This window comes from Scyliorhinus canicula, chromosome 12, assembly GCF_902713615.1.
Source record: "Scyliorhinus canicula chromosome 12, sScyCan1.1, whole genome shotgun sequence".
Lineage (NCBI taxonomy): Eukaryota > Metazoa > Chordata > Chondrichthyes > Carcharhiniformes > Scyliorhinidae > Scyliorhinus > Scyliorhinus canicula.
In genome coordinates this window covers 16,543,641-17,051,155 of record NC_052157.1, presented here as the reverse complement: position 1 = coordinate 17,051,155, position 507,515 = coordinate 16,543,641, and the positions used below count along the sequence as shown (strand labels likewise).

The 507,515-nt window shown below is 46.0% G+C and overlaps 1 protein-coding gene and 4 long non-coding RNA genes across 7 annotated transcripts; 3 read left to right on the top strand and 2 right to left on the bottom strand.

The window, feature by feature from the left end:
* Window positions 1–17,017: 17,017 nt before the first annotated feature.
* Window positions 17,018–50,349, bottom strand: LOC119974638. 2 transcript variants are annotated; one of them, XM_038813704.1, is made up of 6 exons: window positions 50,124–50,349; window positions 48,855–48,927; window positions 40,340–40,503; window positions 39,731–39,887; window positions 23,381–23,522; window positions 17,018–17,490 (listed from the first exon to the last, which is right to left on the bottom strand). In XM_038813704.1, exons 2-6 carry the CDS (start codon window positions 48,856–48,858, stop codon window positions 17,253–17,255), a joined length of 705 nt encoding a protein of 234 aa, XP_038669632.1. In that variant the 5' UTR covers window positions 48,859–48,927; window positions 50,124–50,349; the 3' UTR covers window positions 17,018–17,252. The 2 variants fall into 2 exon arrangements, with proteins under 2 accessions (XP_038669632.1, XP_038669631.1); XM_038813703.1 differs by having other exon boundaries at window positions 48,868–48,927.
* Window positions 50,350–72,428: 22,079 nt separating this feature from the next.
* LOC119975170 lies at window positions 72,429–184,890 on the top strand. 2 transcript variants are annotated; one of them, XR_005462670.1, is made up of 4 exons: window positions 72,429–72,576; window positions 113,803–113,905; window positions 120,603–120,877; window positions 182,020–184,890. It is a non-coding gene; the product is annotated as an uncharacterized LOC119975170 (long non-coding RNA). The 2 variants fall into 2 exon arrangements; XR_005462669.1 differs by lacking the exon at window positions 72,429–72,576 and adding an exon at window positions 83,484–83,612.
* LOC119975172 lies at window positions 76,054–77,579 on the top strand. Its single transcript, XR_005462672.1, has 2 exons — window positions 76,054–76,203; window positions 77,020–77,579. It is a non-coding gene; the product is annotated as an uncharacterized LOC119975172 (long non-coding RNA).
* On the bottom strand, window positions 173,357–181,447 carry LOC119975171. The gene is made up of 2 exons (XR_005462671.1): window positions 181,200–181,447; window positions 173,357–173,655 (listed from the first exon to the last, which is right to left on the bottom strand). It is a non-coding gene; the product is annotated as an uncharacterized LOC119975171 (long non-coding RNA).
* A 14,654-nt stretch (window positions 184,891–199,544) lies between the features above and the next one.
* LOC119975130 lies at window positions 199,545–442,131 on the top strand. Its single transcript, XR_005462662.1, has 4 exons — window positions 199,545–200,254; window positions 332,272–332,370; window positions 436,126–436,230; window positions 441,866–442,131. It is a non-coding gene; the product is annotated as an uncharacterized LOC119975130 (long non-coding RNA).
* The last annotated feature ends 65,384 nt before the right edge of the window (window positions 442,132–507,515 follow it).

The following is a 507,515-nucleotide window of genomic DNA, read 5'->3' as shown; positions in this document are numbered from 1 at the left end:
CCCCTCTCCTATCTTCTCTAACCACAACCCCTGATCCCCTTATTAATCAATAACCTATCTATCTCCATCTTAAAGACACTTGGCTTCCACAGCCTTCTGTGCCAATGAATTCCAAAGATTCATCACCCTCTGGCTGATGCAATTTCTCCTTATCTCTGTTTTAAAGGATCGTCCCTTCAGTCTGAGGCTGTGCCCTTGGGTTCTAGTCTCTCTTACTTGTGGAAACATCCTCTCCATGTTCACTCTATCTAGGCCTCTCAGTATTCTGTAAGTTTCAGTGAGATCCCTTTTCATCATTCAAAACCCTATCGACTACAGACCCAATGTCCTCAACGCTCCTCATATGACAAGTCCAGGCATCATTCTTGTGAACCTCCTCTGTACCCATTCCAGGACCAGCCCATCATTCCTCAGATATTGGGCCCAAAACTGCCCACAATATTACACATGGGGTCTGACCAGAGCCTTATACAACCTCAACAGTACATCTCTGCTCTTGTATTCTTACATTCTAGCTCTCTCAACATGAAGGCTAACATTGCATTAGCCTTCCTTTTTAAAAATAAATTTAGAGTACCCAATTATTTTTTTTCCAATTAAGTGGCATTTAGCGTGGCCAATCCACCTACGATGCACATCTTTGGGTTGTGGGAGTGAAACCCACACAGACACGGGGAGAATGTGCAAACTCCACATGGACAGTGACCCAGGGACGGGATCGAACCCAGGTCCTCAACGCAGTACTCAGTAGTGCTAACCACTGCGCCTTCTCACTGCCAACTGAACCTTTATGTTAACCTTAAGAGAATTCTGAAAGACTCCTAAGTCCGTCAGTGCTTCTGATTTCCAAAGCCTTTTCCAAGTTAGAAAATAGTCTATACCTCAATTCCTCCTACCAAACTGCACAATCTCACACTTTTCCACATTGTAATCCATTTGGTGACAGTACTGTTCGCTTTTGTTCTACAAGGACAAAAAAATTGTACTTTAGTTCTGTGAATACTTTTAATATCTGCAATCTGAATCATGACATTGCCAATGTGTCTATACAAATTAAAATGAAAGTTAATTTGACCTTGAAAAATTTTTTTTTTAAAAAACAACAAAAAAAACCAAAATTGTTCTTTGAGTTGGCAGGTCATGTTACCGTTGTATAGGACTTTGGTTCGGCCACATTTGGAATACTGTGTGCAGTTCTGGTCGCCACATTGCCAGAAGGATGTGGATGCCTTGGAGAGGGTGCAGAGGAGGTTCACCAGGATGTTGCCTGGTATGGAGGGTGCTAGCTATGAAGAAAGGTTGAGTAGATTAGGATTGTTTTCGTTGGAAAGACGGAGGTTGAGGGGGGACCTGATTGAGGTCTACAAAATTATGAGAGGTATGAACTGGGTGGAGAGCAACAAGCTTTCCCCAAGAGTGGGGGTGTCAATTACAAGGGGTCACGATTTCAAAGTGAGAGGGGGAAAGTTTAAGGGAGATGTACGTGGAAAGTTTTTTACGCAGAGGGTGGTGGGTGCCTGGAATGCTTTACCAGCGGAGGTGGTAGAGGCGGGCACGACAGCATCATTTAAGAAGTATCTAGACAGGTATATGAATGGGCGGGAACAGAGGGAAGTAGACCTTGGAAAATAGGAGACAGGTTTAGATAAAGTTTCTGGATCGGCGCAGGCTGGGAGGGCCGAAGGGCCTGTTCCTGTGCTGTAATTTTCTTTGTTCTTTGTTCTTTGTTATCTGCCACTTCTTTGCCCACGCTCCAGGCCTGTCCAGGTCCTTCTGCTGTCTCTCTGCTTCCTAAACACAACCTGTCCCTCCACATATTTTTATATCCTTTGAAAACTTAGGAGCAATGCCCTCAGTTCCTTCTTCCAGATCATTAATATATATTGTGTATAGCTGTGGTCCCAACACAGACCCCTGTGCAACACCACTAGTCACCATCTGCCATCCTGAAAAGGACCCCTTTATCCCCACTTTCTGCCTTCTGCCAGTTATCCAATCCTGTAACTATGCCAGTACTGTGCCCCTAACACCATGAGTTTCTATCTTATTCAGCAGCTTTCTGTACAGCACCTTGTCAAAGGCCTTCTGTAAATTTGAATAGAACATCTCCACTGACTCTCCTTTGTCTAACTTTCTCGTTACCTCCTCAAAGAACTCTTTTAAAAAATATATATTTATTCAAATTTTCAACGATTTTCAACAAAAACTCCAAACAGAAAAAGGAATAAAGCACAAAACAAGCAAAAATTATACATGGGATTTCCAACAAAATACAATAACCCCCATTTAACAAATAAACACGCCAGTAAGGAAAACACCCCACTCTAATCTAAACAAAAAAGAAAAACCAACCCCCCCCCCCCCCACCCCCCACCCCGCCGGGTTGCTGCTGCTGTTGACCTCCACCTAACGTTCCGCGAGAAAGTCTAGGAACGGTTGCCACCGCCTGGAGAACCCCTGCACAGACCCTCGCAAGGCAAACTTTATCCTTTCCAGCTTGATGAACCCTGCCATATCGTTAATCCAAGCTTGGGGGCTTCGCATCCCTCCACATTAGTAGAATCCTCCGCCGGGCTACCAGGGACGCAAAGGCCAGAACACCGGCCTCTTTCGGCTCCTGCACTCCCGGCTCGTTCGATACCCCGAATAATGCTATCCCCCAGCTCAGCTTGACCCGGGTGCCCACCACTTTGGACATAGACCTCGCAAAGCCCCTCCAGAACCCCTCCAGCGCCGGGCACGTCCAAAACATATGGCCATGATTTGCTGGGCTCCCCGAGCACCTCGCATACCTGTACTCCACCCCAAAAACCTACTCATCCTCGCCCCCGTCATATGCGCCCTAAGAACAACTTTGAACTGTATTAGGCTGAGCCTGGCGCAAGAGGAGGAGGAATTAACCCTACTCAGGGCATCAGCCCACAGATCCTCATCCAGCTCCTCCTCGAGCTCCTCCTCCCACTTACCCTTTAAATCCTCCACCGAGGCCTCCTCCACTTCCTGCAGTTCCTGATAGATCGCCGAGACCTTGCCTTCTCCAACCCATACGCCCTAAATCACCCTGTCCTGAATCCTTCATGCTGGGAGCAACGGAAATTCCCTCAGCTGCTGTCTCACAAACGCCCTCACTTGCATGTACCTAAAAGCATTCCTGGGAGGTAACCCAAATTTCTCCTCCAGCGCCCTTAGGCTTGCAAAAGTCCCATCGATGACTAGGTCCCACATTCTTTCAATCCCTGCCCGATGCTAGCTCAGAAAACCCCCATCAATCCTACCCGGAACAAATCTATGGTTCTCTCATATCGGGGACCAGACCGAGGCCCCCACCTCGCTCTTATGTCGCCTCCACTACCACCAGATCTTCAGAGTCGCCGCCACCACTGGACTCGTGGTGTACCTTGTCGGCGGGAGTGGCAACTGTGCCATCACCAGCACCCCCAGACTCTGACCCACACAAGACGCCACCTCTAGCCTGTTCCATGCTGCCCCCTCTCCCTCCATTACCCACTTACGGATCAGCGCCACATTAGCTGCCCAATAATAGCCACATAGATTCGGCAGCGCCAGCCCCCCTCTGTCCCTGCTACACTCCAAAAACACCCTCTTCACCCTCGGGGTCTTATTTGCCCATACGAATCCCATAATGCTCCTCCTTACCCATTTAACAAAAGCCTTGGGGATTCGGATGGGCAGGCACTGGAACACAAACAGGAACCTCGGGAGGACCATCATCTTGACCGACTGCACCCTACCCGCCAGGGAGAGTGGCAACATATCCCGTCTCTTGAAATCCTCCTCCATTTGTTCCACGAACCGTGCCAAATTGAGCTTATGCAGGGGCCCCCCAGCTCCTAGCTATCTGGATCCCCAGGTATCGAAAGCTCCTCTCCGCCCTCTTCAGCGGTAGCTCGTCTATCCCCCTCCCCTGGTCCCCCGCATGCACCACAAAGAGCTCACTCTTCCCCACATTGAGCTTATAACCTGAAAAGTCCCCAAACTCCCCAAGGATCTGCATAACTTCCACCATCCCCTCCACTGGGTCTGCGACATGTAACAGTAGGTCATCAGCATATAACGACACCTGGTGTTCCTCCCACCAGCAACGGGCCCAGCAGGTCCACATATTTTCTGTAAAATTCAACCGGGAACCTGTCCGGTCCCGGAGCCTTCCCCGCCTGCATGCTCCCAAATCCCTTAACCAGCTCCTCCAGCCCAATCGGCGCCAAACCAGCCACCTGCTCCTCCTCCACCCTCGGGAACCTCAGTTGATCCAAGAATCGCCACATCCCCCCCCCCCCCCCCCCTCCGGGGGCTCAGACCTATACAGATCCCCATAGAAGTCCCAAAATACCTCTTTTATTTTCACCGCACTCCGCACCGTATTCCCCCCTCTATCTCTAATTACACCAATCTCCCTCTTGCCTCCCTCTTACGAAGCTGATGTGCCAGCATCCGGCTCGCCTTCTCCCCATACTCATATACCGCCCCCTGCATTTTCTCCACTGCGCCTCTGCTTTTCTCGTGGTCAATAGATCAAATTCCATTTGGAGGTTTCGTCGCTCCCTAAGCAGCCCCTCCTCGGGGGCCTCTGCATAGCTCCAGTCCACCCTTAATATCTCCCCCACCAATCTCTCCCTCTCCCTCCTCTCTCTCTCTTCTCCCTATGAGCCCTAATGGAAATTAGCTCTCCCCTAACCACCGCCTTCAAAGCCTCCCAGACTACCCCCAGCTGCACCTCCGCATTATCGTTGGCCTCCATGTATCTTTAAATACACCCCCAGATCCGCTCGCACATCTCCTCATCTGCCAACAGTCACACATCGAGGCGCCATAACGGGCGCTGGTCCCTCTCCTCCCCCAACTCCAGCTCCACCCAATGCGGGGCGTGGTCCGAGATGGCTATAGCCGAATATTTCGTTCCCTCCACTTTTGGGATTAGTGCCCTACTCATTATAAAGAAATCTATCCGGGAATAGACTTTATGGATGTGGGAGAGAAAAGAAAATTCTCCGGCCACTGGCCTGGCAAACCTCCACGGATCCACTCCCTCCATCTGGTCCATAAACCCCCTGAGCACCTTGGCCGCAGCCGGCCTCTTACCCATCCTGGACCTGGAACGGTCCAGTGCTGGGTCCAGCACCGTGTTGAAGTCCCCCCCATTATCAAGCTCCCTGCCTCCAGATCCGGGATCCGACTCAACATACGTTTCATAAATCCGGCATCATCCCAATTTGGGGCATAAACGTTCACCAGTACCACCCGTGTCCCCTGCAACCCACCACTCACCATCACGTATCGACCTCCATTATCCACCACAATATTCATCGCCTCAAACGACACCCGCTTCCCCACCAGTATAGCAACCCCTCTATTCTTTGCATCCAGCCCCGAGTGAAAGACCTGCCCTACCCATCCCTTTCTCAGCCTGATCTGATCTGCGACCTTCAAGTGTGTCTCCTGAAGCATGACCACGTCTGCCTTCAATCCCTTTAAGTGCGCGAACACCCGGGCCCTCTTGACCGGCCCATTCAGGCCCCTCACATTCCATGTTATCAGCCGGATTAGGGGGCTACTCGCCCCCCCCTCCCCCTGCTGACTAGCCATCCCCTTTTTTAGGCCAGCCATGTGCCCGCGCCTCCCGCACCCTCCAATCCCCCAGGCGGTGGACCCCTGCCCCCACTCCCTCTTCTACCTCCAGCTCCCCTTTGGCCAATACAGCAGCAACACAGTCACCGCCCCCACCCCCACCCCAGCCAGACCACCGTCCAGCCATTTTGCCCCCCCCCCCCCATTATGCTCCCATAAGTCAGCTGACTCCTGCTGACCCCGGCCACTCCCGCCATTCCAACGACCCCCCAGTTTGGGAATCCCCCCGCCTCCCCCTGCCGATCAATATGCGCTCTCCTCCAGCACTGCCCTTCCCCCCAGACCCCGCCCCTCCCTTCCTTAGCGCGGGAAAAATCCCGCGTTTTCCATCCGAGCCGGCCCCGCCCCCAATGCCGCAGCTCCTTTTTCTGTGACCTCGCCCCAGCTCCCCGACCCCGGGCCTCCAACCCCCCTTTCATCAGCGGGGCCCTGCCCCTACAGTCGCGGCGCCCACACTCTCACACAGCCCCCACATCATATCCACTCACCCCTTCCCATGTCCCCTCTTCCCAACCCAAAACCAGAAGAAGAACACCCCCACAATACAGTAAACCCTCAGTTCGAGTCCAACTTTTCAGTCTGAATAAATGTCCACGCCTCACCTGGTGTCTCAAAATAGTGGTGACGGTCCTGAAACGTAACCCACAATCGCGCTGGCTGCAGCATTCCAAACTTCACCCCCTTCTGATGGAGAACCGCCTTGGCCCGATTAAAACCAGCTCTCTTCTTGGCCACCTCCGCACTCCAGTCCTGGTAGATACGGATCTCCGTATTCTCCCACCTGCTGCTCCGTTCTTTCTTCACCCATCTCAGGATGCACTCCCTGTCCATAAAGTGGTGGAACCTCACCACTACAGCCCTTGGTGGCTCGTTGGTTTTGGGCCTCCTTGCCAGGACTCGATGAGCCCCATCCAGCTCCAGGGGCCTCGGGAAAGCTCCCGCGCCCATCAGCGTTTTGAGCATTGTAACTATATATGTCCCAGCGTCAGACCCCTCCACTCCTTCAGGGAGATTCAGAATCCGAAGATTCTTCCTCCTCGACCTATTTCCAGGTCCTCAAACTTCTCCTACCACTTGTGTAGCGCCTTGTGCACCTCCACTTTCGCCGCCAGGCCCAAAATCTTGTCCTCGTTCTCTGAGTCCTTCTGCCGCACCTCTCGAATTGCCGCCCCTTGGGCCTTCAGGGTCACCACCAGCTTTTCTATCGACGCCTTCATTGGCACCAGCATTTCTGCTCTCAGCTCCGCAAAGCAGTTTTTGAGGAACTCCTGCTGCTCCCGCGACCACTGCGCCCACATTGCTTGATCTCCACCCGCCGCCATCTTGCTTTTCCTCCCCCGCTCTCTTCGCTGCTCCAAAACCGCTTTTTTGATCGCTCCACTCCTGGTCCACTCCATATAGTGCTGGGGGAACATAACTATCACCTTCCCACGCTGGGAACCGTCGTACAAGTGCCACTGGCGCTCCTCAAAAGGGCCCAAAAGTCCGTTCTTGGCGGGAGCTGCCGAACGTGCGACCTAGCTAAGCATGGCCGTAACCGGAAGTCGGGCCTCCTCAAAGAACTCTAATAGATTTGTCAGGCATGACTTCCCCTTGATGAATCCATGCTGACTCCATCCTATTTTACCAATCACTTCTAAGTACTCTGCAATCTCATCCTTAATAATAAACTCAAAACTTTTACCAACAACCGAAGTCAGGTTAACCAGCTTATAATTTCCTGTCTTCTGCCTCCCTCCCTTCTTAAACAGGGGTGTTACATTAGCCACTTTCCAGTCCTCTGGGACTTTTGCTGCCTCCAGTGATTCCTGAAAGATCACCACCAATGCCTCCACAATCTCCTCAGTTATCTTCTTCAGAACCCCAGTGTTTAGACCATCCGGTCCAGGTGATTTTTCCAGATTCAGACCTTTCAGTTTCCCCAGCACCTTCTCCTTAGTGATGGCCACTTCACTCACCTCTGCCCCTTGACTCTCTTGAAGTTCTGGTATACTTCAGAGGGTCATGAATACCGCCCAGTCCATCACACAAACCTGCCTCCCATCCATGGACTCCATCTACACCTCCCGCTGCCGGGGGAAAGCGGGCAGCATAATCAAGGATCCCTCCCACCCGGCTTACTCACTTTTCCAACTTCTTCCATCGGGCAGGAGATACAGAAGTCTGAGAACACGCACAAACAGACTCAGAAACAGCTTCTTCCCCACTGTCACCAGACTCCTAAATGGCCCTCTTATTTATTGACTGACCTCATTAACACTTCACCTTGTATACTTCATCCAATGCCAATGCTTATTGGACAGACTGGAGATAGATGGGTAACTGTAAGAGGGAATGGGAAGAAGCAGTCAGTGCAGGGACCCCCTGCGGTCGTTCCCCTGAGTAACAAGTATACCGTTTTGGATACTTGTGGGGGGGACGACTTACCAGGGGTAAGCCATGGGGTACGGGCCTCTGGCACGGAGTCTGTCCCTGTTGCTCAGAAGGGAAGGGGGGAAAGGAGTAGAACATTAGTAATTGGGGACTCAATAGTCAGGGGCACAGATAGGAGATTTTGTGGGAGCGAGAGAGACTCACGTTTGGTATGTTGCCTCCCAGGTGCAAGGGTACGTGATGTCTCGGATCGTGTTTTCCGGGTCCTTAAGGGGGAGGGGGAGCAGCCCCAAGTCGTAGTCCACATTGGCACTAACGACATAGGTAGGAAAGGGGACAAGGATGTCAGGCAGGCCTTTAGGGAGCTAGGATGGAAGCTCAGAGCGAGAACAAACAGAGTTGTTATCTCTGGGTTGTTGCCCGTGCCACGTGATAGTGAGATGAGGAATAGGGAGAGAGAGCAATTAAACACGTGGCTACAGGGATGGTGCAGGCGGGAGGGATTCAGATTTCTGGATAACTGGGGCTCTTTCTGGGGAAGGTGGGACCTCTATAGACAGGATGGTCTACATCTGAACCTGAGGGGCACCAATATCCTGGGGGGGAATTTGTTAGTGCTCTTTGGGGGGGTTTAAACTAATTCAGCAGGGGCATGGGAACCTGGATTGTAGTTTTGGGGTACGGGAGATTGAGAGTATAGAGGTCAGGAGCACAGATTTGACTTCGCAGGAGGGTGCCAGTGTTCAGGTAGGTGGTTTGAAGTGTGTCTACTTCAATGCCAGGAGTATACGAAATAAGGTTGGGGAACTGGCAGCATGGGTTGGTACCTGGGACTTCGATGTTGTGGCCATTTCAGAGACATGGATAGAGCAGGGACAGGAATGGTTGTTGCAGGTTCCGGGGTTTAGGTGTTTTAGTAAGCTCAGAGAAGGGGGCAAAAGAGGGGGAGGTGTGGCGCTGCTAGTCAAGGACAGTATTACGGTGGCGGAAAGGATGCTAGATGGGGACTCTTCTTCCGAGGTAGTATGGGCTGAGGTTAGAAACAGGAAAGGAGAGGTCACCCTGTTGGGAGTTTTCTATAGGCCACCTAATAGTTCTAGGGATGTAGAGGAAAGGATGGCGAAGATGATTCTGGAAAAGAGCGAAAGTAACAGGGTAGTTGTTATGGGAGACTTTAACTTTCCAAATATTGACTGGAAAAGATATAGTTCGAGTACATTAGATGGGTCATTCTTTGTACAATGTGTGCAGGAGGGTTTCCTGACACAATATGTTGACAGGCCAACAAGAGGCGAGGCCACATTGGATTTGGTTTTGGGTAATGAACCAGGCCAGGTGTTAGATCTGGAGGTAGGTGAGCACTTTGGAAACAGTGACCACAATTCGGTGACCTTTACGTTAGTGATGGAAAGGGATAATTATACCCCGCAGGGCAAGAGTTATAGCTGGGGGAAGGGCAATTATGATGCCATTAGACATGACTTAGGATGTGTTGGTTGGAGAAGTAGGCTGCAAGGGTTGGGCACACTGGATATGTGGAGCTTGTTCAAGGAACAGCTATTGCATGTTCTTGATAAGTACGTACCAGTCAGGCAGGGAGGAAGGGGTCGAGCGAGGGAACCGTGGTTTACCAAAGAAGTGGAATCTCTTGTTAAGAGGAAGAAGGAGGCCTATGTGAAGATGAGGCATGAAGTTTCAGTTGGGGCGCTTGATAGTTACAAGGAAGCGAGGAAGGATCTAAAGAGAGAGCTGAGACGAGCAAGGAGGGGACATGAGAAGTCTTTGGCAGGTAGGATCAAGGAAAACCCAAAAGCTTTCTATAGGTATGTCAGGAATAAAAGAATGACTAGGGTAAGAGTAGGGCCAGTCAAGGACAGTGGTGGGAAGTTGTGTGTGGAGGCTGAGGAGATAAGCGAGATACTAAATGAATACTTTTCGTCAGTATTCACTCAAGAAAAAGATAATATTGTGGAGGAGAATGCTGAGACCCAGGCTATTAGAATAGATGGCATTGAGGTGCGTAGGGAAGAAGTGTTGGCAATTCTGGACAAGGTGAAAATAGATAAGTCCCCGGGGCCGGATGGGATTTATCCTAGGATTCTCTGGGAAGCCAGGGAAGAGATTGCTGAGCCTTTGGCTTTGATTTTTAGGTCATCATTGGCTACAGGAATAGTGCCAGAGGACTGGAGGATAGCAAATGTGGTCCCTTTGTTCAAGAAGGGGAGCAGAGATAACCCCGGTAACTATAGGCCGGTGAGCCTAACGTCTGTGGTGGGTAAAGTCTTGGAGAGGATTATAAAAGATACGATTTATAATCATCTAGATAGGAATAATATGATTAGGGACAGTCAGCATGGTTTTGTGAAGGGTAGGTCATGCCTCACAAACCTTATCGAGTTCTTTGAGAAGGTGACTGAACAGGTAGACGAGGGTAGAGCAGTTGATGTGGTGTATATGGATTTCAGTAAAGCGTTTGATAAGGTTCCCCACGGTCGGCTATTGCAAAAAATACGAAGGCTGGGGATTGAGGGTGATTTAGAGATGTGGATCAGAAATTGGCTAGTTGAAAGAAGACAGAGAGTGGTAGTTGATGGGAAATGTTCAGAATGGAGTTCAGTTACGAGTGGCGTACCACAAGGATCTGTTCTGGGGCCGTTGCTGTTTGTCATTTTTATAAATGACCTAGAGGAGGGCGCAGAAGGATGGGTGAGTAAATTTGCAGACGACACTAAAGTCGGTGGAGTTGTAGACAGTGCGGAAGGATGTTGCAGGTTACAGAGGGACATAGATAAGCTGCAGAGCTGGGCTGAGAGGTGGCAAATGGAGTTTAATGTGGAGAAGTGTGAGGTGATTCACTTTGGAAAGAATAACAGAAATGTGGAATATTTGGCTAATGGTAAAATTCTTGGCAGTGTGGATGAGCAGAGGGATCTCGGTGTCCATGTACATAGATCCCTGAAAGTTGCCACCCAGGTTGATAGGGTTGTGAAGAAGGCCTATGGTGTGTTGGCCTTTATTGGTAGAGGGATTGAGTTCCGGAGCCATGAGGTCATGTTGCAGTTGTACAAAACTCTAGTACGGCCGCATTTGGAGTATTGCGTACAGTTCTGGTCGCCTCATTATAGGAAGGACGTGGAAGCTTTGGAACGGGTGCAGAGGAGATTTACCAGGATGTTGCCTGGTATGGAGGGAAAATCTTATGAGGAAAGGCTGATGGACTTGAGGTTGTTTTCGTTAGAGAGAAGAAGGTTAAGAGGTGACTTAATAGAGGCATACAAAATGATCAGAGGGTTAGATAGGGTGGACAGCGAGAGCCTTCTCCCGCGGATGGAGGTGGCTAGCACGAGGGGACATAGCCTTAAATTGAGGGGTAATAGATATAGGACAGAGGTCAGAGGTGGGTTTTTTACGCAAAGAGTGGTGAGGCCGTGGAATGCCCTACCTGCAACAGTAGTGAACTCGCCAACATTGAGGGCATTTAAAAATTTATTGGATAAGCATATGGATGATAAGGGCATAGTGTAGGTTAGATGGCCTTTAGATTTTTTTCCATGTCGGTGCAACATCGAGGGCCGAAGGGCCTGTACTGCGCTGTATCGTTCTATGTTCTATGTTCTATGTTATGTCATTACATTGTATATGTTGTGTTACCCGATTATGTATTTTCTTGTATTTTCTTGAATTGTGTTTAATTCCCTTTTCTTCCCATGTACTGAATGATCTGTTGAGCTGCTTGCAGAAACATACTTTTCACTGTACCTCGGTACACGTGACAATAAACAAATCCAATCCAATCCACTGGTGTCTTCCACTGTGAAGACTGATGCAAAATACCTATTCGGTTCCCCTGCCATTTCTTTGTTTGCTATTACTACTTCTCCAGCCTCATTTTCCTGTGGTCCAATGTTTATTCTTGCCTCTCCCTTACCTGAAAAAGTCTTTTGCAATCTTCCCTTATATTTCATCTTTTCCCCCCTTATTATTTTTTTAGTTGCCCTCTGCTTGTTGTTTAGGGATTCCCAATCCTCTGACTTCCCATGGATCCTTGCATGCTTTTTCTTTTGCTTTTATGCTGTCCTTGACTTCCCTTGTCAGCCATGGATGCCCTCTCCTCCCCTGAGCATGTTTCCTCCTCCTTGGGATGAATTTCCATTGTGCCTCCTGAATAACGCCCCAAAACCCCTGCAATTGCTGTTCAACTGTCTTCCCTGCTCGGCTTTTATTCCAATCAACTCTGGCCAGCTCCTCCCTCATGTCTTTGTAGTTACCTTTATTCAGTTGTAAAACCATTACATTTGATTCCAGCTTTTCCCTCTCAAATTGCAGGGTAAATTCTATGATATTGTGGTCACAGCCCCCTAAGGGTTCCTTCACCTTAAGTTCCCGAATCAGGTCTGTTTCATTACACCTTACCACATCCAGAATTCCTTGTTCCCTAGTGGGCTCTATCACATGCTGCTTCAAAAATCTATCTCGTAGACATTCCACAAATCCTTTTCTTGGGATCCACTACCAATCTGATTTTCCAAGTCCACGTGCATATTGACGTCCCCCATGATTATTGTAATATTGACTTTCTTATATGCTTTTCTATCTCCTGGTTTATTTTCTGTCCCAAATCCTGTATAATGCTAGGGGGCCTGTACATAACTCCCACCAGGGTCTTTTTTTCCTTTGCGATTCCTCCACTCTAACCACACAGATTTTACGCCTTTCGACCCTATATCGCTCCTTGCTATCAATTTAAGTTCATTTCTTACGAACAATGCAACCCCACCCCCTCTGCCCATCTCCCTGTCCTTTTGATAACCCAGCCCTGGTCCCCTTGCAGCCACAACTCTGTGATTACCACAACATCGTACCCGCTAATTTCATTTGTGATTCCCCCATCACACATTTGTTTACCCATGTGGATGTGTATGTATACCAAGTTGCAGTTAGCGACCCGTAAACTTTGTTCATCCATGATTTAGACTCTCAGGTTAAATAGTTACACTGTTAAACTCTCACCTTTCCCATATCTTTCCACACATAGAAATCCAGCACTGCGTATGTACCACGTCTACCCATGCACAAGGCCACTGCACCCTTTGTGAGATTTTGCGGGAACGGAAATGACGCAAATGACAGGAGTTAGCTTCATCAGAATATTTCATAGAATTTACAGTGCAGAAGGAGGCCATTCGGCCCATCGAGTCTGCACCGGCTCTTGGAAAGAGCACCCTACCCAAGCCCACACCTCCACCCTATCCCCATAACCCCACCTAACACTAAGGGCAATTTGGACCCTAAGGGCAATTTAGCATGGCCGATCCACCTAACCTGCACGCCGTTGGACTGTGGGAGGAAACCGGAGCATCCGGAGGAAACCCATGCACCCACGGGGAGAACGTGCAGACTCCACACAGACAGTGACCCAAGCCGGGATTTGAACCTGGGACCCTGGAGCTGTGAAGCATTTGTGCTAACCACTATGCTACTGTGCTGCCCTGAGGGGATGGTGGTGGAGGTGGGCGGGGGTTGGGGGGGGGGGGGGTGGGGGGGGGGGGGGGTTGCGTGGAGCTGTTTGGCTAACAGTCAAACAGTGAAGCATCATCCAATTGGGTAATCAGTCTATTTATTTCCCAATTGGCACAGGAAGGCAGTATGTCCCAAGAATGGATGTATTGGTTGACTAATGGCAAGAGCGTGGGTGCAAGATATATGATGAAACCTTCATGAATACATTAATTCAGAGCTGGCAACCCTAACCCTCTCTCTTCATTTTGTGGATAGACTGTAGAATCCGATACTATTCTCCTTTGAAAAGAGAACATTAAGAGGATATTTGATAAATTACTTGCTTCAAGCATGTGTGGCAAATGTCTAATATTTGTCCTAAACCAATATGGCAGTTGCCAGTTGTTTGTGCTACCTTCTGGCCACTGTGGGACCTTAGATGTCCAAACTGCATTTCTAGGCCTATATGCCTTTGCAATATCCACAGGCATCTTCAGATATTCATGTATTCTAACTTCCAAGACTTCTTTCCACTCAATACCCTTGAGCACAAAAGGCTGCTTGGTGTTGGTTGCTTAGTCATTCTAAGTGAATCAATATTGAATGACATCTTCCAGGTGCCAGCACAAGAGAAATGTCACATCACTTAAATAGAAAAATGTTGTTTTGATGTTCACTTGGGAGGTTATTACTAGGGATAAAACATCCCAGGCTTCCCTTGTTAGTATCAAGCCCATGTCTGTAAGGCACAGCCATGGTTGGATGTAGAGTAAATCCCTTTCTACACTTTACCACTAAGTCCTTCCAGGCAAGGTACAGGACATATGCGATGTAGAAAAGCTCCCAGTGGTCCGATTTAACAAGTTATTGCAACCTTAGAAGACCAGGCATATAAGTCCAGAATGATACTTTTCAAGGTTTTGTATCAATCATCCTGTGGGCCCCAGGTTAGAAATGTAATGCTGAGTTCGAAGCAATATTGTGTTATGAGTCCAGGCCCACAAGAAACTGGGAAACTGTTGATAAAAGAGACATCATAGATCATAGATTTACAGTGCAGAAGGTACATGTTGAAGCTTTTCACCTTGCACTCATCTGGAACTTCCCAAGAATGCCAATATAAGGGGAAAATAATGTGTACTGGAAGTGACATGTATTAATACACATATCCCTGTTTTTTTGCAGACAGGAAGAACATGTACACACATTGTGCCTGTTTCAGCTAAACAAAATAAGTGACAGCCATTCAGTGACTCATTCTTAAGGGTCAAACGGTCAGGTTGAAGTTTCTTTTTTTTAAAATTTAGAGTACCCAATTATTTTTTCCAATTAAGGGGCAATTTAGTGTGGCCAATCCACCTACCCTGCACATCTTTGGGTTATGGGGGTGAAACCCATGCAGACACGAGGAGAATGTGCAAACTCCACACGGTCAGTGATCCAGGGTCAGGATCCGAACCCGGAAGTTTCTTTCTTTTTAGAAATATTTTTATTAAAGGCATTTTCCATATATAAATAGTGATTCGCCCCCCAACTGATGCCTTAATTCACTTTGAAGAATTCGATAAACGGCTGCCACCTCCGGGTAAACCCCTCCTCTGCTCCCCATAAGGCAAACATAACCTTTTGCAAGTGCATGAGTTCTGCAAGGTTGCTCACCCACACCCCTGCCATTTGCGACTCCGGGTCCCGCCAGCTCGACAGAATCCGTCTCTGAGCTATCAGGGAGGCAAAAGTCAAGACATCAGCTTCTTTCCCCAGCTCTTCCGACACTCCAAATATCGGCACCTCAGGAGTCTACCTCTACACCCAGAATCTTGGACATAACATCTGAGAACCCTTGACGGAACCCCCTCAGCTTTAGTTTACCAGGTAAGTGGAAAAAATGTCCTTTTTCTTTCTTCGATCTGTTTCGCCCATCTTTTCCATAGTTATCTTCAATTGTTCTACACTCTTGGTACCATGTTATGTTCTGTGTTGTGGCCGTGGTAAGGGTGCACACAGAACATCTAGTTCTTTGACTAGTAAGATAGTTTAATAACAGAATAAACACGTGGAAAGATAACTGACAAACTACAATACAAACGTTAACGAGTAATTGAATTCTCCCAGAGCTACTTCTAATGCGACTTACTGTATACCTTACTGCCAACTGCTGAATCTCTGGAGTCACTTGGTGGATCTCTATCACCACCTGCTGGTCGGAGATCGTATAGCTAAATATATACATTGCTATGGATATGCATATCACCACAAAGATCAGCAAATAAAGCTATTCAGTTTAACCTAGATGGTGGGTAATCATCGGGAAACATCATTGAACAGCATCTTGTAAATAAACCCCTGGCACTATTTTGTATGAAATCAACTTGTGCCACCCCTGATTCTTTCGCTTTGTGGCTACAACAAAGAACATAACAAAAGAGAAACTGGCGACAAGATCTGGGCCATAAAAAAAAAACAGGAGAAAAACAACTTTCGACATCGAGCTAGAAGAAGGAATCATCAAAAGAGATCCAGGTCCATGTACCATTGGGAGTGAGGTGGGGGAAAATATTGTTGACTTCCAAGGTAAAATCATAATTGTGGCAAGTAAAAGCAACTCTCAAGTAAATACTTGGACACCATACAGTTTGTAGCGTGGCGTCGGCGAATCATCCGGTTGATCGTGACTACTGCTAGTGCAAGAAAAGGGTTTTCAAAAAGCAAAAAAGGTATTGGTTACAAGGGGCTTACTTCAAACGGAGGATCATAGTTTTCAGTACACTTACCGTTGTAGTGGGTAGAGCTGTGGAGACCACGCACAAGGCTCTGAAATGAACCACGGGAACGTGAACCCGACTCTGCAAACTACTGCTTGGGAATAGATAGCGAGGCACAGAGACAGCTAAACAGCTAGCCTCCTTGTGTGCTGTGAGTTTGTCTACTTTAAACAGAAAATAAATGGCAGTGAAGACAGGTTGCAGGCTGAGTAGCTCAGATCAGGGAGCTGTAATCCAAAAATGGTGGGAAGAAAAGGCGCCATGGATGCGCTTGATGAGGAGGATGAGACATGGAACTCTGAAGAGGAACGGTTCCCGTCGTCCCTTAAAGCCATTCAAACACCAGCAGACCTGCACACTGCGACCTTTCTCAGTTCAATTGGGAGAAAAGCATTCACATTCGCAAGGAGCAAAGAGAGAGGGGTGTTATGTATCAGACTAACACCATTGGCTAGTGTAATGTCACGTATTACACATGATTCACGAGCTTTTGTGGAGATCACCTTTGTACCCTGTTTGAGCAGCACCATGTAAATAAAACCCTTGCACTATGTTATACGAACTCGGCATTTGCCGCATCTGAATCTTTCTCTTTGTGGCTACAACAAAGAGGATCAATCATGTTCAACAAACGTGCTTCCGTTTTCTGATGAGGTAACAGAGAGGGTTGATGAGGGTAATATTGTTGATGCGGCATATGTGGAAAAGGCATTGTGATAAAGTGTTGCAAAAGAGACTTGTCAGAAAAGTTAGAGTTCATTTCAGAAGGTTAACAAAGTGAGCGTTTTAATTATTGTACTTTGGAAGCACATCATCAAATTAAGAAATGTGTTGGAAATACGAAGGACAGGTACAAAACACGGTAGAGATTAGATACAATCCAAAGGGAAGTGAGCTGCCACCTTCAAAAAGTTGCATTTAAATAGAAAAGAAAACACACCGAATGCCAAGTTCTGCTGGGACTGTCGGAAATTAATTCCACTTTTTTCTGGTGGGTGCCACATAGAGCAGTGCCTGACTGCTCTGGCCAGCTCTGTACCATTTCCTTTCCTGTTGCTCCAGGGATTGGCGCAAATGTTTTAATGTTTTCAGAAGCTCCTTATTCTCTCTCAATAGCGATTCTCTCTCCTGTAAGGCCATATTCTGCTCCTTTCTGGCCACATCTCGCTCCCTTTCCGTGAAGACCAACTCATCTTCCAAATCCTGCAGCCTAAAGGTTATTATGTAACAGTTAATCTTGACAAAGAGTATCAAAGATATTTTATTCCTAACCGACACACACACACACAACTCTTCCCATAGCTGCTGTTACACGGTTGGGTACAATTTCACATGTCCAAGTACCCATTCTTCATGTATCAGTTTGGACATTGAGGATTCAGTTTTATTAGTATGCTACTTTCCGAGGAAAAGGACAGGTAATGATCTCCCAGTGTTAAAATCTTCAGGTGGGCAGCACAGTGGTGCAGTGCTTAGCACTGCTGCCTCACGCCGTCAAGGACCTGGCCCCAGGTCACTGTCTGTGTGGAGTTTGCACATTCTCCCCATGTTTGCATAGGTCTCACCTCCACAACTCAAAGTTGTGCAGGGTAGGGGAATAGGACATGCTAAATTGCCCCTTCATTGGAATTTAAAAAAAATCTTATGGCAGCTGCCGCCCAGGACCGATGACAAGTGGCTTGGCACTGAATCCCCTTCAGGGAGTTAGGGTGGGGAGCAGGCCAGAGTCATTGTGACCCGATGTGTCCTTATAGGTCTCGGAGGACTGGGGTAAATAATAAACAATCACGTCGATGTGGAATAGTTCACTTTTTACAATGACTGATGGCGTTCTGATCAGAAAATGTTCTGAAGCACCAGCTTGTTGGGTTTGACTGTGATTCCCTCTTCACTCACTAGCTGTGATTGTTAGCTAAAACACCTGGCAGGAATGGGGCGGGTTCTGGTTGGGTGCCTGTTTTGCCCACCATCCAGTTTTACTCTCTATTGACTTGAAAAAACGGGAGTAGAGATCAGGCTCACATATATAGAATGAAAGAGAAAATGCTGGAAAATCTCAGCATGTCTGGCAGCATTTGTAGGGAGAGAAAAGAGCTAACGTTTCGAGTCCAATGACTCTTTGTCAAAGCTAACAGTCAGAGAAAGTGAGGAATATTTATACTGTGGAGTGAGAATGAAAGATGAGTCATAGCCACAGAGACCCAGGAAAACCGGGTGCTAAAGGCCACAGATACCAAGCAGCGCCGGCCCTAGGGTTGCTGGCGCCCCGGGCAAGCTGAACTTCGGCGCCCTTGGGGGGGGGGGGGGGGGGGGGGGGGGGGGGGGGGGCCGAGGGGGGGGGGCCGAGAGGGGGGGCGGGGCCGAGGGGGGGCGGACCCGGGGGGGGCGGACCCGGGGGGAGCGGACCCGAGGGGAGGGCGGGGGGAGCGGACCCGAGGCGGGGCGGGGGGGGGGGCGGACCCGAGGGGGGGGCGGGGCGGGCGGACCCGAGGGGGGGGGGGGCGGGCGGACCCGAGGCGGGGGGGGTGGAGCGGACCGAGCGGGCGAGCGGGGGAGCGGACCGAGCGGGGGGGGCGGACCGAGGGGACGGACCGGGGGGGGGCCGCCCTGGGGGAGTGCGGCCACATTGGGGGAGTGCGGCCACCGCGCATGCGCTGGTTGGCGCCGGCCCAACTGCGCATGCGCGGGACCCGAGTCTGGCGCCCCCTAGCACATGGCGCCCCGGGCGACAGCCCGAGTTGCCGATGCCTTGAGTCGGCCCTGATACCAAGGAGAAAGAGTGCTAATGGCAGTCCCCAGAGAGGACAAAAGGTGTGAGAGGCCAAAGAGCAGACAAACTTTAGAGGGTGAAATGTGACAGATGGAGATGTGGGGGAAGGGGAAGGGGGAAGCAAAGGGGAGAAGGGGTAAGGAAAGGTGGATAAGATTAGGGGGGGGGGGCGCAGTTAAATATATATTAAGAAAGGCAAGAAAGAAAGAAATGATAAGTGACAGTTGAAATGAAATGGGATGAAAACAAATGGGTCGACGTGGGGTAGAGCTAATCATCTGAAACTGTTGAATTCGATGTTGAGACCGGAAGGCTGTAGCGTGTCTAACCGGAAGATGAGATGTTGTTCATCCAGTTTGCGTTGAGCTTCTGTGGCTATGACTCATCTTTCATTTTCACTCCACAGTATAAATATTCCCCACATTCTCTGACTGTTAGCTTTGACAAAGTAATTGGACTCGAAACGTTAGCTCTTTTCTCTTCCGACAGATGCTGCCAGACCTGCTGAGATTTTCCAGCATTTTCTCTTTAGTTTCAGATTCCAGCATTCGCAGTAATTTGCTTTTATCACATATGTAGAATATTGCTGAAATGAAAGACATGTTGCTGAGTCTTTCTGTCTTTCACTCCTCACGAATCCCAGGTTTCAAACGATAAATCGAAAGATTTATACTGCAAGAGAAAAAGGTGCTGATTGGATGGGAAATAAACTCTGACTGGCTGAGCCATTGCCATAGAAAAAGCAACAGGGACCATAGACACACATTCATATACAGGGACCCATTCTTTGCAAGCCAAAACAATGTAGGCAGGCCTGGCACCTTTTGATTTACCCATGAGTTTAAGGAGCCTACAGCTTCCCATCGCTTTCTCCGTGCCAATGCCTTTCCAATTAAAGGGCCATTTAGTGTGGCCAATCCACCTGCCCTGCACATCTTTGGATTGTGCGGGTGCGACCTTCGTAGACATGGGGAGAATGTGCAAACTCTACACGGACAATGATCCGGGGCCGGGATCGAACCCGGGTCCTCGGCACCAGTGAGGCAGCAGTGCTAACCATTGCGCCACCGTGCCGCCATGGCCAGTCAGAGTTGACTTGCCGGCCAATCAGCACCATCAGCCAATCAACACCCCTTTTTCCTGCAGGATACATTTGTGATCATTTGAAATTTGGCATTCTTGCATTTATTTGTCCTGTGAATGCAAAAGGAAACCTTTTGGGGACGCATTTTTTCTCATCAATATTCCAGTTCTTGGCTACCAAGCGTCAAATAAAATGATTACTTGGGCATAGTGATGGGCAGCCTATCAATGAATACCCATTGGAGCTGAACCTCCTCAAATGATCAGCACTCTCAGAAAGTTGTGAGAAAATTGGGGGAAAATAAATGTCCTTTGACATTGAAATTGTTTAACAATTGGCCAAAAGTCTAAACGTAAATTCTAAGTAATCGTTGAATATGTTTAGAGGGGCAGCATGGTAGCATAATGGTTAGCACAATTACTTCACAGCTCCAGGGTCCCAGGTTCAATTCCTGGCTTGGGTCACTGTCTGTGCGGAGTCTGCACATCCTCCCCGTGTCTGTGTGGGTTTCCTCTGGTTTCCTCCCACAGTCCAAAGATGTGCATGTTAGGTGGATTGGCCATGCTAAATTGCCCTTAGTGTTCAAATTGCCCTTAGTGTTGGGTGGGGTTACGGGGATAGGGTGGAGGTGTGGGCTTGGGTAGGGTGCTCTTTCAAAGAGCTGGTGCAGACTCAATGGGCTGAATGGCCTCCTTCTGCACTGTAAATTCTATGAAATTCTTTCTCTGAAACTATGTTGGAAACCTATTTTTTGAATACATTCTCGCACAGAACACTACTACAGACCTTTGCATGTTAAGCCATTAATGTTTAAATCTACATATTGTGGTTCTGCAAGAGTGAAAGGTAAGCTGTTGGTGATTGGAGATGTTGTGGGGGGCATGATGGAACTGTCGTACCAAGGAAGGGAATCAGCCAAAGATGGATAATGTGGGATGAGGGACATATTCAGGGTTTTGGTTGATTTCCTTTTGGGGAAAGTAAGAAACGTTGTGCAGCTTAAGCAGAATGTTAAATGGGTTGGGCCAGTCTCAGTGATAGATTTGAATGTTGAAGTGTTTGGATTGTTAATTGTATATTAATTACATTTAATTATATGCAGGTGGTGGGCATTAATTGGAAATTCACTTGCATATGTAGAAAAATAATGAAACTGCAGGATTCTCCGTCCCTGGTGCAGCGAGCCCCCTGATTCACTGTCTTGCAGCCGGCCAATGGGGTTTCCTATTGTGGGTAACCACACGCCATCGGGAAACTCCCGGGTTGCCGGCGCAACAATCCCGACAGCGGAGAATCCAGCCCACTGTGTTTGTTGAGGTCAGGAGATGCATGTTTGTAATGTGTGTCTGTGTTAGTAAATGCTTATAAAAGTGTGTAAAGATTGGCTCCAGTTTTATCCTTCACACCTGGCTGTCTGAATTATAACAAGGATACTGTGATAAAATAGATTAGAGATGAGTTAGGATACTGCCAATGATAGGATAGATTAGTAGATGGTTAGGCCAGTGTCAGAGATCAGATAGATTGGCTTTCTATCTGTTTTATACATATTAAATATTGAATCAGATCCTGCAGGTATAAATATTCCAGAATTAGATAACTTTAAAAAAAACAGATGATGCCCGAGTTGCGGAATATTTTCCAACATTTTCTTTCCCAAAACCTTAAGAAACACTGCTGGTGATCAACATCTTTAAATAAAATTGTTTTAAATATTGAAAAAAAACATTGGCCCAGACCTTGCTTTCTCTGAGGGGGTGTGGGGAAGGGGGATCATACCCTGGAGGTATCCTGGAAGATATGCTGGGAAACAATCAGAGGTCTCCAGACAAGGATTGCATGGGAATTTGCCAGGAAGTTTAAACGTCTGATGGGCAAATATCCTGCACCTGGAATCATCCGATTTCCATTGGAGACGTAGGGTGACTCTGAATCTCTTAGCAGAATAGTTACCCAGGAAACGTTAGAAGGATTAAAACTACTTCTAACTAATGGGTGACGATACTACAGACTGACTCCCCCTTTACCCTCCCACCTGATCGCCCTCCACAGCCTAACTACCTTGCCGCCCCCTGACCACACCCCCCAATCCCCCGACCCTCCTCCCATTCCCCCTAACTACCCCCAATCCCTTAAGCTCTGACCAGCCAGTCCCCCTCAAACAACCTGACTCTCACCGGACCATCCAACCCCAACCTCCCCTGACCACCCTACCCCCCCCCCCCCCCCCCCCCCCTTTACCCACTCGCCTTACACACCGAGCTTCTCCCTGGCTTCTCAAAGTGATTTGGACCTTTAAGGTTACTCAGTTTAAGCCAGTTAGTGCCATAAATAGGGGTCGTGGCTTCACTTTTCTTGCCACTGCTGCCCTGCATTGGAAGGACTGCATTGCAGGTATGTTGGAGGCATTTAAGAAATGAAAATCGCTTATTGTCACGAGTAAGCTTCAATGAAGTTACTGTGAAAAGCCCCTAGTCGCCACATTCCGGCGCCTGTTCAGGGAGGCTGTTACGGGAATTGAACCGTGCTGCTGGCCTGCCTTGGTCTGCTTTCAAAGTCAGCGATTTAGCCCTGAGCTAAACAGCCCCCAAGAGGCATCAAGACAAATATATGAATAGGGTGGGAATGGAAGGATACGGACTCTGTAAGTGCATACGGTTTTAGTTTAGGCAGGTACCATGGTTGGCGCAGGCTTGGAGGGCCGAAGGGCCTGTTCCTGTCCTGTATTCTTCTTTGTTCTTTGACTGCAAAGCCGGTGCCCTGTACATTTTTCACCAGGCCTGGGCAGGAGGATCGGATGTGAAATATGCAACCTCCAGCCACGGGTAAGTTAAAAATAAAAACAGTGTGACAATCTGATAGTGATTGCCTCTCCACAGAGATCCCGGGACAATGTCATACCTGAATTTATAAAATTGAGGTGGTGAAAAATAAAAAGTTTACGGTGTTTTCACCATCATCAGAACCATGCTAATCTGTAATGATAACAATATGCCATTATGTTGCCATAGTAAGGGCAGCACGGTGGCGCAGTGGGTAGCACTGCAGCCTCACAGCGCTGAGGTCCCAGGTTCGATCCCGGCTCTGGGTCACTGTCCGTGTGGAGTTTGCACATTCTCCCCGTGTTTGCGTGTGTTTCGCCCCCACAACCCAAAGATGTGCAGGCTAGGTAGATTGGCCACGCTGAATTGCCCCTTAATTGGAAAAATGAATTGGGTACTCTAAATTTATAAAATAAAATGTTACCGTAGTAAATATTCTCTCTTCATGTCTCCTAGTGCTCTTTTGAGGGTAAGTGCCTCCTCCACATAACCCTTCTCCAGTTCTTGTTCAAGTGTTTGCATTTGATTCCATAGTCGGCTTTTCTTCCCACCATTATCCGGCTTTGCTGCAAACACACACAAGTAGCATTTTTGAGATTGCTGCTCAGCCGATTCGGCAGCAGAAATTCATAGTCAGTGATGCCTATGGAAATAGACAAAATATGAGGATAGAATTTGCAAGGAAGTGAGAGAAAATAGATTTCTGCCTCTTGGAATCAAGTGTGAGTGTAATACTGGAACTCTTGTCAGAATGGGTGATGGAGAAATTGCCATTGAGAAAATGTTCAGCCACGTGCTCAGCTCAGTGATCCTTTGCCAAGTCTTGAACACTTCACACACTTTAGTTGTTGGTTTCACTCACTCTGTCGTCTTGCAATAACTTAAGCAGAAAGTCATGAGTTCAAGACCACACTCCAGGGCTGGAGCTTATCAACTAGGCTGACGCCAAGTGCAGCACTGGAGCAGTTCTGCAATGTTAGAAATGCCAGTGTTCGTATGAAATATTATCATTATTTTTCTGGTATTTACGTGGATATTACAAGGGGGTTATTCATACTAATGAAGTCAATGCTCCTTTGCCCTCAAATGCACCATTTTATACAGCCTTCGGTCTTGCTATACATTCACTATCTCAAAGGCACCACACAATGCACTGCCACCTAATCTTATTTCACAACTCACGGGAGGGCACATCGTCACATTGGTTAACACAACCGCCTCACAGCACCAGGGACCCGGGTTCGATTCCGGCCTTGGGTGATTGTCTGTGCGGAGTCTGCACGTTCTCCCCGTGTCTGCGTGGGTTGCCTCTGGGTGCTCCGGTTTCCGCCCACAGTCCAAAGGTGTGCAGGTTAGGTGGTTTGGCCAAGCTAAATTGCCCCTTAGTGTCCAGGGATTTGTAGGTTATGTTAAGGAGTTTTTTTTCATAGAATTTACAGTGCAGAAGGAGGCCATTCGGCCCAGCGAGTCTGCACCGGCTCTTGGAAAGAGCACCCTACCCAAACCCACAACCCCACCCAATCCCCATAACCCAGTAACCCAACCCAACACTAAGGGCAATTTTGGACACTAAGGACAATTTAGCATGGCCAATCCACCTAACCTGCACATCTTTGGACTGTGGGAGGAAACCGGAGCACCCGGAGGAAACCCACGCACACACGGGGAGAACGTGCAGATTCCGCAGACAGTGACCGAAGCCGGGAATCGAACCTGGGACCCTGGAGCTGTGAAGCAATTATGCTAACCACTATGCTACCGTTATTGGGGAAGTGGATTTGGTTGGAGTGCCCTTTCAGAGGGTCAGTACAGGCTCTATGAGCCAAATGGTCTCTTTCTGCACTGTAGGGATTCTACGATTCTATGAACCCAAGATTGTTCACCTTCCAACTCCCTCGCTGTTCTTTTCCTACTGCAACTCCACAATTCTTTTGGACACTGCTGCTGTGTTTCAGACTAGACATGGTTTCATTCACTTGTTACCCACTGCAGGTGTGTCACAGCTTGCAGGTTGTGGCTGCTGGTAGCTAATTCAGGGATTAGTTCATCGTGTTTTGATAATATGTTTGCCATTTAGGATCTCACTCCTCTCCTCCAGATGTACATCCAACTAAAGACATAGGCATTTTCTAAAGGTGGACGCGCAACATGACTGCTGACTGTTAATCTACAGCAGCACCGTGGCACAGTGGTTAGCACTACTGCCTCACTGCTCCAGGGTCCCGGGTTCAATTCCGGCCTCGGGTGACTGCCTGTGTGGAGTTTTCGCTTTATCCCAGTGTCTGCGTGGGTTTCCTCTGGGTGCTCCGGTTTCCTCCCCCAGTCCAAAGATGTGCAGTTAGGTGGGGTCACAGAGATACGGTGGGGAAGTGGGCCTGGGTAGGGTGTTCTTTTGGAGGGTGCAAAGGGGTTAAATTGCCCCTTAGTGTCCAAAAGATTAAGGGGTTACAGGGGTAGGATAGAGGCGTGGGCTTAAATAGGGTGCTCATTCCAAGGGCTGGCGCAGACTCGATGGGCCGAATTACTCCTCTGCACTGTAAATTCCATGATTCAGTCACAGATAACAATGCCTACTGTCATTATGGTAGCAGGTTTTACTGCCTGATTTGATTGTCAGTGGGTAATGCTCTTGATTTTGGGTAGGTGGATTGTAAGTTCCAGTCCCACTCTGGAGGCATCTAGGCTGATCCTCCAATGGCTCCATTGGTAATCCTCTCATGCCCTGAATCATGAGGTTCTGGGTTCAAATCTCAAGCCATGACTTGAGCATGGAAATCAATTCTAATGCTCCATTGAGGCGCTGGGGGAATGACATTTTTTTTAAAGAGTATCCAATTTTTTTTCCCAATTCAGGGGCAATTTAGCATGGCCAATCCACCTTGAGTAACTGCAGCTGCTCTCTGTCTCTGTTGCTGAGTGCTGGCTGTTGCTGACTTGTCTGCAGGAAGGAGAGAGAGAGGGAAGTAAGTGGAGGGAGAGAGGAAGGAAAGAAGAAGGAGAGAGGAAAGAGGGAAGAAACAACAACAACAGGAAGGTGGCAGCAAAAACAAGGTGGGAGTAAAGCCCCTTTGAACTGTTTGTTTGCTGGGCCCTCCTGGGCTGAGGGCCCGGCCCTGCCCAGTTCTCCCAACTGTCAGGCCTTCCTCATTCCATCTAGTGAGCTTGTTCCTGGACGGGGACATTGAGCTGGGCCCCTCCCGGGCTGAAGATCCCATACACCAGCAGGGAGGAGATTGGTTCCATTGGATGGTCGTTCCAGGGTGGAGCACAGACTGTATTTTGCTGAGCCCTACTCGGGCTGAAGACTTCTTTAAACCAGCGTCACCTACCTCCGTGTGGTGACCCAGGGTGGCAGCACGGACTATGTTTTTGTTTTTGCTAGGCCCCCTCCTGGGCTGAAGATCTCCAATCCCCCCCACCCTCCAGCTTCACTCGGAGTCTCAGGAGTCTCTCACCTCGGGCACCATTCCATCTACGGTGCCCCACCCTCATGTGTTGCTGACCTCCTCCAACAGTGCTCCTTGTCCTCTCTTCTCTTCCCTTCCCTGCTTTGTTCCCTCGTATACCTTCCAACGGGGAGAGTACGTCATTCCACCTCATCATTTCCCTGACAACAACCTTCCCACTCTCTATTTCGTCAATTAAATTCCGACACGACAAAGCCCTCATTGGGGTGGGCGTGGCACTTGCCCTGATGGCCACTCCTCCTACACCAGTGGCGGGGCCGACCAGAGCCACAGGTGGTAGCCTCCTCGGCCTCCACTGCTCCCGCAGCACCGCCATCTTTCCGGTTGCTGACCCGAAAGCTGGGCGGAAAGTGCTATGCTCACCCCACCGTCACCATAGAGGCGTGTGTTCGCGCGACGGCCGGGGTCGTCTGCCCCTCGGCCATTGTGATCGCCTCTCAAATGTACAGAAAAGTCGTGTTCTTCCTGAGGGCCGAGAGGGTGGTTCACTTTGCGGTTGAAAAGGGGCTCGCGGTGGGTGGGACCTATGTGGCGGTGGACCCTCTTGAGGCCATTGCCGAGGGGGTCATATTGTCCAATGTCCCGCCTCACCTCCCTACCGAGCTCCTCCTCCCCCACCTCCAACTACTGGGGGAGGTTCGTTCTGAGGCAGCGCCGCTCCCTCTTGGCCTGAAGAACTGCCCTCTCAGGCACATCTACTCCTTCCGGCTCCAGGCTTTCATCCGCTTGGCCTGGGAGGATGTATTAGAGGGGGGATTCGAGGTCTCCCATCTAGGGGAGACCTTCCGCATCTACTGGTCTGCAGATGGTATGCGGTGCCACACCTGCAAGAAGGTGGGGCACGTGCGGAAGAACTGCCCCGCTTCCAAAGCCACCAGTGACACCAAGGTGGCTGCGAGTGGCACCGCCGGCCCCTCCCCCTCCATTGGCATACCCACCCCGACCCTACAGGGGGACACCGTGCTGGCGCAGACTGGCCGGTCGGCTGCTGGAGTGGAGGAGGGAGGGCATCCACCAGACCGCCAGGCCCGAAAGAAGGCAAGGCGGGGATCGGCTGCAAATAACCCCGATCCCATCAGCCTTCAGACCCCTTCGCCCCAGAACTCAGGCCTGGGGGCCGCCGCGTACACTCAAGCTCATCCTGGGCCCATTGACCCTTCAGTGTCGGGCACTGGGCCCCTCGTCATTTTGGCACGGGTCAGCAAGGCGGGGATGGAGGGGGGGGGGGGTTTGCGGGGGTGATACGCGTGCTCCCAGGCCGGTGCAGAAGACGGGAACATCTCGAACCCGGGGGAAAGGTGTTGAGGGAAAGGCGGGGTGTTGCGAGAATGGCGATTTCTTTGGCGCAGGGCACCCCCCACAAGTGGCACCACTCCTTGGAGGGGAGGAGCGAAACATCAGGACCACCCCCGGAAAGGAGCGGGTGGGGCTCCGACCGCTGCCCCTCGACATTACACCGCGCCCCCGGAAGAGATTAGACAAAGTCCATCATCTGTCGACACCTGAGCTGTCGCAGCCCCCCCCCCCCCCCCCCCCCGAGCAGGATGCCTCGGAGCCGGGTGCAAACGAGACCCCGGAGGGTCCGTTTCTCCCGGTGCCATTTTGCACCCCAGAGGCGTTCCTTTTTACAACGCTGGAGGGCTGTGACGGCTCCTTGACCTCAGGGTCATTGGGTGGTGGTGGCGAGGAGTGCCTCCCCTCTCCATCCCAGCCTCCGGCGCCGGCAGTCCCTATCTCCATCCCGGAGCTTATTCCGGAACTGTTCCCGGGTCCATTCGGTGGCCCGGCATCGCAAGGGGGGGGGGGGGGGGGGGGGGGGTATTTGAGCCGCCACCTCCCTGTGGCCTGATACAATTAGCGGAGTCTGCGAGGAACCCGTCTGTCGATGATCCGGGGGGTGGGATCGAGGCAGACCGAGGGCTGGTTGGTGCGACCGTGCCGTCCGCCACACTCAATGTGGCGGAGGACTCGGTCCCAGATGGCGACTGCCCGGAGGAGGACGGTTGCTCGGTGGGGGGCACAGGGATGATTTTGGCTACATCAGCAGCGAGATGGTGGAATCCCTCATGGCCGACCTGAGTCGCCCCTCATCCCCCGAGGGGAACTCCACGATTTTCTGGGTGCAAACCGCGGTTGCCGAAACAGAGTGCAGCGAGCCCTCGACCGGTGGTCGGACTTGGCGCTGCTCATCCGGTCTTCCTGCGCCTACGTTAAAGAGGTGGGAGACGCGGACGCTTCTGAGCAGCGCTGGCAGAAATCTTTCCTCACCGGACTCCTGAGGGAGCAGAGGGGCCTGCGCTCCTCTGCACCTTCCGAGCACTGAAAAGGTGAAGGAGAAGATAGCACTTTACTACTGACATGGAGGTGACCATAGCCAGCCTCAACATTAACGGCAGCAGGGACGCGCTCCGCAGGTTCCAGAACTTTTTGGTCCTCTGGGCGGGAAGTGTATGGCGTGCTTCATGCAAGAAACCCTCACCGCTCTGGGAGACGAAGCCACATAGCTTCTGGAGTGGCGAGGGGGGGTCTACATGAGTCACCTAACCTCACTTTTAGGCGGGGTGGCTATCTTGTTGGCTCCACATTTTCAGCAGGAGATCTTGGGAGGGTCAAGGAGCCAGTGTCAGGCTGGTTGCTGCACTTGACGGTCCACGAGGGGGTCAAGGTACTTCACTTTGTGAATGTCTATGCTCCCCAGGCTGGCCAGCTGTGAGAGTGCCAGGCTGTGTACTCCGCACGTCCTCTACCAGGACCAACTGGGCCAAATGTTCCGGACTCCTGGTCGGTCCGTGGCAGACGGACCCCCTCCCGGAGGAGCTGCGGCCTTTCACCTGGAGCAGGACCAGTTTCCTCAATTTGGGAGTCCATCTTTGACCGGCTGAGGAATCCTGGCCGGCTAACTGGCAGGAGCTGGAGACCAAGATCACCACTCGCCTGGGACGCTGGACAGGACTGCTCCAAGTGCTGTCCTATAGGGGTCGGGTTCTCGTCATAAACCAGCTGATAGCCTTCATGTTGTGGTACCGGCTGGTCACTTTGACCCCTCCCCCTGACTTTGTCACAAATATCCAGAGAATGCTTGTAGAGTTCTTCTGTGACAAGAGACTGCACTGGGTCGCTGCTGAGGTTCTGAATCTTCCGCTTAGGGAGGGCGGCCAGGTGTTGATGCGCCTTCGCACCCAGGTGGCGACCTTCCGCCTTCAGACCCTGCAACTAAAACTTTCCGTTGATCCCCCTCCACGATGGTGTGCCCTGGTGAAGCATTTCTTCCGCCAGGTGCACGGCCTGAATTAGGACGTGCAGCTCCTGTTCATAGATCTGCAGGGTCTTTGTTACCCTCTGCAGGTGCTGCCCGTCTTTTACCAGGACCTGCTCAAAGTCTGGAACGTGATCGCCTCGCACCGCAGCTCCACCCCGTCAGGAGTGGTGGCTGTCGTCAGGGAGCCGCTGCTCAGGAAGCCGCACCTCCACCAATACTATTTTGAGTGGCTGGCGGAGGAGCGAACTGTGGCTGCCGGGGTGACCAGGATCGGGGACATGCTGGGTGGCGGAGGAGTGGGCTCGATGACACCCTATGAGTTAGCACAACCTGCAGCGGTGAACGTCCAGCTCGCAGCCAATGCCATCCGAGACCTCAAAACGGTCGTGCTTGGACCCGATGGCACTCGTGATTTGGAGGACACGCAGGTGTGTGGTGGTATCCCGTCTGGGTGAAACCCTGCCTGGACAGAATTCCACATTGGTCCCAGGCCTCGAAACCTACCTTGGGGGCTGGTGCCCCAAAATACTAGCTGCCTCGCGGAAATACCCTCCGTGTCTTTTCACGCTGCGCGGAAGGCTTTCCTATACGGGCTGCTGCTGCACACCCTTCATCTCCTTAACCTCGCCCGTCGTCCAGACATGCCATGGCGTGCCTTGTTGCCGTCTGGCGGTGGAGGTCCCCACTGGCGGTCCTTCTATGGAAGAGCCCTCCCGCCTCAATCTTGGGGACCTGGGGTGGAGGGTGTTGCATGCACAACAGTGCCATGCAGTCACCTATTGCACCGATTCATGACTCCCAAGAAGCCTGCCATTTTTGCGGCCTTGTGGAGTCCGTGGACCATATCTATGTTACATGTTTTAGGCTGCACTCCTTTTTTAGTTTTCTAACCAATCTTTTGCTGGAGTTTTGTTTGCACTTCAGCCCTATGCTCCTAATCTACGGGCACCTGGTGCGGAGAGGGGCGGGGAAGGCAGAGCACCTCCTTATGAACCTGCTCCTGGGCTTGGCGAAGCGCGCCATTTATAGGTCCAGGCAGCGGGCAACCGAGGGGGTCGTCCGGCAAGACTGTCTGCCCATCTTCCGCGGCTACATTCGTGGTCGGGTGTCCCTGGAAATGGAGCATGCGGTGTCCAAGGGCACCATCGAGGCCTTCCGTGCCCAGTGAGCATCGCAGGGCTTGGGGTACTTTATTGACCCCTTTTACTGCATGTTTTTTTTTGTTATGTTCGGGCAGTGCCCCTAACAGGAGCGGCCTTTTTTTGTTTTGTCCCTCGGTTTGTTTTCCTTTCTTCTGTTTTGTTGGTGGACCTCAAAAGAGTGGCCAATCCACCTAACCTGCACATCTTTTGGGTTGTGGGGGTAAAACCCACGCAGACACGGGGAGAATGTGCAAACTCCACATGGACAGTGACCCAAGGCCGGGATTCGAACTCGGGTCCTCAGCGCCGTAGGCAGCAATGCTAACCACTGCGCCACCGTGCTGCCCTGGCACTGGAGGGATTTGTTATATTTTAACAGTAGTTCTCTCGGGTTTAAAACATTCGCATCTCTGTGTCAGTACACTTCGTTTCCGCATCGGTGATAAATAAGCTGTGAATTTATTTGAGGCCGATGAGGATAAATATAAATAGAGATCACAACATTGACTCAGATGAGCAAAGGTGTTGAGTTCACCCTAAATTCACCCAATCACAGCATCCAGCAATTTCTCAAAAAGATGCCATGATTGGCTGCAGTAGCTTGGCTCAATTGATGGCATTGTTGCTTCTAGTTAGAGGATTGTGGGCTCTGGGCTGCCCGCTACAAGGAAGGGGTGAAGTTTGGGGTGTTGCATTCTGCTCTTCCGTGGGTCACACATCAGAATCGGGAGTTTCATTTCGACATGCCTGAGGAGGCAAGTGAGGTTATGAGAGACCATGGACAGGGCAATGAACTTTGGAGATGCAGAAGTGGGAAATGTGGGTTTACAAGACGGGCGGATTTAATGAATATGGGTGCGGAGTGGGTGAGTTTTTTTACTGGTTTCGGGGATTTGAGGGTGGAAGCAGGTGGTGGGGAAGAGGAGTCAGCAGATGCTTCAAGTGGGGGCCACCCATGCTAGCTGGTAGTCTAGTTAATGGGGGTGATGTGGGGGGGGGTCGACCAGTGGAGGGAGTGGGGAAAGAGCGGAGGGGCTGAGAGGCTGAGTTTGGTGGAGGGCATTCTGAGGGTGGATCGGAGATATTCGCCTGAGGAGGCATTACTAAAGGCAAGGCAGAGGCTCCAGATGGAGCTTGGGCTGGTGTCTGCTGGAAAGGCAGTGGGAAAGCTGCGTAGAGCAGAGGGGCAGTTTATGAGCATGGGGAGAAAGCGAGTAAGAAACTTGTGAATCAGTTGAGGAAGCAGGCGCCGACGAGAGAGATTGGAAGGGCGAGGGGCACAGTGGTATCGGAGTCGGAGGAGCGAATGGAGTTTTTGAGGCCTTCTATCGGAGGCTGTAAGAGTCGGAGCCTCTGTTGGGCGATGAAGGGATGAGGCAGTTTGTGGACGGGTTGGAGTTTCTAAAGATTGAGGAGGCAAAGGTGTAGGGATTGCGTAGGGTCGATGCAGGCGAGGAAGACCCCGGGGGCCGGGTGTATGCCCAGCTAAGTTTTTAAAGTTTGGGTTGGAGCTTGGACCCCTATGTATTGGGACGTATAATGAGCCGATGGTGAGGGGGAGCTGCCCCCCACGCTGCCGCAGGCCTCTATATCGCTCATTTTAAAGAAGGACAAAGACGGGAGCAGTGCAGATCGTACCGCCCCATCTCACTGTTGGCCGCAAAGTTGTTGACGAAGGTGCTGGCATCGCGGATAGAGGATGGTGTGCCGGGGGTAATAAGAGAGTACCTGACGGGATTCGTGAAGGGGCAGCAGCTGTCGGCAAATGTATGGAGGCTGCTTAATGTTATTATGATGTCCTCGGAGGACGAACATAGAACAGAACATTACAGCGCAGTACAGGCCCTTCGGCACTCGATGTTGCACCGACCTGTGAAACCACTCTAAAGCCCATCTACACTATTCCCTTATCGTCCATGTGTCTATCCAATGACCATTTCAATGCCTTTAGTGTTGGCAGAAGTGGAAGTGGTGGTGGCAATGGACAAAGAAAGCATTCAATTGGGCTGAATGGGCATATCTGTTTGAGGTGTTGGGTCGGTTCAGTTTTTGGCAGGGGTTTGTGGATTGGAGGTCGGCTGCAGTCCAAGGCACCTAAGGTGAGTGTTCGGACAAACAAGGTTAGTTCAGATTAATTTGGGTTACACCAGGGGTCGAGGCAGGGCTACCTGCTCTCCCCGCTGCTTTTTGTGCTAGTGATAGAACCATTGGCAATGGTGCTTAGGGATTGGAGGGGGTGGAGGGGAATTGAGCCAGAGGGGGGGTAGAGCACAAAGTTTCTTTGTACTCAGATGACCTACTGTTGCATATTTTAGATCCGGTTGGGAGCTTCGATAGGATCATGGGGATTCTGAGTGGGTTTGGTTGGTTTTCGGGGTACAAGCTGAATATGGGGATAAGCGAGGTGTTCCCAATTATTGTATGGGGGCAGGAGAGGAGGCTGGGGGAATTGCCGTTTCAGGTGGTGGGGGTGAGCTTTCGCTATCTTGGGATCCAGGTGACGCGGAGGTGGACTCAGCTGCACAAACTGAACCTGGCACGGCATGTGGAAGGGATGAAGGGGTGATGAAGATGGGCTTCACGAGGTGGGAGGTGCTGCCGTTGTCTTTGGTAGGACGTGTGCCAAACGGTGAAGATGACGGTGCTGCCAAAGCTTTTGTTTGTATTTCAGGACCTCATGATTTTTGTTCCTATATCGTTTTTTTAGAAAGGTGAATGGGTGGATTTTGATTGTATGGGCGGGGAGGTGAGGAGGGTGGTCAAGGAGAGGGATCGACAGGGGGAAATGGGTGGTGGAGGAGCGGTCCGTTTGGGGCGAATGGAGGCAGCCTCGTGTAGGGGGCATGAGGGCACTGTTGTTGGCGCCCATCCCGGTCTCGCCAGGTCACTACTCCACAAGTCCGGTGGTGGTATCAGCACTGAGGGTTTGCAGCCAGTGTCAACAGCACTTTGGATTGGATGGTATGTCGCTGTGGACACGATGTGCGGCAGTCATAGGTTTGTACTGGCGGGGTTGGATGCAAGATTCTGGGGGTGGCGGTAGGTGGGGATAGAATACTTTGTAGTTTGCAGACCTGGAAGAGCTTGTGGAGACGTACCAGTTACCAAAGGGGAATAGGTTCAGGTATCGGGTTAGGGACTTTGTTAGGAAGGAGATGCCGTTATTTCTGACGCTGCCGGCCCTGGAGCTGCAGGATAAGCTTTAGTCCGAGGGGAGGTGTCATGTGAGTGTACCTTTTTAAGAAATGGGTTTTTATAGAATAACTGTAGTGGGTGTACCTTTAAGAAATAGGTGTTTATTACTACAGTGATGTCAGAGAGTGGGTAGAGCTGGGCTGTCTGTCAGCTTGTTACTTTCGCTTTAGGCTTTTTGCTGCAGGGTGGGTTTGGTTTCATTTTAGTTTTGGAGAAGCTGCAATCACAGCAGGATGTGTGTGAATCTCTGCAAGCTTATGAATGTCCATTTGCTGATTTCAACGTGGTAACTGTTCTCAGTAGTGAAGTTCAGCCTGATGTCTTTCTGTTAAAAGGTGGTTTTAAGTGGTGTTAAGGGGCTGTTTAGCACAGGGCTGAATCGCTGGCTTTGAAAGGAGACCAAGCAGGCCAGCAGCACGGTTTGATTCCCGTAACAGCCTCCTCGAACAGGCGCCGGAATGTGGCGACTAGGGGCTTTTCACAGTGACTTCATTTGAAGCCTACTCGTGACAATAAGCGATTTTCATTTCATTTTCATTTCATTTCATTAAGTCTTATGGATGTTAAAAGGAAAGTAAGAATTACTTAATGTTGTATTCATTGGGGGTTGTATTTGAATTAATGGTTGCTAAGATGTTCACTGTATGTTTTAAAAAGGTTAACTTGAGTTCATAGAATAAACATTGTTTTGCTTTAAAAAATACTTTTCCATTTCTGCTGTACCACACCTGTAGAGTGGGCCGTGTGCTTCCCATACCACAGTCTATACAAGATACACTTTGGGGTTCTCTACACCCTGGCTATTAACAGAGGGCAGAATTGCGGACATGCATGGGGAGCTGATGAAGTGGGAATGTGTTCCCATGGAGGAGGTCAGGCGCAAGTGGGAGGAGGAGTTGGTGGGGGCGCGTTGGGGGTCAGAGTGTGGGGGAAGCTTTGCAAAGGGTGAATATGTCTTCATCGTGTGCTAGGTTAAGTCTTATCCACATTAAGGTGGTGCATTGAGCTCACGTGGCAGTATCCAGGAAGAGTTGGTTCATTTTGGGGGTGGAGGATAGGTGTGGACGGTGTGTGTGTGTGTGTGAGCGGCAAACCATATGAATATGTTTTGGGCGTGTGCGACGTTGAGGGAGTTTTGGAAGGAATTTTTGGACGTAATGTCAAAGATTCTGGGGGTAGAGGTTGCTCCGAGTCCGGAGGTGGCGATATTCTATCAAGAGAGTGTCGGAGGATCCAGAAGTTCAGGTGGGGAGTGAGGTCGACATCTTGGCCTTTGCCTCCCTGATAGCCCAGAGACTGATTTTACTGTGTTGGCATGGGTGTGGGTGAGTGAGTCGGCAGAGTTTCTGCATTTGGGAATAGTTAAGTTTGCCATTCGAGGGGTGGAGGAGGTGTTTGCCTTGAAATGGAAGCTGTTTATCGACTTCTTTAAGGAGTATGGTGTCATTTGGGGGCAGGGGGAGGTGGGAATTGTTGGGGGAGCAGAGATAGATTAGAAAAGGGAGGTGGGTGCCGGGGTGGCAGTGGGGTGGGTGGGAGCTGTGGTTGGAGGGACTGAAGGGAGGGAAGGATTTTGTTACCTATTGCCGCGGTTAGCTTTTGTATTTTTGTTAATATGTATATATTTTAAACGGACAGTGGTGGGAAGTACAAGGACAGTGGTGGGAAGACAAGGACAGTGGTGGGAAGTTGTGTGTGGAGGCTGAGGAGATAAGCGAGATACTAAATGAATACTTTTCGTCAGTATTCACTCAGGAAAAAGATAATATTGTGGAGGAGAATGCTGAGACCCAGGCTATTAGAATAGATGGCATTGAGATGCGTAGGGAAGAAGTGTTGGCAATTCTGGACAAGGTGAAAATAGATAAGTCCCCGGGGCCTGATGGGATTTATCCTAAGATTCTCTGGGAAGCCAGGGAAGAGATTGTTGAGCCTTTGGCTTTGATTTTTAGGTCATCATTGGCTACAGGAATAGTGCCAGAGGACTGGAGGATAGCAAATGTGGTCCCTTTGTTCAAGAAGGGGAGTAGAGATAACCCCGGTAACTATAGGCCGGTGAGCCTGACGTCTGTGGTAGGTAAAGCCTTGGAGAGGATTATAAAAGATACGATTTATAATCATCTAGATAGGAATAATATGATTAGGGATAGTCAGCATGGTTTTGTGAAGGGTAGGTCATGCCTCACAAACCTTATCGAGTTCTTTGAGAAGGTGACTGAACAGGTAGACGAGGGTAGAGCAGTTGATGTGGTGTATATGGATTTCAGTAAAGCATTTGATAAGGTTCCCCACGGTCGGCTATTGCAGAAAATACGGAGGCTGGGGATTGAGGGTGATTTAGAGATGTGGATCAGAAATTGGCTAGTTGAAAGAAGACAGAGAGTGGTGGTTGATGGGAAATGTTCAGAATGGAGTTCAGTTACGAGTGGCGTACCACAAGGATCTGTTCTGGGGCCGTTGCTGTTTGTCATTTTTATAAATGACCTAGAGGAGGGCGCAGAAGGATGGGTGAGTAAATTTGCAGACGACACTAAAGTCGGTGGAGTTGTAGACAGTGCGGAAGGATGTTGCAGGTTACAGAGGGACATAGATAAGCTGCAGAGCTGGGCTGAGAGGTGGCAAATGGAGTTTAATGTGGAGAAGTGTGAGGTGATTCACTTTGGAAAGAATAACAGGAATGCGGAATATTTGGCTAATGGTAAAATTCTTGGTAGTGTGGATGAGCAGAGGGATCTCGGTGTCCATGTACATAGATCCCTGAAAGTTGCCACCCAGGTTGATAGAGTTGTGAAGAAGGCCTATGGTGTGTTGGCCTTTATTGGTAGAAGGATTGAGTTCTGGAGCCATGAGGTCATGTTGCAGTTGTACAAAACTCTAGTACGGCCGCATTTGGAGTATTGCGTACAGTTCTGGTCGCCTCATTATAGGAAGGACGTGGAAGCTTTGGAATGGGTGCAGAGGAGATTTACCAGGATGTTGCCTGGTATGGAGGGAAAATCTTATGAGGAAAGGCTGATGGACTTGAGGTTGTTTTCGTTAGAGAGAAGAAGGTTAAGAGGTGACTTAATAGAGGCATACAAAATGATCAGAGGGTTAGATAGGGTGGACAGCGAGAGCTTTCTCCCGCGGATGGAGGTGGCTAGCACGAGGGGACATAGCCTTAAATTGAGGGGTAATAGATATAGGACAGAGGTCAGAGGTGGGTTTTTTACGCAGAGTGGTGAGGCCGTGGAATGCCCTACCTGCAACAGTAGTGAACTCGCCAACATTGAGGGCATTTAAAAGTTTATTGGATAAGCATATTGATGATAAAGGCATAGTGTAGGTTAGATGGCCTTTAGTTTTTTCCATGTCGGTGCAACATCGAGGGCCGAAGGGCCTGTACTGCGCTGTATCGTTCTATGTTCTATTAAAATGTTTTTAAAAAAATAAGATTGTGGGTTCCATCCACACTGTCGGATTTGAACATAGACTGACATCCTCAAACAGTACTGAGGGTGGGAGAGCTGTATTATCAGAGGTCCTGCTTTATCATCTGTGGTGTTAAATCTAGATGTCATTGGACATGGATCAGGTGGGTGTTAAAGATCCCAGAGCACTATTCAAAATACAGAAGGGCTTTCTCCCAAGATCCTTGCAATTTTCTCCCTCAACCAATACCTAAAAATCAGTTTGTTATTTCATCTAATTGCTATATGTCAGACGTTATACAAAAGTCTGTATGGTGTGTTTGCACAACTACAGTCACTGAAGGTCATTACATGTGAAGTACTTTAAGATGATTCTGTAAGACATGACAGGGTGCTATACAAATGCAAGTCTTTAATATAGTACCTTACCCAGAAACTGATTCCAAGTGTTGACCACAGCGTGTTGATCTTCCTGACTTTAGTACTAAATTTACTTTTCGCAGTTTGTCCTGATATTATGGGTTAATTGGAAGTAAAATCCCAAACGTACAGTTTCTGTACCTTTAACTATCTTAGATGTTTATTTTGGGCCCAGTCTCACTTGGATCAGATGCACTTTTGAATGTGTTTCCTGTTCTGCTGGGACCATGGAATTGTGTGAAAATGGGAATCAGTCAAACATGAGTAATATAGGATCGGGAGATTAAATTGATTTTCAATGAGAGCTGAAAGCTGACGAGAGCGAATTATGGAATCATCCTGGGTGGCACCTAAACCAGGCTTTAGGCTTCTTTCTGATGCTAATTTTAGGACCTCTAAATTGGCTTCCCTGAAAAAAACCTGGCCTCAGGCCGTCATTCTCAGATTTTCCAGGAGTGAATCATAAAATCATAGAATTTACAGTGCACAAGGAGGCCACTCGGCCCATCGAGACTGCACCGACCCTTGGAAAGGGCACTCCACTGAAGCCCACGCTTCCACCCTATCCCTGTAACCACACCTATCTTTTTTGGACGCTGAAGGCAATTTTAGCACGGCCAATCCACCTAAACGCATCTTTGGACTGTGGGAGGAAACCAGAGCACCCGGAGGAAACCCACGCAGACACGGGGAGAATGTGCAGACTCCGTACAGACAGTGACCCAAGCCAGGAATCGAACCTGGAACCCTGGAGCTGTGAAGCAACAGTGCTAACCATTGTGCTGCCGTGCCGTCCCTCGTGGTTCCACTGAGAAGCAAAATAACCTGGTTGTCTGTGAAATTCAGAGCATTTCACCAAGTGTGTCCCTCCCAGCTCCGCAGTACTCCCAATGGCTGTTCCCAGCCTCCTCCCCCATCCTGCTATCCGAACCGACTTCCTGGCGCTCACTTTGCGGAAATGGTTGAGCTGCCAGTGGAGGTCTGGGAGGTTTTGGCAACTCTGCCCTGTTATTGAGATGGGACCCATGTCCAGTTTCAGGAGACCTTGGGGCCTCCTGGTTTGGATCTGTTCAAATTATGCAACACTGATTTTAAGCTTGGAACTAAGCCTGGATGGAATTTATCCTGTCTGTGGAAAGATTTATTTTGTTATCCGTCATATGAGGCCGTCGCTGGCATCTCATGATTTGAGTGGCTCGCTAGACATTTCAGTCAACCTCAATGCTGGAGATCTGGAGTCACATGTAGGCCAGACAAGGTAAAGATGGTAGATTTCCTTCCCTAAAGGGCATTAGTGAACCAGATGGGTTTTTGTGACAATGATTTCATGGCCATAATTAGACTCATTAATATTCCAGATTTTTATTGAATTCTAATTTCACCTCTGCTGTGGTGCCCAGTGCAGTACCCTGGGCCTCTGGATTGCTAGCCCACTGGATTGCTAGCCCACTGGATTGCTAGCCCACTGGATTGCTAGCCCACTGACAATACCACGAATGCACTTCTGGTTAAATGAGTGCAGTAGAGTATGTAATGAAAATGAAAATCGCTTATTGTCACAAGTAGGCTTCAAATGAAGTTACTGTGAAAAGCCCCTAGTTGCCACATTCCGGCGCCTGTTCGGGGAGGCTGTGATGGGAATTGAACCGTGCTGCTGGCCTGCCTTAGTCTGCTTTCAAAGCCAGCGATTTAGCCCTGTGCTAAACAGCTCCAGTAATAAAGCAGATGGCCTGTGGAAAGTGATTCAATAGGGCAGAATCCACAAGACAGCAGATCACACTTGATCTGTGACGGGAAAGTGGTTGATAGACCACAAAAGTGGTTTTTTTTTTCGCTTCCATACAAATTAAGGTAACCACAGTTTACATCAGTTTTCTTTACCTCGCGGTTTTGTTAATGCTGTGTTCCGTAAGGCTTTGGCCAACTGCACGTAGCCTGTCTCATTCAACACATCGGAAAATGGCTCCAAGACCCAACATTCTTCCCCCTCCAACAGTGAGAGCATTTTTGCAACTTTAAATTCTTGGCTGCCTTGCCGCTGCAAGACAAAAATGGACAAAACGGCGTGTAAATTTTTTAAAATTAAAAAAATAAAAATTACAAAACTAAGATTATATTTCAACCAAAGAGAAATTTCAAAATGGATCACTTTATTTATTACTCCTCCTCCAAGTTAACCTTCCATTTAGTTTGGTAAATTTTACCTGATTTCCCCGCCCCAATTTTCTCAAAATTGCTGGCTATTGCCTGGGCGCAGTTCCACAGTTACCCAGTACCTCAACTTCCTCGCCAATCTTCGTCTGAGTCTAGAGTGAGCATTGACAGCGTTCCTAACCATAAGTGGCATCACAGCCAAACCTTATTCAATTCTCTGCTGACAACAGCTCGTCACTTTGTAACATGTACTATTTTGCCCTTGGGGTGCTGAGGTCAATTTTAGCACAATAGTTATGTATTCCCACTTTCCTCTCATATGATTTCCTCCCTTACCTGGATTATTTGGATCTGTGCGTCAGACAGGATCCCTTTTTCCTGAAGAAGTCTGTAGAACACTGGTGACATCTGAAGCTCAGCGACAATCAAGGAAAAATTTGTCCGAATCACATCTTTATGAAAATCTTTGTTGTGTGTATTTTCACGGTTAATTCTGAAATCTGGGATTTAAACATTTTCATTTGAACTTGTAGAGAGATTTATTGCCAACAATCCAACACTTTGATTTCTTATTTAATCACAATCCAGATGCAAGCCAACAAGGGGTCATGATGGGACAAGTAAAGGAACGAAGGACGAGTCATGAGACCATAAGGCCATAAGACATAGGAGCAGAATTAGGCCATTCAGCACACCGTGTCTGCTCCGCCATTCAGCCATGGCTGATATGTTTCTCATCCCCCTTCTCCTGTCTTCTCCCTGTAAACCCTGATCCCATTATTAATCAAGAACCTATCTATTTCTGTCTCAAAGACACTCAAGTGATTTGGCCTCCACAGCCTTCTGCGGCAATAAGTTCCACAGATTCATCACCCTCTGGTTGAAGAAATCCCTCCTCGCCTCCGTTTTAAAGGATCGTCCCTTCAGTCTCAGGCTGTGCCCTTCTACTCTCTCCTATGTGTGGAAACACCCTCTCCACGTCCACTCTATCCAGGCCTCTCAGTATTCTGTAAGCTTCAATGAGATTCCCCCTCATCCTTCTAAATCCATTTTGTACAGGCCCGGAGACCCCATTTTGCTTTGCAGCATCATTCACCCTTCATCCCATTACAGATCTTTCCCCCTTATGCTGCAAGGATAATCCAGGGAACTACAGGCCAGTGAGCCTTACGTCAGTGGTAGGGAAATTACTGGAGAGAATTCTTCGAGACAGGATCTAATCCCATTTGGAAGCAAATGGACATTAGTGAGAGGCAGCATGGTTTTATGAAGGGGAGGTCGTGTCTCACTCACTTGATAGAGTTTTTCGAAGAGGTCACAAAGATGATTGATGCAGGTAGGGCAGTGGATGTTGTCTATATGGTCTTCAGTAAGGCCTTTGACATGGTCCCTCATGGTAGACTGATACAAAAGGTGAAGTCACACGGGATCAGGGTGAGCTGGCAAGGTGGATACAGAACTGGCTAGGTCATGGAAGGCAGAGAGTAGCAATGGAAGGGTGCTTTTCAATTTGGAGGGCTGTGACTAGTGGTGTTCCGCAGGGATCAGTGCTGGGACCTTTGCTGTTCATAGTATATATAAATGATTTGAGGACTTCCGGTTGCGGCTATGACCAGCTAAGTCGCACGTTTGGCTGCTCCTGTGAGGAAGGTGTTTTCGGGCCGATGGGAGGGCCCCTAACGGCGCTGGAACGGCAATTCCCGGTGGGGGAAGGTTCCCAGAGGAGAACCCTGAAAAATTTATGGTCGTTACCCGAAGTGGGGCAGGAAAAAAAGCGGCAGCAGCTCCCCGAAAAAAGCAGGGGAAGAAATCCAAAATGGCGGCCGGCGGCGCACCCGAGGACTGGAGGAAATGGGCGGAGGAGCAGCAGGCCGTTCTCCTGCGCTTCTTCACGGAGCTGAAAGTGGAGCTGCTGGAGTCGATGAACGCGACGACCACCAGGCTGATGGGGGCACAGGCGACCCAAGAGGCGTCAATTCGGGAGCTGCAGCAGGAGATGGCTGTGAGGGAGGAGGAGGCCACGGTCCTCGTGGGAAAGGTGGAGGTGCACGAGGCACTCCACCTGAGATGGCAAAACCGACTGGAGGAGATGGATACCCGCATGAGGCGGAAAAACCTGAGGATCCTGGGCCTGGCAGAAGGGCTGGAGGGGTCGGACCTCCCGGGGTATGTGGCAGAAATGCTGGGCTCACTGATGGGGGCAGGGGCCGTCCCTTCGCCCCTGGAACTGGAGGAGGCCTACAGAGTAATGGCCAGGAAGCCAAGAGCAAACGAACCCCCGAGGGCGGTGCTGGTTCGGTTCCAGCGATTCAGTGACCGGGAGAGGGTGCTGAGGTGGGCCAAGAGAGAGAGGAGCAGCAAATGGGAGAACTCGACGGTGAGGATCTTTCAGGACTGGAGTGCGGAGGTGGCAAAGCGGCGGGCCCGGTTCAACCGGACGAAGGCGGTGCTGCATGCCAAGAGAATCAGATTCGGGATGCTGCAGCCAGCGCGCTTGTGGGTGACCTATAAGGACCAGCACCACTATTTCGAGTCCCCGGAGGAGGCGTGGGCCTTTGTCCAGGAAGAAAAGCTGGACTCAAACTAGAACCAGGGGATACTTGGCGGTCGTTGCCGCTCTGGTACTTTAAGCTGGACACGTGGCTTTCTTTTGGTTGGATTTTTACTTGGCCGTATTTTTGGACCCTTTTCTTTCTCTATACCAGTTTTTTCTCTCTTTTTTCGGTTATTTATAATGTTATGTTGGGAGGGCGGGGTGGGGGGGGAGTGTCGGGGGTATGTGTTTCTTGTGGGGTTTTTGGTTGTTTTGTATTTATCGGTGTGAGATCGGGGACGGGGGTGGAACTGAAGATGGAGGGGCGGGGAGGGGCAGGGCGAAAGCGCGGGCTTTCCTCTGGTTTCCCGCGCACGGGGCAGAGGAGGGAGGGGGGTGGGAGTAAGGGACGTGGTCAGCAATGGCTCCCTTTCCCGCGCTGGAGCGGGGGCAAGGAGGGGTGGTAAGGGGGGGGACGTCCCCCATGCCGGGAGGAGTCGGAGTGTGGCAGGGGCAGCCGGGTCAGCGTAAACCAGCTGACTTACGGAAGTACTATGGAGGGTGCATCGCGGCTAGGAAGGGTCCTAGCCTGGGGGGGGAGGGGGGGGGGGGGGGGGAGGGGGAGGGGGGAGGGGGGGGGCTACCGGGTTGCTGCTGAAAAGGCCAGGGAGGAGAAGTTGAGGACTGGAGGGGTGGGGGGGGGGGGGGGGGGGGGGGCGCCATCGCCATGGGGAGCGGGTCAGAAAGGGAGGGCTGACTCGGGGCGAGCAGGTGACAGGATATGGCTAGTCGGCAGGGGAAAGGGGCGGGCTGCCCTTCGACCTGGCTGATCACTTGGAATGTGAGGGGGCTGAATGGGCCGGTCAAGAGAACGAGAGTAATCTCGCATTTGAAGGGACTGAAGGCGGATGTAGCAATGCTACAAGAGACCCATTTGAAGGTGGCGGACCAGGTCCGCCTGAGAAGGGGGTGGGTGGGACAGGTGTTCCACTCAGGACTGGACGTAAAGAACCGGGGGGTGGCGATCCTGGTAGGGAAGAGGGTGTCGTTCGTGGCGGCGGAGGTGGTGGCGGATAAAGAGGGTAGATATGTCATGGTGAAGGGTAGGCTGCAGGGGGAGAAAGTGGTGATGGTTAACGTGTATGCCCCGAATTGGGACGACGCTGGCTTCATGAGGCGCCTACTGGGCCTCATTCCGGACCTGGAGGCAGGGGGCCTGATCATGGGGGGGGACTTCAACACAGTGCTGGACCCCGTGCTGGACAGATCGAGTTCAAGGACGAGTAGGAGGCCGGCAGCGGCAGAAGTGTTAAAGGGGTTTATGGAGCAGATGGGAGGGGTGGACCCCTGGAGGTTTGGGAGGCCGAGGGCGAGGGAGTATTCCTTTTTCTCCCATGTCCACAGAGTCTATTCTAGAATTGACTTTTTTGTATTGAGCAGGGGACTGATCCCGAAAGTACGGGAAGTGGAGTACTCGGCCATAGCGGTCTCAGACCACGCGCCACACTGGGTAGATTTGGAAATGGGGGAGGTGCGAGACCAGCGTCCGCTGTGGCGCCTGGATGTGGGGTTGCTGGCGGATGAGGAGGTGTGTAAGAGGGTCCGGAAGAGCATTGAAAGATATCTGGACATTAATGACACGGGGGAGGTGCAGGTGGGGATGGTATGGGAGGCCCTGAAGGCGGTGATCCGGGGGGAGCTGATCTCCATACGGGCACATAGGGAAAGGAGGGAGAGACAGGAGAGGGAGAGGCTGGTGGGGGAGCTTCTGGACGTGGATAGGAAATATGCGGAGGCACCAGAGGAGGGGCTGTTGGGGGAACGGCGCAGTTTGCAGGCTAAGTTTGACCTGTTGACCACCAGAAAGGCGGAGACACAGTGGAGAAGGGCGCAGGGCGCGATTTATGAGTATGGGGAGAAGGCGAGTAGGATGTTGGCGCATCAGCTCCGCAAGCGGGATGCGGCTAGAGAAATTGGGGGAGTGAGGGAGAGGGGTGGGAACGTAGTGCAGAAGGGGCCAGAAGTAAATGGGGTTTTCAGAGACTTCTATAAGGAGCTGTATCGGTCAGAGCCGCCGACGAGGGGAGGGGGGATGGAGGGCTTCTTGAACAAACTGAGGTTCCCCAAGGTCCAAGAGGAGCAGGTAGAGGGGCTGGGGGCGCAGATAGGGTTAGAGGAGCTAGTCAAGGGGATTGGGCATATGCAGTCGGGGAAGGCGCCGGGGCCAGACGGGTTCCCGGTGGAATTTTACAAAAAATATGCGGATTTGGTGGGCCCTGTGCTGGTGCGAGCCTTCAACGAGGCATGGGAGGGGGGGGCTCTGCCCCCGACAATGTCGCAGGCACTGATCTCTCTGATCTTGAAGCGGGACAAGGACCCCGTGCAGTGTGGGTCATATAGGCCTATCTCGCTCCTGAATGTGGACGCCAAGCTGCTGGCAAAGATCCTGGCTACCAGGATAGAGGATTGTGTGCCAGGGGTGATACACGAGGACCAGACGGGTTTTGTGACGGCAGCTTAATACGAACGTGCGGAGACTGCTAAACGTCATCATGATGCCGGCAGTGGAGGGGGAGGCGGAGATAGTGGTGGCATTGGACGCGGAGAAAGCATTTGATAGGGTGGAGTGGAAGTACCTGTGGGAGACGCTGGAACGGTTTGGATTTGGGGAGCGATTTATTAAATGGGTGAAGCTGCTCTATTCGGCCCCGACGGCAAGTGTAGTGACGAATGGTAGGAGATCGGAGTATTTTGGGCTCCACCGGGGGACCAGACAGGGGTGCCCCTTGTCCCCCCTGCTCTTCGTACTGGCAATTGAACCGTTGGCGATGGCACTGAGGGGCTCAGGGGGGTGGAGAGGGCTGACAAGGGGCGGGGAGGAGCACCGGGTATCGCTATACGCGGACGACCTGCTGCTATACGTGGCAAACCCAGAAGGGGGAATGCCGGAGGTGATGGAACTGCTAGCAGAATTCGGGGACTTTTCGGGGTACAAGCTAAACTTGGGAAAGAGTGAGGTATTTGTGATACACCCAGGGGACCAGGAAGAGGGAATCGGGAGACTCCCGTTGAAGAGAGCAGGAAAGAGTTTTAGATATTTAGGGGTGCAGGTGGCAAGGAACTGGGGGACTCTCCACAAGTTGAACTTCTCCAGGCTGGTGGAACAGATGGAGGAGGAATTTAAAAGGTGGGACATGGTGCCGCTGTCGCTGGCGGGCAGAGTGCAGTCCGTTAAAATGACGGTCCTCCCGAGTTTTTTGTTTTTATTTCAGTGCTTGCCCATCTTCCTCCCTAGGGCCTTCTTCAAAAAGGTGATGAGCAGCATCATGAGCTACGTGTGGGCGCACGGCACCCCAAGGGTGAGGAGGGTCTTCTTGGAGCGGAGTAGGGAGAGTGGAGGGCTGGCATTACCCAACCTTTCGGGGTATTACTGGGCGGCTAATGTATCGATGGTGCGCAAGTGGATGATGGAAGGGGAGGGGGCAGCTTGGAAACGAATGGAGAGGGCGTCCTGTGGCAACATAAGCCTGGGGGCCCTAGTAACGGCGCCATGGCCGCTCCCTCCCACGAGGTACACCACGAGCCCGGTGGTGGCGGCCACCCTCAAGATCTGGGGGCAGTGGAGGCGACACGGGGGAAGTGGGAGGTCTGATGGAGGCACCGTTGAGAGGGAACCATAGATTCATCCCGGGGAACATGGACGGGGGATTCCAGAGCTGGCACAGGGTGGGCATCAGGCAGCTGAAGGATCTGTTTGTAGATGGGAGGTTTGCGAGCCTTAGAGAGCTGGAGGAGAAATTCGGGCTCCCCCCGGGAAACTTGTTTAGACATTTGCAGGTGAAGGCATTTGCTAGACGCCAGGTGGAAGGGTTTCCCTTGCTCCCCAGTAGGGGGGCGAGCGATAGGGTGCTCTCGGGGGTCTGGGTCGGAGGGGGGAGGATATCGGACATATACAAGGTAATGCAGGAGGCGGAGGAGGCATCAGTAGAGGAGCTGAAAGCCAAGTGGGAGGGGGAGTTGGGAGAGCAGATAGAGGATGGGACATGGGCTGATGCCCTGGAGAGGGTTAATTCTTCCTCCTCGTGTGCGAGGCTTAGCCTCATTCAATTTAAGGTGCTACATAGAGCCCATATGACGGGGACAAGGATGAGTCGGTTCTTTGGGGGTGAGGACAGATGTGTCAGGTGTTCGGGAAGTCCAGCGAACCATGTCCATATGTTTTGGGCATGTCCGGCACTGGAGGAGTTCTGGAAGGGGGTGGCAAGGACGGTGTCGAGGGTGGTGGGATCCAGGGTCAAACCAGGATGGGGACTAGCGATCTTTGGGGTTGGGGTGGAGCCGGGGGTACAGGAGGCGAGAGAGGCCTGAGTACTGGCCTTTGCGTCCCTAGTTGCGCGAAGAAGGATACTGATACAGTGGAAGGACGCGAGGCCTCCAAGCGTGGAAACTTGGATTAATGACATGGCAAGCTTTATTCAGTTGGAAAGGGTCTAATTCGCCCTGAGAGGGTCGGTACAAGGGTTCTTCAGGCGGTGGCAGCCTTTCCTCGACTTTTTGGCTCAAAGATAGGGTACAGAGGTCGCAGCAGCAGCAACCCGGGGGGGGGGGGGGGGGGGGGGGGAGGGGGGGGGGGGTGGCAACAACGGGTGTGGTGGGTTATTTACGGTTGTAATGCGGGCAAATTTGTTCGCAGTTCATGTTTGATGTTGATTGTTGCTTTGTTTGTTTTTGGGGAGGGGGAGGGGGGGAGGGACAACGCGCGCGCGAGTTCGGGCGGGGGGGGATATTTGTTAAGAGGGAATATTTTGTAATATTCTATAGTTAGTTGGGGTAAATATTTTCATGTAAAAAAATTTTTCAATAAAAACTATTTAAAAAAAAAAAAAATGATTTGAGGAAAATGTAACTGGTCTGATTAGTAAGTTTGCAGACGACACAAAGGTTGGTAGAATTGCGGATAGTGATGAGGACTGTCAGAGGATACAGCAGGATTTAGATCGTTTGGAGACTTGGGCGGAGAGATGGCAGATGGAGTTCAATCCGGACAAATATGAGGTAATGCATTTTGGAAGGTCTTATGCAGGTAGGGAATATACAGTGAATGGTAGAACCCTCAAGAGTATTGAAAGTCAGAGAGATCTAGGTGTACAGGTCCACAGGTCACTGAAAGGGGCAACACAGGTGGAGAAGGTAGTTAAGAAGGCATACGGCATGCTTGCCTTCATTGGCCGGGGCATTGAGTATAAGAATTGGCAAGTCATGTTGCAGTTGTATAGAACCTTAGTTAGGCAACACTTGGAGTATAGTGTTCAATTCTGGTCGCCACACTACAAGAAGGATGTGGAGGCTTTAGCGAGGGTGCAGAAGAGATTTACCAGGATGTTGCCTGGTATGGAGGGCATTAGCTATGAGGAGCGGTTGAATAAACTCAGTTTGTTCTCACTGGAACGACGGAGGTTGAGGGGCGACCTGATAGAGGTCTACAAAATTATGAGGGGCACAGACAGAGTTGATAGTCAGAGGCTTTTCCCCAGGGTAGAGGGGTCAATTACTCGGGGGCATAGGCTTAAGGTGCGAGGAGCAAGGTTTAGAGGAGATGTACGAGGCAAGTTTTTTACACAGAGGGTAGTGGGTGCCTGGAACTCGCTGCCGGAGGAGGTGGTGGAAGCAGGGACGATAGTGACATTTAAGGGGCATCTTGACAAATACATGAATAGGATGGGAATAGAGGGATATGGACCCAGGAAGTGCAGAAGATTTTAGTTTAGACGGGCAGCATGGTCGGCACGGGCTTGGAGGGCCGAAGGGCCTGTTCCTGTGCTGTACTTTTCTTTGTTCATTGGACTTTCTCTGTCCCCTATTCCCTGGCTATACAATTGATTAACAGACTTTTATCTCTGACATCTTCCCATTTGGTTGAACGTTTATCAGACAGGCACGTTAACGCTGCTTCTCTCTCCACAGATACATGCTGACCTGCTGAGTGTTTTCTCGCATTTTCTGTTCTAATTTCAGATACCCAGCAATAATTTCCCTTTTTGTTTCAGGAGAGAAGAGCTGAAGAAAGAAACGGCCATGGAAGGGATTAACAGATGAATATTGAGCCATAGCTAACTGGCCGCTATACCCTGAGATGTCTTCATCCAGGTGACCACCAGACAAGTATCACCATGAAGGTGAGAAAGACCTTTAGAGGTTCTGTGGCCATATGTCAGAGTGGAACTTGAATTCAGTTTTCTCACCAAGGCTAACATTGACATCCTCCACCTGTCACAATGAAAGGTCACCTTAACCGCATATACACATGTAAAGAATTACCCATGTTATTGACCTCTGCAAACAGAACTACTGGGAATTGACTTCTTCATCTTAATTGCTGGATTGATCATTCCTGTGAAAAGAAAGTGAGAAAAGTCATTATGCCACAGTTCCTTCCAATGAAATAACAGATCGCTGCCTATATACCAGTAGTTTTCCCAGCGGGCGGGTTGGTTTTGTTAATACGTGACTATGTCAACTATGTCTATGGAGGTCCTAGATTTGCATTCCTGGTCTGTGCTGAGTTGGATAATTTCAGCCAGGGTGGTTGTAGGAGGCCTTGCCACACCTGGCTTCAGAACATCTGATGAGTGAGGGAAATATTTGCTGGGGATCCTGTTCTGGATCACTATCCATGGACCACTCCTCACCTCAACCGGTGGTGGGTGAGTGGAAATTGGGTGAATCAGGCTTTCATTATAATCCCCCTTCTCGGTGACACTTGCTGCCCAGGCTCGGAGACGCTGTGAAGGTACATACTTGGCTGAGATGCCGGAGAGTGACAAGCCCCTCTAGAACCATCGTCCAGCTAAAGTCCAAGCCTGTGGAAAAGGAGGAGGAGAACGCAAGTGGAAAATAAAATCATGATTTTGTTTTTTGTCAAACAGCTGAAGTTATTCCGAAGTTTGTTATGTTGCCGTTTTCAGGCGAGGTCCAAGAGATTGACCCACACTCTGAACCACCCCTCCAAACAATACTGAGTGCCTGCTCCCTGCCTGTTTGTGTGGAGGGAAGGATGAGCAAGTTGGTGTCGTTGTGAGAGAGACCCAATACTGTGTTGCTGTCATAGAAACAAAGCCACAGAAATATGATACACTGGGGTCACGGAGCCTTGTGTGGGGTGGAAATCATAGAGTCATAGAGATTTACAGCACAAAAAGGCCCTTCATCCCATCATGTCTGTGCCAGCCATCAATCACCTATCTATTCTAATCCCATACTCTGGTATTTAGCCAATAGCCTTGTAGGCTCTGGCATTTCAAGTGCTCATCTAACTGCTTCTTAAATGTTGTGACGCTTCCCCGGATGATTATTCTTAATCATCTCTAGATTGTTGCAGTGACATTTTAGTGATGTTCTGCCTTAGTTATCCCCCTCCCCCTCCATTTTCAGGTTTCTCCAAAGATATTACTCTTCCCTGGGGTATGGTTCCATAGGCACCTCCGACAAGTGGCCATTCTTCACGTGTAAGCATGGGCAAGCTATTCGACTTGCTGTTGGTACATCATATGTGATCCTAGTCCTGCCCTCGCCTCACTCGCTACTCAAGTGGATTTTACGACAGGGGCTGGAACCAACTCCTTGACTGTTTTCCTTCTTGGTTCAGGGACCTTGAGGCCAATTATAGATCACCTGCTGCCTCCTCAGGTGAGATTGGTATAATCTAGGGATTAAGCTTGGGATCGTTCTCCCCCGAGCTATAAGCACACTGCTGGGTGCCTTTACTACTGAGAAAGGAAGTCGGGAGCAGGATAGAATGGAGACTGGGTTTTGTTTCAGATTCATATTCAGTCCATGTAAACGGATTTCAATTGAATAGCACTGGAACCTCAATGGTAGCACAGCAGTGACAGTGCTGTTGCATTAAGCGGATGGAGACAGACTAAGTCTCAGGTCTGTCTATCAGTTGAATTTGCTTGGCATCAATGTGACATTCTGTGCCTACTCAAAGCTATATACTTTAAACTTTTTTTAAGGAAAAAAAATTATTTCGCAGCCTTGCTCTTAGTCTCCCAGCAACGGTAGGCGCCAGTACTGAAAATTATGTCACCGTGCTGGCACGCTTGCTGCATTGTAACCATGGTACCCAGTGTGCCCACTGGTGGCATCGTAGTCCCATACCACACATGGAATCAATTCATTCAGCTGGCCTGCCAGTCATAAAATGCAAACAAGGGAGTCTCCTACTCAACCAAATCAATTCAATTAGGCATTAATGAACTGAAAGAGCCATATGTGCTGTGGATTTCGTCAAGCCAGGGTCTGTGTGCTCAGAAAATGTGAAACAAAATACAAAAGTGTACAATAATGGGTTGAAGGGGGCCATAAATTCCTGCCTTTGAGTTTAGTGTTACTGTTAAACAACGTGTTCATTTAATATTTTTATTGCAAACTTTTGAGTTTCGTTGCTGTCACTGTGTGATTTCCTCCCCCATCACAGCAGCAGCTTCAGGACAGAACAATGAGGGGTCCTGGTGACTGTGTGAAACTGGGCCTCTATTGTGGGTTTTACAGTACTTGTCGGCCAATCAACGGCATTCTATGCATCCACTCAACCTCATTTGCATGAACTCATTCTCTGCTGAACAGACCCATTTGGCATTGTTTCAACTTCGACTCAAAGTCCCATGAAGGTGCCAGATGGGATCTTTATTTCCAGACTTTCTTTCTCACGAGAATTTATAGGAACATCACAGTAAGTTTTGCATATTGCAAATCTGGGCGATGCAGCATTAAGCAAGCCCAATAGAAATCAATAGCAGCCAGTGTGGGCACCTCATTTATACACAGTGCAAAACCTCGACATTTGTTTTGCAATTACTCCTTTGCCAGGAAATGACAATTCTCTGCCGGGATGCAGTTGTACCGGTCTTGGCTGCCCTCTAAATAACTGAGCCATAGTGTTATTTTTCATGCATGATCCTGGAGGATCGTGTGGTGTCAGGAAGTTGTTCAACGGTCCCGAGCTTCACCATTGAGCTTGACTGTCTGCTTGCAGCGTACACAGGGTGACTGAATAGTGATGAGACACTGGAGCCCTGGTTGATTCACCCCACCCACCTCCCCCAACCTTGCCCGATCCCAGTTCCCCTTATAATAATAATAATCTTTATTGTCACAAGTACATTAACACTGCAATGAAGTTACTGTGAAAAGCCCCTAGTCGCCATATTATGGCACCTGTTCGGGTACACGGAGGGAGAATTCAGAACGTCCAAATGACCTAACAGCACGTATTTCGGGACTTGTGGGAGGAAACCGGAGCGCCCGGAGGAAACCCACGCAGACACGGGGAGAATGTGCAGACTCCGCACAGACAGTGACCCAAGAATCGAACCTGGAACCCTGGCGCTGTGAAGCAACAAGAGCTACCCACTGTGCTATTGTGCTGCCTTTTGGGCCAGCTATTGAAGAAAACTTGCATTTATCCAACACCTTTCATGACCTTGGGACATCCTGAGCCGCTTTACAGCTGATTAAGTCATCTTGAACGCTGTTCCAATGCAGAAAGCACATTTTTCATACAGTAAAATGTCATTACAATAGTAAGATGATGACCGAGTAACTTGTTTCAATAATGTTGGTTCTGAGATAAATCACGCCCAGGACACCAGGGAGAATTCCCTTGCTCTTCTTTGCCATGGGACCTTTCACTGTACAGTGGGGACTGGGGACCTCGATTTAATATCTTGTGGAAGCAGCTGAGCCATGGCAGACACTTGGTAAACTCCCTGCCACCACCTTGTTTATAGTAGAATGAAAGCACAGGCAAGTGATTAAAAACGGGTTAGGATGGATCAGCTAGTCACAGCTTGAACATGCTTCCTCCTGCAACAAAATTTATTTTTCAGTGTTCCGAAAATTAGATGCATTACTCACTCTGGTCTGTGAAAATCCCACGAGCCTGTGTTTAAGGTGTGTTCCGAGCCACGGAATAGGCTGTGTTTACATTGCTGGTTGCTAGGTGACTGCACACAGCCTTGCTAAATTCATCAGGCTAGGTAAGAATCTTGCCCAGGCAGAATAAATTTGCCAACGTTCCTCGCCTTGGTTTGCTGACTTGCAACGCACAGCTTACATGGATACAGACTGATTTCAAACACTTTGTTCGATTCAAGTGTGATGTCAGCTAAGATGTATTTAGAGAAGAGGTGAGAAAATGTCCAGAAAATTGTCTCACACAGAGTAGATGTAGATGAGGAAGGCCATTCAACTGATCCTAGCTCATCAATCAAGAGTCTACAGCCCCCCCCCCTCCATCACAACATCCAATTTTTCTCCCAATGATTCCAAGCTTTTAGTGCACATTACCACATAAAAATGTCCACCCCACTTACCGATCACTTTTGTGTAAAAGAACTTCCTGACATGAACCTTACGTTAGGCTGCCTATTTCTGTGACCTCCTCTGGTTGGACACCTCTCTGAGATCTCTGTGCTCCTCCAAGCTTATGGATGCCTCTTGTGCATCTTTGATTTTCATCTCCTCATTATTGGATGCTGTGCCTTCAGCTGTTTGAGCTCTCAACTACTGAATTTATCCCTGAACTTCTTCTCCTCCTTTAAATTGCTCTTTATCGATTCAACCAGACTTGGTTGAGTGGGGCAAAACTGTGATGAAAATCTGCAGGATCTCTGAGAACAAATATCCTTGCCAAACATCCAGCTTTCAATCCACAATCATACTTCAAATTAGCTGTAATAATGGTCTAGGAAAACTATTAAACATTAGTATATGGTATCTTGTCAAAGTTTATGCTGTTAAAAGGAAACCCCAACTGGTTTAATTAGGGTTTTACATACTAGACCTTGCTTTAACTTTGGGCAAGTGGTGATCATAGACCTCTCGAGTTGAGGCCTGGGCCGTTTTAATGTTTGACTGTTTTCTGAACCTGGACAGGTCAGCAGGTTGAGCATAGAAAGAAGCAACAACTGGGGGACCCATAGAAATATTCGAGATAGACAATGGAGGCTCACAGGCAATCGTGAGAAGCCTTTAGCAGGGGAATCCTTCATGTGGTCCACAGACGTACTGCTGCTCCTCCTAATTCCCAGAGGTGCTGTTGAAAGATCAAGTATTTTTATCTTTGGCTGTCTTTTGGGCTTCAGGATCCTTTGTGCCGAGTTTCTCTGGCGAGGCTGGTACTGGGTGCCAAACACACAACTGCCATTTTAATTAGAATTGGTGTCTGTTTGAGGTAAGGTTGCCAACTCGAGTTGGATGTATTCCTGCTAGTTTCATCATGTGACCTCCTGCTTCCAAATGCCTCACCCAGGCAAACAACCTTTATTCCCCAAATCCAAAATTTTCGGAACTCATAAAGTGCTTTATAAAAATGAAAAAATAAACACTCTTTTCAGGCGGCTGTGTTTTTTCTCCTGGGTTGATCGTAGCAATGCCTGAGTGATTAATCTTAAATTGCTAACGTCTTTGAGATAATCTTGGAGGGCTGGTAATTACAGATTGACATCACCAGACCTCAAACTTTGAATGTCAATGACACTCTCTCTTGGCTGGGGCAAAGGCTTCACATATGACATGTTGAAGTGCTGCTAAAATGGCACTGGGCTTATGTGTAGCATGGATCTGATGGGTGCTGTGCTGGAGTAACGTTAACCCTTTCATGTCAGACATGGGGTGGAGTGGTAGGGGGTGTTGGTGTAAAAAACTGGGCGTTATATCTTCCTCTCTGAGGGTGGAATGGTGGTACAGTGGTTAGCACTGCTGCCTCACGGCGCCAAGGACCCGGGTTTGATCCCAGCCCCAGGTCACTGTCCATGTGGAGTTTGCACATTTTCTCCCCGTGTCTGCGTAGGACTCACCCCCACATCCCAAAAAGATGTGCATGGTAGGTGAATTGGCCACACTAAATTGCCCCTTAATTGGGAAAGAAAGAATTGGGTACTCTAAATTTTAAAAAATATATATTTTCCTCTCTGAGACCAAGGTTGAAGCCAGGTCAAAATGATTGGGCTGAAGGTTGCGTCTGTTGAATGTTGGAACCCCAAAGAATGTAAAATTGAGGATTTGTTCACTAATCTACTGATCTAACGCACAGGGAGCCATAAGCATAGCCTGTGAAGAAGGGAAGTGATGATGTAAGGGACATTCCCTGTAAGTTCTATGCATTCTATGGCAGTTAAGGGAAGTAACTTACAAATGTCGGAGAGGGAACTTAAATCAGTGGCTAATCCGTGCTATACCTGGTCTGGAAATGCTTTATGTTGGCATTGCATTTCCAAAACGGAGAGATTTTCATTCTCAAGCATTCATGGTTCCAACCTTGCATACAAAATTAATAAAGGATAAAATTCAAGGACAAATTAACTGTTTCAGTACTGAACTATTTCAAAATGATGTTTGTGTTTCTTGCCTTTTAGGTGAATTTCTGTATATTTTGGATGATGAAAATGCCATTAGGAAAATACACAATAAAAGAGCTCCTTGTCACATTTGAGACTCCCTTACTATCACGCCTGAAGCTCCCTGTCGAACACAGTGATTTCCTATCTATATTGGTATTCTTGCCCCTGTCACTGTTCACGTTTAATGCAGGGACGAAAGTAATTTTTTTGCTCTTATATTTAACAAAAATGTATAAATGTTGCATTCGATGCAACGTCAGACATTAATGAGTTAAAGAGCTGGTGTTCTGGCTCCACTCACACCATTAAAAAATACCCAATGTGCAAGACACTGTCAAAGATGAAAAGAGCAGGAGAGGAAACAAGGAAAGTGAAGATGCAATGATTAGATGACGCCAATATTAGATCTAAAAGTTTGCATGTTGTAAAAAGAAATTTGTCATTTGATCTCTTTTGGGAAGAGATGAGTTAGTGCAGGAGAACGGTTTTGATTTCGACACAGTAAAGATACAGGGCAGAAAATGCTGTATTTGAAGGTTATGGAAAAATAGGAAAGTTTTTGGGGGGATAATGGGCCACTATATCCATCCATAATATAAAAATGGCATGTCTAGTGTGCATTTGCTGTCAGTCACACTTCTCTGCCTCTCTTCAAGTGTCGCATTCAAATTTCTGAGATATTCTTTGAGTGTCACAATGTGATGAAGTGTTCACGGAACACAAAATATCAGAACCATTATATTTGGGGATCTCTTAATTTATCTTTCATTTAACTTACTAATTTTTGCTTCACAACAATTGAGCTTGGCACTTTTAGGGGACTCAAAGTGATCATTTGCAAGGGATATTGTCTTGTGGTACCAGACAGACCGAGAGAGAGATGAGAAAAGTGAAAAGAGAGAGCGAATTTGGAGGTGATTATTGAGGGAGATTGTAGAGAAATTAAACACAGCTCACCTGAGAATGGGTCTTTAAATATTCTTCAGGAAAAATTGCAAGTGAGCGAGAGGTTGGAAGCAAAAGGTGAGAGAGATATCAATTCATATGTGTTTTAATGCATTGCAGCAATCTTAAGGAGGAGCTGAGCAATTGTAGTAACACATGAGAATGACATGAAATGTCACAATAGAGATGATGTACATGTATCACTTTGTTGAGTATTAAATACAGAGTGTGCCGTAGAACCAAAGGAAATACAAGTTCCTTCAAGAAAGATATATCGTAGAGTTTTTTTTAAAAGTGCAGTCATTGTGTAAAACCTTTTAAATGAACAGGAACCTTTTGAAACTGGTCTGAAACATCTATACAGTGAGCAAAGTCTCAATGGGGTTGCACATCTTTTCCACCTTTAATAAATCTGCACAGGCCATCCTCTAGGCAGCAGGCAGCCTCACGCTCCTGATAACAAAGGCCCTTTTTGCTGGTCTATCTCCACTGTAATTCAAAGCCATCAAATCCAAAACCATCTGAAAAGAGGCATCGGGACACTGCAGATTCTCTCTCGTTCTCTCTGCTCTGTGTGATTGCCTTGAAATTCTGGGGCTCAAGCTCCTCAGTGGACGTGATTCTGACGGCCACATAATCACCACACATGGGATGAGAGGACTGAGGACAGAAGCACGTTCACCCTCAGGGCTGGTGCAACCACTCGACAAGCTAGGTGGTCGCCTAGAGCGGCAAAGTTGTTGGGGCCAAAACGGATGGGGGAGCAAAATAACCAAACTATTCATGAAACTACATAAGTAAACAAAACAGGCTTCAGCAGTGGGAATGAAAGATCTAAATCTCTTGATATCCATCCACATATACTGAAATACGTATAGATTTCCATGTATTTACTTTGCAGGCTTTCTCAAAATTTCATACGATATCCCTCATCTTGATATGGGGCAGTTTTACAAATTGGTCCCTCTACATGATTATTGCAAAATGGCGAACTAGTAAATAATATCAAAGAATGTAATTGAATGCAGTTCACTCTATGATAATGAGTATTGGTTGTGTAAATTACACATAAATCATCTAGTAACTATTGCAGGAACACACAGTGTTACATCATATTACACATTAGAATGAGCATTTCTTCGAATATATATCCTGTGAAAAGCGTAGAACAATGAGAAAGTACAATCAGTAATATAATCTGTAAAATAAATCTGTAATTATAAATGCAGAGTTTTTATTCAGACTAATGGACAAGATTCATTTTTCGAAAGACAGTTGTGGAGAATGTGGGTTGGAGCACAAAGCTGAAGGTTTGTCTAAGGTGCCTGACATTCGCACAGTGGCCTGGTTCATCTATCAACCTCATTAGAGTAAATCAGGTGCCCTGGCGCAACTCACCTGTTGGGCCATTCCAAATTTTGGGACCTTACTCGAACGGGCGCCGGAATGTGGCGACTAGGGGCTTTTGATTGCAGTGTTAATGTAAGCTTACTTGTGACAATAAAGATGATTAAATTATAAATTTTGTCTCATGCCAGCCGGGATTGGGATCGGCATATTCGGTAGTCCCGCATGGGACTTAAGTGCTGTATACCTTATGTGCGGCCTTTACTTTTGTTTTCCCAACAATCCTTTGTTTGTGTAACCTTCTCGGGACTGCTGAAGATTTTATATCCAACAATACGTGCAGAGGGTGGGCAAGCTCAGGAGTGGGGCAATGTTGAGTCAGTAGCAGCCCACAGTTGCTTTTGTGGAGTCAGGACAGGCACTGTCCTCAAATTTGATTTTTTTTTGGGGGGCCTTTTCCTAATGGTCACCAGCAATTCCTTTAAGGGCCTTTGGTTAGGCGGTGCATATCCTGGAATAGCCAGTCGCAACTTGAGTATTGCAAACAAATTGAGAAGATCAAGTCCAAAATGAGCACGAGCCTCATTTCTATGTTTTTCTAAGTGAGACCTGCACTTATTTCAGGCAAGGCTGACTAAAATCAGGCCCCGACCAATTTTACAGTAGCCGCAGCTCCTAGTCTCTGAACTGGTCGTTGTCGTGCTTGTTTACGATCATAAACTGCACACAATGATAGCAACAGCAGCTAAGGTAAGTATAGCAGCTGACTGTTCTTTTCTCCTCCTCAAAGGCACTGATATTACTTTCCTATGTCCCTGATATGCTGTGCTCCTTAATGAGCTAAAAATGATCAGCCCTTCCAGCACACTGCTGCCATAGAGAGCACTGTGTTCAGCATCTAACCGTGCTCGGCCTAGCCTGGAAGTTCCTGATGTTAATTTTGGGCATCAAAAGTAGAAAAGCGTTGAATTCCTATGTTCTTTCAAATTGATGAGCAGGAAAAGCTCACTCCCCCACACACAATTATTTTAATAGTGCACTCAGAACTCTCAAAGAACAGTCCATGTAATGGGTCTGGAAGCAAATGCGTTCCATTTACTAGGATATATGGCTGGATGTATGCAGATGAGAGGAGTGGAGAGGAAATGTCTATACTGAACATATTTTCCAATCTCTATTCATTCAGCAAGAATGTTCCTCCATTTGGGTCTCGACTGGCTTTGATGGTAAGAGGACAATGGGTTTGTAGGATACAGGGGACAGGATGTGGGATGTAGAATTTTGGATGTTTTAAGCCAGCAAAAAAGAGGTTCAGTTAGAGGGAACTCTGACTGATCCCCATCTTAAATCTGCAGTTTGCCACGCACAGAGGCAGTTCTCAATGGGCTTTGCTTAGAGTCATCATCATACACATAGAAGCTGATATTTCTGCCTGCAGAAGATGACCCCGAGGGCCACTATGCAGGGGGGAAAGAGGGACAAGCCAAGATTGGATCCCTGAGATATTCCAGAGGCAGAGAATCCGTCGCTGGAATACACTGGCATGTTGGGACAGAGAGAAGTGAAACTCTACAAGGACATTTCCGCATGAGATAACCCACAGAGCAGAGGAAACAGAGGATGGTGGCATTGTGAACCACGCTGAATGCCATGAAAAGAAAGAGAAACTGGGGGGGGGGGGGGGGGGGGGGGATGCTGCGGATGTAGGTACAAAAATGTGGGGGAGTTTGATCAGTGTGTTGAACCTACTGTAGATAAGGTGGAAGCTAGATAATGATTCAAACCAGAAAGATCAACATGAATGGGAGGGTCAGAGAATTTGTTGGTCATTTTTTCCCATTGCTGATTGAAGTGATTCTCAGTGTGGACATTGAAAGCAGTAAGTTATTACACATCACTTCCCTGAATTACTTTGGAACGCTAACTGAGAGACTCTTGAAATGTCACATATATGATGACGCTCTGTTGGAGCATGTTTCAGTCATGAGAAATCTTGTTACTTGCCCTGTGCCTTTAGAACTGTGCTTCTGATGGAACAGTCACAAATTCAGTGTGACCAGCTGAAGGACACACCATGGGAAGACTAAAATCTTCATCTATGGCCTGTGTAGAATCCACAGACATTAGCACGGGGTGACCTGATGTGAATGCTGGTGTCAGGGTGACAGTGGAGTTGTGCTGCCTTGTTTCACAGAGAGCTGCTTCTTGAGCTGCGTGCTAGTATAATCATCTTTATTATTGTCACATGTAGTCTTACATTAACACTGCAATGAAGTTACTGTGAAAAGCCTCGAGAAGGTGACTGGAATTGTAGCAACCCAAAAAAAACACACATACACACCTGGAGTGGAGGTGAGAAACTGAAGGAAAAAAGCTATTGCTTTGAGTTTGAGATTTTTGTTAGCAAAGTTCATGAAAATCAAAGGAAAATTCCTCAATCTGCTGGGAATTGATTTGATTTGATTTGATTTATTGTCACAAATCAAATCAATTCCCAGCAGATTTAGCAATTTCCCTTTGATTTTAGAAAAAAGTTAATGAAAATCAAAGGAAAATTGCTAAATCTGCTGGGAATTTTGAAACAAGATGTTTTACAATATTGATGGGCATAGAACACTCAAAACGCTGTTCATAGAGACACTTTGCTGTAAATAAGCCCCTCTCTCCAACGATTAGAGGTGTTCCCAATAACACCAATTCTCACTAGCAATCAAATAATTACAAATATATATTTCAGTTCAACGGGACGTCGTCGGATTAGAGAAATGAGAGGCGCAGTTCCTTATTTGACTGGAGGCGACTCTCCTTTTGTTGGGTGAAATTCCCCTTTTGTTCACTGGTCTGTCGGCACCGTGATAGCAGCAAAGCCACAGCATGCAAGCTCTCTGTCTGCTCCTGCCTTTCGGTCAGCTTCGGTCTCCAGCTCCCGTCCCTCTCAAGTGCAGCTCCACAGCGCGCCCGGCAGGTGGCGGAGACGAGCTGCGGCTCACCAACCTCCTCACCCCCCTCCCCACCTGTCCCCTGCCCCAGCTCAGTCACCCAGAGCGCGGGCCAGTCACAGCGGCAGCGGGAGGCAACGGGAGACACAAGCGGCCCACTGTAAGTTTCAAAGTTCAGAAAACACTTTTGTATTTTTGCAAGTTGTGCATTGCATGCGCACGGATAGATTTGCACCCACATCTGTAAACTCATCTAGATTTATGCTTCCAACTCGTGTGGATTGGGTGCATAATGGGAATTCCATATATATAGATTTTTTTTAATGGTGTTGCTAAATAAAGTTATGCTACAGACCATTTAAATGAAAAAAAAATGCAACGTCAGTAAAAGTTTTACACCAAGTCCTGAAGTTTGCGATTGTCTATCATGACTTTCAAAATCAGGTTTCTCACCTTTATTGGCGAGTGTGTGGGGTGGCGGTGGGACATTTCGTACTAAAATTGAATTTTGAACCACCCAGTGTACAGTGTGGGAGACTCAGCCTCTCCATCTGGCCGCAGTCAGAGGTGGTGGCGGCGCTGAGGGATTGCCCTGGATCTCAGTCCCTGCTCACACCTTTGGACAATAATAACCCGGCCGATGGGCAGGTTCACCGGGGTGGGCACCCGTGGCCCGCTGCAAAGTGCCACGCGGCCACTTCACAAGTGGAACCAGCCCATCCAAGAGAGATCAATCCAGGGTGGACAGATCGAGCCAGGGTAACACATGTCCAAGGCAGGAGCAGGAGCAGGTTCACGGCCCAGTTTGGTTGACTGGGAATACATTAGGAATTATTTCGAAGTTAAAAACATCTGGAACGAATACGAGGCAAATCAGATGGTCCAACCTCCCTCTTCGCTTAAGCAGTGTTGGTGTGTGTGGTGGTGGTGGTATTGGGGGTTAATTTAATAGAATCCGCGATTGTTCAATTTATTGTTATCTGTCTGGTTTATTAATATAGTTTCAATTCTGTGTCTGCTGTTCTAATCTATTAGCGAGTCTTTGATTGTATTAGTGAATGCCTGTGTGGGAGAGATAGAGTGGAGCCGGAAGGTGGGTGGAGGTGTATTTGTGTGAACTTTTTCAATTATTCCAATTGTTTCAGAAAACTATTTATTTTTAAAAATATATACTTGTTTTTTTTGAACGGGGGGGGGGGGGGTTCAATTATATTGTTGCGAATGTAAGGCAGATGCCACAGTGTGATCAGTAAATATGGTCAGTGGTCAGGCGCTGGGCTAAGGCAATGGGACCGACATATTTGTTAACTGGCCATCGCCGCTTTCTGAGTAACTCCAATTTGGTGGCTCGAGAGGGAAATGGGCACATAGCTGTTACCCTCACCGGAATCATCTTCAAGAACCTCCAGCCGCCTCTGAAAGTCCCTGACTAGCCTCACATACTGACTGGTGTCTGGCTAAGCGAGGTGCAGGTGGGGCGCGCTCCAGCTTTGAGTTTATTGGCAAGGTGGCTCGGGTTTGGGAAGGTGCAAGGAAGGATTTATTGGTTTCGGCCAGTTTTGCGTTCAACGTCAATCGGAAAGCTGCCCAAAGGACCCCTGGAAGTGCCAACGTTGCCCTTGGGTGACACACCCTCCAACCAAGAGCCGAGCGCTGTCTCTCTCTGCACCTTCATCAGATCAGGGGATTGAGTGAATTCAGTGTACATCACAGAATCACAAAATCGTTAGGGTTCATTCGGCCAATCGCGTCTCCATCCAGCATCACGGCTTAAGCGCCATCCCTCTGTCTCCCCCCCCTACCCCTGGACATTGCTCAACTCAAATAACCATCCAACGCCTTCTTGGATGCCTCAATGCAACCTGCCTCCTCCACACCTTCCAGACCGCGCATTCCAGACCCCAACCACTCCTTGAGTGAAAACGTTTTCTCTAACCTCCCATGGCGGCGGATGATATGTGTTGATGGTGTCGGAAAGAACAGGATCCTAAATATCGATTTAATAAAATACAGATTAGGCACAATCAAGAATGGTGAATGGAAAAGGACTGATTCCTAGATTAATGAGTTTGACTTCATTCTCTATTCATCCAGATTATCCTTCTCTCTCTCTCTCTCTCTCTCTTCCCCCCCCCCCCCCCCCCCCCCTTCTCTCTCTCTCACACACATTCTTTCACACTATCGCTGCACAGGTATTATGTTTAAATCAAAGATCATGCATTTGCTCGACAGAATGTGGGCGTTTAAATGTTGACAGAACCTGGCGCAGTGGCGAAATTCCTCCCACAATCCGCCAAGATCATTTAATTCCTTTGGAAGGACGGAGTGAGGTTCTGAGAGGAGATTTGTAGAGTGTCGATCAGAAACAAATAGATGTGTATTTTTTTTTTAAATAGGAGATTGGTTCTGATAGCTTATCCCCCGGCCCACCAGCACCACGCCCCCAGCCCTCAACCCCCCCCCCCCCCCCACCACACACACACACACAGCCCTCACCCCCACTCTCTGATGACATTTCCAGTAGTGTCACATTTTTACAATAATTTCAAAATGCTTCATTACACAAGGCGGGATTTAGAAAGGAAAACGAATCAGATTTCTAATTTAATACCCACAGGTAAATGTACACACACGAGGTAGCCACGAGTTGATGAGGTGATGCATTTGCTGCCGGAGGCAGTGACAAACTTGATGTGATTTCCTTACATCTCCCCCCCGCCCCCACCACCATGTATTATTTTACCAGCAAGGCACTCAATGCCAACCAGTCAAGGGTCCAGTACTTTCTCAGTAAACTGAGGGGGTCAGGATACGCTGAAGGGTCGCGTTGAATTTCATTTGTAATCGTTTAGAAGATTGAAAATGCGTTTTTGTTTGCATTAGATACGAAACCAGATGCAGTCCCACTATCCCCCAATGTTAATGTTCTGAGCTGTCTGGATGGCTCTGTAAACAAATAAATATCCACTTGGGGTGGTTTTCTTTGTCGCTGCGGATTTGGAGGTGGTCTGGGTTGAACTCTGTCTGGATTAATCCTGGAGATATGTGTGGCAGGGAGTGAAAATGAGAATTGTGCATCATAGCCATGGGGAATATGACCGGGAATATCGCAGGAGTTGGGGAACCTGCCTGGGAATACGGCAGGCTTCAGAAATTTGACTGGGCACATGGCAGGGTTAGGGAATTTGATTGGGAATATCGCAGGGGTTGGGGATCGTGTCTGGGATCATCGTATGGGTGAGGGACTGGACTGGGGAGGGGGGGGGGCAGGATTGGGCAATGTGACTGGGAAAATGGCAGCATTGGAGGATTTTCCCGGCAATGTCGCAGGTTTGGGGAATTTGACTGGGAATATCACAAGGTCGGGGGACTTGTCTGGCAATACGACAGGCTTCAGGAATTTGAAATATGGCAGGATTGGGGGATTGGGCTGGGAATGCCGCAGCGTCGGGCAACTTGTCTGGGAATATGGCAGGGCTGAGGCAAGAAAAGCAGGTTGGGAATTTTGTCTGGGAAATGGCAGGATTGGGGAATTTGCCTGGGTATATATCGCAGGGTTGGGGCACTTGACTGGGAATATCGCAGGGATGTACTGCCGAGACCAGAGGTTCTATATAATAAATTGAATTGGGGAGGGGGTGGGGGAGATATTTTCTCCGGAGGACATTTGAAATTTTCTAAGTAAAGCAGGTTACATTTTGAAATTACTTCCTACAATGACGACCAACCTCGTCTTACCCCATCGTTTGAGCAAAGAATATGGACACGGGGCAAATTGATATTTTGGAAGAGTATTTGAGTTCTGCACGTGGGCTCATATGTATTCCGCCAGCACCTTTACACTACCTGGAAGTAATGGCATTGTTAGAAACAAGAGATAAGCTGCAGGTTTCTGTAAATTCGACCAGAACTAAATGCACCTGCTTTCAAATCCAGTGTAACCCTGGTCAATATCAGATGCCAGTTCAGTCTCACAACACTGGTCTTTCCACTGTCGAGCTTTTCTGCAACGTGTTCTGATTTCGAGCACGTTGAGAATTCGAAAGGATTGTCAAATAGAACGAAATGCGGGGGAAGAAACTGATTAACTTCATCCAATTCCTCGTCCGGAGTAAATGAGATGTCTCGCTTGCTCTTCCAGAATGCACATTGCTGTTAAAACTTTAAACATATATACATTAAAAAAACCCATTTAATTTCAGGGTCTTCAATTGAAACTTCCCCCCGAGTGTGTTTTTGTGTTCGAAATTAAAATCAATAATTGAAAGCGCTAGATTGTGCACCGCACAGCCCATTCCCCAAAAGCAAATACTACCTAAAGTAACTCGATACAGCCTCCAATTATCGTTCGATTAATTACCTGAAATGGACATTTTCCGCGTGGAAATCTCCCTGGGTGTGTTCCCGCGAGAGGCAAGAAGCTCGATATCAGTCGAATCGTTTATTTTTTCCGAAGTATTGAATCAATTGATCAACACAAATATTATACTCTGAAAAATCAGTTATCACCATGGACTTGACCTGAAACCAGTCTGTTCTGGAGCCAATGTCTAAGTTATTTTTAGAACCTAAACAGAGGCAGAGGGAAAATATTAACTGACAAATAATATTAACTGGCGTATAATATTAAATATGTTTTTTTAAAAGCCCAATGCAACATTTGTACGCAGTAATTATTTAATAATTACATTCTCTGAGATTCGTTTAGATGCAAAACAACATCTGCAGGCTCTCTTCGACTCATTTAACTCTTTAAATGAATCAATTTCACGTGTAGCCCATCTCGAAAATGTTTATTGATGCAGTATCGCATTGACGTGGATTTATCATTACACTTGGTATTCATTCCGAAATAAACTGGTATTTGACTAGATATTCCTTTGCTGAAATTAGCGATTGCCAGAGTGTCAAATATCAGTAAATCGTTGCAAACATTTCAACAAGGTATCAATAATTCTCTGCAATTTAAGAGGAACCTTTTCGACCCTTTCATTCGAACTTGCAAAAGAGAGAGTCCAGTCCGACTGTTCTAAATATCTCTTTAATTGACCTGAAGGCATTTCTCATCTCGAGTGAAGCAATAAATTCATAAATATTATAACGGATCAAAATCAGAGAAGGACCCAAATCTCTTGCCGTTATGTTGCGAGTAATTCGAGTATTTATTTACGTGTAGACCTAGCTAGTCCAGCGTAATTCCATTCGCTTTATACATAGAGAGGATCTTGGTCTTCTATTTCCAGTTAATCAGTGCAACTAGCCTCGCCTTTATAATTCATTCATTGCTGTTAGAACTAGTATCTGTGCTTTTTCTCGAGACGAATCTTAAAATACAAAGATGTCTAAATCAATAAAGACAAAAAACACCAATAAATACACGACTCAAAGACCTGTCGTTATATATGTATTTACATAAAATCCAAGCGTGCAGTTTCATATATATTTGTGCTGGGAATCCAATCTGTTCTCTATCTTTGGCTGTGGATAGTATACAGTCGGTACCGCGAGGTATGTGTGTAAAAGTGAGGTATTATTGAATTCTGTCGCTGTTAGATTCTCATTAAAACACAGTAAAAAAAAAAGTCCCTCCAAATTTCAAAGCGCCACTATTCATTAACAGATCAATGAATTAACATGGCGAATCTACTTTCAATCACAAATCAGATGGCTGCTTCGTGTATCTAAACACACACTTAGGCATTAGATCCTTATAACACATGCACATAACACACACAAAGAGCACAGGTTAACTGCTGGTACTCTCTGGGCTATAGATCTTAAGCATTCTAAATGTGTTTATAAAGCTCTAATCTTCTATCTGAGCAGAAACCTCTGTATTATTGATCATTAAAAAAAAATCAAATTGATGCAGGAATCGTTAGCTTTATTCCCAGTATCTCCTGTGAGAACCCACACACTTATGTCTCAAGCTACCCGAAGCTTTAAGCAGATTGTTACATACACGTCCAAAAATACTTTCATCTGCCCTTTATCACTTGTTCCGTCAGAGTATGAATCACCACCTGTAAACCAACATCAGTCACATTACATAACAGCTCCTGCGAGGCTGAACTCTTAAGAGTTCATTTTTAATTTAGCTTTTGGATCTGTACAATATGTTTGCCCGGTTATATGTGAGGTCACAGGCATTGGCCTAGGCGGCAAAACCATCCAGTGATCTGTGGGTTTTGTTTTGACATTGTTCCTGAAACCAAATCCATCAAGTATTTTTAAATATATATATATTTTAAAGAGCGATAATAACGACAATCCTTTTATTCCGGGGAACAGATGGAGTCGGATCGTGTATATCGTGTTGTGCGGAAAGATTTAAATTGGACAATTCGGCGAGAAATCAAGTTAAAATGCAAAGGCAGATCCACATAGGGCTAACTGTTTTAAATTGGTTTTAAACACCTTGATATATCCACTGCATGGTTTACATCATCCCTAGCCCCACGGCGTATCATCCTCAACTAATCCCTCAAACTCGCCAAGGCTCCAACTTCATACTTTAAGGAAAATGCATAGTTTTCGGTTCAAATAGGCCAACAGGACATTTTAGCAACAGATAACTAACTATGGGTCTTTATTTTGCATCTGATTATTGGCGTTCAACCATCTTGGATTCGCGGATATTTTCCAATTATTTCAGTGGGAGGCATACCATTGCAAAGAGACACTAATGCAATTATTCATTTTGATCAATTTTATGTGTCGCGTGTCGTTAATACAGTGCCAGGTAGCGTATAGGTTCGAAATATTCCTCAATTTGGTGCAACTCTTGTTTTTTTTTCAACAGTATTTGGGGGGGGGGGGGGGGGGGGGGTTGGTCTCAAGAACCGAATTGAATCGATGGGTTGTTGTGATTTTTCTCTCCACGAGGGGCCGCTCGTCTCCATCATATTTGAGCCTTCGACCCCCCTCGAAACGCACCACAGTTCCTGTTAACTCTGATCCAGAAATAAGCAAATGCTGTCTCCATTTTATATTAATGCTCCCCCCCCCCCCCCCCCCCCCCACCTCTCCATCTCATTTTAACTGCTTTTTAAACACGCAGTAAATTAAACAAAACCCGTCCACGGCAATGATTCGTAAACCTCAGCGCATTGTTTTTTTTGTTAGTTTGGGTCAATAATAGTCAAGATTGTAAACAATCTCCAGAATCGACTGTGTTGCATTAGTCGAACGTTGTAAAACAGATTTGTTTTTAAATCGTCACCACCCTGTCCTCTGCTAAAAGTTTGCCGCGTATGTTGAAATATGTATAACGGCAGCTGGGGAGAAAGCTTACATTCTAACAAAGACGCGTTTTATGAAAAGGGAGAGATTTATAATATTTTTATCAACTCGATCACTCCACTCGACCATCTGCTCGTGTGTTTCATTGGATATCCCAGTTGGGTTTTGGTGAATCGGTGCAAGTTTTATTGACCCTGTTGCTGGCTACTGGTTAAGCAATAACACAACGCTGTTAGGCATAAAACAATTAGGTTCATGCCATGTAAAAATTAGAAATATTTCTCCAAGCTAATGTGGTGATAAATGTTTCCTCCACGAGAGCCTTTGTTTATTTGCCATGAAATAATCTGTTCACCTGGTGACAAGGGCCTGAATATTCCATCTCCTGCTAAGTGTGTTTTGCAGCCATTGTTTTTGAACGAAACTCACACATGTGGGCAATACGTGTCTACCCACTTTAGCCATTTTTGGTGCAAGTGTTTTCGCCTCCCCATTGGTGAAATAGAAATCGATGCATCTTTTGGCAATTTATTTGAACAATTTGGCTTTATTCCCACAAATCTTCCAAAGAAAATCATTGTAAAAAAAAAAAAATCACGTTTTTATTCACTAGCAAAAAGTGCAACACTTCTTCCGAACAAGTAAAACGTCGAAACCATTTACAAATTTGCAACGCCAACAACAAAAAAAGACCACATGCATAAGACTAAAATGCCAAAGTGGGAATCGAGGGGACTGCATCCTGTGCTGAACCAACGATAGGAACGGGGTGGGGGAATAAAGCACTCCATCATTTTAACATAACAAGTTTGTAATTAAGAGTCACAACAATGGTCATAAAGACTGTTTATAGGACCTTAAATAACACAATGTAAACAAAACGAGTGGATCCCCATTCATCTTTAAGCATTCCCCACTAGTTGAGGCACAAAACAGGGGCCGGGGGTCAAGGACCTTATTATAACAACTTAACCGCTGTCCCTTCCACAGCGAATTGGGGTCGCCCTACGGCAGGAGGACTCTGAGGAAGTGGTTTATCGCTGCGTTTGCGGAAGGGGGTCGAGAGCGGGAGATGTTCTGTGCAGAATAAAACAAAACAAAAACAAAAAATGCTGTCAAATTGTAACTGAAGAAAAAGGAAGAAAGACGGTTTATGTGTAAACGTCTTACAGCAAAATAAAATCTCAGCAAACAGTTGGAATTTCTTCAGTGTGTGTAAATCTCAAATGCTGCCAGTTTCTGAAACACCATTTCGCAGTCGCTGTTTAAGCCATAGGATAATTGGCAAACAGTTCCCGCAAATATATTTTAAATGTAAATATTTTTCCCTCGGCCCTTATTGAATCTTGGATGTGAGCTCGGTGTACGTGGAGTTTTATAATAAGATATAAATTCCATATTAAACCCAAGCCAAAGAGACGGATTTTAACCTGGCCGGTATGTTTTAACGGGATTAAACGATGTATACAAACGAACTAAATAAGTCAGGTAAACACATGTGAACTTGAAACAAAAATCCGAGCCATCTATAACTATATTGATAAATCAGTGATGAAAATATCATTCAGATTTCCCGCTGCCTCTTTATGAAAGCACCACAGAACAGGAATTGTCTTTCAACATAAACAAAGTTTTATTAACTCAAGTCCCTTGTTGGAAATCCAACGACTTCAGATAAACATTGTTTAAAATAAAATTAAGGGCCAGACGCAGAATGGGATAAAATGAAACTAAATTAACCTATGGATTACAAACAAAGCCCTGTAATTCTCCATTACAAATCGATGGCAACACGTGCCACAATTCTTAAATATTTTGAATAACAAGTATCGAGGATTCCTCACACCAGATATGTCCTCAGTCGCTACACTCTGCTCGTTAACGTGATTTCGGTCTTGTTGGGTGCACGGTGAGTATAAACCTTTGGACGCTCTCATAACTTGCAATCTGAAACTCCCACAATAAGGCAAACACTAAATTGCTGCACACTTTGGGGCGAAGGGGGAGCGAGCCGATTGAGAATCCCAATATTCGAAACGGAAAGATTAGCAGCGAGGACAACTTGACGGCAGGACGCTGCAATCCGCTCACACGCAACACATGTTGGGGCTCTAACTGTTCAGCCGTTTACATCCGAATGTTCCACCGTGTTACATGTTCAGTAACACCGGGCAGTGCTTTTGTCTGGACTAACCTGCTGGAAGTATTATATTAATTTACCTTTTCCGCTCCCTGAGGTTAGAATATAAAAAAATGCAGAGTTTCTGGGGTTTTTTGTACTTTTGTTGTGAAGAACTCCTTAAGTGTTACGAAGGTCCTTAGGTTTGGAACTTGTTTGGTTGTCGGTTACCAACCTGAGTCCCTAACACCACCCCCCCCCCCCCCCACACACACACCCACACACACCCGTACAACCCCCTTCCCCAACCCCCCCCACACACACCCACACACACCCGTACAACCCCCTTCCCCAACCCCCCCCCACACACACACGTACAACCCCCCCACACACACCCCCAATACACCCACACACCCGCACAGCCACCTCCCCACACCCCACACACACACCCGTACACCAGCCCCACACACATACCCCATCCATACACCCCCACACACCCCACACACCTGTACACCAGCCTCACACACATACCCCCACACAAATATCCGTAACCCCCCCCCCCACACACACACCCACACACCTATACAACCCCCCAACACACACCCGCATACACAGCCCACACACAGCCGTACACTCTACCACACACATACCTGTACATACAACCCCCCCACACCCGTACACACAACCCTTTACACACCCCACACATCCCTATGCACGTCCCCTTACAGACCCCACACCCCCCATACAACGCCCCCCCCCCCACAACCGTACACACATCCGTGCACACACACCATACACACACACCCGTACACACACGCCGATACATAACCCTACACACACTCCCATACACACCCACACACCCCTACACACACTCCCATATACACTCACACATACCCGTACACACACCCCTATACACACCCACACACCCCTACACACACTCCCATATACACTCACACATACCCGTACACACACCCCTATACACATCCACACACCCCTACACACACTCCCATACACACACACATTCTCATACACACACGTACACACACCCCGATACATACCACTACACACACTCCCACACACACCCACACATACCCGTACACCCCCCATACACTCCCACACACATACACAATTCCCCCCACACCCACCCACACACAAAACCGTACACAGACCCTTATACACACCCACATACCCGAACACACACTCCCATACACCCCCACACACCACCCCCACACACACACCCGTACACCCCCCCCCATACACACCCCTCCATATACACACATACACACACACACTCCCATACACACACACACTCTGCCATACACACAAACATACACACACACACTCCCATACACACACACACTCCCATACACACTCCCACACACACACACACTGGGCCTGTGCAAAATGTTAAACGTGAAGTTGCCTTTCTGACACACAACCTTTCGATCTGGAAGAGATTTGACGAGGCTGTGACGAAGCAGAGCAAACAGACAGGCAGAAGAAGACTGGAGTCGGTCGCCGGGTCGGTCTATGAATGTGTGCATTGGTCCGGCATCTCGCTGGCTTGTCTAATGTACACAATATATTATCCCCCATCGCCAACAAGCAATGCTCGGGACATTCGCGCGCAGGTAACGTTCCGCCGCTGCAAAGCAATTGGAGGTTAAATTGAAATCGGGTTATCTAAACTCGGGGAGTGTGTGTGTGTGGGGTGGGGGAGGGAGGGGGGGGCGGTGGAGTTTACTTTTCGGGGCAATACAGATGTGAAGAAATAATTTCGACTGCATTTTGATTTGGGTGGGTATTTTATTTGCCTTTATTTAGGGCAGAGATGTGCAGTCCAGACGGAGCAACGCGACATGGGGCTTGCTCTCGCGGTCAGGAATTAACACGAGGTCTATTTGCAAAGTGGTGTTGATATTTCGACTTCTGTAGAAATCTAAAAGTGAGAAAATGCTGTGTTTTTTTTCTCAATGAGAACCCTTTGGTCCAGAACGCTTGGCAGCGTAGGTACGTTTTCACGTTAGCCCAGCGTCCCATTCGAAGTGATGGGTTTCCCGGTAAACGTTTAAACCACGAAAATGCAAATGGTACTGAATTATGTAAGATACTAAATATAGATGCATAAGTTGTTGTTGCAATCGGTGCACGGGATCCTTGGGGATAATTGCGCAGAATTAAGGGGGGTGGTGGACTTTGCAGGTGACGTATGGGCGACGTGAATAGGCTTTGCCCCAGTGATAGATTCAGAAATGCCTCAGAGATCTCCTGTTCTTGCTCATCGCTCCTCATTCTCTCGCTAGCCCTGTTTCCGAACAAGATACCGTGGAGAGACCTACAGAGACGGAGAGGGGGGTGGGGGGGGGGGGGGGGGGGGAGAGAGGGAAGGGAGAGAGAGTGAAGAGAGAGAGGGAAGAGGGAGAGAGAGAGCGATGGAAAGAGAGCCAGGGGGAGGGAGGGAAGAGAGGGGGAGATAGGGAAGAGAGGGAGGGAGAAGGAGAGGGAGGGAAGGGAGAGAGTGAGGGAAGAGAGAGGGGGGAGAGAGAGGGAAGAAAGAGAGAGTGAGGGAAGAGAGAGATAGGGCGGGAAGAGAGAGAGAGAAAGAGAGAGAGGGAGGGAAGAGAGAGATAGCGCGGGAAGAGAGAGGGAGGGAAGACAGAGATGAGGAAAGAGAGCGAAAGGGAGGGAGGGAAGAGAGAGAGAGGGGAGAGAGAGGGAAGAAAGAGTGAGAGAGAGGGAGGGAAGAAAGCGAGGGTGAGGGAAGAAGAGACGGGGAGGGAGGGGGAGAGAGAGGGGGAGGGAAGGGGGAGAGAGAGAGGTAAGAGATAGGGAAGAGGGAAGAGAGAGAGGGAGAAGGAGTGACGGGAGGTAGGAAGGAGGGGGTGGGGAATGGGGGAGGAGGGTGTTGGTGGGGTGAGGGTTGGTGTTAAAGGCTCCCTCAGAACTAGCCGCCACCTGGAGGAGGAAGCTGCGAGCGGTGCTCACAACTCACACACACACAATCCCGCCGCTGGCTTGGAATTTAGGAGGTGACAGCCCAAAAGGTAAGAGCCCGGTCTCTCTCCCTCAGAACCCAAGGCGCGAATAGGGCACAACACCAAGCAAAAAATATTCTGTTAACTGGGGAGGGGGTTCAGAAAGATGACAGATCTTGAGTGCGAAGATTTTGATTCAGAAGAAGCTTTTAATTTTCCCTCTAATTCCTGAAATTCTTGAAAACAGTACACCTGGTGTTTGGGAATCCAATGTAATGGCGCGAATGTTCCAATATTGTGGAATTGTATCAATATATCTGCCCTCAAACACGACACGACATACACCCCCAGACTCACAGAGACACCCCCAGACACGCACAGATACCACCCCCCCCCCCCCCCCCCCCCCCCCCCCCCCCCCCCACACACACACACATATACCCCCGACACACAGACATCCCAGACACACTGAAACACAAATACACCCCCCCAGGCACACACACAGTCACTCCATCCACACACACAAAAACACACACAGCCAACCCCCAGACACACACAGACACACATCACCCCCCAGACACACATAATCTCCCCAAGTCACACACAGACAACCCCCCACCACACACATACACCCCCTAGACACACATACACCCCCCCCCACCAAACATACACAGCAATACATAGACACCCCCAGGCACACACAGACGTACATAGACACCCTAGTCACACACATACACCCCTCCCAGACACACACAGACAACCCCAGACACACATAAACACCCTCAGACACACACAGACACACGCATGCCCCCCATTCACACACATACATCCCCAGACACCTCCAGTCACACACAGGCATCCCCCCCCCCCCCCACACAGGCACATACAGACACCCCCCCCCCCCCCCAACACACACCCAGACCAGATCATCTTGGCCGGCTGGCGCATAAATCATTTTGTTCGGCGGACTGTGTAGGGCGCGTTGATGTCGAGTTTATTGAAAAGCTGCTAAAAATGAAAGTCTTTGGTTCGGATAGCTGACAATGGGGTGTCCCGATGTGACAGGAACAAAGAATTTGGATGTTGTTGAGTTTCAGGACACGTTCGCCCGCTTCGGTGGCGAAGGGAATGGGAAATTTAAAAAAAAACCCTGCAATTGAACCCCCCTGTCTCCTCCCCCAGTCTGCTCTGTGAGAAAATGTTGGGGGCTAGATGGCTTGGCGTGGCTATGTGAGGCGCAGTGAAGCACATGTAATTCAATAGGAAACGCGGGATTGGTGACAAGGGAACTCACAAGTTGGACACTGAAATTAATTAGTGAAAATCAACTGAGAAAACGTATTGTCTTAGGAATTGTTTGGAACTAAAATATATTTAGAAAAAAAGGGTAAGATCATTTGGTCGGACTGAGGTCTGGAGATTCTTTTAATGTTGTATTAAAAAGGTAAATAATGTATTGAATCATTAGCAGCTAACATCGTAATGCATTGCATGCGTTAGTTTCTTGCTGACTGTATATTCATGATAAAGTAGATTTTTATTTGCATAGTTTACCGGCATGTTAAGAAGAAGTGAATTTGCAAATGTTTTGAAAAGGAGATGTTGATTTAAATCAGCGATGGTGCCCGCGAGGAAAGATTGGGAGTGTGTGTGTGTGAGAGAGAGAGAGGGGGGTTGGGGGGACTGAAGAGGATGTAAAATGAGCAGGGACGGCGGGGTGGTGGATGATAATGAACTTGGGCTGTCTGCTATCAGATTGATAGCTTCTCCCGCTGCCAAGTTCACGCGGCGGTTCTCTTCCCCGTTCATTGTGCCGGGTTGTGAACCCTGGGATGCAGTAACCTTCCGCCCTGACAACACACCACAGGACCTGGGCGAACAGAGCGTCTTGTCTTCCCATTCAGAGTAAGCGGAACTGAGTCTCAAAACCCAGCCCCCTCCTTATTAGATCATAAAGTACAATTAAATACTTTTTTGTTTAAAGTTTACGCGACACCTTAATCATTTCACCTGCCGGTTGTATGTGGGTGGATAAAGGATCCAGACATTGACAATAGCTGAGCAAGTTATGGTCAGTATACACTAAACAGCTCTAACGCCGGGTGATTGGTTTTGGATTTAGCCAAATGGTTTCTATCTGATCTCCAGCATTCTTGCTTTAGAAATAAATTGTGCATAGTTGTACATTTTCTGCGTTGCCAAATTAATTGTGAAGTGAAGGGGGGGGGGGGGGGGGGTGATGGGGTTTGAGAAACAAGCGGGAGCGTCAGTCAGTGTTCAGTATTGCCATGTATAAAAATCGAATGCAGATGCCCTGTGCCCGCGTTATCCTCTCTGCCCGGGCGGGGGCTGGGGGTGGTGCCAGGGTCTAACAGCAGTGTGTGTGTGTGTTGAAACTCAATTGAGGATGGGCTCCGGGGGCAAATGAGCTGCGAGGGAGGCGGGAGTTGATTGAATGGCGGTTTTTGTTGGAGTTGTTCATTAATGAGAAGGATTTGGAGGGAGGGGGGGGGGGTGGTGGTGGTGGGGGTGGGGGGGAGGGTATCAAGGCTGGTGTGTTGGGATGCCAACCTCCCCCCCCCCCCCCCCATGGCTGCAGTCTGGAGGTTAATGCTGCGGCTGACGTCAGCGCGGGCTGCGCAGGACGCTTGAGGTTGGAGATTGGAGGAGATGTGGAGCCTTCAGGCGCAGAGGAAAGGGGCAGATCACACAACAGCGGCGGGGTAGGTATTGCTGAAGAGCGGCGAGAAAGCTCTCCCCCCTCCCCCAATCGCCCTCACCCACCCCCCTCGACACCGACTCCCTCCCAGACCATTGCCATTTGACCCCCCCCCCCTCCCCTTCCATGCCCTTAAATAACATTTTCCACCTATTTATCATTTAGCTGGTGCGTTGGCAATGCTGATCCCCGCTCCCTCGCCGTTGAACCGCTTGCTCCCATTTCCACCCTGTTCTGCCTGTGCAAATCTGGATGGAACCCCCCCCCCCCCCCCCACACTCAAAGTTTTATTTTGAGAAGGGGAGGTGGGGGAAACCTAAGCCATTAAAACGGGGGAAGGGGCAATGCAGAAAATTATCTGTTTAAAGTTTGTGCTGTGATTTGACATGTGGGTAATGATAGGCCGAGGAAGCGGCGTTAAACTTGGGTTTGGGTTACCTTCCAATGTGTTTAGTATTATTCTCGGTAACTAGGCTGGTCATCAAAGTGATCCACGTTTTTTTTTTCAATGTTTCAATCCTCCCCCCCCCCCCCCCCAACACACACACACACACTCAAAAAGAGCTCTCGCTCTCTGACCCTCGAATGGTGGAGCGGGGGAGGGGGTGGGGTTGGCATTGGGGGCGGGAGGGGTGGTGGTGGGGGGTACAGGGGGAGGTGGGGGAGTGCTGGTTAAGGAAAAGGCCCGGCTCACCGGAGGCTTTCTATTCTTCTCGCCGCCGACTCCGCACTTCACTGTCAAGTCTGTGCTCCAGAAAGGACGACAATCACCTCCCCCACTCCAACCTCTCCCCCCCCCCCCCCCCCCCCCCCCCCCCCACCACCTCTCTCTCACACCCACGCACTCCCCTTAAAAATCGCCGTAATTCTCGAGAATGGGAGACGCCTAAAACAGAAAGACAGACTGCATTTCCCCCAACTTGGCCAACTCGCCTCTTCGGACCTGGGGAGATTCTTAATCCATGTAAAAAAAAAAGGTCAGTTTATTCCTGGTTTGCAATTGCCTGGAATCTAAGAAACAAAGTGTGAGTGTGTGTGTGTGAGAGGGCCGGGAGGAGAATGAGAGTGGCTGGTCGGAAGCAATTAGATTTGGAATATTGTATAATGTTTTCATTTGATAATGGCTACGACATCACTTGGCTTGCTGTTAATGTCAATTGTCTCGGTGTTCATTTCAGTTCATCTCATGTTAATATCACTTGAATTGTCCGGAGTGACTTGACCCCTCGGTCGCAGTCGCGATTTGTAATTTCTTACATCAGTTCCTTTTTTTTCTCTTTCCACGTTGCAACTGTTTCTAGAAAACATGCCAATCCCAAGAGCCCGCAAGGAATCTTTTGCAGATATATATTTTTTGACACAGAACAGCACACACACCCAAACAGCAACTGGAAGTTAATTACAGCAGCTAGCACGCATTCGGAGCTGCATCCCGCTTACATTGAAGGCCCTCAAATCAGACGGATGAGGAGTTCAGTGGCCCTGTTAATAAGATGTGTTAATAACGAGAGAAAAAATGTCACTTATTGCCACCGTCTTTATTGACACGACCGTTTGTGTGCTATTTTCTGATATGCCTTTTTTGGTTTGGTTGTTGCCAGATCCTTGGCAAGCGTACATTGCATTAATTAAACTAAGAAATACGGTGGGAATTTAAATAGCGGGGGTTACTCAAGGTTTTACTAAAAATAACTTGCAATAATTATCAAAGTGCGTCAGACGTAATTCACGTCCAATGGGGACCGCGCCTGCTTCCCAAAGTGATTAATTTTTTCTCTCTCCGATGTGAACAGGAGACTGATTATCCGACGCTTGATGTGTTGTAAAACGGAATCACTGGCTCAGGCTCGATTATATAACACGTGTGTTTGAAAATAGCAGGGCTCCATGCAAACATTTTTTTTTTCTCTCTGGGATCGAATCCTGATGGTTTGCAAGTCTGGCTTTAAATGGACGAGTACCGAGGTGTGAGGGATTATTGTTTCAAACGCCCGTGTTAAATTGTGGGAGAAGCCCCATTGAGTGTAAGTGCGGCTCGCTGCCCCAGCCGTCCCCCACCGCACTGACTATCACAGGGAATTTGAAAGGTGCACGCAATCACTTGGGGAACACCCCTTGTGTCTTGTACACCGGATCAGAGCACGCCTAATGTTCCAATTCAGACATAACGGTAAAGAAATGTACAGTTCAACTTAAGATTCAACATGGAATCCATGCTGGAGCCTACTGGAAGTTGACTTCACTATTGAGAACTGGACCATTGCAGCACCCCGGTCAGCACCATTGGTTCAGACTGTGTATGTCAGTTTCCTCGCGCTGCGATTAAGAGTTTGGGTCACTTTGACACCCAAAACGTGCTCAAGACGTTTGTAAATAATTAAAGTCACATATTGCTTTTATTTTAAAGAGAAAGGATTAAGTGGTCGGACCCACCCTGCGCTGCTGCTGTAGGTAGTTGCTATCAATCCTAAGAAGATGTCAATCGTCATGACATTTAACCCCGTAGAACACTAATCCCTTTAACACCTGACGCTGTGAAATGTGACACTAGTATTTTTCATCAAATGCTTCCTTTTTTTTGTTGAGAAAACAACATTTTTCTTTTAAACGTCGATGGCATGACAACCCTTGGATTTGTTAAGACTGTTTCAGCAGTGTGTTGTAGTTCTGTTTGAATGCTTTGTGTAACATTTCACAGTTGCAAATTATTCCAATCACTGAAAAGCAATCTTAATACTATCACCAAGTATAAACTCGTACATATATATACACACAGACACACACTTACATACACCCTCATATAGACACATCAACACAGCTTTACAATACACGTTCTCTGTCTCTTTCTGTGTTCTTATATCTATACACTATCTAATTCATACATAACAAAGACATAGATACCGACGCATGCATTCTGACAGACACGCTTACATTAACCTATGGATATATGTGAAACGTATGCCCAATTACACATATGTATCTCCACACAGAACAATGTAGCCACAAAACAAACAACCACTTCGAGTGGCACAATGTCGCAACCTAAATATTGATCAAAATGGTCCCAAAATGGATCAAGCAACATTTTCCTATTTTTCCATTTATAAGGAAATATATTACAAAAACGATACTTCATGCGATAACTGTTTCAACCCAAAAGCCCCAACATCTAGTTGTATTGTATGCGGCTCAATTAAATAAAAAGAAAACTAAATTCTTAATTTAAAAGAATGACTTGCATTTCAATAGCGCCGTCCACGACCTCAGGACGTCGGGGGGGGGGGGGGGGGGGGGTTACGATCAATTAAGTACTTTTGAAGTGTAGTTAGTCACTTTTGTAATGAAAGTAATATTAATTTAACGCAATATCAGTTCATTTGGGAGGGAGGGACCTTTTGGATAGAAAGTGAGGAGAACAGAGTCTTGTTTTGCTTAACCAATTGGCCAATGACGACTACATTTCTGTTAGACCTTACTCTGCAATTGGCAGAACAGATCTGAGTTACCTAATGTTACGGTTTTCAGATTTTATGTGATTTGACTTTCGCCGAAAGCATTTCATCCAATATAATTAATGGTTGCCTGTTGGGGATAAGCTATATAGATGGACATTACAAAACCGCAAAATGCCAGTATGTTTGTCTCTTAGTTTATTTGCTCAGTCCATTTATTTTAGACAGGGACGCAATAATATCCCTTTTCCAACTTTATCTTTATTTTTCCTAGACAGCTGGAAGTGATCTCCAGCCACCATGTCTGTTTTGACCAAAATCCACCTTCCACTTGCATCATGACACACATTCTGCTGACTTTTTTTTCTCTTGCAATTCAAAAAATAATTCCCAGTTGATCTTTAATAATGAATAAGTGTGTTGAATCACAAAATCGCAATAAACCACCAGAGACACCGCGAAGCCGCTGTGAGAAGTATGATAATGATCCCGAGAATTCTAATAACTCCCTGCTCCTGATAAAATATTGCACTGAATGGGTTTCGAGATACCTAGCCAATTACACCTAGTTATTTCAAGCAGCCATTTTGTATCTAATTGATTACAACCAAGTGCATTCAACGCCACAACGTGGCTCTCAAAGATTATAAAAACGCCAACTAATCAAATAGTTTTTAATCTAATAGCCAATTCTCAGTTGAAAACTGCTGAAAATCACACCGGAATATTCTAATGGGAGCGAAAGCGATTGAATTGCAATCTTGCAAGTTGAAAAGGGCAAGTTATTAATTTTAAGATTCAGGTTTGAAGTTGGGTATGGGACTGGCCATTGCTTCTCTTTTTGGAAGTGTCTTATAACCCGCAAGTGTCAACCTGGCGAATATTAATTTTGATAGCACGCGGCAGAGTCTGATTTTAAAACCCCAAAAGGAGGATAGTGTTTCGCTTTATAATTGAATGGGAAATTTAAATAACCTAACGCTGATCTTGTTCCATGCGGTGTCAGGCCTCGGCACTTTGGGTATGTTGGAATGTATAATTTGTTACAAGTGACATTGGCTACAGTTATGGATGGACCGGCCTTACTTTAAGGATCACCATGTGTTGATGTTGGCGAGGTTTTTAAAAAAAATCATGGCGTTGCCCCGCAACTCACTTTCCCCCAACTAAGTGAGTTCCAACAGTTTGGCGATTTATAAATTTATTTTCGAGGGGAATGACCGAAAAAATATTGATCAATCTGATGGGACAAATTACCCAATTGTTACATGGTCAAGGATTTCGGGGTAACATTGATAGGACCCACGGCCCCGTTGAGCAGGTTAACTACAGGACCAGTTAAATAATACTTGACGATCTCCCATATTGAAAATAGAAAATCGCCTTTGTTAGATTGTAGGAATTTTTTTTGGGGGAGACTATTATAACAGCCATTTGTTTTAATTTAAAAAAAGATCCATGTGTACTTTTGTAGCTAAATCAATTGGATTGAGAGTGCTCCATGGGAAGCATGCCTGGAATATTCTTCTTAACACTAAAATGTTCCCTTGTCACAAGTCGGCAGTATCAGAAAGTTACAGACAACTTGGATCGAATCATTTCCAACTGCCTGTATTGTAGCACAAAAAGGCATTGATTTGTTGAACCACACGTCCCAAAAATCAGGACTCGAATCATCCGAGGCACTCTATTCCGGATTTTGGCATCGATGGTCCAAATCCACGTAAACGAGTGTGAACCGTGGGCTCAATCCTTAAAATATATATTCTTAAATAAATCCTTAATAAATGCTGATCTCTTTGTTAGATTTTCCCCCCGCAGGTATAAAATGATAAAGTTAAATACGAAGAGTATATTTCATTATCAAAATGATAATCGAAATTCATTTCTCCAAAATAAATCAATGAAGTATTTTAGACCTGGCCATTTCCCCCGAGCTCTTTTTTGTTCCGCCTTGTGTGAAGCATGTTTTTTTTTCATGTAATGACAATTTTTTAAAACTTAAAATTGAAGCACAAGTCTCGTTTTTGTAATAATGGTGTAAAAAGAAACGGTGCATTGAAGGGAGCTCGGCAAAAGGTTTCAGGAAAAGACGAGAATTTAAAATAGCAAAGCTTTGGACCAAATTGATTTGAGGAATCAGAGGAAATGTTTAAAGAGGGTCAAACTTGGGGTCCGGAGGGCGAGTAGAAACACCTCTCGCATTTGCCATTTCTCTCTTTTCAACAAAAGGAGGTTGTTAAACTCTGAAAATACATAAAAATGCAACATTTCCGTGACATAGTTTAAAATGAGGAGATGCATCAAAGATTTAAGTCTTGGGGGTGTGATGGAGATACGTTTGCAGCCTTCTATAACACTGGTTTCATCATGGCTGCTGCCAGTATCTTTCTGTTATGGTACCAACAGAGAAGTAAAATACCCGCCACATTCCCAACCCGCAAACTAAACCGAGGCGTTGTTTGAGGTTAAGCCAGATACTCAAGTGAGTTGTCAGAGAGAGCAAGTGATTTCTGCGTCGCCCCACGCATTAAAAGATAAATAACATCTTGGCTTTGAGTTCTCTGACTTAATATAAATATATGTTTCTATACATTTCTCGCGAAAACGCCATTTGAAAGCACATTGAGAGGTGCCTTTCTCTGTATATGTACCTCCAAAAGTTAACGCCTAGAATCTAGTTGATTCCGAAATAGCTGGCGACGCCCCACAATTCTGCACAAACGCTAAAGAGCGTCAGAATCCTCCATTCACTTTAAAAATATTGATTCAGATCTTAAACTATCCGGATGCGCTCTTTCGGTTCAACCTAGCTAATTTAGGGTTATGACGCAGGTTGCCTGCTTCTTTTCTCTGCCCAGCTCCCAGTTATATTTAGAAGACTTGGCGTTGGCCAGTCGTCAGGACCTGAAATAAAATTAAATTGTACCTCCCTGTCGCCTAATCGCCAGTCCCGGGCTAACCCCAGCTATCAGCTACCCTGAGACCGATTCTTAATGAGCGGGTGAGTGTGTATTCTCTGTAAATCCAGTGAAGTACATTTATTACATTATTCTCTGAATCCATGATCATTTAAACAGCGGCAGGTCCTCCCTTTAAATGTCACATCAAGTTCAAGAACAGTTCGTTTCTGTTCGTCACGCCGAGTTATTGAATTCTAACATGGGTTATTTTGTTCTAACAGTAGTTCCACATCCCTGCGCGCGCGCCCTTCCTTTGCAAAAGAACCACAGAAGATTTATTGGTGCAGTTAATATTTTGCTTCGTGTTTCTGTTTATCTTTTCTTGTTTGGGAAACCGGAGAGACTAGTTTCCAAGCGCAGCAAACTGCACAATGTAAATCAGAAGGAGAATCTGTTTCCCCCACAGTGATGTGCAGCACTGTTGTTTAGAACATGCAGTCCAGAAGGTGTTCAGCTTTTGAATGTCCCCATTTTGCTCTGATTCCCAGTGAATTTTTGTTTTCTCGGTCTGTAACCAGACCTGCCTTATTTTGTGGAAGAAACATATGCTAATTGCCCAGGGTGGAAATGAAAACCCCGGCCACACGGCTCTCGGGGAGTGTAGTTTTCGCGCGCGATTTGTATTTTTGGAGCAAGCTCTTGTGTGGCTAGGCTCTGGGGATTGTTCACGCAGGCCGGGGTTGGTAATTTAATTGCGGGCCGTGTATAATGAGCCTGTTCATTTGTCAGGAAGGTCCATTTGCAAATCCCATTCTGCAACCTTGCACTGCCACAGGGGGCAGTGGCGAAAATGAATGAAATAAAAGGTCAAGATTGGCGAGGAACGCGTTGCAGAATCAGCGACTCAATTTTGTAATCGTAGCCAACAACGTTTATTTTGTAAAAGTTTTAAAATGGCGTGCACTGGGTGGTGTCCCACTTCCCTGTGCAATCTTAAACATGAAATGTTCAACCCTTAAAGGCAAGGAACCGTAATCAGGGGTGAGATTGAGGCTAATTTATAATGAATTAGCCAATACACACTGATTCTGATGCCAGTGAGGTTTCTTAATTTTTATTTTAAACATCTCTGCCTCCTGATACAGGGGAAATCATTTAAAGCTTAAAGTAAATGGAAGTTTGAATTAAACTTGAAATCTCCCACCACTGGTCCCTGCTTCCTGATTGGTTAAAGCATTCACTCTTAATATTTGAATTGTGGAATTTCTTACGTGCTGCTTGCTCGTCTGCAGGGGACGATTTATAGGGTGACACCCCCCCCCTCCCTTGGAGTTCCAAAGGTTCAGCTACTGAATTATTCTAGATGCTGTTTGAATGGGATGCAATTACTCAAGCCAAAAAAAAAGGCGGCAAATCTTTGTGATTTGAATAAAGCTGGCGGGAGACTGGGATTGGTTCGCGTTGTTGTACCGTCACCACTGCAGGACCCAATTAGCATGTGAATAGCAGTGGATCTTGTGTGTGTGTGACTGAGAGAGGGAGCGGGAGAGAGAGAGGGGGAGAGAGCGCACTCTCTCAGGCGGTGGGAGACTCAGATTAAATCAGGGGTCGAATGCAAACATGTTCAGCATCCCTACCTCCCGACCCATCCCCGAGCCTGCCCATGTACAAAGCCTAGGGAGAATCGAGCTCGCGAGGGGCCGCCAGATGCTTGTTGCTGACATTCTCTCTACCTTCTTTGATGACAGATAGAAAATCGTCTTGACCTCCCCCCCCCCCCCCCTCCCTCTCTTCCACCGGCTGAGATGTGGAGCGGAGGTTGGCTGCTGTCTTTGGTTATCTAGCTGTATGAGTATTGCTGATCTATCATAAAGCTAGATAACCGAAAGTAGGAGCCACTTCCATAGCTTCGGGCAGCGAGCGGTGCCGAAAATGCAAAGAAAGAGTCCAAGAAAACTCGCAGGCACAGTTATTGTAACAGACCGACTCTCGAGACAATACCAAGGATGGAGCAAGGGGCCGCGATGCAACGTGAGTATAATTTCCCTCTCCATCAGCAACTCGTGATTTTGAAAAGTCTGTCGATTGCAGAGACACATGGCTGGTTTTTGTAACCCTCATTGTGATGCTATTTGAGGACCGAGCACATTATGCACGTTAAACAGCAATTGAATACCCCCCCCCCCCCCCCTCCTTCCTTGCAATTTAACACATCAATAGAGCAACATTCGTCCGAAAATGCGTTGGGTAGATTTCAGGGTTCACAATAATTGTTTGGCGGGAGGACCTCTGGAAACACAGGTTTTAACCAGATTAAACATTCCTTCATTACATTACACTCAGAATCCCACCGTCGCGGAATGTGCAGCCAGATTAGCATTCCAGACCTTTTTTTTTTGATTGGGTTTGAGCTCGGCCCCGTTAAGAGGTCAAGTTCTCGATAATTTTGGTCACTTTTTGAGGCGGTGGTGACAGCTGTTTGTTGCTGACCTCTGGGTATCCAGGAACGGTGAAGTGGAGCAGAATTAACGCCAACTTTTCTTTATTTCCATGTGGAAGGAGGCGGGAGGAGGGGGCGGGGGGCCTGTCAGGGACCCTCAGTCCCATCTCCATCACAGACAGACCACATTGGGAACTGTCCAGTCAAATCTGCCACTGACATGGTGCTGAATTCTAATGAGATTGCGACCAGCACTCCTGGCTCTCTGTCTGTCTCACGTTCACCCTATTTTTTTGCTTTCCAGCCCCCAAAATAGCCATCAAATATCTGAACTAATCCCGTGGAGACTATAATCGCCCCGCTCCCTCACAGTCAGCGTCCGAATTCAGCACTTCCCAAACACTCACTCGTGTATGGCTAGAGCGAATGACATAGACATAGAACATAGGCTCTTTGGAATTTGACGTCTATTTACCATTAAATAAAGCCTCCTTCTTAGAGCACAAAATATTCTTCTGACTTTTTGCAGTAATGTATTTTAAAAATTAAAAAAAACGATAGAATAAAAACAATACAGTAAACCAGTAAAACACACTTTTGAATGTGGATTTTAATGTGTAATAGAAATATATTTATATTCTATAATTCACAGTGTTTGTATATTTATATCTAAAACATGCCATGGGTTTTACATCTACCAGACACCTTCAGTGACATTTGAACTAGTTATTGCCAAGGTGACAGGGCCTTGGGAAAACTCATCTCTCGCGCAGGTTGAAACCGGTAAATTATCAGATTGCACAAGAATCTGTTTTAATGTTTTCAGAGTTGATATGTATCCCATTGACCCGGCCTGTCGGCCACACCGTGAAGCACCTCACTCAACTTGACCCAAATTTTGATCTTGAATCTTGCTAAGATCTTGAATTTCGCTTCGAGTTCAAGAGGTCTTGCTGCTCCCCCGTCACTTCAGCCTTATTCTATTGCCCCAAATGTTCTTCAATGATCGGAGACTACTGGCTGATTACAAGGGGTCCACTTGAGGGAGGCATTGGAATATTTTCAACTTCAGGCCAATTATTATTTGTGTACGGAAACTGAGGCTGGAATAAACAGACCAATCTGTGGATTCACTAACAAATACTAAGGGCTGGTAAGTGGTCGCATTTGCATTGAAGACCCGTGAATAAGCCAAGGACGAATTTGCCACTGTGCGGTTAGGGAGCTTGTTTAAGACACTCTGCTGGACGGGAATGGGGGACCACAACGCATGTTTGAGTAGAAGCGAATCCCAACCAGCACTCCACTTTTAAGTCGTCTAACGGAAAGACAGATCCAAACTATTGGAAACTAAAATTATTGACCCTCCCACCCATTTATCCCAATGCTGGAAAAGTGGCACAGCAGCGATTTGATGAGCAATAAAGTAAACACAAATGCTACCTTGTGAATCAATAAGTTAGTTGTGACGGTCGTCTTGTCTCACATGTACCCATAGGCACTGCCCTGAAGCGCTTCCCTGAAGTTCAATATTCATTGTTTGACACTGAATTTGATCATTTATTTCCGACTCGTGTATGTTTGGCGGAATCAGGATTTGCGTTTAGAAATTGCTGTTGATAGAGAAACGTTTCACATCTAGCCAGGGATTCTGTTTTAACTGATAATTTGTTGCTGTTATTTTCACCTTGTTTATTCGATAGGTTGCACATTGATATATTAAAATAACCATAACGTGGGGTTTCCCCTGATGGCCCTGCTGATAACCTTTCCTGTGACTGAGCCACAGAGGAATAAGGTTTGACCCTTGGTCAAATGTTGTAACGGTAACTTGTAATTTAGACCTGTAGTAAATCTGGAGTAGAAATACCTTCTGGAGTTAACATTGTTCAATTTCCACTAGTGGGTTTGGGTCGGTGCCTAAGCTCAGGCAGAGTGACTGATACCAATTGCTCTCCCTCTTCGATTACATTTGAACCTGCCTAGAATTTGAGTGTAGTTATGGAGCTGGATTGAATAGTCTCAGTTGTCCAATGAGCTGGATTAAGGCAGGGGTGAATGCAGACTCTTAAACGTGCTTATTCACTAAGAATCATCCTGGTCTGGACTGGATGTCTTTAAAGAAAGGAGGAGGAAAATTAACTTTCAGGAAAATTTTACAAGGATCACGGTCTCAAAATAAGGGATCTGCCATTTGAGGAGCTAGTTCTTCATTCAGCGGGCTGAGGAGCTTTGGAATAATTTACTCGGGAGGATTTGCTAATGCTCATCCATTGAGTATATTCAAGATAGATGGATAGATTTTTAGTTATTAAGGGATATGGGGATAGTGTGGGAAGATGGAAATTAGGCCAGATGATTAGGAATGATCATATTGAATGCTGACGTTAGGTCAAATGACTGTGTGGCCTACTAGTGCATTTGCTTCTGCTCTACGTGTACAGCTGGGTCTAACTAGCTTTTAAAAATATAATGTACACAGCAGATTAATTAGCTTCTGAAAGAGAAAAACAACATTGATATTAAGATGAAGCTGTGAGGAGACCCACCCAAATGGTCACGCCCCTTTCTCTTTCAGCTGCTCACAGATGAGTTGTATATTTCCAGTAATCATTGTGTTCTTTGTACTTGAATCTTTTTTGACAATTGCTGGGCTTGCAAAAATTTTTTAAGGTATATTTGTGATGTCTCTGTAATGATAAAGTTTTCAAATCCTAGGAAGATTTATTTCACAGTGCATAGCATATTTTCTGTTGAATTGTGACCTATATGATTTTTAAAAATCATAATATTTGAACAAAAGTGGATTTGATGACCAATTGGGGTGGTGGGAGACAGTGGTTTAATGGATTTGTCACTGGATTAGTCATCCAACGACCCAAGGTAATAATCTGGGGTTTGAATCCCAACATGCTAGGTGGTGGAATTTAAAGCAATAATGGGTGGCACGGTGATGCAGTGGTTAGCACAGCTGCCTCACAGCGCCAGGGACCCAGGTTCAATTCGGGCCTCGAGTGACTGTGTGGAGTTTGCATGTTCTCCCCGTGTCTGTGTGCGTTTCCTCTGGGTGCTCCAGTTTCCTCCCACAGTCCAAAGATGTGCGGGTTAGGTGGATTGGCCATGTTAGATTGCCTCTCAGTGTCCAAAGGATTAGGTGTGGTTATGGGGATAGGGTGGGGGCTTGGGCCTAGATAGGTTGCACTTTCCAAGGGTCAGTGCAGATTCGATAGGCCTCCTTCTACACTGTATGATTCTATTATTGTGAAAGCAAAGGGTCTTGAACTTGAGTATGGTGCCTTGAAAGTAGAACTGAAAGAAAATATATTTGTTAAATTAAATTAAATTAAATTAAATGTTGCCCTGAGCATGTGTTCCAGTAGGCCTGTTGTGTAGAAGTGTCTTTCACTGCATGGAGGGTTTTACTTTTTAGTTTTACTTTCTCATATTTGGTGTTTGATTTGTTTAATTTTCCTATGATAATCAATTCCAACCTCATGTCATTTTTCATAATGGAATTTGTTTTGTTTACCAAAAATCCATTCAAGGGTTCAGCTGGTTAATCCTCAAATGGTTTTGCACAGAACACACTACAAGTAGTCAGGTTAAAACATTTGTGATTAAAAACAGAAATTGCTGGAAAAGCCTCAGCAGGTCTGTCAGCATGTGTGGTGAGAGAAACAGAGTTAACATTCCAGCTTGCTAACCTTTCATCAGAGTGCAGTGATGTCTTTTGTCATGGCTGTAAATTCTAAAATGCTTGTTAAAATCTATTGATTCCTTGAACGTCCAAATCTCTTCCCTTTGACCATCAGACTTTTCCTTCTGTCCTCTTATGTTTTACTTCTATGAGTCTATGTTGCCCAGTTGTACCGTAGCCTTTTTTTGGATGCCTAGTGAATGTAAGCATGCACTGAGTGGAGCAACATGGCCAAACATGCTCCGTCCACCTTCAGTGTCCACACTCATGTATTTTCAGAAGGGGACCAGTGTCAAGAACTGTTAAGTGCAGGAATCCTACCTGAATTTTCTTCACCTTTTTTGCCCTCTTCGCACTGGGACTGGAACTAATTATAATGCCCCAGTTTCTTCCCAGCTGAGATCAGCTACTTCAGCACAAGCCAGGTTGGAATCTAGCATTCCTGTTCTGTGTGACTCAGTAACAACTGCAAGGGCACTTTTACCAATTGAAAATCCCACATTTTAATCCAAATTCCTACCATTTCTTAACTGACACATTAACACACACACACATACCTGGGTAGCTGTGAATGGGATTTTATGGTGTAATTCTATGGTTTGAATATTTCATCCCCATGCAGCCCGGTCCCTAGGGAAGTATCATGTTTAGATTACTGCGTCATCTTCACTTCGAAGGCACTATCTTTTTTCTTGCAAAATATATTGTTCCACATTGAGGTTCAGGTAAACTGAATTGATTATTTGATCAGAACCTCCAGAGTAGTATAAATCCCATGTATAAACTTAATTAATTGCAGTAAAAAATGTTTTAAGAAATGTAACATTCATAAAATGTTAAGTCTGAGCTGCGACTAAATCGCAACTCAGACTTAAAGCTTGATCAGAAATGGAAGGCGAGGAGCAACTTTACATGGGATGTCAGCGAAACAGAGAAAACCAGTAAAACATCCACTCTTTAAAGCTTTCCCATGAATCACCTTGCCTTATGATACAGAAACTATTATTTGGATAAGGGGATCAGGGGTTTCCGGGGAGGAGGCAGGAGAATGGGTATGAGAAAGATGTCAGCCATGGTCGAATGTCAGAGAAGACTCAATGGACCAAATGGCCTAATTCTGCTCCTATATCTTATGATCCTATGGGACGGATGAGCATGTCCTGTGAGTGAAGAATTTGAGCACTCTAAATCCAGCTGGGAAAATGTGAATTCAAGTACCAGACCTCAGAATGTCCTGGATTCACTTTCAGATTAATATTCCATCTGATATGTAGTTGTATAATGTATATGAGGACGGGATAGGGCAACTATGGAAATATTGGGTGGCATGGCGGTGCAATGGTTAGCATTGCTGCCTCACCACGCCGAGGGCCTGGGTCCGATCCTGGTCCCGGGTCACTGTGCGTGTGGAGTTTGCACATTCTCCCCATGTCTGTCTGAGTGTCATCCCCACAACCCAAAGATGTGCAAGGCAGTGGATTGGCTACGCCAAATTGCCCCTTAATTGGAATTTTCTTTTAACCTTGGAAATATTTGGAGCTCCAATTTAAAAAAATCTTTCTTGGGATGTGGGCATCGCTGGCAAAGCCAGCATTTGTTGCCCATTCTTAATTGTTCTGGAACTGAGTGGCTTGCTAGACCATTTCAGAAGTGAGCTAAGAGTCAACCGCATTGTTGAGGATCTGGAGGCACATGTAGGGGCCAGGTAAGGTTGACAGATTTCCTTCCCTAAAGAACTTTGAATCAGAAGTTTGTTTGTATAAATCCCACTTTAGGCTGTGAGCATATAATCTAGGCTGATACACTCACCCTGAACTGAGAGGTGCTCTCTCGAGTGCTGGAAATGAATCAACACTCTCCCTGTGATTAATCATTCTGTGCAATCTAGGAAGAAGAGTGGGGGGTTTCTAAGTGTTATTACCAACATGCAACTCTCAATCTAAATCACTAAAAAAAAGTTTGCGAAACGGTTACTGAGTTCCCCTATATACTAATTTCCCTCCGACAAGAAATGTATTGTATCTGAATTGCTTTGAGATGATTCTAACAGAGGAGACAAGATGCCATATAATTAGTGCTCTTCTTCCATGGGTTGGAGAGGTTGTCCATTACAGATGAGAGCCGGGCGACGTTGTGGCACTGTGGTTCACACTGCTGTTTCACAGCACCAAGGACCCAAGTTTGATTCCGCCCTGGGTCCCTGTCTGTGTGGAGTTTGCACATTCTCCCCGTGTCTGTGTGGGTCTCACCCCCACGACCCAAAGATGTGCAGGTGAATTGGCCACGATAATTGTCCCTTAATTGGAAAAAAATAATTGGGTACTTTAAATTAAAAAAAAAAATCAAATGAGATCTATAAATACCAGATACCATGGAGGCAACATTAACCAAAGTTGCCACGTTGGAAATCCAAGCGATCAGGTGGAATACTAAATTTACACCCTTTCCAATAATATTTGTTGGTTTTAATCGAGAGTATATTCAGGGTGGGCGGTGAGGTGTAAAAAGATTGCCCAAATCCTATCAGATTTACAACAGGTGGGATAGGTTAAATATGGCACTATTGGACAGGGTATAAAATAATCATTCCACTTGATCCCCTGAGTCTCCCACCTGGAAAATCAAATAAAATTTTCACCCCCCCCCTCCATGAATGGGGAACTGTGTATCCATTGTGTCATGTGAAATCAAGCATGGTGAATTTCAATAACTGCCTTCCTAACAAAACAATGAGCCATCGCTAGACAGCTTTTGATTGATGGATATATTTTTTAACTTTCAAAACCATTGGACTCACGTTGAAATGTGAACTTTGTACAGCAAACTATCAGAGTTTGTTTTTAATTTTGGTACATATTCATTCCAACAGCTAATGTCTTCCTTTCCCGGTGTGAGACTATCTGTGACAGTTAATGATCAAAAGATCAGCATAAATACATACAATTTTTCCCAACATAGCTGGCACTCATGTTGAAAATGGCAGAAATGTTTGAAATTCCTTGTTGAGAATGGAATTGGAAGTTGGAAGGGCCACTTGTTAGATCACCATCAGCAGGTCTGGGCTGCTTTTGAGTGAGAAAGAGTCTTGAAAGGTATCTTCACACCTATATGGGTCTCAGTTATTTTCAGTAGCATGTTTGATGGTTCATCACTTTGGATGGGTTGTGTTTCAGGTTTGCCTGAGGTGAGTTGAGTTTCAATGTGTCAATTGCCAGCTTTGCAATTGTTTCTGAGTTAGAAAATTGTCGGTTCATGCTCTATCACAGGATTTGAACTGACAATCTATGATGATACTCAGTGCAGTATTGAGAATGCGGTGCACTGTTTGTTGGTGGTTCTATTCTTTGTCTGACTTGTTCAACTAAGGCCTAATATACATGCTCAAATTGATGTAAAATAAACCCAGTTCACTATTTAAAGAAGATTGGCGCATTCTTGGCAACTGGTGTCCTCGTCCAACAGTTGTCCATCAACCCACACCGCTAAAGTTGAATGAATTGGTAATTTTCCTTATTGCTGTTTGGGCACATTTGCTTGTGCACATTTTGGGTGCAGAAGCTACTGACATAGCGATAGTGACTGCACCTCAAATGTAATGGACTAGTTAGGAAGTGATTTGAGATGTTCAGACATAAAAAGTGCCCTTGCGAATTGTTTCTCCTCTTCATCTTAAGATTCCGCTCATCTCTAATCGTGTTCTTTCTTTCCCTGGGGCTAATTTTAACCTACCCTGTTTGGTTGGTAGTTGATGGAATCAGATTGATTTCAGTGGTGTCTTATATCAGACAGTATGCAGAATGACCGGCCAACTAATTGTGCCAGTTTCTGGCCAGATGTGTTAGGTTAAAATCACCCCTTCTGCCTCACTGTCTCTGGTTTTATCTGTCTTCCACCCGTTCTCTCTCATCCCCCCTCTCTCTCTTTGCATCTGTAGTTAGTCACTGCCCATTTCTCTCCCTCTGTCTCTTTTATTTCTCTCACACTATTTTATCACAGTGGTCGTTGGCAAGTGGCTTGAAAGGGAAGGAAATGTAGTGAGAGCTGAAGGGAAGCAGGAGAGATCTTAGACATATAGAAGATTCTTTTGAATTCAGTTGTAATTGTTTCCCGGCAGCCTCTTTACAGTCTGAAAAGCATTTCTCAAGGTATCAGCGTGTCTTGAAGTCTTATTTTCTTTCACGGAGGCAAAACAACCGAAATAGTTTTAAAATGCTCCCATGTTCAGCTGCTTTCTCCTTCCCCAAACTCAATAAAAGAAAACCCTGTTGAAGACCCATCTTTTTTCCTTTTGTCAATTGCTTAGATATGTCCTAGAACGATGAGAGCTCAGAACGAGGTCATTTGGCCCTTCACTGTCATGTCGATTCTCTGCAAGAGTGACTCAGCTAATCCCACACTCTGGCAGTCCTGCAAATCTTCTGTCATCAAATAAGTATCCAATTCCCCTTTGCAAGCCACAAGGCCAGCATGGTAGCACAGTGGGTAGCACTGTTGCAACACAGCTCCAGGGTCCCAGGTTCGGTTCCGGAGTCTGCACGTTCTCCCTGGGTCTGTGTGGGTTTCCTCCGGGTGCTCTGGGTTCCTCCCACAAATCCTGAAGGACGTGCTGTTAGGTAATTTGGACATTGTGAATTCTCCCTCAGTGTACCCGAACAGGTGGCGACTAGGGGCTTTCCACACTAACTTAATTGCAGTGTTTTTAAAAATAAATTTAGAGTACCCAATTAATTCTTTTCCAATTAAGGGGCAATTTAGCTTGGCCAATCCACCTACTCTGCATATCTTAGGGTTGTGTGGCTGAAATCCACGCACTCGGGGAGAATGTGCAAACTCCACACGGACAGTGACCCAGAGCCAGAATCGAACCTGGGACCTCAGCGCCGTGAGGCAGCAGTGCTAACCCACTGCGCCATTGTGCTGCCCGACTTCATTGCAGTGTTAATGTAAGCCTACTTGTGACAATAAAGATTATTATTATAATTGAATCTGCTTCCACCATACTCTCAGCTGGTGCATTCCAGATTCTAGCCACACACGACATAAAGATTTTCTACTTGCTGCCTTTAGTTCTTCTGTGATTCACCTTAAATCAATGTCCACTGGCTTTTGCCCCTTCTGCCAATGGGAACAGTTTCTCCCTTTCTATTACGTCTAAATATCCCATCACCCTCATCAAATCTCCTCAAAACAAAAGCTGCACCAGAACCTATTTCCTTATATACTCTATGCTCCTGTTTATAAAGCCCAGGGTTCTGTATGCTTTATTAATCACTTTTTCAACCTGTCCTGACACCTTCAACAATTTATTTTTATATTTTAAAAATGAATTTAGAGTATCCAATTCTTTGGGCGCGTTTCTCCGCCCCCCACGCCTGGTGGGAGAATAGCGGGAGGGCCTCCCGACATTTTTCACGCCCTCCCGCTATTCTTTCCCCCCCCCGCACGACCCACGTCACGAATCGCCGCTTGCCGTTTTTTACGGCGAGCGACGATTCTCCGCGGCCGATGGGCCGAGTGGCTGGGCCTTTACGCCCGTTTTTTCACGGCAGCAAACACACCTGCTTGCTGCCGTCATAAAAACGGGCACTGGATGCCCGTTTGGGGCATCCAGAGGCCCGTTTGGGGCGGGAGCACCACCATTGTGCTCGGGAGGGGACAGGCCCGCGATCGGTGCCCACCAGTCGTCGGGCCTGCGTCCAAAAGGGACGCACTATTTCCCCTCTGCCGCCCGACAAGATCAAGCCGCCACATCTTGTCAGGCGGCGGTACCGCCTGAAATGCGGAACCGCGCATGCTTGTGTTCCGTCAATGGCATGATGACGGCACCCGCGCATGCGCAGGTTGGAGCCGGCCGCGCATCATCTTGGCGCGCGGCCTTAACGACAGTCGTTAAGGCCGCGACGCCGTGATTCCCGGGGTCCCGCTCCTAGCCCCGATTGGGGGGGGGGGGGGGGGGGGAATCGAGTCCTGGGAACGGGCGTGAAGGCTGCCGTGAAACACGGCCGGTTTCACGGCAACCTTTCCGACTCTCCGCATTTGCGGAGAATCTCGCCCTTTGTTTTTCAAACTAAGGGGCAATTTAGCGTGGCCAATTCACCTACTAAGTACATAGTTTTGGGTTGTGGGGGTGAGACCCGCGCAGACATGGGGAGAATGTGCCAACTCCACATGGACAGTGACCCAGGGCTGGGATTGAACCCGGTTCCTTGGTGCCGTGAGGCAGCAGTGCTAGCCACTGCACCACCATGCTGCCCTACAACAATTTAGACCCGAATGCCCCCAGGACCCTCTTTCCTGCACTCCTTTTAGAATTGTATGCTTTATTTTATATAGAAAAATATTTTTACTCAAAATTAATTTTGTTTCTTCTTTTAGCTGAAGCCTTTATTGATACCTCCACCAAATGGTCATTCTGCATGTCTGACCATAGATGGTCACTCACTGGATACTGTGCAACGTGGAAGGTATTGCAACTGAGCCTGAATGTGTGCTCATCCGCTTGTCGCATGTGTTTATTACCCAACAGAAATCAAAGGATGGTGATCACAAGTTTTTTTTCCCATCGCTTGTTCAGGGCTCCTGAAATACTTTGGCAAATTGGACCACACATTCACCTCCCTCTAACCCAGGCTTTTTTTCCACAACGAAGAAAAAGATTTTGTTCTGTGAGTCATTCCTCGTAAGTTAGACCCCGGAATCCTGAAATCATCCTCGTGACTCTCCTCTCGACCCTCTCCGAAACATCAATACCCATTACAGGCTAAATGAACAGAAATAGACACAGCACTCCAAATGCAGCCTCGCTGCTGATTTGTTCCAGCATAGTGTATAATCACTGACTGTATGAATGGACCTTTTTCTGTAGTTTCTTTCTATTTTTGGGATGGGAGGAACATGAATCACACAGAAGCAAAACATTGTTTCAGTGCAGAGGGAGGGAACTCGGCCCATTGTGCATGCATTGGCTCTCCGGATTAGCAATTCCCACCATGCAGTCTTCTGCCTTCTCCCTGCAACCCTGCACACTCTTCCTTTTCAGTCTAATTCCCTTTTAAAAAAAATTTAGATTAATTTTTTCCAATTAAGGGGCAATTTAGCGTGGCCAATCCACCTAGCCTGCACATCTTTTTGGGTTGTGGGGGTGAAACCCACACAAATAGGGGGAAAATGTGCAAACTCCACACAGACAGTGACCCAGAGCTGGGTCCTCAGCGCCGTAGGTTGCAGTGCTAACCACTATGCCACGTGTCGCCCTTCCCTTGGGTTCTTGATCCTTTCACAAGACTAAACAGTCTCTCCTCGACCCTGCACGAGACCTCTCATGATTTTAAACGCATCTATTGAATTTTCACCGAGGAAAACAGTCTCAACTTCGTCAATCTATCTTCATGACTGAAGTTCCTCATGCCTGGAACCATTCTCATTAATCTTTTCTGCACTCTCTCCATTGCTTACACCTCCTCCTATAGTGCAGTACCCAGAACTGAACACAATACTCCAGCTGAGGCCAAACTGGTGTTGTATACCAGTTCAACATAACTTCCTTGATCCTGTACTCTATGCCCCTGTAATATCCTGACAGACAGGCAATAATCAAGTTGATTAAAGATTAACTGTTTATTAAAGCAATAACTATATACAGAGAGTGAAATAAGAGACTGCCATGCACTACCACAGCTCCTATTAATAAAGCCTCAGATACTAAATGCTTCATTAACTGCTATATATATATACTTTTATATATTTGACAACATTATCTTAAATTTAACAGGATGACCCTGGAGAACAGTGGAATCTAGTTTTAGATTTCTCTACCCTTGCTGTCTCTGACACTCTTTAAGTCTTCAAACGAAGCACTTCTGGAAGAGTCTGGGTATTTCTATCTGCAGTGACTGATAATTGTCTCTGTGAATCAACGTCACCCCAAAATGTTGGCTGACAATCTTTTCAACAGGTGCAAACTTTACAAAGAAAAGGGAGGGAGAATTTATATTTAAACATTTGTCTTTTTCTTTTGTTCCATGTTGGGAACAGTAGGGTGAAGGACATTAAAACAATGATGTTCCTTTGCTTCAGGTATTTCTCCTTCCTCACCTGAAGCTGCCAATTTATCACTGGGGTTTTTGCACAAATCCCAGACACTCTCCAACATAAAATATAAATGGATTCATCTGTGGGGCCACCTAGCAAATGTTGGCAGGCTATTTTAATTGAAAGGACAACAGTTCCAAGTCCACTCCTGTGCACACCTGAGATCAGCATGCACATGGGGCAGCAGGGTAGCATGGTGGTTAGCATAAATGCTTCACAGCTCCAGGGTCCCAGGTTCGATTCCCGGCTGGGTCACTGTCTGTGTGGAGTCTGCACGACCTTCCCCTGTGTGCGTGGGTTTCCTCCGGGTGCTCCGGTTTCCTCCCACAGTCCAAAGATGTGCGGGTTAGGTGGATTGGCCATGCTAAATTGCCCGTAGTGTCCTAGAAAAAAGTAAGGTTAAGGGGGAGTTGTTGGGTTACGGGTATAGGGTGGATACGTGGGTTTGAGTAGGGTGATCATGGCTCGGCACAACATTGAGGGCCGAAGGGCCTGTTCTGTGCTGTACTGTTAAAAAAAAAAAAAATGCGTGTGTACGCGCACGCAAGCACATACTGACCGAGACTTCCATTTATGTATTGTTTTATCAATCTCTCTCGACTTCCTCAGGCATTTTATGTGCAGTCAATTACATTGAAGTGAGGCAACTACTTCTAGTTTATGTGGATAAGTGTAACAGTCAACTTGTGTGTAGCAAAGTCACATCAGAAGCAATTAAGGTCAATGACCAGTTATTACGATTTTGTATTTTCTGGTGGTGGTGCTTGAGGTAGGAATGTTGACCAAGACTTCAGGAGAATTCCCAATTCTTCTTCCGATTGTACTGTGAGATCTCTTGCCGCTCCTTGAACCACTGAAGCAGGCAGGCAGGGTCTCAGTTTAATATCTTACCTGAAGGGCGATGCCTGAATATTCAGCGTTCCTTAATTGAACGCTATAGTATCAGTGTAGTTTATGTGCTCTGGTCTTAAAGTGTGGCTTAACGCATAACCTCCTGATGAAAAGATTCAAGTGATGCCAACGGAACCAGGCTGACTGTTGAATATAAGTGGGAATCAATGCACAGCACAACGGAATCCTGGCTGATTATTTCTTTAATATCTACTTCGCTAGCCCAGAGACATTGAGGCCAATTTTAGGAAATAAGCACTAGTATTTCTGAATTCATCGTTGTGAGAGAGCAGGGATAAAATTGGAACATTCATTTGCATATGATGTTTGTGTATTTACTGATTAAATCACAAGGTGAGATAAAATAAGCTACTTTCGTGCAAAATCATGCCGTAAGTGGCATAAATAGGATAATTCTCTGGAGTAGGGTGACTTCATAAATCAGGCTAGTTTTGAGGTGTACAGTAATCCATTTCAGTCTGAGCTATTTGATTAGAATGTATGCAGATCCTCTGACTACCTATTGCAAGTCATGATAAATGATCTTTTATTTGGAGTATTTATCATTTTAAAAATAAAGATAATTTTTAATGGATTTGAGTGATTTGAAGTTTATTTGTTAATGCAGTGAAATATCATTGGTTCTGATGTAGTGTACCCTGCTGCCCAATATTCCTGTGCTCTTCAGTATGTGAGTGAGACTGTCATTGAATCCTATGATGAACATTTTTTAAGCTTGGAAAGTCTTTGAATGCCAAGGTTAGATATTGGGGAAGTGGGTATTTGAATGGCATTACATTTTGGGATTTAACAGATGAACTGCATAGCGTTTCCCAATCCTGTACTTTCAGATGTTAATTACAACACATTGGGGTTGTAGGGTGGTGTACAGTATTTGCAAGTTAGGAGGATAAAAAGGGTAAAGTTCAAAGGACCAGAAAGAGGTAAAAAAAAAAGCTGCCATGACCAAAGGATTCGTATGCAGGAGGAGGCCATTCGGGCCATTGAGTGCAACGACCCTCTGAAAGAGCACTCTACGTAGGCCCAACCTCCACCCTATCCCCGTAACCTGCACATCTTTGGACACTAAGGAGTAATTCAACATGGCCAGTCCATCTAACCTGCACATCTTTGGACTATGGGAGGAAACCAGAGCACCCGGAGGAAACCCATGCAAACACAGGGAGAAAGTACAAACTCCTCACAGTCACCCAAGGCCAGAATTGAACCCGGATCCCTGCACTGTGAGGCAGCAGTGATAACCATTGTGCCACGGTGTCATCTGTTAGAGTCCCATCTTAGAGACCCATCTGATAACTGATTTAAAAACAACTTAAGGTGGGAGGACCACAAGCACTCTACATCTCCAATGCAGACCTAATGCTAATGGAACACTGTATACATTGTAAATATATTATAAATACATTTGACAACATTTTATTTATTGTCCTGAAATTGGAGAAAAGTCTGTATTACTTCCTTCACGATAGCGTCAGCCACAAATAATTTGGTAATGTTTTCAGATGTCGTTTACATCCTGTGTGAGGAAGAGTTTGCTAAATACACTTTCTTTCCTGAGGACGGTGTCCCTTTAAGATGTCGCACCACATTATTAATAATAATAATAATAATAATAATCGCTTATTGTCACAAGTAGGCTTCAGTGAAGTTACTGTGAAAAGCCCCTAGTCGCCACATTCCGGCGCCTGTTCGGGGAGGCGGGTACGGAAATTGAACCTGCGCTGCTGCCTTGTTCTGCATTACAAGCCAGCGGTTTAGCCCACTGAGCTAAACCACCCCCACAATTATCTCTGAAGATTAACTACAAATGTAGCAAGACCAGCGATTGGCTGCTCACCATCACCTCATTATTCCGTTACTCCCAAAAGAGAATGAGGTGATGTCGAAACCAGCCAATGGCATAACATAATGGTGGGAACTATCTGCGGTGATGAAATTTCATTGTAGACTTGGTGGCGATTGAGATCTGTCAGATGGGAGGCTTGCACTGTTCCCATTGTTCCATGTTCTTCCTGTCCTGAAAACACAATCCTGCGGGAGCTGGGCAAAAAGCAGCAGATGCCAACAACGCGAGTGAGCACTTTAACAAGGTGTAACACCTATCATTGAACACTTTCCACTGCAAAGCATAAAATTAAACATCACAGTCTGCTTCACGGGCAGTGATATATTTTCAGTGACTTCTGCTGGAAAGTTTACACGGGCGAAGACATTGCCAAGCCAAGTTCTTTTCCCACCTTCTCATTTTCCGCACCACCACCATTCCCCCCCACCCCCACCCCCCTCCCCACCCCCCTCATCACCTTGCCCCACCAATAAGCACTGTGCTCACAGTTGAAGAATGGCTGCTTGCTACTGAACAGCCACGGAACTGTGCTGTGGCATGAGTCACTGCCTTCAGGGCAGGAGGGGAGAATCCTTGGGAAAAAAAATTTAAGGGATTTTCTTTGGGGAAAATGTTTATTTTCTGCGAATCAGAAAATGGCTTGAAATTGAGTGACCCCCCACCGCGCAAACGTTATGGATTCTCATTTTGTTTTTCCCTCAAAGCTGGCCTGTAATCCCTGTCAGGCCCAGAGCGCAATATTAGAATGTTTTTTCCCCCACATTCCTTAACACTTCAACCTGCTACCTTCACAATAACCAGTTTCTTTCTCCACTATGCTATACTGTGAGGAGATTTTACTAATCAATAAGGGGGGAGGCTGTGAAAATCTGGCTTCTTTGTGCTGGTTTAATTCAATTGAAATCTCTAGGCCTCTGCACTGAATAGTGGTATTGTGTCCATTTCTCCCAGCTCTGACTGACAAGTACTGCTTAAAACTCAAGAGTCTCTGTCCATTTATTAAGTATGTAACTGAATTTTGCGTTAATTATATTTTCCCAGCAGACAGGCTAGCGCTCGATCTCGACTAAGAAGCATGTTTATGTGTCTATGCAAATAATACATGTTTCAAACACCTCCGCTGAATCAATGGGTGCACATTCTAGTTAAAAGTCTTGCATTTAAATCAAATGAACAAAAAAATCAAATGAGAACTGATGTTTCTTTAAACAAATTGCAGACTTAGTCATTCTGTCCGTACTTCCCAGTTAAAAAGCTTTTCTGCCATTTATCGTTTCTAAAGAGCTGGATTTGGGATTCTCATTTTTAAAATTTAAATCATTCATATTTTTGCTTTTGTAGTTTTACTAATTCTTTCCCTTGCTTCTTCACACTTCAGTTTCCTACTGGAATAGCCCCAAATTTGGTGAAATACAGATGGGGCTGTTGGGTGTAGCACTTGGTACACGTTACCGAAATGGATGGCAACTAAAATTATGCGCAGGGGGTTTTGAATAGTTATCAGTTTCCCCACCGCAACCACATCTTGCCCAGTATAGGAATGTTCTGGAGGTCTCACACACATTCTTATTTACCGAACAATGAAATTGTGTCAACTACCATTCAATACGATTCTTGCAAAAAGTCCAGTAGTTCTTTATTTTGTGTTTTGCGCTGCTGGCTGTGCGAATTTAGCAGGTTGATTCACTCGGGCGTGTCTTTATTTGATCTTCTTGATGGGGAGATTTCTCACCTTCTCGAGGAAAGAGATGTTAGGTATATGAAATTGATTATTTTCCTACTTTCAACATTAAGGAAATAAGGATAACATGGATTATTAAAGACTAAAGCTTCTCCTGTACTCACTCCTTGCTCAGCTACAGTGTTGATTAGTTACAAAATGAAGGTCCTTCAAGATTTTGTACCAAGAACGCCCAGATCAGCTGAACTACAGAAATCTGCCTTTTGTGTGACACTCCTCATGGCAGAGATTCTAGAGTGCTTTATACAGGGCAGTGAACATGAAGCTAAAGCAGGGCAGTGGGCAAAAGGGAAGAGAGGAGCTTGGATGGGTGAAAATGTTATTGAATGGAGGAGGTATTTAGACGACCTTTGAAGACTAAGATGGACATGACAAGGTGGATATACTGAGGGAAGGAAATTGTGGTGTGAAAAGCACATGGGCTGAAGAGCAGCTGAGGATTTCTTGGGAATAGCTGGGAACGGGAAGTGAGCTGGCAACCAAGATGGGGAGTTATGATCTGATTGAAAGGTGGAGCAGACCCGATGTGCCAAATGGCCTACGTCTGCTTCTATGTCTTATGACTTAATGGTCTTGAGGGAGGGTGGGCTCAGGGCCATGTGTCAGCAATGTATTGCAGTGATAGGGGAGGGAAGGCCAACAGAGGTGTTTAACAATGAGTATTTCGGGCGGCACGGTGGCACAGTGGTTAGCATTGCTGCCTACAGCGCTGAGGACCTGGGTTCGAATCCTGGCCCTGGGTCACTGTCTGTGTGGAGTTTGCACGTTCTCCCCGTGTTTGAGTGGGTTTCACCCCCACAACCCAAAGATGTGTAGGTTAGGTGGATTGGCCGCACTAAATTGCCCCTTAATTGGAAAAAATATAATTGGGTACTCTAAATTCTTTTTTAAAATGAGTATTTCTGGGGCACAGGGAGCCATTGAAGCTTGGCAACAACTGAGTGAGAAAGTAAGCCCAGTATTTTGAATTATTTTAAGTCTGTAGAAGGCGGAAAGGGGGCAGGTTGCAAGGAGAACATTAGAGAAGTGCAGGCTTGAGATAATAAAGGCAAAGGTGCACAATTTCATCTGGAAATTGAATGGTAAAGTTGGAGATGAGCTACGCTTTCGATAAGAGAGAACGCATTCTTGATCACAGATGGATTTCGCAAAGAAGGTGTGCCTGACCTTGAGTGGGGCACAAAGGTTCCAGAACTCTGGGCTCAGGTAGAATTTACCACCAGGAAGATAAATTGAGTTGAGGAAGGAGATACTTCACTGTTTGTGGAAGCAGAAAGACAATTATTTGGGGTTTGTTGACATTTAGCTGGAGGATACTTTGGCTCATCCAGGTCTTAAAAGAAATATATTCTATTGGTAACTAATGTCCTAATGCACTTCAAAGCTATTGAATTGTATTTGAAATGTACTTGCCTTTGTTCAGGAGGCATATGTTGTAACCAACTTCGACACAGACAACAAATGAGATAATTGGATTGTTAATCTGTTTTGCTGGTATTGGGTAGGGAGGGAATATTAACCAAGACATTCGGAAACCTCCTGCTCATCCTCTAATTAGTGTAGTGGGATAATCTACCCAAACATGCAGGTGAGACTCCAGTTTAACGTCTTAGAAAATGCAGCACCTAATGAACATTGCCTGAGAGCACGTGTTCAAGTTCTGAAGCAGGTCTTGAACCCACAACTTTCTGACTCAGAGGTGAGAGTGATAGCAAGAAGTAAACACCAGCTAAATTGGAGAGTGTGGTAACTGCCCAAGAGCTAAAGAAGGAGGTGGAAAGATAGAGTTAAGTGTCATCAATAGATTTTTGCAGGTTTCCTGCTGCTATCACCAGTGAATAATATGTAAATTGCGTGGAATCCTAATTGAGGGTGACTTTCATCCACTCCAGTTTGATGGGTTGTGTGATGGCTGATAAGTCTAATGTGCGATCTGTTAACCCTGTCACATGCAGCCAAAGGAGTGCTTGAAAGACCAGGTAGATGGGTTATTTGGAGGTTTGTGTGCTCCCGCACACGCCTTGACTTCACCTCTGCACATTCCGATGAGGTCTCTTGATCTCTTCGGTACTTTCTAAAAAGAGCCTTATCCACTGTCACTGCTAAGGGTCTTCCATGAGTCATTGGAGATGTTTGACAGGATTCCTGTAAAATGTTTGTCCTCTCCTCCTGGACGTCTCCTGATATGACTGAGTTCCGAGCATAGTTGCTTCAGGAATCTGGTGCCAGGCGTACAAAAAACATGTTTCCCACAGCCCCCAACAGACCTGGTTTGGGTGATTTGTGCCTCGATGATGGACAAGTTGGCTCGCGAAAAGGCTCTGCTGCTGGACTGCGTTTCTTGCCAGCAGATTTTGAGAATCTTGCAACGGTACAAATGGTGGTACTTTCCAATGTTTTAGGGTGCCAGCTCCAAAACAAATAGGAACATGGGGATCACTGCTTGCTGGTGAACCATGAAATTAGTCTTGGGATTGAGTTCTTGACCCTCAAATACTCTTTTCCTCAGTTGGCTGAAGGCTGATACTGGAGGCGATGCTGAATTTTGTCATCTATGTCTGCCTTGGGCGAGAAGAGTCACTTTCTGACCCTGAAGTACACCGGGGGTGACTCTTATTAGCATTGAAAGAGAAGTCATAGGAGATGTGTATCCCAGATTGTGACAGGTAGTAATGGAAGCAGCAATAGGGAGGGGTACAGAGGAAGATGGTCTGGCTCACGGTGTTAAAGCCAGCAGAGGGATTGAGGGCGATGAAGATAGACAATGAGCCCTGGTCACAATCATACATGATGTTGTCGGTGACTTTGGCAAGCTTGGTGTTGGTGCTATGGGTGGGATGGAACCTGATTGGAGGGGGTTGAAGTGCTGTGTGAGGAGTGGAATCTGATTGGAGGGGGTTGAACAAAAAATAATGGAAGAAATGGGAACATACTTGAGAGATATTTTAGCATCAATCATCACTGCAGCAAAGCGTAGAACCATAAAGTAACTGTTTGAATAAAAAAAAATCTTCAAACTCTTCCTTTTGTTGCTTCCCTTGAGACCATGCACTCTTGTCCTCAATTTACTGATCAAATGAAACAATTAATGTTTACCAGGTCTGTTCCCTTTATCATTTTGAACACCTGTCAATTTTCCCTTCATCCCCTAAATTCAAGAGAACAGCTCTTGTTGCTGTAACCTTTTTTAGGGTCTGGTTAAGCACAGGGCTAAATCGCTGGCTTTGAAAGCAGACTAAGGCAGGCCAGTAACATGGTTCAATTCCCGTACCAGCCTCCCCGAACAGGTGTCAGAATGTGGCGACTAGGGGCTTTTCACAGTAACTTCATATGAAGCCTACTTGTGGCAATAAGTGATTTCTTCTTCTTATAACTCAGTTCTTCATCCTTAGTGTTATCATGCAAGGTAATGGGTGCAATTCAGCTTTTGTTGCTGGAGAGGTGAGTGCTGCATGTAACTGGCAAGTCACCGTGGGTTAAACACGCTGGAAATCAAGGATGTTCACCTGCACCTTGAGTGTCATTGGAATATGTGGGTTCCAGGATTTGGTTCCAATGAGATAGGGCTGCGTTGGGGAGTCTGCACAGCTGTGGTTCCTGGATGGAGAATGTCAATGATACATGGAACAAGGCACACATTGGTAGATAGATCATTTCTATGACAAAGTTCTGGACATGATAACACATTCTCAGGCTTATCCTCAGTTTCTGTTGAGGAACCTGCGAGGGGTAACACCGTGTGTTTGGTTTTGTTTTGTGAAGATTAGCTGATATAGCTTTGTCTTGGCACCAATATGGAACGGTGACATTGGCTAGTGTGATATGTGGAATTTTATGTAGTCGATTTTCAAATCTTTGTTACTATTGACTATTTAATAAACAAACTGTTATCAAGTGGCTACTCGTGGGTACACGTGCCATGTCACAGCTGATGGTTATTTCTATCATATTTCAATCAAACCAGAACGGTTTTTCTGACCTCTAGAAGTGCCAGCACCATGGAGGCAGCAGCCAACAATCAAACACTCCAGAGCTGGGCTTCAGCACTGGGGATAGCCTCGTGACTAAAGGGTAAGCGTGTGGACCAGGGGAGGGCAACTGAGCACGCTCCACCGAATGTTCCCAGATCTGGAGTCTGGGGTCAGGGGGGTCCTGCTGTGGCCGGGGTGAGTCTGCAGAGCAAGGTTTGCCAGCACAACTGGCTCACAGGATTGCACCCTGGGAGAAGGTGGGATATATAAGGTTAGAGGAGGCTTGGGGTGTTTGAGGCGTGGAAGCCCTAACTGATTGTCAGTTTCTCTCCTCCAATTCCTTACAGATACCAAAATGGATGGTGGTGTCGGTCCTGCAGAGGCTGCCCTTGTGGTGCTGATGGCAGCCCAGGCGGCTAGATGCCAGAGAAGGAGGCAGTGTCGACACAGGCAGGAGGCAGCACCCCATGTGCAGGGGGCACCACACCCTGAAGACCTGGCCACCATCAGGCTGAGGAGAAACTCAGAGAGGGGGGTATGGCCCAAGGTGTACATGCGTCGTTGGTCTTTTGAGGAGTGATGGACAGGATGTGCCACAGGAGACTCCGTCTCCACAAAGAGATGGTGCGGCATCTGTGCCATGTCCTCACAGTCTTTGTGCCCTGTGGAGGACACCCGCTCCCTGTGGCTGTGAAGCTCACCGCAATGCTGAACATCTATGTCACCACACTGCTGCCTCACAATGCCGAGGACCCGGGTTCGATCCAGGCCCGTGTTACTGTCTATGTAAAGCTTGCACACTCTTGCCGTGTCTGCGTGGGTCTCACCCTACACACTACTAAAAGAAGTTCAGGGTAGATGGATTGGCCACACTAAACTGTCCCTTAATTAGAAAAATAAAAAAAAATTAAATGTAACTTTATGCCACCAGTTCATTCCAGTGTTCGAGCGCGAACTTGTGCAGCATTTCACAAGCTATAGCCACGATGTCGTGCCCGTGGATGAAGCCCACTGATATCCCTGGGCTGCAGGATTCCCTGCCATCAGCGGGGATGGCCCAGGTCACGGGGCAATTGAAGGCATGCACGGTGCCTTGTGCGCATTGGGGCATGAGGGAGTGCCCTTCATTAACGGGAAGGGTTTTCACTCCCTGAAAGTTCAACTCATTTTTAAAAAATAATTTTTATTTTTCCATATTAAGGGGCAATTTAGCATGGCCAATCCACCTACCCTGCACATCTTTTAAGTTGTGGGGATGAAACCCACGCAAACACGGGGAGAATGTGCAACCTCCACAGTGACCAGAGTCAGGATCGAACCTGGGACCTCGGCACCATGAGGCAGCCGCACTAACCACTGTGCCACTATGCTGCCCCTGAATGTTCAACTCATGTGCAACCACCACCTCTTGATCATGCACAGGTGTGCATGCTACCCAGGGAGTGTGCATGCCAGCTACAACCTGGGATACTCAGGGATCCCTGGCATCTTTGAGGACTGCCCCAGGATGATGGGTTTACTCTTGGGGAATAAGTGGTACCCACTGATGTCCTGGTCTTGGTGCCATGCATTGTTGGCATCATCTCCCGCATCCGTAGCCTTTGGGACTCCTCCATTTGCCACGCACTTGCTGGAATGTTGCTGATATCCCCTCCTGAATGTCACGGCTGTGTCCTAGATTCTGCACCAGCTCCCAGATATCCTGAGGCTCAGCATCTGGCTGGGACCCAGCAGAGTCCTGGGATCCAGCAGACCTCCAACTGTTGACTCCCTTGGATGTTCCTACCTCCACCTGATGTGCAGCATGATTGTGCCCTGGAAGCCTGTCCACTAATGTTGCCCACCGAGGTGTGTGCCTCTGCGCAGGTGGAGTTGAGGGTGATAGCTGTGATATCTCAATGGTGGTCTCCTCGAAGATCTCCTCTAGTGGATCTCTTGGGTGACAGGAGGTGAATGACTCTGGATGGCCCGGCCCTATCAGATGGAGATCCTGCGAGATGATCATTTTCTGTGACATGAACTACTCATTGAGGCAGGTCCTCTGGATGAAGGGGCAGTGGATTCTTACCTCTGTGAAGCAGGCCAACCACGCTGTCAGTGACTGCTCTCTCCTTGGTCACCCCCGCGACCTCCAGCGCCCATTCCTCATCAGGGGTGAGGCCTCGAATCTCCGGGAGTCTACCCCCCATCTTGACCCTTTCCTATTTATAATGGACTACCTTCTCCTGTGGGGACAAAGAGAGGGCATTCTAGGGCATGTACTTGATGGGTCGGGGGCCTACCACAGGTGGCATGTGTGGTCACTGCAACTGGACATAAAACAGTTGTATGTGTGTGTGGCAGAGGGTGCTGAGGAACAAGCATGGAGATCGGATGTGGGGAGGGTGCAAGGTGTCAGCCAATCATCTGTGTGTGTGTGGGGGTGGGGGGGGGAGGGGGTTGGGAATTTGAGAAGTGGCAGGCAGAACCGATGCCAGGAGATAAATGTTAACTGACCCTTGTGGCTCAATGGAGGCCGTTGGTCTTCTTCAGACATTGGACGGAGGTCCTTCTGGTCATGCTGCCCGCACTGACAGCTGCTGCCACTGACTCCCAGGCAGCATTGCTGACCCAGCTGCTGTTCCTCTGACCCCCTCGGGGGAACAGAATGCCCCCCCCCCCCCCCCCCATTCACAGTGTTGCGAAGTCTGTCCAAGCCGGCATCTCCAAAGCGAGGAACAGGTCTCCGTGCTGCCATGCTTGTATGTTGACTGGGAGTGAGTGATGAGGGAGTGTTTAAAAGCAGCTCCCCTTTGTTAGCAGTGAGGCACTGCGGCACGAATCTGGCGAATCAGACGGTGAGAAAATAAAAAACAAAATGAAAATCGCTTACTGTCACAAGTAGGCTTCAAATGAAGTTACTGGGAAAAGCCCCTAGTTGCCACATTCCAGCGCCTGTTCGGGGAGGCTGGTATGGGAATTGAACCGTGCTGCTGGCCTGCCTTGGTCTGCTTTAAAAGCCAGCGATTTAGCCCAGTGTGCTAAATCAGCCCCAAACCAGACCATGCTAAACCAGACAGCCAATGACGGCGACTTACTCGTGGGGGCTCATTTTCGGCACTAAATGCCGTTAAATATGGGCCGCGATCTCGCCAAAATGGCTGTTGAGAATCGGGCCCAAAATAACACTTAGAAATTATTTTGTTAAAATGTGCCCCATGTTGCACCGTCACTGGGGCTAATATATCCTTCCTATGTCAGGAACCCGAAACTGCGTATTTCAGATAACTAAAGTAAAAGCTATTCAAAGAAAAGGTAAAGAGCCTGCTTACTGCTGTGCAGATACTTGATTCAGAAGGAAAACTGCAAATAAAAGATTAAACTAAAGTTTTATGCATTTGTAAACGTTTATTATTTGAAGACTCCAAACATGGAGAATGGGAGGGGGGGGGGGGGGCTGCTACCCTCATTTTGCATGCAGCTGTTTATCATTTTGACATGAAGGATGGATGGGTTTATTTATTGTCACGTGTACCAAGGTGCAGTGAAAAGTATTTTTCTACGAACAGCTCAACAGGTCATTAAGTACATGAAAAGAAAATCTGTTGACAATCTGGAGACAATCTGTTGATGGGATTAGATGAAAGGTGAGAGGAACATGAAACCTCACATGTACCTTTGGGTTGCAAGGTCTGCTTTTGTACTGCAAATACTTTGTAATACCTAGTTATATATTTATCTATCCACATTTTTTTAAATTTAAAGTACCCAATGTGGTGATATGAGTGGGAGCACTGCCATTGGTGCAGAGCATTGGTTTCCCATTGGCTCTGGCTGGTCATGTGCCTCTCATCTAATTGGCTGGGACTAGTCATGTGACTGCTCATCAATTGGCCGAGAGGCAAGTAGACCCCGTCTCCGAGGCGGGGTATAAGTACCCAGGTTTCCTGGCGGTCGGCCTTTCTCTGTAGTCGACCACCGGGCTAACAACTAGCTAATTAAAGCCACAGTTTGGATCTTCATCGTGGTGGTTCATTATTGATGGTTCATCACCCATTTTATTTTTTTTCCAATTAAGGGGCAATTTAGCGTGGCCAAACCACCTACCCTGCACATCTTTGGGTTGTGGGGGTGAAACCCACGCAGACACAGACTGAATGTACAAACTCCACATGGACAGTGACCTCGGGCCAGGATCGAACCCGGATCCTCAGCGCCGTGAGGCAGAAGTGCTAACCACTGCACTCCCATGCCGCCCATCTATCCACATCTTTGTTCCCCTGGGTACCTCTTAAATGATCTTGTAACAATTTGTTCACTGGTGAGGTGAAAGCCTCTGCCACTTCACATACTAGTCATTCTCCCCCTTGTAAGAGTATACAGTCTGACTCAGTGAGAAATGCCTTGGCAGAGCTGCTATTTATACATAAATAAATGTATATTTGCAATTTATGTCACACTTTATTTTGCAAATGAAACTGCCTTAAAAGAAAAAGAAAGTCAAACATTTAATGTTGGGTGCTACTGTAGCTTGAAAGTCAAAAGCACTTTCCAGTCAGCAAAGTGCCCTCACAGTAAATGGAAACTCTGAATCCAGGCTGTGTTTACTTAACAATAATTAAATCTTAAAAGGGTCTCAGCTGCACCTTACAAGCAGAGTAACACATTGGAGGTTAATTCCTTCAGGACAGCTCCTCCTTGGCTTCTCCAGCTTGACCCAAACTCTGTTTCGGTAAGTAAACTTTTCCCATTGCAGCCCATTTGATGTTACAGACATGCAGTGGAAGCAGCTTTGAGGAAACTTCTGCTGCCCATTTTGTCTTACATGCTAGAGGATTCCTGTCTTAACGAAGCAGCTCATGATCTGACTTATGGGCAACACCACGGGAGATCTGCTAGTAAAGTACTAAAATTAATACGTGAGTTTGTTTAAACCAGTTGGATTGGGCTCCATATTCTTATCAGCTGTAGAATTTTCAGCATTGTAGGATGTTCTGGAGCAGGAACAGATTTTGTGTTAACTGCATACTGAAACTATTATCAGTACCAGCCTGTATGGGGCAAAGTATATTAGTTTTGTAGAAATTATTCACCTACTAACACACTCACACGGTCTCAGATTTAACCTCAATTTTGTCATGAGTTAACCGATTTCAGCTGGTAAAATTAAATGCTGTGCTACAATTAGTTTAGGTGAGGGAACAGAAAATTAGCTATGGAGTGATCCCTGATGAAAGGTGCTTGGATTTTTTTGTGGTAAATGAGGACAACAGCACTGGTAAGTATGAAGTGCCTTTGATGTAATAAAACATCACGGGCTTTTCACAGGAGTGTTATAAATAAAATTTGCCATTGAACCACATAAGAGATACTGGGACAAATGACCAAATGCTTGGTGAAAGAGAGCTAGGATTCAAGGAACATTGAAACAGCAAAAAGTGAAGAATTGGAGAAGTTTAGGTTACGGCCTTGACAGCTGAAGGCACAGCCACCAATGGTGAAACAGTTAGAATTGGGGATGTTCAAGTGGTCAGAATTAGGTAAGCAGAGGTATCTTGGAGGATTGTGTGGCTGGAACAGAACACAGCCATAAAGAAGGGTAGGCCATGGAGCGATTTGAAAGCAAAGATGACATTTTAAGGGCAGCACGTTGGCGCAGTGGTTAGCACTGGGACTACGGCGCTGAGGACCCGGGTTCGAATCCCGGCTCTGGGTCACTGTCCGTATTGAGTTTGCACATTCTCCCCGTATCTGCGTGGGTTTCACCCCCACAACTCAAAGATGTGCAGGTTAGGTGGAATGGCCACTCTATATTGCCCCATAATTGGACAAAAAAAATAATTAGGTATTCTAAATTTATTTTAATAAAATGCCCTCACCGTCAGGAAACCCATGGTGCGCCATCGGCGAGACCAGAAGATCCCGCCAACGTGAAAGACCGGAAGGATATGGCAAATGGGGGGAGTTTTCCGCCTTTCATATCAGTGGGATCAGCCGGTTCTGCCAAAGGCCTCCCCCAATGGTGGGTTCCTCGACGGCAACACAAATGATTGACTCCCGGTCCTGCTGCCGTGTTCTGCCTCCACTGCCAGAAAGAACGTGGCAGAGGGGCAGGAAAATCCTGACCTATGGCTTATCCAGAGAAGCAGTCTGACATTTTAGAGATGGCAGAGATGCACAAAGAGGTAGTGGTTGAGTAAAACTGGAAGTCCTCAACGTATATGTGGGAACTGACAGTGCTCTTGAATGATTCAGAGGACAGGATTGAGTTTAGCTCTATCAGCATCATCACCTCCCCATTTTCCAATAGCCTGCCAACACTTTACCCACGCCTGTCTGCTAACCATCAGCTTCAAGGATAGACCCTATAGAATGGCCCACATAAAACAAATTGTGATGTGAATCAGAAGTGTTCACATGAATGTTGTAATCTAATAGCAACTATAACTTGTATTTACATAGAAACGTCAGCAGAGAGCGAACATACCAACGTGCTTCACAGAAGCCTAGTCAGACAATGGACAGCTAAACCAAAGAAGGAGAAATTAATTAATATTTTAAACAAAGCATGGCTAATTCTTCTCCAAAAGTGACATCGACATCACTTTCCCACATCTATGTGTCCATGAGATGATGGAAGTGATGGCTTGTAAAATTAAATTTAAGGGCGGTACAGTGGCGTAGTGGTTCGCACTGCTGCGCCACGACGCCGAGGACCCGGGTTTGATCCCAGCCCTGGGTCACTGTCTGTGTGGAGTTTGCACAATCTCCTTTTTTTATAAATTCAGAATACCCAATTATTTTTTTTCCAATTAAGGAGCAATTTAGCGTGGCAATCCCCCTCGCCTGCACGTTGTTTTGGGTTGTGGGGGTGAGACCCAAGCAGACGCGGGGAGAATGTGCAAACTCCACACGGACAGTGACCCAGGGCCGGGATCGAAAGTGGGTCTTCGGCGTGGTGAGGCAGCAGAGCTAACCACTGCGCTAAATTGCGCCGTAATTGGAAAAAGAAATTTAAAATAACATTTAACTGGAGAGGGGCAAAGTCTATTAGCAGTCTTCCTGCTGGGGGAGGGTAATCAAGACCCTCCGACATTCCCACGCTTTGTATAGTTATCCTGCCCAGGAGAAGCAACTGGGAAAATTCCAAGTTACTTTCTCTTCTCCAGCCCTCTCCAGACAGGGCAGCCAGAAAAGTGGAATTTAGGCCAGAAGCAGATCATGTGTGATCCTACTGAATGGCAGAGCAGGCTGGAAGGGCCAAATGTTCCTACCTCAGACTGGCATTCTTCTCCATTTGCCCAGTTAATTAAACCTACTACTCTTCTTTTCCATCCTCAATATCACCGTATATGTCTACTCTTCCTGGTGACACTCATTTTCCCTTGTCCCCAGTTCATGCCTACACACTTCTCCCCTCTTTCATTTCCCATTTTCCCTCTATCATTCCCCATTTCCAGCCTTTCTTATGATTCATTTTCCCTACAACCCTCTCCCCTTGGTCCTGCTCCTATCTGAGTCCTGCTACTAATGGGAAGGATTCTAATCCCTGTATATCATTTGCAGATGGGGGAGACAGTATAGTGGTGTTCCCATATAGGATCCCTATAGTGCGGAAGGAGGCCGATCAGCCCATCGAGCCTGCACATAGGCCCACTCCCCCTCACTGTCCTTTAACCCCACCTAACATGCACATCTTTGGACTGTGGGAGGAAACTGGAGCACTTGGAGGAAACCCCCGCAGACACGGGGAGAATGTGCAGACTCAACACAGTCAGTTACCCAAGGCCGGTATTGAACCCAAGCCATTGCGGCTGTGAGGCAGCAGTGCTAACCACTGCCGCTGTGCTGTAATGTCGCTGGACTCGTAATCCAGAGACTCTGGGCACAAATTCAAATCCCAGAATTGGTGGAATTTGAAATCAATTAACAAAGTCATGAAGTCATCATTGCTTGTTGTTAATGACCAATCTGGTTCACCAATGCCTTTTAGTGAAGGATCTACCATCCCTACCTGGTGTAGTTTACCGGTGCCTCCAGATCCCCAGCAATATGGTTGATTCCTAATTGTCCACTGAAATAGCCTCACAAATGATTCATTTCGAGAGGAATTAGGGATGGGCAACAAAGTGACACCCACGTCCATATCAAATGAAAAAAAGGGCATGAATTTTGCTTCTGCAACAACTCCCATCTATCTGCCCAACCAGAATTACTTCCAGTAATTCCACAGAAGCTTATAGCCAAGTTCCGCACACAGGAGTGTGGCCTCAACTGGGACCTGGGATTCATGTCGCATTACATTCATCCCCCACCATCTGGCCTGGGCTTGCAAAATCCTACCAACTGTCCTGGCTAGAGACAATTCACACCTCTTTAACCTGGGGTTACCCCTATCTTTGGATCTGTAAAGATTTAATTACCTGCAAATGCTCGCATTCTAAGTATTGTCTGGCATCTTTGAATTTGTCTATATATATGTTTCTGGAACATACCTATTCATTCACCTGAGGAAGGAGCAGTGCTCCGATAGCTAGTGTTTGAAACAAACATGTTGGACTTCAACCTGGTGTTGTAAGACTTCTTACTGTGCTCACCCCAGTCCAATGCCAGCATCTCCACATCAGAATTACTTCCGTCAGCTTTAGGAATACTGTTGATCCATTAGAAACTGGATTTGGGGAGCTTGGAGGAGGGAGGTAGCCCACACTGACTGGACCCATCATCACTGATTGTCAATGGTAAAATGTTGATAGTTGGCATGTGTGTCATTGCCTGTGCTAGCATGTGAAGAATAGCCTATTGGATGAATACTGGAGGGTGGTTGGTACCCGTGAAATTTTACTCCATTAAGGATCAGCATCTTCAGTCAGTAGGGGGTGGGCAGGTGTGCAGAAAGGAGGTAAAGAAAATGTAGAATAATTTTGTACAAATAGAAAATAGATGCATTGTCCTGATTAAACTATAATTTATATTGTAAGATGTTGGTAATTATCCATGTGGCATGAAGACTCCAAATGAACCCAGTATATCATGACATAAAAGATCTTGTGTTATGCTGTAATGTGATCCACTATGTGAAAATAAAAAGGTTCCAATTTGGCAACATAAAAAATCTATATCCCAAACTCTGTTAAAAGCTTCAGAGCTTAAAATATCAGGCTCCATGGTGTGTGAGGTAGACCCATGCCTCTTTTCCAACTCCTACAGTGTCCAATGGCATTGAATACCTGGTGTTGATTGATCAAAGAAACAAACCTTAAAAGGAGCTTTCTAGAGCAGCGTATGTGTGTTCAATTCTGTGCCTACGGGCACCTCCACTCCCTAATTTCCCGGTTCCTTCATCTCCATATCTCTTCTTGTAATCATCCTTGGAAGGCAATGGAACAAGCAATCAGCTGATCTCTGTCCATTTTAACAACCTTGAGATTGGGCAGTTAGAGCATTGGGTCCTTGAGTCTACCATCCCGATGTCTAATTTTGTATCACAAATGCGAAACTCACCAGTTGGTTTGCCATTTTCTTTTGTATTTCTCTGATTTAGGCTTCTTCTGCCTTTCTGAAGGGCACTGGCAAGGACTGGCTGGAGTGGCAGAGGTTGTCCCTCGATCATTAACAACTGAGGACATCACTCATCATTACACCGGGTAAGAAACTCAGACGTTGCTTTAATAAATGGCCAACAGTGCCAGAGAGACTGAACAAATCTCTCCCCCTCCCCCTCCACCACCATGAATTGAGTTTCAATGCATTCTGCAGCTGTTGTCTAGACTAGTATCTGAGCTCAACCTTGAGTTTCTCTATATCTAATAGTAATAATAAACTATTATTGTCACAAGTATGAAGTTACTGTGAAAAGCCCCTAGACTAGTTACTAGTAAAATTAGTAACAGCTCGGAAATGAACAAGTTAATTATTTTTTTTATAGGGTTAGAGGATGCTTTGTTTATTTTTCACCCACGTCAATTTTCTCCCTTTCTCTCCTGAAACCGTGTTCGAGTATAGTTTCCATGGGAACCACCCACCCTCCGATGCCTCACCCTGTGTACCCATGTTCAGTAGCTATTCAAAAATGAGGCATTCCGGTTAAATTTGACCTTGTCCACACCTGACACACAGTGGCCAGGAAGATAAAACCCCTCCACCCCACAGGAGCTAAGGCTGATTTGTTGCATCCCTGCTCTACCCTGCAATCACCTAACTCAGCACGGACAGGCGATAGATCATTTTGGTCCAGACGGCTCAGAACCAATTGCTGCCCAGACCCATTGAGCCAACAAATTACGCTTCCTGATTCTGAGCTTATCACAGGCCCATTCTCTCATGTATATGTACTGGCAGTTTGCAACAGTTTTGATAGGGGGTGGACTTTTCCCATTTTGAGACAAAGTGCAGTGGTGGACAGCTCTGGCGGTGCCTACCTCCCGACCAGAATGGCAGGATCCTGCACCAGATTCAGCGTTTGGAATCTTATTAATTATGCACAAGCACTTTCCCCTCCAAGTCTCCGGGTGGGCCAACAGCTGATTGGTCCACCTGCCGTCAGCTGGTGGGCTCAAATGTCCCACCGTCATCGTTAAACATCAGTCCAGTGCTCTGTCCAGCCCACCTGTCTTAGTCAGACCATGCAGGATGTCAGCAGCCCAGAGGGAAAATGTGAGCAGCCTGATAAAGAAGTCTGCTCCTTGATTCAACCACCCCTCCCTCTGAGCCCATCACCACACTTGGACTTCTACCCAATGAATCTGGAGTCTCTATGCATCCCCTTCCAGTAAACAATGTGATATCCCATTGACCCCCTTGTTTGTGAACTTTTCACACAGTCTTTTTGTGGTCCAGTTTCTGTCCCCTCAGCTTTTCCTCTGCCTTACAATGTTTGTCACCCCCATCCACCACATTGCCTCTCTGCATGCAGCCGCGAGCATTTGCGCCCCCCCCCCCTTTTTTTACACCACTCCTTCCACATTCACCCCAACCGAAGTTAGGATCAGTCTTGTCCAGATAGACACTGTGTGGTACCAGGAGGGAAGGAGACCCCTATCCTCCCCAACCCCAGGTGCTGTACAGATCTAACCGTGACACAGGAGGGTCCATGGGTCCAGCAACATGGTGCTGGCTATGAAGACATTCTAAACATGGAGATGGAGGCAGGAACTGGTTTGCCCTGGTGTCAGAGGGTGGCTGGTTCCCATAGAAACCGGCAGAGTGTTGTACAGCGCAACAAGAGCAGCGCAGTGCCATGGCAGAAAGCTGTTGCACTCTCCCGTAGTCTCTGGCAAGCTGAGGACCACCTTGTGTATGGCACTCGTTTAGAAATCAGGTTTGACCAGGATATAAGATTGAAAAGACTGACATGATGCCAGCTGTCAGCTGTTTTAAAGAGCATTCATGAGATTGTGATGAGCCAGCGGGAAGAGTGACCCACCAGTAAGAGAATTGCAACGCGACTTTACACCAGCAGGTATCCGACTTTTTGGTTGCTGCTCAATTTGCTGATCCTGCCCGCCACCAAACCTCATGGGCGGGATGGCGGAAATCCACCCAGGCTCCTGTCAACTAGTCTTGGCCACAGTTGGAGAGAGACAAAGGATGTGCAGAGGGCAGGAAAGTGGAAAGTCATTATAATCTGTTCCCCTAAAATGTTCTAACACCCTGTTGTAGTATGAGTTAACAGCCAGGAATTCATATTTGTAATATTAACATTCAATAGGGCGGCATGGTGGCACAGTGGTTAGCACTGCTGCCTCACACCGTCAGGAACCCAGATCCGATTCTGGCCTGGGGTGACTGTCTGTGCGGAGTCTACACATTCTCCCCGTGTCTCGTGGGTTTCCTCCGGTTTCTTCCCACAGTCCAAAGACGTGCAGGTTAGGTGGATTGGCCATGATAAATTGCCCTTAGTGACTACAAAGGTTAAGAGGGGTTATTGGGTTATGGAGGTAGGGTGGAAGTGACGGCTTAAGTGGGTCGGTGCAGACTTGATGGGCTGAATGGCCTCCTTCTGCATTGTATGTTCTATGTCTATATTAAAAGCTTAATATGTCTGGTATACTCCTCTGCCTGCAGTTCTAATGCAGCATTAACCTGTTCGAGATGGTCTCATGTCCCTGTTAAACAAATGGACAGATGGGTGTTGTACAACTGTGGTTAATGTTTCTGTACTAGTTTTGTATATATGAATTTCAAGTTGAAACATCACGGTGAATATCCCTGGGATATTCTGTGTGGGTCAGGTGACAGCTTTCACCTTCCTCCGTTCACAAATGGCACCAGTGAAAGTAGTTTTTGATATGAATAAAATAAAGAACACTGGTAGGAGGAAGGTGTAAATAACTCTTATTCATGGAAACGTGAAAATGGCTCGACACCAAGTACTATGGGCGGGATTTAGCAGGCTCATTGACCATGTGTGGAAATCCAGTCATGGCCACAAAATATCGGGAAAGGCCAAAATATCAGGAAAGGCATTTAAGAGTCAACCACATGTAGGCCAGACCAAGTAAGGGCGGCAGATTTCCCTCCCTGAAGGACATTAGTGAGCCAGAAGGGTTTTTATGACGATCAATAATGGTTTCATAGTCATCATTAGACATTTAAGTCTAAATTTTTATTGAATTCAATTTTTGGTGGGATTCGAACCTCGGTACCCAGAACATTACCCCGGGTCTCTGAATTGCTAGTCCAGTGACCAATACTATTACGCCACTGCCTCCCCTAACATCCCAAGGTGTTTCCTAGCAGGAAAGGTTCAGGGGGAGGGTTGGAAGGGGAATGAGTCGGAGTTGGTGAGAATGGACAAGTTGCAGTAGGTGATGAGTTCAGGGGAGGAAACAAAGGTGAAGTGCAATTAAAGTGGTAGATCTTCTGGAGGTTTTTGAAGTGGCTGAGAGAAGCAATAAGGTGGGCATGTTTAAGCGGAGAGTACGGCTAAGATGGCTGAAAGCTTTGCCATCTGTGATAGAATGTGGGAGGTGGAATATGACCACTGGAGCAACACTAGAATGACTGGAATATTGGAGTGCAACTTGGGGTGTGATGTCCTCTCTCCCACCTCCAAGAACGAAATCCCTGTCAGCATCAACAACCAAGAATGATTACTTCAGTAATGTATCACAGGGCTCCTTGCTGGTTCATTCAGAGGATGCGGGCATCGTTGGCTTGGCCAGCATTTATTGCACATTCCTAATTGCCCTTGAGAAGGTGGTGATGAGCTACCTTCTTGAACCCCTGTAGTCTGTGTGGTGTAGGTACACCCACAGTGCCGTTACAGAAGGAGTTCCGGGAATTTGACCCAGTGACACTGAAGGAATGGGGATATAATTCCGAGCATGGTGTGAACCTTAGAACATAGAAAAATACAGCACAGAACAGGCCCTTCGGCCCACGATGTTGTGCCGAACCTTTGTCCTAGATTAATCATAGATTATCATAGAATTTACAGTGCAGAAGGAGGCCATTCGGGCCATCGAGTCTGCACCGGCTCTTGGAAAGAGCACCCTTCCCAAGGTCAACACCTTCACCCTATCCCCATAACCCACTAACCCCACCCAACACTAAGGGCAATTTTGGACACTAAGGGCAATTTATCATGGCCAATCCACCTAACCTGCACATCTTTGGACTGTGGGAGGAAACCGGAGCACCTGGAGGAAACCCACGCACACACAGGGAGGATGTGCAGACTCCGCACAGACAGTGACCCAAGCCGGAATCGAACCTGGGACCCTGGAGCTGTGAAGCAATTGTGCTATCCACAATGCTACCGTGCTGCCCTTAAGAACAAATTAATCTACACTCCATCATACTACCGTAATCCATGTAGCTATCCAATAGCCGCTTGAAGGTCCCTAATGTTTCCGACTCAACTACTTCCATAGGCAGTGCATTCCATACCCCCACTACTCTCTGGGTAAAGAACCTACCTCTGACATCCCCCCTATATCTTCCACCATTCACCTTAAATTTATGTCCCCTTGTAATGGTTTGTTCCACCCTGGGAAAAAGTCTCTGACTGTCTACTCTATCTATTCCCTTGATAATCTTATAAACCTCTATCAAGTCGCCCCTCATCCTTCTCTGTTCTAATGAGAAAAGGCCTAGCACCCTCAACCTTTCCTCGTAAGACCTACTCTCCATTCCAGGCAACATCCTGGTAAATCTCCTTTGCACCTTTTCCAAAGGTTCCACATCCTTCCTAAAATGAGGCGACCAGAACTACACACAGTACTCCAAATGTGGCCTCACCAAGGTTTTGTACAGCTGCATTATCACCTCACGGCTCTTAAATTCAATCCCTCTGCTAATGAACGCTAGCACACCATAGGCCTTCTTCACAGCTCTATCCACTTGAGTGGCAACTTTCAAAGATCTATGAACATAGACCCCAAGATCTCTCTGCTCCTCTACATTGCCAGGAACCCTACCATTAACCCTGTATTCCGCATTCATATTTGTCCTTCCAAAATGGACAACCTCACACTTTTCAGGGTTAAACTCCATTTGCCACTTCTCAGCCCAGCTCTGCATCCTATCTATGTCTCTTTGCAGCTGACAACAGCCCTCCTCACTATCCAAAACTCCACCAATCTTCGTATCGTCTGCAAATTTACTGACCCACCCTTCAACTCCCTCATCCAAGTCATTAATTAAAATCACAAACAGCAGAGGACCCAGAACTGATTCCTGCGGTACGCCACTGGTAACTGGGCTCCAGGCTGAATACTTGCCATCTACCACCACTCTCTGACTTCTATTGGTTAGCCAGTTTGCTATCCAACTGGCCAAGTTTCCCACTATCACATGCCTCCTTACTTTCTGCATAAGTCTACCATGGGGAACCTTATCAAATGCCTTACTAAAATCCATGTACACTACATCCACTGCTTTACCTTCATCCACATGCTTGGTCACCTCCTCAAACAATTCAATAAGACTCGTAAGGCAAGACCTACCCCTCACAAATCCGTGCTGACTATCCCTAATCAAGCAGTGTCTTTCCAGATGCTCAGAAATCCTATCCCTCAGTACCCTTTCCATTACTTTGCCTACCACCGAAGTAAGACTAACTGGCCTGTAATTCCCAGTGTTATCCCTATTCCCTTTTTTGAACAGGGGCACGACATTCGCCACTCTCCAATCCTCTGGTACCACCCATGTTGACAGTGAGGACGAAAAGATAATTGCCAACGGCTCTGCAATTTCATCTCTTGCTTCCCATAGAATCCTTGGATATATCCCGTCATGCCCGGGGGGCTTGTCTATCCTCAAGTTTTTCAAAATGCCCAACACATCTTCCTTCCTAACAAGTATCTCCTCGATCTTACCAGTCTGTTTCACACTGTCCTCTCCAACAATATGGCCCCTCTCATTTGTAAATACTGAAGAAAAATACTTGTTCAAGACCTCTCCTATCTCTTCAGACTCAATATACAATCTCCCGCTACTGTCCTTGATCGGACCTACCCTCGCTCTAGTCATTCTCATATGGACCTTGGAGGGGAACCTCCAGGCGTAGGTGTTCCCATGAGTCTGGTACCCTTGTCTTTCTGTAGTAGAGGTTGCAGGTTTGGAAGGTGCTGTTGAAGGTGCCTTGATGACGTGCTGCAGTGCATTTTGCAGATGTTACACACTGTGCCATCCACTGGCGATGAAGGGACTGAATGATTAAAGCGGTGGATGGAGTACTAATCCATCTGGCTGCATGGTCCTGGATGGTGTCGAGCTTCTTGAGTGTTGTTGGAGTTGCACCACTCTAGGCAGGTGGACAGAATTCTATCACATGCCTAGTAGCGTGAAACAGCAACAGAAAAAGCCAGCCACATGACCTAAGGAGAGGAGGGAATTGGTGGGAACAAATAAAAACACATTTTGAAACAGGATATGATTATTCCAGGCACCTCACATTTGAAAGCAATGAGTTATCATATCACTGGCTACTCGTGCATCGCAGTTAGTGATAAATACATCTGCATCGTGTCCAGGGGCTCAATTTTGAAACATGTTTCTGATTCTTTTATCCAAAAGATTTGAATTATCCACACTTTTATTTTCCTTCTGCAAGCTAAATTTTCAGGTCCAGATTCTAGAATTTTCCAACCAAGAATTGTTATTAATTAGGAAGCAAAATTTATCACAGGGCCTTTGCAAACAGTGTGTGGAAAGATTGCAGAATGGCGAGGAGAACCTGACCCCAATTTTTTTCTGGCTCTCCTCCCTTCCCTGTTCCTGAGAATCTCACCTCCCAGTGAGGCCGTGTATCAATGAGACACAGAACAGTAGTTCAGCAGAGCTAGGGCAAGACATGAATGCTGAGAGACTAACAGAATCATTGCTCCTATTTTCCAGCACATCCTTCGATATGAAAAAAAAAACAGCATTGAAATCCTCTATGAAGACTGCGATCTCTTTTTTTCCCCCCTGGTGAGACTGTGAATTTCTGAATTCGTGAAGCTGCCGCTGTGAGCCACGCACAACATCGTGCCAGAAGGCAAAGGAATGCCAGCCTGAGTGGTCAGCCAGGTGCCATTTTGTGCAGAGAGAGCTCTTTGCTCTGCAGCCATCTTGAGGGGGAATCTTGCAGCTTCTAAAATGGACGTAACGCAACTCAGTCTGGGCATAAGGTAGGCAATACAATTGTCAAATCCACGTTCACGCTCTCCACTAACACCTACCCCCCCCCCCCCCCCCCCCCCCGACTTCCTCATTACACTAATTACCTAAGCAAGCGGCGATAAATGAAGCTCGGGTGACCGAATCCTGTCGCTCGTATTCTTTCAAGCAGAAAATGTGCCCTCAATTTTAATTGAATTAACATTATTTCTGACTTCTTTGATCATTCCTTCCATCCTTTTTATAGACGGGCGTTAGTAACGTGCCCCGTGTATTTTCAACATTTACAGTGAATAAACCCGTTTGAGGATTTTCCCAAATAATCACCGCTGTGTACATAGTATTTCAAAAGACAGTTCTGACTCTCGTTCATCCCTGGCTTAGATTGATACAATAAGGTGATTTATAAAAACAACATCAAATGAAATGACACATTTGGTGCTGTTTTAAGGTAAAGCAGAATGTTATTAAGTGGATCTTTGAATAAAATCAAAGATTAACTTAACTGGAAATGCAAAAAGAAAATTAAAGTGCAACGACTGGGTTTATAGGAACATGTACAGTAATAATTTGACTGCTTTTCCTGGCTCTATCTGTACCTAGATATTTTCACATTATGCTGTGCTTATTTTTATGCTGATTCTCTCCCCACATCCACTCAGTGCTGCCCTTTTGGACTTCAGCCACTTGCTGCAGCCTTGCTCAAGTGGCACCTCTTCATGTGTGAGCCCAGCAAGTGAATGTTAGCGGGGCAATCAGCCATGTGAGTCATCACATCAGACCATGATAATGTCCTTCCACAATTTTCAGCATAGAGCCATGGGAAAGAGTTCAGGATTGGGAATGCTGACTGACTTTAGTTCCCGGTATCCCTCCCGCAACATCTATTTAATGCATCACGCCCCTCCTTTCAAGAACATTTCCTTTTTGACATTGCTGGAGGTTAATACTTCAAATGAATAATTATTCTACTTCCTGCATTTAACCAGGATAAAATTAATGGTTTGCTGTCAATGTTAACCCTTTAAATACTGAATCTTTGATACAGGGAGTAACATATTATATAGGGAAGTGAACCCACGACTGCTGCGACCGGTGCCTTAAAGGGCCACAAGATTCCTAGCAACCTGTCATAGCAACAGCATGTGCTGTTTGTATCATGGCATTTTGTCTCATGGGGAGCCCATCTCCAGAGTATGCACTCTTAAAATATTTTTTGAAAATATACTGCACTTAATATCCTGAGGTTTCTCCACCACTTTCATGACGGTTGAAGCACGAACAAGGTTCTATCCAGATGTGGTGCACACTTTCACAATCGGTGTCTTTGTGCACAAATGTGTACCGGCTTTTCACTGCCCTCTGCCCAACCTAGTTTTTCCCCTGCATTTTTCATTCCCTTCCCCTTCTGAAGGTGTTGACTGCTGTTGGGAGCACAGGCCCACGCCCATCATCCAGCCTGCAGTACCACTCAAGTGTCAGTTCTTCATTTTTGAGCAGCATTAGCAGGCGTCTGCACCACAGGAACAACACAGCTGGACCTATGCTCACCCTCATTCCACACATATTTACTTTACCTACAAAAGACACTGATTAATAATCAAAGCCAGAAGGCCATGCAGACTGCTGCTTTTTAATTTGTATTATGCCTCCGAACGTGGGCTTTGCATGATGTGAGTGTTGGGTGCATGGGGAAATGATCGGACACCATAGTGATGAAGCACCAGTCAAGCAGCCTGCTGATGCTACACTGTCCCTGAAGAATGACCACATTGAGGATGTACTGGGGTTTTGCTGGAAAGTATGCAGATATACCCAAGGAAGGAGTGCCTGAAATTTGAGAAAAACAACGTGATATTTTAATCAACATTTCTCTTTGGTAGCTGAGAGTTGGAAATGGAAATAAAAATCAGATTATTAAGCCCACATGTTGGATAGAAGAAGCAGTGAAGAAATCATAATGTCTAGCCGGTGTGGGCCCAGCAAGCTGTCTGTATAGAGGACAGGTGAAGGAGTAATGAGAAAAGACCCTTAGCAAAACACAAATGAATACTTTGATTTTACTGTTCTATTCTCATTTTAAATAAAATTTTATCAATGAAAAATAGAATCAGAATATATAAAAAATAACAGAGGGCAAGATCTTCGAATTTTAAAAAAAGGTACAGGAATTTGGTGCTATTAAGGGAATAAAATATATACTGTAAAACTATTTTTGAAGGAAAAATGAATATGGTGTAGAAATCACCTGATAATATTTTCCACATTTATTTATAAAGAAAAGGGTGCGGATTTTGTTATGCACATGTTGTGGATGGTTTTTGTAATATTTACTGTGCAGAAAAAAGACAATTTTTCCCCAGAAGGGCCAACCCTTTGTGGTTGATCTACAGGAGCAGAAAGAATGTTCTGAACAGGAAAGGCCATTCACGTGTTGCTATACAATTCAGCAATAATGTAATGCAGCCTGCTTAAGCTGTTGTCTGTGCAGGCCTCAGGCCTACCATGCATGAACAGCCTGGCTTCTCTGGATTTCTACATGCCCACAAAATAACACTAGCCTGTTTCAAATCGCAACCCTTTTGTGAATATTTCCAGCTTTAAAAAATGCCTGTTAAATCCAGATGGATACAACAACCCTACTTTCACATTAAAGACTCACCATCCATAATTTTAAAGTTCTGAGGCCTAAGTCTTTCTTGGTTTATTGCAAAAATGTGTTACACTGCCTTATCTTTCCTCTTGCTGGTAGTTGGAGAAAAACACAAGGGTGAATGAGCAGAGATTGTTGCAGATACTGTACCTATTCACAAAAGGGAGCAATTTGATGCACTGATATTAAGGCCATGTAGCTCCTTAGGTTTTTCCAACATCTTTTATACAGATTGAACATTGATTTTTGCACTAACCTGTAATTTCATTTATGTAACGATTCTGAACTAAGTTGTGCTGTTCAGGTATTGAACTGGCGGACTTTGGTTCCCAGGAGCAAGAACCTACCGTATAACCTTTAGAAACTGCTAACACTAATCGTCAGACCATCTATTCGAGAATTTGGAAGAGTAATTTTCTAATACCTTCAGGTTGATGTATTACCAAATACATTTTTGGGCAGCACGGTGGGGCAGTTGTTAGCACGGCTGCCTCAGTGCGCTGAGGACCTGGGTTCAATCCCGGCCCTGGGTCACTGTCTATGTGGAGTTTGCACATTCTCCCCATGTCTGTGTGGGTCTCACGCCCACAACCCAAAAGATGTGCCGACTAGGTGGGCCGTGCTAAATCACCCCTTAATTGGAAGAAAAGAATTGAGTACATTAAATTTATATTCAAAACTATATATATATATATTTCGTAACTACAGTTATTACACACCAAATGGTAGTAAGAAGTTGAGGCTGTATGGCAGCTATCTGAGTTTTGTTTCTGTCGGTATTGCTGAACGTGATAGTTGATATGTGAACAGACCCTTAACTGTATTATTCAGAGGGCGACAAGGTGGTGCAGTAGTTAGCACTGCTGCCTCATGGCGTCCAGGACCCAGGTTCGATCATGGCCACGGGTCACTGTCCGTCTGGAGTTTTCCCCCCCAAGTCTGTGTGGGTCTCACCCCCACAACCCAAAGATGTGCAGGGTAGGTGAATTGCCGCACGAAATTGCTCCTCAATTGGAAAAATTAAACAAAACAAAAAAACTGTGTGATTCTGCAAAATCTCAGTACCATCAATCTGTGAAAGGCTGTTGTGGTGTTGTTCAGTGTCTTGCATCTTAAAATATCCCCAGCATATGAACAAAACTTTAGGTTCTATCACCGTTATATATTTTAAAACCTTACCTTTTTATTCATTGAACCGTGGTCACCTTATCTTTCAGTTTAAAATGTAAGCTGTTTGCTCATCTTCCATAAAGGACATGTGAATAAGATGTTTTCAAATTCCATCATGGATATTTTTACTATTCTGACTTGAACTAAATCATGTCCTCATTTGATGGGTGAAATGGGCAGCTTTATTGAGCTGCACGTCCTCCCACAGATCCTTGGGTCCCATCCCCTGCTTCTCAATTAATACTTAAAATTTCATTTTGAAGATGAATAAAATTTCTGTAGATAAATGAGAATGATTAATTTTGTAAATTTGTTTATCCAGATATTTTAGTCAGTTATTTTTTTTGCCAGGGGAATAGGGTGAGGGAGGGAATGGGAGCACAGGGTGGGGGGGGGGGGAATTAATTTAAGCCGCAAAAGCTAAATTAAACAAAGAGAATAATTTCTTATGGCTAGCAACCCGGACTGTGAGGATTCCCAGCGCAAACTGGGATGGCGTGGCGATGATCCGTGTTTCAAGATTGTAAACATCGGCCCCGATCACACGGAGATTATCAGAGAGAGAGAGAGAGAAATATAAGCGGTGAAACAACTGCCTCTAATGAACAAAATCCTGACAAGCTGCCGTACATTAACATAATTACATGGAGTGAGAGCTTACAGCCGCTTGCGAGCAGATTGTGAACAAACAATTAAAACAACAGTAGCCCCTTTGTCACCCTCATCATCCGTACTTGCCGAACATATTTTTTTAGCGTTGTGCCATTCCGAATTTTGTCACGTTTATTTTCAAATTTGAAATTTAAAAATAATATAAAATGCGTTTTTTTAAAAACAAAAGAGCAGATAAAATTCCTTATGTTTTTCACACATTGGCAGCCAGTTCCACAATGGTGTTGGTCAGATGCAACAGAAGTATATTAAAAAATATTGTGGCTTTAAAGGAAAACTGCTTGGAGTCAAAATAAATATTTTAAAATATTCTCTAATGGATACTCCACACTAGATTAAAAAGCAGCAGAATATTTGAAATGTGGCTTGCTTTTGCACCAAAGTGGATATTTTCGCTAAATTCAAAAATCTTTCGGGAAGAAACGTTTTGCTGTTTTAAAAACTGTTCCTGTCAGCATAAATCCAGAGAGCTGTGTATTCCTGGCATGCAGCTGTTAAATGAAAGGTCTTGAAATAAAGGTGTGCATCTTTGTTCATTTTTGCTTCCTCATGAAACATTCTCTGTCTCGGCATTGAGCTTTGCATCCTGTTGGTCTGAATGCAAGGGCAGTGAGACATACAGTACATGCACACCTTCCCACTTGGTTTTCTGTAATCATTAAGAATAATTATTCTTAATTGCACGCTCTTAGTGTTAGTTTTTACAGCAGCTGATGCTCCTGCTAACTCTGTGCTTTCATTGTCTGTTATAACGATTATGCAAATGCTAGTAGTTTTTACCTCAGCAAAATTTGATTTTTTAAAAACATTTAAAAAAAAATTTAGATTACCCAATTATTTTTTCCAATTAAGGGGAAATTTAGTGTGGCCAATCCACTTACTCTGCACATTTTTGGGTTGTGGGGGCGAAACCCACGCAGACACGGGGAGAATGTGCAAACTCCACACGGACAGTGACCTAGAGCCGGGATCGAACATGGGGCCTCTGCGCCGTGAGGCAGTTGTGCTAACCACTAGGCCACCGTGCTGCCCGCAAAATTAGATTTTTGACATGTTAGAGCAGAAAATGTGTTATTAACTGAAACTCCTTCATTATTTTTCACCTCCTCACATGAAAAAAACTGAAGTCATTTTTTAACATAAATTTAGTGTACCCAATTCTTTTCTTCCAATTAAGGGGCAATTTAGCCTGGCCAACTCATCCACCCTGTGCATCTTTGGGTTGTGGGGGTGAGACCCATGCAGACATGGGGAGAATGTGCAAACTGCACACGGATAGTGACCTGGGGCCGTGATCGAATCCGTGCCCTCTGCGCCGTGAGGCAGCAGTGCTAACCACCGCACCACCGTGCTGCACCAAAGCTGAAGCTTTTCATTGCAAAAATTGGTTACTTGCCTCCCAGGTTCTGCACTTATAGATGCCTTGTCAAGACAGTGAGGGCTGGAACAGAGTTATTTCACACCACGAAAATATGTAGGAGCTTTACTTTTGAGATTTTACTTGTAGTCAAATGATCCTATGTGTGTGTGTGTAATCATGTGCACATAGTGTCCACATCCAAGCAGACAGGTGGATGGACATGTTCCTTCAAGGCCCCTGTTAAGTTGCTCTTCCAACTTCAATGCCATGTGAGAGCGAAGTGCAGTTTCGACCCTTATGACTCTACACCCATCCCACCACCACAAGAAAATGCTTGGCTATTGCACGCTACTTTTCCGCAAGATGTCAAGGCTGACATAAATTCCACCAATTGGTGAATCCACCATTGATGAAGATGTCCACATCTTTCTTCTAGTGGCCTTGATTGTGCATTCTGCAATTAATAGTTCATTAAGGTGCACCCCTTTTGAGCACTTCAGTTTAAACGGGCAAGAATATTTCAGATGGTGAGCTTACTTTGAGAAATGGCAAGTGACTGTGCCCAGTTCATCCCTTTCCTTTGTAACATGTCTGGCTTTGCTTGCTTTGTGACAGAATGATGAGGACATGTGAATATGGCAGAGGAAATAGAGAATTCTGAAGACGTAATCAAAACACGTCTTCAGATTTATTTTTAAAACATCTGTTGTGGAATCTTTTGAGCCAAATTTTCAAAACAAATGTCATTGGCTCGTACCTTTTAAAAATAGGTTAATGAGGTAATGGTTGTACCTGTGATTACAGAAATAATGTGTGTCGGGAGGGAGGGGGCTGGTGGAGTGTGCGGTGATCTAATCCGGTTTTGTGGCATCTGTTTATTTATATTGTATAATATTTTAGTTTTCACTGCCATCTCAAAGATTATTTCTAAAGAGGGAATGAATGCCAGGGTTGAGATCGTATTTGTCAGTGCTGCTATGAGCTTGGAGTTAATCTTGATTGAAGCAGTTTTCACTGCACAATGTTCTGGGCATCTCTGTAAAATGTAAAACTGGGATTAAACTGCAATCAAAATATACAATCAGACGATGTGACTTCTTTATTCAAATGTCTTTGCAGATTGGGCTTTCACAAAATTATATCTGCAATTTTCATTCAAAGGAAAACTTAGGCAATATACACTTACATATAAAAATAATGCAAAGAAAAATAATAACTTTATAATACGGTACAAAAACGGAATGCACATCACATGTTGCTGGTTTTATGTGCAGTTACAGAATAAGCTAGTCGATAGTTGGGATTCAGGAAGCTTTCAAATACTAAAAAATTTATGAATGATACCTGGCTGAGAATTCTTCATTTAAGTCTTGCACTTACATCAAGAGTATTGTATTATAGACAACAAATGAGCTGCCATGTGGTAATTTGGAATTCTATGCATGATTTGAATCGCGTGTGGGTTGGGCCTGCACTTAGCCCTGTTCAAACCACAATTAAATGTGTTGCCCTGAGGTAACAGTCATTTTTACCCCAGAATCTACATTCACATTTTTAAAAAAAACACCTTCAACAGAAGAATCAAAACTAAGGCAGAATCCAATGGAAAAGTGATTTTTTAAAAAATGAACAGCTTCGCTCACCTGCAAATATGGAATAATTTCCCCCTGGTAATTAATTCACAATCACTGATTTGATTAGTCACCGCATAGTAACTAATTCATAGCGTCAATGATTTGACATCAAGAATATTTCCATGGTAAATATCGCCCATATTTTATTCACATCATTTACTGAATGCGAACAATGTTAGATACAGCCCCATTATTGTTACTTTAAAATATCTGTGCTTTGTTAGCAACACAAAAAATATCAAGGTCCAATAAGCACATTTTCTTTCAGAACTACTAAATGTAATTTAGAATAATACGAATCCTCTTCTGTGTATTTTTTCTATTATATACTGGAGGCCACTTTTTGAGATAGTTCATAAAAATCTATTCAAAATCTCTCCTTAATTTGATTGACTATTTTGTTTTAAATTAAACAGATCTATTTTCAGTGGAGTGGGTACGGGGGGGGGGGGGGGGGGGAGTGGGTAGAATCAGAAATGGGGGATGGAATATTACAGTCGCTTAATCACTTTATTATTTAAATATCCTGAAATATTCATGATTTCTATTTATCCCTTGCTAAATGATTTACAGCAGCGTGCATTTTTACACAGGGTAAGATGGGAGTGAGTCTCAGTTGGGCACCTGGTCCTGAATACAGTGCTGTGCCATGGCTTACTGTTTGCAACCCTGTAGGAGTCATTTAGCAAAAATCAAGATGGCTAACAAGGCCGTCACTGAGCACTGATCTGCATAGTTAACTCCTTCACTGCTGGACTGGATTTCCTTTACAGCTGGTTGCATAGCAACCGATTAGTGCTCACCCAGTCGGGACTGCAGCTGCATTTATGCACTTGGATTAATAATGTGCCAAGATAGTGGTGCTTTAGATTTTACCCTTAAGAGTGAGAGTGTTTTCTGGCCTTTTTTACGTTGCTAAGGTTTTATTTTCTGCTCAGCAGCTATTGTTTCCATACCTCCAATTTCCCCCCTGCTCTGCTGAAGGTGTTGACTCTTGCCATATTCACAGATGGCAGCTACCCTCATCTCTTCCTCAGCAGTCAGTGCCAACATGTTATTCTGTCATGAAGGACATCACAGCCCTATCTAATTTTGTTCTCACCCGAGATCTTTATTAGTGTCATAAGTAGGCTTACATTACATGAAGTTACTGTGGAAAAAGGCCCTCGTTGCCACACTCCGGAGCTTGTTCGGGTACACTGAGGGGGAATTCAGAATGTCCAATTCACCTATCCACTTTCTACCAGGAGTTTCAAAATACAAGTATAGGCTGTGTTTCAGAAGCATGTATCCTCTCTCTTAGCCTAGAGGCTCAAAAGTACTGCATCTCTGGGTTGTCTTCTTTAATACTTTGTTCAAAACGTTGATACGAGTAAAAAAAAGACTTTCCTAAAACAATCATTACTGTAAAAAGCAAATCACACAGGATGTTAGAAAGTTAAAAAAAATGAATTATCCGTAACTTTACATAGCGTTCTCCTCTGAGGGTGGAACTAGTTTTCCAATAATTGTTTTACACGCTTGAGAAGGCCAACTGAACTGGGCTGCAGTACAAAACTTAGTTTATTGGATAAGTTTGCAATAGAGTATTTTTACAGTCACTGTTTGGAGCTGATGGGCCAGCCTTCCCCACTCCCCTGTCATTTTCCTGAAGGTGCTGAGATTTGGATTCTACAGATGGCCTCGCACCGCATCCAATGACCATTTCTTTTGTTAGTGCCGTGAGAATGTTTAGCTGTAGAAGGCTGCCAGAAACATTCATAGACATTTTCCTGGAGGAAACACTGATGGAGGTGGAACCCGAGACCGTTCTTGTCCTTATGCCTCAGTACCAAATTCGGCTGTGCATTTACTCACTGAGCCACGGGGAGGAAATTACATATCATGAGACCTAGATGGCTGTAGGCATGGCCAACATTGTTGGGGTAAGTCAGGAGGGGGTGGGGGTTGCATAAGGGACAATAGGCTCATGGGGGTTGGGGTGGTGAAGGTGAGGTATTGGACTGGAGAGGCAAGGAATTTAGCAACAAGGATGAGAATTTTGAATAGGCAATGCTGGGGTAGAAGGGGCACCTGAAGTTCAGGAAGGACACCGGTGATTGGTGAAGCAGGATGGGAGATGGACAGCAGCATTATGGATAAACAGAAGGCCATGGAGCATGCAGGATGGCAGGCTGGGCAGAACAGCATTGGAGTAGTGTAGTCTGGAGGTAACCATTTTAATCGTGAATGGGCTGAGGTAGGAACTGAGCTGGGTGATAATGAGTTGGGAGGTAAGGGGTCTTTGTAGTGGCGAGAGTACACAGTTGGAAATTGAGCTCAGGGCTGATTAGGGTGCCATGGCGGCCAGGATTCACACATGAAGAGCATCCACTTCTGCAAAGTGTTTGTGGGTACCAGTTACCTGTGGAATCCTCTCCCACTGAGAGGCAGTGCCTTTTGGGAGGAGGAGAGAAAACTCAGGTAGAGCAATCGCAGTGAAAGTAAGCAAATTGAGGGGCACGGCGGCGTAATGGTTAACACTGCTGCCTACAGCGCTGAGGACCCGGGTTCGATCCCGGCCCCGGGTCACTGTCCATGTGGAGTTTGCACATTCTCCCCATGTCCACGTGTGTCTCACCCCCACAACCCAAAGATGTGCAGGGTGGTGGATTGGCCCCGCTAAATTGCCCCTTAATTGGAAAAAAAATAATTGGCTACTCTGATATTCAAAAAACAAAATTAAAAGAAAAGAAAGTAAGCAAACTAAGCAAATCAGGTATATTAGCAGAAATGAAGTAATTGAGACAGTGGCAGCCTTCCTCAGACTTTAAAGATCTGTTTGCCAAATTTTTTTTAAAAACTACTGCTTACAGGAATGTATACGTGCAAAATTGATATCTGATTCTGAATGAAATGATGCTTGATAATAGGGGATCTGAGTCTTAGACTTGGTTTGGGACATGCCACTGTAAACGAAAGGTGATGGTTATAGTGTTACACAGATTGGCACTTAATTTGGCAGGAGGCAAAAACTCTGGAGGGGATTTTCCCGCCATTCACGCCAGTGGGATCTTCTGGTCCTGCAGATGGCTTATTCCTGCTGCAGGTTTCCCGTGGCTTTGATGGGAAATCCCACTGATAGCTGCGGGACTAGAACAGAAGATTCCATAAGACCATAAGACATAGGAGCAGAATTAGACCACTCGACCCATCGGGTCTGCACCACCATTCAATCATGGCTGATATTTTTCTGATCCTCATTCTTCTGCCATCGCGGCTCACGCCCGGCTTCCTGGGCGATTCCGATCAGAAGCGAAAGCCCCTTGGTACTTGCCTCTCCACCTCACCGCGTAAGTGAAAAAAGGATAATGGCCGGCTGCCTCCCGCAGCTGAGAAACATGCCACCAAGGTGCGCAGAAAGACCCCCTCTGTTCCCCAATGCCAGGGTAAACTGTTGGAGGTTTGTTCTCCCAACGTTAAAGGCAGATTAAAGGTGGGTCAAGTTTCCTGATGAACAATGTCAAGGAACAAATTTGCATGCCGTAGCATCTCATGCATGTTCATTAATAGGCCACCTCGCTGGAAACAAGCTTCCCCCTCCTAATTAAATTCCATGCCAGTGAGAATTTAGAAAGTTCAGTGTTATGACTTTACATAAGTGCGCCTGGCAAGCTTCACTACTTCTACAAGTTTGAGGTCCATAGATGTTGCTTTCTCCATTCTTGGAGACATTGCATAGCTTCACTGGACAAGGGAGGCAGGTGAAAGCTGGGGAGGAGGATGATAGGATGGAAGAGAGGAGTGAAGACTGGAAAGGGTAGGCAGGCTTACAGTGGAAGGGTGGGTAGAGGGCCCGGGGAAGGGTGAGGGCAATGTCAGGTGAAGGGGGAGTGGGATTGGGGGTGAAAATGCCTGGAGAAAAGGGATGAAAATGTCCAGTGAAATGGGAGGGTGAGAGTATTCAGGGAAGGTGGGCAGTGAGAGTCTGTCGGAAATGTGAGACTGTTCAAGGGAGGGTGGGGAAGAATATCGGAGGACAGGCATGGTTCTACCAAGGTCGGGGCCCTGGGAGAAAATTTGGGGGACTGGTGATAGGAGGGAACAGTCAGAGCCAGAGGGGGGAGTGGGATGTGGGAGAGTGGCAGGTCCAGGGTAGGTGAAGGTCTCAGTGGGTGAGTGATGGAGGGGGACAAAGCAGATGGATCATATAATGGGAGGGGGCAAAGTCAGGGTGGTCATGGGGACAATAATGGGTCAACTTTGAGGGGAGGAAAGCATGTGAAGGTGGATCATGATAGGGTCTAGGGTAACGGGAGGGGAGGGGTTGGTGGACGTTCAAAGGATGACGGAGGGAAAAGGAATGATGATATTGTGTGGGTCAAGTGCGATGTGGGGGGGAAGTTGGCGGGTGATGGGGGAGGGGAGAAGGTGATGGAGCGAGTTTGAAAGGTAACCTGCAGCATTTTTCCAAACTGACTTTGGCCCCACAGTTAGTTAATCTGCGTGATCCCTCGAGATGGGAGGAGGGTTTTTTCAGGTGGGAGGAGTTCAAAGTCAGCAGACGTAGGCAACTAAAGAGACACCCTAATAATTATGAGGCAACTGGGTGTCAAAGATGCTGACTTGTGTCCTCCTCTCTGTGGTGAAGTGAGGTGAGGCATCGCCATCCATCCTGTGCCATTCACCATCGGCTGCTGTCAGAGGCAGGGATGAAGGGAGTTAGGAAGGTGGAACACCTCCAAAGGGCGTGGCTAATGGAAAACAGCCAATCCGAGACTCCATCCTCCTGGGTGAATGGTCATGGCTGACAAGGAATCATGCGGTTACTTTTCTATGCTGCTAAGACAATGGTCTCTCTATAGACTTTTGAGAGTGGTGGAGACAAGTGGAATAGTGTCAGTGTGAGGCTTCTTGCAATTGGCTCTTGTTATCCTGGTCAAAGAGCAATGTCGTCATACTTAATCTTGTATGAACGGGAGGAACACCCACCTCTGGTTTGCTGGATGCCCTTTACCTGGAAGGGGAGGGGTGGGGATACCATAGCTCGGTGGATACCAGGTGAACGGCTTAGCACTTGCCTGTCTTTGAGATGGTGGGAAAAAAATGTTTTAATTTAAAGTTGCCAATTTTTTTTTTTCCCAATTAAGGGACAATTAGGCTTGGCCAGGGCGTCACAGTGGTTAGCACTGCTGCCTCATGCCGCTGAGGTCCCAGGTTCGATCCCGGCCCCGGGTCACTGTCCACGTGATGTTTGAACATTCTCCCCGTGTCTGCATGGGTTTTACCCCCACAACCCGAAGATGTGCAGGTTAGGTGAAGTGGCCACGCTAAATTGCCCCTTAATTGGAAAAGAATTATTGGGTACTCCAAGTTTAAAAACCTGATGCGGTTTTAAGTGAGTTTTGCAACTGATCCGAAGTCAAAACAGTAAGTATAAAACCTTCTGGGGCCAATATTTTATGACTGTGTTTTTTAATTATAAATTTAGAGTATCCAATTCTTTTTTTCTAATTAAGGGGCAATTTAGTGTGGCCAATCCACCTACCCTGCACATCTTTAGGTTGTGGGGGTGAGACCCACGCAGACACAGGGAGAATGTGCAAACTCCACACGGACAGTGACCAGGGACCGGGATCGAACCCAGGTCCTCAGCGCCTTGAGGCAGCAATGCTAACCACTGCGCCACCATGCTGCCTTGAGATGGTAGCAAATTTGTAAAGGACATGCTGACTTCATACCTTCAATCTGCCTTGCTTTGTTTTTCTTTATTCGTTCATGTGGGCATCGCTGGTCAGGATGTGGTAAGAACAAATTGATGTGGCAATTGGGTGGCACAGTGGCTCCGTGGCCAGCACTGCTGCCTCAGAGCACCAGGGACCCGGGTGGCCGTCTGTGTGGAGTTTGCACTTTCTTCCCGTGTCTGCATGGGTTTCCTCCGGGTGCTCCGATTTCCTCCCAGTCAAATTAGATGGATTGACCATGCTAAATTGCTCTGTCGTGTTCAAATGTTTAGGTGGTGTTACTGGGTTGTGGGGATAGGGTGGAGGTGTGGGCCCAGGGAGGGTGCACTTTCCAAGGGTTGGTGCTGACTCAATGGGTCGAATGGCCTCCTTCTACACTGTAGGGAGTGTATGACTGTGTGGAGTTTGCACTTTCTCCCCATGTCTGCGTGGGTTTTATCTGGTTGCTCTGGTTTCCTTCCACAGTCCAATGATGTCCACGTTAGGTTGCTTGGCCATGATAAATTGACCCTTAGTGCAAAATTATGTGCTGGTTAGGTGGGGTTACAGGGTTAAGGAGGGAGTGTGGGCCTGGATAGAGTGCTCTTTCAGAGGGTTGGTGCAGACTCGAAGGGCTGCATGGCCTCCTTCTGCACTGTTGGAATTCTATTTCTGACCATTTTTTGTCATAAGATCAGATGGTTTGTCAGAACCTTCTTGTGGTTTTCACGGATTTCTTTCAAAAAGTGAGAAACTCATCACCGAGGCATCCAGCAATCCAATGTATCCTTTTCACATTAAAGCCCAACTGTTCTCTTCCCAATTTGACAAACAACAGGTGTAATGAGAGCCAGGTCTTAAATCTAAGGGAATTGTCCATTTAGCCGATAGGGTCCCATAAATTTGATACAATCTGTCACCTGGGGCCACGCAAGCGAAGTGTCCATTCATGGACCCGTATGCAGCCTCAAATGTGTATGTTTCAAACATTCAAAAAATTATTTGAAAACAGAATTCTTCTGAAGATTACCATTTCAAACTTACATTTGGATGAAGCAAGGAAGAACATGTCATGCGGGGGCAGAGAAGGGAAGAGAAAGCCCACAATGACTGTGACTCTGAAATACACAGGTGCTGCAATAAGCATATCAGATTGCATCTGGTTAAGAGAAAAAGCAGGTTAACGTTGAAAGTAGAGCAGACAAAGGACATGGGATGGTCCTTTTGTAGCTGGTACAAGACCGAGGGGTAGAACAGATAAAGGATCAGATTGCAGTTATTCAGCTACAAGGGGCAGTCATTCGCCAGTTAACCAGTGCTGGACAATTAAATTACAAGCCTGTTTACAAAAATATCTTATTGTTCCTCCTCCGTGTGAACACTTGTCTGTGTGCAGGTTTCTGTGTAATTAGAGTGTGCTAAATTCAATGCTCGTTAATGAAAGAAAAGCCTCATGACTATCTCTTTTTGACCATTTGGCTCCCAGATGTAACTGGGCAGTAAAACAGCATAACACCTTTTAATAGACAGTGGCTTTCCAGTCTCTAAAGCCAGTTTGAATAAATGTTGATCTTTCCCCGGGCAATAAACAGAATAGGAACAAAAAACACAAACAACATTTCAAGAGGGAGGCCATGCAGCTGTAGCAATTGTGTTAGTAAACAGTTTTTATTGTGCCCAGATCATTATCCCACCCCTTCCCCTTCCTCTCCATCTGACAATGGCTGCATTGTGCTGGGACCCTCATTCGTAGTCTGGAGAGGCAGCTTTGGCATTGTCAAGAGTAGCTGGGAAACGGCTGTGGCCACGGCAGAGGTCGAATACAAACAGATGCCCATCACTGACAAAGGCCCCGAGTGTTGGCACAGACAAGGGCTTCCTTGTTCCTTGGTGAAGCTATCTTGGGGTCTGTCTGTGTGCATGCGCCTGTGTTAATTACTTCTGCGATGCAAGCGTGTGTGTGTGTGTGTGTGTGTCATGTGTATGTCAGACTGATTGAGTCTTTGGCACAGTGTCTGAATGTGTGTTGCTATCTGTATGTGTCTCTCCCTGTGCCTGTCTCCCCTCTGTGTGTACGTCTCTCTCTTTCTATCTCTCCTGTCTGCCTCTTTGTGTGTGTGTATGTGTCCTCTGACTATCTGTCTGTTCTTCTCTCTCAGTCTCTCCCTCCTTCTCTGACTCCAGCAAATATATATAAGAATGTGTTTGAGCATTAATCAATCCAGCTCCAGGTATCATAGAACTTTGTGCTTTTTAAACTTTTTTAATGGAACATCCAGCACAAGGCATTCCATGGTATTGTGTTTCATCATATCATGATTTATGTTGATATTTAAATATAAAAACATCATTAACAAAAGAAATAGTGGCTGCTTCTTTCTACACCTCTTTGACATGGTAAAAATGAGAATTCTATAAACCTTCTTTGTGAAATGTGGGAGTATCATTTGCAAAATAGTCCCATGTCTCAAATGGGTCAGACAGTCACAAAACGAAATGGTTGCTTTCAGTCTAATTTCTTCGGGTCAATCTGTTGCAAATTGTTTTAGGTAAGATTAACAAGCGAGATCTGTTTTATGTATTACAACATACTGGTCAAGGACAGGTTGCCTCCTTTTGAGCAAGCAAATAAGATGAATGTAGAAAGAGCGATTGTGCAAGTAGGAGGGATAGAATCCCCATTTATTCCCCCAGTAATAAATTTAAAGTCCTTTCTGAATTTATGGCTCGTTTGATTCCAAATGCACCCAGGGAACAAAGCAAATTAATTTATTGCAACGACAGCTCAGAGTTTAAAAAAAAACTCTCTCACGTCCCATATGTCAGTTTAAAACTAATTCTACAGCAAATGTATTCCAGTCAGGCCTCATAACCTTGAATGTGCACTAATCTGCTGCCCTTCTGTACCTGAAATGGGATTCAAATGGGTATGCAACTGGCAAAGAGGCAACTCACGTCTCTGGCCTGAGATTGGCAAGATGGTGAGATTTTACTTGCCCTCTTAAAAGGGACAATTCTATTTGTTTCAATTTATCTGCAGTTTAAAAAAAAAATAAGCGTCCTTAAAATAGAGGCCGTTTTCTCTTCAGCCACATGAGTAAATTAACTGCCCATTGGGGTACTGAGCAAGACAAATTAGTAGGACCCAAGGTTCTGCTCTTGATTCTGTGTTCTGTTAGCTGATCTGTCAGGACAGCAGTACGATTGCAACACAGCCTCTACATCTCTGGGCTAGGGAGGTAAAACAAGCACCTGTACTGTTGATAATATCCCACACAGTCATTCAGGGACATTACATAGATTAGCATCTATAAAGGTGATGGGATAAGATGTATATTCAGGAGAGAAGAAAGTAACAACACTGAAAAACTACTGAAAAATAGAGTAGGACAGAATGGTACAAATACTAAGGATGGCGTAGAGATTATTAAGAGCGGGAGAGTCAGAGAGTAAGAGGTTGAATGAGGTTGAGAAAGGATGAAACCAGGGCAGCACAGTGGCGCAGTGGGTTAGCCATGTTGCCTCATGGCGCCGAGGTCCCAGGTTCGATCCCGGCTCTGGGTCACTGTCCGTGTGGAGTTTGCAAATTCTCCCTGTGTTTGCGTGGGTTTCGCCCCACAATCCGAAAGATGTGCAAGCTAGGTGGATTGGCCACGCTAATTTGTCCCTTAATTGGAAAAAATTAATTGGGTACTCTAAATTTAAAAAAAAGAGAAAGGATGAAAACAATGATCTGTTCAGGCAAAGCATAAATGAGAGAAGCACCATGTAAGATTAGCGAGGAATGACTGAAAGGGAAGTGAGCAAGAGAGTAAGCGAGCTTTGATTGACATCAGTGCAGCAGAGGCCATCGCCATATTTAAACAGTCAGGCTGTGATTATCAAAAGGTTGTACAAGTAATAGGACAAGCTTGATTTATTCTTGCTGCCGCAACTCAGTGATATGATGGGATGAATTCCATGGGGCTCCTGTTGTAGAATCTTCATTTCCAATGTGATGGAGACTGAACTTGAGCTTCCTGCAGCAGGAGCTGTGCTGGCCACAGGGAGAAATCAACTGCAGGGCCTTGCTCCGACAGACAGACAGTGCTGGCATCAGACTGACAGGGCATATGTCATACAGAGGGAGACATGATAAACTAGGAGCCAGTCTGCACAGACAGGCTGTAGAATCTATTACTGAGACACATGGATTTTCTGTTTTCGCTTTTAATCTAATGATTTTAGTTTCAGTATTATTATTGTGTTTTTAACACACGTCATTTAAACATTACATACATTGAACCAAATATATTCACTAAATATTTTTGTGTCTGGTCTAAAACTTCTACTGCGCATCCATTCTGTCCTCCAGCTCTTCTTCCTGTCCTAATCAAAGATAGCAAGGAAAGTAGATAATGACATTTAAAGGTAAAAGAATCCCTGGTTTTATATCTAGAGACAAGAAGGTAGATTAAACAATTACAATGTCTTAATTGCAGTTCAGTGTTGGATATGGTTTTGGACATTATAGGCTCTAAGATGCTACTTAGAATGTAACTATTTGACCAACATTTTAGTCACCAATTTTAACATCTCCCTTTTTGGACCGCTCCCAATTTTTGCGTGATTGCTCTCCGTGATGTCCCATGGCATGTTTGAAGATGTTAAAGGTGCTAAATAAACGCAAGTTGTTGGAGAATATCCATCATACAATAACTTGCATGCTTTCCTTAGAGCAGAGAAGGCTCGGTGGAGATTTAATAAAGGGGCTCCAGACCATGAGCTGTTTTGTTCAAGTAAATATGAACAGGTTTCCCGTGGCAGAGAGGTCAATAACCATAAGACAAAAATCAAGGTAATTGACAAAAGAACTAAACGAAAAATGAGGGGAAAATCTTTTGAAGCAACGAGTCGGAATAGACGACCTGAGTGACGGAATGCACTACTTGAGTGTGTGTTGGAAACAGACTCAATTATCATTTTCAAAAGAAAATTGGATAAAATATTTGAAGGGAAGATCTTTTCAGAGCTTTGGAGAAAGAGCAGAGGAGTGGAACTAATCAGAGATCTTTAAAAGAGTTACATGGGTACAATGGTTTGAATGGCCTCCTTCTGTCTTGTATCATTCTATGATTCTACATATTAATTTTCCTAATATGTGAATAGTCACAGAGCCAAGCAATAGCCTTGTCAGTGTCAAGATAGAGTTATTTAAGCCCATCTTCAAACCAAATGTTGGGCTCTATTATATAGCACAATGGTTAGCACTGTAACTTCACAGCGCCAGGGTCCCAGGTTTGATTCCCGGCTTGGGTCTGTCGGTGCGGAGTCTGCAAATTCTCCCCATGTCTGTGTGGGTTTCCTCCGGGCACTCCGGTTTCCTCCCACAATTCCCGAAAGACGTACTTGTTAGGTGAATTGGACATTCTGAATTCTCCCACAGTGTACCCGAACAGGCGCCAGAGCGTGGTGACGAGGGGATTTTCACAGTAACTTCATTATGGTGTTAATGTAAGCCTACTTGTGACACTAATAAAGATTATTATTGTTACATAGAATTTACAGCTCAGAAATAGGTCCCTTGCCCAACTAGTCTGTGCTGCAGTTCATGTACTGTACAAGCCTCCTCTCCTCCCTTGCAATTTATTTTGTTTTACTCTACAAACATAACTTACAATTACTTTTCTCTCGTTCACTTATTTAGCTTTCCCCAAATGCATCTACGCTACTCACCTCAATCACTCTACATGGTAGCAAGTTCCACATTCCTACTACCCTCTGAATAACAAATTTTCTCCTGACTTCCTTACTGGATTTTTGGTGGCAATTTTATTATAATGGCCCCTATTTTGGCCTTCCCACAAGTGGAGACACATTCCCCATGTCTACCCTACTGAGCCGCTTCATAATTTCAAGTTATGAAGAGAAAGTTTAGAAATTAGGATTTATTTCATTGGGACAGAGAAAGACAAGGTGTCAAGTGATAGAGGGTTTATGGTAAGGTAAACAGTTGTTTCCACTGGTCAGTGAAACTTGAAGACGAAGGTACAAATTTAAGATCATCACAGCAAATGGATTAAAAGGAAACTTTATAAGTAACTTCTTTCCATGGAACATGGACTTCTCTACCTCAAACTGTTGCTGAAAGTGACTCAATAAACTCTTTTAGAAATGTACAACTACTTGACAATGAGAAATGTTAAATCAAATAGGGAATGAGGAGGGGAATGGGAATAGCAGAGGTTGCTTGTACAGAATGAAGGCCTGGATGAGGTTTTAGGATGCTCTTCGTACTGTTGGTACCTAGAGGTTTAATCACCATTCTCACTAACCTTTTTGGGATGCTCTTTAATTCCTCTTCTTTCTTGCCCAGTTGAGTTGCAGTTTGGATTTTCTTATGCCATATGTGTGTTTGCAAACAAAATGGAAATAAAATTTATCAAATGCTTTTTTTCCTCCTGAATGCACCATTCCCCTAAATGCACCATTCCCATGAATAAACAGAGGGTAATGGATAATTTATGAGATATGGAAATCATATCAAACTGCACTGCTAAGTTGCAAGAGGGTTAAGTATACAGACTAAGGGGAACAGTTTGGTTGCTGCTTTATTTTAGCACTTTGGTACCGGCAATTATATTTCAAATTGAAAGAAATGTTTCATTTCAATTTTTCCACGCCCTCACACTGGGTGGGATGGCAACTGATTGTCTGTAATAGTTTCTAGTGATGTGACCTGTGCTGCTTTGAGACCAGTACTGCCCATGCTTCATTTTGATTTGATGCAAGTACCTCTGGAGGTATCAGATTCAAAAAACGTTATCCAATGATCCATGATTGGGAGAGGTAAGAGGCATGTTCAATGTCCAGTTAATCATTTCAATGCTGGTTTAGCATACATTGCTTAAGTTGTGAGCTGTACACTAACTTTTTGTCTCTTGGACCTGAGTTTACAACCTGAGGTGGCAGAACACCTGCCTCCCTTCCACCTGCTAAAGGCCAGTGTAAAATGAGCATAGGTGAAATTCAACCTTGGTCATAGTAAACGTGGGCTCACACTAAAAGGCTCCACTGCCCATAAAGAGTTGGCGGGAAATAAATCAGCGACAATTCAAGGATTTGGAGAAGAACGCATAATACTAGGAGAACCATGTTGCTTCATCCCCTCCCCACCTCACTTTCCAACCCCTTCCCTGCAGAAACAAGTCAGCAGTTTCCCTCAGAAACATAAGGATGGTTGGTATACAAAGTAGAAAATTTGCCACATTGTAGCATGTGTTCTTTAGATATAAAAAAATGTCTGCTCCCCTGTAAAATCCAGCCCATAGTTCTTTTGATGTTGAGGTTCAGACACATAAATGGGACATTGTAGAGGGAGATACCTTCTGCACCTAACCCATGTTGTACCTGACCGGGCGGACCATGATGGGACAATGCAGAGGGAGCTTTACCCCGAATCTAACCCACACTGCCTCTGACCTGGGAGTGCTTGATGCTGTCATTGATAATTGAACTGAACTAAAGAAAAAAAAAGCTTTATTGTCTAAAGTAGACTTACATTAACACTACAATGAAGTTACTGTGAAAAGCCCCTAGTCGTCACATTCCAGTGCCTGTTCGGGTACACTGAGTGTCCAAATTTCCTAATAGCACCTCTTTCGGGACTTGTGGGAGGAAACTGGGGCACCCGGGGGAAACCCATGCAGGCACGGGGAGAATGTGCAGACTCCGCACAGGCGGTGACCCAAGCAGGAAATGAACCTGGGACCCTGGCGCTCTGAAGCCATAGTGCTAACCACTGTGCTACCATGCTGCTCATAAGTCTCATTTGTAGACTGGGTCTGTGAAAATGCGACTAAGTGAGTTCTAAAGATGATTGTGGAAGATAGGAATGTTTAGAAAAACTGAATCCAGTATCCACATTTAAACACTCAAAATGGGAGCACATATGCAAGCTGTGATTAGTTGAATAGATAGTTCAAATTTAATTCCAGAACTGAACAAAACAAGCTGTAGAGGAGGGCCCTTGAAGGTAGATATTTTTGGTACTTTGAAGGAAAAGCTGGAAGGACACTTGCGAAGAAAAGATAGTGACAGTGTGAGAAATAGAGTGGAGTAAGTCATTTTCTGGAGTTTGAAAGCAGCTCTATAGAATGTTAGTGCTTTTGTATTCACATACATTCCTTTATAGAATTCTGTACTCAACCAATAGATAATTAAACTCTGGACAATGGAGTTTTCACTGTTAAAGCTATCTCATTCAGTCGTCACATTTATTTCCCAGAACAGCCACTCTAGAAACAAGCAAACGAACACTTGAGTCCTTAAATGGTCACTTTGCAGCAAAAATTACTATGTAATGATCAGGAGCAAGAAGCTAGGATGTTTTATTTCCTCTTGCTCCAAAGCCCAGGGTACTGAAGCCATTTGGAGGGACTCAATTGCTGACCTTGCAGCATTATATTTAATTTTGTAATGATGATGTTGCCTTGAGTCTTTCTCCTCAGTCTGGACAGGGTGATGCCTTCAAACAAATGACCTACAGGGCATCAGTCCTCTGTTCCCTCTTTCTATATCTTTCTGTTTTATCCTTCCCCCTTTTTCTGTCTATATCTCTATTCTATTCTTCTGTCTCTCTAAGCATGCTTCTTTCACTGGGCACAGTTCTTCCTTTGATAATTCTCCCTTTTCTGAGTGGACGCATGCCTTTCTCTGAGCACTCATATCTTTGTGGATGCACTCCTCTCTCTGGGTTGAACATGCCCAAGTTCATGGGTCATTGTCCTTATTCTGACAGGGTATACTCATTGTGTTCCCCTAGCCTATCCTTATAGACCATTTTAATTTTGAACAACGTAATGTGCAAAGAACTTCAAACCAACTGGCAAGCATCTTTTAATAAATCTATTCAAATTCACACTTCCCAAAAGAAAAACGATCAAGTTTCAACTTATGGACAGCTCAAATGCTTACAATTTAGACAAGATTAGTAAATGTCTAAGTCATTAATAGAATTTACAGTGCATAAGGAGGCCACTCAGCCCATCGAGTCTGCACCGGCTCCTGGAAAGAGCACCCCACCCAAGGTCAACACCTCCACCCTATCCCCATAACTCAGTAACCCAACCCAACACTAAGGGCAATTTTGGACACTGAGGGCAATTTATCATGGGCAATCCACCTAACCTGCACATCTTTGGACTGTGGGAGGAAACCGGAGCACCCGGAGGAAACCCACGCACACACGGGGAGGATGTGCAGACTCCGCACAGACAGCGACCCATGGCCATGAAGCACGTGAAACAGAGGTTAAACTAAAAAAAATCCAATTAATATTGATCTAGCCATCCCATTTGTGTTAAGTTGAACTGGTTGCAGGTGGCTGGCTCGATGGACAAGTTCTGACAGTACAGATCGAAGATCATGACTGACGTTGTTGTGTCTTGGATAGATGCTTAGACTTCGCCTAGCTATTGCTGCTTTAATAGTGGTCGGGATAGAGGGGCTCCTTCCTAAATGACTATAATGTAGAGCCCCATATGTTGGACTTACACATATGGTGCAGGTGTATCTTCAAGGGATTGAAGAAAAAGTAAGTTACGTAAATTGACTTCAGTCTTTCTTGAGCTGTGGGTTGCATTAATAGGAAGGGTTTGGCATTAGTTAATGATGTGCCCAGGAAAATCTTCAATAACATCAGCAAAGTCTTGGGGAAAAATTGGAAGGTGAACAACTGGGGCACAAATACTGGACATCCTACTGTGTTTACATTATTACCCTCTCATTTATCTAAGTTCATGGTGCTATTCAGGCAAGAGGTGGGTCACATGAATTTGAACAGACTTCTTTGACGATTTATAGTTCCATCGTTAACAGGAATGTATTCTTTACCAAAATAAGACAACCCTTTAGACTAAATGAGCAATTCCATAGGTCGAAAGTGATAGGTGGTCTGGTAAGCCTATCATTTACAATAAGATATTTATGGCTGGTTTGAATGCCCATTCTATTTTTGGGCCTCAAAATTGTGGAATTTCTCACCTCCCTTGTTCTTCACTCTCTTCAACAGTCAACAGACTTTAAAACCTTAAGCGTGGTATTATGTAACCCTCACTTCCTGGTTTGTCCCTTCTTCTCTCCCGCCCTTTGCAGTCTTACTGGCTTCGTGCACTGTGGGACTTGTCCCTTCACCTGGGCTTTTCAATGTTAAAGCAAGCAATCTAGGTTTCCTTTGACGATGAAGCCTTTCTAAGTATTCACAAGAATCTTATTTTAAATGTCGTAGGAAGCTTCCACTTTGACCACGTGTTTGTTGCTTTGATGGGAAATTTGGTCATCGTTGATGCCCCCTCTGTCTCATTACAGGGGTAATAAACGGCTGCCAATAGTTCTGTAACTTGACCAACATTCAGCACTACACATGAAGTCTGCCAATCTCTTTTATGATAATATGAAGCACTTTTGCTTTGTATTCTATCCCTCTACTACTGCAAATTGGCAACTCATTTACTTTTTCACTGCAAACATGTGGCCGATAATTTAATAGGTTTACCTGCCACAACCCAGAGGTCTCTTTCAAAGAGAAAACATTTCGACCTTTGGTTAAAAACTTGATTTTGAAAATCCAAAATTACTTATTGAATAATCAGCTGAATGGCCACTGCCCTCCAGATTAGAATTGCTATTAAAAGGCTGGGTTGGAGTAAGGTTTTTTGTCCCAAAAATATTCTTTATTCATAAAATTTGTAAAAGTGCATTCCAAAACATTTTAAATTGGACATTGCAGATAGTGCAGTAAAATTCAACGGTTCTCCATCCATCATGTTGCACTCTGAGGTGCCTCAATACAACGGTAATACACATGCTGCGGGATTCTCCGTCGGCGGAATCCTCCGCTTTGCTGGCAGCGCACCCATGCCTGCGGGTTTCCCTGTGGGGGTGGTCACAATGGAAAACCCCATTGGCTGGCTGCAGGAACTGAGAATTATTAATAATAATAATAATAATAATAATCGTTTATTGTCACAAGTAGGCTTCAATGAAGCTACTGTGAAAAGCCCCTAGTCACCACATTCCGGCGCCTGTTTGGGGGGGGGGGGTGTGTGCCGGTACGGGAATTTGAACCCGTGCTGCTGCCATTGTTCTGCATTACAAGCCAGCTGTTTAGCCCACTGTGCAAAACCAGCCCCAGATTAGTGAATTTCAATGCTGGCTGGCCGTGTCGCACCAGAAAACGGGGCTCGCAGGCCGGAGAATCCTGGCCATTATGTTTACTACATACGTTTCATGTTAAGCATACAGCCTGAGGAGTTCTACACCGTTTCCAACATAAGATTTTTTTTTGCAAAAAATGTACTTTATTTTTAAAATATAAGAATGAACATTACAAACATTTCAAAATGGCCAGTACAGAGTGTAATACTATTCAGGTTATCTGCATGCGTACATGTATCACTCTTGAGGTGCTCCAATACAGTCTAAGAAACATTACGGACATTTCAAAATGTTCATGAAAGGTAAAGTCGCCATAATCCCAGATGACCATAGGCTGCTTTCCTCTTTGAAGGGGAGAGCTGACTGGTGGTAATTTAACCTGAGGATCACCTGAGGTTGGGCCTTCATGAATAACCTCAGCCGGTACAGGAATTGAACCCACATTGCTGGCCTTATTCTGCATTAACAAACCAGCTGTCTAGCCCACTGAACTAAACCAGCTTAAAATGTTCATTACAATGGTGCAGAGGCATGTAAGGCATAGATCAAGTTGCTCTCTGAAGTGGCTCAATACAATTGTGTCAGGTGTAATATGTAAAGTTGCCGACATAAGATAATGGTGGAAAACGTGTATCACACAACCTTGTCTGTGAGAAACATCATTAAAATAACCAGACCAGCCAGGAAACCAGTCACTGTACAGTGAAAGTCTACAAATATGTAAAAGATTTTTTGTTTAGAATAAGACAGAGGTTTAGATCCAGAAATGGAGAATGAGTTACCCCCCCCCCCCCCCCCCCCCCCCTCCAAAGGAATCCTAGAGGAGAGGATATTCTGACTGTGTGGCCTTGGCTGGTGCAGTGTCACAGTGAAGTAGTGGAAATTCAACTGGGGCTATCATACTGAACTTGGGCCCAGCAAAGTGAGAGGTCAAGCCTGTGAAGGGGATTGCTTAAAGTAGATTTCCTTGGGCTCACTCATGTGACTCCCCTCAGCTGCATATCTAACTCCTAATCTTCAGATAAGCATGATTATCCCAGGAATGGCTGTTGTAAAGGCTTTGTAATGGCTACAAGGAACCTATGAGGCCGTACTTTGTGATGGTGTGGTGCCGATTTTTTTTTCAATCTCGGGGATGAGTTTCTGGGCCTTTTTCCCCCTGCGGCAAGATTTTTCCTTTTATCCTGGATTGTTTTGTGTGTGTGTGTGATGGTTTGTGTTCTTATTCTGCACAAGAGGGGTAGGGGGTGGGGGTGAGGGGGTGGAATAAAACCCTTCCTGTAACAAGCATGTATTTCAGTGTAAGGGAAGGATTCCTTCAATTGATCTGATCGATTTTGATTTTTCAGAAGAATAAAACATCTCCTTTGTGCAGTCCAAGGGGACCGTGAGATGTGAAATTCCGTTAAATAAAAATCATTTTCTCCAAAGATGCAACGCTGGAAAAAATCTCAAGTGCACGGGGCTACGGTAAAAGAATGGATCTCAGTAATTGCTGTGAAAGTACAATAAACAAAGGGATTTGATGATGATTAAATCAGAGAGCAGTGGGGCCAGGCACAGATTAAGGACTGTAGGTTAGAGAAGCCTGTGTAGCATTGTGTTCTAGACATGGAGTATAAATTAGAGAATGGGACAAAAGTGTTCAGAAGGTCAGCAGATCATTCCTCACTAAAAGAGACTGGCTTCAAATTGATGTTGCTCCAGAATAGACCCCTTTTCAAACTCAAGGGCGCAACGTGCAGATCAGAGGAGGTTTGAAGCGTGTGTGGCTTCTTCAGTGTTAACCCCAAGCGGTTTTCCTCAATCGGTTTTCAAGTCGTCAGCCCACTGCAATTATACGAAGGAGCGCATCCCGGGGTAAACGCCACCCAATCCCCGCGAGGGTGCTGCAAAGACAGCGGTGTATGGCAGGGCCACTGTGACCTGTCAGAAAGTACTCTTGGCACCGAGGTGGTGGGGGAATCACAGGGCCTGCCTGGGATCACACGGCGGGATGCACGCTTGCGGACGCTTAATGCACTCATCCCAAGGCTCTCTCTCTCTCTCTCTCTCTCTCCCTGCTAAACAGTAGCTGAAAATGGGCCAAGGCCGCATTAACACAGTGAATGCAGAGAAGGACTTTGGAGGAAGGTGCTCAAATCCCACAGGGTAACATCTCGGCCTAACACTTCAAAATATGCATCCATTAAGTTTGAAGCGAGAGTAGATTCACAGGCGCCACTTCACAGAGAAGCAGGGCTTTCCAAACATGTTAATGTCTACTGTGTATGTGCTGTGTACGTTCCTTGGCCGCAGAAAAATGCTTTATATTGTACTCCGCCCATTGGCCCATGTGACAATCAATCGATCAATCAATCAAATGCACAGCAGGTCAAACAGAGACAGAGCAGGGCAACCCAGCAAGTCAGGTGGGAGCAACCTCTAATGTGGGGGTCCCACAAGGTAGCACAGTGGTTAGCACTGCTGCTTCACAGCGCCAGGGTCCCATGTTCGATTCCCGGCTTGGGTCACTGTCTGTGCGGAGTCTACACGTTCTCCCTGTGTCTACGTGGGTTTCCTCCGGATGCTCTGGTTTCCTCCCACCAGTCATGAAGATGTGCTGTTAAATGAATTGGACATTCTGAATTATCCCTCTATGTACCCGAACAGGCGCCGGAGTGTGGCGACTAGGTAATTTTTGCAATAACTTCATTGCATTGTTAATGTAAGCCTACATGTGGCAATTGTAAAGATTATTATTACCTGAAATGTCAATCCATCTTTCAGCACTTGTGGAAGAAGCAGTTAGTGGTTCCCGTGTGGACATTTCTTCCCTCGGGCAGACATGTCAATTCGGAGCATGAGGAACTGGAATCGGCCATTCAGCCCCTCAAGCCTGTCCCACTATTCCAGCAAGCATCCGAGGAGAAGGATTGAGAATTAGAGTGCAGTGAATGAAGGAGATTGGTAAAAGAAGCAACAGTGACACAAAGGGGAGAAAAAAAACTTTTGATGCAGTGAGTGGTTAGGGTCCAGAGTGCATTGCCAGAGAATATGGTGGGGGCAGATTGCTTTCAAACTGAAGAGAAACAGAAATGCAGGGAAAACGTGGAGGACTAGGTGAGTGGCAGGGAGCAGGCACAGACATGATGGGCCAAAAGGCCTCCAGCCCTGTAAACATTGCGTGATTCTATAAAATAAGAAGAACACATCAGAAAGTCAGCTATGGAAGTCAATGACCTCTATGGCTGTCCACTCATTAACCAACACCTGGAATCCGAGTTCATACTCCTGTTGTCCAAAACCCGCATGTAAAATTTACCCCAAAATTTCAAAAGTCTTTTGCACGCAAACCATGCATTTAAGTAGTGCAGTTGCTTACATGAACCATAAAAGGAGTATAAAGTCATTTAAAAAAAATAAATACATGGGTAAATTATTTTTAAATGTTGAGGGTAAGTTATTCATAGCTTTAGTTCAGAAAACAGGGATTTTATTTTAGTTGAAGAAACAATGGACTTACTGTGAGAAGAAATGTTTGCCTGTTGTGACTGGGAGAGTGTCGCTTATGCCAGCCTTGGCCCTCATTTGAATGATCCTTGATTATATATGCAGAGTGTGTGAGCACTGTCTGGCTTCATATAATAACCAGCAAAGTTTGTGTGTAATTAGAGGCCAGAGTTAGGCTACACCCCTTCTGCAGAGGCTTTCTGTGCTTCAGACAGGGCCTGGCTCAGAGACACTGCACTGTGCTGTTGCCAGGAGCAATATGCCTGGGCCTGTGCTATGCTGTGAAAAGGCAGGGCCTGTCAAACTGTCTGACTTCAGCCATAGCTGCGTCCCCCACAGCTGGGCTCACGAATGCCTCAGCCCTTGTTCAGAGCCTGGGAATGGCGAAGCCTGGTGAGGTTCAAGGGCAGGCTTGACAATCATTAGTGAGATGGGGCCCCGCCGTTCCCACTCTCTCTCCCTTTTCTCTATTGACACATTCATGGATGTCTTCAGAGCAGCCCACACTGATCCCTCTGAATTGATACCTCATCACACCTCATGCACGCATGCATAAGCATGGTGAGACAACAGAATACACTGAACAATGTCTCCCTGTGGCCTATTCAGTGGAGAGGCCCTGTTCAGCTCTAAGTGTCCCCTCTGGTCACTTCAGAAACTTCTCACTCACTCTGTGTGACTGAGTATGAGGAGGATAGTGCACTGATACTTCCATACATATTAAACACAATACAGCATGTTCCCCTTGTCCTTTTGCCATTTTTGCAGAAGGTGTTGATGTGAGCAAGACACTTAAATGGTTCAATAGTTGTACATTTTTATTAATCAAATATGGCCTGCTTAATTGCATCAATCAGCTTAGTATATTAAATTAGGAGTGAACAGGAGCTAATGCAAAGTGACGTCTCAGGTAGCAAAAAAAGTCACTGCCATTAAAACATGGACAGCCTGGATATTTCTAAAGCATAAACCCAACAGCAAAGGTGAAAGTTAAACAAACTCTAAATGTTGAAAATTTGAAATAAAATCAGGAAGTGTCAGAAATATACAGCTGGTGTGTTGAAGAGAAAAGATGGGTACATGTTTCCAGGATATTTTTACTTAAGGCTCTTTCTTTCTCATTCAGAAAGTAACTCTGTTTTGAGGAGTGCATATTTTTCACAACCCCCACACACACATACATATACTCAACATAGAAAGAACGGGGGAATAAAGCAATTTATATATAATAGTGCAAGCAATGGATGCTTGACGTTATGGGTTACAGTCACGTCTGAAACCATATTGGGTTTTTGAGTTGTTATTGCGCCTGTGCTAACTCGAAAAATGGAATATAGATGTCTATGTCATTTTTGTTTATAAGTTTAGAGTGCCCTGTTCATTTTTCCAATTAAGGAGAACTTTAGCGTGGCCAATCCACCTACTCTGCATCTAATCCAGCTACTCTGGGGGCAAAACCCACGCAAACACGGGGCGAATGTGCAAACTCCAAACGGTCAGTGACCCAGAGCCGGGATCGAACCTGGGAACTCGGTGCTGAGAGGAAGCAGTGCTAACCACTGCGCCATTGTGCTGCTGTGCCTATGTCATTTTTCACAACAGTACCTGATCATTAATGTTTGTTTCAGATAATACCTCTAACTGTCTGAGTGCAGAACAATGATTTTGTAACGGTATTCTGAATCCCAAGTTTAAATCTGAGCTCCTGTCGTGGTTTTCTAATCTTTTTTTGGAGTTTAGAAGGATGAGGGGGGATCTTATTGAAACTTACAAGATACTGCGAGGCCTGGATAGAGTGGATGTGGGAGAGGATGGTTCCACTTGTAGGAAAAACTAGAACCAGAGGACACAATCTCACACTAAAGGGATGATCCTTTAAAACAGAGATGAGGAGTAATCGCTTCAGCCAGAGGGCCGTGAACATGTGGAACTCTTTGCCGCAGGAGGCTGTGGAGGCCAAATCACTGAGTGTCTTTAAGACAGAGATAGATAGGTTCTTGATTAATAAGGGGATCAGGGGTTATGGGGAGAAGGCAGGAGATTGGGGATGAGAAAAATATCAGCCATGATTGAATGGCGGAGCAGACCCGATGGGTCGAGTGGCCTATTTCTGCTCCTATGTCTTATGGTCTTATGCAATCAGTTTTTGTTTGTTAAATTTTCCAATCTCGTCTCCATTGTCCATTGGTTTCAAATATCATTGTTTCTCATACAACGTGATTGCTCACACCAATTGTAACGAATTTTAAAAATATATGCCACCTCAGCTTTTTATTATTGAAAGCTTCAAGTGAGAAGCCAAAATTTACAGTGTAGCACGCCAGTTGGGCGGAAAAGGGTAGGCAAGAAGCTGACAGAAATCAGAAAGTAGTATCAGACAACACAACGCTTGGGTTTTTAAAAAGTGGTAGATTGTAGGAGGAAAGGAAGACTGCAGGAGTGAGACGCTCTGCAGTATTGAGGTAGAGGTCTTGGGAAATAATTAGTTAGAGTAGGACACTCTTCGATAACTTGTTTTTGATGGCGTCGAGCCGGTTTTAGCATTATGTCAGCAGCTAATAATAAGTAAGTTACTTACCTGCTTAGATCCTGACCATTTCCAAAATTAACCTTTACGTTTTGCAGGTTAGAACTGTAGAATCGCCACAGTGCAGAAGGAGTCAACTCGGCCCACCTTCCAAAAGAGCACCCTACCCAGGTCCACCGTATCCCTGTAACCTCACCTAACCTGCAACCTGCACATCTTTGGACTGTGGGAGGACACCAGATTACACAGAGGAAAACCCACACAGACACAGGGGAGAAAGTGCAAACTCCACACCAACAGTCACCCAAGGCTGGAATTGAACTAAGGTCCCTGGTGCTGTGAGGTAGCAGTGCTAACCACTGTGCCACCATGCTGGTTGGTTGAGGCGGCTTCCCAAAGCAGGCAGGAGTAGCTTCATGTGCAAATTGTAATCTCACTATTTGAATAAAACCCTGATGCAGTTTTAAGTGAATTTTGATCTGAAGTCAACAAAGTAAGTATAAAACCTTCTGAGTCCAACACTTTATGACTATGTTTTAGATATTTTGAAGAACAGATGGCAAACTCCAAAAAGAAATGACCAGTATTGTACAGATGAATATTACGGGTTGGTTACATGATTCAAGAGATAGAATTTATGGAGATTAAAATATTTAAAACCAATTACTTCACTCTCCAATCGAGAGCTGGACCAGCTTTTGGTTCAGAGATTGCCTTGAACAAAACATAGGTACTGCTTAGAAGTATCAAGACCAGAGTGATCTCCAGAAATAGTTTCAATCACTTAGAGAGGGGGGAGCAGAATGGGAGAGGAATTTTCCAGATATAAAACTGAAAATGCTGGAAACTCATTCTGTCTCGCAGCACCTGTGGAGAGTGAATGTTTTCGGTCAATGACTTTTCATCAGGAACTCTCCAGATTGGCCTGCATTTTATTTGTTTTCCTCAGGAGATCACAAGATATTGGGTGAGGCGGGGAGGGTATATATTGAGCTATACAACATGTTATTATTGTGTGAGACAAACTGGGTTGGATCAGGGACTTGCCATTGCTGGATGTTCTTACCACTTGTAAATGGTGATCATTAATAGAATAAGAAAACTCTTCATTGATATCTTGATTTTTTATTTTTTTAAATAATTTTTATTCAAATTTTCAATAACAAAATACAAAAAGAAAAGAGGAAACAACCCCCCCCCCCCCCCCCCCCCCCCCCCCCCCAACCATATATACAAAACAAAAGAAATATATACAAAACAAAAGGCTGCTGGCCTTTTTCTACCGCTCTGCCAGGAAATCTAGGAATGGTTGCCACCTCCTGAAAAACCCCTGCACCGATCCCCTTAGGGCAAATTTCACCCTCTCCAATTTAATGAACCCCGCCATATCATTGATCCAGGCCTCCACGCCCGGGGGCCGCGCATCCTTCCACTGAAGAAGAATCCTCCGCCGGGCTACCAGGGACGCAAAGGCCAGATTACCGGCCTCTTCCGCCTCCTGCACTCCCGGCTCCTCTGCAACCCCAAATATTGCGAGCCCCCAGCCCGGTTTGACCCTGGACCCTACCACCCTCGACACCGTCCTTGCTACGCCCTTCCAAAATTCCTCCAGCGCTGGGCATGCCCAGAACATATGGACATGGTTTGCTGGGCTCCCTGAGCACCTAACACCCCTGTCCTAACTCCCAAAAAACCAGCTCATCCTTGTCCTGGTCATGTGAGCCCTATGCAGCACCTTAAATTGTATGAGGCTGAGCCTCGCGCAAGAAGAGGAGGAGTTCACCCTCCCCAGGGCGTCTGCCCACGTCCCCTCCTCGATCTCCTCCCCCAGCTCCTCCTCCCATTTACCCTTCAGCTCCTCCACCGAGGCCTCGTCCTCCTATTGATATCTTTATTAAAGGCACTCAGAGGCATATGCCATAAATGGAAACATTTGAGGTTAAATGTTTACAATGAAACATTTTTGGAACTGGAGTAGGCTGCTTGGGTCTACTTCACCAGTCAATTAGATCATGGCTGATCAGCACCTCAGCTTCATTTGTTCCATCTGCCTTGATATCCTTACTTAACAAAACCTTATTGATGTTATCACCTATTGGTGGAAAACATTCCAAATTTCGAGTCACCCCTGTATGAAAAAGTGTTTCCTGACTTCACTCCTGATTAGCTTAGATCTGATGTTATCACCTTTTGTTCTGGATTTGGCCCACCAGAGGAAAGTATTTCTTTGTATACAACCCAATTTTCTGGAGAAGGCTTGATAGACCAACTAGTCTTTTCTTGTTCATCACTTTTGTACGCTCTGTGAAACATTTTAAATATGTCAAACACCTCAGACTTAACACCCCTCAGCAAGCCAGAGAATTGGGGTAGAGAATTGGGGTTAAGGCCATTCAGATTGGGGAAATGTGAGAAATGCTGTTCCTCAAGGATTGATGATGGGTGCAGTGATGCACAGTTTACATTGATGATTTCTGCTTTGGTGTGGAACAAAAATGTCAAAATTTGTGAAAGACGCCAAATTTAGATGTGTCGTTAATACAAGGAATAATGCGACAGCATATAGGAAGACATTAATAAGCTTGAAGAATATATATGCAATTGGCAAAATAATTTCAATATAAATAAATATGAAGTGGTGCATTTTAACAGAAAGACTAAGGAAGCTATGTACTGATGGTTGATAAGAGTCGGAATGAGGTAGAAAAGCAAAGGGTACAGATACTGATGTAAGTTAGTGAAGCCAGAAAAAAGCGTAAACCAAGCACTGGGATTAATTTGTAGATGGATATGACTGAAAAACAAATAAGTTATGTTAAACTTATATCAAAGCTAATTAGGTCATGCTTGGAGGAGTATTGTGCACAGTTCAGGTCTCCATATTCTAAAAAAGATATTGAGACATGGGCCCAGATCTTTGCTCCTGGGTCAGGTGTGTCCGGGTGGGAAAATTGCTGGCTCTGCAAACTTGACTTTTTTAAATGATAGCCCGCAGTTCTGATTTTATTTGGGGGATGGGCAGGCTGGATAAAAAGTCAGGCAAACCAACCACAGAATACAATGGACACTGCCGGGTGCAAAGCAGGAATGGACGGAAGGCCTACCTCTGTGCTCCGGCGTTTTGTTGAATTAAATATTCAAAAATTAAAACAAAAAATATTCCTCTGACCCTCTCCCTGCCTCATCCCCCATACACTCCACATCTATGTCAACCAATGCCAACCCATAACCTTCAATCAACCTAATGCCTCTCATACCCCATGTCCCCACATACACACACACACATTTAGCCACCATGCCAACTTAGAGACAACTCATGTCAACCCAAGCCCCCACCCACCACATGTCCTTGCCTCCTCCATGCCAACTCGCCTAGTATTGTTTGACAGTTCTTTGACAGCTTTGACAACTCCAATGAGTTTATCTACTTTTTACATACAATCAGGTTTACTTTTAACAATCTCAAAGGGTCCCTTACCTCTCCCAAAGGTGTCCATGGACCATATTCAAAGGGGTACCTTACCTCTCCCCAGGGGTGTCCCCAGCTATCCAAAGGAATCCACTAAGTTCAGAGCAGCTTTTACATGGTCTAAGCTTCACACTCCAGATGTCACTTGGCTGGCCTACCAAAATCTCACTTCGCTGGAGTCAGCTGGTGATATATAAACAGCCCTGTGCTGCTGTAAGTCGTATAGGCGCAGACCCCGGGCCGACCCCTGTCCTGTGCCCACAAACATAAAGGAAGTGCCGTGTGCGGAGATGTGAAGCGGACGGGACTTCAAATTTCCAGGCTCATCCGCCATTTTTGCCTTGATGGAGAGACTCTCCATTGTGGTGAAAAGCTGGGCCATGGAGAAGGTGCAAGAGAGATATGAGTACTGTGAGGATAGATTTATTAGGAAAGCTGGGGCTTTTCTCTGTGCAAAGGGAGTGGTAACTGGGTACAGGTCTTTAAGATAATTAAAATGTTTGATAGGGTGGATGCAATATAAATGTTTCCACTTGAGAGATGTTATACATATCAATTAGTCTTGATACGTCCACTGGGCACTTCAGGAGAAGCCTTTTCACCTGAAGAGTGGGGCGAATGTGGAAAGCCGGGACACAGGGAACAGTTGAAGTCAATAGATATATTAATGAGAAGTTATCTAAATCTGACAGAGAGACATTTTGGGTCAGATAGATGAAGGAGAATGGGAGGAAGCTTGTGTCCAGTAGGGTCTGTTTCGGTGCTGTGCACTCAAAATAACTTAATGGATGTTTATGCATCCTGTCCTCGCCATCTAATCCTCCGAGTCCCGGATTGATTCATGGTAAATTAAGCGATTGCAGCCCGTTCTGGACACAGTTGGCTGCAATGAATACACCGGCCATGGAGCGAACAAACTAAAAATGGTTAACCTTCAATTCTGAGATGTTTTGACATGATTAATGTTGTCATGTCGTGGATTTGCAGACAAGCGAGAAAGGTTCAGCAAAAAGTGGACGGTGCCTCGCAATAATTTGCACCCCAACTGAGGCTGCCGTTGGTGTTTGAATGCATGAAATTGAGCTGAAATTGATGAGAGTTCATTGGAAAAGAGATGCGAGAGAAACCTTGCTAAGCTTAGATTTTGTTTTCTAGGCAACCAAATTATTTCAAAACAATTGTTCTATGAAGGGGAGAAAGAATCTGGAATAAATCATCCGTGGTGTTTGGGATTCACCCTCTTCATTAATTATTTCTAATTGAAAAAAAAATCTTTCTCTTCCCTCACAAAAAAATGTTAGAGCACATTGCTCTGACTTCTTCTTGTTCAAGTTGCAGATAAATTTTACTGTGCAAAATTAAATACCTGCCTAATATACTTCAAGTATGTTGGCAGTGCTAGTTGACAAAGGTTAAATAATGGTTACAAATAACTTTCCAATAATTTATCCACCCACATCCAGCCAAGAATATTATACATTCAGCGCCTTTGTAAAAATACAAAGTTCCAGTCTCTCAATATGGTACAATGCTTTTATGCTGGGTTATTTCACAGTTATTGTGCAGACTGAAGTTTGGTAAATGAACTAGATGTATTTGTGCTAACAGTTTATGGGAAATGGGGAGGGTGGGGGAGGGGTGGTGGAGAGTTGGCCATTATTTCTCATTCAAGTTTCTCTCCTGGAAATCAGGGCTAGAATAAAAGATGTATATTTGCATAAACAACATGGGTCATATTGAGGAGGAAACAATATTAGCAACTGAAAAATTCAATGCAGTGTTGCAGCGAGGGACCAGAAGCAAATAGAATTGAAAGTCAAAGGTTTTCTTGTACCCTGGGGTGAGGAAATTGTCCAGAAACTCACTCCATTTGATTTTTGTCCCTCCTTCCATCTCTGCCGCAATTGTCTGGTTGAAGGTTTGGTGAGAATAAGGGCTGAAGCAGAGGAATGGAAAGTAACAAAAACTCTTTGAATTATCTGAAGAGATGGAAGGGAACAGTACATTTACAAAAACACATCATTAGGGTAGATATGATTTACTGTTTCCAAGCTTTTATTTTTTGGATAGCTTTTGTACATTGATAGTAATAGTTCCCTCTGCCCGAATCTCCCAAAAGACATTAAAGAAAAGCATTTGGTAAGGTTATTTTAAAAGTCCATGATGGTGTTCATTTTGAAAAAGGGGCCTGTACAGGCTATCACCCCAGGGAAATTAGCATGTGTAAGTTATCACTCATTTCCTTTTTCATCAACACAGTTCAGCTCTTCCTCTTGAACATCAAGGTGATTGTTCCGATAGCTTCTTCCACAAATAGCTCATGTTTACAGTTTAAATAATCCTGACCTCATTACAGCCTTAGTTCAAAACATGGACAGGGATCTGAACTCAAGAGGTGAGGTGAGAGTCACTTCCTTGACAGCAAGGCAGCATTTGGCCTTGTGTGGCTTCAAGGAGCTCGAGCAAAACTAGAGTCAGTGAGAATCGGGAGAAATTCTCCACTGATTGGAGTAATACCTAGCACAAAGGGAGATGGTTGTTATTGTTGGAGGTTAATCATCTCAGTTCCAGGCCGTCAACTACAGGAGTTCCTCAGGGTAGTGCCGTAGACCCAATCTTTTTCAACTGCTTCATCAATGGCCTTCCCTCTAACATAAGGTCAGAAGTGGGAATGTTCGCTGATGATAGTTCCTACAATGTTCAGCACCATTTTCAACTTCTCAGATATTGAAGCAGTGTGTGCCCATACGCAGCAAGACCTGGACAACATTCGGGCTTGGTGCAGTAAGCGGTAAGTAACATTTGTAAGTACCAGGCAATGACCACCTCCAACAAGAGAGAATCCAACCATCTCCCCTTGTCATTTAATGGCATTACTGTCACTGAATCCCCCACTATCACCATCTTGGGGGTTACCATTTACCAGAAACAAAACTGGACAAGGCGCATAAATACTGTGGGCACACAACACAAGGTCAGAGGCTGGGAATTCTGCAGGGAGTAACTCCCTCTTTACTCTACAAAGCTTGTCCACTGTCGACAACGTACAATTTAAGAGTGTGATGGACTGTAGTTGAGAATTTCACAACACAACTTTGGCCAGGTTGTTCAGGTAATGAGGATTGGAGATTTTGAATGGGTCCAAATTGTGGCCTAGTGGCCACATGGTGCTTGTAAGCCCCAGCAATTCAATCGTCAAAATCCAGATAATTGAATTATATTTGTGCTCAACTCTCAAATTCCTTGGTTCCTTCTGCTTGAAACCTTGTGAGACTGGAGGTTTGCTGAGGGCTGCTCTTGGGACTGTTGCCTCATTGCTGGATAAATCCTCAATCAGACACCGAGATATCCTAGTATCGACAAGCTGACATATTTGCAAATGAATGGGAACGTGGATTTATATTGTATATAAGGCTCCTGAGGCCCATATGCCATATACAACCCACAAAGGCAAAATCCCTGGCCATCCCTCAAGTAAATAATCATTTGCCTGATATCTGAGACAAGAACTTTGCTTGTTAAGTGCCATGAATTATGATTTTTCGCTGATCATTTGTACTCATTGGGGTGAAGGGATGTCAATACTGAGGAATTAAACATTTTTTCCCAGATATCCAGTGCCTAAACAGGAATCAAATGCAGCCCTTGGGCAGAGCAGAGAAAAGTTCTATTCACTTTCCCCAGGAATGTGGCTAACCTTGTGCTCAGAAAAGCATGTTTGTGGGCATCAGATAAGGGCAGGACAGGACATACAGCTTTATCTGCAATTCCCTATCAGTTAAACGATCTGCCGACACACAGGTTGGAGTCACATAGAATGAATAGCCACTTGGGGAACATAACATAGTGATGCTGGTACCTGTGCTTCCTGTGCACCAGGACAGTTAATGTCTTCAGGAAGGATGGGGAGAACATTGGGGGTGGATGGAGAATGTAAACGCAGGAGTTCCCATTTACTTCAATGACAAAGCCTCTAAACTGTAATGAGAAAAAAAAAATCACTGCTCAGGTAGTCAGTGCTTGATGCAACAGTTCCATATCATTTCCAACCTGGTAGGACGGGTGACTGGACACCTCGGGGAGAGGGATTGCTGTTCACCAGTATCCCACATTTATCAATTATAGGGACTTGAGGTTGCTAGTGGCTAATAGTGTGAATGCCTTTGTGATGAATGTGTTATGCCAATAATCCACCATTGTATTTGTATCTGTGCTGTTGCCCTTGTATTTGTATCTGTGCTATGCTGTTGCCCTTGTGGGTTTATCCAATGGGCCATTGTATGGCATTATCCATAGGGGAACATGTTGGGGCATGTATGGGCTCCGCCCATGGCTCCTCCCCTTGAAGGGAGGTATAAAGAGCAGTCGACCTGTAGGTGGTTCTCAGTATTGAATCAGTCGCAGGCAGGCACTGCTAAGTTGATTAAAACCACGGTTTACTTCTACTCTTGCCTCGAGTGAATTGATGGTCGCATCAATTTAATCAACTTAGAACAGTACCTGCCTGCGACTGATCCAATACTGAAAACCGCCAGATCTAGGTGCCGTCAGACCTAGGTGTACAGGTGCACAGGTCACAGAAAGGGGCAACACAGGTGGAGAAGGTAGTCAAGAAGGCATACGGCATGCTTGCAGTCATTGGCTGGGGCATTGAGTATAAAAATTGGCAAGTCATGTTGCAGCTGTATAGAACCTTAGTTAGGTCGCACTTGGAATATAGTGTTCAATTCTGATCGCCACACTACCAGAAAGCTGTGGAGGCTTTAGAGAGGGTGCAGAAAAGATTTACCAGGATGTTGCCTGGTATGGAGGGCAATAGCTATGAGGAGAGGTTGACTAAACTCGGTTTGTTCTCACTGGAACAACGGAGGTTGAGGGGTGACCTGATAGAGGTCTACAAAATTATGAGGGGCATAGACAGGGTGGATAGTTAGAGACTTTTTCCCAGGGTAGAGGGGTCAATTACTGGGCTGCATAGGTTTAAGGTGCGAGGGGCAAGGTTTGGAGGAGATGTACGAGGCAAGTTTTTTACACAGAGGGTAGTGGGTGCCTGGAACTCGCTGCCGGAGGAGGTGGTGGAAGCAGGGACGATAGGGACCTTTAAGGGGCATCTTGACAAATACATGAATAGGATGGGAATAGAGGAATACGGACCCCGGAAGTGTAGAAGATTTTAGTTTAGACGGGCAGCATGGTCGGCACAGGCATGGAGGGCCGAAGGGCCTGTTCCTGTGCTGTACATTTCTTTGTTTTTTGTTCTTTGTTCTTTTTCCCTGTTGTACTAGGCTTTTTTAGTTGCTGGCAAATTTGGCAAATGTATTTATGTCCCTCTGTGATATTTACTTTCCGGTGGGAGTAGGACCATCAGATACAGTGTTAAGGAGGCTGTAAGAAGCTGTAAGAAGCTGGAGAGCTTGGATAATTGTACACAAATCTGTGAAGTTGGCAGGACAGGATAACAACCAGCTATTACAGCATATGGAACCTGAACTTTATAAATAGAGGCGTAGATAACCAAAGCCAGGAAGTAGCGCTCGGCCCACATAAAGCACTAGTGCAGTGCCAGCTGGAGGTATGTGTGCCATTCACGGCACCACAGTTTAGGAAGGAGGGTTAAGAAGCAAATGATTTTACGAAAATGGTTCCAGGAATGACAGACTACATAGAACATAGAACATTACAGTGCAGTACGGGCCCTTCGGCCCTCGATGTTGCGCCGACCTGTGAAACCATCTGAAGCCTATCTGACCTACACTATTCCATTTTCATCCATATGTCTATCCAGTGACCACTTAAATGCCCTTAAAGTTGGCGAGTCTACTACTGTTGCAGGCAGGGCGTTCCACACCCCTACTACTCTCTGAGTAAAGAAACTGCCTCTGACATCTGTCCTATATCTACCACCCCTCAATTTAAAGCTATGTCCCCTCGTGTTGGTCATCACCATCCGAGGAAAAAGACTCTCACTGTCCACCCTATCTAACCCTCTGACTATCTTATATGTCTCTATTAAGTCACCTCTCAGCCTTCTCCTCTCTAACGAAAACAACCTCAAGTCCCTGAGCCTTTCCTCGTAAGACCTTCCCTCCATACCAGGCAACATCCTAGTAAATCTCCTCTGAACCCTTTTCAAAGCTTCCACATCCTTCCTATAATGTGGTGACCAGAACTGCACGCAGTACTCCAGGAGCGGCCGCACCAGAGTTATGTACAGCTGCAGCATGACCTCGTGGCTCTGAAACTCAATCCCCCTACTGATAAAGGCTAGCACACCATATGCCTTCTTAACAGCCCTATTAACCTGGGTGGCAACTTTCAGGGATTTATGCACCTGGATGCCGAGATCTCTCTGTTCATCTACACTACCAAGATACTTGCCATTAGCCCAGCACTCTGCATTCCTGTTACTCCTTCCAAAGTGAACCACCTCACACTTTTCCGCATTAAACTCCATCTGCCACCTCTCAGCCCAGCTCTGCAGCTTAGCTATGTCCCTTTGTATCCTATAACATCCTTCAGCACTATCCACAACTCCACCGACCTTCGTGTCATCTGCAAATTTACTAACCCATCCTTCTACACCCTCTTCCAGGTCATTTATAAAAATGACAAACAGCAGTGGCCCCAAAACAGATCCTTGCAGTACACCACTAGTAACTGAACTCCAGGATGAACATTTGCCATCAACCACCACCCTCTGTCTTCTTTCAGCTAGCCAATTACTGATCTAAACCGCTAAATCACCTTCAATCCCATACTTCCTTATTTTCTGCAATAGCCTACCGTGGGGAACCTTATCAAATGCCTTACTGAAATCCATACACCACATCAACCGCTTTACCCTCATCCACCTGTTTGGTCACCTTCTCAAAAAACTCAATAAGCTTTGTGAGGCATGACCTACCCTTCACAAAACGTGTTGACTATCGCTAATCAACTTGTTCTTTTCAAGATGATTATAAACCCTATCTCTTATAACCTTTTCCAACATTTTACCCACAACCGAAGTAAGGCTCACAGGTCTATAATTACCAGGGCTGTCTCTACTCTCCTTCTTGAACAAGGGGACAACATTTGCTATCCTCCAGTCTTCCGGCACTATTCCTGTCGACAAAGACGACATAAAGATCAAGGACAAAGGCTCTGCAATCTCCACCCTGGCTTCCCAGAGAATCCTAGGATAAATCCCATCTGGCCCAGGGGACTTATCTATTTTTACACTTTCCAAAATTGCTAACACCTCCTCCTTGTGAACCTCAATTCCATCTAGCCTGGTCGACTGAACGTGAGTATTCTCCTCGACAACATTGTCTTTCTCCAGTGTAAACACTGACGAAAAATATCCATTTAACGCTTCCCTATCTCCTCTGATTCCACACACAACTTTCCACTACTATCCTTGATTGGCCCGAGTCATTCTTTTGTTCCTGATATACCTATAGAAAGCCTTAGGGTTTTCCTTGATCCTATCCGCCAAAGACTTTTCGTGTCCTCTCCTTGCTCTTCTTAACTCTCCCTTTAGGTCCTTCCTGGCTAACTTGTAACTCTCAAGTGCCCTAACTGAGCCTTCATGTCTCATCCTAACATAAGCCTTCTTCTTCCTCTTGACAAGTGCTTCAACTTCCTTAGTAAACCACGGTTCCCTTGCTCGACAATTTCCTCCCTGCCTGACAGGTACATACTTATCAAGGACATGCAGTAGCTGTTCCTTGAAAAAGCTCCACATTTCGATTGTACCCATCCCCTGCAGTTTCCTTCCCCATCCTATACATCCTAAATCTTGCTGAATAGCATCATAATTGCCTTTCCCCCAGCTATAATTCTTGCCTTGCGGTATATACCTATCCCTGCCCGTTGCTAAAGTAAACATAACCGATTTGTGATCACTATCACCAAAGTTCTCACCTACATCTAAATCTAACACCTGGCCGAGTTCATTACCCAGTACCAAATCCAATGTGGCATCGCCCCTTGTTGGCCTGTCTAGAAAACCCTCCTGCACACACTGCACAAAAACGGACCCATCTATAGTACTCGAACTATAGTATTTCCAGTCAATATTTGGAAAGTTAAAGTCCCCCATAACAACTACCCTGTTACTCTCGCTCCTGTTGAGAATCAACTTTGCAATCCTTTCCTCTACATCTCTGGAACTATTCGGAAATCTATAGACAACTCCCAATAGGGTGACCTCTCCTCTCCTGTTCCTAACCTCGGCCCATACTACCTCAGTAGACGAGTCCTCAAACGTCCTTTCTACCGCCGTAATACTTTCCTTGATTAACAATGCCACATCCCCCCTCTTTTACCATCTTCTCTGTTCTTACAGAAACATCTAAATCCTGGAACCTGCAACAACCATTCCTGTCCCTGCTCTACCCATGTCTCCGAAATCGCCACAATATCAAGATCCTAGGAACCAACCCATGCTGCAAGCTCACCCACCTTATTCCGGATGCTCCTGGCGTTGAAGTAGACACACTTCAAACCAGCGTCTTGCTTGCCGGTGCCCTCTTTCGAACTTTTAACCCTATCCCTGACCTCACTACTCTCAACATCCTGTACACTGGGACTACAATTTAGGTTCCCATCCCCCTGCTGAATTAGTTTAAACCCCCCCAAAGAGCACTAGCAAATCTCCCCCCCCCCCCCAGGATATTGGTACCCCTCTGGTTCAGGTGAAGACCATCCTGTTTGTAGAGGTCCCACCTACTACAGTTGCATGTACAAATCTCTTAGAGCAGAGAAGGGAAACAGGAGGCTTAAACAAGATGTTTAGAATCATGAATAATTTACATATCGCACTTAAAGAGAAACTGTTACCAGCGGATCGAGGGTCAATAACCAAAAGTCACAGATTTAAAGGTGATTGGCAAAAGAACCAGTGGTGACAAAAGGAGGACTTTTTTTTTAAACACAGAGTACAGAGTAAGATCCACTGAGCCACTGTGCTGCCCTGAGGACGTTATTTTTGGTGGAAGAGTGCTAAACCAAGATAATTTGTAATGCACTGCTTGATAGGATGGTAGATTCAACAGTGGCCTTCAAAAGGGAATTAAATAAATATTTGAAAGAGTAAGATTGCACAGGGCACAGAGCGAGTGGGGCTAACTAGATTGTTCTTTGATAGAGCCAGCACAGATTTAATGGACGAAATGGCTCCTTTTGTGATGCACTATGCTACGATTCTTAATAACAGCTTGGATTTTCACAGCACGTTTAACACTGTAAAACTTCCCGAGGTGTTTAAAAAGAATTCTATCAAACACCCGACCACAAAAGAATTATTAGGTTAGCAGGCCAAATGCTTGGTGATAGAGTGCCTTTTAAATAGCAGCTTGAAGAAGCAGGAGAGAGGCGGAGGAGATGCACGGATCTTGAATTCCAAAGTTTAGAGACCAGGAAGTGGAAAAGAGATTAGGCCATTGGTTGTGAAACAAGGATATTAGTGTCCTTTTAGTTGATTTGAGCTTCATGACTTGCAGCATTTGTTGCAGATAGCTCTGAGGAGTCATACGGATTTGAAGCGTTTCTCCCTCCACAGAAGCTGCCCGCCCTGCTGAGCTTATTCAGCATTTTCTATTTTCATATAGTCTTGGTTACTGTGTGGATTCAAATCTATCACATTTTTTTTATGGTTGAAAGTAACTGTGGATGGGTCTCATGAATCTTTTGCTGTCTGTGATATTTTCATAGAATCGTAAAATTTACAGTGCAGAAGGAGTCCATTTGGCCCATCGAGTCTGCACCGGCCCTTGGAAAGAGCATAACCCAGTAACCCACCATAACCCTTTGGACAGTAAGGGATGATTTAGCATGGCCAATCCAACTAACCTGCACATCTTTGGACTGTGGGAGGAAACCGGAGCACCCGGAGGAAACCCACGCAGACACGGGGAGGAAGTGTAAACTCCACACAGACAGTCACCTGAGGTCGGAATTGAACCTGGGACCCTGGAGCTGTAAGGCAGCAGTGCTAACCACTCTGCCATCGTGCATTTCAAGCAGACCAGAGCACTGATCTATCAGCTTTGTTGGGTTCAGACCCTTTTTGGGAAACGTTTTCCTCAAACAATTGTTTATTTTTTGGAACAAACCTCTGGATTTATGAATCATTGGGTAGATTTTAAACAAATACATGGAATAGATGTGTACAATTGGAATGTGGGCATGATCCAGGTGGAGGGGTGGTCCTTTTAACTGGGTACACCACTCAAGCTCATTAGCTCTAGGCCAGCACAATATGAGACAGCAGAAAGATAGCTCTGGCGGAGTACGATTATGCAGATGGCGGGGAGGAGGCAGGGGTGGGACAACAGTGACCGGCCTTATTCTTGTGGGTTCCACAGGAGCACCTTTGGTGTTGGATCTCTGGCTGCTAGTTAAATACTTGTATTCAAATGAAATAGTTCCACCCTTTAAATTAAGTTAGAACAAAAGTAATGATAATAGTAGAACATAGAAAAAGATCTGGACTTGGGGTACACTATCAAAATTTGCCCACGATACAAAAATGCGAAATGCAATACGATGAACAAGACTGTAGATAATTTTGGGGAGCTGATTAGTAGATTTGAAAATATATAGTATATGAAACTTAATGGAGCTAGATATGAAATGATGCATTTTTGGAGGACATATTAGAAGACAAATACACTAATTGGTAAAACTCTAAAAGAACCAGAAATACATAGGGATTCAGATACACTGCACTGTGCAAGTTGAGGTTGAGGATGCATGTTCATAAAGTATTTGGGGTCTGATATTTTATAAAAGGGTCACATGGACATACAAGAATAGGTATTAAGAGCAGGAGTAGACCATTCTGTCCCTTGACTTCCTCTGCCATTTAATAAGATCATGGTTGATCTGATTGTGGCCTTAATTCCACATTCCTCCTACCCCTGATAACCTTTGACTCTCCTGTTAGTCAAGAATCTATCTAGCTCTGCCTTAAAAATATTCAATGTCTTTGCCTGCACCAATCTCTGGGGAAGAGATTTCCAAAGACTCACATCCCTCTGCGAAAAAATAATTCTTATTTCTGTCCGAAATGGGAGAGTACTTATTTTAAAACTGTGTCTCTGAGTTCTCGTCTCTCCCACAGTAGGAAACATCCCTTTAGTCTCCACCCTGTCGAGACCCCTCAGGATCTTGTATGTTTCAATAAGGTCACCTCCCATTCTTCTAAACTCCGATATATACACGCCCAGCCTGCCCAACCTCTCCTTGTAAAATAACAGCACCCTATAAATGACCCATTTATGCCTACTCGCTTTTTCCTATTAACTTTCCAAGCCTCTATACTAAGATGTTACCTCTTATACCATTAGCTTTTACTTTGCACGGTAGCTTTTGATGTGAGACCAAATGCCACCATAGAGTACACAAACAAAGAGGTCATGTCAAACTTACATCAATCAATGGTTAAATTGCAATTTGAATATTATGCCCAGCATGGGCACCTTACCGTAGGAAGCATGTCAAGCAATGGGTAGTATGCAGGAGAGACTCACTAAGATGACATCAGGCTGGGTAGACTGTAGTTATAGAGTCATAGACGTTTACAGCATGAAAGCGTGTCCTTTGCCCCAACTAGTTTTAGACCCGCTACCTTTGGGAAGAGATGTTGACTGTCTACCTTTTCTATGCCCCTCATTATTTTATAGATCTCTAGAAGATCACCCCTGGGCCTCCTACGCTCCAGGGAAAAAACATCCCAGTCTATCCAGCCTCTCCTTATAACTCAAACCATCAAGCTCCGGCAGTATCCTGGTAAATCTTTTCTGTACTCTTTAAAAAAAATAAATTTAGAGTACCCAATTCATTTTTTCCAATTGAGGGGCAATTTAGCGTGGCCAATCCACCTAGCCTGCACGTCTTTGGGTTGTGAGGGTGAAACCCATGCAAACACTGGGAGAATGTGCAAACTACACACGGGCAGTGACCCAGAGCCAGAATCGAACCTGGGAACTCGGTGCCGTGAGGCAGCAGGGCTAACCCACTGCGCCACCAGGCTGCCCTCTTCTTTTCTGTACTCTTTCTAGTTTAATAATATCCTTTCTATAATAGGGTGACCAGAACTGTACACAGTATCCCAAATGTGGCCTTGTAACCTTACTAATGTCTTATACGACTTTAGCAAGGCATCCCAACCCCTGTATTCAACGTTCTGACCAATGAAACCAAGCATGCCAAATGCCTTCATCATCACTCTGTCCACCTGTGATTTCACTTTCAAGGAGCATTGAACCTGTACCCCCAGATCTCTTTTTTCTATAACTCTCCCCAACGCCCTACCATTAACTGAATAGGTCCTGCCCCGATTAGATCTACCAAAATGCATCACCTCACATTTATCTGAATTAAACTCCATCTGCCATTCAAAAGCCCACTGGCCCAATTGATCAAGATAAGCTATGAGGAGAAACTAGAGAACGTGGAACTTTTTCAGTAGAATAAAAAAGCGTAAGGAAGATGTTTAATAGTCTGTTTAATTTTGGGGAAAACTATTTCCATTGGTTAATGAGTTGGTAATGAGATATCTTATCAGTCCTTCATGGCATTCATGAAGGGCTAGAAGCATTTATCCTACATACATTGCATGTCCTAACAGAAATAATGATGAAACAGGGTCTATCATAGCTCATAAAAGGAGGCGGGTAAATATTTAAAAAAATATAATTGTTAAAATTCATCGGCAAAGTTAAGTTAGTCGAAAGCTCGCCTTGAGATTTGGTGCTGGCAGGATAGGCTAAATTGCCCTCCCCTTGTGGTGAAAACTCTAAGATTGTAATGGTCACCCAGGGGGATGGTAAAGAGAATGCCACTGTGCTTAGAAATATATATACAAACACACAGAAGTTTGAAAAATACATTTAACACTGCAGCATACTGCTTGGATTGGATACAATTATTCAAACGTCTTGTACTCCTCTCTGATAGTTTATGTCATTGAAATATGTCAGGCATGTTCCAGTCTTGAAACACACTCCCAGCCTTTCACTGTGCAGAGGTATTGAAACACACCCTACACATTTCAAACACATTGAAAAGAAATCCAGTTGTTGATGGATTCCAACTGCGCACCATGCAGGGACAGTGCAAACTGCAGTGCATGGAGGTATAATTTTACTGTTGAATTTTCTCAGATAGCCAACAGGGATTACTCGCAACAAGGAAAAATAAAACTCAGTGAATGCGTGTTGGTATTAATGATACTGATAATGTTGATAAAAAGCAGAAGGCTAAGGTTTCATGAAAGGGACATAGAGTACACAAACAAACAGTATCACAAAGGATTGTGGTGTTGTTATTGCTGTTTGAATGAGATGGATTTTTGAACTCCATCGAGTTCAATGGACAATGGATTTTTAGTAAGGGATGTACGCTCCAACAAATAGTACACACCTGAGATGCATTCAATTTTTAACCATACCTTAATTTCTCTACAGTTCACCTTGCTACTTTACTAAAAGTACTGATCATATTCAGATACAGTTACATAGGCCCAAGCTACCTTCAACATCTCTTTCCGAGTGTTTGAAGACTATTCCACAATTCAGACACTACAGCTATCCAGTCCTTATTTGAAATCTACAACGAGCAGGTCCATTGTTGTAGCAATCGGGAATGGATCTTGTCCTACTACAGGGGCACTGAGATCAGCTGAGCCACTCCAAATGCCACCCAGATTGAAGTAGAATCATAGAATCGTAGAATTTACAGTGCAGAAGGAGGCCATTCAGCCCATCGAGTCTGCACTGGGCCTATTTAAGCTTCACACCTCCACCTTATCGCCGTAACCCAATAACCCCACCTTACCTTTTTGGACACTAAGGGCAATTTAGAATATCCAATCCACCTAACTTGCACATCTTTGGACTGTGGAAAGAAATCGGAGCACCCAGAGGAAACCTAGGCACACACGGGGAGAACATGCAGACTCCACACAGTGACCCAAGAGGGGAATCGAACCTGGGGCCCTGGAGCTGTGAAGTAACTGTGCTAACCACTATGCTATTGTGCTACCCACTCAGTCCATTCAGTCCAGGACTCATCACCTCTGACCCCAAATTTCCTTCTCTTACATGTCCTTTCCTGTCTCTGAGTGGTGGGGCAAACACTTTTACCCTGATTGTCATAACTCCATGCTTTGAGTAGCTGTTAGCAGTCTTTCTTCATGATTCCTTCAGGACAAACCATGCCATCTTCACTCTATGAGAGGACCACCGCTCAGTACCTAACATATGCAAAGCAAAACTATGTCCGTTCACTGCATGATACTGCTTGTTGGCATTCCAAAATTCAATGTATTGGCCTTAACATTTGTAACTGAGCAAGGTGATGATCTGTATATCTGGAAATGTTCCGTGGAATATAAAATGAAGTAAAGTGCCCATTTACACACAAGCAGTAACATCAATTTGTTTGAATTCTGTGAAGGTTCAGAGGGAAGGATGGCTCCAAACAGCATACCATTATTTACAGTGATAGTTGCTTGCAGCTTGTGAATTGCTGCTCATTGCATTCTGGGTTTAAAGTTGGCTGTCAATCTGAGGATTTGTACCAGGCTGGTGTGAATAGATTATTCTAAATCTGTCATTCTGAGCTCTAAAAGGAATGAATGCAGCTGATAACCCAACAGTGCCTACTGTGTGCCTGAACTGATTCAAGACTGAGACTGGTGAAAATGCTGTGAAAGCACATTCAATGTGGATCACTAGGATTATCCTGATCAAAACTGTACTTTCTTGCCAGCAGCACTAGTTTCATTGTATTGTGTCCAACTTTAGTTTCTGGCCCCTCATGGTAACATTTTAAACATACCTTCCCACAGACTCAGACTCCAATTCTTTTTTTAACTTGAAGATGTATTCAGAACATTGAATTTTCCTAACCTCAGCTTTTAGATGCTCCACGAACACTTCAAATTGTCTTGTACCTTTTCCAGTTGGCAACGGGGAACAGCCTGCATCGCTTGACAATGGTGTCTTCCCCAGGACGCCTTTGGCTATTTACTGAATTAATCATGTCATCTACAGCGCTTAAACCTGTAGTTGGCAGGAGTTGTGGCTGGTGCAATGTTACTATTGCAAACATACCTTGCTTGTCCATAACAAGCACAACATTCTCTGCACATTTTGGCATGTTGTAACTTTTTAAAAGTCTCATGTTATTGCACTTGTGGTCAGTATACACAATCAATATTACTTTTGGCATTCCCTAGCCTTCCTTGCTTCACTTTAAGTAACTATTAAAATTGAAACAAAAAGAAAGTGACTATGGCTGTGATGACATTTTCTTTTCCATTTGGGAAAACACAGTGTGACTTGATAACACATTTCCTCCTACTGTTTTTCCTCTAACAGATTTTTTTACATTTAGAGTACCAATTTTTTTTCCCAATTAAGGGGCAATCCACCTAACCGCCACATCTTTGGGTTGTGCGGTGAAACCCAAGCAGACACGGGGAGAATGTGCAAACATGCAGTGACCCGTGGCCGGGAGCTAGCCCGGGTCCTCAGTGCAGTAGGCAGCAGTGCTAACCACTGCGCCACTGTGCCGCCCTCCTCTAACAGAGTTGTTGTGGGATGCACACTGCTCTTTGCTGAATGCTTATTACTATTGACCTTTCACTTTTGACTGTTTCTATGCCCACCATGTTTACTTTATTACCAATTATACCTCAAACTACAGAAACAGACTGAAGCCAGACTTGTGTGACTGTCAATTCAGGCTAAAATTTAAACTTTTCATGCCTCTGGTTGGGGCTGCAGTGATCTATGTTGAATGTACTGCAATGTTGAATTCATTTCAGAATTCAGTCATTTTGTTTGTTTAATCCCAAAACAGCACAGCAGTTGTGAACTGTTTTTGCGTTTATAATATTCACTATAAGTGTTGCTTTTGAAAAGTGATGCTGCACCTCTCACCGCACAATGTCACCTTGAATCCCTGGGACATAATCATCAAAGAGTCCTGTAGGTAATGTGAGAACATGAAAAATGTACGAATTATAAACATATTAAACCACATACTCACTTAATTTATGCCTTGTAACACCCTAATGTCCTGATCCTTACTAGAATGGTATTACGTGGGCTGATTCACAACCCTGAGGGACTTTGAAATATAAGAACTCTTAGGAGCAATGAAAATCCATTAGGAGCAACATATCTGTATTTTTTTATAGATCTCAACACCTATTAACGTTGAAAGAAAGACTTGCATTCATATAGAACCTTTCACAACTTCAGAATATCACATGTGTGACACTTAGCAACACACCTCAAACTCATTCTATTTCCAAATATATTTAATTATCTCTAGACTCTTTGTATTCTGTCTGCCCAAATAGCCTTCCTTGATTTCTTTTTATTTAGAGCACCCAATTCATTTTTTCCAATTAAGGGGCCGATCCACCTACCCTGCGCATCTTTGGGTTGTGGGGGTGAAACCCACGGAAACATGGGGAGAATGTGGAAACTCCATATGGACAGTGACCCAGAGCTGGGATCGAACCTGGGACCTCGGCGCCGTGAGGCTGAAGTGTTAACCACTGCATCACTGTGCTGCCATCGCCTTCCTTGATAACCTATTTTCCAACTGTATTATATTTCAGTCAAAGAAAAGTACCAAGTAACCTTCGTCGATAAATCTAATTTCTTTATCTTTATCGCTTTCCCTTTAACATCTTACCTACATAACTATCGGGGCAGCTTTAATGCATCAATTTACAAAGTATCTAAAAATAAGCTGGGAATAAGAATATTGAAAGAAACAATTAAAGCTGAGAATGATAAGGCAAAAAATGAAGATACTATGTCAGCGAAAAAGAATGATGAATTGAAAAAGTTGAATCCTTTTGGAGCGATTATGCGAACATGATGCTCAAATTGGATTTGCCAAACCCCATTTATTTATGTTAATTTGTTGGATTTTCGACCAATTATATTGATCAAGGTTGTACCGGATTCCCCTTTTCCATCCCATTGTTCTCCTTCCATAATCAACTCTTTAAAACTGATTATTTAGTCATTCAGGAACTCCTCCTTGATTTACTCTTCAACTCTTTAAAATGCTGGTTTTGATAGCGAAGTGAATGAAATAGAACGAAGCATAGATATTTTAAATACTAGCTTTCTAAGCAGTGTACTGGTTAGGGGAGACTGAACAGCTGTTTAATTTGTCACTCAGTATTACAGTTCACAACAGGGAATGCCTATACTGATCAATGGATTATAGAACGTATTTAGGCTATTGGACAACTCAATCTCCAGAACTAACTTAGACAATGGTGAACACATATAATAATCAAGAAAATATACACAGGGATGTGTATGTGTTCTGTTTAATAATCAAATGTGCTGAGTTTGTTTTTTTTCTGGAGTGAGATGTGTCTCAGCCTGTGATCTGCTCTTGAGTTCAAACCCATACACTCAGTTCTGTACCTCCAAGGGAGTCACTTTTCATTCATGTTACGATGTTTGGTTTGCAGCCAGCATCCTTTGATTCAGAATCACAGCTGACCTGCTATTTCATGATGCTCAGAGTATTATATGATCCCATGCAACACTGGGTGGGCCAGTATGGTCAAATGGGAGTAAAGGCATCAAATGCAACTCAGCATATGACTGATGAAACATAATGAGAAATCTGGGTAAAGGGCATGTATTATAGTGCAGAACAACACTGCAATTAACTACACTACGAGATTTGTCTTTACATTGTAACACTGGAGGAACTGGATCTAGGTCTATCTGCTGACTTTCATTGCAGAGGAAATAGCTGGGATTTATTTGTGCACTATTAAGATTTTCTCATTTATTTCTGAGTCCTACAATCCCTACAGAATTGCACCTGCTCATGGTCAATTTCCAGCAGCACCATGGCATTATTTAAATAATGTACATGACAAAATATTATGTTCAACCTGCACTACCAAAACAGATTAACTTGTCTTTTATTTCCTCTTCTGCTTGTGGGCTATTGGTGTGGACAGATTGCTCGCTACACCTGGCTGCATAACAACTGTGATTACGCTTCAAGAGTACTTCTTTGGTTGGAAAGCAGTTAGGGATATTTTGAAGAAATGAAAGATGCCATATAAAAGAAAGTTGTCTTTTCTCTGTGTATCTTGTGTCTCATTACTTTCCCTCATTTGTCTGCTATGTTTCTTCTCTCTCCCACCTCTACCTCCGCCCGCTATTGAAGACAACAGTTTTGTGGACTTGTGAACAAAGCTGGAAAGAAAGTTCCACAAGCATGGTTCACGTGCACCTGGGTCAATGTTATCGTCTGTGGAGGATGAAGAAAGCTCTATAAACAAATATTCTGGATCTTGTGCAGATATTGTTAAGGATTGGGGAAGGACTGTCATCCACGATAGGATGGATTGCGATGGGCTCTGGAAGGAAATGAAATGTGTGGATAGAGTCCAGAGTCAAGTACATTATACCTGGTTCAGTGAAAGAATAGCATGATTGACTCAATGGCACTTTCTCACGTATTTTCCCATTTTTATTTACTGCGCTATGGAGTAAAGGGATGAAAATGCACAGAAGTAGAAAGGTTAGTACGCACGTACAAATGACTAAACAACATTGCAGGAAATAATATTTTAATAAATTTATTCAGAATTTGGGCACATCTGAATTTGATCGTGATACCTATTCAGTGGCCTAGCCATCACTTTGGGTGATAGCACAAAGCTAAGTTTAGATGAGAGGCCATTTGTCCCATCTAGCTCATCCTTCCGTATAAATCCACAATCATTCGTCACACCATCGCTTGCGATTTTCTGCACCATTGTCTTAACTGGGTTAATTCATGTATTGATCACTCTGTATGGAAAAATGTTTTGTAACATGGTCCCTTAAGTTGCATCTATTCCATTGTGACGTTTTCTGCAGCTGTAAATTAAAAGAGTGCTTTTGATTATTTGTTTTACTTTGCTCGGTCTATGCACTTTGTGAGTTTCCCTCTCTGCTTTTACTTAACTCGATAAACAAAAATGAAGGATTAAGGTCTACATTGAAGAGACAAGAAATGTAGTGATTAGGTGTTGACAAAATTTGATCCTAATACTTACAGTGGATATGTGAAATGGAAGAAGACAAGAGTTTTTAATTCATTTGTGTGATGTGGGACTCACTGGCAAGGCTAGCATATATTGTCCAATACTAAATTCCCCTTGAGAAGTTGATGGTGAGCTGCCTTCTTCAATCACTGTTGTTCACATGCTGTGTTGGTTCAGTGAGAATGCTGTTAGTCAGGAGTTCCAGGATTTTTATCCAGTGACGGTGAAGGAATGGCAATATAGTCCTGGTGAGGCGGGATGGTGTATAATTCTGGTTTGGGAAGATGCTGCCAAAGGACCTTTGGCCTCCACTTTACTGTCACAATTAAGAGCCAGCCACATTGCTGTGGGTCTGGATTTACATGTAATCCAGACTAGGTAAGGATGGCAGATTTCCTTCCCTGAAGGGCAAATGTGAACCTGTTGGGGTTTCAATGGCAATCTTGTAGGTTCACAATCATCGTTACTGAGATTGAGATTTTAAAATCTGAGATATATTAATGAGTTGAATTTAAATTCACCCAGCTGCCCTTGTGTGATGTGAACTCATGGCTCTGGGGCATTACTCCCAGGTCTGTGGATTGGTAGCCCAAAGTTGAGAAAGAATGAGTTACAGGAGTACATTGTGCGCTGATGTTCAATTTCAACATAGTGTGGAGAAGACAAATACGTATGGTGGTATTCTGTAGACTTGAAGTAGGCAAAATCCATGAGGAACAGACATTTTCAGAGATGTCTTCAAATCGAAGTTCAACACAAGGGGCTTCAGAATGCATTAAAAGTCTGCCTGGAGGGAAGGGCAGCATGGTGGCACAGTGGGTTAGCCCTGTTGCCTCACGGCGCCGAGGTCCCAGGTTCGATTCCAGCTCTGGGTCACTTTCCGTGTGGAGTTTGCACATTCTTCCCGTGTTTGCGTGGGTTTCGCCCCCACAACCCAAAGATGTGCAGGCTAGGTGGATTGGCCACGCTAAATGGCCCCTTAATTGGAAAAATGAATTGGGTACTCTAAATTTATTTTTTAAAAGTCTGCCCGGAGGGCAGCATGGGTTAGCATTGCTGTCTCACAGCACCGAGTTCCCAGGTTCGATCCCAGGTCTGGGTCACTGTCCGTGTGGAGTTTGCATATTCTCCCCGCGTTTGCGCTGTGGAACTCCCAGGGTAGCTCCAGGCTTTCACAGGTCGTCAGATATCCGCCTATTGGTGCTCAAGTTAGAGCTGCAGACTTTGATCCTTTGTAACTTCTAAAAAATTGAGTTCCGCTCACAAGCTCCGGTGTCAAGTCTGAACCAAATTTGAATGCATATATTCTTTATCTATCAACTCTGATTAAATCAAAGTGTTCGGTTTAAAAACTTTAAAATTGTGTAAAAAAGCATCAAATGGTTCCACTCGATATTCTGAAACTATAGCCACCGAAGTACGGAAATATCTTGATGCAGATTCAAACTCAATATTGATACAAAAATAAGTTTTAGCTTTGTCACCAAGCACAAAATGTAGGGGTAATGCCGGGTAAATGGAGCAAGGTTGAATTGGTGAAGAACGTGCAAAATCTAAGCCAATTTAGCATATTTGTCCCAGCCACCCTTGCGGGCATCCTGCTTTTGCTCCTGTAAGAGTGAGCAATGTCTGGGGAGTTGATTTGTTCCTGTTTGAGGAGGTTAGCTACGGTTGGAGCAGATGGTGGGGGGATTTGCAATGTTCAGGGCGGCGAGAGGTGTTTTGCAGATTAAGGGCGTGTTTCTCACAGGAGTTGGGCGCCTTTGTTCTACAGTGAAGTTTTCCTCAATTTACTTCAATGCGATCGAGGTAATAGGCTGGGGAACAAATCTCTTTCTGTACCTGATGGACGGGCCTTGAACGCAGTTTGGACATTGATGATTCAAATCCTGCACTGCGAGCTTTGCATTTCAAAAGGAAAGGACAGTTTTGAGGCTGGAATTTCCTCTTTTAAATCTTACTTCTGCTTGTTATTGATTTTATTGGACCAAAATGGAGAAGATTGAAGAGCGTTTGATAACGTTTGAGCTTTCAATTAAACCAGGTTATAAATAGTGGCTGTCAGCTGCTGTTTGTGCGGTCCATTAGAATGTGTCTTGACATTTGTCTTTGTGGGAGAGCCTTTCACAGTTGCCGTGCGATTGTTAGACCAGCATTTGCGTCTGGCAACATCAGGAACAAATCAGACTTTCAATCTGTCTTTTGAGAGAAAGTGTGATATTTCCGCTCTGCGTTCTTGTACGAAACATCACAGTACAAATTCTCTGCAATAATGGTTTTTACCTCCACAGCAATGATTGCCCCAAGAGATAATTCCATAGTGAATTACCTCTTTGAGATGTTTCCACAACAGAATCCTATCTGCTCTTATCCCACTCCACCCCCCCCCCCCCCCCCCCCCCCCCCCTAGTCCTTGTTTTGTGTTTAAATTGTGTGTGTATAGAGTGTGCTGGAAAGGCCTATCTTAATACTGTTGCAGGATTTTTGGACAAGTCCTACAATCAGAAGACCCAGGTTGGAACCAGCAACTTGAGGTTTATGTAAATTAACATGAGACGGTGTTACACTTTATGTCATCTGCCCCTCTCCCCCACCCTTCCCCGCCATTCTTACTATGCACCTCTGTGAGGCACAAATATAGAAAGCTTGAACTCTTCGGATAAAATGTATTTTAGTGGATATTTGCTTCAGATTGTATCGAATTAGCAGCACTGATTTACATTGGAGATCTGATATCAAAACACAAATTGCTGGTTTCGAGTCCAATATGACTCAAGCTATTGAAACTGCTTGAGAGGGTGCCATGCTACTTACAATTTACAAATCGAACTCGGATTTTGTGAATTGAAAGACACAACCCATCCTTTTAAAAACAATCTTTCCTGGGAGGTGGATGGCATTGCCAAGCTGACATTTGATGCCAGTTCCTTGTTGTCGTTAAGAAGGAACTTTCCTTTTTTGATGATTTGTGTGAAGACGTTGTTCCCACAATGCTGTTTTCCCAATATTGTGACCCAGTGACGATGTGACTAGTCCACTTGCCTGGATGAGTACAACTTCAATACTCAAGAAGCTCAACATCATCCAGGACAAAGCAGCTGCTTGATTGCTACCCCAGCCACCATCTTAAACATTCACTCCCTCCATCACCGGCAGAAGTGTGTACCATCTACAAGATGCACTGCATCAACTCAATCATAGAATTTACAGTACAGAAGGAGGCCAGTCGGCCCATCGAGTCTGCACCAGCCCTTATGAAGAGTACCCCACTGAAGCCCACGTATCTACCATATCCCCATAACCCAGTAAACCTCATCTTAACATTTTTTGGACACTAAGGGCAATTTAGCATGGCAAATCCACCTAACCCGCACATCTTTGGACTGTGCGAAGAAACCTGAGCACCCGGAGGAAACCCATGCAGACACGGGGAGAACATGCAGACTCCGCACAGACAGTGACCCAAGCCAGGAATCGAACCTGGGACCCTGGAGCTGTGAAGCAACTGTGCTAACCACTATGCTACCGTGTTGCCCAAACTCACCAAGGTTCCTTCCATAACACCTTCCAAACCCATGACCTCTGCCATCCAGAAGGACAAGGGCTTCAGGCACGTGGGAACATGACCACCTGCAAGTTCCTCTCTCCGTCACTCACGATCCTAACTCGGACATATATTGCCGTTCCTTCACTCTTGCTGGGTCAAAATCCTGGAATTCCCGCCCTAACAGCACAGTGGGAGTACCTACACCACATGGACTTCAGCAGTTCAAGAAGGCAGCTCAGTACAACCTACCCAAGGGCAACTGATGGTGGACTGTTAATGCTGGTCTAGCCAGCGACGTCCACATTCCATAAATGATTGTTTTAAAATCATAACGTTGTGTCCATGCACCTGTTGCCTTTGTCTCTCCGTTGGTGAAGGTTGAGAGTTTGGAAGTTGCTGTCAGTGGTGAAGCTACAGTACAGGGAGCCTACCAGGCTCCGTGGCTGTGAATGAAAACACAATCCAAAGATGTGCAGGTTGGGTGGATTGGCTATGCTACATTGCCCTTAGTGTCCAAAAATGTTAGGTGGGGTTCCGGGGATGGGGTGGAGGTGTGGTCTTGGATAGAGTGCTCTTTCCAAGGGCTGATGCAGACTCGATGGGCTGAGTGGCCTCCTTCTGCACTGTAAATTCTATGATTCTATGAAAAACGAGTACCAAACACTCACATTGACTTATGAATATTTCTCTACAGTCTCTTGGTGATGACACAATACTATCACTGATGTCATAATAGAGTCGTTATGACATTATAAAAATGCATCAGCTCCTTCAATATATTTCCATATAATTAAAACGAACATATAAATTAATGTAGTAGTAATTTTCGAATATATTTGAGTATGGAATCAGAATATGTAATAAAAAATAATGGTAAATAGAGGAAGACAGAGCAACAGTGGGCGATACAGTTTACTCAGTATATGAGATGCCTTTGCTTCACCGTGTAAAGTGCGAATCGCCAAATATTAGCTTTCTGTAACCGAGTTTCAGTGACGGTTATTACATCCGGCGAGACCTTAATTGCATCATATGAGCTAGCCTTATTCTGAAAGAAAAAGAGAATGGAAAAGCTCTGGTCCTGGCTTGCTGAATCTTGAAAATCCTTTTACATTAGGAGAGAGTATGCAATTCTGAGATCTGTCCTCAAAGTCAAACATTGCTCTTCTAACTGGAATATCGGGATAGGTGGATGATATATGGAAAATAAACAAGACATACACTGAACAGCGTCTCAAATGTCATGTTCACTGAAAGAAAAGCCAACCATTGGACGTCAGTTCCTGGCTAGGGCAGTGCGTTGCACCAATAGGATGGTAGGTCAGGGAGGAGTATCACTTGTGTTAAGCACAAGTGTGGACATTGTACATGTCACGACACTGGTTGGTCACATTAGGATTGATGGCTTTCGGAAAAGTCAATTTATTGTCGTTGAAAATCTTAACATGATTTTAAGGTTATGAGGAATTCCGCTTCAGAACAGGTCCTCAACAACAGAAATTGTACTTTGTACTCATGATGTGGAGATGACGGCGTTGGACTGGGGTGGGCACAGTAAGAAGTCTTACAACACCAGGTTAAACGATTGACTCACCTGAGGAAGGAGCTACGCTCCGAAAGCTAGTGATCCCAAAAAAACATGTTGGACTTTAACCTGGTGTTGTAAGACTTCTTACTTTGTACTTATTGTAGCTAACGATTTGAAGGCTTTCCGGGGAGGGGCGGGGGCAGGGGCAACATACATGCAATCAGACACGGCGGGGGGCGGGGGAGTGTCAAACAGTTAGGTTTTGAGAAATATGGCAAGAGGGTGAAGTTTAAGAGGAGATTTCTAGAGAGCGGAATGAGCTCCATAGCGTAATGTGTCCAGAGGCTTCAATGGGAAATTTAAACTTGCACCAGGAAACGGAAAGGGGAGGCTATTGGGATAGTCATAGCATGCGTTCATGGCGCAAATCGGAAGCCCCAAATGCGCTAATTTGCAAAATTAAATCATAATAACACGTATCCCCCCACTTGAAATCTGAGTGTCCTTCAGTGTGTGTCCTCTGTGTGCATTGTTGCAAAGTATTCACACAATGAAAAGGTTCATTGATAAGATTGTGGTGAATGATGCAGCAGGTTACATGCTGGACTAGGGGATAAAGACCTCATTAAAGCACAAGGCTAGATCTTTAATTAGCTCACAACTCCCTATGCAAGCATAAATCCTAGTGGACAGTTACCATTTATTGGCTGTAGTCAGTCAATCTGTTCAATGAAAATCAAACTTCATTTGCATCAACGGGAGAACTCTCTTTCCGACCGATTGTTTGCCTCATTCGCAGTACATTTAAAAAAAACTAAGCCAGTGGTGTGTGTAAAATGTCCAAGTCAACTCGTGTAGAGAGTTGAAAGAAATCTACAAATTCCTGCTCCTCTTACCCCGAATGTATGCAGCGCAGGGGCACTCAACTGGTGAACATTTTCATATCGTTGCAAGGAAGAGCGGCCCATGTGAAGTGATATTGGCAGGAGGATAATGTAGCACTCAGCAGGTAACCAGATCAGACAGATCCATATACTTGTTGTTTTGTATTGATGAAATTGATCTGAAGTTAATCGGAAACTAGAACAAAGTTTGAAGACACAAATTAAAGTAGATTACGAGTGCGCCTTTCCAGCTCTATTCTTACGGATGTTTCCACTCTCAAAATGAAACACTTTAATTGTTCTAACCCTTTATATGAATATGTTGAACAGGTTAAAGCCAAACACTGATCTCCGGGCTGCTCACTTAGTGTTCACTGCGTTTAATCCGACCATTTAAACCACAGTGGGGATCATTTGATTTCCTGGGAAGATCCTCTGTAAAATCCAACCACAAAATTGCTAACCAGCTGATTGATTGGGGAGGAATTCGAAGTCTTGGCTTCAAGTGAGATTTAAGAAAGAGGGAAGGTTCACACCTGGGGAAGTGGACCAAATCAGTTTGCCCAGCACCTATCCAATCTGCTACACTGAAGATTGAAACTTGCATTCAAATTGAACGGAACCCTGGACCATCAGAATGATTTGCGCTATGATTGTCACAGTTCAATGGGCCATGTTCGTGTGATCGTGGCAGCGAAAGATGCTACTCTGGAAAGCGTGTACAATTTACAAGATACAGAGATTCAGAAAGAGAGTGAGAGATCGTTTGGAATTTGAGTATCTCCCTGTGGGGGGTTTGTGTCTGTCACATCCCATTTCAATAGTTCGTTTGTAGTATTTATTGATGCCGGGTTTAGCTTGTTTTGCTAATTGTGCTCCTTGCTGGAAAGCAACTGACTCCGTTTAACCTGCAGCGCGGAATGCACTTTATGTGGCAAAGTGGCGTTTCTGAAGACTGGCTTTATAGCATTATTTATGAAAGGTTCAGAATTTATCATCTGGATTTTATTTTGTGTGAAATATGTGGCATATTATCGGAATTAATAAATTTAAATTAAATTGGAAGAGCTTGCAAAAATGGATTCCGATTCATGAAATACTGGAAAACTAGGCACTGTGAGTGCGAGGAGGCGGGGTTAAAGAGATTTATAATCTATACCGGCATTTCGCTGCAAGAATGAACACATCTCACCACATTCTCATGTATTTCGTTGGTTTAGCATATTTGTCAATTTTTATCTCTCAAGATGCAACGGTTTCCGTCTCAAGTCTGGCAAAAAAATTTAAATTCCATCTACAGCTCTTCCTAAATAAGCGTCCCTTTCTTAATGATAGTCCAGCTAGGAGACATGATATTTTCCCTCGCGACCCTCTCAAACCCTTCAGAATAAAACAAAAACGGAGTTTAATCACCTTACCTCAGTAAAATCAGCCCTCGTTCCAATATCTCAAATCTCTCCTCACACCAACACTGACACTCACACCTCCTCCCTGACACCATCCTGTTGAAACAATACTAGATGTTTACTATCTCTGGCTTACTCACACTTCCAACTTCTTCCATCGGGCTTGAGATACAGAAGTCTGAGAACATGCACGAACAGACTCAAAAACAGCTTCTTTCCCGCTGTTACCAGACTCCTAAATGACCCTCTTATGGACTGGCCTCATTAACACTACACCCTGTATGCTTCATCCGATGCCGGTGCTTATGTAGTTACATTGTATACCTTGTGTTTCCCTATTATGTATTTTCTTTTCTTCCCTTTTCTTCCCATGTACTTAATGATCTGTTGAGCTGCTCGCAGAAAAATACTTTTCACTGTACTTCGGTACACGTGACAATAAACAAATCCAATCCAATCCATGTCATTTCTGCATTTGGCACCAGGTACTCGACGCAAAAAAAACCAAGCGCAAAAACAATGGATAGAATGTATTCTTATACTGTACGTCCCTATTTATAAAATCGTAGACTAATTGTGCTGGTATTTTTGTGACTGTCCAATAAGGTTACCTCAAAAATAGAGCGGACATAATGCCCTGTGTCTGTTCTGTAAAATGCCATAAAATGATCTTTGAAATTATAATATTGTCGTGAAGTTGCCCTAACCTTTTGTGTATAGATTCTAAACATAGTATGTTGTGCCCGTGACGTTAACCCACATTTCACTTGGCCACTTTTACAGAGAAAACCAAACTACCCAAGTTCATAAGCTATCACATTTTATTTTACAGGTTTCCCGAAGAGCTATCCTTACCAAAGGTGAATTGGGTCATGGTGCCATACTACACAGGAAACAGAATGAGGTGGAACACGTAATGATTACAAGTACATTGCAAGAAGGTTAAAGACCTAGAGGAAGTTGGGATGTACTGCTGGTCTTTGCATCTTGGACGACTGCCCATAGGCGAGGGTATTCCTTCCAGATTTATAGCACTGATATTTGTTCAAAATGTTCATAGTGGACATCTGGTGGACATCTGACTAATGAACAAACGCTTCACGATGGGAAAGAGCCTTGCCTTTCGGCCCGTGTGTATTTTACTGTAACCGAATCTACAAGCTGCCCCCCCCCCCCCCCAACTGCATAGATCTCTGTTATTCCTCTCCCCGATTAGCATCAGGACCACTGAGGTCCATTTCGTAGACACTCAGTCAAAGATTTGTGTGCATGGCAGAGCTTGCTATAGAAGCGGCTGGGTCAATAAGTACATCACAACTCAATATCACGCAGGCAAAAGGAGGCGTCATCACGACAGAAACGGAAAGTAAGAGGCAAATATTCGCAAGAGCTCAGCGAGGTCACGTTGCCTTATGTGGAGGAGGCGGCTTGGTTTGTTTTCGAACCCACGTATGTTTATGTGGTGGGAACACAATTCAGCAGTCTGCTAAAATTCCTATATGAATTTGAATCGTTATCAATTTTTACATGTTTTTGCAAACGTTTTACAATTTATTGGACAGAGAAGAAAACGAGTCACTCACCGGCTGTAAATCTATCTGTGGACATTTTGGAAATTGTGTTTTGCAGGCTCTGCGTTTATATATTTTTTGTACACTTTCTGTATTCTGCAGTGCTGCTCCTTGCTGATTTGCACGCAACTAGTCCAATGGCTCTCCCTTCATGTGTAATGATTTCGTGTTGGGGACAATTGGCTATTCCAGTGTAAAGTGCCTTTGGCGTTGCATCGGATATGTAAAGTGTTAATTCCCCCTTCCAACAGTTGTCCATCCCCCCCCCCCCCCCCATTCTACACCAACCTATTTGCAATTTCTTAACTGGAAAATCTGCTCCTCACCTGCACAATGGGGCAGCTTTTAAAAACTATTTAAAAACAAAACCGACCTTGATAAATTTCAGACCTTGATCATAAAGTTTGATGAAAATGTGTGTATCACAACGGTATGTTAAATCAGTGCCAATACAACACTTGCGAGTGACCCAATTTGAAATAACTTTTAAAAGAAATATGCAGCATTTTCGAGTTATGCGAATGAACAGCAAAGTGTAGATTTGGTGACAAACTTAAAAATAAATCAAAGTTTTCTCCAAAACATACCTAGTATTTTCTTACACCGAATCAATCCAGCTTAATTTTGGAACCTTTATGAAGGTTTGCGTTCACTCAATTGCTGAAACTCAATTGCGGTAAACTCGCCCTGGGGGCGTGGTTGGATTTGTCGGTGGGACCAGATCAAGCACAATATTTTTAAAACTGACGGAAAAGATGGACAGAAATTCGAGTTGCGTTTAAAATTCCAGTATTTCCCCCTGCCATTTTACACTGATAATAATACACTGCTAACCGAGTGGAAAGCCCAAGTTCAAGTGTGAACAGGCTGTGATTCACTTGGGGTCAATGCGCAGTGGGCAAGAGGAGGAACACAGGTGGTTTCCTCCCCACCCCGTCCTCAAGGTTAGAGTGCAGAGGTCATGGCTTCCGCGAATCTCAAAGAGTGTGAGCACATATATCAAAAAAGAGAAAATATTTACATGTATGCAGAACATAATCTGCACACTTATTGATCGAATGTCTCCACTGAGTATGAGATGCAACTTGTTCAGCGCCACTCCTGATGCTCTGACTGAACTTAACTGTGAAGGAATGAATCAAACCTGGCATCCCTCTGCATCTGTATGCCTGGCAAACATTGGGAAAAAACTAATGTTGAGGTTTCCAACGGAACAGATTTAAATTGAAATTATACACAGATTTTCCATTCCCATTCCTCTTCCAAAAAAAAGTTAATTCTGTGCCTATTAAAAATCTTCAACAGAACTATAGAAGAAACAGACCGTCATTCTATTCTCTAGAAATCGAATATCAATAACAAAGTATAGGCCACCAGGTGAATACTGAAAATGACAGTGTAACATGTACACCAATCATAGGATTATAGAATTTACAGTGCAGAAGGAGCATTCGGTCCATCGAGTCTGCACCGGTCCTTAGAAGGAGCACCCCACCCAAGCCCATACCTTCACCCAACCCCGTAACCCCACCCAACCATTTTTGGACATTAAGGGCAACAGATTATCTTTTTTTAAACCCGGAAATAGATTAATTGTTCCTCGGTTTATGGTTTCATGTTACACCTTCTCATCCATAATCTAAATGAATGGAAGCGCAATGTCAGAGGAGCTAATGGCCTACTCCTCCTATGTCGCTATGTTACCTCTTGAATGGCGTAATTAACAGTACAGTGTATGAACCAATATCTGGAAACAACTATGTCGAAATATCCTGAAGGTTCTCCAGTGACGCAGGATATTATACTATCAGCATCTTTTGTGACTGCTTTCTACCTGAGATACATCAAGGACATTTGGCGCTTTGGTTTGGGACAGTTCGAAATTTCAAACCAATTCAGGGGCCGGGGATCTGTAAATCCCATTATTACAATCTGATGCTGTTAAACCCAATTGTTTGGATTAAACGCTCCATTGGGAGTAAACCCGAGTACAGGTGGGTGTACCCATCTGTGGACCACACCTTCCACGAATTTCTCCATTGGTCAGATGGAGGAACTTTGCTGATTTAAAAAATAAAATCCTTTTGAGATTTTCTACAATAAGTCTCCAATAAATTCTCATTTCTGATTAACTTACTGGTTTCACCTCGCTGTAATTTCTGGACACTGTTTAATGAATGTTTACTTCAGAAATAAACACTCTCGTCAGATATCGGCTTGCATGAGGGGAATGCACGAGGTTGACCTTCCATCAGCCACATTGGCTGTTAAGAAACCCGCTTGCAATTAGTGTCGAATAGTTAATTGACTGGTCAATATCGGTCAGCGAAAGGGCGGAGCGGCTCACTGGGAAATTCGCATCTTCCACAATTGTGTAGAAAATACAACCGGAAATATGAACGTTTAATATTCTGTTGAGTCAAGGAAGGGTTTCAACTGTCTTAACTTCTCACATATTCCTTTAGATTTTTTATGGTTTTGTTCAATTCGATTATTTCAATATCAAAACAAATTGCAGTTATAAATATATAATTCATGCTCTTCCACACAACTGCTCCCAGCTTGGCCGAAGACTGATTGAACATCAAAACGAGTCACTGCTCACTCCTATCATTATTTCATTAATATATTGTAATAACAATGGTCAATTACAGTTGTTTAGTTGGGGTGGGGGGGGGGGGGGGGGTGGGGGGGGGGGGTGGGGGTATGGCTGTTGAGGGGTGGGGGGGGGGGGGGTTGATATTCGCTTACAATTGGCCACTGCACTGGCGGTGATCCATCAGACGATGTCCAGTTACAACCATTTATACAACCTCGCTAGAACATGTGTGATGATTGCACCTTATAGCCAGGTACTCAAACCAATGTTCATGGGACATACATTTCCATTCAGGGTGTCTTGCCTTTACCTTTATTAAATTTCCCAAGCTCATATAGATATTGAAGAAATTATCTAGAAAATTGAGTTATTTTATTTGGTTTGTGACGATTCCTTCGTTCATGTTAAAACAATATGATGAGCTTTGGGATTTGATACTTTGTCCTATAAACGAATAGATTACTGCAGCGCCACATATGCTTCTCAAAGACAGGAGACGCTTTATTGGAGAGGCTCAGCCATTTCGGATTAGGGATGTTGCTGGTCGATTGCTCAGCAAAGTGATATGTTTGGGTGGGGTGGTGTGGGGGAGGGGGGACGGTTCATTTAGTCCAGTGGGACACTCAGCAAGGTGGATTAACTTATTTTGTCTTTAATAATTTTCCTGATCAGGAAGCTCGTCCATTCACCCTATCCACTGTCATTGGTCCCGGACTAGTATACTGTGCACAAAACGCAGCAACTCATGTACACATGAAGAACTTGTCATATGAGGAGCACTTGAAGGTGGTGGGTGGTGAATCTTTGGAACTCTTTGCCGCAGAAGGCCGTGGAGGCCAAATCATTGAGTGTCTTTAAGACAGAGATAGATAGATTCTTGACTAATAAGGGGATCAGGGGTTATGGAGAGATGGGCAGGTGAATGGGGATGTGAAACAGATCAGCCATGATCGAATGGCGGAACAGACTCGATGAGCTGAATGGTCTAATTCTGCTCCTATGTCTAATGGTTTCAGAACACAGAACAACTCATGGACACCCAAGGCCAGGCTACCCCGTACAACATAGAACTGTCCTCCAATGCCGAGCCCACCCTGTGCAACCCCCCGCCCAACAGAATATGTCTGACCATATTTCCAGTTCTCTCCAGCTTTGACAAAGAATCACCCTGACTTGAAACATTAGCTCCCTTCTCTCTCTAAAGATGCTGTCAGACCTGCTGAGATTGTTCCGTATTTTCTGTTTATGTGCCATATACCAGAATCCACAGTAATTTGCTTTTTATCTTCCTGTGCAATTTAGAACTGTCCTTCGACAGCTAGCCCACCATGTTCAATATGGAACTCTCCTTGGACAGTTAGCCATCTTGTGCAATATAGAACTGTCCTCAGACACCTAGCTCACCCTACAACATAGAACTGTACTTGGGACAGCTAGCCCACCCTGTACAACATAGAACAGTCCTTGGACAACTAGCCCACCGTGTACAACATGGAACAGTCCTTGGACAACTAGCCCACCCTGTACAACATAGAACTGTCCTCAGGCACTTAGCTCACCCTGTACAACATCGAACTGTCCTCAGACACCTAGCCCACCCTGTACAACATAGAACAGTCCTTGGACAACTAGCCCACCCTGTACAACATAGAACAGTCCTTGGACAACTAGCCCACCCTGTACAACATAGAACAGTCCTTGGACAACTAGCCCACCCTGTACAACATAGAACTGTCCTCAGGCACTTAGCTCACCCTGTACAACATCGAACTGTCCTCAGACACCTAGACCACCCTGTACAACATAGAACAGTCCTTGGACAACTATCCCACCCTGTACAACATCGAACTGTCCTCAGACACCTAGCCCACCCTGTACAACATAGAACAGTCCTTGGACAACTAGCCCACCCTGTACAACATAGAACTGTCCTCAGGCACTTAGCTCACCCTGTACAACATCGAACTATCCTCAGGCACCGAGCCAACCCTGTACAATACAGAACTGCCCCTGGAGAACTAGTACACCCTGTACAACATAGAACAGTCCTTGCACAACTAGCCCACCCTGTACATCATAGAACAGTCCTCAGGCACTTAGCCCACCCTGTACAACATAGAACTGTCCTTGAACCTTAGCCCATCCTGCACAGCTTTGAACTGTACTTGGACACAGAATCCACCTGTCCAACATAGCTCAGTTGGCTGGACAGTTGGTTCATGATGCAGAGTGAGACCAAAAACGTGGGTTAAATTCCCGTACGAGGTTATGCCTGAAGGCCTGCCTTCTCAACCATGCCTCTCGCCTGAAGTATGTTGATCCTCAGTTAAATCATCACATTCAGCTCTCCCCCTCAAAATGGAAAGCAGCCTATTGTCATTTGGGACTATGGCGACATTACTTGCTTTACAAAATAGAATTGTCCTTGAACACCTAACACTGTCTGTACAACATAAAAATGTTCTTGGCCACTGAACCCACCTTGTCCCACATAGAACTGTCCTTGGACACGTAACCAACCTGTACAACATAGAACTGTCCTTAAACACCAAGCCCCACCTTGTACAACATAGAACTGTCCTTGGACACCGAGCCTACGTATACAACATGCAACTGTCCATGAGCACCAAACCCACCTGTACAACATGCAACTGTCCTTGGACACCTAACCCACCTGTACAACATGCAACTGTCCTTGGACACCTAACCCACCTGTACAACATGCAACTGTCCTTGGACACCTAACCCACCTGCACAACATAGAACTGTCCTTGGACACCTAACGCATCCTGTACATCATAGAACTGTCGTTGGACACCTAACCCACCTGTACAACATGCAACTGTCCTTGGACACCTAACCCACCTGTACAACATGCAACTGTCCTTGGACACCTAACCCATCCTGTACAACATGCAACTGTCCTTGGACACCTAACCCACCTGCACAACATAGAACTGTCCTTGGACACATAACCCACCTGTACAACATAGAACTGTCCTTGGACACCTAACCCATCCTGTACAACATAGAACTGTCCTTGGACACCTAACCCACCTGTACAACATAGAACTGTCCTTGGACACCTAACCCACCTGTACAACATAGAACTGTCCTTGGACACCTAACCTACCTGTACAACATGCAACTGTCCTTGGACACCTAACCCATCCTGTACAACATGCAACTGTCCTTGGACACCTAACCCACCTGTACAACATGCAACTGTCCTTGGACACCTAACCCACCTGTACAACATAGAACTGTCCTTGGACACCCAACCCATCCTGTACAACATAAAACTGTCCTTGGACACCTAACCCACCTGTACAACATGCAACTGTCCTTGGACACCTAACCGACCTGTACAATATAGGACTGTCCTTGGACACCTAACCCACCTGTACAACATGGAACTGTCCTTGGACACCGACCCCACCTGTACAACATAGAACTGTCCGTGGACACCGGCCCACCTGTACAACGTAGACTGCCCTTGGACACATAGCCCACCCTGCACAATGTAGAACTTCCCTTGGACAACTAGCCCACCCTGTACGAGGAGGAACTGTCCTTGGACACCTTTTTGTTCAGCATGAAAACAGGCCATTTGGTCCAACTTGTCCATGCCACCCAGTTTTTACCACTAAGCTAGTCCCAATTGCCCGCATTTGGCCCATAACCCTCTATACCCACCTTTCCCATATAACTGTCTAAATGCTTTTTAAAACACCAAAATTGTACCCGCCTCTACTACTGCCTCTGGCAACTCATTCCAGACACTCACCACTTTCTGTTTGAAACAATTGCCGCTCGGGACCATTTTGTATCTCTCCCCTCTTACCTGAAACCAATGCCCTCTAGTTTTAGACTCCCCTCCTTTGGGAAAATATGTTGACTACCTTATCTATGTCCTTCATTATTTTATAGACCTCTATAAGTTCACCCCTAAGCCTCCTGCGCTCCAGGGGAAAATATCCCAGTCTATCCAGTCTCTCCTTATAACTCAAACCATGAAGTCCCAGTAGCATCTAAGTGAACCATCTCTGCACTCTTTGTAGTTTAATAGGGTGACCAGAACTCTATACAGTATTCCAAGTGTGACCTTGTTAATGTCTTGTACAACTTCAACAAGATGTTCCAACTCCTGTATTCAATATGCTGACCAATGAAACCAAGCATGCTGAATGCCTTCTTCACCACCCAGTCCATCTGTGACTCCACTTTCAAGGAGCTATGAACCTGTACTCCTAGATCTCCTTGTTCTCTAACTCTTCCCAACTCTCTAGCATTAAATGAGTAGGTCCTGCCCCAATTCGATCTACCAAACTGTATCATCTCACATTTATTTAAATTAAACTCCATTTGCCATTTATCAGCTCACTGGCCCAATTGATCAAGCTCTCGTTGCAATCCTAGATAATCTTCTTCACTGGATAAGAGCAAATTACTGTGGATGCTGGAATCTGAAATGAAAGAGAAAATACTGGAAAATCTCAGCAGGTCTGGCAGCATCTGTAGGGAGAGAAAAGAGCGAATGTTTCGAGTCCGATGACTCTTTGTCAGCTTCGACAAAGAGTCATTGGACTCGAAACGTTAGCTCTTTTCTATCCCTACAGATGCTGCCAGACCTGTTGACATTTTCCAGTATGTTCTCTTTCGTTTAACCTTCTTCACTGTCCACTATGCCACCAATCTTGGTGTCATCTGCAAACTTACTAACCATGCCTCCTAAATTCTCATCCAAATTATTAATACAAATAACAAATAACAATGGACCCAGCACTGATCCCTGAGGCACACCGCTGGTCACAGGCCTCCAGTTTGAAAAATAACCCTCTACAACCAGCCTTTGTCTTCTGTCAACAAGCCAATTTTGTATCCAATTGGCCACCTCACCCTGGAACCCATGAGATTTAACCTTATGCAACAGCCTACCTTGTCAAAGGCCTTGCTAAAGTCTATGTAGACAACGTCGACTGCACTGCCCTCATCTATCTTCTAGGTTACCCCTTCAAAAAGCTCAATCAAAGCCGTGAGGCATATTCCACTCACAAAACCATGCTGACTGTCCCCAATCTGCCCTTGTCTCTCTAAATGTAGATCCTGTCTCTCAGAATAACTTCTAACAACTTACCCACCACAGATGTTAGGCTCATCGGTCTGTAGTTCCCAGGATTTTACCTGTGGCCCTTCTGAAGCAAAGGCGCAACATTTGCTACCCTCCAATCTTCAGGCACTTCACCTGTGGCTGTTGACAATTCAAATATCTCAGCCAGAGGACCCACAATTTCCTCCCTCGCCTCCCACAATGTCATGGGTATATTTCATCAGGTCCTGGGGATTTATCTACATTGATGCATTTTAAAACTTCCAGCATCTCCTTCTCTGCAATATGTACACTCCTTGAGACATCACTATTTATTTCCCCAAGTTCCCTAACATCCATACCTTTCTCAGCTGTAAATACCGATGAGAAATATTCATTTAGGATCTCACCCATCTCTTGTGGATCTGCACATAGATGACCTTGTAGATCCTTAAGAGGCCCTACTCTCTCCGTCGTTACTCTTTTGCCCTTTATGTATTTGTAGAAGCTCTTTGGATTCTCCTTTGCCTTATCTGCCAAAGCATTCTCACGTCCCCTTTCTGCCCTCCTGATTTCTCTCTTATCTCTACTCCGACCCCTCTATAAAGGATTCACTTGATCCCAGCTGCCGATGCATGTCATATGCCTTCTTCTTTTTGACCAGGACTTCAATATCCCGAGTAATTCTGCGTTCCCTACTTCTACCAGCCTTGCCCTTCATTCAAAAAGGAATGTGCTTACCTTGAACCCTGGTTAATACATTTTTTGAAAGCCTCCCACTTACCAGCCACCCCTTTGCCTGCCAACAGACTCCCCCAATCAACTTTTGAAAGTTACTGTCTAATACTATCAAAATTGGATTTGCCCCAATTTAGAATTTTAACTTTTGGGCCAGGCTTATCATTCTCCATAGCTATCTTAAATGGAATTATGGTCACTGGTCCCAAAGTGATACCTCTGTCACCTGCCCTTCCTTATTTCCAAGAGGAGGTCAGGTTTTGACCCCTCTCTAATCGGGCCATCCACATACTGAATGAGAAATTCCTCCTGATACACTCAACAGATTTCTCACGATTCAAGCTCCTAATGCTGTGGCTGCCCCAGTCAATGTTGGGAAAGTTTTTAAAAATAAATTTAGAGTATCCAATTATTTTATTTCCAATTAAGGGGCAATTTAGCATGGCCATCCCACCAAACCTGGACATCTTTCGGTTGTGGGGGTGAGGACCAAGCAGACACGAGGAGGGTGTACAAACTCCACATGGCCAGGGCTGGGATTCGAACCTGGGTCCTCAGCGCCGTAGGCACCAGTGCTAATCACTTTGCCATGTGCCACCTAATGTTGGGAAAGTTGAAGTCCCCAACTATTAGCACCCTATTTTTCTTGCAGCCACTGTAATCTCCTTACGTATTTGACACTCAATTTCCCACTCTCTTCTTGGGGACTGCAGTACAATCATATCAAAGTGATCTCTCCCTTCTTATTTTTCAGTTCCACCTATATAGATTCAGTGGGCGAACCCTCGGATATATCCCTTCTCAGTACTGCCGTGATATTCTCCCTAAACAAATGCAACTCCCCGTCCTGCCCTAACTCCTGTTCTATCTTTCCTACAGCATCTGTACCCTGGACCATTGAGCTGCCAGTCCTGCCCCTCCCTTAGCCATGTTTCAGTAATAGCTTTAATATCCCAGTCTCATGTATCCATCCATGCCCTGAGTTCATCTGCCTTGCCCATCAGGCCTCTTGCATTGAAATAAATGCAGTATAATTTAGAATTCCTTTGACATCTGCCCTGCTTTTTCAGTCCATCTACCCGGTCATGTTTTGTACACTCTCCCTGTGTTTTATTTCTCTTAGCCTTACTGGATCCATTCACTGAGTTATCCACCGTCTCTGTCCCTCTGTACAGTGGCCCTTTTTGATTTTTGACTTTGGTTTCTCTAACTCATCTTTCCCTTGCTGCCTTTTGTTTCTGTCCCCCTTTACTTCCCTCCGACTTTCTGCATTGGTTCCCATCCCCCTGCCGCACGCTGTACACCCTGTACAACATAGAACTCTCCTTGGACACCAATCCCACCTCTACAAAATAGAACTGCCCTTGGACACCTAACCCACGCTGTACAACCATGGAACTGTCCTTGGAAACCTAGCCCACCGTGTACAACATAGAAATGTCCTTGGACACTTAACCCACTTGGTACAACATTGGAACTGTCATTGGAAACCTAGCCCATCCTGTACAACGTAGAACTGTCCTTGGGCACCGAGCCCACCTGTACAACATAGAGCTATCCGTGGATGCCTAACCCACCCTGTACAAGATAGAACTGCCCTTGGTTACAGAACCCATCTGTACAACATAGAACTGTACTAGCCTGGGCAATATGGAAATGTCCTTGGACACCTAACCCAACGGTACAACGTAGAACTGTGCTTGGGCACCTAACTAGCCTCTGCAACATGGAATGGTCCTTGGAAACCTAATCTACCTATACAACATAGAACTGTCCTTGGACACCTAGCCCACCCTGTACAACATAGAACTGTCCTCAGGCACTTAGCTCACCCTGTACAACATCGAACTGTCCTCAGACACCTAGCCCACCCTGTACAACATAGAACAGTCCTTGGACAACTGTCCCACCCTGTGCAACATAGAACTGTCCTTGGACGCCTAGCACACCCTGCACAACATAGAACTGTCCTTGGATGACTAGCACACTCTGTACAACATAGATAGAACAATCCTTGGACACAGAACCCAGACTGTAGACCATAGACTGTCCTTGAACACCTAACCAGCATGTACAATATAGAAATATTCTAGGACACCTAACCCATTCTGTACAACATGGAACTGTCCTTGGACACAGAACCCATCATGTACAACATAGAACTGTCCTTGAACACCAACCAGCATGTATAATATAGAACTGTTCTAGGACACCGAACCCATCTCTACAACACGGAACTGTCCTTCGCCTAACCCACCCTGTACTACATGGAACTGATCTTGGACATCTAGTCCACCCTGTACAACCAACATAGGACACAAATCCACCTATACAACATGGAACTGTCATACACCTACCTCAGCCTGTACAACATAGAACTGTTCTATGGCATCTAACCCATCTTAACAACATGGAACTCCCCTTGGGCACCGAGGCCACTCTGTACAACAAAGAACTGCCCTTGGACACCTAACCTATCCTGTACAACATGGAATTGTCTGTGGATACCTAGCCCACCTTGTACAATATAGGACTGTCCTTGGTCACAGAACCCACCATGTACAACATGGAACTGTTCGTGGACACAGAACCCACCATGTACAACACAGAACTGTCCTTGGACAGCTAACCCACCCCCTACAATGTGGAACTGTCCTTGGGCACTGAACCCATCTGTACAACATGGAACTCGCCTCGGACAGCTAGCACACCCTATAAAATAGAGAGCTGTTCTCGGACACCGAACCCACCTGTACAACTTGGAACTGTCCTTGGACAGCTAGCCTACCCTGTACATGATAGAACTGTCCTTGAACGCCTAGCCCACTCTATGCAACACAGAATTGTCCTTGGACACAGAACCCACCATGTACAAGATCTGACTGCCCTTGAACACCTTGCCCATCCTGTGAAACCTATAACTGTCCTTGAACACCTTGCCCATCCTGTACAACATAAAGCTGTCCTTGGATACCGAACCCACCCTGTTCAACATCTGATGTCCTTGGACACCTAGCCCGCCATGTACATAATATAACTGTTCTTGGGCACCTAATCCATCCTGTATAACATATGACTGTTCTTGAACATCTTGCCCAACCTATACAGCATAGAACTGTCCTTGGACAGCAAGCCCATCCTATAAAACATAGAACTGTCCTTGATCATCTAACCCACTGCGTAAAACATATGACTGTTTTGGGACACCAAGCCCACCCTGTACAACATATGACTGTCCTTAGATACCGAACCCACTCTGTACAACACAGAACAGTCTCTGGGTACCTAACACACCCTGCACAACATAGAACTCTACTTGGACACCTATGTCATTGTGTACTGCACCAAATAGATTAATTTGTCCATAAAGTTCAGTGCAATTTATGTGGGTGCGTTCACAGCAGAGGCTGCAAACAGTTGCTACCTTTAAGCATTAATGGACAATGAAGATAAATATTATCTTATTTTTGTCTAATTCAGATCACGTTTAACTATTGACTTTATTATTAAATAGTCTAACACTATTACTTTCACACATGTAGTTTCAACCATTTCATTTTTTTGTTTATTTCGTTGATAATTGCATTGGCATTTGATGCTTCCCAATACATTAATGTCCCATGTTCAGCCAGCTCCGAAGGATTCCAATATCTCACAGCCCCGAGTCTGAACACTACACTTGAGTGTTCATAACTTTGGTTGACGTTATTTTTTCGTCAAGGAGATATTGGAGCAAAAGAAAGAAGTAGGACATTGAAGAAGAATTAAAGTAGGAAAGTTGAAACAAACAAGAGTCGTTGCAATAATTATATTTCTGAAGCTTCAAGTATTTGACTGATAATGGATACGAAGCTCGAGTCTTCCTGTAAGAAGTCAGAATGACACCTTGACGTTTTTATAATGTTCTCCAATACCCAATTAAAAGCGAGGTCAAATTTTTGGCTCCGAATTGCTTAGTGATATCCGCTATGTAATCAAATATTTGCCAGTACGTATCTTTTTCTGGCGGCAATTGCTTGCATACCTCAATGGATTATACAGCCCCAAGAACTGAACAGCCCGATAAAGGGTTAATTTAGTCACATCGAATGGTTCTGAGGAGCGGTTTGAATCACACGATGTGAACACTGGTATCTCACTTAGAACAAAATCTGGAATGATTGGGGTGAAAAGTTCGCCATAACAAGCTCCAGGGCAGGGAACTCGAATCTTACAATATCTGACAGCAAACTGTAACTTCATTTGACCCGAACAATTTATTGCTGACTCAGATTTGGAGTAACTTCCTCAAACTAAATATCCTGGGCAACGCAAGCGTGTGACTTCATAAACTTTTGGCCACACAAATGAATCTTTCTCGCTGACAACGCAATGCCTTCAAGGGAAGCAGCAGGAAAAGATAAATGTGAAGAAAGTATTAATTTGCAATACAAATGGTCTCTCGCGAGAATCTAGCTGTAGAATTAAACCATCAGAAAATTGAATTATTGGCTAAAATATATCTGCAATTGGAGGCGGGTTGTAGGTGGTCTCCGACCCTCTTATACAAGTTATTGTTTGATAAAAATGTTGCGCCCGTCTTACCGAGACTTCAGTCGCCGTCTCCGATTCATTTCCTATTTTTGTTCCATTCATGTCGCCATGAAACGTTGCAAATTGTTCGCATCTAAATATCTGAGTTAGATGAAAGTTTCATTTTATAATAAGACCTCTAATCAGTTGTTGCAATTTGCAGTGATACTGCAACTTTATTACCACTCACACACCCTTTCTGAACACCAAACCAATGACAATATTTCGTGTCTAACTTTTAAATTACCTTGATAGTCTTTTGAGCCGCCAGTAACTGCATACAAATAATCACAATATTGCACACAAAGCGCATGTAACAATACAGTTCAAAACTATATGCAGTGTTTTGACTATATAAATGTGGGCGGCATGGTGGCACAGTGGTTAGCACTGCTGCAAGTTACAAATCACAGTGCCGGGGGCCCAGGTTCACATTAGCTTTGGGTGACTGTGTGGAGTCTGCACGTTCTCCCAGTGTCTGTGTGGGTTTCCTCCCGGTGCTCCGGTTTCCTCCCACAGTCCAAAGATGTGCTGTTAGATGGATTGGCCATGCTGAATTGTCCCTTAGTGTCCAAAAGTTAAGGTTACGAGGGGTCTGGGCGCTCTTTCAGAGAGTCGGTGCAGATTAGAGGGGCTGAATGACCTCCATTCTTTTGTACATAATTATCATATAAATATCCGTACATGGATAATTACACAGAAATAAACCAAAGTCCCACATATTTGTCATATATAATTACATATCTTTAGCTACATAATTATTTTTTAATAGGTCACTATGTATTTCTGGAGTGTAAAGTATCGACATATGCCTGACTTCTCACCAAATATCATGAGTACCTGGGTAGATATTTACAAATCACAGCCTACCAGTCTGTGGTCCGAGGTTTGTTGTAACGTAATGTCCCAAACCACTCATTTGATTCGAGGTCAAGTGAACGCATTTCCCTCCTAGAGCTAAAACCTCCCAGATCTGATCGACTTCCACGGGGACGAGGGATGGATCACCAAGAGTAGCAAATGAGATGTATCTACATTCAATATTCCGTTGTTGTGCTAACCCGAGGAAGGCGGACAAGGCACGTGCGAGACAGATCATGTTTATAAAACTAGTCCGAAATATTTGGAGGTGTGAGGGACACGTGTGGCCAGCTGTTTAAACACAAGAAGCACTAGAGCTTCACAGCAACTCGTGGCACGCCAATAAACAGCGAGGACAAACGCGTCAAAGCAGGTGAGTGTTAAGTGGAAACTGTACCAATGGGACCACTCCCACTTCACAATAACAGCCATTTCCATCGACCCAATACTGACGGCAGTGACTCAGGAATCCCTTCTCCCCTCGCATTCCTCTTCCTTAAAGATTTATTTTATTGCATAACCTACCCCTGAGGAAGATTTGGTTCATACTAAAATACGAATTAGGAACAGGAGTAGGCCACTCGGCCCCTCGAGCTCCGCCATTCCATAAAATCAGGGCTGATCTCATTGTAATTCGACCCCACATTCCAATCTTAAAAGGTTTCGATCACGGTCGCCCCTTACTCGTCTGAGCTCTAATGGATACAATCCTAACCTCCCCAACCTTTCCTCGTAAGAAATTCCGCCAGTTTCTGGATCTGACCTAATACCTCCTTGCATTGCTCATGTCAAATTGGGTCTGTCAACACTCCTGGGAAATGTATTGGGATAGCGGCGCTATGGAAAATAGAAATATAGGAATAGGAGGAGGTCATTCATTTCATCGAGTTTGTTGTTGCGTTCAGTGAGATGTTGGCTGGTCTGTGCCTTAACTTGCTCCACCTGCCTTGGCAACTTGCTGTTGCTGGTGTTGTATGGCGGTCTGGGACGGTAAAGAAGATATGGCCCCCTTTCAGAGGGGGGAGAGGAGATCGCCGGCTATGGTTTGGACGGGAAAGTTTAGGACTTCCAGGAAGTTTTCATTTCCAGAGGATGGCCAGCAACTGGAAGTAGCTGTCAGGGTCGGAGATTAAAGACATGGACACCTTTAGCAAACAAGTGGATGCCATGAAGGCAGGGCTGTGTCATTCAGGAACAGCAGCAACATATGGGCTGAAGGGAGGTCTGCATTCAAACCCTCGTGATCAAACTTCAGAACAATATTTTGGTCGCCCGCTCCAGTTTGTTGGCTTTACCGGGTCTGTGCTGTATAATCAAATTGAGATTAACTGTAACCCGTTTATTTATTCACTGAACTCACTCCCACCACATTGATCGATTCTGGATGTATTTCAGAACGGGTCAATTTAAATATCCGTCAGACACACACGTATTGTGGGGGGGAAATGGAAATGGCTTATTTTCCGTCTGAATTTCCTTTGAATCCATTTTGTGCTGGCTGACCAGGACGTGGAGACTGGAAAGTTTTTTTTTCCTTTCTCAAGTAACGCACGGAGCTTTTGAGAAACAACACGAAAAAGAAACGCAGACCACAAAGACCTTTTTATTTAAATTTGTTTTGAATTTAGCGGATTTGCATGAAAACTGCATGAAATGACCTCATCGCAGCTGCTATTAGCTGTTTAATTAAGTTACGAATGACAGGAGGAGACGGAGGACGTGCTTGGAATCTTATTAGCGCTTCTTTCACACACTCAGACACAGGCGCTCTCTCTCTCACTCACACACACACACACACTCATACAGAAACAGTGTGTGCGAGCCAGTGAGACTATCAGCACTAACCAGTTTACACACACAGACCAGTGAGAGAGAGAGCCTGGAGACGCTCAATCTGCCAACTCAAAACAAATTTCACCCCTTTAAGACTGAAATTCACACACTTGGCAAATAGCCCGCCCTTTTCCTTGAAATTGTCCACTTTTAAGTGAAACTTTTTTTTTAACGTGGAAAAGTTCACCAAAGATTCTCAAACCTCTCCTTTTGTATCAAAACACCTCCTCCCAATGTTTGACCGTGCCTGTAAAACAAAAACACTAATCTAAAAAGAAAAAAAAATACACCATGTTTGGAGGAATAAAGGTGGCTGCCCTCGTGGTCATTACCACTTGTGTGCCTACCACGCCTATTGAGCCTCGGCAGGCAACTGTTTGAATAGAGGTTATTTGGGGTCAATTAGCGAGGTTAAGATTGTAGTCTGCTTTCAATATTTTATTTAAAAAATAAAGCCGTGCTTGCTAGGGATCTACTTGGCTGTCTAACTCGAACATCTGAAATGTAACAAGTATAATATTAACAGGGAGGGGGGGGGGGGGGGGAGATTTTGAGTGCACACTCATTGAACCTTACAGTACAGAAGGAAGTCACCCAAAGATATGAAGGTTATGTGCATTGGCCATGCTAAATTGCCCAGAAAGGTTAGATGGGATTACTGGGTATGGGGATAGGGTGGAAGTGTGGGTTTAAGTGTGGCGCTCTTTCCAAGGGCCAGTGCAGATTCGATGGGCCGAATTGCCTCCTTCTGTACTGTAAATGCTATGAAATCCGGCTCTTGTGCCCGTGTCGGCTCTTTAAGAGAGCTTATTTGTTTCTCACTATTCTGCTCAGTAATGTTAAACTCCAATATATTGCTGATACCGTATGTATTTAATTACCGGGACGCTTCCTGCAGCAAGTCTAATAAAGGCTACACCGTTTTATCAACTTCAGCCAAATTATCCCGAGATTATCACAATTGCATCCAATTTGTGTATTTCAGGCAGTGCTTGCGACCTAGTTACATAACCACAAATTAAATTAGCAGCCTACAATGGTTAATACAGCCCACGTTTTCTTTTGCAATTAATCCGGGATCGGAAGAAATATGATTACATGCACTAATATTTCAACCTGAACACGCTTCTGAACAGCAGGTACCCTGTTGTAGCAAGTCTGCTGCCTTAACAAGGTGTCTGGGAATTTGAAAGCAAATTGAAACTTTTCCAATTGCCATTTGCTCTCTGCACATAGACCATGGGCTCAAATGTGTAAACTATGCAGAAGTGAAGATCCATGTGCATTTGTCACCAGAACTATATAGCTGTTGGATGAATGCACGCTTTAGGTGGAATGGTGGTGAGTTTGAGACAGAATGGACAGCCAAGTTCAAGTGCAAGTTCGTGGGCTTTATTGAGAGCTCTGCTCCTTCCAGTGTCGGGCCTTTTGTCTGGCCCAACAATTGCTCTTTATTCCTACCCTGTACTTGGCACTGCTTGGGCGCCTGTGCATCAAACTTAAAGCGCACTGTTGTGGTTTTGGGACTCAAATTATGCTCTAGTCCAAATTTCTGCCATAATCATATACGTACTCCCATTTCAGTCTGATTGGCATCGATACATGAGTAAACGACTCAACACATGGTAGCAATACGTGTCAGGATACGCTTTTTAAAAAAAGAGTGGGGGGGGGGGCGGTGATTTGGTAACTTTTCAGTATCAGCGGAGACGAAAGATCGCTAAACTTCAACAACTTAGGCACGTTGGCATTCGGAAGAAAGCGAATTCTAAAAAAGGAACTGCATTTTGACCCCGAAGACAAGGTAAGGAATGTCTGTCTATGTATTTGTTAAAGCTGCTGGCTTTTGGGACGGGGTGAGTGTGTGTGTGTGTGGGGGGGGGGGGGGGGGGGGGGGGGGGTTGTTGGGGCCAGAGACGGTGTGGACATCGAGAAGTCGAATTCGAACTGGCTATGTTGTGGAATGTTGGTGCTTACTGGTATTTGAGAGGGAGGGGAAGGCATGTCCAATCTTTGAATAAATCAGAGGTCATTGGCGGTTGCTATCTGGGTAGTGACACCGTTTGACCCGACACAAACTAGAGCTAGGACTATTAAGTGATCCCACAATGAGGTTGCCTCTGACACAATGCCTGAGCTGAATTGCTAACCTTCCGCAGCAATGTCACCTCAGCCAGCCGTCCCTCACTTCCAACACGGATTTGTTAAGCGGTGTCATTGCTGAATCGAATAATCCGTTTAATCGATTATATTAACCTTACAGGGTTTTTTTTTTTAAACGGACCAAAGGCAAAGTTCGCCAGACGAGTTCATACATAAATCACAATGGACAGTGCCGGGGAGGAGGTGACATTTAAGCTTGCTTAGAGCTGTCTGAATGCATTTCCTTGACCCGCCACTCAAAAAGAATTTATATAAAAAAGTTACTTTTTCGCTATTTATTTTGCAGATTAATAATCTTGTAGGTTCGATTGAAACCCCAAACTGGGCAAGCCAAATCTTATACTTTCTGATGGAGCAATTAAATAGAAAATGATTATAAGTAACTTGGAAGATGCATCATCGAAAGCATCTCACGTTCAGTTTGGTAGGGCATGCACTAATTGTACATATGTATTTTGTAATAAACTAAATTACATTAAGATCCTGCACAAAATAGGCAATCTCCAACTGTCATGCTGTCTTATATTAACATTGAAAGTTATGAGAGACTTTACACAGCACATTATTGATCAACTGGTTATTCAATAATAAATTTCCCCCGAACAGATCCACCATATAATTTAGGCTTTGACTCGGTCAACAGATCAATTAGCTGTGTTGCACTGGAATCATCTGGGCAGAGATTAAACACCGTCTCGGCGTCCAGGACAGCTCGTGTGTTTTTTTTAAGGGTCACGGTTACTGAATGGTGTTATCCTGCCAACAGCTTTACGTGTCAGGGATATTAGATCACTCAGTTGTATCGGAAATGGATTGAAAGCCTTGGGGTTTATTTGGTGTTCATTGGGTGGCGTACCCTGCAGTAAAAAAAAGCTCTAAAAGGTCAGCCTGTGACACACACTGACCAGCACCAAGTGGCTCACGGGCCAATTCTAACTTTGCGAATTTGCAGTTTCCTGGAAAGTAAAGGGAGGCAGGGAGGGGGCACATTTCTGTGTATTTAGTTTGTGCGGCATACAGGTAATTACAAATGAAAGCGTTTTTATTCCTTCGTGACATTGGAGTCTGAAACGAATCGCTAAATGACGACAGGCAAATTGTTGACCTGTGTTCCGAATGGTGAAACAAGAAATAAGACAAAGCATTCCCGCCGAGTGTTTGATCGTTTCTTTCCACAAACAATTCGGAGGGATGCTGCAACCCGGTTAGTTGTGTCGGGAACAGGGGATGTGTGCTGTAAATGGACTGGAAGGAGGGGTGGGGGTAGACACCATCCTAATTCTCGAATCAGGAGCTTGTGATCAATCCCCCCACTCCACTGTTATAAAATGAGGGCTCGATTTGTGTTAAAAATGAAACCCATGTACTTTAAGGAGAAACTGGGAGAGTGACGGCGGTTCCTGCGGGATATCGTTTCCCCCCATCGACCGGGCAGTGTATGGAGCGGATTGGTTGAGTCGGGTCTGTGAATACGGCGCCTGGCTTGTTCGCTGTTTGATGTCAGAGGCATGAGGAATGCGACGCGGAGCTGCAATTGGGATGTCGCCCCCCCCCCCCCCCCCCCCCCCCCCCCCCCCCCCCCCCCCACACACACACACCCGGAGGGGCAGACGGAAAGGGGGTTGGCTATTTCACAGCCAGCCATTTTGTATTACGGTGCAGTTTTAAGTCTCCAGCTCCCAATTCACCCCAAGAAGATTTCCTAAACGCAACCTGAAAGTTGTGAATGTGCCAAACCCGCGCACAAACCGCTTGCGCAATGCAATCAGCGGATGTGTGAATGAATGAATGTGATGTTTGTCAACGCGGTTTGAGCACCAGCCGTTTCCTCGCTAGAATACTTCTGTCTACATATCAAATAATGTATTTAAATAAATAATCAACCCTGTGTCTCTCAGCTAGACTAGGCATTAACACACCGCCCAATCTCCAAGCGCGACCAAAGATTCGGAAATTCGATTTTGACTGACGCCCAGGTCAATTTCCCTTTGACCCCCCCTTTGGGTCCAATTCTTGGAGATTCACCTTTATTGTAATATTTACGTGATCGGAATATTAAACGCCCACCTCAGGAACATGGCGCTGAGGAATCGGAGTTGCCAGCGACTGATACCATTTGCAATAGCGTAAATAAACAGGGATGCCAAGGGAAGAAAGCGAATAAACCCTTCCGGTTCTTTGTGTAACATTATTCAGAAAATCGCGCGATGGATCCTAAACTGTGTCATTGCCCTTGCATCAGGGCGATCCGGTTATTGCGGATTATTTATTGAGACCATATGCATCATTCTGTGTATGATATATATACTTTTAAACTTCAGGATCACGACGAGTTTCATATCGGGGGAAATTAAGAGAATGCATCCCATCAAGGCAAACTAGACATCTAATTTGCCTCCAAATTTCCCAAAACTCAACTAAATGAAGAGGCAGGATATTTCTGAAAGTGGTAGGGGCCACGCATTGAGCTTTCCGTCACGTAGCCCGGTTTGGGAGAAAACAGAGTGGCAGAGAAAGGGTTCTGAATGTTGAAGCAATGTGGCCACTTGATGGACTTGCGATTTCTGAGGGGTTCCGAACAATAAGTAATTGCCAACGGGCCTTCGTCTTTATGACCGAGTAGGATAACATTTGTACTGCCTCTCAGTTCCAATTGTCATCGCTTTGAGCCGCTTTGCCACGACCTGACATGTGATCATGAGGACAGGATAATACATTTAAACAAAAAAACAGAATGGCTTGCAAATCCGTCAATTTCAGGATTTAGACTTAAAGGTTTGTTTTCTGTAGGATTGTACATTACTTCTTTATTTTAATAACGGGGCGTAGTATTTTTAAAAAATAGACTGGCAAAATGGGAATACAGAAGGACCAGGACTGGGTGGCGTTTAGCAGAGAGTAGTAAGATCACGTGATCCCAACAGGACTGGTTACGAATTGTTAATGTCTTTCGGTTCAGGTCACTGTGACAGGAGTAGGAACTTATTAATTGGTATGTAATAATAAGAATTTGGAATGCAAACCCCATCAACCCGAATCTAATGGAACTGACCATCAGGGTTAAAGGTACACCATAGGGAAGAATATCTGCCCAGGCCCGCATTGTAAAATCAAGAAATTGCTTGGGCAAAGGTGTAACCTGTTATTCTCACTGGCCTTTCGTCTTAGTTTGACCCTAAGTTCCACTCTATGTTTAAGAAGTGCAGAGCATTCCTTGCAGCCACGTTAGTCCCAACCTGTTCAACCATCGGTAACCCATTTACATTAAAATGGTGGCAAACTTGACCAGTGTATCCACCTCTCCCAGATTGGATATTATTTTTGTAAAACTCTAGCATTCTGCTAGAAGGAATTAATCAGGTAAACAAAGGAGTGTGTGTGTGTGTGGACTGGAGGGTGGGGGGAGATTGGGTCCCATGCCTACCTTTCTGTCCCCTCCTAATGGTTCTCGTTGCCCTCAGCAATACCGTCGCCCCAAATCGTTAGGCGATTGGGAAATATGTGGGGAGGTGAAAAATAGAATGTTTTCAATTTTCTCATATTGGATATTTGGCTCCTCCCTTCTAAGGTCTAAAAACTCTGGCCTCGCTGAACCTAGCGGTTTACTTATTCTTTTCAAACTTGCTGTCCTGACCTTCATATTTCCTCTGGAAATCTCAACAATAGGAACAAATGATATTAACATTGAAAAGCCCTTCACACAATGAACTGATTTTCTTGAGAGTTCGGATTTTGTTTAGGACTATAGGATGACATATGTTCATAAATTTAGAAAGCGTGGCGACATTACATTCTCTTGTTCAAACAATCAGACCATAAATCTACAACAGTTTTAGGTCTGGCTTGGGTTCGAGCGTATGGAAGTTGCAAAGGCTCAAATTTCCACACAATTGATTTTCCTGACGGTTTATAGGAATCCGCGTTTTTCATCTGACGTGATCGTGACGGATAATGGGGTATTATCAAATTGGAAACAAAAATACCGATTAATGAGGTATACAGAAATGCTAAAAATCACAATTTTTAAAGAAAGTTCTGACAATGAACTTTTGAAAGATTTTCAATGGGTTGAGGTTTCGGGCGAGCTGTGTTAAAGGGTTGTGTTAAAGCATTGATCTGCCTTCACTCTTCCAGACGTTGAGCAAGGCCACTGGTTAATGCAGCAGCTATTTCTTATTATTTTACTGTTCTGTTTTACAGCAAGTCCTGACTGAATACTTCCCCCTCCCCTTTTCAATACTAGAAACTGCCACCATGATGACAAATGTATACCATGTTAAGAAGTCTTCCCGATAGACCTGGAAAGGGCAGCACCGCTTCAACCCTATTCAACAACGGGGTATCCAACACCCTCCTTCCCCTCCAACACCCCCTCCCCTACCCACATGCCACCCCCGCTGCTTCAATACATAACACAGCACAACATGCTGTGCGAAATCGAATTAAATCACTTCGTGTTCCAAATGTATATACTTTTTAAATTTTCCTTTCAATACCTATCTGCCGTATGGGTAACCTGATTGAACTCTTACCCTATCACTGCAAATTTACCTAAAAAGAAACGAGATTGTCGGGGAGGGGACTTCTTCCTTGTTTCTGTGCTTCGGTAGAGGTTCGAAAAGGCACGGTGTACGTGCGTGCTAAGTATGGGCGCTCCATTAACAGGCAGTGCTGCGTGTTCGGCAGCAGTCATTGTGCCTGAGCTAATGCACCTGCTAGTCTGATTACATTTGAGCACTGTGTACAGTAACTCAATAGCCTTCCCCACAATGCTGTCTTTAGATCAGCACAATCCTCCTTTTTCTAGGCACTTAGACCCACGTTCTTCAAAGCAAATTGCCCTTTCTATAACCCATTTACAACCAATTGCACACACATCTGTTTCCCCCCCTTGAAAAAAAATCCCTTTATGAAGCCCGATCTGTAAACCTACCACCTTCTCCTCTCTCATTTAACTCGTTGTCCAATTTGCAATGAACAAATATTAGAACGATCCAAGTCAGTTTCACAAAGGAAAGTTATTGATTTTCAGTGTCCATGTGTTTATAAGGCTGTTAGTTATTACTGTGATGTCAACAACGTAACCAGTCATTGATGGCTGCATGTAAAATATCAAAACGTCATTATGAAGGTTATATTTATCACATAGAGAAGTTTCTTTTCATTTCCCACATTGTCAGTGGGTTTACCGCCTCAATGTTTCCTCTAAAATTAACACGGTTAGTTACATCGTCTCAGGATGCAGTGATTTTGAAAACATCTTATGCATTTTGAGTCTACCGTCTCCTCGTGTCGGGCCCAAATTAACATCTTGCCTCAGCCTGTGACAGAATAATTCATTGTTGGCGACATTTCTCCACTTGGGGAAGGAAGATTATCTTCAAGGAAGATTATTAACACGTGAGCTTTCCAATGTCTATGATTTGTGAATGAGATTTTCCAGGGTCATCATTCGATAAAGATGTGGATTATTAGCACGACCTAGAACAACAAAGTGTTCCGGAATCACTGACTTTTCAGTTTTGATTTCTATTTATTGTTCGCTAAATCCGGATCCTGTAATATCTAGGCCTTTGCTCCCGGCGTTGACAGATTCGCACCATCTGCAATGCTATCCCACACAAAGTTATTCCAGGAATAATGCGAGACAATGACAGACCGGATTGACAATGTGCGATTAAAATAAGCTGCATTTGGACAGTTTCTACATCTAAATGGATGACTCAAACGCATAAACCTATGGTTAGACTAGTAAAATAGAAGATTAGACCCAGCGTAAAAGATGTATTAGAGATAACTAAAATACTGAGACATTCAGATTACATTACAATCCCACTTTCAGAGATGCGTGCATCAGTTTGAGTGTTCATCAATTTAGGGCTTGATTTTTTTTCGCCTTTAACGATAAACAAACGGCCAAATTATCCCATTAACTGTGGTGAGTTGTTTGAACCGACTTAATTTATTTTGCTAAATGCAGATTATATATTGGAAATTCTAATAATGGGTGAATTTTCTTAATATAATTAGCTTCAATTATCATACAACTCCGTTTCTTCAAATGAACTGCTCCGTTTTGAAAGAGGCAAGTTATCCTGTAAAAGGATGCCACTGCAAACCTGCGAAAAATACCACATTTGTAATCCAAGTTCAGGTGTTCCAAATTTCAACAGACGTCATATTAACGCCTAACTGGAAAAAGTGCAGGCTTGGAATATGCACAGCATACGGATTTGCATAAATATTGGAGGAAGAGGTTAGATTTGGATAACTGTGTACAACCCGGTGAATTAATTTTGCGAATAATAACATTTCCGAGGCTGGCAATATCCTGGCAGCGAGGGTGCCCCACTTGCACAACAGCCAAGCGACTAGGTATCCAATTTAAATGATCTCCGGGTTCTCGTGTAAAGGTGCCCCACTTGCACAACAGCTAAGCGACCAGGTATCCAATTTAAATGGTCTCCGGGTTCTCGTGTAACTGAGTTTGGGCGATCATGTGTGTGTCAACTGGATTCCTCCACAGCTGAGAAACCAGCACACATAGAACAGGTCTAACAAAAGGCGAGGAGATATGTTTGACATGTTGACAGGGTGAGGTGAAGTCAGGTGAGTGGAGGCTCGCTCGGAGCATAAAGACTGCTGTTGGTCTATTGGACTAATTCACCCAATCCTCGGGTGTAAATACCATGAACATCCAATTAGACGAATCAATGCGATTCGCAGTGAGTTGACACCAAACATGAAATTCCAAAGCCAATTGGTTGAGGGAAGAAAGGAGTTCCACTGTTGGAGGCCGTTGGAAATAGGTAATAAAAAACACGGTCTGATAATGAAGAAAAATTAACCAAGGAGCCAGAAATGTGAGCAAGGGAAAGACTGAAAAGAGAAGATAAAGTTTAAACCAGTGATTAAGAATGCAACATGAGGGAATCGGAAAAGTAAAATGGTTCGTGAACCATGTTCAAGCAGTAGGATGTTTGTGAAACCCAGTCGTGTTCAGGCGAGGTGGCAGGGAGAGACTATCTTGGCAGATCTGATAAGAGCTACCACTTTTGAACACCAGCATTTTAAAGCACTTTTAACATTTTAGTTGAACACTTGACATGATTGCCAATTCTCACTAACAGTTGAACCTTGTACAGTAGTTTGAGGTAACAAATTGCTTCGTATGGGCGATGAGCTCTGGAGAGATCACACAGAGAGGGGCTTTTCACAGTGACTTCATTGCATGTTAATGTAAGACTACTTGTGACAATAAAGATCATTATTATACAAAATGCATGAGCCTTGGGCAATGTTAGACATTATTATAAAAATGTGGAACATGCACTCAGACCTGATTATTGATTTTGGGGTCAATTGACTGATTCTGAAATGAACTGGATCAATATATGTCGGTGATGGAGACTGAGGATTATATGGACATTGTCGATACTGCTTGATTCTTCTTTTCATGAAGGAGAGAAAGAAAAATCTATACGGATTGGGTTTGATAGACCAAATTGCTCCTTTTCGCCCTGAAGTTCATGTTTTAAAAACTTTCAATTTACTGAATTGCCAGAGAACCTTTTAAAATCGTACTGCAGATATGTTGGAGCTGGTGTAAGGCTGAATCAAAGAATGTGCCTCCATCAGATGGTTTAAGAGAATTCTATTTGGATAACTTCATACAGTTTGCAGCAATGTAAAGCTCAAACTTTTACCCATATAATTCAGACTGTATATTGTAATTGTCCTACAATATTAAGTTATCTATCAGATAATTATCAGGACTCTTCATTTTCAAATGCATAGAATTTAATGAAAAGGATCTGCCTTTTTTAATTTGGGTCCAATTATTAGTCACAAATGCAAATGATTCTCCATATTTCCCACGTCCAAAGATATTTATCTAATGAAAATACAGAAATAGGGAGTAGAAATGTAATTGCTAACTTTGACTATATTTTAGGGCAGCACGGTGGCCTAGTGGTTAGCACAGCTGCCTCACGGCGCCGAGGTCCCAGGTTCGTTCCCGGCTCTGGGCCACTGTCCGTGTGGAGTTTGCACATTCTCCCAGTGTCTGCGTGGGTTTCGCCCCCACAACCCAAAAATGTACAGAGTAGGTGGATTGGCCACGCCAATTTGCCCCTTAATTGGAAAAATAATTAGTTAATCTAAATTTTTTTTTTAAATTATTTAAAAACTTTGACTATATTTTTACAAACCAAAATCTTCAATGTTATCCCAAGAATTCAAGCTCATCCTGACATTAGCACTTTCATTTTCATACACTGGTCTACCTTTATTGTTACATCCAGACTGGCCTACTCTACTGCTTTCCTAACCAGGTTAAAGTCCAACAGGTTTATTTTGAATCACTAGCTTTCGGAGCATAGCTCCTTCATCAGACAAGTGAAGAGGTAGTTTACACAAACCTACCTTCACTCACCTGATGAAGGAGCTATGCTCTGAAAGCTAATGATTCCAATAAACCTGTTGGACTTTAACCTGGTGTTGGAAGACTTCTTACTGTGCCCACCCCATTCCAATGCCAGCACCTCCACATCATGGCTTTCCTAACTGACCTCCTATGAAATCTTGCACTCACCCAAAGTTCTGCAGCTTGTATTCTAACTTGCAATAAGTTCTGTTCACTCATCACCACAGTGCTCACAGACCTAATATTGGCTTATGACCAAGCAATCCCTTTAATTTAAATTAATACCCTAATTTTCCAATTCCTGCATGGACTTGTTCCTTCCATGTCTGTTATTTACTCCAGCTGTGTAACCATCTTAGAACTCCAATTTTGACCAGCATGATTTCATGTATTCAGTTGTCTAAACCCTAAGCTCTGGAATTCTCTCCCTAAACATCTCTGCATCTCAATTTCTCTCATTTAGCTTTAAGATGCTACATTAGCGTACCACTATGACCATGCTTTTGGGTACCTCTTTATATGGCGCAATGCTAAATGTTATCCGATAATGCTCGCATGAAGAACTTTGGGATGTTTTATTTTGTTAAAGGTGTTACTTAAGTGAAAGCTATCGATCATTGTCTCGTGATCATAGGCAGATTACTTCCCATCTGCCCTTCCTCTTCCTAGGGATTTATGGCATAAACTAATCCAGAAAAGATCAGAAATCAATCTTGTACTTACGCCATTCTTTATTTTACTTCTGCCCTGCAACAACACTGAAATGGCTCTCACCAAAATATCAAATTATATTCTCCTTGACTGTGATGATGGTAGCAGGTTGACTATAAATCTTGGCCCAGAAATGCATGTTGCATTAATTATGTCATTGTCCCGTGTGAAGCAGATGTGGTCTACAAATAGTACCCAGGTCATATTATGAATCACATTCCATCATAAACTAACACAAGAATCAATATAGAATCATATAATCATAGAATCATGTGCAGATTGCACACCATTCAATGTAATTTTACATGTAGCAATTGACTTTGAAAATCAATATTCATCACAGCATATAATCTGCATGGAACTGTTGACACTGCTTGGCATTGTATGTCTGATCAGACGTGTAATATCTGAGTAGAAGGTGCGCCTTGTTTTTTTTATTGGTGCAAAGAAACATTTGATAAAATATCTTTCTGCAATTTCCTCTTCAAGGTGCTAAGTTATGGAATGTAATTGCGTGGATATTGGCATACCTGTGATATCTCGTGTGTTCGTTCATCAGATGAGCCAGGCATCTGTGTGTTGGTGGGAGGTTACTTGTGGGGAGGGGGGGGGGGGGGGGGGGGACGGGGACATAATAGCCAATTCTGTCCTCAGCTGAAGTCCCCACGCACAAGTACTTTCCAGCAAGAATCCTTATTAGCCCAGATATGAGGTCAATTGGACCCTAAGTGCTGCTGGGGTAGACAACAACCGACTCAGAACAAAATGTGGACCAAATCTTATATCTGTGGTTGGTATAGTTCAGTCTTACACTGTGTGCTTCCTTAATCTACTGCATCATCAGAAGAATTGATCTGTGCCCCCTACTAAGCAGTATTCTCATAGTTACAATATCATCATTTCACAGAATTGCTCACCCGCCAATATACAATAGAAAAACTAATGAAACTGCATCAAACGTGAATGAATGAGTGCAATGAACATAGAACATACAGTGCAGAAGGAGGTTATTTGGCCCATCTAGTCTGCACTGAACCACGTAAGCCCTCACTTCCACTCTATCCCTGTAACCCAATAACACCTCATATCCTTTTTTGGTCACTAAGGGCAATTTATCATGGCCAATCCACCTAACCTGCACGTCTTTGGACTATGGGAGGAAACCGGAGCACCCAGAGAAAACCCACACAGATACGGGGAGAATGTGCAGACTCCGCACAGACAGTGACCCAGTGGGGAAATCAAACCTGGGACCATGGCGCTGTGATGCCACAGTGCTATCCACTTGTGCTACTGTGCTGCCCACAAAGACCTGCAATATCTTTCTTCGTAATAAGAAACTTAGATGAAAATAATAGTTCAGGCTGAAGAGTGTAAATGTAGAAGAGGAGGCAAGACAAATCAAGAAAAACACTTCTATTTATATAATGCTCTTATATCGCAAAGCTCTTTTTTTTTAAGAACAGTACAGCACAGAACAGGCCCATCGGCCCTCGATGTTGTGCTGAGCAATGATCACCCTACTCAAGCCCACGTATCCACCCTATACCAGTAACCCAACAACCTCTTGAATGGGATTGAAGAGCAGTTACTCTTATAGCGGGAAATAAAAGGCCAATGCACACAGCAAGTAGTCACGTGCAGACAGCAGCTCACTGAATTAACAGTTAACCTTTTTCTGCTGTTGGTTGAGGGATGAATTGACAGGACACCCAAAGTGCTCTCTGCTCCTCAAATATTTCTATGGGATACTGGAGAGCCAGCAGAATAAATAGATGGGGCCGTGGCTTAACATCGCATCTGAAGAACTGCATCTCTGATAATGGAACCTCCCTTCATACTTTCCCGGAAGATTGGTGAATAATAGGTGCTTTGGCGGTGGAGACATTTAAACTCCAGCCTTCTAAATGGAAAGCACTAACTGAATAACAGCAAGGCCAGGGTTTAAAAGCTTGAAGATTCCAAGAATTTAGGGAAAGTGTGTGAAAGGGCATGGGGGGTTTAAGGTCCAAAGGTGGACTATGTTTGAGTAGGAAATATTGTAATAACCTCAATATCAACCTCAAATATTGTAATAACCTCAATGAAAATAAAAGTTGGAGTATTTTGTGCTTGGAATAAGAGAAAGGCTGGAATAAAAGAAAGATTGGGAATAGCTTAATTAAATATTTTGAATGGTTCACACTGAGAATAATTAACATCTTGGAGCGAGTCACATATTGGAGTGTAATTTAGGGTTCTGATGATTTTTAAAAAAAATTGAAATGTAAGTGTAGAACTTAAGCAGCCTTGATATCAGAGATTTTTTTTTAGCTCATTCTCTTCAATTGCACTTTATACTTTCATTTTTGGAGTTGGAATTGACTTCTGTACCTGAGTGATGTGATGAAAGTCTTCGCTCTCTGATTGGCGCAGTCTAACTATGAAACTGCTCAGAATTTGGACACAAAAAGGCCATTGTGGCAAGCACTGATACAAATCCTCTTCTGATGTTGGACTTTCAGGCAAATCATTAGAGAAGAGCTGTGGAAGCTAAATACTTGTGCTTGATAGTGACGCTGTACCAAATCGTAGCAATGCATCGATTGACACTTGGTCTCTCTCAATGCATCTATTATCTCTGTGCTACCAGACTGCTTCTCCAGTACACTGCCATAAACCGGACACACTTACCTTCAGTGTCTGGGCCCCAAAACATACTCTGCACCTTTATCATTGATTCTAATTCCCTACTTGACTACTGCCCCAGGTTAAAGTAGATTGTGCGCATTCTATTTTACTGCAATTTGACCTTTTGATCCCATAATCTTCCCATCGCAAAACTTCCCTCTCCATAACATTGTTTTCCTCTGTGCCTGCCTCCAGTCTATCTGCTGCTGAAATTCTCATCCAGTCATTTATCAGTTACATACTGTACTGTTTGAATGTTTTCAATGCTGGCCTCCCATCTTCTATAAACCTCTGCTGATCCAAAGATTTGCTGCTGATATCTCGTCCCAGACTAAGTTTCACTCAGCGCCCTTATTTACTAATCTCCATTTGCTTCCATAGAAACCTTACAAAAGTTAAAGTGCAGGAAGAGTCCATTCAGCCCATTGAGTCTGCACCAGCAAAAATAGGTAAAAGAAGAAACGAGCCACTCATTTTAATCCCACTTTCCAGCACCCAGTCCGTAATCTTGCAGGTCCAGCACTCCAAGTACCTTTACAACAAGTTGACTATTTCAGCCTCAGCCACCAATTTAGGTAGTGAATTCCAGACACCCACCACCTTCTGGGTAAACAAAAATGTTTCTTCATGTGTCCTCTAACCCTTCTACCAATTGCCTTAAATCTATGTTCCCTGTTAACTGACCCCTCAGTTAGGGGAAATAAGCCTTTCCTGTCTAGGCCTCTCATAATTGTGTACACCCGAATTAGGCCTCAGATGTTCGAAGGAAAACAACCCCAGATTATCCAATCTCGCCTCAGATGTGCAATTCTCAAGTCGTGGCAACATTCTTGTAAATCTCCTCTGCACTCTCTCCAGACCAATTATTTAATTTTTAATTTTTATTTTTTCTATAAATTTAGAGTACCCAATTCATTTTTTCCAAGTAAGGGGCAATTTAGCGTGGCCAATCCACCCAGCCTGCACATTTATGGATTGTGGGGGCGAAGCCCATGCAAACACGGGGCAGCAGGGTAGCATGGTGGTTAGCATAAATGCTTCACAGCTCCAGGGTCCCAGGTTCGATTCCCGGCTGGGTCACTGTCTGTGTGGAGTCTGCACGTCCTCCCCCTGTGTGCGTGGGTTTCCTCCGGGTGCTCCGGTTTCCTCCCACAGTCCAAAGATGTGCGGGTTAGGTGGATTGGCCATGCTAAATTGCCCGTAGTGTCCTAATAAAAGTAAGGTTAAGGGGGGGGTTGTTGGGTTACGGGTATAGGGTGGATACGTGCGTTTGAGTAGGGTGATCATGGCTCGGCACAACATTGAGGGCCGAAGGGCCTGTTCTGTGCTGTACTGTTTTATGTTCTATGTTCTAATGTACAAAACTCCATATGGACAGTGACCCAGAACTGGAATCGAACCTGTGACCTCGGCGCCGTGAAGCGGCAATGCTAACCACTTTGCCACCGCGCTGCCCTCTCCAGACCAATTATGTTCTTCCTGTAATGTAGTGACCAGAACTGTACACAAAACTGAAGTTGTGGCCTAACCAGCATTTTGTACAGTTTCATCATTACATCCCTGCTTTTATTTCCAATACTTCACCCAATTGGAGAAAGTGTTCCACATGCATTCTGGACCACCTTGTTCAGCTGTCCTGCCACCTTTAACAACCTGTGGACATGTACTCCAAGATCCCTCACTTCCTCAACCTTCCTCAATATCTTCCCTTTTATTGAGTATTCCCTTGTTTTCTTTGCCCCCTCCATATATTACCTCACATTTTTCCACATTGAATTCCATTTCACTTTTCTCTGCCCACTCAACATTCATCCATCCCTCCATTCGGTAGAAATGAGAATTCTTGTTTTGCTTATTTTCATGAATGATCTCATGCTTCCCTATTTTTGTAACTTCCTTCAGCTCTGCAAACCCATCTGAAATATTTGTTTCTTTCATCTTGTGCATCCTTCCTACTCTTCAGCCTTTAGCTGCCTCGGGTCTATGCCCTGAATTTCCTCCCTGCCCTCCACCTAGCTACTCTTCCTTAAGTCCTTCCTTGAAACCCACCTCTTACACAAACCATTTTATCGCTGCTCTCAAAATATCATTTGGGTGGATGTTGATTCTTGTCTGATTGCATCTTTGCAAAATGCTTTTGGACATGTTTCTCGCTGAAACCTTCTGTATAAATATGTTTTCTCGACTTGGTATACAATAAAAAGCGTGCAGGGCGAACTACCTGTGGTAGCCTTTACTATTAATGTTATTTCAATTTCAAGCTTAACATGTCTATGTGAAATAGAAGCAGTATCAAGAAACTAAGTGTAGGAGAACATACATTTGAAGGGCACATTGGCCATAGAAGCAGCACATCAAAGGTTCTCCAGACTAGAACCAGATAACAGGCTCAGAATAAGAGGTGGGCCATTTAGGACCGAGATTAGGAGGCATTTGTTCAATCAGGGGGCGGTGTCTATTTGGAATTCGCTCCTACCGAGAACAGTGGAGGTTCAGCCATTGAATCTTGTTTTAACCTGGTGTTGTAAGACTTCTTACCGAATCTGTTTAAAGCAGAGGTCGACAGATTTCTAGATATCAATGCTGTCGCGGGATAGAGACAGATAGAGTGGGAAATGACGATGATGTAGCAGATCAGCCATGTTCTAGTTACATTGTGAAGCAAGCTCCATGAGACGAATGGCTCTGTTTCTATGACCCCCATGTCCCTAACAAAAGCATTATCCGTGTACCATGGAATTTAATTCCCTGATGGGAAATTAAGCATGAATGCTCAATTTCCCCCCCAAAGATCATCAAACCAAACTCCTAAATATTCCCCTTCACTATTAATCCCTGGCTCCTTATCCTGCTCCAGTAGCACAAGCTATATCATCTGTCTAGAATTGGATCATCTCAATTAACTATCCTGGAAATAACATCCAACAGCATTCTTAAGCAGAATTAAACCCCGTTGTTTTATAGAGGCGACGTAGGCAATTGTTCAGATTAATTAAGGTCTCTCTGGACCTTTACATGGCCCAGGTTGGATTTTATAATCTTACTACCTTTCTTGAAAGACTCTCGCAAATAAAAACTTTTCCTCGTCGTTCAAATGGATACGAAGCCCCTTAGAAACATTGAAAAATAACGGTCGGATCAGATTCCAAATGTAAGCGCAGAAGGCGGAGAGTTTCCATCTGTTTGTCAGATAGCATGAAGAAGGTGTTGCCTGGCTGAGAGTTCATGAACCTTGGGAACTGCAGTGTAGATGCAGCTCAGGTGGACTTGGTGTGCTGCGGACTTGTAAACATGCAGAGTAACTTCAGACTCAATCTAAAGGTGAATGGTATTTTAAATGCATATTTTATGCATACAAATCAAACAAGATATTGTGAACAAAGCCTTTCTACAAAAAAACCCGTACACTTATTTCATATAATGCCTCCCCCCCGACCAATATAAAAATACACAATAGGCCGATCGGCATTTGAGAGGTAGAAACATCAGGTTAACGTCTGAAATATAGATCTTTCATCTCCAATCCATTCAGTTCTGAGCAAGGTCCCATCTATAAGACGTGGAGATACCCGTTGTCAATGTACAATCTTGTCTTTCAATGCAGAAGACAGTTATTCTTAATATGTTGATTGTTGGGGTGCTTGTTCCATATTGGACTTGCCCAGTCTTATCCCATTCCCTTCACTCTGTCCCTGTACCCTTTGTTATCTTATTGTCTCGTTCAATATCATTAAGTCCTGGCTACACGTGTTATAACGCATCAATATAGTTCCCGTTTAATGTTGTGAAATCAGAAGACAGCCATAGACCCAGACTGCATGGTCAGTTACCTGTTCAAAATACCATGTTTTTATGTGCATTAATTTCAATTAATTACTTAAGCACATTGAGATAAGAACAGCCACGTTACTGATACCAAAAAGAAAGACTGAAGTCATTCATCTCCCGTTTACTTATCAAAAGACAATCCCGTTTAATGCCATTTCCTATTCCATTGTCTGCAATTGAGCAGTGGCAATCCCTGAACAATGAGCATCATATAATCAGATCAATATGTACCGAAACACAGCTTCATTTTCTAATAGCCTATTTTAAAAAGATAACCAGTGCATCTGATCAATGCAATGTAATTTTCGGACAACCTGTTGCGCCTTAGGGATGGGCAGTGGGACGGCAGGATGGCGCAGTGGAGTTTGCACATTCTCCCCGTGTCTACGTGGGTCTCACGCCCACATCCCAAGGATGTGCAGGGTAGGTGGATTGGCCACACTAAATTGCCCCTTGATTGAAAAAAAGCTATACTTTCCAAAGATGGGCTGTGAAAGTGCAGTCACGATTTAAAAAGGTACCATTTATCTTGTGGATGGAATGGAATGATTTTGCATTGGATCTCAAGTTAAACATCAAGGTAAAAAAAAAGCCCCATAGACCTTTGTAAACAAAGTTAGCAACGTTAGCAATGAACCAGGATGTCTAAAGAGATGGGACAGCTCCTTGCTTCTCCAGATCGATGTTACATTTCTAGAAGTTCCGGAGCTTGGAAGCAAAAGTTTTCTACAAGTTAATTTTGAGCATCGTAATATATACATTGCAAAAACAACAATAAGATGTAAACTATAATTCTAACTGGTCTACTGCATCAAGTTGATACTAACTGTAAAACTGTTGTAGTGATGAACACTTTATTGTTCATATATCCTTACACTGGGCACTTGGGGAATAAAAGAGGCATTAATGATAGTCCCTACCCTCGGAAAAACTGCCAGGTGGAGGTAAAAGAGTTTTTGCAAAATTTCGCAGAAAATAGATTCTATCCCTTTGAACCGCTCTTAATTATACTGATATTGCATTGTTGATAGATCGCGTGAGAATGTTGCCGTGATCATTGGACCATTTTCTGAAAGTCCGCTGTATCGTACACCCACCAGCTAACATGGACGAACTTAATTACGACACGCCAATACCTCAGAATCCGTTCAATTTCACCTTAACAGCGAAATTGGCGATTTCACCAGGGTGGAACTCACCAGATGAGCGAACGGTAATGCAGGGGGGCAGGACGGCAGCGTCACACTTTCGATTTATTTTCAAATAATAAAACAGAAATTGAAAGCAGTGATTTGAGCAGAAATGCCTGCTTCATAAACGAACAAATTGAAACAGGAAGAGACAGGAAGAAATTGAACATTCGATGATAGAGAATTAACAACACTCAAAAAAAAACAATTATAAACTGTTTTGAGTGTTTAACGCAACTCATTCAATAGCTTGTAGCAGAATATTTTTGAACTACCAACCAGCGATGTTCAAGTCAAATATTATAAATATATGATAATATTCTATCATCACAATCAAAGAGGTGCAGGGTAGGTGGATTGGCCACTCTAAATTGCCCTTAATTGGGAAAAAAAGAATTGGGCACTTTAAATTTAAAAAATATATATTAAAGCTATTGACCCTAGATAGAATTGTTAAATTGTACTGATCAAAATAACCGTTGTGTCTGACTTAGCTCTTTTAATTGTGGTACCTACGAATAACAAACTGCATTTTTGAGGTTCCTGTGGGGGTTCTTTCCCGCGATTTGTAATCTAAGGACGTGTTTCTAATCATAATTCCACTTTACTGTATAGACCTTCAGAACTCCTAAATCCGAGTTTTACGGTTAATTATTGTAACCATTACAGTAGTCGTACACGGAAGTGAGTGTATAAAAATTGTGAGCTCAGCCCACTTAATTCCAGAGTTGGGTCAAAAATTAGGATTGGGCCACTCTCGAGGTAAGAACAACCCCACTGGCTAAGCGCGGCTGCAACAAGATGAGCTTGTTACACGTGACTGCAGTTTGTGACATACTTTCCCAGCACAGCCATCACCGCCCTCACCACCCTATAACCTGTCACCTCTTTGACATGTAATTATTCCCGTGTGCTGTCACAATAAAATTTATATCATTGTTAGTGTTAAACTGTAACACTCATTATAATACACGGAATGTTTGGGTAATATCGCCCATTTAAACTAAGTGTAAATTACAGACACCAGTAGCAAGAGATGGCATATTAATACCTGAACAGTGTGTGGAGATTTGACTGAACGGTTAAAAGGGATCATTCACTGAGCGTATAATTTCCCCACAACAACAAAGAAACTCACAAATGATCAAGGACGAAGTTATTTTTAAAAAAAATACAAACCCAAACTGCAAATTATCTTTCTGGAAAAGTTCCAGAATGAACAAATATCAGGGACATGGCAGATATTTTGAACACTCTCTAAATTATAGACCGGATCCTCCCTTTAATACTAACGGCCCTTTGGCTTGTCCTGCCTGCTGCGGATTGTGGCTTTGGATAATTTGCTACAATCTGGATATTGTGACATATTTCCTTTTTACCTTTTAACCGTTTTATTCTTAGCCAATAAATAACATATAGATTGAAGTCACACAGTAGAGGAGAGAAGTTTAACCTTTGTTGAACACCGTCTATGGAAGTGTCCTTAATCAATGTGCAAGTACCATAAATTCAGATTTTATTGGCAGTTTTACTTGAAGTAGATGTTGAAGTAGGGAGTAAGTTATTTTTAAAATTCTCGATTCGGATAACTTTGAGGGGCATTTTTATTTCGCTAAATGACACTCGTGGGGTGCTCTTCGACAGATACGGTTCTGCATGTACACCCCGAAAAATCAGCAGAGTTCCACAACAGCGTAAACAGAAAAGCGCAAGTTAAATGCAGCAGATTAAAAGTCCGTGCCTCATAATTGGTTAAAATGCAATAGACTCAAAGAATTAACATACCGATGTGAATGTATAGCTCGAGTAGGTGCAAAATATCAAGACTACCGATATCATTATGAAACCATTTAAATGAAATTCCAATGAGTTCAATAGTTTTGTCTAACTGTGCAATTGGCATATTGTTGATTAACGTGATTGACACCCAATATATACAAGTTAAGAATGTACCGAAATATGAGAACGTGGACTAAAGGATTTCCAAGTAAATTTTATAAATCAAACATTTAGTCTGCATATTATTATTACTGGATTATATATTTTGCAATAGAAGTGTTTTCGTAGTTTAGTTTTCCAATTCTGATTTTGAATCAAATAAATAACTTCGTGGTGACATGTTTTCTACTTAAACAAGACAAAATGCATCAAGTTATAATATTTAAAACAATCAATGGATCAGGCACCAGAGAAACTCTGCAGAGGCTGCCTGACCTGCTGAGTATTTGCAGCAGTTTCTGCTTTTATTTCAGATTTCTGGAATCCGCGGTATTTTGCTTTTGTTGAAAAAAATTAAGTTTGAACAGAACGTATTTAACAAAGCTTGTGGCAAGGCATGATATTGAGCCCAGTGTCGTGAAAGGTTGGATTTGAAATTCCCCATGTTCTATTATTTCCTCGCTGGATTATCCTTTCTCCTTGTAAATAAATCTGCACAGGGGGAGCCAGCAAAAGTCAGAATCGAGCTGCTGGGTATAACGGAAAACGCATTGGATTTAATAAGTCAAATTGCTTAATTCATGCGGACTCATTCTTTCATTCACCGGATTAGGAATGCTAACAGAACGCTTGAAAATTGAATACTTTTCCATCACCGGCATCTACTGTTATTATAAACCCATATCAGATATAGTGTATGGATCATTTGACGTTTCAAACGATTAAATATTGCCCACAAAACAGAAGATATATAAGGATGAACTAATAGTCAACAGGGTGTCTGCAGAATCGAGATCAGCCCCATACAGAAATACTGATCAATATTTTAATTTCTGTGGAACCCAAACTCTATTGACCTTGGCAGCCCCTCTCATTTTTAAACTTGCTCTAATTTATTTTCCTTTAAGATATTACATTTACACAGAACTATGCAGTTGTCTTTCCGGCATCAAAGCCAGCAACAACTTGCATTTAAATGTCCCCCTGAACGTAATAAATGAAAAGTCACACTTTAAGGATTTTAAAACATCCCTGCAGTATTTCGCTTCAAACCCAAAACTCTTTTAAAACAGCTTCTTCCATTGTTGAAATCTTGCAACTCCAGGAACAATTCCTCCGTTGCATGGTGGTCTTCGCTGCAACATTATCTGCTGTCACCGGGTCTATTTCCAATTGGCGGTTTGACATATTTTACGGGGGAACCCCTCATAGTGTTAATAGTATTTTAAAGTGATTAAACATGAACTGGTTATTCACTTTCTGCATGGCCTTAAGATATCGAATGCATGCATTCGCATACATTATTTGGCAGATGAAATGAAATGAAAATCGCTTATTGTGACAAGTAGGCTTCAAATGAAGTTACTGTGAAAAGCCCCTAGTCGCCACATTCCGGCGCCTGTTCGGGGAGGCTGGTACAGGAATTGAACCGTGCTGCTGGCTTGCCTTGGTCTGCTTTCAAAGCCAGCGATTTAGCCGAGTCCTATCACAAATGTATTCGCTTAGCATGACTTCCCACTGAAATGCGATTAACAATCTTTCAAAATGTGTGAAGGTGGAAGCGATTTAGTTTAGAAATGTCGTTCCTTGAATTTTTAGGATTGGGATATGGACTTTGGCGCAAATACTTGGATCTAAACTCGTTAAAGTCGAAAATCAAAGAAAAACAGTTTCTAATCCGTATTTCTAACTTGCTGCCTGTGGTCGGCTGCAGCGGGCTGCATTGGCGATTTTTGTGTATATGCATGGTCTGTATAGGGATATCATTCATGCAGTGATTGCGATAGTCTGTCTTGGGTTGGCAATGACCATCATTGACACGGTTTTACTGGGCAGATCTGCACATCCCATGCCTTGACTTATTATCCATTTCAATGAGAATAAAATAAACACCAATGATACAGTAGTCGGCACAAACTAAATGGCCATTTCACCCATTACTTTGCAACAGGGTGTGCGGAGAAAGTGCAACAATGCTAATCTGCTGTGAAAACTGTGAGTTTAATAGGATTAAATCCCATTTGCTATAAATCGATATAACATGATATGACTCTTCCTCGTGACGGTGCGGAACTATGACTACACTACCGATTGCATCTGTCAAACCCTCCAATAACCTCCCACGGTCAACATGTTATTATTCTTCAAATATAGATGAACATGTTTCATGGCAAGAAACTAACCAATCATAATTCAGTTAAAATGTCTATAGCAGATTCATCTGCAGAAAGAAAAACTGGGGTATCTGTCCCATTTGGTGAAAGTTCCTTTTAAATGCTATTCATTCATACACAGCTCAATATAAACTCGCAGGATTACGCACATGATAACAGTGTGCCATCCCACCAGCAAAGTAGCAATTTAAAATGTACATTTATTACAATTAAGTTGGCGGGAAAATATGCTTCTTCATTTTTCGCTAACTGGTGGAACATTCTATTACCAGACATTTGTTTCCGGTCCTCCACCAATTATATAATAACTAGTGAAATAAGTTAACAGGGAAACAAAAGGCCATCTGGCCAATTGAGCTTTCCTTTAAGAAGAGAAGATAAAGGAGCTGCCACTTTTTTTTTATATTTACGAAAACTTATTTTCTCCCTACGTAGAAAATAAAACAACTCCTTTTAGGGATAGAATTTAAGATTTTTTTGGAGTAATAATGCGGAAATCGGGATGATTTGTATCATGGCTCCTCCCCTCGGAAGTACAGAATGGTCCATTTTAATGAATAGCAAAATGTCTAAATTAAAATATCCATTCTGACACATAATGGTTGTCCTTGCCCTGTCCCTCACAACTACAGGTGTCCGAAATTGTCCAGGATGCAGTTCTGTTATTTCCGTCAAATCTCTAAACTGGGGTCGATTGACGTAACTGGTACAAACACAGCGGGACAAGGTGACCTGGCCAACGGGTAGCGGGGCAATCAATAACACCGAGAAACATGTGAAGTGCGCTGGGCAGAGTTCAAGTTTCCGCTTGCGAAAACCGTCCTGAGACAGGAGCATTCGGTGAGAGGAGTAACCGATTTAGGGAAATGGGTACAGTCAAAGTCTGTAAATATCTGCCACGTTAGAATGTCATTTAGTCAGTATTTCACCCGCATCTAAACATTGGGCGTGATTGATTTTCAATTAATAAGCTAAAGTCAAGTTTCTCCCCTCATTATTCCCTGGCCCACTTTCAAATGGAAAATTTGAAATATTACAAACACTCAAGTCATAAGTTTGGTCCCTAAAAATATTTTTTTAACTTCATCGCAGCCACTTTTCTTTTCTTAAAGTTCACCATTATCTCTGTGATTTCCTGAATTAAAACAGTGACTGTTCTTCCTCAGTCTTCATTGGCTGAAACACTTTGGGACTTTTCTTTACAGCCCCAATATGAAGTTATTCCTAATACTTTCCATCAAGATGATCAGTTTTGTCGCCCATGCGAAGGAATTATGTCAGATCGCATCACAGCAGAGGAGATCAACCTTCACACCCGCCTTGTCTGGATTTATTTTTAATCTGCATCACACTGAGTTACTTGCATCAAGTGCTGACCGCATTATTTGTCCAGGGGTGTAATGAAATATTTAAGCCTATCAGGAATACCTCCACCCCTTGACCCCCAGCAACGATCTGCCCGAGTGCATTGACGTGAGGTGCCACTGGAACGTTACTGATTCCTGGACTCCGGCGGAATATCATGGCATGCCTAGTGGTTGTGAGTGCTTAACAATGCACAGGAAGTGGCTGTACATCTCAAGTGTTTTTAAATAAATAAGTGAATATCTAAGGGAGTCGTCAATTCTCCCCTTCCACCACGGATCACACACACACACACACACACAAGCAGTTTCGACCTCTCCATCTGTTCCTATCTGAATGCTGTGGGTGGAGAACTTCAGATGAATTTGTATTCTTCTCGCACACCACATTCAGGGGGCGGTTGAAGCATTTGACAAGGACCTTTCGTAGCGCGGGACATTGAAGATCTGACAAGTTGGATTAAATCTCCGGGCCCTTGAGTCGGCAACATCAGGACTCGATGGCCACGGAACGTGTGTCCACAGCGTGGCCAAGTAGGTTTCTCACCAACCTGCAAAGCCAATGGGGGTGAAGAGGGGGAGTTTCCCATTTAACAATCCTGCAGTAGGCAGGGGCAAACCACTGCAGTTTTTTTGGTGCCAAACATCATCCAATGCAAGTCCACGGCCCTCAACGCCCCACTTGAGGCAAGGCGCCTGAAGGATGGGTCAATCAATTCCATTTTAGTGCATCACATGGTTTAGGGGCTGGTTTAGCTCACTGGGCTAAATCACTGGCTTTTAAAGCAGACCAAGGAAGGCCAGCAGCACGGTTCGCCGTTCCAGCCTCCCCCGACAGGCGCCGGAATGTGGCGACTAGGGGCTTTTCACAGGAACTTCATTGAAACCTACTCGTGACACTAAGTGATTTTCATTTCATTTCATTTTCACATGCAGCTCACCAGGCCCAGCAACATGGCTGATGTGGAGAAATTTGCAAGATAGTGATTGGATTCTGAATAGAGTTTCCATCTTGTTCCATGTGGCCTACTTGTTGGTGTTGAAGGAGGAGTGGGTTGCTGGTGTGTCCGAGATTCTGATGCTCCCCCTTAACAATACCGCAAAGTACTGATTGGGTGTGGGCATCTTTCTACTTGCGAGCCGGTTCTGACTTGGCCCTGGGAGAGTATTATCCGATGCACACTGACTATTAAGACGGGTTCAGTTAAGACTTGATTGTAGGTGAAAAGTAGAGGCCGGACCCACGTGATTTTATTTGATTAGTTCTGATTCATTTATTCAATGAAGATTTTCCGCTTGTCATCGGCCAGTGAATAGGAATCCTTTGTGTTGCAGACTCGGGCATGGTCCCACGACACCACGCGTAGCGCTGGACGTGTATCTATACCTCAGCGATAGACAGTTCCCCCTGTTCAAAATCTATTAGCACTTAATCCACATGAGATGAGGGGTATGGATTATTTACACAATGGCCATGATTACTAATCAGAGAATAAAATCAACTGGGTTCTGGTCTCCGTTTAAATTCACGTCTGCCTCGACCTTGTTAGTGCTTGGGCATTTTATCACGAGTGACTGAGTCCTTGGGAATGTTTTAATCATTATACAGAACCCCAGCTCGCTCCTTCTCTCTGTACATGAAAAGGAAGTTGTAGTCTCATATCAGGCCTTTACATCCAACAACTAAGGATCTCTAATGATGGATGAGAGGAGTGAATGCCATGAAACAAACCATAGAATGGCTTAAAATAAAGCGAACAGAGGCTTAAGCTATATTAAATTACCCTGATTAGGAATCCTGGGTCTAGTCAAAGGCTGTCGGAGAGGCTGGGAGTCTGAGAGTGCTGCTGTTCAGCACCGGGGAGAGGGTCAGGAGGTGAATGGAGTTCACAGGGCCTCTTCTTTTCTTATGCTAACGCCGAATACATGTACTAATGCTTACTGGCCTGGAAATATAAATGGTTCTGCCTAAAACCCTCCAATAATCCGCGCGGTGTTTGTAAGGGGAGGGAGGGAGGGAGGGGGAATGCTGGTCTGGAGCTAATTGCTGGTCGCTTGCATTTTGCTTCTTGCAATGCCAGACTGGGGCTCCCGTTCTACATTCTGGGAGCCGGGTGGGAGTTATGCAGATCCTCTGTAAACCGCAATTACCACCGATTTTGACTTTTAGAAAGACAATTTCTCCTTGCCTCGTCGCAATTATGAATTTTACAAAACATTTTAAATGCGTTCTCCCCATAATCGTGCCCAGGGGTACGAAATAATTAGGTAGCTTCCCCCACCAGATTTACGCGCCATTGTCCTGGTAACCAGCAGAGACGTCAATATTACAAACTCTTCATTCATAAGGGAAAGAAACCGCCAAACCTTTCTGAAAAGGACGAACTAAATATCAACGAATTAAAGATACACCCTTCACCAGACGGCTGCAAGACCCGACTCCATTTGCAGCCTTTTCAAAGTCCCATTCAACTGCGTTCATTAAAACAGTGGAGCTTAATTCAGCCTCGTCGCTTTGAACCTATCAAAGGGTTTTTTTTTGCTTTGGGCTGAGGTTAAAAGATTGGTGACTGATTAATAGAAAATGTTGCTGTATAGAGCAAATTAGCTGAGATATCATCGGGAGTGCGGGGCACTGTGATTTTAACAAATTAGATTAATGACACAGTACAATGGATTGAAATGGGGTTCGAACGTAGAGACCAAACCTATGTGAACGGTCGGTCTCCCACACCCGGCACAATATTGTTGGATAGATTTTCAAAGGATTTCATTCCGAACTGCTCCCACTGCTGCTGATCCGAGCACAGCGAAATGTATTTCAGATTATTCAGCAAAATAACCTTTGTACAGGCAGTTAGCACACAAACAGCGCAAACTCCCTGAGACAGACTAACTCTCACTCTCTCTCACACACTGGTACACTCACTCCATCACACACTAACTCTCACTACATCACACACACTGGCACACTCACTCCCTCACACAGTAACTCTCACTCCCTCACACACACTGACACACTCACTCTCTTACACACTAACTCTCACTCTCTCACACACTAACTCTCACTCCCTCCCACACACTGGCACACTCACTCCTTCACACACTAACTCTTACTGCCTCCCACACACTGGCACACTCACTCCCTCACACACTAACTCTCACTCTCACACACTAACTCTCACTCTCTCACACACTAACTCTCACTCCCTCCCACACACAGACACACTCACTCCCTCACACACTAACTCTCACTCTCTCACACACTGACACACTCACTCCCTCACACGCTAACTCTCACTCCCTCCCACACATTGGCACACTCACTCCCTCACACACGAACTCTAATTCTCGCTTTCACACTGGCATACTCACTCCTTCACACACTAACTCTCACTCTCTCTCACACACTGGCACACTCACTCCCTCACACACAAACTCTCACTCTCCCTCACACACACTGGCACACTCATCCCCTCACACACTAACTCTCACTCCCTCACACACACTGACACACTCACTCCCTCACACACTAACTCACACTCACTTTCACACACTGGCACACTCACTCCCTCACACACTAACTCTCACTCCCTCCCACACACTGACACACTCACTCCCTCACACACTATCTCTCACTCCCTCACACACACTGACACACTCACTCCCTCACACACTAACTCTCAATCCCTCTCACACACTGGCACACTCACTCCTTCACACACTAACTCTCACTCTCTCACACACACTGGCACACTTACTCCTTCACACACTAACTCTCCCTCCCTCCCACACACTGACACACTCACTCCCTCACACACTAACTCTCCCTCACACCCACACACAGACACTCTCACTCCGTCACACACCAACTCTCACACCCTCCCACACACTGACACACTCACTCCCTCACACACGAACTCTCACTCTCTCTCGCACACTCCCTCCCTCACACATTAACACTCACTCTCTCACACACTGACACACTCACTCCCTCACACACTAACTTTCACTCTCTCTCACACACTGGCACACTCACTCCCTCACACACTAACTTTCACTCTCTCTCACACACTGGCACACTCACTCCCTCACACACTAACTCTCACACACTGATACACTCACTCCCTCACATACTAACTCTCACTCACTGTCACACACTGACACACTCACTCCCTCGCACACTAACTCTCACTCCCTCTCACACACTGGCACACTCACTCCCTCACACACTAACTCTCACTCCCTCACACACTAACTCTCACTCCCTCCCACACTGACACACTCAATCCCTCACACACTAACTCTCACTCCCTCACACACACTGACACACTTACTCCCTCACCCACTAACTCACACTCTCTCTCACACACTGGCACACTCACTCCCTCACACACTAACTCTCACTCCCTCACACACTGGCACACTCACTCCCTCACACACTAACTCTCACTCCCTCACACACTAACTCTCACTCCCTCCCACACTGGCACACTCAATCCCTCACACATTAACTCTCACTTCCTCACACACACTGGCACACTCACTCCCTCACACACTAACTCTCACTCTCTCACACACTAACTCTCACTCCCTCACACACTGGCACACTCAATCCTTCACACACTAACTCTCACTCTCACACACTGACACACTCAGTCCCTCACACACTAACTCTGACTCTCTCACACACTTGCACCCACACTCCCTCACACACTAACTCACTCTCTCTCACACACTGACACACTCACTCCCTCACACACTAACTCTCACTCCCTCACACAGTGGCACACTCCCTCCCACACACACTAACTCTCACTCCCTCCCTCACACTGACACACTCACTCCCTCATACACTAACTCTCACTCCCTCTCACACACTGGCACACTCACTCCCTCACACAATAACTCTCACTCCCTCACACACTAACTCTCACTCCCTCACACACACTGACACACTCACTCCCTCACACACTAACTCTCAATCCCTCTCACACACTGGCACACTCACTCCTTCACACACTAACTCTCACTCTCTCACACACACTGGCACACTTACTCCTTCACACACTAACTCTCCCTCCCTCCCACACACTGACACACTCACTCCCTCACACACTAACTCTCCCTCACACCCACACACAGACACTCTCACTCCGTCACACACCAACTCTCACACCCTCCCACACACTGACACACTCACTCCCTCACACACGAACTCTCACTCTCTCTCGCACACTCCCTCCCTCACACATTAACACTCACTCTCTCACACACTGACACACTCACTCCCTCACACACTAACTTTCACTCTCTCTCACACACTGGCACACTCACTCCCTCACACACTAACTTTCACTCTCTCTCACACACTGGCACACTCACTCCCTCACACACTAACTCTCACACACTGATACACTCACTCCCTCACATACTAACTCTCACTCACTGTCACACACTGACACACTCACTCCCTCGCACACTAACTCTCACTCCCTCTCACACACTGGCACACTCACTCCCTCACACACTAACTCTCACTCCCTCACACACTAACTCTCACTCCCTCCCACACTGACACACTCAATCCCTCACACACTAACTCTCACTCCCTCACACACACTGACACACTTACTCCCTCACCCACTAACTCACACTCTCTCTCACACACTGGCACACTCACTCCCTCACACACTAACTCTCACTCCCTCACACACTGGCACACTCACTCCCTCACACACTAACTCTCACTCCCTCACACACTAACTCTCACTCCCTCCCACACTGGCACACTCAATCCCTCACACATTAACTCTCACTTCCTCACACACACTGGCACACTCACTCCCTCACACACTAACTCTCACTCTCTCACACACTAACTCTCACTCCCTCACACACTGGCACACTCAATCCTTCACACACTAACTCTCACTCTCACACACTGACACACTCAGTCCCTCACACACTAACTCTGACTCTCTCACACACTTGCACCCACACTCCCTCACACACTAACTCACTCTCTCTCACACACTGACACACTCACTCCCTCACACACTAACTCTCACTCCCTCACACAGTGGCACACTCCCTCCCACACACACTAACTCTCACTCCCTCCCTCACACTGACACACTCACTCCCTCATACACTAACTCTCACTCTCTCTCACACTGACACACTCACTCCCTCACACACTAACTCTCACTCCCTCTCACACACTGGCACACTCACTCCCTCACACAATAACTCTCACTCCCTCACACACTAACTCTCACTCCCTCCCACACTGGCACACTCAATCCCTCACACATTAACTCTCACTTCCTCACACACACTGACACACTTACTCCCTCACCCACTAACACACACTCTCTCTCACACACTGGCACACTCACACCCTCACACACTAACTCTCACTCCCTCACACACTGGCACACTCACTCCTTCACACACTAACTCTCACTCTCACACACTGACACACTCACTTCCTCACACACAAACTCTCACGCTCTCACTCACACTTGCACACGTACTCCCTCACACACTAACTCTCACCTCCTCACACAGACTGACACACACTAACTCTCACTCCCTCACACACACTAACTCTCACTCCCTCACACACAGACACACACTAACTCTCACTCCCTCACACACACTGACACACACTAACTCTCACTCCCTCACACACAATGACACACACTAACTCTCACTCCCTTACACACAATGACACACACTAACTCTCACTCCCTCACACTCCCTCACACACACTAACTCTCACTCCCTCACACACAATGACACACACTAACTCTCACTCCCTCACACACAATGACACACACTAACTCTCACTCCCTCACACTCCCTCACACACACTAACTCTCACTCCCTCACACACACTGGCACACACAAACTCTCACTCCCTCACACACTGACACACACAAACTCTCACTCCCTCACACACTAACTCTCACCCCCTCACACACACAGACACACACTAACTCTCACCCCCTCACACACACGGACACACACTAACTCTCACCCCTCACACACACTGACACACACCAACACTCACTCCCTCACACACACTGACACACACTAACTCTCACCCCTCACACACACTGACACACACCAACTCTCACTCCCTGACACACACTGACACACACTAACTCTCACGCCTCACACACACTGACGCACACCAATTCTCACTCCCTCACACACACTTTTGTTCCCTCACACACAAATGGGAGGATTCTTCGTTGGCTGACGGCAAAATCGCGAAATGTGATTGGGCGCAGAATAGGTTCCAACAGCAAAATCGTGATGGCCGCCGATTTGGCACTAAATCGCAAATCTCTGTCACCTCGACAGCGGCGTCAATGCGTACCAGAACGCACGTACAGTAAACACCGTTTGCATATCATTAATGGGCCAGAATTCTCCGGGACCTCCGTGATTCTCCACCTCTGATGGGCTGAGTTCCCCACGGTGCAGTTAACATGTGCTTTTAAAAATTGTGAGAAAGCGACATCATGACTTTTGAGGGAGAGAGGGGAGGGAGGATACAGAGAGGGGCGACTGTGGGCTGCCGGGCCGGACACTGGCCAGGTTGGCTGGGGTAGGGTGGGAGGGCCCTCTCAGGGGCGAGGGGAGGCTGGTGATGGGGGAACAACCCGAGTCGTGAGGGTGACCCCCCATGGGACTGGGGTGGTGTCCAGTCACGGACCGCCATTGCCGTGGCCTGCATGGTAGCCATCCTACCATTCCGGCTGAACAGGGGCATACCTGCTAGATAATGGCACATCTGTCACTGCAGGGTTTTGGGCGAGGACACCCCGCTCCTGGTGCCCGTCAAGGTGACAGTCACCCTGAACCTCTATACCACGGGGTCCTTCCAGGCGGCGACAGGGGACCTGATCGTGATCTCACAGACCTTGGCGCATAGGTGCATATGCACCGTCATGGAGGCTCCATATGCCCAGGGGCCTCAATAAATCTATATCAATGTCGACCAGGTCCAGGATGCCAGGGCAGTGGGGTTCGCTGTCATCGCCGGGGTTCCCTGGGTCCAAGGGGCGATAGACGGGATTCATGTCGCCCTACAGGCACCTGCAGATAACAGACCATTCTGCACTAACTGAAGGAGGTACCACTCAATGAACATCCAGCTGGTCTGTGACCTCTGCACCCGATACCTGGGCAGTGCACATGACTCATTCATCCTGGCACACTTGGTGATTCCTGACATGTTCGAGGGACCCCCCCCCCCCCCCCCCCCCCCCCCCCCCCCCCCCCCCGGCAGCTGATGGGTTGGCTTCTGGTCAACAGGGGCTACCTGCTGTGGCCGTGGCTGATGACACCTATCTGCAGGCCACAGACCGACATGGAGACCCGCTACAACGATGCCCATACAGCGACCAGGAGTGGGATCAAGTGGTGCTTCAGCATCCTGAGTGGAGCCATCCCATGAGGCATCCCTACCTCCTGGCACTGCCAGTCCTGGAGGCCCACTCTAGTCTCAACCAGGTTCTGCATGGTTGGGCTGCACCATATCACGCCATCTGGGACTGCACCACATCACGCTGCGACTGTGCCACCACCCTGTGGGTCTGTGCCACATCAGCCAGTGACTGGGCCACCTCCCTCTGGGTCTGGGCCACCTCCCTCTGGGACTGGGCCACCTCCCTCTGGGTCTGCGCCACCTCCCTCTGGGACTGGGCCACCACCCTGTGGGTGTGTGCCACATCAGCCAGTGACTGGCCCACCTCCCTCTGTGTCTGGGCCACCTCCCTCTGGGACTGGGCCACCTCCCTCTGGGTCTGGGCCACCGCCCTCTGGGACTGGGCCACCCTGCACATTGTCTGCGCCACGCAGCCAGCGCCTGGGCAATGCCGCCGACGTTCCCAGCCATGGCCTGCTGTGACTCGGACATCCTGAGGAGCAGTGCTGCAATTTCCAGGTGACTCTGGCACATGGCTACCTGTGAAAGGGCAGCCCTCTCCATAGCCGAAATCGTCGCCCCCCAATGCCTCCACCGCAGACGCCACCCATGCGGTGTCGGCCTGGGAGACACATGACTGGTACCACACCCTGCCCCTACACAAGGGTGGACTCCTCCACCTGCGCCTGCAGGTGCTGGATGCCCACCGTCAGCCCCTCTTGTAGTCCCTGAGTCTCTGACTGCATCTGCACTGTTGCTGGGACTGGATGAATTGATTTGATTTATTGTCACATGGACCGAAGAACAGTGAAAAGTATTTTTCTGCAGCCAAGGGAACGTACACAGGACGTACATATTAGACAAAAAAGGAATGGTACATCGACAAACAGTGATTGGTTACAGTGCGGAACAAGGGGAAGGGGCCAAACAAAGCAAATACATGAGCAAAAGCAGCATAAGGCGTCGTGAATAGTGTTCTCACAGGGACCAGATCAGTCCGAGGGGGAGTCGTTGAGGAGTCTTGTAGCTGTGGGGAAGGAGCTGTTCCTATGTCTGGATGTGCAGGTCTTCAGACTTCTGTACCTTCTGCCTGATGGAAGGGTCTGGAAGAAGGCAATGCCTGGGTGGGAGGGGTCTCTGATAATGCTGTCTGCCTTCCTGAGGCAGCGGGAGGTGTATTCAGAATCAATGTGGGGGTGGCAAGCTTGTGTGATGCGTTGGGCTGAGTTCACCACACTCTGCAGTTTCTTGCGATCTTGGGCCAAGCAGTTGCCATACCAAGCTGTGATGCACATCTGTAGAAGTTTGTGAGTGTCGATGCAGACATGCTGAATTTCTTTAGCTTCCATAGGAAGTAGAGATGTTGTTGGGCTTTCAGATATTCCGCCTGGCCTTGTTTTCTTCCAGAAGCCCGGGACCACTCTTGACGGCAGCTGGTTTCTGCGGCTGGCCAGCTCTCCGGCCATCCGGCTCCCCGGTTGCTCCAACCTCCACCTGCTGTACCGGATGCAATGTGTGGTGCGCACCTGTTGCATCAATGTGAGTGGACCAGGCCAGACTGTTGGTGACGGTGACCCCCAGGAACTTAAATCTATTGACCATCTCCACTTCGGAGCCATTGGTGCAGACAGGGGTATGTGTCATTCTATGCTTCCTGACGCCAATGATCAGTTCCTTGGTCTTTCTGACATTTAGAGAGTGGTTGTACACAATGCAACCAAGTGATTTATCTCCCTTCTGTAATCTGATTCGTCATTGTTTGAGATACGACCCACCACAGTCGTTTCATCTGCAAACTTCTAGATTGAGTTGGAGTTAAATCTTGCCACACAGTTGTGTGTGTATAGGGAGTACAGTAGAACTGAGCACACATCCTTGCGGGGCCCCGGTGTTGAGGACTATTGTGGAGGAGGTGCTGTTGCCGATCCTGACAGATTGCGGTCTGTTGGTGAGGAAGACAAGGATCCAGCTGCACAGGGAGGGGGTCAAGTCCAAGATTGCAGAGTTTGGTTGTAAGTCTTGTTGGGATAATGGTGTTGAAGGTGGAGCTGTAGTCTATGAACTGCAGTCTCACGTAGGTACCCTTGTTGTTGAGATGTTTGAGTGTTGGTTGTAGAGCCAGGGAGATTGCGTCTGCTGTGGACTGGTTGCTGTGATAGGCAAACTGCAGCGGATCAAGACTGTCTGGGAGGCTGGCGTTGATCCATCTCATGACTAGCTGCTCGAAGCATTTCATGATAACAGACATCAGGGCCACCGGTCGGTAGTCGTTGAGGCAGGCTACCTTGTTCTTCTTTGGTCCTGGTATTATGGTGGTCTTCTTGAAGGAGGTGGGGACCTCGGAGCGGAGGAGTGAGGTGTTGAAGATGTCTGCGAATAGACTCAGCAGCTGGTCTGCGTATGTTCTGAATGCCCGACAGGATCTCCGACAGGGCACGTCTCTTTCCGCGGTGTTATAACCTGCCTGCTTACCATTGGCTGGGGACTAATGACAATCCCACAATCCTGTGGGAGTATGATCTTCCCCAATGAGGAGGGCGGAGAAATCATTAGCAGACTCCCTGCATAAATAGAGCTGGCCAGTTTGGAACCAAAGAGAGAGAGGAGTGGGCAGCAAGGGAAGTTGCTGCTGCTGTTGTATTTAAATGTTATTGTAAATAAATGTTATTTCTTTGTATCCTGAAAACTCGTGCTGGATTCTTCGAGGCCCTCAGAAAACTGGCGACGAGGGTTAAAGTGAATAGCTGTCTACATTGCTGAAGCCACTTCCCTGGATTTTTGTTGGATACAGGTTGGGAGTTGTTTTCTATTACACCATGCCTCTGTATGGTCGTTTGGATGTTTTTGATGCTGCGTTGGAAAGTTGGAACCAGTACGCACAACGGATGCGTTACTATTTCCGGGCAAACAACATCACCGAAAATGAGCGCCATGTGGTCATATTGCTCACCACCTGCGGCCCGCATACGTTTGGGGTGATTAGGAGCCTTACGTACCCAGCTGCGCCAGACACCAAAATGCTTGATGAACTTGTGAACTTAGTGGGGAACATTTTAACCCAACCCCATTCACGATAGTCCAACGTTACCGGTTTAATACCACTGAGAGGAACCCTGATAGGGAATGTCGACGCACTGAGCCGATTGCCGTTATTGACCGGCCCCATGTCGACCCCCACGACCGGTGAGGTGGTTGCAACCCTAAATTTTATGGACACCTTGCCTGTCACAGCATCACAGATCCGTGAGTGGACCCAGACGGAGCCAGTCCTGTCAAAGGTTCGGCACGTAGTCCTGTATGGTGGGCAGCGTAGACAGCTCCCAGGCGAGTTGCGGGCATTTTCCTCCAAGCTCTCCGAATTCAGCGTGGAAGACGGCATCCTTTTGTGGGGGACGCGTGTGATTGTCCCAGAAAAAGGACAGGAGCTGATACTGAGAGACTTGCACAATGGGCATCCAGGTGTGACCAAAATGAAAATGTTGGCTCGGAGTTATGTCTGGTGGCCAGGCCTCGACACCAACATTGAGAAGGTGGCCCAAAACTGCTCCATTTGCCAGGAACATCAGAAGCTTCCACCGGCTGCGCCCCTACATCACTGGGAATGGCCAGGGCGGCCTTGGGCGCGCTTGCATGTGGATTTTGCTGGCACTTTTCAAGGATCCATGTTCCTGCTATTAATCGACGCCCAGTCTAAATGGCTAGAGGTGCATAAGATGGGAGGCACAACGTCCTGCGCAACAATCGAGAAGATGCGTTTGTCTTTCAGTACGCATGGCCCCCCCGAGGTGCTGGTCACGGACAATGGCACTCCGTTCACAAGTGAGGAGTTTGCGAGGTTCATGAAGATGAACGGCATATGCCATATCCGCACTGCCCCTTACCACCCGGCTTCAAATGGCTTGGCGGAGCGCGCAGTGCAGACATTCAAACGAGACCTAAAGACGCAGTCTTCCGGGTCGGTGGACACGAGACTGGCTAGGTTTTTGTTTTCATATAGGACCACCCCCCATGCGGTGATCCCGCAAAACTCCTAATGGGCCGGAGACGTCGCACCCGCCTTAGCATGGTTTTCCCGGACATTGGTGCAAAAGTACGCCGCACACAAGAACGGCAGGGACACGGTTTTTCTCGGCACCGGCCGATTCGGCAGTTTACGCCCGGTGACCCAGTGTTCGTTCGGAATTTTGCTGGTGGTGCCCAGTGGGTCCCTGGCGTAATCTTTCGCCAAACGGGCCTTATCTCTTACCAGGTACAAGCCCAGGGGCGTCTCCAGCGCAAACATGTAGACCATGTTCGGTCCAGAAGACTATCCCTGCCAAATATTCCCCGCCCCAGGAGCTCATTTCTACAGCTGCAGAGAAGACACAATGGAAACTATTCCTCACAATCTTCCTCTGGTGCCTCACTCAAAGCCTGCGCAGGTCGTGACAGAACCGTGTGGAGATAAAGACGCCGAGATGACAGAGGCAGCAGACTCTGACTCCGAGATGGAGACACAAGATACCTCAGAAGGGGAACCCTCGAGCCGACAGGCCGTGGATGTGCAAACGTTACGCTGTTCATCACGCAAGCGCCGGTCTCCATCTCGTTACACGCCGCCCGATCCAGCGCCTCGTGCAAATGGTGTCCGGCCTGCGGCAAAACGAGTCCGACGCCCTCCTTCGCCAGGGTCTTTGGTGGATTCCTTGGACTTTGTGGGGGGAGGGGTGTTATAACCTGCCTGCTTACCATTGGCTGGGGACTAATGACAATCCCACAATCCTGTGGGAGTATGAGCTTCCCCAATGAGGGGGGCGGAGAAATCATTAGCAGACTCGCTGCATAAATAGAGATGGCCAGTTTGGAACCAGAGAGAGAGAAAGGAGTGGGCAGCAAGGGAAGTTGCTGCTGCTGTTGTATATATATGTTATTGTAAATAAATGTTATTTCTTTGTATCCTGAAAACTCGTGCTGGATTCTTTGTGGCCCTCACAAAACACGGATTCACTTTCAAGAAGGCAGCTCTTACCTCTGAGGCTATAATAGTGGGTATGGGTGTGTCCAGGGCTGTTGGGGCAGGTGGCACTAATACATTGGCTGACTGCTCAAAGCGGGCATAGAACTTGTTCAGTTCATTGGGGAGGGATGCTCCAGCCCCAGATATTCCGCCTGGCCTTGCTTTGTTCCAGAAACCCAGGACCCCTCTGGAAGGCAGCTGGTTTCTGGGGCTGGCCAGCTCTGCGCCCTCCGGCTCCTCGGCTGCTTCGACCTCCACCTGCTGTACCGGATGCGATGTGTGGTGCGCACCAGATAGTGTCCCGGGAGCCTCTTCACTAATGTGCCCAACAAAGGTGATAATCTCTGAGACGGTGGAGGATGTAGGAGACAGCTGTGACAGAAAGTCCATGCCCTCCTCGGATCCGAACTCCGGGGTCTCCTGGGTCTCGGGTAAAGGGCTGGTGTTCAGGCTGCTCCCCCAGTCAGTGCTCAGCTGGCTGGGGGCACCTGCTCTGGCACTGGCTCGGGGTGGGGTTCTCCGGATGGACCGACCCCATCTCCGGCAGGTCCTGCAAGACGCAGGACGACGTGTATGATTAGACAGCGGGCCGAGTGGGGGGGGGGGGGGGGGGGTTGGGGTGGGTGCTCGGGGTGAGAAGGGTGGTGGAGGTGTGTGACGTGTGGAGTGAGGGTGATGTGGGTTGAGGGGGGTTGATATGTGTATGGTGAGGGGGAGGGGATGTGGGGTAAGGGGAGTGGGGGTGTGTGGGGTGGTGGGTTGGGGCTGTGTGGGGTGAGGGGGTTGGGATGTGGGGTAAGGGGAGTGGGGGTGTGGAGTGAGGGGATGGGGGTTGTGGGGTTAGAGGGATGGGGATGTATGGGGTGATGGGGTGGGGGTATGTGGGGTGAGTGGGATGGGGTTGTGTGGGGTGGTTGAGGGGGTGAGGAGTGAGTGGGATGGGGTTGTGTGGGGTGGGTGAGGGGGTTGAGGGGGGGTGTGGGGTGGTCATACATGTGTTATGGGGATCTCAAACTAAGCAGGGTCTCACTTCCTCACCCACCACAGAACTCCACCTTGGAGACCTCCCTCTCCTCCAGGCCGCTGACCATGACCAGTGCCCTCTGCTCGGGCATGGTGAGGAGCCGCAGTCCGGGTGTTCCCCTCTGGTCTTCACCGCTCGAGGCGGTTGTCCGCAGCCTTCTCCTGGGAAGGTGAGGGGGTGGGGGGAAACACAAACAGCATAACCGTTAGACGTTTCGACGCATGCAGCCCAGAGATTGGGTAGATGGTGGCCTCAGTGGCCCGGGCACCCTGCCATGGCGGCTGACATGGGCACTAGCATGTGGGACAGAGTGGGGGTTCGGCCATCCCACAGTAGGTGGAAGGAGCTGGGTTGTGGGTCTGTGGGGGGGGGGGGGGGGGGGGGGGGGGGGGATTCGGGGTTAGTGCCGGGGCACGGAGCGGCCAATCACTCTGGCCGCCTTGATGAGGTTGTGGAGTTTCTTCCTGCACTGCATGCCAGTCCGGGCAACGTTGCCTACGGCACTGACTCCCTCTGCCACCTGCGCCCAGGCACGGCAAATGGCGGCGCCTAATGGCCTTCCTCCTGGGCCAGGGTACAGGGTCAGCCTAGGGGCTTTTCACAGTAACTTCACTGAAGTCTACTTGTGACAATAAGCGATTATTATTATTCTCTCCTCCACGGCTTCCATGAGAGTTTCCAGCTCAACGTCCCCGAACCGTGGCGCTGCTCTTCCAGCCATCTTGTTAGCTGGGGCGGTGCGTGTGGTTGGATGGATCATTTAAGTGCGGCTGTGGCGTTTGAGCCTCATGTGCGCCAATCACGGACCCGATGAATCCGGCACCGTTGAACATAGAATTGATTGTGTTCTAAGTGGCGATGGTGCTAGCCCATTTAAAGTGGCTGAATCGCTACTTTTTCTATCGTAAAACGCCACTGTTTCCACGCCGGCTTCGGCATTTTGTCTCAAAATCGGATAATCCAGCCCTTAGACTCAGAAATAAAGAATCCACCAAATAACTTTCATTCCCTCACACACTGGGCGGGATTCCCTGTTGGCTGACGCTGATATCGCGAAACCCGATTGGGCGGAGAATAGGTTCCAACGCCAAAATCGCGGCGGGCGCTGATTTGCCACAAAATGGCAAATCTCTGTCACCTTGACAGCATCATCAATGTGGTCCGGAATGCACATACAGTAAACACCGTTTGCATCTGATTGGCGGACCCAAACAGGTATTCTTCGAGGCCTCTACAATGCTCCGCCTCCGATGGACCGAGTTCCCGACAGCCCGGTTCACTTGTGCTTTTAGAAATCATGAAGAAATTGCCGTGGCTGCTGAGGGAGAGAGAGGGGGTACGGAATGCTTCCAACATCGTCATAGTTTGCTGACAGTTGTGCCACTGGCCAGGGTGCTTCTATCAGGGCCGGGGGATGTGGGGTCAGGTGGACGGGCATGGAGCGCCATTGCTGCAGCCGGCAAGGTAGCCATGCAGGTGCACACAGCCCAATGTGAACACGGGTCGTACACGTGTACTCCCAAGGCCACTCCCCTAGATGCCCTCTGGCCCCAGCCGACCCATCAGCTGTATGGGAGCACTCCAGCACAACCAGCGCCATCTTGTTGGATGTGCTGGTGTGTGTTGGGAGTGAAGATGTGTATATCCCTCGCACATTAACACATTCCCTCACATGCACTGACAACACTAACTCTCAACTCTCACACACACTAACTCTCACCCCCTCACAGACACTGACACACACTAACTCTCATTCCCTCACACACATTAACTGTCACTTCCTAGGGCAGCACGGTGGCACAATGGGTTAGCCCTGCTTCCTCACGGCGCCGAGGTGCCAGGTTCGATCCCGGCTCTGGGTCACTGTCCGTGTGGAGTTTGCACATACTCCCCATGTTTGCATGTATTTTGCCCCCACAACCCAAAGATGTGCAGGTTAGGTGGACTACCACGCTAAATTGCCCCTTAATTGGAAAAATTTATTGGGTACTCTAAATTTTAAAAAAAACTCTCACTCCCTCACACACACTGACGCACACTAACTCTCACTCCCTCACACACACTGACACAAACTAACTCTCACTCCCTCACACACACTAACTCTCACTCCCTCACACACACTGACACACACTAACTTTCACTCCCTCACACACACTGACACACACTAACTCTCACTCCCTCACACACACTGACACAAACTAACTCACTCCCTCCACACACTGACACACACTAACTCTCACTCCCTCACAGACACTGACACACACTAACTCTCACTCCCTCACACACTAACTCTCACCCCCTCACACACACTAACTCTCACTCCCTCACACACACTGACACACACTAACTCTCACTCCCTCACAAGCACTGGCACACTCTAACTCTCACTCCCTCACACACACTAACTCTCACTCCCTCACACACACTGACATACACTAACTCTCACTCCCTCACACACACTAACTCTCACTCCCTCACACCCACTGACACAAACTAACTCTCACTCCCTCACACACACTGACACACACTAACTCTCACTCCCTCACACACACTGACACACACTAACTCTCACTCCCTCACACACACTAACTCTCACTCCCTCACACACTAACTTTCACTCCCTCACACACACTAACTCTCACTCCCTCACACCCACTGACACAAACTAACTCTCACTCCCTCACACACACTGACACACACTAACTCTCACTCCCTCACACACACTGACACACACTAACTCTCACTCCCTCACACACACTGACACACACTAACTCTCACTCCCTCACACACACTAACTCTCACTCCCTCACACACACTGACACACACTAACTCTCTACCTCACAAGCACTTGCACACTCTAACTCTCACTCTCTCACACACTAACTCTCACTCCCTCACACACACTGACACACACTAACTCTCACTCCCTCACACACACTGACAAACACTAACTCTCACTCCCTCACACACACTGACACACACTAACTCTCACTCCCTCACATACACTAACTCTCACCCCCTCACACACACTAACTCTCCCCCTCACACACACTAACTCTCACTCCCTCACACACACTGACACACACTAACTCTCACTCCCTCACACCAATAGAAATTACACCCCCCCCCCCCCCCCCCCCCCCCCACCCCGCCCCCGAATGTATGAGGAATGTTGAATCTATGGGAGACAAGTGCGGCTGAGAGAGTTGAGAATTACTTTACGGTGCTCGATGTTGAAGTGGTGAACTGCAAATGCTTTTTTTTTTGCATTCAAACTTCAGGAATTTGGGGGAAGACAGCATTGTCGCAAGATCAGCAATAAAATTGCATTATTTATGCAATAGTAAAAGCTGGATGCTTATAGCGCCAGTTCTGCAACAGGGTGCCCGCGCCCACAGGTATGAGGGTAGATGACCTGACAGATCGTGGCTGCTATTGACAGCTTTTCCTTGCTGCGATCAGCCTGTCGTCCATGGAGTTATTCGATGTGTGTTTTAAAGGTTCTCTTAACATTTATTTGTGCAGGGTGAAAGGGAGTCTCGGATTATTGATGATGTCCTTTTGTTTTGTAAATATTTCCTTTTGGCCATTGCCCATCATAGGGAAATTACTGTTCTGCATTAAAACAAGTAACTGAACAACTGTTTAGGCTTGAAGCCATTATTGAGCCGAACGCTCCCAACAGAAGGCGAAATAAACCAAATTACACTCGCTTATCAGACCTGTTATTAACAGCTCTTGTGGCAAAATGCTCTTGTTGAAAGGTAGCACAAAAGGGTCTGGAAGCCGCATTTAGTGCCTCCACCAGCAAATGGAGAGCGTTTAACTCATTATCTCCTCCGTGCAGAGGAAACCCACCCCCACACACATACATTTAGCAAACTTCAAAGTGAATCGTTGCTGAGAAGTAAACCTCACTCCCGTCCACTACACGTGTCCTCTCCCTCTGATCTGCTCGATTAAAACCACGTCTTTAAGCCCCTGAGATCTCTCAAACGCCTCGAGTTGTTGTTGTGGAGGCGTCGGCAGAGCTGACTGGTTGGCACCGACATCTATTCCTTCCTCGCAAAACCCCTTGACAAATCCCGGCGATCAGCTCAGAAAACATCCACCCCAATCTTTAATTATTAAATGCAGAATGATCTTATTTTATCCAGTTACTGTCTCTCCCCCCCCCCCCCCCCCCCCCCCTCCAATGTTATTGTCGATGTCTGTTCGCAGACTCGGTGCCGAGCCATGTGTGTGTGGGTTGATTGAATGTGACCTTGGTCGAACCTGAAACTTACCTGAAACTGAAATGGACAGACAGGAGCCCGGGAACATGCAGAGGGCAGGGGGCGGAGCAGGTTAGAGCTCCTCGGCATGAATGGCATCGTCCTGTGCACAGCAAGTTTTACACAAATAGCAAATGAGATAAATCCCCAGTTGACCTCCGCAGGCCGGAGGAAACCCCCTGTTCCTTTCGAATAGCGCGGCGGAATCCTCAAACGTCTACCTGCTCTCAATGTAATGTTTCATCCGGAATATGATATCTTCACGGTGCAATAGTTTCTCAGCACAACACTGGAGTTTCAGACTAGATTATGCTCCCCCCCCCCATCCCCAGACGCCCACAGTTTTGATTCAAAAGTACCAATACTACCTCTTGAGCCAATTACACCGTAAGACATAGGAGCAGAATTAGGCAACTCGGCCCATCGGGTCTGCTCCACCATTCAATCATGGCTGATATCTTTCTCACCCCCATTCTCCTGCCTTCTCCCCATAACCTTGATCCCCTTATTGATCAAAAACCTATCCATCTCTCCCTTAAAGACACTCAGTGATTTGACCTCCTCAGCCTTCTGCGGCAAAGAGTTCCACAGATTCACCATCCCCTGGCTGAAGAAATTCCTTCTCATCTCTGTTTTAAAGGATTGTCCCTTTAGTCTGAGACTGTGTCCTCTGGTTCTAGTTTTTCCTACAAGCGGAAACATTCTTTCCACGACCACTCTATCGCAGTATCCTGTAAATTTCAATAAGATCCCACTCTTCATCCTTCTAAACTCCACAGAGTACAGACACTGATTCCTCAACTATTGAATAAGAAAAAGCTATAGATCAATGCGTCAGCATGGTTTGCTATGCTGTGAAACTCTTGATTTTGTAGCACAAGAACAACATGCATTTATATAGCACCTTTAACTCAGTAAAACTTCAGAATTACAGAATCTTTGAAGTGCAGAAGGAGGCCAATTGGCCCAACATGCTTGCACTGACTCTCTGGAAGAACATTGCACCTAATCCCACTCCCCTGCTTTACCCCCTTAATCTTGCACATTATTCTCAGATAGCAGTTTAATTCTCATTTGAATACCTCGATCAAACCTCAAACAAGCCACAGTGAGAGATAGTAAGACAGGTGACGTAGATTTCAAAAGTATTAAAGGAGAAGGGAGGCAGCATGGTGATGCAGTGTTCAGCACTACTGCCTCAAAGCTCCAGGGACCTGTGTTCGATTCCGTCTTGGGGTCTGTCTGTGTGGAGTTTGCACCTCTCCCCGTGTCTGCATGGGTTTTCACCAGGTGTTCGGGTTTCCTCCCACTGCCCATAGGTATGCAGGTTAGTGGATTGGCCATGATAAATTGCTCCTTCGTTTGCCTGTGTGAGTGCGAGTGTGGCTATGCTTGCTGTGCTGTAATGCCCCTCAAACTATAAACCCTTGGTGACAGACCAACGACCTGATCCAGGAAAAATTAGCCATAGAAACAGACCAAAGTCTGACCTGTGCACCGTCAGGGTACAGAAAGTTTGACAAAGGTAGAAAGAGGTGCGATTTAGGGAGGGAATTCTAGAGGCGAGGCATTTGATGACAAGATCCCCAAAGTGGGAGTGAATAAAAATATTGCGCATGTGCAAGAGGCCAGACATGGAGGAGTGTAGAGAGGGTTGCAGGGCTGGAGGAGGTGACAGAGATGGCAGCGGCCGGGGGGGGGGGGCATGCAGGGTGGTCATGGTGGAATTTGAAAACAATGTTTTAAAATCGGAACATTGCTGCACCAGGAGCCAATGTAGGTGAGTGAGCACAGTGATGTCGGGCTACAGCAACTTGACACAGGCCAAGATATGGGCAGCAGAGATTTGGATGAACTCAAGTCTGTGGAGAGTGCAAGGTGGAAACAGGTGATATGGAAGAGGTGGAAGTAAGTGGTCTTTGTGCTGGAGAGCATATAGGGTTGGAAGTTCACTTCATGGTTGAATGGGATGCCAGGTTTGTGAACAGTCTGGTTCAGCTGGTTTAGCACAAGGCTAAAGAGCTGGCTTTTAAAGCAGACCAAGGCAGGCCAAAAGCAGCCTCCCTGAACAGGTGCCGGAATGCGGCGACTAGGGGCTTTCACAGTAATTTAATTTCAGCTGCAGACAGTGGTCAGGAGGAGAGATAAGAAGAGACAATTTACCATGGTCACAGTTACAGAGGATGTCATTGATTACTTTGATAAGGACCATGTCAGTACTGTGGTCGGGTGGAAGTCCCATTGGAGGGTTTCAAAATATGGAATTGTAGGAAAGGTGAACGTAGATTTTGGAGGTGATAACATAAGAAAGGAAGGTTAGAAATGGAATGATAATTTACAAAGATAGAGAGGAAAAGGGTGATTTTTAAGGAGGGATATAATGGTGGCACTTTTCACAGGAGGGGGAAAGTACTTGAACAGAGAGAATGCTAACAATATCATCTAACATAACATGTTCTCGTACAGAAGACCTTTGCTCTTTGCGAATGCACGTCATCATTTTGTCTTGTGCTAGAATTGTATTCTGTTCAAAAATAAATACAGCCACTTGAGGATTCCTCAGTTTTTTCCAAAGTAATTCAAAACACATTTCAATGAAAAAGCAAACTCTTCATGAGGAATTTCAAGTAACAAACCTAAACTGGAGCAAAACAGTGGTTAGCACAGCGCCAGGGTCCCTGGTTTGATTCCCGCGTGGGTCACTCCTGTACGGAGTCTGCATGTTCTCCCCGTGTCTGCGTGGGCTTCCTTCGGGTGCTCCGGTTTCCCCCCACAAGTCCCAAAAGACGTGCTTGTTAGGTGAATTGGACACTCTGAATTCTCCCTCTGTGTACCCGAACAGGCGCTGGAGTGTGGCGACTAGGGGATTTTAACAGTAACTTCATTGCAGTGTTAATGTAAGCCGACATGTGACAATAATAAAGATGATTTATTATTATTTTAAAATTGTGTTTATTATATGCATTCATACAATTATATGAAATCAGCTCACAAACCATTTCTTCCTACTCTAAAGCATTCTGTCCTAGGATCTGAAGACTATGGAATTTATCATTTTCCTCAATCTCCCTTTCCTTTTGCAATTTAGATGCTTTTAAATCTCAAGCTTGACATCAACAGCCTTATGGCTTCACAATGTTATGTGAGCCAGTCAGAATCAGATGCAATTCTTATTATTGTAATAACTGTTGGTAATAAATGTAAGTATTTAATATATGGTCAGCTAATGGTGTCTTTGTTAGTCGGTGTATATTAATATCTGCCTATGGTTCCCACTCTTGCCGCAGATGCAGATTAAAAATAAATAAATTTAGAGTATCCAATTGTTTTTGTTTCCAATTAAGGGGCCAGTCCACCTAACCTGCACATCCTTTTGGATTGTGGGAGTGAGACCCACGCAAACACGGGGAGAATATGCAAACTCCATACGGACAGTGATCGGGATCGTACACGGGTCCTCACGGGTGCTAACCACTGTGCCACCGTGCCACCTACCTGCAGATACATATTAAGGATACACTCCACATTAGTTATTTTTTGATCTAACCTGAATACTGGCCATGGTGGACTGTTCTGATTATTCATATCATTTTGTGTGAAATCTGTGTTGTAATTTCATGTGGTACAAAATCTTGCTTAAAATAAAATGGCACTAATTGAAAGCTCCAAACGTGTTCTGCACTGGGAAGAGTTATCAGCAGAGGATTCTCTGTAGTTAACAACTGCTTCAGTGTACACAAATCATAATTTGAAACTATGTTTCTTCATTTTGGTAAATTAAAGTCACCTTTGAAGGAGGAAAGGGGAGATGTTATGATTGTTTTACTATGCATACCCCTGGATCACTGGCAAGTTTGCCACATTGGTTATTTAACAGCAGGATAAATGTATTTCTGAAATACTTCACCTTTCCCTATCTCTTCATCTGCTCCAGCCCCATAACCCTCCAAGATATCCGCAATCGTCTAACTCTACACTCTTGAACATCCCTGATTTTAATTGCTCTTTGACCACGCATTACACCAGCTGCCATTTTGTGGCTCAGTGTCAATTTTGCTTCATAACATGTCTGCAGAGCAACTTGGGCTGTTTAATATTAGACCATGCAGCCCCATCAAATTTACTCTTTCCAGGGATCATGTACAATCTGCCTGATCATAGATTTAACCACCACCAATTTTACCTCCAGCGGAAAGCTTCAAAATCCAGCTGCATACTTTGGTGTAACCTTTTTATTCTACATTGAATTATTTTTATTTCCTACAATGACAGTTCCATGGTCTCATCAGCTCAAGACCTGCTGTATTTCTTTTTTCTTAAATTTTTCCAATTAAGGGGCAATTTAGCATGGCCAATCCACCTACCCTGCACATCTTTGGGTTGTGGGGGTGAGGCCCACGTAGACACAGGGAGAATGTGCAAACTCCACATGGACAGTGACCCGGGGCCAGGATCAAACCCTGGTCCTTGGTGCCGTGAGGCAGCAGTGCTAACCACTGCGCCACTGTTTTGCCATGACCTGTTGTATTTCGAACAACACTTGGTTTGTCTGTATCTGAAGAATTGTTATACACCTATCTTGTGGGCAAAATGTCCAAACAATGATATGTAAAATTAAACCATATTCCTTGAATATTATATCATTTATTTGTCAGAAAGCCAGTGTGTTTTCAGTTATACAGATTACATATTTTACAGCATTCTCACAAGAGTGAATTTTGAGACTTGATGAAATCCTTGCTGAATATTGTTTAAGATTATTGTTTCAGCAGTGGTATGCATTGGCCACAAACCATTTGACGTAAATCTTGACAGCAACAAAAAAGATGGTAAAAGGCTGCATCTCAATAGCAATAATATAAACTGAATTTTTAAAACAAACATTGTTCATAATGCTATATTTCCCCAATACTTGTTTTTCTCTGGATTTTAAATGTTGCCCTATACAATATTGTATTAACACATTTATTAAGCTGTTCATGGATAACGACAATGGTTGCAAGCATTTCAATTTATTTAATTTTTAAATTTAAATTTACAGTACCCAATTATTTTTTTCCAATTAAGATGCAATTTAGTGTGGCCAATCCACCTAACCTGCACATCTTTGGGTTGTGGGGGTGAAACCCACGCAGACACAGGGAGAATGTGCAAACTCCACACGGACAGTGGCCCAGGGCTGGATTCGAACCCGGGTCCTCAGCGCCGTAGGCAGCAGTGCTAAGCACTGTGCCATGTGCCACCCCAGCATTTCAATTTAGAATCTCCATAAGTAATCTTGTAAATTTTCCCAAACAGAGAATGACATAAAAATATTAGTTGTAAAGGATGAAGGGGTTCCACAATTCATGGGCGTTATTCATTGTGCACTTTCGAGAATTGGATCACATCGAACATTGGTGGCTGGGAGGATTGGGGGGAGGGGGACTGTATGTGTTAATGGTCACTATGGGTGATTCCTGATTCCTTTTTGTCATTTGTTTATGTTAACATGCTGGCTAATATCTGGGGTTTGGTGGGAGGTTGGGATCGTTGTTATTGATATGGGGATTGACATTACATTCGTTACTGATTACTGTTTATTGTTGGGTGTAAATTTGGGAGAAAATGTGAAAAAGGAGGAGAATAAAAAAAATACTGACTGCATATTACACGGTAAGCTTTCGAAGGAAATACAATTGCTTTCCTTTCCTTTCTTCTGTGTCTGTCATAGTTCAGAGACTTAAACACAAATCTAACACGGTGGTGCAGTGGGTTAGCCTTCTCGCCGCAGGGCGCTGAGGTCTCAGGTTCAATCCTGGCTCTGGCTCACTGTCCATGCGGAGTTTACACATTCTCCCTGTGATGTGGGTTTAGCCCCCACGACCCAAAGATGTGCAAGGTACGTGGATTGAACACTCTAAATTGCCCCTTATTTGGAAAAAGAAATGAATTGGGTACACTAAATTTTTAAAAACCCACAAATCTAAGCTGGCAAAACTGAGGGAGTGCGGCAATGTCAGAGGTGCAGCCTTTTGGCGGAGATGTTAAAATGAGACTTCAACTGCCCTATCAGGTGAAATTCTAAGATCCCATCGCACCATTTTGAAGAAGAGGTGAGCAGTTCTCCCTGGTTCCTGGTCAATACTTACCCCTTAACCAACATAATTAACACAAATTATATGGTCATTATCACATTGCTGTTCTTTGGACTTGCTCTGCAGAAGTTAGTTGCCGGGTTTCCAACATTACAACAATGATAACACTTCAAACGCACTTCATTGGCTGTAAAGCACTTTGGGACGTGTGGAGGTCATGAACGGGATGCTGCTATATAAATGCACACTCTTAATTCTTTCTGGCCCTTCACCCTTCACTGACAATGTTCTTATCTCCTCCACCGAAGATTTTTATTCATTACTGAGGTACCTACCTGAGTAGTGCTGACCTGACTGGATGGTCATTCTACACGTTTGTGCCAAGACGGAATATTGGTAAGCTGCTTGACTGTCAAGTCAATAAGTCTGATTCTGGTCTTTCCCGACATACATAACCTTGTAATCAGGAGCAGGAACAGTATCTTTCCTCTCCTGTCCCCAATTGTAGCACCTCTACCATTCCTGAAGGTGAAATCAGCTAACTCAGTCGGCATTGGAAATTGAAACTGGCCCTTGCCTTGTCTGTTTCACTCACATCCCAGTCAGCTGAGCCACCGGCATCTGCAAGGCAGCTTTAATCTTGAATCCCTCTTTATTTCTGTTTGTGGGTACTCCACAACCTAAGTTGGGTCAATTGTGTCACCAGTTGCAGTATTGGACACAAAATAAGTGATCACTATAGTTTTAGGGAATTGATTTGTCTTAATTTAGGTCTAAGTCCAAACTAATGCCAGTGACATCCCCATTGTTATCTACTGGCTGATGTGCAGCTACAGTTTGCTCCAAGGTTGAAAGGGGCCGAATCAATATTTTTAATATTTCAAAATACAAAGAAAAGTACAGGAACAGGCCCTTCGGTCCTCCAAGCCTGTGTCGATCATGATGCCGTAACTAAAGAAAAAGCCTTTTCCTTACTTGGTCGTTATCCCTCTATTTCCTCCCTATTCAGTATCCATCCAGATGCCTCTTAAATGTTGCTAATGTGCCTACATCTACCACATCCTCTGTGCATTCCTGGCTCCCACTTCTCTGCGTGAAAAACTTACCCTGCACATCTTCCCTCTCACCTTGAACCTGTGCCCCCTTGTAATTGACGCTTCCACCCTTGGAAAAAGCCTCTGACTATCCACTCTGTCTAATGCCGCTCATAATTTTGTAGACCTCTATCATAATCTTTGTTATTGTCACAAGTAGGCTTACATAAACAATGCAATGAAGTTACTGTGAAAATCCCCTAGTTGCCAAACTCCGGCGCCTGTTCGGGTACACAGATGGAGAATTTAGAATGTCTAATTCACCTAACAAACATGTCTTTCGAGACTTGTGGGAGGAAACCGGAGGAAACCCAGGCAGACACGGGGAGAACTCAGACTCTGCACAGACAGTGACCGAAGTTGGAATAAAATCTGGGACCCTGGCGCTGTGAAGCAACAATGCTAACCACTATGCTACTGTGCACCTATCAGGTGTCCCCTCAGCCTCCGTCTTTCCAGTGTAAACAATCCTAGTTTATTCAACCAAAAGAGAAAATGCTGGAAAATCTCAGCAGGTCCGGCAGCATCTGTAAGGAGAGAAAAGAGGTGGGCTGGGGTTTTCCCCTACCCGGCGGAGAGGGGAGTCTCAGCGTAGCGGAGTGGCGCCAACCACTCCGGCATCAGGCCTCCCCAAAGGTGTGGAGAATTCCGAACCTTTAGGGGCTGGGCCCGCGCCGGAGTGGTTGGCGCCACGCCGACTGGCGCCAAAACCGGCGCCCACTACCTTTGGCACCCGCAGGCCAGCATCGGGACTGGCCGAAAGGCCTTCGCCGGATCGCGAATGCACCGGTGCGTCAGCGACCGCTGACGTCACCACTGGCGCATACGCGGTGGGGGGGGGTCTCTTCTGCCTCCACCATGGTGGAGGCCGTGACGGCGGCGGAAGAAAAAGAGTGCCCCCATGGCACTGGCCCACCTGCCGATCGGCGGGTCCCCATCGCGGGCCAGGCCACCGTGGGGGCACTCCCCAGGGTCCGATCACCCCGCGCCCCCCCACCCCAGGATCCCGGGGGCCTGCTCACGCCGCCAATCCCGCCGCCACCAGAGGTGGTTGAAACCACGTCAGCGGGATTGGCCTGTCAGCGTCGGGACTTCGGCCCATCGCGGGCCGGAGAATCGCCGCTGGGGGCACGCCGATTGGCGGGGCACGATTCCCGCACCCGCCGATTCTCGGGTGGCGGAGAATTCCGGCTACGGCGGGGGTGGGATTTACGCCAGCCTCGGGCGATTCTCCGACCCTGCAGGGGGTCGGAGAATTCCGCCCCTGGTGTTTCGAGCCCAGGTGACCCTTTGTCAAATCTTTGTCAATCCTAGTTTATTCAACCACACCTTTTTTTTTGTAAATAATTTTTATTCAAGTTTTCACAAATCATCAACAACAAAAACACAAAGAAATAAGAACAAACCGCCCCCTCTCCCCGTATACACAAATAATAAATTAACAGAAATAATCAACATATAGGCAAATATACACGCCCAATCAAGAAAAACAAACAAACCTCACACAAGCCCCTCACCCACCCCGAACTCCCCCCCCCGGGTTGCTGCTGTTGTTGACCATCACCTAACGCTCTGCCAGGAAGTCTAGAAACGGTTGCCACCATCTGAAGAACCCTTGCACTGATCCCCTTAAGTCAAATTTGACCCTCTCCAATTTAATAAACCCAGCCATATCGTTGTATTCAACCACACCTTAACCTCTCCTCATAGCCAACACCCTCGAGACCAGGCAAGACCCTAGTTAACCTTCTTTGCACTCTGTCCAAAGCTTCCATGTTCCTTCTGATAATGTGGTAACATCCCTCTGTATGTTAATGTTCCCAAGGGTTCTGCCATTTACAGTTTAATTCAAAACTAGATTTGATCCTCCAAAATGCATCACCTCGCATTTGTCCGGATTAAACTCTATCTATCATTTCTGTGCCCAAGTCTCCAATCTACCTATATCCTGTTGTATCCTCTGACAATCCTCGATACTATCAGCAACTTCACCAATCTTCGTGTCATCTGCAAACGTACTGATCATTCCTCCAGATCATTTATATATAGCTCATTCTGAAATTGTAAATTAAACAACAGTGAGACGAGCATGCTGGATGCATGTGGCAATAGTGTGCAAAATTCCTGGCTGAATATAATGATGGAAATTAAGTCCATAATTTAGATCTGAAAGCACAAGATCTCGTGTCACGAGTACACTAGAAATAGGAGCAGCAATGGACTACACAGCCTCTCGAGCCGACTCTGCCATGAATTTTTATTATTTAAAAAAATATATTTCTTTATTCTCCTCCTTTTTCACATTTTCTCCCAAATTTACATCCACCAACAATAAACAATAATCAGTAACAAATTTGTCAATCCCCATATCAATAACAATGATCCCATCCTCCTACCAAACCCAAAACATTCGCCCACATGTTCACATAAATAAATGACAAAAAGGAATCGGGAATCACCCATAGCCACCATTTAAACCCATTGCTCTCCTCCCCCCAACCCTCCCACCCACCTCCCCCAACTAATGTTCAATGTTATCCAGTTCTTGAAAGTGCATAATGAATAATGCCCATGAATTGCAGAACCCTTCTATCCTTCCCCTCAGTTCAAACTTAACCTTCTCAAGAGTCAAGAATTCCAACAGGTCCTCCCGCCACGCCAGGGCATAGGGTGGGGAGGTTGCTCTCCAACCGATCAGGATCCGCCGTCGGGCGATCAACGAGGCGAGGGCAATAACATCTGCCTCCACACCCGTTTCCAACCCTGGGTGGTCCGACACCCCGAATATGGCCTCCCGGGGGCCCAGGTTTAGTTTCACGGGCACCACTTTAGAAATTACCCTAAAAAACTCCTTCCAGCAATCCTCTAGCTTGGACAGGACCAAAACATATCAACGTGATTAGCCCCCCCCCCCCCCCCCCCCTAACATTCACACACATCTTCAACTCTTTCAAAGAATCGGCTCATCCTCGCCCTCGTGAGATGTGCTCTGTATACCACCTTTAGCTGTATCAGCCCCAACCTCGTGCACGAGGTGGAGGCATTCACTCTCTGGAGCACCCCACACCAGAACCCCTCCTCCATATCCTCTCCCAACTCTTCCTCCTACTTTGCTTTGATCCCTCCCAGTGGTGCCCTCTCCTCTTCCAAAATAGCTCCGTAAACCGCTGACACTACCCCCTTCTCCGGTCCCTATATCGTCAGCACCTCCTCCAGCAATGTGGAGGCCGGCTCCTCCGGGAAGTTCTGCATCTCCTTTCTGTCAAAATCTCAAACCTGCATGTATCTAAACTACTCTGCCATGAATTATAACCATAGACGATCTTACGCTTAATTCCATTTTCCCGTCAGCTCCTCTTATTCTTTATTTCACCGAGTCAAAATAATTTGCCTATCCCTGTCTTAAACATGTACGATGATGGAGCTTCAACAACCAGGTTCGATTCCCTGCTGGGTCACTGTCTGTGCGGACTCTGCTCCTTCTTCTTGTGTTTGCGTGGGTTTCCTCCGACTGCTCCGATTTCCTCCCACAGTCCAAAGGCGTGCAGGTTAGGTGGTTTGGCCATGATAAATTGCCCTTAGTGTCCAAAAAAAGGTTAGGAGGGGTTATTGGGTTATGGGGATAGGGTGGAGGTGAGGACTTAAGTGGGTTGGTGCAGACCAAATGGGCCGAATGGCCTCCTTCTGCACTGATGTTCTCTGTTCTAAATGTGGAGACCAAAACTGCACATGGTATTCCAGACATGAGGCTGGATTCTCCACTGGCTGGATGCTCCACTTTGCTGGCAGCTCAGTGGTTTCCCGACTGCATGGGGCTGCCCCACAATGGAAAACCCTATTGACCAGCCGGCATAATGGAGAATTCCGCCGGCATGGTGAACTTGAAACGTGGAGCGGCGGGGCGGAGAATCCAGCCCATGGTCTCATCAAAACCCTGCAAGATGTAGCAAGACATTTTATTTCTTTTACTCCAATCGCCTTGAAATAAATGCCAAACTGCTGTTTGCCTTCCTTTGCTGTACCTGCCTGCTAGCTTTCTGCATTCCTTGTATGATCACACCAAAGTTCCTTTGAACATCAACTCTTACAAGTTCCACACCTTTTAAAAATATTCTACTTTTCTATTTTTACAATCAAAGTGAATAACTTTACACTTCCCTGCATTATACCCAATCTACTATCATGTTGCCCAATCACTTAACCTAGTCTCTGTGTCCTCGTAATGGTTTACCTTTCTACCTAGCTTGATATCATCAGTAAAGTTAGATACATTACTCTCAAGTCATTAATAAAGATTGTAATTGGGGAGGCCCCAGCGCTGATCCTTCCTGCACTCCAGTACTCACTGTCTGTTAACTTGAAAAGCCCGATTCATGCCCACTCTCTGCTTTCTATCCATTAACGAATCATAGCAAAATTTACTGAAATAGGTGGGAAAGCAGGCAGTGAAGAGGATATACAGAGTTTACAGAAGGATATAGATAGGCTAGGAGATTAGGCCAAAATTTGGCAGATGGAGTTCAATGCGGATAAGTGTGAGGTATTCCATTTTGGCCGAAAAAATAGTTAGGCAAATGATTGCCTACAGGCTTAGGGCGGCATGGTAGCACAGTGGTTAGCACGGTTGCTTCACAGCACCAGGATCCCAGGTTCGATTCTGGCTTGGGTCACTGTCTATGCGGCGTCTGCACATTCTCCTGTGTCTGAGTGGGTTTCCTCCGAGTGCTCCGGTTTCCTCCCACAAAGACGTGCTTGTTAGGCGAATTGGACATTCTGAATTCTCCCTCAGTGTACCCGAACAGGCACTGGAATGTGGTGATGAGGCTTTTCACAGTAACCTCGATGCAGTGTTAATGTAAGCCTACTTGTGAGAATAATAATGATTATTAAAAGATTATTATCTGAAGCAAAATAAAAATGCATCTGAGTGTCTTTCTTCATGAATCGCAGAAAGTCTGTATGCAGGTCCAAAATAAGAAAGGCAAATGGCAGGGCAGCACGGTGGCAAAGTGGTTAGCACTGCTGCCTCACGGCACAGAGGACCCCGGTGCGATCCCGCCCCTGGGTCACTGTCCGTGTGGAGTTTGCACATCTCCCCATGTCTGCGTGGGTCTCACCCCCACAACGCAAAAAGATGTGCAGTGTAGGTGCCATGCTAAATTACCCTTAATTGGGAAAACAAATTATTGGATGCTCTAAATTTATTTAAAAATAAAAGAAAGGCAAATGGAATTTTGCATTTATTCCAGAAAGACTGGAGTATTAAAGTAGAGAATTATTGTTGCAATTGTACAGGGTGTTGATGACTCCACATCTGGAGTACTGTGTCCAGTTTTGGTCTCCTTATTTGAGGAAGGATGTGGTGGCATTGGAAGCAGTTCAGAGCAGGTTCACCAGATTGATTCCGGGGATCAAAGGGTTGACGTATGAGGAGAGATTAAACAGTTTGCGCTTATACTCGCTGGAGCTGTGAAGGACGAGAGGGGATCTGATCGAGGTATCTAAAATACTAGAAGGATTGATAAAGTAAATGTGGACCAAATGATCCCCCTTGTGGGGCAATCTAGAACGAGAGGTCACAAATATTGGTTAGAGGCGGTAGGTTTAAAACTGAGATGACCTCTCGCACTACCTCTCGCAGAGGGTGTTAAATTTGTGAAACTCACTGCCCCTAATGCTGTGGAGTCCGAATCATTAAATGGTTTCAAGAGGGAGATAGATATATTTCTGATTTTAAAAAATTAGTTAAAGAGATATGGGCAACAGGTAGGGAGGTGGTTTTGAGACCAGGAAGAGATCAGCCATGATCTGATTGAATGGCGGAGCTGGCTCGAAGGGCTGAATTGCCTACTTCTGCTCCTAATTCCTATGTTCCTAAACCTCGCTCCATGCTAATATATGACCCCCAAACTCCATGAGCCATTACTTTGCCTAATAATCTTTCGTGTGGAACCTTATTGAAAGCGTTTCGGAAATCCATGTTTACGACATCTATTGTTTCCCCCTTTATCTACCCAACTAATTGCCTCCTCAAAAATACATTTGCCAAACAGGGTTTTCCTTGAGTAAAACCATGTTTAAAAAAAAATAAATTTAGAGAACCCAATTAATTTTTTCCAATTAAGGGCCAAATTAGCGTGACCAATCCACCTACCCTGCACATCTTTGGGTTGTGGGGGCTAAACCGACGCAAACACGGGGAGAATGTGCAAACTCCACACCGACAGTGACCCAGAGCTGAGATCGAACCTGGGATCTCGGCGCAGTGAGGCAGCAATGCTAACCACTACGCCAATGCGCTGCCCTGAGTAAAACCATGTTGACTTGTTCCAAACATACTCTGCTTTTCGAAGTGCATTATTAAGATATCCTTCACAACAGATTCCAGCCAATTCCTGACAAATACTTGATAGGTTAACTGGCCTTTAGTTCACTGATTTCACTCTCCCTCCTTTCTTAAAAAGCAATGTAACATTTTCACTTTGAGAATTCCTAAATCAAAGGAATGTGAGAAAATCATAGCTACATCCACTATCTCCGCCGCTACCTATTTTAGAAATCAAGGGTGTAAGACATCAGGCTCTGAGATTTATTGGATGTTACTGCTTTATGTTTTTCCCACACTTTTCTTCTGCTGATATAATTTCCTCACTCTTCCTCACTCCTCAGTTACTGTCTATTTTTAGTATTCGCCTGTGAAGACAGATGCTAAATATTTTTTTAATGCCTCTGCTATTTCCTCATTCCCCATGATAATTTCTCCTGTCTCTTGCTTCTAAGCGACCAATATTTACCCTAGCTACTTCTCTTCCTTTTTATATACTTATAAAACCTCTGAGGTGACCCACTGCAGATTTCTAAAACACTCCCAATCCTTAAACTTGCTAATGTATCTTTGCAACATTGTAAGCCTCTTCTTTCAGTGTAACATTTCCCTTAAATTCTCGTGTGAGCCACAGGTGGGTCTTTCTTGCTGAGTTTTTGTATTTTTGTTGAACGATTTGAATGGTTTTTTTCAAGGTTTCCCACGTTTAATTACCTCCATTCCTTTGAGTCTTTTTACACAATTAACCTTAGCCCAGTTCATCCCTTATACAAATGCAATTGACTTTGTTTAAGATTTTTGTTTGTGATTGGAATATGTCACTTTCATATTTAACATGGAATTGAATGGCATTATGATCACTATTTTCCAGAAATCTTTGACTATGACATTGGTAATTAACTCTGCCTCATTATATAATAGTAGATCCAAGATGGCTTTATCGCTAGTTGGTGCCATATCATATTGCCCCAGGAAAATATTCTACAAACTTATCTTCTAGACCACTCTTGCAATTTGATTGCCCCAGTCTATCTGAAGACTAAGCACCTGAATTATTAAATATCCTTCATTACAAGCTCTAATAATTTCTTGTTGCCCTCTTGTGAGAGGGTCTATAAACTACTCCCACCAGTGTTTTAAGACTCTTGCTACTATTAGGAAAACAAAGATAGTTTGAAGGGACTTATATTTGTCTTGGTAAACATTATAAATAAGTGGGTTTACTTTAATGGTTCTGTGCCTAGAAGGATAAAACCTCTAGTTAGATTCATACTGGACAAAGGTGTTGTATGTGTGGGGATTGGTTTCAGTTTCAACTGTGAATATATTGTGCTTAGACAGGGCTAGAGCATAAAGAATAAATAGGCCAGCCGAGGTATGTGGGTGCTGTTTAGTAACTGGAGACCCTTGAAATGAAAAAATGAAAATCGCTTACTGTCACAAGTAGGCTTCAATGAAGTTACTGTGAAAAGCCCCTAGTCGCCACATTCCAGCGCCTATCCGGGGAGGCTGGTACGGGAATCAAACTGTGCTGCTGGCCTGCTTGGTCTGCTTTAAAAGCCAGGGATTTAGCCCAGTGAGCTAAACCAGCCCCTTGTAAGGATAAAATAAAACTTTTAAGTTTTAGTTTTAGCTGAATTTGTTGGCAGTAGGAGACAGGACACTGGGGAGTGGATACCTCTCAACTCTGCCAGGAGAAGCTGGACAGGACAAGGGAGTTGCAAATATGCAAACTTCCTAAGAAACAAATTACAGTCCAGATAGCTAGGGAATTGGGACAGAGAGAATGTCTAAGATGACTGGAGTTAAGAGAACAGAGATCAAGTTATTTATCAGAAGAATTCAATGATTAATAAATAAAGAGTTCTGAGTTAAAGAGATAATTGCAGTAACCGGATTTAAAGTGGGACAGTAGACTCTAGGGACAATTCAAATGTCTGATGCCATTTTAGAAATATTCTGGGAATTAAGAGTTAAAACAATTGTGAACAGTTTGTACAACAGTCAGGACAAAGGACTTTTGTCCTTTGAGTTGAGAATCCTGGACTGGATTCACTGTTAAAAGTGGAGTGGAAGCTCCATTTAAAAGTTCATTTAAAAACCCTAGGCTGGCTTTCAAATGCAAACCACTAAGAGAAAGCATCATTGTGAGAGAAGATTTTAAAATGTATTTTGGGAGTGGAGTTCAGAAACTCTAATTTGACAATCAACTGAGGGGAAGTCTGAAGAGAAATCTGCAGACACTAATTTTGGTTGAGAGCAGGGTATGTGTATTTGACCACACCTAATCTGTGTGCTAAAAGGGACTTAGAGTTAATGAGACCATTTTAGCTCAAGATGTACTTTACAATCAATCTTAAAATCTGTGTGCATTTCTTAAGATAAGGGGGGAGTAAATGAGTACTGTGTAATAATCCAACTTTTCATGTTTAATACATTTTGTTTTGTTGTTGAAACTTTATAGTGGTCCTATGATTCTGTTCCTCAATGTTTTATTTAAAAAAAAATAAGAGTTATGGGGCTGGATTCTCCACCGTCGGTTAGCTCAGTTTTGCTGGCAGCCCGGGGGTTTCCTGATGGAGTGGGGCTGCTCCACAATGGGAAGCCCCATTGACCAGCCTGGGAAACGGAGCTCCCGCCGGTGTGCTCAACCAGAAATCTGGTGCGGTGGGGCGGAAAATACAGCCCATTGTCTTTTGAGCCAGGGTTCCATTCTGGAATCTCCCGGTCCAATTATAACATCAACTTGGATCATAACACTACTCCTCATTTCAACCCATACTGATTGTACATCATGCTCTTCTGAGACCAGATTCTTTCTCACTAAGGTTTTTATGTCATCATTTACTATCAAGCTGCTCCTCTTTCTTTGCCACTCTACCTGTCTTTCCGGGATATTGTGTACCCTGGAATATTTATTTCCCAACCTGGATCACCTTTTAACTACGTCACTGTAATATCAATTAGATCTAAATCATTTACCCTTATTTGTGTCACTATTCATCTGTCTTATTGCAAATGTTTTGTGCATTCAGATAAATAATCTTTAATTTTATTTGTTTACTTCTGTTCCCTGCAATGACCTTATTTGCTGATGTACAATTTTTGTTAAACTCTCTGTCCCATTCTATTGGTCTTTATCCACATCGCTTTACTTTGCCGATGTTTCGAAAATTCTCCTTGGATTTTTAAATGAAATGAAATGAAAATCGCTTATTGTCACAAGTGGTCTTCAATGAAGTTACTGTGAAAAGCCCCTAGTTGCCACATTCCGGCGCCTGTTCTGGGAGGCTGGTACGGGAATTGAACCGTGCTGCTGGCCTGCCTTGGTCTGCTTTAAAAGCCAGTGATTTAGCCCCGTGGTAAATCTCCCAATGGTTAGCATTGCTGTCTCACAGCGCTGAGGACCCGGGTTCAATCCTGACCCCTGGGTCACTGTCCGTGTGGAGTTTGCAAATTCTCCCCGTGTCTGCGTGGGTCTCACCCCCACAACCCAAAAAGATGTGCAGAGTAGGTGAATTGGCCACGCTAAATTGCCCCTTAATTGGAAAAAATAAAGAATTGGATACTCTATAAACTTATTTTAAAAATGGATTTCTAAATCTCCCTTCACCTAAATCCGCCCTCCTAACCTCTGTTGGATTAAAGTCCTGTCTACAGCCCTAGTTATAGGATTGGCTAGAACATTAGTCCCAGCCCCATTCAAGTAGAGCATATTCCAACAGAATAGCTCACTTTTCCACAAGAAATGATGGCAGTGCCCCACGAATCGGAGCCCCCTTCTCACACCACTTTGAGCCATGCATTTAATTGCTTAATCTGTCTGACCCTACGCCAATTGGCACATGGTTCAGATAACAATTCAATGACAACTATCTTTGGTGTTCTGTGTTTTAATTTGGACCCTAACGCCGCTTAGGTAGAATCTGTGTTTTAATTTGGACCCTAACTCCTCGAAGCCGCTTAGGTAGAACCAGGAATGATGTTCTGCTATGCCACCTGCTTCCATGCGGCGCATCACAGCTGGATTCCAACCCCCCATTCCAGGTTACTCCCCAGCAATGAGGAGATGTCCTTACCCCGGCACCTTGCAGGCAACACAAGTTGTGCAGTGAACAGTACCCATCCCCCAATTATACTGTCTCCTATCGCTACCAATTTCCTCTTTGCTCCCCCAACTTGAATGGCATCTTTCACCATGGTGCCATGCTCAAATGTAACCGTACGATAACTACTCATTAACTTGAACTTGGATCTAAAAGAAATCCAACTCCCCCTGCAAAAATGTTCCAAATTATCACCAATTTAGCAACTGAAGACTATAAGGCTACAATGCAAGCGGTAGACAATAGTTTTCTTTAAGAGCCAGTGATGTGCTCTGTTTCCCCCCTACTGGAAAACATGTTATGAATGGCTGAATGGCAAGCGGTACGGTGGTACAGTGGTTACCACTGCTGCCTCAAGGCGCCGAGGACCCGGGTTTGATCCCAACCTCGAGTCACTGTCCGTGTGGAGTTTGCACATTCTCCCCGTGTCTGCGTGGGTCTCAACCCCACAACCCAAAAGGTGTGCAGGGTAGGTAGATTGGCCACGCTAAATTGCCCCTTAACTAGAAATTTAAAAAAAAATGAATGGCTGAATCTTCAAAGTTTAAGCATTGTTTAAAATGTCTATGCTAGAATTGGGGAAAGTGGGATTCCTGAAACCACAAGATTTCTCAATATACTCAAATACCAGGAAAAACATTCTCTCTTGCACTCTGTAAAACCCTACAGCTAGTAGTAGGTAATTAAGTGAGGCAAACAATGGTCAATGATTCGCTTAAACGTCTGATTCTTGTCCATAGGGAACGCATTGTAAGGTCAAACAGGTCCTGGCAGAAATGGAGACGACTGGGTAACCAATGATAGTCATATTTATTATTCCACTAATTGAAATTCTGTCTTTTCTGATACTCACCAGGAAACTCCAGAGGTTCAGAAGTGAAATCACTAATTATAACAAGCTAGCACAGTGCCCCAAATGGCAAAGCAGCCAAGAAAACCTCTACGCATCACTCTAATTGCATGTTCTAGTGCGCAGTAGGGTGTCATGATCTAAGGTTTTGACTCTATGCCAATCATCTGTCCAAATGAAAAAAAGCTTCTGTACAATCTTCAGTATCCATTCTCTATTGATCTGTTAGCGTTATCATAGATCATTATTTCTTGTGATACAAATTACAGGCTGATTGAATTCACAATCTGCAAGGAAAGGTGATGGTGTTAGACTGATTTTGCCACATTTTTACCAAGCTCAAATTATTTTCCTTCACTGTTTATTGGAAATGGCATTTGTTTTTATTGTCATCCCAAGTATTTTATGCAAGAGAATTTCAGTACCCCGGTTTGGATAGCTCAAAATAGATTTGCCGGAGGAAGTTAGATTCATGGAATTCATAGAATTCCTACAATGCAGAAGGAGGCCATTCAACCCATCGAGTCTGTGCCGAACCCTGAAACCCTACTGAGGCCCAATCCCCGTATTACTACCTAATCTGCACATCTTTGGGCACTAAGGGGAAATTTTAGCATGGTCAATCCACCTAATCTGCACATCTTTGGAATTAAATGAAAAATTGAAAATGAAAATCACTTATTGTCACGCGTAGGCTTCAATAAAGTTACTGTGAAAAGCCCCCAGTCGCCACATTCCGGCGCCTGTTTGGGGAAGCTGGTATGGGAATCGAAACGTGCTGCTAGCCTGCTTGGTCTGCTTTAAAAGCCAGCGATTTAGCTCAGTGAGCTAAACCAGCCCCTATGTGGGAGGAAACTGAAGCATCCGGAGGAAACCTATGCCTACACAGGGAGAAAGTGAAAACTCCACACAGTCACCCAAGGCCAGAATTGAACCCTGGTCCCTGGTGCTGTGAGGCAGCAGTGCGGACCACTGTGCCACCATGCTGCTCTCTTGGGGGTTTAAAGGTTAGAGAATAAGAGCAGTAACCAGTCTGATGTTGCAGTGTGTTGGTAAGTTTGCATTCTACACCTGAGGGGTAAGATAATGATTGTTGGGATGAGAATTTCCTAACTGTGAGCAGGCTATCTGGAGGTGATGGTCACCTTAACACTATGCTGGCACATGTGATTCCCCCCTGCCTATCCTGTCTTACACAGTCGCAGGCTGTTCAATCCACAATAACATCCACCCTTTCCAATGCCTGGATAACTGATCTGTTGAGTGTCACTCTCTCCCGGGAGATTGGTAAATGAGGAGATGATGTTTTGCAGGGTGAACCAAGAATATTTGTTCAGAACTCTTCAGATCTGCAAATTTAGGATGTATTTTGGATCACTTCCAAATGCTATGACTGGATGCCTAATTAATAATAGTCCTTTGATGCTCCTCTTTCACTTTGAGAAAGAATTATTCCAGGAGAGTCTGAGTTTTATGCTACTTTCACTTAACGTGTCTGGTATCTCTTGCAAAATAGGTCATCGGGATCATTTATTACTGGGCCAAGCATTGACGACAGCTTTTGTACTTTTGTCAATGATGTGTCCATGACAACAGATCCCCACTGACCCAGGAGGATATACAAGTATTAACAGGTGAATTATCTTACAACCCAGCCCAGGTGAAGATCCCCAAAGTTATTGATCCCCCCCCAAGTGTCGGTACTCCTGGTCCATGATTGAGGAAATCAGTGCTAAACGGCCCTCACTTGGTGTCTCCAAGGCAAAGCCTTTAGGTCCCGGGCATTGGGTGGATCCGGCATCGACATATTCAAGTGAGACTAACTGCTCGCTTGAAAATGCAAATCTGGATCCCGAACTCAATGGCATCGCAAGTGCACATGTAAATACTTCTTAAATTGGGCGGCACGGTGGCACAGTGGTTAGCACTGCTGCCTCATAGTGCCGAGGTCCCAGGTTCAATCCCGGCCCTGGGTCACTGTCCATATTGAGTTTGCACATTCTCCCCGTGTCTGCGTGGGTTTCGCTCGCACAACCCAAAGATGTGTAGGCTAGGTGGATTGGCCATGCTAAATTGCCCCTTGATTGGAAAAATAAATTGGATACTCTAAATTTATTTAAAGAAAAGTAAATACTTCTTAAATGTAATGAGGATCCCTGCTTCCACAACCCTTTCAGGCAGCGAATTCCAGACTCCCACCACCCTCTGGGTGAAAATGATTTTCCTCACCTCCCTTCTAAACCTCTTGGCCCTCACCTTAAATCTATTTCCCCTGGCCATTGATTCCTCCAAGGGGAAATGTTTCTTCCTGTCTACTCTACCTATGTCTTTCATAATTTTATACATGTCCCCCCTCAGTCTCTTCTGCGCCAAGGAAAACAACCCCAGTCTATCCAATCTCTCATCATAACTAAACCCCTCCAGCCCTGACAACGTCCTCTGCGCTCTTTCCAGTACTATCACATCCCTCCTATAATGTGAAGTCTAGAGCTTCACGGAATATTCTAGCTGTGGCCGAACCAATGTTTTATACAACCCCAGCGTAACCTCCCTGCTCTTGAACTCTATGTCTTGGCTAATAAAGGAAAGTATACCATGTGCCTGCTTAACCACTGTATCTGGACAGCTCGACCATAATCACATTTGATTTCCCAGGAATGTGGGTGGTACAGTGGGAGGAACGAAGTCCAACGGAATGGCTTAGAATTATGTGTTTTAAATTTTTCCACAAAGGTTAACGGATTGTGGGTGTTATAGACTATGGGCTCTCCGTACCCACTTTAGACATATATCTCAATGTTTGAGGGCCGGTAACTACCAGAGTTTCTCCTTCTCTACTCCAGAGGGCTGTTATTGATGCTTGTTGAGCTTTTTAGAGAAGTACCTGATGGGTCTCTCTATTATGGATTCATCCTCCTGCAGGAGAACAGCCCCTGCCCTGATATCACAGTCATCAATGGCTACTTTAATTTTTTTTTAATTCTTTCATCGGATGTGGCCATTACTGATTGGGCCAGCATTTAGTCTGCTCATCCCTAATTACCCTTGGGGGGGGCATTTAAGAATCAACTACATTGCTGTGGATCTGGAGTGTCAGGTAGGATAAACCAGGTAAGGAACGCAATATTCCTTCCATAAAGGACACTAGTGAACCAGATGGGATTTTCCAAAAATCGACATTGGTTTCATTGCCATCATTAGACTTTCAATTCCTGATTTTTATTCAGTTCAAACTTCACCATCTGCCAAAGCGGGAATCAAACCTGGGGCGGAATTCTCCGACCCCCCGCAGGGTCGGAGAATCGCCTGAGGCCAGCGTAAATCCCGCCCCCGCCGTGGCCGGAATTCTCTGCCACCCGTGAATCGGCGGGGGCGGGAATCGCGCCGCGCCGGTCGGCGGGCCCCCCGCGGAGATTCTCCGGCCCGTGATGGGCCGAAGTCCCGCCGCTGACAGGCCGTTCCCACCGACGGGAATCAGAGCACCTCTGGTGCCGGCGGGAGCAGGCGGTACGAGCGGGCCCCGGGGTCCTGGGGGGGGGGTGCGTGGGGCGATCTGACCCCGAGGGGTGCCCCCACGGTGGCCTGGCCCGCGATCGGGGCCCACCGATCGGCGGGCGGACCTGTGCCGAGCGGGCACTCTTTTTCTTCCACTGCTACCACGGCCTCCACCATGGCGGAGGCAGAATAGACCCCCTCCACCACGCATGCGCCCGGGTGACGTCAGCGGCCGCTGACGCTCCGGCACATGCGGGACTCACGGCGGCCGGCGAAGGCCTTTCAGCCAGCCACAGTGCCGGTTGGCGGGGTGCCAAAGGCCGTTTGCGCCGGTCAGCGGAGCGGGAGCCACTCCTGCGTGGGCCTAGCCCCTAAAGGTGCGGAGAATTGCGCACCTTTGTGGAAGCCTGACGCCGGAGTGGTTCTCGCCACTCCGGTACGCCGGGACCCCCCCCCGCCCCGCCGGGTAGGGGAGAATCCCGGCCCTGGTTCCTGAGAGCATTATCCTGGGTCTCTGGAATACTAGTCCAGTAACCATACCACAATGTCAAGGTCTGCACGGCGGCGCAATGGTTAGCACAGAGCTGCCTCATGGCGCTGAGGACCCAGGTTCGATCCTGGCTCTGAGTCACTGTCCATGTGGAGTTTACACATTCCCCCCGTGTTTGCGTGGGTTTTGCCCCCGCAGCCCAAAGATATGGATTGGCCAAGTTAAATTGCCCCTTAATTGGAAAATATGAATTGGGTACTCTCAATTTATTTTAAAAAAGGCAATACCACAATGCCACCTCCTCCCCAAAACGCCTGGTTAATGTTTGGGGCTGAACGCACAGGCTCGCCTATTAAAGTGGTCTTCAGTTTTTGGAAAGCTATCTGACATTTCTCAGTCCGTATTACCGTTACTTTTCCTGTAATAGGTCTACCATGCTAAATTTCAGGATGAGAAGCTTCCCAGTTCTCTTTCCAACTGTGATTTTTCTGACTTGACTGACTTCCACAGTCAGAGGGAGAGAGGGAGAGGTATTCCTGCAAAATGGCTATTTGAAGGATACTGCAAGTATGCTTGCTGGTTTTTACTTCTGTGTCAAATCTCCAATACCTGTTCTCACAGTGCACACAGACAGACCCTGAGGCAGATTTTTATCTGTTTTTAACCCATTCTTTAAAAAAAAATTTAGATGACCCAATTATTTTTTCCAATTAAGGGGCAATTTTAGCGTGGCCAATCCACCTACTCTGCACATTTTTGGTTGTGGGGACGAAACCCACGCAGACAATGTGCAAACTCCACACGGACAGTGACCCAGAGCCGGGATCGAACCTGGGACCTCAGCGCCGTGAGGCAGCTGTGCTAACCACTAGGCCACCGTGCTGCCCTTTTAACTCCTTCTTTGTATATTCCAAGTGAGGAGATGAATCCACAAATATCCATCTGGGCATTAAGCAGGAAATCTCTTGATGTGATGAGCAGTAAGTCCCATTGCCTCTACTGGAGGTGGCAATTAGTTTCTGGCTGCATTTAGAAGTACCTTTTCTGGTAACAGGGTGGGATTCCATTGTCTCTGTGAATCACCCTGCAGCAATTCACCCAGTGGCTTGTGTGTCCACTTATAAAAAAACTCAAGTTTAATTTAAAGTCCAATACTTCCAGGCATAATTTATTGTTGATTCCTTCATTATTATGACAACTCTGATTAATTGGGTTAAGTGCTTGCTGGCTTTCATAGGTCAGTGGTAGGTTGGCTGCTTGTGGAGCAGGTTTGAACTTCCAACTGGAGCACCACTCAGCCCATTATATCTGGCAGCCTAACTGTGTCCTACGAGGGAAACCTGGTTGGAAAACTGGTCTGACCAGTATCATTACTTATCCCAGCTGCTGTACAAAGCTGCTCTGAGTGTTTTCCCAGAGACACAGAGAATCGACCATCGGACATCTGATGATGTTATGTTACTTATTGATTTGCCACTTTGACAACATCCACGTGAATTTGTGAGCAATATTGGAGAAGGTAATGAAGTTAGGAAAACAAAGGTAGGGTTAAGGGATTTATATTTGTATTGATAAACATTAGAAATAAGGTATAGTTTTTGGTGTATTTAATTTAATATTTCTGTGCCTGGCAGGATAAAAGCTATAGATAGATTCATGATGGACAAAGGTGCTTGTATGTGCGGAGTTTGGTTAAATTCCAACTGTCTTTCCATTGTGCTTAGAGAGGGCTAAGAATCGCCCGGGGCCGCCGAAAATCCTGCCCCCGCCGTGGCAGAAATTCTCCACCACCCGGGAATTGGCGGGGGCTGGAATCGCGCCACGTCGAGCGGCGCGCCCCCTGCGGCGATTCTCCGCCCCGCGATGGGCCGAAGTCCCGCCGCTGGGATGCCTCTCCCGCCGCCGAGGTTTGAACCACCTCTGGTGGCGGCGCGATCGGTGGCGTGAGTGGGCCCCCGGGGTCCTGGGGGGGGGCGCGGGCCGATCGGACCCCGGGGGGTGCCCCCACGGTGGCCAGGCCCGCGATCGGGGCCCACCGATCGGTGGGCGGGCCAGTGCCTTGGGGGCACTCTTTCTCTTCTGCCACTGCCACGGCCTCCGCCATGGCGGAGGCAGAAGAGAATCCCCCAGCGCCGCTGGTGCCGGTTTTCGCGCCAGTCGACATGGTGCCAACCGCTACGGCGTGGGCCTAGCCCCCAAAGGTGCGGCGCATTCCGCACCTTTGGGGAGGCCCGCGCCGGAGTGGTTGGCGCCACTCCCCTACGCCGGGACCCCCCGCCCCGCCGGGTAGGGGAGAATGCCGCCCAAGGTGTGAAAAAAATATATAAGAATGTGGCTGTTGCTTAGCAACCAGAGGTCCTTGTAAGGTCAAAAGCTTTTGAGTTTCCATTTACATAATTTGAAAGCATTTGGAGACATGATCTAGGGGAGTGAACATCTCTCGATTCTGTGGTCAACCCGTTAATCTATTTTTATTGGTATTTGCTGAGAAAGACGATTGGCCAGGACATCAGAAGAAACTCTTGCTCACCTTCAAAATGTATGATGGGATACTTTATGTGCCAATGAATGAGCAGACATCTTCCAGATGACAGTTTCACAACGTAACACTTCCTCAGTATTGCACCATGTCAGGCTACATTATGAGCTTAAGTCCTGAATTGGACATTGCACCGACAAGCCTATTGGATCGTGAAGTGAGTTTCACACTTGCACTTAATACTTGAAATGTGAAAGAATGACCAGGCTGCAATATGATAGTTCCCCTGACTGAAACATTTTACATTCTAGAGTCTTCTATGAACAAACATTACTTTTGTGAGGTATAGGGCAGCACGGTGACACAGTGGGTTAGCCCTGCTGCCTCACGGCGCCGAGGTCCCAGGTTCGATCCCGGCTCTGGGACACTGTCCGTGTGGATTTTGCACATTCTCCCAGCGTTTGCGTGGGTTTCGCCCCCACAATCCAAAGATGTGCAGGCTAGGTGGATTGGCCACGCTAAATTGCCCCTTAATTGGAAAAAATGAATTGGGTACTCTAAATTTATAAAAACAACTTTTGTGAGGTATGATTGAGCTTTATGAATCCGTGCCCCCAAATGATAAAGCATTGAAAGCAGGTACAGGCGTCTTGTTTTATAATAGTAAAATAAATCCTAATGTTTGAAATAATTTATAATTCTGATTCATATTCCTTTGAGGATAATATGTGAAGAGTACAAAGATTCCACTTGCCACTTGAAAACTAATCTACAGAAGCTGCTTGTCATGTTCTTTGACGACAAACTTTTCTGTGAAACAATTTTTTTATTTTTTAAAATAAATTTAGAGTACCCAATTATTTTTCCAATTAAGGGGCAAATTAGTGTGGCCAATCTACTTATCCTGCACATCTTTGGGTTGTGGGGGTGAAACCCACGCAGACACGGGGAGAATGTGCAAACTCCGCACGGACAGTGACCCAGGGCCGGGATTTGAACCTGGGTCCTCAGCGCCGTAGGCAGCAATGCTAACCACTGTGCCACAGTGCTCCCGTGTGAAACTATTTTTTAAAGGGTAGCACAGTGGGTTAGCATTGCTGCCTCACGGCACTGAGGACCCAGGTTCAATCCCAGTCCTGGGTCACTGTCTGTGTGGAGTTTTCACATTCTCCCCGTGTTTGCGTGGGTCTCACCCCCACAACCCAAAGACGTGCAGGGTAGGTGGATTGGCCACGCTAAATTCCCCCTTAATTGGGAAAAAATAATTGGGTACTTTAAAATAAAGTATTTTTTTAAGAGAACATATGCCCATAATTCCACGTGAGAACACAACTCGGGAGTTGCAACTGAAATTATGCACTTGAATTAATTCCTGCCCGGGACATCAAAACCACGGAATTCCTTACCTACCTCAATACTCCTTTCCTCATACAGGTTTTGTAAAATCTAAGTTTGGTATCACCGAACCACTGCTGCCCGATTTGGCTCTTTTTCTCTTTTATTTTGTTCAGTCGTGCTGTAGCCCTGTACTGTGGACCCTGGCCCTTCAACTGAGTTTCTTGATAATAAAAATCCAAGTGTTAATGTAATTCAATATGGCTTTATCACAACTATTCTTAAGAGTTTCTCACTCCCTACAATTGTAATATGCTGTCTCCATTTCATGTCCTAATTTTACAATAACATTAAAGCTTTCTCTTTAACATTTAGTGTCAGAACTGCAAAAATTCCACCGTTACTTCTACAGGGGGAACGAGTAAAATGATATTGCAGCAATCAAATTTAATTTACAGAAAAGTCATGGAATTTCATCTGAGGCCCAGTACTTTCTTTGTGTACATTGAACTTGACAGTCTAACTTACATCAGCATGCTTTGAGACAGGAAAGGCATTCAAACTGACTAGTATTGTGTGCTCTACCCGGAATAAAAGTTTGAGGAAATTTTGAGCACAGGCGTGTTGCACAAATAACTAACTATGCCTGAACTTCCTCACACTTCTACATTCCGCTGTTGGTACTTGGGGACAACACATCAGGACTCGTTATAAAACTTCTATCCCCATTCAAAATAATTTTATATTGAATTACTTTGGTTCAAAGTGGGTGCAAATTTAAATTCAAAAGTTGAAACATAGCAGGTAAAAAAAAAAAATTTCTGGTGCATTATTGCATTTAAAAAAATATTTTTATGATCTCTTTTTCTGTTTATTTTAATGCATTCATCGGCCTTGAGCTTACTGAATGGCAGAACAGGCTGGAAGGGTCAGTTGACCAACACCTGCTCGTAATTTATATGTCGACACGTTTTATATCATCAGTATCAGTCAAATTAAAAATTGCAAAGTGGCATGTTCTTGAAGTTGTGGTGCCTAATGCCCATCAATGATCAATGGCTTGAAACTTAAATTTTTGTACTTTAAGAAGGTATGAGTTCAGAACTTGCCCTGGGGACAGATTGCTTACCTCGATTTTCACACATTGTAGCCCGTTTTTATATTCTGCTTTATGTTATTGAGATTGGTAGGACATTTGGGTGCAAATAGACATTAGCTTAATTTAAATTAAGAGATGATGGGATCCTGATCATTTCTGAGATCAGGGACCATAGTAGCATTGATCGAATAGAGTCAATGATTGTTTGTGAGGAGTTGAAGGGTGGAGAATAATGGTCAAATGGCAAACAGTGAAGAAAGGGTGGAATTACTTCCGAAGAGGGAAGCACTGACGTTTACCCTGCCTGGTGAAGTTCTTCATCCACAACATGATATTTAAACAATAAATATGTTTGAAGCATTAAGTATGTATAGGGCTGCGCTGAAGGATTATATGTAACAGCCTCCCCGAACAGGCGCCGGAATGTGGCGACTAGGGGCTTTTCACAGTAACTTCATTGAAGCCTACTCGTGACAATAAGCGATTTTCATTTCATTTTCATTTAATTTAGCTTGGTATGCAACCTCTCAAACATATAGGGCATGGTTCTCTGCCCTCGTGCTAATGAGTACAGGAATAGGAGAATGGGGGGGGGGGGTGCGGCACGCAGCGCAGTGGTTAGCACTGAGACTATGGCTCTGAGGACCCGGGTTCGAATTCCGGCCCTGGATCACTGTCCGTGTGGAGTTTGCACATTGTCCTCGTGCTTGCGTGGGTTTCACCCCCACAACGCAAAGATGTGCAGGTTAGGTGGATTGCTTGGGTTTCCTCCGGGTGCTCCGGTTTCCTCCAAAAAGTCCCCAAAAAGATATACTGTTAGGTGAATTGGACATTCTGAATTCTCCCTCTTGTGTACCCGAACAGACGCCGGAATATGGCGACTGGGGGCTTTTCACAGTAACTGCATTGCAGTGTTAATGTAAGCCTACTTGTGACAATAATGATTATTATTATTACAAGGCTGGATCACCTCTATTTTAATGCCAGGAGTATTAAAGGTAAAACGGATGAGTTAGGGGCGATATTGACACTTCTAATTTGATATAATAGCTATCACAGAGACATGGTTGAGTGAGGGGCAGGATTGGCAGCTCAACACCCTGGGATATAGAATCTTCAGGCAAGACAGAGGAGGGGGCAAAAGAGGAGAATGCATTGCATTATTATTTAAGGAGGCAGTTACTTGAGTAAGAGAGATGATATCTTGGGAGGGAATGTCTAATGAAGTTTTGTGGGTAGAGCTTAGGAATAAAAAAGGGACAGCTACGTTGCTAGGTGTTTATTATAGAACCCCATATAGTCAGCACAAAATTGAGGAGCAAATTTGTGCGTAATTCGTGGAGGGGTGTGAAAATAATAAGAGGGTAATTATATTCTGTAATTTCCACTTTCCCAAAATTAATTGGGATAGCCATCACGTTAAGGGCTTAAATGGAGTAGAGTTCTTAAAATGTATACAGGAGAAATTTTTGGTTCAATATGTAGAGGATCCAACAAGGGATGGTGCAGTGCTGGATCTAATTCTGGGGGATGAAGCCAGACAGGTGGTTGATGTGTTGGTGGGGGGAGCATTTTAGTGATAGCAACCACAATATGGTTCAATGTAAATTTGTTATGGACAAAGAAATAAGTAAGTTTTTGGTTTGGGGGAGAGTAGATTTTAACAAAACATGGCAGGATCTGGCCAAGATAGACTGGAAAGTGTAACTTGTGGGGTAATCTACAGAAGAGCAGTGGGGACATTCAAAAATGAAATGGGGAGGGTACAGGGCCAATATGATCTTTCTAGGTTAATTGGAAGGTGTGACAAACCAGAGGACCATGGATGATCAGAGACATTCAGGATATGATGAGTAGGAAAACAGAGGCTTTTAACAAGTATAAGGGGAGGAAGTCTGGAGAGGCATTAGTGGAGTACAGAAAATGCAGCATGGAGCTTAAGAAACCAATTAGGAGAGCAATGAGGAGATATGAGAAAGCTCTGGCTGGTAAAAGTAGGGAAAATCTGAAGATATTTTATCGGTATATCAATTGGAAAAGGATAAGCAGGGAAAGAGTAGGGCTCATTAAGGACCAAGGGGGAAATCTGTGGGTGGAGCCAGAGGACGTTGGTAGGGTGTTGAACAAATATTTCACACCTGTCTTCACCCAAGAGAATGAGGAGGTAGTTATGGAACTCGGGGCAAAGAGATTGTGAATTTCATGAGCAAATTGTCATAGGGAATGACAAGTTTTGGAGGTATTGACGGACTTCTAAGTGGACAAACTTCCAGGTCTGGACGATTATGTCCTAGGCTGCTGTGGGAGGTGAGGAGTGAGATTGCCGGAGCTCTGACCCAAATTTTTAATTCCTCTCTGGAGAGGAGACAGAGGACTGGAGAACAGCTAATGTGTTCCACCATTTAAGAAAGGTTGTAGAGACAAGCCAGGGAACTACAGACCAGTGAGTTTCACGTCAGTGGTTGGGAAACTATTGGGGAAGATTCTGAAGGAGACAATCTATCTCCAATTGGAGAGGCAAGGTTTGATCAGGGATATTCAGCATGGCTTTGTCGGAGGGAGGTCATGCCTAACAAATTTGACTGAAGTTTTTGAGCATACAATGAAGTGTGTAGATGAGGGCAGTGTAGTTGATGTAGTTCACATGGATTTCAGCAAAGCCTTTGACATGGTCCCACATGGGAGACTTATTAAGAAGGCAAATGCACATTGGATACAGGGCGATTTGATAAGGTGGATTCACAATTGGTTTAGTGGTAGGAGACAGAGGGTGAAAATAGATGGCTGCTTTAGTGTCTGGAAGCCAGTGACCAGTGGCGTACCACAGGGATCCGTGTTGGGCCCCCTATTGTTTGTGATTGATATAAATGACATAGATGACTATGTGGGGGGGGGGGGGGGGAGAGGATCAGTAGGTCTCCGGATGACACAAAGATTGGCCGGGCGGGAACAGTGAGGTTCAGTGTCTTGGGTTACAGGAAGATATAGACGGGATGAAAAAATGAAAATGAAAAAATGAAAATCGCTTATTGTCACGAGTAGGCTTCAATGAAGTTACTGTGAAAAGCCCCTAGTCGCCACATTCCGGCGCCTGTCCGGGGAGGCTGGTACGGGAATCGAACCGTGCTGCTGGCCTGCTTCGTCTGCTTTAAAAGCCAGCGATTTAGCCTTGTGAGCTAAACCAGCCCCTGGATGAAGTGGCAGATAGAATTTATCCCTGAAAATGTGAGGTGATACACCTCGGAAGGAGTAATTTGACAAAGGAGTATACTATGAAAGATCTGGCACTGGGAAGTTCTAAAGAACAAAGGGACCTTGGTGTGTTTGTCCATAGATCACTGAAGGCAGGTTAATAGGGTGGTGGCATATGGGACACTCGCTTTTATCAATCGGGCATAGATTACAAAAGCAGGGCGGTCATGATGGAGCTGTATAAAACTTTGGCGAGGCCACAGCTGGAGTACTGTGTGCTATTCTGGTCACCACATAATAGGAAGGGTGTGATTGCACTGGAGTGGGTGCAGCGAAGCTTCACAAGAATGTTGCCTAGGATGGAACATTTAAGTTATGAAGAGAGGTTGGATAGGCTTGGGTTGTATTCTCTGGAGCAGAGAAGACTGAGGGATGAACTGATTGAGGGGCACAAGATTATGAGGGGGGATGGACAGGCTGGATAGGATCAGCTGTTCCCCATAGTTGAAGGGTCAGTTATAATAATCGCTAATTGCCACAAGTAGACTTCAATGAAGTTACTGTGAAAAGCCCCCAGTCGCCACATTCTGGCGCCTGTTATGAGGAGACACAAGTCCAAAGTGAGGGGTGGGGGATTAAGGGGGGATTTGAGGAAACCCTTTTTTACCCAGAGAGTGGTGATGGCCTGGATTGGTGGTAGAGGCGGGTTGCCTCATTTCCTTTAAAAAGTACCTGGATGAGTACTTGGCACGTCATAACATTCAAGGCTATGGGCCAACTGCTGGCAAATGGGATTAAGTGGGCAGGTCAGGGCCTTTCATGCATTGGTGCAGACTCGATAGGCCGAAGGGCTTCTTCTGCACTGTAGTATTCTGTGATGCTTCAACCGCTCCGGCTGTGCCCCTTAGGAGGGTCGCCCACTTTGTGGTGGCCTGCTGTGTCCTCCAGAACCTGACACCTCAGCGGGGCAGCGAGATGGAGGTTGGTGATGAGGAACATGTGGCCAGCTTCAAGGACGAGGAGTCGGAGAAGGGGGATGAGGATGATGAGGAGGTACTGGACCAGCAGGTGCTGGAGGACGATCAAAGGGAAGAACCAAGGGACCAGCCAGAAGTTGCAGGACAGGTGGTAGTGGTGAGGGTCCGGCAAGCTCGGAGGACCAGGGAGGTCCTCATACTCACCTGCTTCACATAGGGCGTGGTCTGTTCCATCATCGCTACCTTCCCCACTCCCTTCCCCCCATTTCCCACCTTCCCAGGATCTGTGTTACATCAATCCAGGGTACTGGGACAGTGTCGGCACCGTCAGCGGGGTCACTGTCGAAGGCAGGGGGGTGATGATAACCCACAGAGAGCTGAGTGCCAGTGCTTCTCAATCTGTGCCATAGTCTGACACCTGTCTGTTTGCTGAGTGCTCGCTCACACCCATCACCTGCACGCGGTGTGCCCGGGAAGGGGACATGTCTGGAGAGGGGCCAAGGGTTCGGAGGTCGGTCCGCATTGTAGAGAAAAGTGAGAGAGGTATCATACTGGTCATGGTGAAGGGATTTTAATGTTTCACAGGTGTCCAACAATGCTCCACTCTCCCCATAGTGCCGCCACGTTTTCCCCACCACCCCCTCACTCCTGACCTACCACCCTCCCCCAGTGTCCTCTCAGTGATCCTCGACATGCTTTGCCTGCCTTACTCTACCGCCACGTCTAAGTGTGCCCCAGGTTACACATCAGAAGTGAAGGCAGCCAGCTGCTTACCATGTCCCGTGGCCTTTGATGCCCTGCTGGGTGTTCTCTGGCGGCTCAGGGCTGGAGGGCCCTGGTACATTTGTCGGTGACACATGCGCAGCTGTGCCACCCTGTTCCATGTACTGACTGCGAGATGTGGCGTTGTCAGAGGGGTGGAACTCGGGGGAGCTGGCGGCCACCATCCCCACTCCATAGGATGGATCGGGGTTGGCTGAAAGCACTTCCTCCTCCTGGTCGGGCCCAGAGGGCCCTGGGTTCACCTCAGGATGGAGGGGCAGCTAGTTGGAATCCCGGCTGCCACTGCGTCATCTGGCTCTGCCAACCCCAATGGCTGACCTATGACTGCACCATTGTGTCGATACCCTCGACCGTGCTGCTTGGTGATTGGGCCATGCTCTGCAGCGCCTCGGCAATGCCCACTGTGACTGGGACAAGCTCCGCAGTGCCCTGACCATTCCCATCTGAGAGCGGGTCATGTCCTGCTGCGCTGCAGGTGATCCTGGTACTGGATAACATCACCCCCTACAGCAGGATTTAGGTCGTTTGGAGACTTGGGCGGAGAGATGGCAGATAGAGTTTAATCCAGACAAATGTGAGGTAATGCATCTGGCATGCTTGCCTTCAATGGCCGGGGCACTGAGTATAAAAATTGGCAAGTCATATTGCAGCTGTACCGAACCTTAGTTAGGCCACACTTGGAGTATAGAGTTCAATTCTGGTCGCCGCACTACCAGAAGGATGTGGAGGCTTTAGAGAGGGTGCAGAAGAGATTTATCAGGATGTTGCCTGCTATGGAGGGCATTAGCTACCCGCCCTGCTACACTTGAATGCTGTCTCCTGTTTGGATGTATAACTTTGTCAAGACAACCTACTGCAATGGCAGCCTGTCCGATTAATGTGGTGCCATTTTCTTTGAGTGTAAGATGAGGGGCTGGATTCTCCCCCACCCGGCGGAGCGGGGGGTCCCGGTGGGATGGAGAGGCGTGAACCACTCCGGCGTTGGGCCGCCCCAAAGGTACGGATTTCTCCGCACCTTTAGGGGCCAACCCCTCATCTTGAGGGGCTAGGCCCGCGCCGGAGTGCTTCCTGTCCCGCCGGCTGGCGTGGAAGGCTTATGGTGCCACGTCAACCGGGGCCGAAGGGACTTCGCCGGCCGGCAGAAGTCCACGCATGCATGGGAGCGTCAGCGGCTGCTGACGTCATCCACGTGCATGTGCAGGGGAGGGGGTCACTTCCATGTCGGCCATCGCGGAGGCTATGGCTGATGCGGAAGGAAAAGAGTGCCCCCACGGCACAGGCTCGCCTGCGGATCGATGGGCCCTGATCACGGGCCAGGCCACCGTGGGGGCGTCCCCCAGGGCAAGATCGACCCGCGCCTCCCCAGGACTCCGGAGCACGCCCGCGCTGCCAGTCTCGCTGGTAAGGGAGGTGGTTTGATTCACGCTGGCAGGACAGGCATTACAGCAGCGGGACTTCGGCCCATCGCGGGCCGGAGAATCGCCGGGTGGGGCCCGCCGACCGGCGTGGCGTGATTCCCGCCCCTGCCGAATCTCCAGTGCTGGAGAATTCGGCGGCCGGCCGGAACGGGATTCACGCCGCCCCCCCGGCGATTCTCTGACCAGAGGTTTATACCACTTGATCTCTCTCTGAAATAATACAGCTGTTCTCTCTTGGTGACTAAATGATGTCCAGGAAACATTTAAAACTAACTGTAGTCTTACTTCGAATATAAGGCACTGTTTTCCAGATTTGTTGACTCACTGTAATGCGGCATAGTTAAGTGTGAATTGTTGAGACCATTAGGAAAACACTTGATATGAACACTGCAGTTTCACACTGAATAGAGAGCCCTTGGCTTTGTGTTGAAATGATCAATGTGCTGAAACTTTCAGTGAGCTGATATCCCCATACACTATACAGAAATATCCTTTTGAATGTTATCTGTTTATTTTTTTAAATCCATTTTCTCCCCTCTTCAAGGTGTTTTACACTTCATGGGCACCTGTCAGCCACCTCACTAACGAGGCCATTTTCCATTTGAAAGCCAAGAAAGTGCTGGCAGTATATTAAATCATGCAGGGAACCATGGTTGATCCAGATCCTGTGTTTGACTTGTGCTTTCCAATAAAGTTCATGAGAAAGTGAGCAGGATCCTGGGATGGTTCAACACCCCTAATAAATCCTGAGGCTCAGAAGCAAAATAGTAATTGAACTTTCCTTTGCTCCAGCTTGCTGGTGTGACCCATCAACCTTGACAGTAAATGTGCATAAATAGCCCCGCAAAATCTGGACATATCTTAAACATTTCTCATTAGTGTTGACGTAACAGTGGTGTTAAGAACTCACTTTCTGCTTACAAGTCATTGGAGGTGTGACAGTGCATCAGAGTAGTCTAATTCTCAGAGTAGAATCGAGTATCTCATTGCTTTTTCCGTCTCTGTGTGACTATAAACTGACATTTCAGATCTTCGAAGCATTAACAGATAACTGGGAACTCACTTGAATCACAAACATCATGAATTTGTTTTTTTAAATTTAGTGTACCCAATTATGTTTTTTAATTAAGGGGAAATTTAATGTGGTCAATCCACCTATCATGGGCATCTTTGGGTTTTGGGGTGAAACCCATGCAGGCACGGGAAGAATGTGCAAACTCCACACAGCCAGTGACCTGGGGCCGGGATCGAACCCGGGTCCTTGTCGCCGTAAGGAAGCAGTGCTAACCACTGCGCCAACGTGCTGCCCCAAACATCATGAATTGGTAACATAAAAATTGTTTCATTCATCGCGGCTAGGAGGGGTCCTAGCCTGGGGGGGGGTTAGGGAGGGACACCGGGTTGCTGCTGGAAAGACCAGAAACGGGAAGTGGAGGACTGGAGAGGTGGGGGGAGGGGGCCATCGCCATGGGGAGCGGGTCAGAAGGGGAGGGTCGACCCGGGGCGAGCAGGGAACGGGACATGGCTAATCGGCAGGGGAAGGGGGCGGGTCGTTCTGCGACCCGGCTGATCACTTGGAACGTGAGGGGGCTGAATGGGCCGGTCAAGAGATCAAGGGTATTCTCACACCTGAAGGGACTGAAGGCTGATGTAGCAATGTTACAGGAGACCCATTTGAAGGTAGTGGACCAGGTTCGCCTGAGAAGGGGGTGGGTGGGACAGGTGTTCCACTCTGGATTGGACGCAAAGAACCGGGGGGTGGCGATTCTGGTGGGAAAGAGGGTGTCGTTCGTGGCGGAGGAGGTGGTGGCGGATAAGGAGGGTAGGTATGTGATGGTGAAGGGTAAGCTGCAGGGGGAGAAAGTGGTGATGGTCAACGTATATGCCCCGAACTGGGATGACGCGGGTTTTATGAGGCGCCTATTGGGCCTCATTCCGGGACTGGAGGCAGGGGGCTTGATCATGGGGGGGGACTTCAACACAGTGCTGGACCCCGGGCTAGACAGATCGAGCTCAAGGACCAATAGGAGGCCGGCAGCGGCAGAAGTGCTGAGGGGGTACATGGAGCAGATGGGAGGAGTAGACCCATGGAGGTTTGGTAGGCCGAGGGCGAGGGAGTATTCCTTTTTCTCCCACGTCCATAGAGTGTACTCCAGAATCGATTTCTTCGTGTTGAGCAGGGGGCTGATCCCGAGGGTACGGAAAGCTGAGTACTCGGCCATTGCGATCTCTGATCATGCACCACATTGGGTGGATGTGGAAATGGGGGAGGCGCGGGACCAGCGCCCGCTGTGGCGGCTGGATGTGGGGCTGTTAGCGGACGACGAGGTGTGTAAAAGGGTCCGGAAGAGCATTGAGAGCTATCTGGACTTGAATGACACGGGGGAGGTGCAGGTGGGGATGGTTTGGGAGGCCCTGAAGGCAGTGATCAGGGGAGAGCTGATCTCCATAAGGGCACACAGAGAAAGAAAGGAGAGGCAGGAGAGGGAGAGGCTGGTGGGGGAGATATTGGAAGTGGATAGGAGATATGCGGAGGCACCAGAGGAGGGGCTGCTGGGAGAACGGCGCAGCCTGCAGGTCAAGTTCGACCTGCTGACCACCAGGAAGGCAGAGACGCAGTGGAGAAGGGCACAGGGCGCGGTCTATGAGTATGGGGAAAAGGCGAGCAGGATGCTGGCACACCAGCTTCGCAAACGAGATGCGGCTAGGGAGATTGGGGGAGTGAAGGAGAGGGGCGGGAAGGTAGTACAGAAGGGGCAAGAAGTGAACGGGGTCTTCAGGGATTTTTACAAGGAGTTGTATCGGTCTGAGCCGCCGGCGAGGATGGGGGGAATGGAGGACTTCCTAAACAAATTGAGGTTCCCAAGGGTCCAGGAGGGGCTGGTAGAAGGGCTGGGGGCGCCAATAGGGCTAGAGGAGCTAGTCAAGGGAATAGGTCAGATGCAAGCGGGGAAGGCGCCGGGGCCAGATGGGTTCCCGGTGGAATTCTACAAGAAAAATGTGGACTTGGTGGGACCGGTACTGGTACGAGCCTTTAATGAGGCGCGAGAGGGGGGGGGTTCTGCCCCCGACAATGTCGCAGGCTCTGATCTCCCTGATACTGAAGCGGGATAAAGACCCCGTGCAGTGCGGGTCCTACAGGCCTATCTCGCTTCTGAACGTGGATGCCAAGTTGCTGGCAAAGATCCTGGCAGCTAGAATAGAGGATTGTGTGCCAGGGGTAATCCATGAGGACCAGACGGGGTTCGTGAAGGGGCGGCAGCTCAACACGAACGTGCGGAGATTGCTGAATGTAATTATGATGCCGGCAGTGGAGGGGGAGGCTGAGATAGTGGTAGCACTGGACGCGGAGAAGGCATTCGATAGGGTGGAGTGGGAGTACCTGTGGGAGACGTTGGAACGGTTTGGGTTTGGGGAAGGGTTTATTAAGTGGGTGAAGTTGCTCTACTCGGCCCCGACGGCGAGTGTAGTGACAAACGGGAGGAGGTCGGAATATTTCGGGCTCCACCGAGGGACCAGGCAGGGATGTCCCCTATCCCCCCTACTTTTCGCACCGGCGATCGAACCGTTGGCGATGGCACTGAGGGGTTCAGGGGGGTGGAGAGGACTGACTAGGGGAGGGGAGGAACATCGAGTATCGCTGTATGCGGATGATCTACTGCTGTACGTGACAGACCCAGAAGGGGGAATGCCGGAGATAATGGAACTATTAGCAGAGTTTGGGGACTTTTCGGGGTACAAACTAAATTTGAGCAAAAGCGAGGTTTTTGTGATACACCCGGGGGACCAGGGAGAGGGTATTGGGAGACTCCCCTTCAAGCGAGCAGGAAAGAGCTTTAAGTACTTAGGGGTGCAGGTGGCAAGGAACTGGGGGACCCTCCATAAGTTGAACTTTTCCAGGCTGGTGGAACAGATGGAGGAGGAATTTAAGAGGTGGGACATGGTACCGCTGTCGCTGGCGGGGAGGGTGCAGTCAATCAAAATGACGGTCCTCCCAAGGTTCCTGTTTTTATTTCAGTGCTTGCCCATCTTCCTCCCTAGGGCCTTCTTCAAAAAGGTGACGAGTAGCATCATGAGCTACGTGTGGGCGCACGTCACCCCAAGGGTGAGGAGGGTCTTTTTGGAGCGGAGTAGGGACAGTGGAGGGCTGGCACTACCCAATCTCTCGGGGTATTACAGGGCGGCAAATGTGTCAATGGTGCGCAAGTGGATGATGGAAGGGGAGGGGGCAGCTTGGAAACGAATGGAGAGGGCGTCCTGTGGCAACACAAGCCTGGGGGCCCTAGTAACGGCACCAGGGCCGCTCCCCCCCACGAGGTACACCACGAGTCCGGTGGTGGCGGCCACCCTCAAGATATGGGGGCAGTGGAGGCGTCACAGGGGGGAAATGGGAGGTCTGTTGGCGGCGCCAATAAGAGGGAACCATAGATTCATCCCGGGGAACATCGACGGGGGATTTCAGAGCTGGTACAGGGTGGGCATACGGCAGCTGAAGGACCTGTTTATAGAGGGGAGGTTTGCGAGCCTGGGAGGGCTGGAGGAGAAGTTTGAGCTCCCTCCGGGTAATATGTTCAGATATTTACAAGTGAAGGCATTTGCTAGACGGCAGGTGGAGGGGTTCCCCCTGCTCCCCAGTAAGGGGGCGAGTGATAGGGTGCTCTCGGGGGTCTGGGTCGGAGGGGGGAAGATATCAGACATCTACAAGATAATGCAGGAGGCGGAAGAAGCATCAGGGGAGGAGCTGAAAGCCAAGTGGGAAGGGGAGCTGGGAGAGCAGATAGAAGACGGGACGTGGGCGGATGCACTGGAGAAGGTCAATTCTTCCTCCTCGTGTGCGAGGCTGAGCCTCATTCAATTTAAGGTGCTGCATAGAGCTCACATGACGGGGACAAGGATGAGCCGGTTCTTTGGGGGTGAGGACAGGTGTGTCAGATGTCTGGGAAGCCCAGCGAACCATGTGCATATGTTCTGGGCATGTCCGGTGCTGGAAGGGTTCTGGAAGGGGGTGGCGAGGACGGTGTCGAAGGTGGTGGGGTCCAGGGTCAAACCAGGATGGGGGCTTGCGATCTTTGGGGTCGGGGTAGAACCGGGGGTACAGGAGGCTAGGGAGGCCGGAATACTGGCCTTTGCGTCCCTAGTGGCTCGACGAAGGATATTAATTAAATGGAAGGACGCGAGGCCTCCAAGCGTTGAAACTTGGATTAATGATATGGCTAGCTATATTCAGCTAGAAAGGATCAAATTTGCCCTGAGAGGGTCGGTACAGGGATTCTCCAGGCGGTGGCAACCCTTCCTTGACTTCTTAGATAGGAGATAGACGTTCGGGGTCGTGGCAGCAGCAACCCGGGGAGGGAGGGGAGGGAGGGGAGGGAGGGGGGGGGAGGGAGGGAGGGGAGGGAGGGGAGGGAGGGAGGGGAGGGGGGGAGGGAGGGGAGGGAGGGGAGGGAGGGAGGGGAGGGAGGGAGGGGGGGAGGGAGGGAGGGGAGGGGAGGGAGGGAGGGGAGGGGAGGGGAGGGAGGGAGGGGGGGAGGGGAGGGAGGGAGGGAGGGGAGAGGGGAGGGAGGGAGGGGGGGGAGGGGAGGGGAGGGAGGGAGGGGAGGGGAGGGGGGGAGGGGGGGGAAGGGGGGGGAAGGGGGGGGGAGGGGGGGGGGAGGGGGGGGGGGAGGGAGGGGGGGGAGGAGGGGGGGGAGGAGAGGGAGGGAGGGGGGGGGGAGGGGGGGGAGGGGAGGGGGGGAGGGGGGGAGGGGAGGGGGGAGGGGGGGAGAGGGGGGGGGAGGGGGGGGAGGGGGGGGGAGAGGGGGGGGGAGGGGGGGGGAGGGGGGGGGAGGGGGGGGGGGGAGGGGGGGAGGAGGGGGGGGGGAAGGGAGGGAGGGGGGGCAGCAATGGTCGTGGGGGGACATGCATGACTGTAACGCGGGCAAGTCTGCTCGCTGCTCATGTCTGAAACTGTAGGCTGCCTTGTTTGTTAAGTTGTTGCTTGGGGGGGGGAGGACTGGTGCGCGCGTGAGGGCGGGCGAGGGAGGGATATTTGCCTATAGGGATTGTGTTGTATATAATTTAAAAAATAGTAGGGGTAAATGTTTGTATGGAAAAACTCTTTCAATAAAAATTATTTAAAAAAAAAAAAAAATTGTTTCATTCACCTAGGACTCTTATATGAATTAGAATTCACTGTGGTCACCCACACAATTATTGGCTGGTTGAATTAGTCTTGGATTGTTGACAAAGATTTTAATTACAATTACAATAAACCCAAACATTTATGGAGAATTTTATTTGCTGTTGACATGATCAGCAATTTCCCTGATCTAGCGTCAGTACAAATGATTGCCAAAGTATTTACCCGATAAAGAATGCGGGACTCTCCGTCGGCGGGATCCTGCCTTTTAACCAGCAAAAACAGTGTTTTTCAAACTTTTATGCCCGGGACCCATTTTTACCAAAAGAAAATTGCTCATCATATTGAGGCACCAATCTTCTACTGAGACGGACCCTCAGGATCGAGGTGGATAACTTCAATGGATACTGAGATGGTTGAGCAGGCCAACCTGCAGCCTGCAGACTCTGTCACATGCGGGACAAGTGGTGCTTGAAGAGTCAGGTAGATGAGTTGTTCGGAGGGCAGCATGGTAGCACAGTGATTCGCACTGCCGCCTCACAGCGCCGAGGTCCTGGGTTCGATCCCGGTACTGGGACCCTGTCTGTGTGAATTTCTCACCTTCTCCCCACGTGGGCATGGGTCTCACCCCCACAACCCAAAAAGATATGCAGGATAGGTGGATTGACCACGCTAAATTGCCCCTTCATTGGAAAAAAAGAGGAATTGGGTACTCTAAATTTATTTTTCAAAATATGAGTTGTTTGGATGTTTGCGTACTCTCTCTGAGGCATTGGCTTCCTCTGGCGTGCTCCCGATGAAGTTTCTCGATGTGTTTGGTGTCTTCCCAAAAGAACATTCGCTATGTTAGTCGATCCTAAGCCAGAGGCTCCCATGAGTCCACATGGATGTTTGATCTTTCAAGGATGCTTTGAGGACATCATTAAAGCTTTTCCGTTGTCCCCTTTGGCGTCTCCTGCCACGATCATACTCCAAGTAGACCAGTTGCTTTGGGAATCTGGGAGACACAATTAATGCTGTGTTAACTGACCGTTCTTTCAGTTTGAAAGCCAGTTGTAAAAATGAACTTATTTACTTTAGTGTTGTGATTTTTTTTGTCTATGTTGTGTAGAGCACATCTTTTCCAAGTCACTGGCGAAGATGTGTGGAAGAACATTCTCCGACCCCCGCCGGGTCAGAGAATCGCCCGGGACAGGTGTCAATCCCGCCCCCGCTGTGTCCCAAATTTTCCGCCACCCAGGATTCGGTGGGGGCAGGGATCGCACCGCGCCGGTCGGCGGGCCCCCTGCGGCGATTCTCCGGCCCGCGATGGGCCGAAGTCCCGCCGCTGACAAGCCTCTCCCGCTGGCGTGGATTAAACCACCTACCTGACCGGCGGGATTGGCGGTGCGGGCGGGCGCCGGGGTCCTGGGGGCGATCTGACCCCGGGGGTGCCCCCACGGTGGCCTGGACCACGATCGGGGCCCACCGATCGGCGGGCGGGCCTGTGCCGTGGGGGCACTCTTTTTTTCTTCCACCTTTGCCATGGTCTTCACCATGGCGGAGGCGGAAGAGACCCCCTCCCCTGTGCATGTGCCGGTATGATGTTAGCAGCCGTTGACGCTCCGGCACATGCGCGGACTAACGTTGGCCGGCGAAGTTCTTTCGGCCCTGGCTGGTGTGGCGCCAAAGGCCGTTCACTCCAGCCGGCGGGACGGGAACCACTCCGGCGTGGGCCTAGCCCCTCAATGTGAGGGCTTGGCCCCTAAAGGTGCGGAGACGTCCGCACCTTTGGGGTGGCCCGACGCCGGAGTGGTTCACACCACTCCAACACGCCGGGACCCCCCGCCCCGCTGGGTAGGGGAGAATCCCGGCCAAGGTCCTGGTGAAGAGAGATAGGGAAACGAAGATTGGCAATGAATGCCAGTTTGAGTGACAATCTATTATGCTATAGCTCAGGGGAGGAAAACTGAGCAGTTCAGCCAGTTTTAAAATTAAGCACAGGTGTGGGAGTGGCCTACAGGGAAAGGGTTAAAGCAGGTGATGGGACCAGCCTCAGACAAGAAATGTTTAAAATAATTTGTAGTAGTTTGGAGATAAAAATGAAGAAAACCATAAAGAATAACAAGGTCTGGAGACAGAAGAGAAGCAATTAGATTGGGAGGTAGAATGTGAAGCTACTGACAGCAGACTGGAGCTTGTGGAGGAACGAGCTGGGTGCTTCAGAATGACATAAATGGTATGGAATCATAGAATAAAATCATAGAATTCCTACAGTGCAGAAGGAGGCCATTCAGCCCATCGAGTCTGCACGGACCCTCTGAAACAGCATCTCACCCAGGCCCAATCCCCCGCCCTATCCCCGCAACTCTACGCGCACTGCACCTTTTTCAATAATAATAATCTTTATTGTCACAAGGAGGCTTACATTAACAGTGCTATGAAGTGACTGTGAAAAGCCCCAAGTCGCCAAATTCTGGTACCTGTTTGGGTACACAGGGAGAATTCAGAATGTTCAATTCACCTAACAAGCACATTTTTCAGGATTTGTGGGTGGAAACCGGAGCACCTGGAGGAAACCCACGCAGATACGCGAAGAGCGTGCAGACGCCACACAGACAATGACTCAAGCCAGGAATCGAACCTGGGACCCTGGAGCTGTGAAGCAACAGTGCTACCCATTGAGCTACTGTGACACTGAGGGGCAATTTGCCATGGTCAATCCACCTAACCTGCACATCATAGAAGTAGAAGTTACAGTGCAGAAGGAGGCCATTTGGCCCAACAAGTCTGCACCGGCTCTTGGAAAGAGCACCCTACCCAAGGTCAACACCTCCCCCTATCCCAATAACTCAGTAACCCCACCCGACACTAAGGGCAATTTTGGACACTAAAGGCAATTTATCATGGCCAATCCACCTAACCTGCACATCTTTGGACTGTGGGAGGAAACCTGAGAACCCGGAGGAAACCCACGCACACACGGGGAGGATGTGCAGACTCCGCACAGACAGTGACCCAAAGCCGGGATCGAACCTGGGCCTTGGTGCTGTGAGACAGCAGTGACAATACCACCTCTGCAATGCAGTGTGTTAGAAGTTGTGGAAAATTACTTGATACCAATGTAAAGTATTGTGGATATATTTTGCAATCTAAGGGCAATTAGGAGTCAAAGATTTAATGCACGGGCTGTCAAAGAATGTTTTTCTTGTTTTATCTGCATGGTATTGTTCAGGCAGTTGCACTACATTTGGAACTAATTGTAGCAAAGCTCTGTCATAACAAACTTTTAACAAGCCCTGGTCCAATCTAAGCTTTTGGCAGAAAGCTTGAAGCTCAGTAATGCTCTTTTGATTTGTGTACACCTCAGTTGCCACTATCAGCTAAACTAATATGTACAGAGCCAATGCAACAGTCTGCAGTGCTATATCGCAGTGAGTCATTGATAAATACTCGCTAACGGACAATTCACAGCACCAGGGACCCAGGTTCGATTCCCGGCTTGGGTCACTGTCTGCAAGTCTGCATTTTCCGCCCCGTGTCTGCCTAGGTTTCCTCTGGGTGCTCCGGTTTCCTCCCACAAGTCCTGAAAGATGTGCTGCTAGGTGAATTGGAGATTCTGAATTCGCTGTCAATGTATCCGAACAGGCACCGGAGTGTAGCGACTAGGGGCTTTCCACAGTAACTTCATTGCGGTGTTGATGTAAGCCTACCTGTGACACTGATAAAGATTATTATTATAATTATTATATAGTCTGTGAACTAACCAGAGGATTTACAGGACAGTATAACATTGAACCCATTTTTTTTAAAATTTAGAGTGCCCAATTTATTTATTCCAATTAAGGGGCAATTTGGTGTGGCCAATCCACCTACCCTGCACATCTTTGGGTTGTGGGGGTGAAACCCACGCAAACACGGGGAGAATGCGCAAACTCCACATGGACAGTGACCCAAAGCCGAGATCGAACCTGGGCCTTGGTGCTGTGAGGCAGCAGCGCTAACCACTGCGCCACCGTGCTGGTTACATTGAACCCATTTTGTCTTTATTTATGCAAACTTTCTAAACCTGAAAGGACCTCATCAACCCTCGATTTAACAGAACAGTTCACCACAAATTGAGAATCATTGCATTGTCCTTAGATTGCGATGAAAAATTTTGCACTGGGAGAGGGAACATTGCTTTGTAGTTTAACTGACCTGTTGTGGTTCTGTGGGCAGTGTAGAAGAAACTTTATCAAAGTCAATTGCCATGCACTCACAGTGGGTGAAACTACGAAGAGCAGCTAAGAAGAATTGCTCGGTTGATTGCTCGGTTGGCTAGATGGCTAGGCTGAGGTGCAGAGTAACATCAACAGCCCAGGTTCTATTGACGTATTGTTTGAAGTCGTTCTTGGGGCCTGTTTCCTTGCCTTTCCCCATAGTGATTCCATGGGCTTGAACCGTGATGAACAAACCAGACAACAAAGGGGATACAAAGAGACTTGTAAGGAGAGTTAGGTAGAACAGTGTTGAGATTCTGATTCAGAGTCCGAAGGATATATAATAAAGGGATCATATTTGCAAACTCCTATGAATTCAGTTCTCCATATCTGATGCATCACCATGGGGACATTTGCTGTGGACATTATTATGCAATGGTCAGCGATAAAGAAAAAGTTCTTTCACCATTTCAGAACTGTGCAAACTGATTCAACAGCCAATAAAATACTTCTGAATTCTAATTAGTGCTATTATGTAGACAAATACCGAGTCTGTCCTGGTCCACTCACGTCGACGCTATCACCAAGAAAGCACAACAGCGCCTATACTTCCTCAGGAAACTAAGGAAATTCAGCATGTCCACATTAGCCCTTACCAACTTTTACAGATGCACTATAGAAAGCATCCTATCGGGCTGCATCACAGCCTGATATGGCAACTGCTCGGCTCAGGACCGCAAGGAACTACAGAGAGTCGTGAATACCGCCCAGTCCATCACACGAACCTGCCTCCCATCCATGGACTCCATCTACACCTCCCGCTGCCGGGGGAAAGCGGGCAGCATAATCAAGGATCCCTCCCACCCAGCTTACTCACTTTTCCAACTTCTTCCGTTGGGCAGGAGATACAGAAGTCTGAGAACATGCACGAACAGACTCAAAAACAGCTTTTTCCCCAATGTCACCAGACTCCTAAATGACCCTCTTATTGACTGACCTCATTAACACTACACCCTGTATGCTTCAACCGATGCCAATGCTTATGTAGTTACATTGTATATCTTGTGTTGCCCTATTATGTATTCTCATGTATTTTCTTGTATTTTCTTGAATTTTGTTTAATTCCCTTTTTTTCCATGTACTGAATGATCTTTTGAGCTGCTTGCAGAAAAATACTTTTCACTGTACCTCGGTACACGTGACAATAAACAAATCCAATCTAATCCAATCCAAATACAGTGATCTATTTGTACAAAGCTTGGTTCCATCAGAGAGTCTTGGATTCATAACACTCCAATTTTTGGGTGGCATGGTGGTGCAGTGGTTAGCACTGCTGCTTATGGCACTGAGGACCTGGGTTTGATCCTGCCCCAGGTCACTGTTCTGTTTGGAATTTGCATATCTCCCCATGATTGCGTGGGTCTTGCCCACGTACCCTAAATTTTTTTTTAAAAAATTCATGGATTCATAGCGTCTTTGACAGTCCAAAAGGAAGTCATTCAGCCCATCAAGACGGTGCCAATTCTCCACAGAGCAAACTAGTGAGTCCCATTCCACCACTCTACCCCAACAGTACTGCAAGCTTATTCCCTCAGTGCCCATTCAATTTCTTTTTGAAATTAATGATTGTCTCTATTTCCACCACTTTCATTGGCAGTGAGTTCCAGCTCAATGACACTGACAGCGTAAAAATATTCTTCCTCACGTCCATCCTGCATCTCTTGCCCAAAACGTTAAAACTTGTGTCCCCGAGTCCTTGTCTAATCAGCCAATTGGAGCAGCTTTCCTTTGACTACCTTATCTAAACCTATCATAATCTTCCAGAAATCTATGACATAATCGAGCAAATAATCGTTTTTTTGTCATTTTGATCAGGGGAGAAATGTTGCCACTACAGCTGGCCCCGCCCTGCTCTCATTGACTGCACCATAAAACCTTTTCCTGAGGGTGCAAAAGTGGTGTTGGTTTAAAATGTCATCATAAAGGCGACTCCTCCGGGGCAGCATGGTGGCGCAGTGGTTAGCACTGCTGCCTCACAGCACTGAGGTCCCAGGTTTGACCCTGGCCCCGGGTCACTGCCCGTGTGGAGTTTTCACATTCTCCCCGTGAATGTGTGGGTCTCACCCTTACAACCCAAAAAAGGTGTGCCGGGTAAGTAAATTGGCCACGCTAAATTGCCCCTTAATAAAACAATTCATGACAAAAAAATAAAGGCGACTCCTCCAGTTGTGCAGCACTTTTCGACAACGACACTGATGTGTCCCCAAACTGTGGAGTGGGGTTTGAATGCAAAATATTCCTTCTCAGATGAAAGCAGTACCACTGAGTCAAATGTGTCACTGGAATAAAAATTGTTCATGCTTGGAGCTGTGAACTTCTCATCGTAATCTTTTCAGTGAGAACCAAACTGGGTAAAATAACAAAACAACTTGTAAAGAAAGTGAGATTCTTGCCTTCCGTTTACATAGATATATTTTAGTTTGATTAGTTAGCTGAGAAGAGGAGTTAAAGAATAATGGGTAGGGGCAGTGACTACCACTCCACACCAGCATGAATTTATTTACAGGTGAAAAGGGGAAAATGTTATTGAGGTTCATTTGATTTAATCAATTGATTGACTGATTATTTATCCCAGTATCGTCACTGGATTTAATCAATGCACTGTCACCAATGCGGTTCAAGAAAATTGGCACTTCAGCAGATAAGCTCCACACTCCATATGATTTCCCCCACTGCCACCTCTAGCTGATCTTTGCACTCATATCACAAGTGACAGATCTGTACCCACCAATATTATACTCTTGAGTTATTCAGGTCAAAATACTTTCTGCAGACAACAGAAGATTGGCAGGACATTTCATTGCACTGTGGGATGTTTTTCACAGTTGAAATGGAGACAGCATGAATGTTTCACACTTTATCGAAATTCAGTGGCTCTGTGATTGAAAGTCTAGTTTTGATTTTTTTTTTAATGTTCATTTTCTAATAGCTGTTGCAACTGGTATTTTGCTAATCGGAAGAGGCTAGACTAGAAATAGGTTAATCATGGTACATGGCTGCATTTAATGATAAATTCTCGCTTGATATAGGCAGCATGGTGGCATAGTGGTTAGCACTCCTGCTTCACAGCGCCAGGCACTGGGGTTCGATTCTGACCTCAGGTGACTGTCTGTGTGGAGTTTGCACATTCTCCCTGTGTCTGCATGGGTTGCCTTCAGGTGCTCCAGTTTCCTCCCGCAGTCCAAAGATGTTCAGGTCAGATGGATTGGCCGTGCTAAATTGCACCTTAGTGTCCAAAGGTTTTATGGGGTTACAGGGGTAGGGCGGGGGTTTGGGCTTAGGTAGGGTTCTCTTTCAGAGGTCAGTGCAGACTTGAAGGCACAAATGGCCTCCTTCTGCACTGTAGGGATTCTATGACTGTATTCTATGATACTGTGCTGATATCATGAGCCAAATGTCCAAAGCTCTAAATTTAATTTTGGCTTAATTTATGTTATTTTCTAGGTGGGTTAGTTTGAGAAACTCAAAGATTTATAGGTTACAAAATGGTTTGTTTCAATGAAGACACAAGAATTTGTAAAACAAGTAATGTCTGTATAGAGCAGCAAGGGGTCATTCACTGCGAAGACAAAGCCAAATTCTACAGTATCAGGTATATGGAAAGTTAACAAGGTTAACAGTGAACTTAATATGAAAATAAAATAACAGAAAAGTCACAACACTACCAGACATCCAGAGGAATAATGAGATGCAATTTGCCCAAGAACAAGATTATTAGGACTCTAGACACATTGAGGTGCGAATGGCCATATAAAAAATAGCACAGTGGTTAGCACTGTTGCTTCACAGCGCCACGGTCCCAGGTTCGATTCCCAGCTTGTGTCATTGTTTGTGCGATGTCTGCACGTTCTCTCCGTGCCTGCGTGGGTTTCCTCCAGGCGCACCGGTTTCCTCCCACAAGTCCCGAAAGTTGCGTTTGTGAGGTGAATTGGACATTCTGAATTCTCCCCTTGTGTACCCGAACAGGCGCCGGAATGTGGCGACTAGGGGCTTTTCAGAGTAACTTCATTGCAGTGTTAATGTAAGCCTACTTGTGACAATAAAGATTATTGTTATTATTAAAAACCAGAGATGTACAAATCATTACTTCTAAAGACAGAGAGATAGACAGTAGAAACCACAGGGGGAATATCAGCATAACTGCCAGCATTTTCATTGGGGAAGCAGGCTAGACCAACAACCAGATAATCGTGGTTCAACCTATGATCTGAGCTATGGAGGCCTGTTCCAGCGGACATTTAGAATCACAGCAGAGTGCAGATATTCTCCTCTAAAAGTCGCAGTTTTGTGCTTTCGCTGAACAAGGAAGAGACATTTTTCCAGTCGTGATCACCTAAACGGTATTGTGTGGTAACTATTAACTGAATTTGACCTATAGAGTTACTAAAATTGGATGTTGTTTGGGAAAAGTATCTCAGTTAGGTCAGGAAACAAGGATTTAATTTGGGATTAAGAGGTAACTTCAATAGGCGGCGCAGTGGTTAGCACTCCTGCCTCATGGCGTTGAGGACCCGGGCTCGATCCCTGCCCCGGGTCACTGTCCGTGTGGAGTTTGCACATTCTCCCCGTGTTTGCATGGGTCTCATCCCCACAACCCAAAGACATGCAGGGTAGGCGAATTGGGCATGATACATTGCCCCTAAAAAAAAAGAATTGGGTACTCTAAATTTAAAAAAAGAGGTAACTTCAGATAAAACAATGTGTTTATTTTTTCATATACCTAAATGTCTTAGCGTATGTTCGTCTTTTGTCATGTGCTTTTTCTTTTCTTTTACTTCAGTAAATATTCTTTATTAATTGTTTACACAATGATTAAACTAGTTCCTCACTGGATTGTATGCGGTTCCTCACATTATTCCAGAACAAAAATACACCGCCAGGAACCAATGTTTCAAGTTATCCTTTGGGGTTTTGAGATACTCTCTCAGGTAACATCAGCAGGGTTCTTAAGAAAAGGCTTTGAAAATCTCATTGTCTGACTTCCCATGTGAAATGCAGAGCCTGGCTTGAAATAGATTGTGTACTGCCTGGCTGATCAACAGAACGTTGTACCTGATCCATGTTGGATCTTTATTGAACTTCCGTTGGTAAATCCAAACCATTTGCTTCCCAATTTTCTATTTATCACCCAAAACTTTCAGTCCTACTCACTGTGGGCTCCCTTATCAAGGACATGAGCTGAACACTGATCTCGCGCCCAGTGACTATTCTTTATATGTGACTTTAGATGGTGAATGTTGGTGACTTAATTAGGAGTTACAATCAAGCTAATCCATCTCTTTATGTGATGTCCATCCATACTTTTCTGCAAGAGGCTATAATAGTAAACGGAAACCTTGGTTGAGCTTGTTTTCTGCTCTGGCCTGTATCATTTTAACTGCCATCAGCAAACTGTTCCAAATATTTCAGTTCAATACTAAAGTGCATTGGTCAAATACCTACATTAATACTCAATGCCCACACTTTCACACAGAAGAAGCATGGAAACCGGAAATGACTCATGGGGCCCAGCAAGCAACTGTGTCTTCAGGACAGCAGGGGAGAAAAAGAGAAATAAAATAAATCTGGCATCCCTTTTTTTCCCTTTCTAAAATATTTTTAAAGTGCCCAATTTTTTCCTAATTAAGGGGCAATTCAGCTTGGCCAGTCCACCTACCCTGCACATCTTGTGCGGGTGAGACCCACGCAGACACAGGGAGAATGTGCAAACTCCACACGAACAGTGACCCGGGACTGGGATTGAACTCGGGTCTGCGGCGCCATGAGGCAGCAGTGCTAACCATTGCGCCACTGTGCGAATCTGGCATTCTTGAATGGTGCATGACATACACAGAAACCCCATGTTCAGTATCTGGTGTTAGATTTTATCTCTGACACACTGGACGTGATTCTCCAGCCTCGTTGCGCTCTCGCTGGAGTGAAAGGAGGCTGGTGAGTAGTGGGAGAGGCCAAAAACGTGAACCGCGCCAGGCGGCAAACAGTTTGCGATGCAACCGGCCCGCTCCCGTAGACAAAATCATGATGTCGCCGGAGCGTGGCGAGAAACCAATTATCACCACTTAAGCCCTATTTCCATCCAATTAACGAGAGCCACCCCATATCCAATGGCCTCCGTCATTCGACAGCCTCCCCAGCAAGTGGTTACACTGACACCAATTATTACCTGGTGGAAGGGCTTCTGTGGGGAACTGAGGAGGTATTTAGCCATCTTTGCTCATAGGCAAAGAGCCCAGGTATGCATGACTTGCCGCCGCAGTGCTCAGCGGGGGGTTAGGCACCCTCGGCTGGTGGGGGTGGGCACCTGTGGCAGAGGTAGACTGCCATGGGGGGGGGGAGGAAGGGGGGGATGCAGGTTAATCTATGTGCGGGTGCCTGGGGTATAGGGTCTGGGGTCTGTTGAGGAGGACGCACTGCGGCTGCAGTGCACAAATAGGGCTTTCTGGGTGTGGAGGAGTGATCAATGGAGGAATGCAGGGTCCCGGGGTGGGAGCCACCGCTGTTTGTCAGCCTAATACTCTCTCCCAATTCGTAACAGATATTGAGGCCTTCGATGCCCCGCGTCCTCTGGGGGCAGAGGGCCCCGGCCCACTTGTCAGCAGCACATGCGCAGCTGCTCCGCCCTGTCCCATGTGCTGACTGCGAGGCACAGCCTCAGAGGGGTAGAACATGGGGGAGCTGGTGGCCCCATCCCCACCCCATGGGACATGTCCGGGCTGGCACCCAGCGCCCTCTCCTCCCAATCGGTGCCTGTAGGGCCCTGGGGTTCACCTCGGGCTGGGTTGAGCCCCGGCTGGCGAGCATGGTTCCGGCTAATCAGTTGCGAGATTTCATTTGCGGGATGAAGCCCGTGGGGCCTCGTTAAGTGGACCAATTAACATTGAATAGCATTGCTGGCCTCGCTGGGCCGAGCGCCGGTAGCTTGCGCAGTTCCCGCTCGCTACCACATTTAGAAATCTTTCCAGAGAATCTCGCCCACTACCTCTAACATCAACAGTATTTCATCTACCACAATTTTTAAGAATTGCGAATTGATCCTTTCGAAGGAACAGTGGGGAGGAAATTCAGCTTTAAGTGAAATCAATATCAATTAATTCCCTGCCTCTAACTTCAGATTCCACGTTTGATTTGTGAGGATGTTTCAGTTGGGTTAGCTGACAAACAGAATTAGCAGATATGACAAAATGTGCAACAATTCTACCTCTGCCAATGGCAGAATTGAAAATCTATCTTTGTTCAATTTGAGTAGAAGGAATGAACTTTTGATTCATACCAGAAACACTTCCTGAAAAGGGCTTAAAGTACTAATTATATTTTCTGGATCGTACAAGACAGGATCTGCTGAAATCATATTGCGTCAATAATTGTATTTGGCGTGAAGTTACATGCAGCATACACAAGAAAGACTTATAATAAAGCATCTATTCGAACGTCACATGAAAATCTTTTTAATGGGACATTTTCTTTCCTGTTTAACAGTTGGAGTTTAACCAGCATTAGAATGCTGATGAGCCAAGCTAATTTCAGCCCATCTTCTAATACTCTGCCAAGGATTTCAGTCTCTTCATCTGCACTCCCTTATTCCTTGCTGTGTGAGCATCCATTCTAAAAGGCTTGAGTTGAAGGTAATTATAATTTGGCATAATCTTCATGCTGAACAGTCTCCTGTAAATCAAGGTACACGTGAATATACATGGATTAGGGATGACTTGTACAGCAGTCATCTGGGAGTTCAAGGGGCTTTTGATGATGTTAGTCGCTGCATTTTTGCACAGGCTTTATAAAAAATATGGAATTGGAGATATTGGGGCAATGGAGCTTTGGCTCCTGTTTTCATAATGGAACCAATCTGTTGAATATAAGAAAATGTTGTCGTACAATGACAATGTGGCCGAGTCTTTGCACGACTGTAGGTCACATAATGTCTTGTGGATCTCACGGGCCAGGACTGGAGAATCCAAGTTTGAAATGATCTTGAGGCTGAAGGCAGTCTGCTAGCTATGGTTCCATGTCCGAGAGATGTAACTCAAGGAGGCAGTAAGGCATAGACTGCCAAGAGTTTCACCATCGATCTTAGCTAGCAGTGGTTACAAATCTAAGTTCCGATAGGGAGATCAAGGCTGCAGCTTGGAAACTTTTGAAATTAAAACCAGACACCAAAAACCTTGAGTTTTACAATCCAAAACTTTTATTTATGCTCCCATTTCTAATTGTGATTTATGCCACGGAGAGTATTGAAGTTAGCATTTTTGTAACTGAAGAAGCAAATGTCAGAGTACACCTCATGGCCCATTCCCACCCCCAAAAAAACACACCCAAGCCCCTGTTTAGTTTTAGACCTGGCAGAAAATTTTAATCTAATTCAAGCAGGATCACTGGGGCAAACTCAGAAGCCTGCTATTTAGCTCTCCATCTCAAAACGAGTAGGGTCATTTTTGTTAATTTGCATCTCTGCACCTCTAACAGAAGCCAGACAATTACTGTAATCATCTTGTACCGGTGTCTTCTTCCTACATTGATAATTAGCTATCTTGGTTGTCCATCTGCCAGGCAAGGTCAGATTTGTTCCTTGCTTGGATCCCACGCTACCTGTTCGCCTAAATGACAGCAACCCCAGTGTAATTGTTTATTTGACCCTGTAAGGTCAACGGTTTGATGATTTTATGCTCAGAGATTGACTGTTGAGGTTTTAGTGATGCCCTAAATATTCAACATCTCCTGAACATTCCTCATGTCATTGCCAATGACCATTCCTGGAAACGAGCCTGGGCTCTCCATGAACTGGAATGTTTGGTAATGTAGCATTGTCTCAAATTAAACTAAAATAAATTGTTGCCATAATCATTTTTTTATTGCAGAGGTTATGAGAGGTATTCGATTTTGAATTGTAAAAGTAAAAGTAGGATGTGCATTTATATAGTGCCTTTTATGACCACACAGCATTCTAAAGTGTTTACTGGCTAATTAGGCACTTTTGAAGTGCAGTTGTTATTGTAAAGCTGGAAAATCAACCCCTTTTAGCAACAATGTGAAAATAGTCGAATAAATATTCTCAGATCGTGGACCAGGCCATTCATGACAGAACAAGTTCATTACAAGTAGCAGACAGACAGTAAAAATTAAACTTCACGCTAGTAACAGAACGTAACTATTCCTCATCAGATTTAGAAAATAATACATGCGAGCCTTTACTAATTTCCTCAGTAAACACAGATTGCGATAGCTTCCGGTAGCATTAGCCATTCCCTCGTTGGTGTCAGAAGGTCTGGTCAAATGGTTATCGTGCTCCCTAAGATATACCTTAGCAACCTTTGAAGTTTCACCAGCAACATGTAAAATCTACGTTATCTTCCAAGGTGAAATATAGCTGACAATTCTACAGAAATTTGGACACAGAAAATCTATGCAGATCCAAGGACTACCCCCCGGAGATTTAGCAGTGTTCATCTAATAGGAGTTGGAGACAAATCTATTTGTCAGCCAGATGCAAAACCCATTTGACTTAACTGGCTATTCCCTGAACAAAGCAAGCAGGTTAATGAGGTTGCAATTAAAACATTACGGTATTAAGCCTACTTGACTCACCTAGCAGTCAGTCTCTGTTTATCTTTCTGCTTGTTGCACATTCAGGTCAGTTTTTCACAGTAAATAAAATTTGAAAGGGACAAGCTAATGCTCAGGTAGTTGAGATGATTGCAACCATCATCCCCAACAAATGATAGAATGAACCTTGGTATTTCACATGGGAGGTATATGGATTTAACTGCAAATGTTTAAACAGGCCAAAGAAAAAGGATATGTAAAAGCTAAAAATATGAACGCCTTTCTTTTGATATAAAATTCATGAAACAACTCATTGACAACATTGCACATTTTAATAGTCCCAAGGTGTGGTGAGCTGGGTTCCAAGTAAATGTGCGCTATTCGTCTTGGTTACTTTTAACTTTTAATGCTTAACCTACGTCAACCAACGCCGGGCATTTTTCACTCTCACCATTTCTTTAGAATGGGATCTTTTCCTGTAACGCATGGACTGCGCCACAGTAGCACAGTGGTTAGCACTATTGCTTCACAGCGCCAGGATCCCAGGTTCGATTCCCGTCTTAGATCACTGTGTGCGGAGTCTGCACGTTCTCCCCGTGTCTGCGTGGGTTTCCTCCGGCTGCTCCGGTTTCCTCCCACAAGTCACGAAAGACATGCTTGTTAAGTCAATTGGACATTCTGAATTCTCCCTCTGTGTACCCGAAAACGGCGCCGGAGTGTGGCGGCTAGGGGATTTTCACAGTAACTTCATTGCAGTGTTAATGTAAGCCTGCTTGCGATAATAATAAAGATGATGTTATGTCATCTTTCAAAATGTTTGCAGGAAGTTATTTGCTTGCATTGAATTCAGATTGGAAAAAAAAGACCAACATTGGGAGCATGTTTTTTGGATTATTTTCTACCTCCGGATCTGGGATTTGCTCCAATCTAGGCTGGTGGATTAAAAGTTTCCATGCATGTCCTGAATCTTTGTGTCTCAAAAGCTTCTGTCCACAGAATATTTAAAAGCACAAAACTGAGGGCAGGTAGTCTTTGATGTGTGAGCCTATCCGAATAGCAGCGAGACATGTCTGTGTAACCCTTGATGACTTCTTTCCACCCGAAGGCCAATGTCTTAAATTATGAAACCATTTTGCAGCTGACAGTCTCAGTTGAAAGCAAAAATGAAGGGACTGTTCTGAATCCACAAATTCTGCAATGGCATCTGCAGGTTGCTAAGCAACACCTCACAAAGCCATTAATGTTGCTGGCTGCATTGCTCCTTTTGTTGAGTGTTATTGCAAAGCAGGGCTTAGGAAAAGCAGCAAATGAGTCTGGAGTGCCAGCACAGTCCTATTTGTACCTTTTACATCCAATTAGTCAAAATGATATGCAAATATGGAACACTGCTTGTGAAGGAGGAACACAATACTGAAAGATATCTTAAATTTTGGGCTAGGTGCGTTAAAATGTGCTCGTGAGATGGGATCATTTGTGCAGTTATATATGGATCAGTTGTGCATGGACGCACTTGTGTGCCTTGATCAAGTATAAGATCCAATACTATTAAACTTGCATGTGGTGGGAGTTTGTTAATACATGCTAGATGTTTTCACTCTGAGTAATGAAGCCAGTGATTACAATAAATTTCAACTTATATGCCTGAATTTGTTTTGGTTTCTCATACTTTGAGATATCAATTAATTGGTCTCAATTATTGGTTTGAAAATTCTGACTTGAACACGATGCAATATTATGAAAATGCACAATGTTATCATTCATATGTCAACATATGTGGAATAATCCATTCAGCGTGATAGCACTCCTGCCACTGAGTTAGAAACTTAGGGGTTCAAGCCGCACTCCACAGCTTGGGCACATACTGCTGACATGCTGTGTTATTAAAGTTGTCCTATTGTCAGGTCGGCATGTAGTACAGTGGTTAGCACTGGGACTGCGGCGCTGAGGACCCGGGTTTGAATCCCAGCTCTGGTTCACTGTGTGGAGTTTGCACATTCTCTCCATGTCTGCGTGGTTTCACCCCCACAACCCAAAGATCTGCAGGTTAGGTGGATTGGCCATTCTAAATTGCCCCGTAATTGGAGAAAAAATAATTGGGTACTGTAAATTTATATTAAAAAAAGAAGTTGCCATATCGTGCATGGCGCGGTGGTGCAGTGGTTAGCACTGCTGCCACATGGCACCGACGACCTGGGTTCGATCCTGGCCCTGGGTCACTGTCCTTGTAGAGTTTCCACATTCTCCCCGTGTCTCCGTGGGTCTCACCGCCACAACCCAAAGATGTGCAGGGTAGGTGGATTAGCCATGCTAAATTGCCCCTTAATTGGTCAAAAAATAATTGGGTATTCCAAAGTTATTTAAAAGAAGAAGTTGCCATATTGTGCATAAGGTGCATGTGAAGTTCCAGTGGATTCTGTGACACAATTTGTACAGCTAGGAATTCTCTGAATGTCCTGGCTAATATTACCCCCTCAACCCCCTCAAATACGGACGGCACAGTTGCACGGTGGTTAGCACTGCTGCCTCACAGCTCCAGCGACCCAGGTTCAATTCCGGCCTCGGGAGACTGTGTGGAGTTTGCACTTTCTCCCTGTGTCTGCGTGTGTTTCCTCCGGGTGCTCTGGTTTCCTGCCACAGTCCAAAGATGTGCAGACTAGATGGATTGGCCACGCTAAATTGCCTCTTAATTGGAAAAATAAATAATTGGGTACTCGAAATTTATTTTTAAAATAATAAAAAAAGAATCTGCAAACTCCACACGGACAGTGACCCGGGGCCAGGATCGAACCCAGGTCCTTGGTGCTGTGAGGCAGCAGTGCTAACCACTGCACCACCGTACTGCCCTTCAATTCATCAACTTTAATTGGAAGATACATGTGTGAAAATTGGGTGTGGACAACATCAAGATTGATGATGATGATGTCAACGTCCTTCAACAGGCTATCAGTGTGAGATAACAGAGGAAACCAGGTGGAAATATGTCTAAATTCAGTGAGAATCTTTCAAAATAGGTTCAAGGGACAATAAAATATGATAACTCTCCTGTTTGCCCCCTCTACAGACCCTGCTCTAACTGTACCAAAGCAGAAAGCTACCAATCAGTTTGAATTATAGTTAGAGGGGTAGCTGGCATGGGAAGATGTTGGCAGTGGGGATTTAGCAATGGTAACGGTATTAAATGCCAAGGGAAGATGGTTAGATTCTCTCTTGTTGGAGATAGCCATTGCCTGGGCATTTGTGTGGCACATTGGTTAGCACTGATGCCTCACAGCGCCAGGGACCCGGCTCAATTCCAATCTTGGGTGACTATCTGTGAGCAGGTTTCACTTTAAGAATAGAAGAAAAGAATAGAATCCCTACAGTGCTGACGGAGGCCATTCAGTCCATCGTGTCTGCACCGCCCTTGGAAAGAGCACCCTACTTAGGCCCACACCCCCACCCTATCCCCGTAGCCCAGTAAACCCAACCAACCTTTTGGACACAAAGGGGTAATTTAGCAAGGTCAATCCACCTAATCTGCATATTTTTGGACTGTGGGGGTGAACCCACACAGACATGGGGAGAATGTGCAAACTCCACACAGGCAGTGACCCAGGGTCGGGATTGACACCGTATCTCTGTGCCTTCGGCAGCAGTGTTAACCACTACACCACCATGCCACCAGAGTTTGCACATTCCCCCGCGTCTGCATAGGTCTCACTCCCACATCCCAAAGATCTGCAGGGTAGGTGAATTGGCCCTGCTAAATTGCCCCTTAATTGGAAGAAAAAATGAGTTGGATACTTTACGTAAAAAATGTTAAAGTTGATGAATCATGATCCTGGCTTATTAATATGTTTTCCTCTACCTCCGCAATGAAGGACAAATTAACACAGTGCATTGCTAGGTAACCTCTCAAGGGAAACCTCTCCTCCCTTCAGTTGAAGCTGGAATTGAATGCAGGCTTAAGAAGGCCAGGGTCTGAGTTAAGCAGTGCCCAATTGTTTTTCTTAAATATTTTCCTGGGATGTAGGCATTGCAGATGAGGGCAGTACGTCATGCAAGTGTCCCTTTAGGAAATGTTTGTATTATCACATGACTTCAGTGATGTCATTGTGTGGGTGGAGCTGGGCTGTGGCTCTGGCTTTTACTTTCGTGTTGTGCTGGAAGCTGGCTGTGGCTCTGAGTTTTACTTTCGATTTACACTGTTGGAAGCTGGAGTTAGAAAAAAAAGATTTCTCCTTTCTTGCTCCGTATGTTAAAAGGTGTCCAGATCACTTGATAATTTAAAAGTGATAACTGTTTTCTGTAAAGAATTCAAACCTACTGTTTTGTTTAAAAGGTTTTCCTGGTTTTGTTGGATGTTGTTATCAAGTTGAAACAGCAGAAAGGGAAATTATTAAGGGTTATGTATATATATAGAGAGAGAGAGAGAACTGTAGCTGTGTGGGGAATTTATGTTTGTAGTTGATAAAAATGCTTACTATATGTGTTTATAAAATGTTAACTGAATTTGTAGAATAAACTTTTTTTGTTTAAAAGTGCTTAAGGCCTAAAATAACACCTGAAAAGTAGGCCCTTGTGCTCCTTACAACCAAAATTAATAAACAGGTGTAGGTCAGGTAAACGTCATGATATACTTTGGAGTTTTCTAAATCCTGGCCCATAACAAATTGGGTGCTCGTCCGGGATAAAAGTCTATTTTTCGTGATTGGGTTGGCTTAGTGAACTTAAACACAGTGAGGTGTGAACAGATTTGTGTTTGGTTTTCAGGTGTGGTATTCCAGTTTAAGTAGGGAGTGTTAAGTAGTTGTGGACAATGGCTCTTTCAGAATCTCAGAAGTTTTTGCGGGTGGAAAAGGTCACATGCGGTACCTCACAAACAGAGACAAAAAAGAGGCTTTTGGATTTGGCAAGAACATTGCAGTTAACATTACCTGACAACATACGAAAAGAACTGGTAATTGCAGTGGTAGTTGTGCATTTAAAATTGCCTGAGACACAGTCAGAATCATTGGAAATGGCAAGAATTCAATTACAGATCAAGCAGCTTGAACAGTAAAAGGAATTAAAGCAACTTGAATACGAAATGAGGGAAAGGGAAAAATAAAAAGAAAGAGATGAAAGGGAAAAAGAAAGAATAGCTCTAGAGAAGAACAAAAAGAAAGAGAAAGTGAAGTATAGATCAGGGACAGAGAACAAGAGAGAGACTTTGAACTTCAAAAAATGACCATGAAACATGACAGTCAGTTAAAATTGGCGGATGTAAAGAGAAATGTACAGTTAGTGAGCATGAGTGTCGTGGTCAAAGGCTTGGTGGGGATCTATTTAAATATGTCCAAGCATTGCCAAGGTTTGATGATAAGGAGGTAGAAGCCTTTTTGTATTTCATTTGAGAAGGTAGCTAAACAAATGAAATGGCCACAGGACATGTGGGTATTACTGATTCAAACAAAGTTGGTAGGTAGAGCTAGTGAAGCGTTTGCATCACTAGCAGAGGAGGTATCTGGGATATATGAGGAGGTGATAAAATCCATCTTAGCTGCATATGAACTAGTGCCTGAAGCCTACAGACAAAGGTTTAGAAATTTAAGGAAAGAACCTCGTCAAACATACATAGAATTTGAAAGGATCAAACAGAGTAATTTTGATAGGTGAATAAGGGCTTTGAAAATAGACCAAACGTATGAAGCTCTTAAAGAAATGATAATTTTGGAGGAGTTTCAAAATTCAATTCCTGATGTAGTGAGAACTCATGTGGAAGAGCAGAGGGTTAAAACTGCAAGATTAGCAGCAGAAATAGCAGATGATTATGAATTAGTTCATAAATCAAAGTTTGGTTTCCGACATCAGTTTCAGCCTGTGAAAGGTAGACACTGGGGAAAAGAGAAATACTCAAGTGGTAACGTAAAGGGGATCTGATGGGAGATAATAAGGACTGTACCTCAAATTAAAAAAGAAATCCACGAGGGTGGAAGAGAAATGAAAAGTTTCAGATGTTTTTACTGTAATAAACTAGGCCATGTAAAGTCACAGTGTTGGGGGTTGAAGAAAAGCACTGAGAAGGCTGATGTGGTAAAACAGGATATTCCAGTTGGGTTTATTAAAGTGGTAAAGGAAAGCCCAATTAAAGCAAAGAAGGTGAAAAAGATTGTACAGCTTGATCAAGAGGTGATTGATAAGAAGGTGCCAGATCTCTTTAAAGAATTTACTTGTGTGGGTAAAATTTACTCATATGTACAGGAGGAGTAGGTAAAGAAGTCAGAATTTTAAGAGATATGGGAGCTGGTCAATCTTTGATGGTAAGAGATGAGGAGTTATGTAGTTTGGGAAGAATATTGCCAGAAAAGGTGGGGCTATGTGGAATTCAGGGTGAGAAGAGTACCGTTCCATTATATAAGGTAAGGTTGGAAAGTCCAGTGAAGAGTGGTGAAGTGGTAGTAGGAGTAATGGAGAAACTATCCTGCCCAGGAATACAGTTTATCTTGGGTAATGATAAAGCTGGATCACAGGTGGGAGAGATGCCTACTGTGGTTGATAAGCCAGTGGAAAATCAAACAGCTGAAGTGTTGAAGGACAAATATCCTGGGATTTTTTCAGATTGTGTAGTAACAAGGTCGCAAAGTCACAGGTTAATACAAGAGGAGAAATCAAGGAGTGAAGATAAAGTTGAAGTTCAATTAACAGAAACGATGTTTGATCAGATGGTTGGAAAAGAGCAAGTACAGGTGGAGGATGAGGTGGATATTTTTAGTTCAGGAAAATTGGCGGAGTTACAACAAAGATATAGAAATAAAACGGACGTATCAGAAAGCATACACGGAAGAGGAATCTGAGTGTGTATCAGAATGTTATTACCTTAAAAATGATGTTTTGATGAGAAACTGGAGACCTTTTCATGTGCAGGCCGATGAAAAGTGGGCAGAAGTTCATCAAGTGATATTGCTAGTAGGGTATAGAAAGGAGGTGTTGCGAGTAGCATATGAGGTAACAGTAGGAGGTCATTTGGGAGTATGGAAAACTCAAGTTAAAGTACAAAAACATTTTTATCGGCCTGGACTACATAAAGATGTAGTCTATCATGTCACACATGTCAAGTGACAGCTAAACCTCAAGCAGTGATACAACCATGCCCTTAATACCCATTCCAGCATTTGAGGAACCTTTTACAAGAGTCTTAATTGATTGTGTAGGACCGCTTCCTAAAAGGAAAAGTGGGAATCAATATATTTTGACTATAATGGATGTGTCTACTAGGTTTCCAGAGGCCATTCCAGTATGCAATATTACAGCTAAAAGGATTGTGGAGGAGTTACTTAAATTCTTTACTAAATATGGACTACCCACAGAAATACAATCGGATCAGGGATCAAATTTTACATCAAGGTTATTCAAAGAAGTTATGGATAGCTGAGGAGGAAAACAATTTAAATCAACTGTGTACCATTCAGAATCGCAGGGAGTGTTAGAAAGGTGACATCAGACATTAAGGATGTTTACTGTTTATTGTCAAGATTATCCAGAGGATTGGGATAAGGGAATTCCATTTGTACTGTTTGCAATTAGGGATGCACCTAATGAGTCAACCAAATACAATCCTTTTGAATTAATTTTTGGTCATGAGGTAAGAGGACCACTTAAATTGATTAAGGAGAAATTGGTGAGTGAGCAGTATGAAATTACAGTATTGGATTAGGCAGGTTTTAGGGAATGATTAAATAGAGTAGGTGAATTGGCTGGACAACATTTGAAAGTTGCAAAATATGTGATGAAACAGGTAGTGGACAAGAAAGCAGACGTTCATAGTTTTGCCAGTGGAGATACAGGGCAGAATTCTCCGCAACGCCCGACGCCGTCGTGAAACCCTAAGTGTTTCACGACGGCGTCGAAGGCTGCTGCTCGCCCCCTATTCTCCCCCCGCCCAGGGGGCTAGGAGCGGCGTTCCGTAAATCTCGGCCACTGGGCCTTGACGCTGGCGGAAAGGCGGTGCGCCGAGAATGACGCGGTCGGCGGCGCCCAATGACGTCAGCCGCGCATGCGCAGGTTGGCCGGCTCCAACCCCCGCAGGCGCGGTTGCCGTCTTCCCCTCCGCTGCCCTGCAAGACGTGGCGGCTTGATCTTGCGGGGCAGTGGAGGGGAAAGAGTGCATCTTGGAGACGCCGGCCCGACGATTGATGGGCACCGATCGTGAGCCAGTCCCCTCCCGAGCACGGCCGTGGTGCTCGATTCCCTCTCCGCCCCCCACAGGCCCCATACTCACCTTTTGCACCATGTTCACGCTGGCAGCGACCAGGTGTGGTTGCCGCTGGCGTGAACAGGTCGGGAACGGCAGGCCGCTCGGCCCATCCGGGCCGGAGAATCGCGGGTCGCCGTGAAAATTGGCGACCTGCGATTCTCCGAGCTGCGTGTCGCAAAACGCAACATGCCATTTTGGGGGGGGGGGGAGAATCGCGGGGGGTACCAGAGCAGCCGTTCCCGCGATTCTCCCACCTGGCCTGGGCAGCAGAGAATCGCGCCCACAGTTTTAGTATTCTTACCAGCGGTTGTTGAACCTTTAAAAGCAAGGTTGTGTGGACCTTATCAGATTGAAAGGGAATTGTCAGGTGAATTATGTGGTCAGAATGCCAGATAGCAGGAAAACTCATTGAGTGTCTCATATGGGCTGGTTTAGCTCAGGGCTAAAGAGCTGTTTTTTTAAAGCAGACCAAGGCAGGCCAGCAGCACGGTTCAGCCTCCCCGAACATGTGCCGGAATGTGGCGACTCGGGGCTTTTCACAGTAACTTCATTTGAAGCCTACTTGTGACAATAAGCAATTTTCATTTCATTTCATGTGAATATGCTTAAAAGGTACTTTGAAAGGGCAGGAGGGCAACAGGAGGAGGTTTTAGTGATTCTAACTCTAAGCGAAGAACCAAGTCCAAATGGCTCTGAATTTGACATTCCTCAAATTAAATTGGATTGCGAGGATGTTCTTAAAAATTGGGATAAATTGTTGAAATACCTTCCAGAGGAAAAACAAACTGACCTGAAAGAGTTATTAATATCACGTGGCCAAGTTTGTGGAGATACGTTGGGAAGTACTAAAATGCCTATACATGATGTAGATGAGGGAAATACTGTTCCAATTAAACAACATCCATATAGACTTAACCCTTTAAAATTGGCACAGGTTAACAAAGAAATTGAAAGTATGCTTAAAAATGGCATAATTGAAGTGGGTTACAATCAATGGAGCTCAGCCATAGTGATGGTGCCAAAACTGGACGGGACCCAACAATTGTGTGTTGACGATAGAAAGGTTAATGCAGTTACAAGAACAGACTCTTATCCAATCCCACACTTGGAGGATTGCATTGAGAAGAAGGATTGCATTGAGAAGGTGAGACAATCAGCTTTTACTTCCAAACTGGATTTGCTTAAAGGTTACTGGCAGGTACCTTTACGCGAAAGGGCGAAGGCGATTTCCACTTTTCTAGTATATACCAATTCAAAGTTGTGCCATTTGGCATGAAAAACGCCCCTGCCACATTTCAATGGTTAACTAACAAAGTTGTTTCAGGATTACCCTGCGGTATATATCGACGATCTGGTGATTTTTAGTCAAACATGGAAAGAACATTTGAAACATCTGATGGTGTTATTCAATCGACTTCAGGAAGCAGGTTTGGTGGTAAACCTCGCCAAAAGTGAATTTGGAGAAGCCCAAGTTACGTTCCTTGGCCATACAATTGGACAGGGTCGAACGGTCCCACAGGATGTGAAAACAAGTTATTGGGGAGTTTCCAATACCCTCGATGCAAAGGGAAATAATGCGATTTCTTGGCATGAGTGGATTTACCGAAAATTTGTGCCAAATTTTAGCAGCGTGGTTGCTCCACTGATCAACTTGCTGAAGAAACATTGCAAATTTCAGTGGACGGCGGGGCGTCAATAGGTATTTGATGGCCTGAAGGCTGTGCTAACCACTGCTCCAGTGTTGGCCACCCCAAATTACACAAAACCATTCAAAGTGGCAGTCGATGCAAATGATGTGGGCGTAGGTGCTGTGCTCTTGCAAGAAGACGACAAAGGATTAGAGCAGCCTATTGGTTATTTTTCAAAGAAATTGAATAATCACCAGAGGAAGTATTCAACGATTGAGAAGGAGACTTTGAGCTTGGTGCTGGCTTTGCAACATTTCCATATTTATGTTACCAGCAATTCGTCTGAAACAATTATATATACTGATCATAACCCATTGACATTTTTGGAGCGATTCAGGAATAACAATGCCAGACTGTTTTGATGGAGTTTATTGTTTCAGCCATTTCATTAAAAAATAGTACATGTGGCAGGACGAGAAAATGTGATAGCCGATGTTTTGTCACGAATGTGATGAAGAGAAGCAGGCTCCATGGTGGAAGAAGAAGTAAAAGTAAAATACATTACTGTCAATTTTTCTTAAAGGAAGGTGGAAAATGAAACCATCTTTAAAGTTGATGTTATTTTTGAGGGGAGGTGTCATGCGAGTGTCCCTTTAAGAAATGTGTGTATTATCACATGGCTTCAGTGATGTCGTTGTGTTGGTGGAGCTGGGCTGTGGCTCTGGCTTTTACTTTCGTTTTGAGCTGGAAGCTGGCTGTGGCTCTGAGTTTTACTTTTGGTTTACATTGTTGGAAGCTGGATTCAGAAAAAGGAGGCTTCTTCTCTCTCTCTTTCTCCCTCTCTCTCTCTGTATGCTAAAGAATGGCACCAGATCACTTGATAATTTAAAAGTGATAACTATTTTCTGTAAAGAATTCAAAATACTGTTTTGTGAAAAGGGTTTTCCTGGTTTTATTGGATGTTGTTATCAAGTTGAAAGAGCAGAAAGGGAAGTTATTCAGGGTTATATACAGAGAAAGAACTGTAGCTGTGTGGGGAATTTATGTTTGTAGTCGATAAAAAATGCTGATTGTGTGTGTTTATAAAATGTTAACAGAATTCGTAAAATAAACTTTGTTTTGTTTAAAAGTGCTTAAGGCCTCTGTTAAAATAACACCTGAAAAGTAGACCCTTGTGCTCCTCACAACCAAAATTAATAAACAGGTGTAGGTCAGGTAAACTCCATGACACACTTTGGAGTTTTCTAAACCCTGGCCCATAACAAGTATTTGTTGCTCATCCGTACTTGCCCTTGAAACGAGTGGCATTTTCAGAGGGCACTTAAGAGTCAACCAGGTTGCTGTAAGTTCTGGAATTACATATAGGCCAGGGCAACTGAGCATGGCAGGTTTCCCTTCCCTAAATGACATTAGTGAACCAGATGGGGCTTTACATCAATTACTGAGACTAGCTTTCAATTCCTGATTTATTAACTGAATTCCAGCTCCACCAGCTGCCGTGGTGGGATTTGAACCCGTGTCCCCAGAGCATTTGCCTTGGCCTCTGGATTACTCGTCCAGTGATGTCACAGTGCCGCCATTCCCCCCGACGTCCATCATACAATCATGTAGAAAGGTTGTATTTTTTAACTAAATGAGATGTTAGTGGAGCAATGGTTTCATGATTTTTTGAAATGGGAGAGAAATAGGTCAGTAAAGACTAGATAATTAGCAAAATCGGTTTAGCACACAGGGCTAAATCTCTGGCTTTTAAAGCAGACCAAGGCAGGCCAGCAGCACGGTTCAATTCCCGTACCAGCCTCCCCGAACAGGCGCCAGAATGTGGCGACTAGGGGCTTTTCACAGTAACTTCATTGAAGCCTACTCGTGACAATAAGCGATTTTCATTTCATTTTTCATTTCAAAATCATCTTCCCGTTCCGTACATCATGGATTGTTTTTGTGACGGCTTTTTAAGTATCAACCCAATGTTTACAGTGTGAAACTATCCAATGGTCAGTGAGCCACCTAATCAAAGTCGGAGAGGGCAGGATGTTCTAAGTTTGCTGCTTGAGTGCATTTTGTTAGTTAATCTTACTGCCTGGTACCGGCAACATACGCCTCTGGACTAGGAAAAGGAAAAATCTTGCTCAGCAGATTATTCTGTATGTGGCTATCAGTGTAAATATGTTCAGGCTGAGCTATGGTCTCATTTCGGAATAATAGCTGTCTCACGGCGCGGAGGATCCGGGTTTGATCCTGGCCCCAGCTCACTGTCTGTTTAGAATTTGCACATTTTCCCCGTGTCTGCGAGGGTCTCACCCCCACAACCCAAAGATGTGCAGGGTAGGTAGATTGACCCTTAATAGAAAAGAAAGAATTGGATACTCTAAATTAAAATAATAATAGTAATAATTTCAGAATAGTTAGCTGATGTTCAGTACCTTGGCAAGCACCTGATTAGTCTTTTGGGTGGGTTGCTTAGTGCTCATGTCAATGGCCTGCTGAGAGGAGATGTGAAAATTGTGGACGGCACGGTAGCACAGTGATTGGCACTGTTGCTTCACATCACCACGGTCCCAGGTTCCATTCCTGTTTGGGTCACTGTCTGTGCAGAATCTGCACATTCTCCCTGTGTTTGCGGGGGTTCCTTCCGGGTGCTCTGGTTTCCTCTGACACTGCTGTTATGTGAATTGGACATTCTGAATTCTCCCTCAGTGTCACCGAACAGGCGCCGGAATGTGACGACTAGGGGATTTTCACAGTAACTTCACTGCATTGTTAATGTAAACCTACCTGTGACAATAATAAAGATTATTATTTTTATTAGTATTAAATTACTGGGGGGTGGAACGTTGAATCTGCCTGAAATCTGTTGTGCTGTTTTTAATGGTGAAGCATACTGGCCAAGAATGAAGACTATAAGAACGTGAGTTCTGATGACATATCTCAGTGACAGTGCTCGTCCCCTTGATCGACTAGATTGTGAGTTCAAACTCCACTCCGGGGCCTGAGCACATAATGTAGGCTGACACTCCAGTGTGCATTTGACAGCATACTATGTTGTAATGTGAGGTGCCACCCTTTGGCTGAATTGTCAAACTGAGGCCTCTGGTGGATTTGGGAGATCCCATGCATGACACCAATGGAAGAAGAACAGGGAGTTCGACGGGTTTCTTGACCAACTTTCCCCCCTCAATCAACACTGTGTGCAACACATTATTGGTTGTCGAACCTTGTTTGTTTGCCTCTATGGGTCACCATTTTAAAATAGTTCACTACATGGAATACATGGAGATAAGTGAAAACAGTTATCAGTATAGAGTACTAGTCTCACAATGAAGTTCCAGTAGAGTCCTGGCAGGAGTGGTGCGTGCTTGGTAAACCTCTCCAATCTCATATGTGGCTGCATGATGTAAACTGTCAACAGCAATTTTAAAGTTCACAATTTTCATTTCTTCATAATGTGACAACACAAATCACGTTGGTAGAATTGGTCACATTAGCCCTGTGCAAAACAGAGAGCAATTATTTCAACAAAATTCAAAATATCTTACACAACAGAGCAGGGAATCAATTGTTCAAATTTCCCAGTCTGTGCTGAGAAAGCTAATCTTCAGCGTGACCGTGCGAGGGGACCTCCAGCTGTCCTCAGTACTCCTGGGTTAGTTAGGAGGAAAATAAGCCAGGCCTCCTGTTCCTATTTGCTAGCTAGGGATTCTCTCTGGAAAGTGCACGTGTACAGACATGGGAGTGAGCAGCAGATTGAATTGGACTGTGATACCTGCTTGATCAAATATTCTGTTAACACTCACTATTCATACATGAATACCCACTTGAGTGAGATACTGGAGGACAGTTCACACCCATGTAACCACACTACACAGAGACCCCCAAGGAGGGCAGAATACTGGCAAAAAGAAAACTGCAGAAAGAAGCTGCATATTCAGACAGACAGGTGCATGTGTGTTCACTGTCCATCTTCGCATTACTTACAGTGGAGTTGGGATTGCAGTGAGTACACTACAGGGTTTCAATTTTAGATGTGTAATCAAGTCAGACACCCGATAATTATCCAAACAAAACAGTTGAGTCTTAAAGTGCAGAGCCAGGAGAGCTCAACAAAATGACAATTGACTGAAAGCGGTATCCTGGGATTGGACACGTCTTCTTATTAACAGGTCCCAACTTGTCCCTGTGCCCTGGGACTGAGCTGCTTTGTTAGTAGAGATTAGACTGAGCGCTCCTCAGAACTATGTTAAAGGAAGACGCATGTAGTCATATTAAACAGCTGGGGTGGGGGGTGGGGTGAGGGGGGGTAGCAGCTGATGGCAGCCCGAGCAGTTGGGATTGTGTTCTGCTGCGCGCTGTGATATGAAAATAGATTGGGCAGGGTGATCTACAACAAAACAATCATTCAACAACTTGTGAAGAGAAATGACTGTCAGCACTACGAACTGTAATCTTCCTCACTTCCACATATGCCATCTGGTGCCACATTGTGCAACCCAATAACTAGGCATTTCATGTAATTAGCTACTGAAATAGAAGCAAAATACTGCGGACGCTAGAAACCTGAAACAAAAACAGAAAATGCTGGAGAAATACAGCGGGCCTGGCAGCATCTGTTGAGAGAGAATCAGAGTTAACGTTTCGAGACTGTTTTTATTTCATGTTGTGGTCAGTCCTGTGAACTTGAACGGGTTGAACCTTGCATGGCATAACCCGACTATTTGTTTTTTTCTTTCCCCTTAAAGGTGCTGAATCCTTAGTGGGGGCAGAGTTGTACATGTATTTTGTGGTACCTTGCCCAAATGGCCTGTGTTCATATGAGTTTGTTTATTTATTTTTTATAAGTTTAGAGTACCCAATTATTTTTTTTCCAATTAAGAGGCAATTTAGCGTGGCCAATCCACCCATCCTGCACATCTTTGGGTTGTGGGGATGAGACCCATGCAGACACAGGGAGAATGTGCAAACTCCACGCGGACAGTGACCCCGGACTGGGATTGAACCCGGGTCCCCAGCACCATTGGCAGCAGTGCTAACCACTGTGCCACCATGCCACCCTTCTCCATATGAGTTTAGCCAGAAATTGTTAGCAATGTTTGACAAGAGGGACCTCGCGTTTGAATCTACTTCTGTCCTCATTCAATATCCATACATCTCCACATTTGCAATTGGAAACATGAACCTGAACTGCTTTGAACCCTCTTCAATCTAAGGTACTGGGACCAATTGTGGTGATCCTCACAACAAAAGAGGAATTGAACCTAGTATCTGTTGGACTTTAACCTGGTGTTGTAAGACTTCTTACTGTGCTCACTCCAGTCCAATGCCGGCATCTTCACATTTTGTTTTCTAGAAATGGGTTCTACAAAGTACATGACTACACTATCAGCTAACTGGCCATTTGGCCCATCGAGTCTGCACCGATCCTCCAAAAGAACATCCCACATAGGCCCCAGACTCTCCTTCCCTAACACCATAACTCCATGACCCCACCTAATCTTGGGACACTAAGGGCAGTTTAGCATGGCCAATCCACCTAACGTGCACACCTTTGGACTGTGGGAGGAAACGAGCACCCGGACGAATCACACGCAGACAGGGGGAGAACATACAAACTCCACACAGGCAGTCACCCAAGACAGGAATCGTACCCTGGTCCCCTGGCACTGTGAAGCAGCACTGTGCCACCGTGCCACTCTTGTCTGTTCTTGTCCCAAACCGCTTCTCACAACTGCATTCCAAAGTTCCAGACCAGACCAGATAAGGCACTAGTTAGACCTCAGCTGGAATACTGTGTATAATTCTGAGTGACAGACTGTACGAAGGATATGAACAAATTGGAGAGAGTGCAGAAGAGGTTTACAAGAAAGGTTTCAGGAATGAGGAACTTCAGTTATGAGGATATTTTGGAGAGGTTTGGAGTCCGTTCTCCTTGGAGAGAAGAAGGCTACCAGGAGATTAGATAGAGATGCTCAAAATCATGAGGGGGCTGGACAGAGTAGACAGGGAGAAACAGTTCCTCTGGCAAAAGAGTCAAGAACAAGAGAGAACAGATTTAAATGATTTGCAAAAGAAGCAAATGCGAGAAAAGTCTGGAATGCACCACCTGGAAGTGTAGTGAAGGCAGGTTCAATCGAGCCATTCAAGGTGGCATTAGATGATTATTTGAATAGAAACAATGTGCAGGGGTACAGGGGAATGGCGCTAAGTTACGATGCTCATTTGGAGAGCCGGTGCAAACATGATGGGCCAAATGGCCTCTTACTGCGCAGTAACAATTCTGTAAACAAGACACACTGACCACCAGAGACTAGTCCATTTTGAGACCTACCCAAACCAGACTCTTTCCAAAGCATCCACGAGATTGTAATTGGAGTCACGGTGAAATGGTTCCAACTATGTGGCCAGAAAATGGGCCCAATTCCAAATATCATTGTTTTTGTTGGATGAATTGCAAACCCAACACTGAAAAAGCCGGAATTGGGATCATTCCAGCCTTAGTGATTATCCGACTCAATGACGAAAGTCACCATTAAACAGAATCAACTATAAAATATAGCGGTTTAATAGATTAAACATTGACCTCCTTGCAAACCAAAGACCGAAGCAGCAGCTAAGAGGTTGCAGAATTATATGTGCAATAATTATAAATGCATTGTGCACAATATAGAAACAGGGTGACAAATATCTAAATTTTGTAATAAGTATGGATTTAGAAATTAATTCATTGTTTGAAACCAAATGTTCTTCATTCTTTTCCAATAATATTCCATTAGTAACCGGATTTACAATTTTCAAGGATTTTGGTTAACACTGCTGCCTCCCAGTGCCATGGACCCGGGTTTGATTCCCAGCTTGGGTGGCTGTCTATGCGGAGTCTGCATGTTCTCCCCATGTCTGTATGGATTTTCTCCGGGTGTTCCGGTTTCCTCCCACAGTCCAAAGATGTGCGGGTTAGGTGGACTGGCCATTCTAAAATTGCCCCTTAGTGCCAAAAGTTTACATGGGGTTACTGGGTGATGGGGATAGGTTGGGGGCATGGGCCTAGATTGGATGCTCTTTCAGATGGTCCTTGCAGACTCGATGGGCTGAATGGCCTCTTTCAGCACTGTAGGAACTCTATGATTCTATGCTGACACTGCCAAAAAACTTCAACCACTCTAATAACTGCTGTTTGTTTAAAACATTTCTGTTTTCTGTGCCTTTGTACTGAAGGAACATGTTAGCAAATTCTGGCTGTGTCTGTCTTTGAAACATGCCGACAATGTGGTGTAATTTTAGTCAGTCAGATAGCTAAGGTGATTTGAACCAATTTAAATGTTATTTATATTTCCAAAACACACATGTATGGAATAAACAATTTTAATTAGATATTTAATCAACAGTGAGATTATTAAAATTCCGAATTGTGCGGTTGCTAAAATTCCGAGCATTATTTAGTTGTGTAATTTCGGAATAATTTGCGAATAATATTAAAATTATTTGCTCAGAATGACATATATCGCCCTTTGATCATTACTAGATAAATCAACACTTAACATGCTATAAATATATGATGAATATTAATAGGCGCGTTTTCATTGGGTCTATAAATACAATCTGATTGATTTAAAAGAAATCGATGCAAATCGCGCAGATTCACCAAACCGATGGGAGTGAAGATTATTGTTTAAATACTTCTTTTAAAGCGACTTACCCTTCGAGTCAATTCGAAAACTATCCGTTTAAATCATGTTTTATCACACTAATTACACCAACCAGTTTTGAAACATCCGACATTAACTTGTCTCTGATAGACTGAAAATGTAATGTTGACTCAAGGAAAAGAATTCATATTGAACTGTTAATAATTTCGTTGAACAGAGATTTAAATGTTCTAGTTTCCTGCCTTTCCTGTAGTGGGGTGGGGTATTTGAACTGTCCTGTGCACCTGGTTTGAAGTTGTGTTACCATTTTTCAATGGCATTTCGATGTCAAGCTACAATCTCATTTTAAAGTCACATTAACGTTTTGGCAGCGAAGAAATTTATGTTTTAGATATTGAAAGCACCGTTCTGTGAATAAAACATGTTCTCGGTTCCAGCAATAATAATTGTCCGGTAAATTAATCAATTTTTGTTGCAATTTTAAAATGCAGTGACCAGGTGGGAGATATTTTTAGACGGGTTAAAGAGTCAGAAAATCATTTATTTTAAAAAAGCTTTCATCATAAACCAATAGTTTTCAGTAGGAAGGTATTTCCCTTGTCTTTCGAATAAGTAGCAGCCTATTAAACACATCAAATGTATTTCTGGAAGAAATGAGACACTGGTAATGGGACTGGCAATTATGACACATCATTGGGCAGAATTTCATCTAACTGGACAACAACCTCTGGTCTCGAGAAATAACTTGAACCTTCCATCCCTTCCGAATGGGGGAGGGGGGGTTGTTTTATTTGGAAAATAAACATGTTACAGATCGAATTTATCAGCGTAATTGAAGGAAATGTTGCAATTTGTCTCTCTGACAAGTTTTGATCCCATTGTTGGCGTTTTGACCGTTCCAACGCAGCCATAAAAACTTCTCAGATCGAACCCAGCAAAGTAGAGGTTCCACAGCCAAACTCATCCATGCCGGAGATCCGGATTTTGATTTTTTTTTAGGGGTTTAACACCTCCGAATAGTTTGTCTCTTATTTAATCCTGTATATGGTGGTGGGGGGAGGGGCGTATTAATTTTAAAACCCTTTTGGATTAATTTAAAAATCCATTCAAAACCTTGGCCAATTGGGCAGTAAATGCTCGAAGTGCTCCCCCTCCACCCCGCAATTCGTTCGCATTCCAGATCTCCCTCAGTCCCAAATCAGCGCCCCCCAAGAGGAAAGGAAGTTCGCTCGGGGTGGGGCTGTCTCGTCCCACTCAAACTCGCCCCCTGACTTAATGGCACTATTTCGTACAGTCATTTTGGACCAATCTTTAAACATTTAAGAGGTTCTTAACCAATCAATATTTCCTGCCTTTCATCACAAGAGTGGAGACTTGGCGTGGGGAGGTCCACGCGTTGTTTGGCACTGTTTGGACGAGGAAACTGCTTCTCAATTTGATACAGAAACTGGCAATCGGCAGTTACATTTCCATGACCTGTTTTTTTTGCTACAGGCTTTTAAACCTCAATCCTTTCAAGCTGTCATAACAAACGACAACGAGTAAAATCTAACTGTGCTCCATTAATCCCCGTGTTCAAACGTCAATGAGGGCTTTATCTCCATTTGAAACAGTCTCGGCTTTAAGAGGTATTTAACTGCAAGGCAGTGATACATTAACTGCTGACTCTGCCCCCCCCCCCCCCCCCCCAAATCCAGCCACAGCCTGCAGAGTGGGAATCTGAGCGGTTGATCTGATAGTTGGCCTGGCAGAGGGACGTGCTTCTGTAGTGCTGTTAGTGCGTTAAGTAAAATCTCATTTCGTGAAAAATGAGAAGGAATTAACTCATTTCAAAAAAATCCAATCGTTTCATATTTAAATTTTCGATTACATCCGATTTCCAGTCTGTGTGTGTGGATCAGCAGTTACAGTGTAACCGCGGTCACAGTGCGGGTCACTGGGGGTTTAGTTATTTACCCCTTCCCCCTTAACTATTTTGAATCATAGATTATATGGTGTAACACTCAGTATAGAGGTGTGCCCATTCATATCTGGATTTTAGGATTTGCAACCCTGGCCTTAACACGATGTTACCGAAGAGGTCTGTCCCTTTACACGGGCACATTCTTGTCGGGAGGTATTTGCTCTCCACATCAATACCGAACTCGATAAATGAGGGCGCGGCTGGAAGATATTCCCGCACATTTCCAGTGCCATCTATGAACAAGTGATAGATGTGTTTGTATCTGTGTTTGTATCTCCCAGTTCGGGTTGTGTGTGTGTGTGTGTCGCTTCTATTATAGGTTTGAAAGGTATATACAGAGAGAGATAGATGCTAACCTCAGGTATTTTCGAGCTGTGACCAACAACAGCGGTTGCAATTTATTGGGTCAAATTTGGGTAACTAAGCATTATTGCACATAAAACAACTAAAGCAAGTACCCTTCCTCAACTGTCTCTAACTCTCTTGAGCGACATCTCCACTTCATCTCTTGAGTGAGAGGTGGTGGAAATCTGCAGCAGAAAATCTACAGCAGATCAAACCCCGGAAGAGGTGTGTGTGAGTGGAGGTGTGTGTGGAGGGAGGGAGGGGGGGGGGGGGGGGGGGGGGCGATGTTTCGATTGGATCTTCCACTTAACACACCTAAACATTAAACTCTGATCGACCTGCGAAGTACTTCGAGATTGTCCCAAGGAAAAAAAAAATAATGCTGAGGTTCTTTACATTCACCTCTGGTTTTATATAATCGACGATCTTTGACTCGAGCTGTTTAATCCCTCAGGTCCATGTTTAGGACGAAACGGTATTAGTGTTAATGTCGCAATGACAACCAAATACAATGTGATCGCAGTTACTCACTCTTATTGGGCGGATCTTACATCCAAATGTAGCATTTCCTCGCAGCGGAACTCATCTATATTATAGACAGAAAGCTGGTGCTTTCGGTTAGATAACTGGATTGGTACGAACGTTTCGTAGAACATGGTTAACATTTGAACGTAACGAGGTTTTTTTTTAACAAAAGATGCTCCACTTGGCCTGGGCGCGGGGGGGGGGGGGGGGGGGGGGGCGGGGGGTCTGATTTGTGAAGAAATTTCGAGCAGGAATATTTGAATATGGCTGGAGCAGCCCCAAGTTGCTGATTTCTCAATAACGGAAAGGTGCCCGCCTGTCATTAACATTGCAATAATGTTCCAGGGGGAGGGAGGAATGGCTGGGTACAACTTGTTGAACAGTCACGGATTCAGCTCAACATTCAAGGCTGACACTAAATGCAGGACATGAAACAGTTTTCTCAAGTGTGTGAATTAAAGAGAGATTATGTCGTGCACTGTTGAACTGGACCCTGAGAATCTTTCAGGTTGGACACAGTCCCCGGAGTAAGATATTGGCGTGGACCAAACTACCAATGAGCAGGAATCTTGACGAAGATGTTGTGCAGTGACTTACTTTAAGACTGTAGCTTACACTTTTCCACATTGATGTTCAATCTAATTAACAACATAACTGTAACGTATATTAAGGTCTAGTTAAACAGCTCGGTTGCCCTGGGATCTCTAAGCATCCTTGGTTCTTACCCGCTGTCGAATTTCAGTTGCTGGGTGTCCACATTGCCTAAACTTATAGTGTGGCAGCAAGTTTACCTGTTGCTATCTTGAACTTCTTAAAACACTATTGTGAGATTTTGGGTTGGGTGTTTTCACCTCTTCTGTCTTGAAGATGTTCATCACCGAGGCCATAAAGTCCCCAGGTAGGGCAGCATGATGACGCAATGGTTAGCACTGCTGCCTCGCGGTGCCGAGGTCCCAGAGGCCCTGGTTCACTGTCCATGTGGAGTTTGCACATTCTCCCCGTGTTTGCATGGGTTTTGCTCCCATGACCCAAAGATGTGCAGGGTAGGTGGATTGGCCACGCTAAATTGCCCCTCAGTTGGAAAAAATCAATTGGGTACTCCAAATTTAACACAGAAAAAAAGTCCCCAGGTGACTCACCCATCAGGACTCTACCCATGCCACCATTTTATACCTCAGCCCAGACAGAGAGTGAAGGGAGAAAGCTGTCACCTCTCCTCATAGTGGCATCCAACCGAATGCAGGATTTCAGCAGGAATAACTGTTCAGCAATTAGGAAAGAAGTCCTTTTTACTGGCATTTTGTCCTCTTCCCCCATGTTTGTGGCATTGAGGATAATTGTGACAGCTCCCTTTGAGATCAGCTGACTCAGCACAGAACAAAAATGAATTGCCGTGGTCAAGATAAATTCAATAATTTAGCCAACAGGGGAGACAGTGGCGTAGTGAGTGGCATTGTCACCAGTAACTCAGAGGCCTGGGATAATGTTCTGGGACCTGGATTAGAATCCGACTGAGGCAGATGGTGAAATTTGAATTTGAATAGTGCAATGATGACAATTAAACTATCGTTGATTGTTGTGAAAACCCATTGGGTTCACTAATGCCCTTTAGGGAAGGAAATCTACCATTCTTACCAGGTTGACTCTTTATTGAAACAATGGGCAATAAATGCTGGCCTAGCCCACAATCCACAAATGAGTAAAAAAAACAGAACTCTTGAGGTAATATAATTGCTCTGCCCCCCAGTCAGCCGTATCATTATAATATTCTTTACTCATGACCTGAGCTTCTGTATATTTGCAAGGTGATGCTGAATCTATCAGTGATCTCCCGTCCAATTATATGTCTCTCCCACCTGCAGATAATTTATCAAGTGCATCCCACACAACTCGTAGCTGGGTTATCGTTTTGGGACGTGGGATCTCCAGAGTTCAGTGAGCTGTAGAATAATGTAATAAAGTGTTTGTTGTGATTTTATGGCGTATCCTAGCAACAACAATAGTAGTTAGTTATATAAGGGCTTATGATTCGCTGAAAGGAGAAAATGTGACCCCCAAGCACCCGCTTTGCTTGTTTTCTACTTTCTCCCTCCCTTATCTAAAGGACCCCAAGGCCAGTTGTTACAACTACTCAGATCCAAGCTGTTGATCAAGCTGAGATCAGAGAGCAATGTCCAGTAATACAATTTAACATCTTCCTAGTCTGTGTGTTACAGTTGTATGCAGTACAGTTATGAACTAGGCTTCTCCCACACTGTGCGTGGAATTTAATCTGCTCCCCTGAGGCGCATTTGGAGGCAGGGCAGCATTTAATCAGGAGAGAGAGTGCCCTGTGGGACTCGACCTCCTTCCCGCCTCTTCACCGGTTAAGCCAATGAATTCACATTTATACCACCACCACTGATATTCAACCAATGGCAGATGGAGCAGTCATCAGATGGGATGTGGTGGGGGGGGGGGGGGTGTGAGGGAGGAGGCAGGGTGAGTGAGGAAGGGGAAGGGGAGGAGGTGAGGGGGAGGGAGGTGGAGTTGGAGGTGGGGGAGAAGGTGAGGGTGAGGGAGCAGAAGTTGAGGGTGGGGGGAAAGGAGGTGAGGGGGAAGAGAAGGTGGGGGAGGGGGAGGAGGTGAGGGTAAGGGAGGAGGGAGAGGTTAGGTTAGGGGAGGAGGGATGGGAAGGTGTGGAAGAGGGAGGGGAAGAGGAGGAGGGACAGTGAGGGGAGGAGGGAGGGGAAAGTGGAGGAGGGAGGGAGGCAAGTGGGCACTTGCTGATTTTGTTCTCTGTTGGGAACATCCTGCTTCACCCCATCACACTCTGTAAACCTGAGCTCATCCTGTATCAAAACTCTGTACTAACACCAGGTCCTGTTCAGCCATTACCCATTTGTTTGCTGACACATATTGGCTCTTGGTCTGAGAACGCCTTGATTTTAAAATTCTTACCTTTGCTTTCAAATTCCTTGATAGCCTCACCACATTGTCTGTAATCTCCTCCAACCCTCCGAGATCTCTCTGCTTCTTCATTTCGGGCCTCCTGTGAATCCCTGATTTCTTTCATTCCTCCTTTAGGAACATCGACCCAGGCCGTAAACTCTGAATTTCCTTCCCTTAACATTTCCGCCTCTCTACCCCTCCTCCCTTAAAACCTATCTCATTGACTAGCTTTTGCTGACCTGTTTTAATATCTCTTTATATGGCGCATTGTCAAATTTTGCCCAGATTGTGCTTCCACCATGTGACATTGTACATTGCTGGTGGTGCTATATACATGCTGGTTGTTTGTATTGATTACTCAAAAATAGGTCCATGGGTTGATGCTCCGGTAGACTGAATGAGACCTGGTAATCTATTTCAAAAGTGTGATATCTATTTTTGGAACATTTTGTGTATATCAATCTATGGCCATTTATCTTGAGATGTTGCTGTTGAAGAGCAAGGCATTTTTCTATTTTGGGTACATTGTGTCAGCCTAAATCACTCCTGTGGGGTTGTACATACCTTAGAGAGAAACCCTCCACAGGGCTCTTCCTGCTTGTATTGCATAACTTCAAGAGAAACAGGAATTTCACCCCTTCTTTCTTTTCAGCTCTTAAGTCCCAACCAACCTGTTGTGTATTTCAAACACGTTCTTGAATAAAGCTCAAAGATACAAAAGGCTAAAAATGACTGTTGGTGTTGAGTGGAGAAATGCTTCATGTGTTTTGTTTTATAAATTTAGAGTACCCAATTTATTTTTTCCAATTAAGGGGCAATTTAGCATGGCCAATCCACCTACCCTGCACATCTTTGGGTGGGGCGAAACCCACGCAAACACGGGGAGAATGTGCAAACTCCACACAGAGAGTGACCCAGAGCCGGGATTGAACCTGGGACCTTGGCGCCATGAGACAGCAGTGCTAACCACTGCGCCACCGTGCTGCCTCAGATGCTCATGTGTTGATATGAGATTCCCTGTCTGCTATTTTAGTGGAAATAAACAATTTGGTGCTAAGCTTGTTGTTACCAGCCATCCCGAACATTTACTGTTGCTCAATGACCCTGTCAAAAAGGTATATTTTCTTACACTGAAATAAGTTATTACACTTAATACTCCATTAAAAAATGCTGAAGCACATGGAAATATGATTTGAAGCAACAGGCAGAAGAGCTATACAGTATGCTCATGGATGGATCTGGTTCCCTTCATTCTCGAGTTTCAAATTTATTACAGTCCTATTGATTGTCATGTCAGTCATTTCCCAATATTTTCTCTGGTCACAGAATGGTGGCAGCATTTGTGCTGGCTCTCCTCAAAGGAGTAATTTAGCGTGTGCCACTCCCCAGCCTTTTCCCCGTAACCCTGCACATTCTTCCTTTTCAGAAATTCCACTTCCCACTTAAATGCCTCAATTGAACTGACCTCCACCACACACACAGGCAGAGCATTCCAGATCGCCACTTCCCACTGCACGGAAAAAAGATTTTCCCATGTCTCCATTGCTTCTTTTGCTAATTACTTTAAATCTGTGCCTTTCTGTTCTCAATCCTTCCGCCAATGGGGATAGTTTCCCCCTTTCTACTCTGTGCAGATCCCTCATGATTATGTATTTTAACAATTATTTTGCAGGATGTGAAGGTCGCTAGCAAAGCCAACATTTGTTTCACATCCATAATTGTCCTTGAGGAAGTGATGTAGGACTGCTGCATTTGCGTGGTGAGAGGCACACTCATAGTCATATTAAGAAGGATTTTGACCCAGCAACAATGAAGGAATGATGATACCGTTCCAAATTAGGACAGTGTGTGCCTTAGAGGGGAACCTGATGGAGGTCGTATTCCATGCAATTGGTGCTCTTATCGCACTAGGTGGTTGAGGTCGCAGTTGAAGGAGCCTTCGTGAGTGGCTACAATGCATCTTGTAGAAGATGGTACACACTGCAGCCATTGTGCATCGGTGGTGGAGTGAGTGAATGTTTAAGATGGTGGATGAGGTGCTAATCAAGCAGCCAGCTTTGTCCTGGGTGGAGTCTAGCTTCTCCAGTGTTGTTAGAGCTGCACTCACCCCGGCAAGTGGAGAGTATTCCATTATACTGTTGATTAATGCCTTGTAGATGGTGGACGGGCTTTGGGGAGTCAGGAGGCGAGTTACACACCACAGATTTCCCTGCCTCTGCCTGCCCTTGTAGCCACTGTATTTACATGGCCGGTTCAGTTCAGTTTCTGGTCAATGTTAACCCCCCATTGGATGTTGATTGTGGGGGATTCAGCAATGGTAATGCCACTGAATGTCAGAGGGAAATGGTTAAACTCTCTCTTGTTGGAGATGGTCATTGCCTGGTGCAAAGATTTTTCCCCATTTATCATTTGCCTAAGGCTGAATGTTGTCCAGGTCTTGTGGCATAATGGACACAAATGACTACAGTATCTTAGTCATGAATGGTGCTGATCATTGTGCAATCATTAGCGAACACCCCCACTTTTGATGTTATGATGGATGGAAGATCATTGATGAAACTTCAAAAGATAGTTGAGCCATGAACACTCCCCTGAGGAACTCCTGCAATGATTTTCTTGAGTTGAGATCACTGACTTTCAACAACCACAACCATCTTCCTTTTTTGCCAAGTATGACTCCAACCACTGGTGAGTTTTCCTCCTGATTCCTATTGAATCCAGTTTTGCTAGGGCTCATTAATGCCCTGCTCTGTCAAATGTGGCCTTGATATCAAGGGCAATTTCTCTCACCTCACCTCTGGAGTTCAACTCTTTTGTCCATGTTTGAACCACGGCTGAAATGAGGTCAGGAGCTGAATAGCTTTGATGGAATCCAATCTAAGCATCAGTGAACAGAGTATTGCTAAGCATGTGCTGCTTGATTGCACTGATGATGACTCCTTCCATCAATTTACTGATGATGGAGAGTAAACTGATGGGAGGTATTTGGCTGGGTTGAATTTGTCCTGTTTCTTGTGTACAGGACATACCTGGGCAATTTTCCAAAGTGCCGGATAGACACCAGTGTTGTAGCTGTACTGGAACAGCTTGACTAGGGGTACGGCAAGTTCTGGAGTATAAGTCTTCAATGCTATTGCCAGAATATTTTCAGGGCTTACAGCCTTTTTCATTTCCAGTGCCTCCAGCTGGTTCTTGATATCATTTGGTGTGAATCAAATTGGCTGAAGACTGACATCTGTGATGCTGGGGACCACTAGAGGAGACCAAAATTTATCATCCACTCAGAACTTCTGGCCGAAGAGTGCAGCAAATGCCTCAGCCTTATCGTTAATTATGGGAATATTTGTGGAGCCTTCTCTTCCAGTGAGTTGTTTGATTGTCCACCACCATTCATGACTGGATGTGGCAAGACTGCAGAACTTAGATCCGATCCATTGGCTGTGGGATTGCTTAGCCTTGTCTACCACTTGCTGTTTAGGCTGTTTGGCAAGCGTAGTTTCACCAGGTTGACACCTCATTTTGGGTATGCCTGGTGTGGCTCCTGGCATGTCTTCCCTCACTCTATATTGAACTAGGGTTGATCCCTGGTGATGGTATAGTGGAGATTTGCTGAGCCATTATTTAGGTTGACTACAATTCTAATGCTGCTGGTGATCGATGGCCTCATTGTTGCCCAGATTGTTCAAGATTTATTCTATTTAGCAGGTTGTAGTGGATGCCGGGTGGTCTGTTCAGTTTCATTCTTTTTTGTAGGCTTCTTTGTTTTGGTTGGATACAACCAAGTGGATTGCTAGGCCATTAACAGTCAGCCACATTGCTGTGAGTCTAAATTCACCTGTAGGTCAGACCAGACCAGTTAAGGACGACAAGACATTCGTGAATCAGGTGGTTATTGATGACAATAGTTTCATGCTCATCATTAGACTTTTAATTCCAGATTTCTATGGAATTCAAATCCCATAGGTAGTGAGATTTGAACCGGGGTCCCCAGAGCATTACCCTGGGTCTCTGGATTATGAGTCCAGTGACCTCTCAGATATGTCAGGGCTTGGGGTTACAGATTGTGGTTGAATACAATTCTGCTAGTTATGGCCCACAGTGCCTCATGTATCTCCAGTTTTGAGTTGCTAGATCTGATCTTAGCATGGCGGCAGTGCTCATCATGATCTCTACCACCTAGAAGGACAAGGGCAACAATTACATGTGAAAAACTACTTTCAAATTCCCCTCCAAACTACGCACCATCCTGACTTGGAAATATCTCACCATTCCTTCAGTGTTGCTGGGTATCCTCAATGTGAAGATGCACTTCATCTCCACAAGGTCTGTGCGGTGGTCACTCCTACCAATACTGCCATGGACAGATGCAACTGTAACAGGTAGATTGGTGAGCACGAGAATATTCATCCCTCTATGTTGGCTGCTTCAGCACCTGCTGCAAGCCTAGTCTAGCAGCTATGTCTTTCTGGAGCATAAGACCATAGACCATATGGACCTGGCCAACTCGGTCATTTCTGGTACTAACATTGAACCCCTACAGTGCAAAAGGAAGCCATTCGGCCCATCAGGTGTGCACCTACCCTTTGAAAAGACCACCCTACCTAGGTCCAAGCCCCTACCTTATCCCTGTAACCCCACCCAACCTTTGGACATTGGGGCAAGTTAGCACGGCCAATCCACCTAACCTGCACATCTTTGCACTGTGGGAGGAAACTTGGTGATCCACCCACACTACATTGTGAGCCATGGTTTTTTAAAATAAATTTGATTACCCAATTATTTTTTCCAATTAAGGGGCAATTTAGCATGGCCAATCCACCTACTCTGCACATTTTTGGGTTGTGGGGGCGAAACCCACGCAGACACGGGGAGAATGTGCAAACTCCACACAGACAGTGACCCGGAGCCGGGATCGAACCTGGGACCTCAGTGCCGTGAGGCGGTTGTGCTAACATTGTGAGCCATGTTGAGGACTTTTTACAATTGATATTCAGCATAGAGGGGTATTGAATCATCAGCTGAGCGGGGGAGCACGAGATAGGGGGTGGGGGAGCACAGCGTAGGTAGTGTTACATGTAGGCCAGACCATTTGAGGACAGCATATTTCCTTCTCTGAAGCATATTAGTTATCCAAGTGGATGTTTGCAACAGGCAACAATGGCTTTATGATCAAGACTAGCTTTTAATTCCAGATTTGTTAATTAATTGATTGTTAAATTCTACCAACTGCCTTCGTGTATGGATTAATCATCTGGTGACATTAAGACTGTGGGGCAGCACGTTGGTGCAGTTGTTAGTACTTCTGCCTCACGGCACCGAGGTCCCAGGTTGAATCCCAGCTCTGGGTCACTGTCTGTGTGGAGTTTGCACATTCTCCCCATGTTTGCATGGGTCTCTCTCTCACAACCCTAAGATGTGTAGGTTAGGTGGATTGCCCCTTAATTGGAAAAAATGAATTGGGTACGCTAAATTTATTTTTAAAAAGACTGTGCAACTGCCTCCCCTCTACTTCTATAACATTTCCTCTCAACCTTCTCTTCTCCAAGGAAAACAATCCCAACCTCTCCAATTTATCTGCATAAATTAAGTTCCTCAACCTTGGAACCATTTTCATGAATGACTATCTCTAATGTCTTAACAGTATCTCTGAAGTGTGGTGCCCAGTGTTCCATACAAGTTTAATATAACCTCCTTGCTATGGTCCTCGCTGCCCCAAGCAATAAAATGTGGGTTGCTTTATTAACTGTGCTCTCAACCCGGGCAGCACGTTGGCAAAGTGGGTTGGCCCTGCTGTCTCACTGCGCCGAGGTCCCACGTTCGGTCCTGTCTGTGTGGAGTTTGCACATTCTCCCTGTGTTTGTGTGGGTTTCACCCCCACACCCAAAAAAAGATGTGCAGGCCAGGTAAATTGGCCATGCTAAATTGCCCCTTAATTGGAAAAATGAATGTTTTATTAAATTGAAAAAAAAAACCGTGCTCTCAACCAGTACTGGCACCTTCAACGATATATGTACATCTACATCCCCTCTGCTCCTGTATCCCCCTTTAGAATTGTACACTTTATTTTATGTTGTCTCTCTGTGTTCATCCGACCGAAAATTGTAACTTCACACTTCTCTGTATTAAATTTCATTTGCCAATTGTTCTGCCCATTCCCTCAACCTGCCGGGTTTATCTTTGCACTTGTTTTGGAACAAGGTGCAACAATTGCAATTCTCCATTTGGAACCACTCCTGAGTTTTTGGAAGACTGAAAAATAGAGTTCTTCACTCTTGTATGGATTATGTGTGTTCCATCCCTTGTTACTGCACTATGTTAATCTTTTTCATTACGTGAACCTCCCGGCTACTCCAATTCTACTCAATCATTTTATTTCCAAATCTTGGCAATTGAAAGATGAAATAGAGCCAGTTAAGGCATTGACACAAAGAAACATTCAATCTACCCTAACGTGTAGCTTGAAACCATGAACAAAACAAATATTTACAAAGTGCAAGAGCCAAGCCATGAGCTTGGCAAACACCTTTTGAGGAAATCAGCTTTTTGAAATCTGCTCCTTCATAGATTTGTGTTGTGAAAGACAAACTGACTGAGAGTTCAGAGATAATGGTTGCTTCTCTCTCCTCTTTAAAATGCTCCTTAAAACCTATCTCTTTAACCAAGCTTCTGGTGCTACCACCTCCTCACATGTTAAATTATGTTAGCTAGGGCAGCACGGTGGTGCAGTGGTTAGCATTGCTGCCTCACGGTCCCAGGTTCGATCCTGGCTCTGGGTCGCTGTCCGTGTGGAGTTTGCACATTCTCCCCGTGTTTGCATGGGTTTCGGCCCCACAACCCAATGATGTGCAGTGTAGGTGGATTGGCCACGCTAAATTGACCCTTAATTGGAAAAAAATAATTGGGTACTCTAAATTTAAAAAAAAAAGGTGCTATATGAATGTGACTTCTTGTTGTTTTACAGTCTGGCTAGCAGATTTTCAAGCAATTCACATTAAAGTGGCAACCAGTACACACCGGAATTAGACACTGGGGCACAGCAGAGAGTTGCGATTTTGCAGGCTAACCTGGATAATGCAGAGCTCAAAGTTTCAACTTTGATGTCAGTTTATAGTAAAGACCACATTCCAAATATTTACAGAGAGTTTCTGATTTCTGTTCAAGTGTGTTTCCCGCTCAGAGTCAGTGCTAAAAACACCAAGAATATAATTTCAGCAACAGATTGGCAAGTTGTGTGGTCTTTACTTTTTCCTAGGCTCTTTATGTAATTTACCTGACAGGGAGACAAAGAGTATCAAATGACCCAACGTAGTCTCTGTGTCCACTGAACCAAAAATACACATTTGAGTTGGTCCATTGTTCCTACTGGTGAGGGTTTCAGATGGTTCTGGGCGAGATTGTTTGACTTATTCACACATGAGTTTGTATCTAATGGAAGTACTGAAATACCATGGTTAGGGTGAGTTCTATACTCTTTATTTCCTCTTCGATAACTTCTGTACCATTACCATTTCAGAATAAAGCTACCTTTCCCAGTTTGGCATCCAGCTCAAGGGGCCAATGTACCACTCACTCAGCCATACTTAGCAGACAGGTCCCGATGCCGATGATCTCAATCGAGGGATAATTCAAACTATTTTTGATGTCGGGATTTGAGTTATGGGAGATACGTAGCCAGGTTTCTGACTCCTGATTGCTATTTAGTGACTCCTGCTGGAAAGTTTGTGGATGGTGGATGTTGACTGACGAATGTATTGGGCTTGGCTGTGATTCTCTCTTCAGTAGAATTCACTTTGTTGGCTTCTTCATGATGAATGGCTGTTCGGAAGCTCAACCAGGGAGAAAATGGCATCTATAGATCCATAGCTCAGAAAGGCCCATTTACAAATCCCTTCAGTTTCACCCCTCCCTCTGTCTGTTACCTCCCCAGTTTACAATATCTGGGCCTTTTAACTTCCTGAGCATCCCTGACTTTAATTACTCCACCACACAGAGAGATTCTTTTGTTTCCTATGCCTTAATTCCTGAATTCCCTCCCGAAGCCTCTCTTCGACTCTGACATTCTTTCCTCCTTTAAGATACTCCCTTAAGTCCAACTTTTTTTCACATGTTTTATAAACTCTCCCTGTGGATCATTATCGGATGTGATCCATTTTATGTGCAGTTTTGGTTTCCATATCTAAGAAATAGGAAGATTCACCAGGCTGATTCCTGGGCTGGCAGGATTGACGTCTGAGGAGAGATTGGGTTGGACTGGACCTGCATTCACTGGATTTTAAAAGAATGCGAGAGGGTCTTATTGAAGCCTATACAATCCTGTCAGGACTGGACAGAATGGATGCAGAAATGTTGTTTCCTTTGGTTATTGGGGGGGGGGGGTTGGGCTAGAACAAGGGGTCACAGTGCCAGAATATGGGGTAGGCCATTTAAGAATGAGGTGAAGAGAAACTTCACTGAGAAGGAGGTGACCCTGTGGAATTCTCAACCATAGAAGGTTGTGGAGGCCAAGTCACTGGATATATTTAAGAAGGAAGTAGATAGATTTCTACACTCTAAAGGCATCAAGAGGTATGGGGAGAGTGCGGACTATGGACAGCGCCGGCCCTAGGGTTGCTGGCGCCCCGGGCAAGCTGAACTTCGGCGCCCTTGGGGGGGGGGGGGGCAGGGGGGCAGACCCCCGGGGGGGGGGGGGGGGGCAGGGGGGCGGACCCGCGGGGGGGGGGGCGGGGGGCGGACCCGAGGGGGGGGGCGGACCGGGGGTGGGGGGGACCCGGGGGGGGGGCGGGGGGAGCGGACCGAGCGGGGGGGGCGGACCGGGGGGGGCGCCCTGGGGGAGGGCGGCCACCGCGCATGCGCTGGTTGGCACCGGCCCAACTGCGCATGCGCGGGACCCGAGTCTCTGGCGCCCCCTAGCACATGGCGCCCCGGGCGACTGCCCGAGTTGCCGGTGCCTTGAGCCGGCCCTGACTATGGAGTTGAGATAGAGGATCAGCCTTGATCATATTGAACCAGCAGGCTCAAAGGGCCAAATGACCTACTCCGGCTCCTATTTTCTATGTTCTTATGGCCAGAGTTTTCCAGCCCTTAAGCCAGTGGGATCTGCCAATGTGAACGGAGATTTCAATGGTTTGTCCACGGCAGGAAAAGCTGCGATGGCGGACTGGGTCTGGAAGATTCTAGCCTACGATTCCAAATTTTGTTTGACTATGCTTATGTGAAGCATATTATTGCGCAAAGGTGTTATTGTAAATAGAAGCTGTTGTACTGAAGTTATGTACAGGTGGTACGCAATAGAATTTCAAAGTATTTAAATATATTTTGTGGAAAATCAAAATGGAGGGTTCTTCTGTACAATGAACTGATCATTAAGCGGGACAATATAGGCACTACATATTTTGGTTGTTTGTACGAATGTGCTTCACACTAAGCCCATAAGAAGCTGTTGCTATGCAGAAACCTGTGTGAACAATTGGATGCAGTGACATAAATTTGAATTTCTGAAGACAAAGGTTGCAGAAGAAGCTTCTAGAGCTTCAGAGAAGGAGGGGGAAAGGCAGGCAGAAGCAATTAATGTCAAAGTTTTGAGATCTTGGGAAAAAGAATCAGTTGAAGTTGGAGAATTGAGAGATTGAGAGGAATTAATGGCTGTCAATGCCTTCTCAGAAGAGATGTGGATGAGGTTAGCAGAGTGGGTAGCCACACAGCTCCAGGGACCGGGGTTCAATTCGGGCCTCGGGTGACTGTGTGGAGTTTGCTCTTTCTCCCCGTGTCTGTGTGGGTTTCCATCCACAGTCCAAAGATGTGCAGGTTAGGTGGAAAGGCCATGCTAAATTGCCTCCTAGTGTGCAAAAGGTTGGGTGGGTTTACTGGGTTACAGGGATAGGATGTGGGGTTAAGTGGGGTGCCCTTTCCAAGGGCCAGTGCAGACTCGATGGGCTGAATGGCCTCCTTCTGCACTGTAAATTCTATGATTCTAAGTGACGGTGGACTGCGAGAAGCAGCAAGATTCCATTAAAGAGGTGGCCAAGAGCGCACATGGATAAAGGGAAGGCGGAACAGACTATTCTATTCTAGCTATAAAGAAGTGCTTGACCAGTTAATTATGACCATGTTGTAGCCTCTGTCTCCTAGCAATGGAGAGGTCATCCAGTGGCAATCAGCCATAAAAATGTTGCCCCAGTGATTGAAAAGCAATTAGCCAGTAATAAACGCAATGGTTATTTATGGAGCATTAAACACGGACAGTGACCCAGGGCTGGGATTTGAACCCGGGTCCTCAGTGCCGGAGGCAGCAATGCTAACCACTGTGCCACATGGAGCATTAAACAAGTACGCTTCCTGGCTTATTTCACTTCGTGGAAACAAAATTGAAATTGAAGTGGGAAAAGGAGCTTTGGGACTCGACCCATGGGAATCAGGCTTGAAAACTGGTTGAATCAGTGAGTCTTCAATTTTTTGCTCAGTTTGCTGAACCCTCGCTGCACAGCTGATCAAGTACATCTCGCACAAAGATGGGGTCAGCTTGGTTATGATTTATAACCCAATGATGCATCAGTCAGAAGAATTTTGGAGCCAGGGCTAGTGGGTAGACAGGTCAGCTGGAACTCATTTAGATTTATGTTTCGATTAAGTTTAAAAAAAATCAGGTTTGTCCATTGGTGTCACATTGGAAGGCACACTAGCACAGTGGTTAGCACTGTTGCTTCACAGCACCAGGATCCCAGGATCGATTCCCGGCTTGGGTCGATGTCGGTGCGGAGTCTGCACGTTCTCCCCATGTCTGTGTGGGTTTCCTCCGGAGAATCTGCTGGAGGGGGCGGCGTGAATCCTGCCCTGCTGCTCCAATGCCGGCTGACGAATTCTCCCACGCCGGTTTTTTGGTGGGGGCAGGGATCACATCGCGACGGTCGGGGGGCGTTGGCAGTGCCCCCCGGCGATCCTCCGGGCCCCGATGGCTAGTCCTGTCGGCGTGAAATACACAAGGTCCATACCAGCGGGGCCTGGCTCTGAGGGCGGCCTGCGGAGTCCTTGGGGGTGGGGAGGGGGGGCACGGGGGGATCCGGACACAGGTGGGGGGCCCCACGGTGGCCTGGCCCGCAATCGGGGCCCCCCAATCTGTGGGCGGGCCTCTGCCGTGGGGGCACTCTTTCCCTCTGTGCCGGCCTCTGTAAAGCTCCGCCATGGCCGGTGCGGAGAAGAAACCCCCTGCGCATGCGCAGGGATCACGCCAGCAGTTCTGCCCATGCGCCACAACATGCTGTCGCTCCCACGCATGCGGAGGTCCTTCGCCGCCGGTTGGCACAGCGCCAACCACTCCAGCGCCGGCCTAACCCCTGGAAGTGAGGAGGATTCCGCAACCTCCGGGCGGCCCGACGCCGGAGTGGTTCATGCCAATCTTTGGCGGTGGTACGGCCCACCCGCCGGTTGAGGGAGAATCCCGGCCGTGCTGTTAAGTGAATTGGGCATTCTGAATTCTCCCCCTGTGTACCTGAACAGGCGCCGGAGTGTGGCGACTGGGTGATTTTCACAGTAACTTCATTGCAATGTTAATGTGCACCTACTTGTGACAATAATTAAGATTATTAAGTTTATATGGTGGTTAAAGGGGAGGAGTAGCACTGCTGGGCATTTTTATTTTGCAAGTCTCAGTTCTTGGAATGGAATTTTCCCCCCTACCATTTCCTTCCACGTTGAGTTTAATTACACCCGTCCAGGTCAAGAACATCACATGTTTGAATAGAAGTTCCCTTTGCTCGGTCTCACCAAGCATTCCCTAGACAGGTCTAGTGGGAGGTAAATGTACAAAAGCAATTGGTATTGTGCCTTCCGTGCAGTGAAACAGGCGGGGAACGGGCAAGGCTATGGAGAGTTTGGAACATAAAGATGGGAAATAAAACGTTGCTTCTTTACAGGCCTATCGAGTTCCCCAAGTTTAAATGCAGTGCATCAGAAATATGTCCAGCATGTGGCACAGTGGTTAGCATTGCTGCCTCCGGCGCTGAGGACCCGGGTTCAAATCCCAGCCCTGGGTCACTGTCCGTGTGGAGTTTGCATATTCTCCCCGTGTCTGCGTGGGTTTCACCCCCACAACCCAAGGATGTGCAGGTTAGGTGGATTGGTCACGCTAAATTGCCCTTAATTGGAAAAAAAAAGTAATCGGGTACTCTAAATTTATAAAAATAAATAAATAAAAAGAAATGTGTCTGAATTTAGAACTCAGAGTGCAACTCGCAGTGTAAATAGTGACAATAGCAGTCTGCAATTATGTCTTTTATGCTGCAGCCCACACCACACTAGGTATTCACACGACACTGACCAGACCAATCTCATGTAGAATTCAAACATATAAATGACTTCTATCAGACCACTTTATTGGACCTGAACCAAGGTCCCAAAGGCAAGAGTGTCGTCCAACGCATTGCCTCATCCAATCTCTGCAGTTCAAATTAATTTCAGGAGGGTGACATCAGCCTACCCCGTGGTGCACAGCTGTGCTCTGGAACTCTGCAGAGAATACTGGCTCATAAACACGATTTTTCTTCATCAGTAGAGATCAATTGGAGAGTTACAGGGTGTAAACTGGGCTCTGTAGGGTCCTCAGGATTCATAGCACAAAGAAAAATCATCCTCTGTGCTGCTGGGGACAATGCAACACAGTTAGGTCCCACTGCAACACCGGTGGTCTATCTGAGCACGTAAAATGAATCACGTTTCTGAATAAACTATTAGTCTTTTAGGATCAGTAGGCAACTTAACCTGTCTTGCTGCTGTTGGATCATGGGAATTCGTTTAGAAGAAGTATCGAGTGGCACGGGCAGCACGGTGGGGCAATGGATAGCACTGCTGCCTCACGGCGCCGAGGTCCCAGGTTCGATCCCGGCTCTGGGTCACTGTGTGGAGTTTGCACATTCTCCCCGTGTTTGCGTGGGTTTCGCCCCCACAACCCAAAGATTGCTCCTTAATTGGAAAAATGAATTGGGTACTCTAAATTTATTTTAAAAACGGTGGCATAACCATATCAGTCACTCAGTTGTTTGTCATTATATAGGACTTTATGATAATGATGGTCATTTAACTTAGCCATTTATTCAGCCATTCACACTCTACATGTCTTTTTGATCATTTTCCTGTCTCTTTGTTGATGTGTATCTCTCTCTTTCTGTCTGTGTGTCTCTCTTGCTGTCTTTGCCTATTTTGTGCCTATTTCGATCTGTCTTGTTTTACCTGTTCCTGTGACCCAGCGCCATTTCCCTATGCATGCCACTATGTGTATCTCTCTTTCCATGCCTGTGCTTTTTTCTTTTTGTGTTTCCCTCTGTCTCTTTTATTTCCTCTTGCCTACACGTGCCATTATCTATATTAATGGGCGGCAAGGTAGGACTGTTGCTACATAGTGCCATCGTCCCAGGTTCGATCCCCAGCTTGGGTCACGATCTGTGCGGACTCTGCACTTTCTCCCCATGTCTGCGTGAGTTTCCTCCGGGTGCTCCGGTTTCCACCCACAAGTCCCGAATTGTTAGGTGAATTGGACATTCTGAAGTCTCCCTCAGTGTACCCAGAGTGTGGCTACAAGGGGATTTTCGCAGTAACTTCTTTGCAGTGTTAATGTAAGCCTACGTGTGACAATAATAAAGATTATTATTAATTATTAGGGGTTATACATTATACCCTAATCAAACAACATTTTTAATCTGGTCACAAATATGAGTGTCAAAGTAATTCAATGTTGGAAGTTCATGCTTTCTTGAATTTTCCTTCCAGATGGATTTACGCTAAGCAATGAGGTTGCAACTACGACTAGAATCACTGTGGTGAAATAGGTCAAGATTGTGCACCTTCACCTGTGGAACACGAGGCAGGGTAAGTTGATATACTTATTCTTTCTTTGCTGATGCTGATGTGGCTGCTATTCTGAGTTTCAGTTTGCTGTATTTATTTAATGGGAACCAATATAAAAACATGAGAAATAGGAGCGGGGATACACCATACGCCCATCCAGCCTGTTCCGACATTCAATATGTTCATCATTGATCTTCTACCTGAACTTTGCTTTCCCCACTATTCCCCATAATCCTCGAGAGACTTCTATCTCAGACTTAAATGTATTCAATGATGTAGCATCCCCAGTTCTCTCGGGTGGACAATTCCAAAGACTCACAACCATTCGAATCAAGGAATTTTTCTTTTCTCAGTCTTTTATGATCAACCCATTATCCAAAGACTGTGCCCAATGTTGTAGATTCTCCAGCCAGGGGTATAGTGTCTAGTTTATCAAGACCCTTCAGAACCTTATGGGTTTCAATGAGATCATCTCCTCTTCTTCTAGGCTAAATTTACTCAGCCTCTCATCATCGGACAACTCTCTCTTTTCAGGAACCAATTTAGTGAACTCTAGCTGGGCCACCTCCAGTGCAAATGTATCCCTCCTTAAATATCGAGACCAAATCTGCACACAACACGTCAGTGTAATCTCACCAAACCCCTGTACAACTAGAGCAGGACTTCCTAATACGTCTACTCTAATACCCTTGCAATAAAGGCCAATGTGCTATGTGTTTTTCTAATTACTTGCTGTACCTGCCTGCTAACGTTTGGTGTTCCTTGTACACCCTGTGGAAATTTTTCAGCTTGTAATTACTCTCCCCCAGAACTGCTTTTTTACCAACTCAGTATTGTGTCTCCCAGCTCTTTAACTTGTTCTATGCTCTCATCAACTCTATTTTTCGCTTCTTAAATTGCAGTAAGTTTTTCTGTGTAACAAATGATTGAAAATCAAAACATCTCAGAATGTTACCTCCGAATATATATATATATATATATATATATATAAAAACTTAAACATGGAACCTGAATATCACCTCTGCGTCCGAGACCAATCATTCCCTTGCCTCTAATCCCACTTCATCTGAAAATTACACCTTGGAGGCGATTTTAACCTCTGGGTGGTGTTTGCACATTGTCCCCGTGTCTGCATGGGTTTCACCCCCACACCCAAAGATGTGCAGGTTAGGTGGATTGGCCACGCTCAATTGGCCCTTAATTGAAAAAAGAAATTGGGTACTCTAAATTTACAAACAAAAACCTAACAGGCGCAGCAGGAAACTGTTCTGAAAGAAAGATCAGGCTGGGTGCAACATCGGATGGCCAATTCACCCCCATCGGTTTCTACTGGGTGGGTGGAGTTAAGTTAACTCCTTTGTTTTGACTGCCCAGATTCAATGCGTTGGGATATTGACTGGTTAGATACAGTGAAATGAAAGTTCACCATCGTCCCTTTTTGAGAAAGAGAGCTGACTGGTGATGATTTAACCTAAGGGTCACCACACCTCAGGGGCAAGGTTGAGAAGGCGGGGTCTTCATGGATAACCTCAGCCAATACAGGAATTGAACCTGTGCTGTTGACATCACTGCACGTCGCAAACCAACCATCCAGTCAACGGAGCTAACTGACCCCCTAGTACTATATCCTAGCTACATTGCTTCTGTTTATTATATAGTCATACACTGCTACTGTTTGTCAAACCTGTGTGTAGTATTACAAAGCACATTGCTGTCACCCTGTATGTGTATGTATTTAGACACATATATGTAATATACAATGTGCTACTGAGTATGACATTTCCAGAGACTGAGCATTCGAGACTGAAGGGGGACAAATATAAAAATAATTGCAATAAGTTCACAACAGAGCAGGAGAAACTATTTTATAGATAAGGTTGTAGCAGTGTCCTCATTAAAAGGTTAGACCATGTCAACATTTAATGTTTGAAATAAGTAGACAGGGGAACAAAGCAGACTCAGATGGATTGTTTCTGTGGAGGATAAACACCAACATGGACTGGAATAATCTATCCGTCTGATGTAATTTCTAAACAGTCCCATGTATTTTGAAATATGTCTATGGTACAATTTCTGTCACCTTTAAAAACAAATATTTAAAGAAAGAGAAACAGTCATGCTGAGCTGATGTTAGAGTAAGATCTACACCAGCAACAGAAAATACCGCAGGGATGTGCCTTTCTGCAACAGTTAAACCCTGCAATCGTAAAGATAGTTTACACATAGTTCCCCCTTGGAACAATGCATTGTGTGCAACAACCACAGTAGGGGGAACTGCTTGAAGGCATTTTACAGTACAAGATACTCTAAATGAGCATCTAAAGAGCATAGTCATCATAGGGAGCAATCAGCATGGGTTTAAAGCTTACACTTAAAAAACCTGTGGAAGTAACCAAGTGAGTGGATGAGGTTAATTCAATGTGCGTAGTTTGCTTGGATTGTGAGAAGGCTTTTCACAATGTCCCTCATGTGGGAGGTTAGCAAGGAAGATTAAAGCTCATGGAATAGATGACAAATTGGCTAGGTGGATTGAGACCTGCCTTTGTAATAGAGGCAGAAGTTGGTAATTAATGGAAAAACAATCTCTCACTGGGGGGAAAAAAGTAAACCGCTGAGTTCCACTAGGATTTGTTCTGGAAAATCTTGGTTTATCCATCCAGAAAGACCCCAATCCATCTCATTTAAAAAAAAAAAATTTAGAGTACCCAATTATTTTATCCAATTAAGGGGCAATTTAGTATGGCCAATCCACCTATCCTGCACATCTTTTGGGTTGTGGGGGTGAAACCCACGCAGACACAGGGAGAATGTGCAAACTCCTCACGGATAGTGACCCAGGGCCGGGATTCGAACCCGGGTCCTGAGCGACGTAGGCAGCAATGCTAACCACTGTGCCACCGTGCTGCCCTAAATCCATCTAATTTTACCATCTTTTAAAAAATATATATTTTATTTCAAACATATTCAAAAGTACAAAAACATAAATAATAATAATCTTTATCATTGTCACAAGTAGGCTTACTGCAATGCAGTTATCAGAGAACATTCTCCACATCTCATGGTTTACAGTTGAACAAACATGAACAGTCCCCACCATGTCTCAAAGCCCTCCGCTGATTTCCTCAATTCAAACTTAATCTTTTCCAGCCGGAGGATGTATTACAGGTCCCCCAGCAATGCCGCCACCCCCGGGAGCATTATCGACCGCCATTCCAGCAAAATCCTTCGCCGGGCAACTCTAGAGGCGAAGGCCACAACGTCGACTGTCCTTCCCTCCATCAGCTCCGGCATTTCCGATACCCCAAAAATCACCACCACAGGGTCTCTACCCCTACAATCTTTGCTAGCATCCTGGATATCCCGTCCCAGTATCTCTCCAACTTCTCACGGCCCCAGAACATATGCACGTGGTTTGCTGGTCCTCGACCACACTTCTTGCACTCGTCTGCCACCCCCTGGAAGAACCCACACATCCTCGCCCAAGTCATGTGCACCCTGTGTACCACCTTAAACTCAATTAAACTCATCCTCACACGTAAGGAGGTTGAATTCACCCTGTGCATTGCCTCACTCTGCACTCTCCATCCGATCTCTCCCCCAAACTTCTCCTCCCATTTCTCCTTAATCCTCACCACCTGCGTTCTCCCCTGTTCCCCCAGCCACCCATATATATCCCCAATCCAACCATCCCCTTCCACATCTGGGAGCAGCAACCATTCCAATAACTGGTCCAATAACCGCTCCAATAAGGTATATTTCGGCAGCTTGGGAAACCCTTTCTATCCTTTCTGTGCAAAGTCCCTCACTTTCACATTCCTGAATTTGCTTCCCTTCAGAAGCTCTACCCTACCCCACAACTCTTCCAGACTTGCAAACCTCTCCTCCAGGAATAGGTCCCTCACCCTCACCAGCCCCACCTCTCTCCACCTCCTATACATGCCATCCGTCTCCCCTGGCATAAACCCATGATTCTCACACAGCGGTGTTGGCACCAACATCCCCTCAGTCCTAAAGTGTCTCCTCAGCTGGTTCCACACCCTAATCATGGACTGTACATCTGGGCTCTCGGTGTACCTTCTCGGTTGAAGCACGAGCGCTGCTTTCACTATGGCCCTCAGGACTCCTCCTGCATCCTAACCACTCTAATCCCTCTACTTCCCACCACCGCCTCCCCTTCTCCACACTAGCCGCACAATAACAGAACAGATTTGGTAACACCTATCCCTCTTTCTGCCTCTGCTTCTGTAGCAGGGCCCTCTTCACCCTAGGTACCTTTCCCGCCCATTTAAACTCCAAAATCGCTGATTCCAGTTTCCAGAAAAAGGCCTTCGGAATGAAGATCGGGAGGGTCTGCAATACAAATAGGAACCTTGGCATTTGTGCATCATCGCCTCTTTCACCGGAAATACCTCACTTTTCCCCACATTCAGTTTGTAGACGAGCAAGGCCCCGAGCAAGGCAACCTCTAATAAGACCATAATCCTCTCCATACTCTCCAGCAGGTCTGATACAAACAGCAGCAAGTCATCTGCATACAGCGACACCCGGTGTTCCCTACTCCCCCTTGTAGTCCACTGCCATTCTGCTGACCCCCTAAGGGACATCGCCAAGGGCTATATCGCCAGCGCAAACAACAGCAGCGACAGCAGACACCCTGGCCTTTTTCACCTGTACAGCCCGAAGCTCCGTGAACTCATCCCGTTTGTCCGTACACTTGCCACCGAGGCCACGTATAGCAGATGCACCCACGCCACAAATTTCGGCCCAAACCAAACTTGCCCAGAACCTCGAACAGGTACTGCCACTCCACCTGGTCGAAAGCCTTCTCCGCATCTATAGAGATCGCTATCTCCGGTACCCAACCCCTTCGACGGGGTCAAGATCACATTTCGTTTCTGCCTGATGTTACTGGAAAGTTGCCTGCCCGTAACAAAACCCGTTTGGTCCTCTGCAACCATCCTCCCTGCCGCTAACTTCACCAACACTTTCACATCTGTATCCAACAGTGACATGGGCCTATATGATCCACACTCTAGCGGGTAATTCCCCTTCTTCGGAATTAACGTTACCGTCGCCTGTGTCAGTGTCTCCGGCAGCTCCCCCTTCTCCACTGCCTCGCTAAACGTCGGCAATAAATGGGTGCGAACTCCTTGTGGAACCCCGCTGGGGGCAGCAAGGTGGCGCAGTGGTTAGCCCTGCTGCCTCACGGCACTGAGGATCCAGGTTCGATCCTGGCCCCGATTCACTGTTCGTGTGGAGTTTGCACATTCTCCCCATGTCTGCATAGGTCACACCCCCACAACCCACAAAGATAAGGCAGGTGAATTGGTGACACTAAGTTGCCCCTTTATTTGAGAAAAAGAATTGGATACTCTAAAATTTTAAAAAAGAACTCCGCCGGGTAACTGTCCAGCCCCTTAGCCTTCCCCGACTTCATCCCTCTTATACTTTCCATCACCTCTCTCAACCTTAAGGGCTCCTCTAGTGCCTGTCTCCTCCCCTCATCCAACCATGGGAATTCCAGCCCACCAAAAAGTGTCCCATGTCCCCTTCCTCAGAACCGGATCAATCCTCTACAACTTCTCATAATATTCCCTGAATACCTCATTTGCCTTGTCCGGTTCCGACACTACCTCCCCCTTCCTTGTCCACACTCTCAGGCCTGCCTCTAGCTGATGGGCTAGCATGCTGTTCTCACTCTCCCAATATTCGTACTTCAACCCCCTCGTCCTCCGTAGCTACCCAACAACCTTGCCCATTGTCAGCCTGTCAAACTGCCTTTGTCTACTTTCTCATTGCCAATCCCTCCTTGATGGGGCCCTTCAATATTCCCTGTCCACCTCCACTATCTCATCCAATAACTGTCCATACTCCTCCCTCTTTCTCCTGTCCCTGTGTGCCTTGAACAAGATTCTCTCCTCCCGGACCATCGCCTTCAATGCCTCCCAGAATGTGGCCACCGATACCTCCCCGTTCTGGTTCAACTCCACATAGTCCTTCATAACCGACCGCACTGTATCACAGAACACTTTGTCCACTGACAGTCACGAATCTAACCTCCACCCCAGCCAGTGCTCCTGCCTCAAGCTAAGTCTAACCTCCGGCCAATGTGGTGCATGGTCAGAATTAACGATTCCCACATATTCTGCCCCCACCACCCCGAACCAACGCCTCTTGGCTCACCGCAAATGAATTAATTCTGGAGTATACCTTGTACATGTGTGAGGAGTACTCCCTCTTCCCTGGGTTCCGAAACCTCCACGGGTCCACCATTCCCATTCTTTCCATAAATCCTCCCAGTTCCTTCGTCATCTTCGACCTCCCCATTGACATGGGGCTCGACCAGTCCACCCTCGGCTCCAGTGCCCAATTAAAATCCCCTCCCATCATCAATTGGTGCGTGCCCAAGTCTGGAATCACTTCCAGCAACCCCTTCACAAACCTCACATCATCCCAATTTGTTGCAGAAACATTCACGAGCACCACCGACGCCCCCTCCAACATCCTGCTCATTAACACATATCTCCCGCCTGCATCCCACACATCCTTGGCCCCTACAAACCCCATATTTTTGCTCAACAGGGTGGCCACTCTCCGCGACATTGTATCGAACCCCAAGTGAAAGACCTGAGCCACCCACCCTTTCTCAACCTAACCTTATCCTTCAACCGGAGCTGCATGTCCTGCAGAAAGCAGGGTTGCACAGTGGTTAGCACTGTTACTTACAGCTCCAAGTTCCAGATTCGATTACCGGCTTGGGTCACTGCCTGTGTGGAGTCTGCAAGTTCTCCCCATGTCTGCGTGATTTCTTCTGGGTGCTCTGGTTTCCTCCCACAAATCCTGAAAAGATGTGCTTGTTCGGTGAATTGGACCCCTCCCTCCCCCTCCCCGCCCTCTGGGTCAACCACTGCAGCCACCTCCCCCACCTCACTTCCATTCACCAGCATTACCTGCCTGCGAGGCAGCTCCTGCCCGAAGGCTCTTCCTATCTACCCCTCCCCATCCTCCCCCACCCTTCCCTCCTTGGTCTGTACAAATGGCTCCCTGTGGATATCACCCTTCCTCACCCAAACAAAGGCACATTTCACCAGCTCCGCTCCAATGTCCAGATAGATTCGCAGAACTCCGTTCCCCTCCCATTCACAGCTCTGCTTCTCCCTGGCTTGCTGCAGAATCTTCTCCTTCTCCACAAATGTGTGGAGCCTCAAAATCACCGCCTTAGGGACCTGTGCGCTCTTTCCACCTCTGGGGCCTTGTCCAGCACCCTCTTTGCCACCAGCCCCGCCAGTATCCTCAAGACGTATCTTGCAGCACATGTGCCTTCCACACCCACGGACAAGCCAATGACACGGACGTTCTGCCTTCTAGATCTGTTCTCCTGCTCCTCTACCTTTGCCCTTAATGACTTACAAAGGTCCCTCAGGAGCCCCCCCTCTGCCCCCAGTGCCACCACCCGATCACTGGTTGGACATCACCTTCTCCATCTCCAGATCTGCGATACCTGTGCCTCCAGACAATTCTCGACTCTCTCCATCGAGCCTTTCAACGGTGCTACCCATCCTTTGATGGCCTTTGCTCCATCCTCCTGCATCTCCGTTCTTTGCTGGCAGGAGACCTCTCTTCTTTTTTATAAACATTTTATTGAGGTATTTGTGGTTTTACAACAGTAAAATAAACAATGTACATGAATGTATAAACATAGTGCAAAAGCCGTCCTCCTCCCTTGCTGGTCCCACCTTTATTAACCCCCTACTCTAAGCTAAACTAACCACCCCCCCCCCCCCCCCCCCCCGCCGTTCTGCTGACAATTAATTTTCTGCAAAGAAGTCGACGAACGGTTGCCACCTCCGGATGAATCCTAACAGTGACCCTCTCAAGGCAAACTTGATTTTCTCCAAACAGAGAAAGCTAGCCATGTCCGATAACCAGGTCTCTGACTTTGGGGGCTTTGAGTCCCTCCAAGCTAATAGTATCATCCGGGCTACCAGGGAAGCAAAGGCCAGAACGTCTGCCTCTTTCTCCTCCTGGATTCACGGCTCTTCCGACACCCCGAAAATCGCCACCTCTGGACACGTTGCCACCCTTGTTTTTAACACCGTGGACATGACATCCGCAAACCCCTGCCAAAATCCCCTAAGCTTCGGACATGTCCAGAACATGTGGACATGGTTCGCTGGCCCTCCCGCACACTTTGCACACCTGTCTTCCACCCCGAAGAATCTGCTCATCTGGGCCACTGTCATGTGAGCCCGGTGAACAACCTTAAATTGTATCAGGCTGAGCCTGGCACATGTTATGAACGCATTGATTCTACTTAATGGGTCCACCCATAGACAATCCTCTATCTCTCCTCCCAACTCCTCCTCCCACTTGCGCTTCAGATCCTCAGTCTGTGTCTCCTCTGACCCCATGAGTTCCTTGTAAATGTCAGAGACACTCACTTCTCCCACCCACCCTCTGGAAACTACCCTGTCCTGTATCCCCATTGGTGGTAGGAGCGGGAAGGTTGAAGCCTGCCTACATATGAAGTCCCGGACCTGCAGTTACCTGAATTTGTTTCCCCTCGCCAATCCAAACTTCTCCTCCAGCGCCCTCAAACTCTGAAAGGTCCCCTCTATAAACATATCCCCCATCCTCTCAATCCCTGCTCTCTGCCATCTCCGGAACCCCCCGTCCATCCTTCCCGGGGCAAACCGGTGATCATTACAGATTGGAGACCAAACCGATGCTCCCTCTGCTCCCACATGCCTCCTCCATTGCCCCCAGACTCTCGGGGCCGCCACCACCAAGGGGCTGGTGGAGTACCGTGCTGGCGGGAATGGCAGAGGCGCTGTTATCCATGCCCCCAAACTGGTGCCCTTGCATGAAGCCGCCTGCATATACTCCCATGCCGACCCTTCCCCCACCACCCACTTCCTGATGATGGCTATATTCGCCACCCAGTAATAGTTACTAAAGTTTGGAAGCGCCAGCCCGCCCTCTTCTCAGCTCCGCTCAAACATTACATTCCTTACCCTCGGGGTCTTGCCAGCCCAAACAAAGCCAGTGATCACTTTGTTGACCCGTTTTGAAAAGGACCGCGGAATAAAGATATGGAGACACTGAAATACAAACAGGAATCTCGGGAGGACTGCCACCTTCACCGTCTGCACCCTCCCAGCGAGTAATAACGGGAGAGCGTCCCACCTCTGAAAATCGTCCTTCACTTGATATACAAGTTGGGCCAGATTTAATTTGTGCAGCCGATCCCATTCTCGCGCCACTTGGATGCCTAGATACTTAAAGCTCCTCCTTACTAATCTAAATGGCAGCTCCTCCAATCGCCTCTCCTATCCCCTCGCCTGGATCGCGAACATCTCACTTTTCCCCATATTTAGCTTATACCCCGAAAACCGGCCAATTTCCCCAGAATCCTCATGATTTCTTCCATCCCCTCTATTGGGTCCGATACATACAGAAGCAGTGTGTCTGCTTAAAGCGAGACTCTGTGCTCCACCCCCCCCCCCCCCCCCCCCCCCCCCCCCCCAACCCCCAGACCAGCCCCTTCCAGACCCTTGAAGCTCTCAGTGCAATTGCCAGTGGCTCTATGACTAACGCAAACAACAGTGGGGCGAAGGGGCACCTCTGTCTCATCCCCCGTTGCAGCCTAAAATAGTCCAATGTCTGTACATATGCTACAGAAGCCTGATAAAGCAACCTGACCCAATCAATAAAGAACAGTCCCAGCACCTCCCACAGATATTCCCATTCCACTTGATCAAAGGCCTTATCTGCGTCCATTGCGACCACTACCTCCACCTCCCTACATTCCGGGGGCATCATGATCATGTTTGAAAGCCTTCTTATATTGGTCACCAACAATCCTTGATCCTTGAGGACAAAATTATGGCCAGCAGTTTGACATCCACATTCAACAGGGATATCGGCCTGTAGAACCCACACAGCTCTGGGTTCTTGCCCGCTTCAAGATCAGCGAAATCTTGGCCTGTGACATCGTCGGGGGCAGCACCCCTCTCTCCCTTGCCTCATTGAATGTCCTCATCAATGGTTCCAATATCCCAGAGAACATTTTATAGAACTCCACTGGGTACCTGTCTGGCCCCGGGGCTTTACCCGTCTGCATGGTCTTCAGACCTACCGCTATCTCTTCCATCCCGATCGAGGACCCCAGCCTTTCTACCAGCTCCGGGTCCTCCTTCGGGAAGTCCAGCCCCCTAGGAAATGCCTCATCCCCTCGCCCCGTTTGGTGTTCCGACCCATAAAGCCTACTGTAAACTCCTTAAACGCCTTATTCATCTCTACTGAGTCTCCCACCAGGTTCCCATCTCCATCCTTTACTTTCCCTGTCTCACTGGCTGCCTCCCTCTTTCTAAGCTGCTGTGCAAGCATTCTACTGGCCTTCTCCCCATGCTAATAGATCGCCCCCCTCACCTTTCTCAGCTGCTCTACTGTCTTCTCTGTGGTTAACAAGCCGAACTCCGCCTGTAGACTCCGCCATTCCGTTAAAAGCCCTGCCTCTGGGGTCTCCGCATACCTCGATCTGTCGTATCTCCTTTACCAGTCAGTCCGTCTCTTCTCTGTCTATCTTCTCCCTGTGGGCCCGTATCAAGATCCGTTTCCCTCTAACCACCGCCATCAATGCTTCCCAGACCACTGCTGCCGAAATTTCCCCTCTGTTGTTGACCTCCAGGTAGTTCTGAATACATTTCCTCAGCTGCCCGCACACCTCTTCGTCAGCCAAAAGTCCCACATCTAACCTCCAGTGCAGGCGCTGGTTACTATCTTTACTAACCTGTAGGTCAACCCAGTGCGGAGCATGGTCTGAGATTGTGATCACCGAGTACCCCGTGTCCACCACCCCTGCCAGTAAAGCCCTGCTCAGAATAAAGAAATCGATCCGGGAGTACACTTAATGCACTTGTGAGTAGAAGGAGAACTCCTTCACTCTCGGCTGCCCAAACCTCCATGGGTCCACCCTCCCATCTGCTCCATGAACCCTTTTAGTTCCTTTGCCATTGCTGGCACCCTGCCAGTTTTTGAGCTTGACCGGTCTAAACCAGGGTCAATAACTGTGTTGAAGTACCCTCCCATGACCAACTTATGCGAGTCCAGATCCGGTATCTTCCCCAGCATCCTCTTTATGAACTCCACATCGTCCCAATTTAGCGCATACACAATTACTAATACCACCTGCACCCCCTCCAGTTTCCCACTGACCATCATGTACCAACCTCCCACATCCGAAGCTATTCTTCCCATCTCAAACACCACCCGCTTGTTGATCAGGATCGCGACCCCTCTAGTCTTCGAATCTAGTCCGGAGTGAAAGACCTGACCAACCCAACCTTTCGTCCATCTAATCTGGTCAGCTACTTTAAGGTGCATCTCCTGCAGAATTACCACGTCCGCCTTCAGTCCTCTCAGATGCGCGTACACGCATGCCCTCTTGACCGGCGCATTTAGCCCTCGTACATTCCAGGTGATCAGCCTAGTTGGGGGGCTCCTTCCCCCCCCCCCCCCCCCCTTCGCTGATCAGCTATCCCCTTTCTTGGGCCAGTCTCCAGCCCGTGCTCCGCGCCTCCACCGGCCCGATGCCAGGCAGCCTCCGTCACTGACCTCCTCTCTGTCCCTCAGCAAAAGTCCCTCCCTAATCAGCAGAACATTTCCCCCGCCCCCTCATCTCCCTAGGAACAACACAATATAAATCGACCCCTTTGATAAACCTAACATCTGCTCACCCCCCACTTCACTTCCCGAGTGCTAGCCCGCCCAGCTAGCTTGGTGGCCCCCACCCCTGGTGCCAGAAAACCTCCCACCTATTGTTCCCTCCCCACACTTGCCCCCGCTCATACATACATATTCCAATGACAAACAATCCCAATACAATTGCCCGACAGAAAAAAAAGGGAACAAAACGCTAACAAAGAAAAGATCAAGCAAGAGATCCAACATCTAAACAAACACACCTCCATCCCCCAACAGTGCAAATGTAAACTTTAACTCACTCAGCTCTGCAGCTGGCCCCAAATCAATACAGAAGGCATTACAAATAGCTTCCACAAAACGAAAAACGAGAAACTTTTTAAAACATGAACGTTGCAGCAAAGTTCAAAAGTTCTCAATCCACCACCAGTCCTTTCCTTTTCATGAAGTCCAGCGCTTCCTCAGGCGACTCAAAATAAAGTGTTGCTTCTCGTACGTGACCCAGGGACGGGCCAGATACAGCAGCCCGAACTTCATGTTTTTCTAAAAAAGGGTCAACCTGATCTGGTTGAAGCCCACTCTTCTCCTGGCCTCCTCCGCACTCCGATCCTGATATATTGCAGGATACTGTTGCCACATTTACAGCTCCTTGTTTGCTTGGCCCACTGTAAAATGTATTCCTTATCCAAGTACCTGTGGAATCTCACCACCATTGCCCTCGGGGGGGGGGGGGGGGGGGGGGGGGGGGGTCTCCCATTCGCAGCTTCCATGTGAGTGCTCTGTAAGCCCTGTCCACCTCCAAGGGTCGGGAGAATGCCCCATCCCCCAGCAGCTTCTCAAACATGTCCGCTATGTATGCCCCAGTGTCCGCTCCTTCAGACCCCTCTCGGAGCCCAACCATGTTCAAGTTCTGCTGGTGGGACCTACTCTCTAGGTCCTCCATCTTCTCCAGGAGCTTTTTCTGCTGGTCTCTCAGCATCCCCACCTCCAACTCAACTGCAGTTTGATGTTCCTCCTGGTCAGCCAGCGCCTTCTCTACTTTCTGGATCGCTCGATCTTGGGCGTCCAATCTAAGCTCCGGCCGCTCAATTGACTCTTTAATCGGGTCCAAGCAGTGCCATTTCTGCTTAGCGAAACCCTCCTGGATAACTTGCATTAGCTGCTCCATTAACCACTGGGTCTGGTCCTCCGCCATGCTTCCACCCGCCGCAGCTTCAGCCCAAGCCTTTTCCGTTCATCTGTTTCCGCCTTTGCGAGCACATCTAGTCCTCCTCTCCATGCACCAATGTGGGAATTCAGTACACAATTGCCTCTGTCATCAATTTTTCAATTCAAGTCCGGTAACAAATCGGGGGAAAAGGTCCAAAAGTCTGACCCGAGCGGGAGCCACCAAATGTGCAACTTACTCCTTCATAGCCACCACCGGACGTCCCTCGGCGGAACACCTCTCTGATGAACGCCATCAACTGCTCCATCTCGGGTTTTCCAGCATGCGACAACCCTTCCCCCTCCGCCACCTTTCCAATTGTTACTGCATCAAAGGTCTCTTCCAGTCCCTTGACCAGGTCTTTAACCTTCTTCTGCCGGGTCTGATAACCAGCAGCAATGCCACTCCCGGGAGGGAGGGGGGGGGGGGGGGGGGGGGCGGAGGCGGAGATACTCCTCCACACCTTCAGCTATACTTTCCTGTCAAAGTTCCCCCATTTTTGGGTAAAAAAGCTCAAATCGACGCCTTCGCACTGGAGCTGCCCTGTGTGCGACCACTCACTCCATGGCCACCACTGGAAGTCCTCATTGCAACATCTAATCGGCTCTTAAATTATTCTAAGGTTTTCACTATCATTATTCTAACCAATGCACAGTTTGCTTTCAGGGTGATACGGCCAATCTCACAGGGATACAACAGGTTCCTCAGCTTAAAGGGGCAAGAATAGTACAATTGTATGGAGGTTTTTAAAAAAAAATAATTTATGAAGCTCCCGAAAATAACAAATAATCTGAAGATTAAAGAGATACCACAGCACTGTCTGATTTTTCTTTGCCCTGTTGACAGTCCAAACTTTGTTACAAGAAAAAAGGAGATCATTTGGTCTGTCACATTTGTGTTGACTTCTTGCTAGATCAGTCCAAGCTAATCTCACTGGCTGGAATCACACTCCACTTCCCTTTATCTTCCCCCACATTAAAGTGAATCTACTCTTGAAATGAATGAAAATCGCTTATTGTCACAAGTAGGCTTCAAATGAAGTTACTGTGAAAAGCCCCTAGTCGCCACATTCCAGTGCCCATTCGGGGAGGCTGGTACTCTTCCATTAAACGATGTGGTAGTGACAAAAAGGGTGGGTATAGTCTATTGGATAGCCAAGTGAGATAGATGCTGTAGGGTAGTGTTTTTCAAACTTTTTTTTCCGGAGACCCATTTTTACCAACCGGCCGACCTTCGCGATCCACGCCGGCTGACCTTTGCGACCCATGCCGGACGACCTTTACAGCCCACGCCGGCTGACCTTTGCGATCCATGCCGGCCGACCATCACGGCCCACGCCGGCTGACCTTTGCGGCCCACGCCGGCCGACCTGCGCGACCCACCATTTTCTCTTACCTTGTCTGTTCCTGAAAAAAAGGAGGAAATGTTTTTGGGCCCCTTTTGCCCCAATGGTCCCTTTGGTCGTTTCGGCCCCCCCGAACTTGAAAAAAAAGGCTGCAACCATATTTTAAAAATGCGGCTGCACTGCGCATGCGTGCCCGATCATCGGTGCGCATGAGCATAGTTTTGCGCATGCGCACCGATGATTGGGCACACAAGCGCAGTGCGGCTGAATTTTTTTTATCTGTTCCTGGCCATTTTGAAAACCGCTCGCAGCCGGCATTATTAAAAACTGGCTGCTGTAGGTGTTTCGCGCGGATTTGCGCGACACCCGCCGTGACCCAGCCGCGGGTCGCGCCCCTGAGTTTGACAATGCCTGCTGGAGGGCGAGCCGACCTACTGCCTTCCCAATGTCGCCCAATTCCTTCTGTTCTCCTGTACTTACTTTATCAAATTGTTGAAGCAGTGGTAGTGTGTATTCTCCGAAGACGTGGAGAATGAGATGATGGCTGACACACCTTATTTACAACATTGGTAAAAAGGAAGTAGGAAGTCACTTAACAAAATGGCTGACCCTAATTATCAGTTTCAATTCATCGAATATGAGAAAAAGTAAGACAAGAACAAGCATCTCTGAACACTTTGTAACATTTAAGATTACTTAGTGTTTCAGCTGTTCCTTCAATAATCCTAATAAATATCTACTGCGGCAGATAGTCTGAATCCACTGAACCGTGCTGGTGCTCTCTAGTGTATGGTTTAAGCGCAATTATATGGGCGCTTGTTAGTTTATTAGAGATTGGGTTTCCAACCAACACAAGGCCTTAACAGGGAAGGGGAATCTAAAGAAGTACTTTTCATTCACATTCATCCCCTTTGTTATAAAACATATGTCAGGAGGGGCAGCACAGTGGTGCAGTGGGTTAGCACTGTGACCTCACGGCACTGAGGTCCGAGGTTCGATGCTTGCTCTGGGTCACAGTCCGTGTGGAGTTTGCACATTCTCCCCGTGTTTCTAGAACATAGAACAGTACAGCACAGAACAGGCCCTTCGGCCCTCGATGTTGTGCCGAACAATGATCACCCTACTCAACCCCACGTATCCACCCGTAACCCAACAACCCCCCCCCCCCAACCTTGCTTTTTAAGGACACTACGGGCAATTTAGCATGGCCAATCCACCTAACCTGCACATCTTTGGACTGTGGGAGGAAACCGGAGCACCCGGAGGAAACCCACGCACACACGGGGAGGACGTGCAGACTCCGCACAGACAGTGACCCAGCCGGGAACCGAACCTGGGACCCTGGAGCTGTGAAGCATTTATGCTAACCACCATGCTACCGTGTTTACCTGGGTTTCGTCCCCACAACCCAAAAATGTGCAAGCTAGGTGGATTGGCCATGCTAAATTGCCCCTTAATTGGAAAACAAATGAATTGGGTACTCTAAAATTTAAAAAAATATATGTCAGGAGAAATTTATCCCTGAGTGTGGGAGGTCCAGAATTGCTTCCTCCCCCCCAAATCCCATCAAGCTTCTCCTGGGACTTTGGTGACTGGGATCTTCCTTGTGCCTTTCTGAAGGAAAGAGAAGAAACGTGTTATGTTATGAGAAGGAACAATTACACCAGCATTCAGGATAGGGAGAGTAAAAATCATCCTATTAGCTGTCCACTGCCCCCTTCTGGAAACGGTACCTGTGTGCAGGCAACTGATGACAGAGCTGTATGCAATGCACCCGATCAGCAAATCTTGCCACAGCCAATGCTAATGGAGCTCCATTTAGTGTCATGTCATTGCCTTCAGAAGGCATGGGGGAAATTGGGAAAGTGAACCATGGGATAAGACTCATTGTGTGAAACTGTATTATGGGTCCCTGTTATCATGGAATGGCCCTCACATCCAGCCTTGAGTATCGCTCTCCTGCATCAGGTTTTTACACATGCTGCATCCAAGCCATCGAGAAATTCATATATTTTGTTTGCAATTACTCCTGGCTCAAAAGGCCTCTTCTTAAAAAAAAAGTTATAAACTTGAAAAATGATGGTGTCTGCATAGATTCACCTGTTTCCGATGCAGAGTCTGGTTACCGTGTGTTCATTTGGTCTTGTGCTGTCAATATAAATAAGAGTCATTTTTAACATTTAGTGAATCAATTATATAAAATGCTTCCTGTAAATGGCTCTTAATTAGAGATGAGGATTAATAAATGGGTTTGTTCAAATACAGCTGCATCTCCCTTCCTGAGAGGGCCCTTTCTCATCTTTTTATGTAGGTTAGTGCAACTAGAAAGATAAGAGGTACTTTACTCATGGAGCAATGAGGAGGCTGTTGTGGAAGCTGTAGAGATGGGTAGCATGTCCCTCGTTCCCACAGGCTTCCTGAGACCCATGCTGGGCCAACCACTACAGTCCAGTCATTTGTTAACACTCTAACTCCATTCATTCTGAAGTGGTGGGGGGAAGGGGAGAGTGAGGGGGAGAGTTTAGGGGGTGTTGCAGGCATGCTTAGCTCCACACTCTGGGGATTGATTGTTCTTATCATTCCAAAGGAAGTTCATTTGACTGGCCCCACACTGGTGCAACGTCAACGTGGTCCGTGTCGGACTCAATTTCTGCATTGCTTGGGTGGGAGAAACAAGGATAGGTGTGGAAGAATGAAAGAGAGGATTTGTGTTACTCATTTAATCTAGAAATTTCACCTTATGTCATTAACATTGCTGATAGATTAGAATTAGAACAAATGTCAAATGTTTAGCAACCTGTTACTATTTGAGACTGCAAAAATATAGATCTACAATCATGAGGCCTTTAAAATAAAAGATAGTTGTCCTTTAAACACAAACACAAATTTATCTAATTTCCAGTCTTTTCAGCTCTGGTAGTAACTTGTGGGCCCTACCCTTTCATCTTTGTTTCTCAATATGTGGAATTATGGGCTGATTATAATTGGAAAAGATAACCTGATCCAACCAGCAAAACTGAACTCTGTTTTTTTAGGCAAGCGATTCGCCTTCATCCTTCCCGAATGGGAAGTTTGTCAGCTTCCAAGGTCAACTTAAGCACAGGTTAAATGCATCATAAAACACGCTCTGTAACAGTCCCATCCTGAAATAAAACATTGGTTAGGTGGAAAATAAAGATTCCTCTACAATTGACTCATCTGGGCAGCATGATAGCACAATGGGGGCAGCACGGTAGCATAGTCGTTAGCAGTGTTGCTTCACAGCGCCTGGGTCTCAGCTTTGATTCCTGGCTTGGGTCACTGTCTGTGCGGAGTCTGCACGTTCTCCCTATGTCTTTGTGGGTTTCCTCCAGGTTCACTGGTTTCCTCTCACAAGTCACAAAGATGTGTTATTAGGTGAATTGGACATTTTGAATCCTCCCTTAGTGTATCCAAACAGGCGTAAGAGTGTGGTGACTAGAGATTTTCACAGTATCTTTATTGCAACGTTAATGTAAGCCTACTGGTGACACTAATAAAGATTATTAGGGCAGCACGGTGGCGCAGTGGTTAGCTCTGCTGCCTCACAGCACCGAGGTCTCGGGTTCGATCCCAGCTCTGGGTCACTGTCCGTGTGGTGTTTGCACATTCTCCCCGTGTTTGCATGGGTTTCGCCCCCATAACCCAAAGATGTGCAGGCTAGGTGGATTGGTCACACTAAATTGCCCCTTAATTAGAAAAAATAAATTGGGCACTCAAATTTATAAGAAAATGTTTTTAAAAATAAAAAATATTATTATTACATATGGGTCAGGATGCCATGATAATTTTTGAGAAGGATAAGGTACCAGGTTTTGTGCTTTGGAAGCATAGCTACTTAGACCTGCATTGAGCTATACAGAACCCCTTTCATTTTGCATATCTATTGTCAACAGAAAAAAGGGAGAATGTCATCACATTATACTAAGTAACTACTTCATGTACTTATGTAACTGATGTATAACTATTCAAATGCAATTTCCCAAGGCCGCGAAGATGTATTATATTGTAATTCATGTCTGTCGATTTGCTGTCGATGGTGTTACATTGGTAGTGTGATTGCCAATAGCTGTCACAAATTTAGCGTGAGCCAAAATGAAGAGAACTGAGTCAATTTTGTTTGGGAATAAAATGGATTGATTCATGGCGATGCAATTGAAATGACAATCAACCCAGGCAATTTTTTCACCTTGGCGAAGAGTTTGAATCTTAGGGCCTCAGGTTAGAAATAAGAAAGATGGAGAAGCCAGGGAGCTTTATTTTCACTCGTGTAACAGGGTTGCTAATAAGTTACCACAGAACGATTTCAAACTTGTAAATAGGATTAAGAGATAAATTGTTGTCTTTCTGGATGGATTGTATTGAGAGATGTGGCGGGATGTTGGGTATATGGGATTAATATATGATATGGAGACGGACCAGCGCAAAGTTCTTTTCCTGTTCCTAAAATTCTTGTGTTCTTATTATCAAACTCCATATGGGAGGTTGCAGGAATTGTTATACAGTACAATATTGGTGTGCATAAATTCCAAATATAATGTGTCTTTGAATAAACAGGCACGGAAATGTTTACTGTTTTGAGTGTAACTGACTAATGTACTTGACATTCAACCTTATCATTCGGTTGTCCAGCCTTGCTCCAGTTTAACTAGTTAGCTCATTCTCACTTCTCCATTAGTGCTTAACCAGCGGCAATGGTAAGTGACCGCAGGTTGTCCACAATTATAATTAAGGTGAAGTTGTCCTTTCAGCAGGTTTAAAACATTGTCTAAATGAGCGTAATTACCATAATTATGCAGTAAATTAACTGAAAGAGAGATTTGGTGTAGGACAAAATGTTGAGCACCTCAGAATCCCCACTGTAGGAAGATGAAATGCAATCAGGGGTATTCATGAAAGGCTGCAACCCCCATTATTAATAGATGTGTGTGCTGAACACTCGGTGCGTTCGTCACTCATTTTCTCTTTAAACATCAGTGATGAGAACATTGTTCCCATGTTAAATCCTGCTTTCTGATCAGCCCTGTTTTGTTTCATTCTGCTCAGTAATATCTGCTATTTGACTTAGTATCCAGCATGGGTGCTTTTGGTGCTCTTAGACCATTCTAACTTCATTGGAAAACTATAGGCGAAGGGCAAGGCCCTTGGTTCAAATTTGGGAAAACTAGAAGAGAAGAGGTGTTAAGTCTGGATATAGTGGTTTGGATTCTCCGAATTTGAGGCTATGTCCCCACGTCGGCGTAGGAACAGTGGCGTTTTACCACAGATAAAATGGTATAAAATGGCCACCGATCCTACAGCGGCCACACCGTGTAACATGCGCCGGGTGCTCGCGTACCCGGCCTGTGAAGTAGTTCCCCCCCCCATTGGCCGGCTCACGCACCCCGGACCTCCCCCCAACAGTGCCCCCAGACCCTGATAAAGTCCCCCTTGCCCGCGGATCAGGCCTCCCACGACTGTGGCGGCGCTGGACTGAGTCCGCAGCCGCCACGCCGAGTTCTCGACGGGTGAGACCATGAGAGACCCACGCCGTCGGGAACTCGGCCGGTCGGGGGCAGAACATCGGGGGGGAGGGGGGACAAGCCTCAGGCAACGTCCTGAGGCCGCCAATCCTAGAATACGTCGCTTTGGAGGCTAAAGCAGCGCCGCTCCCGCTTTGGTTGGGAGTTTAAAAGAGCTAGTTAGATAAAGTATTGGCAGAGTCAGCACATGTTCAATATTTAAATGATGCTGCAGTCCTATCCATCACACAAACCAGCCTCCCATCCATTGACTTGCTGTCTACAATTCCCGCTGCCTCAGAAAGGCAGTCAGCATAATTAAGGACCCACGTAACCTGGACATACTCTCTTCCACCTTCTTCCGTCAGGAAAAAGATACAAAGGTTTGAGGTCACATACCAACCGACTCAATCACAGCTTCTTCCCTGCTGCCATCAGACTTTTGAATGGACCTACCTCGTATTAAGTTGATCTTTTCTCTACACCCTAGCTATGCCTGTAACATTACATTCTGCAGTCTCTCCTTCCTTCCCGATGTACGGTATGCATTGTCTGTATAGCATGCAAGAAACAATACTTTTCACTGTGTACTAATACATGTGATAATAATAAATAAAATAAAATCAGTCTTCACTCACCTCTGCAGCTTTTTAAAGCCCACTCTTTTGCCACTCGGAGCTGAATATCTGATAGGCAGAGGTTCAGTTACTTCACTCATATGGAGATTCCCCACCAAGGTTACTTTAAATACTTAAGGCTGAGATTGTAATTGATTTTATCTTGTTTAACTGTAAATGGGTCTCTTCTAAAACCAGCAAATAAACAATAATTGATCATATAAGATTTAATATCTGGGCCAGACAATCAAAACAATTATAATGGCACAAGCTGTTGAAATGGGGAGATTGCTTCATCACCCATTATTAATGAGTGTATCATTCCTAGCATTAATCTAGAGTTTGAGCGCCTTGGTGGTGGCTCCACTTCCATTCTCTCCAGGCAGTGATATTAGGAATCCCGTGATTGCATCTTCGCTCAGAATATGGAACCAATTGAGGCGGCACTTTGGGCTAAGAGGCACGTCAGCACTGACTCCATTATGTAGGAATCATCGGTTTATGCCGGGAAAGATGGATGTGATGTATGGTAGGTGGTACAGGGAAGGGGTAGAATGTTTGAGGGACCTGCTTACTAAAGGAAAGTTTGCAAAACTGGAGAAATTACATGGGAAATTTGAGTGGCCTAGATGGAGCAAATTTAGATACATTCAGGTCCGGAACTTTGCACGCAAAGAAATACCCTTGTTTCCTTATCTGCTGGACTGGATGCTACAAGGGAAGTTTTTGAACAGGCTGACGTGGGGGAGGGGAAGATTGGAGACATTTATGAATGGCTACTGGGAATTGATAAGGCGCCAATGAAAGAAATAAGGAGGAAGCGGCAGGAGGAAATCGAGCTTGGAGAGGGGGTCAGGAGTGAGATCATGCACCAAATTAACTCAACTTCATCCAGGGTTGGGATGAGTCTGATCCAGTTCAAAGTCGTGCACAGAGGGCAGCGCGGTGGCCTAGTGGTTAGCACAGCTGCCTCATGGCGCCGAGGTCCCAGGTTCGATCCCAGCTCTGGGTCACTGTCCGTATGGAGTTTGCACATTCTCCCCATGCCCCACAACCCAAAAATGTGCAGGGTAGGTGGATTGGCCACACTAAATTGCCCCTTAATTGGAAAAACTAATTGGGTAATCTAAATTTAAAAAAAAAAGTCGTGCACAGCACGCACATGACGCGGGCCCGGATGAGTAAGTTTTTCCCAGAGGTAGGAGACGAGTGTGAAATGTGCAGGAGGGGATCGCAAACAATTCACGTATGTTCTGGGAGTGCTGTAAGCTGAGGGGTTTCTGGGCTGCAGTGTTTGACACAATATCAGATATAGTGGGAGTCAAGTTGGCACCCTGCCATTTTTGTGGCAATCTTTGGGGTGCCAGAGCTCCCAGAGCTGATGGAGGGGATTGGGTTGACATGGTGGCCTTTGCCTCGCTGACTGCAAGTTGACAAAATCTATTGAGTGGGAGATCGGTGGTGCCACTGGGGGTTTGGGATGGCAGGAATATCTGGTCGAATTATTAAAATTAGAGAAAATGAAATGTGCACTCAGGAGGTCGGAAGAAGGGTTCTTCGTGAGATGGAAGCTCTTTCTATTCCTGTTTAAAGAACATTTTCGTAGGGAGAGGGGAGGAAAATGTTTTCAAACTGTTTGTAACCTGTTGCAAATTTTCTTTTTAAATTTACAGTACCCAATTATTTTTTTCCAATTAAGAGGCAATTTAGCATGGCCAATCCACCAACCCTGCACATCTTTGGGTTGTGGGGACAAAAACCACGCAAACACAGGGAGAATGTGCAAACAATGACTCAGAGCCGGGATCAAACCTGGGTCCTCAGCGCCATGAGGCAGCAGGGCTAACCCACTGCACCACCGTACTGCCCAACCTTTCGCAAGTTGATTACGGTTTGTGAATGTAACTGTGTTTGAAATAAAATATATATTTTAAAAAATCCATATCCCTTTGTCAGGGTCAATAACACGCTATGTTGCTTACTGGCTCCGACTCTTTTGCTCCTGATGCTGACTGACGCAGCTTTATCTCAAGGTTCTACTGACTGGATCCAGCCTACTTGAAAACAATCATTGTGGCAATGCTTTCCTTTCCTTTATGAAGAACCCAAATCCAGGTGTTCCTGGTGGTCCCTTGAGGCACCTAGTTTTGTCATCAGTCATTGCGGCTATGTTTAATCCATTATCCCTGAGCTAGCTGACCTCAGACCATGTAGCAGTTGGTATGCTACAGTCACTCTGATTTTATTTCCTCTCCTTAATCCAATCAACTTTTCCCATCTCAATCTATTGGCTTTTCCCGGGAGCGCAGACTGTAATGTTACCCATGAGCAAGCAACTCACAGCTGTTGGCAATGCAGACCCATATGTGAAAATAAAGGTCATCAGGGCAAGTTAATGGAGGATTTATTGTGGTTAATTTCCCCTAAAAGTTAAAGTCATACTTACTGAAAGAACAGAAACTTGGAGGGAAAGAGATGATTCTATCAGTAAAATCCCTCAACCCTCCATCTACATCCTTCAAAGTCCCTTCCCCACCGTCGGTTTTTGAGAATGGCAAACTATCACCTTGTAGAAAGATTGAAGGATTCAATTCTCTCCAAGTATTTTAACGCACTACTTGATCTGTTTGTGTCTTTTTTCCCTGTATGATTTTAACATGAGTTTGCCAATGTGCAAAGGGGAATTAAAGGCCTCACTATAAATTTTAAATGAGACTAACCTAGTTATGCATCCACTTTCAATGCTCCTTCACCATTCCCATTCCAAAAAGCTTTAGAAAAAACATAATATAAACCAATTTAAAACTTGATTGCTGTGTCCCAACTGTACCCTAGGAAGCACGGTGGCGCAGTGGGTTAGCGCTGCGGCCTCACAGTGTGGAGATTGCACATTCTCCCCGTGTTTGCGTGGGTTTTGCCCTCACAACCCAAAAATGTGCACGCTAGGTGGATTGGCCATGCTAAATTTCCCCTTCATTGGAAAAAATGAATTGGGTACTCTAAATTTTTTTTTTAAAAAACAACTGTACCCTAAAATATAATATTTTCAGTTTTTAAAACTTGATATTAAGCTTAAAAAAACTTGCATGATATTAAGCTTAAAAAAATGTAACAGGTTTTGCAACACCAGACATTTCATTGAATTTACAGTGCAAAGGTAGGCCATTCGGCCCATCGAATCTGCACCGGCCCTCGGAAAGAGCACCCTACCCAAGCCACACCTTCACCCTATCCCCGTAACACAGTAGCCCCATGCAAACCTTTTGGACACTAAGGGCAATTTAGCATGGTCAATCCACCTAACCTGCACATCTTTGGACTGTGGGAGGAAAGCGGAGCACCAGGAGGAAACCCACGTAGACATGAGGAGAACGTGCAGACTCCACACAGACAGTGACCCAAGCCGGGAATCGAACCTGGGACCTTGGAGCTGTGAAGAAACTGTGCTAACCACTATGCTACCCTGCTGGCCCAGTGCTACCGTGCTGCCCCAGAAAGTGCTTTACAGCCCTGACACTGTTGTAATGTCAGAAACAGCAGCCGATAAGTGCACAACAAGCTCTCACAATGTGATAATGCCCGGGTAATCGGTACTTGTCATGTTGAATGACATAAATATTAACCTAGGTTTAGCTGGTTTAGCTCACTGTGCTAAATTGCTGGCTTTTAAAGCAGACCAAGCAGGTCAGCAGCACGGTTTGATTCCCATACCAGCCTCCCCGGACAGGCGCCGGAATGTGGCGACTAGGGGCTTAATTGTAACTTAATTGAAGCCTACTCGTGACAATAAGTGATTTTCATTTCATTTCATTTCATTTCATTCATTTCTCATCTGAAAGTTGGCACTTCCAAGCATTCCGTCAGTATTGCAAGTGAGTGTCTTTTGTCCCCTGGAGTGGGATTTGAACCCAGAACCTTTGTGACTGAGAGAACACTACCAACTATGACTTGGCTGACAAAATCAATAAGGTCACAAGAAATAGGGTCAGGGATATGCCATGTGACCCTTCAGACCCGTTCCAACATTTGATAAGATCATGGCTGATCTGATTGTGGCATCAGCTTCAAGTACATTACCGTCACCAACACTCCTGGTTACTTCCTCAAAAAAATTTGATTCAATTTGTCACACACGGCCTTCCTTTAACAAATCCATGCTGACAATCCATGATGCTTAACTTCATTGTCGATCAAAAATCTGACTAACGCAGCCTTGGATATATTTCAATGATCCACCGTCCATCGCCTAATGACCCTCAGAGACAAATTTGTTCCTCACCTTGTTTTTTTTATAAATTTAGAGTACCCAATTATTATTTTTTTGCCAATTAAGGGGCAATTTGGCGTGGCCAGTCCACCGAACCTGCACATCTTTGGGTCGTGGGGGTGAAAGCCACGCAGACACGGGGAGAACGTGCAAACTCCACACGGACTGTGACCCAGGGCCGGGATTCGAACCCGGGTCCTCAGCACCGCAGCCCCAGTGCTAACCACTGCGCCTCCATGCTGCCCTATTCCTCACCTTTGTCTTAAATGGGAGACCCCTCATTTTTAAACGCTGCCCTCAAGGTCTATATTCCCCCATGAGAGCAAACATCCCACCAGCATCTACCCTGTCGAGACCCCTCAGAATCTTATATGTTTCAATAAGATTAGCTCTCACTCATCTAATCTCCAATGAAATGACCCAACCTTCTCAACCTTTTCTCATAATACAACCAATCATTATCTCTTTTATTATGTTTGGAGATACTTCATTATCACAAGAGGGGAGGTGGTGGCGTAGTGGTATTGTCACTGGACTAGTTAACTGGAGATCCAGAGTAATGCTCAGAAAGTACTTTACAGCCAATGAAATACTTTTGGAAGTGTAGCCACTGTTGTAATGTCAGAAACAGCAGCCGATAAGTGCACAATTTGTTCAAATTCCACCACTGCAGATGGTGCAACTGGAATTAAATACAAATCTGGGGCGGCATTCTCCCCTACCCGGCGTGACGGAGGGTCCCGGAGTAGGGGAGTGGCGCCAACCACTCAGGGGTCGCGCCTCCCCAAAGGTGGGGAATTCTCCCCACCTTTGGGGGCCAGCCCCGCGCCGGAGCGGTTAGCACCAGAAGACTGGCGCAAAAAACCTGCGCCCCCGGTGCGGGGCTGGCCGAAAGGCTTTTGCCGGTCCGCGCATGCGCCGGCAGTGACGTCAGCGGCAGCTGCCCGCTGACGTCACTGCCGGCGCATGCGCGATGCGGGGTTCTCTTCCGCTTCCGCCATGGCGGAGGCCGTGGCAGCGCGGAAGGAGAAAGAGTGCAGCCAGGGCACTGGCCCGGAGTCTGAGCGGGGGGGGCCCCGATCGCGGGCCAGGCCACCGTGGGGGCACCCCCCGGGGTTCGATCGACCCCCGCCCCCCCCAGGACCCCGGGGCCTGCTCGCGCCGCTGAGCCCGCCGTTCCAGAGGTGGTTTAAACCTCGGCGGCGGGAGAGGCCTCCCAGCAGCGGGACTTTGGCCCACCCGGGCCGGAGAATCGCCGCAGGGGCCTCTCCGATCGGCGGGGCGAGATTCCTGCCGCCGCCACTTCCCGAATGGCGGAGAATCTCTGCCACGGCGGGGGCGGGATTTTAGGCGCCCCCAGACGATTCTCCGACCCTGCGTGGGGTTGGAGAATTTCACCCCTGGAATTAAAAGTCTAATGATCATGGTGCCAAGGTCCCAGGTTCGATCCCAGCTCTGGTCACTGTCCGTGTGGAGTTTGCACATTCTCCCCATGTTTGCGTGGGTTTCGTCCCCACAACCCAAAGATGTGCAGGGTAGGTGGACTGGCCACGCTAAATTGTCCCTTTATTGGAAAAAATGAATTGGGTACTCTACATTTATTAAAAAAAAGTCTAATGATGACCTTGAAACCATTGTTGTAAAAGAACATCTGGTTCACTAATGTCCTTTCGGGAAGGAAATCTGCGTTCCTCACCTGGTCTGGCCTACATGTGACTCCAGACCCATAACAATGTGGTTGACTCTTAACTGCCCCCTCAAGGGCAATTAGGGATGGGCAAGAAATGCTGGCCCAGACTGCGACGCCCACATCCCATGAACGAAAAAAAAAAAACACGAGTTGGGCAGCACGGTGGCGCAGTGGGTTAGCACTGCGGCCTCACTGCGCCGAGGTCCCAGGTTCGATCCTGGCTCTGGGTCACTGTGCGTATGGAGTCTCCACTTTCTCCCTGTGTCTGCGTGGGTTTCCTCCAGGTGCTCCGGTTTACTCCCACAAGTCCCAAAAGACGTGCTGTTAGGTCAATTGGACATTCTGAATTCGCTCTCTGTGTACCTGAACAGGCGCTGGAATGTGGGACTAGGGGATTTTCACAGTAACTTCAGTGTTAATGTAAGCCCACTTGTAAAGATTATTATTATTGTTACTTTCTAGATCCATTTGTTGCTCACTCATTTTGAACCACATAGGTGGGCATCATCAGTGAGTGACAGCACAAAATTACCTGATGGCTCTGTGTGGGGTTGTTCGATCAATAGACAGATGCAAGAGTAAGAGGATTTTTTTTTTGGAGAATTTCAAAGAAACAAAATATTTGTCTTTGTGAATTTCAGCCGAATAAGTTGTTACTGATATCAGGCAACATGTGAAACTTCTGGGATTGAGTCAGACTTACTAGCCAGTGGTATCCAAAGGGAGTTATGGATGTAATTAGAACATAGAACATACAGTGCAGAAAGAGGCCATTCGGTCCATCGAGTCTGCACCGACCCACTTAAGCCCTCACTTCCACCCTATCCCTGTAGCCCAATAAACCTTCCTACCCTTTTTGCTTACTAAGGGAAATTTATCATGGCCAACCCATCTAACCTACATGTCTTTGAACTGTGGGAGGAAACCGGAGCACCCGGAGGAAACCCATGCAGACACAGGGATAACGTGCAAACTCCGCACAGACAGTGACCCGGCGGGGAATCGAACCCGGGACACTGGTGCTGTGAAACCACAGTGCTATCCACTTGTGCTGCCCACAATTATTTGCGATTAATCCCTTTCGCCCACCTACAGACAGTGACCCAAGCGGGAAAGAAAAGAAGATGGTATTAAAATAAATGGTCGATTCGTGCAGATAGAGGTAAATTTATGTTGCAGACTCAAGGGCTTCAATTGACAAGATGCTAAACCAAACTCTGCAGTTAAGAAGAAACTTCTCCACAAAGCGTTGTGGATGTGGAACAAAACCTTCAGAAAAATAGCTGAGGATGAGGCACTAAATATCAAAAGAGAGCTAGATAAATATCAATAAACACCTTTGGTCCACCCGCAAGCAGGAGGACCCAGACCTTCCTGTCGCTGCCATATCAACTCACTCTCCTGCTCCAATGCCCACATGTCCATCCTTGGCCTGCTGCAATGTTCCAATGAAGCCTAACCCAAACTGGAGGAACAGGGCTTCACCTTCCAACTAGGCACGTTATAGCCTTCTGGACTTAACATTGAGTTCGATAACTACAGACGGTAAACTCTCTCCTCCACCTTCACCCCATTTTTATGTCAACTTATTTTTGTTTCTTCCAGTGATCTGTTTTTCCCTCACCATTGTGCCGCCTCCCCCCACCCCACCCTACTTGGACCAGCTGTTCCCTGTTCCTAGTTGTCCTTTGACACATTGCTTACCTTGTTCTGTCATTAACACAGTCTAATCTCTTTATGTGCCACTATCAGAACTCTTCTTAGCCTTGATCATCACAATTTACATTTCCTTTGTCTTTCTGTCCACAACATCTTTGTCAATCTCCACCTGACGCTGGACCTCCATCCAGCCCCACTGCTCTACGCCCACTCCCCCCTCCTCCCCACAACAGTGTAAACCTCATCCTATTTCCGGTTGGCTCCAGCTTTGACAAAGAATCATCCAGATGCGAAACGTTAGCTCCCTTCTCTCTCCACCGATGTTTTCAGATCTGCTGAGATTGTCCAGCATTTTCTGTTTTTGTTTCAGATTCCAGCATCCGCAGTAATTTGCTTTTATATAGATAAATATCTGGTCAGGAGTGTGATTGAAAATTTCAGGGACAGAGTCAAAACTCTGCTGAATCAGGGAAATTATCTGTGAGAAACAGCCAGCCAGGGTTGGAAGTGGGAATATGAGGACAAATTAATATTCTGGAATTTTGCTTGATTGACATGTGACAACAAAAAGAAGCTCTGACTAGGTCATCTCAGGAGATTAAATGGGTTGGGTAGATTCAGTGAGGAATGGGTTGTGCAGTGGAAGGCCTATTTTCTTAAAATCTGTTTATCCCAGCCTTGAATATATTCAATGCCCCAGCCCCCATTGACTAATGAAACTCAGACATGAAACTCCTCCTCGCCTCTGACGTAAATGGGAGATCCCTTATTTTCAAACTGTACCCCCGAGGTTAGATTCCCCCACAAGAGGACACATCCTCCCAGTTTTCTTAGGATTTTGTACTGGCTATTCTAGGTAGACTTTGTTTCCGATATCAGTTTGCTTTTCTATTTTAATAGATGTTGCTGCCAACTCTGATCCACCACCACTTTTTTGAATTCTTTTTCAACTTAAAATACCCAATCACTTTTTTCCCCAATTAAGATCAACTTAGCGTGGCCAATCCACCTACCCTGCAGATCTTTGGGTTCTGGGGGTGAGACCCAAGCAGGCATAGGGAATGGCCCAGGTCTGGGTCTTCGGTGCCATGAGGCAGCAGTGCTAACTGCGTGTCACCCTACTTTCTTGAATTCTAACTGTTGCTAAATATGAGCAGTTGGGCAAAGTAGTTGTCATTCTGAATCAGCTCGGATCCTGGCCAAGAGGATTAAAAAATGGAAAAACCGCAACTTAATTGAACATTTGTAGGTTTATTTAAATATTTGATTATGCAATTTTCATTTGAGTTTATATTGATAGAGGCAATTATTTGTGTAAGGGCTGGATGAAGGCGGAATCCTTGAAGGGCATACATTGAAACCTTAATCAACCAATGTTTCAGAACAAAGTATGGTCAGAAGGTCAGATTGACAATTCAGTCTTTAGATGATCAAACTTGTTCTTAACAGATGATTGTTAATTTGTCTCGTTGAATTTCACCAGATCTCAATGTTTCTCACCGTAAAGATGGTCCGCTTAATTAAATACAATACAATGGCCGGGTGGCCGGCGCGGTGGCACATGGTGAACACTGCTGCCTCACAGCACCAGGGACTCAAGGTCAATTCCGGCCATTGGTGGAGTTGCATTTTCTCTCCCTATCTGCTTGGGTTTCCTCCGGGTGATCCGGTTTCCTCCCACAGTCCAAAGATGTACAAGTTAGGTGGATTAGCCATGATACAAATTGCCTCTTAGTGTCCAGGGATGTGCAGGTTAGGTGGGGTTACAGTGTTACGGGGATGGGGTGCTCTTTCAGAGGGTGGCTGTGGCCTCAATGGGCCGAATGGCACTCTGCACTTTAGGGATTCTATGTTCTACATCTTGTATGCTGATTTGCATAGGATTTTGCCCTTCAGATGGAATTACACCTGATCATTTGCACATTTCATTGCCACTCAGTCTCCTGATCCAACCAGTTCCAATCAAAATCCGCAGCCATCCTGACAGGCAGAGCAGCTAAATACATCCTGCCACCGAGCTTTGACATGACCCTGAAAGAAAATCCGTTCAAAGTGGAAGGATGCCACTTTTTTGTGCACTTTAGTTCAGCTTCTTTTAATCTCTCGGATTCCTTCACTGTGTGCTCGACGAGTATTTTGCTTAATGTTTTGTTTCCTCCAATGTGGTTTCCTGAAGGCATTGAGTAGCATTGGGAATAGTACTCCATCCGAACTGTGTAGTTTATGGAAATATTAGTATTTGTACTGTAGACCGATTGCATGGGATTGCCTCATTTGCAGAGTGACTAACTCCATGGCCCCATTAATTGCACACAAACTGCCAGTCTCAAGGCCACAAGAGATTCATTGAACTGCATTTATATTTGATGGAAAGCATTTTTTTCCTGGGGATTATTCCTCCCGGTAGGAAGAAAACCTGTGGACTTTCTTTCCTTGGTTGCTTAACCCACCTGAAAAAAAAATAATTTTCCCTTGGCTCCCTTGTGTATTTCATCAAAGCAAATCTCAAATGTGTGTCAGGGAGAATAATATTTCTGCTCAGATTTTCATTCTTGAGCAAAGTTAAATAAATAAATTGATGTGTCAATTACGGCGATGCACAAAGCGTTTGCAGAGCCCTCGGAGGTTTGTAGAGTGCTCGAGCCTGTGCTGTTTCCAGCATTTCTCTAGTCTGAAGCCATCTCTTTCACGTTTCAGCGGGAACGTGAAACTGACACTCGTGCACTTGGCAAAGATGGTCATGGAATGTTTTTTTTTTGTTTGTTGTAAATCCGTGACAGATCATCAAATGTTCGGACCCGGCAGATAGATTTTTTTGCTGCTGTTTTTAAACATCAGGACAATCAATGAGATGGGGTTAAAGTTCGGCCCTGTATCAACTGCAAACATGTTTACAACGATTCTGAAAGCAATCAAATCAAGGCCGTATGTGGGAATGATGCCTGGTTTCGAGAGACAAAGGCCTGATATGATTACGTTTTTTGTGTGTGTGTGCCAATTATTGGTCCTTGATTCCGCCCACCTCCACTCTCTGTGCTATTGACGCCAGTAACACAGACGCAAAATGCTCCCAGCTGTATTCGATGGTTGCTTTGGGTTCTCGCTCGACGATGCAACACAATAAACGGGTTCAGGTGAAGCCGCAGTGGTTGCAAGCAATCCATACATTTCGGCGACTATCTTGACCTAGACCCGAGGCATCATTCTCAATTTAGACAAGCGCATTTCCCCTACATTGATCGATCATTTTTTGAACGAGCCATTGAAAGATTTGTTTCTGGGTCGTTTCTCAAGTCATCAGAAGCACGAATTATACTTTCGGGAAATAGCCAGTTTCTTTTTACAAAAAATAATTTTTGAAGATAATTGGTTTAGTTTTTACCCCTCACTCGTTCATAGGTTTTCAGCCAATGCCTAAAACGACCGCAGGAACAGATCTGGCCAAGCTGATGTACAGTAGTGTGGAGGAATAAAACAAAACTCAGAATGAGACATGAGCACAGAATCGACTAAACCTATTACTGCCCAAGCTCAGGAAGGTCAGTCACTTCCCAAGAACCTGCGCTGTGGGGTCAGGAGAGTTCAGAGGGCAAAGTAAAGAACAAGGTAGCGAGGCGTTTGCCCAGAGTTAACATTTCCCAATAAGAGGGAGCAAAACAACTCTGGGGAATAAAATAAAGCTGCAAGGTCCTCCTGCACAGCTACTTCCAAGTTCAGAGTTTCAATTGATCAGTCCTCTGTCAAAAATAACGGTCCCAGCATGACCAATATCTACACTCCTGACAACTGTCTGCCCTTGATATTCAATAGCTTTTTGTTTCAACATTTCTATTTCAAAATATTCCGGTTGACAGCCGATCGGAGTAAAACCTGGGGCGGGATACTCCAGTAGTCGACGCCGAAATCGGGAATGGCGATCAGGCGGAGAATAGCTCCCGACGCTGAAGTCGCGGCAGGTGCCGATTTGATGCCAGGTTGTGATGCTCTGCCCCCTGCAAATTGGCATCACTGCAATGCGCAGTAACTCCGTTCGCATTTAATTTTCAGGCCCACCCGCGATGCTCCACCTGTGATGGACCGGGTTCCCAACGGCACAATCCACATGTGCTCTCAGCCGTCATGAACCTGGCATTGTGGCTGCAGAGAGGGCATACGGACAGTGTCCAGCACCGACATACTTCGCTGACAGTCGTGCCGCTGTCTGGAGGGCTTCGGCCAGGGGGCTGGGTGGAGTAGTGGCGCTGGCCAGGAGGTGGGCTGTGCGGTCAGGGTGGGCAGGGAAGCTGTCCAGTACAACTGGCACCATCCTTCCAGGCGCGATCAGTGTGTGTGTGAGGGGGTGTATAGTGTATGCGCGGCTGCAGCTTGTCAGCCCTGCGCATGTCCATCACAGACCCGGCGAATCACAGACCATTTTTCTTGTGTTCTGCAGGTGTTCCACGTGGCGCTGGCACTAACCCCTCACCGGTAGCGGAATCGGTGCAGATGTGGCACTGATTTGTCAGTTGTAGCACTCCACGGAACCTCCGTTGGCGTTAGCACTTAGCCTCAGAAACGGAGAATCCAGCTCCTGGTGCATGATCACCTAAACTTGTCATATCTTGTATAGTTAACGTATATTTCTTGTATCCTGATCCCTCTATTGCCAGATTCGCTCCCTATCTCTATAACCTCCTGCAAGCCTTTAAGGTATCTACGCTGCTGCTATTCTGGCCTCTTGGGCAAGCCAACTGCTCCACGAATAGTGGCCCTGCCTTTGGCTGTTTTGGCCCTAAGCTGTAGAATCCTATCTTTCGCCCCTCAATTTCTCTTTCCTGCTTTAAAATCTACCTGTTTGGCCAGAGTTTTGGTTGTCTGTCCTGATATCTTCTTATGTGGCTTGGTGTCTTGCTTTTAGTTGAAGCACATATTCGCAAGTTGCTGTTTCAAAATATTGGTGCCATTAATGTATTATTTTAGCATTCTGCTGCAGAACTTGAAAAATGCTGCAAATATAAAGTGTTCTTTAAAAATACAGTTTTAAGAAAAGTAACAATATTGATGACACTACCTGGTCAGAAAAGAATGTTCACGGCCCTGCAGCTGGGGTCAAATGAGTGGTAACCTGATGAACAGTTAAACTGCATTGTGTTAAATAAATATGGAGTCTACTTGGCTTGTCTTGGCTTGGCCCTGGGGTTTGGTTCATTTGTCTTGAGTTGGCATTGGTTTGGTTTGCCTCCTCTTGGGTTGGCCCTGCTTTGGATGTGACTGGCAATACTTTGGTTTGGTACAGTACGACTTGTATTTTGTTGGCTTGCCATGGTCGTACTTTTAATGGCCTTGATGAAAATGGCAAATTTAATACAGAAAAATCACGCACTTTAGGCCAACTTTCAATGTTTTAAATAAATGTTGTTTGAAGCAATAACTCATAAGTGTGAAAACTGTAAAATACCTCAACCTCTCAATCTCTAAAAACAATCTGTAATGCAAATTGCTGGTTTAGCACAAGGCTAAATCACTGGCTTTGAAAGCAGACCAAGGCAGGCCAGCAGCACGGTTCAATTCCCGTACCAGCCTCCCCGAACAGGCACCGGAATGTGGTGACTAGGGGCTTTTCACAGTAACTTCATGTGAAGCCTACCTGTGACAATAAGTGATTTTCATTTCAAATGTTACAGCTTCAAATATTAAGTATTTGTCTTGGACTGATAGTGGCTTGGCTATACTAAGGTTACCCTGGACCTGGTGAGGCCTATTTGACTGTATGGAATTGGATGGTCATGTTATCCATGTGGATATAATGAACTGTGACCCCCCCCCCCCCGATAAACAGTTACATGTCATTGGTTGAAAGACAACATAAAGGATGACCTTACAGAAAACCTTCATGACAAGCTCCCTCACAGAACCATTCCTGATTATGGTCACATACATGTGCTGAGATGCAGCTTACATTAAAATCCATTGTGTGATGTCACTGCTACACATAGGCAAGTTTTTATCCATTCCCTCAAAATACGGAGGCCAAATATCTTCATGTGGAAAGTGCCAGTTCTCCAAATCAGTCCACCTATTAGCAAAACACAAGAATGAAAAGTACACCAATAGCTAAATTGACAATTTAAATGCGGGGGGGAGCAAATAAATTATCTTAAATCCCGTTACTAATTGTAAACAAAATATGCATCAGATATCTGAGCTTGGAGAGGCAAGGCATCATATAAATAGAAGTTGATGTTGTTGGAGGATGAAACAGAACTTTAAAACAAAATAAGATCAATGTTTGAAGATGTTCATTTTCTGTAAGTCTGTGGAGGACATACACAATCCTATAAAACTAATGATTTACGTGCACAATCTTGTAAAACAAGTGAATCAAAGTGTACAAAAAGAAAATACACTAAATTTAACTTGTAAATGTTCCTGAATCTCGATGTCACCAGGTGAAATCATAGAAAATGACAATATGTGCAGAAAGAAGAGAAACTGTGATTGTTGCAAATCCACACGAAAACAGCAAGCAGCAATGTGCAGTGAGCCATTCAGCTTCTAAAAGAGAAAAGATGGTTCCTGTGTCAGGTCAGCACCTTTCACCCTTTGTAAGTTTTGTTGAGGGACCTCTTCTAACATGGGCGGCATGTAGCACAGTGGTTAGCACTGTTGCTTCACAGCGCCAGGGTCCCAGGTTCGATTCCCGGCTTGGTTCACTGTCTGTGCGGAGTCTGCACGTTCTCCCCATGTCTGCGTGGGTTTCCTCTGGGTGCACCAGTTTCCTCTCACAAGTCCCAAAAGACATGCTGTCAGGTAATTTGGGCATTCTGAATTCTCGGTTCATGTACCCGAACAGGCGCTGGAATGTGGCAACTAGGGGCTTTTCACAGTTACTTCATTGCAGTGTTAATGTAAGCCTACTTGTGACAATAAAGATTATTATTATAATACGTAATCTGCCTTTGATTTCTGATTAAAAGTGCACTTGTCAAATTCTAAAAACCACATCATCAATTTTCAAACATAAATTTCAACATTCTTTAAAAATAAAATTAACGGATTTGGATCTATTCCTTCTACTGAGTTAATTTAATATTACTCAGTTTCCTGAGTGACTCAGAGGTTACTGTGTTTGTGGTATATTCTTGTATACATATTCCTTGCATTTCAGTGTATAAATTCACACTTTTAACAGCGCCGAAGTTCGATCCCGGCTCTGAGTCACTGTCCGTGTGGAGTTTGCACATTCTCCCCGTGTTTGCGTGGGTTTCTCCCCCACAACCAAAAGATGTGCAGGCTAAGTGGAATGGCCATGCTAAATTTCCCCTTAATTGGAAAAAATTAATTGGGTGCACTAAATTTATTTTTAAAAATATTTTTAAAAATTCACACTTTGTCATGTTCCACGTGAATCATGATATTTAATATTAACGATAAGGTCATTTCAAAATTTAATCTGTAGCACACCATTTTTCTGTGCTGAATTTGTCTGTTGTCACCCTCCAAACTCTAATCCGTTATTTTAAGCAGTATAAGCAGCTTGTATCAGATATAAGCTTAGGGATGGAAGTGTTCCAATTAATAAACAGCACATCAGAGCGCAGTGTCCAAAGATGCCACAAGAAAGGGAGGAAGAAAAATCCAAAAGCATTTAACAAATAATCTCCACACAATCTAGTAATTTTGCTTTTTCAGCAGGATATTGTTTGTTCAAATACTATTTATTGTATTCACTAGGAATTATCTTTCATCGCACTATAAATCGCACTGGAGAATCTGACTCTGAGATATCCATTCTAAAACAGAAAGAGAAAAATATTGAAATTGTATCAATTATTTATTTGAAAACAGAAATGGACAAGTAAACCTGTGTAACTGAAGCATTTCCTCTAAAAGATAAACTAGCCTTTTATCTTTCAATTGTCGATGAACTGATGGTACTTTTAAAATCCATTTTGGTTCCTAATTTCCAGGATTCAGTTTTTCTTTCTATTAACCTTTTTTAAAAATCAACGCTTTAATTGGAGAATTGTACACGATGGTGTAACCCTTGTGTAGGGGACTAAATAAGCTTTACTAACAGGCCCAGAGAAACTAGCCCTTCTGAATGACCTCGCAGCTTTAAAAATATTGAGACAGGCATCAAACCCAACAATATGCTCTCACAAACTCTACGCCTTGAAAAAATTTTATATTTCACAGAAAATCTTAAATAAAGCCCAAAATGCCTTTTATTTTTGTCCTCAGGCATTTAGAAATTGTGGTCTGAAATATTTTCATTATTTGGTTTTACATGGTGGCATAAATGTTTGACCAATTGTTAGCAGCATCGTCAGTAATATCCCATTTCATTATAGCCTAGGTGGAAAAAGGAAAATGTATCATTGTAAAATAAATGGCATTTCTTTCTTGGTCTGTCTCAACTTTGGCTTTGTTTGACTCCCGATAATACCATGTAAAGGAGCAGAGATGTCTTGGGTAACACGAGTACAGCGAAAAGCATAAAACCCCCTTTTCATCATGCTTTTGTTTAGTGTTATATAGAAATGAAACTGCAGCACCATGAGAATTTTGAGAAAACAATAAGTGTATATATATACATAATTTTTACATACAGTTGGTGGCTGCTAATCTGGTTCTTAACCCCATAATCTCTGATAATCCTGAACAATTTGACGTATTTTGTGTGTTTTACTGTGTTTTCCTGTAACTGCCCTTGTCTGAACACACAGCATATAAAACAAATCTGATTCTGTGGCAGTCAAGGTTCAAAATAAAATAAAATGACCGACTATTACCAATAATATAGGTTTTGTATTGCAAAACCTATCTGAAACATCAAAAACAGCATAACCTGGCCTTCTTTTCCTCATTTCCTCAGTTTACCTCTTTATCTTTCCTTCTCTTTCCTGTCTTACTTTTTCTGTCTTTCTTTTGTTCATTCTCACCATTTCACATATTTTGTCTGTCTCTCCCATTCTTCTTTCCCTTCCTTACTCTCTTGTTCCACTTTATTTCCCCCTCACCTTCATGTCTCCATCTATTCTCCTTTGTTTAGCTCTCTTTATAATTATTCATAAGGCATACAGTGGGCACCGTGAGATATTTTCTTTTTAAAATGTTGCCATCGTTTGAGCAGTGGGCAGTTCAGACTGACAGCAGTAGCAATGTTGAGCATTCTTGTTTCCTCACTGTATTTTCCGTTCTGTTTTGCAATGAGGTTAACCTAGTCTGCTTCTGTCTCAAAACCCTAAATTACATACACATTGCAGTACATTTTCTCTACTTCTACAACTCAGTAATGTTATGTGCCTCACTATCTTTATTCCGTCCCAATTTAAAATCAATATTGGAAGTATATAATCATTTCTTGACTGGTAATGTATTTAGAGTGTAAGTGAGTTGTAAATCAAGCAGTCAAATTGAAAAGAGAAGTTTTGCAAAAATTTGTATTTTAGCAATCCTCCTGTCTGTGATCAGCAGCAAGAAAATGATTGTTTTTAGAGCAAATAATTTTAGAATCGCTAATTATAGAATAATAAAGGTCAAGACTCAATGCATCTTCTCTGATGCAACTCATTTTTTTCTCAATGGCGCAAAACTGCAAAACATCTCCCCCCCCCCCCCCCCCCCCCCTCAGTCTTCCCAATCTATTACAAAACAAATGCTTCACAATCCTAAACTTACATGTTTAATCAGTAATATCTGATTTACAATGCCTTCCCTCCATTTCACCCTTGGTGTTACCTGAACTGTATGGATCCTGCTGTCAATTTTAAAAACAATTATCACCTCATCCAACATCTGTAAGTTACTTCAAGCACTCCCTTAAGTAACCCAGCCCTGGGCAGCACGGTGGCACAGAGGTTAGCACTGCTGCCTCACGGCGCTGAGGTCCCAGGTTCGATCCCGGCTCTGGGACACTGTCTGTGTAGAGTTTGCACATTCTCCCCATGTTGCGTGGGTTTCGCCCCTCACTCCAAAGATGTGCAGGTTAGGTGAATTGGGTACTCTAAATTTTTTTTTTTTTAAAAGTAACCTGACCCTAAGCATAATCAGATGAAAAAAAACAGTTTTCGACTGAAGTACTTAAAAAATTTATTACCTTCAAATTAAAGTTGTTTGTTCCCTCGAAATTATTTGATTTGAGCCTATCAATTTTAATGGGAACATTGGAAATTAAATTTAAAATCTAAATGATGGGCTTTAACTAGAAATGCAGCTGCAGAAAAATAAGACTGCAAACCTTTATAAGAATCAGGTCTTAATATTTTACAACATCAAATAATATTAAAGTGAAATGAGATTGTGCAGTGGTGAAAGTCTGAATCCCAGTTGTATCAGCAACTAAAAGACGTTACAGATGGACAGAACCCATTAATCGGCTTTAAGCTACCAAAACAAAAATGCTCGACAGATTCCACAGAAAATGTGATTCTCTTACAGAACAGTATCAGATGAGTTTTCCAGTAGAATCCCGGTTTACTGTGAACTCATTCCCTGACCCATCTCCTGACTCCTGTTAGGAATTTATAAGTGACTATGTTATGAGGCTATTCTCAAAAATACTGTAGTCATTCACTATGGCAATTTGGCTGCTATCATCAAAACTTCACTCCCTAACCATTTCCCAGGCCCAAGAAAATGGTTTGGTTCTGTGTTTCAGCCATTGTTGCTGAATACTACTGAGTTTTATAGGAGTACCCTTCGTAAGTGATAATGAAATAAGAATTTAAAGTTCGCTTTTTGATGAGCGTTTGATCAAAGTAAAAACATAGTTGATGAAAACGTATTTTCCATGGGACTTTTGAGGATAGGAATTTGCCGCAGCTTTTAATGGAGTGCGATATTTAACAACTGAAATTACTTTGTATCATTAATTTCATTTGCATGCAAACATATAATGGTAATGAAAGGGGTCATCATGAAGAGGAGTCCCTCTTGCTTTCCCTCTCTAACCGATGTCATTCTATGCAACGCTCCCTCTTTTTTTCTTCGTCTCATTCCTTTTCTGTGTTGTCTTTTTCTCTTTAAACTCTCTTCCTCTCTCACTCTGTTGGTGCTTTCTGTCAAAATACATAGACCTTCCCACAGATGGCTGAACATATTTGAATCCTATTCATCATATAAACCACCTCCTCGGTGCGTACAATATTTGTGTTACGGTCTCTCTTGGCCACCAAAATAATTCAAGACTGCTGAACCTCCAATGGCACTGCTGATGATAAATGAGATATTGTGTAAGGTCAGGGTCATTGTACTATCTTGTATATAATATAGGTTTGTGTACTTTAAAGGCTAAAAGATGTAAATACAAAGCATTCTCGAATTTAATGGTGCTGTCAAATAAGGTATTAGACAAAACCCTCAGAGTTTGATTATTTGACAGAATAATTAAAACACAGAGAACATTCTGGAATGGTCTTGTGGAGAAGAATATGAATCTAACAGTATTTTAAGGTTGTTTTGTATCCCCAAGAAAGAAAGTAGAGCACTGAAGGTTGGAAGTGTAAATTATCCTTATTGTAAGGAACTTGACTGTATTTAAACTTAGCTTGGAGCTTTCCGATAGTTTATTTTAATTTATTTGTCTATGTTCTCTGTAGCCTGCTACCACTCATGAGAAAGTGAAAATGAGGCCCAGGGAGTCCCGGCTTGGGAATCAATCCAAATTAAATGACCCTATCGGGTGTGATGGAATAAATTTGCCTATGATTAACATAGAAGCATTATACAAAATATTGTAAGAGTGTGCTATGGGCAAGCTTGTTATCTACAGTTTTATGTGAATAAATATCATACATTTCTGTATGCTTCCTTTCCATTGAGGAATTATAAATTCCTGTGCCCACATTTTGAATCGAAGGTGCCTCTGCAAAAACTTGACATCAAACATATTGTAATTAAATATTACAGCCAGTTATGGCACTGCTGTACCCTCGTTCCAATGTGCCCAACCCCTCAGCCAGTATCGGAGAAGCTGCAATGCTTCCTACTTGACATCCCTGATTCCCAAATTGCTGTCCTTGGTGCTAATTCATTCTAAATAATTTGGAACCAAGCTATTATGTAAAACTAAGGTCAGAACACATGAACTTTAAAATTGTATATGAATTATAACCACACCCTTATTCTGTTATCTTCCACCCTCTAACGAATTCATCTGATATAAGACTTGGCATTGACGTGGACATTGGCCGTTATACACACAAGAAAAGATACTTCCACCTGATGTTTGATCTAAATTAAAATATACGGAATGAACGTAATCCTTTATCAAACATTGTTGGTATTTAAAATGGATCATTGTCTGACCCCGGTTTAGCTGAGCTGACTGGACAGCTGGTCCGTAATGCAGAGCGAGGCCAATAGCACGGGTTCAATTCCCGTACCGGCTGAGGTTATTCATGAAGGCCCGTCTTTTCAACCTTGCCCCTCGCCTGAGGTGTGGTGATCCTCAGGTTAAATTACCACCAGCCAGCTCTCCCCCTCAAATTAGAAAGCAGCCTTTGGTCGCCTGGGACTATGGTAACTTTACTTTACACAGTCTCCTGTTAAACAACACCTCGATTTAAAAATTCTCATCCTGGTTTTCAAATGCTTCCTTGGCCTAGCCTCTCCTATTTCCAAAAGCTCTTTCGGCCGTACCTAAACCTCCCCACACCCGCCTTACGATATCAGCATTCTGCTAATCCCAGCTTTGTGAGCATCCTTGATTTTTATTGTTTCTCCATCAGGGGCATGCCTTCATTAATGGCTGCCTAGGCTCGAAGTTCTGGAATTTCCTTTCTAAATCTTCTGCCACAATAACTCACTTACCTCCTCTAAGGCACTCCATAGAACCTACCTCTTTAAGCTCAGCTACCTTAATATCTGCTTTTATCATTTGACGTTATATTTTGTTTTATAATGTCTTTGGGAAGCACCTTGGGACATTTTATCACCCTAAATGCATGACAAAATGCAAGTTGTTGATGGAGATTTTAATGATTGGCTGAATCACGGTACAGCACGGTAGCACAGTGGTTAGCATTGTTGCTTCACAGCGTCAGGGTGCCAGATTCGATTCCCGGCTTGGGTCAATGTCTGCGCAGAGTCTGTGCGTTCTCCCTGTGTCTGTGTGGCTTACCTCCAGGTACTCTGGTTTCTTCCCACAAGTCCCAAAAGACGAGCTGTTTGGTGAATTGGACTTTCGGAATTCTCCCTCCGTGAACCCGAACAGGCGCCGGAGTGCGGCGACTAGGAGCTTTTCACAGCAACTTCATTGCAGTGTTAATGTAAGCCTACTTGTGACAAAAATAAAGATTATTATAATAACCTTCATCATCTGTACTTACTTGTAATTTTGTCGGAGCCAAAACAGATAATGTTAATATTGACACTGTGAGGATACTGGGAGAGGGGATAATTTCTATGGTGTTTACTGCTGCACTTGAGTTTTATAAAACAGGTATGAAGGAAGCAATATTTTCCAGCTCGCATTAATGGCAATAATTTTGCATGTTGAAATTATACATTTGGATGATGTGTGTCTTTATTGGGAGTTTTACTGTGTCCATCGGAGACTATTGGCAGTTCAATGACTCATTAAAGTGTTCAAACAGAAACCTACTTATATAGGATGATCTTTCTTTTGCTTCTTAGATTTGCATTTTAAAAAAAACTCTCCACCCCCAAGAATTTCCTGCCACATTTGATGTTATGATCTGGTGCATTTTTATGCTTGTCATGGGATGGTAAACGAGTGATTATGAATCGGGGAAAATAACAAATGCTAAAATATCTGAAATAATAATAGAAAGTGTTGGAAATGTACAGCATTCATGTTCAATAGTTCATTGTGCATGTCCAATAGTTTAGCATCCAAATTAAGATGCTGAAATTGGAATTTTAAAAAAAGATTTTGAGGGACTAGCGAAGAAAATTCAGAGGTCATGGAGAGAGAGAGAAAAGAACAGAGATTGTCTGAGAGACGAGAGAAGGATTGTTAATCAAGTATTGGGGATTTTCGGGGCGGCACAATGGTTAACACTGCAGCCTATGGCACTGAGGACCCGGGTTCGAATCCTGGCCCTGGGTCACATTCCGTGTGGAGTTTGCACATTCTCCCCGTGTCTGTGTGGGAGATGTGCAGGGTAGGTGGATTGGCTATGCTAAATTCCCTGTTAATTGGGAAAAAAAAATAATTGGGTACTCTGAATTTTAAAAAAAGTATTGGGGATTTTCAGGCCATCAAGTCTGCCTTGACCCTCTGAACGAATATCCTATCTAGGCTCACTCAATTCCCATCCCCGCAATCCCACCTAATCTACATATCTTTGGACACTTGGGCAATATTAGCATGGCCAATCCATCTAACCTGCACATTTTTGGACAGTGGGACGAAACCAGAGCACCAAGTGAAAACCCACACAGACACGGGGAGAATGTGCAAACTCCACACAGACAGTGACCCGAGGATGCAATTGAACCCGCGGCCCGGTGAGGTAGCAGTGCTAACTACTGTGCCACCCTAGCATTCACAATGAGAAATGTTACAAACTATAGCTCCAAACCCTTAAAGCAGTATCAATAAGTCTACTTTTATCAATTAAACAAATTTATCAATTGACCAAGTGAACAACCTCTTAAACTGAGAGCATACCTTTATATTTTTGAGTAAAAACTGAATAAACAAAGTCACTAATTAACAGACCCTTAAAATCTAAAACTTTAACAGGAATTTACCAAATTAAAATAACGTTCCCAGGTCTGACGATGCATTCCAAATGTCTCTTTTTATGTGCACAAGTAATTGCATCCATCTGTATACATTTAGCCTAAGTTTATACAATGCCCAGGGTGGGGGTGGGTGCAAGCACAAGAAAAATGTTTGGTCCTAAAAGAGAAAAGTAACCTTTCCCAAGTCAGCTTGAGCAATGGGTCTGAACTTCAGTTTCTAAGCAGAAAAATTAGTGAGGTGAAAAACATTGGTAGATGTAGGAAGGTTTGAGTGGCACAGTGGTTAGCACTGCTGCCTCACAGCATTGAGGACCCGGGCTCGATCTGTGTGAAGTTTACGCATTCTTCCTGTGTTTGCATGGGTCTCACCCCTACAACTCAAAAGATGTGCAGGGTAGGTCCCTTAATGGGAAAAAAAAATTGAGTTCTCTAAATTTAAAAAAAAGATTTTTTAAAAAGGATGGGGGTGGGGGAGGGGGGGGGGGCGGTATTAAGAATGGAATCATCAAAGGCAATTGGACTTCCAAAACAACATGAAGGAAATATATAAATTTGATGAATTGGAGAACAGAAGAGGAACTAGATATAAACATTGGGTAATTTGACGTTAAAGTAAAACTCAGACATTAGAAATACAGAGAGCTGTGATATCGGACAAAAGCAGTGCTACACTGTACCCCTCCTTCCCACCCCCATAGCAAAGTGTATTTCTTGTACAATGCAACTATCACCAGTATATTTCACAAACAATGTTAGGTGATGGTGACTGCTTTAGGCCGGCTGTGGTATCCAAATAGGTTTTATAATTGGAAAGAGCCCTGGAAAGTTTTTTCAAGTTCTATAAGCCCATGTTTTAAAATATAAACCATGATAAGAATTTCCTCTGCTCCCTTGGATGTTTCGTTCCCCTCTGTCCTTATGCTGTGTGATATGGCTACAGGTGTCAAAATCAGCTGAAGCCTGATCCCAGGCTCATGGACCCACACTAGGAAGCTTCGATTTCAAGATTTATTTTTTCAGATCGGGAGTGTGAAGAGCTAGGAGCTGAATTTTAAAAAAGAGAACTGAAAAGGGAATAATCTCTGGATTAATATCTGAACCACAAGCTAATTGTGACTTGGGCCAGGGTTTAGAGAATGTACCTTGAACTGTTTTTTTACCTGCTCAATTAATAATTCAGCAAAGAGCGCAATAAGGAACCATCGACAGCTGCTTCCCTCCTCTTTGATCCCCAATTTCTCTCTGACACAGTCTCCATTGTCTTTTCATTTTCTCAGCTTTACTTTCCGGGCCTGCCGATCTTTCACTGTTCGTCCTTCCTGCAATCGCACTGCTTTGAATTCAAAACCTATCACAGCATCTGATGCAAGAACCTTGAAATGGAAGCACTCCTTGGTTTTGAGATTACCCTATTATTTAGATCAGTTAAGACCTGACCCCAGGACTTCCCCCATCTTGGCATTATTTTTCTCAACATGTGCCCTTTGAATCTTGGCGCTTTGTCCGTAAGTTTTATTTAAAAAATACTGATAGATTTTGACTTTACACGATGACACAGTTTCCATTATGTGAGAGCTGCCTTCTGTATTGTCCAGATTCCCCATGAACTCGAAATTAATATTGAGGCACATATATTCAATATATTCTTTGCAATTGTTAGAATTCTGCGCCTGATCTTTATGTGCTGAATACAAATGCTTATTTTTTTTTAAAATCTGATAGTGAATTGCCCACAAATATGTATCAATGTTCTAACTCTGTGATGCAGCTCAGTACAGAGCAAGGAATAGAAAACTCGGGGATTTAATGGGTTTAAACAACCACCTCACACCTCATGGGCAAACGTACTATTAAAAGACAGGGTTCAACTCCATCCCTATTCCTGAATACTTCTTGGGCGAGTGGAATGATCTCTGCGTGCGTATTCTTGATGTTCATTACAGTTTGTGGTGAATAAGCCAATGGGTGGGTGAGTTGTGTTTCTAATCCGGAGGGGAGGGGGTGGAGGATAGAGGGGTAGAGGGGAGGGGGGGGGGGGGGAGATAGGACGGAGGGAGAGGGAGGGAAGGAGAGGAAGGCATGGAGCAGATGAGGTAGGTGGAGGAGAAATGGGGTTGGAGGGTCGAGTGGGGAGGTGTGAAGGTTGAGGAAGATAGGTGGAGGCAAGCAGATGGAGGGGAGGATGAGTAGGAGGGAAGGGTCGGAGGAGGAGGGGTGGGTGGATGGGAAGGGAGGAGGTGTTGATGCGAAGGTGTGAAGGGAAGGTGGAGGGAAAGAGTTGGAGGGGAGAACGTGGGGTGGAAGAGGACGGGAGGCAAGGTTAGCGTGAGTGGAGGGGAGAAGGAGAGGGAGGGGAGAAGGAGAGGGAGGGGAGAAGGAGAGGGAGGGGAGGATGGAGGAGAGAAGGAGGAGGGAGAGATGAAGGAGAGGAGGACAGGGTTGTGGTGAGGTGAGGAGAGCATGGAGGGGAGGATGGAGGGGCAAAGGAGGAGGGGGATGGTGGAGAGCAGGAGGGGGGTGCAGGATGAGGAGGAGGATGGGGAGGAGAGGGTTGGGGAGGAGGGAAGGAGGATGGGGAGGAGGGTTGGGAGGGAGGAGGTGGATGGAGGAGAGAGGGAGAGTGGGATGTGGGAGACAGGGCTAGGGCGGGGGAGGATAATGGGAAGGATGCAGCGCGAGGGAGGAGGATGGGGAGGAGGGGCATGGGGAGGGAGGAGGAGGGGTAGAGTGGGATGGGGAGGGAGGGGCGGAGGAGGATGGGGTAGGGGCGGAGGAGGATGGGGTAGGGGTGGACCGGAGATGGATGAGGAGGTGGAGGAGCAGGGGGGGAACGAGGGGAGTTGGATGGGGATGAGGCTGGGAAGGGGACGAGGAGGTGTGGTGGAGGGAGAGGCAGGGTAGGGGAGGAGAATCATGGGCATATATATAACCAGAGACCTGGGCACGGTAGGTAAATGCCCCTATCTGACGAGTGCCTGCAGACTGGGCCATTGGCGCTGAAACCTACCATCTGCAGGGAGACCCTGTGGAACCTGAGGAACCTTCACTGCCCCTCAGCTGTGAACATATCAATATTAATATCGTGGAGCCCCAGACCGGTTGGTTAACATTAACAGAAGCTGCCCCCGTCCAACCAGTGCTCTAATAATTGGTGATTCACCTCTCAGTAACTTTAGAGACAATCTTCAACTGCAAGAAGTCATCGGTAATTTCTTTTGTTTAAAATCCAACCGATTTATTCCGGCAATTTTTTTTGTAACAGCTCTTAATACTGTAGTCAAGTCTCGGTTAAATTGAACAACGTTGGATATCTGAAGGTGTTACTGAGGGGGTGAAGTTTCCCTACACTGCCATCTACTGTCTTCCTTAACCATCAGCTGGATACAAGTCAGTGTCTACAATGCTGCATCTGTCTCGTTCTCTCGCTGGCCAACCCTGCATCCGGAGCCTGTTTACGGAGCCAGCGAATTTTCTAGAAGAGTCTTTGTGCACCATTCATGTTTGTGTGTGTGTGTGTGTGTGTTGAGGTTCTCCTCTATTTTACAACGCAAGGCAGCTGATTAACTGTGCCAAAATACCCTCATCCATTCTAAACTTTGTATAGCTGCACCCTTGTGTTATTTGTCCACTCTCCCTCAGCTCCTTTTATTCAAGGTTAACATTAAGTTCAAATGGGGTTTGCTGCAGGGGTCTAAAATAATAGCCTCGTTGCAGTTGCACCATTCAAGCTTTCTTAGGCAGAATGTATCTTTTTTTTAAAATGAATTCTTGACAACGCAAACAAAACCTGTGTTTTATTTTCTCCCGAGAGTAGGTTGTATTTTGAAAGTGCTCGCATACAGTTTCATGGTGTCACAGCTAACTGTCTGTTTCTTCCCTTCCTTTGCACAAATACCATTATGTCGGGTGCATGAGGGCTGGAGTCACACAGTGACCCTATTGTGTGGCTGTCTATCACAGGCAGATACAACAGAGAGAGCAGTTCGCCTTTCAAAACTCTTTTTTTTTGTAAATCTTCAGCACTGTGTTGGAATTTCAATGTCTGCAGTTTAATAAAGGCTGGCTTGAACCTCATCAAGGACGGGGAGGTGGGGGTGTGGACAAAGTTTACATAATGCTAACTTCACGCTGCTTGCTCTTTAACCCTCCACACTCCACGTTGGCAAGGCGCACTGCGTCAAGATGCACCCGCAGGCTAGGTTTCTCCCTTATTAAACGGAAAAATCACGAGAACTCCCTATCCTCTTCCCGCTGAAGCTTGTATCTCTCTCTGTCTCTCTGCTGCTCCATTGACAAGTCTTATTTCAACAGGAGGTTTAATTTGGGAATCCCTCTTGCCAGCATTACATTCCCTGAGCTTGCCCAGAATAATACGTCTGTTTTTTTTTTTGTTGGAATCTCCATTACTCATTCTTTTTAAACTTGGGCTGTGAAGGGGCAGCGATGGAACCAAAGTGGAATGATCTAGTTCAACTGAAAGAGTATGGAAAGAAACAACAATCCCTGGAGACAGAGAGCACAGTTGTCCACTTCCTGCCCCTAGAATTCTTCACCCTACTCAAGGCCTTTTGTGCTTTCAAAGTGCACCCCATGGAAGCTCCTAAAATTGGGTTCCTGTTGACAGATTATGGAAGGCAGATTTGACTTACATCTGGGATATCAAAGGCTTTAAGGCCTACCTCCACATTGGTTTCCCCAGATGTGTGCTCGCTAACTCTGTTGCGTTGAGTTGTCAAATGAAGACCACTTCCATCTAAATAACTCACCGCAGCCTGACATAGGCTCCATGAGTTTGAATCACTACCAGAAGATTTCAAGATGGCTGCCATTTCCTTCAGTACAGCAGTGAGAAGTGCTGGGTTCCAATCGAGAATTAAAGTACCTTCTGGCAGCCTAATAATTTTCATCAGGAAAATTGCACTGAAATTATTTTCCTATTTTCCCTCTTCTCCATAAGGTGTTACTTGCAGAAAACACTTGTACATAATGTTCCTGGACATGATGCTGTTATGCAGATTATTAATGGACTATGTCCTACTGAGTATAACGGTTATGCATATATTGTACAATAAAACATTGTTGTTGGGGTATAACATATTTGATATCCATAATAAGTTACTAGATATAACCCCCCTGTATACATAGCGTGTTACTAGATTTATCATTCTTAGTTTGGGGTTCGAATCCCACCATGGCAGGTGGTGAAATCTGAATTGAATAAAATCTGGAATTAAAAGTCCAATGATGCCCATGAAAGCATTGTCGATTGTCATAAAAGCCCATCTGGTTCACTAATGTCCTTTAGTGGAGGAATTCTGCCGTCCTTACCTGGTCTGGCCTATATGACTCCTAATCCACAGCAATGTGGTTAACACTTAAATACCCTGAGTTCAAGAGCAGTTAGGGATGGTCAATAAATGCTCGCCCAGCCAATGATGCCCACGTCCCATAAATGAATTAAAAGGAAAATGTCTGTCATGCTTCAGGTGCCACAACTTGGGCACGTGAGCAATCTCTGTATCACACTTGAGGCAAAAAAGGAAAAGCATGTTGGTTTCTTCCAACTCTTAACTAACCTCAGAATTTGCTGAAGAATAATTTATGTTAACATGGCACATTTGAACCAAGTTAGTGGAAAGGAAGGTGGGGAAAATTGTATCACATAAGTGAGTGTAAATTAGGCATCAAATGGGCATAAGAAGGAATAGAGAAACCAAAAGAAAACAGACAGTAGGGCAAAACTAGGCAAATCTGCACCACAATGTACGCACTTGATTATTAAGAAAGTCTGCTGTAACATTAGGAATTACATGGTTGTGGGAATATCAGAAACATGGCTGATGACGGCATTGAATTCAGCACGTCAATATTTGTTCTTTCAAGGGAGCACTGCCCATCGCTAGTTGATCTGAATGGATTAAGGATGAACATGAATTGTAGAACTGGAGTTACGTGCAGAAGTGGATTTTTACAAGAATCTAATGGCTTCCCTGGTGCTGGACTACAAATTACCAGGCATTTTTAAAATTAATTTAGCGGGGGATCACGTGAAGTGAGCGTGGGAGGGGTTGCGTTTCTGCGAGCTCATCTTTCAATCTTTTTATCCTTGTACACATTTTTTTGTCTTTTCTTGGTTACATAGTTGATGTACCAGGAGTTGTTGAAAAATGTTTCATCACAATTGCGTCAAGGTCAAATACTTCCCCTCGTTGATTCAGGAGGGAGTTGGGGTGGGCCCCTGCTGTCTTTGTTGGCACAGCTTTGTTTGAGAAGTTTCCCACCCTGGTGGTATGGTGTTCACCGGCGGATGGGTGATGGTTGCCAGCAATAACATTAACCCGTCTTGGCTCCATGGTGCAGGACATCAAAACCCAATTTTAACAGTTCTGAGGTATCTTTGTGGAGACAATGGCAGCACTCAAGGAGGTTCTTGTGAGAGAACATTGTCTTTGGTGGAAGCACGGTTGAGTTTCTGTCGTCCAACCTGAGGGATTCGGGTGAGGTGAAGGGGGAACTGGTGAGGAGCCCTGTTGAGCCTAGTGCCTCTGGTGAGATGGTGGGGAAGTGCCCAGCCGAGCTTGAGAACTGGCAGCCATGTCTTGGGAATCTCAATCTGGAGGCCAGGCAACTCAAATTCGATGGAGCACATTTAATCCTGCCCCCGAGGCTTGGAGTTAGGGTCTGTGTGGCCTCATTCCCGTGGTCGGTCGAGAGGGGTTGGGGTTGCCTGAGCCAGCAGGGCTGTTACCCTCCCCCTTGCTGGAGCCTAGGTTGTTGACTGCCTGGGTTTGGTCGAGTTGGCTTGTTGGAAGTGATGAGTCTGGTATTCCAATCATTGGAATTCTTGGCACACGCTGAAGAGTGTTCTCCATTTCAGATCCTGCTTTTTTTAAAATTTAGAGTATCCAATTTTTCCAAATAAGGGGAAATTTAGTGTGGCCAAACCATCTACCCTGTGCATCTTTTTGGTTTGTGGGGGTGAAACCCACATAGACACGGGAAGAATGTACAAACTCTACACAGTGACCCGGGGCTGGGATCAAATCTGAGTCCTTGGCACCGTGAGGCAGCAGTGCTAACCACTGTGCCATCATGCTGCCCCCTTTAGATCCTGCTTTATCCTGAATGTCTACTTTCTTTGTGCATCAGTGGAGTGGTCTTTAACCTGATGACTACGTCGCTCTTCAGTTGTTATCCTGGATTTTACTTCCTGATAATCATATTGTTGTCTGTTAATGTTGTCAGTTTTTCTGCTTGCAGGGAAGTAAATATTTTGAGGATGATGTCCTGCAGCATTAGTTATCCTGAATTAATAAGGTGTTATTGTTTAATTGTTGAATATTGATTTGGTGATTTGTGCACAGTTTATTTATCCTAATATATCCTTGTGGGGCGGGTGAGCAGAGCCAGAATGGGGTGAGGGGTGGAGGGTGTTGGTGGTAAGGTTAAATACATATATACATAGAACATACAGTGCAGAAGGAGGCCATTCGGCTCATCAAGTCTGCACCGACCAACTTAAGCTCTCGCTTCCATCCTATCCCCGGAACCCAATAACCCCTCCTAACCTTTTTGGCCACTATGGGCAATTTATCATGGCCAATCCACCTAAACCGCATGTCTTTGGACTGTGTGAGAAAACAGGAGCACCCGGAGGAAACCCATGCAGACACGGGGAGAACGTGCAGACACCACACAGAAGGTGACCCAGCGGGGAAACAAACCTGGCACCCTGGCGCTGTGAAGCCACAGTGCTATCCACTTGAATGAAATGAAAATCGCTTATTCTCACGAGTAGACTTCAATGAAGTTACTGTGAAAAGCCCCTAGTCGCCACATTCCGGCGCCTGTTCGGGGAGGCTGGTACGGGAATCGAACCGTGCTGCTGGCCTGCTTGGTCTGCTTTCAAAGCCAGCAATTTAGCCCAGTGTGCTAAACAGCCCCTTGTGCTACCATGCTGCATTACATATGCGCAAAACAATTCCTGCTTAAAATTGAAGATTCCTGACTCATGTCTATTACTGAATGTTTATGTTCATACATATTATTTATTACATGGTTATAGATAAATATTAAAACCCCACTGGAGACCATATACGACCTTCATTTTATAGTCCATTACACCACTGCTATGTACTTTCACCTGCACTTCTGCAGTGCTCGAGAACCACTCCTTTTGCTATCAGATTACTAACCCCTGCCCCGCCCTTCTCTTAAAGTTCCAAGAACTTTCGCTGGGGACTGGGTCTACTTCAGTACTTACTTAATTGTACAAAAACCTATTCTACAAAATTGTACCATGTATGCACAACATCTACCCTATCCACCCCACACCTGCAAATCATCATACAGGAAAACATGCACAGCTTACCAACATGGGGGTGTGCGTGCGCATGTGTGTAAGGTATGTTCAGTTACTTATTCTCAATTTGGTAAGCCATAGTTTTGTACGAATACAAGTTTAGTGCATCTTCACCATACTTTCAAGCCTCTATCCTTAAGGCTGATTTCCATATCCTATTTTCTCAGTATTACATAACCAAAAGGCTCTTTTGAATGGATAATATAGTGACTTACTGACAGGTTTTTGGATTTCCCCTTTGGTTTATTTCCCCCATAAATGCAATTTACCATGATCCAGTCCTGAAGACGGGCAAGTACCCAGTTTTAGCACATGGCTTTAGAAATCACTTAACAATCCACCAATGCAAGGCTCTCAAAAATATACAATGCTGACCCGAATGAGATTCAAACATGATAATGGAAATATAAACTCGGGTATTTCTTTCTTAGTAATGCAGATTACAAAATTCTTCAGTTCACGTGTTGATGGGTCTGTCCTCGCTATGTTTGAAGAAAGTCCCCATACTTAGACCTAATTTTTTTTGGCTGCGCCTTTTACTTCTTCAGGCCCAGGCGAACTGTATATTATCCTGTTGAGGACTGGGGTTTGTTGGACTCCCCTTCAGGGGCGAGTCTGTCATTTCTCCTAATTGCCCTTGAACTGAGTGGTATTTCAGGGGGCAGTTATGAGTTAACCATCTTGCTGTGGGTCTCGAGTCATGGAGGCCAGACCAGGTAAGGACAGCAGATTTTCTTCCATAACGGGCACTAACAAACCAGATGTTTTTAGTTTTATGTCACAGGCTTTTAATTCCATATTTTAAGTGAATTCAAATTTTACTCTTTGCCATGGTGGGATTTGAATCCAGGTCCCCGGACCAATAATCTGGGTCTCTGGATTACTGGTCCAGTGACAGTCCCACCATGCTACTGCCAAATTGGTAATGGATTGGTATTAGTATTGTGGATTTGTGTTAATAGGGTACTAATAGCCACAGAATGAGGGGTTCCTCAATAGAAAGTAAATTAAGATGGGGTGTAAAGTGAGCTTCCTATACTTAGGTTAAAATGACACCTTCCTGCAAATTACTTCAACCAATGGTTTATCCTGTACTTTCCTGGATTTCATTTTCGAAACGCAGCAAAGCTTCACAACATCAGACCATGTTACCGCCTTTAACAAACGATTCATTGAATATAACAGCAACATACATGCATGCACTTACTGTGGATATATTAACCAATTTCTCAAAACAGTAAAAGTTACAACTTTTATGCTATATTTTGATAACTGTTTTGTACACAGATGTCATACTATTTGTAGTCCTTCTAAACTAGGTTATATTCCTCTGGAGGCTCCTGTGAACTTCATTTATCTCAAGTCAGATTAGTGAGCAACTCCACCTTATTAAATACCCTATCACAAAATTGCAGAATTCTTTACAGCATCAGAAAGAGTCCATTCCACTCATCGTGTCCACACTGGCTAAAGTACCATTCTCCCGTTGAACCCAAGTAATCCTGCACATTATTTCTTTTCAAAAAAACTTCCTGGAAATGAAAATTCATCAGCTATATTCAAAATAGAATCATAGAATGGCTACAGACAATGGGTACAGGAGGCAATTTGGCAATTGTGTCTTTGCCAGCTCTTTGCTGTTAATCACATGCACAATTGAGAAAATCTTACTGTGTTTGTCTGAATATGGCTTAGCTTTCTGCAACTTCGCAAACTGTGGCACATACTTCTCGTAATTATATTGACTTTGACTGCAGAATTTTTCTGATTCCAAACGATTTACAAACCCTAGGAGGGGCGCGATTCTCTGCTCCCGGGAAAAATCGTGAAGGCCGTCGTGAACTCAGCCGAGTTTCACAACGGCCTCGGAGCCCGCTCCTCTCACCGAATTCACCCCCACCCGGGGGTTAGGAGTGGCGCTCCGTTATTCTCGGCCGCCGGGCCTTGACGCTTGCGTCAAGGCGGCGCGCCGAGAATGACGTGACAGCGGCGCCTATGTGACGTCAGCCGGGCATGCGCAGGTTGGCCGGCTCCAACCTGCGCATGCGCGGCTGACGTCTCGACAGCTGACAGCTCGAACCCACGCATGCGTGGTGGCCGTCTTTCCCCCCCCCCCCTCAGCTGCCCCGCATGACGTGGCGGCTTGATCTTGCGGGGCGTCGGAGGGGAAATAGTGCGTCCGATTGAGACGCCGGCCCGACGATCGGTGGTCACCGATCGCGGGCCTGTCCCCTCCCGAGCACAGTCGTGGTGCTCATTCCCCACCAGGCCCCCTACAAGCCCCAAAACGGGCATCTCACAGCGATTTCACGACGGCAACGACCAGGTGTGGTTGCCGCCGTCGTGAACCGGTCGTGAACAGCAGGCCGCTCGGCCCATCCGGGCCGGAGAATCGCCGGTCGCCGTGAAAAACGGCGAGCGGCGATTCTTCCGAGCGGGGGGGTGGGAGAATCGTGAAGGGCGCCAGGGGGTCATGAAATTAGTCGGGGGGCCCTCCCGCGATTCTCCCACCCGGCGTGGGGAGCGGAGAGGGTTTTCTGTTGGATATTTGCTGGATCCTAAATTGCAAGTGACATGAATGTAGAATGTGTCCATCCTAATATGCGTGAGTGTATTCTAATTACATTAAAAGGAAGAGAATATATAGCTTTCATCATACCCTCATTTTGGCTTTGCTTTTATAATAAAGAACAATGGTGTCTATTTGATAACCAGGCCAGCTTTGGGACCCAGGGTCATTTAAAATCTAAAGGGCCACCATAATCTATTGCAGGTGATTGATTTCACAGGTTAAAGTGGGTTATATGCCTGCCTTGGCTCAGTGGTGGTATTCTCACCTCTGAGTCAAAGTTTATTAACTCAAACCAAGTCCCATTGACCCATCACCGTTGTACTTAATGACTTATATTGTCTCCCACTCTCATAGTGCCTAATTAAAAACTTCTCATCCTTGATTTGAAATTCCTCAGTCTCGTCACTCCTCCCAATACTTGTAATATGGGCGGCACTGTAGCACAGTGGTTAGCACTGTTGCTTCACAGCGCCAGGTAGCCGGGTTCGATTCCCGGCTTGGGTGACTGTCTGTGCAGCGTCAGCATCTTCTCCCTCTGTCTGCGAGGGTTTAGCATAATCCCATTGCGGGAGAAACGCACAATGGCCGCTACCGGCATTTTTATCGCAAATGGCCGCCACTCCCCGGCTTTTAAATGAGAAGAAAAGAGGCTCTCTGCCCTCTTCCGGGCAGAAACGGCAGCAGTGAGTTGGTCACGCGCCCTGCAGTTACGTGCTTTTGGTGCCAATTCATGGAAGAGAACTTCTTCCATTTTCTAGCTGCTAGCAAGCAAAGCAAGAGGACTGTGAATTGTTTTCATACAAGTAAGAGATGGCCAGAGATGCAAATAAGCAGCGTGCCTACTAGCCAGGATCTTGCATGGGAATCTGCTGGAGAGAGCTGCACATTTGTCTCTGAAGTGCTGCACCTTATACAGGAGCATAGATCAGACCCTGACAAAGAAAATTCATATTGCATTGTCTGGCCTGGAAATGTTCGATGGATCAGCAGAGAGGGAGCATGTAACTGCATGTGGCACTGCGAACAAAAGCAAAATTTTGGAGCTGGGTATAATGAGACTGAGGAGGTCGTGTGGTGCAATGGGTAGCACATCTGAGCCAGAAGCTCTGCATTCAAGTCCCACTCCAAGCCGTGATGGCTATGGAAGGTGTGTTCCTAGTGCAGCCAAACAGGCTGATTATCAATCTGCAAATCCTTCCAATACAGTAGGAGTGGGAAAGTCTCCTGTTTAACCATTCTTGATATGGCGCTGTAGCTTTGGCTGCAAGCTAGTTGATCGCTCCTTGTTCCAGGAAAATAATCCGCAACGGAAACAGACATGAGTATGCACGGGAAGAAAATCAAGAGAAAGATACTGATGAATTGCCAAAAATGTGACAATGCTCCATACCTCCATTGTAATAACATTCCTTGGCATGATTTGTTCACCAAACCATACCAGGCAGGAACAAAATCAGATTTAACCAGTTGTTTTGATCCTGGTTCGCTGTCCCACTGCCAAGCTTTATCAATTTTTTTTGCTGCTTTTAATCATGTTGGGAATGAACTCATTGAGCTCCAGAGCAATTTAGATGACAAATTCCAGTCGAATGCAAAAAAATTACCAATTATTTAGGGACAGCTAATGGGTCAGGTTTGGTTGTCCCTTCCTACAACAGGAAGACCCTTTTGTATGCTAAATCAATGATTTTCAGATAATAAAACAGAATCTGGTGGTGGCAGTATCAGATTTAAACCTCCTTCACCTGAAGCTAATTCAATCTGTGATAACCCAGTGAGGACCAAATTTCAGGTTAAAGTCACTTTGCAGTCAATGATCTTTCAGGACAGTGACTAGGAATTTCAGTCATAAAATGCCAGTACAAGCCAGTGGAGATGTTGCTTCAGACCAGGAGCTTTACATATAGATGGATAGCTTGATAAAGAGTTTTGTAATCTTTCAAAAGACTGAGAATTCAAACATCAAGTTAAAGATTGTATGATGTAGAAGGACAGCACGGTGGCACAGTGGTTAGCACTGCTGCCTCAGAATGTCAGAGACCCAGGTTCAATTCCGACCTTGGGTGACTGTGTATGTGGAGTTTGCACATTCTCCCTGTGTCTGAGTGTGTTTCCTCTGGTTTCCTCCCACAGTGCAAAGATGTTCAGGGTAGATAGGGTTATGAGGATAAGGTGGGGGAGTGGGCCTAGGTAGGGTGCTCTTTTGGAGGGTGCAGACTCGATGGGCCAAATACACTGTACAGATTCTATGGAACTGCACAAATTCTGTCAAACTAATAATAATGCTGTATTAAAGAAGAAAACAATGCACAATTTATGTTGGGGAAAAAAATTTCTGTAAACATTTTTCTTGATTCTAGTCATTTTTATTCTCTTCAATTTCAAGTCCCCGCTGCCTGGCGATGAGGGTCATTTTGTTGTCTTCTGAGTCAGTCCCTCAGGATCAAAGATGACTTCCTTTCACTCCAGTCCAGTGGGTTGTGAGATGCCGTTCAGCCCAATGCAGGATCTGCAGGTGATGCTTGAAGGGTCGGGAAGATGAGGTATTTGGAGCCTTGTGCGATCCGTCCGTTGCCTTGATTTCACCTCTGCGTGTTCAGTGCAACATCGCTTGACTTGCTCTGTGACTTCCCGATGAACCTGCCCCATTCTGGTCAGGGTATCCCATCTTTTCGGAGATGCTTTGAGGACATCCCTGAAGCATATTTTACTGTCCTGCCATGACCGAGGTCCGAGAGAGCAACAACTTCGGGGGTCTGGTGTCAGGCAAACAAATGACATGTCCTGACCAGAGGAAGCTAGTTTTGAGTGATTATAGTGTCATGTGTATTTAATTTCTTTCTCTTTTATTTTTTTAAAAGTAGATTTAGAGTATCCAATTATTTTTTCCACTTAAGGGGCAATTTAGCATGGCCAATCCACCTAACCTGCACATCTTTAGATTGTGGGGGCGAAATCCATGTCAACAGAGGGAGAATGTGCAAACTCCACATGGAGAGTGACATGGGCCGGGATGGAACCCGGGTCCTCAGTGCCGTAGGCAGCAGTGCTAACCACTGCGCCACCGTGCCACACATAGAACATAGAACATAGAATAGTACAGCACAGAACAGGCCCTTCGGCCCTCGATGTTGTGCCGAGCAATGATCACCCTACTCAAACCTTACTTTTAGGACACTACGGGCAATTTAGCACGGCCAATCCACCTAACCTGCACATCTTTGGACTGTGGGAGGAAACCGGAGCACCCGGAGGAAACCCACGCACACACGGGGAGGACATGCAGACTCCGCACAGACAGTGACCCAGCCGGGAACCGAACCTGGGACCTGAAATACACATGCCATGTGTATTTCAGTAAGAATTTCTGTTGATAATAAATTGTATGGTATTTGAATATATTATTTTGGAAATTAACAAAAAAGGAAACTCTGAAGATATGCCAGTCAGTTACTTTCTAAGATGGTCAGGCAGTTCAGCAAATGTTGTACAACGTGTGTATTCCAGTTATTTTTCTTTAAATGAATAGGTTTGGTCCAACTCTGAGAGACTCTTCATATCTTTCCTCGAAAATAAATTTCAACTCAAAAAACGTATTTTTAGAATCTTATTTATTTATATTGTTGTTAACTTTGAAGTTGAATTTCTAGTTTTTGGTGATGGAAATGTTTAGTATCTGCTTATCAAGCTGGGCGACACGGTGGCACAGTGGTTAGCACTGTTGCTCCACAGCTCCAGGGACACCAGTTCGATTCCCGGCTTGGGTCACTGTCTGTGCAGAGTCTGCACGTTCTCCCCGTGTCTGCGTGAGTTTCCTCGGGGGCGCTCCGGTTTCCTCCCACAAGTCCCGAAAAATGCGCTGTAAGGTGAATAGGACATTCTGAATTCTCCCACAGTGTACCTGAGCAGGCGCCGGGGTGTGGCAACTAGGGGATTTTCACAGTAACCTCGCAGTATTAATGCAAGCCGACTTGTGACTCTAGTAAAGATTATTATTATTATTATAAAATGTCAATCTGCCAGCTAAAGCTGGTAGACGGAAACAAAATCTCTGCTGACTATTGCTGTAACTTTGTGACAGGCCATGTCTCAAAAGACCATCAACTGGTATGAAACTTAACCCTGAAATCCATTTCTCGCTGATCCTTGTCTGACCATTCTCACTGTTTGAACCTGAAGAGGTGGATTGTTGATCAGAAGAGTGCCTTAGTTGCTGAGTGATATTACACTGTTAATAATAACTTTGCAAATAGTTTTAGATGACAATTAAAGAGATGTAATAGTAACATAATTTTCCTAAGTTTACTTTTTTTTAACTGGAGGGTTGATTTTAACTAAAAGACAAAAAAGTACAGTTGAAGAAATAATAAAGATGCTTGGTATTAATTTGCATTGTCAGAGATGGCAGTCTCCCACCTCGTAAGATTATGACTTGTATCGCGATGGTTAAGCATCGCCTGGTGGGTCTCTGGAGCCCTACCCTGACATGGTAGCTTCTGCAGCATTTACAGAGTATGACGCTATACACATCTGGAATACTGTGGACAGTTTTGGTCCCCTTATCTACGAAAATGCTGGCTTTGGAAGCAGCCCAGAGGAGACCACTAGGTCGATGGTTATTGAAGGACGTTCTTATGAGGAGAGGTTCAGTAGATTGGGCCTGTGCTTAGAACATAGAACAGTACAGCACAGAACAGGCCCTTCGGCCCTCAATGTTGTGCCGAGCCATGATCACCCTACTCAAACCCACGTATCCACCCTATACCCGTAGCCCAACAACCCCCCGCCCCTTAACCTTACTTTTATTAGGACACTACGGGCAATTTAGCATGGCCAATCCACCTAACCCGCACATCTTTGGACTGTGGGAGGAAACCGGAGCACCCGGAGGAAACCCACGTACACACGGGGAGGACGTGCAGACTCCACACAGACAGTGACCCAGCTGGGAATCGAACCTGGGACCCTGGAGCTGTGAAGCATTTATGCTAACCACCATGCTACCCTGCTGCCCCCAAATTGGAGTTTAGAAGAATGAAAGTCGACCTTAATGCGATATGTAGGATTCTCAAGGGCCTTGACAGGACCGATGCTGAGAGGATGTTTCCTTTTGTGCTACAGTCTTGGACCAGAGGGCATAATCTCATAGTAAGGAGTCGCCTATTTAAGACAGAGATGAGGAGGAATTTCTTCTCTCAGAGGGTAGTGAATCCATGGAATTATTTAGCACAGAGAGCTGTAGAGGTTGAGTTGTTAAATATGTTCAAGGGTGAGATAGAAATTTTTAATCAGTAGTGTAATTAAGGTTTATGGGGATAAGGCAGGAAAGTGGAGTTGAGGATTTTCATATCAGAGCAGTCATCATCTCATTAAATGGAGGAGCACGCTTGATGGCCCGAATGGCCTACTTCTGCTCCTACATCTGATGGTCATATATGGTTGACAACAACATAAAGCACTCAGTCTCCTCCTCAAATTTCTTCCATGATCTCAAATGCCTCGAGATATTTTACCAAATAAAAGGTGCTATATAAACGCAAGTTGCTACCTCAAAACTGCAACTCATCACCTCCTGCAAGTTTTCTATTCACCAAGTTCCAGGATTTGAAATCCCAAACTTGGTATCACCAAGACACTTTAATCTCCTTTACCTCACTTACTCCCCAAATCTTACTGACTTGCTGAAGTCCTGCAGTGTGAACATACTCTTCCTGTTGGGTTATTTGTCACAATTATTTTGAGTTGCCGTTTCCATTGCAACTGTCACAACATCCAACTAAACATGTAGCGAATGTGGTGGCACAGCGGTTAGCACTGCTGCCTCACGGCGCCGAGGACCCGGATTCAATCCCAGCCCTGGGTCACTGTCCGTGTGGAGTTTGCACTTTCTCCCCGTGTCTGCATGGGTCTCACCCCCACAACCCAAAGATGTGCAAGTTAGGTGGATTGGCCATGCTAAATTGCCCCTTAATTGGAAAAAAATAATTGGGTATTCTAAATTTATTTAAAAAAATAAACATGTAGTGAATGTGATCATGCGTCAAATATTTAAATCCTGCGGGAAATTGCAATGGAGTGTCTCAACAACGGGAAAATAAAGTGTTTCCATGTGCTCAATCCCTATCCTGTGTCATTGCTGGACAGTGGGGTTTAAGATTAGAAGTTACACTTTCTCTTTGAATTCTGAACAATTAAACCAGTGGCCACGCTATATATAACCTTGATTTGTTAAAAATGGTTTTGCACTTATCACGTTCTTGTGCTGTGCGTATTTCCCCTTGGAGAGGGCACATATTGGCCCTTCAATTCTCCCTACACAGCAGGAATAGACTATGGAAGGGGGAGGGGAGGAAGGGGAAGGATCAAATTGGCACTTGTTTCTTTTTGCCTCAGGCATTATAGTTAAAATTGCTATGAATTTAAAAAAACGAAAAGCAGCTATTTTGTTCTTAAGTGCCTTTAAACAAAATATACATATTCAAACACCTTGCCCTAGCCTAATGCTGACTTTTGGTGCTGTTAAACTCGGTGGCCTTTCCAAGATGCCAACTAAATGGGGAACTTATAAGAAGGCAAACACATAAGAACAGAAAGTACAGACTCTGAAACAAGAGGGGAGAGTTTCAGATGGACAATCTCCAGAGGAAATTTCTGTTCTTTGAAGAATAAAAAAAAATTTCAATTAAGGGACAATTTAGCGTGGCCAATTCACTTATGCTGCAGATCTTTGGGTTGTGGGGGTGAGACCCAAGCAGACATGGGGAGAATGTGTAAACTCCACAGAGTGACCGAGAGCTGGGATCAAACCCGGGCCCTCAGTGCCGTGAGGCGGCAATGCTAGTCACTGCGCCACTTTGCCACCCTGTTCTTTGAAGAATTGAGGAAAGTTATGGAAATAAAGATCACTTTATTTGACGTAACATGCAAACAGTGTATCTGTTGAGATTTAAATATTGAATGTCTTCTAATTAATCACCTCCCCCCCCCTTTTTTTGATGAGGCGGGGCGGGGCAGAAATTTCTAGAGTCACCAGCTGAAAAAGAAGTCAAATGATTTCTTTGGAATGTGGGCCCCTGGAGACAGTTGTGGCTTTTTCCACAGAGAGAAATTCCAATTACTTAAACTCCATTTTGAAGTGAGAATTATTTATCCAGAAAATCAACTAGGTTAAAAACCTGTTTTCTTCTTTCAAACTTGTCTCTAGCTCTCTCAGTTTTGTGACTGAAGTGAGAAAGGAAAATAGTGAGTGCAGAGAAACATTCTGTTTAAACAGTCCCTTTATTTTAAAATATTGAGGGTAATAAAAGGATATGCTGATAGAATCTGAAAACCTCACTGAGAAATTCAATTTGATTCCAGTCACTAACAAAGACTGCAGCAAGTGGTAATTTGTATCCAGACTGTGTGTTGTTTGTTAATTAGATTAAGTCACAAATAGTTCTTGAAAAGATAGATAGCATTCAATTTAACACACCTTTACAATGTTTGTTGTATGCTGTTTTGCCTCACTCTGATCAGGAACTTTAACATTAAAAATGGATTCTGTGCAATACCTAGAGCACAATGGAAATAAACTGGTAGCTTCATGCTTTTCTCACACAAATTTGATGGGGTAAATGATTTTAATATATTTTCTTTTAAATTTAGAGTACCCAATTTTTTCCACCCCCCCCCAATTAATGGGCAATTTAGCATGGCCAATTCACCTACCCTGCACATCTTTTAGGGTTGTGGGGGTGAGGCCCATGCAGACACGGGGAGAGTGTGCAAACGCCACATGGGCAGTGGCCTGGGGCTGGTATCGAACCCGGGTTCTCGGCACTTGGAGGCAGCAGTGCTAGCCACTGCGCCACCGTGCTGCCCCATGATTTTCATGTGTGAAATAAGTTAAATGGAATGACGTACAACGTTCAAGCCATGTCTGAAAATAGACTCGGGCAAAAGACGTTGGAACGTTTCTCAAAAAGGAAGCCAATTATCAGGTGCTAGATAACGACCGAATCCAATAAATGTTACATGATTTGGGTTCTTCATATTCTGACTGAGTGCATCCTCTTTCTTTTCTTAAAAGTTTAGAGTACCCAATTCATTTTTTTCCGATTAAGGGGCAATTTAGCGTGGCCAATCCACCTACCCTGTACATCTTTGGGTTGTGGGGGCGAAACCTACGCAAACACGGGGAGAATGTGCAAACTCCACACAGTGACCCAGAGCGAATGTGGGACCTCAGCGCCGTGAGGCAGCAATACTAACCACTGCACCACCATGCTGCCTTGAATGTGTGCATTCTCAATTGAAACCTAAATGCTGGCAATGCACAGCAGGACAATGGCATCTGGGAGCAAATAGAACAGGCTAACATTTCAGACAAGACACATCAGCTGAACCCAATTTGACCTGAAACATCAAGCTGTCTTTCAGCCATCTCTCAAACGCCTGTGTATTCCTAACATTTTCTCCCGTCTTTTCTGATTTTCAGATTAATGGGGAGAAATAAAGGGTGGGATTCTCTGATCCTGAGGCTAAGTGTTGATGCCGTCGTAAACGCTGTTGCGTTTCTTGACGGCGTCCATATGGCCTCAGGAAAAGCAATTCTGACCCCTACAGGGGGCCAGCAGGGCACTGGAGCGACCGACCCCGCTCCAGCTGCCGATCCCTGGTGACAGATGGACGGCGCGGGTCTGCGCATGCGCAGTGGGTCTGTCGCCAATGTGCGCCGGTCCCGATGTAACATGGCGTAGGGCTACAGCGGCTGGCGCAGAACAAAAGAGGCCCCTGGCCTAAGAGGCTGTCCCGCCAATCGGTAGGCCCCGATTGCGGGCCAGGCCACAGCGGAGGCCCCCGCCCCCCGGGGTCGGACTCCCCTCCCTCCCCACCAGGCCACCCCCAAATGCATCCACGCTGAGGTCCCGCCGGGAAAGAGCAGGTGTGGATGCGCCGGCGGGACTCGGCTTTTTTAGCGTGGCCGCTCGGCCCATCCCGGGCGGAGAATCGCCGGGGGTCCCCGTAGAGCGGCCCCGACTGGCGCTGCGCCGACGCCAATGCCGCCGATTTTCCTCGGCGGACCGGCATCGGTGCGGCGTGGTGCAATTTGCGCCGGTTCCGCCGATTCACCGGCCGGGCCCCGGGGTGAGAGAATCCCGCCCAATATGTTTTGATTGAGGGAAAATTATGTTCAATGCAGAATATCGTTCACCTACATGGAGGTTTAAAAAAAAAGACAGCGGGTACTAGAAACCTGACTTGAAAATGGTAAAGAAAAGGTGGGGTGCTTTGAAATGAGTCTTGTCAGAATGAAATGGAATCAGAAATCGGTTGAATTTTTAACAAAATGTGGAATATTTAACAAATGTTTATACAATAGACTTGCAAAAATAAAGGGCTACAATTTATTGCAAAACATTTCGGCATGTAGCACCGGGGGAAAAAAATCTTCAAAATTAATTTGCAGTTTCCAGCTATTTCATTTTAATGGGTCAGTTTTTACAAAACCTAAAATGCAGTAAATAACCAGTTTAAAATTTCAGCACATTTAATCAGAAAATTAATTTGCAAACCCTGGGAGGAAATAAAATTCCAAGGGCAGCCATCGTTCATGAAGCTGTTTTGAGTGTTTAAATGTCCCTCAGATAACCTGTGGAGCAGATAGATTCTCTGGGTAAAAATCAAAAATACTCAAAGCGCACGTTTGGTCTATCCTTACGTCAAAATAGGAGAGACTGCTTCCTCGCCACGGTGGCCTCTGATCAAAGGACACAGCCCTCAAATGTTGATACCTAGTTAGAGGTACCCCGGCCACCAGGGCAAATTCGAACAGGTTAAGGGCCTAGGGTGGAGGCTCCCTGGACAAGAGGTGAAGGTGAAGATGGGATTCTAACTCTATATGGCCAGTTCTCTGATACACATTAGCGAGATTGGGCCGCACCCAGCAACGCAAACTCAATTCCAGCCCTTCAGGCTGGGAGGATCTTCCATGGGGTGGGGGGATGGAAAATTCCGGCATGATTTTTCCTTAGTGTAATTCCAGGCATACATATGCATTAACAGTTCTCAATTCAAAAGAAAACTCGCATTGAAAACGCTTGAGAAACACATAATTCTCTTTTAATAAAAATCTTTATTAATGTCACCAGTAGGCTTACATTAACATTGCAATGAAGTTACTGTGAAAATCCCACACTCGCCACACTCCAGTGCCTGTTTTGGTACAGGGAGGGAGAATTCAGAATGTCCAATCCACCTAACAGCACTGATGCGCGATCAATAACTACTGAAACGGAGGAGTAGTCCGAATTGAAGGCTTTAATCTACAAGATGTTTCCCCAGCTGCTCGAGTACAGAAAGAACAATGGCTGCTGGGAAACACTGGTTCTTATACCCCGCCTCATTGGAGCTACCTTACGTCTTGACCAATGAAAAGGCAACACTTGGGCCAATGAGCAGCGAGCCTTCTCCACGAATGGTAGCTCACATTCCCAGGTACCGTAGCACCTCTAGTCATACTACCACATTCACCCCTTGTTGAGAAAGGAACCGGGGGGGGGTGCTCGTTGAGAAGCAGGGGGGGAGGGCTGGGGCATCCAGCCATGACTGGTAGTCCAGTGCGGGTGGGACAATTTACTGGTAGTATGACTAGTGATATGGGACTATACCTCTCCAACGGCGGCTGCCCACTGGCCCGTAACTATGTACACAGTTGTGTTATCACACGGCAAATTATTTACAGAGTCAGGGGAAAAAAAAGGTCCATTAAGAGTTCATATTGACTCGATCAGACGATCGGGGGCCTTGGACGTCCTTTGCGACCGACGGAGCTTCGTCGGAGATGTTGGCGATGCGGGCGTCCATGACTCCAGGCGCGATGATCCGGTCCTCGTGGAAGTTTCAACACCCCTAGACGGAGCAGTTGAGAGCCGGGCCATGGGGGGGGGGGGGCGTCTAGTCTTCTAGGCGGCGCGGGTAAGGGGGTTGGCGGGCCAGGGAGGGGAGCACCTGCGGGGAGCAGTTACGGTTGGAGGGGGGTGGGTGGGGCTGGTGCCGGGGGCGATGGCGGGGATCCGGCGGGCGCCAGGTCCCGTAGAGAGACCGTGTCTTGTCGGCCGTCGGGGTACTCCACATACGCATATTGCGGGTTAGCTTGGAGCAGCTGGGCCCTCTCGACTAACGGGTCCGATTTGTGCGCCCGCGTGTGTTTCCGGAGCAGGGTGGGCCCGGGGGCAGCCAGCCTGGTCGGGAGCGGGGTCCCTGAGGAAGACTTCCTGAGGAAGACAAGAAGGCGTTCATGAGGAGTTTGATTTGTAGACATGCAAAGTAGCGACCGGATGGAGTGGAGGGCGTCTGGGAGGACATCTTGCCAGTGGGAGACTGGGAGATTTCTGGACCGTAGGGCCAGTAGGACGGCCTTCCAGACCGTACCGTTCTCCCTCTCGACCTGTCCGTTACCCCGGGGGTTATAACTGGTCGTCCTGCTGGAGGCAATGCCCTTACTGAGCAGGAATTGACACAGTTCGTCACTCATAAAGGAGGACACCCTATCGGTGTGTATGTAGGTGGCGAATCCGAACAGGGAGAAAGTGCTGTGGAGGGCTTTTATGATGGTGGTTGTGGTCATGTCGGGGCAGGGGATGGCGAACGGGAAGCGGGAGTACTCGTCAATCACGTCGAGGAAGTACGTGTTGCGGTTGGTAGAGGGGTGGGGACCTTTGAAATCCATTCTGAGGCATTCAAAGGGATGGGAAGCCTTTATCAGATGTGCTTTTTCGGGGCGGTAGAAGTGCGGCTTGCACTCCGGGCAGATGTGGCAGTTCCTCGTGACTGTCCTGACCTCCTCGATGGAGTAGGGCAGGTTGCGGGTCTTTACAAAATGAAAGAAGCGGGTGACCCCCAGGTGGCAGAGGTCCACGTGGAGGGCTCGGAGGCAGTCCACTTGTGCGTTGGCACAGGTGCCGCGGGACAGGGCATCGGGAGGCTCGTTTAGCTTCTCAGGACGATACAAGATGTCGTAGTCATAGGGGGATAACTCAATCCTCCACCGCAAGATCTTGTCGTTTTTTATCTTGCCCCTCTGTGCATTGTCAAACTTGAAAGCCACCGACCGTTGGTCTGTGAGGAGGGTGAACCTCCTGCCGGCCAGATTATGCCTCCAATGTCGCACAGCTTCTACTATGGCCTCTGCTTCCTTCTCGACCGAGGAGTGGCAGATTTTGGAAGCATGGAGGGTACGGGAGAAGAAGGCCACGGGCCTGCCCGCTTGGTTGAGGGTGGCTGCCATAGCTACGTTGGGCGCGTCGCTCTCGACCTGGAAGTCCAGGGACTCGTCGATGGCGCGCATCGTGGCCTTTGCAATATCCGCTTTGATGCGGCTGAAGGCCTGGCGGGTCTCCGTCGACAGGGGGAAAGTGGCTGTTTGGATGAGAGGACGGGCTTTGTCGGCGTAGTTGGGGACCCTCTGAGCGTAATACGAGAAGAACCCGAGGCAGCGCTTCAGGGCCTTGGAGCAGTGGGGGAGGGGGAGCTCCATCAGGGGGCGCATGCGTTCCGGGTCGGGGCCTATCACTCCATTTCGCACTACGTAGCCGAGGATGGCTAGGCGGTCGGTGCTGAACACGCATTTGTCTTTGTTAAATTCAGGAATTTTGTGGTTTGGAGGGATTTGCGGAGATTGGTGTCGTGGTCCTGCTGATCGTGGCCGCAGATGGTGACATTATCGAGATACGGGAAGGTTGCCCGTAAACCGTATCGGTCAACCATTCGGTCCATCTCTCATTGGAAGACCGAGACCAGTTTGTGACACTGAAGGGAACCCTTAAAAAGTGGTAGAGCCGCCCGTCTGCTTCGAACGCAGTGTACTTGCGATCGCTCGCGCGGGTGGGGAGCTGGTGGTAGGCGGACTTGAGGTCCACCGTGGAGAAGACCATGTACTGTGCGATCCTGTTGACCAAGTCGGATATACGGGGGAGAGGGTACGCGTCCAGCTGCGTAAACCTATTGATGGTCTGACTGTAGTCTATGACCATCCTATTCTTCTCCCCGGTCTTTACCACCAGAACTTGTGCTCGCCAGGGGCTGTTATTAGCCTCGATGACCCTTTCCTTCATAAGCCGTTGGACCTTGGACCTGATGAAGACCCAGTCCTGGGCACTGTATCGTCTGCTCCTGGTGGCGACAGGTTTTCAATCCGGGATGAGGTTTGCAAACAAGGACGGGGGATCGACCTTGAGGGTCGCGAGGCTGCAGACAGTGAAGGGAGGTACAGGGCCGCCGAAATTAAATGTTAGGCTCTGGAGGTTACACTGGAGGTCTAACCCCAGGAGTGCGGCCACGCAGAGGTGGGGCAGGACGTAGAGTCTGTCATTTTTAAACTCCCTCCCCGGACCGTGATGTCCGCTATACAATACCCCGTGATCTCCACTGAATGGGAGCCAGAGGCCAGGGCAATTTTTTGCTTGACGGGATAGACAGGGAGAGCGCAGCGTCTTACCGTGGTAGGGTGTATGAAACTCTCCATGCTCCCGGAGTCCAGCTGGCAGGTTGTTTCGTGCCCATTGAGCAGGACCTTCGTTGTTGCCATAGAGAGGGTGCAGGGTCGAGACTGGTCCAGAGTGACTGAAGCGAGTCGTGGCAGAAGATCGGAGTCATCATCGGGCGGTGCCTAGTCACCCGCGCCGGGGTCCTTGGAGCCGATCCAAGATGGTGGCATCCATCGGTCGGACATGGCGGGAGTGGACAAAATGGCGACGCCCGTCCCCTGCACGTGGCGTCGGAAGCACAAGATGGCGGCGCCCGGAGGCCGCACGTGGTGTTGGGGGATGGGGACAGAGAAGTCCGCGGGCCGCACGGAGCCCTTGGAGAGAGGGAGGGTGTGCCGCGGTCGCTGCCCGGGACCGCAGTGACTGCCTTGGCCTGGCAAACGGACAAAAAGTGGCCCTTCTTCCCGCAGCCCTTGCATGTTGCCGATCAGGCTGGGCAACGCTCTCGGGTGTGTTTCGCCTGGCCGCAAAAATAACGTGGCCCAGCGAGTTTTTCAGGGTGTCTTGCGGCGCAGGCCTAGGGTGATTCCGAGTCCGTGAGGGAGAGGGAGGCTGAATTCTACGTTGCCCAGGGGGCCGCCGCGCGGTCGGGGGCATATGAGCAGGCATTTCTGTTCGCAACATCTAGAGAGTTTGCGAGGGCCCGTGCCTCCGTGATGCTCAAGGTTTCCCTTTCTAATAGTCTCTGGCGGATCTGTGGGGACTGCATGCCCGCAACGAAGGCGTCTCGGATGAGGAGTTCAGTGTGCTCAGTAACAGACACTTGTGGGCAGCCGCAGTTCCTCCCCAGGACAAGGAGCGCACGGTAAAAATTGTCCAACGACTCACCAGGGATCTGCTGCCTCATAGCCAGTAAGTGCCGAGCGTAAACTTGATTTACCGGTCGGATGAAGTGTCCTTTAAGCAGTACCATGGCAGCGTCGTAGTCGGTCGTGTCCTCGATGAGCGTGTAGATGGCGGTGCCGACGCCCAAGTGGAGGATGTTTAGCTTCTGCTCCCTCGTCGGTACGCTTTCCGCCTTACTGAGGTAGCTGTTAAAACAAGCCAGCCAGTGCTTGAATGTGGCTGCTGCATTAGCTGCATGGGGGCTGAGTCGTAGACACTCCAACTTGATGCGGAGCTCCATCCTTTAAAAATTTGTAGATTAAATTGATGCGCAATCAATAACTACTGAAATGGAGGAGTAGTCCGAATTTAAGGCTTTAATCTACAAGATGTTTCCCCAGCAGCTCGTGTACAGAAAGAACGATGGCTGCTGGGAAACACGGGTTCTTATACCCTGCCTCATTGGGCGGAGCTACCTTACGTCTTGACCAATGAAAAGGCAACACTTGGGCCAATGAGCAGCGAGCCTTCTCCACCAATGGTAGCTCACATTCCCAGGTACCGTAGTACCTCTAGTCATACTACCACAAGCACGTCTTTCGGGACTTGTGAGAGGAAACCAGAGTGCCCGGAGGAAACCCACACAGATACGGGGAGAACATGCAGACTCCGCACAGACAATGACCCAAGCAACAGTGCTAACCACTGTGCTACCGTGCCGGCAACACGTTCCCTGCCTGCGGGCCTCCTGGCGCCATGGGGTGGCTTCAATGGGATATCCCATTGACAAGCGGTGGGAGTAGAGAATCCCATCGCCAGCGCAACTGGGGACTGGAAATTCCAAGCTGGCACCTGCCTAAAGCAGACGAATGTTTTGAACGCAGAGCCGACCTCGGAACACTAACTATGACCCTGTTTGAAACATCAGTCTCCACGCCTGTGAATATTCCCAACATTTCCTGCTTTTATTCCAGGATTAACGGCGTTCAAAAGGCATCTTGACAAACACATGGATAGGATGGGTATAGAGGGATACGGCAGAAGGAAGTGCTGAGGATTTTGGCAAAGGTTGGTATTATGACCAGTACAGGCTTGGAGGGCCAAAGGGCCTGTTCCTGTGCTGTATTGTTCTTTGTTTCCATTCATCTTAATTTCCTTTCCCATTTAGCAGGAAATGTTGCCCCAGAACAAGTTTGCAAATTCACCCCCTCGCTTGTTGTCCTTTTGTGCAGTCTTTTCACAATGACTGCATGATCATTAATATTTTACACTGAAAACAATTGTGCCCATGCATTAGCAAACCGAAAAATAAGGTAAATATTGGTGCAGAATATCACTACTTGATATATTTGCAAGATTTGAGGGTTCTAGAATTTTTGCTTCCTGTCTGGTGCCTTTTATTTTGCATATATTCTTCTGGGAAAAGACAGATCTTCACAAAGGCATCAACATCCTGGCTGTTTGATGGAATATTTTAAATTCTTCAGCATCTGCTCTTCACTTTGGGAGCATTGCGCAGCTGTAAGCTTTTTCTTGATTGCATGGTAAGAGAAAAGCGAGAGAGCAGAGGCACGGACTAGAATCTGGGTTAATGGTGTCCTGGGGTGAGACAACAAACGGCACCTGTGATCATTCCTCACTCGTAATTCAGTGACTAAAGTCCTGCAATACATCAGGGGTGGACTTCTTGTTAATTGCATTAATCATTAGCCAACATTTTTTTTTCAAGGCAAGCAGTTTATTTTTGAATTGCAGTGGAAGGGTCAATGAACAAAACATAAGGTAAATCAGGACATAATCATTGCATACCATCAGACATGGGCCCTTTAAGAGCCTAGAGGAAGGGAAGGAAAAGGGGGTTCTTAAATAGCGAGTGCCCCATGAGATGAATCAAGAAGTTGTGTTTGAACTTCATAAATTTGGGGTTTTTAAAGTTAGTATAATTTATCACCAGCAACTGATGTCAGGATTTATCTGTTTGTGGGATTAAACTTTGTGTTTATAAACTCGAAAAATTTCCAGGATTATTTTCCTGACGACAATGACCCTTAAAATGCTTGGTTATCATCCAGGTCGTTTGTTTCTCGTACCCATTCAGACATTGGCACGTAACAGAAAGGAGACTCCGAGAATCATTTTGAAAAGAAGAGTTTTTGAGAGGGGGCGTATTTTTAGAACTTTCTGTTTTTGCATGGCTCCCCTCTGACAGATGATGTTAATAATTTCAACATTTATTACCGTAGAATCATAGGATCCCAACAGTGCAGAATGAGGCCATTCAGCCCATCGAGTATGTATGGACCCTCTGAAAGAGCACCCGACCTAGGCCCACTCCCCCATCCTATCCCCGTAACCCCATAGCCCCAACCTAACCTGTACATCTTTGCAAACTAAGGGATAATTTAGCATGGCCAATCCACCTAACCTGTACATCTTTGCAAACTAAGGGATAATTTAGCATGGCCAATCCAACTGACCTGCACATCTTTGGATTGTGGGAGGAAGCCGGAGCAACCGGAAGAAACCCAAGCAGACACAGGGAGAAGGGGCAAACTCCACACAGTCACCCAAGGCCGGAATTTAACCCTGGTCCCTGGCATTGTGAGGCAGCAGTGCTAACTACGATGCCACCCTTGGACTATTACACAGTCCTGTTACATAGTCCTCGTTTTCTCTGATTGTTTACCGGTTGACCAGTAATGCACCTCAATGCCATTGTATTCTATTGGCTGTTACTCTGCCAGGTAGGCCCATAACATTGAGGAGAACACAGATCCTCAAGGGTTTCATCCCTTTTACAATACTGACAGCTACAGGGAGGTAGGACTAGTCCAGGCTGGATGTGTTGCACATAAAGAGAGCCAAGACTGTGTTCCTTGGGGGGAAATTTTTGCACTCTAATAAAGGTTTTGACTGACTTGGCAGAGGTGTGGAAATCAAGAGGAGTTATCAGAGAGGAATACCAAGGTGCACAGGTTACTGGGATGAACAAATAGCGCTACAGGATGTAACAGTAAGTTATTAGGTGGGGTCAGAGGGAGGGAGAAAACGGGGCAGCATGGTGGCACAGTGGTTAGCAATGCTGCCTCACAGGGCCAGGGACCTAGGTTCTATTCCAGCCTTAGGTGACTGTCTGGGTTGAGTTTGCACTTTCTCACAATATCTGCGTGGATTTCCTCCATGTGGTAAACCACTGTTGCACCTCTATTAGAGGATGTATGGTAGGACCAATACTACATCTGGCTTGTAGTATTGGTTGATTTGATCAAATGTGGAGAAATCTCCCTCGGCCACAAATTTTCCAATTAAGGGCCAATTAGTGTGGCCAATTCACCTACCCTGCCCATCATTTTGTGTTGTGAGGTTGAGATTCACGCAAACATGGGGAGAATGTGCAGTATTTTCCTGATTCCTAATCTGATGAGATCTTTAGCCAAATATCAGGGAGGCTATGAAACTGAAAATTGAGACTTTCAAAAACGGCACCCATGCATTGATTCTAGGGCTTCAATATAAAGAAGAGGCCAGCTATTTTGGACAGAGCTTTAAAAAAAAATTGAGTACCCAATTAATTCTTTCCAATTAAGGGGCAATTTAGTGTGGCCAATCAACCTACCCTGTACATCTTTGAGTTGTGGGGACGAAACCCACGCAAACATGGGTGAGAATGTTCAAACTCCACACGACAGTGAATCAGAGCCGGGATTGAACCTGGGATCGGCGCCGTGAGGCAGCAGTGCTAACCACTGCGCCACCGTGTTGTGTAATTTTGGACAGAGGTGAGGAGAAATTCCTTCCTTCATGTAGCTGTGGATCTTTAGAATCCTCCACTCCAAAGGGTTGTTGCACTCAAGACAGAGATTGAGAAATTTGGGATACTGAGGAAATTATGGGATTTTAGGATAGTGCAGGAAGGTGGTATTATAGTAGAAGTCCAGCCATCATTGTGTTGTATGTGGAGGAGGATTGAAGGGCCAGGTGGCCTACACCTGCTCCTATTTCTTGTATTCTTATGAATTGCCACATTACCAGGCAATTCTAGACCAATTCGTTTTGAAATTGTCGGTAATATAGAGGATGGGAAAAACATCTTTCAAAAAAAAATTATACCCCTCAACCATCAAGGGTTAATCATCATCATGCTAACCGTCGTCACATAAAGCTGGTTTACAAACCCTTCTTGTTTGCAAGCAACATGACAAGATAAATTTCATTTGGAATCTATCCTTATGTTCATGACATCATTATGATGATCAATCACTTTCTCTTCCCACTACCCAAACAAACCTCTGACTTTTTTTGCCACATACATTTTGCATCAAACCATGTCCCTTTAGAGAAGTAATTTCTTAGCTTAGTTGGTGGTCATGTGACACATATTTGGCTTTACAGTGTGGCAAAGAGGTCGAGGGGTGCAGAAATGATGCCAGACAGCCCGCCCTACAGATGAAGGCCCCCCACCTCAAGAGCTGTCGCCCGTGCCCACACGTTAATCACACGGAGCCCTGCTGCACAATAGACCTCATCACGGAAACACTGCCTGTTTGTCAGCCCACCCTTAACCAAAAACTCTCTGATGTGCAGTTGGCTCAATATCTGGGAATGCCTTTGTACAGAGAAAGTATAATCACCCTCTTCATTTTTCATTAACTGTTTCCAACCTGGGACTGAGCAGCAAGCAGCCCTGCGCAGCAGCCATTTGAGAGACAGTAACCATTGTGCTGAGACAACTAAATATTGAGCACTTAAAAATTTTTTTTTTAATAAACTTCGAGTACCCAATAATCTTTTTTCCAATTAAGGTGCAATTTTGTTTGGCCCATCCATCTACCCTAGCGCATCTTTTGAGTTGTGGGCATGAGAAAGTGTAAACTTCAGAAGGACAGTGACCCAGGGCCAATATCAAACCCGGGTCCTAGGGTCCCGTGAGGCAGCACTGCTAACCACTGTGCCACCCAACATATTTTAAATTAACTTATAATGATTGAAGCAACTTAAATAAAATAATTCAGATTGAAGAGCATATTTTGTATCATGAACTTCCACATAAAGCAGTGATTTTTTTTTCCGATTCACCTTATTAAAATCTTTCTCTCATTAATCTTGTTATTAAAATACAAAATCCGATTTCCATATTTGAGGATGCAAAAGGAAAAGACTGCTGTTTGACATGCTCCATTATGCACCCCTCCCTTCCTCTCCTGAGGAGGGTATAAAAGGCACGATGACACAGTGGTTAGCACTGCTGCCTCAAAGCGCCCGGGACCTGGGTTCAATTCCAACCTGTTTCTACGTTCTCCCCAGGCGCGATCCAATGGCCATGCTGTACCCAAAAAGCAACTCGCTGCGGCGTAGCGTGGCCAATGAAAGCCGTGAGACTTTGCTCCCGGGATCTACATGGCTTGCGATGCCGCGCAAGATCTAATGCTATCTTCCGAGATGTTGCAATGTAAATCCCATTGTGGGCAGGATCACCTTTTGGCAAATCTGCTAGTCTCACTCTAATGTGCAGGTTACAGAGGTACCTGAGGCTTTGGGATTCATCCCCTTTGCCTCAGAGATATCGGCGAGCACTCTTCAGCACTGGGCTCCACAAACAGGGACAAGGCAGAACAGTACTCCTGGTGACTCCCAGGAGATTGGAGGCTCCAAGCTGGGTGGTGTTCTGGCGCTGTTGATGCCACCTGGGCATCCTGGCAGTGTCACCTGGGTGCTAGCCTGGCTTGCCAAAATATGGGCATTGCCAGGTTGGCAGGTGCAGAGAAACCAGCCCTTAAGCTTTTCAAAGTTTCCCTTTGACTCTGAAACAGCAGTCTGCCAGACTGGCAGCACGGTAGCATTGTGGATAGCACAACTGCTTCACAGCTCCAGGGTCCCAGGTTCGATTCCCGGCTTGGGTCACTGTCTGTGCGGAGTCTGCATGTCCTCCACGTGTGTGCGTGGGTTTCCTCCGGGTGCCTCCGGTTTCCTCCCACAGTCCAAAGATGTGCAGGTTAGGTGGATTGGCCATGATAAATTGCCCTCAGTGTCCAAAATTGCCCTTAGTGTTGGGTGGGGTTACTGGGTTATGGGGATAGGGTGGCGGTGTTGACCCTGGGTAGGGTGCTCTATCCAAGAGCCGGTGCAGACTCGATGGGCCAAATTACCTCCTTCTGCACTGTAAATTCTATGGAACATTTCAGTCCTTAACTGGAGAAAGAGAGATTCTCCGAGTCGGGTGAGCAGACTACCTGAACTGATCACTGCGGAATGCGCCGTTCCGAGCGGCCCAACCTGCAATATTCCAACAGATTAGAGGAGCTTCAACACAGTGGAGTCCTGTTGTATTGTGCCCAACACTGGATGTTCGTCTAAAGTCATCTTTCCCATGATTACATGACATCTCTGTTAATCAGTGGCCATTTTGATTTTCTTTACCTTCCACGTAAATTTATAAAAATAAATACTTATTATTCAATGTACCCAATTATTTTCTTTCCAATTAAGTGTCAATTTAGCGTGGCCCACTCACCTACCCTGTGCATCTTTGGGCTGCAAAACACTAGTGGCCTGGGGGATCTAGTCCCAAATATTTTCCACACATGATACCGAAACTTCTCTACAGATAAAAAGGTGCAGTATTAACCTGCTGTACACTAAATGTTTCCTCTTAAAAAAGTTTGGGCGGTTGCATAAAGTCTTGTTGTCTCACATTCAACTTTTCCAAATGTGACATCTTGACTTTGATAGACAGTTGCAGTGGTAGCAAACTCTGCAATTAGTTTTGCAATATCAGTGGCAACTGAGAAGCAAATCTGATGCTTATAATTGAATATTAATTGGTCAATTACATATATATGAAACATAATCATCTTATTGATAATACAAAGTTATTATTATAAATCTTGGGCCGTTACTTCCAATAGGGTGGCAATTGAGTCGAATTGCCACTGTACTCGAAAGTTCTTAACTTAAAATCCTGGTGATCCAATCTCGATTCAAGCTGGACCCAAGTCTCAAGTGTGTCATCTGGGTCACCTGCATCCCTGGGGGTGGCGGTGAAGGGTTGTAGAGTAAAAGAGAAGTAAACGCCTTTTTTTATGGCATTAACTGCTGTAAACCAAGTAAGTTTAACGTTTAAGCCAAATTTAAAGGTTTAAACAGTCCCTGTGGAGATGAGGGGGGGGGGGCGTAGGAGGGGGGTGAGGCTAGGGAAGAGACCACTTGGTGGTTGGGGAGGGCCATCCTGTGGGGGGTTGGGGCGGTGGTGGTGTCCCCCGGGTCAGGGTGTTAGGGGAGTCCCATGGGAGTTGGGGGTTTAGGGAGAGTGCTGGAACAGGTAATTGTGGGTCTGTGCAATAGAGATAGAAGTTAGATCTTTTAATTCTGGGTAACTATTGATTTGATTGATTGAGATTTATTGTCACACATACCAAGGGGCAGTGAAAAGTATTGCTCTGCTTACAGTCCAGATAGATCGTTCCATAGATGGAAAGCCAATAAATACAATAAATACACAACATGGATGCACCGGGTGAATCATATGGAGGTTAGTACTACTCAGTGGAGAAGATGCGTGGTGAAATCAGTTCAGTCCATAAGAGGGTCATTCAGGAGACTGATAACAGTGAGGAAGAAGCTGATTTTGAACCTTTTAGTGCGTGTTCTCAGTTTTTTGTATCTCCTGCCTATGGAAGAGGCTGGAAGAGAGACTATGCTGCCCGCTTTCCCAAGGCAGCGGGAAGTGTAGATACAGTCAATGGAAGTGAAGCGGATTTGCATGATGCATTGGACTGTTTTCACGACTCTCTGCAGTTTCTTACGGTCTTGGACCAAGCAGTTGCCATACCAGGTGTAATGCAGCCAAGTAGGATGGTTTCTGTGGTGCATATATTAAAATTGGTAAGAGTTAATGTGAACATGCCAAATTTCTTGAGTTTCTTGAGGAAGTATAGGCGCTGTTGTGCTTTCTTGGTCATAGAGTTGACATGGGTGGACCAGGACAGATTGTTGCTGATGTGCACACTAGGAATTTGAAGCTGTCAACCATCTCCACCTCAGCACTATTGATGCAGTCAGGGGTGTGTACGATACTTTGCTTCCTGAAGTCAATGACCAGCTCCTTAGTTTTGCTGACATTGAGGGAGAGGTTGTTGCCACCAGGTTCTTTATCTCCCTCCTCTTAGTTATTCGAGATCCAATGCACTATGGTCGTGCCATCAGTAAACTTGTGGATTGAGCTGGAGACAAATTTTGTCGCACAGTCGTGGGTGTACAGAGAGTATAGTCGGGGGCTAAGTAAGCAACCTTGCGGGGCCCCGGTATTTAGGACTATCGTGGAGGAGATGTTGTGGTTTATCCGTACTGATTGTGGTTTGCGGGTGAGGAAGTTGAGGATCCAGTTGCGGAGGAAGGAGCCAAGTCCTAGGTTTTGGACTTTTGATATGAGCTTGGCTGGGATTATGACGTTGAAGGCGGAGCTGTAGTCATTGAATAGGAGTCTGATGTTGGAGTCCTTGTTGTCGAAATGCTCCAGGGATGCGTGTAGGGCCAGGGAGATAGCATCGTCTGTGGACTAGTTGTGGCAGCGTGCAAATTGCAGTGGAACACTGTCCGTATCATCCAAAGTTTATTATTTATATCATATTTTCGGATGGTTCCCAGCACAGGGTAATCGCCCAGAGAACATTTGTAATTTATGGCAATTGCCATATAAACCTTGAGCGGGATTCTCCGATCCCCCCCCCCCCCCCCCGGGCCCGGTCGGAGAATCGGCGGGGGGCGGCGTGAATCCCACCCTGCCGCTCCGATGCTGACTGCCGAATTCTCCGACGACGGTTTTCGGGGGGGGGGGATCGCGTCCCACCGGACGGGGGCCGTTGGCAGAGGCCCCCCTGGCAATTCTCCGGGCCCCAATGGGCTGAGCGGCTGCCCGAATCCCGGCCCTTATCTTTGAACTACAAGGGTAGGTGTTCCCCAACGCATCTTTGCGGAAACTCCCCCTTCGCAATACGATCACAGAATCACAGAATAATACAGTGCAGAAGAGCCCCTTCAGCCCATCGAGTCTGCACCGACGCATGAAAAACACCTGACCTGACTACCTAATCTCATTTGCCAGCACTTGACCCATAGCCTTGAATGTTACGTCATGCGCAGCACGGTAGCATAGTGGTTAGCAAAATTGCTTCACAGCTCCAGGGTCCCTGGTTTGGGTCACTGTCTGTGCGGAGTCTGCACGTTCTCCCTGTGTATGCGTGGGATTCCTCCGGGTGCTCTGGTTTCCTCCCACAGTCCGAAGATGTGCAGGTTAGATGGATTGGCCATGCTAAATTGCCCTTAGTGTTCAAAATTTCCCTTAGTGTTGGGTGGGGTTACTGGGTTATGGGGATAGGGTGGAGGTGTGGGCTTGGGTAGGGTGCTCTTTCAAAGAGCCGGTGCAGACTTGATGGGCTGAATGGCCTCCTTCTGCAGTGTAAATTCTATGCTAAGTGCTCATCCAAGTGCTTTTTTAAGGATGCGAGGCAACCCACTTCTACCACCCTCCCAGGCGGTGCATTCCAGACCGTTACCACCTGCTGGATAAAAACATTTTTCCTCAAAAATCCCTTAAACCTCTTGCCCCTCACCTTTAACTTGTGTCACCTGGTAACTAACCCGTCAATTAAGGGAAACAACTGCTCCCTATCCACCGTGTTCTTGCCTCTCATAATCTTGTACACCTCGATCAGGTCGTCCCTCCATCTTCTCTGCTCCAGTAAAAACACCCCAAGCCTATCCAACCTCTTTTCATAATTTAAATGTTCCATCCCAGACAACATCCTGTTGAATCGCCTCTGCACCCCCTCCAGTGCAATTACATCCTTCCTGTAACTTGGGAACCAGAATTGCACACAGTACTCCAGCTGTGGCCTCACCAAAGTTCTATCCAACTCCAACATGACCTCCCTGCTTTTGTAATCTATGCCTCGATTGATAAAAGAGAGTGTCCCATATGCCATTTAATCACTCTATTAGCCTGCTCTTCTGCCTTCAGTGATCTATGGACAAACGCCAATGTCCCCTTGTTCCTCGGAACTTCCCAGTGTCAGGCCATTCATTGAATATTGTTACATTACTCGTTCCAAAGTGTATCACCTCACACTTTTCAGGGTTAAACGCCCTGGAGCTCGGAAATTACAGCCCAATGTCGTAATTATGATGATGTGTCTGAACACGGCAGACACCATGCTCTCTTCTTCAATTTACTCACTTACTCTCTGGCTTTGGAGAATCAAGCAGAACTTCATAAAAAGAAAATATTTGGTGAATCTTGAAAGGGGGATAAAAACAACATGCATGATTGGGGGGAAGGGGGGGCAGTTAAGCGGGGGGTGATAAGGGCCGAGACACAGGAGAACCATCTTGATTTCTCTCTGGGCCCTACGGTACACATGGCAACACTTTAATTCATCTCATTTCCTCCAAGTATAAGAAGAATTTTACCTGCTGCCTCACGGTGCCGAGGTCCCAGGTTCAATCCCGGCTCTGGGTCACTGTCTGTGTGGAGTTTGCACATTGAAATGAAATGAAAGTCGCTTATTGTCACAGGTAGGCTTCAACTGCAGTTACTGTGAAAAGTCCCTAGTCACCACATTCCGGCGCCTGTTCAGGGAGGCTGGGCTCATTCTCCCTGTGTTTGCGTGGATTTCGCCTCCACAGCCCAAAGATGTGCAAGGTAGGTGGATTGGCCACACTAAATTGCCCCTTAATTGGAAAAAATGAATTGGGTACTCTAAATTTTAAAAAACATAAGAATATTTTCCAAGAGAGACCAAGTTCAGCTAGCAGAGAATGGTGGTGGTCGATAGGAATTGGTTGGGCCTCTGTTCACGAAAGAAGTGGAGAGTCCCACTTCTTGTCTTGATGGGGAACGGAGGCATCCATGGTAAAGAGGAGATGATTAGGCCAGCAAATTGGAAATTTTTAAAATGACTGAGGGAATCAGAAGATTCATGGATGTAATTGGAAAGAGACTGGACAGGGAGAAAATGATTGAGTTAAGATAGGAAGAAATCGGTCAATGGATCAGGAACAAGCTGAAACAATGGGTCTACCAGTAAGTACTGTTTATGGATCTTGGGAAAGAGATAGAAGTGAGATGTATGGATTGGGGAACTATGAAGTGGGAAGTCATGGAAGGAAGATCACCAGAGGAGAGGAGATCAATGACTGTCATGGAAACAATGCCTTGATGTTCGATCGTGGGCTCATGGTTCAAGGGAGATAGGAGGAAGTATTGGAGAGTTATTGCTCAGCCTCTGTTGGGTAGAGGTCAAGGTTACCAGAGAAAAATGGCACCCCCGTTGACAGTAAGTTTGACAATGGCAGGGCTTGATCTGAGAGAATGGGGTGCAGCGAGTTCAGAAGGAGGCAGATTCGATTGAGTGGAGAGTAAAGAAACTTTGACAGTCAATGTTATGCTGGCAGTTCTCAATGAAAAGAAAAAAATGTCCTTGACTTGGTTTAATTTCTTGACTGTGCTGATCTCTTCAGCCCCTAGTATGAAAGAGAGTTCTCAAAGCTGGGACACTTTTTTTAAGCAGTTGAATTCAGGTGGGTGCTTGCAATGTATTGTTAGAGGAAGGGAAACTGCTGGATAAGACACAAAATCCTTTGGCAACCATTTTATTAATTGTCATAATATACACCAGTATTATGGTGCAGGCACACACACTGATGGACATACAGTCGGACCAATCAACATGCATAACACCGCAGCCAATCACCAGTTAGAGCACACTCACTATAAAGACAGAGGGCATCAGTTTTCCCGCTCATTCGGGATGCAGCCTTTCAGAAGTACAGAGCTTATAGTTTACAGCACAGATTCTCACCATGTGCTGAGTGATTAGACTGGTTAGGATAGGCACAGGTCTTTAGTTAATCTAACATCGTGTTAACCCACAGTAAGAGTATGTTCAACAGTTTATAGTTTAATAAAATAGTGTTGTACTATTTTAAGTGTTGGTGGCCTGTATGTGTTTCACGGATCCAGAGCACCCAACACATCATTAATGAATTAGCCTTGTTCATTTTTATGTACTTACAGCTGGGAGGCTTTTTAATTATCAGAATTGTTAGTAAATGGTATTAGGGGCAGCACGGTGGATCAGTGGCTAGCATTGCTGCCTCACGGCGCTGAGGTCCCAGGTTCAATCCCAGCCGTGGGTCACTGTCCGTGTGGAGTTTGCACATTCTCCCCGTGTTTGCGAGGGTTTCACCACCACAACCCAAAGATGTGCAGAGTAGGTGGATTGGCCACGCTAAATTGCCCCTTAATTGGAAAAAAGAATCGGGTACTCTAAATTTATTTTAAAATGCTAAATTGTCCCTTAAAAGAAAATTTCAAACCACTTCTATATCCGAATATTCTCTTGGAACCTTTAACGATCTATTCCAGCAACCAAACCTACTGAATTCTTTGCATTTCAAGTTGTGTCCTCAATTAATATTAACTTCTTTCCCAGCACGTTCAGGATAACTGTGGATGGGCAATAAATGCCGCTTTGCCACTGTGCCCTACATCCTGTAATTAAAAAGAATTGATGCAAGGAAGCTTGGCACCACAGCAGCTGTGCTAGGAGAATGTCCACTTGGGGACAGTACAGTGATTATTTAATTCAGCTTGTCAGCACCTCCCCGTTTTGTCAGGGCAAGTGAAGCCAAAGTGGCCCAGGCATCTCAACATGTACGATTACTGTTTATTTAACATTTCTCAAAATGGAGATAACTTCCTTACTGGCTGCTTTGCTGTTTATGATTCACCCTGTGTCGATCTTTTAATTTGTTTTGGTCCATGAAAGTTTTAGAATGCCCAGTCATCTCAGGCAGCATGAAAGCTATACTGGGAGAAAATGGCGTTGTGGTGTGGTATATTTTGAATTAATCTGATTTAGAAATCTGATACATGCCGATATAAAATGAAAATTAGCCAAGAGGAAATGCTACAGCCAAAGTTTTGGGGCAGCCATATTTGATTCTCGGGCTCATATGAATGAGTTCATATTTAATATTTTTAATCTGTTTGGGAAGCACGAGGGCAAACATTGTCAGGAGCTGCAGGCTCCATTTAGACTTACCACACTGATGATTCTGTAAATAGAAGGGTGAGGTTCACTCTTTATGCTTTATTTTGTTTCACTAAGGAATGAGAGGGAACTGTACGCAGACTTTGAAAATGTGGAAGAATGCTAATGAAGTAAGCAAGCCTCTTTAACGATTATGATTGTACACCATCAGAGAATGCAAGCTAAACATTAACAAGTCCTTGAATGGGCTGAAATATTAGAAACTAAAGCAAGTAGATGTGGAGCTGAATCCTGATAAAACAGTTGATGAAATATTGGCTAACTCCTTAAAAGAAACTGGATAGATGTATTTTTTTAAAATAAATTTAGAGTACCCAGTTCTTTTTTTCCAATTAAGGGGCAATTTATCATCGCCAATCCCCTGCACATCTTTGGGTTGCAGACACAGGGAGAATGCACGAACTTCACACGGCAGTGACCTAGGGCCAGGATCGAACCCGGGTCTTTGGCACTGTGAGGCAGCAGTGCTAACCACTGTGCCACCGTGCCGCCCCCTGGATGAATGTATAGTTGGGGCTGTGATTGGGCACGTTACATGTGCTCCCTCCAGCACAAGAGTGGAAAAAAAAGACTTTCTTAATTTTCAAAAAGTCTTTATTAGTATCACAAGTAGGCTTATATTAACACTGCAATGAAGTTACTGTGAAAATCCCCTAGTCGCCACATTCCAGTGCCTGTTTGGGTACACAGACGGACAAGTCAGAATGTCCCATTCACCTAACAAGCACATCTTTTGGCAATGGCAGTAACATTTGAAATAATTGATGTTATGAAGTGCAATGGAAGAACAGACAAGATATCTATAAAAGGCTGGCCATTTAAATATGACCTTAAATGTGTTTCTGCATCGCAAGATAGAGGGTTGTTTGAACTAGTGAACATTCCAGGGATGCAGTGTTGATGCAGTAGGTCTTTCAGCCATACCATACACCCTTCCGCAGAAACCTACAGTTACCCCGATCACAGTAACCAACTGTCCCTTGAATGTTTCCACTGATTCTGTTTCCTACCTGAAAGAACATACCGAGTATTAATCACACGCTGTGCAAAAGAAATTGGCATCTGTCCTGAACTTTTCTTTTACAAGTTTTGTGCCTTGTCCTTCAATTGTAACTTAAACTGTAGTAGCGCCCAGAATTAATCGTTTCCATTCCGAGTAGCATTTTATATATCTGTATAATATCCCCACTCATTTATCTTCTTTCACCGAAGGAATATTGTATCTTTTCATCTGACACTCAGTGCTTTTTTGTCTGAGTGTCAGCTGTGTTTCAGTTGGAAACTCTCTTGACTCGAGCAAAAAGAACAGAAGGGCTCAGGTCCCCCCCCCCTCCAGAGCTTGAGCACAAAAATGAAGGTTGGCACCCCAGTGCAGCATTGACAGAGTGCCACAATGTTAGAGGTGCTGACTTTTGGTTGGATGTGATGTTAAACTGAGGCCATCCTCTCACTCGAGTCGATGTCATTTTTGTTTTCCCAAATAAGGGGCAATTTAGCGTGGCCAATCCACCTACCCTGCACATCTTTTGGAGTATGGGAGTGAGACCCATGCAGACACGGGGAGAATGTGACCCAGGCGGACAGTGACCCAGGGTTGGGATCGAACCCGATCCTTGACGCCGTGAAACAGCAATACTAACCTCTGCACCACCGTGCCACTGAGGCACTCAGGTAGATACGTTATTTCATAGCCAACATTCCTTGTGTCCTGACCAGTATTTACCCTTCAATCAACATTAAAAGAAACAGATGATCTGGCCCTTCAGTAACCACACGTCATGAATACTTCATTAACTGTAAAGCATGGGGCGGCACACTGGTTAGCACTGCTGTCTCACGGCGCCACAGACGCGGGTTCAATGCCCGCCCCAGGTCACTGTCCATGTGGAGTTTGCACATTCTCCCCATGTCTGCCTGGGCCCCACTCCCACAACCCAAAGATAGGCCAAGCTAAATTGCCCCTTATTTGGAAAGATTTTTTAAAAACTAACTGTGAAGCACTTTGGTAAGGCTGGCATTATGTAAATGTAAATCTCTCTTTTTCTGAACAATTTCTCAGGTTTGAATGTTTTCTTTGTTGACCAAATGATAAGTTGCAAAGGAAAACAATAAATCTATAATAGCTTACTGCAGAGGGCTCTTTTCATGAAAAAAAACATTGGGAGAAGGATTTTGTTTGAGGGAGTAGATTTGGCAGTGCATCATTTTCAGAATGGCGTTGGGTGTAAGTGAATTGCTGATGCATCTGCTGTGATTTATCTATTTGGAGATAAATAAGATTTGCCACTCACAACAAACTTTCAGGGTTTGTATTGCTAGGTAATTTTAAAGATTTTTTTAATGAAATGCTTCTATTGTACATAAAAGCTTTTGGAGATAGAAGTTATAGAGCTCATTCAGGGAAAGCTTGCATTGAAATAGTGCTTCATTCCATATTTCAAAACGTTTGACAACTTGTGAATTACTCTGAAATAGCAGCAACTCTTACATGGACAAATGTGGCTGTCCTTTTGAGCACAAATTGTTGGATGTCCAGTTTAGCCACTTATTTTCTGGTTGACTAAAGGGGGAATGGTGATCAGTGTGTTGGAGAATTCCTTTCGATTCGCCTTGGGTTCTTTCACCCGGCCAAGGAGATGGAATCAGTGATTAATATGTTGTCCAAAGGCTGGGTGAACATTAACGGTTGTTAATGAGAGGGAGGAGAGTGGAGAGAAACTACTTTTTTATAAGTATAAATTTAATGCTTAAACATTCAAACCGTTGTCAAACTAGACAATAAGAAGATGGAAATGGAGTCAACAATGAGGTGGATTTTACAGATGATATTTGTAGAAGCTATGCTAAGCTCACAGCACAGAGGGTTAAACTGACTCTCCTGGGCAGCCTATGGTTTGATTACTGTCTCATTAATAACAGCGGGCTGCCGTCTATGATCTTGCCGCTAACGGCAGGGACTGGTATACAGTACCAAAGGAAGGTTTGCTCTCAGCCTCAGAGTTATGACAGCTCTCGCTGCCTTGACGGTGACTTTCACCAGGGGTTGCCATGAGAGAGCTGGGCTGACTTGAAGGGTGCCCCACGGAGTCGTCGAGGCAACAATTTCAGGGATGCTCCTCTCTGCTGTCTCTGTGGGTCAGCCATCCTTCACGGTGACAGTTTTCCCTGCCTTTGTCTCCAGCAATGGGAGCTTGCCAAGCTACACAGCCTAACTGTACTATTTGTTTATATAATGAACAGATGCAGCCTTTTAATTTACTCACTGAGTTCTGAGCGGCCTGGCCCCCCCGGCCTCAGCTGCTGGGCCTAAGAAAGGGGTTATTGTTCCAGTGTGTATTCTCCCACAGGCTGAGAGACCGTGCAGACAAATACCTCCACAGCTTCTTTTCATGGCCTTGTACTAAGTCTCACACAAGCAACTCGCTCTGCACAGCTGATGAGCCGATGAGCAGCCTCATCCCAACTCTCCCCCCCCCCCCCCCCCCCCCCCCCCACCACCTCCCACCGCACCTTCTATTTGGGGATGTCTTCAATTAAAAATGCTTCAAAATTAAAATAAAAATGAAATGAAAGTCCATTATCCCAGTGTTTTCCTTCTTTGTCAATGCCATGATCCCCACAACTAATACATGTCTGAGGAGATAAAAATTGATTGGGACATATGTGGCCTCTGGCTGGAACAGAGAGAGATCTAGCGTGTCTAGGCCATCTTCCCGAAGGCTCCTGACCACCCCCAAAGCCTCAAAACACCTCTACAGAGGGGTCCCAGGACTGAAGAAAATAATCCATATCCCCTGCCTATCTATTAATAATAATAATCTTTATTGTCACAAGTAGGCTTACATTAACAGTGCAGTGAAGTTACTGTGAACAGCCCCTAGTCGCCACACTCCGGTGCCTGTTGGGGTACACTGAGGGAGAACTCAGAATGTCCAAATTACCTAAGCACGTCTTGCGAGACTTGTGGGAGGAAACCGGAGCACCCGGAGGAAACCCACGCAGTCACGGGGAGACCTTGCAGACTCCTCCCAGACAGTGACCCAAGCCGGGAATCGAACCTGGGATCCTGGCACTGTGAAGCAACAGTGCTACCTACTGTGCTACCGTGCCGTCCATCTATCATGCCACCCTACCTAAAGCAAGTTGGATGCAGTGCCCACAACTTGGACCACTGGTTAAAAATAAGAAATGCTGGAAAGATACAACACCTTTACAGTAATAGTAGCACCAGTGAAAAATCTGTGCTCTGTTGGCCAGGTATTAATGATAAAAAATAGTGAAACGACAACTTGTGTACACATTATCACGACTCTCTCCTACTTAGAATCGCCCGGACCCAGGCTGTTGTGGAAAATCAAAAAAAAAAATGGCAATGACAAAAGAAAACAATAACATGTTCCTTTGATATAAAGGATGTTATTTTTGCTGCTTAATACCAAAGGCTCGTATTTAAGATTGCTTTAGCATTTGGGTCGGTTTGTTTTTTGTCTACAAACCATATTTTGCCAATGGTGCGTCTGAGGAATAAGTTCTAACAAGAATTAATTGAGCAATTTCAATTTTTGAAATATAAATTAAGAGTACCCAATTTATTTTTTCTAATTAAGGGGCAATTTAGCGTGGCCAATCCACGTAGCCTGCACATCTTTTTGGGTTATGGGGGTGAGACCCACGCAGACACGGGGAGAATGTGCAAACTCCATACGCACAGTGACCTGGGGCCGGGATCGAACCCGGGACCTTAGCGCCGTGAGGCAGCAGTGCTAAAGACTGCACCACCGTGCCGCCCTTTGAAATTTGCAATTTGAAACATACCAGGCTGACACTCCTGGAGTTGCCTCAGAACCCCATAAATATTTGTATCTGTCTTCTTTCAGTTAAGTACAATTGCAAGGTTCATATTCCAAACGTTGCCAGTCAGCCCCAACCATCATGTGACCCCTTTAGCTAGCTATCCCTGAGCACTTCAGTGAAATCAAGCCCCTGGTTCACAGGTTGTTAGCAACTCACTGCATATTTCTATAAATATCACTGTTCCTTCACTGTCGCTGGGTCAAAATCCTGGAACTCACTTCTTAAACAGCACTGTGGATGGACCTGTACCACATGGACTAGAGTAGTTCAAGGTGAGAGCTCACAACCACCTTCTCAAGGGCAATTGGCAATGGACAAAAAAATGCTGGCATAGCCAGCATCCCATAAATGAATTTTAAAAATACAAACAAACCCAAATTTGTAGTCCTGAAATTACATTGAAACACACTGACGTGCAGTATGTTAATTCGGCTAATGGTTCATTAGGGGCTGGTTTAGCTCACTGGGCTAAATCGCTGGCTTTTAAAGCAGGCCAGCAGCACGGTTCGATTCCCGTACCAGCCTCCCCGGACAGGCGCCGGAATGTGGCGACTAGGGGCTTTTCACAGTAACTTCATTGAAGCCTACTCGTGACAATAAAGCGATTTTCATTTTCATTTTCATTTCCAAATTTAATCCATTGACAAGTTAAACCTTTATTATGTTTGTATAGGTTCAAGATCTATGTCTCCCTGAACTGATTCCAATCATCGGGTGCTTAAAGCTTGTTGCTGATCGATTCAGCAGTGAGGCAGAATAGAACAATTTCAGAATGCCACATCTCTGTTCTATAAATGTTTTGTACTAACATCTGTGCCAATTCCGATGTAGCTTCCTTGGTACTTGCAGTGACCTTTATGCAGCTGCACAATTATGAAAACTGTGAAATTTGATAATTATTTTCGTAACTTCCAGAGACTTGAAGCTTAAAGGTGAAGCCTTGTGAGGTATGGCTGTTATGACAAATGTTAGGTTACTTTGTTAACTATCTGTAACGACTCTAAAAATTGATAAGAAATAAAGAACAGTATGTGAATTTAGTGAATTATAATATACCCGTGATGCATAATCCTGTATTGTTAAGAACATGGGGATACACTGGAATAAGAAGTGGCAGGAGTGAAGTGGATATAATGATGCTTGCTTGCTTTATTTGGAAGGAACATCACAGCATTTTTCCAGAAATTGGCCTCAGCTTTCCTCTCTCCCACAGGAGTAAACATGGCTAGTTACTGAGAAATTAGTGCACAAAATTGCACTTCTGGGTAAGGTGAACACAATTGGAACGGGTAGTCTTTTCTTGTCCTTTCTTTTGTATGTTTGTGGGCATGGTGGTATTGTCACTCATAATCTGAGGTAATGCTCTGGGGACCTGGGATTGAATCGCTCCATGGCAGATGGTGGAATTTGAATTCAATAAAAATCTGGAATTAAAGGTTTAATGATTACCTTGTCGATTGTCGTAAAAACCCATCTGGTTCATCAACGTCCTTTAAGGAAGGAAACCTGCCGTCCTTACCTGGCCTGGCCTACATGTGACTCCAGACACACAGCGAGGTGGTTGACACTTAAATAACCTTTGAACAAGGGCAATTTGGGAGAGGCATTAAACACTGGACCAGTCAATGATGCCAGAATCCCATTAATGAATTTTAAAAGCACAATGGTCATTTTCAGATATTTTGAATAGGCAGTAACTATAATAATAATAATAATCTTTATTGTCACAAATTCGCTTGAATTAACACTGCAATGAAGTTGCTGTGAAAATCCCCTAGTCGCCACATTCCAGCACCTGTTCAGGTACACTGAGGGAGAATACAGAATGCGCAATTCACATAACAAGCACGTCTTTCGGGACTTGTGGAAGGTAACCGGAGCACCCGGAGGAAACCCACGAGACACAGGGAAAACATGCAGACTCTGCACAGGCGACTCAAGCCGGAAATCAAACCTGGAACCCTGGCGCTGTGAAGCAACAATGTTAACCATTGTGCTACTGTGCCGCCCATAAAAGTGATACTCTATTCTCTACTGTAACAGGCTGGAACAGAAAGCAGCCCATATAATTAAATGGTAAAGCAGCCCATCGCAATGTGGTGGTGCCCAACACACTCAGGTCTATGGAGTAGACACTATTTTGTCCCATGTGTGATTGCGCATCATTAGAAATCTAAAAAGTCAAGGCAGGAGATGACAATTCAGCCTTCAAATCTGCTCCACCATTCAGCAAGATTATGGCTGATCTTCAATCTGAACTCCACCTTCCTGTACCATCTTCCTATCTTTTGATTTGTTTATTCTCCAAAGATCTCTGCCTTTGATGCACTCAATAACTGAGCATCCATTGGTGTATAGTATAGTTATATTCAGAAAGAATGTTCCCGATGGTGGGGGAGTCCAGAACTAGGCATCACAATTTGACCCTTTCAGGACTGAGGCGAGGAGAAATTTCTTCACCCAGAGAGTGGTGAATCTGTGGAATTCACTACCACAGAAAGTAGTTGAAGCAAAAGCCTTGCGTAATTTCAACAAGGAATTAGATATAGGTCTTGGGGCTAAAGGGATCAAGGGATATGGGGATAGTGTATTGAACTTGATGGTCAGCCATGATCATGATGAATGACAGAGAAGGGCTGAATGGCCTTCTTCTGCTTCTATTAATCTATGCAACCCCTCCCCTCCAAAAATGTAATCCTCAATTTGCTTCTATTCATTCGCCTATCCAAGTTGACTTTGTTTTTACTAATGATAGGGTAGTACCCAGCCAACATTCACTGGTTCATAGAATCCTAGACTTTACAGTGCAGAAGGAGGCCATTCTGCCCATCGAGTCTGCACGAGTCCTTGGCGAGAGCACCCTACTTATGCCAACCCTATCCCTGTAACCCAACCTAATCTTTTTTGGACACTAAGGGCAATTTAGCCAATCCACCTAACCTGCCACATCTTTGGACTGTGGGAGGAAACCGGAGCACCCGGAGGAAACCCACGCAGACACGGGGAAAACATGCAGACTCCACACAGTGACCCAAGCTGAGAATCGAACCTGGCACCCTGGAGCTGTGAAGCAACAGTGCTAACCACTGTGCTACCGTGCCATGGCTCATCAAGACTTAGCAATCTTTTGTGACAAATCAGCTTATTTATTTCCAATTTTTGAGTGAGCTGCAAACCTTTCATTCCTCACACACTTCCTCCTCTCCGTACCCGCACTCTGTTAAATACAATACTTTGCACCATTTCTTAATGAATCTATCCCAGGACCTTCAGGCTGTGGCGTACCTTGCCTACTTCTGCATTCACTTTCATTTCTATCCTGTTTCGGTCTTCCTGCCCTGCCAGTTTTCCCTTCCATTATTTTACGTAAAATAATTCCAGGAAGACACGCCTAAACATTAAACATAAAAGAAAATCCAAAATGCACTTGACAGCAGTACTGAGAAGCTGAATTCTTGAGTCATGCCCAGAAGGCAAAGTGTTTAAGACCCAAAGGCAATCCAATGTTCAAACACCAGTTTAGTTGTTTTAACAAAATGATTATGAATCTCAGGTAAAAAAAAATAGACTGAGGCCCAGAATGCAAGCAGAATTTAAAGTTGGAGGAAAGAAAATGAGGTAAATCAAGAAGTATTGAATAGGTGACTCCAAGGTTGGATTTTAAAATATCCCCAATTTTAATGAATTTAATCCAAAAATGGATTTCAGTGGCTGATAGGCTGACCACTGAACACCGGGGAGGCAGTGACATTGTCACTCGACTTGTAATTCAAAGACCCAGCCTCATGCTCTGGGGACCTTGTTTGAATCCCACCATGGCAGATGGGAAAATTTAAATTCAATAAAAATATGGAATTAAAAGTTTAAAGGTGACCATGAAACCATGTTAATTGTCATAAAGTCGTCCTTACCTGGTCTGGCCTACACGTAACTCTGGACCCACAGCAATGTGGTTGACATTTAAAAATGCCCTCAAGGATGGCCAATAAATGCTGGTTCAGCCAGCGACGCCCATGTTCCATGAACAAATTTTACAAAAGGAAGAAGCAAGAGGAGGAGTGTGTAGATTGTTGTAATACAGACAAGTTCAGAGCAGGACTGAGTTTCATATCGAGTAAGAAGTCTTACAACACCAGGTTAAAGTCCAACAGGTTTGTTTCAAACACGAGCTTTCGGAGCGCAGCTCCTTCTTCAGGTGACTGGAGAGGTATGATCCAGAAACATTTATATAGACAAAGTCATCTCGCCGGCATCTCCACATCATTTCATATCGAGAACACAGTAGGAAAAAGTTGCAATGGAGCTGAGGACCCGGGTTCGAATCCTGGGCTTGTGTGGAGTTTGCACATTCTCCCCGTGTCTGCATGGGTTTCACCCCCACAACCCAAAGATGTGCAGGTTAGGTGGATTGGCAACGCTAAATTGCCCCTTAATTGAAAAAAATATATAATTGGATACTCTAAATCTATTTAAAAATAAGTTGCAATGGAAAGAGAGATAAAAAGATAAATGCAAACACTTTCCTTCACTCCCAGGATATTAGAAATAGTGATGAGTTGAATCCTGGAAGAAAGAGCATCAGTTTTGGTCTAATGATTTTGCATCTCCTAGTAGATCATAACTGTGTTCTAAATTGTTTGACTTTCAAGTCAGAGGTTTCACTGAGACCAATCAATTGGTTGGATAGCTTAGTTGAGGGAATATAAATATATTTTCTTCCAAACAATTTTTGTGACAAGGTCGATTCTGTGATCCTGAATCACACAAATGAGCAAATTCCAAGTTTGAGTTCTGGTCCACACTGATCCCTTTGGGGGGACAGGGTCAGCAATGCCTGAATTTTAAAATTCTCATCCTTGTTTTCAAAGCTCTTCATGATGTCATTCCTCTATCTCTATAATGTCCTCCAGCCCTGGAGCTGTCTGAGATCTCTGCATTGCCTGGATTCCGGCCTCTTGCGCATCCCTGATTTCCAGCATTCTACCCTTGGTGGGCATGCCTTCAACTCCGGAGGCCCGGAACTGGGGGAATTCTCTCCATAAATACCTCTGCCTCCTCCTTTAAGATGTTCCTTAAAACCCAACTCTTTAACCAAGCTTTTGGTCATTTGTCCTAATGTCTCATATTGTGACTTGATGCCCAATGTTATTTGTGATTGGAAAGACGGAGGCTGAGGGGAGACCTGATAGATGTCTACAAAATTATGGGAGGCATAGACAGGGTGGATAGTAAGAAGCTTTTTCCAAGGGTGGAAGTGTCAACTACAAGGGAGTACAGGTTCAAGGTGAGAGGGGGAAAGTTTAAGGGAGATGCGTGGGGAAGGTTCTCCATGCAGAGTGGAGGGTGCCTGGAACCTGTTGCCCGAAGATGTGGTGGAAGCAGGCACATTAGCAACATTTATGAGGCATCTGGATGGATACATGAATAGGGAGGAAATAGAGGGATGAGGACCGAGTTAGGGCAGAAGGTTTTATTTTAGTTTAGGCGTCATGATCGCCACAGGCTTGGAGGGCCGAAGGCCCTGTTCCTGTGCAGTACTTTTCTTTGTTCTTCTTCGTTCTTTGAATATTTTAATGAAGCACTGCGACAGTTTGCTGTGTAGCAGCACGGTGGCACAGTGGTTAGCAGCTTCCAACTCCATCTACAAGTTTGCTGACGACACAACCGTAGTGGGTCGGATCTCGAACAACAACGAGTCAGGGTACAGGAAGGAGATGGAGAACCTAGTGGACTGGTGACAACAATCTATCCCTCAATGCCAGCAAAACTAAAGAGCTGGTCATTGACTTCAGGAAGCAAAGTATCATACACATCACTGTCTCCATCAACGGGGCCGAGGTGGAGATTGATAACAGCTTCAAATTCCTAGGTGTGCTGATTACCAAAAATCTGTCCTGGTCCACCCTCGTCGACGCAACGACCAAGAAAGCACGACAACGCTTCTACTTCCTCAGGAAACTAAGGAAATGGGGCAGCACAGTGGCACAGTGGTTCGCATTGCTGCATCACGGCGCCGAGGTCCCAGGTGCGATCACAGCTCTGGGTTACTGTCCGTGTGGAGTCTGCACATTCTCCCCGTGTTTGCGTGGATTTCGCCCCCACAACACGAAGATGTGCAGGGTAGGTGGATTGGTCATGCTAAATTGCCCCTTAATTGAAAAGAAATGAATTGGGTACTCTAAATTTATTTTTAAAAAAGTAAACTAAGGAAATTTGGCATGTCCACATTGACTCTTACAACCTTTACAGGTGTGCCATAGAAAGCATCCTATCTGGCTGCATCACAGCCTGGTATGGCAACTGCTCGGCCCAAGACCGCAAGAAACTTCAGAGAGTCGTAAACACCGCCCAGTCCATCACACAAGTCTGCCTCCCATCCATTGACTCCATCTACACCTCACGCTGCCTGGGGAATGTGGGCAGCATAATCAAAGACCCCTCCCACCCGGCTTACTCACTCTTCCAACTTCTTCCATTGGGCAGGAGATACAAAAGTCTGGGAATACGCACAAACAGATTCAAAAACAGCTTTATCCCCGCACTAGACTCCTAAATGACCCTCTTATGGACTGACCTGATTAATACTACACTCCTGTATGCTTCACCCGATGCCGGTGTCTATGTATTTGCATTAAGTTGCCCTATTACGTATTTTCTTTTCATGTACTAAATGATCTGTTTGAGCTGTATATAGAAAAATACTTTTCACTGTACCTTGGTACACGTGACAATAAACAAATCCAATCCAATCCAATCACTCCTCTCAAGCTAGGAAGTAGTGGGGGGTGCTGAATTGGAGCCATGTATGTATTAAATACTCACTCCTGAAAGTAACATCTCCAGCAGCTGGCGGCCATGAGAGTCGAAGGAAATCCACAGGAACGGCCACAAAATGTAGTCTCTCGCAATGATGGTCCCTGATCCCGACACCGTTTTACTGCAAGTACTTGACACGCAACCCCCACATCAATAAATAAACCAGATAATCCCCCCTCCCCTCCCCAAACTCCCACCTCCACTCCACTCCACCACTTGACACATTTCATTTTCATGGATGCTTCTCAAGAACAAGAGTACACATCACATTCTAAAATACACCCAGCGGATCCTGAATACCTAAAACCTATAAAATCTGGAGAGATTGAGAAATAACATTGAAATAGAAAAGAAAACGCCATAGAAATATCAACAGAATTGATCACCAATTTGGTTTAATTGCACAGATTGACGATGAATGAAGACATCGCCTTTAATTTTATTTTATATATACATGAATGTGCAATCTTTCACTCCACCGAACTCCATCTTATTCTTTTCTCTTCCCAACCCTGAGATTGGCACCATGGGCATCAGGGGGAGGCAGTCCGGGGGCAGCATGCTGCACAGATCAAATAATTTGGGGGGACTTGAAGCTCCCACCCTCCAGCTCAGAATTTCCGCTCGTTCACTCATTAGCAATGGCAAAACAGATGCCAGCAGAGCTCCCATTGGCTGTGGCAGGCTTGTGGCATTTAATTGCTCGCCCCTGCTTCCTAAAAGCGGATTGTTATCTGTGGGCCAGGGGTTAGGGTGTTTGGAGATGAGTCACAGAGGGATTGAATAACGTGCAGAAACTAACATCGGGCAAGCAGTTTCCTTCCCTGGGGAGGGGGGTGCGTTGCAGGCTAGGGGGTAAGTTTCATACAGGGAAGGTGTGTGCTCGTTATTCAGGCGCAGGTTGCTCTTCATGAGGCTGTGTTAATTAACTGCAATGATTAGTTCCTCCTTAATGTTTTCCTGGGTGGTTTTAGGAGTGGGGAGGGACATGAGAGAGAGATCGAGAAATTGAACCTTCAGTATAGCATGTCCAATTGCTAACTATTAATGAGTTTTTGTTTCCTACAGTTTCTGCTCAGTGTGACAAAATGTGGAAAGCTGTACCCTGGAGTCAGTTTAACCTTTCGTTATCTATTACCCTCCCTATCTCTGTCTTCCATCTATTACCCTTCCTATCCTTCTCCCATTTATTACCCTCCCTATCCTTCCCCTCATTAATGATCCTGCCTATCCCTGCCCCTCATTTATTACCCTCCCTATACCATCTATTACCCTCCCTCACCCTGCCCCCTATCTATTACCCTCCCTATCCCTGCCCCCTATCTATTACTCTCCCGATCCCTGCCCCCCAATCTATTACTCTCCCTATACCTGCCCCCCCCCATCTATTACTCTCCCTATCCCTGCCCCCCATCTATTACCCTCCCTTTTCCCTGCCCCCATCCAAAAGGTATTGGTTATTACTGGGGTACTGCTCCCGAGGCATCAGCAGTTCTTTGGCACTTTGTTCAACTAGCTGCTTATTGATTCTAGCCTTTGGGATCATTTTAACTTGCAGTAGGAGCCAGTTAGTTGGTTTCGCACCTGCCCTCGGCAGTATGAAGCCAAGCCACTTTTGACCACAGAATATGCCTTATTGGAATCAAGGGTAACAAGCCATCCAGCCTGGTGCCACAACAGGAACAATGAAAAAAAAATGTCTAGGACCTCTATGCTCCTCTTCTGTGACTTGCTTTAAGTCTGACCGAAAAGTGGCTTCCTCACCCAGACCTGGCTTAACTTTAATACCATTTGATCAGACCCCTAAACAGCATATTTAAAGAAGGGCCTGCTTCGAAGAGCAATGTGCAAATCGTACACAATGGGAGCCAGATGGCTCCCTGAAGGATAAATACCTCGGGTCGTTTTAACTGTCTGCTAGCCCATAGAAATGCCCCATCTCCCCATATTAACGTTGAACGGCCTGTTTGATTGTATGAGGGCATTTTATTCTTAATCAATTGCCATTCATACACTTTTATTTCAGCGGGGTAACTGGAGTGATCAGGCCAGCCATAGCTGGTATCCATGGTCATTATAGCAGCAAGCTCTTTCACCTGACCCTGTTCATACAGGACCATTTTAACCACTCTGAATCTGTCACTGTTGTATTTGGTTTGTTCTGAGGGGGCCCGCACTTAGAAACTCCAGTGTCAGCATTACGCTACTAAGAACAGGTTAACTACAAAAAAAGCACCCTCATGCTGTTCCATCAAATATTTACAGGTCAAGGATAACATGAATATAGATATGGAATAAACCCCCCCCCCCCACACACTATTCTATCAAGCACTCATAGAATCATAGAATTTATGGTGCATGTGGTGATATGATTTGCATAGCTGTCTGCCATTGGTGCAGACCACCGACTTACCATTGGCCCTGGTCGGTCATGTGCCTCTCGACTGATTGGTTGAGACCAGTCATGTGACAGCTCTCCGATTGGTCGAGGGGCTGAGTTAACCACGCTTCCAGATCGAGATATAAATAACCAGAACGCCCGGCGGTCGTCCATTTACTGTAGTCGACCGCAGGGCTAACTTCTAGCTTAATAAAGCCTAACTTTTGAACAGCAACTCGTCTCGCGTTCGATTGATGGTTCATCAGTGCAGAAGGAGACCATTCGGCCCATCGAGTCTGCACCAGCTCTTACAAAGAGCAACCTACTCAAGCCCACGTATCTACCCTATTCCCATAACCCAGTAACCCCACTTAACCTTTTTGGACACTAGGAGTCATTTAGCATGGCCAATCCACCTAACCTGCACACCTTTGGACTGTGGGAGGAAACCGGAGCACCCGGAGGAAACCCATGCAGACACGGGGAGAGCATGCAGACTCTGCACAGTGACCCAGTTGGAATCGAACCTGGGACCCTGGAGCTGTGAAGCAACTGTGCTAACTCACAATTTAAGTGCAGATTGGTTAGTTTTAGGATAAAGCTGCTCCATCCAGCATTCCCGGGCCCATAAGCTCTGTTACTTTGCTCCCGATTTTGCTGCTCGGAGGGAGCCAAAGAATGCCCTATGGAGAGTATTTCCCACCAAATCATTCTGTAGCCACTTTAATCGATTTAGAAATATTACTCATGCCAACGAGGAGGTGGATTGAAATGATCCAATCCCATGTAGCCAATTCAGAGAGCTGTTTGCTCCCAGCAATCTGGATGTGAATCCAGGTCCATGTGTTAAGCTACAGATGCTGAAAGATGCCCTCTTACGAACGGGATATGGCGCTCGACTCATCGATCGATAGTTCCAACGCGCCAGAGCAAAAAACCGCACCGACTTCCTCAGAAGACAAACATGGGACACAACTGACAGAGTACACATCGTCGTCCAGCCATCATCTTCGCAGCCTTCAACACGTCATCGATGAAGATGAACATCTTGCCAAGGTCATCCCCACACCCCCACTACTTGCCTTCAAACATCTGAGCAACCTCAAACAATCCATTGTTTGCAGCAAACTACCCAGCCTTCAGAACAGCGACCACGACACCACACAACCCTGCCATGGCAATGTCTGCAAGATGTCCAGATCATCGACATGGATACCACCATTACACGTGAGAACACCAAGCACCAGGTACGCGGTACATACCCGTGCAACTCGGCCAACGTCGTCTACCTTATACGCTGCAGGAAAGGACGTCCCGAAGCGTGGTACATTTGCGAGACCATGCAGACGCTGCGACAACGAATGAACGGACATTGCACAACAATCACAAGGCAGGAATATTCCCTTCCAGTCGGGGAACACATCAGCAGTCAAGGGCATTTAGCCTCTGATCTCTGGGTAAGCGTTCTCCAAGGCAACCTTCAGGACGCGCGACAACACAGAATCACCGAGCAGAAACTTATAGCCAAGTTCCGCACATATGAGTGCGGCCTCAACCGGGACCTGGGATTCATGTTGCATTACATTCATCCGCCACCATCTGGCGTGGGCTTGCGAAATCCTACCAACTGTCCTGGCTTGAGACAATTCACACCTCTTTAACCTGGGGTTACCCCTATCTCTGGATCTGTAAAGACTTAATTCCCTGCAAATGCTCGCATTCTAAGCATTGTCTTGCATCTTTGAATTTGTCTATATATATGTTTCTGTCTGCAGACAGGGGGGGCAGATACCTGATGGTACGGGGCAGACTGGAGGGGAGAAGGGTGGTGCTGGTGAATATATATGCCCCGAACTGGGATGATGTGGACTTTATTAAAAGAGTGCTGGGGAAGATCCCGGACTTGGATTCTCGCAAGCTAATAATGGGAGGGGACTTTAACATGGTCCTTGACCCGACTTTGGATCGGTCGGGTCCCAGAACGGGTAGACTCTCAGCAATGGCAAGGGAGCTGAAAGGGTTTATGGGGCAAATGGGGGCAGTGGACCCCTGGAGAGAGGGACAGCCAACAGGAAGGGGCTACTCGTTTTACTCGCACGTCCATAAAGTATATTCCAGGATAGATTTCTTTGTAATAAGCAGGGACTGTATGGGGGAGGTAAAGAACACGGAATACTCAGCAATTACCATTTCAGACCATGCCCCGCATTGGGTGGACCTGCAGTTCGGGGGAGCGAGTTATCAACGCCCGCAATGGAGGCTAGATGTGGGACTGCTGTCGGAGGAGGGGATCTGCGAGAGGCTTCGGAAATGTATAAAAAATTACCTGCAGGTGAATGACACTGGGGAGGTCTCAGCGGCGACCGTGTGGGAGGCGCTAAAGGCAGTAGTTCGGGGGGAGCTGATTTCAATTGGGGCCCACAAAGCCAAGGCAGACCGGGCAGAGATGGATAGATTGGTCAGGGAAATGGGCCGGATAGATGAAGAGCACGCGGAGTCCCCGGGGGAGGTTTTACTCAGGGAAAGGCGGAGGCTACAGGCGGAACTGGGGGCACTATCCACGAGCAGGGCCGTGGAACAGCTTAGGAAGGCGAGGGGAGTGGTGTACGAGTATGGGGAAAAGGCTAGCAGACTGTTAGCGCAGCAACTCAGGAGGAGGGAGGCGGCCAGGGAAATAGGTAGAGTGAGGGACGAGGGGGGGCGCAAAGTGGAGGATCCGGCAGAATTGAATAGGGTATTCCGGGACTTCTATTGTAAGCTGTATACTTCGGAGCCGCCGGAAGAACCGGAGGGGATGAAAAGGTTTCTGGACGGGTTAACATTCCCAACAGTTGGGGGGGGGCAAGTGGAAGAGCTGGGCGCCCCGATTAGAGTAGAGGAGGTATTGGGGGGCCTAAAGGCCATGCAGTCGGGGAAGTCCCCGGGGCCGGATGGATACCCAGTAGAGTTTTATAGGAAGTTCTCTGAGCTGGTGGGCCCGGTCTTGGCGAGGGTTTTCAATGAGGCAAGGGACAGAGGGACCCTGCCGCCGACAATGTCACAAGCCACCATATCTCTGATATTGAAGCGGGGTAAAGACCCGGAGGTGTGCGGGTCCTACAGGCCAATCTCCCTGATTAATGTAGACGCCAAGCTCCTGGCAAAGGTACTGGCGGGGAGAATGGAGGACTGTGTACCGGAGGTGATTGGGGAGGATCAAACTGGGTTCGTTAAAGGTCGGCAGCTGGCGGCCAATCTGAGGAGATTGCTCAACGTGATAATGATGCCCCCGGCGGGTAGAGATGTGGAGGTAGTGGTGGCAATGGACGCCGAGAAGGCCTTTGACCGGGTAGAGTGGGACTATCTATGGGAGGTGCTCGGACGGTTTGGGTTCGGGGAGGGATTGGTGGATTGGATCAAATTATTATATCAGGCCCCGAGGGCCAGCGTCAGGACTAACAGAGAAGTGTCGGAGTACTTTAGGTTGTACCGAGGGACCAGGCAGGGCTGCCCGCTCTCCCCGCTGCTGTTTGCGCTGGCCATAGAGCCGCTGGCGATGGCGCTGAGAGCCGCAGAGGGTTGGAAGGGGATGGTGAGGGGCGGGGTTGAACACAGGGTTTCTCTTTATGCAGACGACCTGCTCCTGTACGTGTCGGACCCAGTGGCCAGGATGGGAACTATACTGGGAATGCTGAGGGAGTTCGGCCAGTTTTCAGGATACAAATTAAATACGGTCAAGAGTGAAATGTTTGTGGTCCAGGCAAGGGGCCAGGAGAACAGATTGAGAGGGCTACCGTTTAGGCTGGTTGAGGAAAATTTCCGGTATTTGGGAATCCAGGTGGCACGAGACTGGGGCAGGCTGCATAAGTTAAATTTGGCCAGGGTGGTGGAGCAAATGAAGGGAGAGTTTCGGAGATGGGATGCACTCCCGCTGTCGCTGGCAGGGAGGGTGCAGACTGTAAAGATGACAATCCTCCCTCGATTTTTGTTTATTTTTCAGTGCCTCCCGATCTTTATCCCACAGTCCTTCTTCAAAAGAGTTAACGGGCTGATCATGAGCTTTGTCTGGGCGGGAAAGTCTCCGCGGGTAAAGAAGGCGATGTTGGAGAGGAACCGCAGCGAGGGAGGGCTGGCTTTGCCGAGTCTGGTCAATTATTACTGGGCGGCCAACATCGCTATGATAAGGAAGTGGATGGTAGGTACGGGGTCTATTTGGGAGCGGGTGGAGGCGGCTTCGTGCAGGGGCTCCAGTTTGGAAGCCCTGGTCACGGCTCCTCTACCGCTGCCGCCGGCCAAGTACACCACCAGCCCGGTAGTGGTGGCGACCCTGCGGATATGGGGCCAGTGGAGGAGGCATGTGGGGGAGATGGGGGCGTCTGTCTGGGCGCCAATCTGCGACAACCATCGGTTTGCCCCCGGCAGTATGGATGGGGGGTTCCGAGTATGGCGGCGAGCAGGGGCGGGAAGGGTGGGTGATATGTTCCTGGAAGGGAGCTTCGCGAGTTTGAGGAGCTTCGAGGAGAAATTTGGGGTGGTAAGGGGAAATGATTTTAGATACCTACAGTTGCGGGACTTTGTTCGTAGACAGGTCCCATCTTTCCCGCGCCTCCCGCCAATGGGGATCCTAGACAGAATAGTCTCTGGGAGGGATGAAGGGGAGGGTAGAGTCTCGGGTATTTATAAGGTGCTCATGAGGGAGGAAGGGTCCCAGACAGAGGAACTGAAACTTAAATGGGAGGAGGAGCTAGGCGGGGAAATGGAGGATGGGCTGTGGGCAGAGGCCCTGAGTAGGGTAAACTCGACCGCGACATGTGCTAGGCTCGGGCTGATCCAATTTAAGGTCGTTCACCGGGCCCATATGACGGTGGCTCGGATGAGCAAATTTTTCGGGATAGAGGACAAATGCGCTAGGTGCGCGGGAGGACCAGCGAACCATGTTCACATGTTTTGGGCATGCCCTGAGCTGAGGGGGTACTGGGAAGGATTTGCGGGGGTCATGTCCCAGGTGCTAAAAACAAGGGTGGTGATGAGCCCAGGGGTGGCAATTTTTGGGGTTTCGGAAGACCCGGGCGTCCAGGGGGAGAAAGAGGCCGATGTGCTGGCCTTTGCTTCCCTGATAGCCCGGCGACGAATACTATTGGCGTGGAGGGACTCAAAGCCCCCGAAGACGGAGGGGTGGCTTGCGGACATGTCGAGTTTCCTGGGGATGGAAAAAATCAAGTTCGCCTTGAGGGGTTCTGTGCAGGGGTTCACCCGGAGGTGGCAACCATTTATTGACTTCTTTGCGGGAGAGTGAGCGTCAGCAGGGGGGGGGGGGTTAGAGTAGAGTAGGAGGGAAAATATGGCGGGTAGTACCGGTGGGAGGGGAGCGGGCTTGTGCAATATGTTACGGTGGAAGTATTGAAAGAACGTGGATGTTTGCACATTTTTGCCTTTTTTGCTTCCTTTCTGATGATGTCTGTAACTGTTTATAAAGCCAAAAACTACCTCAATAAAATTGTTTATTAAAAAAAAATAAAAAAATAAAAAATATATATGTTTCTGGAACATACCTCTTCATTCACCTAAGGAAGGAGCAGTGCTCCGAAAACTAGTGTTTGAAACAAACCTATTAGACTTCTTACTGTGCTCACCCCAGTCCAACGCCGGCATCTCCACATCAAAGCTTTGAAACCGCAGGTCAGTGGATAGAAAGCAGCACAGTACATCTTTATAAACCCCTTTGGAGCTCAAGGAAAGGGTTAAAAAAAAGAATGCTTGGTTCCACATTAAACCCACCTCTAGTATTCACTTCAAGGTGTTGTTTGATAATTATGGGTTGTTCAATGGGCAAAGCTCAAATTTTAAGGATTAATATCTAACGAGGTGTTGGGCGCAGGAATAATGGAGAGGATCAACTCCACCCACTGAACAGGTTTTTCTCCCCCACCTTATTTATACTGAATGAAACAAGGTTTGTGCATTTTGCTCATTCAACTGCACATGTCTCAACATTCATCATTCACGTGGTTGGGGGGTGCTGATGAGATCATAGGATAGAATCACTACAGTGCACAAGGAGGCCACCTGGCCCATAGAGTTTTCACCAATCCTCTGAAAGAGCACCCAACCCAGGCCCTATCCCCCCACACACCCCCTAATCCCCCCCCCCCCCCCCCCCCCCCACACACCCTATCCCAGTAACCCCACCTAACCTTTGGACACTAATGGGCAATTTAGCATGGCCAATCCACCTAACCGGCACATAGGGTAGCACAGTGGTTAGGGCTGTTGCTTCACAGCGCCAGGGTCCCAGGTTCGATTCCCGGCTTGGGTCACTGTGCGGAGTCTATACGTTCCCCGCGTATCTGTGTGGGTTTCCTCTGGGTGCTCCGGTTTCCACCCACAAGTCCTGAAAGACGTGCTTTGTAGGTGAATTGGACATTCTGAATTCTCTCTCTGTGTACCTGAACAGGCACCGGAATGTGGAGACTAGGGGCTTTTCACAGGATGATGACGTAGGCCTGTCATTGCTCAGTTACAACATTTCAAAAGTACTTTGCAGCTTTGACAAAGTCACCTAGACTCCAAAGGTGAGCTGCCTTCTCTGTCCACGACGCTGTCAGGCCTGCAGAGATTGTCCAGCATTTTATGCTTTTGTTTCGAATGCACTGCATTGGCTGTGCAGCACTTTGCCGCGTCTGGCAAGGGGGGGGGGGGGGGGGGGTCATAAAAGGCGCTCGACAAATGCAACTTCCAACTCTCTGTACAACTGACTTGCTGGGGAGTGGGGGGGGGGGGGGGGGAGGTGACAAAAAACTCCAGAGAGTCCATCCTGAAATGTGGTGCCCAGCGTGTGGATCTTGGGATGAGGGCAGGAGCTGCAAGGAAGGCTGACACTCACTGCCGGGGGCCCCTGGCAGGAAGGTGCCCAAGGCTAACCTGAGGCTCCAGAAGCGGACTGTGCACAGGGTGGAGGGGGTGCGGTCAGAGGGAAGATGGGAGTGGACCAGTCACAAATAAGAGGGAGGGGAACATCTATTTTTCTCTTCACGTTTTTGATGGTCTCTCTTCCAGCAGTGAGCGCAGACCCCTGGGAGGGAGGGATAGAAAAAGTGACAAGAAAACCAAAATAGGGATTTTTTTTTTTAAGTGCACATTTTTTCCCCCTCTGAGATTTCGAGCAGTCGGAGGAAGCATCAGGGAAATCTTAATAATGAGGTGACGTCGGTAGTCAGGACATACCAAGTGCATATGTCAGCACCCAGGCTGTCACAAACAATCACTCCTTTCTAAGCAACCTCTCCAACTCCGCAATTAAAGCACTGTTAATGACATTCACTGCAGCCTCACTAAACGTTTGCGTTGAAGGAAATATAGAAAAGCACAACAAACGGCCCTTGTCAGGGTCTTTTCAATCCCCCCCCCCCCCCCCCCCCACTCCCCACTCCTTCCCTCTTCTCTTCACCCAAGACATTCACATTTCACCCGCTTCCGAGACTGATTTAAATAAACTGCCTTCTAATTAAATAGTGTTTGATACCCCCCACCCCCCACCACCACTACACCCCCGTTACTAATCAAATTCCAAGGTTGTTGAAATGTACTGGAGTGTTTTTACTGTGAGGGACTGGCTGATATTGACTGCATTAAACCTATTGTTTCAAAGCAGCTTTTTAAAGACACAAAAAACCCCCACTTTGCTTTCTCTGCAAATCTCCTTTAGTTCATTTCAGATTCAACCAGCTGATGGGAAGTTTGGTTCTTTCTCTCTCCACCTGTGTTTTCCTCTCTCCCTCCCTCCTGGCCTGCTGCAGGTGATAACAACCCAGGCCAAAGGTTAATTGTCCCCTGCACCCAACTGATGCCTTACTATCCACCCACCCCCCCCCCCTCCCGTCCCACACACCACCACCACCTGTATGTGTCACCCACACTGTTGTTCTCCACACATCAAGTTGGACATTGACTGTTGGCAGCCTCTTCTACCGTGGAAACCATCAATGCTTCTGTCCTCCCCAAAGATCCTGCACCTGTGTTTCCCAAGCCCGATTCAGTGAAAAGATAGAACTAGAAACCTGGCTGATTTTTATTTTTGTTTTGTTTCCTCCACATGGCTCAAGCATATCGCGGAGCATTGCAGTTCTCCAGGCATTGCCTAAGGCAGGGATCAGCTAATACCACCCAGGGCCATGATCAACCGAATACTATTTGCCCCTTTAGATGTATAATTTTAAAAAGTGATTATTAAAAGCTCGGAGATTCCCTGTCAGTTTTTACAACCATCTGATCTCCTGAGGTGAGAAGGACACAGGAGTCCGGAATATTCCATTCTCCATTTTGCTCTCCCCCCCCGCCACCCAATGCCCACATCAGAATCATATCGATCTCACTCTGCAAATATAAATTTGTATCAAACATTACTGTCAGCAACTCACTCCCCACTACTTTCACGCAGTTCAGTGCAATTACAAACTCATATCAGAATTATAATAGAGTTTACTCAGCATTTCCTGTTTATATTTCTAACAGAGTTAGAAAGCAGCATTCAAGGAGCTCACAGGTTTGAACCCCGATCTGCTCTCTGTCAGTCCATTTCATATGGCGAGTGGGGATGATACAGGTGGCCACTGTAATCAGCCAGGACTGTGTGTGTGTGTGTTTCAGAAGCAGCTCACCTGATGTTCTGCTGTGGTTGCGTAACCTGTCGCCACCCCGTGTAAGCTTGCACATGAAGAATGCTTATTTAGAGGAGACACCGGAAGGTGACTGGTATGTATTGCATTCCCACAATGTATTGTGCAGACAATATGGCAGGAGGAATGAAGTTGCATTCATAAAGCACCTGTCAAAGTGAATTCCTTTACACTTTCACTTATTGTTACAATGCTGTGCAGCAGTTGTTACTGTCCAGCACAGATTATGCTGAAAACCTAAAGAGCATGATCAGAAGTATATTCTGTTCATTATTTACAAAACGTAAAGGTTTATTCAAAATGGGTGGTTGTGGACATTTTCCCCAGGTGAAGCAGTAAGGCAGTACCTTACCCATGCAGGATGCCATGAAGGTTGAAAAGAGTAGATGGAAAGCTGCGGTAAATCAGGGTGTCATGATTAGTCGATGATTAACAGATGTTTTAAAAAGTTACCCAAAGAAGGGATGAGAGGGAAGAGAGCAGTTACACTCTTGAAATTCTGGAAGGATGAGAGGAGGAGACGGTGTGATGAGTCTTAACCTTTGACACAAAATGGCCTTGAGGGCGCGAACCCATATTGCTTTCCTGACCATTTGTGCTGTCAGTGTTGTACAGCTGTTATTTTGATCCTATCTTGAACTTTGGTGGTTTTCATTTTGCACAAAGGTGTAAAAGCTGGGCATGAGTATTTCATTCGAACACAATTTACATCACGGCCTCCATTGGAAATGTCTGATACATTTTCTTTTGCAAGAAGGGTATGTTCCTTTAAGACAGCAAGGAGGGTATGTTCCTTTAAGACAGCAAGGAAGGTGTGTTCCTTTAAGACAGACCTTTCCACATAGACAATCAGTAATGGAATCACAAATGTATTATAATCATGCATAGAACTTTGTTAAGTTAGCCAAGGATGCCTGGGCCCCATTGCTGCTTAACGGGATACAGGACGTGGTGTGTTAAATTTTACACCACGGTTAGCTGATTAGTGTAGAATATTCTTCAAATTCAGCCTGAGCAGCACTACAGCTTCTGGTTGTGTTGAACGTAACAAATCGAACGAGTACAATGTGGGGAAGGAGACAGTGTCTGAAATCTCAAACAAAAAGCCCAGTTATTTATGGTATGGACCAGTCACGTAGGCCCAGCCAATGTTGAATGTTTGTGGAGGGAGTTGGGGAGGGGAGGGGGGGGGGGGGGGGAGGGAGAAACGCATGGTTAGGGGTGGGAGAGATGGCGGCAGGATGGGAATAAAGAGCCTCAATAGGCATCCTCGAAATGGCTGCTGCATTCAACGCCTGACAAATTGAAAGTACATTTTTTTTTGTTGCTTTATTGTTTTTTTCCGGTCTGAGGTTTTTACAATAAACGGTAGATATTTCTCATCATTGCTTATTAGCAAAGCAGCTAAAACAAAAGGGAAGCTTCCACATTAAAATTTCTGAACCCCCCCCCCAGCAACCCATAAGCACCCATCAAAACCCAGAGATTAGAAGATGATCACAATCAACTTCAACGACTCGAATCGTGATTTAAAAGAACAAAAGTCTGATTTTGCTCACGTTTCTCAATCTTTCCCTTTTTTGTTCCCTCCTGGAATTAAGCCAACCAACCGCAGCACTGATCAAGCACCGCCACAATGATCCACGTACATTTAGTTACCTAATTTTCCTTTTATTTTTCTCCTTCTATAAATAGATGCCAGTTATTGGTCTGATTATTTACTGAAGAAACACAATTTTGCTTCTCTATGCCTCAGCCCCACAAATCCAAAATTTGCACCAATGAAGTTCAATTGAAGGATACCACGATTCCCTCACTCAGAGGATAAGCATATCATGCTTCTAAGTGACACAAACGTAAAGCTCATACCACAAGTTCCCCACACACCTAACCCCTTTGAACTTGTCCCTGTCAATTAAATACAAACCTGCACATTCTATTTTGCCCATGATTTAAACTTAAGACTCCCAACAGAAAAACATACAATTTTTAAAATCAAGTATTTCCCTGAAACCCTGCCTCGCACCCCCCTCCCCTCCTCCTCTAAACCCCCATGCCCAATTTTCTTTATTCCTCTCCTGAAGGCATAGACCACAGTTCAGATACTATGGGTGCTGGTCACCATTCAGTATCTGTGGGTTTTTTTAAATTTAGAGTATCCAATTAATTTTTTCCAATTAAGGGGCCTGCTTTTGGGTTGTGGGGGCAAAACCCATGCAAACACGGTGAGAATGTGCAAACTCTACACGGACAGTGACCCAGAGCTGGGATCAAACCTAGGACCTCGGTGCAGTGAGGCAGCTGTGCTAGCCACTGCACCATCGTGCTGACCCCATTCAGTATCTGTGTTAGCAGGCCACCTGAGACTGGTCCTGTTCTCACTTGATGGCCTCACAGCCAGACCTCCCTTCAAAGGCCGTTGGGCTACGATCAGGGGCTGATTTAGCACAGGGCTAAAGAGCTGGCTTTTAAAGCAGACCAAGGCAGGCCAGCAGCACAGTTTAATTCCCGTACCAGCCTCCCTGAACAGGCACCTTAATGTGGCAACGAGGGACTTTTCACAGTAACTTCATTTGAAGCCTACTTGTGACAATAAGCAATTTTCGTTTCAGTAACAGAAACCTTGGCTGATTTTTCCTTTCTCTCCTTCTCTAACAGAGACCTAATGGGGGTACACGTGCTGGTGGCCAAGTATAGATCGGCACAGATCAGGAATCACTTCTTTGCACTAACATATCGTACTTATGTGCTATCGACACAACTGGGGGCATGTGTTAGCATAATGTTGTGCCCTGAGTTTCACCACAATGTGAGCTGCGAGGTGCTTCACATTGCCTGCTGCACAGTACAGTTAGTGCTGCTATTTTACACAGAGTGTGCCATCTGCTGAACAAGCAAGGAAAGTGATGATCATATAATTCTACAGGCTTCCTTTTAAAATCAACCAGCAGAACCCTCTCACTATCAAGTTTCAACCCTCGAATCAGTCACAACACCGTTTTACTCACCCTTTATCTTTCAAACTTTTCATAGATTGACCAAAATGTTTTATCCCTCACTGTCCAACATACCTCAACCTCATTTCCATCAATTTTAAACTCCACTTACATGTAGGTAATATCATTACTAGAGGTAGCACATTAGCTAGCTCTATCAAATGCTAATTAACAACTGTGTATTCATATCCTCTACCTGGTGTCGTCCCCTGGTATCAGCCAACCCAATAAAGAGGTTTTTCCTGTCTAAACATTCCAGGTGTGATAATGCTCCAGCTGAAACATTGATTTATCTCTTCCTGTCAGCACCTGCTGACTTCCTTCCAGTATTTTCTGGCTTGATTTCAGCTTTTCAGAGTTCAGGTTTATTTATTCCCACAACGTCACGGCTCCTTTCAGGAATGGCGGAGTATGGGTGATTGAGTGATGTCTCATGGATCAATATAGCGAGTGGTGATTGAGGGAGAACCAATTTTCTATACTGCGCAAAGATGAAGAATTCACATTTACGCAACACCTTTCAAAATGTCAGGAAAGACAATTAAATACTAAAAGGAGTGGGACTGTAGCTTACTTGGCGTTACCCTGTGGTGAACCGTAAGCCAAAATAATCAAATTTATCGAATGACCCCTCAAATTCCCAACAAGATTCATCTTTTAACCACAAATGAGAACCAATGGGAATTACACAGGGCGAATGACACTTTAAATAAAAAGGTAAATTTCACTTTAAATAATAGGTGCAGAACAGATGCATCTTATGCAACTGCAAGGATTTGTTTCACTCTCTGCATGCTTGTGGGCCGGGATTCTCCCCTACCCAGCGGGGCGGGGGATCCCGGCGCGTTGGAGTGGCGTGAACCACTCCGGCGTCTGGCTGCCCCAAAGGTGCGAAGTCTCCGCACCTTTAGGGGTCAAGTCCCTCACATTGAGGGGCTAGGCCAACGCCGGAGTGGTTCCCGCTCCGCTGGCTGGCGTGAACGGCCTTTGGCACCACGCCAGCCGGGCCGAAAGGACTTCGCCGGCCGGCGTAAGTCCGCACATGCTCCGGAGCATCAGTGGCTGCTGGCGTCATTCCGGCGCATGCGCAGGGGAGGGGGTCTCTTCCGCCTCTGCCATGGTGAAGACCATGGCGAAGGCAGAAGAAAAAGAGTGCCCCCACGGCACAGGCCCGCCCGCCGATCGGTGGGCTCCGATTGGCGGGTCAGGCCAATGTTGGGGCACCCCGCGGGGCCAGATTGCCCCGCAGCCCCCCCCTCCAGGCCCATCTGCGCCGCCAATCCCGCCGGTTCGTTAGGTGGTTTAGGCTTGTCAACGGTGGGACTTCGGCCCATTGTGGGCCGGAGAATCGCCGCGGGGAGCCCGCCGACCGGCGTGATTCCCAGCCCGCCGAATCTTGGGTGGCGGAGAATTCGGGACACGGCGGGGGCGGGATTGACACTGGTCCCGGGCGATTCTCCGACACGGCGGGGGGTCAGAGAATCCCGCCCGTGGTATTTTGTACATATACAGTTCCACAACATGCTGTTCTTTATTAACTCAGGGTAGGTTAGGAGTTCTATCCAACAACCGTTTTCACCATCAAGTTTCGCAGTTATCATCAGCAAAACACTTTTATGAACCACTGGATAAAAGCAAATTACTGCGGATGCTGGAATCTGAAACGAAAGGGAAAATGCTGGAAAATCTCAGCAAGTCTGGCAGCATCTGCAGGGAGAAAAAAGAGCTAACGTTTCGTGCCCGATGACAAAGAGTCATCGGATTCGAAACGTTAGCTCTTTTATCTCCCAACAGCTGCTGCCAGACTTGCTGAGATTTCCCAGCATTTTCCCCCTCACTTTTATGAACCCTCTCTCCCTCAGTTCACAACAGCCCTAATGGTGTTGCTTTCAAGAATTATTTTTTCAACCAATTATGCCATATCTTTTCTCTCCCTACAGATGCTGCCAGACCTGCTGAGATTTTGCAGCATTTTCTCTTTGGTTTCAGATTCCAGCATCGGCAGTAATTTGCTTTTATCTTTTATACACTAAAAAGCTAGTCCACGGTTTGGCCGCTTCTCTGCAAATGTCCAGCTCCTGAGCATTTCTGAGATATTCACTAAGCTTTAGACCTTTTTAGCCAGCTTGCAGAGTTTCTAGAAAAGCTCCTGTCTCTTTTTGTTGCCCATCAGAAAAAACTGACCTCTTCCTGAGAGTAATTTGTTTCTTCTCCTCACAAGAGTCTTCCGTGTTGCTCTTTCTATCTCTGTTTGCTTTCTCTTTGGGTCTACATCTGTGCGCTGATCACATTCACCCCCAGCTTGTAGCTCTCCTTTGTGTCTGCATTTCTCCTTTGTGTCTGCCAGCCACACGGTTTCTAGTCAAGGGGTGCCAAGTCACAGATCACATTATACAAGTAAAGTACAATTGATCCCTTTACAGTTCATACAAACTTTTAAAAACACTTTTCAAACTTTCTGAAAAGCAGTTACAGATTTCACAGGTATTTTAAAGAACTTACACATTTTCCTGACTGGACTGCTTCTGGGTCAGAGGTCATCACATTAAGCCCAACTGCATTTATTGACACTCATTTATCCTGATCAAAATGTTGCCATTGTTATAGGATAAATTATGCAATGTCTACTCTTTGAGTTTTTGGAACTGCAGAGAACACATTCAAGGAATGGTAAAGAACAAACTAATCTAACTATTATATTCCTTTTACTTACAGTCACAAGGAAGAAAGACTACTGAACTGAGATAGGATTGAAAGAAGATTGAAGCTAGAGTGTGGGAAAAATCTACTTGGAAAATGGTAGATCAGCCAGAAACCTTCGCTGGTAGCCGAACACCAGTCTTGAACTTATAACCCAATTCTCCCTACTGATTTTCAGTAGAAAGACTGTGGAGCCGTGGCTTTATTTGATTTGATTTGTGACTGAAATTGTCTATGGCATTCAATAAAATTATTTATGACCATTAATATGGTAAGTCAAATGCCGTTCCAGCTTCTTGGACTCTCGCATCATGTAGCTCCTCTTGGCTGCATCCTTGTATTAAAATTAAGCTATCTCCTACTCTTAATACATGCCTACATTCAACACTGTTGCTCCCATTTTATTTGTGCAGAACTGGCAAAACAATAACAAACGTAGAAGGGTGGAGGCCCATCTCGAATTCTAAAATCTTTGAAAGGACCATCTGAGGCCGCTCAAGAAGAAAGGACCCAAAACCTTTCTCTGGGAAGATGGAAGGAGCAGGATTATTTTACCTGCCTCCAAAGGACAACTGGAGGTTGCTGCCTGGACTTACCTGTGGGCCTCAGTACCAGCTGAAATTAGTTAGGCCCCAACAGATAATCTGTGTGCTGCTGGCACCATGCTTAACTAATTCGAGGTCCAAACCAATTTATTTTATTCTTTCATGGGATTATGGGCATTCTGACAGGGCCAACATTGTTATCCATTCCTAATTTCCCTTGAACCGAGAGGCTTGCTCGGCCGTATCAGAGGGCAGTTAACAGTTAACCACATTTCTGTGGATCTGGAGTCACATGTAAGCCAGACCAGGTAAGGATTCCCTAAGAACATAAGAACTAGGAGCAGGAGTAGGCCATCTGGCCCCTCGAGCCTGCTCCGCCATTCAATGAGATCATGGCTGATCTTTTGTGGACTCAGCTCCACTTTCAGGCCCGAACACCATAACCCTTAAACCCTTTATTCTTCAAAAAACTATCTATCTTTACCTTAAAAACATTTAATGAAGGAGCCTCAACTGCTTCACTGGGCAAGGAATTCCATAGATTCACAACCCTGTGGGTGAAGAAGTTCCTCCTGAGCTCTGTCCTAAATCTACTTCCCCTTATTATGAGGCTATGTCCCCTAGTTCTGCTTTCACCCGCCAGTGGAAACAACCTGCCCGCATCTATCCTATCATTCCCTTCATAATTTTAAATGTTTCTATAAGATCCCCCCTCATCCTTCTAAATTCCAACGAGTACAGTCCCAGTCTACTCAACCTCTCCTCATAATCCAACCCCTTCAGATCTGGGATTAACCTAGTGAATCTCCTCTGCACACCCTCCAGTGCCAGTATGTTCTTTCTCAAGTAAGGAGACTAAAACTGAACACAATACTCCAGGTGTAGCCTCACTAACATCTTATACAATTGCAACATAACCTCCCTAGTCTTAAACTCCATCCCTCTAGCAATGAAGGACAAAATTCCATTTGCCTTCTTAATCACCTGTTGCACCTGTAAACCAACTTTCTGTGACTCATGCACTAGCACACCCAGGTCTCTCTGCACAACGGCATGCTTTAATATTTTATTGTTTAAATAATAATCCCGTTTGCTGTTATTCCTACCAAAATGGATAACCTCACATTTGTCAACATTGTATTCCATCTGCCAGACCCTAGCCCATTCACTTAACCTATCCAAATCCCTCTGCAGACTTCCAGTATCCTCTGCACTTTTCGCTTTACCACTCATCTTAGTGTCATCTGCAAACTTGGACACATTACCCTTGGTCCCCAACTCCAAATCATCTATGTAAACAATCTAAATCTCTAAAGGATATTAGTGAACCATATGAGTTTTTAATGACAATTGATGATAGTTTCATGGCTACCATTACAGTTTTCAATTGCAGATTTTATTAATTGAATTTAAATTCCATCAGCTGCCATTGTAGGATTTGAACCCATGTCCCCAGAGCATTACCCTGGGTCTCTGGATTACTGACTAGTCCAGTGATATTACCACTAAGCCCCCATCTCCCCAACCACCTCCTAATGTTTCCCAGGGCTTCAGATTTGTGAAATTTCTTAATTCGCTCAATCTTCCTTCCCTTCTAAAATCTAGAAGCTTTTAAAATCCAAGCTTAGTGTCAATAAATCCCTGTGCCCCAGCCCCCAGAAACCCATCTTTCAACTGTGGTTCACTGGTCTCTGAATTATAACGATCCTGGTTGAGGTCTCACTCCAGGGCTTGAGCGCAAAAATTAAGGCTGACACTTTACTGAAGCTCTGAAGGAACATTGCACTGCCAGAGGTGCAATCATTCGGATGAGATGTTGAACCCAGGCCCCATCGTCCTTCTTTGGTGAATATAAAAGCTCTCATTGCACTGTTTTGAAGAAGAGTAGGGGAGTTATGCCCAGTGTCGTGACCAATATTTAACCCTCAATCAACATCACAAAAACGGATTAGCTGGTCACATTGCTGTTTGTGCAAGTTGGCTTCCATGCTTCCTGCATTACATCAGCAACAACGCTTCAAAAAGTATTTCACTGGCTGTAAAACACTTTGAGACAACCAACGGTCATAATGAATGCTATCTAAATGCATGTCCTTTTATTCTTTCCTTTCTTTCACACTTGATGATGCAATACACTGGGGATCTTGACCTCAGCAATAATAAAGGGACTGCACAAAAAAATATACCAAATTCACATCAGTTCAGTTTATAAAGCTAACTGCTTTTGAATTGTCCATTAAGCACTTTGTTTATCCGAGGGTGCCCTTGTGACTTAAGTTGGAGTTGACCTCTTCCTATTGCCAGTGCTGAAGAGCACCATTGTTCTAGAAGAAAACAGATGTTAGACATTGGTTAGCAAGAGCATTTGAAATGAACTCTCCTGTCATTCCCTGTCTGCTGAATGTTCTTTAGCCTTGGGCATCAGTATCACAACAAATGTATTGCAGGTTTTTTATCCAATTATGTATTGTGTGGACAGTTTGTGCATAGTGCTGATGTCATTAGAGCTAGACCGAGACTGTCCAAATTGATTTCACTTATTAGCTTTCTACATAAGCTAAACTTTCACCACAGGGCCAAAGATGAAAGGGCGCAGTTCAAGTGCACTATGGTATCCATCAAATAGTTTTCATTCCATCTGTCATTTTGATTCACCACAATCCTCATGGGCAGGAATAAAAAAAAAGAGCATGCAGGTAAAAATATAAAAGATAAAAGGGGACTAGGCAGGGTTTTGAATTGTCACGGATCTGACTGGATATGAGATCAAGGAGCATAGGAATCAGAACTGACCATTCAGCCCTTCAAGAATGCTCTGCCATTCTGTTAGTCTTTAATACCAACAGAAAATATTGGAAATACTCAGTAGGCCAGACCTGGGGAGACAGAAACAGAACTAACATTTCAGGTTCATGACCTTTAATCTGGACTGAAAAAAGTTTGATCCATAACAGGTTTTAAGCGAAGCCGAGGAAGGAAAAGCAGGAGGCAGCGAGAACAAGAGAAGATCTGTGATAGGGTGGAAGGCAGGAGATATAATGTCCAAAGGGGTGATAGTGCAAGCCGAAAGGAGATGGCAGCCTTTTGTTTGGGTTCTTCAAATCCCTTAATATCCTTACTTACCAAGTAAGTATTCCCCTCCTTTTTAAAGATCTCAGTTCGCTGTGCATTTATGGCCTGGAGTGGCATATGCCACATTCTCACAACATTTTGTCTGAATAAATCTTTTCTGCATTTGCCTTAATCAGCTTTGCTTCAATTTGAAGATATTAGATCTTCTCCTTATTCTGAATTGCCTCAGCTAAAGTCATTCCCTAGTTATCCTCAATTCCCTTCATTATTTTAAACATCTCCAAAGATCACCTTTTAAAATCCTCAGCCCTAAGAAATGTAATCCAGGTATTCTCAGTCTGTAAGTGTTCTTCAGCGCTTTCACCTCAAGGATTCATTCCTCTTGGGGAATTGCAACAGGGCATGTTTCAAGATTTCTGTATCTTTCCTAAGGTGGGGCATCCAAACACATCTATTATTCCAGGTGAGGTGGGGTGGGGGAGGTGCAATGCTATAGATTCTGAGGCGATCAAATTGTCAGTTTTCCGTCCCTCATCAGTCAGTGATTCAGGAGCTTCTGGGAAAAATAAACCACTGTGAATGAACACATGACAGAAGCGGTACACGTGCAGAGCAATTTTCAGTAAATCGCCTCCTCTTGCCACTTATCCTGTCACACATTTCTTGCTCATTTCTTCTGTAAACTCAGCATCACCAGAATAGGCACTAATCAGGTATCTACTCAAGTGCCCTCAGCTGCAATACTTAAAAAAGGATAACCAACATTGAACATTCCCAGCTAGGCATAGAACTCCAGGGTGCGGGAATCAATTCCCAATCATTATTTCTTTCTATAAATGTCCTTTCTTTTCGACATTAAAAAATAAAAAGATTTACATTGCACAGCGAGAAACCGGGCTGAAGAAACCTTGCTTAAAATTTTTAAATGTGACAGTTTTATGAGGGTTACACATTTTTACTGGCAACCCATTTTTTGCTCTATAAATTTTATTGCTCCTCCCTCTCGTATTGTTCAATTAGACAGATGCGTTTGTGGGCTATCTGTGTGAATAAGTGAGTAAGTGTTGAAACTCAGGCTCCCTAAATCACTCTCACGTTTCTGAATGTTTCAATAAAATCTTGTGGAACTTGGGCCTCAAAACAGTTTTATTAATTCCTCCTTAGATTCGATGTGATGTGTTCCTGTTGTCTCTTCCTGTGTGAGGATGTTTCAGTCTTTTTCACTGGAAGAAAGTCGGGTTCCTTCTATAGCATTTTTGATGACTAAAATGTTCATTTCAGTATATTCACTTTGGAATTGTGATATGGGATAATATAGTAAACCCAGCATCTTGTGCCGACTTGCATTTTTTGGGTGACTTTTGCGAATGCAAAAGAGTGTGTGTACTAAGTTGAGGAATGGGACCAGTAACCACATCCATATCAGCTCCAGCACAATTAGATGTTCCCACTGCACTCTTCCACCAAGAACACCTGGTACAACACAGGTGAGAAGCAGAATTAATCTCCCTCTATTTCTCTCAGTAACATATGTTGGGCGGATGCTCCGCTCCATCGCACCACATTTCTGCCTCACCACGTGGGTGGGATTCTCCGTTACGCCGGCCGATCAATGGGGTTTCCCATTGTGGGGCAGTCCAACGATAGGGTACGGGGACAGTAGCAGCAGCAACCTGGGGGGGGGGGGGGGGGGGGGACGATGACTATGTTTGTTTATTTAATTTTAATTTATTTTTAAGTTCTTTTGTTGTTCATTGGGGTTGGGGGGTGGGGGGATGTGATACATGCGTCAATATGGTCTGGGGGGTGTTACAGTTATTATGGGTTATTTTGTTGCATTTCATTGTTTGTCGTTATGTTTTATATTTTCTGTAAAAAATTCCAATAAAAATTATTTTTAAAAAAAGGAAACCCCCGGGCGCCAGCAGAACAGAGAATCCCGCCGGCGGAGAATCCCGCCCATTAACCCCACTCACAAGAACAACCTCTAGTGTGACATTTATCAATTTCTGACACCAGTCACCCTGTGTCGTTGAGAGATCCTGTCTAAGTATAATATAATAATAATATAATATTGCTTATTGTCACAAGTAGGCTTCAATGAAGTTACTGTGAAAAGTCCCTAGTGCCAAAGTAGTACCAAATTGCAAAGTATTTTTATGCTATGGTTATGGAATTGGATCGATACTATCCAAACCCATTTTATTTATTTATTTATTTATTTATTTATTTATTTATTTATAAATTTAGTGTACCCAATCATTTTTCCAATTAAGGGGCAATTTAGAGTGGCCAATCCACCTAGCTTGCACGTTTTTGGGTTGTGGGGGCGAAACCCACGCAGACACAGGGAGAATGTGCAAACTCCACACGGACAGTGACCCAGAGCCGGGATCGAACCTGGGACCTCAGCGCCGTGAGGCGGTTGTGCTAACCACTAGGCCACCGTGCTGCCCCAAACCCATTTTATTAAGCATGCTTATAGCTCACATAAAGCAGAAATTTCCGTGTTAACAGTTTGGACAACAATTGAACTCAGATCCTGGAACTGAAAAGCAATTCATTTTTTCCCCCAAAGAATCTCATGGGCTTCTCTCTCAATATCAAAGTAATTTTTATTGCAATGTTTCTCCAATTTTAACATTCGAACATTATATTAATTTATTTTTAGCACACAATTTATAAAGCATGGCATCTGTGCAATATTGTGTTGATAGTTAATTTTGTTGAGTAGCTTGGTTTGAGGATGCCAAGAGATAGCTGATGTTTTTGCTGCTATCGTGTCCTGACTTGTGACAAAAGTGATGGATGGCCACACGGTGTGCAGTGGTTAGCACTGCAGCTTTCCCTGCGCCAAGTCCCAGGTTCGATCCCGGCTCTGGGTCACTGACCGTGTGAAGTTTGCACATTCTTCCCGTGTTTGCGTGGGTTTTGCCCCCACAACCCAAAGGTGTGCAGGGTAGGTGGATTGGTCATGCTAAAAAGTGCCCCTTAATTGGAAAAAATGAATTGGGTACTGTAAATTTATAAAAACAAAGCAAGTGCCGGCTGTTTGAATGAGCAAGTAGGGCATTGATAGTTTGCTTTTCTCAGAGGAGATGGTGGGTGTTTGAAATCATGGTGTTGAAAGTCTATTGCAACTCAATGATGATGGAGCCATCAAAAACACCAGGGATGCTTTCATGATGAATTCCAGATCCTTCAAGATTATAGAATCATGGAATCCCTACAGTATAGAAGGAAGACATTTGGCCCATCGAGTCTGCACCAACCCTCTGGAAGAACACCCTATCAAGCCCCACTCTCTGCCCTATCCCTGTAATCCTACCTAAACGTTGGACACTAAGGGGCAATTTAGCATGGCCAGGGCAACACGGTAGCACAGTAGTTAGCACTGTTGCTTCACAGCTCCAGGGTCCACAGTTTGATTCCAAGCTTGGCTAACTGTTTGTGCGGAGTCTGCACATTCTCCCCGTGTCTTCGCGGGTTTCCTCCGTGTGCTCCTGTTTCCTCCCACAAGTCCCGAAAGACGTGCTTGTTCGGTGAATTGGACATTCTGAATTCTCCCTCTGTGTACCTAAACAGGTGCCGAAGTGTGGCGACTAGGGGTTTTTCACAGTAGCTTCATAGCACTGTTACTGTAAGCCTACATGTGACACTAATAAAGATTATTATTATCAATCCACCTAACCTGCACATCTTTGGACTGTGGGAGGAAACCGATGCACCTGGAGGAAATCCATGCAGACACTGGGAGAATGTGCAAACTCCACATAGTCACCCAATGTTGGAATCGAACCTGGGTCCCTGGTGCTGTGAGGCAGCAGAGCTAACCACTGCGCAACCGTGCAGCCCCTAGATATGACCTTAAAAGCTGATAATTAAGGGGGCAGCACGATGGTGCAGCAATTGGCATTGCTGCCCTACGGCGCCGAGGTCCCAGGTTCGATCCCGGCTCTGGGTCACTGTGCATGTGGAGTTTGTACATTCTCCCCGTGTTTGCGTGGGTTTCACCCCCACAACCCAAAGATGTGCAGGTTAGGTGGATTGGCCATGCTAAATTGCCCCTTAATTGGAAATAAAATAATAATTGGGTACTCTAAAAAAAAATTTTTTTAAGTATTTCCTAACTGACTCAATGAAGTGTGCCATAGTGATACAGTCATCCATTGCAAAATAATTTTCTTGTCAACTAAAATGCCTTATCAAAACTCAACTTGAAGATGTGTTCAGTTAGTCTAATGGAGAGCTGGAGCAAACCCTAGTTGAGAATTGGATCCAACTTACATTGATGACATGGACGTTTCTACCCTCTGAGATTAGGATCCCATTTTTGAGGCAGTTCACAAAGTCACGTCTAAAGTGTTCTCCGATTGATTTGGAGGGAAAAGATCTAAACGAGTATTTAACTGTAATTGGGGGCAGATTGAAATGGATAGGGGGCTGAATGCTGTTGCAATGGTTAGTTAGCTAGTGGACAAATAAATAGGGCCTGTTTCCATTAGCTAGGGTTGGTAATCAGAGGGCATAGATCTAAGATAAAAGGCAGGAGCTGAAGAAAGGGGGGGGACAAGAAATCTTTTACTCAGCAAGTTCTGCTGATCCAGAATTGTGCCTGAAAGGATGGTGGAAGCAGATTCAATAATAACTTTCAAAAGGGTTTAAATGCATACTTGAAAGGGAAAAATATAGAAGGCCGTGCGGAAAAAGCGGGTGACTGGGACTAATTGGAAATCTCTTTCAGAGACCTGGCGCAGGCTTGTTGGGTTGAATATGCCCCTTCTGCGCTATCAGATTCAATGATTCTAGCTTGACATTATTTTTTCAGATTCACCCAGATTCTGAAGGACGACTGGTGGAATAGGAAGTGTATTTCTGATGTTGCAGTTGAGGCATAGTGTGGGAAAAGCTACAGAGGAAGCTTTACTCTAGACCTGAACACTGCTGTACAAGGCCTGGGACAATTTAATGCTGACACCAGATGCCTGAAATTGAAGAGTCTTCCATTAATATTCCACTGTTTGAGCATAAAATGCACAAGTTAAAAGAAAAAGACAGACAAGAAAGCTTGTAGGGTCCATACGTCTCTTTGTTTGAGTGGAATCAAGTAATCATGGCCTAAAGAGGTATAGTAGACTGAGCCTATAGCCCTGCCGCACAGACCTGACAACAGGGAACAGTGACCTGGAAACTGGTGCGTCGGCATAAACTGTCCCCCCTGGCAACATGCCAGCTACAATTACACGTAGTCCATTGTAATCCCCGAGTTAAAATGACAGATTGAAAACAAATCCTGTACTATTTTTTCTTCTTTTATTTCCTGGGCTTGACTCTTCAATGCATCAATGAAGATTTCTTTATTTCACCCTGAACAATGGAGTTTCTCACAGTACTATGATGACATCATTCTTCAATTGGAGAGCTGCGGACGCATAATACAGGGGATCGTGGGAACGACGCACTTCCATTTAAAGCTGGGGACACTGGACAGTAAGCCTGAGCCAAAATGATTGTACTTCAAAGTAGTACAATCATAGCGAGTAAAACTGGAGCTGCACAGTTTTGCAAGCAATTTGTCATGTAAAGCTGACGCTTCATTTTCTTGAAAGTGGTCCAGTGCATAATTCCATTTGAATGCTTCATAACACAAGTGCATTCTTCCTCTCCTTTAACCCTTTCTCAGGCACAATCCTACATTCGAACGCTGGAGCCTCCTTGCGTGTTTGCACTGTTGTGGCTGGAATCCATTTTACTTCTATCTGCAGCTCATCACCTGCTTGTGCTAAGAAATGTGAGTGGCGCACTGGGTTAGCCCTGATGCCTCATGGCGCCGAAGTCCCGGGTTCGATTCTGGGTCACTGTCCGTGTGGAGTTTGCACATTCTCCCTGTGTCTGCGTGGGCTTCGCTCCCACAACCCAAAAGATGTACAGGTTATGTGGATTAGCCACACTAAATTGCCCCTTAATTGGGAAAAAATGAATTGGGTACTCTAAATGTTTTTTTTTAGAAAGAAATGTGAGTGGGTACCAAGAGCACTGGCAAGGCACCATGATATATAATAACTGCCCCTAACAATAGGCAAACCCATGTTATCATGGGTTAATGCGACTAAGAGCATTATCTTTCAAAATAATAAATGTAAATAAATTGTACTGGATTTTCTCTGACTTTTCCATAGAATAGGGACATTTTACATTGAGAAATGTGGTCATACTGTGTTAGGGCGGCACTGGACTTTGCAAAGTAAGAAGTTCCGAAATTCAGCTGCCGATCTGGCTTGCGATAGCTGCTCACAACTGGAATTGCAAAATTGGCATCTGAGCCAGGTTAAGGCCGGGTTTAATATCAGCCAGGCTTCCTGCTTCTGATCACTGTCCAATGAATCTTGTTCAAAAGTATGCATCTGGGGAAAGGATAGGGCTGAGCTGTGCTGTAACTGGGGTGAAGTAACCATTGATATTTACTCTCAAGCATCACTCAGGAGAAATGTCACAAGGGTGAACGGTATCACAGAAAGTCATCTAGTGAATGCCTATTTAAATATGGACAGAGGTGAGAGTACAAAGAACAAAGAACAATACAACAGGCCCTTCTGTCCTCCATGCCTGTACCGGTCATGATACTAACCTCGGACAAAATCCTCAGCACATCCTTGTGCCATATCCCTCTATACCCATGTATTTGTCAAGATGCCTTTTGAACGTTGTTAATGTATCTGCTTCCACAACCTCCCCTGGCAACGCGTTGCAGGCACTCACTAGCCTCTATGTAAAAAACCTGCCTCGCACATCTCCTCTAAACTTTGCCCCACGGACCTTAAACCTATACCCCTTGGTGACTGACCTCTCCAGCCTGGGAAAGAGTGCCTGCCCATCTACTCTATCCATGCCCCTCATAATCTTGTAGACCTATATCAGGTCATCCCTCAACCTCCGTGGTTCTAAAGAAAACAGTCTGAGTCTATTCAGCCTCTCCACATAGCTAACACCCTCCAGACCAGGCAATATCCTGGTAAACCTCCTCTGCACCCTTTCCAAGACTCCACATCTTTCTGGGTAGTGTGGCGACCAGAATTATGCGCAATATTCCAAGTGCCTCACAGCCATCTGTGTAATTCACAAATCTCACTGTTCAAGAATGGACCAGTACCTCCCATCAATTTGTAATTGTGTGGGGGACTTCCAGTGACGGCGTGTGGGAGCAAACCTCATGAGAGGTGACTCCCGCCAGAGTCCTTGTTTTCAGATCCCTTTTACCTGTTCCGCTGGGTCGAACTGGGTAATGGCTAGTCGACGGAGCTACGTCGAAAATTTCATCGACAACATTCACTGGAAAGAAACCCCAGGCTGGTAGTCCGGTGAGGGAATCTGAGGGAGAGACGATGGTGGAGGCAGCCCCGCCCATCATAGTAAACATGTTGGCTGTGGTAATGGTGCAGGAACTAGAGAAGCTCAGAAAGCAGATGGACAGACATTTTGGTCAGCAAGGAAAGGAGTTGAAGGAGTCTTTCAAAGACACCATTGAGAAGGCATTGGGCCTGATCCAGGTAAGACATCAAAGGATATCATAGAATATTTTACAGTGCAAAAGGAGACCATTCAGCCCGTCGAGTCTGCACTAGTCCTTGGAAAGAGCACCCCACTCAAGCCCACACCTCCACTCTATCCCCGCAACCCAGCAACCCCGCTCAACCATTTTGGACATGAAGGACAATTTAGCGTGGCCAATCCATCTAACCGGCACATCTTTGGACCGTGGAAGGAAGCCGGAGCACCTGACATGCAGACACGGGGAGAAAGCGCAAACTTCACACAGACAGTGACCCAAGCTGGGAATCGAACCTAGGACCCTGAAGCTGTGAAGCCACTGTGCTGTGCTACCGTGCTGCCCTAATATGAAGGAGAAAGGTGAGATGCTGAGGGCGCGGAGGAGGCCTTGTTGTGGCATGAGGGGCAGATTGCCTCGCTGGAAGCAGAGATACTGCTCGTGGCAGAGAACAACAAGGGCGTGAAAGCAAAACTTGAGGACTTGGAAAACAGGTTGAGGCTATTGAACCTCAGGATGATGGGGTTGCTGGAGGGGGTGGAGACCAACCGACTACTTCCTGGTTGGTGGGGGGGGGGGGGGGGGGGGGGGGAGGGTAGAAGTATTCGCCCCTCCAGAGTTGGATAGGCTCTTTGGGCACTGCAGCAGAAGCCATGGCCAAATGAGCCACCGCAGGCAGTGATTATTCTCTTTCATATCTTTCGGTGTTAGGGATGAGTGCCGGAGTGGGCCAAGAAGAACCACAATATTAACTGGGATGTATACACAGTTCGGATATACCAAGGCATCGGAATTGAGCTGGCAAAGAGGCATGCAGCCTTCAACAAGGCAAAGGCGTTGTTCTACAACAAAGCTGTGCAATTGGGGGTGGTGTATCCGGCGAGATGGCGAGTCATGATGGGCTTGAATACTTGGAGACACCAGAGCAGGCGGAGGCCTTCATTAAAGAGAAATGACTGGGTCTGGTTTGAGGAGGGCCAGCTAGGACATCTTATGCGAAAGACATATTGTGTGTTCAATCTCTGTTTTTCTGGATTTTTGTGGGGGGAGTGGGGTGGGGGGAGTGGGGGGGGGGGGGGGGGGGGGGGGGGGAGGACTTTGGGAGTTGTATAAGCAGTGATTGATATGTCACTAGCCAGGGGAAGAGGAGCATAGTGAAGACGCTGGGCTGTGGAAACTTGGGTAGGGAGGACGGACCAGGGGATCATATTTTTAATTTCTGTTGCCTTTTTGGGCGGGAACCCTGGGTGGGGCTACCTCACCCAGTAAGGAGTAAGCTAGTGAACAGGAGCGGAGTGGGGGAACTTGTTCGGCTAGTTTTGTTGAGGCACAATGAGTCTAGTTTGTTTGTTTAATGGGGTGAAGGGGTTAGCTGAGGTGGCAGGTCTGCAAGCTCCAGAGCCAGTTATGGGAGACATAATGGGTGAGATTCTCCGTTGGCTGGCGCCGAAATCGCGAAACGCAATTGGCGGAGAATAGGTTCCGATGCCAAAACACGGCAGGCACAGATTTGACGCCGAAACGCAATTCTCCGTCACCTTGACAGTGTCGTCAATGCAGTCCATACAGTAAACATTGTTTGCATATCATTAGCGAGCCCGATCCGGTTTTCTCCAGGGATTCCGCGATGCTCCGCCTCCGATGAGCCAAGTTTCCTATGGCGCGGTTGACTTGTGCTTTTAAAATTTGTGAAACTGGTGTCGTGGCTGCTGAGAGGGGGTATGGAAAGTGTCCAACGTCTCCATAGTTTGCTGACAGTTTGCTGGCTGGGGCTTCTGCCAGGGAGAGGAGGAGTAGGGGGCGGGGCAGGAGGTGGGCTGTGGAGTCGGGGTGGACGGACACAGAACACCATTGCCGCAGCCGGCAAGGCAGCCATGCAGCTGCGCACTCCATTGAAGCCCACTGTCAACGTAGGGCCATGGGTCAGATGGGTGTTCCCCCAGACCACCTCCCCTAGGTGCCCTTTGGCCCCAGCCAACCCATCAGCTGTATGGGCGTGTCCCAGTACAAGCAGTGCCATCTTTTTGGCTGGGATGAGTGTGTGTGGGGATTGTAATGTGTATGTGTTGCTGAAGCTTGTCAGCCTCCCCAGTGTCAAACATGGACCCGGCAAATCCCACACTATTTCTCATTGGAATCGATTGTGTTCCACGTGGTGCAGGTTCTAGCCCCTCCACAGTTACTGAATCGATCTAGGCTCGGTGCCAGTCGGTACCGGAGCACCCGGAGGAAACCCACGCATACACGGGGAGGATGTGCAGACTCCACACAGACAGTGACCCAAGCCGGAATCGAACCTGGGACCCTGGAGCTGTGAAGCGATTGTGCTATTGTGCTATCCACAATGCTACCGTGCTGCCACATAAATTTCACCACCTGCAGTGGTGGGATTTGAACCTGGGTCCCCAGTGAATTGCCCTACATCTCTCATTTACTAGTCCAGTGATAATACCACTACGCCACTGCCTCCCCTCTATTAGTTCAGGAGTTCCCTGCAGTTGGCTTTTTTTTATTTTTCATCCAGCCTGATCCAGCCCTGAAAGTGCAGGAAGCACACCCATGGGTGAAGAGAGTCCATACCTTCTCACTCCGCAGTCGTCAGGAGTCTTCAGGCTTTGGGTGGTGGGAGGGGGGAGGGGGGGGGTGAACATATTGCTGCTACAATTCACCACTGTATTGTATTGTATTATTTTGGTGCCCTTGTGGACTCTGCCTATGGCTCCGCCCCCTCGGGGGTGGTATATAGATCTGCAGCCTGTAGGCGGCACTCAGTACAGAGCAGTCGCAGGCAGGCACAGATTTAGCTTATTAAAACCACTGTTCACTTCTACTAATTGTCTCGTGTGAATTGATGGTCGCATCAGGGAGGAGGGGGAGTGGAGGACTGTTACAACCTGCACAAGACCTATGGGGTCAGAGCAATCAATCCCCAAGTGAGTCTCGCCGAGTACAAGCTCCCCGGGCTAAGCCTGTTGACATTCACGATTGAGTTCTATATAAAGTTGGCCAGGCTTGGAAGTGAAAGCGCAGACTCAGCTGGGATCAGATGGATTGACGGCTTGGGTCACTGTCTGTGCGGAGTCTGCACATTCTCCCCGTGTCTGCGTGGATTTCCTCCGGGTGCTCTGGTTTCCTCCCACAAGTCCCAAAGGACGTGCTGTTAGGTGAATTGGAAATTCTGAATTCTCCCTCTGTGTATCCGAACAGGTGCCGGAGTTTGGCGACTAGGGGATTTTCACAGTAACTTCATTGCAGTGTTAATGTAAGCCTACCTGTGACACTAATAAAGATTATTTATTATTATTAAATATAATCGCTTCGCAATAACAATAGTTTTCTTTCAGCAACTCGGTTCGGACTCCTCTGTGGCCTATAGATTCCGCTCATAACCTGTCGTTCATCGGGTAGTTAGTTGGCAGGCAGAGCGTTTGAAGCTGGCCAAAGGTTCATGGTTGGGCCTCATTAACATAATCCTGGTAAGCCGCCAGAGCTGAAGAAACTATGATAGATAATCACTGATTGGAGATGGAATGGGAAATTCACAGCCCCTCTCTGGAGGCGAGCCTGTGGTGGGTCCTTGAAGCGGAAATGTACAGGGGCATGGTGAGGGCTGGGTAGTGAGGAACTGACAGCATGTGACAAGACTTTTGTTTGATCAAATAAAGTCATTGGAAAACAATGTTTATCCATACTTTTGCAGCAGCCTCCTGCGGTTCCTTGAAGGTCTATTTATTCAGACATGCAAAGCTCAATTCTCTGGCCATGGGATCCAAATTTATGTATTTTCCTGAGTCTTCAGTATGTTTTGGATACAAATGTTGGACACCTATTACAAGGCCGATCAAAATGTTCAGGTGGGCCTCAGCTGACAAGTGGGCAGTGGATATTTAAAAGCAACATTTTTGACTGCCCATCTATCCATTCACACTGAAAATAAGACAGTCAGCAGTCAACTCACCCCCGATGCTTCCACATTTGTACAAGATTGAAATGCTGTTATACATAACCTGCGTAATTCATTATGTTAAAAATAAATTCCTCTTCCCAAAATGACAGGGCAGTTTCATCTGATTATATTAGGGGCTGGTTTAGCTCACTGGACTGAATCGCTGGCTTTTAAAGCAGACCAAGCAGGCCAGCAGCACGGTTCGATTCCCGCACCAGCCTCCCCGGATAGGCGCCGGAATGTGGCGACTAGGGGCTTTTCACAGTAACTTCATTGAAGCCTACTTGTGACAATAAGCACTTTTCATTTCATTTCAACATCTTGACAGACCTTTAATTGAACCGAAGCAATAATCTCACTAAAATCCTGGAGTGCGATAATCTGTTTTCTTTGACACGCCAAAGAATGCCACCCACTCCTCAATCTTTCCTATTCCCTGCTCGACAAACATATTTATCCATTCTTTAACTCCTTCCAGTGCCTGTTTTTAGTCTTTCACAGTGCTTTCCTACATGGTTCTGAATGTAACAGCTTTTCAAGACTGAAGAGACTCAAATCTTTCCTTATTCCATGGTTTCTTTCCTTTGCTAGAGCAATATGAATTGAGCATGAGTTTGATGTAAAATCTCAATCTCTGGGGCAATTTATATAAACTGGTCCCCATTAAGGGATATGGGAGAACCTTCTTTCACCAACGGCTGATAATGTGTCCCATAGGAGTAGTTGAGTCAAAAAACGTAGATCAAAGATGGTTAAGCAGATGAGGAAAAAAAAGACTTGCATCTGTATACCACTTTTATGACATCTGGACATCCAAAGTGCCTTATGGTCAATGAAATAATTTTGAAGTCTAGTCTCTGTTGTAATGTAGGAATCGTGGCAACCAATATGAGCACAGCAAGCCCCCACAAGGAGAACTCTGATATTGGTCAGATAGTCTGTTTTCAGTGATGTTGATTGAGAGTTAACTCCCGTGTTCTTCTTTGAAATAGTGTCATGGGATCTTTCACATCTATCGGAAAGGGCGGGCAGAACGTCACGTTAACATCTCAGCCGTCAGGTGATACCTCTGACAATGCAGAAGTCCCTCAGTGCTGCACTGCAGTGTCAGCCTATATTCCTCTGCTCAAGTCCCTGGAGTGAGACTTGAACTCACAACCTCTGACTCTAAAGTTGAGAGGGCAACCAGTTGAGCCACGGCTTACAGGCGAGGGAGGAAGGAATAGGAAGCGATGCTGATTGGGTTAAATGAAATGAAAAATGAAAATCACTTATTGTCACGAGTAGGCTTCAATGAAGTTACTGTGAAAAGCCCATAGTCGCCACATTCCGGCGCCTGTTCGGGGGGGCTGGTACGGGAGGGGTGAGGGAAGGGGGTGGGAGGAGTCCCATGTGGAGCATAAACACTATGCTGGCCGAGAGCAGTTGTATTGATTGGCCTCTTTCTCTACTGTACATGATGTAATTTGGTTGCTATTGGTTCTATTTTGTGACTCACTGAGAGTCTCTGTTGAGGGAAGACAAAGGATTAGGATTTATTTACAACAATTTTTTAGGGCAATTAGCATTTATTCTTATGTTGATTGCCGTAGATGGTGCCACGTCTGCTTTTAGCAGACATCTTTATAAAAAATGACCTTTATTGTACTACACTATATAGATTCAAAATCCCTAAGAATTAGAGTCAAGCAACATGTCCCAGTTAAACCAGATTTCAGTGACCTTAAACATCTTGTTCTTAAGACACAACCTACAGCAGTCAACAGAAAGATTAACAAACATGTTTTTCTAACTCGACCTGAGGGCCAGACACATCTATTGGGTCTGGCATCAAGTACAGAGGTTTGGGAGGGATCCATAGAAAAATGAAGGGTAGATAAGAGTAGCTAACACTCACTCTACCTGGGTGCACATACTTAACTTGTTTAATGTAAAATTTAAAACAGACATGATGCAATGTGAACAATATTCTTGCCTATGTAACCACACTCTGTATAAATGTTACCTGATCCTTTACGTTGGCAGAGACAACGCTGGAGGTCTATCTCTGAAGCTGCGCTCTCCCAACACATTGGTCAATAAACTATCGTTTTGTGTCTGAGAGTCCTCCGATTATTTTGTGAAAAAGAGTAAAACCACAACACCGTCAAGCTGAAGCAATGTTGTGGACCGCAGTTCTGGTACAGCAATGGACATCCACACAGTGTTGAGAAATAAAGGTGCCTGATGGGCTTCACTGGTCATCTGACGTAACTCCAGCAGGAACTATAGGAACGATTTGATAGAGAACAGTTGTACTTCTGTCATTTTTAGCACTTACTGACTTGCCTGGTGAGGGGCTAATCTAGTATACTTACTTCTTTCAAGGCAAATGTTGTAAGGGGAGATAGACTTAGAGGTGGAGGCTCCCAATCCCAGCTGTTCCTGCTCAATAGACTCAAGTCACAAGCCAGAAGGAGGCTGGGAAGCCAAGTGAGCTGGAGCGTCAATACTGGTGAACATGGGCCACACCAGGAAGTTGTCTGTATTCCTGAAGGAATAAGTTCACCTCCTGCGGAATGAGCCTAGGCAACTTCCCATTCCTCTACCCCTTAAATGTAGGTGACATCAACATTTTTAGCCACAGGAAGCAAATGTGCATCAGCTGTGTACCCAGCATGACGTTTGCGTCATTGTTGCAAGTTAGGTGTCCAACCTCTGATTCCATAAACTCTAGAATGGTTAATTCAAGGTAAATCCCGAGACTGTATCCAGAGGAATGTCAGACTCACTGTATGCATCACCAAATTGCTGTTCTAGTGTTGTGAAAACTTGGAATGCCTTTACTTTCATTATAGAATCTCTACTGTGTAGAGGGAGGCCATTTGACACATCGAGTTAGCACTGACCCTCCGTAAGAACACTCTATCTCGGCCCACTCCCCCTCCCTGAGCCTGTAACCCTGCACGTCGATCATGGTCAATCCACCCAACCTGAACATCCTTGGGCTAATCCGCAGCACCAGTTCTGTTCCCTGGTGGAAAGCTGAAAGTTCTTTCTCGTGTGTCTACCTAGCTTCTATCTATGTTGTTTGCCTCAAAGTTGAAAAATGTTCTTGTCTCCATGGATTAAATTATGTATATGTTCCAAAATGAAACATGGATAATGTAGAGGATATTTCAGAAGAACTGCTTCAGCTGTTAAAAGTGGCGGCACGTTGGCACATCAAGGGGAGGTCATGTCTGACAAATCTATTAGAATTCTTTGAGGAGATAACAAGGAAGATAGTCAAAGGAGAACCAGTGGACGTGATCTATTTAGATTTCCAGAAGGCCTTTAACAAGGTGCCATACAGGAGGCTGTGGAATAAGTTAAGAGCCCATGTTGTTACGGGCAAGGTACTGGCATAGATAGCGCATTGACTGACTGGCAGAAAGCAGAGAGTGGGGATAAAGGGAACTATTTCAGCATGGTTGCCGGTAACTAGTCATGTGCCACAGGGGCGGTGTTGGGACCACCACTTTTCACAATATACATTAACCAAACTGGAAGAAGGAACTGAAGGCACTGTTGCTAAGTTTGCAAATGATACAAAGATATGCCAAGGGACAGGTAGTATTGAGGAATCAGAGGGGCTGCAGAAGGACTTGGACAGGCTAGGAGAGTGGGCAAAGGAGTGGCAGATGGAATACAAGTGGAAAGGTGTGAGGTTATGCACTTTGGAAGGAAGAATGGAGGCATAGACTATTTTCTAAATGGGATAGGAAATCAGAAGCACAAAGGGACTTAAGAGTCCTAGTTCAAGATTCTCTTAAGGTTAACATGTAGATTCAGTCGGCAGTTAGCAAGGCAAATGCAATGTTAGCATTCATGTTGAGATGGATAGAATCCAAGAGCAGGGATGTACTTCTGAGGCTGTATACAGCTCTGGTCAGACCCCATTTGGAGTATTGTCAGCAGTTGTATCTAAGGAAGGATGTGCTGGCCTTGGAAAAGGTCCAGAGGAGGTTCACAAGAATGACCCCTGGAATGAAGAGCTTGTCATTTGAGCAGCAGTTGAGGATTCTGGGTCTGTGATCATTGGAGTTCAGAAGGATGAGGGGGGATCTTATTGAAACTTACAGGATACTGCGAGACCTAGATAGATTGGATGTGGAGAGGATGTTTCCACTAGTAGGAGAAACTAGAAACCAAGGATGCAGCCTCAGACTGAAGGGATGATCTTTTAAAACAGAGATGAGGAGGAATTTTTTCAACCAGAGGGTGGTAAATCTGTGGAACTCTTTGCCGCAGAAGGTTGTGGAGGCCAAATCACTGAGTGTCTTTAAGAGAGAGAGGTATGTTCTTGATTAATAAAGGAATCAGGGGTTATGGGGAGAAGGCAGGAGAATGGGGATGAGAAAAATATCAGGCATGATTGAACAGCGGAACAGACCCGATGGGCTGAATGGCCTAATTCTATTTCTATGTCGTATGGTCTTATGGTACAGTGGTTTGCATTGCTGCCTCACAGCACCGGGGACCCTGATTCAATTCTGGCCTTGTGTAACTGACTGTGTAGAGTTTACACATTCTCCCCGTGTCTGCGTGGGTTTCCTATGGCAGGCATTGTGAAACTCGGGGGCGCGACCCGTGGGTGGGTCACGGGCAGGTGTCTGGAGGGTCACAGAGCCGTAGGTCGAGGCGCTCCCGATAGCGCAAATCCACGGGCAACAGCCGCAGCAGCCGACTTTTAACTATGCCGGCTGCAAGCGGCTTTCAAAATGGCTACTGTCTTAATATCCACTCATGTATATAATGAGATGCAGACAGGCAGTGATTAACACATAGGATGACTAGTAAACATACAACACAGTACAGCCAATCACCAGACAGGACACTACCACTATATATATACGTATATATATATACGTATACATACCTCAGTATTTATTTAACTGAAAAAAAAGGGGAGAGATGTCATAATATCCACTCATGTATATAATGAGATGCAGACAGGCAGTGATTGACACATAGGATGACCAGTAAAAATACAACACAGTACAGCCAATCACCAGACAGGACACTACCACTATAAAGTCAGAGGTCACTAGGTTTCCCGCTCTCTCGGGACCCAGCTACTGAGACAGTCAGAGTCCATGAGCTAGCCAGTGCAAACACCATGCGGTAGCTAGTAAGTCTGGTCAGGCTACTACAAGGTCACCAGTCAGATCAGTATAGTGTCAACCCACAGTTGTATGTATAGCAGTTCTATAGTTTTTTTAAAAATTTAGATTACCCAATAATTTTTTCCAATTAAGGGTCAATTTAATGTGGCCAATCCACCTACTCTGCACATTTTTTGGGTTGTGGGGCGAAACCCACGCAGACACGGGGAGAATGTGCAAACTCCACACAGACAGTGACCCAGAGCTGGGATCGAACCTGGGACCTCAGCGCCGTGAGGCAGTTGTGCTAACCACTAGGCCACCGTGCTGCCCAACAGTTCTATAGTTGAATAAAACAGTGTTGGATCTTCTCAAGTGTTAGACGTTTGTTTCTAACTTCCCTGCATCGAGTACAGTCCACATCAAACCAACCTGCCTAACACATCATCGTACCAGAATGTTACTGATCTTGACGAACCTACCTCGAGTGAATCAGCATTGACCAGCAAACAGCCATCCAGCGAAATGGAAAACATCTAGCCTCCTCCGCCACTCCGCATCTCCGCCAACCTCTGCGCCAACTGGAAAATCTTCAAGCAAAAGTACCTCTTGTACATCGAGGCCTCCGACCTCGAGGCAGAATTGGATGCCAGGAAGATCACGCTATTTCTCTCCACTGCGGAAGATCACGCCATCCATATCTACAACTCCCTTACGTTCGCCGACAGCGAAGACAAAACAAAATTCAAAACAGTCCTGCTGACGTTCGACAGCCACTGCGACATTGAGGTGAATGAGAGCTTTGAACGGTACATCTTCCAGCAGAGGCTTCAGGGTAAGGATGAACCTTTTCACTCCTTCTTGACACATCTCCTTATCCTAGCGCAGTCATGTAACTATGACTCAACGGCTGATTCCATGATCCGGGATCAGATTGTTTTCGGGGTCCACTCCGACTCCCTGCGGCAGCAGCTCCTTAAAATAAAACAGTTGATCCTCTCTGTCGCTATTGAGACGTGCGTTGTCCATGAGCATGCCAAGAATTGTTACTCCCACATCAGTGCGGCAGAAACTGCAAAGCTGGCCTCCCACGAGGCGGAAAGGGTGCAGGCCATCGCACAGATGCAGGGCCTGAGCATCGAGGAGAGCGGCCGTTTCGCAGGCTTTTCCTGGATTCCTGCGCATGCGCGCCACGACCGAGTGGATAACGAGACCGACAACCTGACTGCGCAGGTGCGTACGTCAACCGACCGCACTGCGCATGCGCGATGGCGCACGGAATGAGCTGACGTCAGCGTCATGAAGTGTCCGAATGGTGGCTCCGCCCGCTTAAAGCAGCAATGTCCGGCAAAAGGACACCGATTTTTTCAATGTGGCAAGCTTGGCCACTAAGCAGCCCTTTGCAGATCTGCTCCACCGCTCAGCGATCCCAGTTGCAGCGCAGAAGTGTCCGTTCAATACAGCAAGGCATGCCAGATTCTGATCCCGACAGCCCAACGGACCATGATGCTGACTGTTTCAAGTCTCCATATCGGGTGGGCATCATAACCACACATGAGCTGGCCTCCACCACACCAGCGCAACGCCTCTCGATCCTCAGTATGGTTCCAGACGACGAGTGGTCTACTGTCCTCACAGTTAACAAGGCTTGCATCTAATTTAAATTGGTCACCGACGCGTCTGCGAACCTCGTCTCACAATCCGACCTCGACACCATCCAGGCCCGACCAAGCATTCTTCCACCGGCCTGCCAGCTCCTTGACGACAATGGCAATGCCATAGCTGCCAGTGGCTCGTGTCAACTAGGTGTATCCAACAAGGCAACATTACGGTTTGAAATCGTCGGGCCTGACAGAGCGTCCCTGCTCGATGCTCGCGCCTGCAAGCTCCTGAACCTGGTTCAGCGAGTCCACACCATGTCATCGTCATCGGCGACGGCCTCGCCCGATGGAAATTTGCAAGCCGACATAGACGACATTATCACGCAGTACCACAGCGTATTCAATGGAATGGGCACGCTCCCCTACCGATATAAAATCTTGCTCAAGCCGAACGCCACCCCTGTAATTCATGCACCACGCTGGGTGCCGGCGCCCCTCAAGGATTGTCTAAAAAAGCAACTACAGGACCTCCAAGACCAGGGCATCATCTTGAAGGCCACAGAGCTGACAGACTGGGTCAGCTCCATGGTCTGCGTAAAGAAGAAATTAGGGGAGATCCACATTTGCCTTGATCCTAATGATCTAAACTGCAACATCATGCGGGAGCATTACCCGATCCCAAAACGTGAAGAGTTGACCAGTGAGATGGCTCATGCCAGATTCTTCACTAAGCTGGACGCCTCCCGGGGCTTTTGGCAAATACAGCTGGACGCGTCCAGTCGCAAGCTGTGCACGTTCAACACCCCATTCGGGCGCTACTGCTACAACCGCATGCCTTTTGGCATCATCTCTGCCTCCGAAGTATTTCACCGCATCATGGAGCAGATGATGGAGGACATTGAGCGGGTGCGAGTATACGTGGACGGCGTGGTTATCTGGTCCACAACGCCCCAGGAAAACATCGCTCACCTCAAGCAGGTATTCCAGCGAATTCATGAACATGGTCTCCAGCTCAACAGGGCCAAGTGCTCATTTGGTCAATCGCTTATTACGTTTCTAGGTGCCCACATCTCGCAGCAGGGTGAGCGGCCAGACGCCGACAAGGTATTGGCGATCAACGCCATGAAGACCCCGGAGGACAAAAAGGCGGTCCTCCGCTTCCTCGGGATGGTCAACTTTCTCGTGAAATTCATTCGCAATATGGCATCCCACACCACAGCCCTCCGCCATCTCGTCAAGAAGTCAACGGAATTCCAGTGGCTGCCCACACATGAAGCAGAGTGGCGTGAGTTGAAGGCAAAGTTCACCACAGGCCCAGTTCCAGCGTTCTTCGACCCAACCAAGGAAACCAAGATATCAACTGATGCAAACCAGGACGACATTGGGGCGCTGCTCCTCCAGCGAGATGACTCCTCGTCCTGGGCTCCAGTGGCATATGCCTCCAGGGCCATGACGCCCACTGAGCAACGGTATGCTCAGATTGAGGAGGAGTGTCTGGGCCTCCTGACAGGAATAGTCAAGTTTCATGACTATGTTTATGGCCTGCCGAAATTCACGGTGGAAACGGACCACAGGCCTCTAGTCCACATAATCCAGAAGGATTTAAATGACATGACACCTCAGTTACAGCGAATTCTTCTTCAACTCCGCCGCTATGACTTCAAACTTGTCTACACGCCAGGCAAAGAGCTGATCATTGCAGATGCCCTATCCCGGTCCATCACCACACCGTGTGAACAAGCTGACTTCATCTGCCACATAGAAGCGCAAGTGCAATTGTGTGCCACCAACCTCCCAGCCTCTGACGAACGGGTGGTCCAAATTCATGAGGAAACGGCCAAGGATCCTCTGCTGCAGCGTGTAATGCAGCACCTTACCCATGGCTGGCGGAAGGGACAGTGTCCCCAATTCTTTAACGTGAAAGACGAGCTGACGGTTGTGGAGGGAATCCTTCTGAAACTCGACAGGATTGTTATTCCTCAGAGCATGCGGGCTATGATGCTGGGTCAACTCCATGAGGGTCACCTTGGAGGCGTGAAATGCCGACGCAGAGCTCAGGAGGCGGTTTATTGGCCGAGCATTAACCAGGACATTGCCAACATGGTCCTCAACTGCCGCACCTGTCAGAAGTTTCAACCGGCTCAACCCAAGGAAACACTGCAACAGCACGAGATCGTGACCTCTCCGTGGTCCAAAGTAGGTGTAGACCTTTTCCATGCCAAGGGGCGTGACTACGTACTCCTGGTCGACTACTTCTCTAGTTACCCAGAAGTGGTGAGACTGTCCGACCTCACATCGAAAGCGGTCATCAAAGCCTGCAAAGAAACGTTCGCCAGGCACGGGATATCGCTCACGGTAATGAGCGACAACGGTCCATGCTTTTACAGCCAGGAATGGTCTGATTTTGCACAGTCCTACAACTTCCGTCACGTTAACTCCAATCCCCACTACCCGCAATCAAACGGGAAGGCCGAGAAAGGGGTCCATATTGTCAAACGGTTGCTATGCAAAGCTGCAGGCTCAGGCTCTGACTTCAACCTGGCAATGCTGGCATACAGGGCAACCCCACTGTCCACTGGGTTGTCTCCAGCGCAGATTCTCATGAATCAGACTCTGAGGACCACAGTTCAGCCATCCATGTTCCAGACCTTGACCACCTCATGGTTTTACAAAAAATGCAGCAGTCCCGGGCCCAACAGAAGGCCACATATGATGCTCATGCCACGGATCTACCCGAGCTGGCTCCAGCCGCTCATGTTCGTGTCCAGTTGCCTGAGGACGGCTGGTCAGCCACAGCTGTTGTTGTCAAACACGTTGCCCCAAGGTCTTTCCTTGTCCACATGGCTGATGGCTCCCTGCTACGGCGCAACAGACGGGCATTGTGAAGAGTTCCACGCCCACAACCTGACCGCAGTGCTCCGCCGGCCATCATATTTCCTCCAGACGTATCCTGCCACGAGGCCACCGATCTGCCAGTGATCCTGCCAGCCCACGCGACCACCGCGATGGCAGCGATCCCACCTATCCACGTACAGGCGGCTCCTCATCCACCTCTGTGCCGATCGACAAGAATTCGTCGCCCGACCACAAAGACTGAATCTGTAGACTGAACTTTTGTAAATTTTGTGACTGAATTCATCGATTTAACCTTTGTAAATATTGCTTCATTTGCCATGTATCTGCACTATCGACATCGTCCCATGTATATACGTTTGTTCAAGCACCATTTGTATATAGTCCGGCATATATATATATATATATACGTATACATACCTCAGTATTTATTTAACTGAAAAAAAAGGGGCGAGATGTCATAATATCCACTCACGTATATAATGAGATGCAGACAGGCAGTGATTGACACATAGGATGACCAGTAAACATACAACACAGTACAGCCAATCACCAGAAAGGACACTACCACTATAAAGCCAGAGGTCACTAGGTTTCCCGCTCTCTCGGGACCCAGCTACTGAGACAGTCGGAGTCCACGAGCTAGCCAGTGCAAACACCATGCGGTAGCTAGTAAGTCTGGTCAGACTAGTACAAGGTCACCAGTCAGATCAGTATAGTGTCAACCCACAGTTGAATATGTATAGCAGTTCTATCGTTGAATAAAACAGTGTTGGATCTCCTCAAGTGTTAGACGTCTGTTTCTGACTTCCCTGCATCAAGTGCAGTCCACATCGAACCAACCTGCCTACCACATCAGCCACGAACACATAAAAAAAATTTGGCCGCACTGGGCATGCGTGCCCGATCATTGGTGCGCATGCGCAAAATTATGCACATGAGCACTGACGATCGGGCACGCATGCGCAGTGCGGCCAAATTTTTTTTTTCATACGGTCGCAGCCTTCTTTTTACAAGTTCAGGGTCCAAAGGACAAAGGGACCATTGGGGTCAAAGGGAGCCAAAACCATTTCCTCCATTTTTGTCAGCAACAAACAAGGCAAGAGAAAACGGTGGGTCGCGCAGGTCAGCCGGTATAGGTCACGAAGGTTGGCCAGCGTGGGTCGCGAAGTTCGGCCAGTGTGGGTCGCAAAGGTCGGCGGGGTTGTGTTCCAAAGTTTGGCCTGTTGGTAAAAATGGGTCCCCGGAAAAAAAGTTTGAAAAACACTGCCCTATGGGAGTTTTGGTTTCCTCCCACAGTTGAAAGATGTGCAGGTTAGGTATATTGGCCATTCTAAAATTGCCCATTAGTTCCCAAAGATATGCAGGTTGGGTGGGTTTGTGGGGATAGGCTTGGTCGGCAGCTCTTTCAAAGGGTCGGCACAGACTCAATGGGCCAAATGGCCTCCTTCTGCAATGTAGAGATTCTATGATTCTAAAAGATCCCAGGAATTAAGAAAAGCAATACATTTCTGCACTGATTTTCGTGTGAGTCATTACGATTCTGAAAGAAAATCTTGCATTATTGGGTTGGATTATAATATCTACAAATGCACAATTCAAACGGTTGTTCAAATGAAACCAAATAAAGAAACAAGCAGAACAGGTTCTCTGAGAGATTCGAGAAAGTCCCAGTTTCAACTTCGGGTTGTTTCTGAGTTAATTGACCTCTGCTTGTAAAACGGCACAGGGTATTTTGATTGCTGTGAGTGTCCCAGTCCAAAGAAGACAAAATAATTGGGTGAGCAAGGAGAAGCGAGAGACCTGATTTCATTTCAACTTCCTCGAGCTGCACGACACAGCAAATTGCAATGCCAAGGACCGGCTCAGCAGAGGAAGCTTAGGAATCCAGATCTGTACAACTCTGTGTCAGTCTGGGTTGTGAACTTCTAAACTGAGCCATGGAAGCAATTCGCAGCATCTCTTGAACAGGGTTTTCCCAAAGTCGTTGGATGTCTTATCTTTGCCAGCCTGTTTTCACCTCAATCTGTCTCCTGCCTTTTACACCTTATAGTGCTCAGTGCCTCACTTGTGCGGAATAAAATAGAAATATGTTGCATGCCGTGATTAGGGAAGCAATGCTATTAATGAGTGATATGCTTTGGCACCAGCTCCGCTCCTGTGTTATGAAGTTGTACTTTATTCATTGCACTGAGTTTGACTTTAGATTAGTGCATAAAAACAAGGCTCATTTATATTCTGAATGGAGGAATCTCAAATCCTGCATTAAAAGTGAGTGAGAGAATCACAGATGCTCTGAAGCAGGGCTAAAAACAATAGGTAAGAGGCACTATATATAATAAAAATGACCCCAATTATTTTTTGATTGGTTGACCTCTGCCCTCACCGTGATTAGTTGACTCCATGGAAATTAGAACCAACCAATCAGAAAGGCACATAATTAATGACTTTGTATGATTATCCACTGATGATTAGCCTTCCTCCCCCCCCCCCCCCCTAAAATGTACGAGAGGAGGAGATGGCAAAAATAAACAGCGAAAATGAGGAATATTAAAAGATTTGTGGGTTTCGTTACCAGGAAATACAAATAAGTCAAAGAACAAAACAGATGTCACGTAAAGGAAACAGGAGAACAGATAAGGGAAAGTCAGTGCCGGGGTTGTTGGAAGGATAATGAGGCAACCATTCACTGCCTGTTCTTTTCTCAAAAGTTTTTAATAGCTTTCCAACCCACCCCCCAACAGCCCCGCCCCCCCCCAAAAAATAACCCAGGCATCAGAAAAATGAGCAAATTCACAAGTTGTGAAACTTGAAACTTTCATCCCCCCACCCCCACCAGATCGCCACCAAAGACCCCCTAAATAAAGAGACCCCCTCCTAGAGACTGCCTAAATAGGAAACCCTCCCAGAGATCCCAGAAATAAAGAGAACCCCACAGAGACCCACAAATAAGGAGACCCCCCAGTGACCCCCGAAATAAGGAGACCTCCCCAGAGAACCCCTAAATAAGAAGACTTCCCAGAGAACCCCTGATTAAGAGAGACTCTCCCAATGACCCCCTAAGTAAGGAACCCACTAAGACCCCTTAAATAAAGAGACCCTGCACAAAGACCCCCCCCCCCCCCACCCCCACTGAAAAGAGACCCCTGTCAGGAAGCTCTTCCTAGAGGAGAGACTCCTGTCTGGAAACTGGAGAGCGGTCCAGACAGTGGCAGTGAAAAATATCACTGCTTTAAAATTCACCTGGGCAATACACCAGCTTGCTCAAGTTCACGAAGCAACACCTGCCAATTCCTGGAAAGCGAAAACCAGTCAGAACTTTGAGCTGAAAGAGAAAATGCTGGAAAATCTCAGCAAGTCTGGCAGCATCTGTAGGGAGAGAAAACATAGAACATAGAACAGTACAGCACAGAACAGGCCCTTCGGCCCTCAATGTTGTGCCGAGCCATGATCACCCTACTCAAACCTAAGTATCCACCCTATACCCGTAACCCAACAACCTCCCCCCCAACAACCTTACTTTTTAGGACACTACGGGCAATTTAGCATGGCCAATCCACCTAACCCGCACATCTTTGGACTGTGGGAGGAAACCGGAGCACCCGGAGGAAACCCACGCACACAGGGGGAGGACGTGCAGACTCCACACAGACAGTGACCCAGCCGGGAATCGAACCTGGGACCCTGGAGCTGTGAAGCATTTATGCTAACCACCATGCTACCCTGCTGCCCCTTGCTACCCTGCTGCCCACACGGGCACAAGAGCTAACGTTTCGAGGCCAATGACTCTTTGTCAAAGCTAACAGTCAGAGAATGTGGGGAATATTTATACTGTGGAGTGAGAATGAAAGATGGGTCATAGGCATAGAAACCCAGCGAAACCGGGTGCTAATGGCCACAGAAACCAAGACGAAAGAGTGCTAATGGCAGTCCCCAGAGAGGACAGAAGATGTGAAAGGTCTTCCAGAAGTTTGAGCTGCAAGCCATTCATTTCTCTTTGACATTGATTTTACATGGCTGTGATTGACAGTTTCCACACTCCCCCAGCAGTCAGCATGGTCCCATTCACCTTCCTTCATGGTTGAGTAACTCTGAAGTGCTCGCAACGGTTATAAACATTGAGCTTTGATTGACAGCTCCTGGACCACTTCAAACAGAATTAAGTGCTTTTCAATCACCTGATTTTAAAGTGGTCAGCTAGAAATTGACAGTGTTTGATGTGGTCCAGGAGCTGGCCAGAACATTTACGCCTAAGTTCGAGCAATATGTCGGTTGGGTTGCCAACTCTCCAGGATTGGTTTGGAGTTGGCAGGAAATGCAGATCCATATCCAGGATACTGCTGCATGCAGCCCTGAAGGAAAATCATAAGTATGTTGAACAATATTTTTTTTAATCATTTCCTTTGACTTTTTCTCTTTACCGGAAATTAAAATACTGAAAATAGAGGTGGGGTGTGGAAGGCTGTTTAGTTGACAATCAAGTATCACTCAATTAGAGGGCAGCACGGTGGCGCAGTGGTAGCACTGCAGTCTCACGGCGCCGAGGTCCCAGGTTCAATCCCGGCTCTGGGTCACCGTCCGTGTGGAGTTTGCACACTCTCTCCGTGTCTGCGTCGGTTTCGCCCCCACAACCCAAAGATGTGCAAGGTAGGTGGATTGAACACGCTAAATTGCCCCTTAATTGGAAAAAATGAATTGGGTACTCTAAATTTTTTAAAAAGTATCACCCAATTAGATAATGTATCGTTTGGCTTTCCATTTGGCACCACAAGGATGGATATTTTGGACGACTAATAGTTGGAGCGCGGGGGAAATGAAGTGATGAATCCTCCAGGAATACGTTTAATCACAGTTGGTAATCCTAGAAGTAGGCCATCGGCTACACCAGGCTTGAGGTTTCATTTTTCAGACTGAAAGGGAAAATTGAATGAGTTAAGCAACTTTTCAGTTCTGAAGATTAGAGAGAATGAGCCGACTCTCCCATTTTGAGACTAAGTGCCTCGGCAGGGGCGGGAATGTGGAATGTTTCCCATTGTGGTGACTGGCAGGAAAACACGGCAAATCTTCCAGCCCACCCTCACGAATTCTGCACTCTGGTGTTTCACACAGTATTTATTCAGGGGGGGGGGGGGGGGGGGGGGGGGGGGGGGAGAGAGAGCCTGGATGGAGCGCACTCTGCTGTCATGTGCGGGTGCCATATTGAAAAGGCAGCCAACATCACTGACCCACTATTGACTGGACATCCTGAAAATGAAGATTGACCTGCGAGAGCACTCTGGAGGCCAGAAGATGCACCGCCTGAGAACGTGACTATAAAATTCAGCCCCCGTGATAGTCTAGTATTACAACACAGGAACGATGCAAGGGGGGTGGTATATCTCTGGTGTATCTGCAGCTTTGGAGGGAGATAGTAAAAATTATAAAATGTACCAAAAATGGAGAGAAGGCATCAAAGGCAGTTGTGGAGAGAGATATTTTACTCGACCTACCTATTTACTGTGCAAGTCCGCGGCACTGCCCAGCAATTTGGCAGTATTAGAGGTTGAGCAAATGTACCACAGCCTTCCACAGCTGGTTAATGAGGGTCACCATCAAGAGCTCATAATTAACCCTAATCGTTCCCTTTGTGTGGTGCACTCACCTGAGCTGTGAGTCAGCTCGGATTGCAACAGTCAACCTGGAGGGGCGGACTGCTCATATACCTCTGGGGCCACTAATCTTCTATCAGCTGTCGAACCGGTGTACCTTGTTAACAATGCCCACAGTTTCGGCAGCTGTTGAGGGGCCGAGTGATCGAATGACACAGCTCTGTTCAGCCAAGCACATTCGATTGGATCCATTTCATGTCATGCAGACTGTTGCTGAAAAGGGAGTTCACCTGAGAATAATTACCTGGGCTGCTCTGGGCCTTTGCTCTGGAGCCTTTAACTCCTTCAGGACTGTTCAGGTCTACTACCTTTTCACAACAATCTACTTAGCAGAGAGCTACTGACATTTATAGATCACCATGTGGGAAAACAATAGAGATATTACCAGGGCTTTCTTTCTATTTGTTATTTTCTTAACGTATACATTCAAGACCTAAACGACATTTAGCATTATTAGTGCCTGCTGTGACTCCATTTTCCATGCAGATCTCATTTGCTTGGGTGGGGGGTGCTATTTGGCTCAATGGTGTACTCAGAATTGCACCAGCAGCCTGGGTTCAATTCTCAGTCTGGATGAGGTACACATGGGACCTGCCTAGCCTCACCCTGCCCCTGAGAGTGGACGGGAATGACAGACCATCACCAGTGAAACACAGCTCAGGATGGAACATCAGCAGACAATGAGCCAAGGACCTGCATTCAGGCAGAGCACATGGCATCATTCAGCGACTATTCACCTGCCCCCTTCCGCCCAGCACTGGGCAGGATCCAGATCTGCATATTTTAATGAGCTGTACTCACCTGGATGACCTCGCCTTGCTTTACACAAACATGACCAGGCGTACCACATAGGGAGGTCTCCCAGGTCATTGGAGACCCCCGGGTGGTCGTGGGCAGAGCAAGATGGCACCCTGGCACTCCCCCTGACACCCAGGCACCTTGACACTGCCAGCCTGTCACCCTGGCCTGGAATAGGAGGGTAGCTCCCGGGGGCCTCCCCAAGATTGGGGGTGAGGGGGGGTTCACAAAAATGGTGGGGGCCTGAAAGGAGTCTGGGGGAGAGATCGAGGCTGCCTGACAAGACCGTCCCCCGATCTAAAGCTTGCCAGCAAAACTTCTACTAAGTTCAGCCTCGACGGAATCTCCCCAAGGCCAAAACAAAACCCGGCAGAGTGGCGTGAATAGTGGGCTGTTTCTCGGGCAGCAAGAAACCCTATGCGCCGTTCAACAGATCTTAACTTGAGTCAACTGAATCGTGCCCCTTCTTTGATGATGGATGATGATGTTGAATTTGCTCGGGTGGAGCTGCAAGCACAAGGGCAGCACTGGGCCAAGTAGATCCCAGGCTGTAGATTGGTCTATATTAGGGTTGCCAACCCTCCAGGATTTGTTCAGCATCTCCAGGAATTGAAGATCAACCTCCTGGATGTACTGTGTACACCCTGGAGAAAAATCATCGCAGCATTAAGAAAAATGATCATTTTCTTTGAGCATTTTTCTTTACCAGAGGTAGCAAAAAAAGGCAAGAGCTACTTGACACGACATTGTGCATCCAGAAATGAGAAAGTATGGATGAGGGAAGAGAGGAACCAGATTAGTGTAGTGCACATGACACAGTTCCAAGCTCAGTGTGGCAAAGCCTATAAAAACGCACAGCTCGCGGTCCAAGATAGAGAAGCAGCGCTGCTAAGAATGTTGCAAACGCTCAGCTGGTGAGACAGCATCTGTGACTGGAGAAACAGGGTGAATGTTTCAGGTCGATAATCTTTTATCCGTCCAATATATTTATTTCTCACTCCAAGTATCATGGGCGGGATTCTCTGACCCCCGACGGATCGGAGAATCACCGGGGGGGGGGGGTCATCGTAAATCCCTCCCCGCCGCACCGACGTGGCCCGTGATATTCCCCGGCCCCCCAAAACCCCATCGACGTGAATTGCGCCGCCCGCCTCGCAGAATGGCGAGGACCGGCACGACACAATGGGCCCCGGGGACGCCCAAATTCTCCGGGCCGGATGGGCCGAAGTCCCATGGACGTGACCACGGGTCACGCCGGCGTAAATCAAACCACCTATTTAACGGCGTCAACAAGTCTTTCTTGCCATGGACGGAAGGCTGCTCACCGTTACCGGCTGGGCCAGCGGGCACGTGGCAGGCTGATAGACGCCCGATTCACGGACTAGGGGAGTGTGGGAATCGCCGAGTATGGACACAGACAGCACAGTACATCACTAGCCTACCATCCTTACCCCACCCACATGCACACCACCCCTCCATTGCACATCCACCTGCGGCACAACAGGCCAGGCTCACACGGTCGTCGGTGGAAGCGTGTCTATTGCAGGCCATGGAGCATGATGACAACCCGTTCTGCGATGAGCTCTGGGCTTTACATCGTTGGAAAATGTCTGACCCAAGGCCACAGTACCACCATCCACCTGGACCGTCCCTGCATGGGGCCGTGACACTGCAGCGCACGGTCCCGCCATCTGTCCGGGGGGGATGGTGAGGGCAACTGGGAGGGTGGGGGGCGGGCGGGCTTCACACTCATCTGAGGCCGACATTCTATCTCCCCTCACACACACACTGGCGCTCACCTCACACCGCACCCCCGCACGCATTGGACAGAGCACAAAGTTAGCTTCTGTAGGTGTGAAAGTGATTTTAATAACCAACAGTTCATTCACGTGCTCTAGCCCCTATAACTAATCTGTGCCCTGCGCCCGTGCCAACTTACTCAGTGCCTAATTGTCTGGCTTTACGAGCCCTATGACTACGTCTAGGTGGTTCACCAGATGGAACAGCAGAACTGGAGGTGCACTCCTGTGATTCCTGCCCTGTGACTCGGGATCCCTTTGGCGTCCGTTTCCTGGGGCAGCCCGGCCTAGGTGGGTCAGGCTGTGGCTCGGGCGACTGAGATGGTGAACTGCCAGCCAGTCCTGCCCGTTGCCCACCAGATGCACCTGGGACGGAAAAGGGGGGGGGGGGGGGGGGGGAGCCGAGGTGGTGCGGTGTTCCGGGACCTTCCCTACAGGGGGACCCAGAATGGGTCCCAGTATCTCCTCCCCCTCGGGATTCCCGATGGCCCCCGGGCCTCTACATGTGCCGGGGATGCAAATGGCCCGCCCTGGTATCAACAAGGGTCTGCAAGTTTGCAGCCATGGAGCTCAGGGAATTGGCCATCCCTGTCTGTGTCTGGGCGACGCCAGCCAGCACCTGGGCAATGGCGCCGATGCCCTCAGCGATGGCCTGCTGAGACTGGCCCATGGCCTGCTGAGACTGGGCCATGGCGTTTAGCGCCTGTGCAATCTGCTGCTGGCTCTGGCTCATGGCTGCCTATAAGAGGGCAGCCATGTCCTGGGCCACAGACGCCGCCTGCACGGAAAGCCGCAGGCCTTTCATACTGCGAGCCATGTCTGACACGGTCGCACCCATTGCCTCTTCAGCCGACGCCACCCATGTGGTTTCGGCCTGGGTGGCACGCATGACCGGCACCTCTCTCTCCTCCTACACACAGGTGGACTCCTCCACCTGCGTCTGCAGCTGCCGCAAGCCGGCCATCATCCACTTCGATCGTTCCTTGGTCCATGACTGCATCGGGTCTATGGGTGGGTGTGGTAATTCCAGGAACCCGGGACCCATCTGGGCAGCAGATGGTTGCTTGCGCCGGGCTGCCCTCCGACTACCCGTCCCCTCAGCTGCTCAGCGCCGAGGTTCCAGGAGCGGGACATCGAGGCATTCCTGGACACAATGGAGCAGAGGAGGGAGGCCCTGTACCCCAGACACAGCAGCAGGGTCGCACCATGCCTCAGCCGGCGCCTGTGGAGGGAGGTGGCAGAGGGCGTTAGTGCCATGGCCGTAACAGCAAGGACAGGTGTCCAGTGTCACAAGAAGATCAATGACCTAGTCAGGGCAGCCAGGATGAGTAACCCCCCCACCCCCGATGGGCGGCACAGCCCTAGGTGCAACCGACATGGCTGCACCCACCCTTGCAGGCTGCAGTGGCAGGATGGGTTGTGAACCTCTGCTAACATACACACAACCACTGGTCCGCATGTATATGTCTGCCTAACACTGTTGCTCTTTATCCCTTTTTAGAAATTTATAATACCCAATTATATATTTTTTCAATTAAGGGGCAATTTAGCGTGGCCAATCCACCTAACCTGCACATCTTTGGGTTGTGGGGGTGAAACCCATGCAGACACGGGGAGAATGTGCAAACTCCACACGGACAGTGACCCAGAGCCAGGATTCGAACCCGGGTCCTCAGCGCTGCAGTCCCAGTGATGTCCACTATGCCACATGCCGCCCAATAATTCACAGATTTTGATAGTTTTCGTATTGTTATCTGATCCACATCATTGTTTAACAATAAACATTCAACCAGTTACAAACTAGCCGTTCCCTAGTGCACTAATTATGCCCGGCCAAGCACCAGAATGTAACACTTAGTACAAGTCACTTCACTTCAGAGAGCAGTTAAGTATCAGCCACACTGGTGTGGGGCTGGAGTCAGATTTATTGTTACAAGTAGGCTTACATTAACGATGCAATGAAGTTACTGTGAAAAGCCCCTAGTCGTCACACTCTGGCACCTGTTCGGGTACATGGAGGGAGAATTCAGAATGTCCAAATTACCTAATAGCACGTCATTCAGGACTTGTGGGAGGAAACCGGAGCACCCAGAGGAAACCCACGCAGACACAGGGAGAATGTGCAGAATCCGCACAGACAGTGGCCCAGCCAGGAATCGAACCTCGGACCCTGGCACTGTGAAGCAACAGGGCTATAGCTCAGACCAGGTTTCATTCCCTCAAAGACATTAGTGAACCAATTCGGTTTTTATGATATGAAATCTTTCTCATCACTTTCACAGGTACCAGTTCCTTATTTCCTGATTTATTAATTAAAATTAAATTTCTTAAATTGCCATGGAGGGATTTGAACATTGGGTTATCAGCCCAGGCCCCTGAACTACTAAAACTACTAAAACTACTAGTGACATAACCACAAGAGGAAAGCAACCTGTGACGTAGTTTGAAGATATGAAGTGGATATTGCATGTAATGTTTTTAAAATGAAGTTTAAGATGTTTTAAGGATTTACAGTGGATTGTTAGCTTGTGTCCTACAACTGTCACAAATGCCAAATGGTTAAATACTACCTCCTGGAGGGTACTGAGGCATTTCAGCTTTTAGTTCCTGTATTAACAATTGGAATCAAATTCAAACACGTTCTAATCACAAATTTGTCAAAGTGAATAAAGTTCCAAAGTGACAATGTTACCAAGTTTGTCCAAAGTTAGTGTAACTTTTGTTACAGTTAAGTAAGCTTTTTAAAAGTAAGCAAACGAGTCTGGTAACAAGTTTTCAAAAATGAATGAAGAATTCTATTAAATATGAAAATCAGCATGTGCACTATAGCCAGAGAGGAGATGAAAACGGGTTGATTGTATAAGTCAAAGTCTGTATGTGTGTGTGAAAGAGACAGCAGTCACCAACTCCACTCCCTCCCCAACATGCATTCTCCTTTTATCAAAAGTCACTCCTCTCAGTGTGGGGAGGATGCTGTGAGCCTCTCAATATGCTGCTCAATCTGATCTCCCACCAAAAGACAACAGGAAGCCTCTGAGTCCAGACTCAAAGCACGGCTGGCTGTTAAATGTCAATCAAAGCTGAAAAAGAGATGTCTGCTCCTGACCAGCCAATTCCTTCAATGGGGTTTTTTTCTCTCTCTCTCTCTTCCCCACCAACTTCAGCACCACATGTATTCACACGCTTCAGGCAGCTCCTAGCAACAGGAAACGTGATGGAAGTTGCTTGTCTGGAGCGGGTAAAAGGCTCCTTTCTTGTTTGGTGAAGGATTCATCGCCCCTGGTTTGAAAGCTAACTCCTCCCTTCTCCAGACACTTGTCATGAACAATGGCCAAGGCACTTGGCGGAGAAGATCACTCCCTAATCGCTTGTACATCATTGCTAAGACCTGACACCAACTTAAAACAGCTTTACTGAAACCCACCAACTCCCCCTCCCTACCCCCCCCCCCCCTCCCCCAACACCTCCAAGCCAACGCAGCATGAATGTCAATGAGCCCTCTATTACACAGTTTGATTTGTGCTGCTCATAATGTTTTATGCCTGTCCTGGTTCGGCCCAAGCCTGTGTAGATTTAGTATGGGAGTGAATGTGAATGGGAGCATTGTGGTCTCCTGCAACTGAAATTCCTCCCAACCTTCACTCAACCTCTTGCCTGATGTACATGTGTATGAAGTACCTCAAGGATGTCATTAAATCTGTCTCCATTTTTTATTTCCCTTCTTTGTGTGACTCACAAATTATCACACCATGTGCAGCACACCATGAATAAAAAATGCACGAGCCAGGGCAAATTGACTAACGGAATGATTATTTATGTATGTGGGAATTTCTAGTTCCCCTATTTATTTATTTGCGGCGCTGCAATTTTTTTCCCAAGCTATTTGGCCCAACCTTGTAACCGCTTCAAGCTGCGAGGGAAGCATAGAGACTACCACAGTTTTCTCATGGCCGATGTTAATGCTACATCGGATCACCAGGGGGCAGGATTCACAGGCTCTGAGGTGGGTTGGAAGTGTGTGTGTGTGTGTGTGTTAGGGGGTGGGAGGGAGGGGGACTGCCTGGGGGATTAGGAGCTGTGTCTTTATTTCATGTCAACCTGAGTCAGTGGTCTGGAGAAGCCCTGTCAATTTCCAGTGAGCTGGAGCGACAGGGGGTGTCCCACAGTTCAGACCTGGCCTTCAGTCTGGCACTTGAGCCCGACCACTCCTCAAGGCAGCAGACTGGCCTGTTAAAAAAATTTTTGCGGGGGGTGGAAATCAGTCGAAGGAAATGCATTTAGAAGATTTGTTTCTTCCAAATAGAGGCAAGCAGTACTTTAATAAATGCAAAGCACTAGGATAAAAATCACCCTGCTCTACAAGTATAACATAAAATAACATTTAATTGCATAATAAATCTAAGTGCATTTTAACAAACGAATGGCCTGGTTATACTACTGATTCCGCACTGAGGCGAAGCGATCTCAAACTGGTATCTGCAGTATTACCATGTCGTAAAGTGCAGCAACCTCAGCTGAAGGTTTTGTTAAGGTTAACAGTGCAGTGCAAGAAGTTACATAAACTGGACTTTAAGAGTGCTAACACTTATCAATAAACTGCCAAAACAGTCGATCTCTTGGTTAATTATATTAAATTGGAAGGTTCTTTGACACTTTTCCACACTCAAATAGTCTAGTTTAATTCAAATTATTTTTATTCAAGGACCGGGGGGGACATCAACCAAAGTTGTGGGGCGCGATTCATCAGGCTTGAGTGGGTGTGATCCAATGGCCACGCTGCGCCCGAAAAGCAGCGCCCCATGTGCCCAGCGTGGCCGATAGAAACCAGGGGACCTCGCTCCCGGGAACTGCCCGGCTCACAACGCCTCGCGAAATCTGAGGCGATCTCGTTCGCAAGATGTTACGATGTAAATCCTGACTGCTAGTCTAACTTTAATGTGCAGATTCTCAAAGTTCCCAAGATGTGGGATCTATTTCCTTCACCTCAGAGGCTTCGGGCGAGCGCTGTTGAGTACTGGTCTTCACCCACCTCCTTGTGGAATGTGCCTTTGCAAAGAAGGCCTGGAGAGAGATGCAGTGGTATTTGTCAAGGTTCATCCCGAGCAGCTGTGTGACACAGGATTCTGTGCTCTACCGACTATTTCCAGGGACACACACCGAGACAAACATCAACTGCTGCTGGAAGGTCACCAACTCGGTGAAAGACGCTCTTTGGTCTGCCCGAAACTTGCTGATCTTCCAGTGCAAAGAATTGTCCTCGGCCGAGTGTTGCAGACTGGCACATTCCAAGGTCCAGGACTACGTGCTGAGGGACGCACTCAAGCTTGGGGCAGCTGCCGCCAAGGCGCAATGGGGAAAGACGACTGTGTAAGGTCTCACCAGCAAATATACACTGAGGGGTGGGTAACAGTGTAAAACCCCTCAGTCTGGGTCATTAACACTCCAATGTATAAAATAAACATGATGATGTAAATATTTAAGAAAGAATTGTAACGTAAAGAGGGATATGTGTGTAATGTCATCCCAATTGAATGGAAGAAAGTCAAGGGAATGTGTAACTTTGATGGAAATGTACAGTCAAGACAATTCGAAATGTTCTGTAATGTTTATTATAGATTTTATGAATAAAGTATATTTTTTGAGAAAAAAAACTGGTCTTCACAAATGAAGAGCCAGCAAGCCTCCCTCTATACCTTGGAGGCCTCCAGGGTTATCTTCCGTTCCAGAGTCCGCTCCGTGGAGCAGGATGAATAATGTTCACGTTTCTTCTTCCAAAAGGTGCACAGAGTCCTCTGTGATCAGCAGCCTGAAGGAAGAAGATGGCTCTGTAAAGTGAACGCAGTCTGACATCCTGAGGATCAGTAGATCCTTTAATGCCGGACTGTATGATCTGAAGCCAACAGATAGCACTGTTTCCCAGACCTTCCTGTAATCTCTCACGGAGGTCTAAGAAGACAGCGAGCGGGAAAACCTGGATAAACCACTAACTCTGGACGAGCTGACAAAGGCCGTCGAGTCCTTTGAGACGAGTAAAACCCCCGGAACCGACGGCTTACCGGCTGAGTTGTATTTGGCTCTGTGGGACTGGATGGGCCCAGACATGTTGGAAGTGTACGAGAGTATGCTTCTGGGCAGCAGCATATCAGAATCCATGAGGAAAGGCATCATCACCCTCATCTACAAGCAGAAGGGGGAAAGGGAAGAAATTCGAAATTGGCGACCCATTTCACTGTTGAATGTGGATTATAAAATTCTAGCCAAGGTCATCGCCAATCGGGTCAAGTCTTCTCTGGAGTCGGTGATCCACCATGACCAAACCTGTGCTGTACCCGGCAGGAAGATCTCTGATAGCCTTGTGCTACAGTACTCAGGGATACAATCGCCGACGTGCAGGACAGGAGGGTGGACACCTGCCTCATCAGCCTTGACCAGGAGAAGGCTTTTGACAGAATATCGCACACCTACATGATGGATATTCTCTCCAAATTGGGGTTTGGGGAGGGAATTTGCAATTGGATCAAACTGCCCTACACAAACATCTATAGCGCAGTCTCAATCAATGGGTGGGGATCAAAAAAGTTCCAGATCAAATCTAGAGTCAGGCAGGGCTGCCCACTCTCCTCGGTCCTGTTTGTGTGCTGCATAGAACCTTTTGTCGAGTCTATCAGGAAGGATCCGGGTATAAGAGGCGTGACGATCCCAGGCAGCGGAGGCGTGCATGTCAAGGCCTCCCTGTACATGGACAACGTCGCCGTCTTCTGCTCGGATCTCGCGTCTGTACGCAGGATGTTAAATGCCTGCGACCAGTTTGAACTGGCCTCGGGAGCTAAGGTAAACAGCGGCAAGAGCGAGGCCATGTTCTTTGGGAACTGGGCCGACCGGTCCTTTGTCTCCTTCACTGTCAGGTCAGATTACCTGAACGTGCTGGGGATATGGTTCGGAGCGGCTGGGGCATGGACCAAAAACTGGGAGGAGCGCATTGCCAAGATAAGGCAGAAACTGGGCATGTGGGAGCAACGTTCCCTCCCCATTGCGGGCAAAACCCTGGTCATCAGGTGTGAGGTACTCTCGGTGTTACTGTACGTAGCGCAGGTCTGGCCCATTACCCAACCCTACGCCGCAGCAGTCACCCGGGCCATCTTCAAATTCATCTGGAGATCCAAGATGAAACGTGTCCAAAGGGACACCATGTACAAACCTCTGGCTAAAGGAGGGAGGAACATACCCAACGTCTCCCTCATCCTGATGGCCACCTTTGTGTGCAGCTGCATCAAGCTGTGCGTGGACCCCCGGTATGCAAACACCAAGTGTCACTACATACTGAGGTTCTACCTGTCCCTGGTGTTATGAAGGATGGGCCTCGCCTCATTGCCGCGGAACGCTCCAAGTAGTTGGACCGTGCCGTACCACCTGTTCCTCGTGGAAACATTCCTGAAGGAAAACACCTTTGACCACAAGGTCAGCACGTAATGTCCTCGAGGCCCTCAGGGAAAGGGAGACTGTGGAGGACATTGGATGGTTCCCTGAGCAGACTGTCAGAGTCATCTGGCAGAACGCCTCATTACCAGAACTTTCAAACAAGCACCAAGACCTAGCTTGGCTGGTGGTGAGAAGGGCCCTCCCCGTCAGATTCTTCATGTACACCCGAAGGCTCAGCACCATTGCACGCTGCCCTCGGAGTGGCTGTGGGGGAAATGAGACGGTCACCCACCTCCTTGTGGAATGTGCCTTTGCAAAGAAGGTCTGGAGAGAGATGCAGTGGGATTTGTCAAGGTTCATCCCGAGCAGCTCTGTGACACAGGACTCTGCTGTACGGACTGTTTCCAGGGGGACACACCGAGACAAACATCAACTGCTGCTGGAAGGTCACCAACTCGGTGAAAGACGCTCTTTGGTCTGCCCGAAACTTACTGATCTTCCAGTGCAAAGAATTGTCCTCGACCGAGTGTTGCAGACTGGTACATTCCAAGGTCCAGGACTACGTGCTGAGGGACGCACTCAAGCTTGGGGCAGCTGCCGCCAAGGCGCAATGGGGAAAGACCACTGTGTAAGGTCTCACCAGCAAATGTACACCGAGGGGTGGGTAACAGTGTAAAACCCCTCGGTCTGGGTCATTAACACTCCAATGTATAAAAGAAACATGACAATGTAAATATTTAAGAAAGAATTGTAACGTAAAGAAGGACATGTGTGTAACGTCATCCCAATTGAATGGAAGAAAGTCAAGGGAATGTGTAACTTTGATGGAAATGTACAGTCAAGACAATTCGAAATGTTCTGTAATGTTTATTATAGATTTTATGAATAAAGTATATTTTTTGAGAAATAAAACTGGTCTTCACAAATGGGAATCAGACAGATTGGCACTTCTGGGGGTCTCCCAGGCCCCCAGGTGCATGCCCTTAGGGCAGGGTGGTACCCTGGTACTGCTGGTGCCACCTAGGCATGTGGCACTGCCAGCCTGGCACCCTGGCAGTGCTACCTGGGTGCCAGCCTGGCACCCTGGCAGTGCTACCTGGGTGCCAGCCTGGCACTGCCAAGGTGTGCAGGTGGTACTGTTGGCTGGGAGGGGCACTGCCAATGTGTCAAGCTGAAATTAACTGTGTGCTGGTGATTGGACCAGTGGCGGGGACCTCGGAGATGGGGGATGCCATTTTGACATGGCATCCTGATCTCTCGCTACACTGAGGAGTTCAGGCAAGCGGAGCTCTTCAGTGCACAAAACGGGGCTCTGTGCGGCCTTGTCCGCGCTTCAGTGCTTGGGCCCCTTATCTAAGGTGGGAGCTGTTTTATGGCCATGTGTTCCTCGGCGCTGTGAACACCAGGAAACACACGGCCAAACATGCTTGCTATGGGACTTTGTTCCCTTTTAGTTGAATCGCGACCCAAGCCCGCTGAACGGCAGGTTTGCAGTGCTGAGAAAGATCCCGAATCCGTCAAGGCCACTCTTTAAGTAATTTACAGGAAGGCTAACCATGGGTCGGGGCACCATTTTAAAAGGCAGCCTTGATCTTTGACACCCCTCCTCAGCGCCCCACCACGGCCTCAGCTCATCTCACCTCACCCAACTTACCTCTTCTGGAATCCTCAAGCCCCTCCCACGTCCAGCTCTTATGTGCAAGCCCCCCCCCCCCCACCCTTGGGCCTGTCCCCTGGCAGTTGGACACCAGATGCCAAGGAGATTGTCTGGGAATCAGCCAGGGCCCTCAATTCTCCACCAAAACCCCCCAGGTGCTATCACAACAGGTTCATAAAGTTCACAGTGCCTTGTGAACCATTACCAAACGGTACCCAGCTAAAGCCTCCCAGGCCCCGGGTGAATTGGGCAAACGCATATTAAAATGTTCCAGATCACAACCCCTCGCAAGATTCCATTGAATCTTGAGAGACGTTTCGAGCAACGTGCATTTCGCGAGAGGCCTCTCCGAGATTCATCGGCCTTGTCCTGACACTAAGTCAGGTGTGACGGAATTCATCCTCTCTGACTGTGATTTGGATGCATTATCTCTTGGCATCCTCCTCAAACCCTCTGCGGTCCTTTCCACAGTTCATGACACCGCTCCCATGTGACCACCCTCTTTTAATTCCACTCTTACCAATCCAATCAGCTCCAGCAATAGCCTCCGTTCTCACCTCCAAACTTTCACCTTAAGCATCCTTTTTGCCGTCTGCCCTTCCCTTCTAACAGGCTGATCCTTGGCAATATCATCCATCCAATTGCTGATGGCATTGATCTGTACCTCTCCAACACCTCTCTCTTTCTCTCTACCTCTCCAAGGCCTCTCAGACTGTCATGTGCGAAATCCTCACCCTGCCCGAATGCTGAAATGTCTCCACCCCTTCAATTCAACCCCCCAGCCCAAAGAAACCTCCATTCCTCTGCACCCATGTGCATCCCCCCTCCCATTTGTAGCCACCTGGGTTGGCCACTTCCCGACTCCAAAATGGATGCCCGCTAAGAATGCAGGGAGAAATGGTCAGAAACAGGGAAACAAGCAGGTACAAGGTTTCCTGTGTATTAAGGCTTGCAAAGACCCAGACAGAACCGAAACCAGCAAGCCATCTACATATTAATGAGCAATCCCCAGGAACAATTTGATACATTGAAGTAATCAAGACCAAACCAGACTCCTTGGCGCCAGCAGGAGCCAAGACAAAGGAAGGTCAAGGGACATTTAGGAACCGCCCAGCGATCAGGGAACAGCTCCAGTATTGGAGAAATCGATCCAAGCGATCGGGACTTAGTCCAATCAATCGGAAACAGGTACAGGGTCGCCCACAAGGGCACAAAACCCCTGGGGACTATAAAATAGAGTCCCCAAGTTCAGTTCGTCCTTCTTGGCAGGGTCTCTCAGCAGCTCGAAACAACTTTTATTTTTATTTTTTTTAAAATTATTTTTTCCAATTAAGGGGCAAATTAGAGTGGTCAATCTACCTACCCTGCACATCTTTGGTTTGTGGGGGTGAAACCCACGCAGACACGGGGAGAATGTGCAAACTCTATACGGACAGTGACCCAGGGCCGAGATTCGAACCCAGGTCCTCAGCGCCGTAGGCAGCAATGGCTCGAAACAACTCTTGACCGTGACCTGCCTAGCAGCTGCACCAACCAAGTAAGTCTCCAGTCAACGCACGCTACGAGATAGGCGCTCCTAGCTACTAGTCCATACCAGCTTTGAAGCCTGCAGACTCAGGATCGAACAAAAGGCCATTTGTTCCCCTGACCTGGTGGGCCAGTTTCCAAAGCTAAGTATAGGCCTTTTAGTGTTAGAGATAGTCTAGTAAGTAGAGTTTTATGCATGAGTAGTGATTGACTGTGTATATAATAAATGTGTTTTGATTTGAAACTTACTAACTGGTGTATTGAGTTATTGATCAGCACTTGAACTTGAACCTCGTGGTGGGATCATAAAGATACCTGGCGACTCTAGAGCAAAGGTGATTAAACAAAGCAAATTAAGTATAAAACACAATTAGCAACATTTATTGGCGAACTCCTGACGGGACTTGACTTAGAAGTGCGCCCCCCCCCCACCCCCCCCACCCCCCCACTCCGAGAGAATCCAGAAATTTGAATTAGAATCCAATTGGAAACAGAAATAACCACAAGTGTTCAAGCAGTTCTGATCAATCCTCCAGAATTCGGAAGTGTGTTAATGCATGCGCAACTAACAGGGATTTAAGGTAAAACCGAGAGATTTTGTTACGAAAAACTGTCGGGAGTTTGTATTCCGGAAATTAGCGAAAGCCGTACCCGTGTTTGCAGCACCACCTTATTACCCCTTGTTCCAAATTTAAAGAGCATTCAGATAGGAAAAATGGCAATGAAGGCAATGGAACACCTTATGAACCCGCAGGAATTCGTGGTCACAGCGACCAGCTGAGTAGGACAATGTCCCGTTTGGGAAGTTGAGATTAGAAGGTACCTCAAAGGGAAGGGATGGCCCCTTTGGAGTGATTTTTGTGCGAATGAGGAAATAGGTCCTGGGAGTATAGGATATACTTGGTGGGCGAACCTGAGCGAAATCCGTAAGAAGAGCTTAGGGAAAGCTCGCAAGCTGATGGCAATCGTGTCCTGTCTGGCACAATGGCGAGGCACAGAGGAGGTCGTTCAGACGCTCTGCAAAGAGATAGATGAGAGGAATCGAATGAGTAAAGTCAATGTTAGTGAGATAGAGAAAGAGAATGTAGAATTAAGATGGAAGTTGGCAGCGAAAGACAGAGAGGTGGATGATGCCAAGAGGGCACACCAGTCTTGTCTGGTGCATCTGAGCAGCTTCCAGACCCAGTACGACAAGGCCTATCAGGACACACAACGTGCAGTCCTGGTAAGAGAAGAGACAGAGAAACAGGTAGAGGCATTGCAAAAGCAGTGCAGTGATTTAAAAGCAGCATTACGAGCACTCCATGCTGCCACCACGGAGCAGAGACAAAGCTCAGTAGATCACGCAAAGTGCCGGAAGCAGATTGCAGAACTGCAGTCTCTGCTTTCAGTCCAAAACGGATTCCAAAGCACATTTGGATCCCAGTTAGATGAAGAAAACGGCCCCGATTGGCAAGAACTAAATGAAACCGCGCATAGGTATGTACAGGGAACATGTGCGCAAGAAAAGCCCCAAAAGAGAAGAGCACCCCAACCTCCCACAGAGCAGATAGATCACATCCCCATGAATCCAGTAACTACCCACCACAGAGCCGCATCAGACGGAGACGCGGAATTTCTTTACACGACCCCCTTAACCGTGACCCAATTACGGGACGCGTGCAAAAAGATCACACCGTTCCTCCCCACCTCAGACCCCTACCAATTCTTTGCTAGAGTTAAGCAGCAGGCGACCATGTATGGCCTGGATGAGCAGCGAGAGCAAGTGAAGCTCACAGTTTTGAGCCTCGACCCTTCCGTTGTAGCAGCCCCTCCCGACCCACAGACCGTAGGAGGAGGCACCTTTGCAGAGATGCACACGGCGATCCTAGACGCGATCGGTTACAATAGAGGTGACCCAGTAGAAGGCCTGAATAAGTGCAGACAGAAGAAAATGGAGCACCCCACAGCGTTTGCTGGACGCTTGTGGATCCATTTTACAGCAGTTTTCGGAAACTTAAACTGTGCCCATTTGTCCACAGACAACATGGCCAAATGGACCCGAAGCCTGACCTCTCATGCCATAGAGGCAGGACAGAGAGCTTGCGCAAATTATGACCCCTCAGATGAAGCCCACAACGAAAAATTGGTTTTAAAAAGGTTGTCCCGCGCTTGGGAGCAATCCGTCCACAATAAAACAACATTTATAAAACCCGAGGAAGAGCAGGCAGATGCAGACATGCATCCAGTTAAAACACATCAAAACCCCGCATGGGTAAATGAGGGAAGGAACAGCCCACAGCAGACCAAATCCCAGGAGTGTTATAATTGCGGACAATTAGGACACTAAGCATGAGAATCTCAAGCCCCCCTGAAACAGCAACGGAATCAGCCCACCAATGCCCCCCGAACCAGCAACGAAACCAACAGCCCCGACCCCCCCACCCAGGGAACCATACCCAAGGGAACAATACACCAGAGTGCCTGCTCCACCTTATGTGCCCCAAGGGTCATGTTACAACCATGGGCAGCCAGGCCACTTCGCCCGAGATTGTAGGAGACCCCCACTACAAGCTAGACTCGCCCCCAGATATGAAAGAGAACACCACCCACAGCAGCTACAAGGTCCCAGCTGCCTCATGCAAACTATGAGCACTTACCCACCACTTCTCATGGCAGGGACACCTCAGCAATGCCAATTCATTTTTGTTTCTCTCCTCCTTCCTCTGTTCTTTGGCCACACTGCACTGACTCCATATGCTAGTTACACCCCAAGCCAAATGTGGTTTACGTTATCCTTTCTAATGGAACCTGCACGATATTCGTTGCATGTTTGTTTGTTTGTGTTTGTGAAATGTTCTTTGTTTCAATTTAAACAGCCTTCCACAGCCCCACGCCAAATTTGTCCGCAGAAACCTATGAGAACTTGCCCGATCCCAGTTCGTAACTGCTCTTCTGTTTTGACGGTAGAGACACTACTGCAACCCACCACGATGACTACATTCTTGCACGTTTGTGTCGGTTACTCAGGCAGTGGAGAAACGGCAGTGGTTCCCGCCCTTTCTGAGGACCCCCCCCCTCTGGTCAGCCAAGCTCGGGTAGAGCACAGCCCGCCCTACCCGGGGATTCCATCCAAATCTTACCCGTCGCGGCCCATACGCAACTCATTTTGGCTCTTTTGGTTCAAAAGTTTTGTTTTGTTTTCAGGTGACCCTTCGGTTGCTACCCCTCCTGCTATTTACATCCTCAAACATTTGGATGGTAAATCGCGCAGCCTGCGAGACGGCTCGCACTGTTTCAGTATTTTTAAGAATGTTTGGTCCTGAAATTCGGTTTTAAAAAAAAATGAGGGAGTCACAGATGGTGACCAATTATAATGGGTAATTGGCACTAAAGGACAGCCATGCTAACGTACAAGATATTCAACAAGATAATAACAGATATTATGCTTGTGTCAACAGAATTCCAGAAGCTCCAGGAAGAAAAGAGAAGAGAAGAAAGAAGAGAAAGATGAAGACGTCCTCCATCTTTGTTGCGATAGTTATAAGATGTATTTGGTTGCGCGCGAACGCGAACCCCCTCACCCCAAACCCCCCCCGTTGTCAATGATTCACTCCCCCATAGCACCCAGAGCCCAGTAACGACCAACGGTACCCCGTCATGGTGTGATAGGTTTATAACATGGTACTCCCTTTCATATGTAGTCGAATCCCTTCTGCAGCATCGTGCAGACTATTCACATGAAGATATGGCGAAGGAGAGCCTTCCGCTCTCGCACCCCGGTATACAGGATGAGATCCCCTATTTTCGGTTTCCACCCCAGGCCCCCGAACCCCTTGAGATGTAATAAAGAACTTTTGTTTTGCATGTGCATCAATTGTAAATAAAGAAATGTGTTTCATTTGTGACGGTAAGATTGTGAAACTCTGTGCTTGACCGCCAAACCAGAGGAAAATGTGAATGCTGCTATTATCTTTTTATTGTTGGGAAGTTAGTGGGCGCGATTCTCCACCCACCACGTCGGGTGGGAGAATAGCGGGAGGGCCTCCCGACATTTTTCACACCCTCCCGCTATTCTCCCCCCCCCCCCCACGCCCGACTCACGCCACAAATCGCCGCTCGCCGTTTTTTATGGCGAGCGGCGATTCTCCGAGGCCGATGGGCCGAGCGGCCGGGTCTTCACGCCCATTTCAACACGGCAGCAAACACACCTGCTCGTTGCCATCATGAAACGGGCACCAGATGCCCGTTTGGGGCATCTGGGGGCCCGATTGGCACAGCAGTACCACGGCCGTGCCAAGGGGGGCACAGGCCCGTGATCGGTGGGCACCGATCGCGGGCCTTGCGTCCGTAACGGACGCACTCTTTTCCCTCCGCCGCTCCGCAAGATCAAATCGCCACGTCTTGCGGGGTGGCTGAGGAAAAAAACGGCAACTGCGCATGCGCGGGTTGGCGTTGTCCAACCTGCACATGCGCGGCTGACGTCATCGGCCGCGTCAGCCGGCGTGACGCTTGACGTGCGGCCTTGATGACCATCGTCAAGGCCGCGCCGCCGTGACGCACGGGTCTGCGCTCCTAGCCCCGCCTGGGGGGGAGAATCGGCCCCGGATGTGGGCGCGAAGGCTGCCGTGGGTCACGGCCTGTCCCACGGCAGCCTTTACGATTCTCCGCATTTGCGGAGTATCTCGCCCGGTATGTTTGGATGATTTAAGTGAGAGTAGTTTATTGAGGATAGTTAGAGGTTCCAGTTCTTGTTTTGTAATCCATGTCCCTTTATGACATAGCGCCCCTTAGAATTGTTAGTTAAAGTTTTTACTGCATAGTTATGATCAGTGTAGAGGCCAAGGAAGAGAGCTCGCTGGGTCAGGGAATGAAGACACCGCAGTAATGTGATCCTTCACGCTTCGCGTTGAGGATCACAAGGAGGGAGTGTAGCCACCTGGGTTGGCCACTTCCCGATTCCAAAATGGATGCCCGCTAAGAATGCAGGGAGAAATGGTCAGAAACAGGGAAACAAGCAGGTACAAGGTTTCCTGTGTATTAAGACTTGCAAAGACCCAATCAGAACCAAAACCAGCAAGCCATCGACATATTAATGAGCAATCCCAGGAACAATTAGATACATTGAAGTAATCAAGATCAAACCAGACTCCTTGGCGCCAGCAGGAGCCAAGACAAAGGAAGGTCAACGGACATTTAGGGACCGCCCAGCGATCAGGGAACAGCTCCAGTATTGGAGAAATCGATCCAAGCGATCGGGACTTAGTCCAATCAATCGGAACCAGGTACAGGGTCCGCCCACAAGGGCACGAAACCCCTGGGGACTATAAAATAGAGTCCCCAAGTTCAGTTTGTTCTTCTTGGCAGGGTCTCTCAGCAGCTCGAAACAACTCTTGACCTTGACCTGCCTAGCAGCTGCACCAACCAAGTAAGTCTCCAGTCAACGCACGCTACGAGATAGGTGCTCCTAGCTACCAGTCCATACAAGCTTGAAGCCTGCAGACTCAGGATCGAACAAAAGGCCATTTGTTCCCCTAACCTGGTGGGCCAGTTCCAAAGCTAAGTATAGGCCTTTTAGTGTTAGAGATAGTAGAGATAGTAAGTAGAGTTTTATGCATGAGTAGTGATTGAGTGTGTATATAATAAATGTGTTTTGATTTGAAACTTGCTAACTGGTGTATTGAGTTATTGATCAGCACTTGAACTTGAACCTCATGGTGGTATCATAAAGATACCTGGCCACTCTAGAGCAAAGGTGATTAAACAGAGCAAATTAAGTGTAAAACACAATTAGCAACACATTGTCCACCAATAACAATATACACCTGCCTATGCCCTGCACACTCTGAACCCTTTACCTCCCTCCTCCTTTCCACTACGATACTCTTTTAAACCCACCTCTTTCACCAAGTCATTGGACTTCATTTTTTTTTTCTTTTTTGATTCAGTGTTCATTTTCCCTTCTCTGAAGCAATTGTTCTTCATTAAAAGGTGCTACACACAGTAGCCTGGTGGTTAGCACAATTGCTTCACAGCTCCAGGGTCCCAGGTTCGATTCCCGGCTTAGGTCACTGTCTGTGCGGAGTCTGCACGTTCTCCCCGTGTCTGCGTGGGTTTCCTCCGGGTGCTCCGGTTTCCTCCTACAGTCCAAAGATGTGCAGGTTAGGTGGATTAGCCATGATAAATTGCCCTTAGTGTCCAAAGTTGCCCTTAATGTTGGGTGGGGTGACTGGTCTGTGGGGGTGTGGGCGTGGGTAGGGTGCTCTTTCAAAGAGCCGGTGCAGACTCGATGGGCCGAATGGCCTCCTTCTGCACTGTAAATTCTATAACTATAACAATGCAAGGCGCTGCAAAACCTGATGGAAGTAATGCAAACTTTGGTTGGTGTTCTATAATGGGCAATACTAAATTACCACCTAAGTCCATCCTGCTCAATGCTCCACTCTCTTCCATTAAAGGAAAATCAAGCTTGGTTTGATAATAGGGACTAATTCAACAACTCGATTTTACACAATCCTCCAAAGATAAAGTTGCCCCCCAGTTATTTTTAACTATTTATGTTCTTTGATTTCTTGTACAATGCTCTCTTGCCGCCCCAGCTTTCTTCCCTCTGCTCCCAATAGTGCTGATTCTCACAGTTGATGAAAGCCCACTCCAGGTTTTCAGGTTAAATACCTGTTGATTTGTAGGAGGAATGGAAATCTGAGGGAGATAAAGAATCCCATTCTTCCCAATGTCCTGATAAAACATGAGTTCAAGTCACAAATTATGAGACAAGTGTTGAATTCAACAAAGTGAGAACAGAGATCGGAGGAAACATACGTAGGACGGGGTATTGGGAGCTCAGCAAGGACAAGGGAGGACATGGCCAATAATAGTATCGATAGAATAGATAGAAATATAGACGTTGAGAGTTTGGGAATAGTAGATAGAATGAAGGCAAAGGTGCTGAATCGCATTAATTATTTTATGGGTGCGAAACTAAAGCTCTGCTGTGCTAAATGTTGCATAAACATCAATGTTGAGTTTGGTATTTCTAACTGATGGTAGCAAGCTGTATTTAACATGCAATTGTTTAATTTGAAGTCAACATGACTTATAATTTCCCATTGGGTTCTGCAGTTCTTTCTCATCCCACCAAAGGCCTTTTTGTCCAAACAAACCACTCACAGAGGGTTCAATAAACCTAGGGTGGAACAGTAGTTCTCCCTCTGTGTACCCGAACAGGCGCTGGACTGTGGCAACTAGAGGCTTTTCACAGTAACTTCATTGCATTGTTAATGTAAGCCTACTTGTGACACTATAAAGATTATTATTGACTGCTGAATATCTGAGTGACACACACAACAAGTTATGATACATAGAAGGATTATTTCGCTTGGGGGTGGGGGGAGGGGAAGTATTTGATTGGTAAGGAAGGAGGAAATCAGCCTTGTGGTCCAGCTCTTGCCATTATGAGACTTCCTTGCACCATGTTCGTCACTGATTTCAAATTTGCCGGTGCCCTACACAATGGGCCTTCATTCTTTACCTGAAGTAATTAACCGAACAGTTGTGGATTTTTTCCACAACCAAGTGCATTTTTTCCCTCTCATTAGAGAATGAAATTCTCTTTGATAGTCAGGGTTTGTCCAATTGCTTTGTTTCTGCTCTATTCCTGTCAAAGGATTCCTCCATTAGAACATGCCTCAAAGGCTAACAAATACCTTGACGGGCCTTCATTAATGTTTGTGATTCTCCCAAATTCAGTCTTCCGAGATGAAGAGTCATGAATCTCCAAATCTCTAAATTCTCAGGCTGCTTAATTGTCTGATATCAAGGACTGAATGAGAAGAAAATTCCTCCGACTGAACATTCGAGAACCAAAATCATTGTGTTTTGTCCCTGAGGGAAACTACATTACCTCGTCATTGACTCCAACCATCTGTTTAGCCTTGAGGCAGAATTTTAACCCCTCCCGCTGGCGGGATTTTCCAATCCCACCGAAGTCAATGGACTTCTGAACAGCTCGCCATGTTTTCCAGTCCCTCCCCCACCGCAATGAGGCCAAGAAATTCCACCCTTGGTGTCATATTTGAATTCGAAATGTGCTTCTGACCGCATATCAATGCCATTACTAAAACTGCCTATTACCATCCTGGATCATTGCCTGACTGCGTTCCTGCATTAGACCGAGTCTTGGTTACCCCTGGATTGTTACAAAGCAATGCTGGTCAACCTCCCATGTTCTACGCTTCATAAATTGTCATCCAAAACTCTGTTGCCAGTGTCCTAACTGGCACCAAGTCCCTTTCACCCGCACCCCTGTTCTCCCTGCCTTACATTGTGAGGCACCCTCAATTACGACGCGAGAGCGAGGTCGGTAATCAAAAGGCTTTAATCTACAGATAACTGAACAGCATCCGAGAGAAGTGTGCTCACCACATGGAGCCTTATCCTATATACCGTTTCCTGGGGGCGTAGCCAGAGGCGGAGTCCCCCAGGGTTCCAAACATCTTAAAGGGGCACGGTATTAAAGGTCAGGTACCATTTACAGCAGTTATTACCACCGTTCATCACACATTGGCTTCTGGTTAAGCAGTGCCTTGATTTTAAAATTCTTATCCTAGTTATCAAATCCCTCCAAATGTTGTCCCTCCCTATCTCTGTAAACTCCTCCAGTCCTGCAATTTTCCAAGATATCGGCACTCATTAATTTTGGCCTCTTAAGCAATCTCAATTGCTCCATTATTGGCACCCGTGCCTTCAGCTGATTAAGGCTCAGAACTCTGGATTTCTCTCTCTGTCTCTCTACCCTTCTGTTTACCTTTAGGATGTTCCTTAAAAATGAGCTTTTAAATTAAACTTTTGATCATCTGCCCTATTCTGTGGTTCGGTGTCATATTTTGTTAATGCTCCTGGGAAGAACCTGGGGACATTTTATTGCATTAAAGGCATTTATATGAATGTAAATCATTGTTGCTGCTGAATGAAACCAGGCTGCAAGCATTGTGCAATTGTTTTTCCCCATGTGTCTTTAAGCGAGTATCTTTTGCTGGGTCACCATCTAACAACAATACCTTGCATTTATATAGCACCTTTAATAGGGTGAAATATACTACTGGAAGGATTTGAAAACAAGGAGGAGAATGTTAAAATTGAGACGATGTCAGACAGGGAGCAGGAATGCGAGAATAGAATTGGGAGGTGAGTGGGACCTGGTGCTCGTTAGATCTAGAAGCAGAATTCGCAGAATGAACTGAAGTCTACGGAGGATGGAAGATGGGAGGCCAGTGTTGGAATAGTGAAGCCAAATATGCCAGACGTCCAACAGTATTTTACACAAGAGGCTCATTCAGGGGTGAGCTAGTAGGATTGTCACCTTGCGGTGATGGAGAGGCTTGAGCATTCCATTGATCCTGTGCATGATGCCATCGAGAGTCTTAAACTCCTGGCAGGGTCACCTATGATGGAAAAGTGGGAGGAGACAAATCAGGAAATGTGTTACCCAAAACAAGTCCTCAACGGTGAATCTTTCTTTTAATTAATTTATGGGATGTGGGTGTCGCTGGCTAGGTCAGCATTTATTGCTCATCCCTAGTTGCCCTTCAGAAGGTGGTGGTGAGTTGCCTTCTTGAGGTGTAGGTACTCCCACAATGCTAGTAGGGAGAGAGTTCCAGGATGTAGCCCCAGCGACAGTGAAGGAGCGGCGATATATTTCCAAGTCAGGGTGGTGTCATGTGAGAGTACCTTTAAGAAATGAGTGTTTATAAATGGATGTGTATATTAATATCAGTAGTGAGAGTACCTTTAAGAAATAGGTGTTTACTGCTGCAGTGATGTCAGAGAGTGGGTGGAGCTTGGCTGTCTGTCAGCTTTTTACTTTCGTTTTAGGCTGTTTGCTCCAGGGTCTGTTTTAGTTTTGTTTTCAGTGTTGGAGCTGAAGCCAGATAGAGCAGGTGTACTGTTGATCTCTCTGCCATGAAAAGACTGTCTCTTGATCATTTGGTGAATTCAGAATTCTCAATGTTCTCAGTAGTGAATGTAAACCTAATGTGCTTCTGCTAAAAGGTGTTTTAAGTCTTATAGATGCTAAAAGGAAAGCGTTAAGAATTACTTCGTGTTTTAGTCTTTGGGGGTTGTATTTGAATTGATGGTTCCTCAGATGTTCACTGTATGTTTTAAAAAGATTAACTTGAGCTCATAGAATAAACATTGTTTTGCTTTAAAAAATACTTTTCCATTTCTGATGTACCACACCTGTACAGTGGACCGTGTGCTCCCCATACCACAATCTATTAAAAGTTGTGAGTCAGGTGAACTCCATGATACACTTTGGGGTTCTCTAAACCCTGGCCCATAACAGTGGTGAGTGACTTGGAGGGGAACCTTCAGGTGGTGGTGGTGGGATTCCCAGATATCTGCTGCCCTTGTCCTTCAGGCGCAAGATACTCGAATGGTATCGACAGTTGCGATGGTGGATGATGGCTGCAGCAGTAAGGAGATCCCCAGTTGTCGAGGTTCCCATGCCACTGGAACTGGACATTCCAATGACCGTGTGCCTGCTGATGTGTCACAGCATTCCCTTTTTAAAGATGGCCTGCACCAGGCATTTACCTAGAGGAAACCAACACATCCCCTACACCAACAAGTCCTGTGGCAAGGGCCAAGAGGTGTCGGGGACAGAACCGTCAGATCTGGAAGCCTAGCCTCTGACTGGCATGGAGTCGGTAGAGTTTGTTTCTGTCATTTCACTTTTGGAATAAGGAACAGGGGAACATTTCAGCAGCTAGAAAAGGTGCACTAAAAATAGCCTGTTCCATCTTTAACCTGGCTGCAAAATCACATCCAACAGCTCACCCACCTGAGGGCAGAAAAACAAAGTTAAACCCAATCTCAGAACCTGAGATGAACAAACCCTTATGGATAACATGCAAAATAATCGATTGGAACGGAGAACTGCCCTTGTTCCCCGTGAACTCAGACCCTTCAATATTGATGTCGCCCCCCCCCCCCCCCCCCCTGCGAGAGACCCAAAGAGCAGGTGAAGGGCAGCTGAAGGCAGTGGTTACACCTTCTTCTGGATAGGAAAATTTGAGGGTCAGCCCAGGACGCATGGTATTGAATTCGCCATCAAAAACAAACTCGTCAGGGCAGCATGGTGGCACAGTGGGTTAGCCCTGCAGCTTCACGGTGCCGAAGACCCAGGTTCGATCCTGGCCCCTGGTCATTGTCCATAAGGTGTTTGCACATTCTACCCATGTCTGCGTGGGCCTCACCCCCACAACCCAAAAGGATGTGCAGGTTAGGCGGATTGGCCCCTCTAAATTGCCTCTTAATTGGAAAAAAATGGATTGGGTACTCTAAATTTATTTAATAAAAACCAGATTCGTCAACTGAATCTCGGAGCTCCCTATAGGCATCAACGAATGCCTCATGACTCTCCATCCCTCATGGCAGACTGGTACAAAAGGTGAAGTCACACGGGATCAGAGGTGAGCTGGCAAGATGGATACAGAACTGGCTAGGTCATAGAACATAGAGAGTGGCAATGGAAGGGTGCTCTTCTGACTGGAGGGCTGTGACTAGTGATGTTCCGCAAGGATCTTTTGCTGTTCATGGTACATATAAATGATTTGGAGGAAAATGTAACTGATCTGATCTGTTAGTTTCACAGAGGTTGGTGGAATTGCGGATAGCAATGAAGACTGTCAGAGGATACAGCAAGATTTAGATCATTTGGAGACTTGGGCGGAGAGATGGCAGATGCAGTTTAATCCGGACAAATGTGAGGTAATGCATATTGGAAGGTCTAATACAGGTAGGGAATATACAGTGAATGATAGAACCCACAAGAGTATGGACAGCCAGAGAGGTCTAGGTGTACAGCTCCACAGGCCACCGAAAGGGGCAACACAGGTGGAGAAGGTAGTCAAGAAGGCATATGGTATGCTTGCCTTCATTGGCCGGGGTATTGAGTATAAACATTGGCAAGTAATGTTGCAGCTGTGTAGAACCTTAGTTAGGCTACACTTGGAGTATAGAGTTCAATTTTGGTCGCCACACTACCAGACAGATGTAGAGGTTTTAGAGAGGGTGCAGAAGAGATTTACCAGGATGTTGCCTGGTATGGAGGACATTAGCTATGATGAGAGGTTGAATAAACTCGGTTTGTTCTCACTGGAACGATGGAGGTTGAGAGACGACCTGATAGAGGTCTACAAAATTATGAGGGGCATAGACAGGGTGGATAGTCAGAGGCTTTTTCACAGGGTAGAGAGGTTAATTACTAGGGGGCATAGGTTTAAGGTGCGAGGGCAAGGTTTAGAGAAGATGTACGAGGCAAGTTTTTTACACAGAGGGTAGTGGGTGTGGTGGAAGCAGGGACGATAATGACGTTTAAGGGACATCTTGACAAATACATGAAAAGGATGGGAATAGAGGGATACGGACTCCGGAAGTGTGGCAGATTTTAGTTTAGACGGGCAACATGGTCGACGCAGGCTTGGAGGGCCGAAGGGCCTGTTCCTGCACTGTACTTTTCTTTGTTCTTTGTTCTTTTGTCTACAACTTGCCAAGAAGCAGCAAGCAACGATCGGGAGTGTGTACACCCCAACCCTTGATGCCAATAACGAGTCCAAAGGTTTCTACTCCACCCTGGACACTATACTCTCCAACATTCCTAAGGAAGATAAGGTCATCCTCCTTTGGGACTTCTACACCAGGGTTGGAAAGGACTCCCAACTCTGGAAAAGAACCAGCAGAGAGAAGGAGTTGGGAATTGCAACCCCAACGAGGTTGTCCTGCTCACCCATTGTGCGGAGCACCAGCTTGTCATCAGTAACACACTGTTCCACCAAAATGACAAGATCAAGGCTTCCTGGAGACATCCACAATCAAAGCACTGGCACATGATCAACTACATGATCAAGGCAAAAAGGATGCCGTCAAATTGCACCAGATGCAGGGGAAGATGAAGAAACAGCTCAAAAAAAGCGTAAATGTGTTACCTAAGATTTGATTATATCATATAGACAACATCTGTGAAAAGTTAATTCTTTCTAACTTTCCCAGTTTCCAGTTAAGGTCCCCACATCGCGATCTTCCCAGGATGCTGAAAATGCACGAACTTCAGTTTAACTCCCATCAAGGCAAGTTTCTAAGTTTTCTAAATTTAACAGCTAGTCAGAGCTCAGTTCTTGAGAAATAAACAAAATAATTAGTGCCTCTATCTGTGCTGTGACAAATTTTGTGATAATAGCTTCAAAGAGGCGTCAGTCACTGGAGGCTCCTCCTCTGCACACTATTGAGCAAATAATTATCCTATATTAAACAGTAGTGTGTAATTCAAATATGGACTCACCATTTGAACATATACCCATGGGATTATAATTGGATAGTTTACTGCGGGGAAACTCCTTTACAACCATTCATATTCAATCACATCAATGTCTAACAACTCTATATACTCTTGGAGAGTCTCACTCTATTATTCAAGGTCCCTGGAGAGTCCTGCCCTACTGACCCCCCCATGACCTAAAGGCAAAAAGCCTTGTGTCCCCACATTAACAAGCGTCTGCTGTCTTCAAGAGGTTCCAATGAATATTCAGTGAGCCTATTCACAAGGAACAAGGGAGGGGGAGTGAAGAATTGTTGTGAGTGGGGAGGGGGGAACAACAAACAGCACTTGCGACAAATAAGTGAGAGTGTAAAAAAGTGACCTCGGAATGGAACCTTTGCTCTGAAGCTTAACCTGCAATGGGTCTCTGGGGAGGTATGCTGGATGCATTGATGTATTGCTGGTCGGAGCTGGGTACAGAAGGCAGCTATCTGTCCTTACCCAGCCAATACCTGGCCCTGAATGTTGTGGAGAACTGATTAAAATACTTTTCACTCTACCTCGGTATACGTGACAATAAACAAATCCAATCCAAAATCTAAATATAATGAAAAGGAAAAACAGCAGAAAACCTGATATAAAAACAGCAAATGCTCGAAATAGGCAGCAGCCTTAAATTGTGAGACTGTATAAGTGAAAAGAAAGGTTAACACTTCAAGCCACAAGTCTAAGTGTAATCTCCAAATTAAGTGTTATTTTGACAGTATTGCACATACATTTGCTCCTGTTATGTAACATTGAAAAACATCCGACCATCTCTTGTATTCCTACAATTTCCTTGTGTGTAATTGCTTTGTCGTTTTTTTTCCATTTAACTTTGGGCTTGGGTTCATTAATTGTTCACAATCTACATAGATGATTTAGAATTGGGGACCAAGGGCAATGTGTCCAAGTTTGCAGATGACACTAAGATGAGTAGTAATGCGAAAAGTGCAGAGGATACTGGAAGTCTGCAGAGGGATTTGGATAGGTTAAGTGAATGGGCTAGGGTCTAGCAAATGGAATACAATGTTGACAAATGTGAGGTTATCCATTTTGGTAGGAATAACAGCAAACGGGATTATTATTTAAACAATAAAATATTAAAGCATGCTGCTGTGCAGAGAGACCTGGGTGTGCTAGTGCATGAGTCACAGAAAGTTGGTTTACAGGTGCAACAGGTGATTAAGAAGGCAAATGGAATTTTGTCCTTCATTGCTAGAGGGATGGAGTTTAAGACTAGGGAGGTTATGCTGCAATTGTATAAGGTGTTAGTTAGGCCACACCTGGAATATTGTGTTCAGTTTTGGTCTCCTTACTTGAGAAAGGACATACTGGCACTGGAGGGTGTGCAGAGGAGATTCATGAGGTTAATCCCAGAGCTGAAGGGGTTGGATTACGAGGAGAGGTTGAGTAGACTGGGACTGTACTCGTTGGAATTTAGAAGGATGAGGGGGGATCTTATAGAAACATTTAAAATTATGAAGTAAATAGATAGGATAGATGCGGGCAGGTTGTTTCCACTGGTGGGTGAAAGCAGAACTAGGGGACATAGCCTCAAAATAAGGGGAAGTAGATTTAGGACTGCGTTTAGGAGGAACTTCTTCACCCAAAGGGTTGTGAATCTATGGAATTCCTTGCCCAGTGAAGCAGTTGAGGCTCCTTCATTAAATGTTTTTAAGGTAAAGATAGATAGTTTTTTGAAGAAAAAAGGGATTAAGGGTTATGGTGTTCGGGCCTGAAAGTGGAGCTGAGTCCACAAAAGATCAGCCATGATCTAATTGAATGGCGGAGCAGGCTCGTGGGGCCAGATGGCCTACTCCTGCTCCTAGTTCTTATGTTCTTAATTCCATGTCTTCAGGTCCCATCTGATAGTCACTCCTTTCAGAGTATGATCCCAGATTCTGTCCGGCACTCTCCAAGGTTAGTCACCTCCCAGGGATCTAAGCATAGCCATTAGTTGTTGGTAACATTGTGCGCAGAGCACTTCAGTCTAAACAAACATTTCAGTCCGATACTGAGGGAGTGCTGCATTTTCAGAGGATGAGACATCCAAAGTCCCGTCTGCCCTCTTAGGTGAATGTAAAAGATCCAAAAGCACTATTTGCAAGAAGTGTAAAGGAGTCCTGGTGCCCTGGGGAGTATTAATCACACAAAAAATAACACAGACTATCTGGCCAATGGCAGCACGGTGGCGCAGCGGTTTGCACTGCTACCTCACGGTGCCGAGGACCCTGGTTCGATCCTAGCCCCGCGTCACTGTCCGTGTGGAGTTTGCGCATTCTCAAGGGTAGGTGAATTGGCCATGCTGATTGCCCCTTAATTGGCAAACAAAAGAATTGGGTACGCTAAATTTATTTTTTAAAAAGACCATCTTGTCATTACTGTACTGCTGCCTGTGAGATCTTGCTGTGCACAATTGGCTGTCACGATTCCTGCATTGCTACAGTGACTATACAAAAAAAGTACTTCATTGGCTGCAAAGTGCTTTTGGACAGGGCAGCACAGTGGCGCAGTAGTTACCACTGCTGCCTCACGGCGCCGAGGACCCGGGTTTGATCCCGGCCCTGGGTCATTGTCCGTGTGGAGTTTGCACATTCTCCCCGTGTCTGCTTGGGACTCACCCCCACAACGCAAAGATGTGCAAGTAGGTGGATTGGCCACGCTAAATTGCCCCTTAATTGGAGAAAAGAAAGAATTGTGTACTCTAAAAAATTTTTTAAAGGGCTTTGGGACCTTCTGTGGTCATGAATGACACCATATGAATTTAAATGTTTCCATTCCCCCAGCGTCACAGTCTAACATTTAGCCCTTACCCAACATCACAAAAACAGACCATCTGGGACTGTGGTTTACAAAAATGGTCTGTCACATTTACTTGTTTAACAATGGTAATTTATACTTCAAAAATAAATGTGCTGAGGATGGGAGAGGTGATATATAAATGCAAGTTTTTTCTTCTTTTTTTCATTTTGCCATATTAATTGACTTCAACTTAACATTGATTGAATGTTTTGGAATGAATAGACAAATATTGGTTTATGAAAAACAAAGTTCTAAAAATCTGTTTCCTCTTGAACAAGCTGTATAAATGTGCAGCAAAGGGCACCGCTGGGTACGTTTAATAAAGTTATGGTCCCAAAACCAGAGCGAGACAATGAATGTGAACCTATAACGTTAAACCACCTATTGCAACCCATGTTTCAGCCCAGTAAGGTTACAATCGAGGAGCTGAACCTTACAGAATCAATCTTTATTCTTTTTTTTAAATGACTATATGATCTGCTGTTCTTATGCAATTGTGCCCACAACACAATTGTTTTGTTTCACTGGTAACCTGGTCTCTCACTTTAAGATCTTTGCTCAGGCGTTCCTTCCAAAGAGTTGACTGAGCAGATGCAGGGAATTGTAGCTACTTGGGAACTTTTGAATGTCTGCAAGAGGTTCTTCTGATCTTCAGTCAAAATTTTGAGGAAATTATTCCGAAACCACCGAAAAACATGCAAGCATCAATAATTCCACTTTGCTGAGATTGCCATGGACCACGTGCACAGGATTGCTGCCAGAAAGCGATTGTAACAGCCCTAGTGGGAGGAATCCTGCATAAAAAGGATTAACCTTGTTTTGCACCAAACATGAGACTTTCATACATAATGGATAGAACATATTTCACCTCGAATGAACTGCCTTTCACCTTCGAAACCTTGCCACTATAGAAAACCAGAATTAAATTGGCATTATTGTGCAGGACACTGTTGAATATTAATGTACAATGCTGCACATTTATACAGCTTGTTCAAGAGGAAACAGATTTTTCGAACTTTGTTTTTCATAAATTTAGAGTATCCAATTCATTTTTTCCAATTAAGGGGCAATTTAGCATGTCCAATCCTCCTATCCTACACTTATCATAGAATTTACAGTGCAGAAGGAGGCCATTCGGTCCATCGAGTCTGCACTGGCTCTTAGCAAGAGCACCCTTCCCAAGCCCACACCTCCACCCCATCCCCATTACCCAGTAACCCCACCCAACACTAAAGGCAACTTTCGACACTAAGGGCAATTTATCATGGCCAATCCACCTAACCTGCACATCTTTGGACTGTGGGAGGAAACCGGAGCACCCAGAGGAAACCCACGCACACACGGGGAGCATGTGCAGACTCCGCACAGACAGTGACCCAAGCCGGGAATCGAACCTGGGACCCTGGAGTTGTGAAGCAATTGTGCTAACCACTGTGCTACCGTGCTGCCCTCAGATTTTTCAAACTTAATCTTCCATTCCGTTTATTAATTTGAAACAATTTTGAGCAAATGCAGAACTTCTTTTGAATTGTGGGGGCGAAACCCATGCAAACACGGGGAGAATGTGCAAACTCCACATGGACAGTGACACAGAGCCGGGATCGAACTTGGGACCTCGGCACCGTGAGGCAACCGTGCTAACCACTTGCGCCGACGTGCTGCCCTCAGATTTTTCAAACTTAATCTTCCATTCCGTTTATTAATTTGAAACAATTTTGAGCAAATGCAGAAGTCCCAATAAGTCATTTATACAGAATCCCTTTAAATGCATTGGAGAAATGCAACTTTATTTATTCTGAGTCCATGCATTACTTTATTGTAACTGAGAATGCAGAGCTTTAAACTAAGTTGTAATAACCATTTATACGTTGCCATCAGTGGCAGCAGTTTCCTGGAAATGCATCTTTAATGTTTGCATGGGTTTCGCCCCCACAACCCAAAGATGTGTAGGCTAGGTGGATTGGCCATGCTAAATTGCCCCTTAATTAGAAAAAAATAATTGGGTACTATAAATTTATTTAAAAAAAGAAAAGCATCTTTAATTTGTGAAGGCTGTAGGATAATCCTCTAGCTGCAGGTCATGCCCAATAGCAACTGCATTAATAATGATTTCCAAACTTATTTTGCACCCAAAAGGTTAACATAATAGATCATTATACAGCATGGCCCTTTGAACAACACATTGCTATGGAACAGTGTACATTATGCTATAATGCAGTGTACGCCCACATGTGTTACAGCTTGTTTGGAACAAATAGGAGGTGGGGATGGAACATAAATTTGTGGACTGAGATTAGTCCTTTGACTTTGAAACAATATTTCTCGTTGTCTGGAGGGGTCTTCATTGAGACCATGGACTGAGTTCCTAGAACATGTGTCTGCAGCAAAGAAATCACCCATAATCAATGCCAATTTCATCCATACATGAAACTTAGAAAATAGAAGCAGGAGGAGGCCATTCGGCTCTTCCAGCCTTCTCCACCATTCATTATGATCATGGCTGATCATCAGGTTCAATACCCTGAGCACCCGGAGGAAACCCACGCACAGACGGAGAGGATTTGCAGACTCCGCACAGACAGTGACCCAAGCCGGAATCAAACCTGGGACCCTGGAGTTGTGAAGCAATTGTGCTATCCACAATGCTACCGTGCTGTCCCTTGATTCTTTTAGCCCCAAGAGTTAGATCTAATTCCCTCTTGAAATTACGCAACGTTTTGGCCTCAACAATTTTTTGTGGTAGCGAACTCCACAGGCTCAACACTCTCTGGGTGAAGAAATTTCTCCTCACCTCAGTCGTAAAAGGTTTACCCCTTATCCTCAAACTATGACCACTAGTTCTGGGCTCCCCATTATTTCTGAATCTACTCTGTCTAATCCTGTTAGAATTGTATAAGCTTCCAAAAGATCCCCTTTCACTCTTCTAAACTCCAATGAACATAATCCCAACCGACTTAGTCTCTCCTCACATGAGAATTCCGCCATCCCAGGAATCAGCCTGGTTATCCTTTGCTGCAGTCCTTCTGTAGCGAGAACATCCTTTCACAGATAAGGGGCGAAATTCTCCGACCCCCAGCAGGGTCGGAGAATCGCCTGGGGCCGCCTAAAATCCTGCCCCCGCCGTGGCAGAGATTCTCCGCCACCCGGGAAGTGGTGGTGGCTGGAATCTCGCCACTCCGATCGGAGAGGCTCCTGCGGTGATTCTCCGGCCCGCATGGGCCGAAGTCCCGCCGCTGGGAGGCCTCTCCCGCCGCCGAGGTTCGAACCACCTCTGTAACGGCGGGATCAGCGGCGCGAGCAGGCCCCCAGGGTCCTGGGGTGGGGGGGGGGGCGATCGGACCTCGGGGGGTGCCCCCACGGTGGCCAGGCCCGCGATCGGGGCCCCCCGCTCAGACTCCGGGCCAGTGCCCTGGGTGCACTATTTCTCTTCCGCGGCCGCCACGGCCTCCGCCATGGCGGAAGTGGAAGAGAAACCCACATCGCGCATGCGCCGGTGGTGACGTCAGCAGCAGCTGGCCGCTGACGTCACCACCGGCGCATGTGCCGACCGGTGAAAGCCTTTCGGCCAGCTGCCGGGGGCGCCGGTTTTTTGCGCCAGTCTTCTGGTGCAAACCGCTCCAGCGCGGGGCTGGGCCTGCTCGCGCCGCTGATCCCGCCGTTACAGAGGTGGTTCGAACCTCGGCGGCGGGAGAGGCCTCCCAGCGCCGGGACTTCAGCCCATGCGGGCCGGAGAATCACCGCAAGGGCCTCTCCGATTGGAAAGGTGAGAATTCCCCACCTTTGGGGAGGCCCGACCCCTGAGTGGTTGGCGCTACTCCCCTACGCCGGGACCCTCCGGCACGCTGGGTAGGGGGGAATCCAACCCTTGGACACCAAAACTGCACACAATACTCCAGGTGCGGCCTCACCAATACCCTATACAATTGGAATAAAACATTCTTTTCCTATACTTAAATCCTCTTGCCATGAATATACCGTTTGCTTTCTTTACTGCCTGCTGTAACTGCACGCTTGCCTTCAGTGACTGATACACAAGGTCATCAAAAGTCTCACTGAATATCCAGCTCTCTCAATTCATACCCATTCAAATAATAATCCGCCTTCTTATTTTTGGTACCGAAACAGATAATCTCACATTTATTCACATTATACTGCATCAGCCATGCATGTGCCCACTCACTCATCGTGTCCAAATCATGCTGAAGCATCTCTGCATCCTCCTCACAGCTCACCCTGCTACCCAACGTTGTATCATCTGCAAAATTGAAAACAGTGGGGGTGATTCTCCGAGCCCCGTGCTGGGCCGGAGAATCGGAGTAACCGCGCCACGACGCCCCAACACCGGCGCACGAATCTCCGACGTGCGGAGAATTGGCGCCATTCGCACCAAGGCGTTTGGCGCGGTGCCGGCCATGGGCCGCTGGAATCGGTGAGGCCGCCGATCCTCCCGCCCGGATGGGCCAAGCGGCTGCTCCAACACGACAGAGTCCCGATGCCGCCTTTCACCCCTGGTCGCTGCCGGCGGGAACGCTGCGGGAATGCTCGGGGGGGCGGCCTGTGGGGTGGGGGAGGGGGGCTCCTTCACCGGGGGGGGGGCCTCCGATGGGGCCAGCCTCTCCCCGCGGGACTACTTACCGCCGCGGCTGGCCTCTGAACACCGACACCTTGTTGGGTCGGGGCCGGCGCACGTAAGGTTCCCTGCGCATGCGCAGGATGGCGTGGCCCAACTGCGCATGCGCAGGATTGAGCTGCCCCCAACTGCGCATGCGCGGGACACAAGGCGCCGCGCTTTTTACGCTGCGCCGGGTCTCCGACGCCGTGCCGAGGCCCCACCCCCGCAAATCGCGCCACGCCCCTGCCAACCCCACGGAGGGCCCAGAATAGGGGTCTGGGAACGGGCGCCGACGCCGGAGTAACACACTCCGGTTTTTACTCCGGCATCGGCACTTAGACTCCCATTGGGAGAATCCCACCCATTACATTTAGTTCCCTCGTCCAAATCATTAATATGTAATTTGAACAGTTGGGGTCCTATCACAAATCCCTGCAGTACCCTACTAGTCACTGCCTGCCAATCGGAAAAAGACCCATTTACTCCAACCTTTTGCTTCCTTTTTAAAATAAATTTAAAGTACCAATTAGTTTTTTATCCAATTACGGGGCAATTTAGCGTGGTTAATTCACCTAACCTGCATATTTTTGGGTTGTTGGGGTGAGACCCACACAAACACGGGGAGAATGTGCAAACTCCACATGGACAGTGGTCTGTGGTCGGGATCGAACCCAGGTCCTCAGCGCTGTGAGGCAGCAGTGTTAAGCACTGTTGCTTCACTGCGCCAGGGTCCCAGGTTCGATACCCGGCTTGGGTCATTGTCTGTGTGGAGTCTGCACGTTCTCCTCATGTCTGCGTGGGTTTCCTCCGGATGAACATAGAAGGTAGAACATAGAACATACAGTGCAGGAGTCTATTCGGCCCATCGAGTCTGCACCAACCCACTTAAGCCCTCACTACCACCCTATCCCCTAACCCAATAACTGCTCCTAATCATTTTTGGTCACTAAGGGCAATTTATCATGGCCAATCCACCTAACCTGCACATCTTTGGACTGTGGGAGGAAACAGGAGCACCCGGAGGAAACCCACACAGGCACGGGGAGAACATGCTGACTCCACACAGACAGTGACCCAGCCGGGAATCGAACCTGGGACACTGGCGCTGTGAAGCCACAATACTAATCACTTGTGCTACCGTGCTACAGGGCGCTCCGGTTTCTTCCCACAAGTCCCGAAAGACATGCTGTTAGGCACTTTGGACATTCTGAATTCTCCCTCTGTGTACCCGAACAGGCGCCGGAGTGTGGCGACTGGGGGCTTTTCACAGTAACTTCATTGCAGTGTTAACGTAAGTCTGCTTGTAACAGTGAAAATTGTCCTTTTAACGTTCCTTGTCCCATCCCGACTAACAGAGCATCCTGTCGTCGGAGAA

Excerpts from the sequence above, each read along its gene's own strand:
- LOC119974638 (XM_038813703.1), bottom strand. The coding sequence starts at position 48,925 with ATGATCAATCCAGCAATTAAGATGAAGAAGTCAATTCCCAGTAGTTCT. Across the intron at positions 23,523-39,730 it reads AGCATTAACAAAACCGCGAG|CAAAGCCGGATAATGGTGGG; the intron begins GTAAAGAAAACT and ends GTGTGTTTGCAG. Across the intron at positions 17,491-23,380 it reads AAGAGAGAATATTTACTACG|GCTGCAGGATTTGGAAGATG; the intron begins GTAACATTTTAT and ends AATAACCTTTAG.